Below are 576,716 nucleotides of genomic sequence, written 5' to 3' on the forward strand. Positions count from 1 at the left end.
CCGCCTCCTACGCTGCCTAGCATGGGCACCAGCTTAACCCACCTGCTGTGAGCTGTTAGTTGGTCAAGTGTACTCCACTAACATGAAATTTATATGCAGTTTCTGGGATGCTAAGGGGCCCTCACAACCCTGCCTGCCTAGGGTAGGCAGGATTTGTGGGAAGAAAGCCTTCTGAAGCTGCTGCAATGACAGGCTACGGTCTAGTCAAGCATTAACCCCCAGGACCACTCCCAAAAACAGCAGTAACAATCCAGCTAGGAATTTGAAAGCCAGTGAGGATCTTCCCACAAACAGGCCAGCCCTTTGGCAGATGGGGCAGGAGGGCCAGGGCAGCACACAAACACAAGCTCTCATAACGCCATAAAGAGCTTCTGTTTCCCGACACGCTGCAACAGAGGGAAGGCGGAGGCAGAGAGAAAAGCAGCAGTCTCGGGCCACGTGGCAGGTCAAACCACCGCCCAGTTTGTTGGCATCCTCTAAAGTTTAAATATTCTTTTGAGCCAGCAGTGAATCATCCCTGGCAGGTAAGAATGATGTTAATTTATGACATGCCAAGTGCAAGCAGATCTTTTGGTGTCAGTCAACGGTTTTAGTCTCATTAACACACGGCCAGGGCTCAGGTTGCAGCTGTGCACATTAAACTCTGGCAAGTGGCATTTTAAACAATGACAAACTTCAGAACAATCACTCCACGCATGGAGCCAGGCCAGGCAAAACTGAAGGGTGGCAGAATAAAGGTCAGGAGGGTAACCTGTTTGTCTGGGAGAGGAACAGGTGGCCCGCTTGGGTTGCTGCAGGGTCTTTAAACTGTCTGAAGGACACAGTCATGGATCATTTTAACCCATTAAGCTGCTTAAGCCTTCCCTTACACTGGTTTGAACTTCAAGAGAGTATTAAATCTTAAAGAGCTTAGTAATACATCTTCAGGAAAGCTCTCCCCTGTGCTTATGCATTCACGGTGCACATGCTGCACTATGGAAGTGCACATCCTTCCTTCGACAGCAAGACCCCTCTGGCAGCTGAACCAGATCCGTGCAGCTAAAAAGCAGTAAGCTTTAACAAAAACATTGCACCAGAGCAGCAAGTCACATTGGGAAACGGACAACAAGGGGGAACACCATGCTACTCCACAGGCCCAAGGACACTGTGCTTTTCAGAGCCAGAGGAGGAAGACAGGTCAGAGAGGAAAACATCTAGTCGGTTCCTCCCTTACCAGCCTCACAGGGGACGGAGAGCTAACAGCCATTACCGGGACCCTGCGGCAGCCTTGGGTTCTGTCTAGGGAACTCAAACCACATCCAGCAAGGAGGGCTGCGTAAGAGTCACTTCTGAGGGCAGCTTCTTACCTTGACACCTGGGCAGAGCAAAGTCAGTCGAAACCACTCCTGCCAGTTGTGTTTTCATCAGAAAATGTGATGGTGGAGACATAAAAGACATTTTCACAGCAGAAAACTTTAAATATCCCAAGCCATGTTTCAAAGCTGTATTTCTCAATTTGAAATACTAGATCAAAATACATTTTTTTGAAGTGTCAAAAGACAGATGTTTCAGAATAAAACAGTAGAATAAGATCTGACGTGTAACAATGTTTTCCAATGCAGTGCTTCCAAACCAGTTGTTTTCAGAATGTTTATATTCCCCCTCCCCCCCCATCTTATCCTTGCAAGTGGCATTTTTATTTTCCAACCAGGTACTTCCCAAAAGAAAAAAATTTAAACAATAAATCAGGTCTTGTTAAATGAATACAAGGATTTAGCTACACGAGATATGATCCAGAACAGAGCAGGGTGTAAATTCATAAAGAAATAGTTATCTCAGATTTAAATACCAGGTGTGTGGAAGTACTTATTCCCAAATGAAATTAAATTCTTTAATAACAAGGCACTTTTATTCTGGAATAGGAGCATCCACATATGAAATTAATCAAGAATAGCTAAAGCCACAGTAAGGTCTCAGGCTACTGACTGAAAATGAAAACAGTAAATTCATTCTCCCTCTTGCAGCTTCTTGCTACGTAACACACTAGATCCCCCTGGATAAATGTTCCTGTAAGTAAAAGACTAGTCCCAGCATGTCTGTGAACACCTCATGATAATACTTCCATGAGATGGACTGGAATCAATATTCTTCATCTTTGCAGCTTGGGGCCAGAGAGCAGCAAGCTGGGCAGGGATGTCAGCCTGCCACCCGACACGGCAGGGAGGGGAGCTGGCTCAGCACTGACCTGGAAAGACATTTTTAGCTAGTAGGTATCAGTTCCTGCACCATTTGAGCTTCCTTGAGGGAGGAGGGAAAAAGGAGATAATTAAATAGAGGTTTTCAATTCAAACCTTCTCCCAAGTATCCTTATAGGAATGAGACATAAGTTTGGCTACAGTTTAGATAGAGCTACTGGAGAAATTCGAGCCACCATGTCTCATAATGGAGGCTTTAGAGCCAGGATTAGATACTGCTCTAGATCTAAAAAATCTGATATGAAGTACTGATTTAATATAAATGAATCCATTAATTTAAGTTAGATATCCTCTATTCACCTGCAGCCAGAACAGAATGCATATTTGTGATCTAGATAATTTTACAGAAATGGAATTAGGAGCTTTTGCCTGACGAAGAACAAACCTGTGTCACTGTGCAGGTAACACACTGCTTTAATATTAGTGAAAATAGGACCACAGCAAGAGTTTGTGTACTGACTAGAGAATGGAGCATCATTTTCTAGTCAGGAGTGAGGACAGAGAAGAAAGAAGGGCTGTTATTTGCAACTATACAGGAAGACAAACAAAAGAGGTATTACACTGAGCGAGTAATGAGTGTATCAGCACAAGTATAAAATCAATCTTAATCCTACAAAGATGTAAGATACAAACTAACTCCCTATTGTGGCAGTTACTCAGTTTTTATAGAAACAAAGATATAGAACAGTAAGGTGTGAATATACAGAATAATTAATCCTTGTACTTTTAGACATGGGGGTCTCTACAGCCTGGACAACTCAGTTCTTTGTCCTACTTTAAAATAAGCCCTTACCTAGAATTCATATAGGAGACCTTGCCAGCCCTATTCCAAGCTAGGCTTCCTGACGAAAGTTAAAGCTGTTTTTCTTGGTAATTCTTCTCTTCATGTATCATCTACATTGATGTGGCTTTTTGCAAAATGAAATTAGAGAGCCAACAGAGACAAGACAAAAGCAAAGGCAGCCAAATTCAAGTCCATGTTCAGACTGTTTTGAAACTTCAGTGCCAGCAAAGCAATCAGTTATCACAAACTGACCCAAGAATATTCAGCTTGATTCTTCTAATTGCTTTAACAATAAAAATCAATGGTTAGAACTCTAAAGTATAAAGGAAACCTAGTAAGATTGATATAATAGCTACAAGTACAGAATTATAGGAGTCAGAAGGTAGATCAACAAAAGCAGAATGGGGCATATTTGATACCACCATTAGTTAATACTTGCCTCTAAAAGGAACACTGGTTATCTTTTTAAACTTATTTTTTCGTAAGATCTAGGCAATGTCATCAGCATCTTCAGAGCATATCTCCATTTTATCACGAATTATGTGCCCTAGCTGTTTCTCATTCTTAAACAAAATGTTAGCTTTCCAGCTTTCCTTCCACCTTACCTGCACCAAAATGGAATTTAACAATGCATTTTTTGCTTTCTTACTAGAATAGCTTGATTTACTGTTATAATAGTGCATTTAGAGAGCACTCATAGTACCAATCAATAAGCAAACTCAGTACTGCATTTTTCATTCCAAGAAAGCTTTCTCAATTGATCTGAAGAAAAAAATTTAAACCTTGTAACTTCATGAGGTTCACAGAAAATGACAGCAGAAAACCTTCAAGGCACTGGTCCTCATACCGCAGTTGTAGTCATATTTAGCAACAGAACAAGCATCCATGACTGACAGCTTTCTTTGACAGGAAGAGCCAGTCAATATTTACATTCCTCATGAACATACAAAAGAGCATCAGGGTACTTGAGAAATTAGCCCTTGATTGCCACTTGGAAGGCATCATCAGAAAGTCAAATCACTTCAGCACCTCCAACAACAGAACTGCTTTCATTCTTGAGACTCAAGATCTCTCACAGATGTGTCAAGGTCTTTTGCCTGGGAGCAGGAGATGTCTGAAGGGCACAATGGGTGCTGAAAAAGCATGCTATGAGGGTTTTATTATTTAAAATGTCAAAAGATAAAGAAAGCATTTGGTCAACTCTTGCTGTCTTTCTTGCTGAAGTAGCGGACAGAAATCTGATAGTTATAAATGGCCACTCCCAGGCTCCTGAGCCAGCTACAGGGAATACTGGCAGGATTCTTTAGTGCAGGATAGAGAGGGCTCTACTGTAATATTAAGTGATCACTGAAGCTGGGAGACGCAGAGGCAGTGGTTCAGTTCGGCTCTCAAGTTCCCAAAATGTCACCACACAGAATAGCCCTAAATCTTGGCTTAGAAGTCACAAAACATCCAGTGCCTTTCCAAGTGAGATCTCAGCTCCTCTCATTTCCTGCATACAATAGCATTATTCAGCCACTGAAGTTTCCACTTAGCTTGCGTTTATGCCAAGTACTTTTAATTGCAAAGGAAAAGGATGTTAAGCTCTCCCATTTGTTTCTTTCTAATTCATAAGGGACACAGCAGTGGTTGGTAAAAGTTATAGGTTAAGCATTGTTCCCCCCGCATCTCACTTAAGGGACTTGCATCCTCCTCCTGCTGCCTCACAAACAGAGGTTACCTACATTGCAAGGGTAGGAAAATTTACGTTGTCATTTGTAAAATACTAAAAAGGCAAGTCATTGTAAACTTACTGGCAAACAAGCATCAGGGAAGTCTGAATGGTATCTAAACCTTTCAAGGCATCCATTATAGCCGATGTTCGGAGTCACCTTGACCAACATAGGTCTCATTTAAGAATGGGTATGCTAGTATTCACCCAATACACATACAATAATTCAGACAGCATCCAACTCGAAGAACTCATCAGAACGGAGTAGCAGCTTTGACTGAAGCAAAATACTACACAGCAAGGAGTGAAATAACTGGAAAAACAGATGCTTAATTTCTACTTATTTTCGGCAACCTTGTTCCTATGATATGTTAGATGAGGGGAAAAAAGCTGCTGAATGCTGCTTAGTAAATAATACATGAACCACAGCTACATCTATGGACTATGAGGGTGGCACTCAATACAGCCCTATTGAAAGTTATTTTTCTTTTGATCAATCTGTAGAAGGGTCTGAAGTAATGTTTCCATATGGGTTTTGTTCCTATTATGCAAGATCTGGTGAACTACATTGTCTGAGACAAAGGGATTAAGTGAATTGAAGTGGTGTTTTGGGCTTAGTAGTGTTTTAAGAAGTGTCTTCACCCCACCTCTTCAGCCTTGGGACAAGAGACTTATTAGGTAATTACTATGCAAATGAACTGAAATGTAAATTAAAAGCTACATCCTAACATAGCTTAATAGCCCCAGGAGCAAGAATTTAGTTAGCTTTAATGGACTGTAATTCTATCCAAAAATATAGTTTATTAACAAGCACATACAATAAATTGCACCACTAACTTTAAATAAAACATCTAGCAAGCTCACCTTCACACTAAGTGACATTTGGTTAATACAGAGCAAAAAAGCAATACACATGAGCTTTCAACAGACACAAAAAGAACTCAGTTGCAATCCAAGTTCAAGTTGTAATCCAAAGAAGGGCACATAAAAGCAAAAGCAATGAAGACTTCACATGAACCTTGCCATTTCTTTCCATCAGACCTTTGGTCTCTTACAAAATAGGTCTGTAATACAAAAAGTAATAAAAACTCTGGATTCAATTTACTCAGCCTCTTCCATCACAAGTTAACTCTAACATTTTGCAACAACTTGAGTAGTATTAAGAGGGAGGTAAGAGGCAAAGATAGTTAAGTCTTGGAATTACGTTCAAGTTCAGCTACAGATAGAGAGGCTGTCTAGTAGCAGGCATGGACTTCAGTGTCATTGTCCCAGTTTTTGCAAGAAATACAAAGATGGTAAAACACATTCTTCTCTCTCATCAATTAAAACTTGATCCATCCTCCACTGACATCAAGGCAAAAGTTATTCTGTTATCAGTGGTACTCTGATGGGGCTGCAGTGGCCTTCAAAAAAAAAAGTCATCCTCTCTAGTGAAAGGTTTGTCACTCTCCAGTCTTCAACTTGGCTGTGATGTCAGTAAAACCTGACACGCTGTTACCACACGGGTGTTACAACAGTCTCGTCCTCCCTCCAGGCCAGAAAAAGGGATTCAGCAGAATTCGATATATAAGAATTGAAGCCAACTTGGCAATAAACAGCTCCGCTCTGCTCAGTGTAAGATCTTAACCTCACCGCAACGAAGTAAATAGAAGGTTTGTAATGAACTTCAGTAAGAGCCCAAGAGAAGCATCAGGCCAAACCAGAAAAATACGCACTTCTTGATATTAGACCTCGTTCTTCGCACAGGAAAGGACATTTGAATTTCTGATCCTCCGGGGGAGTAACAGGAAGGTTCCCAAGAACAGTGCTCCAAATGTAACAGTGTCCATGGTAAAACCGCTCAAGCGGTATTTTTAAACAAAGCCAGAGATTCCTCTGTTTCTTTTGTGGCAGAACAAAAAGTTATCTCTATAAGCAGTAGGGTCCCAATTTTATTAACATGGTGCCTGCTATCACAACATAAACAAAAATTATGCCTGTGCTCCCTAATCACATTAGGAGTTAATGTTCACTCAGAAAAATTTTATAGCAATATCAGTGGGTTAAAGACTTATTTCTCTCATTTATCTCCTGCACCTTTCTCTTTATAAAGCCTAGAAAAAAAAAAAACCAACCCAGAAACTTCTCATGCTCCCACACTAAGCAAAGAGTTAAGATCTATTTTTATGACAAAAAACCCTTTAAAGATGGTAATTTTTTTCAACTGCTGGAATCAGATTTTTTGCAGTACAAGGAAAAATTTATCTCAATGTGAACTAACCTGATGAACAAGAGCAAGCAATCAAAAGTTACCTAGAAATAAATGCATTAAAGAGAAGTCCAAGTATTGTGACACCTTGTATTGAAAAACAAGTGATGCATGGTTCAGCAACAAGCTCCCTCTCCCCTCTGCAACTTGCATAGCTGGCTCTCATGTTAGCTGGTTATGAAACATGCTTACAGTAGAACAACTTCAGAAAAATTTGGACAAGTGAGAATGGAGTTATTTTAATCTAGAACAATATCACCCAAAGATACAGATGAATACAAACACTGTTCGTATCAAAAAAAAAATCAGATAAACGTGAATTTAAGCTGCATTTTCAGTCTATATATTGGCTTTCCTCTTCCTTGTTTTATAAAAATAGGGTATGACATTTCAGCTTCAATTGCGTGTTTAAGTAATTTATTCATTGAACATTCTATTCTTGAAATATCATCTATTAAAGTTTTAGTTAAGATTCATCCTGCTTATAGAACTGACTAAATTTCTTCTGAACTGCACCTGTAGACAATAATAAAGAGACTGATATGAACTCAATAAAAATTAATTAGATTATGGGAAGAAGAAAGAAAATGCAAAATAAATAACTGAAAAAAAAAAATCAAGCGCCACTCTTACTATCTGACTCCTAATAAAACAAATGCCAATGCCTTTTAGCTGATCAAAAGTTTTAACTCCAAAATAATATTTACAGACTGAATTCAGAAACAAACTGTGTTTTAAAGTCTGTAAGTTGCTACAAAAAGAGGACAAATGAACTTCCAACAAAACATCTCCTTCAAAGACAGAGGAAGCCACAGTAAAAATAATACTGAAAATTCCTGATCAGAGTATTGTATCAAAAATTAATATTTGTAACACTACCATATTTCTCTTATAATCCGTTCAAAAAAATGGATTCCGAACTACACTTGCACATTTCTGATACAGGTATCATTGTACATGGGCAATGTACATCTCAGCTGGGTAGTACTGCAGAAAAAGAAAAAAGCTGAAGATTCATTTTGCTGCTTCAGTGGTAAACCCTGCTGGGTGGGAAGGCCTGTTGGGGATACCAACATTGAAACAAATTAGTGAAATGACAGAGTCAGAAATCCAATAGTACAAAGTCTGCTTGAATGTGGCTCTTTCCCCTACTGCAAAGCAGATTTAATAAATGGGATTTATTTTAGAAAGTTTCACAATTCTTAAACAGTAGATGATACTTGCATTCCTGAAGGATTAAGTTCTACATTTCTTAATGCTAATTCAACTCTCTAAAACCAACCCAATAAAACCAGCAAAGCTTTTACAAGTAACATGCACAACCTAAAAATTCCACCCTCAAAACCTGCCTTTTTGGTACTCTTTTAAGCTCTTAAGATACTCTATTTATTGAAGAGATGCCAGGAATCCTGCAGCGGGAACAAATGCTTCTTTGGCAAAAGGAAAACATTTTAATGCCTCCTCCCTTCAAAGTATGCACACCTCACCACAACATATGCTAATATACTACCAAATAAGTCTCTTTATCTTGCCATTTTTATAACAAACTGTTTCATTCATATCTATTTCAGCTTGTAACTACCTACTGCACAGAGTAGCACACTGTGCTAAATCAACAAGTAGTTTATACCTAAGAAATAGTAAAAAAAGAACACATTATATTAAAAAAAAATATATTCCAAAACAAGTCAAGAGGGTCTAATTTTGTATAAACTGTTTCAGTGTAAAATTAAAATTTTAAGTCACACAGGCATTTTGGGCCTTTTTTCTATCCTTTGTCCTTTATTTAAAATGAACAAGATCTAACAAAAAAGGATTCCCACAAATATGATAGCAAGTGGAAATTTGCGCTAAATCCGCCATTAATATATGAAAACAAATGTTACAGCCCTTCTGTGAAGGTATCTATGTATGCATATATACCTATGCATGGAGATACACAAACTTCCCCCTGGATTTCCAGCCTTCTCCGAGGCACACACTCCACTGACACACTTTCACAAATCAGCCAAATGCTGAATCTAGAAAAAGATTAAGACCAACTCTTTGCAGATCTACAGTCTGCAACTGTAAAAATATAATAAATATAGATAAATATTTACTATCGTATTACTAGTTTTTTTCCAAGTGAAACTGATATTTAAAGTTGTCTTCTTCCTGAAGAACTCAAGGAAGCAAAAGGGGAAGTGTTTTTAAAAATAAAAAACTCGAGCAATGAAAATAAAGAAAACACACCCTCAAACATGCTGGAGCAAGACCACTTAGTGTAGGCATCAGTACCAGCCTTCTTTACTGAAACAGAATCTTTAGTCTCCAGACATATCCTAGTTACTCTAATTAAATCAGTGTGGCTTCTAATGATACCAGAAAGAAAGATCTGCTTTTAATATGTGGATTTAAATACCACAGTTAACTGTCAAAGACTTGGTATACAACTGGGATAACTCTGTTGGGGAAAATATTAAGACGAGGAGAAAATAAAGCTAAGTTCTATGGGAAAGTCACTGGGATCCATCAAAGGTTTCTGTAGGCTTAGATCTATACACCTGAATCCAGCTGTAGGGGTGAAGAGGATGGGGGGGAGTAAGTGAAAACTCGTTTGTCATAACTGAGCTTCTCCCCCCGCCCCGCCCAGTTTGAGGAATGAAAACTGCCTCAAATGATGCAACGGATCAACCTGAAGACAGCCGCATTTGAAAAATACTGGAAATCCTGAAGTCAGAGCTTGTGAATTTGTTTGGTTTGTATGATGTCTGCGAGGAGACAGAAGTTAATACTTTTAAAAGCTTGGTATTTACACTTCCGAAAAGTTTCTGCAGTTCATCCAAATTTGATAGGGCAGGATTTAAGTGCCTCTTAGTGTTCCCGACTGGGCACTTCTGCTGCTTTGGCACACGCGCACACACACAGTATTCCAGTACCAATGGGATACGACGTCTAATGCAGCTTTAAACTGGCAGCACTCCTGAGTAGTTTTAAATGTTTATCAACTCAGTAGGTCAAAAGTCTGCAGACACTGGGTGGAGCAGCAGTATGCCACAAAACTAACAGTTGTCCTCCTAGAAAAAAAAAAGGGGGGGGGGGGAGAACAGTTGTCAGTAAAGATTAAAGCTCCAGGCCTCGTTCAACAGCAGACAATATGCTGATTTGTAAAATACAGGATTAGGCGATCCCAACACTTCAGAAAAGAAGGTTCATTTGCTCTATATGAGTGCCTGAAAAGGAAGGTTCATTTGCTATATATGAGTGCCTGATACAAAGTCAGGGAAACACTGCAAGGGTTCTCAAAAACCTTCCTAGTTTCTTATGTATTTAGTTTAAAGCAGCAGCATGTGGTTTTTCTTTCTGTGGAGGGTGTGGCTGGGTGTTATAGCCAGTAGGTTTAACAGCTAAAAGGAAAATAGCTGGGTAATTCTTTGCTTCAGCTTTGCTCGTGTGTTTAAGTTACTGCTTGTAGGCATGAAATAACTGAAGTCCAGTGTCCTCCTTTGGTTCAGCCGAGTGAACGAACTGGGCCCAGATCTTCAGAAAGGACGACTGACAGGTAGTGCTGTCACATTGTGCCAGGTACTACAGCAGGGGTGGCAACATGAAAGCGTGATGCTAGCCTCACTGTGACCCTCCTCCTGCCCCCATCCTGGCAGGGACCTAGATATCTGCTTTAAAAATGTTAAGATCTGTTTTTCACTAACCCAGAAATCACACTTTGCCCAGTACTCCTGTCATCTGTGCTTTTTCAGATACAGAAATCCAGTTCAACGCTTAACTATCCTCTCCTATAAGAGGATACAGAATGCGATACAGAAATCCAGACAGAAGTTACTGGCATGGATGTGGCATGTGCTAATCAGTGCTGTTCAAACGTTCAGGATCCCTACCCTGTGTGTTTTCATGGCCACTGTAAGCTCTTTAGAACAGAAACCCTGTCCTTCACATCTTTCTAAACCAGCTATCACACTTCTGCAATTCCACATAATCTTACCATGTCAAGTGCACGAGCTACAGAGATAAGGATGACAGGCTACCCTGTTTAGATCTCATTTTCTGTGGATTTGCATCAAATGTCAGCTACTTAAGACTGTATTCATTAAGGCATTTTGCAGAACACAGTACATTCTTGTCTAAGGGAAGGAATGATACCATTGTTTAAGCAAGTGAAAACCATGCAGAAATATGTATTTTCAATTAATATATTTTAGAATGTGAATGTAGTGTTCTTCCAAAATAGCTCTAAAGTATGTTTTTGTTGAGTTGTAACTTTAATAATTCCTAAAGGTGTCTACTGATATGTCTATCATCTCATAACTTTAAGTTCTACAATGAGCAACACTTAGCAATTAATTAGAAAGTAGAGCTCTCTAGTCCAAACTCTCTCATTGTTGGATTACTTCAGATAATATAAGGAATTAGTGACCAGCAAGTAGTTTTCCATCACTTTCTTATAAAATTATACAGTTCAATGCTCAAAAGAAATTCTTTATAGCATGATTATAACATCTTATGCCACTCAATATTAAGACTGCAATGTGGAAGCAGTTTATTTTACTCAACATGAAATCCACTGAATTTCAACATATGACTGAAGTGTAACAGAATGGCAAGCTGGAGTATGCAATCTCTACAATCAGATCTTTCTAAGAAAGATGACTTTTCCAAAATAGCATTTATGCAGACTTCTGGCTGCTGTCCAGATTTGGCATACCTAAGTTGTTTTGATTTCATAAAGCTGAATTGCTTACAAATCAGATACCTCTTATGCCACAAGTTCACAGCAAAATAACCTGTGATACAGCTGTGGAAAATAGGTACCATCAACCTGAATCAGCAGTTAGAATCTTCTTTTTTCTTAAAGATCTTCCTATTGAAAAGCAGTTTTATTTTTATGGAAGATAACTATCAAATCAATGGATTTGAGCAGGACAAGAACTAAGTGGCATTCTTGTGCATTATACATACCAACAAGTAATTTCAGAAACATTCCTTTTTAAAGCACCTTTCTCTTCTGCTCCTCAGCTTTAGGCATATGCTTTGTAACAAATGGCTTGACTTGAATTCTCTAAAAAGAACCTGAACATCACATCTGCTTGTTTAACTCCAAGTGACTTTTCTTTAAACCTTCTTTATTAGGTTTCAAACAGTCCTGTACTTTTGTCCAAGTAGACCAGTTGAAATTTCTCTGATGATGCTCTTCCATTGCAGAAAGTGGATTCATTGATATTATGGCTCATGGTAGGCTACAGTACCAACTCAGACTAACAGGGGTTAGGAAAAGAATCACTGCAAAGCAATCAGTGCTCACCTTAAAGATATTTTAAATCTTTATCTACATGAAGGCAATATTCCCTGAACCATATCTCAGTTTTGAGTCCTTTCTATGACTGTACTGTCCAGCAGGTCAGGAAGTCTGTATAGGCTTGTCTACTTGACTTGTGAGTCCCGCAGACAGATTCACAACTGCTACAACCATAAAAACTGAAATATTTTTAAAAAGATGTATTGCTACGAAATGTATGTTACAATGCAGAATGCTTCCACAACATATCTCAAGTTAATTAGCGTGGAAATAAAAACAAGAGTATTTTGCCACAGAACAGTTTAAGCAAGCTCTGGCTTTAGAGCTTTTTTCCATCTTTAATCCTACAGCACTTTTATTCGGTGGTGGTATTCTCCTGAAGTCAGGATTTAGACCATCAGGGGAGGTATTGGTGTTAGGTAGTATTTCCTTCCCAAGGCACAGAAGTGCCATGCATGTGCTGCACTACCACAAAAAAGTCAATCCCATCGTATCAAAACCCTTTGCTATCTTAACAGCAGTTCAAAACAGGCAAGTGTGGTAGCCTTTGTTAAACAGTCTAACAGCAGTATTCTGGTTGTCTTGCAAATAAAAGATTTGTCAACTTCTACATGCAATCATAGGACAGGGGCTTGAGAGCTGAAAGGCTGCTAAGTTAAAAAAAAAATCCATAAGAATATGCTTTGTTCCATAAGGTGTTTTTCCTTCCTGAATGAAACCCCAGTGTAATTTCCTGTATAATTACCCTTGATGCAATCCTGCCATTGGAGTTTCCCTCAAGGGAAAGAGCTTTGGGTAGACAATGGTAAACATAGGCTGGCTGCAGCGGTGGCAGTGTCCCAATGGACAGTGCAGCAATTCCAAGAGGCTTTTGGGTAGTGAGATTGGAGTCAGAAAGTTCAAATCTAGAGAGGAAAAGAAACAGAAAAGGCTTGTAACAAAACAATTGCATGATAAAGTCAAACCAACAAGCATGATCCATGAACAATTCAGAAAGTCAGCTGTCTCACATTCTTAAGACTTTGTCAAAAGAACAGCAAGGTAACACAAATTACCACAATTAGGGTGAAGCACATGGTGCTTTCCATGTATAAGTTCAAAAAGTTAAAAGTGTAAGTTTAGCATCTGTGGGCATAAGATTAACTGGGCCCAAATACCCAGGTGAAAATATTATAGCTCAAGCAAATAATAAAAACCAGTAATATATCATAAAGCATTTTTAGACACAAAGATCATCTAGACAGGTGTTTAGTAATTAATAACAACACAAAATTCTGAAAAGGACATCAGTAGTATTTTACCAAAACATTTCAGCAACTGATCCAGCAGGATAACTAAGCTCACTAAAAAGCCCAAACCCCACCATCAGCAAAAAGGTATCTGAAATACTTAGAATTACTTGAAATACAGTCCAGCCCAGTGTAATTCTCACAGGTCCAACCAAAGAGACCACTCTAAAAAGATCAATACATTCATAATCTCTTAAGTGTGCCCCCACAGTTTACAAGATGCCATCATTTTCACCAAAAGGGACTCCAGGGTCTTTTCATGGGAAAGAGCAATCATTTTCTCAGGCTTGGCCCAAGCCACATAGTGTTTTATAATTTAAAACCAACATGCTAATCTCCATCTAAAAACTGAGACACAGCCAAGACAGGTGAATGAGTTTAGGTGCTGAGTAATCAAGACAAGATGCAGTATCTGATAAATCAGTTTTGTGATATCACACTAGTTCCAGCTTTCAAACACTGTAAGGTTTAACCCCATACACAATGTACCACAACAGCCTCAATTGAGATGACAAGCATGACGAATAGTACATTTGCATCAGAAGGAAAAGGTCACATTCTGTAGCCAAGCAAAGACTGAGGAAAAGTAGTCCAGTCACTTTTGTCATGCTCACCTAGCAGCCACCAAGTATTTAACAGCACCCTTGAAACTGCAAATTTAGGCAGTGATAGATCAAATCTGCTACTTTAATCATATGTGCCACCTGCTTCCCCAGCACACTATTATCTTACACCTGTCTGAAGTATGCATTACTCCTGCCTCACTGAAATGTGGGTGTCACCAGTGGTAACGCACATAGTCTTTAATAAGGTCACTCAGAATAAGATATATATGTGTATGTATATATAAATATATAAAAAGACTACATAGTACAGTGTAGCAAACTAGAAGTAGGCAAGATAGTTTAAAAAGATGTTTCACTGTCTTTTTCAGGTTCTGCACCTTGGCTGCAACTAGATATAATCCTCACAGCCTTGTGTAAGCCATCTACAAACCATTTCTTAAATTGATTTTGCAACGCTGTCTTGCTATTCCCAAACCAAACTTCACCAGCATCTTCAGGAACCACATTCACACGGTCATATTCCAGAAATTATTGTGCAAGTCACAACTGGGTGAGACAAGTAGTTACTGTTGATTCAAAAGATCTTACACCTGATGTTTTCAAACTCCTTTACAAAGACTAGAATTTTGCAAATCAAAATGAAGCAGCATTCGTTATTGTGTAATTTTGGTGCAGCTGATATCAAACAACTAAAAACCTCCCTTCCATATGCAGAAATATAAAAAATACACAACTGAAAACTGATCAATTAATATATGTTCTCTATGTCAGTAAATACATTCTCCACAACGCAGTGCCGTATCCTGTGAACACAGGCTTGTATGGTTATCCCACCCCTCAACATGAAGCGTCTTCCCTACAGCGTATTTACTGCAGACCTCCTTGTATACTTTTCCTGGCAAAGCAATAGTTCAGCAGTTACGATTTACTCCAGTGGCCATGGTACAAGTGACCCCTTATCATAAACCCTCCAATCTTTCCATTGTAACTCTCTACCCTTCTGCTTTCTACTTTCACCTCTAAAGCTGATGAATTCCCAAGATGCCACGAAAAGGGGGATTCACAATACAGCTAAGTCTAACAAAATCTGAATCTGCAGGTTATCATCAGATATTGCTAACTCATGTGATTGCATGATGCATAACCAGATGAGCCAAGGGCCACTTCACAGCAAAGAGTCTGAATTGGGGCAGAACTAAAACAGCTCAGCTGTCACACTGTACTGAAATGGCCAAGGGCTGCTCGCATTTCTTTTGCCTTATGTATAACAAGTCTGCCAGTTTAGGAGTGTGCTGCCTGGCAAGAAGTTGCATTGTTGGCTGATGCATCTAATCTTGCCTCAGGAACTGTACTTCTCATCTCCTATTTCCATTAAAGAGTTTCTCCTGCAAAAAGCGTCCTTCTTTATGCAGCCCTCAAGAAAGAAACCATTTGTAAGCACCACTCAACCTTAGAAATAGTCTTTGGATCTCTGTTTTTTGATATTGGACATTTTTGTTCTAATACAGTATTTCAAACATAATTTGATTAAATAAATCTTTTAAAATATTAATCCTTGCACAGCTCTTTGAAATGTTCCTATCACTGCCAGAAAAGCACTTCCATTCTTTCTGTAATCTGAAGAATGCAGCAATTTCATACCTTTTAAAAATCTGTAGTAGGTGTTATAGAGGGTCCTCATGGCCAGTTCTTGCAAAGGGAGCACATGATCTGTTTCTGTCCCTATAGATTTCACCTCTGCTGGCAGGAACACAGTTAACTGGCCCGATGAAAAAGAGAGCAGTTTCACCTCTGAAACTTGAATTGGAGAACCACAACTAGAAGGACAGAAGACATTTAGAAAGTGGTTAGGAAAAAAAAAGTAACTTTATGGGGAAACCCAGATGACCAACCCAATATGCTTGATGCCCAGCAGCATTAGATGCCTAATACTGTTCCAGTATGCCCACCAGTATTAGATGCCTAATGCCCACCAGTATTAGATGCCTAATACTGGTGATGTATTAGACACCAGTATTAGGTGTATTAGACACCACTAATGTATTAGACACCAGTATTAGGTGTCTAATACATTAGATGCCCACCAGTATTAGATGCCCACCAGTATTAGATGCCTAATACTGTTCTTCAGTGCAGCACCCTTCAAGGATTCCTTGCAGAGTGCAATACATGTTGACACACACTTTCTATAGATTCCCACCTTCTGTGATGTGCTAGTCATGGGACATCTGGAGGTCTTTACTTATCAAATAACATTCAAAAGCTGGAGAAATGAGAACACAATCCCAGGGAGGTGAACCAAGTGCACTATGTGTCCCTTACTTTACCAACACGCTAATCTCTTTTAGCCTCTGAATGCCATTATTACTAAATATTTTACATAGGGGAGCAGTTTCATACCTAACAGTTGGCTTCCTGTATCTTGGATCAACGAGTTGAGAATGGTAATGGATTTCTCAACTATAATATGTGAGGCAAACTACAACTACCCAAAAATATCATTTAAGTGCCACTGGGTGATTCTGTACTATACCTTTCCCCATCCACAGAGCTCCCTTGTAGCGTGTGTGTGGGGTGAGTGAAGGAAAAATGAAAAGAATAGCCTAAGCTACAGTGGGAAGATACCTTAGTAAGTCTACTAGCCTTGTTCTTCCCAAATCATGTAAGGAAAAGGAAAGTTATTTGGATCCAAGGAGAGAAACTTAGTTTGTAGTAAAAATAACAACTCTTTACATGATCCCTGTTGCAAGCTATCATACCAAAGAGACACGCATAGGAAAATTCTACTAAGAGGTTGGGAAAGTCAAGAGGGGAATCGGAATTGTTTATGACAACTTAAATTTGAAGCCAAGAGCAACTTGTTAGGGCCAGTCCTAACAAACGGAACAGAAACAAATTTGTCAGCCTTCCCAGATATTGGACCTAAAACTGAGGTAACTACACTCAACCTTATCAGATGTGAAAGAAACCTCATAGTACTTCTCTGATAACAAAGAATCTCATCTCCTCTGATTAAAGGAAAAACAGCCCAGAGAAACAAGCAAAAAAGAGCAGCATCAAACAGCAAGTCAATAAACCTCTTGTTAAATATTTAATGCTTTCCCACAGACCATTAATGGGGTTAAAATATAATTGGGAATTCAGAGATCCAATATTCCAACAATCCATTCCCCAGCAATCCATACCCAATGACTTAGCTATCACAACAAATAAGTCTGTAATGTTGTATTTTCAAGCTGATTAACCCCTTACCAAGCTAGCTAGAAGACACACCCATAAACTCACTACAGTTTGCAGTTCAGAGCTGGGCCATTTGGTCTACTTTACATAAAGGGTGAGGCTATTAATGCCTGACCACAACACTGAATAACGAGGTAAACGAGCAAACCAGACAATCAGAGGAATAATCTAAGAGACATACACCCTTAAATCAGGATAGATTGGGGAATGAATCTCAACCTACAAGTAATACTGGGTGCAAGAACAAAGAATTAAAAAAAAACCCACACAAAATCCATGGAGGTTAAAAAGTGGAAGAGAGGATGGTCTAACTAGCTGGAAAAAATGGAGCTGCAGAAGAACCCTGGTGAATAAATAACTGGGGAAAAAAAAAAGCTGTGACCACCTATTGGATGCCTTCAACAAGACTGACAGATACCTAGCTGGAGACTATGAAATCCAATCTGCAAAAAATAAGATCAAAATTTATTTTGAGTGCTGAGATCATCACCTCTTACATAAAAGACTTTCTCAGTCAGTCTGACTGCAGGATTCCCAGACAGAGATTCATTACTTACACAATGCAATTTATATTCTATTTTCAGAAATCTAGCTTTATGTTAGTAACAGCAGCATGTCAGATTTTATTCTCTGGTGGATGACCAGACAGAGCACTAAAGCCTGGATCTTCAACTCTCGCCTGACCCATGAAAGCCTTGCACTGGTTACTAATGCGTTCTTGGAAAGAACACAGAAATTTTTCACATGACCGTTATTACACTATTTTAACATCACTCAGCAGATTATGAAATAAAACCTTTGGTTTCTTAATAGTATATATAAGTGCTCTTCCTATGTTGAAAGTGTTCCTTAAAAATAAACTATGATGTTTCAAGATGGTTTCACAACATAAAGACAAATACCTGTTTGGTACACAAATACAAATATTATTTTGCTTACTAAAAATATTGTTTTTAATTCTTTATTATTAAGGAAAAAATTATCATTTTTTTATTCCACAGAAGCATTACAAGAATTAATATCATTGCAACACTTGCAACTTTTTTGGTCTCTTCTATACTAGATTCATAATATTCTCTATCAGAGATACTAGCAGCTAGCCTGACCAGCAATGTACATGTAATGACAGCAGACAGAACTGGTAATAGCTTCACAAAAGGTCAGTGCAAAGATAAAATTATTTTGACTGAGTATAAATAAGGACTTAAAACGTTTAAAAAAAAAAAAGACATGTTTGTTTAAAATCACCTGAAATAGGCAGGACAGTTGGACCAAACTTGTTGGAACATTTCCTGCATTGTCACTAGTGGTTTTGGTCACAATCAATGGTCACAATCAATACAGTTCTATTACCTTTAGGGTCAATTTAATGTCTGTCTTACAATTTACAATCAGTTCTGAAAGAACAAAAGCTAGAAATTATTTTTCCTGAAAAACAAAATTAGTAGAAACTTGAGACTGCACACAGTTCAGCAGAATTATAATCCAACTGCAAGTATTTAAATATCACACAACCAGCTGACACGGGAATATTAGAAAAACCTTAAAATGCCAAGACTCAGCATCTCGCACATTGCAGTAGAGTGCAGGCTGTAGAGAGGGAATTTATATTTAATGCAAGATTTGCTGAGAGCGAGCATACCAGAAATTTATAATTAGATGGTAATGGGGACAATCCTCTTCTGATCAGTTTTACACCAGTAAGGCTCCATTCATCAGTGGTGCTGATCCTAATTTATGCTAGTGTCAGTGCAGAAAGAATTAAGCTAGTGTCCTAGACAGACCACTTTTTTCTCACATCCTAACCACAAACATGAGACAGCCTAGGATATTTTTAAAATGCACATGTAAAAATATACCTGTCAATCCATAATTCCTAAAAAAAGTTACTTATTTTACTTAGCAGGTACCAAGACCTACAAGAAACTGATAGTGGGATGTAAAATGAGTGAAGGAGCTGCATGTGACATTCCAATATATGGCCCATAACTTACAGAAATGTGAGAACTTAAGAACTAGATAGATGCTGCAACACATTAAAAAAAAAATTGTGTTCATTCTTTAGTTCTGGAAATTCTGTGAAGCCTACATTTTTGGCCAACCTTTAAATGCAGCTAGGATTCAGCTTTAGGCCTTACATTATCATTACAAATTCCTTCAGAATAACTGCACTGTCTGTTACGGCTTAATACTAAAATATTGAAAGTTGGCAATTAACACAGAAGATTACAAAAATAAAACAGAACTGGGAAATGCCGTAATCCCCTCAAAGTAACATCAGTTCTGAATCAATCACACACCAAAAAAAAAATCAGTTGTATCATACAGGAAGATATTTACAGGTATGCAAGACATCTGAATTAATTCATACCTACCCACTGCAACCAATGACTTTATTATACAGATAAGATGGGAGGCCTTTCAGATGAATATTGTTATCCACATAAACATATTGCAGCTCCCGAGAACGACCTAAATCTGGGTTTAGAAAACAAGAAGTCAGAAGGAGAAGGGATGACATAGTGACAATTATAAGCAAAGCAATTCTCTTTAATTATAAATAAACTAATCAGACTCAATGTAAGCAAACATACATTAGTACTTCTCAGTTGTAAAACTTCAGCCAATGATTTTATTATGGATGAGGTGAAAAGCTGTTTAGAAAATAGCATTTAAAATTACTAAAACAAAACAAAACCCCTTTTCAGTAGCCCTGAAAATCCCATTATAAATAATTAAAATTTAACATTGACAAACTCCAAAGTCAGTTTGAAGAAGCAAAGGGACAATTGATTTCAAATCTACAGTGCATACTTCAAGTTCATAAGGTCAAACCTGCTTTCATTAACTGGCCTCATGTCACTGAAATCACAGCTTCACTACCTTTGGTAAAGTGGTAAAGACAAACAAGAATGTGGTCTGTCCCACTCTTTCTTTTCTCCAAGAAGAGATACTTGTTTGATTACATTAGCCATAACCAAATACAACTAGTAATAATTTAGAAACGACTTTGTGTGTTGCAGTAAATTACAGAACACAAGAAGATATACAAGCATTAAACTACAGAATATTATACAACAAAAGCTGCGGCTACAAGTAAATGATCAATACATCTGAAGGTGTGCTTCTTACATTATTTCTGTTAAAATATTAATGGCTGGCAGTCAAAAGAAGCAAGTGCAGCATGTTTAAGGAATACCTTCACAGACTAGAAATATATTAATATACCTCCAGATAGGAGCAGATAGGTATCGTATAATTTTATTTTGTTTAGAAAATTGACGTGGGAAAATGGAGCAAAATTAAAAGGGAAAATCCAGGCTTCTAGAAAGAATTGTCAGAAACAAGAATTTTGCTCATCAGCAAGATCTAGTCAGTGGTAAAACTGTCTGCTATCAAAAGAAGTTAAAAACATGCTTATGTGAGACATTTAAAAAGACAAACCAAACAGTGAACTAAAAAGAATGGTCTAAAAGAGTTTTGAACTGGCAAGAAAGCTGACAGGTAAGATCATCTGGGCAGCCCATTTCATCTGCAGTTCCTATGCTGTTCGAGATACTGGGTTAGGAAAAGACATATGCATTTAATACAAAGCACAAACCAAGCGAACAATGTTTGAAAGCCTCTCTGCCTGGGAGGGGATAGCTGCAACCCAGACGAATTGCATTATGAAAAAATAATACAAAAAAGTCTGTATGCCTCTCAACTTCTTAAACTTTTATGAGTATGTTGTAGAAACTAAGCAAGATAAACAAGCATTTGGCTGAATCAGCCACATTGCAAGATGATACCGATATTGACTAATTCTGACTTCCCATCTTTATCAACTGTCAATTACCTTGGTCAGCATAAAGGATAACCAGAGAAATTAGCATAGCTTCTGTCCCTTTCGTAATCGTGGCCAAGAACAGAATAAAAATTAAAACAATTTCCATGATATTTCTATTCAGAAATTCTATTTGGAGTAATGATCTCCTATTCCCTACTATGACAATAGGTAATACAATCCCTTCTTTATTATTGAATAGTTCTATTGTACAAAAGACCTCTCGACACCAATTAGTACAGATAAAGCAAACAATATTTTGAGTGATCCCCCCCAAACATTTGGCCATCTTAAAATATACTGAATGTCTTCAGCTGTCACCCACTTGAATGGCAGCTGTAAGCACCAGAAACCTTAAAAGCTCATGCTGAGAAGGAGCTTCAGAGTGTCACGTTATCAAATCTTTGATATAAAGAACAAGTGATGATACCAACAGAAAACAAGTAGATTCCTTTTCTGAAATAAAGTGTTAACACAGAAAAACTGACTTTTGGTTTTTTTCTTTTAATACAGGCCCTTGCCCTGCAACAGTCTATGGAGGTTTCAGGGACCATAATCTGGGCTTTGTTCAAACCGGAGTCACTGGACATCAGGGGACATGTTCAACCATCACATGCTTCTTTGACCCTGTCCCAAAGACATTCTAGTTTGCAGAGCTATCTGCTGCATCCATCAACTGTCCTGCCCCAAGAAGCAAGTACAAATATCTCTGCTGACTGATGGGCACTGCTGTGAGATGCTGCTGTGCATCATTATGAGCTAACACCTCAAAAAGATGATTTATTTTGGCTCAGTATTGCAGGGCTGAAAATAGTTTAGTAAAGTTCTGGGATATTTTTAGATGAAACAAAAACATTGTTATCCTACAATGAATAAAAATATTGCAATACTGAGGCACTATAACACCATAAAATATTGTAAGGCTGAAAAAGAATCAGCCAATAAAATTTAAAGCAGATAGCATATGCATGGCACACCTAACGCTGAGAGAATATGGCCTCATGTTGCAGAAGCCAATTATACTGAGAAGAGCAGAAAACTATGGGTTGCTGGGGTAGCTTGAATGTGCTACTGTTTAACTTATTAATTTAGAGAATGGAAAAAAATTTTTAAAAGAGGCTCTTCTTGCTCATTTCTACACAGATGTATGCAAATAGGCTGAAAATCAGGCAAGTCAAAAAAAGCCCTAAAGCTGTTCTTTTCATATGCATCGAGGGGGGAGTTAGGCTGCATCTCATCTCTTCCCTCTGTCTTTATCTTATGCTATGTTTAGATTCTAAGTTCTGAGTTGACTGCATTTCCTAGGTAATTAAAGCAAATTTTTGGATGTTAGACAAAATATCTCAGTAGGAAAAATTCAATTCCCAAAGCCAAATAGCCTGTAACTATAAATGTTCCTTTGATATAGTTTCTTTGCATTAAATAACCAAGCATCTTCTAGTCCCCAAAAGATTTTTTTCCAGTTTCAAACACTACCCATAAAGTTTAAATTTAAATAAATCATCATTTTAAAAAGCTCTTTGTATCCCATCCACATTAATTTTTATGTCTTATATCAGTCAACAAATATTGTTAAAAGTTCTCTAAAAAACACGCTTCTGAAGAACTTTGTAAAATAAGGAAGCTGTCCATCTATGAAAAGGCTAAAGCTACAAAGAAGGTTTTCATGTGGCTTTTGCAAGCACTGTACTGCCTCTAAAACATTTCCACTTTCCTCCTTCCAGGCTCCCAGATCAAAGACCTTTCTCCCAGAAATGACCAAATGCCATGAGTCCTGAACAAACCCCAATTCTAATTTTTTTTTCTTCCCCTGCCCCCCCCCCCCTTTTTTTTTTTAACCTCAGGGCCCTGGCATATGCATTCCACATGGCTGAAGATGGAACAAAAGCTCTTGTGTGTCTGCACTGATGCTCTTTTAACCATACTGTGAGGGCAAGGACACAAAAGCAGCATATACTGAGGTAGAATAAGACCTTTGTTTACTGTGCACTGATAATTACTAGACCCATTTTCTAAACAAAAAGTGCACATAAACCCTCAATAAAGTGATATAACACTGAATATTTGCTGTCATAACATCCTCTGTACTGCCAGTACACTTGATAATTTATGGCCTATTTTAATTATATTTGTTCTTTATTACATAAATCATTTTTATTTTTGCAATATCATCAGATTCAAATTTCTGCTTGCAATGGAATTTGTTTTCAGGCATTGGAGCATTTGCTAACGGTAATTTCTATCAAAGGATAATTTATGTTGTAAGTACATTGATATAAAATGATCAGTAGTTCCATCTGCCACTCAAGAACAGAATTCCTAAGACCATTTATTAGGGCAGCATAAAAGCTACCCTGACAATAACAGGGCTGTCCAGGATGCAGTTTCCAGTTCAACTTACACACACAATTTGGTTTTTGTTTGTTTTTAAATAAATTTATTAGGAAGGCGCAAAGGCTCAGATCCACGCAGTCTTGTTTCTTTGAATATAAACTGGAATATTCAACAGCTGAAAAATAATAATTTTTTAAAAGTACTGCCATATCCAAGAATTAAGCGTATTCTGCAGAACAAATGACTAATTCATTATTGTTTACCCATCTGCTTGTTTATGTACCAGTTGTGAAAGAGAGTGGCATCAGGTATTTTTATTGTATTTTGTAAAACTGATTAATAGTGTTACACTTTTTTTTTTCCTTAAGACACATGTGCCCGCAAACTTAAAAGAATGTACAGGACAAAAAACTACATACAAAACTATCCAGCAGTGCTGTGAAAGTACTGTGCTACTGCTGGAATAAATCTTACACCTATCAATCTATGAACAGGAAAATGCAGATTTCCATTACACTTAACAAGAGGCTCTACTGGCAGCTACAAAGGACACACTTAGATGAGGAAGAATGGATTCCTTGGCATAGTAGATGTCAACCACCATATGAAATAAATAAAGTAAATCACACTTTAAAAAGCATTAAGCAATGTGTTCCAAACATATTTCTTCTAACATGGACATGTCTAATAAAAAAGAGAAAAAACCCCCATTCTGTCAGGAGATGAATAAAATGTCTGCTTCTCAACTCAACTCCCAAATTGAAAAAAAATTGTTTGACAATTCTTGCTTGAATATCACTTGTAGATATTTCTACAGTATCTTTCATTGTTATTTAACGTCCTTACTCAGTCATTAACTAGTAAAGTGAAGTTGGATGTAAGAACACACACAAAAAACCCCATTAACCAACACGTGCAGCTAGCAAAAATAATGCTACAATTATGCCTTAACTTCAGTATATTTCATCACATCTTGACCACTCTGAAGCCTTCTGATTCTTCAGAGGAAGGATTAAACATTTACATTTATACTGTGCTGCTTTTCCTCTGAACTCTAGGATTTATGATTCAGTTTCATATCCACAGACAGCAAATTATCTCCAAATGTTCACCAGTGAGTCACTATTAAGAACTACTGAACAAGGTCAATTGACAGTCTTTGATGTTACCCGTTATTTTAAAAGTTCCTTTTGAATGTTTTGAATTTGAGTCTAAAAATAAAGAAAAAAGAAGGTGTGTCATTATATTAGAGATTTATTTCCTCCTTTTGAACTTAAAACACTTCAGCAGATCTCTGGCTCATCCGGGTCACAGCTCACTCACAGATAAACTACTAGTGCAAATGTAGCAAAAACTTTTACCCGTTAATATTTCACATCTCATCTTACTGAACAGCATCTTATTTTTGCAAAATTAAAAAGATTCAACTTCCTGTCTCATGAAGTGGAGTTAGAAATATTTGCCAAAATAGGGGATGTTACTTTGCTTGTTTTAGTACTGTGGAATCTGGATGATGCATCCTGGAACTCCTTTTTCATTTATATAATGACGTGTGTTGGGACATAACTAAAACACTATGTCTGGATACATTATTTGCACTTACTTTCCTGTAATATAAACTAAGGTGCTAAGAAAATCAGAAAGATCATAAACTTCTTTAAAGACTAAATTGCTAGTACTGAAAAAATTAAGTTAAACCTATACAATGTAATTAATTTAGAAATTATCTTATTTTTAGCCACCTCAATTTTAAGCTTCTTTTCAATGTGATTATCATAACTTCATCTGCACCTAATTAACACCAAACTCTGATTGTATTCTAGAAAAACTATTAATGGCTATTCAAATGACATGACAGATCTGCATGTGTGTCTGTTTCAGCAGAGATTAGCCTGTGGCAGGGCTAAAAAGTAACAAACACAGGATAGAGGACTTGCTTTTCACAAACATAATATACAGTCCGCACTTACTGACAACACAACTACTTCCCACAACAAACGACCACACACCGACTGCACCTCCTACTCTTGAAGACCTGCTTCGACACTTCCAAACTTCAAAAGGGTTGAGAGAAAGGCAGATAAATTCTTTCCTGTGCTACTACCATGGAAGTTTTGATGGATGCCTGTACACTGCACAAACTAAGCCTTCGCTAGATTATGCAGTATTGACATTCCTAATGATGAAAAATAATTTCTGTGGAGTTACTGGGATTCCACAGCAAGTTTTAAAGCCTAGCTGAAGAATCTTAGTTAAATCATCAGATCCAGCACACAGAAACAGATCATTACCCAAAGTGGTGGAACTCAGATTACATAGTACTATATTTAAACACAACATCATTTAAACTTTTTTCTCCCTCAGTTAGCTAAAAATAAAGCAAATTTGATAGCTGTCCTATTGCTTTAAAACAGACATGAAACCTTAACTTGCATTTTTTTTGTTGTTGATTAACGTATTTTCCAACAATATGATCACTGTGATGACTCCATAAACAGAGTTTGTAGGGACCACCAAAGAAAATCACTTGTTGCCTTTTTTTTTTCTTTTTGGGACAGAAAGTTTGTTTGCCTGTCTCTTCTCTGACCCACCCCCCAACCCAATGATGGTGGTGACTCACCAAGTGGCAAAAATGCAAGGCGGTTTCCAGCCATGGAGAGCTCATTGAGGCTTGGTAGTTGGCACAGGTGGCGGGGAACATACCACAGGTGGTTTCGGTCTGCAGTCAAGTACTGCAGCGAAAGGCACATATGCAGCCTTTCAGGTAACGTTATCAAACAATTGGTTGAAATGTCCAGCGTTTGCAGCTCCCTCAGGTCTCCAACCTCTACAATCCAAACAGGAGGCATTGAGAATTATTACTGTAACTATTTTCACAAACAAGACAAACAAAACAAACAAAACAAACACACAAAACAAACAAAAGAACCCCTCACAAATAAAAAATAAAGGTCATCAGTTAGCTGTGCTGTTTTTCTCTTAAGATCTGTGTTCTCTTAAAATCTGTGTTCAGAACGGATAGTAATAATCTCCATCATCTTCATATTTCAAATATTTTTGATGAGGAACAGTTATTAGTTAGGCAGTATGTTTAAATATGAGATCTCTCAAGATAGAGCACTCCTGCATTGTGACAATTACTACTGTCAAAAATATCAAGCAGTTTCCTGGTCCTAAATCAGAACTAGAAAAAAAAAAATCCCAAAACCCAAACCAAAACACATTACCTAGCTTGCTGTTATTGACGGTGTTTTGCATGACCCCAAACTCATGCAAATTCAAATTCTTTTTTTTTTTTAAATTTGAGGATGCAATGCTTATATCCACCTTACTTAAGATTCTCTTGCAATGAGCCTTACAAATAGATGTATAGCACTCCTTGCTTAGTGACAGTCTTTCACCAAGCATGCTTAGGAACAACAGCTCTATCTTCATAATACAAAAGACCTAATTTAAATTAGAAAACAAATTTCTTAATAACCTGGAAGTTATATTGTTATGTTATATTGTAGGAAGACATTACAGTAAGTTCTAACCTGTAGTTGCAATAATTCCAGCTTCTAGAGATTTTTTTAACATTTTAAGAATTTTAAAAGTACATTGTGTTTTAAATAGTATTGTATAATTTTTTAATGTAGGTAGCAAATGAAGTTATTAAAAGTCTGCAAGATGTGATCACACAAGTAGCCTCACTTGTGCAACAGAGCGATTTTCCTTGTGTCTGGCCTGTGGGACCAGGATGCACTTCTCTAAGAACTGACAAATACATTAAGGCTCTACAGGTTCTCTCATTGTTAATTTAGTTATTCTTTTACAGTTACTCTAAAAATTGGATAATTCTATAAATTATTTTCCCCAAACATGGGGAAACTGTAAACAGTTTTGCTTTGGTTTTGAATACTTCACAGCAACGGATCCAACTCATGAAGTGCTTGGTGCCCCTAATTCTTACTGCAGTTCTCCACATCTTGCAGAACCAAATGTACTTTGCTCTCGGCTGAATGAAACCAGCTCTCACATCTGATAGCTGCTGAAACAAGATTCACTAGAATTTTCTACACTGAAAACACCAGACAATCTACACAATCCACAATCTGCACAATTCACAGCTCTATCACCCAGATTTTTTTGAAAAGATATAAATAGGGTAACACTGTTTAAGTTAAAGCTAAACAGAACCTGTTGTGCCCTTAAGCTCTCTCTGCAGCAGGAGCTAGAAAATTCGCTATTCTCTGAGCTCTGAGGTAGCACCTTGTATACTACACCCAAAGAAGAAAACAAAACACTAGGTTAATTTCAAGCTGTCTTCTACACAATGGGAAAAAGAAAAAGAAATAGCAAATCTGAAGCTGACCTTGGGAAAAAATGCTGTAAATGTTACTTTCAAGACTGAAAACACAAAAGGAAAAAAGGGAAGGTATAATTTAGTATTAGATATTTTCACAAAAGCACTAATTTAACAAAATGTGTGTGCACATTTAAAAGGAGTTTCTACCCACTACAAACAATCCCAGCTTTAACTACAATAAAGAATCAACAACATAGTATTTGCATCCTTTTATAAAATATTACTGACAGAAGCAGCTGCTATACACAGATGTCCACATTCTTCAGACCTCTTAGTTTTGAAGTCAACAGGAATCATAAGCTTTATTTAAAAAGGTTTTTTTTTACCACAAGATTGAAAATTAAGACAAAAGCAAAATAATCACTACTAAATAGCAAAAGACTACTGTGCAAAAGAACTGCAGTAGAACTCATTTTTAAAGAGTTTTATATTCATCACAAAGAAAGCCATATGCTTGAAAACAGTGACAGGAAAAGAGCCACCTACATTTGGCCAAACCACTGACCACATGCAGTCAATAATAGGCCTAGCTATTTTCATGCACTAACCTTTTTCTCTGCCACTAAAAACAGTTTTCTGATTCAGTTTAGGTCCAAAATCCCATAAATGTTACAGTTGGCAAAGCTGGCAGAGTTTCAAAGGCATTGCTAGAATGATATGTTTCAAATCTAAGAGGAAATAAAAGTATTCTCACTTTATCCTTCATCCAAAAAAACACATACTTGCCCAAAACTTCATCCTCTCTACCTTAATCTTCCAATGCATACCAGATGTAAACATCCACTTTCAACATTGTGCCATATGTTACAGAAACACCCACCGACCCATGATGAAGTTAAAAAGTAAACCAAACAACTTGAAGTGCCATCAGATTAAAGATATAACCCCCAGACTCCCCATCATAGTGTTGAAAGCTCATTTTAAAGAACATGCTCAGACATTTACTAATGACGCTAAATTGGTTTCAATCTCATTAAAGCAAAGGAAAACAATAAAGAGGAATAACACAAAATATAAACAGTCCATTAATAAGTTCTTCAAGCTTTTAGTTACTAAATACTATTATCCATGCTTTAGAAGTCTTGCAACATAAATACTGAAGGATGCCTTGGCTAACAAACACAGTGGAAGACTTACAAATCTCTCTTGCTATCACCTCATCAAGCACAAAGACACGTATGAAAGGTGGACTTTGGAAATTTCAGGCAGACTCAGAAAAGAAAATAAAAAGAACTGAAAAAGAAGGGACTTTTATTCAGAGATCCCTCCCCCGCCGCCCCACCCCCAAGGATAAGAGAGACAAGCAGCATACATCACCACTAAACCACATTGAGGAGTTCCAATTACATTTAAATGAAATTCATAAATGTATAATTTAAAATTTATATTAGCTTTAGGATTAACACTATCAAAATCAACATGGCAGAGCACTGAGCCCCATTTTACTATCAGAAGCCAGACAAAAAATCCTTAGTAGCTTTGCTAAACCTCTAACTCAGAAAGATCCAAGTCGGAACGTGAAGTTCCTGTGCTGGTTCTTGGACCCAAGTGTTTCAGCCATGTCCATCTGCACGGATTACTGCCTTCACATATAACTGGGCAATTCTGTGGCTTGGCCATATGTTACAAATGTGTTCATGGCATAGTACACACAAAGCGGCTGACAGACTATAAATCCACACACTACCTTACTTCACAGAAACTTAAACGCAGGCTTATACCCAGAGTCCTGCCTACAGCCTTCTGAAGGTAGTTTCAGTGACACAGACGTACACATAAATACTTCAGGCTGTATTCTAAAACTGCCAGTGATTGAGTAATGAATCCATCTTTTTCATCCTTGATAATATGAAGATTCAGAAGTGATTACTGTGGCTCCAAAAAGCAGCCTTTGCATTCATGGTAATAGCTTTCCCAACCACTTGGAGAAAGGGACAAGTGAACTGTCATCATATGTGTTTGGGTTTTCAAAAGAAAAACTGCCAAATAGGTTTGTCTCTCAACACAAAGAGAAAAGAAACATCAGCATACCTTTTTTTTTTTTTTTAAAGAAAAAGTGAAACGTTAAAAGAATTTCAGGAAATTTCCACAATTATTGACCTTCTAAAAAAAAAAAAGCTGATTGTATTTGTGTAAACATACCTAGCATTAGGGAAAAAGGAAAAAGATATATTTCTGATTCTGGTGGTTTATATGCAGTTTTTAAAATTATTTTCCATGGTTTTACATGAAGGAAAAAAACATCTGGAAGTAAGCAGCCTATACAACATATAATAATTGCCAAAGGCAATTCAAACTTCCTTAACCTTCTGGAGGTACAGGCCTCACCAGCTGCATAACTCAAAAATAACTAACAGTTTTCTTTACATTTCAAGAGCAATCCCACCTTTCCCGGTGGGGCCATAACCCAAAATTTCATCCAAAGATATATGAAACACATACACAATTGGATTTGAGTGTATGGAAGGCATGGATTTACTTTAAATCAAATACTATCTGAGTCTTTCCATCCAAGTAAAGGAAAAAAGGGGACAGGAAAGGGCTACAGACCTACCTGCATGAGAATGCACCTCAAAGCAGGATATTAAGAGAAAGCAGAGAACCTACAAGGAATGGAAAAAGGGACTGATCAGCAAAGAGAGCTGGCACTTGGAGGTCAGGCCGCAGAAGTTAAATGAAAACTGCCAGGAGGCCCGGAAAATGGGAACTCACAGACAAACAAAAGGTTTCTCAACAAGAAATAAAGAGCAAGAAATGAAGAACTGGTGTCAACAAGGGGTAGAAATTAGGAGGACAGACCAAATACTAAATTAGCTTTTTGCATCATTTTTTCCTGTAAGAATAATGCTGTGTATGAGGACAGAGACAGAATACCTCATGGGAACAAGGACAAAGCACTGAAAATTACCACATCCATTACTAAAATGAAATGAAGCTGCTTAAAAAATTTCCATCCCAGAATACTGAAAAAATGGGTTATATCTCAAAATTGCAAGCTCAGGCATGAGGATTCTCAATGAATAAGACATTTTCTGGGATAGCAGCCTAGGGTTGGAGAAGAAATGTAGAACCTGTGTTCAGAAAAGCCCTGTTAACGTGAACTCGGCACTCTTCAGTATCTTATAACAACTGTTCTAAGGGGAAAGAGCAACCAAGAGTAACCAATGACTGGAACATAAATAGAAAGCAGAACGAAAATGCAACCCAGATCTTTCCAAATGTAAATCATGTTATACTGGCTTATCTTTCTTTGATGAAATTTCTTGGTTAATGGTAACACATAAGTATCACATCTCATGGCAAGTTTTTGGGATGGAGAAAACATTACTAGCGGTGGTGTTCTTCAAGGGTCTGCTTTGTTTAAAATTTCCATTTTCTACCTTGGTAAAAAAATACTAGGTTTTGGGTTGCTGTCGACACAAGCATTTAAAGTACTGCTAATATGATAGAGAACGAAATTATCATACAGGAAGAAGAGCAAGAACTTTTAGACTTAAGTGATTGAAATGGAATTAAAAAAAAAACCCACAGAAAATAAGCATGATAAGAAGGTGCTGCGAGTCAGGCCTCTGCTTGAAACAATGAAGGAAGAGAAGGACTGACTATACTGGTTCACCACCTAAGGATAATGTGAAAATAACTAATGCAACTTCTATATATAGCCAGCACTGTATTAGGAGCAAGAAAGTATGTTAATATACCTTTGTATTGTAGGCAATAATGATGACCTTGCTATCATCATACAAACATTTACATCTACCCCCCTGCTACCAAAGGGTTCTAACATGGAGGCGATCCTCTCTCTTGCCTGCTATCCACCCTGCAATACCAACAGCATGTTGCTGTTCCGAGGCTGCAGCACTCTGTACTAAAAGTCTTTGCTATATACCATGGAGTAATGTTTTCCAGCTTGTGCTACCCAGAGGGACATATTTTTAAGAATCCTTACAGAATCAAGCGCTGTGGTGACTGGCTGGGATTGTGAAACACTGGACTTCATGCACCCAGTGATCCCTCTCTATCCTGGGGTCTAAAAAGAAAGTTGGTTGCTTCAGGAAAGGAATAGAAGGTGCTAAAAGTAGCTACCATACTTCACCCTTGAAATAATGTTTTAATCAACTTCCATGAACCTGAGTACAAGACGCATATTCCTGTTAGACCTGTAAAACCATGCAGTGGTGACTAAAAGGTCTTTTGAAGTCTTTCATACTTACAAAGCTTATTACCTGTCCCATTAGAAAAAAATGCAAGTCTCTATACATGCCTGTGAAGTTGAATTGTGATACTATTATCAGTTTAAAACTGTAATGGACAGGAAATATAAGTTTAAATCACTAAGAGCTTGATGGAAAAGATCTCCTTTAGATCTGCTCTGGGATATCTCAGGAGGACTTAAATAGATTTTAAGATGGTTAAAACAAATTAAATACCCTATTATATATTACATTACATTTACTGTCCTACTACGCAGCTTATATTTCATAGCCTATAAAAATTAAATTTTCTAGCACAAATTGGCACTTATGATAGACCTGTGCCATCTTCAAACAAGGAAGTTTGACCATAACTGAAAATCGGCATCATTAGATTTAAGGACACAGAAAGGGGGAGGCAAACTGAACCACATTTATATTTTGACACTGCTGTATGCAGATCTGTTACTGTATTGTTAGTGAGAGAGCTTGAAAAATGTTCTGTTTCTCAAGCCTAACAGACCTGAAGATGATTTTTTTTTTTCCTTGTATTTTTCCCATGTGGGCTAATATTTGCTCAATATTTTAAGAAAAAAAAAAAGAGGGACTAGAAGAGACATAGTGATACTGCAGCAGCTATTTTATGAATAACCTGTTTTTAAATAAGGTGCTGAGTATGAGTTCAAACCCATAAAAATTCTATGGAAAAAAGCCTCTATCCCAGCTGATCAAACTTGAATCTATTACTTTTAAAGCAATACTTATGGTTGCATTGCACACACACATCCTGGCTGGAAATAAAGGGAAAAATATCTTCTAGGGCAGGATTGTCTTTGTGAATGAGCATAGTCATGTAAGTAACACCTCAGAGATGTTCCCAGTTCTCAGTTTCACCTACTTCAGCCATAAGCTATATTAACTCTTCTCCAAAACATTTAAGCAGCAGACAAAACCCCAAACCAAGTGAAAAATACATACTTCTACTGAACATACCCAAATAGAATCTTTTTTTCTCAACCTTGCTAAATGTCACGCACAAATTTAGTACCAAACCTTATTTATTTTATACCATCATTCACAAAGGTGAGAAAAGTGGCTTTCTAAAGTCCAATCTTGCTAAACCGTAATTTTAGTTCAGCTAAAAGTAGCTGAAAACAGACATCAGGCATGAGGGTCTCATTAAGTCAAACTCTTCTAAAGGTCAGTGGTTCCCCATCTTTTACCATAATTAAGCTTCAATTAACAGAACTGGCAGCCTTCTGTATTTCACAGGTCCAGCACTCCGTGCTTTCCTCAGCATCAGCACTGAAGCACCAGACAGAGAGCACACATCCAGAGGGGTTATTAGGTTGTGCTCTGTATTTCCCCTCAGTGCAGGTTTGGAATTGCATTTTCTTCCATAATTTGATGGTCTCAATGAGAACAGTTAGAACAAATCAGATGATAAAAATACCAGAAATTAACATACACGAGAAAAGTGGAAAGGGCAAGAGGGATAGGGAGGGAAAAAATTGTTTATGCACAAAGGTAACTCAAGGCCATGAAACAATCAGGTTTGCTGTTGTTTTGGTTTGGTTTCACTTTGGGGTTTTTGCTTGTTTGGGTTTTTTTTTCGTTGGTGGTTTTTTTTTTTTTTAAGGAGACAACCTATCCTTTCATTTTGTTCTAGTGCACTCTGCCTAGTACTTTACTGCCCCACAGCAAGGTACTATTGCTACACAAATAAGTAATAGATGTGAAATTAATATATTAATATTATTCTACAGTTTTATTAAATGATATCCCAACTTTTGGGTAGAGGAGCCAAAATGAAGTGTGAAGAGACAGAATGGTACTTTCATATTGCATGAAAAATTCTGCTAGCACCTTATAGAAAAGTCTCTTACTTAGAAAGTGATGTATTTTTGCTGTTGTCTTTCCTTTGAGGAGCAGCTGTTTTCCTTTTTCTGGGTGTTCCTGGGTGGTATGAAAATAAACAAATGTGACATGAATAAAGCATGAGACCTGTTATGTTTCTCTTGTTTTGTTTATGTCTTACCATCCTCACTGCTTCACATCATCTACAATTCACTGTGCACTAATATCACTGCGTGGAAAAGGGGGGGGGGGGAAGCCTTCCAGAAAAACTTTGTGCATAAAACAAAGAGCTGATAATTTGAACTCAAGATGCCAGCCAACTAGAGATGGCTACTTAAGTACCCTGCTTTGATTAAGTACAACAAAACAGTAATTGTGTAAAATTAAGGCAAACAAAGTGAGCATCCTAAGGAGAGATTAGGAATAGCTCAGGAAGCCACAGAGACATGGACAGTCCTGGCTATAAGTTCTAGGACAGCTTTCTCTTTTCTTCTTCTTCAAAGGAAAAACTTCAGATCAACACAACAGACTGGTCTCTCCGACAAACATAGATTAGTAGCTCCTAGCCTGTTACCACACTAGTGTCTAAATAATCCAAGCAAAGACCTATCTGTTGTGACTGTGACTATCAACTGTTTCCAACCAACTGGAAACAGACACATCTTTCTTCCTTTTCTTGAGGTTAGTGGGGTTCTATATTTTTCTTCATCTCCAAGAAGTAACTAAATGCATAACAACAGCAATAGGTCCAGGTTAGATTTTCATCTTTCAGTGGGAAAGTATTATGCTGTATCAAGCCAAGTTATGCTCACTTAGATTACTACTAGGAGATACCAAAGAACCCCCTTCCCTGACGGTCAACGGTCTCCATAACAAAAAAAAAAGGCAACTACAAATTTGAGTGGGATGAGGGAAAGGAAAAGAATCAAAGGAAGATCTTTAGTTTGGCACCATGCTTATGGCAGTGGAGTCGCCATATTTGTTTTTCAAAGGAATGCTAATGGATGGGATTGTCTTAACTGAAGTCCTATGAAAATAAGAGCTCTTCTAGGCCACTGGAAGTTACTACAAATTGCAACAGTAATTACAGGGGAGGGGCTGGCTAAAAATTCACAGGAAATATTCCCACTATAGAGGTGCATCTTTCTCAAATGTAAACTATGGATTCAGATGCCCTTTTCTAGCAGCAGTAACAGCAGCTTCTCTTGCTCCTCCTCACTTGCCCAGCCAGTGTCTGTGTGGCCACCCAGCAGAATGGCTAATTCACTAGTTGAGGATAGGCAGGAGCTACTATAATGATGCAGTTACTACTGAGAAAATGGTATGGACCAACTACTAACAGTTTCTAACTAAGATTACCACCAAAAAAGAAGACATCTGACTTCAAACAACACTAGCAACGTCCTGATTTTCAAAACACTGAGAGCAACTGCAAGCCTTAGCTTAATCAGTGGAAGATACTGCTGTTTAGTGTTTCAAATCAGTACAAAGTAGACAAGTAAGGCTAGCAATTAGACTCCGAACCCTCCACTCAGTCATTCCGAATTGCATTCCTTTAGCTACACAAATAAGTAGTCTTAGTCCATAAAGCTCTCAAACATTAAATAATTACCAACTGGAGTATACTTGCAGTTGCTCGGTATCAAAGCCTTCCATAAAGAATGGCAGTTTAATGCAGATTTGGACAATGCTAAGGTAAACATTGGTCTTTATTTTAAATACCACTGCAATAAAATTAAGATAACTGAAATACAGGTATCAAACTCTGTGTGTGTGACATGAACCACAGGAAAGTTAATCTCACATAATACCTCCAGTTCTACACATTCTCTTTAAAGGCTTTTTCCATTTAGATTTAGTGTCAGTAAATGATGCATTTTATTTTGCCTGAATTTATTTAATAGACTAGGTGATTAAAAACAAGGATGTCAATAACAAGTAGTATTTTAACTCGCTCACAATGGTATGTATAAAAGAACATTATATTTGGCCAGCAAGGTCAAAATGGAAATCAATACATTCTAAAATTCTTCTGTTGCACAGCACCAACAATATGTGTTTGTTCACTTTCAAAGACTGAATGACTTTGTTCTCCAAGCTTCCCTGAGCACTCAAGTCCTACTAGTAAATTGCATTTGCTTAATGCACAAGTAAAATCAACTACCCGTTAATATAGCTAATCACTGTACGTAAGTTACAGAGAGCTTAGGGAAAAAAAAAACAAAAAACACCAAGGGAACCAAAGAGACAAAGTACATTCGTAGGCAACTTTATGTATAAATACTTAAGAGTTTAAGGGGAAAACAAGTTAACTTTTAATACCCAACCCTAAAAATTACAAAAACTAAGCTTCAAAAGCTAATTTTTTCTTGTCACAAATGTTGATTCCGTGCAACAAAAAAGAATCTCAAAAATTTCAAATTACTAAGAGGTTTTACATGAAAAATGAGTAGCAAATTATTTTAGTTTAGTTAACAAGTAATTTTCTTCTGAAAACTAAATAGCCAAACAGGCTCTGTGAACTAACTACTACTGAATTTCCTGAACAAGTTTGCAGCCATGTGCTGTCGTAGCAGATACACACTGTTTAACTTTTACCAACTTCGTTATGTTGGTGAAGGATACAATGAACTGCAGTTTTCAGCATTTGTTTATTTATTTTAAAACAATGTTGGTAAAGGCAGTAAGCATGGACATAATCCTCCTGAAAAGCTGATTTTGCTTGTATGGCTTACTTCATCTTTGCTTAGGACCCTCCTGAAATAAGTCAGTGCAGCAAGACAAAGTTAGAGCCCTTCGGCAGTACAGCATGCTGAAATCAGTAAGGCTTTTCTAATGTAAACCTGGAATTTGCAAAGCAGTTACTGCTACCATTTCCTTTTTCACACATTTACAAACCGATGAAAAATTTCAGAGAAAAAAGACCCACAGTTTAATATCTGTTCAAAGCTGAGGTTCTTTGAAACCTTGACTAAACACTATTGAACAGATTGTCTGTATTAAAGAAGTTTTCATACTACAGAAACACAAACACCATTTGTATATGAAACACATCTTTCTCAGCATACATCTAACTCTCCATCTCGGAGGTTTAGTCTTAGCCTTGTCAATACACATCTGTCTTCACCCACGTGAACAGCTATTGGCAAATGTTTATGAGAAAGGCCCTGAGCATCTTAAAACCCCCTTTAAGTTCAGTTTTGCTTTTGGGTAACATTTCTAAAAAGAAAGACTTTTATAAGTATTTTAAAGAACATCTGTTCTGAAGTTTCCGAAGTGAACTTCATACATATCACATGTGCCTTGACCCAGGCCATCAGTAAAGTCAGATCTCTACTGTATCTGTACTATAGATACATTATATATAGTAGAGATCAGATGATCTCTACTATCTGATGATTCAGATGATCTCTACTATCTGATGATTCAGATGATCTCTACTATCAGAATCATCAGCAGAAGAATTCAGTGCTGACAGATGAGTTACAAATCAACTTCTTCTGAAATTCCTTTACTTAGGAAGCTAGTCTGATATTAGGCACTATATTATCACTCCAGTTTAATTTCTTGGAATATGTTAAGTCTCAATAATAAGTGATGATTTTTAGAGGAACAGTCAGTCAAAGGGAAGAGACTTACTAGAAGTCCCGTATTCTTCCTCTCGTAAAGACAGGCTAATACATGCATTGCGCAAGAAGGAGAATCCGCCTTATGACAGCCCCAAGCTATGTTGCTCAGAACGTGACTGTTGCCAGCCATAACATGGAAAAACCCTTGTATTGAATTCCAAAGAAGAGGCTTTGTTGTGCTCTCAGTAGAGGATTCAGCATGTTGAGGGAAAAAGTTCCAAAAGGAGGGGAATGACATATTGAAAAAAGTTACAGTAACTTACATGAATTTTAATGTATTTTTTTCTTATGTAAGAATAAAGTTGAAAAATCCTAAAGGTTCTTTTTTTGGTTTAGATTTTTTTAAAAAGTACAAAAGCACCCCCCCCAACACTATCTTAACATAAATCCAAACATTCTATCATAATAAACACAAGAGTGTTTTCATTTTCAACAGTACTGAAGACAGTTGTACAGCAAATTAACCAGACAAGCAATGAAGCATCATACCTTCTCAGTTATGAAGATTATCAGAGATGCCATCAAGAATTAGGGGGGGTGGGAGGGAATTTGCCAGCACTATGAATGGAGTAATGATCTGTAGAGCTTTAGAACACGCAGGTAATACATAAAATTAAAGCAACTAGGAATGTTAGTTTTTATAGCCTTTATGGCTTTTCAGATACATTATATAATTAACACCTTCAAATACTCAGAGCAAGACTACAACACAGAATTACATACCTACAAAATTAAAATCCTGGTAGTCTGCTTTTCTACATCTTAGATTCAACTCCACAGGAAAAAAACTGACCAAAAGCAACCAAAGACCCTCCACTTCTCCTTCCTCTCCTCTGCTATGCAGTCAATAAACTCACATAAAACACACACCACAAATGGAATAATTACTGAATTCAAACACAACTGTGGCCACTTCCACAGTTAGTTTTTTTCCTGTGGTATATAACTGTGTCACAATGAGTCCTCTCCATAAATCGCAAACCCAAGTTTTCAAACAATCAAAACATAAAAAACAAATAATTCTATTTGACCTTCATTATTTAGGTCTGTGTGCCAGGTCTAATCAGTTCTTACAAGCACATTCCCCTTTTTAAAAACAGACTGTAGAAATACATTTTTCAAACTAAAAGGAACAGAATGCATTGTTTTGATGCTACAGCCTGAAGCCCTTTATCTGAGTTTTATCAAAGTATACTCTATCACTGATCAAAGCAACCATGACAACTTAATGTTCTTTAAAGTTATATATTGCTGCATAAACTTCCCACTTTTGTCTTGTGGCCTCCGGCTCAGCATGTCATTGGGAGTATATTCAAAGGTCAAGAGACTTTCTTTCAGAAGCCCTCTGTTCCCAAGTGGCAGCTCTAATGATTGCAGGAGTGGAGACTAGAGCGGGGTAGATTAATTCCATCAGGGCTCTGTTCTCATATACCCTAGAAAATTCAGGTTGTCATTTCTTCTTTCACATGTTTGAAAGCCTAATTTGTACATTACTGTATGAACTACTTGTATGTGGTAGTAGCATTTCCATGTTGCCCTATTACTGATTTCATTATCATCTAAAGACCTCTTCTCACTCTGGTATTGAACTCAGTATTTAATTTTAAATTTATTTCTTTCCATTTAATATTTTGCATATGCCATGTGGCTGGCTGACTTTAAGCGAAGTTTGGAAGTTACTTCCAAAGAGACAAAAAAAAATTAAAATCTGTATTTTAATAATTTACTGAGAATTCTCAAATTGAGTTTACTAGAAAAATATTGTGCAGTTTCATGTTTAATGAAATGTTTTGAAATTAGTTGTACTTAAGACTTCTTATTTAATAAAAAGGCGTAAGAACATGCAACATAACTATCATGGTTCTACAGTTATATTTAAGATCTCTGACATCTCCATAAAGTTTTAAGCTTCAGATGAATGCTTGTCACAATTACTTGATGCGCTCTCAACATCTTCAAAATTCCTGTCTACCCCCCACAGACAAGAGGAAAACCCCTGGAGAAACAAGGCTTACAGTGACTTGAGAAATCAAGGACTGCCGAACAGAAGCATGAGCCAGGATTCAAGAGGCAGCACAAAATCTCTTAACAATAGAGAATTCAGTTAAATCTGCTCCCATACTTTCAGGAATGCGCGAATCGTCCAAGTACCTCAACACTTGAAGCAGCACTCAAACTCCTTTATCTTGGCACAATTCCTTTATTTCCTACCCTTGAGGGGGACAGCTACCAGGGGGAAAGCCCATGGCCCAGAGCTTAGAAAACATACGTGTTTATGCAAAGATTTTGATTTTCACAAGTGGAGTACTGCAAAGCCAGAAGCACAACAGGCTTGAGAGCACCACTGGTAATAATTAGGTTGGCTCCTCTCTCCTTCGTCCTGATTTCACCTACACCTCACCAGGTTTCTTACTAACTCTTTTTCAGAGAAGGGGACTGATTGTACAGTAGGGGGGGGGGGGGGGAGGGGAAGTATGGGGCTGGTGGGGCCAGATTCTGCAAGTCTGATGCACAATGACTTTCACAAGGATCTCACATGGAATAGTAGGGAACAAATGGCAACATTGTCCCATTCTCAGAAGCTAGTTTCAAAGCACTAAAACCATAGATATGTGGGATTTTCATACTTCAGAGCAAATAAAAAATGAAAATAAAAAATAGGGCAACAGCAGGTCACAGGCAAGCCTTACACTGACATATTCTTACTCTCTAAAATAATGTTCGTTCTACCAGGAATACACTATAATAAAAAAGTGTTTTCGTGATTAGAACTCACATGATGTCATTCCGAGATGTCTCTTTCCAGACATGTGATGCCACCATAACTTTCACTAAGATTCTGTGGCCAACAAAAATTATCACATAAAAAGGGAACCTTTACAGGGCAATCTCTGCCCACATCATATGAAGAACTCAAATGAAATTAACATGGTTTGAAACACTGATATACAGCGCCTTACTCTCAGACACTCTTGGATCTAATTCATGAACTCAGTAATTACATGAGCACACCTGTTCATGTTTTAAATACAGTCAAACCTCAACCAGGCAGAGATTTTTCAAATTAAAGCATCAGCAAAACCAAAGTAGGGACCTAAAAAAAAGTGTGATTGATCCAAAATCATTATCATCTTGCTAAAATACTTAAGAAAAAAATTGAAAATCGGTAAAATTAAGTTACAATTTTGAGCAACTTTTAAGTATCACAAAACTAGTATTAGAAAACTCAAACAAGTTGGTCATTAGGCTTTTGCTTCAACAGGATTTTAGTCTTCAATTTATTGACATAACCTCAATGCCAGTTTCAGTTTGTCCCTGATCACTTTTCTAGATACATAATACCACAGAAGTTGTTTTAACATCTATGTTTTATAAAATCACAGGTAGTTGGAAATATGATGCACTGAGACATATCACAATTTATTTTTTTAACTAGAAACATGCTCAGTAAAATAGCTTAATTTCCAAATACTTTTTCTAGTGATTGCGCTAAATTAAAAGAGCCAATTTTCAGATGGAATTTTCTAGTCCAATAAGCCTAGTACACAAAGCAGTATTTGAATACGTAATTTAAATGTTACAATGAAAGACACTGATGGCTTCTTCCAACTGTTTCCTATTAGTTTTCAGATTAATGAATTACAACACATACATACTTAGCACATGCATTTTTGAGAACCTGCTGTGCAACACCATGAGGAATACCACAGGCCATTGTTGAAAGAGATAGTTTTGTTGGGTTTTTTGTTTCTTAACGTCATTTCTGCTACAGTTACGGGAAATATTTCAGTTCCAGTACACCCAATAGACGCCTATCTGGAAGAAGTGTTGGAACAAAAGCATACATTAGAACAACATTTTAAGCTTAAAATACAGCTTTAGATTTTTTTTACTATATGTTTATACTACTGCTTTTGCTACCAGCATCCAGTGACATTATAAACCTTCTGTGGTATGCTAAAAAATGTTGTATGATACTAACAAAGATGCTCTTAAAAGCCCCTCAACAGGGGAGGAAGTGGAAAAAAAAAGTGTAAGAAGGGGCAAGCAGACAAATAGAGAATATCAAGCAGCTCTGTATACACAGAAGACTCATTCTGACACAGTATGCAGGTGAGGGTATAAAGGAAAAACTTCAGTTAATGAAAATTTCCAGGAATTTAATGGAATTTTATTATCTGTCTTCACTTCCCTCCCCATACCTTTAAAGCACTCAGAAGTACTAGTAGTCCTCCTGAGAATTTAACCCAAACCAAATGTTTGAGCAAGGTAGACTCTTATAAAATCTCACAAAACCAACATCCTTTAATTAAATAGGTACCACTGTGTTTGGACATGCATGAAAGCTAATCTGTAAAGAATACCACTTCTACAATATACTACCCAGTGCTTTGGTCACCTCTATTTAGGTCACAAAATCCAATGACAGTCAGTAACCATCCACGTTGCCATTTTGTTCCTAACTCTTCAGAGATGACTCTCTGCTATAATTTCCTAGGGGAAATTTTTCTTATAAAACATTTCAGTCCTTACAGGTTGTCAGGTCAGGGCTGTACTGGAGTTTATACATGATCAAAACACGTAAAAATCTTTTCCTCCTAGAAATCCAAAGAATATCTTAAAGATACTATCAGGTATTTTATTGTGCTTCTACATTAATACAATATAATTACTGAAGCCTTACTAATCCTGATGTGAAAAAAACAATACAGTAACAGGCAAGTGTGGGTAAGTTTTGCATGGATTTAGGTAAAAAAAATATTTGCTGTTGTTGAATGTAAGAGCTCATGCAAACCTTAGTATGCTGACTCTTGGTTTTATACAGTAAACTGAATCTAGAAATGAATTATCATAGAATCGTTTAGGTTGGAAAAGACCCATAAGATCATTGAGTCCAACTGTTAACCTAGCACTGCCAAGTCCACCCCTAAACCATGTCCCTAAGCACCACATCTACTAGTCTTTTAAATACCTCCAGGGATGGGGACTCAACCACTTCCCTGGGCAGCCTGTTCCAATGCTGGACAACTCTTTCAGTGAAGAAATTTTTCCTAATATCCAATCTAAACCTCCCCCAGTGCAACTTGAGGCCATTTCCTCTTGTCCTATGGTTTGTTACTTGGGAGAAGAGACCAAAACCCACATCACTACAACCTCCTTTCAGGGAGCTGTAGAGAGGGATAAGGTCTCCCCTCAGCCTCCTTTTCTCCAGGCTAAACAACCTCAGCTCCCTCAGCCGCTCCTCATCAGCCTTGTGCTCCAGACCCTTCACCAGCTTCATTGCCCTTCTCTGGACACGCTCCAGCCCCTCAATGCCTCTCTTGTAGGGAGGGGCCCAAAACTGAACACAGTATTCAAGGTGCAGCCTCACCAGTGCTGAGTACAGGGGGACAATCACTTCCCTTGTCCCACTGGCCACATTATTCCTGATACAAGCCAGGATGCTGTTGGCCTTCTTGGCCACCTGGGCACACTGCTGGCTCATATTCAGCCAGCTGTCCCGAACATCCCCAGGTCCTTTTCTGCCAGGCAGCTTTCCAGCCACTCTTCCCCAAGCCTGTAGCATTGCATGGGGCTATTGTGGCCCAAGTGCAGGACCTTGCACTTAGCCTTGCTGAACCTCATACAGTTGGCCTTGGCCCATCGATCCAGCCTGTCCAGGTCCCTCTGTAGAGCCTTCCTCCCCTCAAGCAGATCAACACTCCCGCCCAACTTGGTGTCATCTGCAAACTTACTGAGGGTGCACTTGATCCCCTCATCCAGATCATTGATAAAGATATTAAACAGAACTGGCCCCAATACCGAGCCCGGGGGAACACCACTTGTGACCGGCTGCCAACTGGATTTAACTCCATTCACCACAACTCCTTGGGCCCAGCCATCCAGTCAGTTTTTTTTACCTAGCAAAGAGTACACCCGTCTAAGCCATGAGCAGCCAGTTTCTCCAGGAGAATGCTGTAGGAAATGGTGTCAAAGGCTTTACTAAAGTCTAGATAGACAACATCCACAGCCTTTCCCTCATCCACTAAATGGGTCACCTTGTCATAGAAGGAGATCAGGAGATCAAGCAGGACCTGCCTTTCATAAACCCATGCTGACTGGGCCTGATCACCTGGTTGTCCTGTATGTGCTGCGTAATGGCACTCAGAATGATCTGCTGCATAACCTTCCCTGGCACCGAGGTCAGACTGATAGGCCTGTAGTTCCCCAGATCCTCCATCTGGCCTTTCTTGTAGGTGGGCGTCACATTTGCTGATCCCCAGTCAACTGAGACCTTCCCGGTTAGCCAGAACTGCTGATAAAGGATTGAAAGTGGCTTGGTGAGAGCTTCTGCCAGCTCCCTCAGTACCCTTGGGTGGATCCCATCTGGCCTCATAGACTTGTATGTCTTCTCAAACAGAGCATATATTTTAGAGATCTATGCAAAGAAAAACTTATTTTTAATAATTAGGCATCAACCTACTTCAAGGAAAACAATGTATTAAGATAACAATTAAAAGAGATTTTTATTTAGGAGTCCATGCTCCTTTAAATAGTCACATACTTACAGAGTGCAAAGCTCATGTAACCTAATCTATGTTTTCCTCAAATCCCCACAAGTCCATTTACTTAAAAACACCATGCTCCTGGATGGGTGCCTGGCGTACCAAACCTGTCCTGTCGTGTGTATTTTTATACATGTTACTAAATTAGGAAAGCAGAGTGGACTAAGGTTATGCTAACTCTGAAAAAAGAACAGGGTCTGCATCAGTTTGAGCCTTTGCTTTTAAAGTCACGATCATTATAAAATAATTTTGAACTTTATTAAGTATCAAAGCGATCTACCCTAATCAGAGACAGCAATAAAAGCAGAAGGGAAAGGGGGGGGGGGGGGGGGGGGCGGCAAATTTATTCCCCCCCATTTTGAAGGCTCTAAAATAAAAATATGGAAAACAAGTTTAAAAAAATTATTTAGGACTATGTATTTTAATGCCAGGGTCTAGAATAAGAATAGAATTATTGCCATGCTGTACCCATGATCTGTGGAAATCTACTGTGACAAGGAGGTAAGGAAGAAGTTGTTTTTATATGCCTTTAATTAAGATTTACTGAAATAACTTATATTGAGCTCTATTCAGAATTACTAAGTTGGGTATTCAAGAAGTCTTTACCAGTGAAATACTAGTATGAATAGTAAATACAGATATTGTACTTTACAGCAACTTAAAAAAAATGAGAGAAATGAATATGCAGTTTTCATGTCAAAGTTTCTCTTGCCCCCAATTAGCAAAGCAAATTCCTAAGCAAAACAGACTTAGCAATAATCAATTAACATTCTGAGGGTTACTTTATAAATAGACAAAGCAGTAATCAACAATTATAGTTTGATTAAGAATTTTATTCACGATTGAACCCTTCTTGTCATTACCACTGAAGTTACCTATGCAAGAGAAAATGATCTAGTTTTATCTATAAGTTACATTTTTCAAAATTCATCTTTGTGAACTCTTCCAGCCTTCTGGAAGCGCAAGCTGTTTCAGTTACAAGAACTCAGTGATCTTACCGCTATTAATTTCCTATTAACTTAGAGGATTATTAATTATGGAGAGATAATTTCCTAATAACGGGTGGAAAGACTCAATCCTCCCCAATGTTAAATATGATCAACCTCAAAAAGGTGTGGTCTTAACAAATGGAATGGGAACACCCAAGTTCTATTTCTGGCTAACACTGACTCCTGCTGTGGCCTGGAGCAAATCACTTCTGTTAAAAACACTTTTTTCCATTCTGGAAAATGAGGATAACACTCCCTTATCAGCTTCACAGGATCTTTCTCAAATGCTTTGAAGATGAAGTTTTATAAGCCTACAAATGTATTTTAATGAGGCTTAAACTGACTATATTTCTAAAACAATTTGCCTTAAAAAGGAAAAGGATTTGAACAGAAATTAAATTAAGAGTATATATGCTATTAACCTCCCCTAAATATTATTGCAGTTTGCACTTTAAAAATACCAAAGGCAGATGAATAAGTTTTCCTTCAGATGCTACCTAAAGGAAGCAAAATGGCAACAAGTGGATGCAATATGCAGAAGTCTCCAGAGACAACACGGAAATGTCAATTCGAAATGGAAGCCACACATTTCCTTATATGGGGAAGAAAGGGCATTTGCTAAACCTGCCTTTGACTCTTGCAGAGATCTGTACCCCCCTTCAGCAACAGCTGGTGCTCCCCAGTCACCTGCAATTTCACTTTACAGATTAAAGAAACAGCATCGCACAGTTTACATGAAGTTTAGTATTATTTGACTGCAATTTTGTTTTGCCTGATCAATGCATTCAACTCTTGGTTTTTAAAGTTCCCCGACAAACAAACACAAAGGGAAACTTGGTCTAGCCAACTTGGTAAAGACAACTGCTGATACATATTTTTTTTCCCTTCTTGAAGGGAACTTTGCCAAAAGATGGGCTGGGATCATAAACCATACCCTGTTCTTTGTTTAATTACTTAGCTTTTGCTCTTGACTTGGCAAAACATTAAGCTTTTCATTTTAGTAAATCTATAATTAACTCCAACATGTGCTGAGTAAACATAACCTCATTTTTAATTAAATCTTAGAACAAGATGCTACAACTTGCCATTTCTAAGGAGTATTTCTTAAGTAATGGGCAATAAAAAAACCCTAATCCTTGTCAAACACGAAACTTAAGTCCAACTTTGAGTATAACCCACCCTCTTTTAAGACATCTGTTGCCCAAACGTGCATTCACTAACTACAAGACCAAAATGTAAACCTGAAAAGCCATCACTTCACACCAAAAGTTTCCAAGGCTGAAGTCAAATCAAGTCTAAATGGTAACACAGCAAAACTGAGAGATAACCATGGCTTTGGGACACCTGAAGAATAATTCTTCCAGTACATCTCATTGGATTTTTTTTTTTTTTTTGCAAATGATGCAATAATTCTTACACAAAGAGAAAATAAATACAATTTCTCAACAATGAAAGGAGTTGAAATAGCATATGCATTATAAACATCAGGAACAAATGGGAACTTTCTAATTAGACATTCATAAGTGAGAAGATTCAGAAAATTTACTTCTGACACCACATTCATATAGGACTAACTCTACAATTCTAACTTAAAATAAGACATCAATTCTCTGAGTAAAGAGAAATCTCTAAAAAAATAAAGTTAAGCTACTATGAAAATGTAATGTCAACTCTAAGTCAAGCTTATACATGAGCTAATGTAATAATATGAAATAACCATCTTTTGTTTATGCTACAGCTCTAAGATTTTTTCAAATAAGATCTCTGGCATTACATATTTGCAAATGGTCCTCAAGAATTTAGATTATTTAAGTGCTAGAGTTAAATATTAGAAAACTTCACAAAACTTTACTTCACATTCAAGAATTACATGTACCAGAGCCAAATAAAAGAACCAAGAAATTGTTAAAGACAGAAGCTACAAGATTTACAGTTTGCAGAACAAAAAAAATGCTGTGCATTTCAATGAAAAAAGTGTTCAAGAGAACTTTACAATATTAAAATCTCCTCTTACTTATCTACAACTCCTTTAATTAGCTCTCTTCTCAAAGACAGAGCCTCTCAGTTAGTGATTCTGATTACCACAGAATCTAGATACTGATGACTCTGCATTAGGCAGAAGCTGGTCCACTTATTAACCTTATCCAAAGTCTATTCAAAACATGACTTCAAGAGAATTTCACAAAGCATTTTCTTCCAGCCATTTTATATTATATTTCAATTTCAACATGTTTTTTCTGGACAAACTTTTCCCTTTGCTTCTCATCCAGTTATCTCAGTCATCTTTCAACAATTCTCACAATTTAATGATGCCTGATGGAAGTCCCATTGTTTCAGTGGTAGTGCACAATTAAACAAAGTGCCTTGAGGCCAAAGTACATGATCATATCCATGGGTGACACTGATTTGGTAGTGTTTGCTAAACACAAAGGTAGGATTATAATTTACACTACAAGACTGCCACAGCATAGAAAGTGCTTTCTAATCTCCAAGGAACACAATTTCCATGCTTCACCTAATGCCCTTTTTGCCCTCATCAGTCCTGTATTGCCTGATCTCTCAGGAAATTAAGGCTTATGTATTTATGCTGTCTGCATGTATTTTCATCCTTCTCCCCCACCTCTTCCCTTAAAGTAACTTTTAAAAACTAGTTGGACAATCATGACCAAACCCGAGAAAAGAAGAGAGGTCTTCATTATTAAATTCTCACAAGTTTTATGAAAACAGGTATTTAGAGACTAAAATCTTGCCCATCACATTGAAGATAAACCACAGCACAGGCTCAACCTTTATTAGAGTCTGAAGAAGGTCTACAATCAGACCAAAGACATAAAACTTTATAGGGCTTCATTATGCATACTATTAAAATTGTTTTAAAATTAGAGTTATGCTAGATTTCTATAAGGCAATCTCAAATACTAAAAATGAACATTAAGAGCACAATTGTGGAACAAAAACATTAAAAATTGATAATGAATCAACATATGCTATTAACTGCATTGTTTCTTTCAGTTCTTAATCACAAATTAAGGAAGACACAACAGAGAATCATTTTTAAAATATAAAATGCAATAGAAAAGTGTGGGTGTTCAGACACTTAATGGCAAACATTTACCATCCAACTGTTCTGCAGTTGTAATGAAAAGGTTTTTTAGCAATTGATTAAGGGTATTACTAAGAGTATCCTCCTAGATATCCATGTAGTTTCAACAAAAACTGAAAGTACTTATAACACCAGACACTGGGAAGGGAGAGACAAGAGGAATGACAGGGCAACAACTCTAAAGTAAGCTTTTTATGCGATGACATCATTATGCTGCAAGTTGGCCTATCTGGTTACACAAGGTGAATACTGATCAGCCTTTCTTAACTGGATCCTCTGCTGTGCTAAACAGTTCACTGCCATTTGTGTGATATGTGCAGGACTAAGTCTGGAAGAAAATGATGGTCACAAGTTTTGAAAAGTTACTTCCATAAATGACCATCACCTACACCGGAAAGCTATTTTTTCATGCAGATCTTCAAATTCTACACAAGCTGCACTAGTAGAAGCTAAATTGTATCTTCAATGGTTACTTATTATAAATTAAGAGCAATTAAGAGCTGTCTTTCCCTAACAATGCATTGCAATGCGGTATCTGTGTAAAAAAAAGCAGTTAACACACAATAAAATGTACTGCAGTGAAATCACATCTCATCCTAGTTCATTTTATTAACTTTGCTAGCTTTCCTGACAGAACACTATTTAACACTATTATGAAGATTCATGCGACCAGTATAATTAAGTATAAAACAATTCATCAAAACTTACTATTTGCTCTGTTTTTCAATAATGGAACATAAATGTTATCTTCAAACCCAAACATTGTGTTATAAACTTCTTTTAAATCTTTGCAATTTTACAAAGAAAAACTATGAAAATATGCTTGGAAGCCCTCTTCAGGAAGTGTTATGTTTAGGAAACACTCAATGCAGTAGATTAATTCTCCAAGGGGCAAACTCTCCAGTGTAAGTGAAAGATTAATCTTGCTCAGACTGATAACACTCAAGCTGTATGACATCCAGTCATTATGATAGTGACAGCATCCGAACAGACAGGATTAGTAATGATAGCAGTAATGGCATATGTACAAACTAATGGTACACCACCAGTAAAAACAGAAAGACCAGACACCACCGGATTCTCCAATTCAAAAGTAGGCAACAGTAGTATTATTCTAAGCATGCAAAATTTTCATGCACGCAAAACTAAATGCACTTAGGGACAATGCTCAGTACCAAATTTTGTAAACTTCAGGAGAAATTAAATGCAGCATGCCTATGCAGCTGATCCCAGTTCCTAATCAAATGTGGTAGACTCAAAATCAGCTCTTCAGTAATGTAAATTATCCTTTTGAAAGTCTTTTTTGGAACCTTTTTAAGTTAATGTGTGAAGTTTTGCAGAAAATGTGTCACTTTTTCTTTGAACAAGTCTTTCTTTCATGGTACAGCACCATAAGGTAAATTATCTTTGAGGAACATAAAGCACACTCAAGTCACTCCTTTCTTTTGAATGTAGGACATCTGAAAATTGATGGAAATTTTATTGGCCTTGGGTCATAATGTTTAACAGGTTTATCTAATTTCATTCCAGAGCATTTACATAGTCATATACATTTTTTTCTTTCTAATCATAATAATCCTTTGACTTATTCTTATTAAGCTTATTATGCCTAGAAAAGTACAAGGAAAGGACAGCTAGATTTCTGCACCCAAAACTTAAAGAAGCAATTGCAATATAATTTTTGAGAATAACCAATGTGAACTTACAAACACATGAAGGTCACATTGAGAAGTTAGTTAAAATTAGAGCCAAAAGCTAATCCTGTTAGATTAAGTTAGACAATTTTTTTTAAATGCTGGCCTTAAATTTTTATCATCTCTGCAGATGAGAAGATGCAAATATGCCATAGAAAGATTTTAAAAAATTTTAAAAATTTCCAAATCACCATCATCTTATCTGGAAAGATATAAGGGCAATGGAAGAAGAATAATCAGTTATGTCTGCTTATCAAAGTATTTAGAAGGCAAAGAAAAAAAATCATTCAAAATCTGCCTATGGCCAGCTTTTTCTGACTTTGTGTCACATTTACTTTGAATAAATTTTCCTTTTTTATTATAAACTAGCAAGACAAACATTTGTTATTTACTGTCATAGCGAGGTAAAACTGCCATAGGGAAACCTACTAGACATGTGTCTTTTTAGAAAATACAAGAATGGGGCTGTTGGGCGAAAAGAAAGAGAGGAAGGACTGGAACCCTTTATATTCTGGAAAATTGGAAGAAACATCATTTTATCATAATGACAGCTGGCATTTTGTGTCTTCTCAAGGAAGTTCAATTTTTTTCTTGATACAATGGCAAAGACTGTTAAATAGATACCACCTCCCCCCCCCCCCCCCACTTCAGAAGCATTTTTCAGGACTTTTCTTTACCTTAAGTACATACAGCATGGCTTTTTTCTAAATACAGGGTACATTTAGTACAATACATATAATGGCAATCTCTGCCTAGTCTTTAAATGAAAGTTGTACCATGCTTCAACTGTAAGATATGACTAAACCTAGAGCAGATCACTATGCAAATTAAGTTCAAATGGAATTTGTCATTGTTGTAATCCCTCACACATTTGTACTTACCTGCAGGTAAATATTTCAGCTGGTTGTTAGCCAAGCGAAGATGACGTAAAGATCTCAGGCGGCCAATCTCTGGACACACAATTTCGAGGGCATTATCACTTAGGTCCAGAAACTGCAGTTTAACGAGGGAGCCAATGGCTTGTGAGAGAACAGATTAAAACATGAATGTGACCCAACAGTAATGTTAAAATCTTAATAGGACTATGAGAGGATAAAAAGCCACAGTACCTAACACCTATGTCTGAGCAGATTTTGACATATTAAAGCCGGTCTCACAACTGAATGACATAGTTTGTGGAAATGCTTATCTAACAAACAGTACTGCTGGCAGTGAGACAGGGTGGAAAAAGAGTGTGATGTACAGAATACTCCCATTTCTAGATTCTCCTTAGACGATTCTGCTCTGAAGTCCCTTCTTCCATTCCTTTGCTTTGAGTCTATCCAATTTCTATATTCGGAAAGAGTTTAAAGCACTTTCCTGCAGTTGGGTGCATAACTCTACAATTGAGGCAAGGAAGAGAAACTAGTACAACTTCTTGATACTTTAGGTTTCAAATCTGTCATGATCTAAACCAGCAGAGTATTCTATGTGGTAACTGGCTGAAAGCGGAAGACACTCACGATTTTTCGTTCTGTAGGTGAGTGCCATTTAGCTTTTTCACTTTCTGCAATTAGAACTGAAGCAAACAGCATTTAGGTGCATTTGAGAATTCATTAAAATAATTTAACATAGCATAAACAAGGATATTATCAACTAAGAGCTACACTGGTATATTTTGTATGAAAAACTTTAATGTTTTATGGGAAAATAAAGGAAAAACAGGCCTCTTCAAAGAAGAAAAATGAATATTTTATGATTCCTGACACTTATTACGAGCTGGTAGATTACTTACCTTCAGGTACAACAACTATGTTATTTGAATGAAGGTACCTGGGGGGAGGAGAAAAAAAGCAGAGGACACCACCTGTTACCCTCAAGGACTTCTGCTACATAATCAGTTTGCAAAATATCCAATTTCAGACTGAAAGAGCACCCTCAAAGCCATTCCCCTCTATGACCACAAAAGCTGTGGAAACTGTATAAACTGGCAATGGATAGGTACTTAAGTTTCACTTAGACTATTAAATGATTAGCATAAAAATAAAAGAGAATGACATACAATTATTTAAAACAAAACATTCACAATTACAATAATAATGGGCTTTAGTTTTGAGAGTCATAAGAGGAAAGCAAAAAGGAAAAATAATAAAGCAGATAGAATAACCAAAATGAACCATATTTGATCACCAGGTTATTCTACACTTAATGCCGGTAATAAAAGAAAAAAGCCCAAACCCACACAAGTTATACAATTACAAACATTCTCCCTTGCACATAAAAAACTCTTACACCTTCACTGACTGAAGAAACAAGCACATGATCTACTCACTGCAAGTGGGTTTTTCAAACCTAGAGTACATTTTTCAAAAGAAAAACCCAATCTTGCACGTGGTTATTATTTAGGTAGGTAGTGAGGGTGGCCAGATCTCTCACAAAGAATATTCAGCACCCTCTGCTGGAGCACTTCAGTACTACGAGTAACAGAAAAAACTATTCTTAGATGAACAAAATTTTCAAATATTGATACCTAATTGTAAAGGTATACTGAGTACTCAATGTCCAATCGCTTAGGCACACATGGAAATTATTTGCACAACATATTTTCTTCCATTCTATTCAAAACAGCATTTCCAAAAGTAGGAGCCTGTCTTTTCGGGGAGATAGAGGCAGAACAAGGAAAAAGACACATGGACATTTCAACTGCGTGGAGCATCTGAGCCTTCTCTTTCTTTAAAAACTGCAGACATTTAAAGTTTATTAAAAATGTAACAAACAGGAGGACAGCAGATATGTTTGTAGAAATCCTTATATATACACACCTCAGGATGAGAATTCTCCTACTCATTTCAGCTGCAGCTCCTGAAAATATTTGTGAACTATTTCACTCAAGCTAAAAAAAAAAAAGTCTATACGAGGATCTACACCTAGTATCCCAGTATGAGGGATATGATATACAAAGAAACACAGACAGTAGTGAATTGTTAAAAAAAAATATAGTGAAATTGCTAAGGATGTAACTTTCAGGGAAATGAAAATCATTTAAGTTTGTCTTTCAAAATTTAAAGCTACTGTAACAAATTATTCTTTAAATAAATATTTTGTGGTCTGTGTCAACAAAACATCTCTTACTGTCTGATCAGAAATTCACTTGCACTATTAGAGCTACACAAACCACAGGCCCACTGCAGTTCTCTCTAGACCACCAGAATGTGTGGGATAATGGTGGTACAACTAAGCTTGCTGAACCCTAAATAGTTACATTTGACTCCTACAATTCAGTGTTTGTAAGAGATTATTGTAAGCTGTAATTTATACAGGTTTTCCTAAAGGCACCATCAGATAACATGGAGATTTCCTGATGCCCCATGGCAAATCATTAAATACTAAGTATATCAAATACAAAAATATTTATTTTACTGCTTCAGAGCATAAACATACTCTCAACACTCAGGCATGATGAGACAAGACTGTCTCTTAAGCAAGTTGGAGACTGCAGTGACCTACAAAACAGTTCAATTACACTGTGGCCGCATGTTACCAGAAAGGTGTGGTTTCAAGGGCCAAATTAAGATGACAAGATCAGACAGCTGAATGCATTAGACTACTCAGATACACACCTCCTCCTGTTTGGAGCTCTCCATTAAATAAACAGAATCAATGGCCCATCAGTTACTCAACTGAAAGTGAGCCAAATGAGTTATAAGGGGAAAAGAGGATGTCCCTTTTAACCTCCCCGCTGCCAATTCTACCATACAAGGAAATCATAACCTTACAAGAAGAAAAGGGGAGGGAAGAACATATTGACTCAGGGGCTTACAGCTTAAAATTAATTGCCAAAATAATACAGTTCATGTGACATCCAGTCTTTGGACAAGATTGGATAAACTACTCTGACTACAGCAATCGTCATTAAATAGTTACTACCCCTACTCGCTCATTCCAGCTCCTATTTGACAGTCTGTGACTTGGCTCCAAAAAAAAACTTAGTAGTACAATCAGCAGGACTGAGATCATAATAGCCCTGGTAGCTGGGGTGGAAACGAGCAACTAGGGATGGGCTGGAGGCAGTAACCTGTTACTCTGGCTCTGTCACAACCATCTGACCATCGCATTTGGAGGTTCCAGTGCTTTAGCAGGGTGACAACAGTCTACGCAGGAGTTGGGGACTAAGTATTTTTCCCTTAGCTGTGTAGACTTTTGTATAACAGTTCTTGTTATACAATAAACAAGAAATTATAGGAAATATTAACATGGGACTGAATACATCTGGATATACGTCCTTTAAAAAAAAAAACAAACCCCCCAAAAACCCCCCAACCCCTCCCCCTTCCCCAGTCCTACAAAAAATGACCCTTTCTTGCCCTCCAAGAAAACCATTCACACTTAAGAGGCAGGCTATGTGCAAGCAATACATTCTAGAATTATTTTAAGATAAGATGGATCAGCATAATAAAGATATATTAGAACTCCTACACAAACTCACAATTCCACGAGGTTTGGAAGCTTCTGTGCAAGGTTTTCTGGCTGAAAAAGAGTTAGAGATTTTTTAGGTTTCAAAACAAAAAACAGACACACACATATTGTGTACCCAACTCATTTTAATAACCATACTAAAACACGTCAGCAGCTAGTCACAGAAAAAATGGCAACAAGGAGCTTGTATACAATGCCCTATGTCCACATCCCCACATGTTCTCCATCAGTGCAACCTGGGATATATCAAGGGTGAGCAATTCACTAAAACAGAACTACAGCCTAGAAGTGACATTAACATGTCCTCAAGCAAATGGCAGGCAGATTTCTGAGGCTGAAAAGATGGATTACCAAAACCTTACCTTTGAAACTATATTCAAATAGAGTTAGTTGAAGCCAAGAGACTGCTAAGAAGCTGCAGCATTTATAGACTTAAAGCAGAACAAGAACTATACAAGATGTCTAACCATAATGTATTTTATTTTGTAATGCTGCTAAACTGGGAAATGACCTACAAACTTTGTGTAGCTTAATCAATTACCACCAAGCCAGAAGTGCTGAATCCATCAAACTAGATTTTCATATTTACATATTGACATGCATATCATTTTCTAACTGCTAACTGATCCCTAGATGCAATTCTGTTTCTTGATGGCATTTAGAACCATGAACATATATCACAAAATCAGCTTCACAAGTTTCAGATGTCATGTTGGTAACCATACTCAAAATTATTCAAGGTTAAGACAGTTTTATTGCTTAAGAAATCTACTTTAAACATAGATATGTTTTATTGAAAAAAGTTTTCACAATACACATATGCAGGAACAAATGAATTTTAAAAGCAGCTCGATCATATGGTCAATTTCCTGTTAAAAAAAACCTAGCAATTTTCACTGTCATGTAAGTTTAAGGTAAATTATCTAAAATACTTAACTTTGTGTTTATAAATTTATTATGGAAGGAATATACTAACCTGAAAAAGTAATACAATAATATTCTTTTGTAGCAAACATGCCACATCCTAGATCTGAGTACAAAAAATAGTTTGTTTCTAACTATGGAGCAGCAAATGATGGCTCAATAAATGAATCCGTTGACGTCAAGATGCAGGAAACAGGCTATAACTAATCAGTTGTTGCCACCTACCGGAAGGTTTGCCACAGTACACTTATCTTCTCGGCACAGAATTTTATTTGGTCAAAGAGAAAAGCTTAAACTGGGAAAATATGCAAAGGCTGCAACATGCTCGAGCACAAAAAATTCAAGTTTTAATTTAAAAAAAGTGAAGAGGGAATGTGAAAAAGCAGATTCACTGTCATCCTAAACCCTCTATTAGAATAAGCATACTAACCTGAATCACAAGTTATTTTCACATTATACACTAAGGTTATATTCTTATTCTTGCTTTAATTGCTGCATATTGTAAGACAGCTAAACTCAGGAGAGAGACAATTTTACAGTTTAGCAAGTCAATGATAGAAATTCTGCTTATCTTCGAGTACCACAAAAACAATGGGTCTGAGAAAGTTGCTCAATACAACATCCTACAATGAAATTAAGATTAAAAAAACCTATTCACGATCCATCAATTGAGAGGTAAAACTAACTCTGGTCTCTACTGGTGACATGACAACAAACAACAATGATAAACGAATCATCAACTCTGCCCCCAGTTTAGTGAAGCTTGCCTCACCCTCATGCTCACTGGACATTTTTCAAAAAGTGAACCTGCTGATCTGTGTGAACAGGACAGCATTGTGTGTTCTGAGTTAGTAAATTAAAAACAATTATTCTTTGATATGGCTAGATCATGCTTCTGACAGTGCCATGAAGGCAAACTCGTATTTCCTTTTAATAGATGGGGAAATAGGATTACTGGAAGGCTAATGTTATCAGTCAAACATTAAATGAGGAGAAGTTGGAAGACTTGATGCAGGGATACAGATGTGCTATATAGCTTCTTGATCCATTTGTTATGTCATAGCCCTCTATCATTTCCATCTTGCCAATGAGGACAAAAATGAAATTATTCTTAGGCAAGGTATGTGTAAATTCTGTCAGTGTAACTATTCCAGACATTTTCATAGGAGCCATCTGTCAAGGACTAGAGTCATTTTAGAAGAGCAAAGAAGAACAAAAGCTGACTTAGTCAACATTTTTCAGAACTCTGAAGGAGTGAACCAGTGGGATGAAAGTACCACCTTACTTTAAAGAAATATGGTGCAGATTTAGTTTCGATGATTGCTAATAATCCACATGCAATTTAAAGTATTTATTGATGAGCTAATGCTCATCATCTTGCATAGAATCAAAGAAGCACAAGGCTGAAAAAGACATTACAATTACTCTTCTCAGAGAGGATCAGCCCTCAAAGATATTGGTACATTTTCTCTTTCAGAAAGTCTCCGTGAAAGGAATACAGCTTCCTTCAATAACCTATTTGTTTTCAACTATTCTCTGATGAGATTCCTGCCCCTGCCCCCCCACATAACTAACTTGCTACTTCTTTACTGAGATTGGAAGTATTACTTGAACTACCAGCCAAAAAAAAAAAAATCATTATGAAAATACTGCTTTGTGAAAATACTGATGATTTTTGCTCTGCCCCATTCCTCCTCTTCTATTTTTTTTTCTTCTGTCTTCTCTTTTTGCAAGCAGAATTAACCTAAATCTCTCAACCTTCTCTCACAGGGCACATTCTCTAAAAATCCCTTGTTGCCGCTTTCTAGGTTCTTTCCAGTTTACCTAGGTTGTTCATAAGTATGAAACCCCAGACTCAATCTTTGCTCCAGCTTATGCTTTAACAGTATCCAATAATTATTTCCTTCTGCTTTTAATGGAGATTGTGAAACTTCCTATGTTCCAAAAAGACATCTGCCTTTTTTTGTAACATGCTGCTGACTTGATCTATTTTGGTCCACTACAACTTCCAACATCTATTCTGCCAAACAGATGCTCAGTGAATGAGACCAAATTTTGTTTGCCTAGTTCGTAGCTATAATGCTATGCACTTCAATGAGATTCCACCAAGTCATATCACGAGCAACTTATCCGATAGTTTGGAATCCTAATGCTCTACTTCATGATGTTTGCAAGTCATTTTGCCTAAGTATGATCTACATTTTAAGTATTATTTCAGTTCCTTTATCCCAGGCCTCAATTACAATACTGAACAGTTGAGGGAGAGCTGCCTCCCTCATTTGATACATCTTCCGTTGACAGTAACCATGGGTAATTACTCTTATGCCATCTTACACACCTGTAGGCTGGTAAGCAGATATTGAGAGGAAAATGGAACTAAACTGCTACTTGCAAGACTTTGTTTTGGCTTCTATTTTATAATTGCTTTGAGAAAAACAAAACCAGGCTCTAACACATACAAGCAGAAAAGTGATATGCAAAACTCTCCTTATTATTGTTTCATCTTTTGAGCAGTGCAAACTTCATGAACCTCACACCACTGAATTTCACAAAGTGTCAAAGCAGAACTGTTTACAGTCTTTGGTTAATTTTTAAAGAAGCTTTAATTTGTAACCATGACTCCTATCCTCCCATTACATTATTAAGCAAAGGACTTGCCCAGAAACAAAAAGTGCCAAAATAATTCTCTACAGTACATGCAAACTTAAGTGACTCATTCAAGATGAAGAAAAAGCATAAAATCTTGGCCCAAAAGCTGAAAGGGTTCTGAAGAAGTGAAACCTTTATCGAGGAATTCTAATGTATCATTGTCAAAGCTTTAAAGACTATTCCTTAAACTGGAGTACTGGACTTCTTGTGGAAGCACTGAAAAATATAATTTTGGTGAATTTTAAGTAGTCAGGCCCTCCAGCTCCTCTGCCTTGGCTATTATTTTACCTATCACACCATGGAAGACCCCAAGAAAAAAACAAACTGAATTACTTGGAGACTTGAGCCTATTAACAGTGGCAAGTTTTGACTCTCTATAGAGCATCTTTCCAGCTCAGAATATCTGACACAGTTATTTAACTACCCCACACTGAATTCTGAAGTCACAACATTCATTCAGGGTGAGAATTTGTTCAGTTCAGGGAAAAACAACAAAACAAAAACAACCCACAACAGAAAATCCCACAATCCTGAAATTAACTGTTTCTTCTCCTATCAACAGTAGCCCATATACACAGGTTTTCACTGACACCTTAACAGCAAGCTTTGAATTAGACCCTGGGATTGACAACGCCTTTAAAATAAGGCACACACCAAGGCAAAAGTTGTTTAGCCTAATGAAAGAACGTAGACTAGACTGCATAGTATGACCTAACAGTAGAAAGGCCTGACCACTGACGTGAGCAAAATTTATAGCAGTTAAAAAACCCCAAACAACAAACCTCACAAGAAAACCCTCAGCAGATCTTCACAGAGCTTCAAAATGGCACCCATAAAATGTCATAAACTTTCATTTATTATACTCTACATTACCTATGCAAGTTCAAACATAATACAACAAAATACTCATATTTCACAATGGATGACATCATTCAGGATCAGATTTGCTATAAGATAATTTTTTTTTTTAATTATCTTGTTTTTTCTGTTCCAAAAATCAGAATTCCTAAACATACAGACAGTAAACATTACAATAAAGAGGTTGTCGTACCAATGTGGTCAGGGAATTTCTTTTCATATAAAGTCTCTCCAAGTACTGCAGCCCCTCATCTTTCAGTAACTCCAAAGGAAAGTGATGGAGATTACGGTAATTTAAGAACAAGTTCTTGTGCCTTTCCAGCTTTGCCTCAGAGATTGTTTTACATAGTTCTGATGCCATGACTAATCCTGTTCCAAGCACCACATCTAGTGCATTGCATCTTCTGAAAGCAGACCCATTTCTAGGAGACAAAAAGAGAAAAAAAACCAAACCCATTATCAAGGTGTATGCCATGCATTGTTTTGCAGAAAGAGTTAGTTATTCCATATTATCTGATAATTTATCTAAACACACTTGTTCCAGTTAATACATAAATAAAGTACCCAGAACATCCACACCATAAGATATGTTAGAATCAAGTCTTTGACTATTTTCTGGATGAAGCTTTATAGCGTGTTTTCGGGCTGGCAATAACAAGATCTCAAGGTATATATAACACTTTTTTTCATCCATTTTTCACGGAACCTTTCAGATAATTTTGTCAAAGTTGCCACCACAAGGGGGGGGGGGGGGGGGGGGAAGAAACCTCTCTCTGCTAACCATTATTAATGTCCTACATCTATTCTGTGAAGTGTGCTGATAGAAGAATCCACAGATCGTAAGAAAAATGCACAATTTATTAGAGGACTTCTTATCGTCAGATGACTAAAATGCCTTCATGTAGCTTTTAATCCAGAATGACAAAAGGCAAAGAAAGTTTGTTAAGCTTTCCCATATAAAAGTATTGGAAGAATTTATCAGTTGGAAGAGATATTGGGGATGGACAGCCAGTTAGGACATTTTAAAATAATAAACTAATATATGAGAAATCTGAAACTTACAGCAAGAAAATTTATAAAGTGCTAAATGTGAGAACAGATTTTCAGCTCTCTTTCCTAAAAATAAAACCAGAAAGAACCAAGTGTCAAGCTTTAACCGACAATTTCAAACCCAGAAAACAAAAGCATGAAGACAAATTAAAAATTAACCCGTATCTGGAACCAGACTTTATTTAGCTGGTTTTTCAGGTATAACCAAAATTGTAGTCATTATTAGGTTGTCTAGATTTAGATGACAACAGCAATGCTACATCTTTTCAATTGTCTCAGAAGTCAGGAGAACATAATAAATCCAGACTAGTTATTAATTTAAAGTTACCAGTTTGCTACAGACTCGTGTGTATAAATTAATTTCCATTACTGAAAGGCAAGGAATCATAACTGCTTTCCACCAATAACATTTTCTATTTTAGCTCATTCTTTTACTGAAGGAGAGATTTCTAATCATAACAGATACTGGAAGTGAAGGTACCAAGTTACAAACAATAATCCTATCTGATTATACGGTAGTTGTTGTAGACAAAACTCTTTACCCAGCTGAAGACTGACAACTGGACCATACACGTAAATCAAACTACTTTATTAGTTTCAGTAATTCCCTTGATTTGCAGATAAGCAGCTTTTACCAGCAACTTACATCCTTTTGGAAGATTACAGTATTTATTTTCTTAGAGTCCCATAAACACTACTAATCACAACTTAGATGTAATATCCTGCACAACTTTTCTAGTCTTGAGTTATTCCCAATTCAAGCCATGCTAAGATCCGTTCTGTAAGCAAACGATGACCCTGCCGAGAATCCTATATAAGATTAGAAAGTATCAGTCCAACTTTGGTTCAACAGCATTCATCTGAGAACCACCATCGCTATAACAGTTGCCTTCATTAGCTCTCTTAATGAGACAGGCCCTGGGCACTAGCAACACTAAAGCTCCCTTAGTTCAACAGATAAAGGAAATTAAGCCACTACAATTCCAAACTCCACATCTGTGATCAGCATTAAAATAATTCAAGGAAAAGCATCAGAATTTTTAATGTGCATAGTCTGAGAGTATTTGAGCACTAACTGCTACAATACAAGAAATGTTAAAGGAAAGTTCATCTTTCCCTGAAATATTTTTTTTAAATGAAAAGCTGTGAAGTCACGAAACACATACATAAATATCCAGTAGCCTTCCAATTTGTCCAGAGATGCTTTTTAGGTGTTCTGCACTTGCAGACTTCTCTTCAGAGTTGTGACTACATATACTGACTGGACAACACTTAGCCATGGCACACATGAATACACAGACATGCAAGTCCACAAATGCAAAGTCCAGTCGTAACCTACTCTATTTTGGCTCTTACTTCAAAGGAAAACCCTCCCACTCCCTTCCACCACCAGCCAAACTTTTTGTCCCTAAATACTCTTTTTTTCCAGAGATAAGACACAGCACTGCCAAAGAGGAAGAGACACAATCACAGTCTCCAAGGAAAGGAAAAAGGGAGGATGAGGACAGATATACCCAGTGATGATGGCCCTATGAGGAGTCTTGTCATTCAGGGGAGAAAGCTGCCGTTTCACACAGGATGGAGAAGACAGAAATAAGCCCGCGCCGAGCACACGACAGGGAATGTTGGCGAAGGCGTGCAAAGGGGTGACACCGGGAGGCTCTGGAGACCCCCAGACCTGCGGGCCGCCTCCAGCCGAGCTGGGACTGCTCGGGGGCAAGAGCGCACACGGGCAGATGAAAACTTGGAGGAGCCGCAGGGCACAAGAGAACGAGGCTATGAGGTGGGGCTGCACGGAGCCGCCCTGCTCGCTGCTCCTTGGGCCCCGGGAACTGGGGGAGGCCGGTCTGTCACGGGTGGGTGCGAGGCAACCGGCCTGCCCCGGCTGCGCGGGAGGGGGGGGCCACCACAGGCGGAGGCCTGTGAGGGCTGAGGAGGCGGCGAGAGGCCGCCCCCACGGCTGAAGGGGGACCGGAGAGGAGCAAGGAGGAAAGGGCCTCGCCCGGGGGGCCGCGAAGGCTCACACCCCTTCACGGAGAAGGCGCCGTGCCCCCGCGGTCCAGTGGGCAGACAGCAGAGGTCAGAGCAGGGGAGGCACCCACACACACACAGATCCGCCCTGTCCTGCTCCCCGCCCGCCCTCCCGCCGGGAGGAGAGTCACTCACCAGTACCGGTACCACCGGAGCGGGGAGCGACGATCGGCTCTGCCCGGCTCTGCTCGACGACGCCGCCGCCGGCCCAAGCACCCGGGGGCGGGGCGGAGCGGGGGGGGCGGAGCGGAGCGAGCTGCAGCCGCGCGAGACCGCTGGCGCCACACGACTCTCGCGAGACGCCGCACCGCCCTGCCTCGCCTCCCGCCACAACACCGCCCCCTCACCACCCACACCCTCCTCTCACCCAATCACAAGGCACTCCACCGCCCACCATCCAATCACAAGTTCACCTCTCTCCCAACCTTATGTCCCCTCCCCTTTCAGCCAATGAGAGGGCGCCCCACCTCAGCGCCTCGTCCTCCTCCTGTTGTGGCCTCGGGACGGGCGTGAAGGTCTGGCTGGTGGTGGGGACAGGCAGCGTCGTTCCCTCCCAGTGCGTCTCCTTGGGGTAACGTGTAGGTTCAACTTGCCTTCCCAGGTGTTTACACAGTTCCCGGTGTTTACAACAACAGTTATGCCTGCTTAACAGCTTTTGAAGGGGAACGTCATTTGCAGGTAAAAGTTGTGGTGGCCAGAGACTATCTTCCCAGCCAAATTTTGGTGCAACTAACGCCATCTTTTATTTCTTTGTTAACAGCAGACTGGACACCCTTAGGCAATCCTGCCTACACCCCCAACCTGCCTATCACAACCATTTTTACCCATGATATTTGGCCTGTTGAAACAGGTAAGGGAATTATGGAAGCTCAACTTACCTACGTGCTGTTCACCTGATTTTGATTTTATGTGTATTCACACATATTGAGATGACCCAATACATAAATCCCATCCTAAGCAAGGTCTTGTTTGTGTTATGTCAGTACTCTAATGACAGCAAATTCCCTCATACTCAGAATATTTAACATTACTGGGTATTAAAAGTTATTCTTTGCTGAAGATTAGCCCTACTGAAGATTAGCTGCCTAAAAAAGGAATCCCAGCTGCAGAAATCCTCTTTCTAGTTCCCACAGTCTAATTAACATAAACTTGTCTTAACAAGATTCACATAGCAGGTCTGCAGGGGAACCAAGAAGCTGAATGTAGGAGATTAATACCTTGCAGAAGGCATTTCTTCTCTCCTGTATATTCACAGAACTTTCACTTGAAGCAAAGCAACATGCAGAAAAAGCTTAAGATTTTTTCTTGCAGACTCATTTCTCTCTTTTTCAGTTCTAAATAAAGAATAGCAATCCATAATTGCTCATTTGTCATTTTCCTACACTTGAAAGGCAATAATTGATTTTGACAAGTATATATGCTCAGTCTTACTTGCTACTTGCAGTCTTTTTGGAGTTGTTTTTTCAGATAAATAGATTGGATTTTGTTGAAATAATTTGAGATGAAATAATTTACCCTTCAAAATTCAACATCCTCCATATTTATCATATCATACTGCACACATAATCTCTTACTGTGGTTGATAGTACTTGTCTGTTTTTCTCAGCTGGATGTTAAATTCCAGGAAGTGGCCTGCTTGTATACCACCACGGTTTTAAAAATGGCAATTACATCACATTTCTTAATGTCACTTTGGTCCCGTATTATAAATATCTGACAAATTAGAAGTTAAGCATACTTCAGACCAAAGTAGAAGCTGAATATAAGCACAGTTAGCAACACATTCCTCAGAGGGAATTAAATGATGTGTCAAACCAAATGTTCTCCAGGATATTAAGGCATTGATCAGGACAGAAACTGTGTTCCTGCTGCCTTCCACTAAAGTAGACAGGAAAGATGATGCTTTTTTCTTGGGAGGCCTGCTCTTAAGAGAGTCAGGATACTTAATGTGTTTCTTTACACATATGTTGTAATGTTCTTGGTTTTTTGGTTGGGGATTTTTTTGAGACAGTAACAGGGAGGAGATAAGATTACTGCACTCTGATTTTTTTTGAGTGCAAACTTTTGTCTGTTTCTTCTTTTCTGCTCACACCAACGAAGGGACTACAGAGATCAGAGCAATGCTAAAATGTCTTTGGTTCTGCTCTGTCACAGAAACAAATTCTGCTCTCAGGGTGTGCCTTCAGTGGTTATAAAACATACTATACACATGGATTCAACGTAAACTGCAGTAGCAGTTTAGGATCACTGAAACTATTAAAGATGTTAACAATATGAAGTATATAAAGTACTGGGGCTGTCAATATTTCAGTGGGGAGTTTTAAAACTGAGGATTTGAAAGAGTATTTTTTAAATCTCTCCCTTGTTTTCTGAGTGAGAGGGTTCCTAGTAGCAGTATTTAAAATGTCTTCTCCCTACTGGTAATAGAGTAATGTATATTACTCCCTCCAGACTGCTTTTCAATTGGCAGAAGATTCTGTAGAATGAGATGAGCTGTTCTTTGCCAAGACAAACAAACATCCTCACCCACCTCAACTATATTACATTTTTCTTGCTTGTTTCAGAGCTGTATCAGGTTCATACCAGCTATATAGAGGTAAGTGCCGGTTACCTCATAGCTTTATGATATCCACAAGAATTTCTGACATGATTTGAGTGTTCACACATCACTTTATCTTGTGTCTTTCCTCCTGAAGCAGTCAGTCAGGCTTCTCTCTTGTCTTGCGTAGCCTGTAATCGTCACACTCATTCATTCTCAGTCTGATTTTTTTTTTTCTTGACCGATGCCGTCACGATCTCCCAGGCTCGTGTCATCAAATTCTGTGCAGTGCTTCTAAAAAGCGCTGCTCTCTCAGATCTGAAAGCTGATCCCTGAAGCTCTGATCCTGCACAGCACAGGTGTACAGTCTTGCCTGTGTAGTCACAAGGCTAAAAATGATGAGCAGAGCAGGGGGCATTGGAATCTGATCTTCCGTTAAGGAGAGTGCTTGCCTCATGATTGCCAAGTCATTCCCATCTAACAAGTGAGACTAGTGGGATACCCTTTGTTAAGTAGATTTTTACTGTTTCTTTACCCTCGATTAATTCTTAATTTTGTGCTTGTGAGAGCAAGGAACAGAGGGACTTGATATTTACACCTTGCTTAGAAGGATGACTGATCTAATCTGTGCCTACATAAAGAAACTAATAAAACTTATTTTGAAGAAGTAGATGTATTTAAGTAGTTTGCAGTTGCTGGTGTCTTGAAGATCCACCTTCATCAGTTGGTTTACTGGAACAAATCCAGTAACTGGAGCAAATGAGCACAGCTCCACCAGTGATCCCTTGTTTGTGCCAGACCTATACAGACCAGATGACTGTAGTGTGAATAAAAGGAGATGATGATACATTACCAGATTTACACAAGATAACTATTTGAGACTAACAACTTTGGGAAGAGGCAGTTGGAAATATCTTTGTATAATAAAGCTTTATGCAGCCATTTTGTCTTGCCAAATGAAACATGAAGAAATTATTTTTATTGAAGTTTTTGTGACAGGATTCCTAGCTTTCAATTTCACAGAACTAGGAGAGACAAAATATCTTACTGAGCTTCTGAATTTGAGTTCTGAACACTCTGGGGTTCAGCCTCCCTAATGATCCTTGGTGAGTCTTTTCCACCCAGTACTGTGGATACCACTTCTATTGAATCATGTGCATTAAATTAGACTTTGTAAGTTTGGATTATGATAAAAATATTCACTGAGCAATAAAAGGTCAGTTTTTAGCAGCAGGAAACTTTAGTGTGACTGATGCATGATGTGAAAAGAGTGTTTCTCCTTTAAGGTCAGATAATTAGCAAATATTTTTAACTTTCGCTCTTTATTTTGTTAACTAGCAGTACAAGATGGGCCTTCTTGGACATCACTGTATTCTGAGAATTATAGTGAAGCAAAAATCCATGACTAAACACTAAGCTCATGCAGTTACACCTGGTACAGAGAGGTCCCGTGGGTTGGAGGAATCTTCTAAGCACAAGGAATCAACAGATCAACCTAATGATCAACAGATTCAGTTTCAGCTTTCTTTAGGTTCTGCTTGCTGAAGGGTTGGTGTGTACTAGAGTGTTAGCATGTGACATGCACAAGCGTGGAAAGCAGTAGTAACCCAGTGGACTGTCTGGTACATTTGCCAGATCCAGTGAACCTCTTTTCCATGGTCAGACAGGAGAAGGAGCTGCTTAACACATGCTGGGGATGTTTAAAATGGTCTAGGAAAATGGCAGAGCTCTCCCTTACCTGGCAGGATTCCAGTATGGAGGCTCAAAAAGACAGTTTGTGCTGTCCTTTTGTCTTCTGGTTATCCCTAGAAAATGTACATTGCCTAGAATTTTGGAAGTTCTCATTGCAGTTGAGTACACAATTTCATTTTTCTGCTCTTGCAGACACTGAGGGTGGCTTTTTCCCTCATCTGTGAGGACTACTGACTTACATTTTTCTTTTAACAAGAGCTGAGGGCCTTGTGTCATCACCAGATTCTGCAAACTGAGACTTTAAGAAGCATACTTTCCTACTTTACTGGAGAGATAATATATGCTATGGTGTGATTGTCACTACTAAGATTTTTTTCAGTTTGCATTCTTTCTTGTAGAATTTCAAATCTATTAATTCTACTTACCCTTGTTTTCACTTTACAATGTCTTACATAATGCTTTTTCAGTATATAGAGCTTTCATATACGCAATGGTACAAGATCTCAGTATAAATTTCGAGAATTTAGGATCTATTCTTTCCATAGGAGGGTTTTTTGCATTTCACATACATTCATTGATTTGTGTCTCATATCAGGAAGAAATAAACTCACTAAAATGTGGTTTTTATTGATGGTGAAAGAATCCGTTCTCCAGAAAGTCCTGGCTCTTCTTATGAAGTCTTTCCTAACTTCCAGTTAGTAATTTTGGTGTAGTGAGAAAGCTGTCTTATTTGAGTGGAATAAAGTTACAGTGACTCATCACAGTACCGCTAACTTGGATTCTATAAACCTTTTACTTAAAACTCTGGCGTCTGCAGCAGTACCAAAAACTGAAAGGCAGATGGAGCTCCTGCATGCCAAGTGCCAAGGTACCAGTACTTAACGTTTAGACATCATCCACCTTTGGCTTAAGTCTTTTTATTTTCACGTTGTTACTGTATTTCTTAAACTTTAACCAACTCCTTTTTCAATGGCACAGTAATGCTAATGAAAAAGCTAACTTGAAAAGAAAATTACTTGGACTGCCTTGTATGGTTCAAATCAGCATTGCTCAGAAGCTTTTAAAAGAGTCGATCACTAATTTGGGCTGAACTCATTTTTGGGGGTGAATTTCCTGGTAATCATTGATTATGATGTGGAATAGATTTCCTAAGAAGTAATGGAAAGTACTAGTAATTTGGACAAACTGTAATTTGAATGGAACAACCCTAACACAGAATAAGCAAGCAGTGGATTTTGGCCCTGATCATGCAGTCTCTGCTCATTCTAAATTCCCACTGATCTAATTAATCTCAATTGGAAAAAGAACAATGCCTCACTGACTGCCCCAGAAACCAAATTCCTCTGTTAATGCACTAAGCAAATATAACAATAGGCCGAATCAACTTTCTGTCTCTGCTCCATTGGGAAATCTCAATATGGGATCACCACAAAGGTAACGACTCAGCCAGCTCTCCGTGGCTTATTCAGTTGTTAGTCCTTCTTTAATGACTGCTGAAGGTGCACGTAGCTGATATGGACATATCTTGTGTAACCTCTTGTTGACAAGATAATCAAGGCTTTCAAATTAATTTCAATTAACCAAATATTATTTTTCAACTTATCAACATTGCTGTATGTCACAAATGCATTAATGAATACAATTTTGTTTATCTTTTGGAATTCACTTTATGAAACTCCTTAAACTTGGCTGATTTGGTTCAATTAAAGCCACTTAGAATATTATCCACAGTTTTGCTTCACTTTAAACCAGAAAAGTAGTAAAACTTAAATAGCAAATTTAGGCAGCACATGGATGTTTATTAGTTTCAGGCAGCAAATGGCATGAAGTGTTCTTTGTTCTATTTTTATGTGACCTCAATAATATTATTTTTTACTACTGCCCTCTGCTGTCATTGAGGCTGTATGGTGGTCACTTCTCTGTCTTTCTGCCTGGGCGAAGAACTGCTTTCTTTTCATCTTCACTGCACTTCCCTGGAGTTCAACCCACAGATTTGCTGAGTTTGCAATAATTGTCAAAAGATTCCTGAGTGTTTCTAATGATTCACTGAATCTAATCAGAGCAAAAGTTGTTATTCATTCACCTGAAAACAGTGGTTTTAAGCTTATTCTGAAGCTGTTCCTACTTCCAGATACCAAGCTTACTCCAATTCTTTAATCTGATACGACTATTGCTGCCTAATGTAATTTTCTTTCTCCTCTCTTAGCCATTTATTTTTCTGAGGGAGAAGTCCAATGCTCTTCTGTGTGTCGGAGCAAAGTCATATTTTGGAGAGAGACTCCATATGGTCAGTAAAGCTCCATTGTTCCTATAAATTTACTTTAAAACTTTGATAAAAGATTAAATCCTTATACTTTTATCCACACAGTTCCATAATTTTAATCCATGTAAGCCTGAAATGGAAGTGTGCTGCATTTGTTTTTTAGTTACACATAGTACACATACTTGAAATAACGTATTTCCATATATTTATGAGATGTTTGTATTTATTTCTTGCGGAAAAGTTCCAAGTGAGGTGCCAAATGTCTTGGTTGTGTAAGAGTGACCATCTTTGTCATTTTATTCTGCCATTCATATCAGAAGGGTGTTAACTCTGTGGCCTGTTATATTGTGATAGAAATGAGGCAGGTGGTGAGCTATTTTTCATTCCAAGTGAATATAAATAGTGAAGGGGGGAAGTGTGGTGTATACACAGCTCTTTGATTTATGCAAGCATATTGTGGAACCTGTTAGAGTGAAGTCAGATATAGAAATCTGTTCCTGACACCAGTGGGAGATTTGGTTTTAGAGAGCTTGCAGGGTTTCTCCTTTTCACGTAAACTATCCCTCTGGTTACAGCTGGGGTCTGACCTTTCTTTTTATTGAACACACTAGGAAGAGTTTGAATGTATGGCTGGATGTTCCAAGTGTTGGGGAGACACTCAATAGACTGCTTCCTGTTAAATGCAGAATTTTTAGTTTTCGGGAGCAAACCAGAAGGGTCAAAGGTATTTGTTTTCTTGTTATGCACTGTGTATCCTCTCAGAAATTTTTCATGTGAATTCCTGAGCACTTTGTTACTGAGAAGTCTAACAGTCAAAATTTGAGCTAAAACCGGTAACAAAAGTCAAGTCATAATTGGGCTTGAGGAGGCTCTTAGGGAGTGATGAATTAACAGTCTTGCAGTTGTGACTCCTTAGCATATGTACTTCTTTCGAGTCCTTACCTCCTTCCTGGTTTTGTCATATTGGCAATACAACACTGATAAAGACCTTTCCAGATTATAAAGTCATGGCATAGTACTAGCTACCAACTCCCATTTTCCTTGGTGTAAGGAGTGTTTTGGACAATATGGCATTGTGTCTGGCACCAGCTCTGCTCCTAGTGAACTATTCCAGACCATATGTCTGTAACAGGTTAACATGTTCTGTCTGACAAAAGGAGCTAATTTAGCCTCCATTCAAAATCAGGAATGTAGACTCAGAGTAACTTCAACTGGCTGTAAGTAGACCCTCACACTGAAACTATTTTTCATTTTTTACCAATGGCATAGGAAAAAGAGTCATGTGCCTTTTACTCTCTTCCAGGGATTAATACCCCATAATTCTGGGACAGTGAAGTAATTAGGTCTATTAAACCCTTTTAGTGACCTAGTGCTTTTAGCATTGAAGTCATGCTCAATGAGTTCAAGTTTCTTAAATACACATTGATATGCTTAGAGCAGCTATCCTCTAGTGAGTGATTGCACCTTTATCAAGGTAGTCCATAGATTAGAGATAGCCCTACCAATACAGATTACCAAAGAAGCACAGCTGCAACTTTATTATAATCCTTAAATTAATATTTGTTTATTTTCTAAAATAGAAGCCAGCCAGACAACCACATACAAAACACGTACAAAATTTGGCTGCTGGAGAATACATCCCTGTCAGTGTACCAATGCTGCAGTCCTGTTGTGCAACAGAAAAGGAATATTCATAGATGGACTTTTGTTTCTGTCGCATTTTACTCTGTCTTGAATTGGTAGATCACTAAGCCAGTGTCTCCTCAGTGAATTACTGAGGATCTCTTAGTACAATAAGAAAGAAAACTAATTTAAAACATGCTTTGACCCACCTATTTGTTATTTTGCTGCAAGGGTATAATGTTTCTAATTTAATCAGGGCTACAATCTGTAATTTAAAATCAAAAGCAATTTTTCCTTTAATTTCATTGGAGAAAAAAAAACTAAAGAAGGATCTGACATTGCCAATGCATTTATGAATATAAATATTTTAGAGCATATACTGGTTCTGTGTATGTTTCTATTATCATTATCAAATGTGTGGTAAAAATCTCTAAAATACATTTAGACCTTGCATTAATCAAATAATGTTTTTTGTACTCAGTACCTTAAACACACAAGTATTCAATAATTTTGTTGTACGTGAGCAGGACTGTGCCCTACATTAAAGACTGATCATGTAAATGTTTCGAACAATTGAGATGTAAATAGAGACATAATTCAGACTGAATTCTAACTTGAGGAATTTGGTATCGGTAGACAAAGGAAAGACAGCTTTACGTGGCAGATATGCGGCACAGCAGGGACTCTTTCCACCCAAAACTTGGCACACATAAAAATGCTTCCGTAAATCTCTCCATAGAAAGTGCAATAAAAGACATCTGCATCTTGGAATCTGTTTATGTATTGGTCACTTTCTTATAGTTCCTTAGACTGATCAGATACCAGTGAACCTTGAAACTGCTACAGGTTCATTCATTACTTCAGCACTGTTGAAGATCTGTTCATTTCATGTTTCCCCCCCTAGTGTTCTTTTGGGATACAAAACTTCCAAGATGATGTCATTACTTTTTTTTTTTTCTTTTTAACTTTTTAAGCACTGTTACTGCTATATGACTTTAACATTCTACCCAACAAACAAAGGGACTATTCATTTACTTATTTACTCTTTTGGCAGGTTCCAATTACTTTATGGAAACAAGAATAGAAAATGACTTTTTTTTTTTTTAATTTGCCTGTGTAAAGAACAGCTGACCAAGATGTGCAGGCTAACATAATCTATGAAAAGAAAGCAAAAATCAGGAAAAGCAGAAGTATGTAGTTAAAGAAACATGGGCTTGCTCTAGATTTATCAGTTCTCTTACTGCTCTCTCATAGTTCCTGAACACTTTGATCAGGCTGCTAATAGCCATCTGACAGGAATTCTGTTTCTAAGCTATAGACACAGGACTTCACAGAGAAGTAGTTCATTAAAACAGACAATCTCCACACCTCTGCTTATATTTCAGAGAGAATTTATAAGTAAGGGGAATTAGGGTAGTGAGAAACCTGATCTAACACTGAAGTTAGTTCTGCTCTGAGCAGGGGGGATGGGCCAGCTGGCCTCCTGAGTTCCTTTGTGGGGATAGTGCTTTTGCTGCTATTATAACTAATGTGGTCATTAATGCTATAGCATTAATCAGTCCTTGTTATAGATGGGACAAAACAGCTTTGCACTGAGTAGATGTGGCATTTAAAAAAGCCTTTCAGGCTTTCCCTCTCTGGTCTTTCAGCCTGGGCGAGGTCCTTTCCTTGGTTGAAACATCAAATGGTACCCCTGGCAAAACATTTTCTTCCAGTCACTTCCAGTCACAATCCAGCTATAACTGGGATTAGAAATCAGATAGAGTGAAAGTAATGTTTTCCCCCATGTCATAACTTTGGCCTGAGTAACTAACTACTAGTGCCATTGTTCTTGTGAAAGATCTGTCTGTTGGGGTGTTACAGTGACTAAGGTAGTAATTGTCGCTATTCCACATGCTAAAGATAGCAACTTGGGTAGTATATTGGTGATACCTAGTTCAGTATCAGCTCAGGGAGACAGTGCTACCTGTTTCATGTAGGCAGTTTGCTTCATCTTTTCCTGGGTGGGCAGTTTAGTGTGAGTGAACGCAATTCTAGGTGACCTCCTGCCTCTCTCTCCAGAAGTGTGCTACCACTAGCAATTTAAAGTGACTGCCTTTGGCTGGTGGAGACTTCTTAGATAAAGCTCAGTACCTTTTTAAAACCAGATTGCTAATGCATTGCTTATGCTAACAGAAGTGCAAAGAATGCATGTAGCTTAGACGAAACCTGTTTTGTTTCGGATTTCGTTGTTGTTGTTTTATCCTCTATTCATTATATCCAAACAGCTATGATTTTTTTTTTTCATTTGAAATAATTTCCTTATTCTAGCTTGAGATAGTCAGCCTGATGAGGAATAAATCAGTCTGGATTTGGAAAACAGGTGGATAAATGCACCATGGTTTGGCCTCTACTTTATGTTTTAAAAAATCAGTTTAAATAGTCTTAATGTACCCTTCAATAAGTGGAGAAAGAGAGGAAACTGGTAACGTGTTGTGAGATTATGAAATGGAGAAGCACACTTTCATAGAAGATTTATGTGGTACAGTATGCCAGCATTTAACAGCATATGTCAAGTTTGTATGGGTTGATGACAGGGTAAGTTTTATTTTGCTGAAGAGGGGGCTCGGTCTCAATGACTTGATCATCCCTGATGCAGAGAAAACTGTGTCAGTTAAGGAAATAATTTTTTCTTACTTCCATTTGCAGGTGTTCCCTCCCTGACCTCTTCACCCCACTTACAAGATTTTCAAAGCAATACAGGGTGAATAGCAAATCCTTTGTCTTTGAAAAATATCCAGTCCTTTTCCTTCAGTTCCTTAGGGGAAGGACTGTACCAAAACAACATGAAACAACTACTAAAGATACTTTTCCTTGCTAAAAGACGAAGTAAAGGATCAATGCACAATAGTAATACTGAAAGATAAGTGCAAAAAGGGAAAGGAGCAAAGTTAAGTACATAAAAGCATCACAACATAAGTGCTTAGATGAGTCTCAGTGTTCTGACCTCTATTACTGTCATAAAGTGTTTCAGTTTGTTCACTACCTGAGTCCAAAAACCACAGAAGGTGTGTAAAGGGGAATTTCCTTGTTCAGTAAGGATGGAAGTTATGCCATGATAGACAGCGCTATTCAGACAGAAGCACCATCTTTCAGAGAACTAGCAATGAGCACTTGTGGTAAGGCTTTCTTTTAACTTTAGTATTGTGGCTCCATGTTAAGATACATAGGTACATTCCTTCCCCTTCTGTAAGGAGATAGTTTTATTTTTCAGTCTTTGTTGTAAATTCTTGAGCGCTGTTGAACTGTTTAGTTTCAATATTGGAAGAAGAGTATTTTTGCACAGTTTGTATACTAGTTTAAAACTACTTTTGAATCTGGCAGATGTAAAGGTGTTCTGGGCCTGGCTGAGATAGGGTTATTTTTCTTCACAGCAGCTCAAAATATGCTGTGTTTTAGAACTGTGACCAAGGCAATGCTGATTAACACACTAATGTAATAGCTATTGCTGAACAGTGTTTGCATAGCATCAAGGCCTCTCTTGTTTCTCACTCTGCCCCCCTAGTTGTTACTTCCACCACGGTAAGCAAATGACACTTGCCTTGGCAGGTTCAGGGCAGTGTAATACTGATATTGCAGCCACTGTCCTTCATACCAGCAAGGCTTTACTCACTTGGCTTGCTTGATTATGGTGCGTTTCACATTCATTAATAACCTGTGCGATGGCTTTCTCTCCTCTTCCACTTCTCCTTCATCTATTCAACAATTTTTATCTCGACCCCCAAGTTTTCTTGCTCTTACTCTTCCTTTCACCTTCCCCCTTCCCCCATCCCACTGGGGGTGAGGGCTCTGTGGTGCTTAGCTGCCTACCGGGGTTAAACCACAACAGAAGGTCTGTAATATGTTAAAAATTACCACTGCCATTTGTGTTGCTGATTTAAGTTTTTCAAAATACTGCGGAGTTTGGTTTCTTGTTGTAATAGATACACTTTCCCATGAACAACAGTAACTCAGGTATGTAAGTAAGAAGGAATTTGCTATTTTTCCCCTCTGATAAACATTTCAGTGACTGTTACAAAGGAGGTGAGCTCATTTAGGTCTCATAAATGACATGGCTATTTAGTTAATTCAGCAAGTTGATAAGAAGCTGCTCTGCAGACTAAGGCCCTTCGGAACGGAAGCTGATTCGTATGACTAACAAATTTATTTAGTAGCTAAATGTCTGATACAAAGTCAGCTGAAGGCAGTAAGATAAACAATGTTAGTATACACAGAGCATTGCACTTATAAAATTCGATCCCCTCAGAAAAGGTATTCTTACTACTGACTTATTTTTTTCTTATCCACAGAAGGCAATCATATTTGTGTCATTAAGTAAAATATTTGGAGTTTTTGAATTTATTTCATTTTGCATGGTACTTTTGATAGAATACTGGTTTTTGTCAGGGCTTCTTGGCAGTTTTCTGTGCTCTGTATTACTCTGTGCCCTCCCTCTGTCTAATCCATGGCTTTTATGAGCAGTATCTAAGTTACCAGATGGAGCTATAGAGAGACTTGAAGTAACATGAACAGCTACTTTGTAACAGATTATAAAATAATGATAAGGCTTTGCTTTGCATAACATCAAACTAACCACAAGTTTGAGTAAATTGCTGGACAACTTTGCTGCAACTGAAAAACACTGATGTCAGGAGCAGCGCCATCAATTTTTCCCATCTTAACTAATGTCTGTGTAGGATTCTTCGACAACTAGCATGTTGTCCTGTTTGAATTTTTAAATTTTCTTGGGATTTTTCAGTTTTATCTTTCCATCTTAAATTCTGCCTGTGGCACAGAACTCAGCAATATGCAAATATTGCAAGAAGAGTATTGCCACACTTCTCAAAAGCTAGTAGTATTTCTCTATGCTTTTATTTATACAAAGCTAGAATGGGGGAGGATCTTTTTGCAAAAAAGACATTACTCAGTAAAACTGAAATTCAGCTCAATGCAGAGAACTCTGCAATTTGCTTCATAATATTGCATTCCATATTATAGCTCTAAGTGCAATAATATGAAACGTCCAGGGGGTTGTACAGACTCTCATCTCTGGAAGTTCAGTGAGAGCAAATTCCAGTGAATGTTAGTGCAAGGAAGAAACTATGCTTATTTACTAGGGATTGGTATCAAGGAGGAACCAAGGTAAAATAGACATTTTGCAGAACTGAGTAAATTATTTTAAAATATTTCTAATATATTTGCTGCAGACAGGGTCACTCAAAGATAAAGATAGGCCCATATCATTTAACCTTCCTACATGCACTAGCTATCCAGTTCAAGCAGATCAGTTAAATGCAATGTGTGTGGAGAAGATAATATTTCCACAGAAAGATTTATGCTCAGTATTTCATTGGTTTATAAAAGTGCTGCTAGCAAAGTAGTTTCATGCATATTTTAAAAGGCTATTTCAAGTGACCAGAGACAGGAAGGCCATGAAAGATTTGTGGATGGCAAGTTTATAAAAGGAAAATAAATGGAAGGGAAATAAAACCCCTTTCCAGCAGTATTTGACTTTCCCAACCCATGTGATGGACATAAGGAAACTTCTAGCATTTTGTTCATGACACTTATAGCTGTGTTCCCCACGGTTTTCAGATCCCTTGAACTTTTCTTCTTTCCCATCCCTCAATGAAGAGATAAGTAATCTTCAAAAGGCTTAGATATTAAGTCCAGTGAAATTACAGAAGTAGAAATATGCGCTAATCAGAAAAGCAAACTTACTATCCTATCTAAGTTTACATTAATCTTACCAGTATTTTAGTCAATAAACCATTTTATTTCCCGTGGGTATTTGCCTTTTTATTTTCACTTAGCAGTTAGATTATTAGGAGTTTTGCTTTCTTGCTTCAAGAACTTAGGAAGAAACCATGGCAACATCTTCTAAGCAAAAAATTCTCAATTTTTGCTGAGCATTGCAGCAGAGAAAAGACCTTTCATTGTCAGGATACTATAGGCTTGATTCAACCCCAAGCTCATGGTGAATGGAACAGCAATATCTTTGTCCTCATTTTTCATACCTAATCTTCTATTGCAGACTAGAGCTTTCCTGTAGGGTTTTATTGTTTGGGGGTTTTTTTTGTTTTGATTTTTTTTTTTTTAAACTGGGGCTGTCCCCTCATCAGGTAGCACCATACCCCTTCCAATTCTGTTCCGTTCAAGCAAATTTGCAGTTCTGGGCAGATCTACCATTGGTTCTATCTGCATTATATTCAGAAGAGGGCTCTTGCTGATGGCTCTGTATAGCTCTAGCCATTGGCATCCACACAACTCTTAGGTATAAGGCTTAGGTACAAGTCCTCCTCCATGTCTAACCCTCCCTGGAGAGGCAGGAAGGAACGCATATGTAGCCAGTGTGGTGACCAAAGTTTGTGCTCCAGGCTAACATATCGATATAGATAAACCCTGGGTTAGAACTGTATCACTGCTGGGACTCTACAGCTGCAGTGACTCTCTAGTGAGGGGACAGTGATAAACACTTTAAAATGGCATACAATCCAAAGGCAAATTCACCAGTGCAACTGATAAGATTAGCAATATCCGATGACTGCAATACCATTTAAATTCTAGCTACAGATTACTAGTGAGCTCTTTTCCCAGCAAACTGCAACTCTACATTTAAATTGTCCACTTGATATTTTTAAGTTCTTTAATTTCCTGGAGCTATTTACAAATCTTAGAGACCACAGAGAGAACTTCCTTAAAAGGGGAAGAAAAGGCACTGCTCTTATTGCAGCCAGAGAAGTTTCTACAGTCAGATCGTCCTTCTATTGTTAGGTTGATTGAAGAAAGAGTGAAAAAATTAAAACTACTTTGGACTATGTCCTGAAGCACAGAAGTCCTGTGAACAATCAACTGAGAGGTGAGAACTTTCTGCAAAGACTTTTATTGTCAATTCCAAAAGTCAGTTGTAGATGACATTAAAATAAATTTCCTGACTTTCTTAATTAACATTGCTGATGAGAAGGGATCACACAAGCAAACCAGCTCTGAGAACATTCAGGGCTTCTGAAATTGTAACTGAATTGCACTGAAAGCAAATTGATAGTGCACATTTAGGTAGAATATGTTGTCAACTTCACCCATCCTAAATTTCAGTTAATTTCAAAAGAAGTTTTAATGTTTATATATGCTTGTAGTGGCTGTCTGGTCTGCATGCAAGAAGGGCACAGATGTCCATTCTGAGGTCACTTATCAAGGTTCTCATGTTATCACTATGACTATTTTTGTTAGACTTCCTAATACTCCCAAGACATACAGACCACAAATAATCGTCTTCCCTAAGCCTTTAGAATATAAGTACATTTTCTCCCAGTTCCAAGCTTTACAGGCTGTATTGGGTAACTGCTTATACTGGTTTAGATGACTGCAGAAACAGCTGTATCAGACAAATTTTGGTCTTTTTTTCATTACAACTCTTCTGGATGCACAATCGATTTGGAGAGGGGAACTCAACGGATTACAATTTTGTAGTTATTTTCTACTATGATGGCCTGCAAAATGATGATAACCTGAGGTAGCCTTACCAGGGTGGCCAGTGTCAGCTGGTGTCAGGCTTTTATAATAACACTTCTCCCCAGCACTGAAAGCATTCAAGACATTTGCCTTTTGTTTATAGCTCTTTCCATAAATGATATTAATCTGAAGTAGCTTGTGTGGCAAAGAGTACTTCAGTGTAAACCTTCAAAGGGTGATACCAGAAACAGAGCTGCACACAGGCAGCCTTGTTTGGAATTGTTTCCCTCTTTGCTTTTCAATGCTTGAGCCCCTTCCAGACTGTGTTCTTTAAAGAGCATTTGAATACAGAGTCTGCACAACACAGCAGGCACCAGGCAGAGACACATTTCTTTAACTCTGCTGGTCTTCCCCAGGTTGCAGTTTTCACAGTTCAGTACAAGGCTAATTGTACTGAACTTCAATAGCATATTTGGGCCATGTTCACAGTTATTTGGAATCAGCTCTATTTGCTGTAAACTTTCACAATTTTTCCCCAATATTTCATGCTTATTTATGTCATCCCTTATGCTATGCAAAACACATTAGTACTTTCCTTACAATTTATTATATAAATTATGGTTTTACAGTTTTATGGCACCTTTGATATGACAATCTAAAAACATTTCATAAACATTACTATGCCTCATTAAGCCTGTTGGGTTTTTTTTAAAACTCATTTGAGAGATGATTAAGCTGGGATTCAGAATACTCATGTCATTTTGCTAAAAATGCTCATAATAAGTAAGCGAGGATTTGGGAATAGAACCCAAATTCTTGTTCACGTTTCTGTCTGGAAATATCATTCTGAAGCAATGATCAGAGGTTTAACATGGATCATGTTCAATGCCATTGGTTTTCAACATTTAATCTCTACCATCAAAAGTCAAGCATGAAAAACATAAATTCTTTTTCATGAGAGAACCAGCTATAATGAATTACTTGCTTGTCACTCAATAAAATACAGATATATTTAAATCAACACGAGTATAGTTTTTTCATAGGAAGTGCTTATATGATCAGTCAAGAACAGCTCTGTGGTTTTGACACTACAGCAGCTTCACTTTCAGTGCATGTATCTTGTATGTTCACTTAATAAAATATTATCCCAGTCTTCAAGTCCTATATTTGCATTCACAATTCAATTACATGGCCATTTTGTTGAAAAAAAATAGATGTAGAAGTACATTTTTTGCATTACTGAAGAGCTAATAATGTAATTTTGGCACAGACCCACTGTCTATCACTAGGATTTTAGTTCAGAGATGTTCAATGTCCAAATCGGTCAAACTGAATTTAATTTAGACATCTAACTCCCTCAGGCCTGGTTGGAAAAATGTCAGCCTAAAATAGCATGTGCTTGAGTACAACGAACTAGAAAGGCACTTCTGATGTATGTATTTGTACGTACAACCAAATGTCACAGAGTATATCGGAATAGCAACTAACCCCTTCTTCACAGAGCTGAATTGCCATTCACAGAATTAAGATAACTATAAGGAGTTGCAGGAATAATACTTCCTTCCACTTGCATAGTGCCTGAATAAAATAAGAGAAAGAGCTCCTTAACCTCACCAGGTAGCGACTAGTGATCATAGGAAAGATTAAAATAGCTACCACTGAGGTACCAGTTACAGACTGGCCCAAATGCCAAGGGTTTAGAAGTGAGCTAATGCTCTAAACAAGACTATATGGATTGGGTAACTTATGAGTCAAGAACAGAATTTAATGCTACTCAGTAATAGGAACACAAAAAGCAGTAACAATCCAATTATTTGCTTTTGAACAGGACCAAGTTATATGTTTCTTAGCTTCATTTTCAGTTAGAAAAATAGGATGTCAGATGTACATGCACAAATAATTTAGTTTTGTTTGTAATTCAGCAAATGAAGTGCAGAAGTTACACATACCTCTTTCAAAGTGTACAAGATCAGTCATTACCTATCTGCTGCCTTAAACCTTCCCTGGAAGCAAGTGAAAAGCTTGTCTGAAGTGTGCTGAAAGGTAAATAAAGCATTTAACATACCAGAGAAAACATAACATAGCCACAATTTTGAGGGCACAGGGACAGCACAGCAGAAAAGAAAAATCCTGAAGCATGTTCTTTAATGGGGCAATTGTTGAGCAAAACCCCAAAGAATTTATATGGGAAATTTCTCTGATTCTTTCACTTAACAGCAAGAAATCAATAACTCTGTTTTTTCATCCTGAGCTCATTTTAAAGAAGCATGACAAAAAGATTCTAGTAGAAATAAAGAATTCTGCATTATCACCTCAAACTAATGAAATCATTCAATATTCAGGAATTCGTAAACAATTCTTAACTTGTTCCTCTTACTGTTTATTTATAGATTTATTATTAAAAGCTAACCTGTGGACTTTCTTTTTTTCCATTGAAATAGGTAATTTATACCATTTATACTGAAGAACGGCACATTGCTTTATTTTTCACTGTTATAAAGAGCTACAGTATGTTTCAGTCAGATTCCTAGTAAAGCTGGTTGTAAACAACACTTGAATGAGCAATTCAAGTATAAATTTACAATTAAATTAAAATTCAAACAATTCAAAATAAAATTAGAAACTAGATTATTGGAATTAGATATATTTTTTTTTTACAACTTTGTTGAAAAATGTATTTGGCAAAAACCTCTTTTAGCATTAAAGATGTATTCTGTGATATCTTAGATAATTACTAATGGATGCATTTTTATAGAATTCAAGAAACGGCATTTAGCTCTTGTTTATGCGTCTGGAAGATACTTTCAGAATTCTTTCAAGGAAGCTGAAAGTAATATGGAAAATAATGCTTTAAAACTGAGGATTGTTCCTGTCTGTTTCTTACAGCCTCAAAACAAAAACCGCAAAGATTGTTACAACAGCATGCCTGTCTTTGCTTGTTAGCATAGTTCACCAGTAGCAGTATCTATATAGTATTTTTTTTTGCTATAGTCTTTCCATAGAATACTGTAGCAATAAAGAAAGAAAAGACAAAGAGAAACATAGGTAATAATTTGGTCTTCTTCCTCCCACCAAATTAGTTAAACCGCGTAACTAGTACTGACATCAGGTTATGATTGTTAAGAATTTTATTTGCAGTGCCTCAATACTAGTTTGCTCATACATTGGTGCTATTAGCAATCTCCTGTGCTGATGAAAGTAGAAGGCAATGGGTTACTTCAGGCTTACTGTGCTATTGCCAGGAACAAGAGGAGGCTCTTGAATATATTGTGCAGATTTTCAGTGTGCTGGGAGAGCACTTCCACAGTGGAAAATTTTCACAATTACACATTTGCTTTGTTAGCCACAATCTGCTTCTTTTATTGTTACTAATAGAGACCTTAGTTGCATTTTTCCACATTCTGTATTTTGCAAATATTAGCACAGGGAATCAACAGGCTTTACAGACAAAAACTCTGACAAATACATTTGGATTACATTTAAGGATAATAATTACAGTACCAAACTAGAACTCATGGAAGACAATGGCAGCTCTCCACTCTATTCAGAAGGCTTTGGATGAGGCAGTTTGCAAAAACAAGATGGCAGAAACACAGGAAACTATTACCTATCTTAGTTAAATCCCAGAAAGTAAACTTTTGGTTGTTACTTTTTTTAATGGCTCCCCTATATTAAAATAAAGAAATTCAGGTGGCAACACTGATGTTATCTTGCACATACGGTTTAGGTACTCATGTCCTGTCTTAACTAAGAGCATTTTAAGATTAGGCCACATACAGAGAAGATTTGGGTTTTGTAATAAGTAGGATTTATTTTCATGTTCTTTCATAACAAAAATTGAAGTTAATTAGCTCATGTAAGAGTTGATATTTTTTTCCTCTCTTCTCTGACCACAAGTTCTTAAATGTTTTGGTCACTGTTTCTCTCACAAAAAGCATCTGTGCTGTTGAAAGAAGGGCCAGGAATTAGAATGGCTACATACAGGGATCTTAGCCCAGAAGTAAGCAAGACAGAGGGGCGCCTAGAAGTGACAGAATGGGCAAAAGGGCATACAAATACAGCACACATGAAACCTAAGCAGGTACAACCATTAGCTTAAGAGTTGGCAATGTTATAAAGATGTCTTTTAGATAGGCAATTTATACCCTGGCAGAGCTTATTCTGTCTGACTCTTTGTAATGAACCAGGGTTCTTCATCTCAGTAACAGGAACTTGGCTCATCCAAATCATCCACAGAACTAGGGAAGTACGAAAGCAAGCAGCGAAGATAAATCCCGTATTTGTAGTTGCTGCTGAGTGATTCTGCTGGAGAATCTGACGCTGGCATCTGCAGTCCATAACTCATGGAAAAAGTTACGCTTTTCAGCTCTGCCATCTAATGTTAACCTGTACCTAACTTATTTCTTATTTGTCAGCACTTCTGAAAACTTTCCAGTGGTAGGAAGCAGGTACTCTTCTCCATAAGGGACACTGGACTTTATCATGAACTCTGCTAACTTCCCTGCTTTCCCCTGCTGTGAATAATGGCATTGTGGCAACAAGCAGGCATCGGTTAGAACATCAGCATATAGGACTAAGAGACACCAGGTTCCTGCCGGAGCAGCATAGAAGGCTGTTCACGTGCTCGGATCCAAAACTCATAGCCAGCTATATGGTTTAAATAGAAATTTAACCATTACCTGTTTCAGTCTAAGCTGACACTCATGTCTGTGAACTGTAGATGCTGAAGAACTTGTACATATCCCCTTCTGTTGTCCTTGATACAGTGTTAGCTAATTGTTGGCAGATAACTGAGGGCAATAATCTCCTCAAGTGACAGAGCCCATCTGCCAGAGCCCTCCTACACTCCTGGGAATTTGGCTGGTGGTTCACAGGCACTGATAATGGGAGGTTCCTCCTCTCTGCTGTTGCTAGCAGGAAGTGTTTTATTTATGATATCACAAAATATTTGCACTGCTTCAAGACAAAAGAAGAGGGGTTGTCACTGCTCACTTTCCAAAAAATAATCTTTTCAATCTTATTCCTCTTGAAAACAAGTCCTAAAAGGGAGTCGCCAGGTTACATTGCTACGGGTTTGATCATCTCTTGCATGAAGTTAATGTCCAGCTTAGTATTTACTTTAATGATGTGGGATCAGGGCCCAACCATCAGCCATTCTTTGCAAATCGTACCATATTCAAATAATTGCTAAGAAATACGCTTTTTCTTCTACCCCCAGCTCCCCCAAGCTGAAAGGTATTTGTGCCAGGGTAAGAGAGGGATCAGTAAGCCATCAATACATTGAATGGCCTGCCAGCAACTGGTTTACATGAAACAATTTTACTTCAAATTAGCAACTCAGTGGAGCGATTTTAATAATGAGCATGTCCTTTGTAAGTTTCCAGAAAAGGGAAAATTAATACATTTATTACAGAACACTATGTTTACAGAACACTATGTTTTACCTTATGTTCTGACACAGAATTATATCCACTTAGGAATGCTAGCAAAACAAGTTTTACTTATCTTTTTGCTTTTCCCTAGTGTTAATGTACAGTTAAAGTGAATTTCCATGCTTAAAATGAGGTTGATCTATTTTCAGCTACAAGTAAGCAAAACTGTATTTGGCGTCACATAAAATAAACAGTACATCTCCAATTTAGCTTTTATAACACCAGTTTAACCCACTGCTATGTTATTTACTCTTAATTGAACCATGGTGCAAGATAAGATGTACAGTTAGTTATTAAAGAAAAATTATGCTGTCTTACATTTCCCTTTAAGGAATTAATATAATGATTTATAATTTTTTTTATTGTTGTTTAAAAGAAAGCAATAAATTAGCCTGCTAGTCCTCCCCTCTTTGGTAAGTTCAGTATTCAAAGTAACAGTCACTTGTTACAAACATTTCCTAGGAAAAAAGAAAGTAGCTTGTTTGATTTTATGAAATGCAATCTTTTACCTTATTTCAAAAGCATCATAGCAGTCTAAGAGATATTATAGCTCACTTCATTTTTTTTTTTTTTTAAAAGAATTCAGAACAATTTTTTTTCCCCCACACTACATTGCTCAGAAGCTGATCTTTTCCTTCTGCAGGAAAATTCTACTATTCTACACAGTAATGTGCTGTTACTGGTCTAATTGGAAGAAATTTAATAAACTTGACTAATTTTTAGAGAAAGATTTTTCAATTATAATTGTGCAAACTGTTCCTTTGTAATAACTAATCTGATGCCGAGTAGCAACATCTAACAAAAAGACAAAACTTGCAAAGCTGAATCCAAGCCACAAAAGTTGCCTGATTCAGGATTCAAAAAGCGAGGCCAGTAGTCTCTTAGCATAGGCTGTTTTTGTGGACTATTTTAACTGTCCATTCTGCATTATAACAGCAGCTGCAGGGGTAGTTTCCAGCATAGCTGTTTGGAAACCATTTCAATAGAAGTTTTTCCAGATGTAGGTTCGAGTGTGCCAAATGGTCTGGCTCTTCAGTATAAAAAGCAAACTGGAAGTTGAGACTATGGTGCTTTAGCAGTAAGCTTTAATCAATGCTCAGCTCAAAGAACCTGCCTGCTCTGAAAAATTGTAATGGTTCCACAGGGCTTAATTTGGAAAGTGATACAAAAATGTGTCAAAGACTTCTTTCCCCCTCCCAGTAATACAAATTGTCTAATAATCTATATAAAGTTAGAAGGATTTCTATTGAGGCTTCAGAAAATTGATTTTATACCCATAATACATAAAAAATACCCACTAATGCTGTATGTTATATATAATTATTCTCTCACACAAGGAGAGGACAGATTACCAGCTATCCAACCAATCAAATTATTTACCATGCAATGAGATGGGATCTCATGGAGTAAATAAATTCTGCAAAGGTACAACTTGCCTATCAGAAAAGCATCTTCATAATGTTGCTAGTTCTTAAGTTATAGGAATTCTAAACTTTAACTCTTCAAAATATATAAGCCTTCGGCCAAGCTCTCAGCAAAACCCCTTGCTGAACAGAACCTGGTCTGCACTATCAATGATAGCTAAGTAACAACCAGTATTCATATAAATGTTCACTACTGTATAGTCAAAGCCATCGACAATAAATACACTTTACTTCCCAGTAATGTGATAGCAAATACAAAGTTACTTAATCACACTCCCGCCTTAATGCACAGCTTCAGAGGCAATGTTTTTATGAAAGCTGAGAGGTTTAATGAAATTAACTGTATCCTTATTTAGTTTGACTGTCGCAGGGCTAGCTCTATTACTCAGAGTAACAGTATTTTTCAATACATCTGTATATACTAGTGGAAATAGATGTATTTGCGTTTTCTCTTTATCAGTTTACTCCAGTGAGAGTCTAAGAAATGTATATCATTGAATTATATGTTGTACTGCCTTCACTTACAAATCTCATTTGGCACCCACAATAAAAAAAGGATTGATAGCAATTCAAGAAACTGCTGACATATTCAGAGTGAGTTTTTAATTAGATCTCTTCTTGGCTGAGCATCTTTTTGCATCTGGTTAGAATCTATGTTCCTTTGCACTTCTCAGAGATACTTAGGCACAAGAGTCACACAAATGCCTGATGGAAAAGACAGATGAGTCAAACTGTTGGAAAAGTTCCCAGGGCAGCAGTTCAGATCGCTAACTCTTCAGACTTTTTCCTCCACTAAATGTCAGATGTGTCACCAATTTAACAGCCATTGCCTGAAGAGATTTGATTATGTGCCACCATCACCCCTCTTGATTAATCAAAGCAGCAAATGAAAAATAAGAAGAGAATATGTTCACCTTCAATTTTATTCCTAACTCATAGGAAGAAAATCAGTAATTCTCTTGGTTAACTCCTCTGCTTAAGTGATAATAGCAAATAGTGACAGAGGTGGTCATACAGCATCTCATTGTTTTCACAGGATGATGCAATGACATTAAGTGAAAGTAAAGCCAAAATTATGAGAAAAGTCAACAAACCAAAAACAGCAGTTTCCAATTATGAAGAGAATTTGCCTTTTTATAGAGTTGTATGAAATAGCCGGGTATCTTGCAGGCATATGCTCTCTGCAACACAAAATTAAAATGGCAAACAATGTTGACCTGATAATAAACTATAACCTGTATCTTCCTGCCTGTTTTTCAGGGCCACAAAAAAGCTGACAAAAAAAAGACCAAATAAGATAGACCAACACACTGAAACATCAACCCACCATGAGTCTCCTTCTGACTATTGTCCCAAAGCACAACATTACCATCAGGAAACAAGGCCAGTATGACAGGCTTCTCATTCTTAACAAAGATGATTCAATTTCTTCCATTTCTCCTATCCATCATGAAGACCCAGTGTTCCTTCTTTGCATGAAATAATGAAAAAAAAAAAATTCACTTGAAGATATTTTAGTTACATAGATGAGTACAGGAATAAAATTAATACAGGTGAGCATATTTCTTACACTCTTTGTCTTTTCAGACTATTAGTCACTGTCTTATTTCCTTTAGTAAAAAAAGAAAACTCACTGAAATTCAGTACAAAATAAGTAAAACAAAGATGAAATTCAGGCAGCCATATCTGCTTGTGGATTACAAATCAATTTACTAACTTCTTCTGTACATCTAGATTTTAATTTTCTAGTCTATTCAAGGTAATTTTTTTACTGTAGAATGAATCATGAAAGTAAAAGGAAAGTAGAAATTTTAGCTTCTCAGAGGCATTTTGATTCAAGTGTATTGCTTTTCCTATCAGGTCTATAAAACCTGAAGCAAATTCTACCTAGTATTAGGGTTCAGCATCTCTTATCTTTCTCAACTGAAAAAAGGCTCTGTAGTTGAACAAAGTAGGTTTGATTCCAGCTGTAAATTCCTGCCACACCAACTTCACACTGTGATTTGGAAATGAAAACCAAAACCAATACTAGTGGTTTGTGATAACCCAATAGCTGGAGATAACATCTTTCAAAAACCAGAGTTTTTCCTAGCTAAAGAAAAACTTTTCCTTGTTTATTAGGCACGTTGCTTGTTATTTTGCTCACATTTGGTTGCAGGGATATGTCAGGAAAAAAACAGTTTTACCTTTGAAACTATTTAAATTTGGAGTATGAATAAATACCCTTTTTTCCCATTGAACTTTAAGCACTCCGTTCTAGAATTTAACATTGGGAGACCTCCATATTTTAATTGCATCTTTAAAATGTTACCACAACTGACAAGCATGTCAAAACCAGGAAACTGAAAAGAAATCTTAAACAGTGTATTAAACACCAACCCACTGTGAGTCCCATTCCTTACTATTCAGAGACACGCTTCAAGTTTCAGAGAAATCAGATCTTCACCACTGACAGTTTAAACAGCAAAACTGCTTAACTTAGTAGATGAAGACTGAAAACATGTTTTTCTGACAGAGGCCAGCTTCAGTGGAAACTATTTTGCTGATCATTTAACCATCTTCAGAATATGTTGTGATTCAGTCAGTAGCTTCAGATACTGTTTTTCCCTGTTTTGCAAGAAATGGAGAACTATGTGTTTTTTCTCAGTGTATTAAAAATGGATGTTCTCTTTAGAAAGTTTCTCTTTCACACAAAAACCTCATTATGACCCATTTCTTTAATCAAGAGAAAATTGGGTTAAAGGCATATTTTCTTCATTACTAATAAAGTATGTGGTTAAAGAGAAGAATAAGCTTCACAGCACAGAGAGAGGTACCGTTTAAAAAAAAGTATATATCCTTTTCTGTTAAAGGTCTAAATGTGCATAAAAAGGTTTTCTTTGCTAGAAAAGGGTAAAAGTTAAGACTTACCTTGGTCAAATCCCAGGATCCAAGGAAGACTATGATGCTGGCAACTCCAGGAGTTCCACCTTCTGTGTTGTTTTATACTCTGCCTCTCCCACTACCTGCTGTTGAACTCAAGAACCACTGCTTGTCCACCCATGTTGTGTGTAGTTGCAGTAAAGAATATGCTATGTTTTGCCATCATTTCTATTACCAACGTGAAAGAGGTATGCCTTTGCTGGGATCAAAGTTATGTTCATTCTTTGAACCGAAATTAACTCATCAGTCTGAGGGGCCTTAAAGCAAGATATTTATAGATGTGAAGTTCTTTTTCTTTGACAATGCAGCCTTAAAAACATCAGACAGGAAGAAGGAGAAACATCTGCATTGATTTTGATTGTTTAATACTCAAGAGTGAAAAAGTGTAAAATCACAAAGCTTATACCACCACAAAAATGAAGTTTCATTGCAAATGACCAAAACACAAGCTGCCTGCAAGTTTCACACAGCTGACATCAACAAACCCAGTTTCAACATTCTTACGGTCTTTTTAAACACCTGCTATTCACAAACATCAGTCAATACAGAGTTCTAGGTCTCTCACACATCTTTCTTTAAATTCTATGCTATCTTTGCTTTCTAGACCAGTGGTTTACACATTTGAAAAAACAGTGCCCCACTTCTGATCTATATCAGCATATAAATACATAGTTTTTACCCCCCAAATTACTAATTATATTTTAAAAGCATTTTGTTTAATCCAAACTCAGCAGTAAAGTTCTTATTTGTATTTAATGAAAAGCAAAACTTATATGAGTAAGCTTCAGAAGTGCATGCTGCCTGAGGTTTTATCACCAATCCTTTCAGCCACAGGTTATACTACTTATGCAGAAAGTGATCATATAGGGTGAGTTAGTACATCAGACAGTAGGTTACATTTGCTCTTACTAGTAATGCATGTACCCATGGCCCTGATTCTGCAAATGCAACCGTTAGGCCTGCAGGATGCAATTGTCCACCTAACTACATTTTGTTGCCTGAAGATAGTATTATCCAAAACTTATCATTATGTCAAAATGTCTCAGGTTAATGAGAACTAAATGGAAAATGAGCTGCTTACACAAGCATTTTTAAAAACTTAAACCCTTTTTGCATGAGATATCTTTGTTTTCACAGCCTGAAAGTATTCATACAAAGGAACTGTGCATATCTTTAAATGTTATGCTAATGCACTTTTCCAGTTCCCTACAATAAACTAACTTTCCAACAGCTGATTAAAATCCTGATCTTAAATAGAACTAAAGAAAGTACAGAACAAATTTTTCCTTCCAGACAATCAAAATAGAAATACATGTTGGTATAACCTACTACATCTGATAGTGATGTGTGAAGGAATTTTTAGAGCTCTTGTTGCCGCAGTGGAAACAATACTTTTTTTTTTTTCCTCCTTCAGTGCTAAGGCTATCTGCATTTTATGGTTCACTTGCTTCTTACTGGTTTATTCCTTCATCTGACATTGTAATCCTAAGGAGCATGTCAGAGATTTCACAAAGTATCAATAAATGGGTTTGACCTTGTAAGTAGCTTTTTGTTGGTTACAAAATACATTTTCTGCAGATATTCTTATATCTGTTTTACAGAGAATGTTTGTTTCAGCTTAGAATAAAACTTCGAGAAAACCAACACTGATTTTTTTTTTTTTTTAACTGTTGCTTATTACAGACCTGACTTCTTCCTTTAAGCAGTTATTTAATACTTGAAGTACAGAATCTGATTGCTTGCAGTTAGGCATCTAGCTGGAAAATTCTGGCTTATACATGATTATTAAAATAAACACAGAGATGTTACCATCTTTAAAATCATAGGGCCAGCTAAGGAAACAAAAGCATAGGATGATATTAGAAGTATTACAATTAATAACATCCTATTTATAAATGGAAGCACAAGATTTTTTTGAGCACATATGAATAATTTTGAAAAAAATATTATCCATTACACAGTGAACAGTATAAATAAGCTTAGCATACATGCCTTTAGTGCTTCTACACAACTCAGTTTCCTATTCATTTTCCAGCTGTTGGTTACACTTCCAATTTCAACAGATGATTTCATAGTACATGATCGAAAAATATCCAATCCTGACTCACACTTACACAAAATGAGGAAAACGTACAGAAAATTTTGCAGTGCAGACAAACCTCATGAGTTAATCTTTGGAACATTAATAGCTTTGTACAGTTTCAAACTTAGTTACTAAGGCACACAACAATTAAACTGTCTCATATCTGAAACAGCATGATATGTCAGTCAGCATGGAGCTTCTCTTTAGCTTTGCATTTACATTCATATTATAAAGTAGCAGTCAGTTTTGGAAAATCTAGCTTCTGTTAATATTAAGGAATCTGAAAAGTGACTAGCCATGCCAGACTAAGATAGTTTAACTGGATCCTAATATGGATTAGCACACACAAAACTATGCTTACATAACCATGGGAAAAAAATTCTGAGTCAGCAACCACCGGACTGGCACAACATAGCCATCCGGATACAGGTGTGTTTCTACTCTGCAGAGAAGGTGTGAGAGAGTGAATGTGTGTGCATGTGTGTGTGTGTGCAGGTAAAAATAGCAGCTTCTCATTTGTGTATCTTATTTCTCATATGTGTCCAGTATGGTATCTTCTTACCCCAGTGACAAAAATATTTTGGCTGCTATTTTTGCTTCTGCTACCACTGCACAGTTTAGTACAGTTAGTGGTGCTGGCTTCTCATCTGGACTTTGAAGTCACTGAATTACAATTGTAAAGTTAAGTTATGTCCTTCATTTAACCAATGTGCAATCCAAGTGAAGTTAGCTTATTTTCAAATGATTCGAGTAGAAACAAACTTTGGCCTGAGGCAAATGTTACAACCCGAAAAAAAGAAAGAAAAAAGGAAAATTCCAATCTCAGGTTGGGTTTGCAGGGCTAGTAATTGAAAAGGGTATCTTCTCATTTGTAAACAAAGAAAGGATTATCTGGAAATTACTTGACCCACAATGATCATAAGTGTCATCAATGCCATTTTTACAAGTTTTCTTCAGAACAGCACACATAATTAGCTAATTTCACTGTTTTAAGAAATTAGGCATTATGTAATAATGTTTGACACTTCACACTTACCTTTAGCAATACCTAATATCAAGGTAACCCATATATTGCAAAATAAGTTGATGTTATTAATGTACATAGCCACTGAAGACAAAGAGTTCTCCTTACTTCAGTGGAAATACTATTCAGCCTATTTTTAAAATTTGTTTTCTTTTTAAAGATATTAAATGTATTACTGTCTAACCATAAAAATCACTATTTCTCATTAGGAGTACTGTGAGAAATTCTTGCTTCAGTGTAACTTCTTTCTTTTTTGCACTGCATTCTAGCTATACAAATAATACCATTTTTGTCAATTCTTGCTATGCTTAGTTTGATCCTACAGAATTGTATTTATTTTTTATAGCTGTAATAACTGTATCTTAAAATGTCTTCATTAGGTATTGCATATAAGTACACAGAAATGGAACTAAAAATCAGCTACCACTCTCATTAGTCTTATATCCTGTTATATTTGTGGTTAGTAGCTTGAGGTTTAAGTAGAATTGCTGAATATTTTAGTAACCAAGTACAATACAGTATTTAAAAAAATAATAATGGAAAAGTCCTATTCAAGCACACACTTATTAATTGACCTGCTATAAAACAAACAAAAAATATAATCCTTTGAATTCCCCAGTAGCAAATTCCTGTCTCTATGGGTGGAAAAATCTGAAGTTATTGACACAGGTCTCTGAGGAAAAACATATTAATAGCATGATTTCTCCCCAAAATAAAGTTTCCAATAAAGTAAAAAGTGTGCTGAATAGGTAGAGGCTTAGATTCAATATTTCTCAGTCCACTGTTAATAATCTAAATAGTTTGAGTGTTTCCCTATCCTTTCTTTTCCTTTTTTTTCCTAAAAAAAAAAAGGATAATCAAAAATATGTATAAACAAATTACTAAGTAGATTTCATTAAAGAGTCCTTTCAGAACCACTGTCCATCATTATCATCATCATCTTCCTCCTCATGGTCCAGATAGAGAAGAGCAACTTTCTTTTCATCAGAAATAACTGACCTTTGGTCTACCATTCTTTGCAACTGTACAGTTTTATCAAAAAGTGACTTTTCCACTACCTTTTCACCATGATCTTGAGAAAAACTGGAGAGAACATAGCCTCTTCTTTTATTTTCGTTTTCTACAGTCTGGTCACTTTCAACTACAATCTGTGACTGACTAACAGAAGGGTCTTGCTTGTTGGATAGGAGCATTGTTACTTGCTGTTCTCCACTTTTTACTGTAGATATTCCACCCATATTGGAAACATCCATTTGAAAAGTAAAAGATGCTTCCTTGGATCCTACTTTAATATGCTTTACAGAGCTACCGCTCTCAGACAATTCTTCTGTTTGTGAAAGATCTTCCCGTGTTTCAGAAATAGGTCTTGTAAAGATTATTTGCTCAGTATGAGTTTCTACAGGACTTATTTTAACGTGCCTGAAAGATCTATTGATATTTGAGCTTCCTTCATTCTCTGAAAAATGTCCTTCTTTGTTAATGAGCTCTGGAGTTTCAGAAAGGGAGCCCTGATATATGATTTGTTCAGTGGTTTTAACTCCCACTTGACCTAGTCTAACACGCTTTATTGAGCCTTCTGAAAGAGTCTGGTCTTCCAGTTCACTGATTTCTGTGTGCTCAGAGACGGGCCCCTGGTAGATTACTTTTTCAGCTGTCATAAACTCTTGGGGACCCAACTGAATGTGTCTGACTGAACTTTCTGTCTGTGAGAAGTCTCTAGTGTCATTGACCTCCACTTTACCAGAGATTGGTCCTTCAAAGATAACTTGCTCAGTATGAATCTCTTTTGGACCTAATCTAAAGTGCCTTATTGATCTGCTGACGTCCACAGACCCTTCTGTCTGAGAAAGGTTACCTGAGCTATTGAGTTCTATAGAGTCTGAAACAGGCCCTCCAAAAGAGACTTCTTCAGTTACTTGCCTTGATCCTACTGTGAAATGTCTTGTGGACCTGTTGAAGTCTGTTGAAAACTTCTGGGAAAGATTTCCGGACTCAATCTCTTCTACAGTTGTAGTAATAGGGCCTGTATAAATTACTTCTTCTGTGGTTTGGATTTCTTTAGGACCCAGTTTAAAATGCTTCACAGATCGGCTAAACTCTGACGATCCTTCTCTCTGAACAAGATCTTCTGTAGCACTGAGCTCCAGCGTTTCAGAACCAGGCCCTTCATATACGATCTGCTCAAATCTCTGAACTTCTGCTGGACCAACCTTAATATGCCTTATGGATGTAGTCTCATCAGTTGATTGTGGCGAGTGAGAGACTTCTCCAAAATGTGCAGTTTCCAAAACGGAACCATCATGAATAACTTTTTCAGTGGTATGATATCCTGTGCCACCACTCCTCCTCATTGTGGATGAGCTGTAGATTTCTTGATCAGCCAAAGGAGTGTATTTATCACTGCGGGAAGAAACATCTACTTCTATATTGCTTCTACCATCAACAACTCTCTCTGAGCTCTCTTTTTTCAGGGAGTGCAATGTTGCCTTCTCCTTCTCACTTACAATTATTTCACCAAGCTGAGCTACATCAAATTCATCAGTATTGAGGGTCTGTGACAGATTGACTTCAGCAACAATTGTCACCAAGCCACCCTCCTCTGTTTGATCAACTTTTTTGATATCAAATTCTAAGCTACTAGAGTCAGCTTGATTTTCTTTTGTTAATGCAGACAGCTCCTCTTTCACACTTTCTGGGAGACTGCCCTCCAACTGCTCCAAAGCTTCCTTCAATTGATGTTTAGGGTCCTTAGTTTCCTTTGATAAAAGCCCTTTTATTGAAGTCTGAAATTCATGGGGAATTTTAATTTCTTTTTCAATAACAATGGATTCAACATGGGATGTTTCAGCTTCGGGATGCTCTTTTAAAATATGGGCACTTGCTTCCTCCCCTACCACTCGATATGTTTCTTCTGGAGAGCTTACACCTTCATCTCTCTTACTTTGCGTGCCTTGCAAAAATTCATCTTGCCAAGAATATTTAATAGTTGATTCTTCTTCTATATGAATTTGCCCATATACTGAGTCATCATCTTTTTCATTAATAATAGGATGATCATCAGGAACAGATACAAAATATTTTTGTTCAATAGGTGAGTCATCTTCCTCAGTTACTTCTTCCACATGAGTGAAACTCTCATGGCGTTGTTTCTTCTTTTTAACATCTTCATACGTGAATGTTATGTTTTGTTCCTCCTCATCACCGTAACGCCTCTCTCTCTCAGGGAATGTATCTTCCACTTCCTCTACTTCAAAAGGTGTTGAAAAATCAGTCCTTTCATCAGTGGCATAATCTAGTGGCTCCTCTACAATCTCAACATTAACAGACATGTTCTTTCTGTCCTCGTTTCCTTTCAGGCCATGATGTACTATATCTTCTATCTCCTCTTTGGAAGGAGTTCCCTCAACACCCTCTCGAACCACTTTTCTAACATCCTGGTTTGATAGACCTCCTACATCAGCTTCATCAGAAATATCTATGTTTTCTTGAACTTGAGATTGCACCGTGATCTCAGTCTTTATTTTCCCATCATCTGGTTGTTCTTTCTTATTAAAGTAGGTCACTTTTGTGTCTGTTAATACTTGTGAACTAGAAGACTGCGTAAAACTTTTAAGAATGTCAGCAACAATATTCTCTGCTATATTTTCAGTTGACAGAGTTCCCATTTTATGACTTCTGTCACTAATTCGCTCTTCATCTTTCAGACTGGATTCTGCTTCTGAAAGACTCACTTTGTGAATTTCAGCAGGCTTAGTTACATGGTCATCTGTTTCTCTTCCTATGGAAGTTTTGAAACCTTGTAACCTTATTTCTTTATTACTCACAGATTCTTTGTCGGGAGCAGGCACTTCAAGACTGATAGGTATCTCAATGACTTCTTTGCTTCTTGATTCCAAGGGCACATTTGTATCTTTTTTGGTTGATTCACTTTTCAAGGTTCTTGCATTAGAAATATCACTCCCTGTTAACTTCTGGTTAATGACTTCCTCACAGATATACTTTTTCTGCTCAGTCTTCCTTCCAAAATCAACGCTTCTTTCTTCTGTAAAAGGTTTCTCATCTGTTTTCTTTTTCTCCTCCTTTGTTTGTTTCTCTAGCTTATCTTTTTCTTTCAGCAGAGATATTTTCTCTTCAGTTGGTTTGCTGCCTCCTCTTTTTTCTTTTAGTGTGGTCCAAGTTTCAGTTACGGTTTCTTCATATTTAGATGGTTTAAAATTGGTATTCAGCTCATAAGTTGGAAATCTAGTGAAGCTTGGTTTTGTTCTTATGTTTTCAGAAACCCCTGGCTTTGTGTCAGGCTTGTGGTCCTTGTCTGATCTTTCAGCATGTGCTGATTCTTTTGAAAAAGATACTGTGGATGAAGTTGTAACTTCTGTTTTCTTTCTTTCTGGAATTGTCTTTTGCTGCATTTCACTGCTTTTCCAGCTACTGTAGGCTGGAGTAAATGTTCTTAATTCTTTGTGGTCTGTTACAATCCTTTCATCCTTTGTAACAGTTGTTGAAGGGCGATATATTGAACCAAGTACATCTCTTCCAAAAGCTCTTCCACTAGCTGTTGTCTGTGATCCAGCCAGTGTTGATTGAGCTGAATAACGTGCAGAACTGCTAGTATTTGTCACTGGCATTCTATGTCTTGTATCAGTGATCCTGATAGCTGGTGAAGCTTTATTTCTATTTCTTTCTTGATAAGTAGAGTAAATATCAGTGTAGTTATATGAAGTGTTTATAATATCTGCAAAAAAGAGCGTAGGTAACAAAACATTAAAATACTGGCTTGTATCTAAAATAACATAAAATAGAGGGCATGAACTAAGAAATTTTATACTAAATTTTTGAAAGAAATAATGGCTTCATTTTCAGTGGAGCTTTGTAAAGGCATTCCTGTAGGGTTTGCATGATAATTAATTCTATGCATAAATTATATTAAAACTGAAAGCAAAGCTTTTTACTAAGTTGCAAGTTCTTGCTAATTTTACCTGTTGTGAGCTACTGGGTATTATGGCATTTACTTAAGAATTACACCTTTCATATTTATATTAATGTTCATTTACAACGTCTTATTAAATAATGTATGCTAATATCCTAGGCTTGGTTTTTTGCTTCATTAGTCAAAGTGGCCTGAAGTTTCGCAGTTCCTATTGACAATTAATGGCATACCTGCCACCACATGCTGGAAATTGAAAACACAAATACAACCCTTCATAGCCACAAGATACAACAAGGTACAACAAGGGAGAGAAATAAAGAACCTTTTAGGCTCTATCTACACAATTTAATAAAATGTACCAGGAATCATTGTCTGGTTCTAAGACTGATCAGCACTGCACAACTCAAATCTCCCACTCCTAAACAGCTAGCCACATTTCCTCTGACTTTTGGTAGTGTTTCCTGGTCTGTGGTAACCACTGAATATGCCTGAGCACTGTCTGCAAAAGTACTGGCTAGTCCAGATCAAAACTGTGCCAGGGACAGTGCTAACAATTTAACAGCACAGGCAATTCTATGTGAGTGTTTCAGCCTAGGCCCTAGTCTGTTTAATTTACTGCTACAGACACGGCCTTCAAATCTCTTCTGGGACTACTGTCTATGATAGTCTGATGATTTTAAGACCACACATTGTTAAACTCAGGAGTATTATCAAGACTAATTCTGTTATTAATAACAATGGCCATAGCAGTCAGATCGAAGGTCCATCTTATCTAGTATGCTGTTTACAGTGACCAACAGTAGATACATAGGGAAGAGTATAAGAACAGGGCAAGTAAACAGTAATACTTCCCTGGTATACTCTCACAGCCTCCAGAGATTTGCAGCTCCTAAGATAGAAATGGTATCTTTATGTTTAGTAAGTCTTTGATTTTTCTTTCATTACTCTGCTAAAATTTCTCTTTAAACCCACGTAAACTTTTTAACACTCACAATACCTCATGATGCTGAATTCCATGGTTTTAACTACATGTTTTGTTAAATACCTCTTGCTTTATACATCAAAACTCTCTTAAGACCTATGGGCATCCAAAAGTTCTTGCACTGTTAGAGCTATGAAACATCACTCCCTACTTACCTTCTCCACTTGAGTCATGATTTTATAAATTACCTCATTATAAAACAGCACTATGCTGATTTAAAATATTAACACTCAAAACCAATTCAATATTCACTTTGCAACACACTCGTAAAAAGTATTCTTCAGGAATACTATAACACAGTAATTTCCAGTTATATTTAATATCATTCAACATTAATTTTTTAATATTAATTTTTTACCTTGAGGCAATTTCCCTGCATGCTGATCTCTCCACGTAATAATCCACTGGTTGCTCTCCCCTTCTAACAAAGCTCTGCAAAACACATAAAAAGGGCATTCCATTAAAATATTGGGAAGAATAATCATAATATTTAACATTTATAAGTCTTAGAAAGTGAAACAATTATCCTGCAGTTGGGTCAGATCCTGAGTGTTTTTCACACCCCACATTTTTATTACTGGGAATGAGATATCCTTAGCTAAACTAAGAAATCTTCCAGATTCTTAGTTTGCAGAGTCCAGTTTGTGAGAACAACACAATATACTTACAGTAGGTAACAGCAGCAGACACAGTACAGTTTTAGATCAAATCTTCCACATTAGCCAATACACTGCTTCCTGGCATGGACAAGATCCACTGATTTCCACTATGGAATCATAAAAGCTAGCAAATTTTTCCAGAATTATGATCTTACAACAGAGTTAAGAGAAAACAAAGCCACACAAAACAGATATTCAGTAAAGCTTTCTCAGAGAAACATATGGAGATGTTTTATAAAGAAAAGGCAAAAATGAAAAAAATACTTGCAAGCAAATAGTCAGCAGCTTTCCTGCTGGTAATAGAGGACTAAAGGTGTTGTTGCAGTGTGATAATATGAGGGAACTGTTACAGCCAGGATTTTTAAGTTCTATCCTTTTCAAATGAAAACTGAAGGAAAGTATTACTTCTGCTGTCAAACACTGGCCAGCACTGGAGGAAACAACTTAGAGTATTAAAGTAACTATTCTTAGTTCCTATTCAATCGGAAATCAACACAACATATTTTACAACAAAGAACTAGAAAAATTCTTTGTGACAGAAACCGCTTGGTTTCTTTTAATGACATCTCTGTTTGTCCCCTCTGTTCCTTAGCCTTCCAGTCATTCTTTTTTGCAGTGACTCTCTAATAACTTCCGTAGTTCCAGGAAGCCAGCATTTCCACAGGACTATTGTGGTCAAGGCTTCTTCTTGTTGACCAACCGCGACATGGTGTTAGCTCAGCAGCAAGTGATCAGTAATGGATAGGACACCAATTTGCTTACCTTTACCTTATGGAAATTATATCACTACAAGCAAATAGCAGAAGCTGGCAACAACTGTTGATAATCTGCTTCATAATTTTGTCTAATACCTATTCTTGGTGTGCTGACACACAGAATGGAGACTCTCCGAGTTGCCTGTTCTATGCTGGTGACACACATTAGCTGTTCTTTGAGACATTATACCTAGCTGATTGCTTGAGAACACTGGCTATCCTTCCTTTATGCCAAACTTTGTTCCCTATAGAGCATGCACATACAAGGACCGCATTCCCTCAAGACCCATCTGACAGCAGCCACAGGCTTGTTCTGTTCCTGCATGAGGTTACTACCCTACATTTTCTCCTTTCCACAGTGGTGGAAAATATTCCAGAGGTACATTTCCCACAGAGATTAGCACAGCTGAGGGGCAAACATTTTCAGGAGTAATTGCTCTGCATTAAGAATATTCAAATAGGCACACAGCATACTTTTGTCCTTGGGAAGGGGGGGGGATGGATGACGACTAAGTGCATTCTCTAGAATTACTCAACTGCTCTAAAAAAATGAAACAAAATTGTCGGCTTCTTCCATACAGCAAATACAAAAAGTAGATATTAGGGTGATCTTATTCAGTCCTAGAAGTTTTAGAGATGGTTATCCAGTAAGACTGAGTCTCAGAATTCCTGATAAATTCTCTGGAAATCTTTGTGTGCTTTTCTTCCCTCCTGCTGTCTATATGCTTGTACTGTCTGACATAAAATATGTCCAGCTGTTTTTCAAAAAAAGAAAAAAAAGCAGTTTGTCCCTTTTCTACTTTTGCAGGGCCACAAGCTATGTTATCCCCCAAAAAAGCACTCAACTGCAGCATTCTGGTGCAACAGCCTAGAAATTCTATGGCAGGTTCTTTCAATATGCAATGGAATGCTATAAACAGTACAGTAACATTGGTGTTTTTATATTCACTTCTACTAGTGAGATACCCATTTCATCATTTCCAGTTTCGGAAGTGCCAGATGTTTTGCACTGATAACATACAACTGCAACATGAAAGTTGTCAAGAGTAAGGCTGGAGAATTATGATAGCCAAGGCTTCTGACTCCCTAGGGGCAGAGTTGAAAGCAATTTCGGATTGTGGTATTAACACATTTGCTCGTCATTTCTGTCAAAATTAACAAAGCAGGCATTTTAAATGTCACCTGTAGATTTCACACTTCACATGACTGACCCCTTTGGACATTTTATGCTTCTTTTGGTTTCTGACTGCCTCTAGATTCAGTAAGACAATTCTACATCAGAAAAATATCATTAGTAAGGTTTTCTTTGCCATCATGGATTTGCCTAGATTCAGAAGAAAAGCCAGGCTAGAATTACCCAACACATTCACAGATCACTTTCCCCCCTTAAAACAGGATCAGATGGACACCTTTACTTCTATATTGTTAGTCAAAAAAACAAAGTAAAAGCAATTTATCTTCCTCCACGCTAAGAGAGGCTTCATAGGAATTAGATGACTTCAACACATATAGAGAACGTTCCCAAGACCAAACATCTGATCTGATGAAGCTAGTGAGTGCCAAACAAATTGCTCTGATAGACACACGCTAGAGAAGCTGGTGGTGACGTTGCAGAAATATATCAGGGAGCTGGCAAAGAAAGCGTTAAGCATGACGAAGGAAACTAGGAATGTGGGTAGTTTGACTAAGGATTTCTGGCTGCTGTTAAAACAACAGTTGTTCAGTTGCTGCAGCAACGTATGAAGTCACTAAAAATAAGTTCCAAGAGGTAACTGTATATGGCAAAGGGCAACAGCACACAGAAAAGCTGGATCTGAAATACTACTACTGAAAATATGTTGTATTTGAAAATGAAAGGCAAAGCTTCATGAAACCTCTATAAAACTGGACAGTGAATCAGTGTTTTACTGTACACAGTTCATAATATGTATGTCCTCAAGCTTATCAGATAAACAAGAAAATGTCAAACTGACTTTGGCTTAATAAACTAGCATGAGAAACTGTAGTGTAATGTACTGAGCACTGGCTTGGAAGTCAGCAAACTCAGGTTATGTTCCTCAGCTTGACCATAGCTTCAGTTTATGCAAGTCATTTTGCTTCTCTGTTCCTCTGCAGCCTTTCCTAATACTAGTCATTTAAACTATAACTTCTTCGTGATGAGGACTGCTTTTAAACTTAAACTGCCTGAAGAATAGGGTGTTAATCTCAGCTGTATGAACTCTTTAAGTATTCACAGTAATAACAAAAAACATTCCTCCAAGCAGCACTCTTCTAAAAAATAACCATGTCAGCTACTTCCTGGAAGTCAGATCCCAAATGACATATACACACATTGCGTTAATACTTAGTTTAAGTGTTGCCAGAAAATACTCCAACTGCACCTTTAACTCATCTCATTATTAATGTCACTTATCTAAAGTTAGCAGTGACATGCTAGTCAGCCTGAAGCCGTGCAGTGTGCTGGATGACAACAGAAATAACTAGTCCATGAAAGCAGGTGGATGAGATAAATTGGTTGGGGTGGGGAAAGAGAAGTTACCAAAACCAAAAGGATGCAGTGAAAATGTTATCATGGTGATTCACAACAGCAATGACTTTGTTTCAACTCCAGAAACCCAAAATCTCAGATAGGGGCAGTTAGCCAGCAGGCCATAAAAATTCATCCTCCCTATCCTGGGTACTTGGGAAGGAGTTTTTAAAAAAAACCTCTCCAGGAAGTGGAATGGAGGAAGCATTTTCAGGGGTAAAGGCCACTCCACATCTTTTTTCCATCACAGGATGGGAGGAGAAGGACTGTGTGAAGAACAGCAGGTAACTGACTGCACATTAAATTCCCTGGATACAGAACAGTCAGAATGTTCTCAAAATAAAACAAGGAATAGGATACAGGAATAGGATATACTGGATGGTACAAGCTGTAAACAGGAAATAATGAAACTGATTGAAAAAGCTGTGGTGAGTAGCTGAGGAGGCCTTAATGCTGGTGATGATTTCTTGAGAGGAAGGTGTGGAAAGGGTCAGAAGAAGTGTTGATGGAGGAAACCAACCAAAGGAGGATTCAAAAGTATGCCTGACAAGTGTATTAAGAGATCCTGACAATGACCATGACAAAAAAAAGAAAAAAAGGAAAGGGGGAAGGGGGAAAAGAAAAAAAGGAAAGGGGGAAGGGGGAAAAGAAAAAAAGGAAAGGGGGAAGGGGGAAAAGAAAAAAAGCGCTTTGTAGCCTCCACTGCTTCAAAATGCAGGGTGGTAACCTAGAACATTTGCATGACACTAGCATTTCAAAGTAAAATCTTTTACCCTTCAATAACAACATATTTTAGAGAGGGCAGAAAAACTACATAACCTATGGCAGAGGTTCTGGGCAGCCTCTGCTATTTGAAGAGAAGAAGCTTCTGATAGCTGAGGAGAAAGATAGAAATCTGATAGAAAATCTGCCTAGGATCAGAATTACTATCTCCTTTTAAAATTAAGAGTCTTACAGTGAATAACTCTCCCCTTCTCTCTGCAAATAAAACTTAAGCATAGTCTACGTAGTTCCGGTTTTGCAGGGTTCCAAGAACACAGAACAAAACTGCAAAACACTTGATAAATTTTTACTTCAACACTGGTGAAAAAGGATTGGGAATGAAGATTCCCATGAGGTATAACTTCATAAAGCCACATAAGACATGCATTTCACTTCGTGAGTGAGCTTCAGCTCCCAGAGCAGGAAGGGTGAGCAGAATCAGAGAGGAAGTACACTTGGTCCTTGGGGAAGGGTGTTCCTTGCAAGTGATCCTTCTTGCCAGTCCCGGAGCAATGTTGACTAACGGAAAGAACCAGCTTTAAAACAGGACCTGTCGGAGTGGTAAAACAAAGAGAATATACAGGGTGGGACGTACAGAGAAAGCTCCAAGAAGTAGACCAGACAGCACACCCTTAACCTATAATGCCAGGAGGAGAGGAGGTGGCAAGGCCCTCATGGAAACCTCTCAGTGGAAAGTTCAGGATGTTGAACTAAGTGTGAATAGGTGCCTTTCCTTTCCAATATGCATAAGGAAGGGTATATGCCAGCATCCTTTGTGAAAACAAACTGAAGCTGGCTTCACATGCCCTGGTTATCACAGATAAAAAAAGACCTGGGAGAGGAGCAGGATTTGAAAAAGCACATAGATGAGCAGTCCAGAATTCTCTTACTGAACAGCTTACTAACTGGATCCATACTGATTCCCTCCCACAGCAGTGTTGATAAAGGCATACAGTAGAGAAGGCATCATTTTCTTAAGTGAAGGGAGAATAATAAGAAGAGAGGAATAAGTAAAACTGCATAAATGTAAAAACACAAATCAAAACAATCACTTTTCAGCAGCATTAGATAGCCCGTTTTCTGATCCATAGCGAGGCCTATTTCTCTGTTTTCATCTGTAGATCTTTTTCAGTAGGTAGATGCTCATTTGTTCACTGAAGTCTGCCTTGCCAAGGCAGTCAGTGATACAAGGTGCATTCACTACAATCAGATGAAGAAACCCTACAGGTTATGGAGGCTTCTTAACTGGACAACAAACACATGCTGCAGGTGATGCTGAACTGTCCTCCTTTCATTAACAATGGCAGGGAATCCTTAGACAAACCAGTAACGCTCCGATTATCAGCAATATGACCTCTGGAGGAGTTCCAGAATTTAATGGGCTTACAAGGTTTTGCAAGGCAGAAGCACTGATGGTTCACTTGTTAACTAAGAGCGTGTCCAAACAACTAAATATCTGGGCATTATCATTCCTACTTCTGGATGAATACTAATCATCAAAACAATTCTGATAATTCTGTTATTGTGAAAGTGCTAATCACATTTTGCAGATGAATAAACCGAGGGAGAAAGATTAAGTGACAACAGTAAAAGTCAACACCAGAGCTAGGATTAAATTTAGAAGAATCATGTGTTTTAGCAAAGTTAACAGAATTAACACACACAGCTGAGGATCACAACTGGCTACCATTTCCACAGTTTCTCTTCTACTAGTAATGCTCCAGACACTACTGGCTTTCCAAGGATCATGGGGATCGCACTCCACCAACAAACATCCAGGTACTCTTGCTCACCAACTGACTGCAAATTACTTGTCCCACCTACTGTTTGTGATTTCATCTCATCCAGAAGCCAGCCTTGGTCTGTACCTGATAGCACACGATACTTGAGGCGTCTTGAACAGACCGTTTTTGCTCTTTGATGGACTACAGACATCCTTTGCTCACTGGTCTGTTAACAAGCTACTCAGAAGTTACTCTTCCAAGTTTCCCATATTTTCAGTTATGCAACTACAATTACATTTCATATTTATCAGTGGACTGCTTTATTCTACACACTTCACCCATAATTCAGCTGGTGCCATCTTTATCCAGACTTAAGTGCTTATTGGTTCATAGCAATGTTACACACTTTAGGACACAAACATATATATAACTGGTAATACCACTGTCTGTTTACGCAGGCTGAATGTGAATAATGGACACAATATAGACAAGCTAATGACTGAGGCATACTCGTTAAAAAGAATACAAAAGTAGGCTGACATTAAATTTTTGCAAATTATTACTTTGCTCAATAAGAATTGCACTTCTCTGTATTTGAAGATCAATATCTCAATGAAATTGATTGAAAATATTGTGCTAGTTGTAGAAGAAAACATGATCTTTACAATGAGGTAGTATCTTCCTCCAGTTCATAGGTTTTGGGTTGGGTTTTGGTTGGTTTGGTTTTTTTTTTCTTTTTCTTTTTTTTCTTCCAAATCGCTTTTATGTGATGTGGCAACTGATACATCATGATTCTCCAGACAGAGAATTACTCTGGCCTTTCAACCCCACAGCTCCCAAGTGGCTAGAGAGATATACAGTACTGAAGATTTATTAGCAGAGAAGTTGTTTGCTGATACCTCACACTTGATCCAAACATGTTTCCATAACAAACCAAGGATGGAGAAAGCCACAATTTAATCAGACTTTTCTGTTATATTCCCACTATCCTACAACTGAAACAAGAATGGGGAACTCACTACTTATATTGATGCTGCAGGTGGACACCAATCAACATATTTAAACAATGAAATGTGCCATATAAGTTGACAGAGGGCAACTACACTACCTCATGTTTTATTGATTGCAATTTAGGGATACTGGCTCCTCAGCTTGTAATCAAATATTGCATCAACAATTCACATCAATTTGATATCAACTTGACCAGGACTAAGAAGGTTTCTTACTTATCACTATATTTGTACAAACTTAATAGGATTCCTATGGATTATATTGGCTTCTCTAACATGTTTTTCTGGGGACAGAGGAACAGAATGAATTACTACTGGAGATAGTTTTGCTTGAGTGATCAAATTCCAGTCACCTCTGCCCACTGGTAATTCTTGTCAGTGTTACTAATGAATAACGGTATTTTACTATTCTTACAGTTTTCCCTGAGATCTCGGACAACTTCACATGTATTAGCAGCCTTCTGAAGGGGTGTTATCTTCCTTTCACAGACAGCAGTCAAGCACAGAATGGCATGGTGACCCATGTCACAGAACAAGCCCACAGTGAGCTAAAAACTGATATTAGGGGTCCATTCACTCTACTCTAACCGAACTGCAATACACACAAGGAGTCTTGATCTGAGACTCCAAAAGCAGCTGTCTGTATTTTAAATGCTGGAAAGAGGATGAATGGGGCTCCCATATCTATAAAAAGGGATTTAAATTATCCTCCTATTAGACAACTGAGTGTGACCACAATTCTTACCTGTAGGTTTCAATTTCAAGGATGAGGCCAGCTTTCACCTGCAGTAGTTCTTGGTAGTCCTTCAGGTAATCCGTGATTGACATGGTCAGGAATTGCTTTTCTTCTTCTAGCGCGTCAATTATCCTCTAAACAGAAATAGTGATTTTTAGTTTTGAACTAACATAAAAATCTGTACACTTGAATGCTTAATAACTTAAAACTTTTAATTAAAAAAAATAACCTGAAAGAACAATAAATCAATATGTTCCATCACTTCAAAAACAAGAACAAGTCAGCTCTACGACCACCCCATATACAATCTGAAATACATTGTTACTGAAGCAGTTTTATGCTAAGATTTTACTTTATGCCTTAGTAAGCTAGTTAAATATTTCAGTAAAACCCATTCAGATGCCCTGTACAAAAGTTATCAAGTATACATAGCAAGGAAAATACACTCCTTTATAAATGTGACTTAAATGTGACTCATTTTGTCATTTTAAGAGCATAGATGTACATGCTGAAATCACACTTGAGATCAGGAATTTCAGTGATTGCTTTGCCATGAGAACCTGGCCTATTTCTCTTTATCAGTGTTTTCAGTTCCATAGACCTGTGGGTCCAAATAAGTTTTTTAATTCTAGCATTTGGAGATATTCATAGTGCCTAGAAGGTGAAGGACGAACCTCCAGCGGTTCCTTCGAGCCAAGTTTTCTACAGTATTTGGACACATGCTTCGTAGTCCACCCAGCTTTCTCCTACCTGCTACTCAGAAGATATACAAGGGATTGCTCATTTTCATCTTGATAACTAAACATAACTTTGTACCTTCATAGGGGGGTGTGTGTGTATAGGAGGAGTGTAGTTTATACGACACCCACGAGTGACTTGAGAGCAGCAGCGCTGATGAGATAGTAGGTAAGGCCTGCCCACCTTTCTTTAACAAGTTTTGGAAATGGAGAAAGGGACTGATGAGCAGAAAAATACTGAAGTCCAAAATGATCTAAATTTGAACATGCTCTGAAATACTAAATGGAAGATTAAATACCACATAACTGTACACAACAGAAAAAGCAACAAAGACTTACGCAACAGAACATTAAGATTTGATTTAGACCAAGACAACTGACTCTCATGCTCTTGAAAAGAGCATCACAGAAGACAAGTGCTTTAATCACTGGTGTTACCTCTCACAAGAAGGGCAAATTGCCATCTTCCGGAAAATAAACCCTCCCCTGATAATTGAGAGGAGCTTGTTCAGTACAGACTCAGAACTAAAAGTATCAGTATTAGCTGTTCAGTGCAGTTCTTAATGGTTTCCTTGCTGTGGATAGAATGTACTAACCCAGATCAATCCTCCTCAGCCAACAGATTGATGCTAACCAAAATGCTATAGATTACACTTTGTTCTGGGGGCTGGGAAGACAGAAATTAAATTGCAAAGGCCTGATTCTGCTTTGTTCAGATCAGTCTGCACTATGCAAGGACACTGAATTACCACTTACAGAGCAAAATCTCACACGTGTACAACACCAAACAGGAATTCATGACAGCATATTTTAGATTTCATCCTAACAAATGCTTTGCGATACAAACTGGAAAATCAAGACACTGATAGTCAAGTTTTAAAAAAATCAAAATACATAATCTATATGCAGCAAGTGTTCAAGTATCACAGTTTGAGCAATAGCATAAAAATGAAGATACAGCAGGGGACTCCCCAGATTGGTTAATGCCAGTATGATATGCTAAGCAGAAGTAAGGTTTAAGAACTAAGAATATAAAGTGCTGGCATTTCAAACATTAACGGTCTTTTTTTTTTTTTTTGCTTAAATGAAAGTAAAAAGAAACCTTTATGAAGGAAGCTGCCTGTATCTTCATATACATGTGGGTATATCTCTCTATATAACAAGTTAATCTGTTTCTTCATTTGCATTTGCAGCTGTTGTTAAATGATTACACTGATGTTTTCTTTGACATGACAAACCTTGCCTACAGTCTTCAGTGTATCTAAAACTCCCTTTTTATGGCAGAAGAAAAATCCTATCTCCATATCTGAAAAAGCACTATCAACCATCCAACAGCCTCATCCAGACTGCAGTGGAGGTAACATCCTGTATGGTCATGCACAGCAGCGAGCAGAACCGCTGACCTTTAGCGGCTCCGAGGCAACAATCGTGTTCAAGAACTGACACAATGGAAAATCCCAAGATGAGAAGGGAAGAAAAGTGCCAGGCCCTGCTTTTAAAAGGAAAAGGCTATCAAGCAAGAATGGACAGGGTGTTGACACAACCAGAGGAGTCAGCAAAAGGAACAAAAGACAAGAAAGACTAGATCTCCAAGGGGACCAACTCTGATACAAAACATGAAGTGATTCAGGTGTTTGTTGCCTCCCCGATTAAATATAGAGACTAACCTATACATGTGCACGCAAATGTTAAAAAGAGCTTCACAATGCACAGGTCTTGCTGCAGTCCCAGAAGAATCTATACAGGGAATCTGTACACTGGACTACAAAGTGTGTGGAGCTCTGAAAGCCTGGGGATATTCACATCTATCTAGAGACACAGGAACTTCAGTCCCTCACCCCCAAGTTCCGTAGTCTGGGTTTGAAAAGCCACCTAGATTCTACCCACTGGATTTGGAGAGCACTTGGGATCCAAAAGTTTGAGTTAATGATTACCATAAGGGGCTACATAACTCAGCCAGCTGTGTAATAGTTCCAAAGGAATTCATTCCAACAGGAGCAGACATTGTATAGACTGGATGGCAGATAGCCAGTCGTCTAGCCCTCCAGTCACTGATGCTTAAACATAATGCAGAGGACAATTGGTCTTAAGTCCTGTTTCCAAGCATGCCAAAAAGTACATAAACCACTTTGGCAAAGTTCAGAAGATGGCAAGCCGATGAACTTCATTTTGCAAAAGGTAACCTGTCTTGTTGCAGCTGTGTTTGCTTCACACAGGACCTTCTTGGAAAGATTGTGTCTCTCAACCACATCAAACCCATGCCCCCCCAAATCCTGCTGATGTCCTGCTAGAACTGAGTAACTGAACAGAAGTGATTTTCTCACCCTTCAGACGTTCCCTTCCAGGCAGCAGTGGGAAATTTTAGAAGGGCAGTAGGGGGAAAAGAATTTACTTGGGTTGTCCAAGCTTCACCTACTTGGGGAATAAAGAGAGGTTTCCAGGCTCCAGCCCTTTCCATCTGGTACTATTTACCAATCCCAGCTCATTCAGTGCCTCAGCAGGGGAGGAACTGACACGCTGTGCTTAGTTGGCTAGAAAGTGGTACGCAAAAAAATGCACATGACATTGATATTATATGTTCATTTAACAGGATGTTTTCTCCTTCTCTGGAGCTCACAGCACTGATGCAGGAACCGATCCTAAACTCACCGTATTAGTGAAAAATTTCTGCCTCTTTTCAAAGCAGCAGGATGAGCCATGGCCATTTTTACATCCAAAAAATACAGGACTTTCTCAAATCACTGAGAGTTTTTGCATAAGTATTGTCACAGCACACAGCTAAAATTATGGAAGCAAGAGACCTGCTGAGTTCATCCCTCTACCACCCAGGACCAGTGAAAATTTTCCAAACAATGGATGATTTACAGCTTGCCTGGTTCAGCTAAATTATAATTCCAAATACATATTTCTATTTAACATTGCTGAAAGCTTTAGTGAGGGTAAGGACAGTGCAGGAAGCAAAGATGGACATATAAGGCGACTGCATGATATATGGAAAATATGAGTAAATCTAATTGCCATTGCAGCTGCAATGAACAATAATCACTTGACTTAAATCTGCACATACGTATCATTTCTATGTGACACTTTAAAATAAATAAGCATGGAATAGATGCTCTTTAGAGAGTAGTTTAAAATCCATGCTGAACATACTTTCACCAATAAAAGAAACGAGGGAGGGGGAAAAAAAAAGCTTTGATCACAAGAACAAAACTTGAAACAGCTGCTTCTACAAATTCTATAATTTTCCTTCCTGGATGTGAGCAAAGATATTTTATTTATCCTGTACAGTAGACTGGCTACTGGAAAAGGCCTTTCTCATGAGAAACCAAACATTTTAAATACAAAACTATTCAGAAGTGATAAACTTTATGATATCATTTTCACCAGAATTTAAATATTATCTAGATATACATTCAAAGATAAGACAGCCCACATGTTTTCAGGTTGGCTATCTAAGTACTTTCTTCTTCTTCTTGTATTACTAAGATTTGAAGCTATTGTTCCTGGAAAATCCAAAGCACGCCAAATGCTCGTGAGAGTAAAACCGAAGTTTGTTATCTTGGTATCAAAATAACAATCCATGGTTGAGTACGGAATCAGGCCAATTCGAGGGCACGCATTGATTTTGATTATCTGACTTCTACATCGGGTTGCTCTGTCTCCCCTTGCTCTTCTGAATAAAATTCTTTAAAAATACAACCAGATAGAGAACACACTGGTATAAAAACACCTTGCCGAGTTGAAAGAAAGAGTTAGGTATCTGAACACACCTGTTCTAATGGGCTTTAGAAGAAACACTTGTAGCATGGACAGTGAGCTATACAAAATGCTCTTACTAAAATATCATCATACTTAAAGGTTTTCAATTTGAGCAATGACAATTGAAGATCAATGAAATTTTCATTATAAATCCCTAATAACAAATATAAGCAGCAAGGAGGACATATTTTGGAAATCAAAGTAACTTTAAATATTAGTAGGCTTATGTACATTTATATAAACTTATACACCTTAAAAAACAGGGAAAAAAGGGGGGGGGGGTTTCTTCTTTACATTTTCACCTGTCTTTGACTGATGGATAGACTTAATTAATGAGGGATTTACGTAGAACATCTTCTTCTAAAGCTTTGGAAATGTTGCATACATGACCGGAAGAATTAATTGTTGTGTCAAAAATGAAAATAAAATTTATTTGAAAGTTAAAAGCCTTTCTGATTACTTCTTACATACCTAATCTGCCTCAGTTCACAGCATCTGCAAACTATGCAACTTGCAAACAATCTAGCCACGTACAAAAACCAGACACACAGCAACAGGTCCCAGTCCTTTCCCAATTGCCAGCATCTCCATAATCTACCACGGTTGTTGGAGACAGCATGATCATTAGCACACGGGGTTCAGACAAACACTGAGCTCCAGCAGAATGTTAATAAAAGGTCTAACAACGAACAAAAGAAATGTTGCCCTCAGGAAATCGATGGATGGTCTGAATGATCTAATACGTGCTCTCCACTCTAAATTTGATGAACTGTATTTTGCTGTTTCAGCATTTGCTGATCTGTTCACACGCGCAGGGCGATTATACATCGTTATACCAAACATTATTCTGACAGCAAGCAAATTCTCAGCTACGGATGCTATAACCCTCTGTTTAACACCACCAAACATCCACCTCGAACAGATACCAGTCACCTACATCGTTAAAGTTTTATTTCAAAATATTCCCACTCTGCTCACGGCCTGTAGCACAGGAATGAGTCCTCCTGCCTTTAAATAACTAAAAGTTTCCTTAACTACGCTGGGGCCCACAAGCTTTTCTCTAGGCTCGGGCTGCACAGCAGCGTGTGTAATGCAAGAAGAAAATTCACATCATTTCTCTGATCACGACAGGTCAACCTCAAGCCTCAGGCTAGAAGGGAAGCTTTGTGTCCCACCGCACGGGGACTCGGTTCATCTGCTCCCAGGGACTCCTCCGTGTCCCATGTGCTCATGCCAAGCCAAGCAGGAGCCCTGGCAAGCCTGCGCGCCAGCTCCATGCTCTTGGGTACTTGCCGAGGGCCGGTTGGGAAGGGAGCACCTGTCACCAGGAAGATGTCCTCAGGGTCACAGTCTCCCTTTTGATCCCCACCCTTCGCACCCAGCTCTCCCCAAACAGAGCAGTGGGTCTCAAAGGGACTCCCTGCTCCCCCTAGAGAAGGGCTCAGCAGCAACAAGCTCTTGCTGGGCCACCTCCTCTTCCAGCCTGGGGAAATCCTACTGCAGAGAGGCAAAGCGGGGCGAGGAAGCCCCGGCTCACGCAGTCAGCGGGAGCTTTCAGAGGGGTTTAGGCCCTTCCCGCGGCAGAGGGAGCGGGAGGGATGGGAGTTAGTCGACGGGAGCGGAGTGCCGGGGTCACGGGAAACCGGGCTCGCATCTCACGACGGGCCGGAACTGAAGGGGAAAAGGGAGTGGGAGGGCGGAAGGAGGCTCAGAGGAACACCAAAACAAGCACCAGAGGGCGGGAAGGAAGCGGCACGGCTGGAGAGTCCCGGCGAAGCCTCCGGGACCCCCCGGGCTGGGAGCGGCCCGGGACCAGGGGGACAGCGGCCGGGGCCGACCCGACGCGGCGGCGGGGCACTGCCACGCACCTGGTACTCCTCCACCTCGGCGCCGTGGCGGTCCTGCAAGGCGAGCAGCTCCTGCTCCAGCCGCTCCCGGAGCCCGCACAGCTCCTGGCCCTGGCGGTGGAGGTCCTCCAGGTGCTGGCGGCACTGCCGGCTCTCCTCCCTCAGGAGCTGCAGGCTCTCCCGGCTCCGCTGCGCCTCCTGCTCCTGCAGCACCTGGATCTGCTCCTGGTAGCGCAGCAGGGTCTCCCGGCAGCTCTGGCTGAGCAGCATCTCGTAGGTCTCCTCCAGCTCCTCCAGGCTCAGCCCGGCCAAGGGGGGCGGCAAGGCGGCCAGGTCCATCCGCAGCTCCCGCATCTCCACCGCCTCCCGCCGCTGCCGCTCCGCGAGGTGCCCGTGCTCGGCCCGCAGCTGCAGCAGCAGCTCCTCCAGCGCGACGCACTCGCCCCGCAGCCGCTCCAGCAGCTCCCGCTGCCCGGCCAGCTCGGGCTCCAGGCGGCGCCGCATGGCCAGCACCTCGGCGCCCAGCAGCTGCAGCTGCTCCAGCTCCCGCCGCAGCCCGTCCCGCTCCAGCTCCGCTTCCAGCTTCGCCCGACTCAGCTCCTCCAGCTGCATCCGCAGCCAGGCCAGCTCCTGCTCGGGCACCCGGAGCCCGATCAGCTCCTGCTCCCGCAGCTCCGCCAGCTCCCGCGCCAGAAAGCGGTTCTCCTCCTCCAGCTCCCGCACGCGGGACACGAAGACCCGCAGCCGGGAGTTGAGCTCCTGCAGCTCCCTCTTCTCGTCCCATCCCGCTTCCCAGCGCCGCCACATCTTGCCCAGGACGCGGGGTCGGGGCCGCGGTGGTCCCCGGGCTGCCGGCGCTGCGCAGCTCCCGCTCGCCGCGGGGCTCTGGGCGCCGCTCCCGCCGCCGCCCGCGGGGCGCTGTTGCCGCCCGCCCCGCCCCGCCAGGCCCCGCCCCCGCGCCCGCGCCGCTGCCCTGCGGCGCCACCTGCCGGGCTCTTGGCGTCTCTCGCCAAGTTGCTCCGCGGGGGAAGCCGGAGCCCCGGTCAGGGCGCGGAGCCGCGGTCAGGACGCGAGGCCCCGGTTAGGGAGCAAGGCCCCGCTCAGGGAGCGAAGCCCCGGTCAGGGAGCAAGGCCCCGGTCAGGGAGCGAAGCCCCGGTTAGGGAGCAAAGTCCCGCTCAGGGAGCAAGGCCCCGCTCAGGGAGCGAAGTCCCGCTGAGGGAGCGAGGCCCCGGTTAGGAAGCGAGGCCCCGGTCAGGGACTGAAGCCCCGCTTAGGGAGCAAAGTCCTGCTCAGAGGGCAAGGCCCCGCTCAGGGAGCAAGGCCCCGGTTAGGAAGCAAGGCCCCGTTCAGGGAGCGAAGCCCCGTTCAGGGAGCGAGGCCCCGCTTAGGAAGCAAGGCCCCGCTTAGGGACCAAAGGCCCAGTTACAGAGCGAAGTCCCACTCAGGGAGCAAGGCCCTGGTCAGGGAGCGAAGTCCTGCTCAGGGAGTGAGGCCCCGGTCAGGGACTGAAGCCCCGCTTAGGGAGCGAAGTCCTGCTCAGAGAGCAAGGCCCCGCTCAGGGAGCGAAGCCCTGGTTAGGAAGCAAGGCCCCGCTCAGGGCGTGAAGCCCCAGTTAGGGAGCAAGGCTGGGCTCAGGGTGCAAAGCCCCAGTCAGGGAGCAAGGCCCTGGTCAGGGACCAAAGCCCCGGTTACGAAGCAAGGCCCCGCTTAGGGAGCGCCCAGCACCGCTCTCGCCAAACCCCTTCCACCACATCCTTGTCCTCCCCTCCCCTGGTGTGGGGCCGTACCGGCTAAGGCTCACCCTGCTTTTCCATCACTGCTGTGGGAACTCTCTTCCCCAGGAGGTATTTATTCGGTTTGTGATCCATCGGCTGCTGTTACTGTACCGTGGCTGGCCTTAAGTTAATATAAAATGTCAAATGCCATTTTAGAACGCCACGTTTAAGTTGAGGAAGCCACTGAAATGCCTCCACTTTTGAGCTTGTGTCACAAGTCATAAAATCTTTGCACAACAGAAAAGCATCCCACCTCCCGGGCTTAATGCACGGCAGAAGTGCCTGCAGCCAGCGCGTCCCTGTGCCCGATTCTCCTCTGCTTTATTTTGCACCATATATGGGCTGGATCCAGAGAAGCCCTTTCATTGACTGCACTGGAACTGGCTCTGCACGCGCTGCTCAGCAAGCAGGCAGTGAAGCATCACACCATGTATTAGCTACCAAATTAGACAAAAAGACGAGGAGTGACTCATTTCAACCTTTTTCATCTCCCCAGGCATTCTTTCTCCCCCTCTCTCTCTCAGACACTCACACACACACATTTAAATTTCACCCAGTGCTGCAGCCTTGGGAGTTTTGCAGAGATTTGCTGCTTCGCATAAGGCAGCCAGCTCTGCACAGCTCCCACCCCTGCATTTACTCCTCAGGACTGCTCCTAACAAAAGCTCACACAGGGAAAGGAATGGAATTTGGCACAAGCCCTGCAAAGCTGAGATCAGGGCACAGCTCTACCACACCAATCTGCTCTGGGCACTGCACCCCCTTCTCTGCTCTGTCCCACCCTTCCCAAAGCCTTTCACCTCAGCACTGCATCTCCCTGCTGTCAGAATGGCCAAATTTTGCCTGTTTCTTTGCTCTCCGCTGAGTAAGTTGCCTTCTAATCTCAATAAAGTCTCCAGGATTTGAGCCCAACCAACACAGATAAATCATTGGCTTTGGCCTAGAAGTCAGCCAATTTAGCCTTGGCAGATTTGCTCCATCAGAGGTCACTGAGAAGCTGAGATTTACTGAAGACACTTGCTTTTTCTTGGCTTTGTGGTCAAAATCAAGTCCCTTGGTGTCACGCTAACACCTGCTGTTCTTTTATGAGGGAAACCACTATGCTTCTGGGAAGAGGTAAGTTCCTGTGGTTTATGAGGCTTTTTCTACCTCTGATGTCACTGTTGTCCTAAAAAACCCCAAGAGCACACAGACAACCAGCGTACTGCACAGAGCAACGCTGCTGCAGTGGCAGGAGCAGGGTGGCTGCTTTAAACAAACTCTCTGGGGTTCACTGTGAACGTCCTGCCAAATGTCAAGCTAGCAGTTGCTTGTCTTTTCTTACTGACAATTTGACTAATTTTTTGCTGCAATTGTATTCATAAATTTTTATGATTTCATTGTTGAAAACACAGTAGATACCGAACCTCTGCTTTTATCTCGCTTGAAAAAACACCATAAACCTCTCTCTAGATGTCAAATAGCTTTCCAGGCTGGGGGATCTACTTCTCCATCAAAGTTGTATGTGCTGATGTCTGCTAAGCAGCCTGTAGTTTATTCCTGCAATTGGGCAAGGAATTTGTGGTCTAGGACAGGGAACGCCTGAAATGGGCAACGTTTGGGCAAGCGGTTTCTGAAACAGATCTTGAAGTTTTGTTAACTGGGTTCCAACACTCGGTAGCCCACTGAGAACCCCCTGACCAATGCAGGTATGTGGAGACGCAAATGAGTCATTGGAGTCCTTCTTCCTGAAGACTTTAGTGAATTAATTTGCATCTGCAGAAAAAGGGAAAGAAACCTGATGCACTCTACCAATGATGGGCAAATGAAAAACACCCAGAGGCTTCTGCTGCCACAGCTATTTCTCTTTCTTTGTGGGAAGAAGCGAGGTGGAACCGCAACTTTGTGCTGTCACTGACATTGAAGATGGCTGCAGGAGAGCCTGAAGAAGGAGAAAGTGAAGCAGCAGACCTTTGGCACAACCAAGACGAGCAATGGTGTGGAGCATTCTTCTTCCCAAGGTAAATCTCTGGTGCCACGGGCCACATCCTGCCCCTAGGAAGTCAGCTGTAATGCACAGGCAATAGTAGCAAAGATCCGGGGAGGCAGAGGGAATTTACAGTCTTCATTGCCACTTCAGTGATAGCAGAGGCAAATTGGGTCTCTGTGGTCTCTTCAGCTCCAGTGACGGTCTTGAGCTTTTGAGAGGCTCATTGTCAGCATCCTACAAACTACGAAGTGTCACCCTGGTAACTCTTAATCCTGCTTCAGCACAGATTGTTCTGCATGCTCTCTCATCTGTGGAGTTTAAAGGATGAAGCTGTCACTGGGGAAATGTCCTGATTCCGACATTCTTGAGATAGATTGACACAAAGAAAACATAGTTTATTAAAACAGTGCAAGATGTTGTGGTTCCTATTTATACGGGAGTTTCAAAACACATGTTTGTCTACAGACAGTTCCTGCAATTAGATCAATGCAGGAATATTCCCCCATGGTGGGTGGGGAAGGACTGTGAAGTGCAGTATTTACCATCTTCACCTTTTGGCTTTCACAGCTACCTTGCATTTATAATAGAGATATAATAAAGCAAACACCAGCCACTTACTGTTTCAATGAATATCAGATACTTCCCCAATACTGGGGAAAGCTGGACTTAGCTGTCTGCATCCCCTTTGCTGGGCTCTACAAAGCTTGGAAACCCTCAAAAACTGGCCAAAATGTCACCAGGGGAGGGAATGTTTCTCCAGGGGCTGAAACTGAGGATCCTCTCTCTGCTTCCAGACCAGGGGGATGCTTTGCTTCTCCCACAGTCCCTGCAGTGTCCCCACTGTCCTTGCTGACTTCAGCGGGAGTTTTACAGTTTATGGATTTCTTCTGCAAGAGGTACCTAGGAAGATCAATTTCCTATATGCCATCCTGTCATATTTGCACCCCTTTGGACAAATCTTTGCAGGTATATAACCTGAGAGCAAGAGTCTATTTGCAGAGGCGTTTGTGCTGTCCATACATGCCACAGCCCCTGAGAGTAAGCACCTTCCTTCTGTGACCTTTGTGTGTTAGAAACACGAGCAGTAACCTGATTTTCTTTTTTGAAAGGCCTTTGAAAACAGGAGCCTTATTTGACTTGGTACAGAAGTGCCTTTTTTAGAAATTCCCTCAGAAATATTTATTTCAAAGAATGCAAAGGGTCTGATTAAGGTATTTTTGTTGCCTCTATCGAGGTGAGTTTTCTTCTTTTCTGAGAGTGATTCTGCCTGCAGTTTTTTTGAAGAGCACTTGCAGAAGTGGTGTCCACCTCTAGATGGTGTGTTTTACTCAGAAGAACTTTATGCCTGGGCCTTTACATAATTTTTGCTCACTTGTCTGAGGTTGCAAACACTCTCCAACCAAACCACACAGATTTTAGTATTTCCTTGTTTTCTTAACATGAGAATCTGGTTGCAGCGTAATGCAAAAATGATAAAAATATATTACTTAGATGCTTCAAAAAGGTGTGTTATATTGCACATTTGGTTGGACACATGAGGTATCTACTATGTAACGTATCTGCTACGTAATTGACAACATTGCATGTCTTCTGGGTTCATTCCTGTGCTAACTAAATTAAAACAGAATCTAAGTTTTCCTAATACAATGCCTCTGCTCTTGTACTTGAATGTAAAGAAAGAGGGAAGGAGCAAAGATGGGTAATTCCACAAGGCTAAAATGGTGGTGGTGTTGCAATAACTAACTCTGTCCACAGTATTTATACTTCTTTGCTCTTGATAGCATAGGATGGAGCTATGAAGCTTTGGAGGAAAAAAAAGTATTTTAGCAAGTGTGTAGCATTCCCACAAACTTTTGAAGCTCTTTGAGAGCTGTAGGCTGCTTGGGCAGATGACTCCTGACTGTTGTAAGATGGTTTCTGTGGGGCATGCTGCCCAAAATGCTGAAGAACTCTGCCCAGATATTAATTAATCAAGATTTAAAACTTTTCTGTGGGGCAGATGAGTGATCCTGATATGGTCTTCATGTCCCAGGCCCCTTTCAGGACATTACAGCTGCTCTTAATATGTAGCACAACAGTTCAGGGCAGACAATAAAGACGATGACTATCAGATCTATGTCACGGAGGACGATCATAACTCCCTGCAGCCTGAATTCAAATCTTAGCAGGCACTACTCTTACAGAGCTAGTGAGAGAATGGCAGGTAGAGATGTGCTTCGTGGTGCAATAACCAGGGAGTTCACATTACACTTGCGTAGGGCTGTGCTGGGGTGTACTATACACCTTGTAGAATTGCTCTGTGGAAATGTCTTGGAAGATTCAAAATCTGATCTATCATTGGACCTGTGATTCTATTTTGTACCTGTTTTTTCATAGTCTGGAGGAACACGTGTACAGAAGTATGTCCAGGAACAAGCGCCACAGCTTATGTTATTCTGTTTTAATTCTGTAATATTTAATTCCCTAATACCCTTCAATACCCCAGTGTAATACCCAAGTGTAAATAAGTGCTATACCCTGTTTAACCAAATATCCAAGATACAGTTTGTGACTTACTTGAAATAGAGAGTGGTTTCCTTCTGAATGTCAACATTTCCCTGCTTGAAGGAACAACACAAGATAATTTAACATCCCCAATTTTGGTCGCTTAGAAAAGAAACAAGGACATAGAGAATCAATATCACTAGTGTGGGGCTAGGATTAAGGGCCATTTGGTCTTGCTGCACTTTTTTTGTTTTGTTTTGGGGGGTTTTTTGGTTGTTGTTTTAGAAATTGAATGAATGTGTAGTTGTCTTGACTGTTCTTGGGCACAGGAATGGTATGGTTAAATTAACTCGGAGCAGAAAAGACACCGATCTGCTTGCACTGTCCAACTGAAACGTACAGAAAGTAATCAACTATAATAAATGATGGAGAATAAATTAGATCAAAAAATCTGCTGGGCTTTCATAAGCTAAAATGTTCTTCATAACACAGGTGAGGAAATTGGTCGTGCTGACTTCGATGGGTCCAAGATTTTCTCCCTGATTTCTAACCTGAAATTGCTGCTTTTAGAAGTTTAAAAAAAGCCCTCGTATGGAATCAACTTTTCTAGTGCATTATGAGTAATATCTACTGCTTTTATTTTACATCTCAGCTTAGCAATAGAACTTTCTTGTAAATAAGGGTTATTTCCACTAAAAGGCTATTATGAAGTTATCTTTGATGCTGAGGCTACAGTCTCAGTTCCCAAGCGTAAAAGAACACTTTAGGATATAAACAGCTTTGTTACATCTGCTTAAATACCCTGTTTTCTCCAGGAGCAGCCTAGGGAGGAGGGAGGGCGCAACCTGGGCTGCTTCTCTGCAGCGTGCGACATTTCACGCTCCACTGTTGGGTCCCTGACAAAAGGCCACCACACAGGAATTAGGCTTTCATGTGGTTATTGCAGGGGGTTGCTAGAGGGTTTCATTTAGCTTTTTACTGGGAGATTTTTCTTCCCGATTGCTGAGAGGCCCATAAATGCCATCAGAGGTACCTCTCCCACCGAGCCCCTCTCTGTTTTTGCTTGCTGTGACTGGGGCTGAGCTGCCACGTGGTTATTGCTGGGTCCTGATTTAATACGATGTTCTCTTTCATTGGTTTCAGATGCTGGAGGTGGGCGTTGAGATTCATTCTGACATGATCTGGGTTTTTTCTTTTTTCCAATTTATATCGCCCAGTTTTAGCACGGATGACAGACATTCCTTGCCGCAACACAGGAGACATCGGGAAAATACAGCACTCCGAGCCTTCTCGGAGGACACCTCTGCCCACTCCCATGCCTTCCTGGCCTCCCACTCTTCTTCAACCTCCCACCCTCTACTGGTCTCCCACTCATTTTGGCCTCCCACCTGCTCCCATCCTGCCCCGCTTTTTGCGCCTCCCGTTCACCCTCTTTGGGACCCCAACCCCTCCTGGCCTCCAAATCTTTTGCAGCCCCCCACTGCCTCCAGGTCTCAGACTACTTCTTTGCCCCTCACCCTTTTCAGCCTCCTGGCCTCCCGCCCTCCTTTTCTGGCCTCCCACTCCACTATTTGGCCTCCCACCCACCACCACTTCCAACCCCTTTTTTGCCTCCCAACCCCTCCTAAACTCCTACACCCGCTTTTTGGCCTCCCCCACCTCCTTTTTGGCCTGCCACCCCCATTTTTGGCTGGCCACCCCTCTTCCAGCCTCCCACCCCTTTTGGGCCTCCCACCCCTTTTTGAACCCCGTATCCTTTTTGGCCTCCCTCCCCTTCTTGGCCCACAATCCTGTTTTCAGTCTGCCACCTTTTTTTTTCTGCCTGCAACCCTGTTTTCGGCCTGCCACCCCTATTTCAGCCCTTTTTCATCCTCTCGCCCCTTTTCAGCCTCTCACCCCTTTTCAGCCGTCTACACTTTTTTGGCCTCTAACCTCCTCCTGTCCTCCCACCCGTGTTTTGGCTGCCCTGTTTAGGATTTTGTGAAGGGCAGCACCGCAGCTGGGCTATTTTAGGTTCTGGAAAACACACCTGAGAGGCTGTTGATCACATTTTTTAACAGCAGGTTGTTTGCAAGGAAACTGCTGAGAGCGTTTGCACTCAGAATTTAATCAGGCCCAAAATATTCAGAGAAGCCTCAGCAACAGCATTCTTCTCCTCGTCTGTCAGCCAGGCGTCTGTGCAGGCGAACGTGGGGAGAAGTGGTAGATATGCTCACACAGATACATCACCTCTGACATTAGCCTTATCATCTTGCTTTCCTGTGTCCCCACAGTCTTTTGGCCATGGCTTAGAATCGACTGTAATTGTTATTTAAGATTAAAAGCCCTCGTGCTCTTGGGAGAGGGTGGTACCTCCCGCATTGGTGGTCCTGCCTCACCTGGAGTGGTGGCACAGGGCAAGGAGAGCCCAGTAAGGGCAGCTTGCAGGGGCCAGGCTGGTCTCTCGTCTCCTCTTAGCCTTAGTAGCTTGGGTTAAACCTTCAGAATGGATATTTTCAGCCCACGTGTTGATGCAACATCTTCTCCCCCAAAGTCGCCGCACCCCATTCAGCCCTTTGTATCGTTCTGGCTGGGAACGCATTGGCTGTTTTTACACAGAAGACATGTTTTAAGTTTCTTCATGCACAAAGAAATGCATTTTCCAAGCCACGCAATTATTGTCAGCTTTCTAAAAAGCAGTGGTGGGATGGACTGTCTTGGATCTACCCCAGTTTTATCTTAGACTTGCATAAAGTTCAAGCAATTAGATGTACAGGAGAAATCTTAATGTTCCTCCTCCCGTGCCCTTACCTATTTCGACAGTCAGCTAAGGGAGGCGAGTCTAATTTGCCATTCCAGCAATACTGACTGTTAACCTTGGATCCTCATTTAGGACAATATTTAATCACAAGCTTAAAAAGCCTTGAAAGGAGTAATTTTTGTAAATGGTAATCTGAGCCATTTGTCCCGCTCAAGGCCTTGAGAGTTAACAACAGGAACATCTGCAAGACAGTTATTGTGGCAATCAATTCCAGAATACAAATAACTCAATAATTTATAATAGACCCCCACTATTAAATTGTACTGTGCTATTTTTATTGATCTCAGTGTTTATTATGTGTGTTACACTAATTTCTAATAATCTATCTGGCCTTTTCATTTACTTATTGGTGCTCATCAGATTTAGCTCTGGTTTGGTACTGGAAAGCCTATGAAGCAGGCTGGATCTACCATTTTAATTATTATTCCAATTTGCTGGAGGAAACAAATCTGAATTAGGAACTAACATTTAGACATATCAGAGTGATGAATTCTTGTCGTTCAGAGGAATTAATACTGAGGAGCAATTATTTTGTCTTTTCAGGTTTCATAGTCCCAGTCCAAATTTTAGTTTTTGCCCTGGAACCATTTTCTCCCATATTAAGTCTGTTACAGAGAGAAAAGTCACCTGATCCTTACCTCACCTTTGTCAGCGCCTCTGAAGCAACACTGGAGCACAGTTACGTTAAGAACCAAAATTATGACTGCCTGATTTCTGCTCTGGGATCTTTTATAACACCAGGGCTCTCAACATACCTCTTCCCCGGAGACGAGCCTCAGCTTTGCAGGTAAAGGCTGCAGTGTTGCGGTCGAAGGGTGCAGAACTGGAAACCCAGAAACTCAGCCCTGTTTGCAGTGGACGTGAGGGCAAGCAGAGCATTTGGCTCTGGACAGACCGCTGGAAAGAGAAGAGGCAGAAAGATATTGTGATTTTTGGGTGTAGATGCAGTTGCTCCTACAGCCTGAGGGCATCTGCATCCTTAGTCATGCAGTAAAGGTGGCTTGTGCAGGGAATTTGGTTCCTGTATTTCCCTCTGTTAGGGTTCCTGTCAGGTTTTCCTCGCTAGATAATGTCAAAACGAGACAGGCGTGGGGTGAAAGTCCTTGAAGAAGCGTGTGAGGTGGTGCCAGAGGTTTCGCAGGTGACACTTGTTATTTCTGAGTGAGAGCGGAGGTGGTGTGGGGAAGGGTGTTGTGTTGTGCTGTCTCGGATGAGTTGAGAAAACAAGGTCATTAGGGATGCTGGGTGGCTTGGTGCTAGGGCAGAGCTGTGTGTTACACAGCACAAGGAAGGTTTTAAAGCTAAGGTGCGTTCCCAGCTCCTCAGCCATGCCTGGACTTTCTTGTTCTTACAAATTAAGAAGCTTCATGCAAACCGTCATTTCTCAGAGGAGTCAGATCAGGTGCTTCCTCAGGAGGATTCAGCGATTTGCTTTTTAGACATCTTTGACCAGAAGGAGAGAGTTATACAAATACATTCCTCAGCAGAAAGGTCTTTTCCCAGCCAGACTTCCTCACACTCTCCCCGGTTTCCATCTCCCACCAGGCAAGTGCTGTGCTCCCGCTCCCTTGGCATTTCGGAGGGGTGGGCTGATCCCCGCTGCTGTTAGCGGAGAGGGCTGCGCTTCAGTCCCCATGGAAACAATTTGGAGAGTTTTTGAGCTTGTGTAGCATTGCTGTGCTGTGTTTCGCCTTCCTTTTCATTTCCATCAGGAGGGCTGCAAAGCTTTAATTCATTAATGTTTGAAAAGCACTTTGAGGTCCTTGAAGAAGGTGCTACAGAGGAGCAAAGTGTTATTACCTCAGATTAACTGTTTTTGTTTTGCCCTGGAGTCACAGCTATGAGTGTTCACTGTGCTTGGTGGAAGCCAGAATAAGGGAGTGAGGTCTTCTTGTAACGATGGCCTCCCGGAGAGCTCTTCTGCCAGCATGTCCGTGCTGCAGAAAGTCACCTCGACACTGACAGCAAGTCTGAGCGAAACTTCTGCGACTGCAGTCAGACGGGGAATACATTCTGGAAAGCTCAATAGCCTGATTTACAGGGGCAAAATGGAGGGAATTCATAAGAAGAAATGGCACTGCACGGTTCATGTGCTCTGGTGCGTATCTAGACAGCAGCCAGCAGGACAGAGCGGGTGAGAGCTCACAGCACTCTGCACAGCAGGGGGAACTGGGGATCCACTGCTGCCTTGGCTGTGAGGGTCACCCCCCAAAAGCTGTCAGAAGACACTATGTACTGCTATTAAAACATCCAGCCACTTCAGGGGTGTATATCCGCTTAATCCACTTGCAATTAGGAGGCCAGTTTCTGCTCCTGACTTCAGTGTTGTGAATGCAGATCTCTCTGGTATGGCTTGGAGCAGATTGCACCCCGATGCTGTGGTGGAGTAATACCTCATACTTGTCTGTAATTCAGGAATGTAACATGCTACGGCCTAAGGGATTTTACGTTTCGATTCCCTACCAAGTGTCTCAGCACCTTTCAGATATCTGCTGCTCTCCAGCCCCACCTAAACTCCTGCTAAACCCATCTGCACTTGGGAATCACTGCACAGCTCTGGGTACTGCTGCATCTATAGATTGGGCTCCAGTTTCCCCGTCCCTCACTCCTCTGTCTGCTCCCCTGTGTGGGAGACCCCATAGGGTGGGTCCCCTGCAAAATCCTCCCCAGCTTCTAGATGCATTGGTGTCCCCAACTCTGGAAGAGGAGTCTGCAGCTGCTGACGAGGTTTCCTGAGGAGCCTGGCAATGGGTATTTTGTCTGGGCTGGCTTTTTCCTTCCCTTCTTCAATTCTGTGTTGGTTTTTTTTTGGGGGGGAGGGCTGGCGGTGGTGGTGGTGGTGGTTTTTTTTAAATTATGTTTTTCTTTTCTTTTTAATTAATCGTGTTTTTTCAGGAAGTTACAAATAATAAACACAAGCTAAATCTGCACTGCCAGCCCTGTTATGTGTACAGTGAGCTGGGACCACATTGCTCCATCTCTGCTCTTAGTTCCAGCAATAATTACAAAAGCCAGTTTTAAACTGTTTGTTTTAACATTTAAACGAAATTTTTTTTCCATACACGCTTTTTCCAGTTCGGTATGATTAGCTGAAAACTAACCATACTAAAAAATGAAGGGATTGATTTCCATCTCGGTCAGGTCCTCACCTGCAAGGCTGCCCAAACCCCGGGCAAGGGAGAGGCAATGGGAGACAAGCAGGGTGAGTGCAGCCAGGAGGGGCCCTTTCTGTCATAGCAGTCTTCGGTCAGCTTGAGCCACCCAGGAGTACACCCTCACTTCATCCTCCTCGTCCCTGGAGATGCCCCGTCCCCTTCCAGCCTCTCCCCTTGCTGCCCTTGGCCCTCTCCTCTGGAGCGCACGCCGGGCTGCACCCTCTGCCCGTCCTGTTCCAGGTTCCCCTTCCCCCTTCTGTACATCCTCTCGCTGCTGTTGCTGTGATTCATTAATGTTTCAGAGATACCAGCGAATGGAAAAAACCTAACCAAACATCAGGTTGTGCTGCTCTGTACATTTTCTATAGTGACTCACAAGTCTGACCAGATAACTCCCCTTCCCTCTCACTTAGTCACTCTCCCTCCCAGATAGGCTTGTCTGACTCCTCACTTCACTCCCGGCTTATTATTACACTCTTTTCTTTGCCGTTCCCTTTCCAGCCCGTGCTCTTCGGCAGAGCTTCGGGATGCGAAGTTCTCCCTCGCTGACCCATCACATGCAATGAAGAGCAAAGGAAAACACTGACTGCAGCAACTTTGCCTATGGAGAAACCATAAAGCAGAACTGCACTCTTGCCCCCCCCTCCCCCTGCCTTTCTCCGCTTGGGCTACACACAAATTACTTTGTCATTGTGGTGAAACAAATAAGGCTTCATTATCATTACCATCCTGATGGGAGTAAACAAGTTTATTTACACTTGAGCACTGCTGAAGAATAAAGTCATAGAGAAAAGTTCAGGGTAGGTGGCCTGTCTTTGTCATTAGGGACAGCTTTTACAAAATCACTGCCCGCTCGGCCAGACAAGCTGCTATTCAGGCAGGCCTGGGTTAATGAAAGTACGGTGTGTGCTTGTTAAAAGGAGGACTACAACACTTGTAATCATGGGTGGTCACATTTTTATTTAATGATACATATCTTTCCTTTCTCCAGAGTTTGCTCTTAACCCTTTGCCTCCCACTCACCAGTCCTTATGCAATGACTAATTACGACTCACCACCTAAAATCTGCTACCAGGTCCACAACGAGCTAAACCCACTTCACAAGTGATTTTTATTTTTAAGTAACCTTTTCATTAACAGCCTTGAGATTCTGACAAAGCAAAAAGACCTCAAAGCACAAAGGGCCCCACATGTGTAATCACTGGAGCTAAAATAATAATAAAAGGACAACTGCAAACAAACTTGTGGGAAGAAAGGGCTGCAAAACAGAACTGCTTCCTTTCTTTCAAGGCCTTCGTGTGGCCCCAGTGATAAATCTGTTGGGACAAGGATACTTCAAAGCCAGAGGTCGAACTGCTCTCGCTCGTGCGAGTCTCACAACTCGTGTCAAGGGAGTTACACCCGGGCAGGAGGCTCAGACCTGCTGTTCTGCTCTCACAAGTACAATGAAAGCCAAAGCCAGCCATGACGGGGAAAAATATCTACTTATCTATGACATGACCTTGCTGAAGTCCTGGGTACAATCATACTACACTAAAAAAACTCCCAACATCGCCCAACTTTCCTGCTATTTCTTATGACTAACCGTTCTGAAGTGCTCATGCCTGGATCGCGGGGAAGTTCAAGCTCAGATATATTTTTGCATCTATTTGGTATATTAAAAAGCCGCACGGAAGGATGTGTACACACAAAGGCAGAATTCACCATCGCTCACCCAATAGTTTCACCTGCCTGTTGCAGTCTGTTACTGCTTTCTGTGGTCATGCACAGAAAGTCTGTCTGTCTGTCTACCAGCACCCGTCTCCCCCCACAGTCATTTTTGAACTTCCTAGTCACTTTTGACAGGGCAGCAGAGATGTGAAGACGCTAAATTTCTCCAAGTTTTAGAAAACCCACAGCTGTGTGAAAAGCTGAGGCTCCAGTACTTCATGTGAGTTATCACCTGTCACTTAGGTATCTTATTCACAGTCATTTTCCAATGGTACTTAAGAATGTAAAAACCCAATTTACAAGCAGTTTTGGAAATGGGGAAGATTCCCTCCACAGTTAGACTTTGCATCTGCTGGTCACCCCCACCTGTTTAGGACAGGGAGAGCAAAATGCTTAAGGCAAAGCTTTGTGCAATGACATTACTTAGCTGCAACCCATCTCTTTGGTTTCCTTACCAGGTCAGGGAAGACCTTCTCACCGTGGCTCCTGCCCTGCTGTCGCCTCGTGCTCCCCTCACCCAGAAGGGGCCCAAAATGTCCTTCCCCACGTCCCCATCCAAGGCCTGGGGCAGCACTCGAGCAGGAAGAGCTGCCGCTGATACACAGAGAGGAGAAGGAGCAACACGAACATGTCACTGCCTGCCCTGGTGCTCCCAGCACTCTCTGGCCCTCTTTTAACCTCTGTTTCAAGGTATATTTATTATTCCAGAGGAAACAGCCCGTTGGCTCCATGAGTTATGATAAGAGGGTGAATGATGGACTTTCAAACTCAGGGCAGGCCGAGCCTCCGCATACTTCAGGCTCAGCAAGGAAAACTCAGGTAGTTAAAGGTATAATTCAGTACCGTTGTCACAAGTCTGTGGGAATTAACTTCAGAAAAGCTCCCATAGCTCCTGGGAGAAGGCTGCGCAGGTGCCAAGCTGAGAGACTGCCGGAGACTGTCAGGGAGCTTGGCAATAGCCACAGGGCGAGCTGCCCTCCTAGAGCAGTGACCAACAATCTCCTTCCCTTATGCTGCACAAAGCAACAGATGGAAATGGCTTTTATATTTTTCTTCAAAGCTAAATACACTCTAAACAGCACAGGAACATTGGTGGCGATTAGCATCACCGAGGGGTTTGGTGGGGCGGCGAGATGGTGCCTTTGGCCCCAGAGCTCCCGGCTGAGCGCAGGGTGCCAAGGAGGTGCGGGAAACCTGCCCAGGGTGCTTGCACTGCACGCAGCTGCTCCCCACACACCTCATCCCCAATTTGCATGTACAAACCTGGGGTGTGAAGGCATGCATGTTAGTCAGGGGGAAAGTCTGCATAAATAAGGAGAGCAGGTGAAAGCACCGCGGCAGGAAGGTGAACGAAAGCATTGCTGAGGCTGCAGGTGACAAACAGGGCAGAGTGTTGCGTCTGAAGTAGAGGATACAGATATATTTATTAAAGAAATCTGCTGAGATAATAGGGAATGCTGAAACAATGTGCATAACATACTCGTTGCTTGAAAATCATTAACCTCTCCAAGCGCTTTACACATATTAGCAAGCAACCCGCAGAGCCCTGCTGCTCTCCCCTGCGGGAGGCAAACCGAGATGCAGAGAGTGAAGGATCCCCTTTCCAGATGATGTCCCTGAATTTGGGAGCCCGATATGAGCCCTCCTAAACTGAAGGGAATGCTTTGAAAAAAGGAGATGAGAATGGGGGGGGGGGTTAATGCAGAGTGATAGGAACTGTGTCTCTGTATAAACAGCAGGGATTAATTCAGGTGAAGAAAATTCAAAGTGAATATGTGAACCTCTCACCTTATTTACTGCGCTATGCTCAGAGGCAGAAACAAACCGAAGCAGGCAACCAGGAACAGCCAAGGCCTCCCCTGAGCTCTGCAGTTACTAAAAACATCTCTGGATGTTTTCCTTCACCTTTTCCTCTTTCTTTTCTGTCCTTTTTCCCGTCATTTACAGAAGGCGAAGTAGAGTCACTGGTCGTGCAAGGGTTAATGAGTGAAAGCTTGCACCTTGCTACAGCGAGGCAAAAACTTATGAGTCTTCATGTTGTCACGAAGGTGTTGCTGAGCTTACGCTGCATGAAATATCCCAGAACTCCTGCAAACTGTGGGATTTAAATTCACAGGCTATAATTACAGAGTCTCCGGCACCCTCCCACACTTTGCAATGCCTCCACAAGCGAGAGCAGCAAAAACACCTGTCCCGGGCTCCTGTGGGCTTGTAGGCCCTTGCCCGCAGTCAGGCAGGGCTCGTTCCCTGGCAGGGAGCCGGGGCCCGTGCGGGCTGACCGCTCCCAGCAAAGCCTCCTGCCTGACAGGGACTATGGGGTGGGAGTCTGAATTCTCCCGGGTGCATTTTGGAAACAACCCCGAAGCAGAGTCAGAGCGGTCACATTTACAAACAGGTGCTCACAGCCAGGTTAATTTGATGCCATTTTATAGTCAACCTGATGACCGGTTTAAGTGCAAAGCTGGGAGGGCCTGGAGAAGCAAGAGCGTGAAAACAGCTTTCCTGGCATTGCTTCTGCCTGAGTGAGCCCAGGGAACATCACAGCCGTGAACCCCCAGCAATGCTCCTGAGGCTCTTTGGGGCTCCCCTACATCACCATCAGCACAACAGACTTGGGGCTATCCTGCTTGCCAGGGTGGGGGCCAGGCCTGGCCTTGGTTGCCGCTGCGTAAATCAGGTGCGAGTCAGAGGGGCTGTTTCACTGGGGGGGTGCGGGAGTGGTTAAACCAATATAAAACGCCCAATTATCAAAAGTGCAGTCCCAGGATGCTTTGAGCCTATATTAGGCTGGTACTGCTTAAGATGAAGCCCACCTCTATGCACGCAGGAGCATCCCCTGTGCTCCTGGCAGGGATTTGGGTGGCAGGCAAAGTCCTAGAGGCTCTGGGGACAGAGCAGAGAGTCCCTCCAGCTTCACCAGGGCCAGGCTGTCTCCGGTTTGCAGCGTGCCTCCTCCGCGGCCGGGAGCGGGTTCCCTCCGCGGCGCACGGCAGGGTCTCCTCTGGCGTGTTGTTGTGAAGCCGGTTGCGAGCTGATGTCATGGGAGGCTCTGCCCGGACTGGCACAGACAGGTTTCTGCACACAGGTGGTTCTCTCTGCCTCCGAGGCACTTTTTGGAGAGCCCTTCCACAGCATCCTCCCCTCCCTGCCCCCACAGCTGAGCAGCAAGGCGAGGAGAGCTTCCTTCCTCCTCCTGCTCTTCAAGTTATGGCAGTGCTAATGCCAGAGCCAGCAGAGCCGGCTGGCAGGAGAGAAGCTCCCCAGGACCTCACTGGGCAGCATCTGGATCACCTGGGGGAAGGGAGAGCCCACGGCCCACAGCCAGGGCCACCTTGGGAACGCAGCTACAGCACTTGCCCAACAAATCCTGCGTGCCAAATGGGGTAAATGTCGAGGCTGGAGCTGTCAAGGATATCCACAGCCCTCAGCCAAAATGCAGCAGCACCGGGAGATGGTGGTGCCTTGGGTTGTGTGGGGACAGTAACACCTACGTCGCGTGGGGTAAGTGCTGAGAAAGCCCCCCCAGTTCCTTCTCTCTCTATCCTTATGCACTTAATCTTTTCTTTAGCCTGTGCTGTTTATCTCGCCCCATGGTGATATGGGAGGGTATTTCTCATCATAATGAGTTTGAAAGTTAATATTGGGTCCTCTGGTTTGTGGCAGAAGGCGCGTTTAGTGCAGCCTCACAGCTATGCCTGTCCCTGCGTTTGCTTTCCCCCACGCCCCTTCTCCCCTGCTGCAGCCCATCCCGCCAGGCCCCCCACACCTGGATCCAGCCTGTTTGCTCCTCAACCTCCAGCCCGTCTCCCCGCTTCTGCCTGCAGCCATCTGCTCTCCTACCCGTTGGCTGCTTTAGCAATGAGTCCTGGAGCTGCAGGAGGGACCCTGCACAACCCCTCCAGCATCAGTCTGCACAAACACCCTCTGCATCCCAGAGGAGAAGAGGTAACTTGGAGCCTCCTCGGAGGGCGGAAGGGCCCTCTGTAGCCTCTGCTCCAGGCTCTCCCGGTGGGACATGTGCTGGTTCATCAGTGTGGCCGACTGCAACCCCCGAGCAGCTCCTGCTCGGTCTGTGCTGGTGTGACCCTGCCTGAGCTTTCCACAGCTTGTTTGTCTGACTCTGCTCTGCCCAGATTTGGGCTGACATCGAACACCCCAAACACGACTCTCATTTACTGCTACCCATTATCATTGTAACTGTTAATTTATTAGCCCTTAACGGTTGGTCCTCTGCTGTTTCACTCCGCGGTGACTAATACTGAATCTGATAAAGTGCACCTGATATTACTGTGAATAGCTGATGTAAACTTAGCAGACAGTCGTATGACACGTCATGTGGGCAAATTAATAGACGCCCCCCGATAAATTCAGCGTGTGTCCTATAATCCCACTTCAAGGGCATCTGTTATGTCAACATCACTAAGTTAGCTACTGTGCTCCCTGGGGAACACGGCACCAGAATTTTTCAGGTCGGAGGGATTCCCCTCTCGCCGCTGTGACCGTGGGGCAGCAGCTCCAACCACTGCGAAACACTTGTGCTGAGCTGGAGAAAAGATGTGTGTTTAGCTCTTAGGGGGAACTTTCCACTCACCAACTACTAGAATAGCACAAATTTGTTCCTTAGCCATTTCTCATGCTTTAGCTCACTTGTTTCTTTCTTTGTGCCATCCAAATTGAAACTGAGTTTCAGGACTTAGAGCAAAGTGGATTCCCTGTGGGGAGTGTGGAAAACAGCCTCCCCTGAGAGGAGGCAGCTTCTGCCTTGTAGCTGCTGTTGGACTGTCCATGGCACTGCAGGAGTCAGGTTTGCATTGGAAGACTTGGCAGCTCAGAGGCAGGCCGGTTCGCAGCCCCGGGCTCTGATTCTTGCAGGGTAAGCGTGCTGCATTGCTGGGCTGGGACCCCAGCAGCATGTGGGACACCCAGGGTGCCCCACCTGCCAGCGGGGTGCTCAGGGGGAATGGCACCATCAGGACGAGCGTTTCCCACCGGTTGCTCATCCCCACTGCTGAGAGGCTTCAGTCTGCAGAGCTCCTGCGCTGCCACCGGCGTGGCGTGGGACCCCCAGTGACTACAAGTGCTCTGGGAGGCTTCCCAGCAGGAGCCCTGCGTGGCCTGTGCTCTGCACGGCAGGGCTGTAGGGCTGCTGCGAGAGGGTGGCCCCCGAGCCCCGCTGTACTGCTCAGGGTCTTGTCTGAGCACCCTATGTCTCAGCTGTGCTTTTCCGTGGAAATACCATCCGCTCCAGTGTGTGCTGGAGCGATGGGCAGCATCCCTCGCACACCGGAGGTCAGGCACTCCCCCTTCAAAAAGGGCTCATTCTGCCCCCAGATTCTCATTGGGATCAACATATTGTGGCTCCTCAAATGAACTATTTCAATGATTATTTTGACCTTGCCCAAACAAAAAAGGAAAGAGAGAGATATGAAAAAGGCAGAAATAGAGAGTGTTTCAGTTTTCAGAAACCCCAAATCATCTGACTAAGGAACCAAAGCATTTAAAGCAGGATTCAAACCTGTTCATTTTGCCTTGTATTTCTCATGGGACTGAGACAGCATTTCTCAAACCGCTCCAAATCACCGTCACATCAGCCAACGGCTTTCCCGGAGAGCGGCACGACGCAGCGTTGGGGGCAGCCCGAGCCCCGCACGAGCCGAGGGCCACCCACAGAGCCTCCGCCTGCGTCACGCTCGCTCTGGAGGGCTGAGTCCAGCCGTGGGTGTCCCAGCTGAGGTCCTTCAGGGGCAACGCTGAGGTCCACAGAACAAGGCTCTTTCTTTGCAAAGCACTGCTGGGGTCCCCTGCTCAGCCCTTGCATCCTCCCCTGCGTTCTGCAAGATCACCCTCCGTTTCTGTTTGCTGTCTGGGACCTCCTTCTGTAATCACACAAAACCCTCGTAATCCTTCAGTGCACACTCCGTTTGCTCTTCGGCATTGTTCCCCCAGCGGATATTTATTTGAAGGGTTTCATTAAATTATCGCACCAACATCAGTTGGTACACAACTACAAATTAATTTAGTCAGTTTGCATTTTGGCTGACCTAATATTCATTATATTCCAGTCAAGTGGATGTGTTTTCCATTTGGCAGTTTGTTTCATGATAAGATACGTGGTCCAAAGTACTATACTTAGAAATAGAGGTAATATTTACAGACACTCCATGCAAATACTGCAATTACCTGATTAATTATAGCCCTTACATTTGGTTCTGCAGATTACACTCTTATCCCTCCTTTCTCCCCCCCTTTCCCTATTGCCATATTTGTGTATAGTAGATGGGAATAGTCTTTAGATCTATGTAAACAAAGCAAACCTGGCTGGTTTTAAAGCCTAAACACTACGTGGTCACTCAGAGCCCACCCCTCTCCCCAGTGCTGTGCTTGCCTGCAGTGGTTTGTTATGGCTGGGATGCATGGAGCATTACCAGTGCTGCATTTTAATAACAATTTCAGTCCAGGAGATTGGAAATCGGAGTCTAAACATAGCCCCGAAGAAGGATGAAAAGGGAAGTCAAGAGGGACTTTGAAATAGTGTTAAACATGCAGGAGTGCTGTAACTGCGGTTCCCCTTAACCGCAGAAAATAAGCAAGCTGCAGACCGTGCTCTGGGGATTGACAGACAGACAGCTGTACGAGGGAATGTTACGTTTATACAGCACTTTTCATCCTGGGATCAAAAAGCACTTTAAAAACTCTGTGCAACTGAGCAAAATACAGCCACTGAAGTCAACTGCCCCTGAGGCGAGACGCAGCCGCTGGTTGCACCAGCCCAGCATACCTTATCAGCCGGTTCCTCTGCCCTTTTCAATTTTTTTTTTAATTGAAGTTTAATTAGAGGGAAGGATTCAGGCACGAACGTTTGGCTTCGTTCTCACCTGACATGGTATTTGGCCCTTCTAACGTCAGTGAAGTCGTTCCTGATTTACACCAGTTTAGGAGGGCCTGTAGGTGGTTTTTGTGGCAACCCAAGAAAGGGCTGAGATGTGCCCTCTGGCTCAGGGTGGAGGATGGCATTACCCCACCGTAGTTCTTCACGGGAGAGTGGGACAGCCTGGGACAGAGGTGACCCTCGTGGCAGCGTGAGTTTGACCCCAGTGGAGGAAACCAAAGCAGAGCGGAAGGATGGAGGTCTGCTCTGAGCAGATGGCCATCGGTGTGGCGTTTGGCACATACCGTCACCACTGCAGCAAAACCACGTGTAGCTCAAAAGCCGTAACTGCTCCGATTCGGCAGCGCTCGCCACCCACTTCTCCTTGGTGAAAGTACGACAGCAGGGCAGGGCAGAGGAGAACCGTGCCCCCAGTTTGGCCACATTTCGAAAACTGCACATGGTAGAGCCATGGCACCTCCGTCCGCTTCATGAAAAGGATGCGGGCGATGGAAAGCAAAGCTGGAGGACTGGAAACTGCTCCCAGCTTGATGGCAATGGTGCGTGAGTGGGATTTGCTTAGGAGACCTCAACATGAAAAAGGAAGCAACAGAAAGGAGTATGAACTGTCCCCATCACCCAGCTCATCCATTTTGTCTTACTTGTGTAGGATTGCTTCATCCTCCCTCTGCCGTTTCACCCTCCCCTTGCCCAGCTGGGGACTGTGCATCACCAGCCTCTGCTGTTTCTCACCTGCTTGCAGGTACAACTCTTTCCTGCTACGTCTTCCCATAATCCCTGCCAAGTGCCACGCTTCCTGCCCCCTGCCAGGAGGTTTCCTAGGGGCTTCCTTTTGTGCTTAAGCACCTTGCAGTCAGGAACCCTACAGCAATGCAGGTGCATTATCTGCATGCCAAATCCATCAATGAGCAGATCTCCAAGGTGAAATAAACACATGCATTACAAATGAAATGCTCTATTGCTCTCCTTTGCCTCCTGCCATCGCCTGAGATCTTTGTGGTTAGTGTGCAAGACAGCTCTTCCCTACTAATTAACATTTAAAAGTGTTCCTCTCTCACCCTGCCACCATGACACAGGGGCTGAGCCCAGGTTGTTCCTTGAAATAATTCATCACTTGAGAAACAGAGGGCTCATTGTAATCCCACAGACCCATCCCAAAACTAAATCTGTCCTCCTGCATCCAATGCAGTAGTCTCTGCAAAGACTGGCTCAGGACTTTAACCAGATTTAATTCTTAGAAAACACTTTTCCAAACACTGTGTGTCTGATTTTTACAAGCAGGATTTTGTTTTTCACATCAGTAAATAGTCTGAGCAAAGAAAACACTCTGGTGTGTGTGTCACCTGTGAAAACTCACTGAATATACCCGTGTTTCCAGTTTCTTGTTGAAATCTCACCCTTTCTTTGTACAGATCATAAGTAGCTGGAGAAAGATATTGTCCTTTACTTTCCATATTTGCAGTGCTTAGTACAAGGGCCTAATTCCTCATACGGTTTCTCTTGTCCTGCAAAACTCATAAAATATACTCCACCTACATCCGCAGCCTCCCATACAGGAGCAGAGTAACTTGGGGGACAAAGTGACTTCCAGAGTTCCCGTTTGCACGGGCTTGTGCTGCAGCTGTCATCTCGCGGCGTGTGTTGCAAAAGTGGCCTCATGTCCCCCTGTGCATCAGGGGTACGTTCGCCCTCTCCCCATCCTGGCATCAAACCTGCCAAATCAGGGAAATCCCATTTGCTCCAACTCACCTTCCGTATCCTCAGGGTTTCAAACCGTGATGAGAGATGCTCCTGTTCTCTCTGCCTGTGGACCCCTGTGGCAGCAACGAACTCTGGAGATATTAACAGTTTTGGTCCTGCCTCTTTCTTTTCCTTCAAGTGATATTTCCCTGCCAGATGGAAAAGAGATTGTTATTCAGTGTAACCCAACCATTACCCACCAAACGCTCCTGCCACAGAGCCTGGTTGTGCTCAGGCTTTCTGCAAATGCCTCTTAGGCTTTTGTTAGCAGTCACCAGTGGATTTTGTACTCAGACCTGTGGTTCATATAGTCAGGCGAAAAAGCAAAATAGTCCACCTACTCAGCAAAGGCTCAACCTTGGGAGGTGCAGGAAAAGTATTAAATCAATGCCTGTTAACCTCTCTGGTCTGAAACAGCAGTTCCTAAACTAATTTTGCCCAGGGACTATTGACATGACAGCGGGAGCGCTCTGGGGCTCGCTACAGCCATGCATCTCAGCTGATTTGCCACAGGACGTGGTGTGTGGCTTTGCAGGCAGGACCACGTACCACTCTGAAGGAGTCTCTGTGCCACAGCATGTGCCAAAGGTAGGGAACCGTCACCTCAGAAACAGGGCTGGAAAGCAAGCTGTTCTTACACTTGTTTCTTATATTTTTCAGTCTGGTTATTGGTCTTGCAGTGCTGACTTACAGCAAGATCCCCCTTGAAGACTGTTGGAAAAAGTCTCGTAAATAGAGCGTGACCCTCTGGGAAAGTCCATCGGGCTCTGCTCAGGCACAGCAAATCCCACGGCCACTTTCACGGGATGCGTTGCTTGGACCAACAGCGCTCCCTGAGAAGCAGGATGAATTACCCATGGCAAAGCATCACACAAGCCTGCTTATAGCGAGTCCTAATATCTCAGCGCAACCCTAAACTGTGCCTTGGAGATGGTCAGGCTTTTTTGTTATTCCACATACACCTAACAGCAGCAGTTGCCACCCTGCAAGCTGGACACCTACCAAATCCATGGGAAATCCCGCTGGGATTATCGACCCTCTTTCATCCCGCTCCCTTTGCTCTCTCCCTCCGTCTTTCACACACCGGTTTGAGTTTGCAAATTGTGGGCGCCAGCTCTGGGGAGTGCCGCCCTGTTGCAGTTGTTCAGTACCCCTATCTACGGGTACCGAACAACTGCAGGTAGTGGGGATGAAGCTGCCGAGGCCCGGGGACGCAGAGCGGCACTGTGCTTGTTCTGCAAAGCGGATCTCCCCCGGTAAGGACCAGGAAGCCAACGGGTGAGTCACTGCTGGGGCTGTTGTAAAAACTCTTCTCCACTTCCATGTTGCTGGGTGTATGTTTGGCAACAGAGGAGTGGGAAGCGGGGTGCCCTGCTTTTTTGCTAACGAGTAAAGATCTGGCTCCAACATCCTCACAAGCAGCAAACAGCAGGTTGCTCTGCAGCATAAAGTACCAGGAGACACCAGGGGTGAGCACCAGCACTATCTGCTCTATTAGACTGAGGAGCAGGAGCTGTGTGACCCAAGAGCTCCCTTAGTAGGAGGATGTGTTTGCTGGAGTATAATTTCAAAACTGCTATATGAGATTTTTTTCAATATAGCCCATGTTCTCAAGCATTAAAATAATGTGGTTTTGGTTCAGGGGAGTACAGAGGTATTTGGAAATGGTTCTTGCCCCTCCAGGGAGTGTTTCTCAACGTGTAACACCAGTAAGCTTTTCTCCCCAGTTTCACCAGTTGTCGTTGGCATTTGTTAGTGAGCAGTCATTGCTTGTCTCTAGACCCTGAACACTAAAAGAGCAAAAAGTTTGGTTTTATTTTAAAAAGTAACACTTACCTCTTCTTTAATGTTTTGCTAATTCAAGCAGCTCTGCAAATTCTCTGCCAGCCCAATATTTGGATGTGTAATGTAGCATTTTCTATCTCTGCATGCTATGTCTTTTTTTATTGAGGTACGTCTTTCACCAAAATACCTTTCTGATTTTACCTGCTGTACAAAGCCCTCAGTGGACACCCACTGATAAGAAAGAAGCTAGGTTACTGTCTAAGCCACAATGTCCCTCTGTCTAGCTTGCCTGTCTATTCATTTCTTGAGCGCCCATCACTTTCACATCTACATGTGCTGTACAAGAGCAAAAATCTGGACTCTCCCACCAGGAGATTCCCCACCTTAGCGCACCAGGGAGTTGGGTTTAACCCAAACTAGCTGCATCTGTAAAGATCCTGTTCATGATCTAAGATGCAAAGAGCCAAGTCTTGATCATTACTCGTATCTCTGGGAATGTAAGCCTTGGAGAAAGAATCACAGTTTTGGGAGCGGACGATGACAGAACGGTAAATTACATAATCTCCCATAAATGGAGCCCGTTCGTAGCCCAATTACCCGTCCCAGCAGCCCCATGCAGTTGATTGCAGGATTATATAAAGGGCTTTTCATTAGTCAGAGAGCCACAAAGGGAGCTCTTTCCAAGTCCTCCTTAGGATTACTTAACCGTCACTCCGGACAAGACCAGCAGAGCATTATTTGGATGTGTCAGAACAATATCCACCACCCTCTCCTCAAGCACGTCTGCTCCACTCAAGCATCCTCCCACCAAGGGGTACAGGGAGGCGGGTAGTATGTTTCCTGCACAAGACAGGGTTGCCCCCACGCCGTGCCCCGGGCTGGAGGGAGGTCTGCTGTGCCTCTGCCGGGGCGAGACATCTCCGGGTTGGAGCACCTGGCTACCACTCCCTGAAACACTGACGTGGGATGAGCAACGTCGGTGGAAACCCACCCTACACCCCAAAAAAGTCCCACAAACATTAGTGAGCTGGTGGAGCGCCTGTACTGTCACAGCTAAACAACTGGAGCTGCAACACACAGCAGATATCCTCTTTCTCCTGCAAACTAGCGATGGACAGGTTTTTCCAATTTCCCCTGACCTGGTATATATAATAAAGACGCAGAGCACTTGTGACAGCGGCACTGGAATTGCGATGTTGCCGCCACACCAGAGAATGTGGCCAAGGAAGCAGGTCCTAATCGCGTCCTTATCACTGCCTGGTGATGTAACCTTAGAGAAGTTGCCTAATATAGCTTGTTCGCGTTTCCCTTTCTCCATGGCAGAGATAGTAACAGTTCATGGGTGTCGCAGAACTTCATTCATTCACATTTGTTTCTGGTATCTCAGATTATCAAAGAGCAGTCAGGAGGAAGACCGGCAAAGAACAAGCTCCTATTTGCTTGCCGGTTAGAAACAGTAACCTATTTTAGATTAAAAAAGAAAAAAATATAACCCTGAGAGTGGTTGCTCCTTGGTTTTTACTGCTGCTCATTTTAAAATCTCCCCCAGCCTCCACCCCGCGATCGCCTGGATGAAATGTTGACCATTTCACAGTGCACCAAATTGGTGTCTTCCCTCCCCTGGCAGGAATGACAATGCAAACAAAAATAGATAATGCATTTAAAAAATCTACAGTGGATCGTCATGGCGATAAATAATTGTAGCATGTTGCCATAGTAACTCTAGCTGTAATAAAGAGAGGCCTATCTGCAGCTTAGCTAAATTTAGTTGTTCCAAACTATTAAAAATATTTTCAAATACTCTGGTAACTCTTTTTTAACATTTTCTAGGGTTGGAAAAAAGAGTTAATCTTCATTCATGCTTTTGTGTTGTCTCCGTATTCCAAGTACACTTCATCACTAAAGTAATCAATGCCATCCAATTTAAAAGTCGTTAAGCTGAGGAAATTGCCGAGGAATTTTCCGTTCCCCACCTCATGGAGCCTTTTCACCTGGAAGTGTAAAATCTGCCCGTGGGAGATTTCCATTCTGCCAGGCCTGGTGGGAACCCACCCCAGAGCCCAGGATCTGGCCCCCAGCACGCACGGATGGGTGCCGGGGAGGTGAGATGGGCTGGTTGTGGGAAAGGGCTTGTGTACGGGGGTCTTTTTGGAGGGGAGGGATTTTGGGGGGCTGAGCTAGCCCTCAGCGAGCACAGTTAGCATAAGGGTACTGTGCAAAACATACGGGGTATCTCCAGTCCCAAACTGGGCTGTGTGTCACTTTCCCAGTTACCTGTCTGCTTTAAAACGAAGCCACATCTAATGAGAATTAAACACTGCTTAGATGTCCAAAATCCCTCCCTGCCTCCCTCAGCTCACTGCCTGTCTGAATGGGCAGCTACATCCTGCCTGGAAACCTTCACTCTGCCAAACGGGCTTTATCTTTCTGGAAGGAAGCCTTAACTCCCATGATTCCTGATTTTTTTCAGATTTTGACATAAGATGGTCTCTTTTAGCTACATCTCACTGGAAGAAGGAATGAAAACACACTGCAGGGGATATTAATTTTATTAATTTTCTTGGTAGTGCTACCTACAGGCTGAAAAATCCCGAGTTACCCCTCAGCTCACACACCACATGCCCTTGGCTAAGCACAAGCCTTTTGCTTCCAATCCCCCTCAGTGGAAAGGAGCTTCATCGTTTTGTCATCGAGACAGGGCTTCCAGATTGCGAACTCTCAAAAAGCACTTACTGGCTGTCTGATTTTGAAACCTTGGCTTCATGTTTCTGAGCTTATCTGGCTCTACGACAACACAACTTCTAGAATTGGAGATTTTCATGTGAACACTCGATAACCAGCTCTGCCGTTTTCCGAAAAGCAATCGGCAAAAACACACGTGCCCGAGAGCGACGGCTTGAGGGATGGTGCCTCCTCCCCACCTTCCCCTCCGAGACCCTTCGCTGGAGTATTTTGCAGGGGTTTTGCAGCAATAACCCTTTGCTGGAGTTAATTGAGATTTCTTCACTCTCGCAATGGAAAGGTGGTTTCAATCTGCACTAATGTAGGTTTTTCCTGTAGAGCATGAATTTAAGCCTCGTGCCTGAGCCGTCTGCAGAGCAGCAAAGGAGTCTGTGCCATGGCCTGGGCTCTGTCCCGCAGGAGGGTTGGCAGCAGCAGGTCTCCCTCGTCGTGCTGGGACCTGCTGGGTTGCCCAGGACATCTTTCTGTCCACCCCAGGAAGAGTAGGATCAGCCCCTGTTGCCTTGCCTAAATTTTCTAAGGCAGACAGGCTAAAGGACACACTTTTAATAAACTCAAGTTGCAAAATAATTTACTGAGCATTTTCTCATAGCTATTTATTTTGCTATCAGCCTGTGACACCATCTTAATGGCACAATGAATTATAGTTGTTGGAGGACGGGGTAACATGTTAATAGCCCTCTTCCACAAGCAAAGCTATGTTTCTAAAAGGCACTTTTTAGTTAGTATAATGTTCTGTGTCTGAAAAGAAACAAAAGCAAGTTGTTTTATTGTTTTCTCATTGAAAAGAGACTGCAGCCTATGGCTCACAAACAACGTGGCATAAAAACAGAACGTACAGCTCCGTAGGCAGAAATACCTAAACTCCGAATAACCACATGATTTAGGGAAAAATAAACTATCCCTTCTTGCTCTGATGCAAAACCAGAGAAAAGCATTTGGAGGGCTCTTTAACACATCAGTGCCTGTAATTATGGAAGTTTTACTCTCTGTGTGCCCTAAAAATCTACTGAAGTCAAGGAGAGGGCAGGAAACGCAGCCACAAGCTCGATGTAGGGAGAAGAGCCGGGTGATTACCGTGCTGAACACAGCCTCAGAGGTCTGCTCAACCTTTATCTTGGACTTTTAGTAGGGCCTTGGGGAAAATCACCTGCAAATGTTCTGCTGCTGCTGTTTCCAAACTGCAAAACAAGACTAATGCATTTACCTCTCACCCTTTCATCTGACTGGGAAGCTCTTCGCAGCAAGGGATCGTGTTTTGCTGGTGTATTTGCTCATCACCCAGCACATGGCAGCTCAAACTTCAGCTGAGCCTTGAACACACTGATAAGGTACAATTAATGATAACTGTCTAGTCCTGCTTTCCTTTAGCTAGACAGCAGCATTGCTCTCCCTATTAGGTTCCTGCTTACCTACAGCTCCAAATAGCCACGTGTTTTGGTGTAATCAACGGGGATATGTTCTAAGTGCTTATTTGAAGGTTCCCACTGACAAATAGCAAAATTTACTGTTGTACTACACAATCCTGGGTTTTGAGTCTTCACTCAGCAGATGTTCTCTGTTCCCACGTGTCCGCAGCCCCGAGTGAGCTCCCTGGCAGCGGAGGCTGCATCCCTCCCAACGTGAGCTTTGCGTTATCGCTTCCCCCTGTTTTTCTTTCCGTGCCGCCCGATTGTGCTCGTGGGCAACGGTGACGTCCAGCTGGCAACATCCCACCCTCCCCGTTGCGCTGGCAGGAGCTCCCCGGGGCTGGACCACGAAACCCCTAAGCGGCTGCGAGGGAGGGGAGAGGGATGCGGTGCCTTTTCCTTGGGACGATTGCAAGTTTTAGGAAGAAACCCGAATGTGGCACAAGGATGTAAAGGCTCTGCCCTGGACAGTGCAGGAAAATCAGTTATTGTGAGAATCGCTGGGGATGATACAATGAAAACCACCTGCAATGTGGGCAGGACAAAGGCTTGCGGCTCCCTCCTGCTCAGCCTCTGCACGGCAGGATTCCCAGCGCCCTCATTTACATTTAAAACTATGAAGAAGAGAGCATAATTCTGTCTCATTCATGGTCTGTTGTGAACTGATATTTTGGATACCGGGTCTAAATTAGGTTTTAAAAATAGACCAGTGGTCTTTTTTTTTTTTTTTTCTTGTTATAAACAGAAATTATTATCTCATGGAAACATTTAACCTCAAATGGAACCTCATCTAATTTTTGCTGTGTTTATTATAGCCTGTGAAATATGAATGAGCATCACTGATATAACTCTATATGATTATTGAGCTGTGATGGGCCAGCTGGAAAAGACTCAGCTGTTTGGATAAAGAACTGAAAGTTCTGATAGCGTGTTGATCTTTATTTGAATGATCCCAACCTCTGAGGCAGATAATATTGGCTGAGAAAGCCCTGGGAATTGACCTTTCTCATTGAGTTTTATTGTTTCTGACCCTGGTCATGGCTGCAATCAGGAAACACGGGAGTCAATGGGAAAAATGCATATCAGATTGAAAAGTTACTAATTCACTTGCAAAAAAAAAGTGAATTAAAAAACATTAGTTTTACACTTGTATTTGGTTTTTTTATATGATTAAAAGTGCCTGTAATGCAGAATGTTAGTATTCATTTTTCCCAGCTTGATGCAAGCCTAAATAATATATGCAACTATATAATAGATAAATAATATAATATAATAAAGATAATATATAATAAATATATGTAATATATATAACAAAACTGTGATGGGAAAATTTTGACTGATTCTACAGAAAGGTATGATTTTGTTTTAATTTGCCATCAACAAATTTAAAATCAATATAATACTTCAAGGAAATCTTACCAATCCTGCAAACAGTTCCTGAAAACCACTGTGATTTATTTAGGTTGGGGAATTCAAGGATTATCGTTTTGGCTCTGAGTCTGTACAGCTTCTGGGACACTGGCGTCACATTGCATAGCTGGGTTTTCCAGACATTATTCTAATAATCCTAATGGTGGCTGTTAATGCCATGTAAGGGCTGCGCACAGGTATCAGAAGCGAAGTTTTTAAGAGTCCTCACTTACATGTACAACTCAGTTTATGCAATTAAAAAAAGTATGCTAATAAATCTGTACAAACTAAGTCTACCAAATCTTCCTTTATTTTTTGAAGTGGCACAGGCATATGCTTTGTCATGGGATCCACTTCTCTGGGGGTAGGGCAGACCCCCGCCGCCACGAGAGCCACGACTGCGCTTTAACAATGGGTATTTTGGTTACTCCTTGTAACACATGTTCATAATAACTCAGATTTTTTTATCATGGCCCTGGTTACTGGTTACCCATGTGATGGATACAGAGGGCCAGCATTCGTTCTTCTTAAAAAACTGCTCTCTGTCACTGAATTGACTGGCACTGGATACCTTTAAAAGCAAGTAACTGGGACATCTTTTCTTGTAAATTAAAACCAGGGTGCAGAATGTGAACCAGAAATCCAACACCAGGAAAGTAGTTTACACATACTGAAATCTGAACAAGTTCCCAAAACGGAGGTTTAAACTGTGTTTAGCCCACAGCCTCCACCCTCCCACCCCCAACAGCCCACGCAACATCAAGGTAAACGAAAGCAACGTCCCCACCACCACTGCGGAGGGTGAAAACGCATCAGGAGTGGGTGCTGGTTGGAAATTTGGAGGCTGGACATAGAGGGAAGCGCTGGGCTTTAAAAAAAAAAGGGGGTACAAGTTCAAGGGAATTAAAGATTGTCAGAGAAACTCAGTTTTACAAGTTGGATTCCTGTTAAGAAATTGCTGTGTGTCTAAAGCCCTCACCCTCGAGCTTTCCTCCCAGAGATTTCACACAAATACAACCGCAGTGGGTGCAGCAGAGTTACACTTGATTTACTCTTGTAGTACTGTAGATCTATCTCAAAGCAAAGCCATTTTCAGATAAATTCCTGTTACACTCAATGGAAAATGTACTTTGTGAACAGTTTAGGTATGGGACCGTTTCTTACAAATCCTCTGCAGAAGTCTATTGGAAAATTTAATATGTTTAATTCCACTTACTGGCTATTCTCTTAAAAATCCTAAATTGGAAAATCTATTCTTTTTCTAGAGGAAACAAAGAAAACACCAAAATATTCTGTTAGTCTGAAAGAAAAGAATTATCTGTACTGTTCTCTGGTCAATTGAGTGGTGTATCATTTGTAAAGCGGTTTAACTATAGCAATTGATGGTGGTCTAGATAAATTTTACATTAAATCTGTGCTTAAAAATAATTCAATTTTAAAAAGAAAAGGTTAAAATAGTTGCTGAGGAACTAGTTACAATTAATGGCTCTTCATGAAATGGACGGGCAAATATTTCTATTGAAAATGGCAAAACTATTCTGAAGAATAAATCAAATATTGCAAATAGAAGACCAGTTCTACCATTCTCTTTCCGTTAGAGTTTTCACATGTTTACCTATGATACTTTTGGGGTAGAAATGAGTGTTACCTAATTTCAGCAATAAAAAAAGTTTAATTTCGTATGTGGGCAAGGTTTTTTAATATGGAAATAACTAAATAAAATTCTGGGTTTTTTTTTCAAACAAGAGAATAAAATAAATGAATAATCAAAAGTGCTTCTGAGAGCTACATATGATGAAAACAGAGATAATTCTGTGGGACATTCTTATTATTAGTTATATTATTTAATAATTTTATTACTTTTTAGGAGTCCAGCATTTAATTTTTGAGTGATATATTCTTTGCTTAGCTAAACAGAGATTAATTTATATTCTGCAATAAAATGTTATCTAATATCTTGGGGTTTTTTTATTGTCTATTCAAAACCACCCAGAAATGAGAAATTGTTCAGTGCCTTGTGTTCATTTATTTAACAAAGCATATAATTTAAAATATATGCAAAGGCTGAATTCTCTTTCTGGGTTCCCAAATATCCAATCCTCATAATTACTTTGAAGTAATTAAAAAAAAAAAAATTGCCATTAAGCCATTTAGATGCCAGCATCTCCCTATGAGTGAAATAATTTAAGTGCCCGTGGGGTGTCGTGGGGAGCGGAGCAGTCTGTTGAGGTGACACCCACCCACGTTTCTTGGGGTAGTCTCCAATGTCTTTCTCCTCCTAGCATCTTGAATCTTCACTGTAATAATCCCATATTGCCATGCGGGAGGTGCAAGTTTTGCCCTCTCTCTAGAAAGGCCATCATTGTGGTATTGGGGCATTAAAAAAAGCCTGTTAAGGAATAGGGCTGATAAGCCATGACTGGGGCAGATGGTATGTTGCTGATCCATGGTCTGTAAGGGCAAAATAACCATGCTTACAAGGAGAGAGAGAAAATAAGTGCAAATTAAGAGGTCAGAGAGAGTCACGAAGACCAGCTGGAAAGGACAAGCTGCTCCCAGTGGTGTCCGGCTCCGCTTTTTGAAAAGCTGGGACACGGGATCCCCGCGGGGAAGGACGATGCCAGGCAAAGCCGTGTCCCACATGCTCTGGGCGCTCACGAGGGAGCAACTGTTCTGTGTTGGGAGTTTCCGTCCTGGGTCCCCTGGACCATCGCCCACGGTGCCGCGCAGGTTCAGCAGGATCAAGAAGTCACTGTTGCCTCTCCAGTGAGTGGGGAAGAGCATCACAGTTTTCACCTATAGATAAAATAGATATTTCACCTATAGATATTACTGTCCTCAGAGCTACCAAAAAAAAAAGGTAAAAAAAAGGGGCTTTAAGAGCAATTTAATACTGCTCAGAGACACCAGGCCCTTCTGGCTTAACCAGGGAGAGGGTGAGCACATTTTGAGAAGGGAATAAAGATGGCAAAAACTCAATTTAAAGCACCCAAATGCTGTGCAACTGGTCTGCTTTGGGTTAATATCATACCTTTAATTTTCTGAGCATCCCAGACTGTAGAGGTGAGTGATGTTTTGAGAGGCAGAGTTGAGAGAGCATGTTAGAGGGCATAGAGTTGGTGCTCAGGAAAAATTCTTTCCAACCCAACTAACTTCCATTCACCCCAGAAGACAGCCAGAGCTGCTTTTAACATGCACTGCACTTCCCGGGCTCCTGGGAAGTTGCCAGCATTTGTCTTGATGTCAAAAAGTGTGAGTGCTTCGTCATAAAAATAATGTAGGAAGTGATCCAGCCAAAGTAAAATACAAAAAGAGAGAATGGTTTTTAATTTTCCAATTTTTTTTCATCAGCCTAACGCAGAAAACTTTAAGAAACAACCAAACTTTGCATCATCCCAAGAAGTGGCTTCAGATGAAAGAAAAGATCTGCGCTGTAACAAAGTGTAAGTTCTGGCTGATGGTATCTATATGAAAGAAGTGAGAAGGAGTTAGAGGGAGTGAGCTGCTACTCTGCAGCAAGTGAAAAATAGTTTATTGCTGATGCACAAATTTAATTTGGGAGGATCCTTTGCAAACTCAGTGTAAGTCTCAGATGCAGAGGGAACCTGCTTTCCAGTAGTGTCAGTACAATTATTCATAACACGACGCTGATTGCCCAGTATTTAAACATTTCATTGATGGTCTTTTAATTAACCAGGAGAAGGTGGCCGGGGCCCAGCGTGGAGGTTGGGCTGCCCCAGGCTTTGAGTCCTGGGCTCTTCCCTTGATTTGCCAAGCACTTAAGCATTTGCTGACTCCGGGTTAAGAAAGGTGGAGGCACCGAAAGAGCCTTATTGACTCATGATATTTTCCAGCCTGGCTTGTTTGTTTTCATTGTGCACACAAGTCCTGTTTACCTTGATCAAAGATGGCAAAATCAACACCACCACTATGCAGACAGGGACTTGCAAAATTCCTACCGAAGGCATGACTGTGCCCAGACCTGTAGCTCCTGCTCTTCCCCCCATCCTCTTTCTTTCTGCCATTGCACATCGTTTCTGCCTTACCCAACCCGTACTGCGCCCTGTCTGCCAGGAAGCACCCCCAGCCTCCAGTTGCTTTTCTCGACTGGCAAAATGAAATCCGAGTTTCCCTAGCAGGACCGGCAGCAGGAGATGGGAGGAAGGAGGCGCACGGGCACCGCAAGCTCCTCTTGCCCTGCGTGTGGTGTGGCTGCTGTACCCGCTCTTGTGCATCCCTCTGGACACGGCAGACACCATCTGATTTTCAGCCTTGCACTAATACCTCCTTGTCATGATTTCTGGAAAGATGTGGCCACTTGAGCGTATTCCCCGTTAACGGGCTTCCTTGGCAGAGAAGACAGATGTGCAGCCTGCATTCAACGCCATTAGAGTCTGCTCATCTTTTGAGGGTTAGGGAGAGGCAGAAACACAATTAGGACAGTCCTGGAATTCTCCAAGCTTACAGCAGGCCCCGAGTGAGTTTCTGCACAGCCCCAGAGCACAACCCCTTCTGTTCCAGCAGGAAAAGCACCACCGAGATTAAGATCTTCTGTCTGCTCCAGCCTCTGGAAAGCTTCTGAGCACGCACTCCTCGGAGGAGTCATTGCAGACATCCAGAGCGTGCCGTAAGAACAGAATTAAAACTGGAGAGTTATGCAAAATCCATCTGCAGTTTACTGGCATGATGCAATGGTCCAGCCTCAAGCAGCTCTTGCACAGGTTTTTGTAGCAGTTGCAATACCAAGGACCCAACCTTAAGCAACATAAGGGGGCCTCAAGCAGCCCTGTCAGCCCTCAGAAGTGAGACAAAAGGCATTAGAAATGCTGTTTTCTTGTAGAATTTCTTTGCTCCCTAAGTCCGATTTTAATTGTTTAAATTTAAAAGGCCAACTAATTCTTTAGTTTAGGTTTCTTCTGTCCAGCTGAAGCCTGCGCCAGCTTCTCTGTCTGACCACAAAGGGAATTTTGTACGGGAAAGGCACTGAACAAAATTCTGCTCACGCTAAGGAAGACTTTGTCAAGAGGATGCCCACCTGTGGTCTTGTTTCAAGACTTTACAACGCCAAAAAATGTGAAGAAGCCACTCTTTCTGAGTGATCCCCCTTAACACCCTACACCTTTCATTTCCTCCTCCCTCAGCATCCCAGCTTGGAAGATTTTATCAGACAATAATTCCACATATCAAAGCAAAACAAAGGAACCAAACGGAACCCGCTGGCATCAGCACAGGTAGCCAATGCTGAGATAGCCTGCACCCGGAGAAATCTGCTTCGCGATTCGGTGGTACAGTGCAGTAAATCGGTGTAAAATAAACAGCGTCTATTTATAGCGGAGCAGAGCCTGCCTGCAGGCATTGCAGCTGGGGTTTTTTTTCCCTCTCTTTGCTCTGGATGAATGAGGGTTTTTCAATGAGGATCCAGGTTTCCCGAAGCAAAGTCCACCCCACCTCTTGGCGTGAACCCCCAGACAGTCCATATGTCATGAGCAAAATATGCGGAGCCCTAAAAACCGGAGTGGAGTCTCGCCCGGGTGGGATCGGGACCTGGAGGGAGACCCATGGGTGCTGGGCACCAAGGGCAGCCCTAGGGCAAGGAGCCGGGGAAAGCCACCCAGGTGGTTCCCACCACCAACCTCCTGGCACCCCGCGGGAGCTGGGCAGCAGCGGGGGCCTCTCGGCAGCCCCCCGAGCCATCCCCAACTGGCCAAGGACCAGCCACGGGTCGGTGGCTTGGCCTTAGTTTTTAGTGCCCCAAAATTGAGCCCGGCTCTCGTAGCTCTGAGGTTACACGCTCAGACACACACACACACGCAAGCAAAATGATTTCCATGCCTCTACGGCTCCCGTTGGATGTGGGTGGTCCCGGCGAGAGGAATGCGAGCGATCGGATTCACGTATCATCTCGCTGCCGCTCAGCGCAGCGCGGGAGACCTCTGGGGATTTTCCTGTAGGCGATTGACCCAGGGAGTATCCGAGCTCCGGCGCGTTTTCCACGCACCTCTGATCGCAACCACAAAGAAGAAATTGATTTCTCCCAATGTAAACGTTCCATAAATGACAAAAGGGTTTTTTTGCCTCCCCCACAACAGCAAAAAAGGCAGAAAGAATAAAGTGTCGCTAAACCCCCCGGTGCCTCACCACGACACAGATTTACATCTCTGAGTCAGATCTTTGCAGCTCCCTGCATATGGTCCGCATGATATGCAGTTCCTGGCTAGTGACTCACTCAACACCAATATAAAGGAATCGTTTCAGACCGAGCAAGCAAACAACCCGAATTTTGCCATCTCAGGCTCCAGGGGACGAGGGACGCAGCCAGCCTGACCTGGCCAAGCCTGACTCGGCTCTCGCTGGGATGAACCAGGAGCGGCTCCACCAGAATCCTGTCACATTTTTTTAAAAGCTTCTTAAAATTGCCTTTCTGTCTGATTTTTGCTGTGGTCGAAGATTACGAAAATTGAAAGATAAGAAGAATGGTTTTATCTCTTTCTTTGCAGGTTGCTTACTTGGTTCATTTGATATCACTTTGCGGACAGGGTATTTGGTTTCAGTGTTTCCACTGTGCGGTCACTTAGGTAGTTTCCCTTTGTTCTTCATGTGGTTTTTTTTTCATAATGATGTAAAAAGAGCAAGAGGAAAAACCTTTTAAAATATGATGGTTAAAGCCACAAAAACTGGCAGGTGGACTCACACATGTGAATTCACAGAAACCAAATCCAGTCAGCTACTCATTAATAAAAGAAGAATTTATTGTGGAATTGATTAAATTTCCAATGGACATTATGCTAGATGAGCTCACAGTCAGATCTGTGGTGTCAAGTTTGCATGACATTTAGTGTGCATTTTGATTTTTTTGGGTAGTTCTTAAATTTTTAAATCAATTTAAATACATTGAGCAACAATTCAGCTGGCATTATAGAGGAAAAAAAATTGTGGTAGGGAAAGTTGCTGAAATTACATCATCTAGAATTTTTCACAAAGATTGTTATCAGAAGCCCCATAGAAACATTGCTCTCGGTTTTGTGGGCTGAGCTGGTTCCCAGCACTTTTCCCTCTGTACATTCAGAATTCAGAATTCAGAACCTGGAAATACTTCTCCTCTGTAACTGAGCAAACAGACTTAAAAAAAATCTCAGGAATCCCACAATTTATTCATCTTTAACCTCTCTTCTTTTTTGATTAAAATAGTAATATGAAATCCAAAGCCATTTAATTCATTGGAAATTGTTACACTTAAGTGTGTACAAAAGAATGATCAAAAGGGATGCTAAAGCCATTAAATAATCAAACAGCAATACCATTAAGTAAGTAATTAGTATGTGCAATAAATGGCTAGACTGTGTTAATGAGATCTCTCATATATCCTAAGTTGGGTCTGATCCTTTGCACAGGAAAGATCACCTAGTGTTGTTGATTCTCTGTTTAGGGATGAGAACACTTCCTTTCCTTTTCCAGGATATCTCCTACATGCACAACGTCTTCTATCCAGCCTCAAGCACAGGCATTTTTGTTCTCAGCAGTCTGTCGCCTAGGAAAGACTTCCAGAAAGTTCCTGGGAATTCTGACTGCGGAGAAAATCAAGATCCTTTTTCCCTTAGAGTATTCAGGGATGAAACACTACCCTATTCCCTGATAGCATAGCTGGTGAGCACATGATTTTTGTGTTCAAGTACCAAGCCATTGACTAGTACTGAAGAAGGATGCAGCTCAGAACATACTTGCCTGATGGCTCTTCCATAGCCATATGTAGGAGAATCTGGGGGAATAACTGGTGCTGACATAAGCAAGGTGATAGATTAGGTGAATAAAAGAGTAGAAAAAAGAGCTGAAAAACACGAGCTTATTTTGATCATAGAAAACGCCTATGGAAGAATTTATGGCAGTGTTGAGAGAAGGATTCTTCAAATGGTACCCAGATGATATGGTCCTGAAATCTCCTCAGACGTGTTGCCATGTGCTTGTATTACCCTGAGCTGCAGCAGCACCTCGGTGTTCCTTGGCTCCTGTACAGATAAGTACACCTGTAGAGCCTCAGGACCAGGAAAATTAAATTTAGAGAGTATGAACAAGGGCAGAAGAAGTGTCTTAGCCAAGGTTGCCAAACAGGTCAAAAGTAAGCTTAGAAGTAAAACCCACGACTTTGAAATCCTCCTGCAGAGATGGTTCCTTGGACCACGCTGCTTTCCATTTAAGCAACCCCACAGACAGAGGAGAAATGACAATTCTTCCTATTAAGAACCTGGACCTCTCAATTATGCAGGCACAGCTGCCGTAGTATCAGGCTAAACAACTACTTTTCTGCTCACCAGTAAAAAAGCCCCCAGGAAAAGAGATTCAAAAGCAACCCAACTCCTTTTACAAATGATTTCCTGATCTTGACTGCTTACAGTCTACCACCCTGGCTCTGGAAAAGTTAATCCAGGCTATGCACATTCCTGGGAGTGGATCCCACCAGACAATGTAACACTCTAATTAGGTAGTACCAAGGCAACTGTTTACAAGTCTCTTCCAAATGCCTCCCTTGCATTTGCACCCTCCTACTACAACGGCAATATTTAGTAGAAACGTCTTAGGTATAATTCTCCTGGGGCTTATTCAAATGTCAGTCAGCTCAACAGAAGTACACTGTGAAAACGGATGAAAACAAAAGAGGATGAGTTTCCGTCTTTCTTGGGAAGCAGCATGTTTGTCAGGAGAAGGTTTTGGATGCATTAGTGAATGTTCTCCAGTAGGGGTTGCCAGAAATAAAACATGAGCCCACTGTGCCTGTAGTTCCTTGCCCAGGCCATATTCACAGCGAAAATTTATCTGATAGCCTGTGGCTCTGGTGGGACAGAAGTCCCCGCATCCCTGTGCCACCAGTCCCTTCCGAAATCAACAGCAGCTCCGCCATGGGGTACCTTGGCTGCTTGGTTGTAACAGCGCATAAGAGAGGATGGGAAAACACAGCTACCCTCATTAATGCTTCCCCTGCAGCCATAATGTAGAGGCATTTCTTGCTCTGGGAGAAGAAATGGGTTCTGCTGAGCTGGGGTGGAAATGAAGCAGAAGATCTGATGGCTGAGCTGCTTGGGGGACACTGCGAGTGCTCCTGCCGCTGGACATCCCAGCAAGGAGGAGCCGGCTAGCGATGGAGAGACATAAAAATTGTGCTACGGGAGGTTCAGAGTATGATAGATGATGTACTGCTGTGGCTGTCTGCAATATTGTCCTTTTTATCCACCTCACGCCATATGCTCTTGGCAAAATAGCTATAATATAAAGGAATCACTTCACTTCCATTGAAATGCAGCTGCGTTAGACTACTCAGCTGTAATCAATGAAAGAAAAATACTCAGTGCCTTTTAAGCTGTAAGGGGAATTTACAGAGGCATAATGAAATTATTCAGTGTGAATTCAGCTGGGCTGCAAGAATGGGCAAAACCTTCTCCTTCAAAATTGTGAAGCAGAACTTTATCCAGAAGTTACTTTGGTTTTCTCTGATCACCAGAAGAAAAATGACACAAAAAGGTCATGGATATTTCTCAGCTGATACAATTAGGTCTGACTCAGTCCAGTGGAAACTACAGGATATTGTCTCGGAGGGCTCTTGTGAGTTAATAAAAAGTTTCCTGGAATGATTTACAAATCTGAATTGCACAAAGGAATACAATGAAGGGAAATGGGGAAACTCAGGTTACACAAAGCATTGCAGAGCATTTGTGAAAGTCATTTTCTAACGGTCATGAGTAAAGAGTTGAGGTCTGTGAGTTTCTGGGATTTTGTACACTGCTAAGTACTTATTTGCCTTAATATCCAACATTTCGGTTACTAAAATAAGTAGTTTCACCTTTCCATTTTTTTTTTTTTTAAAAAAAAGCTTTCTTAAGTGTGTTTTCTACTGAACCAGTTTGCACTTCATAGGCTGGTGCATCCTTTTATAGGAGAAGAGGGGTGGATTAAAACTGCATGCTCGCCTTGAAAATAAGTTGACCCTTCAAACACTTGTTTGGGGAAGCCATGGAAGAGCTAAGGAGATAGTGGAAGGCTGGAAGAAAAGAATAGTTGGTACAATCTTCAAGGAACAACAGAATAATGATCCTAACATCTGGCTTGTAACTCCAATGCAAATAGCATAACAATAAAACATGCTATTAAGTTTTTACAATAGAATATCCAGGAAGATCATCAGACAGGTGACTTCAATGGATCTCTGATAGTTTATGCCAGCTGGGGAGCTCCTCTTATTTGCAACAGGGGTAGGGGGTTATGAAGATAATATGCAGGTGTGGATGATGTGGGGAAAACCCAGCTAGAGGGACGAGCAGGGGGGAATAAGAGTACACCAGTGTGTGCACAGTAAATGAAGGAAGCGGTTGGTATTTCTCTCTAGGACCATAATCTGAGAAGTATGGAGGACCTCTAAGGTGACAATTCTTGGTTCATAGTGAATGTGAACGGCACAGCTGGGGAGCCAGAGAAGACACAGGTTGACAAGGATGGGCTAGGATGTGACTGGTGGGACAGGGCTGGTACATAACGTAAAGCTGCACCTTTCCCCCTGACACATGTCTGCAATTACTTTGTCTTCCTTCCCATGTGAGGCCCTGTAGCTAAGGGGGGGTCGGTCCTGTAGCTAAGGTGGGGGTCTGGCCCCTGGAAAACTGCTGTTACCAGTGAGGTTTCATTATGGGTGAACTGGGCTCATGGAGTTTCCCATGGCTGAAAAGGCCTCAAAAGCTGCTACAGACCCCTGTTTTTGGAAAGTGTATGCCAGCCAATCACCACATCTCTAGAGAAGACTTATATGTATTTTCTTCTCCTTTTCTAATCACTGAAATTCAAATAATATTCAGATTATAGCTGTAAAATATTAACCTGTTATACAACATGTTCTGTGGAATTAAGTCCTCGTAGGAAAGCAATTTCTTCAGTTTTATATACTGGTGAGAAATGATAGAGTTACAATTAAAAGAAAAAAAAGACTGAAAGAATGGAGTGATACAGCTGGATATTCCCCTTTTTATTTAGAAGCAGGCAGCTACTGTTGGACTATTCAGGATTCTGGCATTACTATAGAAAAGCCCTAATCAATATGCATGAAAGTTTTTTTCATGGGTTTGTGGTGACAAATTTATATAAGTTTATCTGGAAGATTTCTAAAACTAATAGCATTTGTCGTATGAATATTATACAATTAATGTCTAGCTGAAATACCAGCAGTCTACTATTAATTTTAACATAAGAATGGTTACATTAACATTATCTGAATTCCAATTACTGTGGGAAGGAGCAAAATACCACTAATGGGGAAAAAAGCTGTTCTTTACTATTCCATTCTGTCCTGTGTTCATTGCCCAGGTGCTGGGATGTGTTTGCTGCAGGAGAGTTGTTTTAAGGCATTGGAACACAAAGTGAAAGAGATTTTCTGAGAAAGATGCTCTCAGTTTGAAAACGTGATGACATTTGGTGTATCACAGACTTAATTTGTGTTAGCCTTGCATATGTGACATTTTATTACCAGAAACCAAATTTTCTGAAGTGGCAATGCATTGTACAAACACTACTACTGTCGTTTTCCACTGCTGTTCACATACCTCTTACTGATGGCAAGTAAGGGATGCATTGCAGTCACAATGCTGCTTCTTGCTCAGCCATCCTTCCAGAAAGAGTCATTTCAAACCCACTTTTCATAAATACAGTAGTGCCCTATAAAACTGCATAAGTAACTCAAGCTGAGCTTGGTCCTGCCCTCCAATAGTGATCTTGGAAACCTTCTCCAGCAGGTTTTTTGGGGTTGTTTGGGTTTGGGTGTTTCTTGGGGTTTTGGGGTTTTTTTTTTGATTGGTTTTTGTTTGGGTTTTTTTTTTTGTGAGCCCTTCTACAGGCATCTTCATGTGGCATCTCAGAAAAGATTTCAGGGCAGAAAATTCACAAACTCGTGATCAGATGATAAGGCTTGTGTAGTGCCAGGAGGCTGCTCGAGGCATGATGCTCCTGTGACTCCTACAGAAAGGCAGAGGAAAGTAAAGCCCAAAGGCAAGGCAGTTTTTAACCTTAATTTCCAGCTATTCTCAGAGACCAGATGGGAAGATGGAGACATGTTCTGTTCTCTGGACCGTCACAAAAATCCAGAGGGTGCAGAAATGCTGAATGCCACAGCCAAGAGGAGCATCATCCACATCTACATTCAGTGGGGAAAGGGCTGTTGGCTACACTGGAATACAGCTCCAATCTTTTTTTGATTATCCCCTGCATGAACATGGAGAAGCTGACTTCCAGGAGTGCTCTCTTTGGGGCAGAAGGGGAAAGAAGTTGTCAAAAATGTTGATTCTATCTGGGGGATTGGGTACAACGCCTAAAGCCTCGCTCACACTGCAGGGATGTGTCAGGTCACACTGTGCATCACTGGAGATGCTTCATGTCCTGACTTGGGCTTAAAGTGGGGAGGAGAGCCAGTTCTTAGATAAAAAATCCTGGAGGGGTCCCATGAGCAAACAAAATTTATTCTGCAGTTGAAAACTTCTCTTCTGCTGCAATTTAGGTAATCCCTAGGCAGCAAAAAGCCAAATTCCCATCTTTGGTTACACCAGCGTCAGTGTGGAAAACTCCTTCAATCACAGTGACACCGCTGCAGCCTCAAGCAGCGTTGCCCAGCATAAGCCAAGCACATACACAGTAGAGAGGATAACATTTCTACTAGGGACTAGAAGTGCTGGAAATCACCCTCTGGTGTGCCAGAATTCAAAAGTAGCAGCACTGTTCATTATACAATATTAATAGCGTGATTTGGAGAGGCCGCTGCTGCATTTGGGCTCTGAAGTTATATAGCGCCATAAGCTACTAAACACATAAAAACATATTACCCTTTAAGATCTTGATTGTCTTCAGTTTACTATGCCTACTCAAGAGTGTTACGCTTTACAAGGGACAATATTACAGTACATGTGATAAAACTACTGTATCACCACTACAGCCAGAGTGGCTCATGCTGTGCTCCATGGGAACGTGTGGAAGCCAGGAGGCTTCAATGTTTAAATGCCAGGATTAATGCATGGGATCCAAGAAAAACAGTGACCATACAGGTCCGCTCTTCTTGTTCTTCAAGAGCAATGACACCCTCCAGAATGCTGATACTTTTCAAAGCCTTTTCTTGAGGTACTTCAGACCTGCTAAAATCAGAAGATGATTTATAACATACTTTTCTCCCCATGCCAGGCTCTGCACAAATATTTCTAGTGAGGAAAAGCTTTGGCTTGAGCTGATGCAGAATGGTATTTAGGACCACCAGCATAAAAAAATTGAAGAGAAAAAGGCTCCTTCATGGACCACGAACTTCTAGCATTGCCTGCTCCATCTTTTGACTCAGAAAACTTACAACATTTTTTCCTAGGCATTGTGTTCATGGCTCTTCTGGCTTTGCCTAAGAAGTTGATAGCTCTTTGACATATTTTATTAGGTAAATGGTATCTTTAAGGTGCACAATGCACTGAGTGGCACTGCTGAATGACACAGTCCTGCCGTCTGGCTCCTCGTAGGAAGGAACTTTGTAGAAATCCTCTCTCCTGCTCAAAGCAATCAGTCCTCTGCCATGGTTTCCCCCAACACACCGGACAGGGGTGCATATTCTATGCAGTTGTTCTTGATCCTTGAGACTAAAGTTAATATGTTACAACAGACATCTGCTCTGAGGAGTCCACCTACAAAAGACAATAATTTAGATTAAGAGCAATTTAAAAGATCCCACAATTATGGCATGGTTTTGTTTGATTTGTGAGTAATAGCTGCTACTATGAGTATCTGGAGTGGAGCAAAGGAAAAACCACCACCTAGAAAGAAAGAAAGGAAGAAAATAGCTCGAATCTCCCCGGCACCCCTGTCAGGCAGCTTGCTTTCTCACCAGGATGTGTCTCTTGGATGGAACCGCCCCTGCTGCTTCCTCACGAAAATTCCTGCAATTTTGTGTGTTGGAAAGTGAAAATAACATTTCATAAACAGACACGGGCAGATTTATGCCAACTAGAAGCCTACGAGAGGATTTTTCAAAGGCACATTTGACAGTGAATATGGTGCGACTAAATGATTGGAGGAACTTTTTGACAACTTGACTTGAGCAGGTAACAACGTGGCCTTGTCTCAGTTATTTCCCTCTGGATCGAGAAGGTGGAGAAAGTAGCCAGATATCCTCCTATCTCACTCAGCAGTTTATCTTGAATTTATGTAAACTAATCTATGCCAAACTCTTCTGAGAATGGCTTTCTCTGATAAGATCCTGCCCCTATGATGATGGACACCCCCCTGAAAAATCTCTCACCAGATTTCACTGACAAATGGGAATCTCATGCCTTAACCCACACTTAATTTTGCCTGGAGATTACAATACTATTTTAATTTATCTACACTTACTGTAGCAAATACTACAAAATGCAAATCCTCTGGTATGAAGATACAGTTATGTAAGACCTTATTCAAAAGTGCCTTATTTAAGAATGCACTTAAGCGTCTGTTCAGTTTCAATGACACATCCTAAAGAGTGAGGGTCTTAAAAATGCACCTGAGAGTTTTCCCTCCCCTCTGGGGGATTTAAGTAAAATATTATCTAATGCAACTGTGTATTTTTCTATGTAAGATGATTTAGCAGAAAGAGCATTTCCTCAGACAAAATCACGTTCCTTTTCAGGAGAGATTCTTTCTTAAATTATTTGCATTAGAAGGTTTTTTCAATGATGTTTAAAAATCATTGCATAACAAATATTGTGCCATGGAAAAAAGGAAACTAAATGACTTCTTCCTTTTAAGCCTCAAAAAAAAGGTGATCTTGGACAGACAATCTTTAAACAAGGGGAAGTGTGAGTTCATGAGAACATTTCAGATATTCACACTGGGGTACAACAGCAAAAGCAGCTTTGCAAGACTAGCAGGTATTTTTTTCCCTACAATCTCTTGAAAAGACAGACTGATTCCTTTCCTAGGGACAGCAGAGAAGTGTATTAAGCTTTGGTTCATTCCCTGCATTCAATGAATAGAGTTTTTGGGAAAGATGCCCAGATACTATGGACCAAGTTCAGCTCCCGCGTAAGCAGACAGAATTCCCACTGAAATCAATGGGAGTTGCACCTGCTGACTTTGGAGTTGAATATGGCCCAATATGTGCATACTATAAAGGTTCTGTTTCCAAAGTTTCTTCTGGCTTGTTTTATGGGAATGCAGACCTGGCGCCAGGAACGTCAGAAGACCAATAAATTCACTATGGGAACTTCCAGGCAAATGACAACTCTCTCGCACAAAACAAATCCAGAAGCTCACACGACGCTGAAGGACAAATTCTCAGTGTTCCCCCAGTTCATTTGCATGAATACCAGTTTCAGAAATGCTCTGAGAGAAGAAAATGGGGGGTGTGTGGCTAGGAGAGATACTAGGGGAAATGCTTTGGTCGGTTTGCCCAAATTATTTGGATAAATATCATAATTATCCCAGATACTTGTTAACTTGCTGGAATAGGAGTCCAAAGTCACTAAGAAAGGTATGCGTATAAGCATATATCGCATAGGCATGTCATTGCTTATATGCATATAAGCGATTTGCTCAAGAGCTACTATGCTACATCTTCCCAATTTGGACTGAATTTTAGCTGTGACTGTCTCCAGTGGCAGAATAAAAGTACAGACAGGGCTAGAGGAGTCCATCCAGAAAAAAGCAGTAGCTTGAATGTATCCACGTGGTGTTGAATACAGAGGAGTTAACAAAAGCATTATGTAAAGGAGACAGTTTGTCTCTGTTGGGGTTATAATTAGCTGCTAACTGCGATTTAAACAACTGAGATTCAAAGTCCATTTTTGAGTAATTTCTCTATTATGGAACCAGTCTAGTCACATAGCACATGTATTCTTGGCAAGTTGTTTGTAGGTAGTGGAAGTACAGAAAGAGAAAACTAAGACCGCAATAAAAGAAATAATCTTGGAGCCCCCACATTAAAAAAAAGAAAGAAAAGATAGTTTTACTTCTTTTAAAGTTCTAAACAAAACCACCATTAGATCCATATCCCCTATTCTGATTCAACCTAAAGTTTGAAAATATTTGAAGTTGGTATTTCTGGTTCAAGCCCATTTCACTAATAGACAGAGCAAGAGCCTTCTAAACCTTCGACACGTTTTTTTAAATGCAGTGGTTTTCTAAACAACATATCGAGAAGGACCTACTCACTTCATAGCATGAGCATCGTGCCCACTCTGAACACTCATATGTGGTATAAAGAATAAGGGTAGAGGAACGGGATAAAGGCAGTGAGTACCCAGGTGCCGATGGAAAGCCATCTTTCAAAGGAATACTGTAATTTCTTGTATTTGGCATGTCCTGGAAAAGACTGTTTAGAAATTTATTTTCCAAGCTGCTTATGATTAACAACCTTCTTTCCACGTCCTCCATCTCTAGACCAATATTCCTTCTGCTGCCACTGAACCTATATGAGTCATCCATTTTAAAATATGCGGTGGTCATACAGTACACTAACGTGCGCGCGCGCACACACAGACACACAGAGTAAATTAGGGGAAAATTGATGTCAAGACCTATCGAGTATGAAGGGCCTTTTAAAACCAACCTTCAGAATGTGCTAATATTTACACATTCCCAAACCACCTGGAAATATGTTCCAACTGCTTTAAAACATTTTCAGTATCATTTAAATGTATATGAAGCCATTCACAGTTGTACATTAATTTACCCTAAAATCTAATGATAATTTGATCTCTTTGAAAAAACGCCTGGCCCAATCCTGGCCTTTATAGGAAGTCAAAAATCCTATTTCAACCAAGGAGTCTTTTTTTTTTTTTTTTCTTCAACAGTTTTTGGAAACTTTTTTTTTCTTTTTATGCTGGAGATCCAATTTATTAGACTTAAGGCTGTGCTTTTCCATAATCTTTTTGAATAAACATTTTTCTTTCTTCTTGCAAAGGTAAGACAGTTTGGATTTCATTAGGTTTGAAGGAGTTTTGATGCTAGCATGTCATAGCAATTATGGAAACCTGAATAAATGAAAATGTAAAAATACATATTCTTGTACGTATCAGGCACATGTAAAGTTTAAGTCTTTTTATTCTGTATAGAACTCTATCAAAGATTTGGTAGAAATGAATAGTTACAGTCCATAATTCAACCCACTATTGACTTTATTTTGAATTCCATTTATATTCTGCTGAACTAGAACAAATAATTTCCACATATCCAGCTCCACCTGGAGTCAACTGCAAATACCGAGAGAAACAAGAAGTGTATTTTGAAATCTATTTTAAATAAATGATTGTATACCTGAGGTTTAAAAAAAACAAAACCAAAAAACCTAGAAGCATTCATGGTCTTTTTAATTCTCCTGCAGGTAAAAGGGGTGAGCTTAAAGTCACTAGAGCCAACCTGCACCTGCGTTTCTTTCTTCCCAGTAGCAATAATTATCCTCCTTACGAATGGACTGTGACATTTAATTGCCTATAAACACATTTTAAGATCTGGGGATGGATGTTACTATTCAATTGGAAAATGCAGCAAGTTTCTTCCAGCTATTGAGATTATTACAGCACGCCCCTCTCGCTGCTGTGGGTTGGCATCACGTCACCCCAGAGGGCAGCCGGGTGGGCCCGGTTTACGTTCAATAGGATTCACGTACGTCCAAAGTTTAAGAGGTGCAAACCCAAAGCGCTCAATGAAAAAAATCATATAATATAGTAGGGACAGATCCTTTCTGCCCATTACATGCGGTGAAAGTCTGATCCCTCTCCCAGTTAGGTTGATGGAATTCTTGCTGGTAATATTACATATTAAAGTTAAAATATCTGTTGCTTTGAAAGAGTTAATAATACAAGATTAATAGCTGTTATAAGCACGTTGCAGACATCAGGAGTTTGTGTTATAAAATGTAATAAGTGCATCAACAGATGGTCTGGTAGATGCTTATAAGCCACGGTTACAAGCACGCGATTGACCTGTTGGACTCTGTAACAATCTCCACAACTGACTAGCCATGTATTCAAACACCTCTCAGTCATTCATTAACTCTTTGTAAACTATTTACGCGCACACCATTAATATACAGCGTGATCACATTGCCACCGTCTGCAACAGGAGCAGGATAGAGCCCTAATTACTTGCAACAGTTTATTAATTCAATACATTAACGGTAGGCACGTTTTGACAGCCGCGGTGCCGGAGCGGGGAAGCCGACAGACGCTGGAAGCAAGCGGCAGCTGTTCCCCTGCACCTATCGCTCACTCGCGCCGCCACGCTCACCTTCGAGGTGTCTTTCTTGACTAATTTGTCACATTCAGAAACACGAAAGCAGAGACAAACATGAGAACGTAGAGGTTTGGTAGGGAATTGAAATTGCCGTTGCTGTGCCGTGCCGCGAAGGCTCAGCGTGATTGCAGAGTGCATCGGCAGCCTTTTAAAACACCGTCAAAAAGGCACAAACATCAGCATAATTTATCGGTGGCTATTTTAGGCAGGTGCACGGGAACTCTAAATATACGGCATTCACCACTTGCTGCAGTTGCTATGGATATGATATCTCAGGCCTGTAACTAGGGTTATAAATGCTGTTGTGTGCTTATTATTGTTGTTGTTATTAAAACATGAATTTTATAGTTATCCCTGCTCAGCTGCTGCCCCTAAATCGTCCATGTAACTGTATACTTCTTTGTTTGAAGGAGGGACGTGTGTGGGAAAGAAGTAATAAACAATACCCTTCCTTCCCTTCTGCTTTTTATTTGCTCCAGAAGGGACCAATTTTGAGCCACTGTTTGCAGTAGTATTAGGGCCAGGAGAATTAGAAATCACTCAGAGCCAAGGAAGTGTACTTCATTTGGGTCTATCTGATTAGTACTCTGGTATTTAAGTCTTGCACACATCAAACGTCCAATCTTTTTTTTTTTCCTCCATTTGTCTTAAGAGGTTGGTCTCCTGCAGCTGCAGGGATTCTGCTCAGCCCTCTTGCGTTTAGGGCGAGATGGTTACTTCTACCCAAATCCTGCCCAGCGCTGCAGATCTGGGAAAGAAAAGATGGCCGGTGGATGGAGAGGCTCTACAGACACCTGGACCACTGCAGAGGAGTTAACGGCAACGTGCCCACCTAGCATCCATCTGAGCGTGTGCTGTGCTCCTGTCCCCTTGCCAAGAGCAGACTGAGCATTTTCCTGCAGTTGGGAGCCCGTGGAGATCATTGGTACGTGATGCAATTCACAGCAGAGCACAAAGTGGCAAAAAGTGGAAAACGTGGTGAAAATGGGCAACCCACATTTTGCCTAACATTGAAGGGCTTGTTATGAGCCTATAAAATGCAGTTTATAGGTGGAGATTTTGGGGGAAGAGAAGTGATGTCCAAGGATTTTTATGTGTCCTTCAGGTGTACAAATCACACGCACCCAAGTTGTGTAAAAGATGTATCACTCGCCCAGACATAATTCCTACCCAGCGCACTTACCTACCCACACCTACCTACAACAAAAACGTTCAGCCTGAAATGGAGCCTGAACAAGGTGAGCTGGCAACATTAGGAGAAGAGGAGGTGGCTGCAGTGGGTGCTCTCTGCTGCTGGGAGCGTGGCAAAGGCCATGCAAGGAGCTTGAAAGACCTTGGAAGAAGCAGCACCTCAAGCAGACACAGGCACACGCGCAATGCTCCGTGACGGCTGACCTTCGTCCTGGGGAGCTGACACGGTTGGAGAAGGCAGGAGAATAAATTTCAACTGCTCCCTTACGCCAGTAATACAAAATGTTCAGATGCTTAAAGGTTATGACAAGCTAGCGTCTGGTAAAGAGGTCAGTCTGCCCTGAAAGTGTTGCAGAAGCCAAAATAAAGTCTAGTCAAGCCTATGTGGAGTACGAGCACTGAGGCAGGGAAAATAGTGAGGCCTCTTTCTCCCCAGTGGTGGCCCCAGAAAGCAGCGGTAAGGCTGCTGTTAAAATTAAAATATGGCTGAGTATTAGGATATTTGCCTTGGGCAGATATATGTTTTGAGAGACCGGGGTCAGTGGCTGTTTTAACCGCGTTGTTTCATCCCTACTGCCACACTTCCTGAATTTTCCACTTAAGCGGCATTTTAAACAGGATGCAGGTATGCTGGTGGCATTCGGCATCACACTCTAGAGGGTAAAACGTGTGTATGTGTATTCATGTGTTTCTTTCTGTCCATCTGTCTATCTCAAGGACCATAAACCAGCAGTGGCAAAAGGGGAGGCATGAAGCCCAGTGCAAACAGGGAGGAAGAACGATTGTAGAACCAACGGGACAGAGAAGAAAGTAATTTTCTACCATCAGGGAAGATCGAGTCATGACAAAATGATTTCTTACACTAATGAAAATTATAGTTTAGACTTTATGTGCAAAAAGAAAAGAGGGAAGAAGTTTGCCCAAATCTAGACACACAATATACATTGAACAGTGCATACCTTATTTTTAAAATGTTTTATTTATTATTGGGGCCTCACGTAGGAGACATTGCCAGGGATCGGGACTCCAGTGAATTACTAGGCAATAACAAAAGAACAGTGACTGCTACAGTTTATAGCTGAGCTGTTGGGCAAGAGGCAGCAGGCAGAAAAGGTGGAAATGAGGTCTAAGTTGGTGAGAGAATGACCCGAGAAAATAAACAGGTTAGGAAAAAATGGAGGGATGGTTTCATCAAATCTCAGCAAAGATTGCAAATGGCCACAACTTGGGAAGCCTTCTCCTAACACATCCTTGATGTATTCAGATGGACTTGGGGAGACTACGATCTACAGGAATTTTGCATTTTGACCACCTCATTTAATCCATTGGCTGAAACATTTCCCTTTTGGGCTGGGTATTTTTCTATCCGGTCAGTTTTGCTTTCTTGTGATGAAGTTCCAACAAACATTTTAAATCACTTCCCGATCCAAAGAAAGGCTTAAGCTATCCAAGTTGCTTTTAGGATCTGAGTATTGTTCAGACTAGAATAGGATGCCAGGTCTGGATTCCCAGTAAATAAAAACTTCTCACCATTCATATCAACCTCCTCTGCACAGGTCTATAGATAAAAGCAGAGCCATACAGTGTTGACAAGGAAATAGATTTCATCGTGAAGCACCTTTGCACATTACCATGAAAATTATCTTTAATTTGTCCAAATTATAACTCTTTAATTTTGCACATGGCACATGTAGTACAGTTTGCTTGAGGTTTTCATAGTCAAAGATATGACCATGCTGTGGTTGTACATGCTGAAAAATCCTGACTTAAATATTTCCACTGAAAATAACAGGACTACTCTTGGACAAAGATGCCAACATACAGGAGCTGAATCTGATTAAAAGTGTGCACTGAAGCTGAGCATGTGTATGTGCATGGCTGGCACTGAATGCTGCTCAACATGTGAAAGGGTAAGGAAAGCTGAACACTAGGCACAGCTCTCCTCTTAACCCCTTAAGGGTACAGAGCTATGGGCATCTCAGCATTCATAGGAAAAGGGCTTCTTCCCATGTACCTTCACAGTACAAAAGGTAAAGATGTCCTGGAGGAGTCCAGCCAAATAATTCCAAATTATGAATTTCACATTGGCTGCCCAGGAGGATGGAGAGCACCGCGAACGCCTCCAGTTCAACACTGTGCTGTTATCATAATCTCTTTTTTCTTCCTTTTAAAAGAATCTGACAGATTCCAGAAACAAACTATGTTACGACACCTATAGGACTGTGTTTATATGAGACTGTAAGCTCTTTGGGGGCACAGCACATCTTTTTGTTCTCTGCTTGTACAGCATCCAGTACAACGTGCTTGTCCATGACTTGCCCTGTTTGTCAAAGTAACGAAAGAAAGGCTATTTTATAATAAAAAAGTTCTTTATGACAGCAGAATGATAAATGATACACACCCAGTTCCCACTTCAGCTCTGTCTTTACACAACAATACCTCAATTTGTAAATGACACATTACAATTTATGCTGCATCAATGCCATAATACGCACAGAAAGGACACTTGTTCTGCTCAGTATCCAGCACTAGTATTAGGCACAGCTATACAGAGCAACAGGACAAATTTACTGGACACGAAGGTCTTTCTGGTCCAATTTAACTGAAGCCTTGAAAGCCTGTGCGCAGTTGACAAAGTCTATGGTAACGCACAGGCATGGCAGTCCAGGACAGTTTCATACATAAATGCCTTATTCTCCTGCACTGAGTCTTGAGAGAGTTGTGTTACCACCCAAATGGGCATGGACCCATGCTTTCACTTACTATTGAATTATTGACACAGTCCTGGATATGTGCGCACGTGTGGCAATTCTGCCCCTGTTGTACTCGGTGATGAATTTCCCCCTAACTTCTGTGACGCAGAATAAAGCCTTTTCATCTTTCCTAAGGGGTATGAGAGCTAACGTGTAACTAAGACAACAACACGGGACCATTCTGACAAGACAAATGGCATAAAAATGGACGGAGAAACTACAAGAATAAAAATGTGTAAGGTTGTGGAAAATGATGTAGTAACGTAACTGAAGGCTACTGTAATACAAGATGTTCAAGAAGAATTTAGGTTTAAATGTAAAAACTTAATTTTGACATTTGCATTAATAATGTGACATTTGCGTATTTTTTAATGTAGCTTTTTTTTTTTTTTAACTAGACTATAGCTAATGCTCACAGATGTCTGCTTTCTTATACTTCAGCATCATTTTGATATCTCCCCATGCCAAAGTATTGCAACAAATCTGTGATTACTCAGGACACCCATATGCCGTGCAGCATGGCTACTACAAGCTTCGGCGAAACAGTGGGAACACGGCCCACGTTTTCCGATTCCAAAAAGCCCAAAGCTCTTCTGCTTCAACTAATCCCGTCTCTCCCCATTTGGGGCCTGGGCGTACAATGTCAGTGTAGGAGACTAGCGAGCAGTGGAGAAAGGCGCATGGAGCAGACAATATTGGGAGTATTCGCTGAAGATCGTGAATACGGAAGGGGATACGTTCCGCTGTTGTTCGTTCCCTCAGGTGAGCCAAGCCCTGGCATTCCCTTCCCTCGCTCCTGCCGAAACTGCATCCCTAAGAGCAGCGCACTTCAGGCTCAGCCTCTCGGCTGCGCTTTCCAGTGCTCAACCCAGAGGAGCAACAGCAATTAAATGCAGTAAATAAATACACAGACCATGTGAAAATCGAAGCTACGAGTTTCTCATTCCTCCTAACTCGGTCCCTTCCCTCTGAGATATTTTTTTCATTTCTGATGAACGCAGGGGTGTTTGCATTAGCAGGGGGTCGCTCGCTGGCTCTCCCGCCGTGCTCTCCCCCCGCGCCCCGCAGGATGCTCGGTGCAGCCGTCAGGGCTCCGTCGCCGCCTCCTCTTCCCCCTCCCCCGTTAGCTCGGACGCCGGAGCTGAGGCAGAAGCAGGCGCGGCGGGCCCAGCCGGCGCGGCGCGGCGCGGCGCGGCGCGGCCCGGCCCGGCCCGGCCCGGCGGCAGCCCCGCGCCCGCAGCAGCCCGGGGTGCAGCCGCCCCGCTCCGCTCCGCGTGCCACCGCTCCGGCTTTTGCCTCGCGCCCGCTCGCGCCCCGCCGCCGCCGCCTCCGCGCGCGCCGCTGCTGCCGCCGCCGCCGCCGCCGCCGCCGCCGCCGCCTGGGCGAGGGGAGCCCGCGGGGGGGGATGTGAGCGCGCGCCTCTGTGCGAGAGAGGGCGCGTGCGCGCGCGCGGGGGGGAGAGGGAGAGCGAGAGAGAGAGAGAGGGTGGGAGAGAGAGAGGGCGGGCGCGAGCCCCGTCCCCGTGCGGCCGCAGAGAGGAGAAGCAGCGGCGGCGGCAGGCGCGGCGGCGGCGGAGCGACGCCGAGGCTCTTGTTTACCAGCGTTCACTCTCCATCGTGCAAAGGGAGCCAGCGCGGAGGAGGAGGAGGAGGATAAGGGGGGGAGACGCGGCAGCAGAGCGCTGCAAACCCTGCTGCAAGCGAGCGGCGAATTAATTGGGAGGAGCGGCAGACCCTTCCCCCCCTTCCCTCCCCGGAGGAATTACAGACCCTTCGCAACAAGCTCCTGGGCTTTGACCTTCAGCAAACCGGATCGCCTTCCTCGTCCCCCCGCCGCCCCCCCGGCTTACACACACACACACACACACACACACCTCTTCCCGGCTCCCCCTCCCCCTTCCTTGGGCTGGGCAGCGCGCGCACACCCAGAGGAGGAGGAAAAAAAAAAGAAGGATTTACAAATTCGCTGGGTGGTTTTTGTTGTTGTTGTTGTTGTTGTTGTCGTCGTCCTCCCCCCCGCCCCCGGCGCGATGGCAAGGCGGCTTGGAGGGATGCGAGGAGGAGAGCTGCGGGGGGAGGAGGCGGGGTGCTGAGCTGCTCCGCTCGCACTGCTGCTGCTTTGTGTGTGTGTCCTGGATTTTTCTTTTCTTTTTTTTTTTTTTTTTTGGAGAAGGAGCCTGTGGCAGCGGCGCCGGGGAGAGGAAGAGGAGGAGTAGGGGGGAAGCCTTTTTAATTCATTTTCGTTCCAAATTCCGCATTTCGAGTCTCTGCAGCCAGCCGGACTTGTGTTGTTGTTGTGGGTGGTGGTTGTGCGTGGGGTGTTTTTTTTCTCCCCCCCTCCTCGCTGAGCGGGGAGAGGAGCCGGGGGGATCCCGCCAGGGCAGCCCCGTCCCCGCGCGGAGGGACGGAGAAGCTGTTGTTGTTTTGTAATAAGATTGTCTGGGTCGCAGCCCCCCCTCTTCCCCCCGCAGCCCTCCCAGTTTTTGTGTCTCTGTGTGTGTGCGCGCTGCCTCTGTGTGCGGTGTTTGAAAATGGAGGTTGAAGATGCAGACTGCCAGCCCCGATGTGCCTCATGTTTGCGACTCCTGTGCACGATGTACCACTGCAGCCAGCGCTGAGGGGAGACGGCGGCGCCCCCCGCCCCGGAGCCCGCCCCGCCGCCCCGGAGACAGCGTCGCCCCGGGGCTTTCATGCCTTGTTGTTGTTGCCGTTAATACATCTTGAATATCTGTGTATTTTTGGTGCGGTTGCTCCGGAAGATCAACACCCAGGGACCTCAAAAACCCTCCGGTTTGCCACTCCGAAGGGTCTTGGTTTTTTCGTTTCTTGAGGCAACGTGGATTTATTTATCCAGCCCCGCTTCTCGTCCGCCTTTTGCCTCCTTCGTTATTTTTAGAGAACGGGGAGAGAAAAGAAAGGGAACAATTTTGGACTCTTTTTTTCTTTTTTTTTTTTCTTTTTTCGGAAAGGGGGATTTTGTCCAATTAAAAAAAGAGGAATGAAGTCTGGCGCTGGAGGAGGGTCCCTCGCCGTCGTCTGGGGGTTTCTGCTCGTCTTCGCTGCACTTTGTCTGTGGCCAACAAATGGGGAAAGTGAGTACGGTGCGTGTCGCCCCGGGGGGCGGGGGGGGTGTCGGCGAGGGGCCCCCGGGGCGTGTGAGGGAGCCGCGGAGGGGTTCCCGGTGTGGGCGTGAGGGGCTGCCTGTGAGGGGGTGTGAGGGCGTCGGCTGCCTGTGTGTGTTTGGGGGTGTATGTGAGGGGGTCGGTGAGGGGGCTGCCTGTGTGAATGTGTGTGAGGGGGTCGGGAGGGGCTCCCGCGGTGTGTGTGAGGGGCTCCCGCGGTGTGTGTGGCGGTGTGTGTGAGGGGCTCCCGGGGCGCGCGCAGTTTCCCGCCGCGGTGAGCGGGTTTCGCCCCTGCCCGCGGGGATGTGCGTGTTTTCCTCCTGTTACGCGTCTGCTCTTCGAGCACGTTTAACAACCCGGGGCTGCACGTCTCCCTCCCTCCATCCCTCCCATCCCTTCCTTCCTCGGGGGTGGCTGGCTGGTTTTACACACGGGCTCGGCAGAGCCGCAGCCCCCAACCCGGAGGAGGGGGTCGCCATGCCCATCCGTCCCCTCCTTTGTGTTTCCCCCACCTGATCCGCGTACTACTCCTAACCCCCCTCCAGAGCCCGGTGCAGTGTTTAGACCTATGCAGCCAGGGCTACGAGCTGCGTAGTAAACACTTGCAGGCTGGGAAGAACCGTGCTTTCTTTCCCCGCATGGAAAGAGCTTGATCTTTGTCAATATTTAGAGGCTGTATGCAATAACCTGCCATAGTGAGTGAAGAATTCCTGGAAATAAGCGTCTTGCCTTTTATTGCCGCTTTACTGCCGAGGAAGGGTTTCACCCGCTCCGCTCGGGGTGCAGAATTACGGTGGCATCCCGCAATCTAAAGGTCATAGTCTGCTGTGTTTTTTTTTTTTTTTAGATTAATTTCTAGGTTGATACTTTACGTTTGTGCATAAACAGAAACGTTGGGTAGCCGGATGGGCTATACTCTTAAAGGTGATTTTTGTTTTTTAAGCAGCTGTGTTGCATCTAGCGTTATGGCTTGTGCAGTTGACTTAGCAACGTGCGAGCTGCTTCCTCCGTGTGTGCGAGTGCTGCACCGAGAAAAACGTGGTTCATTGTGCGCGACCGCGCTGCGAGCAGCCGGGTCCCCAGAGCACGGAGGTGTCTGGATCCCTCCTGCCGTTTATCGTCTGCGGATCGCGGTGTCTGTCTGTCTGTCTTGCTTGGGAGTTGCAAAAGCCCCGACTTTGTTTTTGTGCGTTTCAAACCTGTGATTATATTGCGGTGCCCGCCCCCTTCGGGCACAGGGGGAAATAAAGGGGGCAGGGATGGCTGGCTGGCGCTGCAATTGATTAGGCTGCAATCATCACCATATTAATCCCGGTGCTGATCGGTTTTCTTCTGGTATGTCGGGCTCAGGCTGGATTGAGGATCTCCTGCATGAAATGAGCCTTCCCTTTTTTTTCTGGAGTATCTCTGTAGACAGGGAAATGGTAAATGTACCTTGGAGCCCAACCATTTTAAGAACTGCTCCCTCTCCTTCGGCGTCTGCAGAAAGAAGGATCTTTCTTTACTGCATCTTGATGTTTTAATTTCTTCCGCTGTGTGTTTTTCAACATACTCCTTGAGCTGTTGTGTGCCTCTCGCTTTCAAAAAGATACGCGTTGTTGGAGGGAAGGAACGGAGAGATCAATTTTCTCCATTTTAAATGTAAAGGGAAGGAATTTAGGAACTAGAAAGGCTTTTTTAAAAGTAGTAGTTTCATGTTGCAAAGAAAGGGGAGTTCTTTGGATGCACTGACAGTGAGGCTAACTAAAAAAAAAAAGTGAGCAAGAAGTGCATAGATGGAGTCTGTAATGTATGTTGAGTAATATTGTGTTTCATTAGGCAGTGAATGCCAATTAACTCCTTGCAAATTAAGGCCCAACTTCGGCTTTTGCGTTGTAATGGCAGGGCCAGCTAGGGCTGGAGAGCCGCAGTCTTACTTCCACGAGTTGAACTTTTTGTCTAGGGCTGTTTTCAAGAGGGAAGATTAATCTCTAAGTTTAAAAACAAAATCCCAGTGCCCTTCTTCAGGGAAGGGCTTATGAAGGATCGAGTAGCGTGGAGAAACAGAACAGGAGAGGAGGAGTAGATCTGGTGTATCCTTAAACTGCTAGGATACACGCTTACAATTTTTTTTCTTGTCTTACCTGGTACAGAACACCTTCAAATAAAAATGCTCGCCCGGCTCTGGCAATAAAATAATGCAGGAACAGTATGTCAGGATTTTAGGTTCCAGTCCTCTGAAGTGTTTGCGGTTGCCACTTAGCTAAAATGACCCAATTAAGAACCTCCCAAATGAAATATTTTCTTCTGAAGAAGATCTAGGCATTTAAATATGGGAAGATATGCTGAAAAACTTGTCTTAGCTGAATACTGCCTCTAATCGATTGTCTTTGTAGTTTACAGTTTAATAGCCTTTGTTTTCACGAGTTATTGCTGAAAGAATTTTGCTGTTAGGGGGAAAAATGATCTCCAGAGCAGATGTTTTGCATCTCTTCATATTCTTGTCTCTCCCCACAATAGTGGAAGGAAGATTAATCTTAATTTTTATTTGTTTTTCATATATACTGTGTCATAGCTAAAAGGCACTTCCATTTTCGGTCAAACAAGCAAGGCATTCCTAAATAGGAATACAAAGGAGTTACAACTGGAGGGGAGAGACCCATCCCTTTAATGCTAAATTATGTAAAATCTGTTCGTGGTTATATGACAGAAACCTCTTTAAAATGCAGGTAGCTTCACTGGAAAGCTTCTGATTCAAAAACAGTCATTAAAAAATTCTGAGAATTTCCTGAGATTTTGTTAGAACGGCACAAAAATAGAAACATAAAGACCCTTCATTAAGATATGTGCTGGTGTAACAGTGCATTTGATGTGTAAAGCTACAACTGTTGAAGACTGTTTCATCCTAGGGGTGGGTTTAAGATGAAGTGTAAACACAATGTTTTCTTCCTTTTCTACTTTGAGCGCGATGGGGTTTTGATTTTCACCCTTGTGTATGTTTACAAAGGGAATGGGTTAAACATTTAGAATAAAAATAATGGTTTTGGGTCTGATAAGAATTCAGACTGATAGATATCTTGATGGATCTGTTCATGTTAGCTCTGAGCTTTTGTTTGTCTATCCAGGCTATATTTTATGTTTCTGATGTTAATAAACAGTAGCTCATGCTGTATGTTTAATCTGTCTTCCAGGTTGCTTAGTAAAAACCCCCATGACCTCCTGAGTGTCAGTGTTACACACACCTAGCTGTCACATCAGCGTTTCCATGTACGCCCAGTGGTTAGTGAATGTTGTTAAACGGGAGTTGGATAATTCCTTCTCTAATTGAGGTTGTGAACAGAAAATGCCAGAGTGTTTAAGGAATTGGTGTCAGTCGGGTTCACCAGAAAGAGGAGAGGAGGAAAGTGTTCAGGGAGCGATGGTGATTGGAGTCCATGGGAAGGAGCAGTGAGCCAGTCAGTACTTTGACTTTTTTGATTGTGTTAGATTGTACTTTCAAAGTGTTTCCATACCAGAACTGGAGCAAAGGCTTGCATGACTCAGAAACTGAAAGGGTTAGGAAATGGTAGTGACTTAGCTAATATCAGGCAAAATGTGTTGAGAATGTGAGAAAGCAGAGGAATGGGTGTGGAAAGAAGATGTGTGTTAGAAGTTTTGGTGCTGAACCAACATTGAGAGAGAGAAATATTCTTCTTTGTGTAAAGTGAAGGAAATTTAACTTAGTTCTTAAGTATGTTGTGAGAAGTGAGAAAAGGAAGGGGCTGCTAAGAGTGAGAAGGCAGATCAATTAATTTAACTTCAGTACAACATAAGGCATGATTTATTGGGTTTAATAGGGAAATTGCTCAGATTTGATTAACTATTGTGTTAATTTTTGTCAGCTTTTCCCTGAGCAGTTGTTCCTTCAAACTAATTCTAGGGTATAGTTAAAGCACAACTCCAGTGACACTGAAATTGTTTTCATCTTGAAATATACACGCAAAATCTAGTGTTGAGGAATTTCCATGTGATGATTTTTGAATCTGCCTTCATTGGTAAATAATTAATTTCTATCACTGTATGTTACCTTGGGAAAAGTTGTTTCAAATCCTATTTAATTTTCTGCTAAACGGGCATTTATTAAGAAAATCTTGGAGGAGAGCGTCTTCCGTGAGGAGAATTTTTTTTTTTTAAGCATCTAACATTTAGAATTAAAATGCATTTCAGGGCTGAAACCATTAGCTTTAAAGGACAATTTCAGTTCATGTTTAACTGAAGCTTTTTTCTCTTCCCCATTTTTCTTTTTTCTTTTTTACTCTGAGGTAGATTTTAGCAGCGATCACTAGAACTGTTAACTCAGTGAGACCAGAAGAGGCAGTTTTGTTAAATGATTAATTATATTCTGTGTATATTCCATCTGTGTGAATTGTGAGCTACCGCAAACTTCATTGTAGAGAAGTTTGTTTATGGTCCTGAACTTTCAGAGAGAGAGAGAAAATAATATATGCAGGAATCCTGTTTTTCTCACACTGGATGTTAACTTTATGATCCCACACAACTTATCTAGCTCATCATCTGTAATGGCCCTAAAGTTCATAACTTACAAAATGTACTGAATTAAATTATTAAAAAGTTTAGAGTATTTCTCTAGATTATCTGTAGTTAAATTAATAAACTTCATGAGCATTATTTTACTTTCTTGAAAAGGTAGTGATTGAGAAGCAATGGCAACTTTCTGAAAAAGTTCTTTAAACTTTGGTTTATGAAATTGAATACATTCTTATTTGGATTTTAGTGTAAAGCTTTCACATTTGGAAACACTTTGTGATGTTATCAAGTAGCAGCTGTTTTTTATTTATATGTGTGAGTGCGCACATAGGAATGGGTAAACTGCAGTTTGTTATTGAAAACTGTTGTGTATGCTAAATTTTAAAAAAGCTGCAGTTCGAGTAATTGTCTTGAGTCTCATAATTAAAGTTGTTGCAGATTTGTAACTTCAGTTTATTTCAGATCTTTCTGACAAAGTTGAGCTTTTAAAGTTTCTGGCTTAGGTGGTAATGGAACATGCTGCTTTTAAGAGTTCTGTGTTCAGAAAGACTTCAGGAATGCAATGATGTGTTTGAAAGGTAGAAATACTGTTTTACTATTTTGATATATTTGACATGTATAATTTTTCTATCACTGTAAATTGTATAGACAGCTTCTTTGTGTAGGTTAGTTGGATTAGTTTTTATGATTTATGAAAGCCACTTGAAAAAGAATAGTTTCAAATTTTTTTTTTTATTATACAAACGCAGAACTCAACAAACAGCAGTTGATGAAGACACATTTGCGGTTGTTAGCCAGCCTGTCTTGTGTGTGGTTTTTTTGGGTTGTTTTTTTTCCCCTCTTAGCCAAGTCATGACAGGTACAATCTGGACTGATTTCTGTAGTACTATATTTGTCTTTTTTGTGTCCAGAACTGTCTGAAACAAACTTTGAGGACCGGCAAATGATTAGCAGCATGCAGTGTTCATAGATATCTGTGCTCTGCAAACACAGCTGTACCAAGTCCTCAAGCTCAGGAATAGGCTCTAGTTCCTTTAGGCCGGATTTGTTGTTTTTACTGAATAAGTTTGATAAAAGTTTGGCTTATTCATTAATTAAGGAGATGCATTCTGGCCAAACCACTGTTAGTGTGGTGGTGTATTGTGAAGGTTTAACTTGCATTTATCACTGAAAGTTTTTTTTTTTTTTTAACCTTTGCAAATGCTAAATATGAGCAGTTCCCTTAGGATATCTTTCAAGACACCAATTAACTTCTTCAATGTTGATATCCTCAAGAAGTTGCTGTTGTGGCACAAGATTATTTAAAATGTGCTGAAAAGCAAAATTGTTACTTCTTTATTTACAGATTGATTTGCATATGACTTGTAAGCTTACATGTCATATAATTTTGTGTATTAATTTTGGAATATCCAGATGTGTAAATTTCATATTACTTTGTTCCTTTCTTGGTAAACTTGATGGTATGAGCAGAAATAAGCATCTATATGTTTCAGTGACTCCCCAGATAGTTTTTCAAGGATGCTGTTGTCTTTGACCTACCCAGTGAGAAGGGACCTCACAGCCCAGTAAAGTGCTAAGATTATTCCTCTGGAGGAACAAATCCACTTAGTAAATATTTTGGTAGAACAGCTTTTGTAGCAACACAAAGTAATTTTAATAATGACTTGGAGCAATAATTCACGTTAAGATTGTCATTGAAGAGAAGTGCTAATGAGGTTGTGCTTTAAGAACTTTGTGCTATGCTGTTGACTTAAAAAAAGTGTACATTATACAAATAAGAAACTTTTAAAGCAGGAAATAGGTGAACTGCACACGTGTGTGCTTTACTGTAATAGTTTGTGAAATAGGTGTGCGTCCTGCTTTTGTGAATACTTAGTTTGTGAAGATGTGTGTTTTGGGCAAGTCCACTGACCTAATGAGTTCATTGGCTACGTGTTGCCAGCGAGGCACTTATTACTGAAATAGCTCTGTGACCAGTCAGGGCGAACGTTATCTGCAAAGCTCTTATTGGTGCCATTACACGCTGTAAAGATAGCTCTGTTTACTTGGAAGTGTGAGCATCAACTCTGATCACAACACTTTCTCTTAACAGGTGGGCTTTGTTTGGAGTTCTTTGCTGAACATCCCTTCTCCCTGTGGAGGGGAGCAGCGTCAGAATGTGACATCATCAGGCAAATGCAGAGAATATTAGAGTTCTTAACGATGGAAGCGAACTTTACATGTGTGTGTTTTCCCCTGCTGTTGAATGGGTGGTGGGCCATTTTTACTGATTGTTTCCAGAAGCTTTATAGTTTTTTCCTTCAATATGAACAGTTCACAAATTAGTACACTACTCATTTAAGTCAGCTACTTATACAATACTGTTCAAATAGCGGAGGGTTTGATGGGAGGCAGGAAAGAAGAATTTTTTGAAGTTCAGAATGCATGAAATGAATACATGCTGAAGTAGTCAGAGATCCCTTGTACTTTATCAGAGAGCAGTCTGCTTGAATGAAAGGTACTGTACCTGCTGTTAAGTTTATAAACTTGGTTTATACAGATTACTTTTTAAATTATTCATGATGCTACATTACAAGTATATCTGACAGGTTTAAAATAAATGGCTTGATGGTAAGAGGGAGCATGCATAAATTAGAGCTGGGATAATGTGCTCTTTGAAGTATCTCTTCCATTTGTTACTACTGGAATACAGTAGGTAGCTGCAGCTGAATGTGTGATTCTCAAGTATGGAGTACATCATTATCTTAAAACTGTGTTATAGTGGCAGTACTTATAAGACAGATGAGATGAAGTGGCGGGGGGACTAAGGTGCTCACTTTGTATTTAGTTATATACACATTTCTGCTGAAACATGGAAAGTATTTATGGGATGAAACTTCTGTAAGCACAGCAGTTGAAAGGGTCTGCTAGTAGCTGTGCGTTGGTAGGGTTGGTAGCATCACATTTTATTTACTCTTTTTCGTTAGCGTTGCTGTGGGTTTGGAAGAGGTGTTTTAGCAAGGTGGTAGGAGGTTTTCCCTTATACGTAGTGGAACGCTATATCTCGTTTGCTTATGGATCATGGTACTCAGCTTGAGAAGTCTTCCTGATCTGTATGCACAGGAAGACTTTGCAAGAGCTGAACTGTTGTGTTTGGAAAAGGTTATTGGTGGGGAAGGAGAATTCCAGATCTCTTGGATGCAAAACCAGCTTCCCAAAACATAAATTGACACAGAGCTGGTTTTCCTGATTTTGTGGACAGGCAGCTCATTATATTTGAGAAGCAAGCTCCCAAAGTAGTTTATGGTGTAGAAAAAAACCTAAAATGATGTGTGATAGAGCAGCTGTCAAAAATAATCAGTTTTTCTGAAAAGTGGAAGGTGGTCTTATAGAGATGGATAGTTCAAATCTTAAGTCTTACTCAGGTGGGTACAGCCTTTTGGAACAAGCTCTGGTGGCAGCTGCTCCTGGACACAGTCTATAACCAAACTTTCAAAAGAGAATTGGCCTGGACTGTGGAAGGGCTTTATCCCTGGATCTCACTGGGGTGGTTTCCTCATTATGTGCATTGACTTCAGTTTAGAGTTGTCTCCACGTTTTGTCCTTCTACAAATAGTACATTTTGCTTCCTTGCTGCTCTTGTCACCTCCCCTTGGGCCCTCTGTGTGAGAGTAGTATGTACCTTGAAAGGCTTAAAAAGCATGTTGCAGACACCTCGCGGGAGGAGTGAAGGTACTGGCACTGCACTGTGGGAACAAACATGTGTTTGCACTGCTCAGCTGATCTTAGAGCAACATTGGCTGTAGTGTTAGGGTTGAAATCGCAATGGAGATACCTTGTTTGTCCTATCCCTTGTGCTTTTTGCCAGTGCAGAAATTACTTTTATTGCGGTGTTTTTCTTGCTTTCTCCTGGGGGTTTTGATGTGTAGTTAAATTGTAACTGTTGTCTTCTCTAGTCAAATTTCATGTATCCCAGTGGGGATTTGGTTTGTTCTCCAAAATACCAATGGAGTTAAATAGTGTGGATTGTTCTTGTTAAGCTTTCAGGTGGCTCTGCCTTTCTTTTAGCTGAGAACCAGTGTGGAAGGACACTTAATGTGATGATGGCACAAACTGTGTTAAGAGTTCACAGACCCACGGGGATGGAGCGGGGAGCCCACTGGAATTGCGATGGCGTCTGGCTGCCATGATGGGAGTTTTAGCTGCTGCTTCTCACCAGTTGTTCTGTATCCCCAGCAGGTGGAAGCAGCTTGTGGTTCTGTATTGCTTGCAGTTAACATCTTTCAGTTTATTGTGACTGAAGTTTTGTGTTTGGTGTTTTTTTTATTTTTATTTTTTTTCTTGAGGTGGATGTACATTTTATTGGTCCCTTGCAAACGCCATGTCTCCCGGGAAGTATGGAGGGAATGAACATTCAGCTGTGTTAAGAGATGCATATAAGTTGCTGTTACTGTGTGTGCTTTGCTCCTCTTCCTTGGACCTGAGAGTTACCGAGACTGGGGGAATGAAAGTTGCAAACCAGTAGGATGTATGACCATTTGTGTGTGGTGGAGGATGCCAAAAGTCAAAGGGTCTGTTAGTCCTGTTGCTCATGCACCTTGGAGATGGAGATTTTGTTTTAGTAAGTTATGTTGGTATTCCCTTGCAGCTTTTCCAGTGGCTATACCCATGATGGAGGTTGAGTCTGTGCAGTTGTTACTTTACAAAAGAGTGAAAATGGAGTTTAAGAAAAGCACATTTGTTGTTCCAAACTTGAGACTTGGCTTGGTTTGAGACTGTGACTTGAGCCTGCCTAGGTCCTGTCTGGGAGTGACTGAAGGTTTTGATTGTTTGTTTGTTTGTTTCCTTTTTTGTGTGTGTGCTAATAAAATGTTTGTATTTTTGTTACATTGAGTAGGCTGACTACGCGGACAAATATTTTCATTGATACTGTGTCTCATCAAGAGGCATGTAATATATATTTAATGCTTAAATTAGGTTATGAGACTCCCTTTTAGAATTCAAGCTTGTATACCCTTCGATGGGTTGTGGTTCTAAAATGTGGCCAGCGTTACCAGTGAATGAACAAAGGTCCTTTCAAGTTGGTTCAGTTGTTATCCTACAGAAATAAGGCACGGACAGAGAAATGCATTTGAGTGTATGTGGCAGTGGTTCTGGACTTCAGCAGAAACACATGTGAAATGGACATCTGTTTTTACATGGTTTGTGTTTTGTGTATCTCTCTTGGTAGTTCATTGTTTAAATAAACATGTTGCATTAGCTGTAAGGCTTTAGTGCCAAATGCCCACTGGTGAGATGTATTAGGGTTTCCTTGTTCCCAAGCCATACGGAGAAACAACAGCTTTACAATTCAATACATTTGAGGAAGATTACAGAAAGAATTTGGGGTGGATCGCAATCAGCACTTCAAAAGCAATTAGCTTTGGAGTAACGCTGCTATAACACAGCACAGCCCATGGAAAAACACTGTCATCTTAACAGATGCAGTGTTATTTTGGAGATTCCACTGTATAAATACATGGACTGTGGTTAAATTGTGATGGCAACAGATGCAATCTTGGTTCTCGATTCTTTAATCTCTTTAATATTTAAAAATACCCCACAAAGTAAAAGAAAAAACAACATCAGGGCTGAAAATATGCCTTCTGTAAATTGTTGGGGCTGTACCTTTTGGGCCTTGTTTCATTTCAGATATGTCACTGCAGATTAGGCTTGGGCAGAGTAAATGCTCATCTCTGTGAGGGAGTTTCTGCAAGTGGTGCTACTCGTGGCTTATTGTACAATTTGCATATGAATGGAATTATTCAGCTATACTTAAGAAATGTCAGCAAGATTGAAGTCAGAGTTGGTTAACCTGGCAAAAAGATATTTCCAGTATTTTTCATGAAAGAAAGTGATAGTATGAAGACAAGAATTACACATTCCACTGGCTAAGCCAACATTGTCTGAGGATTTTCTTGGTGTTTTTGTAGTTGATATCAGTGACTTTATTTTTAAATTTGTCCGCAATACATTGCAGTGTTTGAGAGCGAGAGAATTGGAATGTGGGAATCAGATGTTGTATCGTAATGCTGCACAGTTGTGTTCACATTTGTTTTTCTTTCCAGATTTGGTTTTGTTTAAATACTGATTTGACAAGTATAAATTGAGAGCAATTTTTTTTTTTTTTAAATGAACAGCAAATAAAGCATAGCAAGATGTTGTTATCAGTGCATTCACCTCTATCCATCCACTAGTTGGGTAGAAAAGCCTGAAGTTAAATACTATAACTGGATTTTAAAAAGGGACCAGATCATTTTTGTGAGCAACAACATTGGTAGTCATGCATGCTAAAATAGGGAGTGATCAAATCTCGTGCTTCAGAAGCTGACAGTATGCAAGGGTTGAGAAGAAATTGTATTCCTCCTCCGGGTATTTGTATTTTCCTCCCCATTTGTAAAAAACAGAGAAATGCTATCCTTGAGGGATGGTTAAAGGACTTGTTTTTAGAACACTGACATGACTTCAGATGCTCGTGCGACTCTGTCATCCAGGTGAAGGCACTTTCACCGGGAAGCTGTGCATTGTCAGACCTTCAAAGACTCTGCTCTTAGCAGAAGTATGAGGGTGGGGGTGTTGGAATCAGCTGGCTGATAAGGAGATAGTATGTTACACTAAAAATAAACCCCAGATCTTCACAGGCGACTGTTAAGATTACCTGATGTCACGTGCAGTTAGAATGAAACAAAAGTTGAGGTGGCTTTAAGTGTGGTTTGGCCTCCCTATGAGGATGGGCTGTGGTGCTGTCCGTTTGTTCCGTAGGACTTCTCTTCATCTTCAGGAGTGACTGTGCTCATGGAAGTGTGGAGCTATTCTGTGTTTCTTGCTTGTTGCATGTGTGGCCACAGGCCTTGTTTACTGTGGTATCAAAATACTGTTCTGACCTCAGGATGGCTGTCACTACTCATGGTGTCTCATGCCTCAAGTTCGTCTTTAACACCCTCACAGCTTCCCTCAGACCTGGTGAGATGAGAAGATGTGAGTCCCGTTTAATAGAGGGAAGTGGGTGGGGGAGAAGTGAAGACCAGAGAGGCAGAGGATATAATTGTCATGTCCACCGATTTTTGCAGGGGGAGGGAGGAATGCTCCATTTAAGACATCTACATGCCCTGGTTGGGTATGTCCGCCGCTGTTCTCCCTCTCCATCAGTACTCAACCTTTCGATAGTGTCACATGCTCACTACGTGTTTTCTTGATGTCTTGGTTGAAGAAGAGCATGACTGCAAGGCTGGCTTTGGTGGTGTCGAGCCTGGTGCCCAGAAAGTGATGAACATAGTTTTAGGCTGTGGGTCTGTGGGATGCTGTGCACAATCATAAATGCTGAGATGTTCTGAGGGTGGAAGGGTTCATTTTTGTCTCAGCTGATTTAACTAGTGAGTTACACTGGCTCATGGAAGGGTGCGATGAGAGCCTGAGGGGTGAGGGAGAAGCAAAACAAATGGTTGCTTTAGCACAGTTCTCCAGTGAGCAGTACTCTGTGCTTTTCGTGTCTGTACTATGAAAGGTGGGTTTCGGTGACTTAGCTGTGCATTACACAGGACTCTGGGACTGGAAGGGGAAATACTTCCTTCAGCTTAGGGAGCGTTCAGTATGTGGATGAAAGTCTCTCCGCATCGGCTCTGAGGTGCAGCGTCGTAGCCCACCCCTTGCTGGCAAGGGGCAGCTGCTGGCAAAGGCAGGGGCTTCTTACAGAAATGGCTGTGAATCTGAACATGAGGACTACTAGTGTGTATGGCCATCTTCTCAAAGTAGCTGAATTATTTTTATTGAAATATGGGGAGTTTGTTTAGCAAAGACAGGCTTCAGTGAAAGCTGTAGACCGAGTGCTTGATGAATGTAATAGTTTTACAGAATTAAAAACAATTCTGATGCTTCCACTGGGCCCTACAACTCTGTGCAGCTTCGTAACCTTCTGGTGGAAACATCATGAATTTTGTCCAGTTTGTCCTTCAAAGTTTTATTTCTTCCTTAGTATGAAGGCCTCAGAGCACTACTAGCATATTACAGTTTATTTTCTTGTATTAAGATGGAGTGTGAGTGATTTTCATAGTGACTTAAAACAGCACGCAGGAAGAGCTTGCTTTAAATACACAGTTTTAATCTCATTTTGCTTATTTTTAGCTGGATTTTTTTACTGGCTGACAGCTGTTAGAACACCTTGATTTGCAAATACAACTTTTTTTGGAAAATACAGGCTTTTTTGCCAATGAATAGCATTGGCTGTTTCTACACATTCATGTAAATCGTTAGATGCCTTGGATACATTTACTCAGATCCTTAATTTTCCCATTTTTAAGTGACAAAATGGCAAAGGGTGTGTTTTCTGGTAGATTACTTCTCATTTGTGTTATTTTTTGATTTGGATGGAAAATGGAATCTTAATTGAAATGCAGATGATCTGAATTTTGAGAACTAACATTTTAAGTGTGATGGACAGGCATGATTTAAAAAAAAATTGACAGAAAAAATAGTTTTGGCATTATTTCTCAAAAGTTTAGAGCTAATAGATCTTGCCCACTGACTGTTTCACAGGTTTCTATGCAGGAGTCCTTTTTAATTTGGAATTAATTGCTCGTTGAACTGAACTGTTTGAGTAAACTGAGGTGAGGCACTTGCAGAAGTAGCTGTTGAATGTAAAAGCTATCAGCATTTCAAAAAAAGGTGGCTCCAAGAGAGCACTGAGCAGTAAATTCACCAGTCCAAACTTTTTTTTGTGTAAATTATACGCTTACTATTTTTATTTTATTTAAATTACAGTAGGCATTTGCCCTAATATATGCTGTTATAATTTCATGTTAGATTGTAATTAAGTTTATTTTTAGAAGAATGCATTTAAGTGGTTTATATAAAATGATTTTCTATTTTTGTAAATGAAATAATTGTTTTTTATTGACTTTTAATTTCATGCAAATGGGGTTTTTTTGGCTTGGAGGTTATGTAAGCAGAAAGAAATCTAATGATTTGAGAGTACTCATGATATAAAGAAGATTCGTTGTCACTAGCTAGGGGCACTGGTAGGCAGAGTTAACTCTTATTTAGGCACGTTCAAATTGAGTGACGGATATTCTAGAATGCGGTACGATGGGTTTATGTAATAAATTTTATTTATTGATTGTTCTCCCTGGTTAAGATAAGAAAGCCAAATTGTAACTGCATTTGGAATCTGACAGGGAGATAAAGATGGTCATAATGTGGTGATTTCTCAAGATGCCTGAATATGTTGCAAGCCATGGCAAATCTGATGGACAAGTGAATGTTAATTGTGTGCAAGCCAGAGTGGCTCTTTTTAATTTGGCCTCACTATCATGTCTCTTCACAGATGAATTTGAAGGCTAAGGGGAGTTGAGTGATGAGTCATTATTGAGTTAGTAAAATCACAATTGGTCTCCATTTCCTGTTGATTCCAAAATTACTGAAGTGTGAAAGCCGAGAGTGATTGATGACTCCTTGGAGGGGAGTTTGAGGGTGGAATGTGGAAGTGACTCGTATCTAAAGTAATTCAATGCTGCCCTGGGTACAAAAATGTCTGTAGTGAGAACAGGTGTGTGTCTGAGATGGGAGGCTTTGGAGGAAGTGAGATGGTCTGGCGAGTTGAGTTACCTATAAGTAATGATAATCTGGGCACTAAAATATGCTCTTCAGCAAGGTGGGGGGGGAAGAGGTTTCTTAAGTGGCTACTGATAGAAGCTTAAGATTAAACTTCTCATTAGTCTCCTCAGTACTGGAGATGTCTTCTGATTGACCTGTGTTTCCGTCACTTAGCTCAGAAGATTTTATCTTGAAATCCCTTTGGTCCCAGGTACTACTTACTGTGAAAGTCTCCTGCTCTTCTGCAGCGTGACTGCAGAATGGATGTCAGACTGCACAAGGACAGAGAATGGGATGTAGGGACAGCAGTGTTACATGATGGAGAAAATCTTGCATATCTTGGTTATCGTTTGTGATTATCTTTTGATGAATCCTTCATCTTTTCATTCTGCAGCTTTGTTATTTTCTTGTGATGAAGTGGGATTAATGCTCTTTTGACAGATTCTAATTAGAAACGTTGTGGTAACATGCAGGTAAGATTTAAAATTTCCTTTTTTCCCTCCTAGAATTTGCTGTTAGCAAAACTTTGTTAGGAACAATTAAGTTACATTACTAGACTTTGCCCACATTGCATATGTGAGAGTAAATTCTGCTGAAAGGGGATTTGTTGGAAGAAGTTGAAGGGAGGATATGTACTATTCTGAGTTATATTTGGAAGCAAGCTATAAAGAAGCCTTGAAGAATCACTTCAGGAAGAGAAAACTTAGTTTAGTTCCCTGGAGGAATAAGAGGAGTTGTGAGGTAAGGCTGTCCCTTCTCCTCTGTTTATTGCATCCCTCACAAAATTCTGACTTTAAAGAATTTTTCTGAAGTGGTAATTCGGAAGGCAGAATAACAATCTGTATTCTGTCTTACAACTATTCAGATGGTCTTTGAACCGTTGAAACTTGTTATGGATGATATGCTGCGTTAAAACAGAAATAAAGAACTAGGAGAAGGAGAAATATATTTTTTCCTTGGAAAGTGTGTACAAGCTTTTCCCAATGTTGCCCTGTTTAGGATTGTAGAAAACTGAGAAGGGGGGAAAAAGAGGTGGTTGATCTTTCTGTCTGAGAACAGCTTGGTTTTCAAATTTATAAACAAAACAGGAAAAAAAATCTTCCAGGCTTCTTGACAGGCTAGGTGTGTGGTTTTCACATTCAGAAAAGCTGATTCAGTTGGTCTGGCTTCTGCAAGGGAACAACTAGAGAAATAAATTGCTCTGAGAGGGTGTAAAGAACTTTCCTTTCCTCTAGAAAAAGTTGAGCAAACATGGAGCACTGAGTTACATGGTTGAAATTTGGTGAAGCGTGGAAAGGACACTAGTTTTCGGAGAAGTAATGATGTTTCTTCAGAGTGTTGTGAATTCAGAAGTAAGAGTTGCCACACTTAAAAGATGTGTCTCAGTCTTACTGAGGGTTATAGGAGTTGCAAGAGAGCTTTATTAGGAGTGATCATGGCAGTTCTCAAAGCTGTCACTTGCAGAGAGTCTTGAAATACTTAAAGCCACACCTTGATATCTTATACCTTGTCTTGTAGGAGCTGTGTTGATAGGTCCCAGTACAAAAGCACTTTGTTAAACCAATTAAATGCATAATATTTTTATAATACTTGTGTTTTGGAAAAATCAATATGACCAGTTTCCCTTTGAAATGACAAGAAGCCTGTTGTGCTGACAAAGTAGAATGCATTAGGAAGTGGTGCTTTGTATCCTCTCAAGAGTAATGTGCTCTTGTTTTTTCTTAATCAGCAAGATGTTCTCCTGTATGTCAGATGTCTTAGTTGTTTGTGTGATCTGTATTGGAGAAGAGCGAGGGGAAGAAATGGCAGAGAAACAGAACAGGTTTAAATGCTTTATAGCAGCAGAAAGCCTGCAGCCCTGTATTTCTCTGTTTTAGTAAAACTGGTAATCGCCACGTTAGCATTGGACACTTTGTGTTTGTTTCCATTTTAAACAATAAATAAAAGAACAACTTGCCCTTCAGAAGAACATAATGCGTAGCCTGCTGAAATACTCTGGAGCATAAGGGATATAATTAACCCTTTTCCCTTTAGCTTGGTTATGTTTCAGAAGGTAACGCAAGATGTCTAAAACATCTGAAATAGCTGATTTGCCAGTTCACTGAAGTAAGGATTTTTCAAGTTGATTGCCTGAAAATCAAACCTTCTCTTCCTCTCTCCATTGCCTTCCCCTCCTTCCCTGTTTACTGATCTGCAGTTTCCAAATTTGTAATAGGTCTAGTACTGATTGCTCCCCTCCTCCCTTTTTTTAAAACTTAAAAGAAGCCTTTGAGGAGAAAAGTTTATTTCCTGTCATTCTTGCTCAAGGCTATAGAAGATAGATCTTGGAAGTTTAGGCACTTGTTCAGGCCTTTCAGAGGAATTTTTAAAAGATGCTTTGCTTTTGATACAACGAAGGAAGGGCAACGACTTGAGAGGACTGACAGCTCAGCCAGGGTTTGACTTACTGCATGAACGAAACCTCTTGCTGTGATCCTGAAGTATTTTGCTTTAGTGACCAGGTGCTCAAGTAGCACAAATCAGTTCTGAACCGTTCTCTTAAAGATAGTTTGGGTACCATTCAGTGGAAATGGGCTGAAGGGAGACAGAACCTGAAATGCTTCCAACTTTTTTTTTCCCATCTTGACTCTCCTTGAATAATGTGAATTAGTGTGAGAAAGTGTCTGTAACTCCCACTGGGTCAAATAGAGGTTGAGATAAAAATACATATCTCTGTGCATATTGTAATATTGATCGTCATATGGTAAATAATTCCTTGGCAACAGGATTACCAAGTCTGATGTTTTACACTTCATTTGTAAATTTTGGTGCAGTCTTGCTGCTGGCTGTGTGCTCAGACCTGCTTTTTGTTCTTTGATGGATATCTTTATTACTTCCTTTTGACTAGCCTTTCCTTTCAGATAAAATGTCATCCTTTGGATTGGCTAATATGACTGGCGCTCACTTGATCTGTTAGTTCACTAGCTACTCTCTCTTTGTTACGACATTTTAATAGGTTAACGGTCTCCACAAAGACCCATTCCTGTCTCTCGCTCACTTCCTCCAGCACAGGTGTATACATATTCACACCAAAACAAAGATTACTTCTGAGTCTCTCTTTCTTTTAAATTACTTGTTTCTATCTGTTCCATTGTAAACTTCTTTAAATAGAGTCTATTCCATGCGTTGCATTTTAAGAAGGAATGCTGACCTGTGTGTTAATTTAGATTACCTCTTTTTCTTTTTTTTGCTTTCCTGCACAAGTTGTCTTAGTTGGGATTTTTGGATTAATTTGGTGAGGAATATCAAAATATGACTTGGGTTGGAAATGAGATCGTTCAGACTTCGGCAGTATAACTGGAGCTCCACTTCAGCACTTGGAAGTTCTGTTCCAGTTCATCTGTGCTGTCTTATTTTCCTCTTTGGGTATCTGAATTGGGCTTAAAGCATGACTCTTCAGTGTTGTTTACAGGATACTGTCTTCCCATGACCTGTGTACCAAATGTAGCTTGGAAATACGTCTGTATGTCAGCTTTGTAATTTGCAGCTTTGCCTCAACTGGGGTGGCTAATAAGGTACGGGCTTTTGCAAAGATGCTGGGCAAAACCAGAGCAGCTGGGACACTAACGTGTGACTTAATCAGCTCTAATGCAGGGGTGCACAAAAGCATTTTACACTGTGGCAGCTGTTGGCTGTGTCAAGGTGAGTCAGAGTCTTGGGCAGGTAAAGAGGAAAAAGAGAGTGAGGAGGGAGGGCAGGTAGATCTCTTGTGGCAGTCCGGGAAGGGATGATGATGATGGGGACAAGTCTGCTTTTGTTGTCCACAGAGGACACCAGAGATGACTGTGGCTGTGGCCCAACACAGTCATTCCTGTCACTGGGGACTCCCTTTTTTGGGTGGTTGCCTTTTCCAAAGTGGACTAGAAAATTTTCTGTTAAAGACAGTGTGTGACCTTTCACAGGTCTGGGGTTCAGTTTGTGAGTTCAGGACTTTATCTGTGTCCTAAATCGCTGGTTAACTGTGGAGGAAATAAGGAGACTAAGTCCTGGTTTCTGAATCTGAAGTTGAATGAAGCTGGCACGTGGAAAAGCAAAGCACAGTCCACTCAGATATGTTTTCTTAACATGGAACCAACTAGCCTTGCACAAATACCGTGGTTTTCTTTCACAACAGCAATGAGAGGCCAGTAGAGCTGTCAGACAAGTGAGGTGAGGCCAAGGACTGTCCATCAGCTGTGCTCTCCAGATGATCTTGCCTTCAAGCTAGCAGATGGAAAGGAGGGTTTTTTGTGTATTCCTATTCATATCTTTTTTACCTATGCTCTTTTTTTTTCTGCTCTGTTAATTTATGTTTTTCTTTCTGAGATCAGACTTAGTTTAAAGCTTTGCAGCGTAGCTCTGTTTAAACGTGTATGTGGCACTGTTACCCAACAGTTATGCCATCGAACACCCGCCCCGTAGGTGCAGTTTATGTTGGCAGGAGCTGTTTGGCTGGTGTGACTTAATGCTGTTTGGGCAGGCAAATCATAACTACAGGCAGAAGAATTCTCTTTTTTGGAGTTGCTGTAGTGGTATATCCTTTGCAGTGGAGATGAGATTCTTCCTGTACCTTACAGGATTGGCAGCTGCTTTTACTATACATTTGCGGGGCGGGGAGGATGTGGGATGCTATAATTACTTATGGGATTTCAGAGCTTGGTGAAAACTTTCTTGTGTCTGAAGGAAGCGGTCTTGCCAAAGCTTTGTTGAATGTAAAGTAGTCTGGATCCAGAGAGAGATTTTCTTTGATGCAATCCTGTAGCCTGATTCTGAAGTCTTGTGAGCAGATTCTGCCTGTATGACAGTTTCCTTCTTGTGAAGAGATGTCCAGAATTATTTCTGCTGATGGTTCCTCTGTTTGAGAGATGGTAGCTATTGAACATCAGGTGATATTTTGTTGTCTATCTTGCACAATACAAAGTGGCTGTACTGTTACTGATGATGAAAGAGTTTAAGAATGCAATGAAACTAAAGAATATGTAATTCAGATTTATATATTTAAGAGTGTATTACAGGGTTCATGTGGTTTCTCTTGCTTCCTTTTTTCTGTCTAGCTCCTCCGCTTTGTTGCAGTGGATCAAGTTCATTGTTTAAAGTAATTTTTAATTTAAGTTCTCTAAGGAAACATTTCTTATCATAGGTTAATTATAAAAATACTTACTATAATAATTTAAATATAAAATAGTACACACTTGTTAACAAAGACAGAGCACTCTGCTGAAGAAACACACTTGCTCAACAGGCTGTGGTTCCAGGTGTTCTAGTGCTAAACCAGCTTTTGACAGCAGTAACCCACTCCACAAGTATCCGGGGAGGATAGTTTTATTTTAATTCAGTCTGCCAGGTCATGGTGGTTGATAAGTTCTACTGCAGTTATGAAAATTTGAGTCTGAAAAGATGTTGTGTTTCCCTTACCCCTCAGATGAAAAACTGACTTCTGAGATTTCATCTTTAAGATACACCTTTAAGATATCGTCTTTTAAGATAATGATCTCTCCAATAATTGTACTTTTCAAGAATCAGTTCAGGTTAAATCTAGTAAAGCATGTTTAGATCCACTTTTCCTAGTGAATGAGTTGTTTTTCCAATTTAAAATCTTGTTTTGTATATTTCCCTTTGTAGATATCCACTATAAAACCAAACTGAAACCTTTTTTAAAAAAATGTGTCCCACATAACATTCCCTTATTTCGGTCAAATTTCTAATTTTGTATTGTTCTAAATATATACAGAGCTGTAGAATTGGACAAAGATGTTAGTACTAAGTAAATATATTACTCATCTTTTGGTTTAGCAAAAGTACCAAGTGAAGAGAGAAACCATTTTTAGTGAAAAATCAGCATCATTTAGTAGTTACTAAATCCCAATAAACGTAAAAAACAACCAACCTCCCCCCCACTCCCGAAATATAAGTGCAAAATTAAATAGTTAACTTTAATTTTGTGTCAGAATATTATGTTTATGTATTTAAGTGACAACTGAAAATTAGCGATTGAATCGCATTGGTTAGAGCTAGTCCATTGTTCTGTTCTTTCACTTGGTTGTTTTTCTCTCCTTGGTGTTATCCATCTCTTCTTTCTGGCTCAAATTTCTTCTAATTTCTTATCTCATCATCTTCATGACAAGAACAAATAGTGAAATAATACCAGGGAGTTAGCAAAACTCCGCTTAAGTATGTGTTCTCCAGCTATATCTTTAGCTAGGAGTGGGTTGTGTGTACAAGGTAGAGGGTAAAAATAATGATGAAGACAGAGATCTCCATCTCAGCCTTGCTTTGATTTACCTTCTGAAATAACTGTGTGCAGCTGTAGATCCCAGTGAAGGGGAGTGCCTAAGTTGGGAGTGTCTCAAGCATCCAGGTTTGATTTTGCTGTTTGGTTTGGCTCTAAGTCCCATCTCCCATAACTTCTTGCATCCCTTTCTTCCAACACTCTTCCCCCAAGTTTTGGTTCAGAAGGAGAGCAGAACAGATAATCCCTGATGATGAGTTGCTGTATGAACTATGCTGTGGCTGTATTTCTCTAACCCACTTGGACCTAGTGTTTTCTCATGGGTGGATTTGTTAGAAATGCATTAGGGCAACGTGTTTCATCCCAGGCTCTCCAGAAGTACCTGCCAGAGGATGAATAATAATTCTGCTGCTTGCTCCACTATTCCAATCCTCTCCTAATAAAAGTGGGTATTGTGACAATAATTGCAGTTGCCAAGCAATAGAACTCAGTAGAGCTAGGCTGATTAAATACCTAAACTGTTTTGTTAACCAGAATTACAACATTGTGCATCACCCACAGTGCTTATAGGCAATATCTAAAAACTGTATACAGGGTTGGAAATCCAATGTCTTGGGCAGTATATACATGTAAAATGGAGAGTATGGGCTGAAATGTCACCTTGAACTTAAAAGCCAAGTGTGGACAAGCGGCTGGGAGTATACCACTGTGGGCGCTGTTTTTAACAAGGTGTATATGTAATTTTCATATCTTTTTCATTTTCACTATTTTACAGTAAAGGTCAATTAATTGCTGAACAGAAGTTCTGCATAGATATGTTGAAAATCCTATACTTAGGATTTGAAGCTTTTCTTTATCTTCAGAGAAATGAAAACCTTGGAATTGTGGTAGTTGACTGCCTAAAAGGGCTCTGGTTTTCCATGCTTAACCCTGTTTATGTGATTTCTTCTCACCTGTGTGCATTAAGGGTGCTTTGTTTGTGGCAAGACTTACATTGGTATCATAGAGGTGTTTGGTTTTTTTCTTTTTTTGTCCTGGTTATTGTGCTGTGGTGCCTCTGAGACAATAAATACCCTGTGTGAATGCTGCTGTTCTAGTAGAGAGGACACTTTCCTTGGTTGGGCTGTGTTTGTGATACTAAAAGCAAATCAAAAGCATCCAATTGGCCAGAAAAATGAGTTCACATAAGAACTCCTACTGGTATAGCTACTTTGGTTTATATTTGCCTTAAATTGTGTTCTGGTACAACTGTTTTTGGTTGATAAGACCTGAATTACTAGTCACCTTGTCTCTGGTGCCAACCCACGTGTTTTACCTTGTATTTGGAGAGGAAGATGCTTCTTTCAATCTGGTTAGCTCATGACTGGAAAGCCCCACAGCACCTGCATATATGTAATTTAATACCTTTAAAGCCTTTCTTGGGGATTGCAAGTTGGTCATATTTTAACTACCTTGAGAAAGCAGGTTACAGCATGACCTATGTGATTTTAAGCTGCGTAGCTGCCATGTGAAGGGAGGGCTCCCTGTTCTGTTAAATGAAGTTTCACAGCACTGTCTTTTTCTTCTGTACAATTAGATGATTATTTTTTTTAAACTATCTTAAATCTCTGTTCAGGTGGAAATATTGGATTAATGGAAGTCTTAGTTCAGTTTGCTAAAACAGAAGCTTTACTGTGGAAGGCCAGAGAATGTAGGATTTCTGTGTTTCATCGTGTAAGAGATGGTTAGCACAGGATAGTAGAGCCATGTGTTGCATATTGTTGAGAGTAATTGCATCAGACTTCTAATTTTTCTGTGGATCTAAGTATAACTTCCTGATGACTGTTAAATCCTTTCACTGACCATTATGGATGCAATTATATGTTATGATACTGTTTTGTCAATTTGCTTCTAATGAAGCCTAAATGATCTGGTCTGGCTGGCCAGACATTTTTTAAAAATTTTAAAAAAAAAAAAAAAAAACCAACCCAAAAAAACACGAAAAAAATTTCCCCAAAACTTGAAAGAGAGATGGGTTTCCTAGATTACTGCAGGATGGCAACTCAGCAGGCAGCTAAAAGCATAGTAAAGTCTCCCTAAATGTGAGCTGCTGAGCCCAGCCACATGATGAATTTTCATTCTGGAAGAATTGGCTGCTTATCCCGGCTACCTAAGTGTATATCCCATAGGTTTCTGTCAGCCAGTTGCTGAGTCACTTGGATGTGTAGACAACTGTTTTAAAAATAAATAAATAAAATCATGCACACAACTATTTTTTTTGAAGGTGGAGAAGAACAGTCCCCAGGAGAGACAATTTCTGTTAAGCTCTATTGTCATCACAGATTGTGAAACATAAATTCAGTGTTATAAACAGCTTGTAATTTCAGTCTTCCATTTTTGCTTTAGCAGGCATTACACTGAAGCTACTGGGATAGGGTTTAAACATTATTATCACAGTTAAAAAAATGATTTACTCTCATAGTTATTGATCATAACACGCCACCTACTCACTTCTGTGTTACGTATTTTGTATAGAATGGCATGCTCTTATTTTGTGGTGCTGTCAGAAAAGTGATAATGCAGGGTAAGAAAGAATGCAGAGGTTTGAAGTCTGTCTTTCTTCCTGTGAGGATGGCGCTCATCTTTAATGATTTAGGCATTACCTGCTTGCTTCTGCAGGTTTTTTTTGTTCGACTCGACCATTTTCTCACAAGTTGGCGAACTTGACCATACTGTGACTCTGAAGTGTTGCAATGTAGTTTGTGGAATTAGTCTGGAGTTGCATTCAGCTGGTGCTTCAAACAGCTTTCCCTTCCTTGTAAGTACACAGAAGCATCTCGCCAGAGGTTCGAGTGTTCAACTCCAACCATAACGCTCAAATAATGGCTTTCAGTGTTTCACTGGGCATTAATGGGTGAGGAATTTACTGTAGGTTTGATCTTTCTGTTAGCTTTTTATCTTTTTTTCTTCTTCTTTGGTTGTGTGGCAGAGAATCTTGCAGGCATTGTCCATAACCTGGGCACTACAGATCAGAGTTAAAAGTTTGGTTCTACTTTTACTTGGTTTGATAGCCAGCTGTTCTGGGGCTCAGCCACTTGAATGTTATTAGCTCTACAATATCTTCCTCCATTTTTGCCCTTTGTACCCATGAGGACGAACAGAAATCCACAGCAACTGAGCTACTCACTCATGTTACGCTATTTCAGTAGTAGGAGGTAACAGATGTGGCTTCAGAGGAACCCCTGGGGGATGTGCTGGGTCAGTGCAGTCTTGGTCAAAGAGGATTAATTTGGGGATGGCTTTGTCATGAGGATGCTTTCACGTGAGCTAGGCTAAATCGAGACTCACTTACTATGGTGAGCTGTGTGGAGAAGGCATCAATAAATATTATTAAAGGGATTCAGTTCGTTTTGTTGGCTCCATTTTTTCTAAGCTGCTCTTCCTGTTGACATTCAAAGTAAAATGTTGGCAGAGAGAAATCAAGTGAGATGAGGGACAGAAATGCGATTTATTCTGAAAATTTTTTGTGTAAGCTTGTGAGGAAGTTGGAGGAAGTTCGTGGAAAGCAGCAATGCCAGAGATATCTTTAGCCAATGACAGCTGAAATTGCAAGAGCAAAAAGAAAGAGCCAGTTTGAGTTTGTGATGTGGGTTGTAGTCCTTCTGTGTGTTATTTTTGTGAATGTTTTGTTCTGGTCAGCTTGGTAACACAGTGGCCCTTGGATTGGGAATATATAGTTAGTAGAGTGGTAAAAGAGAAAATTAAAGTAGGATGTGTGTATTTTTCAAAGAGCTATGGGAGACAACGAGAACATGTGTGGAGAACAGGAATGCAGTCACTTTTAAAGGTATTTGGGCCAAATTTGATTGTCCTCTTGTGACACCGCTTTTTCCTTCCAAATCTGGGAGAGAAGAATTCTGTAAAAGGTTGCTAGGAGTGATGAGTGACACAAGGTAAATTAATGATAACGGACTATATTTCTCAGAATGACAAGCTACATTGCAATATAATCTCCAGTCCCTTGAGTGTTTAGAAGATCATAGTGGTCTAGCTTTGTCCTCCAAAGCTTAACTTTTAATTAAATGAAGAAAAACCCCAAGCCCTCTTCCTGGGCCTTAGATGTGTAAACAAGAGTGTTCTCAAGACCTACATTCAAATGGAAACAGTTGGGTTTTTTTGGGTTTGAGTATTCCTTTTCATGTTTTGGAAACCAAAGATGGCAGCGTTGTGCTAGTGCTAGAAATACAGAAATTGAAGTTCCATTATGGACTTGATTAGCAAATGCTAAAATGGTTGACGTTTTCTGGATTTGGGGGTGCCTTTCATGTATTCTCCCTGCCCCCATGCAGAGAGATGTAACTTCATAAAATCTTGATAGATATAAAGTGGTTTATGTAGCATTTCGATGAAGAGGAATAGTTAGGTGGTTAGGGAGACAGCTTGAATCATGCGGTCTAGATTTAGTTCCCTCTGTGTTACCAGTTCTGACATCCCAAGAGGTAATACAGAAGCTGGCTTCCCTGGGAAGAGATCTAGTGATTGATGTGACACATGCAGGATAGGTGAGCTTAGAGAGTACAGAAATTTTGTGGGAGGTTGTGTAAGTACATTAAAGACACTAAAATATATATTTCATTCATAGTGTCACTACGAAGGCAAAACCAAGAGCTCAGTGGGTGGTGGAATCCTGTGTTAATGTAAAGTGTCATAAGCAATCTCTCCAACCACTGATTTCTGTGAACTCCACATTTAATTTCTTCTTTGCATAGTATGCAATTAAAGAATCTGTAGACTTCTGTAGTAATTTTTTTTTTCCCTGCGTCTGCAGGTGGTGTAACTATGCTGAAACTTTTTTTGGACTCGAAGTGAAATTGTAGTTGCTAATAGGTTCCTTCTCAGTCTTTCTACCTCTCATGGTTTAACCCCAGCTGGCAACTAAGCACCACCCAGCTGCTTGCTCACTCCCCCCTGGTGGGATGGGGGAGAGAATCAGAAGAGTAAAAGTGAGAAAACTCGTGGGTTGAGATAAAGACAGTTTAGCAGGTAAAGCAAAAGCCGTGCACACGAGCAAAGCAAAACAAGGAATTCATTCACTGCTTCCCATGGGCAGGCAGGTGTTCAGCCATCTCCAGGAAAGCAGGGCTCCATCACGTGTAATGGTTACTTGGGAAGACAAATGCCATCACTCCGAAGACCCCCTCTTCCTTCTTCTTCCCCCAGCTTTATATGCTGAGCATGATGCCATGTGGTATGGAAGAGCCCTTTGGTCAGCTGGGGTCAGCTGTCCCAGCCATGTCCCCTCCCAGCTTCTTGTGCCCCCCCAGCCTCCTCGCTGGTGGGGTGGGGTGAGGAGCAGAAAAGAAAGGCCTTGACTCTGTGTAAGTACTGCTCAGCAGGAACGAAAACATGCCTGTGTTATCAACATGGTTTTCAGCACAAATCCCAAGCATAGCCCCATACCAGCTACTGTGAAGAAAATTAACTCTATCCCAGACAAAACCAGCACATTGTCCACCCCCCTTATTCCATACCATTTATGTCATTTTCAGGTCTCACACTATCCAATACATCTGCATTAACCAGCACCTTCCTTCCCATACTTTGATACAATACACAGATATTATTCCCTTAGTCTGTGGGCCACCCTTGTGAAATGTCTGTAAAATGTCCAGAAATGTCCACAAAAGTCTGAGTTCATTTAGTCCATGACTTTGGGCTCCATCTCTTATAGAGGTCACTCAGGACAGGAGAGGTGGTGTGTGGTGTGGAGTTAGTGGGCACCAAAGCCAGCTCAGGTCGGGTCACTGCTGCACTTGCGCTGCTTCTTGTAAGGCCTGTCCTTCATTGGTTCAGGTGGTTCCTGCTATAGTAATTCTCGTAACATGCAACTCAAATCGTGGGTTACAACAATTTAAAGGTATTTCTATTACAGTGTCCACCCCTGGTCCCTTTGGACCAAACCAGAGGGTTTAACATTGCAATGAACTCCTTCCCTTGCCCTTGCTCCGGCTTGGACTTATTCACAGGCTGCAGTTCCTTAGGGGTGTACCTGCTCCAAGTGGAGCCTTATCTATGAGCCACAGCCTCTCCAGGGGAATGCCTGCTGCCGCATAGACTTATCCACAGCCACACTCGCTTTGAGGTGCACCTGCTTCAGCCTGGCCTTACGCACAGCGACAGTCCCTTCAGAAATGAACCTGCTCCAACATGGCCTTACCTGTGGCTGCAGTCCCTGCAGGGGTTTACCTGCTCTGTCGTGGGCTTATCCATGGCCCCACGCTTTGAGGTGCTCCAGCATGACCTCATGCACAGCCACTGATGCTTCAAGGTATACCTGCTGTAGCATGGGTTTATCCACAGCCACAGATGCTTCGAGGTGTGCCTTCTCCAGCATGGACTTATTCTTGGGCCATAATCCCTTCAGAGGTATACCTGCTGCAGCACAGACATAATCACAGCCACAGATGCTTTGAGATGTACCTGCTCTGGTGTGGACTCATCCACAGCCACAGATGCTTCGGGGTGTCCTGCTCCCGTGTGGACTCATCCACAGGTCACAATCCCTTCGACTCAAGTTCACACTGGAGTTCCAGCCTGTCCAGTACAGCAGCACAGAGACAGCAGCGATGCCCTGGCCGTCTGCCAGCCCAGGCGCATGGCCATTGCAGTTATCAACATGTTCCCAGGCACAGCAGGGTAAGATGATAAGCAGTACAGCAAGCAGCAAAAGCAAAAAGCAGCCACTAACGAGCACTAGACTCTAATATACAGTAAGGCAAGCAAGCCCCATGGCAAGCACAGGAGCCTGTCCGTTAATAGCTAAACAGCAGTAACAGCTATAAATTTGATCTTGCACATTCCAGTCAAATCTGTCGTTATGTTAAACCCTTTGAACCCCACGTTGGGTGCCAAAAAGGACTGCCGTGGTTTAACCCCAGCCGGCAACTAAGCCCCACACAGCCGCTCACTCACTCCCCCACAGTGGGATGGGGGAGAGAATCAGGAGAGTAGAAGTGAGAAAACTCGTGGGTTGAGATAAAGACAGTTTAACAGGTAAAGCAAAAGCCGTGCACACGAGCAAAGCAAAACAAGGAATTCATTCACTCCTTCCCATGGGCAGGCAGGTGTTCAGCCATCTCCAGGAAAGCAGGGCTCCATCACATGTAATGGTTACTTGGGAAGACAAACGCCATCACTCTGAAGACCCCCTCTTCCTTCTTCTTCCCCAGCTTTATATGCTGAGCATGATGCCATGTGGTATGGAAGAGCCCTTTGGTCAGCTGGGGTCAGCTGTCCCAGCCATGTCCCCTCCCAGCTTCTTGTGCCCCCCCCGCCTCCTCGCTGGTGGGGTGGGGTGAGGAGCAGAAAAGAAAGGCCTTGACTCTGTGTAAGCACTGCTCAGCAGGAACGAAAACATGCCTGTGTTATCAACACTGTTTCCAGCACAAATCCCAAGCATAGCCCCATACCAGCTACTGTGAAGAAAATTAACTCTATCCCAGCCAAAACCAGCACACCACCTTTGCCTTCCAAGTCTTGGAGTGAAACTACAGGAACAAACTAGGCTTAAGACCAGGCCATGGACTGCAGTACCTCTCTGTTCAGCCATGACTGAATAAGAACACAAAGATTTTTCTTCTTCAGGGCTATATGCCAGTCCTGATGGTTTTCTTAAAACAAGCATAATACTTAGCAGTAAGAATGAAGAGAGAGGTTAAGGTCAAGTTTTACTTTTCCCTGTTTATAATCTGTATGGGCGTAACATTTTCAGACTATTTCCTCTCTCTTACCACTGATGTGTCGTCCTGCTTCTCTTCTGAGCAATTGCAGTCATGTAGAAAAGAGGCTCCTTTTAAATCTGCTGATGGACTTTATCGTATGTTTAGTTCCTTTTTCCTAACGTGATTCAAACCAATTTTTCAGATAACATGGAGATTAGGATGCTGTCATCAGCCAAAGTTATTCTTTAACCTTCGAGTGTCTGCAGGAAGTTTTTTGAGCCGTTGGGTTTTTTTCCAATGTCCCAGACAACCCCTCTATTGAGTTCATCCAATATATAGTAAACATGTCAATATGCAGGCCGTTATACATTATGCAGATCTAAATCCACCCAATGCAATAACCGTGTTCTTTGTTGTTAGGAGAGAGGGATGGGAACTCTGGAGATGCTTGCCTTAAAAAGGATGTTGCATGCTGTGGATCTGGGATGAGGGCTGCTGGACTGCAGCTGTATTCAGTAGCTGCTTTGGACCCCCCCCCCCTTTTTTTTTTTAATAAGGACCTGCCATAGATTAAAACTAAAAAACACATGATGAAAAGGAAGTGGCTCTGTTGGGAATAAATATCAACACTGTTGAGAAGATGTGCTGATCTCCCAGAAAGACCCACAGCTCTCAGCTGACATTACTGAAGGATGGCGTGGTAAAGTCTCTTTCATTAGAAGAGTTTGGGAGAGAGCAATGTTACTGTGTTGAGTAACATCAGCTCTTAGCTGACCAGAGAGTAGCAGTAGCTGTCTGGGAAAGCATACCTCTCATTGAAGTGGAGTGTGCTCAGAAAAAGCTATTATTGGCAAAGTGAGATTTTTCTTGTAGTGGTGGTATGAGCAAGCTACTCTCTAAAAGTAGAATTGGCCACAATTGTTTTTTGTATTAAGCTTTGTAGTTCCTTCTTTGTGTAGGAAATCATACAGTGCTGATGGTAACGTACTGTACTTGTTACCACTGTACAGAATTTCAGGGTAGATGAGAAGTTGAGCAACCTCATGTCCTCCCTTAAAAGAACCCTTTTGAACCTTGTGGATCACAGACTTTGTAATCAGAATGGGTGTTTTAACCCCTGGGCAGGAAGACGATATGGAATTAGAACAATTTCTGCACCTTCAGCGCTTGCTTTCAGCAACCAGTGTAAGGGGATACCTTAAGCTTTTCCATTTAAAAAAAAAAAAAAAAAGTACCCAGGCTCCTTATTTAAGATAAAGCTTTACATCTCTGCTCTGAAGTAAAGGAAACCATTTTCACAGGAGGGAAGTCAGAAGGGGGGGAAACAAAAGGAAATCATAACTTGCTTTGGTAAGATGCCATGAGTATACAAAACAGGAGAAAGGTGAATGAGAGTTGATTTCAGGATTGCTAGTTAGATGTTAGTGCCAAGCAGTCTATCCTGATTCTCGTTTCAGAAATGTAAATGACTGCACGGGCTGAACAAGGCTCTGTTGCTAGGGAAAGCCTGACCCAGCTGGAGCAGACTTAGGTTGAAAACGCTTTAGACTTGCGAAAGAGTTGTGCTGGATTGACTCGATGACTCAGAGCTGCCTTGGTGCTGCTTTGTCTAAGACTTTTTGGTGTTGAGAGAGCCAGATAGCGATGGTTGCTCCATCTTTAACTTCTCCTAGTTGAGAGGATACTGAGATCATTCAGTGTAGACCTTTTAACATTACTCAAAAAAGTAAAGAGCCAAAGGCAAGGCTTAAAATGTCAGGGTGTGTATTTTTTTTCAAGAAAAACCTAAATAGTTGTGTTTCTTTAGAACTTTTAAATGGGATAACTGGGAGGAATACAGAATTTGGAAGCAAGAACTACATCATGATGGAATGGTTTCTTGTAGGAAATTAATTCTTATTAAAAACAGTGAATGTGTGAACTGTCAATCCTGCCCTCTAACACCTTAATATTGATAACGAATTAACTGCTATGAATATATGTACAGCTGTGACATGCAGTAGCAAGCAGAAGTTGTATTATAGGCTGAATGTTGAACAACAGGCTTTCTGCTGATTTGTCTTTCATAGCATGCCATTTTGCAAAAATAATGGTTCTTTCAAAACAGTGAAGGGCAACAGGCAAGTCCTTTTACAAGTAGCTAGTGACCTGAAATAACTGGTGGATATATAAAAAGAATAAAAGACCTGCATGGCGTAAATGATTATTTGATGATAGATGATGATTAAATGGCAGGTGTTTCTCAAGGTGGCAAGGTTCTTCTCCATGTCAAAATGGTTTTTATGATCAAAATGAGCATTAGCAAATCATAGTTAAGGTTGAGAAGAAACTACTGGATCACTGTACTCTCAGCTCATTGTGTCACACACAGCTTCGCTTTAGTCTGCCCAGTCTGTGTGTACTCAGTAGTGTCTACTCCCTACCCGTGTGCTGTGCAATGTGCGTGTTTCTTCACAGCCTCTGTTCTGCTCCTTGGTGCCCCAGCCTGGAGCAGCACTTAGAAAGGAGACTTGCCAGGAGATCTGCCAGATCAAGGAATGGGCTGCAGGTCGCATTAATTACTCTCATCGTATGAACCTGTTATGTGCAGTCATTTTTCCTGGTAGTTCATTGACCCCATCTCAGTTACATGATGAGGCTTGGATCTGTCCTCTGACTAGGAATGGGCTCCAGGTCCTCAGAAAGACTGTAGTGTGGAGTGGGTTTTTCTATTACCTTTGGAAATTCACATGGCCTGCAGCTTGCCCCTGGGATGCTCCCAGAAAAAAAGAGCATAAGTGGGCTTCTTGTTGGATGGTAGGTGAAGCTCAGTACTTTTGGACTGAAGCGCTACTTCCAAGGAGGCATTTGTGTTCGTCTAGGTAAAGAATGCATTGCTTCTCTTTGGTATTTTACTGTATTGGGGAGTTATCTTTTAAGCAAATACATGTATATTTCTTTAAAGAACTCATTTCTCACTCAGAATTAGGTGCTTAGTTTATAATAAGTCTGAGAAATGATAGTTTAAGGAAAGGCTTGGAAATCTGTAAGCAGCTGAATGAAAACAGCATGAATCTGACTATTGAAAATTATCCTGGGTGTTTATAATCTACCCAAAACTATTAGGGCAGGGTAATAAACAGATGTTGCATTTTTATTTTCTGTTAGTGAGCAAAATAAATACGTAATAGTTAATTTCCAATTCTGAATTGAACATGAAACAAAGGTAAGTTATACTAGTCATATTAAAAAAGCTCTATAAGCTGGAATATCAAAAACTGTTAAATGGAATATAAATGCTCTAAAGAGCATTTTATATGCACTTTATTCTGTCTGACAGACCAGTTTATATTGTAAGTCCATATACGCTTTCTCTAAAATGGGATCCAAAGAAAACACAGGACAGCCAAATGGAAACTGTAGTTGACTTTGAGCTCTGATTAATTTGTTTTTCATATAATCCTTTTCAGGGCAGCGAGAAAAATGTAAGAAAAAGATGATGCATTGTGGTATAATTAACTTTTGTGAACAATGTGAACTTCAAAGAAATTTCTTAAACCCCCCCCCCAACAAAACAAAACATCTGCTTTAATTGGAACTGTTTTTTCCAAATGTCAGTATGGACCAAGATGCTTGTCCTATTTCATGTTTGGGTCTCTGCAGTTCTCATTATATGCATGAAGTTCTGCAAAACATAACTCACTAGATGAACTAATAAGTTCTTAAATCAAAAATGTCAACAGCATGCTCATCTGTAATCAATTTCTAACATTAGAGCCCACTGGACTTTATCCTTTTCTGTATTAAGGGGATGATGTTTCATAATTGAGGCAAGTGAGTGCATACTTTTGCCGTAAAGTTCTAGAAATCTCATTGATTTATAAAAGCATTAAATAGCTAAAATTAAGTAACTTTCAAGCTGAAACAAACATAAAGCTAAAAGCAATATGACTTTTAAAGCCCAGCCTCAGAAAAGATGCATGAACAGATATATAATGCTTTAGTTAACGGTTGCTGCCATTTCTCTTACAAATTGTTCTTTAGGGTATTGTAACTCAGCTGTTTTTAAACCCATCACTCTGGAACCTTGCCTACAAAGTGTCAGCGCAAGTGCAAATTTTATTTCTTTAACAAAATAAAGGGCTTGGAGCAGTTAGGCTTTCTAAAATTTTATGGCAGTAAAATAAATTTTGCTACTTTTGCTTTGCCATAACAGGAACCATACCGTTCACCTTGTCCTGCCAGCAGGTAGAGACAGAAACCAAAACAGTTTAATTGGAAAAACATTGTGTGTTCTAACTTGCCTTTCTTAAAAAAAAAAAAAAAAGAGAAGCCCAATGTCAAAGTGTAAATATACTCATGTTATTGTCAGGCTGTGCTTTGGGCAGAGGGCACTGTCCCTTGAGGGTGGGTGGAGGGATGGTTGCTTTAGAAGACAATTTCAGAAGTTGAAAGGAAGACCTGGGTAACAGCTTATTAAAGGAATTTAATTTAGGTAGAAGTTGTCTTGCCTACAGATTCAGGAGAGAAGCCCACACTTCTGCCACATGTGACCAGTACATCTCTTATCCCATCTACTGTCTTGGAGTTCTTTAACATTCCCGTTCTCCCATCTGGCTTCTACATGGGTAGTGCCGAACCCATTCACTTTTTTTTTATGTTTTCCTGAAGTTAAAGCCTTGACACACATTCCCAGCAGTACTATGCAATTGTTCTGTAGTCAGTATATACTAAAATGGGGATTTCCTGTGTCACTAGTCATGATGGCCAAGTGTTACTGTTGAGTTTTGGTGGTGTTTGGTTGGTTTTTTTGTGTTGTTTGTTGTTTGTTTGTTTGTTTGTTTGTTTGTTTTTAAAGGTTTAGGGAATGAACTTGCTTGCACATAGCTGCTTCTAGTGCAGCAAGGCACATTTTAATAGCCTCTGCTTTCAGCTTGGATCTTTACAGAAGGAAGATTAGGTAATAGTTTGTGTAGAAAACATCTGTTTCTTAACAAAGATCTCGCCCTGTTGTTTTTTTACATTGTCCCTCTAACAAGAAAGTCCTTTAGTCTTTTAAAGACTTAAAAGTCTTTAAGTCCTTGTTGGATATTAGAGTTGCTGTGGTTTTAGCATGCTCATGTTCTGGATCCTTTGTTAGCTTAAGTTATTAGCCTTAGGTAAGTGTTGTGGCATGGAAGGACTGCTTTCTATTGTCAGCGCAATTTCTGAATCTCTGGACAATTTGTCTGGGTTAGAATTTGAGTTTTTTGGCTCCAGTGTTTGTTTAGACCTTTTCCTTGTCGGAGGAAAAGATGTTAAAATAATTAAGCCTAGCATGCATAAAAAGAGAACCTTTCCACAAAATTGAATTGCTTGGGGTTTACTTAAGTTTTGGGTTGCTGAAATAAATTGGCATTTTACTTTGTTTGCTTACAAGCAACTTACTATCTCTTCCAGGGAATCTTTTTTCCATGTTTTCCACAGAAGACCAACTCTGAGGGTTTCCAAGAACAACAGCTCTCTACACCCCATAGTTCTTTGTTTTACATCAAAGTGCATTTTAGATGTCTAATTACATTATTAGTACACTTTTCTTCCAGCCCCTTTAAAATTTTTATTGTGGTACATGTCTAATATGGAAAAACCTAATATATAGATTTATTAGAGAATAATCCTTTTGGTCATTGTTTTCTTGAGAGTGCATTGAGTCCAGTCTGCTGTTTTCAAGGGAAATTCCTCACTGTGATGCTGTGTGTTCTTGTAAATAAATTTATCCTGTGTTTCTTCGAACTCAAGAAACTTTTTTGTATCTTGGTGCCAAAATCAGTGAAACTTGGTTCACTGGAAAATGCAAACAGGAATTCAGTGTATTAGCTACAAGTCCAAGCGCTTTATTTTCTTTGCAGTCACAGTGGCAGGAAGTGCTGAGCAGCTTTCCGTGGATTTTGTGTCGTTGCTGATCTATTGCAAGACTAGCATTCAAGAATTAGGGCTAGTTTGGCTTGTGACCCTGGGAAGAAAGAGTGATTTGAGAAATAAGTTGTATTTTTCTGGAAAGTGTTCCCCTTTATGTGCATGTATCTTAAGGGGAGTGGGGGGTAAATTAGTAACGTAATGACCAGTGGATCACTCTCTATATTACCTAACTTGTTTGGAGTCATGGCTGAACCCCTGGTCTGGTCACATATGTCATTATGTAATTTGAAGCAGGGTGTGCAAATGCATTTGGTTTATCTTTACGTTCCTCAATCTAATGCAGCTCCTTTCAACAGCAATAATAAAACAACATTTCTCTTTCTGCTGAAGAATATAGATCGCTTGCATCTCTGCGCTGGTCCTGGTAGTGATTATAGTGATAGGTTAAATTAAATTGAGATTAATACTCAATGTAGGTGTAAATCAAGTACTCATTTCCTATTTTAACATTGCAACCTACTTAAGAAGTTAAAAATTTTATGGCCATCAGAATATCCTGCATTCCAATTTCAAAAGGCTTAAAAATGCCTTATTTACTAACTTTCCTTTCTCCTTTTTCAGTTTGCGGGCCAAATGTTGACATTCGCAATGATATCCATGAGCTGAAACGCCTGGAGAACTGTACGGTAATTGAGGGTTTCCTTCAGATTCTGCTCATCTCTAAAGCAGAGGATTACCGCAACTTCCGCTTCCCAAAGCTCACTGTCATAACTGACTATTTGCTGCTGTTCCGTGTGGCAGGCTTGGAAAGCCTCAGTGATCTCTTCCCCAACCTCACAGTCATTCGTGGGAGGAACCTATTCTACAACTATGCCTTGGTTATCTTTGAAATGACAAATCTTAAAGAGATTGGGCTTCACAACTTGAGGAACATAACCCGTGGGGCCATACGGATTGAGAAGAACTCTGACCTGTGTTACCTCTCCACTGTGGACTGGTCTCTCATCCTAGATGCAGTGTCCAATAACTACATCGTTGGGAATAAACCTCCAAAGGAATGTGGGGACTTGTGTCCAGGAACAATGGAAGAGAAGCCATTGTGTGAGAAGACATCTATTAACAATGAGTACAACTACCGCTGCTGGACCACCAACCACTGCCAGAAAAGTAAGATTTGAGTAGATTGTGTGTGTTACCTCTTTCTGAAGTGAAGGTTGAATTTTGTGCTTTTATTTTAAGCTTTTTAGCAACTTAAACTTTTATTCTAGTCATTTGTAGTCCACGTAACAAGTTGTCCAGTTACCACACAAATAGATTGCTCCCCAACAAGTAAAGGATCATCTCACTTGATTAAAAAACAAAACCAACAACAACAAAACCTCACAAACTTTCTGCGTTACTTCCCCATGGGAAAGATCCAAAGTAAGTGTAGAATTAAAGCCATTATAGCAAAGCTGGAACCAGTTTTACCTCCCTTGAGGACTTTGGCAGGAGGTGACTGTCAAATGCCATCTCCTCCTCCTTGCCGAAGTGATGTTATGTGTGTGCCGGAGTCATTGCTGTACTGAAGCTGTTAACTGGACTTACTTTGACTTTGTTCTTTGCCTCCCTTGGCATGCACCTTCAGAAATTCCGGTAATGGTAAATTCTGTACAGAAGAACTCTTTTACTGAAATCAGTTTTTACAGTACAGTCTGTAGTGTCAAAGAGTTAATGGATATCTTGACTCTTGGTGAAATTATCCTTGCCTGTTTTGTTCTTATCTGGCATGACCAGGGTTTATGTCTTTCTGTGATAGCAAGTATTAGCAAAAACAAAACCTGATCTCTTCTCACTTTTTAAAAATAGAGTAAACAAATACATAGTTTACTCAAATAACATGATTACGTGGCAGGCTTTTTGAGTTCATCCTGTAACTTTACGAAAGCTGAGCCCTGCAGTATCAGTAGGGCTTAATTACAAGCAGACGTCACTGGGAGGAACAGTTCCCAAATTCCACTTGCAGTCTTGACCAAAGCTGCTATAATGATAGGAAACACCACAGTGTGAGAGAAAACGGGAACAGGGCTATGTTCAGGTTACCTTCATTTGGGGACTCTGTTTTTTCTGAAGTGCTTCATCAGTTGCTTGTGAAGTCCTCATGTTCAGTTAGAACTGAAATTAAAGTACCTTGCAGGGCAGTTTCAGTCAACACATGCCAAAATTATCTCTGAAAAAAGGCATTTGTAGGGCTATGCTTTTATCAATAATTTTTATGGGAAATAAAGTTTGTTTTAAAAGAAAGAAAAGAAAACCCCTCAGTCTGTTGCTGGGAGACTTTGTGATTTGTCCAAGCTGAGGGAAGTGAGCTGCATTGCTTTCTTACCATGTGTTGCTATGAGTCGTTAGGCTTCTGCAGGCCAAATTTATGTCTTCATTAAAAGAGTGTAACTCCGTTGTCTACAGAGGGTGACCTAAGTGATTCCTGTGCAACCTCATTGCCTTTAGTGGTTTGAATGGATGTAACTAGGGTGTATTTAATGAGATATAACAACTTACTTGCTTTCTGTTGTGTGCTCTGGCTCTTCGGAGTAGGCAGTAGTAATGTGCAATAAAAGCTTGTTGACTTCTAAGGGAATGTTAAAATAATTTGGATCTCAAATGCACATGAGAAGAGATCTCTTTAAATAAGATGAGGTCATAGTTACACTGTGATGGCAGCACTTTTAAGGCAAGGGTGTAGGTAATGTTTTTCTTTTCCTATATGCTTTCATCTTCCTTTCGTGGGATATTGTGAAGAAGGCAAGCAAGTATTGGAAAAAAGCCTTGAAAGGCTTGTTAAGAGCATTACACTGTGGAAAAACAATGTAGGTTTAGAGTATCTTAGGATGCGGGGCGTATAAAGAAATGATCAAGTTCTAATCAATAAAAAGAGTGAGAAAGTTGGACCTATTTAATCTGTTTGTTATGATAAGCCACTGGCTTCGAGGAGGAAGACTTTAAATTTGCCAGCCATTCATCCAATAAAAAAAACCCAATGCAAAAGTATTCCTATTCTGAAGAAAAACAAGGGAGGTATAAATGTCCAGTTGTTCGAAAGGAAGCTTTTTGTCTCTTCTGCTAGATTGCTTGGACGCTTTGGCAGTGAACTCCTGATCTGGAGAGGACTCTTGCAGTACCAAATTACACAAGACATGAAAAAGAATAGAAGCAAGGACTTTTAAGTTACTGAGTGTTTCAATCTGCATTTTCCTATGGGTAGAGATATGAGACCTATGTGATTTTCCAGGGAATAGTTTTCTAGTGTAGTATCTAACTCAACCCTGACATTCTCCTTGTGCGTCACAGTAATGTTAAACTGAAAATGCTGTCTATCACTCAGGGTTCCTTTATGCCCTTTTTATTTTTCTTCACTCTGGATCTGTGGAAGAGTGTATATTAAATCTCTTTTGTTCTTGTTTAGTTTTTATGCTGAAAGATCTGAAGTTGGTGGGTAAATGTTGTGTGGGAACACTTAGTACTTTAAGTAGCCTGGCTTGTTTAGTTTTGCCATTGAGTGGAAGTTGTTTTTTTCCTTCATTTTCTTGCTCACAAATAAAGGAAGAACCCTGTGCTTCCTTCAATATAACTTGTTCAGGAACAATGTGAGGGTGGAGGGGAGGAGAGAGGGAAGGATATGCTGTGTTTGACTTAGAATAATCCATTGACATTTCTGTAATAGAACAAGCTACAAAGAAGCTGTAACTTTAAATTTTTTTTTATTATTATTTTTTAAGGTTCAGTGTAAAGTGTCAGTGGCTCCTCTGCCAGTTTTGTTGCCCTGGTTTCTGTGTAATATACATTCCTTTACCTTCAAGTGCCCCAAGGCAGCAGCCTTACTGGTTTGCTCACTTTGGAGCTGCAGCATGCTGTGTTGGGTTTGGCATGCTATCATCTCTCTGACTTGCACCTACTTTTCTTTTGGTGTATCACATGCCAGCTGTACTTCACTTGGGTTGCAGGTCCACATAGAAGAATCCCTCAAGATAAAAGGAGAGTACTGAAGTTGTTTGCATCAGTGGTTGTGCTTTGGGGCATAGGTAGAGATGGAAAAGATAAAAACTGAGCGTCCAGACATACAAATAAGATTGTGGCCTTTTTTTTTCCCCTTTTTTTTTTTTCTCCCTCCTGGCAGTTGTAACTGCTGGAAACATTTATGGAAGCTGCCTGCATCTTGCTCAGCGACTGATGTGAGAACCAGAAAAACTGTTCCTGCTGTACCCCTTGAAAGTCTAGTCTCTGACGCGCTTGCTTTGCTGGTCCATTGGTCTACTGTAAAGAAAACTTTCGTTGTTTTCTAGATTCCTTTTGCTGATGACTAAGTTTTGAGGTCTGCTACCTTAGTCGCTAGGCCTTTGTAAGTCTGCAGAAACCAAATGTAAATTACAACCTTGAAAGTCTGCCTGGAAGTTTAGGATCCCTTGTCTACCATAACCTTTGTGGCGTTTTTCGAACAAGTCCAGCTAACGCTTCCTAAGACACTTTTGTGTTTGCTGGGGCCATAAGAAGTGAACTAGGCAAACTGTTTATGTGGGAAAGTAATAGCAAAACTAGCAGTGATCCATATATAAGATCTATGGTGTATGGGTGTTTGTTTTCTTTCTTTTTAACTTCATCTTAATTATTCATGTGCTCTCCATCCACCCCCCAGTTAAGTTGGAGATGCTCTCTGTCAAGTATTAGCTGAAACCTTTCCTTTCCTACTCAGATAAAAGAAAGACTAGGGGGTCTGGTTATGGGGAGAACAGACTGTTAATACCTGCTGTGAAGGGGTAATGGCTTCAACTGCAGCTTCTGTGTGAGAGGACAAGAGCGCAGTCTGGAAGTCTGGGTCCTCCCTTTGTGAGAGAGCAAATTGTAGTGCTGCACAAAGGGGATGAAATGGCCATGCTTCCCATAAAAACAATGAAGGTGAGTATCTGAAGTGCACAAGGGACCTTTAAGATGAGATTTGCCATTGGCATAAAAAAAAGTAGGTTGAAATTGGCATTGTAGAGAGAACATGGATTAGGGCGTAAGCATTAAGCACTTGTTTCAAAAGAGGCAGATTTGACATGAAAAACAATAGCTCACGTAGACTGCGCTTCACAATACAACAGAAGAAAACTTTCAGCTTCTGAATGTGTGAAGCTGAAGACCACGGAAAAGGCATGTGAGGATTTGGAGGCTGATAAAGAAGCAGATGGCAGCTAAGCACAAAATGTTTTTAATGAAAATGTATCATTATTCCTTTTTGAATTGGTTTGACAGTGGCCTGAAAAGATATGGTGTATGTGGGGAATGAGGAGCAGGAGGGAGAAAATGACAGTGAGTGGGAAGAGTGGTCCATATGTACCTTCTACTAAAATGTTTAAACATATGGAGACAGTAACATGATGTATTCTCACAAATATTCGGAATCTGCTCCTGTTTGTTTACATGGAGCTCAAAAGATAATGCAGTTGAGTGGTATCGTTTGACATAGCTTCATTGACTTGTGCAGTACTTACCAGTGTACGCCATCTGGGAATCTGCTCCCTGTTGATTCAGCAGAGTAGTGGTGAAAAGCATGTGCTTGGATTTTTTTTTTCCCCTTCTCTCCTTCTTGTTTTCCCCTCTCTGCGGAGTATTCACTATATTCCCCTGTCCTTTAGAAACACTGAACATGCGTGAACTATGTAGACATGAAGAGAGAGAGGAAGAAGTTGGGAGCCGGAGGTGCCGAATCAAATTGCACTTATTTTGCTTTAAATTACATCTGCTTGCTTTTTTCTGTTTGCTGCTTCATGTAAGGTTTTTTGTGTTTTTTCTTAAACCCTGGAATACAGTAGGAATTGTGTATATCAGCAGAGGACAACATGCTTTAAAAGTTTTACTCTTTTAGCAAGCAAATTTGATGTGGTATAATGTTAAGTGAAACTAGTCTGTGTAATGCCAATCCTACCTTTGTTGGATTAAAAAAAAAAGTATCGTATAAACCTGAACAAATTTTGAAATGAGTTTGGTTGGTATGCAAACTCTCCAGCAAATAAACATCTTCTGAAAGGAATAAACAGAAGGGTAGACAAAAAAAAAATTGTAAAAGGTGCAGTTGATGTCATGGAGTTAGAAAAATCTGGAGAACGTCAAAAAAATTTTGTTGGTGTTTTTGTTCTGAATGAAGTTTTTTTCCTGACTTTTGCTCCTCTCCTGAGAAGCCTGCTCTTCAGCCAGAGGTTTCCCAGAATTTTTATTATGGCTGTGAGAGCATATTTAATTAGTAAGCTGAAATGGCCGCAGAGCAGTTTAGGCCAATCTGCAGTTAATTACTGTAACAGTGGTTTATATTCTGAGAAAAGGGCTAAAATTAAACAAATGTATACTTGCCATTTTTCTTTGTTCTGTTGCAAAATGCCATAACCTGGGAAGAATATCTTGAATCTTGCAGCCTGCACTAGTCACCAAAACCAAAGTGCTAATGTGAATGCTCATCTTGGCTTCCTAGTTTCTTTTGGCACAAAGATATGTAGTGCTTTTGAGAGGACTTCAAATTTTGGAGTTTTGTTTTCTAGTATTAAAAGACTTGATGCAATTAACTAGGTCCATCAGTGACACTTTGCCATGGGTTAAAAAAACCCCAACTTTTAAAAATCCTTTAAAAAATTTAGACCTTTCCCTCACTTTTCGGAATAAGGAATAAAAAAAGGTTAGAAGTGTTCTTAGGGTTTTTGAAAATAATGTGTGTCTTTTCTACTGACATGTACACACACACACACACACACAGACTTTTCTCCTTACAAAACATTGTATTTTACACTTGCTTCAGCTTGCTTTATCCTTGTCAGTCCAGAGGTGTGTTTGTGTTCACCAAGTGATGTGTAGCCGTATTCTGGTGACCATCCATGGTATTGGAGAAATTTATTTCTTTTGGTGGTGTTTCTGATAATGGGGAGGGGTAACCCATGTGATGTGGAGTGATACAGTAAATGTTGCCATGATTTCAGTGGAAATACAGTATCTTGTAAGTGATAGTCAGGGTGGTTAAATGTAAGTGCCCATTTATGCTGAGTAATACAAACTCTATTTTGTATAGAGACCATTGTGATTTAAGAAAAATGAGGATTAGTAGTTCTAAAGTTAACCCCACAACAAACTTACTCAAGCTAGGACGTAGAGGCAGAGTTTTTTGTGTTTTATGTAAATGCATCTTATACTTACAATTAAACAAGAGCTTGCTGTCATTGAAACCTGGTTGGATGGAGAGCCCTTCTGGGTCCACACTGTGCCTGTCTATCATGGCTTCAGAGTTCTGCCTCATGAAACTTTGAAATCCTCAGGAATCTTTATTGCTACTACAATATGGATTTACTTGAATTGTCTCATGCCAAGCAACTGCTTCACTGTCAGAAAAACAACTATAAAAATATAATTGAAGATCACTTATAGGGAATAATCATTCCCTGGGTTCATGGGTTGCACGTATGTTAATTCCTCAGTTCAGTTTCTCTGATGCTCTGTGGTAAAGGGTGGGGAAGAAAAACAATGCCAGTCCTTCTTACAAGGTACAAAAGCATCACTAGATTGTCATGCATACAGTGTGCAATCTTTTAATGTGTAGTGCTTGATGTCCTGGTCTAACCTCTCATTATGTGGAGGCTCATGGGAGAAGGGAATGGACTTTGTAGCCCAAGGGACCTGAGGCTGTGGAGCAGAGGGGGATAGGAAGGTGATGTCTACGATCACATTCAGTGAGGGTTTCTAAGATGTTGCTTATTTATTTCAAACTTTAAAAAAAAAAAAGTACTTCAAAACCTCAATAACATCCTAAAGGTACTTTCAAAGATACTATATGTTAGAGAAGTTTCAGAAATTTGATAATCTGGTGCTAGCTAGGATTGGAAACAGAATGCTTTTGGTTTTACTTGCAACACTTGTGCTGCCCTTGCTTTCATCCTAGAGGAGACTGAGGATGAGGCGTTGTTTAGGGAATTATTTTTTGGTTTACCTTCCTGTGCGGCGGTACCACGTTAAGTCTATGAAATTAAATATGCATCTAAACTTGAACCAAATCTTTGATTAACCTGCTTAACATGGACTTCCAGGCCCTATTGACAAATGTTTGTTAATACAGACAGTTGTATTGGATAGGTAATTACATATAATGTGACATTTTAATTTTATGATGAATTTGCAAAACAACTGGGAGCTGGGAATAGCTAGTAGCGTTATAGGGGAAAATGTCAGGGAAATGTCAAGTGTAAAGCCAGAAGAAAGCTGTGTTTTTGCTGTGTTCTTTCAAATGTCGCAGCGACAAGGCAAACTCAGCCTGGCTTAGCATTTTCCGCTGTTCTCTGTCTGTGGCTCTTATCCACGCAAGGAGTCCGGCTTGTAGTGGGTTGCTAGCTTTCCTGGGGATTTCTGTTTTGACAGTGACAGGATGTCTAACGAGGGGTCTAACTTGAGCCACAGTCTTTTTATCTTGGTGGTCTAACGAGGGCTCTAACTTGAGCCACAGTCTTTTTATCTTGGTGGGGGCCCTAAAAAGATCTGTCCTCCACCCGGCTGTCCATTTTCATGGAATGTATAGAAATACATCTTTTGTGATGACTGATCTTCAATGGAATTTGGCTGAAATGGGCTGAAGGAGGTGGGCATGTGAGCAAACTCACTGACCTTGCAAGCCTACTTTTCATAAGAAGTAAAGGTAAAACTTAGGTTCAACCCTGGATAGGAATCATGCCCTCTAAAAATTTTGAGGAGTAGGCACAATTTTCCTTTTTTTTCCTTCCCCAAACACACATAAATGTAGGAATGAATTGTCCTTAAGCATTTTCATAAATTGTTTTCATGTGGCAAACAAGTTTTTCAGTGTTAAACAGTGATGAAACAGCCTTTGTTTAGCCTTCCTTCCCACTAATAGTGTGATTTCCTTCTCAAGTCTGTTTATGGCTCTGAGAATTAGCTTGTAATAAAAAGATGCTTGGATAATAGTATGTTAATACAGATTGTTGAATTGCCTTTTGCTTCTGAGGTGAACTCAGCCTGGTTCAGTTGTCGACTGTCTCTTCCTCCCCCTCCCCGGCAAAGTTTTCAGTGTTTGGAATGGAATGTGCATGTGCTATCAGCCGAGAGCTAAAAATGATTTAGCAAGTAGTTTGCCCACCATAAAATGGTAAGGGTCTAAGGTGCCCATAACCTGGGTTTTTAAAGCTAGAAACCATATGCCGTTCTCTCAAATTTTTTTTGTTTACTGTTTCTTGCTGGGCAAAGTGAACTTGTAGTTACCTGCCCAAAGCGTAGTTCTGTATGCCCTGGCTAATTATTAAATGCATTTGTATAGCCCTTGACAATGTAGGGGAGAATGAATTCAGCACATGACTTGAGGATCTCTCTTGGAAAGGCTGGTGTTTTTTGGAATTTGGTTGCTGATTTGCATGCTCAGAGGAATTCAAGAGGCAACTCAAAGTTCTCGTTGTTGCTAGTTAAAGTTCAGCTTATGCTCTTAGGTGGATCAGACTTCTAGTTTGTACACCAGTGTGACCTTTCTGATGTGTTTTTTCCTTGTTGCAACATATTGGGTTTGTAGGCGCTTAACTGTTCCCTTCTTCATAAGCAGTGCTCTATAGCTGTTGAGACTCTTCTCTTCCCAGCATACTCATCGTCCCTCCGTTAATGGCTTCTCTAACTTTTTACTGGTGTAACTCAATTGAGGGGTCTGTTTCTCCTATTTTGTTTTTTTTCTGGTTGATGTGTGAGGGATATATATGGATGATTAAAGGTTATAGTTTTGGGAAATGATGCCATTTAGGAAGCATGTTTGAAGTGCTGAGCGCGCAGAGAAAGTCTTTTATATCAATGCAGGCCTTGGGAGGAGGAGATGTTTTTCTATGTATAGAAACTTCCCGTATAGGATGGCAAGAGAAGGTTGCAGGGGGATTGCCTGTCTCTTTAAGTGGGTTTATAATTGGCTGGGAATTTTTGTCAGCTTAGTCACTGCAGCATTCAGCGGATGAGGGAAAAAAACCACAGGCCCCAACCGTTACGGGCCATGGATAGGCTCTGTCATCCCAAAGGAATGCATGTGAACAAAACACTTTGTGCGGTGCAACCGTTGGCCTAAACAGTATTGCATTCTTAAAGCAGGCTCTGAGTCACATGGAGCAGATGGATTGTTTCACTAAAATGGAAGTTATGTATCACTGAGCACTCCGATCGAGCTTTTAAGTGTGGTTCGAATAGGTCATGATATGTGAGTGTGATGAAGGGGTGTAAAGGTAAAAAAAAAAAAAACAAACAAAAAAACCCAACTCCTTGTTCTGTGGTTGAAATAGTTTCTGTGGCCTTAAAAAGGTAGGAAAGTCTTTCGCTTTGTTAATTACTGGGCTGGCACATGGGTCTAAAGATTTCTCTCTCGATTTCAGACAAGCGTGGTCTTAATTGTGATGCACTTTGTGTTCATCCGGGAAGCTTCATGCTACCCAAACTAATCCAAAGAAACCCCGGGGGGGGGGGAGGGGGAGAAAAACCCCAAACCAAACCCCAAACCTATTGGCTCCTCTCACAATGAAACCAGCTGCTCAGCTCTTCTTCCCCCACCCTGCCCAGCCTTTCGCCCCAAAATCTATCTTCAAGCCGTTCTCTCTAGTGTGCGCAGTATATTGATTAGTGAGAGAGTAGCTCGGTCTCTGCGGGTGGCATTACCCTTTATTTGGCTTTATCTCTTCCCTTTAAGAGATTTGAAAGGATCTGATAGGAGCATTGCCAGTCCCCAGCCTTCAAAGCGTGCAGAGGAGGAGCTGTGACTTCTGGCTAAACGAATTCAGAGCTGTCAAGTGATTTCCCCCCCCCCCCCTCCTGTTTTGTGGGGAATCCTCTTTAAAGAGTGGTCTAGGATTTAACGGAAAACCCGGCCTCCAGTTGGTTGATATTGACAACTGCTGTCATTTGGCAGGCTGTTGCTGTTCGGAGTGGAGCAAGTTTGGAGGTCTTAATCCGGTTATCAGTAAGGCAGGTGTTTCAGAATTAGTGCCTCCCCATGTAGTATTAATTGAATCTTAAATCATTACAACACAAAGGGGAAGCATTGACTAAATTCCCTTCCATCTCAGGAGCTTTCCTCATGAAGGCAGCACATGAATAGGAACTCTCTCTTAGAGAAGATACTTTGCTTTTTAAGTGCTTGATGAAGGTTGTTTGGCAGAATCAGAATTGGCCGGTCCACGTGAAACACTACATACAGAACTGAAATTGCAGTGAGTCACTGTCTGCTCTGTCTTTTGTGATCTGAGAGTCTGGGATAAAATACTGCAGTGGGTGTTACAGATAAAACCCAGTATGCAAATCCTTAATTCAGAGATGAAGTGCTCTTCCTCTTCTACTCACTGCAGTTGTTTTTCTGTGTGCATCCATTTCTCTTCTGTAGAAGAGAAATCAAAATAATTGGTAATACCTTGCTCCAGAAAATGGAGAGTGGTGGCAGGGAAAACAAATACCCCTTCCAGCAAACCAGCTGTGGAGTTTGTTAAATTCAAGGACTGCTTTAGGATCAAGTTGTTTACAGGAGAATATAAGTAATTGGAATATAGCGTACAGATGGAAGAATTAATATGCTTCCTAGGCAAAGATTTTATTTTTTTCTACCCTTAGGAGGCTCCTTGGTAGTTGGTTAGAATTGTCTGCACGTGGCAGATGATCTTTTCAGGAGAAAAGTGAAATATAGGTGAGAGAGTGAGAGGGCATTTTGGAGTGGGGAATGCAGTGGAAATCTTTCAGTATGGCAGTGGCCTGGTGAAAGTGGTATGCCACTGCAATCTGTGGTGATTGCAGGTCCCAGCCTCTAGCTTTTTGTGACTTGAGAACTGGGCTGCCTGGTCTGAAAGGAACACTTTGCTCTGTAAACTGGCATTGCTGTAGCGTGGCACGGTTTTAATCATACCTGGATCTGTGTGCTGCACCTATGGTGTGCTGTTAGGGCTCTGGATACAGTGTCCATATGCTTCCTGGTTAGATGAATTCAACATCATGCATGTAGTACCTGAAAACTTTAAGCCGTGAAGCTTTCTTGTTTTTCTTGTCTACTTATTAAATATTTATTAAAATGGTAGGCAGCCTGGGATGAGGGAGGAGGAGGAAATACTATTGAACAACACTGGTCTTACCAGTCACCGTAAATGGTGCAAAGCTCTGTGCAGGTCCTCCAAGAGATGTACTTTGTTTATATTAAGCATGCTTAGTAAACAGTATCTGTAATAGGGTTACTTCAATGAAATTGAATAGCAAGAAGTAAAAACGTTTGCTTTTCTGTATCTGCTGAGTGGGCTGCATGATCTGACCTGTATGCGAGGGTGCTGTCTGGACAAAGAATGTCACGAAGCAAGTGGACAGCTATTTTGCAATGTTATCCTACTCATTCTTCTAGTATCCAAGAGACATTGGAATTGGTGTGAATAACTCTGTGCCATGCCTGGTTAAACACAATGCCTTAAAGCAAGAGTTTAAAAAAACCCTAAACTGACATCCCCACCCCCAAATCTTACTAGTAAAGGCTGAAGGAAAAAGAGAGTTTCCTCCTTGCTTGCATTCCCAGCAACAGCAGCAAGTGTGGCAGTAGCTTGCCTGGGTTCTCGCAAGCCATGCTCCTCTCTTCCTTTTAAGACCTCTGCCTTTTCTGTCCTCCCCTTTGCCTGCTTGGTCCTTTCACTGTTCTCTGCAGCAGCACAGAAATGATGTGCCTGTCTATTGCATTCTGCTGCTGCTTGGTAAACTAATGAGCAGAGGCACTGCAGCTGCCAGGAGGAATTCCTTTCCAGCAGTTTTGCGAGAAAAGTCAGCAGGATTAGGGCCTGGTTAAAACTTGATGTTTCAGCAAATCTGCTATGCAAACCATTTGGGTGAGGGAGAGAGCAACCAGAGTGGCAACCAACTTTGCTTGAGGCAGAAATGAACTGTGGGAACAAGGAGACTGTCTTGTGCTGTGTAAACCATAGTGCTGCTTAGAGCATTTTGGTGTGCTTGAGTGTGTGTGTGTGTGTGTATATGTATATATACATATATGTACTTTTTATTTTCTGCAACAACACCCCAAGTTACTGTCTGTCCTGACTTAGAGGAAACAATTGTTTCAAAAACCTTTCTTAATAGCCTTTTGAGCTGCTCTGATGTTTTGCTGTTTGGATGTGCCTGCTCCTGCCAGATCGTGCACTGGATCTCACTGTTCTGGAGCACCTACTTAGTTATCTATCTAGGCAGGGAGCATTGGGGCACCTCCCAAGTATTTAAAAATAGAAATAAACATCTCATGCTCGCTCTTCCTTCCTTGATTAAATTTATAGGGTTTGTGTTGGGCTTGTTTTGGTTTGTGTGGGTGAGTGGGTGTGTCTTGTGGATGAAAAAGTAATTGCAGGAGAGCTAGAGTCAAAGGAGTATGTTTCTACAGTAGTTTAGAAGCCATGAGGTCTTTGGTCATGTTACTTTCTGGGGTCACTTTATGTGAAAGTTCTGCTTTCTATGCTTTTAAGAGTTGCTTTTGGGGTTTTTTTTGTGGTTTTTTTTTTGTTTTGTTTTGTTTTTGTCTTTTTTTTTTGTTTTTGTTTTTTTTTTCTTTCCCCCTTTGGTTCCCAGTGACTGTCTAGCAAAACGCAGCTGCTGTGGGGGGTTGCAGTCACAGCAGTGAGAGGTAATCTCTGGGGTAGCTTGGGCCATTGCCATGAAGCATTTGAAGTATCTGGAGAGAGACCTTGAACTGTATTACCTAGAGGAGCAGCTACAGAAGGTAGAGCTCGTCGTTGTACTGTTGGAAAGACAGTCTGCAATGATAATTGAAGAAGTGTAGTGATTGCAGTAACCAGTAGAGGAAGAGTCTACAGAAGTGATTATAGTAATGTGTTCTTGAGTAAAATTAGGTGAAGCAGTTATTGAACTCTTTTTTTGATGTTCTTGTTAAGTGCTTTGTTGTGCTAGTAATTTTTTTCCGTTCTTGTGAAGCAGGTGTGGTTTAACCTACCTATATGCTTCAGTAATGAACACTTAGACTGTTGTATGTAATATGTGGAAAACAAGATTAGCAGAAATAATAAAAACACAGTGTTTGTCCTGCTGCAGATGTGAGAGCTAATGGGACACCCAGAGGCAAGTGATGAACCAGTTAAACAGGGACCAGGCACTCTGGTTCAGCAAGCCATTCTATTCTGAACACAAGCGATGGATACAAGTTAGACAGTGATTGCAAACTTGTTTGTTTGACTTTGCCTCAGTGCTTCCTGAGCCAAGCTGCCTTAATTATATGAGGGAATTGCTTCTCAAAATGAATTCCAGATAAAACATTATCTGAACTCGAATGACTCTTACATCTGTAGCAGTCCTGTCTCCAGGTGAGGAAAATATTCCTGAGGGTCTGTTCTATATGCATTTCCTTTTGGAGACCTCTATTGACATGTTTTAGTCTGTTTCCTCACTACCTATTGTATAGGACCAGGCAAGAAAATAATAATTGTAAAGAAAAATATTCTGGGCCAGATGGTCTGCTTTGTAGCATGCATTATAGAGGGCTGTTTGATTTGTGTTCAGCACTGTGTTTTGTGAATTAGAGCTGTAGAAAGTCTCCAGAGTAGGGTAATGGTTCAAAACCTTTGAATTCTATAGTGTCAGGTAACTTTTAAATGATACATCACTCTGACAAACTTGTTGCTTCCTGTCAAAAGAAAGGAAATGCTGATCTCGAGGTAGCTGATGTGAAAGGCCTTTGCAGATATCGATAAAACACGAAGAGTGCAAGCAATCTTCAGAAAGATTGCTTCTGTGGTTGTCATTTCCTAACTGAAATGACAAAGTAGTAGTCTTTTGTATTAGTATGCACAAGCCTTTTCTTATATCCCTTACTGCTGCTATTTTGTGCTGTGCCTTGGGTGGACGAACTATTTGGTAGCTTGAGTCACAGTGGTGCACGTATCAGCAGCTTCAGGTAAAGTGTAGACTTGAGATGAGTTTGTAGAGGTCTGTCCTCATCGAGTGAACTTTCATTATGGAAGCATCTCTTGCTCCTGTCATGTTCTTGCTCTCTGGACATTCTGCCAAAACCAGTTTGCAAACCAGGGCTTCTAAATTAATGCTAAGTATTTATCTGTGAATGCATCATATTGCGTCTTGCTCCATCCTAGGAAAGTATTGATAAAATAAAAGACATCCTCTAGTCTATGGGAAAGATTTTTGTATATATCAACTTTCTGTCATTGACAGAACTGTGCTACAGCCTTGCCACTGATTTCTTGTCTTGTTTCCTACTCCTTGTGTCGTCAGTGTGGGTTCTTTTTGTATGAAGTGGTGGGGTCATACCGTAACGTAATATTTAGATTCTCATTTTAACGATTTATGTGTGTTATGAACATTTCCTGGGAGAGAGGCTCAGCTCTTTCTGGATATGGTAATTAAAAAAAAAAAAATTGGTGAAATTTGAGTTTTTCAGTGAGATACCCTGATTGATTGATTGATTTTATTTATCTTAAGAAGCATTATGGTCCCCAGCTCTCTGATGGGCGGTGTGACAGCTCAAATGTAAGGTGCCTGAAACCAGTAGTCCTATTTGAAAATCTAGGCCAGAGGATTTTGCCAAGTGTAAACATTGTCTCATGGTGTGAAAAACAACCAAACCATTTTAGTTCATTAATATAATTTACTTGAAGACAGACAAAGCACTTGACATGGCTGTTTATACCCAGGCTTTTATGGCATTCGTATATCTGATTGATTTTTAAATTGGTTGGTTTAGAGCAGGCCAACGAAAAGTGGCTTATTTAATCTATAGTAGTAATTCCTAGATTGTCCAATTACACTGGATTTATTTATTTAAGTAGGCACCTTAAAACTAATCTTCCAGTTGCCTTCAACAGGAGTTTCATTGGGCCTTTCTATTGCTTTTTTCCTTTTTCTTTTTTTAAGCCTGTAAGGCATAGAGCCTTTGATTATTGCAGCTATTTTTGCAGATAACTGGAAAAAAACCCCAGCTTAACTGTGGAATCGAGTCCCGTTCAACTCCCATTGGAGCCAGCCAGTGGGTATACACTGTGATTTCATCTGGGTCTTGATGATCTGCCCTGGAAGCAGAGAGAGATGGCATAGATGCTGCACTTGCGTCCCAGTGTGGAGCAATCTCGTCAGAAGTGCTGCTGCTCTGTTTAGAAGCATACCTTTCCAGAGTTGCTCCCCCTATAGCAGCCAGAACAATTCCGTTTTGGGGGAAGGCAATCATTGGCAATGTAGTTAGTACGCCCTCTTGTAACAGCTGATGCCTCTTGTCAGTGTAAGCGACTGGAGAGCTTTCCTCTCTCCCCTTGCCTTTTCTTCCACCTCCCACGTCTACCTAGTTAGAGTCAGGACAGCACCTGAGCTGAGTCTGTCTTGTGCTGCCTTTTGCAAATATGCGATGAAAATGGAGAGTTGTTGCAGGCTCTCTTCCTCTGTGTAAACTCCTCTCTAATTTTGTGGGCTTGAGAGCAATTTCACCTTGTGCGTGGGTCACGTGGCTGTAATTGGGTTTATGGAATCTCCCCAGTCCTGTGGGTTCCCCAGGGTTTGTTGTTGTCAGACCTCATTTTACCCCCCACGCCCTTCATCCTCTTTTGTTAATCCATGAGTTTTGGGAATGTCTGAATAGTGTTTATTGCTTTTATTGTTTGGGTGGGAAAATGGCCATGGAGCTTTGATTGTTTTGTGGCAGGAGAAAGGCCTTGTGGAACCCCAGGCACTTTTTTTTTTTAACCCCAACAAGGAGTGCAGAAAAGTAACCAGTAATTTAATTCTAAGTGAAGAATCTCTTGCTGGTTATAGCCGTGTTATAGGACATGTTTTACTTGAGTCCAAAAATCAACCAGAAAATAAATTTAATTACTTTCTAATATGTGTTGTTAAAGCATGGATCAGTCCGTATTGCGAATGAGTTTTGGAGGTACTAGTGAGAGAGAATGTAGACTTCAGTTTTGATGGTAGATTAAATGTTGGATGTCAGCGCTTTCTCTGATAACAATGTTGTTGAGAACCGCACTGGCACAACAGATTCCCCTGCATGCCTGTAGCTTGCTGTGTAAGTTAACTCGGGACTTCAGCTTGTTTTGTCATGCCTCATTTGGAAAGTTTTGCTTTGGGAAGGGAGAAAATAATGCTGCCTACTTTTAAGCATCTAAAACAAAAGTGCAGAAGGCTGGAGTGGCTAATTTTGAAGCTTGTAAAAGAAGCCATATATATTTTTCTTCAAGGAATAACTTAGTTTTATCTTGTTATATCTTTCAAAAGCTCAATCATTAGATCATTGGTATCATTAAAATGTCAACAGACGTAAATGATGACTGTCTAGTCTTGCCTTGCCATATTTTTTATTTGGTTGTTTTGTTTTTGTTGTTGTTATTTTTGGAAAGATACCTTTCTGCAAGATGAAGCCCTTTATCCCAGCACATTTGATGTGTATTTAATATATTAGTTTTAGAAAGATGTTGAGCAGTGCTCCTTATGCTCTATATTCTTGCATTTTTCCTGTGGGTAAAGAGAAAAAATATTTAATAATTTACTGTGTTCCCAACAGTTTAAAAATAAATGTTTGTAGACACTTAGTGTCTGTGTTAATTTATATGCTAAACACTGTTGATAATGATTTGAAACATGTCAGCTTGTTTGATATTTAATGTTTTCTGTATACAGAAATTTACATAGTTATGGGTTTAAAATTGTAGTGACTATCCCTGGTAAGAGAAGTAAGGTAATTTATTACTTTTGTTCTCTACATAAAATACTTCGAATAATCCCCAGACTGCTTTTTTTGTTCCCTTTTTCAGTATTTTTAAATGTTTAATTGTATCATAGTATTGAGATTAAGCTGAACTTGTTCTCGCATGTCTGAATTTTGAAGGTCTTTCCCTATATTCTAGTTGATGCATTGTATTTGTGTCTGCTCTGTGTTACGTTTCTGGGCAGCTATTTAAAATGTTCTTGCACTTTAAGATGTTAGACCAGGCTCAGTTTGTTTCTCCGTCCTATGCTTGCTTTATGGGAAAGTCACTTAAGTTGCAGTGTCCCATCTGTCCAATAAGGAGGATAATCTCATTTAACGTGAGTATTGTGGTGCACCAATTAATGTTTGTGAGTGGTTGCAGGCGCCTTTTAAATACCACATAAAGAATTGATGAGCCTCTTGCTTGGAAATGTTGTTGTTAAATGCATTTTTGTTACTATATAACCGTATTTTCTTATATTGCACTGGACCAGTGATGTGAAGGACTATATTACAGTCATGCAGCGTGCTGCTTCTGGAAAATAAAATATGTTTGGGTGGGTGTGCTAGAGTTTTTTTGGAAGCACATGTAAAGCACATTAAGCAAAAGAGACTTACATTCATCACTTGAGTATAAAGATCCAACAGGACAGCTTACAGATTTTTCTTCCAGCATGCTTCTTAAAGAGTTGAGGTATTGTAGAGGAAGGAAGTATACACAAGAAGGACTATGTGCTTTTCTGTTGTTTTTTTTAACTCTGTGTTTTCTTTCATGTATCTACTCATATACCTAAGGCAAGAACAGAATACATTAAGTTTTGGAGTAAGAGAACAAAAGTAGGTCTTTTAAAATAATATTCTGATTACTTTAATCTTTATCATATCAATTCATATTGCTCTGTCACTACTGGTGGGGAAGTAGCTAATGTGAACTAACTATATTTGCTCTGGAAAGCCGGATTTTTTTTTATTTTTTATTTTTTTTTAAATGCATCTCAGCAAGAGAGGCTAATGTTACCTGTTAGCAGCTTGAATGAAACGCTGTATGAATCAAACTCTAGCTCTTCTAAAAGGAAATAAATGAAGCATCTTATTTTATAATTCATTCATGATGCAGCTCTATTGGGAAATGATGTGTTTTACTTAATGCTATCTGCATTAAAAATGAGACAAATTTCAGACCTTTTTCTCTCATCTCCAAGCCCAATCCAGTTAGGCATAAAAAGTATGTAAGCAATGTTAATCTAGATTTGCAAGGTCAAGGTGAATGGGAAGGTGAAATCAATTATCTACTAAGATGTTGGTGCAGGTATGTCTTTGGGAACATGAACTGCTGTTCTCATCCTGGCTAAGAAGCCTGCAATGTGTATGCATCCTGACACCGCTTTTTCCTCATTGTCTGGGAGAATAGACGTTTAAAAAATAACACCTAACATGACCACCCAAAAAACCCCACAAATGAACCCTCTTCTTTCATGAATTTGTAGTTGAAATGTCTCCGTTTTTTTGAGTTTTAATAACAGTGGTGTAAAACCTGTTTGTCTCCTTTTAGTATCTTTATCCAATGAAGTTCAGTTATGAAGGAATAATGTGTATTTGGCCTAGGAAAATAGGTCAGTTCTGTATTTAAAGTGTTTCTTTAAGTAGTAGTTAGTAGGTAGCCTGCAGAAGGGAAGAGTGACTTACTTTTGTTGTTTCATAAACATGTCAGCCATACCACAGTCCTGCAGTGTCTGACTTGCTGTCTGATCTGCTGTCAGTCGTCAGGAGAGGCCACTCCAGACAGTGCAGAAAAAGCATCATTTGACATGAAATGACAGATTTGATCGGATTCATTTGGTCCAGGTATCACTCAGGAGTATATTATGAATAAGGTTTTGGTGCATATTTATTTTTATTTTAAAGAAGCAAAACAATACTGATATATAGGTTTTTTAATAGTCAGCTCTAGTAACTTGGTATCTAGGAGCATCCTTTTGTAGTCTTCTAGGAGCATGGCTATGCTTTGGGGTGTAGAAGAATTGGGAAAGGTTTTCCTGTAATAAAATAAGCCTTTAGCAAGCAAAATTTTATTGAGAGGGGATTTTGTTTCTTTTAAATGGAACAATTTCCCTCAGGAATAACTGGTTTGTGGGTAGCAAATATAGAAATTTGAATATTGTGGTGGGAGAATGTTGGAAAGACAGAGGTCTCTGTACATTTCTGAGAGTGAACGTTACCAAAGTTCTTCCTGTAGGATCCTTTCTCACAAAATATGGTATGGCTTGAAAAGGTAAAGTCAACTAGAATGAGTGAGGCTTAGATCTACACATCAGGGAAAACATCCTGATTCTGAGAAGCGTTTGGCTGTGGGATAATGCCATTGGAGGGACAGGAGGAAATTTATGCTCGTGTAGGGGGAAAATGAGATACAGAATACTTAAGTGACTTGATCAGCTTCACATGCCCAAGACAGTAATAGCGGAAGGAGAATCACATGCCGCTTGTCTGGTAATCCAGCTAGAAGGTTGTGCTTTGCCAGCTTAGTAGCAATGACAAGGACATGGCTCTCTGTGAGAGTTCTGTCCATGAATTTGCTATACCTGTGGATTTTTAAACTAAAAAAAACCTTTGCTGTGCATCTGTTTTATGTGTAACGAGAGTCTACAGACTAACATGAGAATGCGGCATGGGTTTGTTTTTCTTGTTCCTTTATTCACCTGCTAGAATTGGGGTTTTACTGACATGTGAGTGGATAGTGAGCATTTCATTTGTTGAAACTAGAAGAAAGATGCAGTAAACTTAAATTCTAAAGAAGCTTAAGTCTTTCAAATAAATCCTCCAGGGAGTCATCTCTGTGTACTGCATTGACTGAGAAAGATTGACTTGGTCAGGTTACATTTGTAGAAACAAACATGTTTTCCAAGACCCTAGTTATAATTCATAATGCTTTGTTTATAAAGGCTCTTTTCCCTGCGAGTTGGCTGGAGCACTATAAGTGGTCTCTTTGCTCTGTTTGGATTCCCTGTAGCTGGGTTTGTGCGGCTGGAAAGCACATCGCTTTTGTGTGGCTCATAATCCACTGTCTGAACATCATCCTTTAGTTTACTCACAAAAAAAGCCTACGTTAGCTGTGCAGCGGATGAGTTCAGCCGGCAAAATTTATATCAATGCAATGAAAGTGAATCCAAACCAGTTGAGAAACAATGTGCCTTTTTTTTTTTTCCTTTTCTTTTTTTTCCCCAGCTCATAGGTGGCAAACAGTTCTCTGTTTTGCTGTGGCTTGCAGGTGAGGCATCAGGGTTGCTGTTCTTGTGTTGCAGCTTGGTATTTTCTTCTTGTCTGACACACATGGACTAACCTCTTTGGTCTAGGATGGCTGCTCTGCCCAAGTCTAGGGCTGGGCTGTATTGAACTGTGACCTGCAGAAGTTTACTTGGTAATCTTCCTTGTCCCTATTTTACATGGAAGACTCTCCTGGAAATGCCTAAGGGAAAAAAGAGGGGTTGGAGGTGGCTAGTTGTTGAAAGCAGTTGAGTTTTACTAAAACTGGGCCAATTTGAGAATTACTGGCACAGTTCTTGTGAATTTATTCATTTCATTTGGCTTGTTTCACTTTTTGGATGCAGCTTATATGAAAGGAAAACTCTGGATAGTGAGGAAGAAACTATTTTACTATTTTAGTTGCTCCTCCTTCCTCTAAATTGAGTAGGATAGCGTTACCATTTCCATGCACCAGCAGCGTGAAGGTTGCAGACTTCTTTAGGCAACACTTGTAGAACTGTATGCAAGACTACTAAATTCCCCTCATCTTCCTGCCAAAAATAGTAAACCTTTAAAAATACACGAAACATTCCAAAGCTTGAGAGTACCAGTGTGCTGAGCTACAAAGTTTTTGCATTTTAAGAGTACCATTTTAGATGCGCTGTGGGTATATTCGTGTTCTGGTACTGCAGGCATGCTACCTTGGGCTGCTACCTTGTCAGATCTTGTAAGTGAAGGAGGGTCAGGCCTAGTCAGTACTGGAAGGGAGAATTTCAAAGAAAGCTTAAATGTTGGAAGAACTCAACTGGTTGAAATTGGTATTCTGTTTTTCATTGCTGATGCTGCAGTACTGGAGACGTTGTATTCTGAATGGTATCTTTTTGACTGAGTGTTCAGTGGAGATCTTCACTGCTTGAATCAGCACTTATCCAAGGTACTTTTTCTCTAGAATTATACAAGGTACGTATAAGTAGTTCAGAGTATGCAAGTTTTTGATGTTTTCCTTGGTTTTTCAGTTTAATACTGTCATCATGGCTTTGTAGACTTAACTGTCATGTACTATTAATCACTTTCGGAGCAGCTGCTATGTTGCTCCCAAGAAGTGAGTGAAAACAGTGGTACTGTTTGCAAAGCATGTTGGGATGTTTTGAAATGAAAAGCACTTCATAAACATTATTTAGATCAGACAATCATCTTATTAAGTATTTGAGCCCTGTGCTACAGGATGATGTTCTGAGACAAGAATTTAGGATTAGAATGATAGTTTTGCAGGGGAAAAAAAAGTAGTATCCACATCACATAAAACCCAACAATTTAATGTTGGAGGATGCTTTTACGTGAGGATCATGTTAAAATTCTGCAAGAGATTACCTTTGCATATTGCCTAATCTGAAACCCTGAAATGCTTGCAGTTGTATCTGTGAAGTTTTTTTTATTTTAAAAAGTCATTGCAAATCAAGCAAGTAAAAAGAAAAAAAAAATAGCCATGCTTATATGCATTTAAGTAGAAGATGTGTGAAGTGTTTGGATTTCAGATTTGCATGAAAACAATACATTCTTTCAAACAATTAAATATTTTACAAATTAGTTGTACGTTAAGTACGACTGGTAGTTTTTTGAAGTAACCATACAAGCATTTATTGAGCTAAAAGTGTCTTTTGTTGCTTCAACTCTAATCCACATTAGTTCTTCTGATTCATCTACCCATAGTTGCCTTTAAAATTTCCTGAACTTTGAAATGCACAAATAAGTTTCATCCTTGTAGTTGGGAGCAATTTTATTTATTTATTTTTTTTTAAAGCATTATTTTTGCAACTTTGCCACACCCACCACAAGATAAATTCCTTAATTTTGTGCTGGGTTGCAGTGTAATCACAGGGAAGTGTGCTCCAGCAGCTGCATGCATTCCGTTGCTGTTTGTGACCACACCTACATAAATCAGTGTTAAATGTGAATTTTTGGGATTGTGTTGGAAGTAAAAAAACTTCATCTGGGCATTATCTTTATTTATAACAAATGCTGAAATAGCAAAAGCTTCAAACCTCTCTTGCTACATGCAAATCTACTTTTTAAGCACCAGTGCAATGAGGTACAAGATTAGAAATATTAAAAAAGTAAGGCAAAGCACTTTGAGTTTGTAAGAGTAAAGACGTGTAGTGTTATATCTCTATTTGAAGAATCATAATCTAGTCTTATTTATAAGTAAAAAATGAAGATGGAAAATATGTTTTCCTTGTGTGCCACATCAGCACCTGCAAAAAGATGACACTTACTTCCTTTAAAACAAAACTATCTCTACCAAAAAGGCTGGTGGCACTCAGTGTTGGTTTAGGGTCTTACTGACATATTTCTCTACTGGTATAAGTTTGAAACAATAGCGAAAATACTTTAGACCTGTGACTACTTAAATTTGATATCAAAATGAAGGCCATACTTGCCTCATTACCTCTTCATTGAAGCTGATGTTCCTCCCCATAGCTGGGTAGGAGGACATGAGCTGATGGTTCCCAGTGTGGGGCTGGGATGGGTTTCTCATCTCTTGTGCAGTCAGGCTGACATACCGAAAATCCTTTAGCTGTTACCACTGTGAAGAAAACTTTCAAAAGAAAAGAGGCAGTGGGGAAACTAAAACCTGAGGAGTGGGAAATAAGTCTTGATGTGTAGGTGTGGCTTTTTGTTTTGTGTTTGGGTTTTGGGGTTTTTTTTGTTGTTGGTTTTTTTTTTTTCCCCCTGTGGGTCCCAATTTGAATTCTAGGGATCTTGTTGTAAATGCAGCCACAGTTGTTAATGATCACAGCAGAAGAGTGAATGTTCAGAGGGGTGTAGGGTTGGTAGAACGTCTGATGACTCTAGTAGGATCTGGGAATATAAGAATTGTATGAGGGTTACTGCAGTGGCAATGAAATGGATTTTTCATAGGCATTAAAGGAAGATACCTTGAAGATGCCAATCATCAATCCCAAGCACAGCTGTACAGAAACAGCTATCCTTTTTTTCATTTTTTTCATTTTCCCTCTCTGAGTAGCATGGCTGGCTTAAATGCTTCCTTGCCCTGTACCAACCTCTGTGCTGGTACAATTGTTTATGGGCTTGAGCAGTGACTGGGAGCAGAGAACTCCATCTGGGTTAAAAATAACTTGGTCCCAAAAAATAAACTGTATTTTTAACCTGGATCAAGTTTCCTGATCCAGAACACTGTGCAGCCCTGCAAACACTTGTAGTGACACAAGTGTGAAGGTGCTGCAGCGGTCCTTGGGTGCAACTGAGGCAGTTTAAGCCAGGTTTTATGTTATATCCCACATGTAATGGGCTTGGCAAGCAGATATGGAAACCAATTTCTGCTGTTTCCCAGGCTTGCAGCGGAGGGATGCGCTTTGTGGGTGTTTGGGGCCTTTTTGAGTGCTAAGTATTCTGTTAACGAAATAGCATGTTTTATATTGTCATTTAAACAATAAGGCATATTTTTCAGCAATAATAATTGTAAAAAATTCCATCTCTTTTAATACTGAAGTATTTTAGTGGAATGGCTTGGGGACCATCTGGCATGCGACAGGAGAGAGAAATGGTAAAATCTGGAGGCTCACAAAATGTAGTTCTACACATTGCGTTCTCCTCTGCTACTTGGTGGGTCTCTGCTGAAAAGGTAGGATGGTTTTCAAGGCCTGTCAAGTGGGGACAGAATACCATACCTTTTAGAGATGTCGAAGGACTGCCAGTGATCTGTGTGTCACTCAGTGGAGACCTTTGGTGTAAGTGTGTGTCATCCACTTCATTGGATGTGCCAGTTCGTGAGTTGTCTGTCTATTGTCTCCTGTCACCCACCCTAGGTGGCCTCTCCTTCACATGTCTTCCCCTCCCTAGAAAAAAATGTATTGACCCATCTTCTAGCCCCAGCAGTGTTATAGAAACAACCCAGGTCTGTTGGACTTGCTTTTAGCAGGTAAAAATTGGAATCCCTCTGAAGCAAAAATGTCTCATTTTCAATTCTATCAAAAAGAAAAGTCCTACTTACCTTACACTTGAAAAAAACCGAACATGTAGTTGCTAAGGAGTGAGCGGCATGCTGCCTTTCTCGTGTGAATTCTGCAGAGAGTCAGATACACATTCTGAATGTGTATCTTAATTTCACGCTTCTCTGTGGTACAGCTTCAATCAGTATCCTGTTTCAGGGTGTGGGGAGGAGGGTGGAGGTGCACACCATGGGTCTGTAGGATTTTGCTCTCGTGCTCTTGAAAATGCATCTGGTTGAGACAACTGAGTCTGCCTTGGGTCAGTCTTCTGCCCTCTTAAAACTTCGCTTCTGCCTGAATGTTGGGATGGAGGACTGAATGTTGAGAAGCGAGGATCATCTCACAACTTAGCCATCAGCATTTTAGAAACAACGGGTCCATTTATGATGTAGGGTTGGGGGTTGGGGGGGGAGAGAGTTAGTGTATGTGGGGGTGGGGTGGTTTTTTGTTACTTTGTTTTTGTTTTGGTGGGGTTTTTTTTTAGAAATGTGATTTAAAAGTGTTAGAAACAGAAAGTGGAGTGAAACAGTTTTCCCCTTTTTTTTTTTCCTTCCTTTCACTTCACAAAACTCTTCTAGCATGGTAAATCTACTTTCAGTTCAATTAGGGATGTAGCAATGGGATGCCTGGGTTTCTAATATGGCAGATACTGCATCTGCTTCCTGTATGTTATCAGACGCGTTTTTAGGTCTGGGTTGTAATCTGCAAAGCTCTTGTGGAACCGGCCCTGGTTATTTTAGAGGCCGTTTCAGTCTGTGGTCTGGAATAACACAGTAATCAGGGACTCCAAGTGGACAGGGCTTAAAGCGATGCTATCTGGGGGTGATGAGGAGCTTTCTTGGCAGCACTTAGCCTGGAGCTCTGTTTTGCATGATATGAGCCCGAGCCTGGATTTTACTGTTTTTAGGGTGAAACATGAGAAGGTTGGTTTTCCAGAAGGTTTATCTGCAGTGCTAACTAGTAGAGTGCTCCAAGTGAGGGGACTTTCCAAAGAGAGTTTCTCTATGCCAATACCTGAATATAATCCGATTCTTCAGGGCTTTAATTTTTTTTGCATAATTACCATGTTTTTCTATGTCTTTTTTTTTTTTTTCATCTTAAGAAATACCTCTGTCCTATTTTGCTATAGTCAGAAAGTATCTGTTTTCTTGGCTGTGTCATGAGCATAAGTTTAAGTAATCACTTGTAGAAGTGCTCACTATCTTCTAGCTTGGTAGACGTGCATGATGTTCAGAGGTATCCCAATTTCACACTCCCTTCTACTTTTTAAGTAAGAATAAATTAATTCCAGTTCCTGAAAATTCTCATGTATAAAAATCCAAACTATTTGTGGATGTCTGCTACTGAAAGAAAATGTGTGTTGAATATTGGACACTAAAATGTTTGACAAAAAACTTCAGAGTGGCAACAGTGGAGGAGGTGGGGAGAATAATGTTTGTTTGAAGATCAGCGCACCCTGGAGAATAAATTTATTATGATAGCATCAGAGTAAATAAAGTCCTTCTTTAGTGTCATTTTGTTTGTGTCTTTCTAATTAGCCTGGTTCCTTGGAGGCTAGTTTCTGCTGGAGATTGACCTGTATGGGTTTATAATAAAGGCGCACAAGATTTTTTTTTTTTGTATTTTATTCTATTCTAAGCAGGTATTTTTGCTTTCTTTACAACTGATATATGTAGCACTTTGGTTACCAGTACAGTGCTTCTGTAGTGTCTAGGTCTGTGGGCTGGATTAGGGTAACAGGCTACTATTTATAGGACTGTCTTTGACTTGATTGTCATAAAGACACTAAATTTTTCAGGCTTTTTTGGGTTAATTTTCATATTAAAAAGAGAAAAGGCAATAAATACAAACTGCAGTTATGAGTTCCATTTTCTTCTTTGTTCTGCATCTCTGAGATCAGCGTCAGCTTGCCCCGTCAATGAAATGGGACTGGTCAAAGACTTTCTCAATTGTGGCACAGTTACTTTAAGTTAGGAGAAGCTCAGGAATTTAGGAGCTCAGGAGCATAATTGGCATTGCAAGTGAAAGGCACAGCACGCTGATAAATGCTTGTTTTTACTTATGAGATGAATAAAGCCAGAATCTGTGGAAAAAAAACTTTTGGGACGTTTTAAGCATATAGCTTGTTCAGAAATACGCATCTCTTTGTTTTGTGCAGCAGAGTTTCTTCCACTTGATTAGCTGCAACTGCTGATCATCACCTTCCCTTGTTGTACATGAACCTTGTAATCTCCCCTGGAGTCACCCAGGACTGAGAAGCTCCTCTGAATGTTGCCAAGGCAGACAAGTACTGCCCAAGGCTGTGAGCTGATCTTTTGCACCCTTACTCCCCCTTCCAGGCACAGGGCACATTGAACATTGCTCCTGTGAGTAGACCCGAGCTCCCTGCATCGCAAGCAGGGAAGGTGGGAGGCCATTGACAAGGCTTCGTCTGCTATACTACAGTGCTCAGTGCTGCCTGCCACCATGCAAGCCAGAAAGTAAGCCTTGCTGCCTGTCCTGCCTGCTGAAGTGCTGCCTTTCCTTCCCCAGCCTAGATTTATAGGGTTAGACTGTGCATCAATTAAATTAATCTACTGGTGTGTTTTTATGAAGAATTGAACCAAATTGCTTTCCCACTCATGTATTTACAGATAGAGGAGTAGTTTTTCACATAATTCCATGAATTATTGATTACTCTGGGCTTCCTTTCCATCTCAGATCCTGCTGCTTTCATTGAATATAAATTAGAGACATCCCTGCTCTGCAGCATGACTGAGATCTGTGTGACTGGGAGGGGGGAGACTCCATCACGTTCAGTGTTACGGTGAACTAACAGTGTAGGTAGCAGAAGCCCTGTTGGACAGAGTGATAGTTTAGCACTGATAATCACCATTTTTTAAAAATGCTTATGTGGTTAGCAGCAGATATGCAGTAACTCCAGGTCACTGTGGCATTTTACCTTGAAGAAAGCAGAGTGGTTGGAGAGCTATGTAACATGTATGTGTGTATTCTCATGCCCCATCCCTCTGGTGTCAGGCTAGAAGAGACTTAGATTGCAATAGGATAGGTTTTCTAAAGCTTCCAGTATTTCTCTTGTATTTTTATTGATAATGAAGGGATAGGGAAAAAAAATCATATAGTATTGTCATTATGTACTTTGCTTTGCTTAGAAGCTAGCATGTTGCAGTCTACCTAGACAGCAGGATTTAGAGCAGAGACGTGGAATTTTCTGTCTTGGGGTAGATGATGAGCTTGTTCTGTGTGCTGCCCTCAGCCTGAAACATAACCATTTTATCTGTGACCTGAGTGTGTGTATTTTTTTCTCATTTATAAGAACTGAACACTGCTTTCTTGCACGACTCCCATGCCTGTAGCTGATATTGCAGTGGTTCTTTTCGTGGTAATGTTGTCTCTTGTACAAAAATCCACTCCTGCTGCATAGCATGTGGTATGCTCCTGTGGTGGCTGCATTTCAGTTACTATGCAAATGCCCGAGTGCCTCGCTTGACGGAGAGGCTGTAGAAATACCCATAATGTTGCTGCTGCTGCTCTAATCCTGCCCTTGAAAGAGAGAGTGTTTATGGAATCTTGGTCTTATTCTTTAGGTCTTGCATTCCTCAGTAAATAACAGTATTTGACTGTAAAATACCATTTGGGGTTTGAGTAAGGAAATGCATGAGAGGCCCAAATGCATGAATCGGGATGCTTTCGTTCTGTAGCCTGTATAGCAATTGGGTCTGCCTTCTGTGCAGGGAGAACAGGCAGTGAAGTCAGTTTGTGAGGTTGTACTTGAGCTCTTTGTTGTGTATCACGTGCTTGAAATTTACATTGTCTTCCCTCTTCTCCCTTTCGAAAAGAAACACCCCTCTGTCCTTACTCTTTTCATGTAGAATGAAATGAAGTAAATCGGATTTTTATGAACTGGGGTAGACGCTCGGTGTTCTGTGGCATAATGCTCTCTGTAACAAAATACGCTGAAGTTGATCCTTTCTCCTCTCTGACAGTAATGAGGAGGGTTGACTTGAGGCAGGAAACATCTTCCCATCCTTCTCTGATAACCTAGTCAGTTTGGAAAAGCTTAATCACTGTGGCCTGGTTAGAAGTGTTTACTGTGTGCGGGCAGGGAAGAACTGCAGCACTTATCACCCCTCCTGTTTTTCCTGTCTTTAGAAGCTTAAAACCGTCACTCCTCAGGAATTCCCCACGCTGCAAATCCCCGTTTCTCTTGTGTGCTTGAGTTTCCTAAATGACCCTTATCTGTAGTGACAGGGCTTCAGTGACCAGTTGATCTGGATCTGGGTGGCCACTCTCTCTTATCTTGCCCCATTGACTTTATTTTGAGAGCAAATTCTGTTGGTCATAAATGGAAATTACTGCAGTTCTTGCTGACTCTTTGGCTGTTTGAATCCTGCTTTAGAAGCTGGATAACAGTTTTTAGATAAGAACCCTTAAAAAAAAAAGAAAAAAAGGAGTTGGGCCTTTCAGACTATATGCCTTTCTGGTGGTGAAATGTGGGAGCAGTAAACACCTCTGCCGTTAACCGGTAACGTAAATTCAAGCAGATCCAGTGTCCTGTGGTGGTTGTGCTGGCATAAATTGTATTAGTCAGTGTAGAGGACACAGTTAACTGATGCTGGTTTGATTCAGACAGTTGCCTCGAATAGCTTTGTTCACCACCTCCCTTTAATCAAATAAAATTCCAAAGGTGGCACATTGATAAATTTTGTTTTAGAAGCTACACTTTTTTAAATTGATTAATAGAACAGGTAGAACTTGTGTGGAGAATGACCAGCCTGTAAGGTCAGGCACTGAGGCCTCAGCATCTTGCAGCTGGGTTTGGTGACTGTCCCTGTTGCTTACTTAGTGAGGAATGAAAAAGACTTGGTGTTAAGTGGTTTTGAAAATCCACCAGCAAAGATCTCAATCTGCTCTCTGACGTACACCAGAGCCTTCTGGGGAGGGAGAGGGAAAACGGAGAACACACCAGTGCTTTTTTTTTTTTGTTGGAAAACGTCGCTGCATTTGAAGGCTTCAGTTGTACAAACTCAAAAGGGAGAGTGCGGCTTTGCCGGCAACTTTTTGTCCCTGTGGATCTTAAGAGTTTTGAACAATTAGTACCACGTCAGTGTCAAACATGTTTGAAATCTTTCCAAGGCTTATAGCTTACGTCGAAGTCCACGTCAGTAGTTTTCCATGTTAGAAGGGATCCTTCTGATTCAAACTAGATGCATGTGTCAGGACAGTTTAGTTTACAATAGTTGCCTGTGCCTGCCAGGCTGTTAGGTCAAATAGATAGCAGGAAGCTGTGGCTTTCCATGCCCATCAGTCTAATTTTTAACCCATTGGTGCCAGAACTGTTGTCTTCTGTTCCAGTGCAGTACGGATGTACAGCATGTGTTCAGAGCATTGAGGCTTCCCTCGCTTCTTGGATGACCTTAAAAGACATTTGTTAAGGATTTTTGGTATTAAAATATATATGGTTATAGGTTGGGGCCTTTTATATGAGCAGTACACCACCCAAGCTTAAAACTATGTACCATGGTGTTCAGGAGAGTCCAGTATGTGCAGCTATTCCATAAATGCCTTTGCAGGCCATACGTGGTAGCTCAGGACCCTCTTTAGCATGCATTGCTGTGTTGTCTTACCAGAATAAAATCTTCTTGAGCAGTCCAGTAGATGCAGTAAGTAGTTGCAAATAGGAAACTTACATATGATGGAGGAGAATGTTACTGGCTTTTGCAGGGACCTCAGTGATATAATTTTTCTCTATCTTAATGAAGCATTAAAGTTAGTTTACATAGTGATAAATATAATAATTATTGTAGCGATGGCTGTGTGCCCAAGATGCCTAGAAAGCTGAACGTGAAATCTTTTTAATGGCATCATAATGGTCGTTGTGTTACAGATTTCCTAGTGTTATGTATAATAAATAATGCACATTATTTTACAGTGGACTTGTACAACTCTACAGTCTGTACACACAGAAAAGACTTTATCTTTTATGCCTTGAGAAACTAAATTTTTTCTGTGGCAACTTTCTCTGGTTAGACAGTGTTTGGCAGTGGAAATGCGCTACAAGATGAGGAAACTCACTACACTAGGCTTGCTGGGGGGTGAATGTGTGTTTGTGGAAGTGGGGAGACATGAGATGAAAAACACATATTAGGCTTTGGAGAGTAAGTTGGGTACCTTCCTCTCTTTGCTAATACATTTTTGTGCATTAATTTCTGTTTTATAAATAATACATTTCACAAGAATACACAGACTTACCACAGTATGGCTTCCTTCCCTTCTCCCTCTTAAATCTCTCAAAGGAAACAATCTGTAGCCAGTGTGAGATGCTTGTTTGTGGATTCTGCTTCACTTGGCAAACTACAACTCTTTTCACTTTGGGTCCCATTCCTGGCAAGGGTCAAACATTTAACTACAGAAATCAGCAGGAAGCTGTTGGACCAAGATGCGTCAGGCAAGAGGAAAGCTGTTTGCTTGTTTTTTTTTTTTTCTTTGCTTCTTCCGGCAGATTTGAATTAAAAGTATGTGGAAAAGTGTTATGCCTTTGAATTTTTAATGTTAATGTGTACTCCTTCCTCATGTTTAAAATTCTATGCCAAGAGTGTCTGCACCACAATAATTTGTTGAAGATGAAACCATGAATTTTCAGAGTTAGTGCTGATTCCTGTATGGTCCCATCTTCCCTTACGCTTCAGGATAAGGGTCTCCAGCAGCTCCACATTTTTAGGATGCATGGGTCAAGTAAGAATTAACAGTCAAACTATTAGCATCTGAATAGAACAAAATACTGCATCCATAGCAACTACAAATGACACAATACTAAAATCAGTGATTTTAAAAAATTCTTTCTTATGCTGTATTTGTAGTGTTCTGTGAAAAGTAAAAGGGGAACAAGTAAAAAAGGGGAAGAAGTCATAAGATGAGAAAATATCTCTGGTGACTTTCAGAGCCATGATTTCTTTATTACTTTGACCAATCTCAATAATTTGGATTATTACTTGTAAAGAGCACAGTATCTCAAAAGCGTCTGGCATGGTGGTGTTGTGCAGATGACTATTTCATGAAACTCAGTATTAGGGACTTATTTTTCCTGTGATTTTGATGCTTTGGCAGGGGAGGGAATGAAAAAGAGATGAGAGAAAATGGTGGCTAGTGAATAAAATATATAGCCTTTTCCTTTAGGAATACAACATACGTGGTCTGTCTCTCGAGGAAGATTTTCCAAGTCTTCATTCCTGTGAGTTCAAGCAGAAATAAGAATAGTCTTTAAAAAATTTGGTTTCATTATGGATCTTGTCCAGCAGAACCTTTCCAGTGTATCCAAGTGCTTCATTGGCCAGCGTGGCTGTATTATTACAAGTACTCCCTTTGAACAGGGGCTTCAGGGTATCTCTCCAATTACACCTGTAGCTGAGGAACAGTACTCACCTGACAGCCTTTCAGGGAAGAACAGAAGCATTGTCAGGCAAGAAGCAGAAGCTGATATCTGTTTTAATGCACAGCATTTTTTTTTTTGGTAGGCCCAATGCAACCTTCTAAATAGAAAGAATTTTGACATACCTTGTGGAGCTCACCACAGACTGTTATATTCATGTTCTTGGATATACCATACTCTGTGTAGGGGAGGTTTGTGTAATATATGCAGGCACCTTCATTTTGTATATTTGAAAAGAAATATACACATAACATGCACACAAATTTAAATGTTTTTTTATATAATGTGAAAGGTGATTAATCTAGTGAATCTTCTGTATTTTAATTATCTTCTGTCACCCCAAAGACTACCAATTTACAGGGCTGAGTAATTCCAGGCTAGTAGTCATTGATCACGTCTGATGTTACTCTGTTTTAATTGTTGCTTATACTTCTAGTCTTAACTAGAGACTTCTCAGGTCAACCCACAATGCCCAGATGCTATTTAGTTGCAGCAGTCAATATGTTGAAATACTGTGGTGAATGTGGAGATCTCTTGTCTTTTCCAAGGTGACTGGAAATGCTGGTTATGTATGCAATCACGTTATGCCAAGTGCTGCTCTGGACTGTGAGCTCTTTCCTCCTCCTTGCATACTAGAAATAAATGGTTTTGCTTTGCCCTTCTGGACTTTTGCTGCAACGTGATGTGCTGTAAGATGTTGCCAATACCTCTTTTTCCTAATGGTTTGAAAAAAACCCGTAAAATCTGTTTGCTTGGTGGAAACTCCAGTTAGTTCCTTCAAACCGTGTTAAATGGGCTCACTGATGTTTCCTCGTTTCTCTCCTTTGGCTACTGGGCGGCTGCTGGTGGAACAGGGAGGCTGGCGGTGAGGGGCTGGTGCCTTAGGCTGGTGCATGGTGAAAAAATCTGCTTTGAGAAGGAGAAACGAAGTCTCACTGGCTGTGGAAAGCCAGTTAGTGTGGGGCTGCACAGTGTTAGTGCTGATAACCTTAGCTCTGCAGTGCATGTCGAGGGGGACTATGCAGCTGTGTGGCTCTTCCTCAGAGCGTGCACTGGCCCAAGTTATAGGAACAGAGGCAGCCACAGCCCCTAAATCTGCTGTGCTGAAATGCAGAGGCAAGTATGCATCATTATTGGTAGTGCTGAGAAAGGAAACAGGAAAGGAGGTGTCTGGTTGCTACAGCAGCTTGCAGAAAGCCAGAGTGGTCTGTTGGTTCAAGCTCAGGGCTGGAGGTTAGCATGTCCAAAGCTCAAATTCGGGATAGACAATATACTTCCTGTGACCTCAAGTCAATCGCTTAATCTGAGTAATCTTACTTTGTGGTTTGCTTTCCTGTTTAGGGTAGGAGTGATAGTGTTAGCTGCTGCTGTCTCTCTCAGGTGTGTTAGGATTAGTGGGTTAAATTTAGTTAAGACATGTCAGGCAGAAGTAGGAGATAAGTGTAGTAAAAATGCTGCTGTTACTGAAATACCATCTAGCAGTAATCTTGTTGATAACGCTTCCCAAGCACAAGTCTGCTTTCGAGAGGGAAGTTCAAAGTTTGAACTGTTTAAGGTAGAACAAGTACTCTAATATTGGAAGCTTCTAAATCGTACTGAGGTATGATTATTATTGTCATGTTGTCTCTTATAATCAGTAAACAGGCTTGTTCGCAAACAGTTCAGTTACATGTATCAAATGAAGCTGTCACTTTAAGGCTTTCTCAACATTTTAAAATAATGATTATGTTGTGGGGGGTCAAGTAGGTGTATGGGTAAAAAGGATGACAGGTTGCAGCTGAGCTGGAGGAAATTCAAGTTGTCTCAGCTTCTGCACAGAGTTCTCACTAAGATAGGTTGTACACCTAGCTTGGATTATGTCTTTGCAACGCCTGCTGTCTGGCACAGATATCGTTTCCCTCCACACGCCGTGGAAGTGAGGGTTAACTATCACTGGAAATTTCGACTGCCTAAATTAGCTACTTCTGACTTTGCTAAGCAAGATAATGAGTTACCTCTCCCTGATGTAATAGCTTATGGGTTTTTTAAGGCTTTAAGTCCTTGTTAGGAAGTAGTATGGTGGGAATTGCCAACTCTTTTTTTTTTTTCTTCTTTTTTTTTTTTTTTAATTTTCTTTTTTTTTCCTTGGAGAAACCCTAAACCTGCCTTGAGTCTGTAAGAGGGGATTTTTGGGGGTTGGGTGGCAGGAGGTGCAGAAGGGGAGAGTGTTTGATGTTTTGCTTCTCCCTTGCCTGGAATGCTTGAGATTGAGTAACCAGGGTATCGTCTGGCATATCTGAGGCCAGTGCTGAAGCTTACAAAAGAGATTAAGTCATTTCAGTAAATGAATTTAGCTGTTGTCCATCTACATCCTGTGTTTGTTGAGACTTTGCTGATTCCCAGCTGTTTTCTATTGCTCCTGTGCCAGCAGTTGCTCCACCTCCTCTCAAGAGCTGGTGGAATAATTTGAGTGCTAACTTCCTCCAGGCAGTCAGTCAGGTTTGCCTAAACCTTGTAGTGAGTGGAAGAGCGGGCTGGTTCAGGCTTCTGCAGTGGGTTGGGAGTGCTCCTGCAGTTCCTCCGTCATCTTTGCAGTTGGGGTGGTAACCTTCAGCAGGGGAAAGATGGCAGTGGCTTCTGTGATTGCCGTTAACTGCATTTGGAGAAGTGATTTTTATATCCTTAGGAGCCTTTATGCACTTAAATGCAACTGTTCTAGTGCTGTAGCAGCTTGCTGTAGTAGAGGAGGAGGAGGGAAACAGCAGGAATGCTTTCTACAGATTGCTCCGATTTCCTGCAGGCAGTAAGGGACAAGAATGTCATGGTAATGTTTAAATCTATGTGAAATAGGGCCTTTGCATGTCGTCATAGGAAGACTGTCCTTAGTAAAAGAGTAGGAGATTAAACAGCTGTTTGTCCCAGGGGGTGCGAATATCCAGAAAAGAGGAAAAGTTAGTTGAGGTTTCTGTTCTTGTTTTCAATATGCTGGCTGTACTGTCCAGGTTAAGGTTCTCTGCCCCATCATATCTGTAGAGGAGGAGGATTTGAGCTTTGTAGAGGTCAGTCTATAATCTCAGTGATGACTTCTGTATTCAAATTAATCCTATAGGATTGGTGTACTACAGAATGTATTCAGATTTCTTTTTCAAAGAACAAGGAAAAAGATGATCTACATTTCCCACAAATTATTTGCCATGGAGTGAAAAGCCAATTTTTCTTTTTCAGTTATTTTTGTCCTTCTGATTCAGTAAACGTCTTATAATGGAGTCTTTTTGAAGACAGAATGTTTTTATTCATTTGGAGGTAGTCAAAGTACAGGGACAAAATCCCTAGAAAGTTCTTTTAGTGCTCTGTTTTTTAACAAACACAGCCTGGGAAACTCAAAGTATTTAGGGGATTATGTTATGATTTGCTTTGAAACACAGGGAGTTGAGAGGCAGGGCTGAAACAGGTCTGTGGCTCTGAATGTTTGGAGGTCTTAAGCTGTTTGTATCTGACCTTTTTGCCTGGAGCGGAGGGAAGCCTCTAAGTCTGCATTCAGTTAGTGTTGGCTGGGTGATGGGGAACAGGGAACAGACTTGTTCTAATTGTAACCTGGGAGCCTGGAAATGATTTTAAATGGAGAAAGTGATCCAAATTTGTACTCTTGTTGCTGAAATGCAGCCATCCTTAGAGCATCTCTCCATCCATCGGTCTGTATTAGTCATGGAATACTACAGGTTCTGCTGGGATGAGACTAGGCATAAAGGTAGAAGTATTAGTCAGAAATCTCTCAGAATACTGGAGGTTTTCTTGAGTCCTGGAGGAAAACTAGAGAAGAATTTAAATTTTTAATACTCTTTCCCCTTCCAAAGAAATCTTCCTCCCCAGTCAGCTATAATTTTGGTATCACAGGTTAAGGCTGGTGCATTGATTTCAGTGTAGCTTCTGCCACGCTGTGGACAGAGGAGCTTGTTGTGTGTGGTCTGTCTTCACGTTTTCTTCTCTCCCCTCCTTCTCTCCTTCTCCCCCTGCTTGTGCTGTAATACTGAGATTCTGCAGCTTTTCAGTTGTAGTAGCTGCTCAGTGGGAGTGTGAGAACTTGTGATGTAAAGCTCAGTTCTCACTTTCAAATTTCTTAGTAATTGATACGGGAAAATAGACCATTGCTGAACTGCACAAAGACTAGCATTCACTGGCTAGTCAATAAAATGTAGTTACAGAACTCTCTTCAAAATAAGAAAAAAACCCTATAAGCAGCATCACTTTCTTCATTCTGGCAATCTTGTTCTTGGGGCACCTCTCAGCTCTGTAAATGCTCTTATGAAATTAAAAAAAAAACCACCAAAACTCTTTATTAAGCTTTGACTAAGTAGTAACAAAACTTAGCCAGGACTTACTGCGAAAAACACTTGCAAAGTGAAGTGGCTGAAATAATTTTTATAGATTAATAGGCTTGGTTAGTTTAATATTAACTGAACATCTAAAATTAGAGGCTGCTTTTTGCATTGGTTTATGTTCTTGCATATATTTCCTTCTCAGTTACGAAGGTTATGTTTTCTGAGCAGGGTTTAGGAACGTGGAACAAGTTATGGATACTTAACTTGGCAAATAAATCTGTCCACACCTTATTTTCCTTTTGGGAGATTTGCTGGGAGTGAGGAGGTATGAGAGCAAGAAAGGAAGATGTGGAACTTGTGGGGAAGTCACAGACTTTGTAAGATGACACCACCAAAAGAACTTCCTGTGATTCAGCTGCTATTGACACTTGTTACCAGCAGTACTATATCAATAATCACATCTAAAAGGGTATGAACAGGCTGATGAGGGTGGGAGGGTGCTTTGTTGGTCTCAGGTGAACAGGCGGAGTTGTTTTTACGTACATTACGAAGGCTAGATTTTAAAATTTGTGTCGTTGGCTGAGATATATGTATGTAAAGCTGTCTGAGTGGTGGGGCTTAGTGATTCTAGTTTTCCAGATGCAAATAAGAGGCATTGCTTTTGGAGGCATGCCCTTTCTAACTGATAGCAAGAGCGAAAGTAGAGACCATGACAAACCTGTAGGGTTAATGTTCTAGTGCAGGGAATAATCTAGTGGGTTTTTATCCAAGGACTCAGTTTCATCAAAGTTTCTCAGTCAGAGATGCTTTTTCTCAAAGCTGTTGGTGTCAGTTTGGGGATAATGAAGGGGGAAGAGGATTTGGGATTAAAATTACTTGCTGCCAGGTATGTGCTATAGATAGCTGTGCAGCAGCGCAGTTTGTTTGGGGACAGCTTTGCTACCTGGAAATAGAAGATAATGCCGGAGTGAAGCTGTGTCCTGCCGTGCAAATTTCGTAAATAAAGGAACCTTGTGTGGAATGACAGGTGAATCTGTGCAAGTACAGGACGACCTTTTCCTTCTATATGTTGTCAGAGGCTTGTAATCACAGCCTTGTGTTTAAGACTAGTGTTTTCTGCACTTTTCTGGTTAAAAAGAAATTTAAAATGTGGATCGATTGGGGGGTAAAATAAAATTGCATGTTTGATAAATGATCTTTATACTTGTTTCTAATAATTTGACAGCTCCAATCTACATAGTGTAAAGGGGCTGAAACAAATCCCTCTAAGATTGAAGTACCTCTCTGCTGGCGTGCTGAGAGCAGAACAGCAGTGACGTTCTGTGGTTGACTGGGATGCTGAATAATATTTTTCCTTCATTGAAACCTACTGTTTGCTTTTGAACTTATGGATGTTCTTTTTCTGGAAAAAGTATGTTTGCTTTGCCTCGTGTTCCTGATAAAGATGTGGAGTTCAAACCAGAATAGTTAATTTAAATTTATTTTTGTAATGAAATATTATTTTATTTCTCCAATGGTTGTTTGGCCAGAATCTAAACTTTGAACTGGCACTGGACTGTAAAGCACTTGGAAGTACTGTTGTTATAACAGGGTCACTGTCAATTTAGTTTTAGCTCTAAATTTAAGTCCTGTTTACTTAAAAAGTAAGAAGAGAAACAAGGAAGTGGAATTGCCAGATAAGAATAAAAATGTTTTCTATTTTAATCAAAAACTGTTGGTTTATATCCTCATCTGTGGAGGGATCCGGCCCAGCCCAGCAGCACTCATCTGGAATGCTTTTGCAACTGAAGAGTGAAACTGAGAAGTGTGACTTTTTGGGGTGGGGGTGGGGAACGTTTAACTTTACTGAAAAGCAGGAGAAAAAAGTAGTGATGAAGAAGAGACACAAAATGCATTTTGAGTCGATTTCAGTTGTGAAGATTGATTAAAAATAGGTGAATAATTACAAACAACAGTTCTTAACACTAGCATTTGAGAATTCGGCATTTTATAGTAATGAGCCTTGCACATTTTCATTCTCCTAGGATCAATTTGAGCTAAGAAAAAAAAATAAGTTACAGTATGATTAATCCAGTACTTGAAAACACTCCTTTTTTCAGAATAACCCCTTGCTTTTGAAGGGAGAATCTAAAACTTTTAAGCATCACAACTCCTCCTTGCACATTGAAGTCTGTACCTTAACGTCTGGTGAAGTGACTTGTTCAAGGTCACAGTCCTTGGCATTGCTTGAAATAGAAGCGAATAGATGCCAGACTTGCTGTCCTCTGACATAACCACCAGACATGCTTTCCCCCAGTGCATTCTAGAGCCGTGATGACTACTCCAAACTTGAGAACATGAGAAAGCTGCATGGAGAAGTAATGATGGAGGTTTCACCAGCCACGGTTTTAAGTTTCTGCATACACAGAGTATGTTTTGAGTATGAAAAGGTAGTATACAGTCAGGTGAAGGTGTATAGGAATTACAGAACGTCTATGGGCAACCTGGTCCACATTAAAAGAGTTAGGGTGAGGAATTGCAGTTTTCTTGAAGTGAGTCAGTTGCTTAATGTGGTACAGCAGTTTAAAACAAAAAAAAGGCTGAAAACAAAGTGAATGGAAATAGTTAAATGTTTCTGTTATCATTTTACTTGACTTTTGATCTATCAAGCAGGTGTTCCTCAGATTCTTTCTGCTCTTGATGAATTACTTGAACAAACGTAGACTTTATCAGGGATTTATTTTGGTATCAGGTTGTCTGCAGTCTTCCTGCTGGTTGTTCGCATTGAGGTGTTGCAAACCTTTTTCCCTTTTTGCTTGGCTAAAAACTAAAATCTTCAACTACAGAAATAATTTGCAGAGTTTGAATAGAAGAAATGAAAAAATATTGATTTGCAACGCATAGATATGTTTTCCACTGACTCTTAAAGTTAGTGTAGTCTTTAAAATGCTGCTACCAGAATTTTAATGTGTTGCTGGGAGTTAAGGTTAAAGGGTACATTTTCGTTGCTGTATGGACAGCTTGTAACAGGGCTCATGAAAAGCTAATGCATGAAATGAATATAAACCTTTTTTTTTCTTTTTTTTTTCCCCTTCCTCCTTGGGTGTACAGAAGATTTGCAGCTTGTTCTGCGGAAAGGATGCAGTGACAGGAAAGGAGTAGGAGAGATTGAGCTACAATTTTAGAGGTTCATAGAAATGCTTGTGCTTTGGGCAGTTTGGTAACCCAGTGGAGTGATGTAAAGTGCCACGCGTTCAGAGGCTGGGTTGTGTGGATGGCCTAGCTTTCTGCATAGCTTTTCCATCTGGAGTTTTCCCCAAGAATTGTAGTTTGCATTGTGGCTGTATTGGAAGCAGAGCCTGTGCCACATTTTTCAACTATCTAATACTCTCAGTACTTGTTTTCCAGGCTTGTGTATTGCTGATCTATACTAATTTTGATATGCTGTCCTTTAAATTTAAATTTCTTCAAATCCCGACACAACAAGTAGCATTGTGATACTACATTATTGCCAGGGTAGACAAAAAATGGGTCATTCTTTAAAATGTTTTGTCAATCATTCACAAATTTATCTCAGAAATCTTGCTTGGTGTGTGTATGGTTGGGGTTTTACCTGGCTGTTATCTGGTGTCGGCATTTCGTTTTATTATGACTAATCAACTGTCTCCTAAGCGTGCTCTTGACCTGGATGGCTTTTATTCCTATGATGATTTCACTTTAAGCTCTTGAAGGAAGCAGTGAAAGGAGAGTGTTTTTCCGAATAACTCATAGTTGCGAGGAGTATGTCCTGAGCTGTACAAACATCCATACTCCCTTTTCTTCAGTTTCTGGACTTCCAGAATGGCTTTATGTTTTGAAGAGCCTCTTGGAACACCCCAACAGGATGTGAATCAAAAAGTCTTCACATCTCTCCAAGTCACTTGTGTTAGGTAAACGTAATCTGTGGAAGTGAATCCCTCCGGTGTCCAAGAGCCCCTCTGTAAGATGTCCTTGGAGAGAGGGCACAGCATCTGTTTTGCCTGAAGCAGATTTGCCAGTCAAAGGATGCTGCTGTGTGTCTAGGATTTTTGCTTTGTACAAAACTGTGAAGAGTAGGCGACTTGCTTTTAATATGTACCTATGCATTCTGGTCTTTCTAAATTTATTAATAAATCAATGATGTGTATATACACATCAATAGCAAGTAATTTTAAAAATGGGCTTGAAAGTTTTAAAAATACAGGTGTTGTTGCAATTACTTAGTGTTTTTCGGGTTTAAAGAGCTGTGTTGCGAGTTATTCCTTTTTGTTTACAAAAAGCTGCTGAGACAGTCCACTTGCCTTTTGTGTCTTGTTCACTGATGTCCTGATTCCACTTGAAACATGGGTGTATGAAATCCAGTGCTCTGCATTTAGAGTAGCAAGGTTGGTTTGTTTTATTTCCAGAGCCTGTTAAATGTCTCTAAATGTATCAGATGCCATTTCAGCACTTTGCCAGAGCAGCAGTTGGAGCAACAGTTGGTAATGCTTGGAAGCATACCTGATGGCTTTAGTCATCTGAATGTTGCATTTTTTGTCAGTGGTGCTGGAGAGGCGAGCAGAGGATTTGGATGGCTCACAAGCCATGCAGTACCTGAAGAGTGGTTTTGAATTTCCCTTAAGGCAATAGCAGACTTCTGAAACCCATACAACAGAAAAAATGTTTCGTGCACTCTGTTGAAAGCTCGTTTGCTATTGGAATAAGCAGTGTCTCATGTTACTATAAGAGATGGAAATAGACTGTAAATGTGTTATTTTCTTTTTTTCCCAAGTTTAATTCCTTTGTATGTTGGCTAAAATTCTTGTCTGTAATCAGTGGCAGTTTTTTGCACTTGGCCAAATCAGCAGGTTGAGAGGGGCCAGAGTACATCTGACATGGTAAAGCCTCTTTATTGCTCCCTGGAGGGAAGGAGGCTTCAGATCTACCACCTGGACCCCTGCCGCTCCCTTCTTAGACCTCGCTTGGCTGCTGGATCTCTCCTGGCAGCCACCGCTGGCTTGGGAAGCCTTTCATTGCTTCCTGGAGTACTTCCTGAAAAGTCTTTAGGGGCTCAGTGAGATAAACCTGCTTGTTTCCTCTACGGTTTCCTGATGACTGGTCTACAGTACAACTTTTCCTGTTTCGGTGCAGGGGGTGGGGTGTTTCTTTTCCACCTACTTGACTGGCCAGTCACAGTTATGGGGTGTGGGTTTGTCCATCCTTTTGCTGTAGCTCTGTTTTACCTTTTTCGTGTTAGTTTTATTGTTTTCTCCTCATCCAGACAGTTTAAAATGAAGTGTTTAAATTTTGCCAAACCTCTGATGGCCGTAGGACTATTTGCACATGTTTCAAAGTGAGGTGAAACACAGAATTGGTAAGTCCTTTCCTTCCATTGCAAAGCAATGCTGCAAGTGATAACTTTTTGCTGACCTTGAATCTACCTAATAAGCTATTTCGTAGAAGCCATTTCAACTTCTGCTGTCTGGGGAAAGATTCCCTTCCTGTCCCCTGCAGACTTCTCTCTTTGGGATCCCTCTCACTGCTGTACTGAGCAGTTGACGTTTGCATTCTTCAGCCTTTAACCCCAGTACTTTTCTAATTGTTGAGACCTTTGAATTCTCTGTTGCATATGGTAGATTGACGGATAATTTGTGATCAGAGCTTTCCCCTCAGTAGAGTGAGAATAACCTCATATTTGGCAGTTTCATTGCTGCTGTTTGTGTATTGCTGACCAGTTCAAAATACAAGGTACTCAAATGCATTAATTTAATTTACATATTGAATATATTGTGCTCATGTATGAGTATATAGTGTATTCTATGTATGTGTGCAATGTTACATATAAATGAATAATGGATTTGTTCTCTGTAAGTAGTTTGTTTCTGGATCCTTACTTCAGAAAATAAAAAAGTTGATAGATGTTCTTCCTGCTGTGCCTAGTTGCAGTCTGTATCATCTGCTTATTGTCTAGTTGTCATACAGTCAAGTGGTATTTTAACTGCAACTCCCAATTGATTTATGGTAGTTATTTTTAACAATAAAAATAATTTATGCTACTTTAAAATAGGCAAATGTCATTAGTCAATTAAGAATACAAATGTGAACTTTGTTTTGGGTGGCGGAAGAGCCAAAACTGAGTAGAAGTTAACTTGCAGTGGTGGCTCAGGTTGTAATTAGATCTAGAAACTGGAAGTACTATTAACTGCAGTGTATTTCAGGCTTCTGAATTTCCAGAGCTTTGAAGTGAAGGATAATAAAGTGGAGCATGTGGAAAAAATTTTCAGGACAGTCAATCTGTTACTTGTGAATAAATCTTGTTTAACAAAAAAACCAACCAACCAACAACAACAACAACAAACCCCAAAACAAAACTGTATTGTCACAGCTGACAGCAGTCTAGATGGTCATTCAAGAATTACCTAACTCCCTAGCTCCCACACCTCATACTTTAGGAAATGCAGACAGTTAACTGCATCTTTAGCCTAATTGGCTGCAGGAAATAATCTTAAAATTTTAACTTTTTCCTTTGAATAAGAGTTAAAAGTTCCCAAGGAAGCTATTTAACTATTTAGCAGTCACTTATTGAAAAGTCTTGATAGTTTTTGTATTCAAAGTGATAGTTTTTTGGAGGGTTTTGTTTTCATTGTGCAATTAAAAGTAACAAAATACATTGTAAAGATTTCCATTTTTTAAATTTAAGTTCTTATCACCACTCCAAACACCTGAACTTCCTGACTTAAACAGTCTGTCCTTAGTTTTGGTAGCAACAGGTCACTGTGGCGTGTTGAATGGTACCATTCTTACAGAAAGGGTATGTAATGTATGGTGTGTATCTGCTGCTTAACTGTTCACCTGCATAGAAGTGAGAGTTTGGGGTTGGAAAACTGATGAAATGGGGACTTGTGGGTTTTGGTTGTGTCTCATTTCTCCCTGCTGTAAAGGAAGTGCAGACCTAAGTGTTCAATTTTTATGTATCTGTAAGAACCCGTATGATTTTTGTGGAGATGTACTGACTTCAGTTTGGCCTCATCTATGCATTTAAATCTGGGGAAGTAATTTGAGGGAAATTTGAGAACTTGATTTGCAGTGCAGGACTTGAAGGCTTTGATTGCTAAGCTTCTTTGTTTTCAGTTACTGAGGACAGTTTCATTTCACATGCCCACCCTTGCATGAGCCTGCGTTAGGAATGCCATCTTTCCGGAGCAGCGGTCAGCGGTCTAATTTATCCTTTTAATTCAACTTAGGGATTGTTGATGGTACCGAAGCAACTTGTATTTTACTACATATAAAACCACACACAGGTGATGTCTGTGTGATCAGATAGCAGTGCTGGTATTTTGGGTATAGGATCAATGTGCTTTTCCTATCTGTTACGCAAGTTACTGATTCCCGTCTCTTGTTGTACGCAGAAGCGCCTTTGAAAGGCTGAGACCTGAGCCCTGTACGTCTTTGGTGGCTTTTGAAAAGCTTGAGCTTGAACACGTGGCTGTGCATCTTGGAGCCAGCCAGTTGTTCAAAACTTGTATTGCTCTGTATTAGTTCCCTTTTCCATGAACAAGTTCTTTCTGTAGTTGAAATTAGCAGGTAGTCTGATATTTTGTATTATCTGGTGATGACACCATTTCCTCTAGCTTTCAGTAGTCCATACAAGTCCTTACTGGTAAGAACTTGTGGCAGGAGAGGAGGGGAAGAGGAGGGCAGTAGATGGCAGCTTGTCAGTTAAATTAATATTTATTTTTTTTTTCCTAATAGTATTGTATTCATTGGGGAGGTGGGGGGGCAGGAGTGGAACTGAAACTGCTTTTCATAATCTCAGCATCACTGAGTAACAGCAAGCCTAACAGCTGCAAGCGTCTGCTCTGTGGGGACCTGCTGCTGCCAGAAATTGAGCTGATAATGATGAGCAGCTCAGTAGTGTAATTAAGGTCATATTAACTCCAACAGCTCCTCCCACCTTAAACGTAAAAATCCAGGAAACCCATCGTGCAGGAGAGCAGTTCAGGGGTGGGTCCTTTCAGGTAGAGAGCTCGGAATCCTTGTGTTGAAAAACAAAGGGAAGTTCAGAGAAATCTAAGTTGATCATAGATGAACGTTTGATATAAGCACCCTACGGTTTCAGGACATCTTTCATGTCACATTGCTGGAGATACTTCTTAGCAACCCGTCCACGGCATGCGCAACTCTCTGTGGTACTGGAGGATTCCTAAGAGCAGCTAGAAAGGTTTCATTGCTTCTGAAACTGGAGGAAGGTGGTGTATAAGCTATCATCTAATCCATGCTGTGGTGGGGAGAGTGGGTGAGCAAGGCTTAGAGATCCAGGAGATTCCTTCCAGCCTTGGGGTGTTTTCCTGAATTTCTGAGGTGTGATTTATGAAACATATCTAAAAAATAGTGTCAGTAAATGCTGACAACGTTGACTGTGTCATTCAAAGGAAAGTAATGCTCTGTTCAAAGTCAGGGAAGTGTTCGAGGAATGCAGAAATAAGTGCTTGAAGTAAAACTGCATATGATATAGGTGTACTGTAAGGATGCTCATTTGTTTCATTTTCAATTCAAAAGATTTGTTCTAGCTGGTGTGACATCTTTGGAGGAGCTATTGTCTTTTAATCTACTTCTGCAAATGTCAGATGTGATTACTCTTCTGCATTGAGTTTATGACCTGTAAAATGATAACATCATCATAATTTTAAGCTGTTCCAAAAGCTTCTCTTGTATTTGATGTAACTTATATGATCTTTAAAGATCTTTAAACCAAAGATTATTGGTTGAAAATGCTTCTGGGCTAAGACTTCACAGAGTAGCTTACAGCCCAAAGGAAGTCCTTTGAAGCTAAGCAATAAACTTCTTGAAATAGGGTTCATAATGCAAATTCTTAACTGTAGCAGCATTAGTGGTGGTTGTTAAACTGAAATATAGTCTTGGAAAACATATTTGTTGGTAATAGGCAAATTGATTAAGCTGGACTTCTCCCCCCCCATCAGCTGGTTTCCCTGATATTGTGCTTTGGCTGAAAGAACTTAACCACATTTAAGAATTTGGAAGAAAATCCTTAAGATAGTGCATTGGTGGTAATGCACTACCTTGTGCTGCTGAAATAAGTTATTTATTGTGGCTTGGGAGCTAAGTATCTGACCAAATGGATGCTTTATCACAGCCTGACAGTGTCTCATTGTCTTGCAAGGGCAAAATGACAGGTTCCTCTATGCAAATCCTCCTTGTGTAGCCCCTGAGCAGAGGGCTGTGCTGCTTACCCTTCTCTATACAGGGATCTGAGTGTCACTGTACGTAGTAGCAGTACATTTTTCAGTGGTTATTAAAATCCAAGAATCCTTTAGAAGAGCGGCCAAGTGAGGGTGAAATGGATTTGCACCCCATACAGGAATAGTGTGCTTCTGTTGTATTTGCTGTGTGGATTTTAAAGCGCTGCAAGTCAAAATGCTAGGAAAAGTAAGTTTCTAGCGACTTTTGAGAAGTATAAAAGTATCGACTGCATGTGAATAAGTTTTTATCACTCTGTTTTGTAAATTGGTCCTGTCATGAGGTCATCAGTTCAAAAACTACTGTGTCCAGTATGCAGTGTTGCAGCGCATGATCAGCTGCACTGAGGAACAAGTCTCGTGTGATGGGGGCATCAAAGCTTTGTAAGGTGCTTTTCCTGAGTCCAATCGATAATTAAAGCAACACCTGGAAATCTTGTTCTTGCACTTTGGCCTGGTTTAATGCATGGCGTTAGAGTGAGGGAGTGACGAGACAAAGTCTGCAGGAACTGTTCCGCACTCCTGCTTGTTTTGATGGCTTGATATTACGCAGTACCATGTCATATCTGTGTTTCCACTTTCCCCTTTCTGAAATGAAAAGTGGCCACCTCGGGGGCGTTTTGAAATTTCGTACACAGAAAACACTTTCATATCCTCAGAAAAAGCTGTGTTCTGTGCTTCATTTGCAGTCTTGATTCCTTAGCAAGGAAAGTAGTTACGTTGTTGACAGTATTATGTATGTTTGTTTAATGCTTCGGAGAACAGGTTTCTGTGATTGTATTTGTTGTATGATTTTTTTTCTTTCTTGCACTTTTTTTGAGACATCAGAGTTTCTTTTGCATAAAGATAGACGAGTGTTGCCTCTAAAAGGCTTGTGTTGTCTCTGCAGAGTTGCCGCTTTCACGCATACCTGGGGAGGATTCTTGCCCAAATTACTGGGAAGCTGGAAGTGCGATTTCTGCTCCAGGTGGCCCACTGAGAATTTGGGTTGTCCGTGCTGCAGCTCGCTGAGTAGAGGTGGTGGTTTCCCGTACCAGAGGATGTTTATGTGCCAAGGATGTGTTTTTCAAGGAAATGCATGCATGCAAATCAGTCTGTGTTTATGAATTTTTATTTCAGGGTGTGGTTATAGCAGGCTGGCTCTTTCTGTACTCAAAGTCATGAAAACAAACAGCAACAACGAAAGGGGTGAAGCAAGCGAAGTGCTGAGGAGACAGGGACTGTGTGCTTTTAAAAGTGGTGATTAGGGAGGGTAACTCGGTGCCTCTTTCTCCCGCCTTTGCGAGGCCCTGTGTCTGTTTTAAGCTGCTCCAGGCACTGCAACCTAGTCTCAGCAAGCGTGTCAGCGTGAGGCACCTCGAAAGGGGGAAAGGAGAGGGTGGCCTGTTTCTGCCCTTTGTGTGTGTGGGGGAAGAGAAATGACATGGAGTTTGGCTTTCTACACAGCTTTTTAAACCCGTAGCCTCCCCAAGCTTGAACTGAGGATGCTTGTTTGCCATTAGACCAGAGGTTTTGTTGTTGCTTGTATCCCAGAAAGAGGTTTCTCCTGGCTCTATTTATGAGCTAGTGCTGTTTGAGCTGGCTGTGATTGGGAGGAAGGAGGGAGGCAATGAATGTTGTGCCCTCTTGTTTTTCTCTTGTACAGGAAGAAAAAAGCTGAGGAGCCTGTCCTCCTCCTCTTGAGTCAGCTGTGATTACAGTTCGCTGAGTAGGTGTGTGTGTTTTGAAGGGAAAAGCAGCTTCAAATTAAGTCAGCTAAATACTGTGCCCAAATAAGTTTTGGGGAGGTTCCCCCACCTTGGACGCAGTCTTGCTGGAGCTGACGGTTTGGGGTAAAACTGGTTTATGGTAATTACTAAAACTATTGTATGCATTGGGTAATTCTTGAGCTAAATAGGAAAACAGGTTCTGTGCCCTGGTGAGTTTTCCATTTTGATAGCTGTTGTTACCGCAGCAAGTTGAAGTACTGAGCCGCAGTGAGAAAGTGGGATTAAGTGTTACACCAGTAGCATGATCTCCTTCCTGTAGGTACATCCAGATCTTGCTAGTACAGCAAGGGTGAGCTATCTGCATGTGCACTGTGCATGTTATGTTGGGTGACTTGTGGTCAACATGAAAAAAGAGAGTCTGGAAGAGAACTTTGTAAAATTAGAAGATAACTGGGGAGGCAGAAGTGAGCATCTTCCATGTGGTGGAACAGAAGAAAGAAGAATGCCCAAAGAGTTCCTGTAGGAATCTGACAGCACAAAAAAATTCATTTGAAAGTTGATAGGTAAATGTAATCATATTATGAAGCAGCTCTCTAACAGTATTAGAAAATGACATACAGAGAGAAACCCAATTGCCCCACTGTTGTGTTTGGCCTGTCATTGTCATACACAGCAAAATCATTTAGTTGAGAACTTCAATTAAAAAACAAAGAAACTGATATGTGAATGTTTGTCTTCACCAAATGCTTTACGAATGTACTACACTTCAAATTTGTGAATAGTCCTGTTGCTATTGGTCGAGTACTCCAGGAAAGTGAGAACTAACTTCAGTTGGCAACAGTTCTTTCCATATGAAAACGGATGTGTGCTCTGTAAGGTGTTCTGCTTCTCTTTTCCAGTATCAACTGTAGAAAGTACTGGAACACTTCAGTGAATTTTTAACTGATCCACACACAGATGCTTTTAGATCAAGTGGTGACACCTGCAGTCTCAATTACCAGTACAGTGTTGAAATGTTAGCTATAGGTGATGAGGAGTGGACTGACAGGTGAGTGAAACGATGGGAAGTACAAGAATATCACAGTGTCCACACAGCAATAAAATGGGTGACCTGTTGCTGAGATAAATTGGAGGTAAGTGAAGTTCCTGTTCCAGCTGTGACTCGTGGACTCTGCTCAGGGGTTCAGTGTTAGGACACAGGAAGCAGCTGATACTGGCTTGACTTTTGCATGTGATCTCTGCAGTATTTTGCAGAGAAGCCTGACTCCAACCCGTACACCTTCTGATGCTACTGGTTGTTGCCAGTATGACAGGAAATGTTAATTCCTTACTTTTGTCTTTAGTTGCTATATCTTTGCTGACAGAAATAGTCTGTTTTTATTTTGTGACAGAGATGGAAACTAATTTGCTCTGCTTTTTTTGTGTATCTTATCTTTTTTCCTGCCGAAAGGAACATGGTATGATTTGTAGTGGTTATTTTTTGGACAAACTTATCTGAAATGAAATGTAAATGATACTGTGTATTTTGCCAGTACAACTGGAGTTCTAAGTGTACATCCTGTTTGTCATCTAGTTTTTCTGTTTTGTGAGGACTTTGATCATGGTGAAGTTGCAAGAAAGTACATAATGATGTTTAAGTGGAAGAGGAATGTATAAAAGCTGTTCTACTAGTCATAAGCCAGTGCTCAGCCTATATAAGAGACTTTGAGTTGACACCACCAGGAAAAAAATAGAAAAATATGTGGGCTTTCTGGCTGGATGCAAAATTAATATTTTTGATTAATACTAAATACTAAGCTGTCTCCTCTAGAGTTTCTGGTTCAAGGAAACCAGAAACTGTCTGTGCAGGAGGCACAGACGATGTACACAAGAGTTCAGTATTACAGTTGTGTGCTAAGAATTTTCTGGCCTTGCTAGTGCTGTTTTAATTAAAACAGTTCCCCAAATGTAAATGAAAACCATGCCTGTAGAAAATTGGTGCTGGAGTATTTATCAAGAAATGTTCTCCTGCAGAGCTTGTGGGTTCAACTGTTTCTTCTGGAGTGTAAAATCTTTGGTGATCACACCTGTGGGGAACAAGAGTTGCAAAGGGTTTTCATCAAATGCCAGTGGGAGTTTCTCCCCAGAAGTATGCTTTAGACTTATATAGGCAACTCTTAAAATATTTTACAAATAGTTCTTTTGGGGCGAGATGTCAGCTGTGGTTTATGTCTTTGGATCTGATAACAATATGCCTGCTCTTCAGAGGGCATGACTATGGGTGAAAAATTGTCTTTAAGGTTTCACGGATGTGTGACGAGAGGGAATGGAACCTGAGAGGGGATGTGGAGCGGGAGTGGGGGGGCATCTGCATTTCTGAGTGCCTTTTTTGTGAATCTGACCTGATTGATACAGTTGTGGAGTAAACAGTCATCTCTCAGGATTTTTACTGCCTCTTTTTGGTAACTGAATACATCCAGGTAGGTTAGATGTGGTAATAGTTATCCGGTTGGGAGTTTGGAAATGCTGTTTTCTTTTGAAATGCCTGTGAGATGATGAATCACTGCTGAGGATCTTGCACCATCTCACAGTATTCTCTGGGCATTTTTATGTAATGTTGTCACTGAAATACCTGCACCTTTAATCTGTTTGATTAAAGTTTGAACTTGTGTTAATTCAAGGCCTTTTTTTTTGTTTTCCTCTTTTTTCTGGTCTAGAGAGAAAATGTTTCTGTGATAAAGATGTAGCTGGGATCTTGGGTTAGTTCTGCAATACCTATGGGTAATTTTTCCACTAGTGTAAATGTGACCCTTCCTTTCTTCCTACCCTGTGTAAAATGAACAAATCAGCAGGGCAGGCCTTCTTTTCCTGCTTGTGAGTTGGTCAAATGCCTGCTCTCACTTGCATGCTGCTTGGGCTGGGGGCCCCTCTGGAGGTTTAGCGAAACGGAAGGGAGATGTTATTTGTCATCTTTTACATTGTCAAATTATTCTAATTTTGGAATAAGGAACTGCTTTCTTAAGGGAATTACTTATCTTCTTCGAAAGTTGGCTGTAAAAGTAAGTGTTATTAAATGGCTTTGTAAGAAGTGGATTAAAACTTCCTGATTTATTGTTTAGCAGGAGAATTGTTCATTGTTCAGCAGGAATTCAGGTTTGTTTAGCAGGAGAATCAGAAATGAGTAACTCATACTGATGGTGACAGTTTCAATAAGTTAATTTATTTTCTGATAATGAAATAAGGTCCTTGGTCAGGCCTTGGCCCCCTTTACCATCTATCATTAGTTACTCAGTTTTTGGGCAATGCTTATAACTGTTTTGCTTAGAATTCCTACATCTGTGCAAGTCTTGAGCATAACAAGTGGGTTCTTTACTCTCCTTCATGCATCTTCCTCATCTTCCTCACTCCTGTGCACATTTTCTATTTCATTTTTCTTCCTTTTTTTTTAAAACATTTTGGAAATTCCCCTTTGTAACTACAAACAGTATACTGTATTGCCCATGATTTATTAGTACTGATACTGTTATGGCACGTTTGAGTCTTGTTCTACCTGATTAAAATGTTCTGCAGGAATTCTGAGCTGCAAATAACATGAAGACAAACATAAGGAGTAATAGAGTTACCTATACATGCATGTAAGCTGGGGATGCATAGGAAAGCTTTTTCAGTGCTTTTAAGCTGGCAAAATTTGCGGTGATTAATTTGTTCTTGAAATCTTGTCTTACTTGTTTGTGCCTCTATATATATACATCTGTATATTCTTTTCTTAGCAACCCCCTACGCGGAGTGAGGACAAAGGCAAGCTTTGAGAAGTCAGGCTGGCAGGAGAGGTGCTGCGTGAAACCCAGGCTGAGCCTGCTGGAATTCCTCTTGTCCGATGCGCAGGCACCTCCATCGCCACACGGCAGCCGTAAAGCCACTCGTGGTAAACAAGCTAGCAAAGTCTTCCCACCATCCCAAATGTCAGGTTGAGGAAGAGGTTTGAGAGAGGAGAGGAGAGGAGAGGAAGAGCGGACGACTGCGGAAAAGTAATTAAAGACTTCTTAAAGCGAGTGTCGTCCCTCTGGCTGCGTGTCAGCGAGGGGCACGCGCTGCCGTGTGCGCGCACGCTGGCACTCGGCTCCGCAGCTGGAGCTCCCCAGCAGCCATTTATGAATGAGGCACCAGAAGGGGGAGGAGGAGATCTCAGCTACAGGAACAGTCTGCTACTAGGTTTCATTCACTCCTTGCAATCTCAGTGTAATTGGCGCTGTATTTTAATAATATGATGTCCTATTTTTTTAAAACAAAATACATTCCTCCTTTTTCTAATTGAATCTGTTGCGTGATTTACTTTCCTTCCATGCCTTCCTGCATCTCTTCCCCTTTCCCCTCTGAAGCCCACCCACATGCTAAAGGTCATGGCTCCTGGTTTTGCTTTTTCTTCAGAACAAACCAACAAACTGCACAGAGACTCCGTTTCACTTCTGCTGCAGTTAGGAAGGATGGGCAGAGCTGTGCACCTCATCGCTCAGCTCCTCTCCCATGCCCCTCACGGTTCTGCGTGCAGGCGTGGTGGCAGCGCTCTGCGTCTGTCCTGCGTCACCAGCCCCTGACATGGCTCTTGTCAGAGGAAGCATCAGCCTGCTTTGAGGCACAGGGAGGGCTGGATGAAGGGGGACTGTGGCTAGTGCAGAGCTCCCCCTCCTTCCTCATTCTAGCTACTTTAGGTAGCCCATTATTTTCGGCACTTCAGACCCCTTTGTTGTGACTGAATTGAAGCCGGGTGACAATGGCACCCTTGCTTCCTATTCACAGCAAAATGAAGAGACAGGCCATTGTCCTGAGCATAATTGAGCCTCTATCAAAACAAAAACACAAAGAGATGGGCAACTCAGTTAAAGCTGCTTGTTTGAGCTGTAACAGTGGAGGCTGTTTAGGACTAGAAACCTAATTACCAACAGTAAGCTTTTTAAAGCCAGTGCAGCATCCCTTTTTAGTTTAAAGTGTGCAAGTTAACTTTTTATTTTTGAGATTTTGAGTGTTATTCACAAGTAGCGATATCGCTGATGACACCTCACAAACCACTTCCCAAAATTTAATTTTTTTTTTTAACCTAAGCCAGGTCCGCAAGACATCACCAGTTCCAGCTGTCTAAGCTGAGGAGATATTCTTGATGCTAAACCAGCAGTTTCATAAAATATTTAAGCAGCATGTGCTTGGTTGAGTTTAAATTGTCTTGTTTCAGTACTGCAGTTTTCATCTGCCCCAGTAAAGCTATGGTGTTAGCTGTTGTTCTTCTTGTCTTTCGAAGTCTCAAAATGTAATTAGTAATTTTCCACTTTTACTACATAAAGCACAGCATTTTTCTGTAACGAGTCTCATAAGAACTGCCATAAAGTGGCCAGAAATACTCCATATGTAAGTTCATTTTCCTAGCCTAGATGGGAAGCTTTACAAGTCCCTTCCACTGCAGTGCTCATTTGTCAGCCATAGGAGAGTGAAAATGTTTTTGCCAGTTAGTGGTAAGTTGATGCTGCTGCCTGTCATCCTCCTGACTAAGCAGCCCAGTCTCTTTTGTGATCAGCCTCAAGTGAAGGGTAGTGCACACTGGGTTAAAACAATAAAAAACCCTATATTGTCATTTCTAAATGAGTTGGTATTTTGATCATCTGAGGATGTGCTAGGATTTAATCCACTTAACCTTGTACTAAGTAAGTGGTAATTGCCTAGAAGGTAATGAAAAGTGTGCATATTCTGGTGTGCCTAATATATGTAGAGGGGCAGATTTTCAAATAAGGAAAATCTCAGTAAAGAGTAGGGATCTCCAAGCTGGCCTGTGACTTCAGAAGGACTCTTTAAAAGGCTTGTTTGGCCACATATGGGAAACTGATGAAAAGGTTGGGAAGTATGGTGAGGGAAACTAATTTCCTGGGTTTTTTTTATGTGATCCTTTGAGAATTGTATCTAGTGGGAATGAATTGTCCTGGGGGTGGGGGGAAGGTTAATCTTGCTTTTTTCCTGTTAATATCATGATTCTGAAGTAATTTTTAAACTGGGTAGGCATTTTACGTTTTGGAGACAAATGCTGAACTGTTGGTTGAATGTGTTGTTGCTGATGGCTGTCGTTGTGAAGGAAGGGGAAGGCAGAAACACCAGCATTTGTTTGGGCAGATAGGGTTGAGCAGAGCTCCCCTCCTCAGAGCAAAATCTGGCCAGACCTCTTTTCATTCTGGTGATACCAAAATAAGCAGTGATAAACTTCTAATGACATAAAACTAAAGTAATCTGGTTCCCTAAGATCCGTATGCTTTTTAGTGTTGGAGTTAAGGGCCTCTTTGTGACTCATATCCACTAACGTAGACACAAGTCTCTGTCTGAAGAAAAGCCTTAAGGGATGAGTAAGCTGAGATGACATGAGAGGCTTGTGGGCTATGAAAGGCTGGCTAACAGTGACTGGAATGAGACTTCAAGTTCCTACAAAAGATGTCTGCAGATTATGTTAGTTTTTCAATGATGAGCAATACACAAATAATGGAATATAGTGCAGAAATCAGTTTTCATGTACAGAATTAAGTACTTGGGACATAGTATGGGCATAGGAGTTGATAAGCTTACACCTTCAAGACTCAGCAGACAGAAAGCTTTTGAGCAGTAGAAACAGGCAGAGACTTGGCTGTTCTTTCACCCCAGCCTGCATATAGTCTTATTTGCATTTTTTTTCCCTGAGAGTCAACCAGATCAACACTTTGTTTCCGTGTGAGTGTAGGCTGCAGACGTGTTTAATATGACCCCACCAAAGTGGTGCACAGGCATCTGCAAAATCCTGCTCTAAATGTTTCAGGGAGGTTTTTGGGGCCAGTTTTTATTTAAGTTTTCTATAAACAAGGAAGATACTGGAATGTTTTGGGTTTCTTTTCTGGAAGGACCTTCTCAGTGTGTGTCTCCCTGCAGTTATGTATCATTTATGTTGGTAGGATGCTCAACCAAACACATGCTACTTAAGTATTTTGTGAGATTGTTGGCTTCTCAGGCTTATTTCAGGAGATATCCTTGATGCTGGAACTTGTGATCTCTTGCGGACCTGGCTCAGAAAAAAACGCAGTTTGGGAGGTAGATGGTTTGTGAGTTGTCGTCAGCAATATCACTACTTGTAAATTCTTGCCTAGCTATTTTTAATATTTGGAAATGTGCAAAGCCTGTCAGTATGCCAGTTTTATAAAACTCTTGAAGAAAGTGTAGGAAAGAGCTCATCTTGCACCACATAAGTGAGTGCTTCCTGTCGAGGTTAAATAAGCGGACTCTGAACTCCACCGACCAAAGGCAGGCACACTTAGCCGATGAGTAACTTTAGAGGTTTAGCTCCAGGCAATGTTCCGTGGTTGCCCTCCAATTCTGAGCCCTCTGCTAATAAAACTCCTTTCTCCTTCTCTGAGATTTACCTAGTTGCACATTAGGGACTAGGATTTGGGAAGGGAAGTGGGGAGGGATGTGTTTGTGGCTTAGCAGTTTCAAACATGTTCTTTGGGGGTTTTATAAGCTATTTAGTGAAACTGAGCTGAAACAAAGAAGGAAAATACCTCTTAGTTTCCTCATATTAATACATTATTAAACAAACAAACCCACAACAATTGTCAGTTATTTTTGTTATGTGGAAAAAATATATTATTTTATTTTGTGGTTATCTTTTCTTGAAATTAAATTCATTTGTTGCCAATGGTAGACTAAATGAAGACTGAAAGAAGATAGGGGAAATCCCGGATTTTCTAATCTTTATATCTAGTATGAGCTAAGCCTCTATTCTGTGCTTGCTAGGTGATTTCCATTTGAGCAGCTTAAACATGACAAAATTAAAGATTCAAAACGAGCCCGTGGGGTAAACCGGTGGACTATTCCCATTCTTCAGAAAGAAACCACGTGGAGAGGGCCAAGGCTGGCTGCATGCAGAGTTCTGTGTAGGTATGTGGAGCTGTGACCTTGCTGCAGGTTAAAATTGTGCATGAACTACTGGCTTGGATACAGTTTTCAGTTTACACATTTCAGAAGAAACTCCATCCTCAAGCATCTTGGCTGCATCTGGTTTTAAAATATGCCTGTGATCTCCACGTGAATTCTTTTCCCTGTTCATACGCACTTACTGTGATGCTTCCAGACCAGTTTGGTGTTGCGAACATAAAGAACATGTTATCTGCATTTCTGCTTGTCTCACCGATTTCTTTCATTGCAGAGCTTTTTTTGCATGACGTAAATTTGCCCTTGCTTATTTACGTCTGGCGCAGAAATTTTTTATCTGTGGCTCAGCAGCAGTGGACTTATCTGATAAATAAGGTGATACCGTGTGATATTATTATGGATTGTTCTGGCTTTTAGTTGATTCTAAGCTACTGCAGGAATTTTTTAATTGCCACTGACTTGAGTGCTTTTTTAAACAAATTAAAAAAACCCAAGAAACCAAAACACACCACCAAAGCAAAACATGGCCCTTCTGTGTTTTTGTATGCTGGAATCTTTGTCTTGGAGGTAATTAAAAATGTAACTGTTCTCCTTAATGGGATTTCTACACAGCTGTGTTTTTACCAAGCCCTGCATGTCTGGGTGCAGCTGGCTGAACAGAAACATAATACATATAAGAAATAGCTGGCATTGTAGTCAGAGGTTCTTAAATATATGCATATATGTATTTATTTAAGAGCAGATCCTGTACAGCAGCTTGAGTTATACCAAGTAGCCTAGAGAGCTTTTTGAAGTGACCTTGGAAAGGACAAGTGCAGTTAGGGAGGTGCTGGCTTGGCTTGTCATGGTTAGTGCATCTGTGTTCTCTGGTCATATGGACATATAGGCCATGTTGTAGTTCCTGGGCGTGGTGGGGGTTGGTGTTACTTGCTTGTGCAAGTTTTGTTTGGGGGGGTGGGGGGGGCTGGTGTGTGGGATTTTTTTTTTTTTCCCTAGACTACTGTAACCTGCCCCTGTGTTTTCCACAAATGAAAAAACGAGCTTGGACGTGGGTCAGAACCGTAATCACTTACCATTGGGGGTGACGTGCTTTGGTTAAAACTGGCCCCATCTACGATAACCTTGCAGTTTGTCCTCCTCAAATCATCATAACTGTGTACTGGGGACTTGACATCTCACGGTCAGGGATGAGAGTCTTTTGTCATAATTTGAGTACCCTGACTTCACTGAAAGACTAAACTCTATGAAGCAGACTCATGGGAAGGGCAGTACAAAATGCCTTGACGGCCTTGGATTGTACAGTTTACATAGTTTTTCGGTACTGTTTAGATATTTGCTCCTGTAACATGGTCTTGAAGGAGCCCTGTTTAGAAATAAATGAATTTTGTTTTCAGCAAAAGTTTATGGCAGTTTTGTCTCCCTTGTATGTCTCCTTCCTCCACAATCCAAACACACGCAGTTTGCAGCTAGCAGCTTTGCCTCTGTGCGTGTGTTGGTATCCCTGCCATGCGAATGCAAAGTGTCTTCACGTTTCAGCTCTCGGGGTACAGGTTCAGACCTATTCCATTTTTCTTCTGTAGGCCTGTAATACCGATGCCTGGATCAAGATGCGCTCTTTTTTTTTGCCTTTGCTCACCGCCATTTTTCAGGGTAACTACTAATGTGCCTCCAGCTCTGGAACTGAAAGCCATGGGGGCCCAGGAATAGAGGTTGTGGGTGCCTGCTGTGACTGTCTGACCTCTTCCTTTGAGCAGACTGGGACAAACGGGTTAGGCAGAAGTAGCTGTGTTTTTCCGTAGTGCCTCTGCCAGGGCAGCTAGGCTGGTAATGTAAAGAAAAATGCAGGATTGCCAACCTTTACCTTAATGGCAGTGCATTGCCTATGAAAGCCTTGACTTGTAGCTTGGGAAGTTTAAGCAAAACAAAAAAGTGGTGATTGTGGTGATAGCAGAGAAGGTTGTTGACCAGCAATATTTTGGTTGCTTGGCAGGACTGGGAGACTTGTCTGCTGCTTCTCAGAAAACACAAAGCTCTGAAGTGCAGTCCTGGAAAAAAACAAAAACAAAACAACAGAAACACAGCCTCTCACACCCCCAACAAAAAAAAACAAAACACAAACCCCAACAAAACCAGACCAAATAAACCCCCCCAAACAAACAACCCCACCACAGAAACAAAACCTGTTCAACGCTAGACATTTGCAAGCACTATGTTACTACTGCAGGTGTGTCTCGCTGAAGGCATAGCTTTTGTTTGCATGGATTCTGTGTGGGATGAGTAGCCCAGGCTGGTGGCGTGGTGATGTTGAGGCAGAGCTGCTCAAAGTCTCTCCTTACAGGGCCTGGCCTGTCAGGAAGGTCCTGTTCAGCAGATGATTGCCTGAGATGACTGCCTTACGAACTGTTACCCCGCTACCTCCAAGTGGTTGAACATTTTGGGAAATAATAAAGTGTCTCGATAGATTCTGGAAGCTTTGTCTGAAGTAAATAAAAGTTTAGTAGGCGTTGGCCTTGAGTGCATCATCTGGCAGCTGAGAGAGGGGAATCAGAGTTGAAGCTCAGACTCTAAACACACAACCTGTGAAATCTTAAAACAACATGGTATACAGCATTTCCTTCATGCTTGTTATTTGTCTCCACCTCTGTCACTTAAAGTAGTAAGTTCACTCTTCCAGTAGGGCTTGGGATGCTGCCTCTTTATAAAAATTATCAAGGTCTGGATGACAGGATCTGAATATTATGCTTCTTGGTGCTAGAACAGGGGCCAGTAGATACAAAACTAAATATTATGTGATGAGCCCTTGATGATGCTACTGTTCATAAATAGGGAACCAAGCAACATGCACGTGGAAGTTGTCTCTGGATTTCTCCTAATGTACTAGAGTACTGAATGTACCGTATCAAGTTATGACATGCTGTTTTCCTTCCACTGCCATCTGTTATCTCTCTTCTGGTCCTTATCTTGTCCTTATCTTTAACTCTGCAAATCCTCTTAGAAAATTCTTGAAAATACTGAAGGGGAAGCTGGCTCTTAGGTAATGCTTTTATTCATGGAACATTTGTTTTTATTTGCACCACCATCTTTATTTCATCATGGTATCTTTCTGTGTATTTTGAGTGCAAAGACTAGTGTGATCTAACTTGCTGACTCCAGTAATACGTAATTTAAGAACGAAGTACTGGAAATTGTAAGTTCCATAAGCTCGTCTCTTCCTCAACGTAAAAAATAAACAGTATTAGATGCGCCAGCTTTTTCCATCCAAGTGATGTCCTTTGTATAAGCAACGTGTTTTCATGCTCACAGAAACTTTCTTTCCCAATCTCAAATTTTAGAAACCCTGCGAGTAAGTGCCTGCTACACGTAATACTCGAGAACATCCAGGTAGTGGTCACCATGTTAACCTGTTTAATGTGCCAGTCGGTGAGATAATACCATATGTTTATTGTTATTGTAGGGATTTAGTTTGAACTTGGAAGGGCAGTGTGAGTTTCCAGGATGCTCTCCATGTATGATACTGATGCTCGTCAGTTTGTGTTTTAATATTCTCACAGTAAAGTCTTCTGATCTAACGAATAAGGGGGGATGTGAGCAGTACAGGCAATTAGATGCTAACAAAGTTTATGACATTTGGGGTGAGAAAGCAAGGAGAATTCATGTTAAGAGCATTCAGTTACGTGCTTTGATTTGTTTTTAGGATAAGAAACTACTGTCTCGAAATGCTGCAAGTCCTTATGGCTGCAGAGCTGCTTTCGAGTATTGAGAAGTTTCAAAATGGGGTAACAGAAGGATTGTTCTTTTTGTGAGGGTGGGGAAGGACATTCCCCCCTTCTTTTGGTAATTCAAAATCCTTTGGTTTACTTGCTCTCAAAATGAAGGCAGTCATAAGTGATAGCTGAGTATGATACTGTTTGTTCCGTTTATATAAATTTTGCTTTGAGTTGAGTTCTGGCAGCTTTGCTGAGTGGGAAGCTGATATGTTTGGCCTCTGTAATGGCTGTGTGGGCTGTCATTAGGAGGTGTTTTGCAGAAGTTGCTGTATCTTACCTTCTCACTTCGTTATAAAGCTTAAACATGCGATCTGCCCTCTCCCAGCTGGCACTGTATTTGTGGGTCTGAAGTGGTTTTAAAAACCTTGGGTTGCCAGGCTGGCACAGCATGTAGCTTGTATTGCAGATTGGCTAGGAGCTGCTGCGCTGTCTTTCCGGTTTTGTACCCCAAGTATTTTTATTAGCAAGGTACCTGCCTCTGAAGGAGAGCACCTCACTAATTATGAACTACTATCTTGCATTGCAAAACAGGGTTTTCACATTCAGATAAGCCAAAACACATGATCCTAAACTAGGCTAAATACTATATCTTGCTATGGGAAATTGGAACTAGTGTTAATAAAGCAAAGTGCAGTGAGCTGGAAGAATATCAGGACCAGGAGGGAAAGATAAAGTTATCAGGTCAAACAATGCCACGTAAGGGGCTGTGCTTGATTGAGAATGGTGAGAAGCTCCTTGCTGTGGTAAGTAAGTAGCTCATCCTACAAGATCACAAAAATAAAGCATGCCAACAAATTATCTCTTAAATAGTTGAACTAAAAATGAAGTTACAAAGGAAAATTACCTCTTTTTCTGGCAATTTGTGCAAGCGAGTTAAAGGCAAACTTCATGGAGACCACAACGTTGGTCATACAGATATGTAGGAGGTGCTCATCAGTGTTGTCAAACGGCTGCACCACATGTGAAGAAGGGAAGTGTAGTTTCTACGTTCTCCACAAAAACACTGGTGATTTCCCTCTAAATTATCTGTATGTGTGGAGGAATTTTAACTTGCATAACCGTGAAATCCTCTTTAGGTTTTAGGCAAACATTCGTTGTGGAGGCCTACAAAACATCAAGGCAGAAATTAACAGAAGAGCAGCTAGCAGATAAGCATTGCAAATGCTCAGATAGTTATCTGAATCTTCTTGGTTTAGAAATTGGGTTTGGGAATCTTGAGAGAGCCTGTTCTCACGATAAGGTACCTTGTAAAGCCCAGACTCCCACTAGTCAAGAACAGCACACGTTTAGCCTTTCATTTAAAGGCTTGAATCCCTGTACTGAACAGAGGTGGTGTTAGATGGGCTTCACATCTAAAAATTACAGTGAGGGCCTCTGGCTAAAAGTTTTTAGGAGACATGAAATCTGGTATTAGAAATTAAATGTTTTGTTAACTAAATGTTTTTTCTTAATGTGCTCACAATTTTCCTGAATGCATTTTAAAGTGTAATACGTACAAAGGAATTAGGAATAGGTATAAACGCAGAGATCTGCTTAGTTATTAGAATTAATTTTTGGAGGTTTTCTTTGCCAACTATTTGAAGTGCAGTCAGTCTTTTTCCAAGGCACTTTTATAAAATATATCAGAAATACATAAAAATACTTATTTTTCATGCACACCTATATATTTTTATTCAATTAATAGTTGGGGCCCCTGAGGTATAAAGCATTTATACTCTGTGTTTTCCCCAGAGTGTTGCACTAAAACCTTTAACTTGTAGTGACATTTTGAGATGTGTGGTTGGTAAATGAGGACACTGCTTGTAAGGTAACCCTGTGTAATCGGTGGTAATGTTTTTAAAAAAAAAAAAAAAAAAAAAAGACCCCTAGTAGATGCTGAACTCCCATGTTGAGATCAAGATAATGGCTTTTTTTTTCTTCTCCTTAGAAAATCATAATATTTTGCACTGAAAATATATGGAAGTAATAGTCTGTAGGTTTTAGGAATCATCAGCAACTGTTGGCAGGGGTTAATTCTAACTCGTATTTTGTTTTGATTCTACTTGTAACTTGCCTACCTGTGAGCACGAGAATTTGTGTTCTCAAGTTTCATGTCAGAAATAGGAATTTTGTAATGCACTTCTTGGTTTCTGACATAAGATGTCAATTTTTGGGGGGCTATAGTGAAAAGCCTCTAATGATCATTCTTCCTACTAAACGTGGTGTTAATTGGAAAAGTGAGTGCGTCTCCCAGGTTCGTTAGAAGTTTTATGCCCAAATTTGTAGAAACCAAGATCTCAGTCCAAGATGCTGTTTTGGTGAAGGCCGGTTTCAGAGATGGCAGTGGAGAGTGCTTCTGCCTCCTTCACGCTGTGTCGACAGGAGGTGTGACTGAGCTGTGTGAGCGTTACCTCTGCTACCTGCCGTACCCTGACTCCCAGGAAGCGTGAGCAGGCACAGCCAGAAAGATGGGCTGTTGTGATTTTTAACTCTGCTCAGGGTTTTCTGATGTCCAGATAACCTCCAGAACTTGGGCAACGCAGGAATGGAAAGTCCCGTGTGAAGGTGCTCTTTGTTCTCGCGCTTCTGTGTTGCAGCATTGGCATACTTTCTGATGAGTTAATGCATTGTAATCCAGGCCGTCGCATATTGTCAAGTGACTTCTATTTATGATATATAAAAGGAAGGCAGCCTTGCTAAATTCATGGGGGCTTTTACATTTTACAAATTGGCTCATTACTGAGCCTGCAGACAGGGGCAGGGGAAGCTTTCTTACATCTCCAGGTGGCTAAGAAATTTTGCCCTTTTCTACCACTTGGCTCTAGTGATCCACACAAGGCCCTGATGATCTAAGCCCTCGGTAAACCAGGATGTGGCTGTACCAGTGATCGTGTGATCACTGTCCTCCCAAAACCAGCCATGCTCCTCTGGGCTGAGGGATTTACTGAGCCCAGGTTGGAGCTTGTCACGACAGAGGTGATTTGAAGTAGTTTGTGGAATGAACTTCTAAAGCAGTTTTGGACTAAATTTGTTACCTGCAGAGTCAATTGAGAAACACTGTTTTTATCCAACTTTTTCGCTCTGAGTAATGTATACATGATGTTATTGTATCTGTCAAATATATAAATGATCCAACTTTAGCCAGAACCTTCTGTTACCTGAAAAAAGGGAAACACGTAGAATCACTGTAACCTCAAACTTAAGCTCTTACAAATATGTTAGCACGCAGTTGATGGGTGGTGGTTTAAATCTCTCTGCAAATTATCAATAATGAGTCTCAAACTAAAAATAGACATATATGTGTAGAGAGCTGGGGGAAATACTTCTGGCAAAAAAAAGGCACTTTCATAGAGAACTTAGTTAATTAATTAATTTCTTTTTTTAAAATGCCTTAGTGAAGTTTGGTTGAGTCTCTGTTAGTTTACTTGGTATGGGCGTCCAAACTTTCAACATATCGTAAGTGTGAACGTCATGAAGTGGACAGGTAGGGGAGTTGAAGAATGTCCAGAGCGATGAGGGGTGCAGAGGAGCCAGTGCTGCCATGCTGGGGCTGGCAGAGGCGAAACCAGACAGCTCTGATGCAGGGCAGGGAGGGACGCTTCAGCCTTTGGATGCTCGGGTGTGCTCGGTGGCTATTGAGTGACTTAAAGAAATTCTCCTTGTGTAGAAAAGGAGAACATTTTTCAAATACACTGTCATGTCTCAAAGCATGTTTTTAAAAGCGTGATCAGGTAAAGTCAATAATGAGGTGGGTTTGTTCCATTAGCTGTTTCCCATTTTCTGCCTCTTTATGCCTTAGCCTATAGAAAAACAGACAGTGTCTCCATTTGTAGATGTGTCTTGGAAAGTTTTTTCACCATATATTTTTATTTTGTTTTTTTCTGCAAGTTTTGAAGCAGGCATTTTTCATAAATTTGTCATAAATTTGGTTTAATTGCTGTGGCTAGCACCTGTCTGTTGTTTTCTTTATGCCTAGTGTGGTGGATATTTTGAAGTGTAGTTCAGATCAATTTACCTGCACTGATGCAGTCTTTTTGATGCACTTCAAAAACCAAACAAACTAACCTGATATATTGCAAACTTGGCATAACTATCTGTGCTCTTGCAACTGGCCACGTGTACTCTGCTTTCTTCTGTTGTAAAGAACAGTGTAACTATTTGGTCTCATAGCTGACTTAATGCTATTATATTCAGTTTACACAGACGCATATACTAGGCTATATATAAATAGTATACTGTGGTAAACATTTGGCTTTGGGGAGATTACAGTGCTGAGATGGTACTAGTACGGGCTGCTAGTACTACGTAGAATTAATGCATATTTCAGGCAGGCAGGGTTGGGCACTCCTGTTACTCTGGCTTGGTCTTTTCCCAACCTGAGTACTTCCTGATGCAGCTGACATATATATAATTTTTGAATGTGCTTATCTGTGAGGTGGGGTAACCAGCTGAATAATCTGTTTGGAAGAAGTGTTTTTGCCCAGAGCTCCGGGACAGCTAGACCTGTAGCTGGGGTTTGTGTTCATCGCTAGCTGCGTGCTGGCGGCACTGTCTGGGACATGAAAGGCAGGCAGGCAGGAGTGCCTATGATGGCTGGCTGGGTACTGGGGAGCGCTGGTGCTCCTTTGATGTTGCTGGGGTGGGTTGTTTTCTAATCCCTGATGTGAAGGAGGAAGGTGAATCAGTACAGGAATTACAGCTCTCGGGTTTCCCAACTCAAATGGGTGACTCTTTCAAAACACCTTATAGGCAGAAAAGGTCTTTTCATTGTTTTCTTTTAATATCCACAGGACAGCCCTGCCTGGCCTGTAGTGGCTGCCCTTAGACAGCTTTTATCTTAAAAACAGCGAGAGGCCACGCTTGTCCAGAGCCCACTTGTTCAGCCGGGAGAGCAGCATGGTGGGGCAGACATGCAAAAGTGGGTGTGTGCCGATGGCTGTTACGGGTCATCAGCACCCCAAATCAGTCCCACAACGCTCACATAGGGTGCCCTTCTGGGGAAATAAGAAATGCTGCTCTGTGGGAGGTCTGTGGCAGGGCCTGAGGGGCTTTATAACGAGCTTTTATTTGTTTGTTTTTGCTGCCCCCCCCTTTTTTTTTCCCTTTTTTTTTGTAGTGGGAGCCTCCGATGGCTGCCGCTTCAAAGTCCCAGCGGAGGGATGGCATGGGAAGGCGAAGGAGTAGGCAGGGAGCAATGCCGGTGGAGCAGGAGCGAGAGGCCCCAAGCCCTGAAAGCTGGCCTTTGTGTCCCCCTCCCCCCGGGCCCTGCCTAGGGCAAAACATTACACAATCTAGCTATTGTTTGCTTGGAAAAAGCTACAGCATCCTATTGCAATTATTTATGAAAGAAAATATTTGATGTTTTTGTGGAAGGTGGGTGGGGGAAGCTGAATTTACCTCTCTCCTTGTTTGGAAGTAATATTTCTTCCTTTTGTTCTTCCTGTCCAGTTGTTCCAAAATTTTTCTAAACAGCAGAGAGTGCCCATGACTGTAGTCTCTGCTGCAGTGAAAATCTTGCTATTAAAACAAACACACACACACCAATTCTACAGAACTTCATTTGGTGTCATAAATAAAGATACCCAGAAGCTCCTTCTAGGGATTTGGTTCACGTCCTTCTTGCTCTTGTCTAGTATGTTTTACAGTCGTAGCATTTGGAAATGTTAGATCTTCCTCAATTTTCCCTGGAAGTGTAGGCGTAGTGAGAGAAGGAAGGAGCTAGAGAGGATCCAGAAGAAGATGATCCTGATGGAGGCTCAAAATAAATGACAGAACTTGAAGCAGTTTTTCTCAGCTCGGGGCCCTCTCTGCAGGTGATGTAGAAGGCATCAGGAGTGCAGATTAAAAGTAATACTAATAATTAAAAGTCTTTACACACTTGCAACAGAGAACTAAACTAGAAAATACTAAAAGTAATGAGTAAATACCCAACACTTACAATACCCTTTCACTTTGTGGCAGTACTGTGCAAAATAAATCTCAGAACCATTTTCCTAAAGGCCAAGTGGTCCTTCTAGGTTTGTTTGAATTCAACTTGAGAAACTCTGTTATAGATAACTGATGGGCTGCTGTAACATGGTTTCCAAAAGAGATCTGCCTGAGACTGATGCTCATCAGTATTATTTCATCACATTAATTGTGGGAGCTTGCTTCATGTGTACTTTGGGGAGGTGTTTTGGTTTAGCTGGTAGATTTGGGAACTTCCGTGCTTGTTGCCTTTGATCTGTCTATAGGACCTGCCTTGTGATGCCTTGTCTTGTGTGTTCTTGCCTCTGGCATGTGATGGAAGCATCCTCCTGCAGCAGTGACTCCTCCAGTTCTCCTCTCCGAATCATTTTTAGGCTGATAATTCTAATTGGTTGGTTGAGGGAATGTTATGAAGGCTCATCATGAACTGTGGTGGTTAGTAGGAAAGGTTTGCAAACTCCTACAATCTCATAGCCAAAATCAGGGTGAGGGCAACTCAACTTCATAATTCTTTGGCAAATTTATATCAGATCAGGGAGTAAACATTTTCCCTTTGCCAAAGGAGCTAAAGAAGTGCCATCTCACTGGAAACTGCAGGAGGATTCCTCAAGGCCGTTCCTGCTGCAAGGTACGCTCAGGTGCAGTGTTGGATGTTGCTGGGGTTGTTCTTGGTGAGACATTTGGGGGAAGAATGTATGTTCTTGTGAGTGGTGAAAATGCATTGCTTTGTGCAAAATGGATTGCTCGGACTTTTAGAGCATTCTGGAAAGTGTGTGATAAATGAAGAGATTGTTATGTTCCAGGTCCCGCTTAACGATTGCAGCCTGTTTTGTTGAAGTCAGGAAAAGCTTGCTGAGCCAGAAGGCTCACTGTGGTGCTCTAAGCATGACCTATTCCCTTGTGATAGTAGCAAAGAGCATATCTATCTTCTAGCAGCTGTCTCGTGTCTGCTGCAGAAGATCAGACAGACTAAGCTGTACTTGTGTTGTCCCTGATGCATGTGGGGTTTACCCTCTTAACCCCAATCGACATGGGTTGATGAGAACAGATTCTGCATTTTCAAGTGATTTCTCATGTGGCAGCAAGGAAACTTTGATCGCTGAGATCATGGTTGGTGGAGAAATACCCCTATGAAATACCATATTCCAAACCACACAAGGTAAACAAAAGAACATCTCACTTATGTATTTGCTTAATTTCACCAGCGTTTTTCCCCCTACCTTGTTACTGTCTAGAAGTTGAAGCTAGAGCAGTTTTATAGCATTTTTATTTCATTTGCACATGAAAGCATTCAGTTTCCTCGTGTCTAAGGAGGGCTGAATTACTATCTTAGTAAAATGTGCTGAGGTAGGAAGCAGTATATATTAAAACTTAAACTATTAAGACACAGTTTTAAAAGTAGTTCTGGGGCTTTGGGGATACTTTTAAAAATAAAACTAAATGCATTGATTTAGTGTCTTGAAATACTTATGCTCCCAATATAGAAGAAATAGTGGCATTGTAACATGTAAAAATGATTAGGCTACTGACGCTGTACGTGCATTTAGGTAGAACTAAAGTTACATTGGCCTGAATTTATATAGTGGCTTATGGTACTACCTTTCACGCATAAAAGCTTTTCTTCGTAGGATGTGTTAGGATAGCAGTGCAGCCTGTCTGAAAGTTACACTCCCGCCTGGCATGATGCTGGCCTGTCTTTAAGCATAGGAATGGGTCAGAAGCTCAGGATTTGTAGAACGGCTGTCCTTTAGGATTGTGCCCTTTCCATAGGATACATGGAGGTGTGGTTTATGGGACATATGCTTCAAATGCATGGTTCTGGAAGTGTGCAGAAAATGCATTTTGTAAATACAGGAACTAGTTTCGTGAGCACGATTGTATTTGCTTAATTGATTTTGTGGAAATTGTTCATAAAACATTTTTAAATTGTAGGCACTGGAGATATGTTTTGATGCATTAATAGGCGAGTACAGTACGCTGTGTCTGAGATGAGTTGCTCTCCATGCCATGTTATGAACTCAAGCTCAGCATTAACTAACATATTTTTGTACTTATTTGAAACTGATCTTCTGCCTGATTGATCTGTGTTCATGTGCATGTGAATAATTCATACACATACGCGTTTATATATATGCGTGCACACACATCCTAGTGTGTATGCGTGTGCTAAATAGAAAATGTACGGTTTAGTAGGTACACAGAGGCAGAGCAGCCCATTTTTCAGTTTATTTTTCCAAAGCATTGTTGTAGACCAGATATATTTTCCTACGGTTGTATGTGCTATGAAATAATATTTTTCAAGGGGCAAATATCAAGTTACTTTTATTCTGTGCTTTTATAAAATCACTTGAGAAATTAACATTCTTTTGTATCAGATTACAGGCATCTGAGTTCAGAAGGGGCAAGCGTGTAAGGGGAAGCAGGATGTTAAGTTGGAACAAAGGCAGCCTCGAAGTCGCAGAGGGGTAAACAGGAGATGATACCACTTTGTGTTGGATCCCTTATGGATGTTAACAAAAGAATGGATACTCGGGTGCTCTTGAGCAGTCTTTGGAGGAATTTGTCTTGCTTGCACACTCTTTTCGTACATGTTGTGTATCCACGTATAATTATGTGTGTGCATGGATGTTATTAACTGTGTCTGTTGTTACATTGCATATGGTTTCTATTTTCCAGTCTTCAGGTCTTTTCTGCAACAAATTTCATAGAGTTTTGCTTAAACTCTTGCTGCCTTGCTATAAGCCTGTGACCCCAGGTTAGCCTCCTAGCACTATCACCTTTCCCCAGCTCGGAAAACCAACTTCAATAGAGAAGCACCAGGCCTCTCCATTTTGCTTCTGCTTTTGTGCAGGGAAGCCCCAAGGTGGGGAAGGCAGGTCCGGGCTCTGATGTGCTGCTCGGGGCGTGCTGCCTCGCTCCTCTCAACTTGGCGGAGCTGTGTGAGGTCTGGAGGTCCCTGAAAGGGGGAAGCTGAAATGCAAACATGAAGCTGAATAATAAAATGATGTCACTGGCAGCCAATCAGGAGGGGTGATGTCACGTGCCTGGCAGCCCCTGTGCCCACAGTACAAGAGTAGCAGCCCCTTCTCACCAGTTGTCCCTTTCTCACCACCAGGAACTGCTGGGGTTCAAACCTTTTGAAGTTTATTATTTCAGAGGCAAGTGCACATAAAACACGATTCATCACTCCTGCAGTTCATGAGATTCAGAAGTTTCCCAAGACTGTAGAGCTGTGTGGGAGCTCTTACAGCTCTTTCATGAAACACATGAAGAGCAGGGAAACGGATTTTCTTATTTTCTTTACAGCACTTGCTGTTCTACCCTATGTGTGCTGGGTAGGATATGTGTTGGTATGTGTTTTCTACTTTTGGTGTGTATGGTACATCATTCTTATTTCCTTATTTATTTTGTGGTATACATTTGAGTCTTATTTTTCATTAGCACATCCCATAGATAAGCTCTACATTACTCACATTATTTCTGTTTCCTCCTATCCAGTTAGCAGAGGCCAAATTGAGCATCTTGGTGGCTCAAGCTGTTGGAGGCTGTAAGAGCTGTTTATTATTTCTAAGTGACATTTAATAGGTTTTCAAACCAGAGAGCTGAGACACCCTTTCTGATACTCAAAACACTGACTGTATGTACAGTTTGAGGTAGATGTAAAAAAAAAAAAAAAAAAAAAAATTACGCTGTGTGAGAACATCATTGACGCCAGCCAGAGAAGAAAGATGTGAGCAAACAGATCTTGAACAAAAAAATAGTCTTAGAGGATAGACGGGGTCCTGTATTATTATATCTAGTAGTACTTTATGGTTTTTTGGGGGGAGGGTGGGAGACAGGGGACCAAAACCCACAAAAGCGGTAAGGAGGAGGGAAGGAGGAAGGAAGGCTGTAGGTTTTGTCGTATAGGTTTTGTCTGCATTTGGGACAAGGAGAAGTCATGTCAGGGGACATTGATGGTTTTAGGTTTTCAGGGGTAGGTAATCTTCTCCAGTCCAGGTATTGGAATTTTTTTCCTATTTTAGTCTACATTGCTTTTCACGTGACACATACAAGAGATGTTTGATCACCTTTAAGGATAGTCATGTGACCAAATTTGGGATGCCTAAAACTATTGTTGGAATGAGAGTTAAGCATGAGGCTCGGGAAACAGCACAAGGGGGGTGTTCAGATTGTGCTTTGGATCACTTTCGTGAGGGGTGAGAAGGTAGAAAGAGGTGTGTTGTCTTTATAAATTGAGAAATTACAAGGTGAAAGACTGAACAGTTGATTCCTCCTGACCCATGCAAGTAGCTGGTAAGTCAGACTTGCTGCAGGCAGGAAGCTAAGAAGGGAAGCAGCCTGCATGTCCTTTGGTGGTTGTGGAAGCTGTTCCTATCGTGACCCAAATTAAATGGGTTTTTTTGCAATATAAAGGTGATTTAATGTTTTGTAATTGTTTTCTTGGAGGAAAAAAAAGAAGATATTTATGGGAGCTTCAGTTAAAGATGCAGCTACTGTAATTTATCTCTGAAGGAGTCAGAATATTTTTTTAAATGTATGCAGGAGCTTAAGATAGCTGTATTATTAAGAAACCGCACTGGAGCTATAAATCAAAAGGCATCTTTGCATTTATTTTTTTCTTCACTGCCAGGTGTATGGAGAACTGTATCATTAGGTCAACAGGAGAGAAGATTTAAGATTTCAGTCCTTTTCATAGTTTTCTTCTTTTCTTGTAACGAATCTTGCTGTAATGACAGGTATTGACATCAGAATAAAATGCTTTAGGAAAATAATTAAAATAACATTATGCATTTAAGTTCATCTTGGGTGGTTTAGCAGCATCGATGCTGATCGTTGGAAGACATTTACCGTATTTTACAACTATCAATATGCTCCAAAACAGCTTAAAACACCTAAAGAGACCATAAAATATTCCAGCTGATGGATGGCTGTTGCTATGGATGGTTGTATGTAAGTGTGCATGTGTATAGAGATACAGAGCATGGATTTCCCATTCGTATGAAAACGAAATGAGCCAAAGGCACATGAAGCGTTTCACATGAGATAAACGGGAAGATGCTCTGAGAGGAACCGTTTCCACTGCGCTGTTTACTGTGTTGCATGTGTTCATAGCAAACTTAGATCGGTGCTTTAGGGCTTCTGTAACAAGATGAAGCCCAAAGAGATCTGAGCTCCCTTTAAACAGAGAAGTTGCAGCTTTCTGTGCTGGACAGCCACTCTTTATAGGGCGTTGCTGAAAAGTAGCAACTAATTTTTTTAAAAATTTTAATTTATAGGGCATTTCTCACACATGGTTTCCTAGAGGAACACTTGTTAGTTGAAAGCAAAAACAGTACAGCTTAAGTGTTGCCATTTTTAGCCTGTCTAATTCTGGGAAAGTCTTACATAGCTGAGTTGAAAACTGAAGACTAGACATAATCATCTTTTTGCTACCCGCAACTGTGACTCAGAGTCATTCCTGATGCATTAAAATGGTAAATTTTGTATTGTAACACAAATTGGAGATGTTTGTGCGGCTGAGTTTGCCAACACAAAGACCATAGATACGGTTATTTGAAAAAGTGTGATACAAAAATGCAGCAGCCAGTGTGGCCCAACCGCAGTAAGTAAATGCATGTGTATCCTTGCTCCTTCATTGTGTTTTGCAATTGTAAACAGTCAACAGTTTTTCTGATTGTTCGTGGTAATAGAAATAATAATCTGACATAGGAAATGGCTTATCTGTAAAGTAAAACTGTTGAAATGTTAATATGCTGAACTTGTACAAAACAGTTGAGGTCCTTTAATACAGTTTTATGTTCCTATGTTGGGTTTGTGACTAGCATGAATTGGAAAGCATGTCAGCAGTGCTCTAAGTCCACATTCGGATGCTAGATCTGCTTCTTGGGTCATGCGTCGGGAATTTCTGAACTATTACTGATGTGTTTTACTTGTGCCGACTTGCTTGGTGGCCTACTTTTCTTTTAATAGTTAAATGTGGTGATTTGTGGAGTGAAGATCTCCTGCTGTAGCATCAAGATTAGGGGATGCAGTGATTACCCAACTGGTAAGCAGAGATGACTCCATTTTTGCCAGATGGCTTGGACATCCTTCCCACTTTAGCTTGTGCACTACACCTTGAGCAGTCCCTTCTTTGCCAGCAAGGATGCTTTGGTGGAAGAATGGGGTGGTGGTGAGATTTTTCTCCTTTTAAAACATGGACTGGCGTTTTTCTCCTTTTAAAACACGGACCAGCTAAAGGAGCTGGGGATCTAACTGTAGGCAGTTGGTTAGAAAACATTGGCTGATGCTAGTGTAGGAGTTGAAATCATACAGCTTCTCTCTCCATCAGAGTCTTCTAGCATATTGCATGAGCTTTAATTTTATGTCAGTAATTTGACCAAAGCTATATTCTGAGGTTGGACTTCACTTTTGAGTAAGCTGATACTAGGTTTAAATTGATAGACAGAGTTACCAGAAGGGCTTGGATATATTTGTGCTTTTTGTTCTCTCCTTCCTCTTTCCCACTTCTCTGTTGTTGGCAGCTGAAGTGACAGCTCTGCAGACATCTCCACAAGTGGCACCGCTGACCGTTCCGCAAGTGCTTGGTGTCTTAGCTGAGTGCTACAAGATAGCTCGGCTGCTCTCTCACTAAACTTTGCCTTTCCCTAGGGTATAAATGCTCTAGGGAGCCCTGTGGTCTCAGGTTAAGTTCTGATTGCTTCAAAACAGACGGAAAGAGCAGTGAGCAAGATAGGACACAGGACATGCAGCTTACATGGTCCAGGGTTCAGATCTGTAGTTGGTGCTTGTTTGAAAGCACCCTGAGCGTGCTTCCTGTTGCTGCCTGACACCACTGTGTGATGGGAGGGTTTTTTGCCCTCTTTTCTGTGAGATGCTTGATTGTTGGTTCCCTCTCTCCCTTTCCTCCCCGCCAAAGTACTGGGGCCCCCCCCTTCTTTCAGTGCTGTGCAAATAGATAATTAAAATGTATCCTTCAAGGTAGATGACAAAAAGGCAGTTTCTTTTGAAAGTGTCTACTTTTTAGCCTGCATTTCATTCTGGTGTTGCACTTTGAGATGCTTGCCTGTAGAGGGATGATGACTGCTTTAATTCAGTTTGTTTGTCTGGTAAGTAGACTCTGAAGAATATTGGAGTTTTTTGTCCCAAGAGAGCATCATCCTAGTGACTCCAGGCTATTTTGGAACATTTTGTGGCTTTTAAATCTTGTAACGTGTACCAAGGAAGAGTGGCTGGAAAGCTGCCCGGCGGAAAAGGACCTGGGAGTGTTGGTCGACAGCCGGCTGAATATGAGCCAGCAGTGTGCCCAGGTGGCCAAGAAAGCCAACAGCATCCTGGCTTGTATCAGAAATAGTGTGGCCAGCAGGACTAGGGAAGTGATTGTCCCCCTGTTCTTGGCACTGGTGAGGCTGCACCTCGAATACTCTGTCCAGTTTTGGGCCCCTCGCCACAAGAGAGACATTGAGGGGCTGGAGCGTGTCCAGAGAAGGGCAACGCAGCTGGTGAAGGGTCTGGAGCACAAGGCTGATGAGGAGCAGCTGAGGGAGCTGAGGTTGTTTAGCCTGGAGAAAAGGAGGCTGAGGGGGAGACCTTATTGCTCTCTACAGCTCCCTGAAAGGAGGTTGTAGTGATGTGGGTTTTGGTCTCTTCTCCCAAGTAAGAAACCATAGGACAAGAGGAAATGGCCTCAAGTTGCACCAGGGAGGTTTAGATTGGATATTAGGAAAAATTTCTTCACGGAAGGGGTTGTCAAGCATTGGAACAGGCTGCCCAAGGAAGTGATTGAGTGACCATCCCTGGAATTATTTAAAAGTTGTGTAGATGTGGTGCTTAGGGACATGGTATAGTGGTGGACTTGGTGGTTCTAGGTTAACAGTTGGATCTGGTGGTCTTAAAGGTCTTTTCCAACCACCTAAACGATTCTATGATTCTGTAGTTATGACCCTAAAAGAGGGTGGCTGTATTGGCATTGGTCTATTGGAAATTTCTTTCTGGATATGATAATGCCGGAGACCGAAACCATTTCAAATGGACAAGAAATTACATCAGGCCACTTATGATCTTAGTATGGCTCAATGAAGCTCAGTGTTGATACTCTGTTTTCACCTTTTTTTTGGTGGAAAAATTGGTGTTTCTTTTTTAATATAAGCTTTTGGTAATTTTACAGTGTTGAGACTTTTAGCCGTCTCATTTCTGGCTTTACCTTCAGGAGAAAACAGTCACAGCTGATTCCCTTCCTCTACATCCAAATGAATCTTCGAAGTACTGAGACTAATAAAACTACTGTAGAAAACTTATTGAACTAGAATCAAAAAATAATGAAAACGGCTTTTTAATGAACTAAAAAAAGAAACTGACTGACCTATGCTCAGGATTTCCTACTGCATTTATACATGTGACTTCATCAGGAGTGTGATCTGCCCTGAACGATGGGTCATGATTTCTGAATATTTTTTTTTTTTTTTCCTGGCACTAGAGGCTGTTGAGTGTGGAGTGAAGTCTGCTTTTATAAACTCAAATGTGAGTGTAGACTCTTGTGGCCAGTTTTGGATTGGTGAGATTTTTGTTTCACAGAACTGTCTTGTACAGTGTTTAGTAGCAATACACTGGATGCAATGAGGCATCAGGAAGGTTTCTTTGAATTAAAGGGATAAATTGTAAAGGGTAGCCTCCACTTAGAGGTACTTACAGTGTACAAGTCCACCTTATTTATGCAAATGTACCATGAAAATTTGAAATCCATGAATGGTCACGTGGGGCAGGAGTGTCTTCTGTTTTTATTTAGAAATAATAACTTTAGATTTCTCTGAAATTTCACGTTACATCTTAGCTTAGACAGAATCTTTTAGATCAAGTTATGAACTGTTGAGGAAAGTGAGTTATTAATGGGAACACAAAAAGCTAACACCAGCGTAGTGAGAAGTGGAGGTGAAATGTGTCTCTGAAAGAGAAAATGCAGGGTCTAAAGGTAGAAAAACAATTTTTTTTTAAAGAAGGCACTATTTCAAAGGCTGAGGTTTTTTGAAAACAATTTGGTGCCAAAAGCTTAACCTGTTTTTCATAAACATGGTTGCTAGTTGAAGCCAAAACAAACAATTAAGGTCCTTAAATGAACCAGAGTGAGGAATCATAGCTACCCTAGCAGACTGCTAAAAATCGTAAGTGCAGCTAAGTGTGAGTCAGAAAGGAAGTTCGGGAGTGGGGACTCGGGTGGTGTGCAGGGTTTCCTGGTCATTTCTTCCTCAGTGTTACTTTTCTTGGAGGGGTATAAGAAATATGCTTTAGCCGTGAGAATTAGAGATGATCTGTGCTCTAGCCTAGAAACCAAGGTGGCTGTAACGTGACAGAAGTGGAAGGAAGGCCAATATCGACTGTGTTGCATGTGAGACAAACATATTACTGTGATGGATATTTTTAATCGCTACCTTTACTATCTCTCCTTTTTTGCCTTCTGCATCACGCCCTGCCAAAGACTTCATTTATGTATGTGCAGTACACGTGTCTCAGGTCAGCGTCCTGACCTCTGTCTGGCTAGATCGAGACCCACTAAGCTTTATTGGAAAATGTCCCTGGTGTTAGTGACCTTTGGAGTCAAACAACTTTTCGTTGAGGGGTGCCTCTAAGATGCTGAGGACTACCTGGAAACTTGTGCATGTAAAGGATTATCAAAAGGCACAGAGGAGCTGGCTGTGTCTTTACTCTGAGCACTTAATGGCTGCAAGATATAATCAGAATATATTTTTTTCAGCAGTTTTAAAAGCAACCCTCCCATACCACCTTCCAGAATATTAATGATACTGTACAGAAGAGGATATGGCTTGTTGCCATCTTTTCTCCCTCTTGTGAGAGCCAGGCTGAGGCTTCTCAAGGTTTGTCATAAATCGTATTCCTCTGCTCTACCTTGCTTTGTTTTTTTCTGTTTCCACGTGCTCCGTGAGCTTAGGGTGGCTACATTAGATGGTAGAAGATTGAGTGAAGCTTCAGAGAATAGTTAAAGATATCCTGTCTGCTGAAGGCATGGCCCACATGTGGTTTACAGTCAGTTTTTTGGGACTTCCGCAGGTGACCCAAGACGGCTTTCATGTAGAGATTTTGTGGAATGGATATAGGGCTTTGGGAAGTCTCCGGGGTCTGTGGGCATCTTGGGCAAGTCCCTCTATGTTCGTGCCTCAATTTCCTTTTCTAAACCACCTTTATAAAGATCTACAGGAAAAGTCTGTGTGTTTTGCTTGACTATAGAATTGCAGATACTAGTTGCACTGGATAGTCTTAAAATGGCCTCAGCTATCTAAAAGACTTGAACAACTTCTTGAGAGATACCAGAGCTAACCATCGTAGCAATTGAATTTAATGTGCTTTTTGTACACTTCTGTTTGGGAAATAGTTCCAATCTATTCCAGAAAGTAGAGGGCTGAATTACAGGCAAAATCCCTTTGTCATGGACAAATATTCTAAATTTGAGACACACTGTGTAGTCATAGCATTTCACTTACTTGCGTGCTCCTTTCTTGGCAGGTTAGAGAAGCTGGCAATGAAGGTTAAGCTCTAGAAAGCTGTACGAATACTGTTTTCTTACGTGGTCCTTTATAGTCACAAGTATGGAAAGGACAGATAGAGGTGGGGATTATTCACAGCCATAAAATGAAATGGAGTTTGAAGTTATTTTTAAATTTACCTACATAAACAAACCATGGGTGGTAGGTTTTTTTCTTCTTTTTACTGTGTCTGTGAGAGAAGTGTCAAACTGCCTATTATTTACGAGGTGTTGCAGATACTGGACTTCTGCATGACATCTTCACCTCATAAATGCCTTGTTGGAGAAATAAGAATAGCTGGCACGTTTCATATTCCAATCCTCCAACTCCCACAGATATATCCTGGTTATCTGACTTGACTGTGTGGCAGCCTTTGGCAGTCCGGTGATTTCTGCCTAGTGAACTTTCAGGAAACTCTTGAGGCAGATCAGCTGGATGTGTGTTCAGTTAACTATAAACAAAATATTTGTCTTTAAACATAAACCAAAAAGGAAATGAAGCAAGGAAATGTTAGTAATCCTCCTTAAGGAGTGTTAGTAACAATGTCAGTGTTGATTCTTTCCAAAAAAAAAAAGACCCATCTCTGCCTGTTAAAATGTTTTCCTGGTGGATGCAGAGTTTTCATGAACACCACAGAATTCCTATACAGTGAGTATACCTGCTGGTTGTTGGTACAGCACGGCTTTAGCATTTTTGAAATGGGCCCTTTCCTCAAAATTTAGGACCTAATCACAGCTTCAGGATCTACGTATCGCTGGAGAAATTGCTTGAAGAGACCAGGTGAAGCTTGCTTGGAAAGTGATACAAGGACAGCCTTCTGACACTGTGAGGCTTGGGTAGTTTTGTGAAACTTTATGGACAATAATTGTACCCTCTGCCTCCCTGCTCCCTCCTTTAATTGCCAAAACCTCCTGACTTGGGCTGTTACTGGAGGTGACAGGCAGTTGGGAAGCCGTGCCCTTTGTCATTCAACTCGGTGTGCAGGAGCTGCTCCGTCCTGGGGTGCGTTAGCACCTACCTGGTGATGGGGAAGTCTTCCCCCTTGTGTGCTCATGGCACTAGGAGAAAGCAGAGCTGAAGTCTGTAGTATGGAGGACAGAATGAGGAACCGCACTGAAAAATTATTTTATCAGCATCAAATGCACTAACCTCTGAATACAGGACAGTGCTAGAGCCCCAGACTTTCTCATCCTGTAGATCCTTGTGTCAAATGTACAGTGAATTTTTGTGCCTTTAGCATCACTCTATGCTCTAATGTTTTTGCTGTGTTCCTACACATGTGCAAGGGTAATAGCCTCACAGCTTTTCCAGGCAGGGAAGGATCTTGCCTTCTGTTGAAACAATTGACGTATGTACTGGGTTTGATCTCCTTATGTAAAAGAGCAAATACAGCTTCTGTATTAAACTGTGTTGTAGTCCTGTTACTATTTTCTGTGCAAAATGGGGACTACCTTGTCATTATCGATGGTTGGTTCAGTAACGGGGCCTGTCAAGGTGGGATATCCAAAGCAAGAACCTCTCCTTTCCCCCATCTATCTGCCCAGATTCCCTTCTCTGACTGGATTGGTGTTCAAAGCAGTAAAAGAGACTGTATCAACAAGTGGTAGGTTTTCTCTTCAGTTATTTTACATCTTACAAGCACATTATCTATAATTCTATAAATAAGAAGTTGTGTTTTCCCTTAGAATATAATTACCTACGATCTGGTTGAGTTTCTGGCATCAGGCACCATTTACCTGAGAGTCCGTGAAGGATCTCAGATGCTGTGCAGGATACTAAACAGGATTTGTGCAATGCTGTCTGAGCGCTGCATGCTGCCGGTGCCTGGCTCCTGCTCAGCTGCAGGTGTGTCCTGAGCAAGGCTAAAAGATCCTGGCCGGATCACCAGGTGGCTCCTAGAGGTTCCCTTAGGTGGAGGTGGGCATGTTCCTGGTGAGCTGCAAGTTTCTGTTAAAACTCAAACTTTGAATTTAGTTGTTAGAAAGAACGTGCTACCTCGGACTGGGATGGGGACTTCAACTAACACGGGAGCCCTGCTGGTGAGGCAGCCTCTGTGCACATTTGTAGTATGGGGTTTTTCTATGTGTATTTTCTTACTGAAAATCAAGATTTTCTTACTGAAATCAATAAGAAATCAAACCTGCTTTTGTAAATGTTCCCAGTTGCAACTGGCAAATGACATAACCTTTTTAAATAGTTTTAGTGAGGAGAAATCAGATGTCAGAACTACTGAGAGCAGTGATTTAGTAAGAACTTAAACTGAAAGGAGAATAAACTTTGGTTAGTGGAGACAAATCTCGAACACTTAAAGGCACTTGGAAAGAGCTTTTAACTAGCTGTTGCATGAGTAAATACTATGCAGGCAGAAGCTGAAATTAATATCAATGTGAATTTAACGTTGGGCAGCTTCTGCAGTTACTGCAAAATCACAAAATATCCTGTTTCCTTCTCTTGTCGCCCCGCAACCAACAGATGTTGCCCTGGTTGTAGTGGTAGAGCCCTGTGAGGAACAGACTGATATTTGGCAGAGCACAAGAAAATTCTTGAAATACTTGTGAACTTCTTTGGAAAGCAGCTCTGACTGTTTGTTATCGCTTTGTTTCCGAAATAAATGTTGGGCTCCTTAGCAGACAGAAACAAATCATGAGCCTAACGCTGGACTTCTTGCAGCCATGGCTATATAATAGATGGGGATTTTTTTCCTCTCTCAAAAGGAGGGGCTTCTCTCTTCATTTTTGGCTTCTGGCACATGTTACCAAAATATTTGCAGTGCAGTAATGTGTATTCATTCATCTTGAAAGTGGGAAATAAAACATATTTATTCCTATATGTAAATACCCTTTTCCCACAAAAAAAAGCATTTGCTTTGTAAATCCAGTCTGGTTTTCTCCTCGTAGTGTGAATTCCTGTGAGCTCCGTTTTGAAGGGCAGGCACGTGCACTTTCAGGTTATCGTGATGCCGAAATAAAGGGGTCTCGCAGCTCTCCCCCTGATGTTTGTAAGAATAGGTGAGACTTCTTAAAGAAAGACCCCAGTGTAGTGGTTAAAATGACCTTCTTAGGAAATGCCATTCATGCCGGACCGCATAACCTTCCTCCCCATCTCTTCCCCTGCACAGGAGGGGCTGTGGGATACAAAGGAGCCTGGGAAAGGGAAGGCACATTCTTCTGTACAAAGGAAGCTCAGAATCCCATGGTATATACGTGGGTCTCTGTCTTCCCCCTTAAAAATGTTTTTCTTTGCCCTGTAATCAGAGAATTTTTTCCTTATTAATTTTACTTTGGGTGGAGAGAAAAGGGAAAGATCTATTGTTTGGATGGAAGTCGCTGCCGGGGGTGACAATTGGGCTATTGTTGGGCTGTAATTCTAGTCTGGGGCTCCAACGGGAGGTGAAAAGGAGGAAGAGGAATATGAACAAGAGCAAGTATTAACTCTGTAATAATCTGCTGTTGTTTACCTGAACAAGGATGGCCAGAGGTTTAGTCTTCCCCCCCGAAGGCTAATGAAACACAGTGTTATTACAAATGGTGATGCTGCTCTCCTGTGAGCATCTGGGAGAGGGGGAAGAAGGGAACTTTTTTTCCTCCAGCTGAGGACATGCAGTTATTTTTCTAAAGCCAAAATCAAAACTGTTAGTTGAAGGCAGAAACAGGCCTCAGGAAATGCTGTTTCTTCTGGCAGCAAGAGACAAAGATCCTTGTTCTTTAGACCAGCCTTTGTATAATTCAGAACAATAATATTTTTTTTAAAATGTCTGATAAAGAATAAGTACTCATTATCATAATGTGTTAACAGAACTATAATTAAGATTGTTCTTGTCACTTTTTTTAATGTACCATCTTCCTTTGGGAGATCTCAGTTGTTGAAAAAAAATTACTGTGTATTTACATTTGGCAAAAAGAGGCTTGGGGACTGAATGTTTTAAAGCAGCACCATTTGCTTTTCTGGACTCTTCCATGAATATGAGAGAGAGAAATTGAGAAAGGAGTGAAAAGATCCTGGGGATTAACTCAGGTGTTGCTCAAGCTCCATCCAGAAGAGGAAGCAACCACTTTACTACTAGCTTCTTAAAAACTTTCTGCCTACCTGATGTTTCTGGATTGCCCCAAATATCCTAGGATTGCTTTGGAATCACCCCCCCACTGCACCCCTCCCAAAGGCATGCTGACAAGGCATTTAGACCACCAAACTGGTATATGTGTTTCCGCTTTGAAAGAGGGAGCCTCTTTTTGAGGTTAAATAACCTCTTTTATTATTTTAATTACAATTAGAAACGTTCATTTTTCTTGTGTATTTGTTTTTTATTACACAGTATTGATCTTGAATGCTGATGCTTCTAAATGTTCATGCTCCTCTGGTCCTTTGAGTCTCTTGATGGACAAGTCACGTGTACTCCAATGAAGACTTTAATATTCAGTTTTTGTTTAAGCTGTGACTTCATCCTCAGTGAGACATCAGATTTTAATGCTGTTTTCATATGCAGCCCTGTCAGGTGACAGTGCTGGTAGGGAGGGAGCTGGAGGTACCTGAGACTTGTTCACCTTCAACTTGACGACTGGTTGCCTGCCAGGGCAGGTTGTCATTGATGCTTTTAATTTTTATGAGCATTTGAGATGTAAAATGTTTACTCCTTGTTTTCGGCTGTAGAGTCTTTGTATTTAAAATAAATAATCTTCTTTTAAATTAGCGTTTCCCGGAGGAAACTATTTGGCTATTGTAAAGTGCTCTGTCAACAGTGCTGCGTCCTTGTACCAGCAGAAGAAGAAGGATCTAGTGTTGTTACCCAGAGCTAGGGAGAGCTGACATGGAAGAAATTCCCATGAACAATGCTTTCTGCTCCCTACTTTTTTTGCACAGATAGGTCTCTCTGGTTTTGATTAAACATTAATCAGAAATCAATTTATGACCCCATGTAAGTGGTATTAGATAATTCTCCTTTTATCCCTGGTAAATAAAAAACATTGTTCAGACATGAACAAACAACAGTCTTGGCTTGATTGGAGTTTAAAAGTAGATTGGGAGAGAAAAATGTAATTAAAATTGCAGATTTCATAATTTAATGTGTTCTTATTTCATGAGAATATTTAGTTTAGCTGTAGCAGGATAAAAAACAGAACTGAACACCTAAATGTTTTGCAAAACAGCACGGAAATTTGAGAGATCTTTCCGTAGAAAAAATTATCTTATTTTATGAGTAAGGAGGAGATTCTTGAGTAGGTGAAGTGTAAGCTTGAGGATGATGGAAAATTTGGACAGCCCACAGGATTTTGGGGTCTGAATACTCTGATTCACTTAAAGGGTGAACTGAACATCTACCCTGACAGCTCTAACAAACAAATAGAAATTAATTTCAAGTACGGCTGCTGGCTTAGAGGTAGCTGAGGAGGCCATTTTCCTGTTAGACTGAATTACCAGACTGGTTTTGCCAATGGATGCTTATTATGGAAGTACTGAGTCTGGAATCGGTACACCACCAAACACAATCTCCTGCTGTTTGAGGTTAAAGTACAGAGCAGTGAGATACAGAACTGTAAGCTTGGAAGAAGAGCAAGTATGGAGCAATTGTTGCAAGGTTGGGCAGAGAGAGTAGCTATAGCTCGGGTTCATTCAGATTCTCAGAGCAGAGAGAGGAGTGTAAGTGGTGTGACGACTGCATCTTCCAACGTGTTTGTGTCTCCCCCCCCCCCCATTTAGGCCCCAACTCCAGATGGTATCAAGAAATGGGAGACAAAATGCTGCTGTTCAGTATTGTGCAGGATTATTGAAAGCTAGTCAGTGTAATGACATACCTGCCAGGGATTGCTTCTGACTTGGATTCTTTTTTCATGTTCTAGTTTGTTTTTGTAGGGGGAAAGGGATTGAGATACCCAAGTTGCCATTTGGATCTAGATGTCCATTAGACTCTAAGGGTAATGCTGATAAATTTTACAGTAGGAAAGCTGATGTGCTGTTAGTTATGTGTATAGTTAAAAACTAACTGCTGTGAAAAGCAGTGAGTTCTGACGTCCCAATTTCAGTGTACCTGCTGGTTGTGTGATAATGCTGAAGTGAAATGCTGCTCCCTAAATCAAACACAGTGTTTACATGGTAGTAAAGACAGCTGGCTTATAAGAATATTGATTAATATAAATATATTACTTTTATTTGAAATGAGCCATGCAACAGTTTTAGGGCCTTCCATGCTATGAATGTTGCCTTACAGCTTTCTTGTAAACTCTTGGGAGCTGTAGTTGACTCTGGTATAGTGATGTGAATTTACATCACTTGAAGATGAGACTTGTCAGGAGACCTGTTGTCCTCTCAGACTTATTTTTACTCACAGCTGGCATAGGGAAAAAAAAACCCCACCACAAAACTAGTTTGGAGTCTGGTATGATTTTTTTTCCCTTGGTCTAGAACATAATAAGTTTTGGAAAGGCTTATAAAAAGCAGAATTAATTTCTGTGCACTAATAGTATCTCTGGGTGGTAGAAGGAATGTGGAGCTACAGTCCAGTTATTCGTAAGAATTAAATGTGGGTTTAAGCATTTTACTTGCAATTAGTCTGACAGTAACTGATTTTTAATTATCTGTTTTTTTTCTTCAGGCTGAAGTACTGAAGAAAAGTCTTTGTTTTCATGCACATGTGAATAGTTCTGGGTCTTTGTTGTGCTTCTCTGTACCTTTTCTAGTTTTATTCCATCCTTTCTGAGCTGAAGGGATCAGAGTTGCAGACTGTATTTGAGATGTGAGCAACCTGCACATTTACAGTCTTATAATGGAATTTATTTTATTTTCTCACTGTTTCAACAAGTTTTTAGTCATGTGCAGTATCTGCACTGCAGAGTGCTCACTGGTGTGGATTTTGGTGAGGTCACCCCTCTGGGTCCCAAAAGGAGGATGCAGCTATGGTAAGAATAAGGAGAGGTATTCTGGTGGGCTTGGGCACTGTGGCTTTCTGTTACGTGATTAAAAATGCTGGACCATTTGTTGTGCCAAAATGATGTAGTAGTAGTTGGAAAAACTTTTTGGCCAGCTTTGACTTGTTCTGTTTGTTAGTTTTGTTTGCACCCAGAGTGCAGGGAAGAGGATGGAATTAAGCTTTAACATCCTCTCAGTTATTGGGCCAAACGCTGCTACTTTTGCTGCCAAGAAAGCCTACAGAAGATGTGTAGGCATGAGGAGTGTGGGAGTTTCAGAATACACAGCATCTTCTAATTGACACAGGATTTGTAAAGTGCAGCTTGTATAACTGGTGATACCTAATCTCTCTTGTCCCTTCCAAGAGGCACATTGATGATCCATATGCTTGATGGAGGTGTTTCTTTGTTTAAGGGAGATAAGAATTGCATAGTTTATCAGAGATGTCTTGCCTCTAATTTGCCTGCAGGCTTCCAAATTTAAGCCATAAATTCAGAATATTCTCTTGCTAGATGGAGGTTTGATCTTTTAATTAAAAAAAAAAAGTTTTCCTCTTGCAAAAGGAGACTTATCTTCCTTCATCCCCCCCATTCCCCCTCCTTTTAAGGAGAGAAAGAAGTGTGGGCGTGAGGGAGGGGACCGCAGCGTTTGGTGTGAGATGCATAATGGAAGGTTACACCATAAAGTCAGGTGCCCTATGTTGCTACTCTCCTCGCAACTAGGTGGATACATAAAATACTGCTTTGCAGGTGTTTTCTTACTTGATACAGTGTCATTCCTCCCGAGTGACTTGGCATGTCTAACCCTGCCTGATCCCCAGAAATTATCCTGCTGCTTTCCCAAGCTTCCTTGTGGAAGAACCTGTTAGGACACTGGTTACGATAGCTTTGGCGTTTGTGGATGGAAGGCAATAGCTCACACAGGCAGTGCTGTGTGTGGACTCAGGAGAGTGTCTCTAGGAAGCAGGTGATATCTGAATCATAGAATCATTTAGGTTGGAAAAGACCTTTAAGATCATCGAGTCCCACTGTAAACCTAACGCTGCCAAGTCCACCAAAAGTCAGGTTTAAGTAGCTGAAAGAGTACGTTTTGAGAGACTATGTATGTCCAGGAGAGCAAAGGAAGTTGGGAGAGGGAGGAAAGGGGAATGATTTATAAATGTTTTATTACTAGGTATAGAAATAAGGTATGCTGACATCTGCTTTTCTTTCCCAGTGCAGTTATTGCTGTGTACTGCATGTGGAATAGCTTCAGCCTTCTTTGTGGCACTGTCCTCCTTAAAAAACAAAACACACACACACAAAACCCCCACAAAACAATGGAAGTGCAAACTCCGCTAAGCCTACAGACAATAAGCTTGCTTTTGTTAACCGTTAAATTCTTAAGACTTTATTTTTCCCCGGAGCAGTGTGCATCCCAGGTTGAGATTCCCTCCTCTGGGGGTTTGAGGCATCAGCCGGTGGTGAGCGCAGCAGCCTGGTGTCTTGGGCTCCTGTTTGGCAAGATCCTGAAGTTAACTTCCTAATTTTAAGCAGAAGTAATGCCGTGAGATTTAATGTAGGTTCTTCATAGCCTAAAAGTCAATCAGGGGTTTTCTTGCCTTCACTATATCAGGAATTTAATGGGCAAGACTTTAAAGTAAGTACTGGGTTGATTTCAGTTCCTACTTACTTTGCAGATGCTTTACAGCAGGGTTTTTGGTCCTCCTTGTAAGCTCTGCTGTTTTGAATCTCAGCACCCTGACAACCCCTGTGTCTCCCTATCTTCTACTGTGTTTTTCAACAAAAGAATCGGTAGTGAGGAGCTGGGGACAAATCTGAGAGCACCTTTTTCTCCTTCCCTGCACCCCCCCCCAAAAAAAAAAAAAAAAAAAAACCAAAAACAAAAAAACCCAAAAACAAACACAGATTTGGAGTGTTACAGAAGGGTTCAGTCTGGTTATTCCCTGTTTTGAGAAGATGGAAACAAAATGTCAATGATGTTTCATTTAAATTTGTATTTAATTTAGTGTTTCTTGACGTGTGATATGTAGGCAGTGGTGGTAGTGATGTCTGCATACAGCTGTGTAAAAATTAGGAAATGCTGTGTTCTTTTAGAGCACTTGAGGAATAAATGGAGGCCAAATTTGTGCTGCTTTCTGATACTGTTTGTGTTTCCGTTGACTTCAGAACAGCTAGGCTTTTTTTCTTTGTGTAGTTGTGCAGCGATATAAAGGAAGACAACTTTTTTCCTGGTGATCCGATTTTTAGTTTTGTGTTGTTGTTGTTTTCTAACGCTGCAGGCTGCTGCTGTTGGACTTTTTCTTTTTTTCTCTTTTAACATTTCCTACAATGCAGATTGCTTTTAAAACACGATACGGAGACCATCATGTCTGAAATGCTCTGAATGTTTTCAAAGCCAGCTAGTTACAGCACCAACACACACAACTCTTGTGCCTCCCCAAAATAGTCACCTGAAGTGAAACACAGAGGATGAAATTGAGCCGCCGGGTTTCGGTCTGCCCTGCCGGGCTGTCTCCCCACAGGGGCTGCGCTTGCATTCCTCCGGCCCAGGGCCCGGGCCTCTTTTGAAAGCAACCTTTCAGGCTCATGAAGCTGCATTGTGTAAACATCTTCAGCAATAATTTATTCTCTTGAAAGAGGCCAAACTAATCCTCCCATCCTGGTTAGAGCTGCCTTAGATGTTAGTCTGAGCAGCACATTTTCTGTCTTGCAACAAGCGTGACAACACATGAATATAGCAACATAATGTGGTCAAATACCATTTTAAACAAATTTTAAAATCCTCCCCCGTGGGGCGGCTGTATTGGGAATGCTCTTCCTTCATCTGTATGTTATCCAGCTAAATACCAAGTCTTGGTTTTGCTAGAATGTTTCTATATGTGTAGAAAAAAACCCCACTGCTGATTTCGGTGCATTGATAATTTCTTTCCCCCCTTTGGTGGTTGTTTTTTTGTTTGTTTGTTTGTTTGTTTTGTTTTTTGTTTTTTTTTAAAAAGCAAATGCTGTTTGTAAAAGGGGGAAGAAGGAGGAGAAAGATCTTTATAAAAATCTACCTGCATAAAAAAATAAGTGAAATTATTTTCTGAAATTCAGAGCGTTCGTGAACATAGTTTGTTGTAAACAAATTCATAAAGTCCTTCTGGAGGAACATATGACTTTTGATTTTTATTTGTTTTTTTTTCTCTTATAGGAGCAGCATTCTTAACTTTTGCCTTACAATTTTTTAGGGCAGCCTCAGTAGCTCCATGTTGGTTTTGCCCTGTAATAACACTCGCCTGAGCAGGGACATGGCATCTTTGGGGTTTACCTCTGTCTCCAGCCCCTGGGAGGTTGTTTACTACTTTCTGCCTGGAATAACAGGCCAGTCCCAGGATCCTCCCTGGGGAACAGGATTATTGGCTTCTGCCAAAATAGCACCTCGGTGCCAGGCCTGGCTGCAGGGCTGGCGGTGGCAGGATGCTGCCCCCGGGGATGTTGTCGATGGAGGTGGTGAGGCGCTGGCCATGGGTATGGTGCCCATGGGGATGCTGCCGGTGGGGCGGTGGGATGCGGGATGCTGCTGAGCAGCAGGGCAAGCAGAGCCCCCAGCAGTGCGAGTTCAGCCCACACCTCCTCTCACGGGGACGAAAACAGTGAGACCCTTTTCAGGAGTGAGGTGTGTTTAAGCCTATATTTGGATGCTGCACCTCTTCTAAATTTGGTTTCTCCTCATTAATACGGGAGCTGTTTTAATTGCCCTGTAGGGAAAAACATGGGGTTGCTGTAGGGTGGGTTATTCTGGGGTTTTTTTCCACCTTTTATAAAAGGCCAAGGTCTGTTTTGAAGGACTGGAGGTGAGGGAAGGTGGAGGGAGGGTCTGCTCTTCTGAGCTCCTTTGTGTGGCGCAGAGCCCCGTGTTTCCCTCTTCACCTCCCATCTGGCTGAAGACGGGGGCACTCGAATAGGGGGGCAGCTCCTTTGCTTACTAATAAAGGCGTTGGGGCAGACATGGCTGCGGAGACGTGCAGGATGGCTGTGTTGTGGGAGGGGGATCTGTATGTTGTTGTCTCCATCTCCCCTTCCCCGGGCAAAGGTGGCCTTTGGGTTTTCTGCAGGGAGGCAGTTGTCCCTGGATCAGGAGAGCGTGGAGAAGAAAGCGTGGCAGCATCGTGTTAAAATAAGTGTTTTTCTGTCTTTTGCCGTGACCTGAATCAGGTTTCCCCCTTTGCAGCAGCACGATGTGCTTGCAGTGGGTGTGATGGAGGAGTAGTGGACGGGAATTATTTGCTTCGGGGCTGCTGGGAACGTGTGGAGTGGAGCTGTGCGTGGGAACGGACGCCTCTCGCCTCCCAGGCTCCTTGCCGAGCCACCGTGCTCTGTTGCACCGTGCTGGTACGCAGGCTTTTGCCAGGCTCATTGCGTGCTTAGATATCTTTCCTTGAGTGCCAGAGGTATTTATAAACTAGCTCCCTTTTGTGACAGGGTTATGGTCGGGATGTGGACAGCAGCGGATCAGATGTGAACCTTGCTGTAGCCGTCAGGGAGGGTGAAGGGCCTGGTGGTTTCGTCTGCTGGCGGTGCCCTAGTGACCTGTTCTGCTGCAGGCATCCAACTTTGATGTAATGAGCGGCAGAGACGTTTGCATCTGTGCCATTGATGATTTGCAGTAATTACTTCCAGTTGCAGCAGCATGCGGAGCGTGGCTGGATCCTTTAGGTACCTCTGTGGAGGTCCTGATGGACATAAAGTTTCAGAGAAGATGCTGATAAATCTCTTTCGTAATTCTTTGTATTTAGGCCAAAAAAAAAAAAAAAAGTAGTGTAAAAATATAAGTCCATTGAGGTATTGCAGTAAAAGCATAAAGGACTTTGGATACTAAGCTTAAAAATCCAGACACCCTAAGGAAATACAGCAGAATTGAATTAGTTGCAGGAATTAATTCATTTTTGCTAACTCCTGCTATTAATCATTTAAATTATCTGACATGGAAATTACAATTATAATAGTTACTTTTTGCTGTATTTCAGGGTACTCTCCCCTCCGGTAAACTAGGTCAAATTACTGGTGTTTTAATTCCACTGTCTCATTTTGAACACTTTCTTCTGGTAACCAGCTTTGTCAAGTCTTCTAAATATTTTACTGTCTGCTGCATTCCAGGGTCAAATGCTTGTCCAGGGACAAGCATTATCTTCTGGCTAAAGAAAAACTGTGTTGAGAAGCAGTACTAGTGAAGTCCCTTAATAGAACAGATGCATCTGACCTGAAAAATTACTTGTATGCTCCAAAAATTACTCCCCCTTCTCCCACAGCATCTGATAAAAAGATTTTTCTACTGTAAAAATCCCTTGCTTATATCCTTAGACCATTCAAGTTACTAAACCCTATGGCTAGCCACCTTTCTGTCCATATGTGCTGAAATAAGGGTGTTTTTTTTTCTGTTTTACACTTCTAGTAGTCTTCTGTAGTGAAGATTAACTTCATGACTAGGATTTGCTTTTCAAAAAACTATTTGCCGTTTGAGAAACTTCTATGGAGTTTCTGCTGGGATTATTTGTTTGATATGAATTTCATTGTGTTGCATAAATGATGCACGTGCTCCAGGGGAAGCAGCAGATTTTGGAGGCGATATGTGTATGGAGAAATCTTGCTCTGTTGTGATAGCACTCGTTTCTAGGGCAGATGTACTTAACTAATTTTTTGAATTAAATGCAAATCATGGGTAGTGCAGGGTGGTAGTTTACCAGTGGCTTTTGAAATATGTTTTTCTGTGCAAAGTGAAACGTGCTGCTTTGAGTGGCAGTCAGAGTATGAAGAGTTACTTCACATATTTATCAATGACCAAACCTGACAGGTCTTTAGATAGAAGCTGAAGAATTATGTTAGTGTTTATCCCTTTGACTTGTGCTCTAATATATTTTGTAGCAGTTCTCTTCAAATGTGCAGAGTATTATAGATCCGATAAAATCACTTGTAAGGAATTAGGCTCAACTTCTAGAAAGTTAAGATCTGTATGGCTAGGGTAGCAATTAATATTTCTACTCAGTGAATTTTGCAAGCAGTATTCAATCACTGAGGTTAGTCTAGTGACTTTGTTTTTCAAAACACTCTTCTGAGTGAAAATTACAGGTATGTAATTTCATCTTTTACAAGAAAAAAATTGTTTTCGTGTACTGCATGGTGCCTGTATGTAAAGTGTCACATCTTTGCACTGATTGTGAAGAGACACAAATAAGTGTTTGTCTATGATTGTATTTCTGGCTTTCAAAATAATCAGTAAAAATTCTTTAGAAAATAATTGCTACTTCATTCCCATTCCCCCATGCTGTGCAAGGACAGACAGAGCATTTCTACCCCAGGTGATTATCCTAATCATCATGGATTCAAAAACAAACTTTTACTTTTGAGAAGTCATTAATTAAGTACTGCTTTAAAAAAAAAAAAAAAGTTTTTTAAAAAAGCTTAAAAAAAATCTTTTCTGCCTTGTGTTACTGAATTTCTGTCAGTTTAATAAGATACTTACTTTTCATTTGGACTTGTCCAGGTTACATGAAATTTAGATAAATGAAACACCTAGCTACATACTTTTTGTTACGGTTAATCAATCTCCTACTTTGTGGGCCAGCACAGTTTCCATGGTGTTTCAAAAATGCAATACGCAGATTCCTTAAAAGATTTTACATGTCAGTGTATGCTATTAACTGGTCTCCTTTCCGTAATAATTTCCCCCTCTAATTGTACCACTCAAGGCTACATGATGTAAAATAGAGCGAAACGCTGGTATGAAGCTCTCTGTGCCACCTGTGCTCCCTGCCCCTCGGTACCTGTACCACCTCTTTGGACGTTTCCTACACTTGACTGTGTGACTGCACCCAGCACCACTTCCCTGCTTGTTTTGGTGTACTCCAGGCTGTCTCGGCAGCGTTGGCTGATGGGCTTCCCGTTATGTTCAGTGTTCAGCAAACTTGGGTTTTTGTGAGCAGGAGTTACTAAGCTTTCATTTGGAAATAAGTCCCTTCTCCTGTGAAGGCTTCAGGCTGTGACCTGTATCTTCAAGGCTGTCACTTCCTCACTGCGTCAGAACTGGATAAAGTCATATCGTTCTTCCAGCTAATGTTTACATTTCTAGTTGATGAGACAACCCAAGTAAAACAAATGTAGACTTTGAAAGTACTGGAGTAGCTTCCATCTGGGTCTCAGAAGTTTTCTAGCCCAGAGCAGGAGGCCATGGTGCCTGATGCTCCTGCATCGATTGCCTGGCTTACACAGGGACCCGGGCTGCTCAAATGATTTAAAAAAAAAAACAAAAAAACAAAACCAAACCCCTACAGTCCATCACCACAACCTCAGCCCTGAATTGCATTGGTGTAATTTATTATTCCGTGCATTTAAAATAAGAGTGCATGTAAAGCCCGCTGGATTTGCTACCTGGATCTCCAGATTCATTGGATGTCTTTTCAGTGAACGAGAAATAACGGCCGAGAGTTGATGGATGGTGGATGGCCTTTGCAGCAAATGAAGACAGGGTGGGAAATGAGGGGTGGATAGCATATGACTGATAAGTAGCACTTACTGTAAGGAGCTTAAAAAAAGAGAATAATCTGAGAGTGGCTGTAACTTGCAGCAGTTGAGGATATCTCACTTGTGGTTGTACTGAAATGTCTATTGCAGCTCTTCCTTTTATATCCTTTTGTCCTTTGAAATGCCTTGCTGTTAGGGTTGGGCTCTTATTTATTTATTTCTTCCTCTCGGCAGCTGCAGTGCTCAGACTAGTAGGCTGAGATGCTAACAATGCACTGCCTGCTGCCAAGAAAGGAGGTATTTGCATTCATTTTCACTTTCTTATTCTGAATACAAAAAACAAATAACCCCCCTATGGTCCCACCGAGTCCTTCCTCCCCTGAAATGTAAACACATGTGCTGATACATGATTTAGAGTACTTACTGGTGGTGTGTTAAATACATCAGCTTACCAGGCAGGTAATAGAAGTGTCCATATTCTGTAAAACAAAGCAGTCTTACAGTAATCTGGAATAGCCATATTTTTTTTTTTTTTTTAAAAACAGTAATAGGTTTCATAGCAATTATTTAACAGATTATAAATCTGATGCTTTACTCATATTTTTTCTGAATTTTTTTCCTCAAAATTGCAAATCGTTCATACCGATCGCATCAGGAGCAGTCTGTGTACAAAAGAGGCAAATTGTTCACATTTTTCACTCTTCCAAGTAATTTTGACAACGATGCAAGAAAGAGGAATTGGAGACTTGTTTGAAGTTCCTACAACTGCAGCCTTTGAGGTGCGGAGCTGGGTGGCGGGGTGACTCCTGTGTGGATTCAGAGAGTTCGGGGTGTGTGTGGCCGTGCTGTGCCATGCCGCTCGCTCCCTCTCGCTGGCAATCTTGTGAACAGGAAGCAAATGGGATTGTAACCTTTCTGAATGTGGAGCTTGGGATGTGTTGACTGAATCATGAAGGTAGCCATTTAACTAAAGGGACATAATTGGCAGGGGTGGGGGGCATCAGAGAATCCCAGAGATTTTCTCCAGGGTTTTTATATTGTAACATATTGACTAAAACAGATATCAAAAATAACCCTGTTGCAGTGACACTTGCTTTTGTGCATCTACTCAGTTTTTAATAAGCTTCTCGTTATGATTCAGAGCACTACGTAGAAATCCACTATGCCATCTTTTTTTAATGCATTAAATGATCTACAGTGTGTTTCTTTTGTGGTGAAACCCTGTTGCCTCAGTATGAAGAGTGCACAGTCTACATGTGTCTTTGTTTAATTCAACATGTTTTCCTCTTTCGGTACTGGAAATAGGACATTTTAGTTTTTCAGTCACTGCTGCAGCAAAGCGGTGTGTTTCCGAGAGCACGCGGGGCATTACAAAGGGCAGAAAAGGCACACCGTGCATCGCTCACAGGTACACGCTTTGGATCTCCCAGACACACAGAGCACATGTGCTTTTTATGAACAGCTTGTGCAGCTAGGTGTGTCGTGAAGAAGTCACACCCAAGGAAGCAGATTTCTGCAGTTTTGGACTGGCCCCCTGTTCTGTGCAGTTTGTGGTTGTTTTTCCCTTTCCTCCTGAAACATCAGTGTAAAGAATCAGAGAGCTAAAGGGAAAAAAAAATCTGGTACTTGTTTAGAAATATCAAATAATCTCCAGTGTGGGATTTTTATCTTGCTGTCTTTGTGGTAAGAGAGGTAGAGAAAAGACACTTGAAAGCCTACGACAGCATAGCCTGTAGGAGCTTTACAAATTGATTCAGATGTTCCATTCAGAGCAGAGATTTGATACAGGGTAATGAAATCAAATGGCTTAAAATAATCTTTTATTGATTTTTATGGAGAGAAATCTATACCTGCAGAATCAAACTGAGGTTATGGTAAGAGCTGCCTTTAAATTTTGCTTCGTTTTGTGCATGTGTGCTTTTAAAAGCACATTTTTTCTGTGCCTTGAATTGCTGCTTTTGCTTCCCTTGAATTTTAAGTCTGAAGTCAAGAAATGCGTGCCGAAATCTTAACAGCATAAAAATGTTCCGTTCTGTTTAATATACTTGGTACATGTGCAGAGTTCTGAAAAGATATTTTTTCATGAAGATCATCTGTGCTGCCTTGGTTTGATTTGGTGTGGGGGCGGTGGCTGTCCCCTGCCCGTGGAGCGGGTCCCCGTGGGGTGCAGCGGGGGACGCGCCTCATGTGATGCTGCTCCAGACTCATAAACAAACGTCACGTGGCTGCACAGCCCTGCAGAGCAGTGTGCGGGCAGGGATAGACAGCGAGAGCATTATCCTTATTGGATTTCCCCTCCGAGCTGGTGCTGATTTGAATGTTTTGGAATGAGTGGTGAATGAAACAACACAAGGCGCTTTTTTTTTTTCTTCCTCTTTTCCCTTTTTTTTTTTTCCCCCTCTTCTTTTTTTTTCTTTTTTTTTCCTTTTCAGTGGCGGGGTTTAGGATGCACAAAGAGTCACTGAACCTGTAAGAAGCTTCTCTAAATGCAGGTGCTTGCAATGCAGCCTGCTTTTTTTTCTTGACAAAGGTATGTTGGCATAAGCAAGCACTGTACACTTACTATCATGTGAGTGAACGTAAAGCTGCAGGTAAAACAATGAATATACTTAAGATTTTAAATAATTTTGCTCTATACATCTTTTTTCCTGTTTAACCAATAGAGGTTTTATTAAAAATGGATTTCTGTGTTTGCTAGTGTGTAGTTCCTTAGGCCCACCACATACCCAGTGGAAGCCACAGCGTGCTGGATGTGAGACGATTTGGACCAGTCTGCTAACCCTTGATTGTGAATGATTAGACTTCAAAAGCATTTAGCTCTAAATGTAATTATAGCTCAGTTTCTCTCTGTTGAGTCTTTTGATTTACAGTGTGCACATTATAAATGAGTAGGATACTGTCCATAAAACAATATATGCTGTAATACTTCGCTAAGAACATAACTTAGATCATGAGATCAGACTTACAGCTGAATAGTTCTTAGTTGTAATCTTCATCTTTAAATACTGGAGCTCAGCAGTCCTTTAGTTTTTTGGATGCGTGTCAGCATTGCTGATTTATCAAGCTAATCCTGATCTAAACCAGCAGCAACTAGATGCAATGCGCACTTGCATGAACTTTGTAGCTTCTGGTTATTGATAGGGTTGCCAGTAGACTGTATTGGTGTTTGGGAATTACCGAGTTCATGATGATACTTTGTAAGTGCTTTGTTAGGGAATAAGTGATGAGATTGCATTTTTAGGAGTCTGGGGTATGGAGGAGGCTTGAGGGGTGATTTAAGAACTTGATGAAGAGACTGCAGAGTGTACAAGCTCCTGGAGGATAATTTAGGCCAACAGGAGAGCAGGGGAAAAGCTGATGTACAGCAGGAGATGGTAGAGTGAACAGGATGCTGCCCTCATCTATCCAGAGATAAGACAGATGTGAGCAAAGCTATACACTGCTGGGCCAGTGAGATGAAATCTGAGGGAATGAGAAGCCGGCCAAGGGGCTTGTGGAGTTTCTTTTAAGTTTAGTTTGGCAGATTTCAAACTACATTTAAAAAGATTTTGGTTTTCAGAGACATTGCTATTAAGTTACTTGTGCTGAGCCTATTCTTTTTTTGTTATCCATTGCACCAAGAACCACAAAATGCTTTTAAAATTGTCTTTTCTCAGAGGTACTTAATGCTCAGGAACACATTGACCTGGTAATGTCATTCTCTAAATGATTATTTTTAAGCCAGATATATTTGTTAATCTTAAGAAAGGCGGTTTGGAGAAATCTCCCTAGTTAGGATGCAGACGGTTTGGACTGTGTGCCAAGCTGTGCAGCTGTGGGCAGGTCACGTAGACTCCAGGTTCCTTATTTGTGCCATGGGTGAAATCCTGTCGCTTCCCCACTAGTGTGTCGAGTAAGGCAGATAAATCCGCCAGTGACCGCAGGGTACTTGAACGCTGTGGCTATTGGTGGCTGAGAAAATCCAGTTGTGATTGACACTGGTTGTGTAGTAGAGGTTATATCAGACATTGAACAGCAGAGTTAAGTGGGGACCAGAGGTTAAAAGATGGGACTGAGATGATGGGAGTCGTGTGTGTCTGAAAGTGGCTAAACTGTGCGTGTGTGTGTCTGTCCCGCAATGGAAGAGGCCACCATCTCTCTCCAGTGAGCACAAAAAGCAGAATTAAATTAACCTTTCTTTTCTTTGCCCAAATTTGTCAGTGTTATCTCTTAAAAACAATTATTGGCATGAAGTTAATTCAAAGATACTCAATGGTGTAAGCATGTAAACTTGCCCAGGTGGCACCATCTGCATCTGTGATTAAAAAAAACCCAGGAGGACAAAACAAAGAAAACAATGTAGTTTAAAAAATGAAATTAATTTGTAAAGCTATTTGGCTTACTATGTAAAAAAACCTCCAAAACCCAAAAAGCCCTTGAGTCAAAATATCAAAGATAGAAACTTTTGGAAAAGATACCTTGTGTACATTTTCTTACAAGAATCCCAAGACTCTGTTTTACATCCTTTTCACTAATGTGGTTTATAATACTCCTTCCACCTAAATCTTACAGTTAAGTGACATGGTGCTGACTTGTATGGATCCATCATCCATCACCGTAAAGCCGTTGGCTCAGTACTGTTTTGTCAGACAAGCCTTACTTCTTCCCATGCTGAAGATGGTGACGTATGTTATCATCCTTTAAAGTCTGTAGGATCTTCACCAGAATATCTTTGTGTGTGTTTGTCACAAAGGACCCAAATCTGGTATTACAAAGGTATTTTACATTTCACACGGTATTTTACATTTCAGACTAGGCTGTGGTCCGCTGTTAGAGTTGAAGTATCTATTTCTTTGTGGTTACTGACACACCCCCGGTAGAATTTTTTTGCAAATATCCCCAAAACAAGCTGATTTCTAAAATAATTTTTAAAAGGTAATCTGGTTTCTGCTTTGTCTTTTCTCTCTTATGTACTAATAGCCTGGCAAGAAAATATTTGAACCCCAGGCCCTCTGAATAGCGTTCTGTAATAGTGTACTGAAGTCTGTAATTCAGGGCTTGTTACATTTTAAAAGAAAATTATTATGGTCATATAGTGTCAGGGGCTTTTGCATATCAAGACAAACAGCTGCTTCTGTTCCTAAATCTTTTGCTGTAACCCTGAGTAACTCATCATTTTTTACTGCATCTGTTCCCCCCCAGCTTTCAAATGGGCATCAAAAACAACCGCTCGATTAGATTTCATGCTTTGTAAAGCATTTTGAAAACTGCTGATTAAAAAATGCTGTATAAATGTGAAGTATATATTTTTCTGTTACTAAGCATTCATGAAGTTTAATTTGTAGGAACCAAGGCCAAGAAGCTGATATTAGTAGGAACAAGCTCTTTAAAACCTGGGAAAGGGAAGCAGAAGGTTTGTCACGTGAACTATTGGTTGAAAAGCACTTCCCGGGAAAGGTATAAATGGATTAGAGGTTTCCCTTGTGGGGAAGGACATGATGTGGGGAGGAGGGAGTAATTAGTCAGTTTGGAGATCCTTCTGTAGCAGTTAATCCTCCAGCGCCAGCGTGGCCACCAGCGGATACTACATCCTTAGGGATGATCTCTGAGAAGCTGCTTTACTTTCTGTCATCACTTTAACAAGCCGCGGTGCCTAGATAAAGTGCATCAAATGAATCTGAGAAATATGTAAGCTGAAATATGTATTGAGGATAGTCGCTAGCCCAACCCCCTTACTTTTTCCCCGTGTCATTCCTAATTCATAAAAACAAACCATAAAAAACCCTTGAACTTTGTGCAAAAATCTGTTGCTCTATAATTTGCAATTTAAATGATACTTCTCTGTATTTGACTGCAGGCGAAATCAGCTATTCTATTCCCATCCAATTTAATGCTTTTAGTTTTGGGTGTGTGTATGGGACATCCTGGAATACTAATTATTTTTTCTCCTCCCTGTTTCTTGTTTCATAACCATCAACAAGCAGGATCTGCTATTACTTGGTCGTTCCCTTTTGTTGTTTTTCAGTGAAGGTTCTGTCTGCAAATTTGGATTTGCGTGATTTTTTTTTTTTAATCAGTGTGATTTTTAAACAGTGTGTTTAGGCTAGTGTTTGCATAACTACAGAAAACTTTATTTAATGCATATGGAAGATTAGGTTCATATAACTGCAGAGAAGGCAGGGCCTTCCTTGCTTGAAATAGAGACAGATCCATTTGTTGTTTCATTTTGCAGTCGTAAACATTGGAAGAGAAATGTCATTTCTAATGGTGGAATTGGAAAGCATTTCTCAAATTGAGTGCAGTCTGATGGCAATACTGCACTGTCCCCCTGTGGCTGGCCAAAACCAGCCACTGGGCTCCTTTTACAGTCACGAGTATCTGGACCAGAGGTGATAGATAATATTTGTCACAACATTTCTCAACGTCAGCATTAAGTGTTTCTGGGGATGATACAATATTGATAACTCTAGCGTTAGCCAGAAATATTTTGTTCTTGGTCTGTTTTGTGTGTTGTAAATATATACCTAGAGAACTTACTGAATGGCATGGCTGGCATGTTCAGAATAGATCAGTAGAAGGAGAAGGAAGCACTTTTGAATAGTAAAAGGACAGTGTAGCATCATGAGGAGTTTGAAAATGGGAAGCGTGACAATGCTTTCACCTATTTGACCTCTATAACCAAAGATACCTGCAGTTATTGGCTGAAGGAGACCCATAACTGGAAGAAGAGGTAACTGCAATCTTGCTTGCTGCAGTATTATTGAGAAATAAAGCTTAGAACTCATTAAATTTTCTGTTTGTAGGTGTCTTATAAATCTAATAATTTCTAGGGTAAACGAGGTTGTGAGCAGTCTTCACTGTCTGAAGTCTGCACACTCTGCATGAAGAAGTTATAAATACTTTCATTACTGAATTGTATAGTGCTTGTTTGTTTTGGGAACCTGCATCTTCTCCTATACCTAATACTAACCCTCTCCAGAATAAATTAAATGCTTAGTGGGATTTTAGCATTAAAAGAGAATTTTAAAAAACTAGAAAAGGGTCAGTCAAATTAGAATGCTTTTGTGGAAGAACATCTGTGCTTTAATTAATGCAATATAGACCTTTTTAAAATGGTGTCAATATGTGGAACCTGTTTTTTTAAAATTTCAAAAGGTAATACTAAGCTTTGCTGTCATTTAGTTCTTCAAAGATCTTTTTATAGTTTTTCTCCCTAATTTTGATGGAATAAAAAATATTCCATATTTAAATCCTTCCCTCCAAGTCAAGTGAACTTTAGCTTCTTGGGATAAATTTAGATTATTTTTCTTCTTCCTAAGTAGGAGGAGTTTTTAATAGCTTTTAAAAGTTTGTCTTGTGTTATGGGTTTGCGAAGTGATAGAAAACAATTGTAGCATTACTGTTTAGATGGTGAGAAGTACAGATTATTTTTTTTCTTTGATCATCTGACTCACCAGAGTTGTCTGCTAATCTTGACAGCTTTATTGCAAAGCAGAGAAAGCAGTTGAATAAACTGGAAAAAAAATGGCAGCGCTACTGTCTACCTGCGGCAAAGACTGTGACCCTGGGATAAAGAGAAGGAGAGGCCTTGGAGTGTTTCCCTCCTGCGCCTCTGATGAGAAGAACTGAATTTGCAAATGGTGCTGCTTAGCGAGGCTGGGGCCTTTGCTGAGATGACTTCAGCCCCGGCGCATTGTTTCGGGTTGTTGTAATTGTTTGCAAAACACGTTCAGGGGCTCTCCCCGTGCTAGTACTTGTTCTGAGCATACGTAATGTGCAAACAAACCAGACGCTGAGTGCCATGAGGGTTTAAGGTAACGTTTCTTCATCGCAAGTACCTGTGTCTTCAGGTGCGGTGTGTTACTCTGCTCAGCTTTCAAAGCAGCAATTATTTTGGCTGAACCAAAGTATATCTTTGTTGACCTATGCCCTTTTTTCCTTTTGAAATCTTGTTTTGCTTTATAGGGTGATTTAGGTAATTTCTCTCTCTCTCAGCTAGAATATTCTAAGGACAAATTTATTTTGCTAGAGCAAAACTTTCTCAGTTCAGTAAAATGAATTTGGCCATGTTGGCAACTTGCTTTCCTGGTTATGTTTTTTGGTTAGTAGGTATGGAGGCTTAATCTTTTTAGGCACAGTCCAGATCTTGCCACTTTTTGTATATGAAGAATGTAGATCCCCAGATAAATTCCCCTAAACTTTAATATGGTCTTGACTCCTCAACGCTGGGGGGGTTGTGGAAGTTACCTGAGTTACATGGAGGCTAGAGTACAAGGCAATTATATGGAAAGAGAAAAATGTTTCCCATGCTTCCTTTTCCCTTCAGTGCTGGACAGTACTCTTTCTGCTTTCTCTTAATTCCTGGTGTGACACCACCATTCCGTGCTCTTCTGTCTCCAGAATCTGCAAAGCCTCATAGGAAGAGTTGTGAGTTTCTTGATTTTTGTGGGGTTTTATAGCTCAAGTACCATAATGAATCTAACTCCATGAGAGTTAGATTCCCAATTCCAGCCACCACAACATATTTTGAATTTGAAAAATCTGCCTGTGTCTTTTTGTCCCTCTGCTTTTTGTATAAATATTTATTTATATTGAACATATATATAGCATCTGCAAATTAGAAACAGTTTCTGTGCCCCACAGGTGCCTGGCACGTGTTAAAAATCCATCAGTTACGAGGAACCTCTGTCATGACAAAGACTCCTCTCTGGGATTTCTGAACTAGTGAAGTGTTTTTGTTTAGAAGGTGAGATGTGGTTGTGTGATTGTTGGGCAGACTGTAGGACATTCACATGGATTATGAGTGTCACTCAGCTCTCATTTGTATGAAATCCGTCGTCTTCCTCATTTTGCTGCATTTAGATACCTGATGCAGTCTCTTTCTCTGCCACCCCTTTGAGGTCTGTGGTGTCCCAGCGTCACTGAACGCAGTGTGGTCTCAGGGGGATTTTGGATAAAGTTCGAGGGTTTTGTCTCCTTTTGATTTTGAGAGGCCAATGAATTGTTGGACTTCATTCTAATGGCTTGGATTTGCCTGGTACTTCTGGTGTGCATGTAACGTAGGTGACTGACGGAGCTGCTTGGCTGAGCATCGAAGTGCTTCGGCTTGCACGCACTGCTAAAATAAATAGGGTAAGGTGAAGTGCATAGCAACAGCTGTAGGGTTTGGGCTGTAGACAATGTATCAGTAGCATCGATACACAATCCAGTGCCAGTTAGGCATGTAATTGCACAGAAATGGCCTCTAATACCAGTTTCAAGAGCTGCCAAAACCACAGCGCTCAAGGCCTCTCCCTCCGAGTTCGGCCAATGCTCGAACGAAACAGCCCCCAGCTTGTTCCTCCGGGACACAGGCCTGCCTTGTTAGGAAATCGGTGAAGTTTGGGAACCCACAATACTTCACATAGCTCTGTGTACAGTAACGGAGGGTGGAAATAGGGCCATAGGCATGAGCAACCAGACGAGTTATAAATATAGAATCCTCTCTCAATTCCAGTTTCGTTAGTCATGGGAGGACAGTGAGAGTTTTATAAACTTATAAGGAATATACAAACAGTTCTGAATTTAAAATAACTCTGTATAATTTTTTTAGTGTGTGAAAAGAATATTCTTTTTTGAGACCATCCATGTAAGTATCTGCTATACACAGTGTGTAAGGATCCATGTATTTATATGTTCATGCGAATGTGACTTGAGATGACAAAAAAAAGGTACTGGAGGGAAAAGCGTAGCTCGAACGTGCCAAACTCTAGCAGAAACAGAGTGGGAAGCAGTGTGCTTCCCCCTTTGTGCCAGTATCAAACACATGAATCCCCCCTTTTTCTTTAATAAGTGCCATCTGATGCCATCTCTGGCTTCAGAGCAGCCGGGCAGCATCGCTGAGCTGGCTTTGCTGCAGCCTGGAGCCCCTGTCAGCTCCAGTGATACAGCTCACCTTGACTGTCCTTCCTATAAATAAATAAATAAAACCGTCTGGTACTCCCTAATCTGATCACAAATCCTTACTACAGAAAAGGATTTAGAAAGTCCAAGGCTATGTCATTATTATTTTTTTCCAGTCATACTAATAGGAATTCCTCAAAAGCATGTGCATGCGTATAAGCAGAGACAGCTCGCCCATCCAAGTATTAACTGTGTATTTGACTACATGGCCAAATGCCGTTTGTCCCACAAGTGTATTACGTGTGTTTGCAGTTTCTGGGGGATGGCATAGTAAAGCGTGGTTTTCCTTGTTCGGTTTATTTTATCAACATGTTGGAAGAACTGTAGTAGTTCTGTCTCATAACGGAGGATGTTTTTAAAGATCATGGACTAAGTGCAGGCTGGACGACATAATGCCATCCTCCACTTAGGTTAGAAGAAAACACTGAGCAAACCCATGTGCTGTTCCCATCAGTGCCCCTCATTGACCCAAGTCACTTTTTTCCAGTGTCTTCCAATTTCAGGTGTTTCAATCCTTTGCTTGGCTTGAGCGAGCTAGGGATTCGGAGCTGCTGAACTTGCAGCTGTTCCCTTGGGGCTTCCTTTAGGGTCGCGGCAATGTCCAGTGTCTCTGTGCATCGGGAGCATCCCTGCGCTTCTCAAAGGAGGCTCTGCAACCTGCCTCAGCCTTTTCTAGCCACAAACAGAGCTGTTCAATAACCTGCAAGCAGGCAGGTAACTGTTGTAGCAGTTCTGTTCTTTGGAGATCAAACCATGTAGAATGGAGTTAAAAGTTCACGTCCAGACAGTTCAGGATGGTTTACAGACTATGAAAGCAATCTGCGTCAAGTCTGAAAAGATACTCAACGTTTTCCCTTTTCCCTCTGAAATGTTTCCATCCACAGTTGTGGTGTATGAGAAGAAACTAATTCTAATACAGATTTCAAGTCAGTTGTATCCTTTCCACTGTCCATGTTGCCTGTAAATTTGTTAAACTGCATTAAGAGGTGGATTAATGCATGATCTTCCAGTCTGCTTTTGGGTCTTGCAAACTCTGGCATCTTCTGTATTCCCTCTGTGTTTATAATAGAAGAAAGATTTCGAACGAAAAAATTATTCCATGATTATTAAAACCAAGGAAAGAGCTCACCTTTTGTTTGTTGTGGACCTCAATAACACAACCTTCAGTTGCTGTTAGATTTGCTTACACTCACTTGTATTTCTGGAAGTCGTGAAGGAAATACTTTGTTTAATTGTTTTGAACATAATTGCCTTAATACTGTTTGAACTGATGTTGATCTTAACAGGGTGCCTTCACTTGCAATGTGCAAATATCGTAAGTGATGACGTACTCCCAGACTTACTGGTCCATAATTTAAAACAAATGCACCCAGGTGTCTCTGATAACTTTCCAAACCATCAGTATTCTTCCACCTGGTTTTGCCCTTCCATTGTAATTCTTCTTTTTTCTCAGATTCCTAAATATCTAGATCTTAATCCTGTTTTCAGTGGGCTATCTCACTAGTAGGTGAACAGCTTGAAAAAATTTGCTCTGCAGTAAAGCAATTTGAATGTTCTTGCTCTTTCTGGCTGTTTCCTTGAGTTTTAATCTTTCTGATGATTAAAGCTCAACAGATTTTATTATTTGTTGTTAATGCAGGTATCCTAGTTGATGATGAGCAAAAACTTTCTAAATATTGCGCCCCACTGTGTGTATTGTAAGCATTAGTTTTACTGAAGCTTTGTGGGTCCTTTTTTTTTATTTTCTTCCTTTTTTTTTTTTTCTTTTTTCATTTTTAGGGTAGTTAGCCTTCAACTGGAGCAGTGTTGATGTCTGCCTCTAAGACGAGCATTATGTTTCAGTGCTTATGCTGAAATGGTTTAAGCCTGTTAATGGGCTTGATGCATCGATGCGAAGGGCATTCCTGAAACGAAGCAGGGGTTGAATCCCTCCAAACCAGTGACTTTTTTTTACCCAAGATTAAACTGCCATTATCCTTCAGCATTAAGAGAACCACATAATTTAGGCCAGTGTGATAATGTTACCAAACTGTCTTCCTCCTTTAGAATAAATCTGAAATGTGAATAGTATTCTTCCTCCAGCTGGGGTTTTGCCGGGAGATGACTGACCAGCACTCCCTGCTTTTGCAGTATATTAATTAAATCCTGTAAAGCTTATTGCCTTACACTTGCAGCATTTGGAAGACAGGCAGATTAAAAACCCCCAATATATAGCTCGTAATCTGGAGTGAAAAGAAAAATAATTTGCTTCGGAGCTGTTCTGCAGCAGCCCTTTTCTTTCCTTATGTGTTACTGAAGAGTTCAGGAACTTCAGTTGCCCCTTTAGAAATGTGAACAAATTTGTGTCCGTGAGTGGGGGGTGATTGCAGCAGACAGGGAGCAGCTTTCACAGCTGCGGGGTGACCCTGGCTTTCCTGCTTTCATCCTCACCGGCATCGGTGTTACTGTTCTGATTTGCATCTTCCAGTGGGAAATTTCCATTTTTGTAGAGAAAATGTTTCTAGAACAGTGCAGCACTGATGGTAAAACATTCCCAAGCAACTTGTTTACCTAGTGTTGAAGATAGAGTAAAAGTGGCCTGAACGCCTGATAGATGCTTGTGTATATGCCTCAGTTGGGTTTGTTTATGTACTGAATTCATACTGGTGTGGAAGGGACAAAATGGACTTGTTTTTTTCCTCTTTCTTTTGAGTGCCAGCTGCAACGATGCCAGTCTGGGTTGTGCTGGGCAACATAAACTGTTTTGAAAGAGAATGCAATTCGTGCTGCCTGGGTTTGTCAATAAGTCGTGTTTATTTGCACCTTCCTGGTTGTTAGTATTACGCACTTAGCAGCAAATGGAGTAACTGTACTATCTATCGGTTCCTGTTGACTGTGGTCTAAGGTAGTTGTTTTCTTCACTTGGGTTTCCATTTGCTCCAATTTCAGTGTGATGTGAGTAGCTGTAATGCTGCTGGAGCTTTTAGCAGCGTTGATTGCTTCACTTGCAGAAAACCTGAAGGGATGGGAGGTTTTACAGTGCCAAATAGTGTCCCCAAGTCCTCTAGTCACTCTAAATAAAATGGGTTTAGCACACGTGTTATGTATCACAGCTGGGAAGCCTGGAAGCTGTTTTGAGGTAACTTCTAGGGTAAAGAATGAATGATAGGTGGCCAAAAGAGGTGGTGTTGGTGAGGTCATCGAACTCCAGTGTATCCAACTGAAATATGCTTTGGGTTGTTTTCATCGTCGTTTTTAATAGGCTGCTCTGTTCTTTTCAGCTGGGAAGGAGAGCTACAGGTACGTTGTGCTGAGGCATTTGTGTGTTTGAGGGATTACAAACCATGCTGCGGGCCTCTGGCTCCTCAGAGCTGTGCTGATGTGTGTGCTAGTCTGAAATGCTCTGGGTACTAAAACTATTCTGAGGGAAAGGGAAAATACTAACGTTGAATAAAAAAATTTGTAAAACTAGAAGGCATCGACTATCTCACCACAGCAATATGTTCTAGCAAAGTGTTCATTTCATTGAATGATGAATGTTTCCTCTCTGTTTCATAGACCCTACCACATCTGGTGGTATCTGAGAGTCTCCAGGTGGTGAGTGGTGGTGGGCTTTCTTCTCCTAACCTGTCTCTTCTCCTTTCTACCACTTCCTTTGCTCTGGAATCATCTACAGGTGCTTCCAGCTGAGCAGTTGGATCCAACTGCTGTGCAACTGGCTATACAGGCATTTAGCCTGGTATTGTTTTTCAGCCATAAAATCCTGAGGAAGAGGATGCAAGAGTAGATTCCTTTATCAGTCTTTCATATGATTAAAGATTGAGCAGTTCGTGGGCTGATGTTAGGTTGGGCAAAACATTTGAGGTTATTTTGAGGTTCTGGATGCTTCATCACACCTGCTCCTTCACTTAGGGGATATGGGATACAGCATCTGTGGCAAACTGAAATACCAAGAAGCAAGAGACCAAAAAGCTTTGTGTGGAAGACGACCAGATGTAGTTAAACTTCAGCTGGATTTGTATAGTGGGAAGAAAATAATTCACAGAACAACTTCGGAATAATTTCAAGATCCTTGGAAAGGTCTGCCAGATAAAAATGGGCTGGTAATGACTAGGATATAAAAATGGGCTGGTAATGACTAGGATGTAAACATGGAAACACATGACTGGTGAAATGATCTTGAGTCAGACATAGCTTGGAGGCTGTGGACTTAATGCCCTCTCCTTGCTTCTTGGTATAAATTTGTATAGACCTAGCGAAATATTTTACGGGTGGGCATGATTGTGTACGTACTAGAGGTTTAAAGAGGAAGGAGATGATCACTCTCAAGTCCCAGTATCAGGGCTGGGTTGAACTGAACCTTTAAACAAGATCTGGCAGTTAATTTCAAAATCTGCCAAACTTTATGCCTTAACTACTAGAAAGAAAGCTGTTCGACATGGTAGCAGTTTTTCTCTTCAGGATTTTCACTGAGCATGAGATACCAGGTTTTTGAGTGCAGGGGAAAGATAGAAAAGACAAAAAATATACCATTGTTAATATGTTGCTAATACCTGTTTTTTTACCACTATAAAGATTTTCTACAACTGCTCTAAGTGGCCTCTTCAGTTCTTTGGAGATGACTTGTACCCATATTTCTGTGATCGGAACACGTTACTGCATGTATTTAATATGTGTATTTCCTTATGGCAGCCTTTATTCTGTAGTTACTTGATTCCAGCCCTGGCCATGAATCACTGGAACTGGATTTTCTGAGTAACGTCTCTCCTGTTTCTCTATTCTCACAGTATACTGGGCAAAAGAAATCAGGTCTTGTATAGGCTGCTTGAGCATTTGAAGTCAGGTGCTTGAAAGACCGTACCAAAGTTTAGACCGTTAAAATGCAATATTTTAAAAACTCTATCATGTAGAGGGATTAACATTCAAAAAAATGACCATTTTTTTCTGTCTTTGTGGATAAATTTAGACAGCTAATTTTTTCAGTAGTTGGCTAGGAGAAAATGCTCCCTTCCTCCTCTGGTTTCTGCTCAAAACTAGGCTTTTTTCCCCTTTTCTTTCTGAAACATTATTTATGTGAAGGATGCTCTAAAAAAGCAGGAACAGTATAAAAAAGGAAGGATCAAATATCATTTTACAAGGAGAGAAAGAATCTTTAAAAAAAATATTTATCCCACACTTGGCAACCTTTTGCTCACCCGCATGTGACTGGCACAGTGCCATCCTTGGCAGAGGCCAGTGCCTCAGCTTGCCAGAAGTCTTCCTCTTCTGGCTGCGTTTTCACTCCCTGTGACTGATTGTTTATTCACCTGATTTTTCTGTTTCAGCATTGCTGAAGTCATGGCGTCTTGGAGATGATAAGAACACTTTGTCTCTCCAAACTGTACAGTAGCCATGATGTCAATGCAGAGTGTTTGCAGTGAGCTTCAGCTTTGTGCACACTTCAAATAGCAGGAGGTATTAGATGTCAGACAAACTTACTACCACCTCCTTAGCATGAGGCTGTCCAGAAAGGAACTGCTGTAAATACAGAGAGATGATTTGTTTCTTGCTTTTTTTGGAGAGTTGTGTTTGAGGATTTCCCAACCTTGCTTTGTGTTTGCAATTTTGGTTTAGCATCTGGGAGATTTTAATTGAGAATAATGAGTCTCTGAGTCACATTGTCTTGGAGCTCCTCTTGTTTGTAAGATCTTTGCATTTAGTTTTAAAGTATCTCCTTTCTGTATGTCAGGTCTGAATCTGATTTTCTCAGTAAGTGGGCATCTTGAAATGAAATAGTTTGCCTTTTTGGCGAGTGGTCATAGTATCTTAATAGTATTTGGAAAATCTCCTGAATTTTGTTGACAAGGAAGACTTATCATTTGAAGAAATAAGAGAGAAGGTGAAGCATGGATGGTCAAAGAAACTACTGTTGTTGGGTTTGCTCCAGTAAATTTGATTTGTGGCTGCTGGTACTCTTGTAATGTCCTTCTCTGAAGATCTGATGATTATTCAGTACTTTCACTCCCTAAATGTAAATAGACACTGGTCTAGTCAAGCCTTCATCATCTCTGTAATAAAGTCATGAAGCTGCTTAAGGGTCTGCCCTTCTCCAGGTCTTGCTTTGACTTCCCTCTTCAATGGCTGCCCTCCAAGGTCTCTGAAATTTTCCATTATCTTGGTAGCTCCACGTGATGACAATTAAGCATTTTTTTCCCTTACGCTTGTCAGCAAGGATTTGTTCAGGGCTTTGGGGTTTTTTGTATACATTCATCAGCCTTCATGATCCAAGGCACTGTTGTACCTGGCTGATAAATTCTGTCCCCAAATGTCAGCCCACTATTTGCTTGTATTTGTGTCTCTAATGTTCCTATGGACTAAAGTCAACAAATTACTGAGCATATTTCAGGGTTTTGTTTGGCAAAAGTATTTTGGACCCTGCATTTTAAATGTTCTTGTACAAATCTAGCAACCCAAGTTAGCACAGTTTGGGAGGGCGGGGGGGGGGATAGATGGGGCTGGATTGTATGGCCAACCGGTATTGTTCAGTAAGATTTTTATAACAGGGATATCTGAGAGAACTGGCATGTAAGGCAGATAAGACTTTTTGTTATTCATAATATATCCTACACACACACGAAAGTCCTTGTTCTGCTTCTTCAAAGAAACAGGATACCCGTATTGTCTCCAGGCTGAAAACTATGCCAACGTTAGCAAGAACAAGCAAAAAATAGGACTGAGAGAAAAGCAAGGTTGCTGAGCTTTTAAAAAATTATCTTTAAAAAGTTTTCAAGACTTCTTGTTAAAATGGTTGTGATTAAAATATTACTACAGTTTTGAAAACCTGTTTCACTGATTGCCTTTTTCATGTGAACTTGTATATCTTTCTGTGCTTCAATTTATATTTCTGTAGACGAGAGTCAGCAGATTTACCAGGAGATGCAGGGAATCCTATTTATACAGCAGACTGTTCATGAATGGCAGAAGCATTAAGGAAATATAGAAGTCTTTCCCAAGAATGACATAAACTCTGTCTTTTTCTACTATATTTATCTGAATACTTAATGTAGCAGCGTTTGTTTTTTAGCAAATTGTCTAGATGAAAACAAAAAAATCATGTAGTTCATCAATACATCTAGTAATGAACTTTGTGGAGGCATGAGGGGTGTGTGTGGTTTTCTCTTAGTAGGGCTTTGAACTGGAAATGTAGCTACCGCACGAAATCTGATTTCTGGCACCCACTCAGAACAGCAGTCCATCTGCTAGCAAGACACATTTGATTTTTTATTTTTTTAATCCCTTAGTAGTTGCGAATGCAAGTAGTACTGTATACCTTAAGATGAGAGGCAATTTGTGATGCCTTACTAAAGGTGGCATCTGGGCAGACTTTATCCTTTTACACTGGTGCAGGTTACCATCAGAGAAAGAATATACACTTACATACTTAGTATTTTTGTGCAAGGGTTTGGTGTGTATGGGTTTTTTCCTTTTCAAGAAAAAAAAACCCTCTAGCATCTTTATGCAATGCATTATCTAGCAGTGATTTCCTCTACATTCCTGCTCTCAGTAGTCTTACAAGTAACTGGCTCTGCAAACATTTTCTTAATTTGTCCTGGATGCGATGTTTGTGCTACCTGTGCAGGCGTCGGCCATCCCCATGCTCCTACCTCCTTGATCTCATAGTCTTCCCCCTCCACCCCCCCTTCTACTTTTCTGCTTGGTTTCACTCTGAAAAAATGAGTGTATACGTATGGAGCAGTGCTGTTGGGTTATAATAGCAGTATGTGCAAGGAAGGGGTTGCAGGGTTAAGTAATGTTTCTTTTCTAATTGGAAAAGACAAACGAGCTCTTGGGCAACTTCAGTAGTACCTTCTCACGCAGTAGACCTGCTGCATTCAATTCAGTGCATCCAAGCTATCTTTAATGCGAGCTTGTTGGTATGTGGCTACATATATGCAAGTAATAGGCAAGTCAGATATTGTAAGCAGGTCTGCTGATGATACTTCATAGCTACCTGCTAATATAGGGGAGATACTGTTAAGGCTGTCAGATTAGTTGGGGAGTACCTGCAGGTTGAATTTCCTCCACAAAATCTTTCTTAGCCTTACTTTTATAAGGAGAACCTATTGGTACCCGGATGCTTAAACTTGCAAAGTTGGCAGGGCTTAAAATAAGAAGTGAATAAAATTTAGCAAGATGAATATAGAACCATTTTGATAAGAAATGCAAAATTCTCTGATGGCAGTTTTACAAGTACTTTTCAAGGTGAACACTCCCTTAAAGCTGGCAGAAAATGGCTTCTTGTAGTCAAAACTTGACGTAGGATGTCTAGATCCTGATGCACAGCTGTGAAGTTTCTCTTTTCCCCCTTTTCCCCCTTTTCCCCCCTTTTCCCCCCTTTTCCCCCCTTTTCCCCCCTTTTCCCCCCTTTTCCCCCCTTTTCCCCCCTTTTCCCCCCTTTTCCCCCCTTTTCCCCCCTTTTCCCCCCCCTTTCCCCCTTTCCCTTTCCCTTTCCCTTTCCCTTTCCTTTCCCCCCCTTTCCCCCTTTCCCTTTCCCCCTTTCCCCCCTTTCCTTTCCCCCCTTTCCCCCCCCTTTCCCCCCTTTCCCCCTTTCCCCCCTTTCCCCCCTTTCCCCCCCTTTCCCCCTTTCCCCCCCTTTCCCCCTTTCCCCCCCCCTTTCCCCCCCTTTCCCCCCCCCTTTCCCCCCTTTCCCCCCCTTTCCCCCCCCCTTTCCCCCCTTTCCCCCCCTTTCCCCCCTTTTCCCCCTTTTCCCCCCTTTTTCCCCTCTTTCCTTTTTTCCCTTTCCTCCCCCCCCCACCCCCCTTTATTTCTTATTATTGTCCTGTGTCATAATTGTGGTGCTCTGCTCAATTGCATTGTAAAAACATACTGGAAAGGCTAGATCTCATTATGGGAAGAGGAGGGGGTCAGGACTTTAGGGTGTTTAGTCCTGCGTTAAAACAGCACTGTAGTTGCAAAGAAAGAGAAATTGCAATGCAGAACTTTTGTGGAACTGTTACGGTTTCTTAAAATATTGTCTTTCTCTACAGGCTGGGCTCTGCTGCTTCTGTCTTCATTTTGGAATATTAACTTCTTTGCTGGTTATATGCTTTTTGCTCACATCGTTCAGTTTAAATGTCTTGTGGTGCTTTGCTTGGATCTTGCTGTAGTTGTACTACTGAAATTTTGTTTTATGCTGTTGTTATTGGTACTGTGTTTTAGCAAAGTTAGAAAGTGGAAAACAGTTACTTAATACAAACCAGATTTCCTATCTGTGTTTGTTTACAGAGCCTCTGGCACACAGCTCGCATGGCTAAAAGGCCATACAACACTGTAATCAAAATGTTGTTGTTACATAAATATAATGCTGCCACTTCTTTTGATGTAACAGTGGTGAGCTTGTCTGCTGACAATTCTGCTCTTTGTTTGTGTCTTCCAAGCTGAAATACTTTCACGTAAAATGAATGTCTCCATAAATTTGCACCCCATTTTTTTTTCTCCCTTTCATATTTTGTTCTCTGAACCCAGAATTTGGGGATAAGGCAGAATTCTGTTACCCACTTCAGGGGAAAATAGTAGCTCCATGATTCCACAGTATTTGATGTGTACCATCTGTACTTTATTAAACCTCATTTTGCATACATAAGCAACATTGGGATGCTACACTGGGGTCAACCTAACCATGTGTGCTACAGCATAGCAGTGCTTTATTGTACAAGTGTAATTAAGTTGTTTAAAGGAAGCTTTTTTTCTTGCCAATAAAAGACCAATATGAAGTACAAATAGGAAAGACAAGAAATGCTTAGAAAGACAGTAAGTCAGCACTTTAAAAAAAAAAAAAAATAACCATAATACTAGGGCTATGGAATAGGTTCCAGTACTTGGCTGTTTCCATTATCCTTATGTTGATCTTGCTTTCTGCAGTTTTCTTTATTATTTTAATTGGCTCATGTTATAAATTTGATCTGAGAAAAAGATATTTTCAGGCAACTAAAACTGAGAAAAACAGAATTTAATTTGTCAGTTTTACAGGAGTTGGTTCTTTTGCAGAGATACTCTAGAGCCCAGGGAGTGAAAGCATAGAGTTGTATGGATCACGGTTCTTCCTTAATGCCATTCACTTTATTTAATAGCTCTTGTTCATGCTACCTTGATTTCTTGTCTTGCAGTGTGCCCCAGCTCATGTGGCAAGCGAGCCTGTACAGACCAAAATGAGTGTTGTCATCCTGAATGCTTGGGAAGCTGTACAGCGCCTGACAACAACACCGCTTGCGTGGCCTGCCGCAATTACTACTACGAAGGAGTCTGTATGCCTACCTGCCCTCCCAACACCTACAAGTTTGAGGGCTGGCGCTGCGTGACTAAAGAGTTTTGCTCCAAAGTCCCTGCCACTGAAACAAGTGAATATGAGAGGTTTGTGATTCACAACGATGAGTGCATGGCAGAATGCCCCTCTGGATTCATACGGAACGGGAGCCAAAGGTAATGCAGCTTCTGGAAAATCCATCAGAGTTGTCATGTGCGGGTTTTTCCACCTCCTATTCTGTGGCAGCTTGTGATGCAAATTACATTAGGTAGAAACGAGAACCTACGATGGGGAATTGCATGACTGCCTGGTAAAGGCTTGCTTAGATGAATTCACCATTGAAAGGTCTGATTGTGTGTGGTCCTGTGCATTGTCAGTTGCTGTAAGTCTTCTAAAGGACTTGAGGAGGTCAGTACAATGCAGAACCAGGTCTTCAGGTAGACAGTAACAAAATGAAAGTGAAAGCCCAGGAACACAAGGTTGGAGGCTGACCGATGACCATTATCACACAGAACAAACCGTAGGAGTTATCTTGCTTCACATATTATTTGCTTTATGTGTGGTTGCATTTTAGACATATGTATTCTTTAGTGTATTTAATTTTATTTCCCTTTTTTCACTGTTTCCAGAAGATAAAAATGGTGTTTTAGAAGGGAGCAATCATGTAGATGGTGACAAAAATAATGCAGCAGCTGACAATATTATACAGAATAATTTCTTGCAAGAATGTCACTCACCTGCTCTTATTTAATTCTAACATTTGGAGTGATGCGTGCTTATGATTTTCTTGTTTTGCCAGTGGTTTAAGCAAACAGCCTCAGTTGCCTACTGACCCTTGGAAGTCATAGACTTTGAGTAAAGGAAAGTCAGTGTGCTAAAATTCGTAGTGCTTCTGTACTATGCTAAAAAGATGTCTTCATAGGCTGTTCTACGATGTGGGGTTTTTTGGAAAGGTGGTTGTGATGATACCTGCACCAGTTGTGTGTCTGTGCATGTGTGTTGTCCATCCGTTCAATCAAATAGTAAGGCAGTCTCCAGTTGACATTTGGATGTAAGCAACTTAACGCTGCCTTTGCTGGAATCCAGATATTCACCTGAGAAATGTTTCTTTTGTTATGTCCTTGAGCTTGTACTTGAGCTGTTTGAATCGCTTACACTGAAGTGCATGGCCATCCTATCTTATCTCAGTGTTGTGCTCTGCTGCAAAGACTGAAAGGAGCTCTAACTCAAGGCTAGTGAATGTTTTGTTCCTCAGAGGTGGTGTTAACAAATAGTTACAAATGGAAAGCATTTCCAGCATTCTTTGTACATTTAGTTGAATGCCTCTTGCTTGTGTCTGCAGCTTTTAGTGGTTTGTGGCATGTTATAGTGCAGGATTTTGAAATAGGAGCTTACTACTAAAAGGAAGCTTCTTTCTTTTATTGTTTATGCATGAAAAACTGTTGTTATCAATTTACATGTTTCTTTAAACCTCAGAAGAAAGTGGATTCAGTTTCTTTTAAAAAGAATAAATAGTAAGTCCATCAGTGTTGTCATCAGAAGCCTTTGTCTTTGGAGCTGGGTTTGGTTTTTTTCTTTTTCATTTTTTCCCTCTAAAATGATAAGGTGGAGTAAGCAATAATGAACTATGAAGGAAAATGCTAGGATAAATAGAAAAATAAAAATTACCTTGAATTGCAAAATCCATTTACCAGGAGGAGTGATCAGAAGGCATGTTCTGCGCACACATGAAGTGTTCAATTTTGAGATGAGTATGCAGGCAGTATAACATGGAGCCTTTAAAGACCTGCTGTAACCAAAGGCTAGGCTGGCCTGAGTTCTTGTTTCTTGAGTTTGGTCACTAAAAAATGCTTACGAATGCCTGTGAGTATAAGAAGCAGGAGAAGTGAGCCTGCGCTTCAGTGTTTCCTCCCAGCTTCTGGCAATCCGATTTCTCTGAGTTCAGGGCTGCGTCTGTCTTGGTGTTTTATAGTCACTGGTGGACCCATTCTCTTTCCATCTGTGTAATCCATTTTGAACCTGCTTAGACTTCTGGCCTGTCTCTCCCAATTCTGTTGCAAATTAGTTTTGCCTTACATCAAGATGCATTCTTCTGTTCGTTTAAACTTTCTGCTTTAATACCTTTTAAGCTATAAGAAATAGTGACCAATTCACTGCTCGCTTTCCCCACGTCACTTATGACTGTATGCTCCCACAGTTGTCTTTCCTGAGTTAAAATGGCCAGGAGCATGGAATTCCCTAGTGCTGAGCTTCAAATGCTGGTTTAAGGGCATGGAGACAGACAGCTTTATAAGGACTTGAACAGTATTTTCCCATCTCCACTTCCTGGCTGGCCTATTTTTGGAGGTTGGGCCTGGATTAGCATGAAACTTCACAGCACTCTGAGGCTGTCTGCATAAATGAGAAGGGTGGTCTTTCTGAGTATAATTAAGTTAGAGTAAATGTCTAAATGCAAGGGCACTAGGTTTTACCTGAAGTGCCTTTGACTTTGGAAGGACCACAAAGCCTTTCAGAAGCTGGCAGACAGAGGGTATGGGTCCATTCATTCACTCCTGTGTTGCTGTAAACAGAAGGTACACACTGCAGCCTCTCTGGAGTCCAGCAGGCAAGTGTGCCGAGTTATCTGCAGCCCTCTGCAGAAGTATGATAACTTTCATTCTAGCTTGAAGGATTTGTCTAAGCTTTAGAGGGAAGCGTCTTTCAAAATTTAACTCAAAGTAGTCCGTAGACTCCGAGTTGCGTATCATTGCTTATTTTCAGTCTCCCTTTCTTTCCTGACAGCATGTTCTGCAGTCCTTGTGAGGGGCCTTGCCCCAAAATTTGTGAGGATGGGAAAACGAAGACCATTGACTCTGTCACATCAGCACAAATGTTGCAGGGATGCACAATTCTCAAGGGAAATCTGCTGATTAACATCCGTCGTGGAAGTAAGTGATTGCCCTCTCTTTATGAACCTCTGATAAGGCTGCTTTTAATATTTTTCCTTTTGTCTGTCAGCATAATGATAAGAACATTAAAAACTCAGCAAACTGTTTGCTTTCCAGTCCCATAGCGGTGCTCCTGTTTGATTTGGCCCGCTGTAGCACCATTCTCCAACATGTGGATGGAATAGGTATTCAGCTACCAAGTTATAAAGCAGTGAAAGCTGGTATTTTTGTTAGCTTTTTTGGCCGAACAGGGAACCAGGATTAGGCAGTGAGATGAGCAGTAGTCCCAAAGGAATAATAAAGGCCTGAGAAGGTGGAAAAGTTGAAAATCCTTGCATCTGGGTAGGTAAATAACTTGCCTGCAAGTAAGGCATGGCACTGTAAGACTGCATATCCTCACATTTTAAGGCAAGATGTGGTGCCTTGCTAAAACATGGAATCCAGAGTGCTGAGAGCTCATATAAAGCCTAGCATTGTGCCTCTGGATGGTCATCATTAGTGAGCTGGCCACCTGTGTCGCATGTCTTGAACAAGCTCTGGATTAAATTTGTCAGAGCAGTGATTCATCAGCCAGGGAAGTGTTGACAGTTGATGAGCTCTTAAAAGCAGAGTAAAAATCGCTGTTAGTTTTTATTGGAAATGTATCTCCCTATGGAAGGTCCCTTTTGGTTTCATGAATAAGGTTGAAAGATTGAGATATATTTGATTCCTTTTCTCCTGCTGAATGAAAACTTCAGGGTTTAGAAACAGCAGCATGTGGATTATTTCACTTGTCGTCCCACTGCTACAGGTACAATCTTCCCTTATGGGAGATGTTCCAGTTACCTGGGGCAAGTGTGGGGTTTTTTATTTTTTAAGTATTATCTTAGACTGCTGAAGAGCATCTTCTTCTTCCCAGCTTATTTGGTATGGGAACCAACCATTGGTATTTGGTAACTGGGCTTCCCAGCCATCTGTTAGGACTTCGGTTTGTTCATGGCAGCAAACACACCCCGTAGCAGCTTCTCCCATCCTGAGTGCTTAAAAATTTCCCCTCGCAACTGCAATGTAACTTCGCACGATAATGATGCCAGGCAATGGGCATGGGCCAGGGATTGCTGGAGGTAAGGACTGCAGAGCTTGAGCCTTGTGAAGGATGGAGTGTTGCAGACCTACACGGGGACAGTACAGTTCCTAGGGAGGGAGCAGTACTGAAGAGTAGAGCTTGCTCTGCGGTCATTTTAATAATTCATTGTAGAAAAATCACCTTTAGCGAACTGTAGGGAACATGCTCCATGGCATGAGGACATCGTTACGGTTTTATCTTTGCTGTTTCATCAAGAGTTCTCAGTTTTGTAGCCAAAGCTTTTTAGGTCACTGAAAGCAATGCTTTATGCCTCAGAGAAGGGCAATAGCATACCTCCACCTCTTCATCTTCAGTCTCATTCTCTGTTTTCCAACGGAGCTTTCTGCCTGAGCTTTGCTCTGTAGCTGAAGAGCAATTCCAGTCTCATGGATGTGTACATTTACACAAGGGTCTTTTCATCCCTGCCAGAATGCTGGCTCAACATTTGGTGCTGGCTTCAGAGTCCAATGTCCATGGAAAAAGCAGGTATACCAGTATGGAAAAGCAAGACTGGTTTTCCACTGTTGCTCTGTGACTTTATTTTGCCCTTCAACCATGTGTCCGCACAGGCAACTGTTACTGGGGGAGGAATATCAGTGTGTCTCATTTTCAAAGGCAACAAATACAAACATTGTCTTTTACTGAGCTAATACTGCATTAAGCAGAATAACAGTTAAAGCTATGAATTCTGCAATAATAAAATTACATTTTTCTTACTGTAGATAACATCGCCTCAGAACTGGAGAATTTTATGGGTCTGATTGAGACAGTAACAGGGTATGTGAAGATTCGTCATTCCCATGCATTAGTCTCCCTGTCTTTCTTGAAGAACCTGCGGTATATTCTGGGAGAGGAACAGGTGGATGGGTAAGTGTTCAGATATTTGTAGATGCAATTTCACTTTAATAGAAAGCCACAGAGAATAAGTCTCCTAATAAACATTCATGCGCCATTTATAGAATCTTCTCTTCCACTAATAGGCAGTGTTTTTCTCCTAATGAACACCATTGCACAGTCATTGCTCATTTGGATTACTATCCAAATCAGCATATTAAATTGAGTATATTAAAAGTATTTTTATGGTAACTTTGCTGTTGCTTTTCACTTTAGGTTTTTCTAGGGAGATGATAAAGTGTCTTCATTTATTCTTTTTGCTCTATTTGAGAAAAGAGCATCTTCAGAAACAATTGGATTTCCTTGCAGTTCTTTACTGTTGGCTCTTAGCAGAGTTTTATGGAGAATATCAGCTGAAAAGAAACCTGAACTTTACTAACCAAGGAGTGCAGCTGGAAGTGACCTAACTAGTACAAAATAGACTGCAAGTTGCAATTGTTCGTAGCTCCTTGAAATGCTAATATTAAATGAATTCTCTGTCGAGCAGGAAAACGACTGGTCAGGAAAAGTAAAATTGATTCCTTGAAATGTTTGCTGTGGGTTATTTTGCTTCTGTAATTACACAATGCATGATACTTTTTGCTGTATGTAACTCCTATGATGGCAAGAGATAGTAAACTGAGACAGAAGTTTTTACCTTTGCAGAACTTGCAGTGCTGAGGTGTGGTGATGGTTCTTCAGCAAACTGTCTTGCTCTTTCTTTTCCTGAATCAAGTAGCCATCCCAAGTTTAAACCAGTGTTCTCTGGGAGAAATAAGTCTCCCTCAGTAATGACAGAACTTTTAAATGACGATTTTGGGGAAATCATATAAGAAAAGGTGGTGGGAGGGTCATGGGAAAGGTTGCTTGTGTCTGATTTATCTGCCCCGACAGGATAAAGTTACAGCATGAGGGATTCTTCACAACCTCCCTTTTTCTCTCAGGCTAGTCTTTGGTCAGCCTTGAATTCTTAAAATTCCACCATCTGACAGAGCAAGTTAAAGGGCAGCTCTTCATCCTGCACTTGAAAAGCATGCTGTCTTTTTCTGTAAGAACACTGGCTCTACGGAAAAGCTTGTTTCTAATTGCAAATCCTAGAGGCTTGTCACTTTGCTGAGCACAAGGCTCATTCAGCCCACTTACGATGTGGCGTGCTCTCACAGATACTCCGATTATCGATTTGTCTTTTCTTCTCTCTCCCTTGCTTTCTTTAAATTTGAGTTTAGCTTTGTGTTTCAAGCAGTAATTATGTTTATGGTACCTTGTATGTCAGCAAGCAGAGTTGATATGAAGGGAAATGGCAGGTTTTTAAATCAGATTCCCAAACAGAGAAGTAAATAGGTGCAGCTTTGAAGAGGAAAACAGGGCTGAGTGGGGAAGATAAAACAGATCTATAGTAAAGAGCTACTTGTGCTAAAATTTACCCATGCTAGGAAATTACTGCAGTTACATACTTTGGGTTAGGGGCAGTCTCTTTGCTTGGAAAACGCCTAGCATAATTTAGGCATTACCACAGTCTAAATAACGCTTCCAAAAATACTTAGATGGAAGTAGGCACCTGGCAAGGAAGGACAGAGCTTGAACAATTACTTTGGCAGAGTTATGAACAACAGGGAGTGGGGTCTTAACCTGGGAAGTACTGGGCTGCTGGAACAATAGCTGTTTATGCCAGCATTGCCTTGGGGGGTGAGAGAGAGGTTAACTTAAGATCCATTATGATAGTTGTTCATTACACAACTGACCCCACCACCACCGTCCCTCTTTTTTTATTGAACTGGACTAACAAAACAGTACTTCAGTATTTCTTTCTTCCTTATTCAGTTGCTGGTGCTTGCCCTGGTTATCACAGAAAATGGAAAGTTTAGAGGGAATTTACTTTGTTTGCTTTCAGAGTATTCATTGCCTCTCTTGAACACCATGTCTGTAGTGAACGTGCTCCCATGGCAAGAAAAAAATCTCTCCTTGCAAATAGGGAAACTGAAATGGAGATGTGCTGGAGGGGTCTCAGTGTCTGTTGCAGGATTTTGATTCATAGTCTGGTGTTCACTCTGCCAGGCCCCTCTGTCCTGTGCTGGGGTGCTGTGTCTTCGTTGCTGTCATTGACTGCAGCTGCCGTGTTGATGGATGGCATGTGGGCAGCACTTCTCAAAGCATCTCCAGGTTGGGTACCTGGAAAATGAGCAATTTGTGGCCTTCAGGAGCAAGCAAGAAGATGGTGACTGAGGAAGAGTTCCTGTTGTGGCACTGATCAGCTGCTGACGTTGTATTTCAACTGCTGCAGCAAAATGGGGACAGTCTCTACAAAAGCAAAACACACACCCACCCACCCCCCGTTTTCTGCATTATTTCGAAGCAGAAGCATCAGTAGCTGTCAGGCTTGTTGGAAGGTGTGAACAGGATCTCTAGCTGCTGGATGGCTCCTCACTGAAGACTTTATGGTTTGTTTTCCTGGGATCATTATTGTCAGATTATGGTGAATTCAGACAGTTGGCATGATAGCAGCAAGGCTTGTTCTAGCCACAGCATTTCAACAAGGCAGTCACCCTGTGTGTGAGAGTGTTTTAGGAATGAATAACGCCCTCTGGGCTGCTGGTAAACATGGGTGGTGAGCATGTCTGCAGTGGCGGGCTCCTATGGGGGAATGCTCCACAGCTTTGTTTTTGTCTAAGGACAATCTGTAAAGATAGTGTTTCTCAGCCGCCCATGTGTAAGTGAAGTTTCAAAAAGTGAGTTGGGGAGTTTGTACACTGAGGTGTGAGGCTGGGTTTGTGGGGGGGGTTTAAGAAACTCATCAGTCTACCTTTGCGAGCCGGACAAGAAAATACTGAATTTCAGTATTAGTAAGGCATGTTACTTCCAAATCGAGGAGTTAGTATAAAAGCCCCTGGTTTCCTACCCATGTATTGGCCAGTGGAGATGCAATTCTTGGCCAAAATCAGCTGTTTCTAAGTTGCTTACAATTTGCATTAGCAAGGTGTATAAGTATCTGTTAGATACTCTGTTAATAACCTCAGTGGTTCTGTTCGAAGTGCTGGTGGGCAAACACAAGCAGAAGAATATATCAGCATTATTACAACATTAGCAATGTTTTGGAATTTCATAAAGTTCAGGCTCGTAGAGAAATACTGAAGAACGAACCTCTTTAAAGAGAGACTATCACATGGAGCATTTTGTTCAAGTATTGTCCTCCGTATTGTTCTCTGTTGTGGTGTTGTGCTATATATGTTTGACTCTGTTGTCAGGTCCTCATCAGGGGTCAGGGTCACACTGTGATACAGGTGTAGAATATACACCATGTTAATAGACAGTTTCTAGCCACCATGTGGCATGTTTTGTGTATGTAAAGCAATAAGAGTTTTCCTTTTCTCCTGTCTCTTACTGGTTGATGTCCCAGCTATCTGGTCTAGTGGGATTTTCGGTCTTTCTCATCATGGTAGCACTGAGAGATGAACGTCTTCTATTCTGTATGTCCTGTAGGGTTGCTTGTCTTGTCCCAGGGTAGTCAGTCTGCCATAAACCTCTGCCGCCTGGTTGTCTTCTGTAGCCAGCTCATCCACCATGCTCATTCACAGTCCTGTGCCAGTTCTGCTTCCCCTTTTGGTGCAAGCCACTTGCCTTTACGGATCATGCATTGCTCTTAGTAACAGTGTACTTATCTGGTCATTATTCTTTTCAGGAGCTTTTTGTGTCCTTTACGCTATGGAGGGGAGTAAAGGGTGATTGAAAGCTTGTTGAAATGTTTTCATGACCCGCATCTTCTTTTGGTTTGGATCTCATGTTCTGCCTCATAGCTTTACGATGGGTGACTGTGCACAGATGTAGCATTGCGTGCAGATACAGTGTGAAGCAGGTTTTTAATGTATGCAGTCAATAGTTAAGTGGCTGTGGGTGCTTTGCAGTTGGGGATACACATCATGTTGTGGGAATTCTCCCTTGTGGGTGTGCATGGGTTATGCAGGTTGCCTTGAGGCTTTTTATGGCAAGCCTGGGACCAGATGTGCCTCCTACTCCTGTTCAGAGGTTTAGCCTGCCCTTCAGGCCATAATCTCCAGTCATTCCCTTAGTTACTGTCTCCAGGGTTTGATTGGCAGTGCTTTGTTTTCCTACAGTGAATCTTTTATTCTTTCCATGCTATCTTCCTTGGCATCCTGATTTTTTCCACAGCTGTTAGAGCCAAAGTCTGATATAATCTTTATTTATAACCTAAGCCCTAAGTGCACTCTGGTTGCCCTCTGCTCCACCTTTCAAGCCATACAGCGCTGCACCTCTCCTGTGACTGAGACTGTATATAGCCCTCCAAATGTGGTTTCCCTGGTGCTTTGAATGGTGCTAGAAAAACTTCCACTAATTTATACTTTCAGTGTATATATGAACCCTTCAGACCTGTTTGCCTTGCCTCAGACGGCTGCTCAAACTTGTGCAGATGGCTTTAACATATGAGCCATGGTAACTCCTAATTCTGGCCCAGTCACTGTGCAGTTGTGTAAAGCATGAGTGTGTGTGCTTGATTTGCCTCGTCTATTCACACTCTTGAAAGCTTAGCCACATTGCTTTAATACAAGAATTATCTCTAGTGTCTAAAGCATAATTGCCACAGTTGGGAGCAGGAGGCAGGCTCGGCTGTTATTAAATATTTAAGATGGTTTCTGTAGTTGTGGAGCCACACCTCTGTTTATTGTGTTCAATCTGAGTCCAGCTTTTTGGGTCTTTCCTGAAAAGCTTAGTTGCCATCACTTAATCACGCGGCTAATTATGGTGAAGTGTCATCTTTTCAGCAGTGCACAGGGAGCTGCAGGGATTTTAGTCATCTGTAACAGAGTAATAGGTGTCTCAAACACAGTTTTTGGTGATGTCTGTCAAATCCCACATGCAGTTTAGCATCCTTGTTCTCTCCTGACAAGATGCATTTAAAGCACAAACATGTATGTGCTCCCTTGTCAACTGAGCACATTCTTCTCAGCATCCATCTGAAGTGGAACCAGGTATATCAACTTCATTAGCAGTCAAGTCCTGGATAATTACGGGATAGTTGGAAATAGGAGAAACCACTTCTCTTTCACATTGTTCTGAAAATACACTTGGTGTTTTGGTATCTTACAAGGAACTGCAACCGTGGTCTGTGCAGATTGCAACCAGAATGCACCATTTTCACTTCAGGTTGGGTGAGGGAGGAATTAATGCTAAATTTTAAATGAAGTAGTTGAAGGAAAACTATAAATGAGTAGTATGTCAGCTTCTTATGAGCCACATGCTTTGTCTGCCATGTTACCTGGCAGAAACTCTGACTGTAGTTAAAAGGATTTGTAGAAAGCCTAGTTTAACTACATTGACTGGGGCTTACCAGTGCAAAATGGCTTGCAGAAGTTGCAAGGTTTCATTGTGTTAATAATGGATTTTATGTTGATGTAGTTAACGTTGGTGGGACTTTCCACAGAATAGTATAATAAATGCTGCCATGATGGGTCGGTTTGATTTAGGTTAATCAGCTACACAGACCTTTAACTAATTTCCCAATTGTGCATTCCTGTCCCTACTGTCCCAAAATGTAAGTGTCTTTGCAGGTGTTGTCTTGCTGCTGACGTAGAGCCTATAACCTTGCTTTTGTTGCACCTGTTTTTTGTTGGGGGTTTTTTTGTTTGCTTTGTTTTGGGGTTTTTTTTGCAATTCAGCACAATCGAGTGGTACCAGGAATTTATTCTTAATATATAAGAGGATTTACACAAACAATTTTGCATTTAGTATCTGTGGAAATAAAGGATGTTCATGTTACTCCACTGCTGTGCTTAGGGAGTGGGCTCAGCACATGCTGCTGCCTGTGTTGTTCTGTACTTTGAAGTGTGGATCCTGTGCTCTGCAGTCAGTGCAGCTGTTTACTGTCAGGTTTTGATGTATAGGCACAACTGTACTTGGCACAATGTAGGAAACCTTTACTGGGCCAAGAGGTAAACTAAGACAGAGAGGCAAGGAAACGTCACTATGCGGACTCTTACAGTTACTTTTGTAAACATAAGCAAGACAGCTGTGTTGATGATTGTATTTTATTGTCATACCTGCACCATGCTTTTCTTCCCATAAAGTACATAAGGTTATTGCTTCCCATTTGCCACAAAAGGGAAAATCCAGCGTAGAGACCTGCTGCTCAGAGGACGTGAATTTATATTCCTCATAGGAGCTTCTATACAATTATTAAAACACATGTTGGAGTGGGCTTTATATGGTGTGGTGTCAGCCGTGGGGTCCTGTGTTACAGTCATTTCCCTGCCCTCTGACCAAAGTGAGCATTCAGGGAAAACTTGCTCCATGGGAGAGAAGAAAATCCTTTACTCTGCTGAACACCAATTTAAAGTAATAAGAGGAAACACAGTGTTTTAAAGTTTGCTTATAGTAAGGTATTCTTGGTTGGAATTGGCTATGAATTAAAACTAATATTTTTCCTTCAAAAATTTCCTTCTAGGAATTATTCCTTCTATGTGCTTGACAACCACAATCTTCAGCAGCTGTGGGACTGGAACCATCATAACTTGACTATCAAGGAGGGGAAAATGTACTTTGCATTTAACCCTAAACTGTGTGTTTCTGAGATTTACCGTATGGAGGAAGTTTCAGGAACCAAGGGACGACAAAGCAAAGGAGATATAAATCCAAGGAACAATGGGGAGAGAGCCTCTTGTAAGTAAACAAACAAACAAAGAAAAATCTTGAGGCAAACTGCGTAGGAGGGTGTCACAAAAAAACCCAAACCAACACACTACCACGTTACAATATTACATGGTACAATATTTAGAGTTCAGAAATTACAGTAGGCTTTCAGTCGTTCTACTTACTCAATTTTTAAAATGTAGCTGTGAAAGTATGTTTGCATGCATGGAAAATTATGTGGTTACATAGTTACTAACTCATCTGTAAAAACCATTTGATGAAGACGACTGCTTTCCAAATACCCTTTTTTGTGACAGCAGCATTGTATACCAATAGGAACACACCTGGGAAAGGAGACATAAAATCTAGTGTTTTGGTATATCCAATGAGGAGCAGTTTCTCTGTTTCTTTCGCAAACGCACATCATTATAGGTATTTTCCTCTCTCAGATATCTACTCTTTCTTGATACTAAGGAGGCTGCTGAATAGACATCAAAACAAGCTGTTTCTGTTATGTTCAAGCTTCTTTTCACTTCCTGTCAAATATTGTACCTTGTTGCTAGAAATGCTTGTTGTAAACTCAGTTTTCTGTGCTTTGTTTTCAAATTATTTGCTTTTAAACCGAGAACACTTTTTAGTGTTCTACAGTATTCCTAAACTTCAGTGTCTCTGCATTTAATTTTGGATTCTGCAATGGTCAAAGTTATTGGAAAGTCCTCTTTTGGCTTCGGTGGTCTTCACATCAGGTCTCCAGGTGTAACCAACACATTTAAAAGCAATCTCTCATCTAGGAATTAAGACGACAGAATGCTTACAAATTTGACCTCATACTCAAACAGTTAGAACTGACAATACATTTTTCTGTGGTCTATTTGTGGTGTTGTTGGAGCTGAGTAAATGAAAATAGATCTTGTGTATAAGTCAAGTCCCCTTGTTCTGGATGGTGTTTACAAAACTAGGACACGTACTCTGCTGAATGTCTCTTTAGGCGTGATGCATAAATGCAGATGGCATAGATCGTTGTTGTAAGCACACTCCATTCTTTGCACATTCAATAGAGCAAAGGCTTGCAGTCCTGGAGGAGTTACAGACACACAGCCAGTCCTTACTACCACTGAGGCTAGTGCCAGCCGCTGCCTGCTTTTTTAAAAAACCATTACAGAAAGCTTTCTGACTCTGAGAAGGGGAAAAGAATCAACAAAAGCTAAACTGCCTTTGAAAAGACAGCACCAATAGTGCCAGTGTACATGAGGGTGAAACCCCCTTTATTTTCAGAGACTTCTATGGAACATTAGAAACTAACTCACAGTTGACACTTAGAACACAATTTCTTCATCCAAGAATTAAGTTTTTAAAATGCTATTTTGTTTTGGATTGGAAAGCTCAGTGAGTTGGTAGTGGGAAGCCATTCATTTCAAAGCTGCCGGCTTCCATCCAGCTCTGTTCAGAAGAGTAGCTGGAAGCTGCTGCCATCAAATGGTTGTGCTGTTTATGAACTGAGTTTTGGAGTTCTTGGTCCAGCCTCTCATGAATAGGAATGTAAGCTCCTTTGTCCTTTCCATGTTGTCAATTCCCCAGAAAAGCAAATTGTAGTTGTCAAAAGTTGTGCTGGAAAGTGAGAACACAGAGGCCAGTTACTCCTCTCCACGTGCATTAGAGTTGGATGATGAATTTAGTGCTTCTAAACCAGTCCTGTGAATAAACAGGACTTCCATTCCTTGCTCAGGGAGAGTCTGAAGTAGTTTTCAAGAGCTTTCTGATAATGCCTTAAAAGAAAATCGGCTTCAGAAAAAATAACAACAGGTAGCTCCAACATAGTCTGAAATGATTGCCAAGGTCACTGCTTACCCTTAAGCACTCACATGTAGTAGGATGAAATACAAAGCTCTGCAGAGACAAAGTCTGTTGGTATACTGTGGTATCATAGGCACTACTGTAAAGGCTAATTAGCTAAAACTGGTACCTAAGAAACAATGAAAACTAATCGGTGATGTGATGCTAACTCTGTCATGTCTTGTCCTTTTGTATTGCAGGTGAAAGCCACATTCTGCATTTTGTTTCCAACACTACACTCAAGAATCGGATTAAACTAACATGGGAACGGTATCGCCCTCCAGATTATAGAGATCTCATTAGCTTCACTGTTTACTACAAAGAAGCGTAAGTAGATGTCGTCAGAGACTAATTGGAACGTTCCAAGGGATAGTAGACAATTCTATTCTGACTGTTTGGTTTACTAGTGAGAAAAGTTAGTCAGCAAAGTCCCTTCAGGTAGTTCCTATGTCATGCAGTTTGCATGTCTCATCCAGTTTACGTATTTCATCCTCAAGTTCTGCTTTTGTTCAAATTCTTTCCTTGGTGGAACACAAGCCCCCTTTAAAGAGAGGATTGTTTTGATTGAAGCCTACAAATGGATTCCAAATCCATCAGGAAGTTTCAAATTTGAAAAAAAAGAGATGGATGGCTTGGCTGTTCTCAGAGGTATAATGTGGAGCTCTCCATAAGTCACGTCATTACGTTTACTGAGATCTTTTCCTTCTCTAGTCATAGTACTGACTAGAGCGCATCATAGATGAGGAGTTTGCCCTATCACCTTGATGACTTGTCTGCTCAGGGTTTGGAGTTATTTAGGTTATCTAGCTTTGGTAGTTTTCTGCATTAGTATCTCTAGATAATGGAGTGGGGCAGTTGCTGGAGAGATCCTAATTTCCTGGGAGGTGTCTCTGCCTTTGCACATCCTTGTAGTGTCTCAGATTTAAAATAGACAAAAATATAAATGAGCATACTAATAACTCTCCAAGCAGTTTGGAGGTGTGAAAGGGAGGTTCAGAATGCTGGTGATGACATAAGGAGCAAGACTGCGAGACATAGAAGCACAAATTGTTAACGCCTGGCATTGCTTGAAAAAGAATATGATTGTGATGGTATACTGGGGTGCAATAGACTTAGTGCTGATGAGTCTATAGTAATTACTAACAAGAATAGTACTTTATATGCTCTTGCACCAGTGTTGCAATTTATGGAAAGTAGAACGATATGACTACGTAAGTTTGTTTGTATTGTGTAGAAATAAAAGGGAAAAAAAAGCCTGTTGGGCTGGTTAAGGCCAGTCATGGAAGTTTGGGTTCTTTATGGTAAAAAGCTCAGCCACTATCAATAACCTTTTTGAGTTGCTTCTCTTTCATATATGCTTAGCTAAAGTCTAAATATGTCTGAAGCATTTCACTGTCTGTTTTGGATTAAAAAAAAAAAAAAAAGATAAATTTAGTGTTTTCTTGGAGAACCTTCCCTTAGTGCTGGTGACTGAAGGTAAGACCTACAGCTAAAGCTGAACTCTGAATTTTGTAGTGCTTGGAAATAAATACAAATTTTATTCTGTTTTATTCTGCTGTGGAAAACAAGTAAGCTTCATTTGTTTCATTGAGCAACATTGAAGTGAGGCACTCTCATAAACACATGAAAATTTTTAGGAGAAAATAAATATTTTAGTACTATTTTTTTATTTTAATATTTCAGACCATTCAAAAATGTGACCGAGTACGATGGACAAGATGCATGTGGCTCCAATAGCTGGAACATGGTCGATGTTGACCTGCCACCAAACAAAGAGAACAATCCTGGAATTCTACTGCAGGGATTGAAACCTTGGACTCAATACGCCATTTATGTCAAGGCTGTTACCCTCACAATGATGGAAAACCATCATATTCATGGAGCAAAAAGTGAAATTGTATATATACGAACCAATGCTGCAGGTGAGAGATCCTGGGCTCTTGGGTAAGAGGTTGATAATGCTGCAGGTATGCTTATTATATTATTATGCAAGTTCTGTTGTTAATACAGAAATTGAATTTACGTGCAGGTGATGTACGTAATGCTAGAAGGTTTCAGTAATTATGAAAGCAGTGTTAAGATTTGAACTATAGGAGTTTTTTGGAGTTAGGATTTCAGACTTTGTTCCATTGGTGAAGGTAAATTTAAGTACAGCTTCGGATTGGGACTGTACATGCTTGCAGTTGAATCCTTAATGACCATTGTTAGTGAGACATAAGTAGGAAATCTTTTCTTTGAAATAGGATGGTTTTTTTCTTGCAGTATAGAAACTGATTGGGATTCAATTTGAAAGCTTGCCTCGACATACATTGTAGAATGCTCTAGATTTAAATACCTTCCTTTCTTTTTTTCTTTTTTCCCCTCTAGTGCCATCCATTCCCTTGGATGTTATTTCAGCATCCAACTCCTCATCCCAGCTGATTGTGAAATGGAATCCTCCCTCTCTGCCCAATGGCAACCTCTCATACTACATCGTACGATGGCAGCAGCAACCTCAGGACAGTTACCTTTACAGACACAATTACTGCTCCAAAGGTAGGAAAATGAAATGCAGTTGTGTTGAAATGCCTGTGACTCTTACCTGCCAGCGCACTTTATTTACAAGAGGTAGAGCCTGTGCCCTGCTTCACAAGTCTTTTGTGAATAACAGCAAGTAGAAGGGAGTGGGTAAATATGGGTTGTTGCTCACTCATAATATGGAGAGAAAAGAAACAAGCCGCCTCTGTTCTTTCCTTTTAAGATAAAGTCCCAATTCGAAGATATGCTGATGGGACCATTGATACCGAAGAAGCTACTGAACCCACCAAGCCAGAGGGCTGTGGAGGAGAAAAAGGACCTTGTTGTGCTTGTCCCAAGACAGAGGCAGAAAAGCAAGCTGAGAAGGAGGAAGCAGAGTATCGGAAAGTGTTTGAGAACTTCCTTCACAACTCCATCTTTGTCCCCAGGTAATGGATTTTGGACACTTTCTCTTTGCAAGTGGGGCTAATAATTTCATTTTTTAACATTTCCTAGAGCTCAGGCTTCCTGGACATGGAAGCATCTGTAGATAACACGTGAAACACATGAACATTGCCTTTCCTTTTATGTGAGACAATCCACAGCCTTACTTTGAAGTTTCTCTTACTCACTAATTTTTGTGTGTCTCTCTCCATTTTAGCTAATAGTAAGGGTTCTTACCTATATTGTTCAAGGACTTTAGTGATGGTTTCTTTTCAGAGTCAAGAGTCACTTGAGGAGCTCTTTGTCTATAAGGGTTTCAGAGATGAGCAACATGTGGCAGACAAAGGGTTTCAGATGTGATCTTTCTCTAAATAGCCATTTAAGTGCTTGAGTTCCTAATCTGAAGATTTATTTGCCTTTGAGATTGAGGGCATAGTTACCTTGCAGAATTGAAACTGGTCTTCCTTTCTCACTGCACTAATTGCAAAGGGCATATTCGTTTCCTGGGTCTGTGCTGCAGAGAAGTATTAAATATGACCACTATTCCATGATAAACACTACTGCTTACACATTAAGTGGAATAGTAATGATTTTATGTTGCAACACAGAGTAGATACTACTGAATTATATGGTGATTTTGATCCTTGAGTTTCCAATATATCCTCCATGTAAGCTGTTCTTACTTTAGATAATTGGATCCTGGGGCCTAGCACACAGCGTATAGCTGTTATGTTACAGTCTATAAGCAATCAGATTTCAATTGTGCATGTTACTCATTGTCTATTGGCAGGTGAAGTTTATGGTGAAGTCCTGTGCTTGAGAACTCTAAAGTATGGCTTTGCTGCTCATGAAAACTGGTTTATTTCACTCTCCATTGTGATTTTTGGACCTTTATTCAAGGATATGTTGGATTGACTTGTTTGGGGTTGGGACTGTGATGTGTGCAGCGCTTCTTAGCTTTGTGCAAAAAATGAGGAACTAAATACTGCCTCTCTTTGGAAGTGCTAAGTGTTGTACCTGAGCTGTGTTTGAGTGAAATTTAGCATTTGTGGTTGAATTCGTGCAATGAGAACCAATGAGAACCAGCAGCAAAGATGCAGTACAGAGAAGTAACAGCCACCATGACTGGCCAGGATGTAATTCCTGGGCAATATGAAATCTTGTAAATGTGATCTGATTTTGGACTTGATGAAATAGCATAGCAAGGAGTTTTGAAAGGCGTGTGTCAGGTCTAAACTATTTGAACGTCTATTACAAATGAACTTTTTTATTTCACCAGAGCTTTGTCACTTAAAATGTGTTGTTTATCATCTCCCAAATTTTCTTGCAATCCCCCCCTCCCAAAGGAAACTCGTAGAACCTTGGACTCAGACAGTAACAAATAAACTGACCAGTTCACAAAGAATTTCCTGAAAGCTTGACTGTTTCCCTTTTTTCTTAACTTACTGTCATAAGGGTGGGTTTTGTGACAGCAAGGGCAGATAAGGTACGACTCAGAAATAGCTGCATAGCTAAGCAACTTTAAAGAGACTGTATGTCAGGGAAATTAAAGATTATGAGCTAGTGAGGTGTCTCCATAGGACAAATCTAAGCAGCTTGTTACTTGCAGATGTCATCTTTATTTTTTTTTTTTCTTTTCTTCTCCCTCTTTCCCAAGGGAGAAGTTAATTAATGTGTTAATGCAAGCCTCAATAGTAGTATATGTTTCCAGTGTTCTGCCTTTCTCCAGGATATCATGAAAGAGATGCAGCATGTAATACAGCGTGAAAATATTTGACTGGGTGGTTTTAAGGTTGTTTAAAAAGCCTGTTGATCTAATCTTGTGTGCAACTTCTGGATGGCCCCATGTGTATTACTGCAGTGGTGAGGTAGATTTGAAACATTAGGATTATGGTTAGTGTTGAAGAGACACTCACAAACACAGGAGGATGAGTTATTCTTCAAGGTTTCTGGTTCTCTAATGAGCAGGATGAGATGGGCTCTGTGTGTAGTAGAAGCTATCTGAGAAGTAACATTAAAATTGCCATAAAGTATGAGACAGTTAGCTTTTATGTTAAATGACCCACATTTTTTTCTTCTTTTTAATTTCAGTTTGATTTAATTTTTTATAGTGTTATTTTCTAATTTTTCTCTTGCATTTCTCTTCCTTCCTCTCCTTAACAGAATAGATGAATTTTCATGTTTTTATCTCTAGCCTTTTCCTTATTTCCTTGGATGCTTGTTTTTTGTCTTTATCTTGTGCCATTCATGAAAGCAGGAAGCTGCTTGACAGAAAAGCAATGGTGTCAAATGTCTTGATGTTTTAATCATGTGTGCCTTGTGGTTATCCTGCAGGTCTTTTTCTCTTCCTGATACGACTGTAGTTTTCACCAACAAGTTTTGTGTTGCTTTCTCTTTACCTTTTTCCCCAAAAGGCGAGGTAGGACTGTACTTCCCCCCCACACCCCCCGATACCACCAAAGAGTTGAAACTTCACGCATCCCATAAAAGCAGTGATAGACAGAGTCATGCCTTTTGGGTTCTTGTGTTAGCACGTGCTTTTGTGGTTGATTGAAAATGAACTTTTTATTTTCACTGCTTTTATCACAAAATCTGTGCAAATGTTCATCATTTCAGTGCTGGGCATCCTGTGTACTTTTAGCAGTTCAAAAGTTTGTTCGTTTGTTCCATTGAATTAAAGCAGTAAATGAATACTCACCCTGAGCAAGGTGAATAGCTTTAGTAACTTCTGTAAATACCAGTGTAGAGGAGGCGCAAGTGCTTACATCTCCTATGAAATTCCCCCATACCCCACTGACAAGTTACGACATTCGCTTGTGTGTAGCTTAAAACAATTTCTTGGTAACTTTGGAGGTTTTTTCCTTGTCTTAGTTTATTTCTGTGCTGTGGTTTACATGGGATCTGACAGTGTAAAAAAGACTACTCAAGACATAGTAAAAGGATTTTGGAAAATTTTGTAGAGAACTTCTAAAAAAAAATTTCATCCAACCTCTGCCAGAAGATTTCAAAACCAAGTCAGCCTGTTTTTGGCTCTCTCTGCAGCATGCTGTTTTGTGGCTGGACGTACTAAGACGGTATATTTGACAGCGAATTAACTTCTCCTGTTGAGTCATCTTTCTTCCTGTTGTGTGTTTGAGGGAGGCGTTATTTGCCTGATTTGTAACTCGCTCTCTGATAGAAACGTGTTAGACTTCAGCTTTGTCCTTCATAACCCTTGCACTGACCGGGTGCTAAATGGGCACTGGCTAGGTGATTTCAGGTGGGATAGGATTCAAGCCAAAACTGTTTTTGTAGTGTGACTTTTCTTACATTCTTCTTTACCTCCCCTGGTGCATTGCTTTCCAGGTGTGAGCAGTCCTGCAAACTTAGGAGGCTAGGAGAGCAGGAGCTGGAAAAGCCAGCTTGCCCTATGTAATTAGTGCTTCTGTGCAAAACAGCCTTGGATCTGACACAAGACCAAGTGACAAGTCTAACATGTAGCAATTGTGTGTTAGCTAGCTAATACCATCCAAATCTTTGTAAGAGTATTTTCGTATTGACGCTTGTACTGCTACTCAGGCCTGTCCACTACAACAGTTTCTTAGACTAGAGAAAGTAGTAGTGTTGCTGTAAATTCTCGAGTTTTTAACTCTGCATAAATTTAATACAGATGCCTGTAAGGCAAAGAAAAGTTGCTCAGTGAACTCTTTGCTATACACAATATTAGTACTGTGTTTTCTCATATGGGAAGATTGTTCCTTTGCAGAGTTTTTGTTTGGGTGAGAGAAGTAGAGATACATCAATTACCACACATTAGTGGTGGTTAACATTCATGGTCTTCAGTTACCTTCCAAGGTTTCTTTTCTTGGTGCAGCACATTCAAAGTTCTGTAATTTCATTGCAACTGAAAAGAAAGTTTGTTGCCTACTGAGAGTTAGCTTTGCTAATCCAGCAAACTTCAAAACAAGTTTTTTCCCTAACCGTTTCAACCTTTAACATCTGATTTTTATTTTAAATGTCAACATTACTGTCATTAAACACAAATCTAGGATGTTTATTGAATAACAGTGAAGCCATTTTTGCTATTCAGTTTATTGTGTGAGGTCAGAAGTTTGCACGTTTATCTTGGGGCGCAGTGTGAGCTTCAGAGTTTTGATTGGTTTCTGACCAAAAGAGAGAGTAATAGGATGTGCTGACACGTGGCAGGTTCAGATTAAGAGAAAGCTTTTGTCTTGTTTTGGAGTTTCCTTTATTTAGCTTTTTTAATTGCAGAGTTACCTATTTTACTGGGGTTTTTTTGCACAGAGCTGGAGGAAAAGTGGTGTTTCTCTGAAGAGATCTTTTCTATACCTGTGTGTTTGCTCCACAGACCCGATCGGAAGCGGAGGGACGTGTTCCGAATCGCAAATGCCACTTTGGCCTCTCGAAACAGGAATGCGACTGGGACAGATCACTTCACCAACGTTTCTGACTCAGAGGAGAGTGAGGTGGAATACCCGTTCTTTGAGACCAAGGTGGATGGCAAGGAGAGAACTGTGATCTCCCATCTCCAGCCTTTTACTCTTTACCGCATTGATATTCACAGCTGCAACCATGAAGCTGACACACTTGGATGTAGTGCTTCCAACTTTGTCTTTGCAAGAACCATGCCTTCAGGTATGCTGTCACAAGTATAAAGCTTTGTTTTATTTTCTGGGGAGAAATCAATCTCAGGGAGAACAAGCCCTCCAAAAACAGTTAGAAAAACATTGGGGTATAATAAAAAAATTATATGCAAGAAAATAAATTGGAACTATATAAAACTTTGTTACAGTAGTTTAATGTCGTTGACTGGTCTCTTGTGTGTACTTAGTGATATGTACTGAGTCTGTCCTGTGATCTGGAGAAAGGTAGAAGTGCGTGCATTGACTACTGAGATAATGATGAGAGAATCCATTTCCCAGCGATATAGGTATAACCACAACATGGTGGGTTGAAAGGTTTTATTCTTCAGTTCCCTGTATGCTGAATAGAGACAGAGGAACGTTTCTCAGCTAATGTTTAGTTTTGCTGTGTTCCCTCTGAACTGTTTGCAGATGTTAGAGTTTTGCTGGTGGGAATGTTTGCCAAATGTTTCTTCTGTCACAGAATGACCATGCATTTGTCCAGCCTGGAAACAGGAGGAGTACTGTGTTGCTTTGTGCCCAGTTGCCGGCATCTAGAGTACTTCAAATAGGAAGCATTGAATGCTGTACTCATGTTTGGGACTTTTACAGATTGTACTTCTTCTGAGAAGAAGAGAGATGATTTTAGTGTAAGCTCATATGCATCCAGCAAAGAGCTTGTGACTCTAGCAGATGTCTGGGAATATTTGATGCAGAATGGCAGCAATTTTGTTTTGTTTCTGGAAGGAAAGACTATCATAATCCAGATCCAGCTGTGTCAGTAAAAAGGCAAAAAGTATTGCTTATTTCAAGGAAATAAGGAAATCTGTGAGATCAGGGAAAAGGAAATAAGTGTTCCCAGATTTTTAGCACATGGCTCTGAAAATTAAAGGCTAAACAATTCTGTTTTCTTCTAAACCTAACAACTGTATTTTTGAAAAAGTGGTCTTTTTTCTTTGACTGAACTGGTCTTCATATTCCTGTTAAGTTTTGAATAAAACACATAAAATTATCAAGAATTAAATAGGGATAAAGCGGTTCCTGAATTGCTGATGAGACTCCGTTTTAAACTGCAACAGATTTCCAAAGACTAGATGTTTTCGGAAGGGGATGTCAGTGGGGCAGATCTTATGTGTTTACAGCCATTTGCAGACAGGTTGCTGTTTGCAGCCATTTGGTGGAAATAGCTGTGTCTGCACTGTTTTGGTGTAGTGGAAAGTTTGAAAGGAAGAACCTGATGCTGATAAACAGGTTTTTTGACACACAGAGCCCATACCTGGTGAAGCTGTATACACCACACTGTTTTTCTGGCAATCAGCAGTTCGGACTCCGCTAATCTCTCCAACAGGCCCCTGGCCCATGCATTTTGTTCTCTGGATCTTTGAATAGCACTTAACTGCAGTGCTTTGATACCCAAAGAATAGTATGAACCTTTTTATTTTCCTCAATTGTGGTGTAAGTTCCTGTTTCAGTAATAGGTGTTCTTCTGACATCACTTGTAAATATTTTACAGAGGGAGCAGATAACATTCCAGGAACAGTAGCATGGGAAGCAAAAGAAGAAAATACCGTCTACCTGAAGTGGTTAGAGCCTGCAAATCCAAATGGACTGATACTAATGTATGAAATCAAATATGGGCAGCATGGAGAGGTGAGGATTTGACATTTCTCTGTTAAGAGTTACTGCTTGTAACTCTTAATTTATACACAAAACGGGATCTTTCTTAACATGCTTCTGTGCAGTGCTGCAGACCAAAGATAGAAACTGTGATTTCAAACACCCAGCATCAACCAGCATGCCATTCCTTTGTCTCATTTATTTTGACCGTTTTTGAATTCCACAGATCTCCTTAAGGTGTTCAAAGAAAAACTGATCAGATGGGGCTTTTAGTGACAAAAATTAGCTTATCCTGCAGCCATATTGTTTTCTCAAGAATGAAGGAATGTGAAGATATTAACATGAATTGTAAATTGCTTTTTTCTTTTAGGAGAAGCGGGAATGTATTTCCAGACAGGAATACAAGAAGCTTGGAGGAGCTAAGCTAACTCATCTGAACCCTGGAAACTATTCTGCTAGAGTTCAGGCCACTTCGTTAGCTGGAAATGGGTCATGGACTGAGCCAGTCTCTTTCTATGTGCAACCCAAGAGTAAGATGAATGTTTGTTGGCTGTGTCAAACTGGGGGACTATTGTCTTTTTAATAATTCCTGATGTTTAACATACGTAAACATCACGAATTATCATACGTAATTGGGCATATGAGCCTCTTGCCTGTATTCTGAATACTCCTCTTATTTGCTGATGCTTCTTTGGGAACTCTTCTCTGTTCCATTTTTTGGCAAGTGTTGACAACCAGAAGGTGTATCTGAGGTGTGGTCCTTTTCTTGCATGCATTATATATATATGTGAGAGGTGCAACCAGGTGGTGGGTGTGTAGAACACACTGCTGTGGCTTCCTATGATGTAAAACTCTGTTGGGAATGTAATGTTGGCCATAACAACATGGAGTTGGATTGTACAAAAACTGTGGCAATAAGGCAAACCTGCTTTAAATTGAAAACTAATATGAGAAACAAATAATTTGTTTAGATTTTTGGCTGGCAGGTTTTTTAAAATATCAAGATGTTATTTCATATTACCTGTTCCGAGTGACATTTGATAAAGATAACATCCTGATGAAAGAGTGATGCTGGTCCTGACAATTTATATTTTGGAAGAACACCACCGTAGTGTTCACAGAGACCCTCTCAAGAACTTCTGTATTTAGTTGTAGAGCAGATGTATCTACAGAAAACTGGAACTCCATGTTTTATTCCTTTTTGGTTTTCTAATTGCTGGACTTTGAAGAACTTGAAGTAAAGAGCAGTGTGTGCATATTCTGAATATAAGTATAAGCAGTTGCAAGGTGAACAAAAAGTGGAAAAAAGGTGAATATGCAAGTGAACAATTACATATTGTTCACTGAGGAATGTAAGTCCTTAAGCATAACTTGTGAAAACAAACCCCAGACAGACACTGTTCTGTACAAAATTAATACTTTTCACTGTCTCTTTTCTTGTTCCACTAATCTGCAGTTAGGGAGTGTTTCTGAGTACATTTTTCCACATCAGACAAGAAAATGAGTACTTTGATTTCGTCCCCGTATGGAAATATACTGAGTGGTTTTGAATGTTTCTTTGTTAATGGAGATTTTATAGAAACCCTGATACAATTGTTTTCTTGTTCGTTGCAGCAGCAAACTATGGAAACTTCCTGCACTTGATAATTGTGCTCCCTATTGCTTTCCTGCTCATCATTGGGGGATTGCTGATAATGCTGTATGTCTTTAACAAAAAGAGGTGAGTTGTATATGTTTGTGGTTAAATCTGCAGGAGGGGAATGTTTATTTTCAAATCTGTGCCCATGGAGCAAGTTAGAAATAAAAAGGTTAATGGCATTCAGAGGACTCGAGAAGCTAAAGTAGATTCTGTCATGTTGGTGTGTAAAAGGAGGTGGTTTAGAGTTACCAGCAAGCATCTGGCTGCTGCTTGAGATATGAAGAGGCTTTTTATTACAGTATCATGTTTGAGAGGGAAGAGGAAGGGTTGTCAGGAACATATCCACTGGGACAATGATGGCAGATACTGAACTTATATAATCAGAAGCTTTGACTGAAATATGGGTCAATATAAATCATGAAAACTTAATTCAATTTAGGTTAATTTGATTTCTTGCAAACTCTAGAGGTATTTTGAAGTCTACATTCACTTAAAAAATTACATCCTGGACAGAGCAATCTAGGCGACTGTTCTATTTACTTGTTTTCCTCAATTTTGTTTTTTGTAACTAGTGGTTGATTTTTTTTATTTAATTAAAATACATAATGAGAACTTAATAGAAGTCAGTGCAAATGTTCAGCCTTGCAACTTTCTAGATATGGAGGTTATTACACTCATATAAACTATGCTCATTGAATATCTTGTTATTTCCAGCTCTAATTCATTTGTGTGCAGACAGTAGTACCAATTTTCCTCAAGCACTCCAGAAAGGGCTTTGTGTCTAGTGAAGTACAATACCTGCTTGGCCTTCCCTTGGGCTCTCCTAGGTGAAATGCCTGATAACTCATCCTTCTTTAAACTGTTGTTCTAGCCCACAAGAATGTTTTGTCTTTGATTTTCTGAGGTCTGATTGATAATTTTATTTCTACAGCCTGCCTCCTGCAAGAGCTCTCACAGCGCTGAATAAATATGTCTTACTCTGAAAATCACCCCAGTAAAATGGGGGGGGGGGGGGAATGTGTCTTTGTTTTTAAAATAAAATAATAGAAACACTTATAAAATAGTTGAATGGAATTCCCCATTAAAAACAATCTTGTCTTTTGCCAGATCACTTCACTCCCACAGTAGAGCAGGTGATGTTAAAGTATGTTCTCAGCCACAGGTCTCCTGGGTGTATTACCATACAGCTGCCTGCCTTAAAGGATGTTTACCCAGCAGCTAAAAGAACCTTGTGTTTACAGTTTTCTGGTGCTGATTTAGTATAGAGAAGACTGCAGGTTTCCTGGGAAAGCTGTTCAGGGCTATTTTCCCATTGATTATGTCAGGTAGAATAAGAACTTGGTTTGTCCCCTTTGTCCGAAAAGCTCTCCACGTACAGTAAACAATATTCTATGGTTGAGCAAACGGTGGAAAAGCTGTAGAAGAGGTGGTCTGAAATTTACTTAGGTTTAAAGATTAAAAAAGAAAAAAAAATATTTCAACAGGAACAGTGACAGACTGGGCAATGGGGTACTTTACGCTTCTGTGAACCCCGAGTACTTCAGTGCTTCAGACGGTAAGTGTGGCCTTACGCTTCTGATTCTTTTACTTTAATATATTCTGTTTGTGTCTGACTGAAAACTCTAAAAGGGATGTGGTAAAACCATTTTCTCCATTTTATTAGCACAGCCATAGTATCCATCATTGATAATAAGTAAATGTCACCTGTCTATTGAAACTGGGGAGTTTTTGAAATTTTTCCTGTAGTTTATTCAGCTGAGGCAAATTTGGATGCATTAGTTTCACTTTCAGACTATCATCTATTCATCCAGTGATGTTTTCACTGGAATGAAAGAAGAATTCATGAATTCATTGTCTTCCACGTTTGCCCTTTCAAGCCCTATTCTGACCTATCGGAACAAACCCATTGCTTGTTTCTATGTACTTTTCATGCGAAAAATAGTAACGTTTAATAAAAAGCAATACTGTCTCCTCACTTCCCATCCCTGTAAAACGCTCCAACACCTTTTCACAGTTAGAGAAAGAGGAAAGCAATATTGTGAGCTTCCAGACATATCAGATGGAGAAATTTTGTGTTAAAATGAGCACGGATATTTCATGTAATCCATATTTGTTTCTCTTAATATCTGGAGTGTAGATAAGCCCATTTTTTCTCTAGCTGGCAAAACAGTTTTTTAAAGCTAGTTTCAAATTGACCTAATTTATTTGTGACTGATGTGTATATTTGGTGATGACAATATTTAGAGGTATTAGACTGTGGCAGTGTTTAGATCCTAGCTGTATACTTGTGTTGAGTGCTCTGCTAACAGAGTGAAATAATTGTAGTTCTAAAGTCAGGTGTAGAGTTTTGGGGGGCATCCTTAATTTCTTACAATTTTCTGCGGGAGATACGGTGTGGATAATGCTCAAGTCTTTAAAACCATCCAGGAAATAAAAAATATTTAAAACAAAATTGCTGTTCTGGAACAGCGTGCTTTTTTTGGTTTTGCTATCTGTGTGTCTGTATTATTTTCCTGTACTTCACTATTGCAGGAGGTTGTGCCTGCTAATGGTGTAGATGAACTTCTTGCCAGTTCTTGTGTTGGCTGTCCCTGAGCAGTAGCAGGAGCTGAATGAGCCTGGCAGTCCAGGGATCCTCAGCTCTGCATCTCCAGAAAGCCCATGTGGTGGATTGCTATGGAATGGAGAACCCTGGAAATTCAGCTTTCTGGCTAAATGAATTGCTTTAAAAAATAATAAAATACAAAAGCAACTAGGTTCCCACTGGAGCTCTACTTTGTAGATAATTAATATATTTCCCACACACACACATACAGAGGTGTGGTTGTCTGTAACGAGCATGTGCCCATACTGTATGGGTTATGTACGTGTGGAGCTCTTCAAGTGCAGGAAGAAATCAGAACATCAGATGAATTTCCCTGAGGCATCAGTTCTTCTGTTTATGGTTTAGTTTGATCCTACTGCTGTAGACTTCCTGCCGGAATAGTGTTTCCAAAAGCCCCCAGGAGGCTACTGGGTTTAGCCAGAGCGGCAGAAGACTCTCTTATTTTTTTTATAGCAGCACCATTAGGGTTAAAGGTCTGTCAGTGTTCATGCTATAATCCTCTATTTTTGCACCCTGTCATTTCACCCATCCAGAGCATGTGACACAACTGTCCCCTCCATTGGTGACTGATAGGCAGCAGCATCAGTGACTACTCAGATGTCTTCTTGCCTGAGGCAGTCCTCCCTCCTGGCAGTCACCTTCTGAGATCTCTCTCCTGCCTCAGATCAAAGACGCGCAGCAGCAGCAAGTTCTGCCTTTACTGGTGCAACAGTGTGTGTGCAAGTGATCAGAATAGTTTCATGCAAAGAGCCTACTAGATCAGAGAGTCTGTTTCCCTCTAGTCATAGAATCAATCTATTAATAGAGAATACGGCAGACACTAAACTGATACAGATGATCAAGTACGTTTGATGCTGTGCGGAAGAATTAGGAAACCAAGGATCCCAAGAAAAGCTCAAGCCTAAAGTATTGATTCAAGCCTCTTCCCATCCTGGTTTTGCGCTTTGAGGTTTCTTATTTCTATCCCATTATGTCAGTACCATAGTGAGACCCCTTCAAGTCCATCTACACATTTCTTTAAGATTTATTTGTATGCCCAGCATCTACCTATCTCTGTATGGGAAAGACCATGGACTATTTGCATACGTCGTGCAAGGTCTCAGCATTGTGTCTAGTGTTGTTTACAGTAAAACTGTTTGGGCGGTAGGTATCATAAAGTGATGCGTGATCGCACCACTTGCAGAAGTGGAACATCATAGCCTGTTCTTTCTCTCCTTAGTGTATGTTCCAGACGAATGGGAGGTGCCTCGTGAGAAGATCACCATGTGTCGGGAGCTCGGGCAAGGCTCTTTTGGAATGGTGTATGAGGGAATAGCCAAGGGAGTGGTGAAGGATGAGCCGGAGACCCGGGTGGCCATCAAGACTGTCAATGAGTCTGCAAGCATGCGTGAGAGGATAGAGTTCTTAAATGAGGCCTCAGTGATGAAGGAGTTCAATTGTCACCATGTTGTAAGTCATGAAAATGTAACAAGGCTGTGATTCATACAGCTGTGGTGCTTACTGGTATGAGGGCTTTCAGGGCACGTCTTCACTGACTGAAGCAGGAACTTGGGATTTTTAGCTTCAACTCTGCTCAGCTTTATAATATTGTTGTTAAACGGGAGTCAGAGAGTGGAACCAAATCTACTTTCAGACCTTTCCCACAGGTTCCCTGGTTTTTGGGGCTGCATATTGACGTGAATAAATGATTACTACAGTTCAGTTAGCTGTATTTGTAACTGAACGTTTGTTTTTCCTCTTCCAGGTTCGGCTGCTTGGTGTTGTTTCTCAGGGCCAGCCTACGCTGGTTATCATGGAGCTGATGACACGTGGGGACCTCAAAAGTTACCTGAGATCATTGAGGCCAGACACAGAGGTGAGTCATGAGTTGCTGGGTTTTTTTATTTTTTCAGTTAGAATCATCTTGAACAAAACAGCATCATGTTGGAAGCAGCAGGCAATTAGCCTTTCTTGCCCTTCTCCTTAAGCTCTAAGAACAAAACATGAGCTGCTCTGTGATCTGCAACACCTTTTTTCATGAGGCTATTTGCAAATAGCCAAGTGTACTGTATGGAATAGGTCCCTTCTTGTGTTACTGAGTCCTGTTTTCCAGATTTGAGTTAAATCTCTTGTCTAATATAATTTCTCATCAAGATGTTAAACAAAAAATTGGCTAGTCGAACCATTCATGTTAGGGTAATTGTTTCATGTTGTCTAACCTGCCTGTTGCCTCTGCTGGAAAGTAAATATCTAGTATCTTACTTAATATGCATACTCTAATATGTAGGCCATCAGTCTAACAGCTAAAATTGCCACATATGATACAGGGTCTGAAGTATAAAGATGACACGTAGGTCACTTGCCACTGAAATCATAGTACACTATGTAGAAAATGAGCTCAGCAGGTTTTGCCCTTGATCTAGAAATTCTGATGTGAATAACTTAAAGGAACAGAACATGAGCACAATATGTGCACAAGAGAATGAATATGGTATAAATGGAGGGCATTGCATGTAGCAAGAGGAGAGTGCTTAAGTGATTGGATACAGAAAATAATCATACTGAATACAGGATTCAGAAAATACCAGTAGGACTATGGACTAAGGGCTTGACTAGCATTTATGATTAATAATGTTTCAGGTTATATTAAATAGTTTTGGTTGAATTCAACAAACTTTATAAAAAGGGAGAGTGACATTATATAGAATTTACCAAAACGATGAGCTCTGTACTTAGCTTTTCTGTCTTGTACGCTGGTGCTCTCCAAAACAGTCTGTGATAGGCCTCCGCCTAAATTCCCTGTCTGTCTTAATGTGCAATGTAAATTGAGCAAAGTCTTCAGAGGACCTGTATGAGGAGGAAGGCAGAATGCTTCAATAAGGTGTGGATGGAGGGCTTGCCTGATCACTGGCTTTACTGATAATTTAACCATGCAGCTCCCATACATATCTCTTCCTCCTGGGGATTCAACTGACATTGGTCCTTCTGGGCTTTCTTGCTTATACCTTCTTGGCTCTCAAAGTGTATGTTGCATTCAGCTCTTAGGAGCCTGAAAGTAGTGGGTATGGCTCATTATCTCAGCACAAAGTAGCACAGTTTGAAAGTGATGATGGGGACTGGACATGAACACTTTCCATGGAAGGTGGGTAAGGGACCGTTTAAACTCTGGATGGGGATGTAATAAAGTTCAGTGACTTGATCTGTGTGCTTTAGGATCTTTGTCATTAGTAGAATTCAGTATATGAGGCTCTGGTTTTGGTTACTCTGCCGGTGACGATTATCCAAGGGGTGTAAAGCTTAGGCAAATTCATACTGGTAAGGGATAGTGGGACTTAACTGACTGTGTATAAATACCTGAACTCCTTCATCCATGAGACTGAGAATGGCCAAAGCCATATATCCATGGATGCTAAGGAGTGAATTTGCTTCAGAAGAAATTGTCCCATAAGCATGTCTCCTGTTTACAAATAGAAGTAATTCAAGAGACGTCTGGTTATGGAGAACTAGGGAACAGGAAATGAAACCATTTAACATCTTCTGGTGGTTTGTGAAGATCGTAAAACAGTACAAATCTCTAAAATAAACCCTCTGCTTTGTATCTCAGAACTTGTGTGGCAGAAGGATGGACATTTAAACTCCATAGATGTAAGATAACATCCTTACACCAAAAAGTCTTTCTGGCTTGTATTCCCTAAAATAGAATGGCCTAAAAGAGCTATGTGGGAGTTCTGTTTGTAACCCAGATTGATACGGCCAATTTTCCCACTAAGCGGATGCTATGGGATATCTGTTTAGCCTGGATAATGTCAGGCTGAATTGTGATAATGTGATTTATTTTTTTTTCCCATTAAAAAAATAGTATGTTACAGTTTGATGTAGAAACGGTTACTTCCCCCTCCCCCCTCTTACCTGTTTTATCTTCTTAATCTTGCTTAGAATAATCCTGGCCAGGCACCTCCAACTCTGAAGAAGATGATTCAGATGGCAGGAGAGATTGCTGATGGGATGGCATACCTCAACGCCAACAAATTTGTTCACAGAGATCTTGCTGCGAGAAACTGCATGGTGGCAGAAGACTTCACAGTGAAAATTGGAGGTGCGCTTTCTTGACTTTTATGCAAATGAAAAACATCATCCTGAAAAATCAGCATCTTAGAAGGCATTTTAATTTTTTGAAAGCTGTTTGAAAAACCTTTTAAAACTTAGCTCTAGTTTAAATTTCTGCAGAACGAAATATGTTCCTTATGAAGGTTTACTGTGATTTAAGACCTGTGAGCAGTCACCATTGAGTTGAAACTCTTGGAATACCTCTAGTTACTGTTGTTCCAGTGAGGAAATAGTATCGCGTATGGGTTTAGAAAGAGCTAGTGAAGCAGTGATTTGAGGTGCAGATGCTGGAGACAGCTGGGTGGATGGCGTAGTTACCACTGGTGTGTCATTGGCTTTTCTGTTAATGCGCAGAAATAATTCCACCTCCTGTTTATTGATTCAAGAATCAGAATTTTAGGATTATTTTAAAGCATATCTGATTTGGAAGTGGAATGTAAGGCTTGACTTCAACTGGATGCTTTCCAGTCTGAACTGGAGTTCTGCTTTCCAGACAACAGAGTAGCTTTTCCTCAGCTCTGCTGTTAGAATACCACTTTTTTTTCCCTTCAGCATCCCTCCAAAATAGTGTCAGAGGAGTTTTTTCAGACTTCTCTCCAGAGAGGGTGATTTTAAGCTTTTGGCTGTTTTTGAGTTGTGCGCATTAAAATAACATGTATAGCAACAGCCTTCTGCTGTAGGAAACTAATTCTTTTTCTCTGAGCTTAACTCAGCTATTTTGATAATTTGTGTAAGTAATCCTGTCATTTGGGAGAAAGAAAAAATTATTTCATTTTGAGTCAGTTAATTAGGAAATAAGATCTTTGGGGGATTTTGTGCATTTTCTGCAGGTTCAGGGGAAGTCAGCCTGAATCCTTCCCATTTCAGTTTTCTCACTCCTCCTCCCCCCACCAGCATGTTTTACAGTTCTTTGAACTGAAGATGGTGCGTTTCTCCCCTTTAATGTGGTACATGGTTACCCCGAAAGCATTTCGTGAAATATGCTGCACTGCTCTCATTTACGTACCAGTATTGAAAATCCCTTCATGTAGAAACAGTTTAGGAGCATCTTGACTGGAACACGCCAACTCAGACTGTTTAGATCTCAGAGAAAGAGCTTTATGCTACGCTGTCCTATGCTCATTGCATATCTGTTTCTTATTTGCATCACATTTTTAAAGAATTTTCCATTCAGCCAGGATAAAGTCACCCTGGTGTGTGGGAGTGATGGAATAGTTGCACAGATGGGCTTTTTAGTCATAATCACTGAGGGTACCAGTGTCCCTAGCAGACAAGGAACGAGAAGGATCAGTGGTTGGTCACTCATCCAAGCCTGGTAATAATGGCATCCATAGACTGGTAGTAACAATTGTGAGAACTGGAGGAATTGTCCTCTTTTCACTCCACTTTTCCCAGAAAAAAGGGGCAACTACAGGTCTGTATTGATAAAATGGATTTTGCCCTAGGTCTGTTGTGTTAGCAGACAGCATTTAATATTAGTAAGAGATTTGATGCCACCTGATTTATTAACTTTTTGGTTAGTGTCTGAAAAACATAGTTACTGGTTTAAATAGGCTAGTCCAAGACCCAGCAGTTTTTTGTGCATCAAGCTGAATGTACACAAAAAATATTCTGGGATAAGTCCGAGTTACAGTCAGGAGATGATCATTGTTAGATCCAAGTCTTCCAAACGTTTACATATTTACAGCTAGGGACATACGTATAACCCAAAGTATGTCTTTAATATTGGTCTGTGTTAGTCATAAATATGTAGCCTAATCCTCTGTAGCATTTGAGATGGAATATTATACAGGAACTGGAAATTACCTTTGGAAAGAGGAAAAAAAATGAGAGAGAAGCATTTCCCTCAACATGTGAGAATCTTTAATTAAAGACAATAGTATTAAGTACTAAAGGAGCTCTTTACACTCTTTAAAAAGAGAAGAAAATAATTGAATTTAGAGAACAGATAAGTGAATTGTAAGACCTTCAGAAGACTTAGGTTACTGCAAGGCTTGAGTGTAAATCCTGGAACTTTTCATATTAATGTATTTAAATCATTCAGACTTCTCACCCACTGAAGACAATGGTCAAAATGTCTGTTGGTTTTGTTGGGAGGGAAGCTAACCAGTCCTAAGGCAGCAGGTAAAGTGCCTGCAAAGTAAAGTGTGGTGGTAACAGATTGCAGATTCTTTGCACCAAACTGTGATTCTCTGCTGGCTACAATGGCTTGTAGTAAGGGGAAACGTTCATCATTTTATCATGCAAACTCAAAACATTTATACCTTCTAGATTTTGGCATGACAAGAGATATCTACGAGACAGATTATTATCGTAAAGGAGGGAAAGGTTTGCTGCCTGTCCGCTGGATGTCCCCAGAATCACTGAAAGATGGAGTCTTCACAACACACTCCGATGTCTGGTAACAAAAAAGGGGCTCTGAAAAACCATTTTAGCCCCTCTTCTTTCTAGCCTCTTTTCTTGTTTTAGTAGACTTAACTAAGTATACTGCTTCTCCTGTCTCTTCAAAGGTAACTCTCTTTTTTCCACTGTGAAGCATTCTGCTTTATATTTCATATTTCCATTGCAAAATCAAGAACTCGTGAGGTTAAATTCTGCTCTCAGAGAGAGCAGAATTAAATGGATTTCCAAAGCTGGAGGTGGCGGCATGTTTCCTGCTGTGGGTTGTAAAATCAGTTGTGCAGTGAAAAACATTACCTTCACCTGGAAGAGCAAGTTGTCATTTTTCAAACTGCCCTCCTTCAAGAAAAGCATTAAAAGTTGCCAAGAATATAGAAAGGTTCATAGTGCTGACCTGCTTTTCTATCAAAACCTTCTGTGTAAATAACTCTACTTTCCCGCAGACGGTTTGTGTACACTAGCAGGTTTTTTCTTGGGAGTTCTCCCTTGTGTATATCCTTCTCCATTTGGAGCTTTGTTTGCTTGTTTTATATACCACAAGATGCAGAAATAGGTTTTTCTTTAAAAGCACATTGCCTAGTTGCTGTATCTGTGAAGTTATTAATAGAGGCATTCAGGAAATTTCAAAATATACTTCTTAGAAGAAATAATGCTCTGGAACAATTCTCCCCACACACACCCCCCAAACTTTTGCAGATAGGTAGGGAGGACTTGGCAGAAGAGGAACGTGTACTGGCAAAACCTCTATTCTGTCTTTTATGGTTTCTCTGCCTTCCTAACAAGATGTTTTTACTGCTGATCTGTTACAGAATTGGCAGCTGATTGCCTCCAAATGGCTAGAAGTCACTAGGAATGGTATTTTAGTAGTAAACTGCATTTTCTTTAAACAGCTTGAGGATTTTGGAGTCAGTGGACTGTAGTCCACAGCATCAGCTTTGAGTGAAAGGCTCATAAGAGGAATTACGTAGCAAGTGAAAAAGCAAAGCACCAGAATGTTGCTTAAAATTTTTTACATATAGATAGTAACTTATTTATGAATCCAGTAGCCCTCAAACTTGGAAACAGATGAAAATGACCACTTTGACTTGAAGAGGAAGCCCTGTATCAGCCATTTATCTAATGGAACAGCGCAGGCATGCTTTTGGCAGTCCCCCTACAGTAAAAGAATTTTGAGACTTGTAATGGCTTCACAAAGCAGACAGAAATTTGAAATATATCACTAGAAAATCCCCACATGTAGAACTGAATGAGCCTGGAGTGAAGAGCTGGCAGACCTGCCCGTTCTTACCACACAACAATAACTTTTAAGTTCAGCCGTCAACTCCAGCCATTGTATCAAAAGCGGGCTACAGCAGATCAGGTGTTCAGCTTCGGTGACGTACTGCCCTTGTTCCATACACGCTTTCCTTTTAACCTGTAACTGCTAAGTGACATTATTGTTAAAACGTAACTCAAATTCTAAACAAAAAAACCCCACAGATGTGACCCCAAATCAAGCGTCAGAAGTAAATTAGTATTTTAGTTGTTGCAGGAAGTACATGAGTTCTCCCTTCAGTGTTAACAAGATTTGGCATTCATCGGTCATTCAGTCCAAAGCAGGGGTGAGCAAACTATTGCGGTTTATAGCAGGACAGTCTGAGTGAAATAGCCTAGCCAGAAGTCACATCAGGGAAAGTACCTTACTGATTATAAGGTTGGAAAACTAAAGAGGAGGAGGAGGAGTAAAATCTGACGGATTTTTACTTGAAAGCATAGAGAGGAAGAAATTGCTTTATGGAGTGGAGGTCCATGGCTCTCATCAGTATTTCAGACAGTTCCTTCTTGGAATTGTTTGTCGTCTTTGTTAGAAGTGACTTAGTCTGAAATTTGGTTCACATAGGTATACTATCTTGAGGTACAAAAAACCTGGTTCAGCATGAGGAATACACTGTTTGTTTAGAACATGTATACATCTGCATTTGCCACATGTATCCACAGCTATAGATTCAGAAATTTAAATCTGAATTCCAAATGTAGTGGAGCATGACTTATCACTGTCATGAAATAGTGTCTGTTTACTTGATCTGCTTATGGCTAAAAGGATCATTCCGGTTTACATCTCAATAGCTTTTAGACCAAACATTATACATTGAAGGTCTCTTCATGCCAGGAAAAATTACCTGACTCCTTGTATTGGTTCAGATTTTGAAGTTGCTTCATGTAAACCGTGTAGCTTGGCTGTTTTGGGGGCCATTTGTTTTCATCAAACAGTAAAAAATGTTGAGATTGTTTTTCCTGCCTTTTTGGTAGGATATGGTGACATCTGGTTCCCTGTTCTTCAAGATAAGTTTTAGAAGCCAAAATGTCAAAAAGACAAAACTGTGGGAGTGGTCAGAGTCCAAGATTTACAAGCTGTAAGGTGAAATGGCAAACTGCAAAAAGAGTGTCTGGAGGCTTTGAAGGGTGGAGCTTGATTTTAGCAATTCATTCTTTTATTGCTTTTCAGACTGAAGAATGAGGTAATTAGACAAGACTGTTTTTGTTGTAGTTAGAGAAGGAGAACATATTAAAATTAATGTAATACTGTTCAGGGTGAGGGTGTATTTCTATAAATAAGTCTTCAGCATCTTGCATTCTTTCAGAGCTGGTGGTTGCCTTGAAGGAGCAACGTAAGTTTATTTGTTATGATAATATGACTACTAGGTGCACAAGACTTGTTCTCATTATTCCTGCAGTGATCAAAGTAGCTTCAAAGGCACCAAAATGTTGAGTTGACCCTCTGTCCCTGCCTCCCCTGAAAGGCAAACAATTGCAAGTCTGTTTGTGGCTTCTGGCTCCAGATGCAAACCATTTTAGATACAGTGGATAACTGAAAGATAAAACCACTCTACCATAACCAGCTAATAATACTGGACTCCTGTTTTGACAACAATACCCTATTGAAACTACGCTTTTTTTTTTTCTTAGCTTGACTCAGCATTTTAGCCACAGAAGACAAGACAGCATCGAGATTTTCTTTCTTTGCACAGCAGCTCTAAAAGTAGATGACTCTTCAGTGCAGGGCAGACAATTTGAGCCATGTCTGCTCAATAAACTAATTTTAAATGGAGATATTTTTAGAAAGTGTCAATACTTATGTCCGAACTACCCAATTACATAACTATGCTTATCTTTCTTCACCAGTAATCAATTCCTATTATTAGGCAGACTTCTTTTCTCACTTCTGCTGTCCTTGGTGGTTAGTTAGAAGGAGCTAGAAGCTCTGTTTCAACAACAGAGTTACATATACATGTTGCAAAAGGGGTAACTGAGTTTCTCTTGGGGGCTTAAATGTTTTGCTGCTGAAGCAGCAAATCAGGGTGCTGGTACAAGAAGCTGGAGAACATTCACATTTCTGCCATGTCTTTTTCAAAAATTGGTTTTGTTGCTTGCTGCTGTATGTCGAATGCCTTGATCCTTACTTTGCACCTTTGACTTAGAATGTGGAAGAAACCAAAGCAGAGGGATAAATGGAAAGTATTACCCAAGAAGTGTTTTTGTGCCTGGGGAACAAAGGCTGGTTTGTTTGCTTTTAGTGGTAAGGCAGATGAGATGCACAGGTACGGTGGTGTTCATTTGCTGTCTAGCTCTCGGCTTGCTAGAGCGGTAAGGGAAAAATGCAGCTTTTAAATCGGATTTGTGTGACTCAAGTATTTCTGATGAAAAGCAGCTTGCACTGGAATGAGAGCTTACAATTCTGTGTTATTGCCTTCTCAACTGCTATCAGGAGTACCTGAGATATGTTACATGAAGATTTTGAGTTTAGTTTTTTAAAGGTGCAGGTTTTTTTCTTGCTATCTCTGTGGCTTGGGGGGGTGGGGCGGCTTGTCAAGTTCTCTTTAAATAATCAGTCTCTGCAACTTCTCCGCCTGCTTAGAAGGTTTGATTCCTTGCACCCAGCCACACACGGATCTTTTTGAAGACTTTAATGGTCAGGTGTCTATCCAGCCTGAGGTCCTCTGTATAGGAAGCGCAGAGATAGGAACAGAATTTTAAAAATTTTTTTCTTCCTTACCTGCATCTTTCCTTTTCCCCTCTCCACTGTTCATTCCACCTCGCAGTGCACCTAAAATCTGAGCTCAAAGCCATGGGAAAGGGAGATGAGATGCGAGCTGATTCTCCAGGCAAGCTCACAGCTTAAATCTCTGAGTTAGGAGGAGGCTTCTGGTCAACGCAGTGAGCTTGTGGTGGCTTTTTTACTGGTTGACCTGTACAGAACCGGTGTAACCAAGTAATGATGGACCACTGAATGATCATAATAATGACCAGCTCTGAGCTGTAGATTATGGTGTGAAAAATGGAGATGTAATATTCCAGTCTTTTCTTACAGAGGCCATTCTGAAGAGTCATTCAGAACTGGGAGCCTGTTTCTCACTATTGACTAGAGATGTTTGAAGTCAACAGTCTCTTATGCTGGGTGATGTGACTGTCACCATAGCTGCATACTTTTTTGAGCAATTGGAATTTTTTGGTAAAATAAAATACCCATGGATACCTACTTGCTCAGCATCATCTAAGAAAAATATCCTTGTAAAGATTGCTCGGCTTTCTAAAGTTCTGATTTGTTTTCCAGGTCTTTCGGTGTTGTACTTTGGGAGATTGCAACGTTAGCGGAGCAGCCATACCAAGGCATGACCAATGAACAAGTGCTCCGCTTTGTGATGGAAGGAGGTCTGCTGGAAAAACCAGACAATTGTCCTGATATGCTGTAAGTGTCAACAGTTACCACTGTTCTCAGTGCACAGTTTATTCTTCTTGATCCTTTCAATGTCCGCTTCTGCCCTGTCTACCACAGGAGGGGTTATTAAAGAGTGATAGTAATGGGAGGTGCTGCTTGAACAGTCTGTCAATCTAGTATTTTATAGTAGCTAGACATACCAGAAAACAACTTTGCTTGTGGCCGGAATCTCACTTTGGGCTATCTCCTCTAATAAGGAAACAAAACCCAATCTTTGTGTTCCTTAATAAAATTAGACTTAATAAAAGCTTGTAAGTGACATTTGCTGCAGCAGAAGACTTTGTGCCTAAATCTTGTCTCTTCTGCTTAAAGTAATTCTCTTGAGTATAAAGAGGAAAAAGAGCATAGGATGAGCTGAAAGGTATTGTGCATACTCTCTGGAATTCAACTTTTTAGTTCAGCATACAGGTAAATGAGTGTATCGTTCCTTTGTCTGAAGCAGTGTTTCAAACAGTGGATCTGCTATTTCAGTCACAGTGCTCATCACACTGAGATAAACAGATCTCCCCTGCTAACAGTTTCCTTTCCTGTAAGCACAGAAAGAAGTATGCAGAAAAACCTTGGTCTACCCCTAGAATCAATACAAAGCCTTGCAGCAGAGGAGGGTGTGCAATGCAGCAGGCTTCAGTTTTTAGCTTTACATTGTTGAAATAGTTCTGCTGGCTTTTGTGTACAGCAGTTTCAGTTGTTCAGAGTTTATTACTTTGATATACTTCCCAAACCAGCTTTTGGGAAGGAAATACTGTGTCTTGCAGTTATTGAAATTTGTTGGAGGCCCACAGAAGGGATACAATCACTTAAGGGCCTCAGCTGCTTGGGATTCTTAGGAAAAGAGCTTTTTTGGCTGGAGCGCTGGCTTTGGTTTCAGATGACAGGCAGTGTTGTTTTGTTGTTTGAGGGGGGTGGGTGGTATATGCAGGGGGAGGTGTAGCTGCCATGTGATTCCTCAATTTCACATTCTTTCCCTTCCACGATGCTGTGGAGAATTTCTGGCAGTCAGATTGACTGGAGATTGTTTAACATGGTCAGGGCTGTGTAATGGAGGGGGGGAGTAGGCAGAAATGGGGGAAGAACAGGGTGTGTGAAGGGGTCAGCTCCCCGAGTCCATAGGAAAAAAAACACCTCTACAGTGAGAACGTACTCAGCAAGAAATTCAGCATTAGAAATTCCCACTTAACCTGGGGCATGTGTGGTATGAACAGGGGGACGAGAGGGGAGTCACAGCAAGTTCTCTTTACTGCAGCCCACCCGGCCCATTCTTCTTCCTCCTCCTTCTCAGAGATAATCCTCTGCTTGCTGGGTGTTGCTACTGGATGAATCCACTTTCAGGGTAACTGGCCTGTGAGCTGGGAGAATTGGGTTAATGTCTGGCAGAGCAAATCTTTGCACCAGTGTATAACAGCAAAGGCCTTTTTTGTGCTGATTTTAATGAAGAAGCTGTTCACACGTTAGTTATGGCCACCAAGACATTAGTCTGACATTGCAGAGGTGCAGAATAAAAAAAAAAAATCTTCCTTTGAATTTAGCCACTTCTCTCCATCAGAAGAAGGAATAGGGCTGAACTCAGAACTAAGGCACATCCGGTTTAGTGGTGTCTTTTTTTTTTTTTTTGCTGATACAGTTGTATGTAAAACATCCTGACTGTCCAAAATGCAAAAAAAACCCCAAAACCTGAATGTATTGACCTTAGAAGATTATTGTGACTTGCTTTAGCTCCTTTTCAGCTTGTTTTGTCTTTGTATTGGGACAGACACCCAAGTCTGCTGAAATTCAAATAGGCTGTTGTAGGAGTAACAGTAGGAAGCTCCAGGAATAATCTTCACCTTTGTTCCAGGCACATGCATTTGGCATTCAAATAACCTATTTTGCATTACCGTGGTGCTTTTCTTTTTTTGTATGTATGTTTTCGCCTCTTTCCTTGTCTTCCATCCCATCAGCCCAAGATGCTGTAAAGATGCTGTGCAATACTCAATAACCTGACGACTGCTGCCAGTCTTGAACCTTGGGCATGTTGCTGCTGGCAGGCACAGAGACCTGCTCTGTAGGCAGAGTTCCTCTCCCCTCTCCAGCTGTCTGATAGCCTGCTTCTCAGCAAGGGACATAACAAGAAAAATGACTGACTGGACAGAAAGGTGCTTGTAACAGAGTTGCAAAGAGCCCAGAAATTGCATGCGGATCTTGCCATGCAACCCCAGCATGTTTCAGGCAACTGCTGTCGCAAGCGCTTTATGAAACCCTTTGTAAAATAGGGGGTCCTCTTCTTTGTGGAGGTTGCTAAAAGATTCTGTTTAAAGACAGGTTTCTTGCTATGTCTGTGCCAGTGGAAGGTGGTTTTTAGACAGCACAGATTCTTGCTGGTGGAGACTGACTGGTCTGTGATACTTAATATTAACTCACAATATTAACTTGAGATGTCCAGAAAGCAAAGTCCACCTGCTGCAGGGAAGTCAGTGTACTTCTTGTGCTTGGTACTGCGTGAAAGCAAGCGAGGAGGGGAGCCAGGAACTGCACTTCTCTATATCTCACGTGGTAGGCTACAAATGCAGAGATACTGTTTTCTTGAAATTAGTTTGACTTGAAAACAACTAAAATTATGGACAGAACACAAATTTACCTTTCTGTAGAGAGAGGGGAGTATACTGACATACAAAAACCTCCAGAACAGGTGGAGGAGGTAGACTGCTGTGGAGAAGCGTAGATGAGAATAGAGAGAAGAATCTTGCTGCAACTGTCACCGAATTTACTATTTTTAACCTTGCAGATTATGTGAGTGTTGACACAGCCATGCACGCTCCAGCCACAGTGCAGTAGTTTTCGTAGGGGCCTCTTGTTGCCCCCCCTGCACGAATGCTACGTGGTGCAAGCAATCTTGGATGTTCCATCTTTCCTAAGACTGCAATGCTAGTAATGCTTGTTAGTGGCTGTGCTTTGCTAACCCCAGTAGCAACAAGTCAGTAGCTTTTAGATGGATGAGAGACCAAGGACACTGGAAGAACTGGAGAGGTTCTGTTCTACAGCTTGGTTGTATTGGATGCTTGCGCAAAGGGGGATTTTACGACGTGGTTGTCTTGTTGTTGAGAGAGGTGGTAAATCCCTGTGAAAGGGCTAAGCACAAAGGGGGACGGTATTTCTAGAGGCTTTTTACTCTTACACAGGGTGAAATAAGACTCAGTTCTGTTTATGCTACACCCTCTTGGCATAGTTTGCATGGTTTTACAGACAGAACCATGCAATAAGACAGATGGTTCAATAAGACGGTGCCAGGAGGAGCTTTGCTGTTTTTCTCCTCTTCCTGTGTAATAAGTTATGTTTTTATGTACTACCATTGTTACGGCAGTGTTCGTCAGGTGATGGCTGCGTGGCAAGAAGGTTTGTTATAGCTGAAGCTCTCAGACAGTGTGTTCCCATGGGGCTTTTAAAAGTTGTGGAGGCTGGAATTCCACTGTTTTTGAAGCAAAATTGCTTCCCCCACATGTATTGTAGATGACTAGACTATTTACGCGTTGCTGATTTTCCCTTTGGTATGAAACCAGGGTCTGCTATGCAGAGGTAATGTCAGCATGTAGCAACAGCAGAATAGGAGAGGTCTTTTCACTTCTCCCCACCAGATCAAGCCTGATGCAAAGCACAAATGCACACTCGAATGGAATGCAGCTTCTGTAGTAACTTTCCATTTTCTGTTTTTTACTGTCTCAGTGCAAAAAGTAACTCAGTGTCTGCTCAGTTGTTTGAGCAAAAGTTGCATAGGAAAGATACTGCCTATTCCTCTATCTCATGACGATGCCTGCAACTTCCTTGAGCTCACTTGCCACCAGTCAGAAACATAGTTTATAAAACTGCTCAGGTTGTATTAACAGCCTGTAAATTCTTCCATTGTCTACTGGAAAGGGTTTTTTTGTTTAAGATAATGTAAGCAAGGTCTTTGAACCCCCAGAGTTAAAAAGAAAAAAAAAAAATCCTTTTATGGGAACTCTGTAGGGTTTTTAAATCTGGAATGGCTTAAAAGAAACATCACATGTCCTTGTTTGTGCTGATGTCACATGCATTACTCCACTGCTTGTGGTATCTCCTTAGCATTGCCCTTAGGCCTCAGGGCGAAGCGCCAGCGAATATCCAGTGTTCTTGGCTCCAGCTAACGCTTCTATTCAGGGACGCAGCAGTCAGCTGGAAAGGAAACAGCAATGAAGTAACAGAAATGGATTTTATATATTTATGTCTCAAGCTTTCCTCCTCGTTTGTGGGTGAGGGTATAGTGCAGTTTTATAGTTTGGCTTCACTTTCGCTATGAAAGACTTTTTTAAAGACTCAAAAACAAGCAATAGTTTAACAGTGTTTATATGTCTACGTGCCTGTTACAATACAGCATTGAGTACACAGGGAGTTCTCCCAGCACAGACTGGTTTTGCCAGCTTCTTTTTGGGTGTCACGAGGCCGTGCTCAGGTGGCTGACTTTTGTTCATGCAGAGTTGTGCCAGCTGAGCTCTTAACGGGAATATTTGTGACTTTAAATGCACTTCAATTCAGATTGCTTTTGTTTTGGTTGAAGTGCTGTCAGCACTGTTTGCATCCCAAACACAGCAGCTTTCCGTCTCTTTGCTGGTTCACGTCAGCTGAGAACATAGTGCACCCTATGAGGAAATGCAACAGTATTTCCCAAGGAGTGAGTTTCTAGGGGAGGGGATTGCTTTGCTTTGGTTTTGTTTCAGACCAGGGTTCCCAGGTTCTCTGGACCCCACTGTGTGCAGTGATGCACAGCAACAGGCATCAGAGTCCAGGGTTTCCCAGCTTGGTGACAGTCCTGTTGAAAGGTTTGTTCTAGAGCAGGGACTCTGGAGAGGTTACATTACTCTGTGATGGACTTAGGTGCTGTTCAAAAAAGGAGTGAATTTTTGTTCATTTGGTTTTGTCTTTTTTTTTTTTTTTCCCCCCAACTAAAAAATAAAATCATTCCACACACTGATGTAGAGATGTAGTAAACTGCTGCCACGGCATAAGGCAGTGTGAGCTAATTAAAGCATAAAATAGAATTGCTTGCTTACTTTCTGAAAATCTGTGGAAGTTAGGAAAATGGTGGTGTGGTTTTATAGAATAAAACTAAAAGTTTAGGTGACCTGGCTAACCTTACACGGGAAGGCTGGCAGAGGTGGGGAAATGAACCCGGACTTGGCCACTGGACCAGGCTGCAGGCCAGGCAAGGAAAGGGAAGGGGGTCTTACTGGGACTGCAGGTCACAGTGCTGGAAGGTAAGTCAGAGATGTGAAGGATTCTCCAGTACGTTATCTTAACTGAAAGATTTTTCTTTTATTTTTTCTTTTTAGATCCATTCTTATTCTAGCACAGAAAGTAGTAATTTTGGCCACTGGTGACTTCCTACACACAGCATGTTTCTCTGAGTACTGTGTACGCTCAAAGAATTAACATTAATCTTCCTTTTCTTATTTAAATTTGTCCTATTACTTGTACTGTGTTAACAGAAGACATCCCCCTTCCACCTTCACAGACAGTGAAATCCTTCCTTGTGTTGTGTTTAAAGCTCAGGGCGATCTCTCAGGAATATCCGATTTTGCTGTGTCATGAAAATGCTGTTTCCATTATGTATGTATTACTGTTTCATTTTGTGGTTTTGTTTTGCCAGCATGGGACATTGTACAGATCTAATCATGGATGTGTTTAAACAGATGATCTCACACTCCGTAAAATATTAATGCATCCCTGGCCGTAAATGAAAACAACATAATTTTAAAATAAAAGATTAGAGAATGTCTTTGAGATTGGCAAATGTCTTTTGGGGATTACAGTTAATTTTAATGTAATTTTCTTCTTTCAGGGGAAAAAAGCGGTGCTTTAGTTCTTGTGTATTTCCTATTTTAATTTTTTCCCAGGCAATAGTGATAGGGTAGGGATTCGTTGTTTGAAAAAGATAACTCGGAGAGGCACTATCATGTAGCTGTATGATTGAGTAAGCACAGGACGTTTCACAAGACTGTTTTATGGGCAAGTGTGTGGAAGGGAGTGGAGAAGGTTGAGATAGGAGCTATAGAAGTAAATCAGTGATTAGAAAGAAGGTCGAAATGTGACACAGGGATCTCAGCCTGTAAAAATTCTGTCCCTTTGTCTTCCATCAGAACTGAATGATTTTCTAAAACGCATGGTTCGATTCAGTCACGGTTGGTTGGGCACCAGCCGGGACTCGTAAAACACCTCAGTAAATGGTTTTGCTGTGTGTTTCCTGTCCAGGTTTGAATTGATGCGCATGTGCTGGCAGTACAATCCGAAAATGAGGCCCTCCTTCCTGGAAATAATCGGTAGCATTAAAGACGAGCTGGATCCAGCATTCAAAGAGGTCTCCTTCTTCTACAGTGAAGAGAATAAGCCTCCGGATACAGAGGAGCTTGATCTGGAGACTGAAAACATGGAGAGCATTCCTTTAGATCCCTCCTCCACCCTCCAACCCACTGACAAGCACTCAGGACACAAAGCTGAGAACGGCCCAGGCGTGGTGGTCCTTCGGGCCAGCTTCGAGGAGAGACAGCCGTACGCACACATGAACGGGGGACGCAAGAATGAGAGGGCCTTACCGTTGCCCCAGTCTTCGGCCTGCTGATCCTTAGAACCAGAATCTCACAGAAATGAAACAGAAAAACACATGCATTGGGGGAAGAAAGAAAGAAAATTACAATATATTCAAAAGCCTACTGTACCTCAGTGGATCTTCAGAACTGCCATAGCTGCACTTGGGAGAACCCTTTTTTCAGTAAACAAGTTATCGTATTTTTCTTTTTTCAATATGCAAGCAGATGTTTGTTTCAGTAAAGGACTCCATTCATGGGGCACACAGTTGGCCTTTTAAAACTCTAATGTTAACACTTAATAGCAACAGAAAACTTGAGATCTGATGTCTCTCTCTCTCTCCTCTCTCCTCTCTCTTCTTTCTCTTTCTTTCTGTCTCTCTCTTTGCTTCATAATGGGAAACATATCTGCGTGCAAGTTCAACCGTACAGCACTTTTATCAGATCAAAGATATCGCAGGCCAGGTGGCTCCCCGATACCCTTGCAAGCACCTGCCTAACACTGTAGGTCTTTATAAAAAAAACAAACAAACAAACAAACAAAAAACAAACAAAAAAAACACAAAAAAAAATTTAAAAAGACTGGATTTTTAATGTTGCTCTCTAATCTTTTTAGGAACACATAAAAGAATAAAAAAGGGCCATCATTCGTCCAAGGTTGTTACCATTTTCAACGCTGCCAAATTTTGCCAAAAAACCTGAACTCTTTGTTTTTTGTTTTTGTTTTTTTTTTGTAGGCATGGAAGGAGCACAGTAATCAACTGCTCTGTTTAAAAGAGATCCTGACCAATACATTCTATTCAATCATACACTGGTATTTAAAAAAAAAAAAAATTAAAAAAAAAAATCAAATTGTCTAGATCTTTTTTCAAAACTGGACAAAATGTGATCATTTTTTTTTTCTTGTGATGGAGAAGATAAAAGGGATGGGGTAAAGAAACAACCCTCCCTCCACCCCTGTCCCCATCCCAATGAATTCTGGACAAAACTGGCAGTGGTGAGCTAAATAAACATATGCATTTCGTACAAAAAAAGTCAACCGCACGCCAAAAATGAAACATGAAAAACATGAAAATAACCGGCAGAGATCTCCATCGTTGCAGCCTGCCTTCCTTCACAGGCTTGCAAGGAAAAAAACACCTAGAAACATAAATTGGAGAAGACAAAAAAAAGCAGTAACCGGATTCAAGTATATGATGCTTTGTTGACCTTTTCTCTTTATTATTAAGACTTCTCGAAGGGTCTTGCAGTTCTATGTTAGACCATGGATCATTTGCATACACATTGTCTTTTGTGTCACTTTTATAACTTTTTTACGGTTCAGATACTCATCTATATGTCTGTACAGAAAAAAGCTGCTATTTTTTTTGTTCTTTATCTTTGTGGATTTAATCTATGAAAACCTTCAGGTCTGCCCTCCTTCCCTTCCCTTCCCTCCCACTTCAACAAATTTTCTTATGCTTTGTACTATAGTGTGTAACTTTTACTTCTTCCTTCCCAGTAACTGATACCTTTCATATGATTTGCCATGAACTGTTTAATGCCTTTTTATAAATACATTTCCTCTTTTTTTTTTTTTTTTTTTTTCTCTCCTTTCCTCTCCTCTCCATTAGTTGTTTTACAACATCTTGGCTGTGTGGGCTACAGGGCTTTTGAAGGGGATGTGGAGAAAGAAGGGACACCCTGCACGGACACACTCTAGCAGTGCTGTGGTGTGGTGTTTTTAAACCCCGGTTTTCCTTCCTTCCCACTAACCTCTGCCCAGACAGCATGCGAGTCTCTTACAGTGCAAGGCATGATACAAACTCAGGTCAGAAAAAAAGGTTAAATGTTTAGTACATTCTTGTTCAGTGTTTATATTCATTGTTGTACAAGGGTCCCACCCCTCCTTCCCTCCCCGCTTGTTTTGGTTGTGGCACACATCCACCCACCCATCCCCACACACACTCCCCACACAGACACAGACACATATATATATATTTTTTTTTTGTTTGTTGGGTACAACAGCAGACACCAGGCTTTTGGGTCACTGATTTTTAAAAAGACTATTTTAACCCTTCCACCCCGTGAACAAGAGTTATACCAGTTGCAGCTGGTGATGCCAGGCATTCTTAGGGTGACCATTGTACACCTGGCTCCAGCAAACCCCAGCTCTTCGCCTTCCTAATGAGGAAGCCCTTGTGGAGGGCGCCCTGGGCTGCACTTTGCACCCCTGGTTAAAAAAAACCAACCAAACCCACCATGCCATTTCCATGGGGCTGGGTGGAAAGCATGTAGCTGGGGCCAGTGGCTCGGCTAGCAAACAGTTAAGTGTTGGCAGCTATGGAAACCTCTACAAGTACAAGCTTGTTGCTTAAATCATAGACCAAACCTCAGAACAAAAGAAAATGAGTAAGCTTGTTTGTTCAGTTGCAGAAGCCTTGGTGAAAGGGGGAGGAGGGGGCCATCAGAAAGTCTCCAACCAAGGAGTCATACCAGTTGCTCATCTTACATTAGTTACAGCATCTAAGCCTTTGTTTAGCACTGATCCAACCAAATGATGGCAGTGAAGAGGTGGTTCTGGGATGGAAATGTTTAAATCTTTTGAGTAAGAACAAAGAATTAAAATATACTGATTGCTAGTTTTGACTGGAGATTTTAAAAAGTTTGTAGTGCTTTTTGCTTGTGTAGTTTAGGTCCCATTATCTTCTCTTGCCTCTGTCCCATAGTTATTTTTCCCTTTTAAAAATGAAAAAGACAAAAAAGTTAATTAAGAAGGTATTCTATGTAGGATTTTTTATTTATTTTTGTGATATCAGTTTAAATCACTGTAGAGATGCCCCATAATAAATTTAAATACTGAGAATAAGGGTTTTGGAGTATGACAGGGGGACAGTTTTTGATTTTTTTCAAACTTTTATCTACCTCACTCTTATTTTTTTATATGTGTGTATATACAAAAAATACATCTCACATTTCTCAGCAGCCAATAAATGCCGTTGATACTGGTAACCTCTCACTCCATATACCACATGCTCTAGGTTCTGGAGGGGAACAGTCACTGCCTGTCACAAAGGGTCACTTCAGAATATTTGCCTCAATTCCAAGGAGTTTCTCCAATTTTTTGGTTCAGATTCATTTTTGTGAGGAGAAATCCGAGAGTTGTCTGACTTAGGGTGACCATTCGTTAAGGAAACATGCAGGCTTTTTAATGTGCTGTCACGGCAGTCCTCAGGTCAGCAACAAAATGCTGCGTGTTTAGATGAGCGGAGACATAGCTGACCTGATGCGAGGACTTCAAATTATGAGTATTTGATGAAATCTGTTACAGAAATCAATTGTTTACAATGTTTGAAGGTCCAGGGGAATTGCTAGAGTAAAGGAGATGGTCTTTCTGTTTGTCCTGTAGAATGGGCTAAGTCGTTCCTGCCAGTTTTCCCTCAGATGCCACAAGCACCAAAAAGACGTTTGGCTGAATCGGCACCTAAAAATAAATTGGCTCGTACAGCAATAGCATTGCTTTCTTGACCAAAAAATCAGTGAAAAAACCTGTCACAGGCTGCCTGATGATACTACTACATCGAGTTTACAGCTTTGGATCTTTGCTGCTTCTGTTTGGTGAGAGCACTGATGTTTTTCTCAAAACTAACATTGAATTGATTTCTTTTAACGTGCCAGTAAAAATCCAGTTCCCTTTTATTCCCCCATTTACATGCTTCATAACTGTGGATTCTGATGGACCAGCCATCAAATTTTAACTGCCCTCTGACAGCGTGTAACTGGTTTACAAGCACACAGGACTAACACGAGCTTGCCGTCAACTTGATGGATAATGTTTCTCTTTTTCCAGCTCTGGCAGCTGTTCATGCAGGTGTTGGTTGTGGTATCTGAATAATGTGGTGCTTGGCTACTTTGAGTTGTACACGGCCTCTTGAATACACAGCGCTGTGGTTAAGTACTACAGAGTTTGTCTTTGGAGGGAGCGTTTCGCTCTAGCCCTGAGAAACCAGCAAAATTTGAAGTTTTTACTAGGTTGGTTTGGTTTTCCATTTTTTCATAGGTTCCAGTGACCTTTTGGTGCAGTGGCTGTTCCCCTCTCTTGCACATATTGATTACCACAACTGGAGATCCTCAGATCTTTCAGCTGGCTAGGAGGGTTTTGTTAAAACTGTCCAAGTTACTGGTTTTTATAATTGTACGTAGGTGGTTTTAAAATGCATTAGGAAGAAACACTAATGACGTAGCACCCATCACGATAAACATTTCAAAAAGCTCTTCAGTAGAAGACAGTTATGTGACGTCACGTACGCGTGCGTGATGACAGTCAGCTCTCCTGGACCAAACCACCTTCATGATACCATTGCGTTCTGTGTTTGCAATTCAAGCTTAATTCCTTTTTTGTTCTGTTTGTTTCCATAGCTTTTTTTTTGTTGTTGCGTTTTGTGCATTTTGAATAGCTTTATTCACATGGGTTTTTCATGCGGACTTCCCTTGGACAGTAAATCAAGTTGTTTGTGCATGTGAACAACTGAGAATTAATGTTGGCTTGATAGAGTCATAATATGGTTTGTAATGTTGTTCTTCCCTGAGACCACTGGCTTGTCTGGTATGGCAGATTTATTTAGAACTTCAGCTATGTTTGAATAAAGTTAAAGTAATCCAGTTTGTTTATAAATTAAAACCAAAAGCCCACTCAGACCTGACAACCGGCATTTTGACAAATGGTACCAAGATGTTTTAATGCAGTAGGGTAGCAAATTGGCATCGCTGCGGGGAGCAGGCGGCTTTGTTTTTAGTGCTCGGCCATTGTTCTCACCTGACTCGTGTTTAAAAGCTGCTCGGTGGCACAGAAGGTGGTTTGGTTGCACAGGAACGTGGCTCCTACATAAACACAGAAGTGTGTGGTACTGAATAAGGTGCTCTTTTGGGGGAGCGATGAACTAGACGCAGAAGCCGAGCGTGATGGAAAGTGTGAGGCCAGCCTGCGTGCACCAAGTCTTTCTCAGCGTGATGCCTCTGCTCTTTAAAGCTGGTTCTAAGTGATGTATGATTCTAGGCATGTTCGCACCGATGCTCCTCTTGGTCTTTAAAAACAAAGGAAAGAAAGCCCAGTTTGCCCAGGACGACTGGTCACCAGATGGAACTGCTGTCAGATCCTCTGGGAACTGCTGAGGGGTGTTTGGTACAATCTGAGTCTAAGTGAACAACACTCGTATTGTTGGTGTAACTCCATACATATATATCTATATATACATATATATATCTGCATATGTATATCTATAATATAGATATATATATTTAAACCCTTTTCATTCCATTAGTACAAATAACACTTGTTTCCTGTTATTTTGTTTGTCAACCGTGTATTTAATCACTGGGCTGAAGAACAGTGGAGGAAGGTGCAAGGGATCCACTCCTTACTAACCAGTGATAAAAGCCAGATATTGCAACTTAACCCGTGAGTAGTTGTGCAGACAAGAATTTAAGAATGATGCGTAGAAACAACACTAGTGGCCAGGGGTGCTGAAGATACAGAACTACAGACAGGCAGGAGGGCTTCAAAGGGTGCCTCAGTTCAGAAACTGGTTGCTCAGAGACAATGAACGGCCTCTGAAATTGAGCGCAGCCAGGTAAATGAGAATCGAGAAATGTTTGCGTGGAGACACATGAAAACAAAGGGTATGGAAATGGGTGTTTACAAAGACACGGGGCTTGAGCAGAAGTTTGAGGTAGTTTCCTGAGCTTGGTATGTGGGGCAGCATTGGAGCTCAGGTGTCACAATTCTGATCGTTGGTACTTGTAAATAAAGCTCTGGACTTCCCAGCTGGAGTGGTGAATTTATTGCCAGGAGCTCAACCGTTGTTATCGTTGGTCTGTATGAATCAGTCTCAACTTACAGTTGGTCTGTTTTGCAAGTACCTTAAGACTATCACTAGTTTGTGTGTGTGCATATGCGTGTGCGTTCATCTTTTTTTTTTTTTTTTGTATGCGTTTCGTTGATTAGTAATCCATTAGCATTTTCAATAGGGCTTTAAGTCCAGTAGATTACGGGTAGTCAGTTGACGAAGATCTGGTTTACAAGAACTAATTAAATGTTTCATTGCATTTTGTAAGTACATAGAATAATTTTATAAAATGTTTGTAGTTTATAAATGCCTAAAATATAAGTTAAGGGCACTTTTCTGTGTCTGTGTATGGGTGTGTCTGTATGTGATCAGGTTTTTTTGATGGTACCAGTTTACTAGCTAGCTTTACAATATGCCAAAAAGGATCGCTAACGTGTCCAATTCATGGCGTGTCCCTCTCCCCCTACCCGCCCAAGCTTTGTGTCCCAGTATACAGCGAACGAGTAAAGAAGTTGGGGAAATGTTCTGTATCTTCAGTATCCTGGTCTTCCAGAGCCCTCTGGTTGGGGTGGGATCATCTTAACTGGTCATTTCACTTTACTGTCTAGGGCAGTTAACTTAGTGGATTACACGAACCTCACTGGTCGGGGAAACAGAACGGGTTTTGCTGCTACCCAGTCTCACTTGTGCTGTTCAGTACCTGCTTTACGGTGGCCATGTGGTTTGAAGGATGTGCCTGCGTAAGAGAAAGAGGGAAGACGGTTTTCATAATTACTATTGAAGAACTATTTGCAGATTTCTTATCACTTTAAAAGTTTGTATGCAGCCTCTAAAGACATTGAGCACCATTTGAAGCTTTGTTGAAATGAGCAAGGCAGGGTCCCTATTTATTTTTATTTAAGAATCTTGAAGATCCCTTCCCCCTCGCTCCCCCCAAATTTGACTCACCACAGTGCTGAAGGGTTCTGATGATTTAGATACTGTTTAAAAATCAGCTCTTCTGTTTTCTGAACCAGTGAGGTTTGAGATGAAAGGATTGGCCAGAGTTTGTCTACCTCTGGGACAAAAACAAAACTAGAAAGTGCTAAGGAATGGATGCAGTTGCAAATACAACATTTTCCAATTTTTCTTGTTTAAATTTTTTTAAGAGAAAATTAAACAATAACATGGCCAATTTATTACATAGAAAGACTTGCTGTGTATAAATTATTCCTAAAGAAATTCCTGTGTTTATATTAAAATGAATCAGTAGATTAAAAAAAATTTCAAAATGTTTTTGTATATTCTGTTGTAAGAATTTATTCCTGTTATTGCGATATACTCGGGATTCTTTACATTATGAAAAGAAGAAACTTTGTCTATTTTGAATGGCTGAAGCTAAGGCTCCTTTAGTTTCTCTTACTCTGCTTTTTTCTAGTAGTTTCAGTACTACATGATTTAAGTTAAATAAAAGAATTCTGTATGCATTTGCTTGTTTCTCAATTTGTTGCTCCTTATGCGAAGCAAGTACAGGTTAGAAAGCTCAGAGTAAATCTCTGTTTTTCTTCTGCCCTTTTTGGCTGCATATCGTTGAGCTACTCTGGATAAATCTTAGTGGAGGTCAGTGCTGCCGGTATGTTGCGTTGAAATCAGAAGTATTTTCATCTGCTGACACCAAGCTTGTGGACCGTTTTTCAGTGGGTCTTTGAGTCCTGTTTTGCAGTAGGTAGTTCCTTTGTACAAGGTAAGCGTTTTTATTTATTTATTTGAAGAAAACCTGCTTATTTACCCTTGCAGCAATCCATAGATGAGGCATTCAGCTATCCAGCACATGGTTATTGGTTTTCTGTAACAGTCATCGGAAAAGACAATGGCAAGAAGACTTGAATTGTCTTGGCGTTTCCAGTTCCTCTGACTCTTGCCATCAAAGTGTTGACTGAAATAAGGCACGATGGTGGCCCAAAGCTTCATCGGCTGTCTGTGCGGTTGGGTTTGTCTGTTGTCCTTTTTACTGACATTATGCTTGAGGAACGGGCTTTTGTTTCCCTTGGAGAAATCCCAGGTGTCCACATTAAGCTGCTGCTGTCCTTTTCTAGTGACTCTTTTTGAAAAATACGTGCTAATTTTATCTCATCCTTGTCTGTTGTGGTACTAGCAAGATTATCAAGGAAAGCGTGTGTTGACATTCCCTGTGTGCTGAAGGGCAAGTGCTGTAAACCTCTGTCATACCCAGCTTTCTAGGCGCAGTCCTTCTGTATATAGCTGTGTTTGAGATGTGGAGGAGCCTGGCTTGGCAGGGGGGAAGCACAGAAGTGATGTGTCACTGTCCGATGCCAAGTTTTACAATTTGGGATCTCATTTTGTTCCTGTTTTGTAAGTAACAGAATGTGCCGCAGCACAGTGCTTCAACGATTGCCTTTCTTAGGGCAAGTTAGCGTTTTGATTTTGATGCCTAAGTCCCTGAATAGGCGTGACCTGTTCTACTGAAAGTTGAACAGGTCTTTGTGCTGTGCTCTGTGGAAGGACTACAGTGTTTTCCTTTGGGACAGGCACTGAGCATTTGGGTAAGGGACGTTTTTGGGCAGTTGAAACCCAAATTACTACTAGCACTACAGTTCCTGCTGGATTCCAGGCTTTTGTTTACTTTCTTTTAAGTCACCCTAGGTTCGTTGCCCATTTCTGATGTGGAAACCAGCATGCAGATCAGGTCACTAAGAGATAATTATAAAACTTCACATAACAGGATTCCTACGTGTGTTTTGTTTTCCCCCATATTTACATTTTTTATGTGGGCACTTTGCATGGCTGAACTCTCTCTCGACTTGGACAGGGGCTGCGGGGGACCTCTGTTACATCCATCCAGTGCTGAATCTCCTTACGGCTGTAAGCAACCATCTTGGTTCAGCAACCATTGGAACTAGGATTAAGCATTTAAAATGTTTTAAGTCCAGTTTCACGCTTTCTTAAATCTGAAGCAACCTTATCGTTGTTAGCAATACAGACTGCCAATCTTTTGTTTTTCCTGTCAAGCTTTTTACACCAAAGAGAGATCGAAACAGTTGTTGGGGTTTTGTAAGGAAATTTCACTGAAACTAACATGGAGTATAAAATCCTTTGTGTAAGGTTTTTAACTATCTTTAGATTTGCTTCATTTAAGAGAGTAAGGAATTGCACTCTAAGAAATCCTCATTTTTTACTTGTATGATGCATCTTTCTCTCTCTCTTCCCCACACTGTTTTAACATTTCTAAGATAATTGTCTGTAATGCTTTTCCTAGAAAGTCTGCTGTTACCGATGTGGATAATGGAGGCACATGGATGAAAGCTGCTCTTCCGTTGCCATAATACAGAGAAGTGTAGTAGGTGTAATCACAGATATACCTGCAATATTAAGAACAAAACAAAGCCAGAAACCTGAATTAAGGAACACTAAACTTTGATTAAATTTAAATGTTCTTTAAGTAGCCAAACCAGATTTGGTTTATGAAATTATTAAAGACATTTGCTTAGTGAATAAAGGAAATGCTGAAATAAAACAAGTTTGAGAAACAAATGTTCCTTATCTGATGGTTTGGTTTCTCAGACACCCACCCAGAAGGAACTTTAAATAAAAAAATCACAAGACATGCACTGTTTTCTAGGCTTCTGAAAGCTATGTGAGATGGGAAAGGTAACACAGCCACTGGAACTACAGCCATGTAATACAGGTTTTGTGTAAGTCATTCAGTCTCACTTTCTGGAGAGTTTTTTTCTTATCACCTTACCTTTTAACTTGCAGGTGCAAATCCTGAAATTAAAGGCCAAAATTAGCTGATTTTTATTTTTAAAAAATGAGATAATTTTCTGTTTTCTGTGTTTTCCTTTTAAATGAAGACTAGCATAATAGAAAATTGCTTCAGTACTACTGAAACACATAATGAGATCACAGACATCATTCTAAAGGTACCTGTAATTGCTCTGTTCTTCAGTGTATGTATTTACATTTTGTATCCCTCCCAGTTGGGAAAAATAGATTAAAATCTGCTACTAGTCAGTATTGCTTTCAGACTCTCTTAATAGCTCAGGTTTACTGGGATTGTTAATCACAGGGTTGCTATGTTGAAACTTGTTTCTTTTGGAATTTAGAAATCCATGGAAAAATGGCTGTAGTTTTTCATGAAGGCTGCTTTACATACAATTTAAAGTTATCCCAATGTCATACTTGTGCCCCTCTGAAGACTTTGCTTCTAAGTGATTTTGGTTGGAGGAAAAGTCATTGCAAAGATTCTTCAAGGTTAAATGAGCTGATTGAGTTACTTCTGCTTTTAATGTGAGACCCCAATATGCAATGCTTACCTTCCCGCATCTCTGGAAAAGATTATATCAATCCCTTCCACTGAAATGTTTTTCCAGAGAGTCGTCATATTAATTGTAGATTCAATCTTTTCCGGGCCATCTAGCATGCAACAGCCACCTTCTGGGTGAAAACCACAAGCATCCATCTCTTGGTAGCCTTTGTTCTTCCCACACTGCTCAAGGATGATGATTGCTTTGGCGGATGAAGCCAGCCCAACATGAACAGTAAGCTGTTTTTTCCCACCAGAGTGAATAACAGGAAATTAAAAATGAGACCTGTTTTTAAAAAACCTGTAATACAATAGTGCCAAGCATTATGTGAAATACTAGCTTCAAGGTAGGGAGTCTTGCTGTAGCTCATACCTAAAGAAAACTTCGATAAGAGATTGTAAGTGAGAACAAAATTGTGCTTTAGTTTGGTTTTGTTGTGTCTAGTCAGCTCAGGACTTCAGAGCTGCAGTACCTTTTTTGCAATTTATGGTGTATTTTTTTTTTTCCTTTGTTCAGTGTGCAGTTAGGCTGTTTAAATAGCACGGGGTTAAAGCAGCATGTTAATGATCATGTGCTCCAAATTTCAGCTTGAAACCTTTATCACAGTTGTAATGGTCACTTTCCAGAGTAGTCTGATGCACATATTGTGCAATACTCTTTTGGAGATCTTTTTAAAGATCCACTCAGAATAATAATATTCATAAATGAAGGGGGAAAATTGTGTAACTTTCTGATTACTCACCAGTGGCTGAAGAGTTGTCCATATCTTGAAGACTTGCTCCTTTGCTTTTTGGTAAACCACCGGCAGCTGCATGACGCGCAGATCTATGTTTTTACCAAGGCCTCTCTTGGACAGCTCCTACATATGCAAAAAGCCACCGTGGACTTGTAAGAGCATTGGACTTCTCAGACTGTGATAAAGAAATCAGGCTGATCCAACTTAGAAAACATGGAAGAGCAATGCTGTCTAAGCCCATGGTTCCTAAACATGGGTCTGCAGTGAGGTTCAGTTGTCTTGTGGTAGCTCTCCCATTTTGAACTGAAAGAGACTAAAATGTGCTAACTGATTTCCTAATGTCACGTCTGTGTGAAGCCATTGTTGTGTTTTCCAAAGGGATGCTCAGTCTCCAATGGGTGGGAGCAGTTATTCCTTAGGGACTGGTCCATGGGGAACCATGAAACACAGGATCTCTCAGAAAGGGTCCGCACTTGAAAGCATCTAAATAGGCTCTGATACAGGTAAGAGCTGTTCCTCTGAAAGATCTAGTAGATAAACCTGCACTATCAAGAGACACAAATGAGGGAGAATTCACATTAGCTGCCCACTCAAGTGACATGCAATCTGCTGGCTTGAACTGGCTCGGGTCAGCTCGGCTGGAGGTGACTGTCAACATGAGGAAGGTCACATTTAGAATGGGATTCATTTCTCTCTTGGTCTAGAATGTGGGCCCTTAGTGAAAGGAAATGTCACTTACTGGGATGTTATTTCTCTGTCATTTACGTAGAGTTGAAGTTCCACATGGGACCTTTTCCCAAATGAAACAAAAATTATGCCTAGGATTGAGGTGAAAGAAACAAAGGCGCCCTTCAAAGCAGCAGATTGGCCAGATGGTTGGAAAATGGTCTGGAGAATAAATGTCATGTGGAAATGACTTGAAATTATTTTGTTGGTGGAACAGGGCTAACAAACAAACATAAGCCTCTAAGTAGAAGGTAGGTGGCTGCAATGGCAGGATGCAGAAGGGACACATCTGAGATGGAAAGCTCTGTCCCAGAAAAGTAAAATGGTGGTTGAAAATGCCTGTTGCATTTGAGTAGACCACTACCAAAGGAGGGTCCAGGTGAAGTTTCTCAGGGGGGGCACAGGCAAAAAGTCAGCAGCAGAGGTATGTGATTAGCCCAAGAAACCTGCAACTTCTTATTAAATGTCATTATTTTCTCAAGCTTTCCTTTCTCACTAAGGATTCTCGTGCGGAGGAGGCCCACAGTTCTAAGCCATGCTAACTGGGAAATTTGCCCTTCAACACTGGCTTCCTATATAAACTGTTCCAATTTTCTTGTCAGCGGAAACATTGATTAGCTGTGCTCAATAAACTATTTGACACAAGCAAGGAAACAATGCCTGCAGGGAAGTAAACACATTTAGAGAACAGTGCCAGCCTTTTTTCCTCTGGGTGCTGATAGTCTTTGAGAGACCATTGCATCATCTTGCTTAAGAATGCTGCACTGTGTCTTAGCTTCCAAAAAAGAAAACCCCAGCTGGTTCACAATTAGCATTTGCGTTTCTAAAGCATCTTTATAATTTTAACATTTAATGAGATTCTTCATTTTTAACTGTAAGGCTTAGAGGAGTCAACTGCCTGTAACTTTGGTACAGAATGTGGACACCCGAAGTAAGCTGTTCGGCTGTTCTCTCATGCTCTCTGGATTGACGTTCTGTTGTCACCATTTGTCATGAGAGAAACACGCAGAAATACTTTTGTGCAGGACAAAAGCGGAAGCTGGTCAATAGCAAAGGGCTGGGAATTTGTGTCAAAGGAAGATAGTTTGCTGTGTCCTAAGCAATTTCAGCATGTTGTCAATAATGTGTATTACTTTGTTGTCTAAGAATGCTAACCATGGGCTTATACCCCATTAGACCAGATGTTGTGCAAACATGGAAGGAAAAAAATGGTGGTTCCTTGTCTGAGCCAAGTCTCAGCCTTAACCAAAACCATTTTTGCGTTTAAGGTGAGAGACTGAAGATGGTTAGAGGAGGATGACTGCATCTGGAAACTACAGCTCACACTGGTGAGTTAATTCAGTAAACAAGTGCCCGTCTTTTGTAGTTGAAACAGCAAAGGCAACTTCAAAGGAGGGCAAAAGTTTTGGAGGACTTTTTTTGTGGGAGAAGTGGTTGAAAAGAAAGCATGACGATTCTTTGTTGGTAAGTTTTTCTAAAAGGGCAGTGAAATCCAGCATTATCGGCTGATGACCTTGAGTTGTTGGTGAGTTGTGGTCATAGTCCCGGTCCACTGGAGTTCTGGCCCGTGTTGCTACACAGCCCTCCCCAAAGAGAAGTGATTTGCACAGAACAGTTGTGCTCAGATGTGGTGGTTGCGTGTCACACAGGGTGTTAGAAGCATCTTGAACTTCTAGAAAACTCCAGAAGATTTCACTGAGTTTGCCTGAATTTTCTCTGATTTGGGTTGCCAGGAAGGGGGGAGGTGGGCAGGGGGCTGCACGTGTTAATTTTGTGAACCGCATTCAGAACGGCTCGTGTTGGTGCAGGAAGAAAACCAGAAGTTACCAGTTGCCCCAGTCAGTCTACAAGTATGTTGCCAACAAAGTGGTTTTTTTTTTTTTTGGTTGTTCAGGTTGGTTTGTTTGTTTTTTTAATCCTGCAGATACCTTGATAAAGCTTTAAGGGTGTAAGAAAGTTCCAGAACAGAAATTAAGGAACTAAATAGCAATGTCATCTTAGTTTCACAGATGATGAAACTAAAGCAGAGAGGGAGAGAGACAGAGAGATTAAATGACAAATTTCCAAAGACCACGTGGTCAGTGTCAGGATGAAAAACTGCACTCAGAGATCTGATCCTCATCTCCCGATAGCAAACATAGTTCCCAGAAGCAGTTGGAAATGTGACCTGTTCTTTGCACTAACAGTTTAATTACTATGAATGTTGTCACTCAACTTACATTTGCGCCCTATTAACTGGGGACTTTGACCTTGATGGTAGACTGCCCTGGTAGGTTATTTAGCTGCCAAGTGTCAGACAGGAGTTTCTGGAAGAGACACAGAAACAGGGTCAGATCAAGGGTTATGAGGTGGGACCGTCAATCTGTAATATGGAATAAATAATTCAGGGGATCTGGCATTCTGAGGGTCCCATATGGTGCTGAAGAACTAACACATCATGGTAATTCAGTGTGATCTGTCAGCAAATGTGGAGTAAGTACTTGGTGGTGGTTTCCTTTAGAGAGCATGTCCTGCACTTCAAGAGCTAAAAGTGCTGCTGGTGGAGCTTTCGTGCGTATTTTAGGAGGGTATTTCAGGTGAATGGAGTTACGAGAACCATGAAAAACTTAGTGAGACAGGTTTCTAAAAGAGAAGCTGTCTTTCTAGTGCTAGACAACCGTGTGGGGCCATGTGACAGCACCTATGAAAGCTCTGAAGCTTTTCTTGATGACCCTGAATTGACAGGTTCACCTGTACTTTCAGATGCATTTGACTATCCTTTTCCCTGAACACTTGAAGGGTACTTGCTGAGGAATGAGAACTCTGTGGATGCAGTGCTGATGAATGCCTTGTGTGTGAGTCATCTTGTGCCGTGATGAGAACTTGGGTTCATGCAAAAGAAATTCTTGGAAAACTATATTTTCATATTATAAAACAGGCAATGCAGGACAATGCACTGCTAGATAGTATCAATAAGAAATCCAAGAATTCAGAACAAATACTCTAAACCAGCAGAAACAGAGATTTGGAGAGTTTTATTAACATTTATAATCCGATTCCTAGGAATTTCAGAAAACAGAAATTCGCTCATTCACCAAAAAGGTAACAGTAAATAGTTAATCTGTAAGAGAACATCACACAACCATTTTTCTGAGTGCCCGATGAGGGTATAGAAGGGATGCAACTATTGGAATGGGCTGTGTGCTCACTGGATCAACCTCTGATCCTTCTTACAGCAAGAAAAGAGGTTCATGAAAAGGGCAGATCCCATCAGCGAGGCAGAGTGCAACAGCATCTCACGGAGAAGCTGGTAACAGGGATCTTAAGGAAGCAGTTGTGCGTAAGAGCAAGTATTGCTCACAAAAGTGAAGCCATTGCTCTTTGGCAAAGACTGCGTTCCAAAAAGCATGGAGGGCGAGGCTATGCTTTGAGAATTAGGATGCTGGAACTCCTGTTACATGTAATTTTACAGGATTTTGGATGCTTTTAGTGCGAGGACCCTTCTGGGATGTGAACTCTTAAGATTACATATATCAGCGTTGCACCATCACTGAGGGTGCCATAGTATCCAGGCTTTTGATAAGAACTCAGTTCATCTTGAGGTAGTAATTAGGATAGCTCTGGATAAGGCTACAAAGGCATTAAGCCTGAGCCATCATGTTTAGTAGCTCTGGTCTGGCTGCTCAGTACTTTCTTGAGGATGAGTTTGAGTGTACTCTTGCTTGGTTCTCAGAAAAGAGACTTAGCAGGAGGGCATTATGTCACTTTAGTGATCCATGCCGGAACCCCAAAGCCAAGACAGGATTACTTCCAGATGTAAATACTAAATTTTGCTATCTTTAATATATGCACACAAGCTTCCTGAAGACCATAGGGCTACTCATGTGAACAAGGCCAATGGAACAATACCATGAGATTGCTATTTAGCATGGAGAAGCCTATCAGCATTCAAAGTACTTCCAGATTTGCAGCAAATTTCCCTGAATTGTCTGTATTAACCACCTTTGCCAGGGAATAGGAAACCAAAGCAGCATCCCCAGTATGAATACAAATTAATTCCACACAGAGGGTGTCACATCAGAGGGAAATGGATTTGTTCTCCTCCATACACAAGGACTGACATCTGTTTTCATGATGGAATGCTGTAGCTCTTGTTATAGAACAGCTTCCTGGCGTAGCCAGTGCATGGCGTTGTTACAGAAAACTCATCTCACCGGTGCGTTTTTGCTTTAGGCTGTTTGGCTTGCAGATAAAGAACATGTTTTATTTTCAGCCAGAAGAGGATGATCTTGCACCCAAAATTAGAACCAGTAGGAATCAGGAAATAACGAGCAAGAACATTGTCAACTGACAAATATTTGTGGTTTAGGGCACATGTCAAGTTGGAGTTAAGATAATTTATGGGTCTCCTGTGATGACTGGGGTGTGGAAAGGTATCACAGAAGTATTTTTGTTTCTCGTTAGCCTACAGGGATAACATCCCTCATGAATTTGAGTGGGTCATAGATTTATTCTTCCAGACACCAAATGGCACTTGGCATTCTTCACCCAACAAAGCTAGAATAGAAAATATGTATAGGTTGGTGGAATTGCTACAGCTTTGGTCCTTGGAAAAATGTAGCTCCTTGTTTTTCAATTGTTTTGGCTTGACTGCGCTTCATTTTCAAGACAGATCTTCAGTAGCTGTCACCAAACCTTGTAATATGGTTATAGTCCTGTAGGGTCACCATCTTTCTGTCACTACTAATTCTTTCTTACAGCTCCCTTTTTTATTTCAGTGTCCAGAAGAATTAAATATTTATGGGCTTATTCCAGTCCCCCTAATAGAACATAGTCCCCTCAGTTTGTTTTACATATCTTGCTTTCCATTTTTACCAGTATTATCTGTTGTTTCTTGCAGATATTGGACCAATCTTCCAGTTCAGTTTTACTACCTTGACTGTTCCCCAGCTAGTTTCACATTTCATTGTTAACCTTCTGTCTACCTTGGAATTGCTAAGAACGTGTGTGAAAGACCCTCTCAGAATAACTCTGTTCATAAATACCTTAGGAGAGTAACTGAACTCAAGGGAAGGCCATTGTCTGCGCTAGGGAGAAAGAATGAACCCTGCGTGTGACTTTTACACATGCTCAGCAAATCTCTGCAGCTGTTCCTACTGTTTGAACATATATACTATGACCTTTTCACACTTTAGATTGAGGTAGAGTACTAAAGTACCAAACTAGTAAATTATTTCATTGTAGCAGACGTACTCTTACATAAAATGGTTGGGTATTTATTTTGTAAGACATATTTAAAGAGAGAAGTTACGGTATTGTTAAAACTTAGATAATATTTTAAAAACAAGTGATCCTGTTCCTGAAAAATAATCTATTTGTGGAAATTTTTGGTGTGTCCAAGAAGTGTGGGTTCACACAAACAATAATTTGAAAATAAACAATCGTAACATAAAAGTTTATGCTGAAAGCCAGGTATCCAAACCACGTCTTTGTATCGCCCAGCTAAACTTGTTCTGATACACATACTTAGGAAATAAGCAGGAATTTTCAAGACTCCATCTTAGACATGTTACAGCTAGTCAAGGTTTATGGAGGGGAAAGAAATCTGAATGACCTTGTTTTCAATTTTAACTGTAGACTTCACTGTCATTTGAAAGTGAAAGCCAAAGCTGAGATGGGAACACGTACTTAGAATTAGCATGCTTTTGGTTTTGTGTTCCTAAAGTAGGCAGTAAGAACTCAATAGGCTACACTTGTATGAGAAGGAAATTGCCTCACACAGACAGAATAAGATGAGTTGTGGTATGAGATGATCTGGTTACTGAAGACAGAGATAACCTGTGGCATATGCATCAGTTGCAGAGAAGGCACCGTGGGTAAAAAATATCCTTTTTAAAAATCAAGAATAATATTTTGTTAAGTGCTTAAATAGCACAAAAAATATTATTGCAAATAAAATAATGTTTCACTGCTTAATTATCATCTTTCTTCCATGTTGAGAGTCTGCTCCATGAGGCACAATTCTGTTTGAGTCAGGAGAAATAACTTTCTTGAACACAATGGAAGGCCTGAAAACAGGTTGTGTTGGGATCTCCACAAAACACAACACCTCCCTCCATTTTTTTTTATGCTTACCTTCACTGCTTCCCAGCTAGAATTAACCAGGTATTGTCTAAAGGGACCAAAACCTGAAAAGAAAGAAAGGTGCTTTTAAGCTGTGCTTGCTCTGCAATTTAGGTACCGGCATGTATGCACACACATATTTGTTCTTTATCTTCATACTTTTTGTTATGGAGGTAGAGTTTTTTAGATAGGATTTAGCCTTTATAACACTTAAGGGAATAGTATTTTCATTTTTTATAGGCACTGATATAAGAACTAATCCTGTAATCTTCATTCATGTTAAGGGTTACATATGAGATAACCTGAACTGAAGCTGTAAGTATACTGGAGCCAATAGGACAGATCATGTAAATGATTATTTTGGGCAAGGATCATCAACCATAGAAATACCACTACTAAAAGATCTGGTATTAAATACTCCCAGGTCACAGTCAATGTACCATTCTTACTGTTAAAGCTCATGAAGATGAAGGTATGCATGTTTAATGAAAATGTTTGAAAGAGTAAAATTTTATTTCATTTGTAATTTTTTTTTTTAATCCCAAGTAACGAAAACTTAAGTTTTCTGTTAGGGCAAATGTGCTTTTTGTGGTGCTGGGCAACATCTCTACCTTCATTTTTTCCCCAGAGGAAAAGAGAGGAGGAAAGGGAAAAGGACTCTTTGAATCCAAAGTAGTACATTTAATTTCATGCATCGTCTTTTGTGAAAGACTTTTTTTAAATTAAAAAAAAAAAAAAAATTTGAGCTAGATGGGCATTTTGTCATGAAAAAGTTTGATGGAAAACTCCCACTATCTTTATTAATCTTAATTACTGTTCTCAATCCAGAGTGTTGCCAAGTCTTAGATACTGGGTGGCAGGAAAATGAGTTTGTGAAATGGTTTTAATGCTATAACTCTTAAATATTTAAAAATCCTTAAATGGACAAATAAATACTTGACAGCATATGACTGCTATTTTGCACAGTGAAAGGTACTTGTATGTGGGGACAATGAAGCCTAAAGGCAGGCTTATGATAGCTTAATTAATGCTAGACTTTAAGCATTTCTTAATTTGTTAATACTTATTTCATAACTGCTCAATCTTTTATCTTTATGAAAAGCTTGATGGTGCTAATATTTTTGACAATGTTTTCCCCAGGTTTAAGTTTGTACTATGGGGAGGGAACAGGGGAAGTAGTACTCATTTCACATTAATGGGGAACATAAAACCTCACCAGCCCCATTCTGCTTTCAGAGCAAAATTAGAGTGACACCTGCTCCATTTTGAAGCTGTAGTTGTTGTGCATGTTTCTGTACATGTGTGTGCAGAACTGTAGAATTATAGTAAAGTTATTAAATAGCTCACAATGAAATACAGGCATCTCAGTGGTGGCTATAAGAAACTCCTGCTTAGGATAAAATTGTTCTATGAAAAGAAATTACTAAATGTAAGAGAGCTTTACAGTACTGAAATACCCGCAACAACTTGGAGAGCTAACTGGCTAAATATTTCTAGGCACTATATAATAAACTGGGCTCACTGCCAGCAGGTTTATATTATGAGCAGGTGAAAATGTGACAGAAGCATGCTGTGATAATCTCTGTAGTAGCTTAAAGATGCACCTGTGTCTTTAATGGGAGACACTAGTCTAAAACTATTTGAACAAGTAGATTTCTGCACCTAAATGGCTATCTAAGGGGAGGAGAAAACTAATAAGGTGCTAAGAAGTGTGCCCATCAAGGGTATGTGCCATAAATATCATAGGAGAGAACCAGATTGTTAGCCTTTTAAGAGGTTAGCAAATATCTCTTGCTCTATTCTGCACTCCCATTCAGTTCAACTGCAGTTATGTCTAGAGCAAGCCAAACTAGTTCTGCCCATCTTGCAGCTATTAAAAAAAGTGTTTAATTGAAAACAGCAAGATGCAGATCTCTTTGATGTAGCTTCAGCCTCATTCCTATGTCCTCAGATGACCTGCAGTGGAAAATTATCCAGCAATTCGCATGTCAAGATGTGTGTAATGATTGCCTTTAGATGAGCCAGTGGCAACGAGGAATAGCGTGTAGCAGCATTCCTTAAGAGCTTTAACCTTTTAAAGCTCAGAAGTCTCTAGCTGGTGGTTCTGCCGCTGTGATTCAGCAGTAGTTATAACCAGCAAGAGAAACGCCAAATTTGGTCCCTTGTTCTGCATGTTCAGGCATGCTCCTTTGATATATTTAAATTTAATGGTCTAGTTTAGCAGTGATGAGGCAGCATCTCCGGTTTAAATCTCCCTTACCTTGCCATGAAACTGAGACCCTGAAACTTGCCATGTGTTGCTCTAATTCTGGACACTGACTATGTGACATTGTGATGCAACCTGGTTTTCTTGCTTCAGAGCTCCTTTTGGGTAAGCTTTATCTAATACTAGCCTGCACTGCCTTGAGCTATGTGGTTTGGATCAGAGAGAATGTCAACAAAGATTAAAACATGGAGAGAATGAACAACAAACCAAACTGGATGGCAGTAAAGAGGGCAGACTGCAGTCTGTTTCCTCTGACATGCATCTGATTTTCTTAGGAAGGCACAGCAGCAAGTTATTTTCTGTTTGGAATTGTTAGTATGACCATTTGCTACTGTTTTTCCCTCTAGGGAACTGTTTACGACAAAGATCAAGCATGTGTGCATACCGTCTCTAGCTAAAAGAAGAATAAAATAAAAATCTTACCAGTTACAACCACAGTGTTGGAATTTGAATCCATGAAATCTATGCTCCAGAAGGTGAAATCTTGTTGTCTTTCAGTTCCAAACAGTATTATAATTCATGTATCTGTGGCAAACTTCTTCATTTGGGGCACCTGTTTTTCTTCAAACTGTGATGTGTCTGGATTCACATGACAGGGATGATTTGTGATTCATGTAACATTCAAAGCAAAAATTGTTATGTCTCTGTATTAAAGATAGAAGTCTGACTGACCGGCTGACTGACTGGGACTGCCCCAGAATTCTTTTCCTTTCTTCAGGCATGCAGTAGTATTTAGGAAGAACAGGAACGGCTTAAAGAAACTTCTTGCAAAATATCCAGCAATATTTTTCATCAGAAACTTGTTTATGTACAAGTAAACAGAAAATTAACTGAATCAATTTTATTATATCTCTGTGGGTATTCTATTTTTAGCACAGTTGTAATTCACTTTAATAGTGAGGAATGACTTAACTACAAAAACATATCTGTCCATTTCCACTGTTCTTAGACTTTTTCTTACTGACTTAAAAAACTTGGGTAACTTTGCTGTTCCTCTTCATAGCAGTTATCTATGGATCAGAGATAACTTACTAATCTTGATCTTTATCTCATGCTCTTTATAAAAGAGTCCAAGCACCTTACACTTTTAAAACCAAACACCAATAGGAAAATGTATGTATTTGCTAAACCAAAACATTTACTCAGTAATATCCTTGAATAGGCAACATGTTAAAAAAATCTCACTCAACTTGCAAGGTCAGAGGAACTCTAGAAGCTGGGTTATAGCTTGCCGAAACTGGAGAATTTAATAGCTGGTCTGTCTTCATTAAACTGAAGCATGAGAACCAATAGGGGGCCTGAAATCAAAACATATGCACATTGTCACTGCCCAAAACAAAAGCATATGAAAGTTCTCTTGGGAATTATAACTATGTGGGCAGAGGGTTTCGCTGGGTCTTGTTTTGAGTAGGAAGTGTATGTGTGTGCATGTGAGAGAGAGAGAGAGGGAGGGGAGAAACATGCTAAGAATAGAAAGCCACTATATAATCTCAGGAGAGCTGGTAATTGTGAGACCTTAAGGAAAAAAAAAAATCTCTGAAGAAATCTCTTGGATTGGGTGGTGGCTGAATGAGGTTTGGAGCTATGAGCTGTGTCTGTCATTTAAATCCTCCTCTGCTGAGACACAAAGAAATTTGTGGATTCTTTTAAATAAAAAGACCCTGATTCCACCATCCATTTCTTCCCCTGACTAATACAGCTTGCAAAACTAACTTTTGCTAACTGCTGAGGCTGAAGAAGCAGCTAATACAGTAAACACAGAACTCTCTGCAGCTTTAAATAAGGCAAAATCTGCCACTGACATCAGTGAATTACATCTAAAGTTCTAAAGTTTTTCATTCTCCTACATCAATTAAGATTTTTATCAATTAATTTTTCTGTGTGACCAGTTAGTAAAACTCTTCCCATGATACTGAACAGGACAATGACATACCAGCCTTCTCATAGTTATTTCCGATTTGTGCCTTTTTTATTAAAAAAAAAAAAGCTTGATAATTAAAAAAATCTAAGTACAGGGTGATCTAATGAACAAAGCATATGCAAGGAATAAAGCAAGATTTAAGGTCTATAGTGGCTTAATTAATTTCCCTCATGAGAAATTATGTAAGTGTTTTGTTTGGGACATTATAGGTGCTTTATAGATATATATACGAAGGGTATTGCTTGAATGCTGTAAAATACTAGGTATTTTATTAGATATTGCATAGCGTAGCTGTAAGTCTGTTAGATCCATACACTCTGAAACAGCTGATATTGTCTGTTTGGACTGTAGTACTAGTTTTCAAAGTTTTCACAACTGGCAAAAGAGAGAAGAAAAAATATAGACCAAGGAAGATTATTTCACTAATCCTTTATGAAGAAGGTGATAGAAATTTGTGGGGGAAAAAACCCTAAGACACTTTTTAATGACTCATCAGTTAAGTATTGTTTTCAACAGTTAAGTTAGTCCCTTTCCATAAGAGAGGTTTGCTGATTTGGTAGTAAAGATTCCGAGACCTTTCCAGTGTTACATGCTTGTGCAAATGTGGGAGGAATGCTGATGGTTTGAATAAACCAGGAATCTGAAGTTCACTGAAATTCATTTTTGCACTGATTTAATTGATTGCTTCTGTTCCCAAGCTTTATGTGCATGGTAGTATACTTGGAGGAATAATGCATGTATTGCAGCTGCATTACATTTCTGTAACAAGCAGAAAATGAAGGATATAGTAACTTCAAAAAAGAATAATAAAATCTTCTGGTTAGGCCTAAGTTCTACTCAGAATTTTATTCAGAAATGAAACCTTTTCTTTCCTCTAACATTTCTTCAGCTGAAGTCAAAGCTACTCTTGAAATTTTTGTGAAAGTCTGATTGTAGCTTTAATATTAGCACTCGTGTATATGTGCCCAGAACAATAGATACCCAAGTCACTGGATATTTGAGGCCTGTGCAAATTAATCTCCCATCCATAATTAAGAAACCAAGCCCTGGATATTTGAAGGCAAGTCACAGACACAGCTGACTCAGCTGAACACCGGTTGTTTTTCTTCTTGCTATACACAAATGTGATTGGCATGGCACTCATCTTGAGGTAAAGAAAAAATGGAAGCAACTCAACTATGAAAGCCCTGGTTATCACCTTGAATATTTTTCTGTACAGTTGTCCGATACATTTTAAAATGTATCTGCTGAGTAAGAGAAAAATAAATTTTCTGCAAATGCATTCTGGCCACATTGCAGAACTGCCAGAACACTGCTCGAATAGCTTTTTAGTACTGATGGCAATAAGAACTGAATATGGCCCTTCATTTAGAAACAGCTCTTTAATTTTTATCTCTTTTATTATTACTTACATATAGATTTTTTTATTTCTTGTTATTGGCAGGCACTGACCAATGTTTTAAACTGCTAAGTGGAAGTGTTTAATATATTCCAATTTTTATCTCAGCTGTTCAACATTTAATGAGAGGAGGGAGAAATCAAGCTGTTATGCTATTTAACATTAAACTATAATGGGTCTTTAAATAGAAATTTCAGGATCTAACACTCTATATTTCTTTTCTATTCTAATAAAAATAAATGATCCTCAGGAAAGACCGAAGCTGGTCTTTAGGTAGATGGAATGCAATGTCACAGAAAGAGAGGAGACAAACATTTCAGTGTAAAGCTCACTGTGCCCTGTGGACCAACCTCTTCTACAACAAACTCCACAGAAATAGTAAATGGAAAAATGTAACAGCAATTTCACTTACCTTTTTTTGGATAGAAAGTGTTATACATTTATGTTGTTGACTTATTTATATTAGTTCTTCTGCAGTTGGTGTGTATACCCAGTGCTTAGCAATAATGGAAAAAATGGAAATTGTATATAATTTAAATGTAGCCGAGTGGTTGGGTGGCTGTTATAATTTCATTTCTGGTGGTCTTGCAGTATTAGCAAAGACTAACTTCTGTGTATGGACAGATTTTTTTAATTGTTTGTAATACTTTAATGTAGGGAGAAAGTACTTTAGCAGGAGAGCATGCAACTCACGATCAATGGGTTGCTTTTGTTCAGATGTCATTTACCATGCACAAAGAGACTCTGCAAGCAGGATACACACAATTTAAGTAATTATTTATCAGCTAATATGCAAAATAGATAGCTAGGCCTAACAGATTACTAGGGTAAACAGTAATATGCTTACCGCTCCTGATAAGAAAACTGATGAGTCTTAGCTGGCCAGGATCTCTTCACTACACTGGGGAAAGTTGGTCTCTCCCATTTGTTGGTATGGGCTGATCCTCATAATTACTGAGTTATCTTTCATGGCTTTCTTGTCTTTCATGGCTTTAGCTCACGTACTTTCTCATAGCTTAACAATTTTCTCAGTAAAACTCTGGCAAGGTCACACAGCAATGCTGCATCAAACTAGGCCTTGGACCATGACACAGCCAGACCTCTGGGCTGAGCGTGACACGGGGAGTGGTGGACGGTACAAAGCTTCAAGTGATCACAAGAATGTGCTGAAATCCACTGATGTGCTGTAAAGCGTGGTTGTGTGACAGCTGCTTTTTGAGAGCATCAGTGTATGGGCTGAGCTCGCTTTGTCCTGTTGAGGAAAGAAAATAGAAATCTACTTTAGTATGTGTTTTAAACCATTTGAAAGGAGGAACAACCTTAAGGAGTTGTTGGTCACTGTGCTGACAGGCAATAGAGCTGACAGGCAATGTGAAGCACTCAAGACACTGTTTTGAAACCTTGTCCCCAGGTCACAGTGGTGTTCCCGGATGGTGTAAGTGCAAAGGTAAGTTTGTTCCTGTGCAAACATATTCCATGTACTTTTCATGGCTTTTATGTTGATACTTGTGTCTGCTATTTTAGAAATAATTAAGCGATCGTACACCTGCAGTAGGAAGGCTCCCAGGAGTCAACACCTGGATTCAACTTTCTAATTTTGACAACTGTTTGTTCGTTTTAATCTGTTATCTCTCAATTTTACGGTTTGTAATAACAAACAGCAGGCTGCTCGCCTAGGTTTTCCAAAAGCCTCTTTCACATTGACGATGATCACTGCAGTACATGGCTGAAGAATGCTAGAAAAATGTCACTTTCATACTTATTTTCCCTCCTAACCCTTCTTCCTTTGCCACCCGAGTTTAAAGAAACTGGCGTTAGCTCTATGGTTTGTCATTCTGGGCCTTTTAAAGGAAGACTTTGGAAGTTGTGTTCGGAGTTTTGTCAGTTAAGAAGCGCTCCTGAGCTGGCAACTTGCCAGAGGCCGGGCCTTGCCGGCGGAGGACGAGGGCTGCCCTCTCAGCCTGCGGCTAGCCGGCCGGGAACTTGCAGCCAGCCTCCCCTCGCCTCTCCAGCCTTCGCTCCTACGGAAACTTCGCCAGATTGTTTACCGTCACCTCCCCCGTCCTCTTGTTTCCCCAGCCGCCCCACGACCACCATCCCCGTCTTCCGACGGCCGCTTTTCCTGTCAGCCAAACCCTGGCCCGCCCCTCCAGGCCCGCCCTCCACGGCTGCGGGACCGGGCCGCACCGCCACTCCGTCCGGGGCGGGGGCGGGCCGCGGCGGTGGGAGCCCGCCTCAGAGGAAGTGATGGAGGCCGAGGGAGGAGGAAGAGCCGCCGCTGGTAAGAGGGGAAGGAGAGCGCTCGGGAGCTCCCCCGCGGCCCGGCCTCCTCCCCCCGCCGGTCCCTGCCCCGTCTCTCCCCTCACGCCGCCTCCTCACGGCGGCCGCCCCGCTCGCTTCGCCTCCCTCCTGCTCTGCCCTCATGCCGGGCCGGCTGCCCACCCGCAGAGGCTGGATGGCGGTGCCTGGCTGACGCACCGCCCGCCCGGGCTGTCCGGGGGCGCCGCCGGCGCCAGCCCGCGCCTTCTGTGAGGAGCCCGTGGCGTGTCCCCCCGCCGCGCCGAAATGGCGGGCTCCCCGCGGCACCGCGGCTAGGCTTTGCAGAAGCGGCCAAAACGCCGCAAAACACTCGGGCCTTTCCAGGAAAACTTTGCTCAGTCGCCTGCGGTCATGACCGGGCGAGCCTCGGCTCTTCATTGCCGTGCTCCCAGCGCCCTGCTTTCACAGGATGGCTTGACGGGGAGATGGTCCGGTCCGACCCCCCTGCACAAAGCAGGGTCAACCAGAGCAGACTGCTCCAGAGTTTTTTGCCCTTTTCCCAGGTGTCCAGGTAACTCTTCCAGGTTTTAGGCTAGTCCAAACCTGTCCTGAAGCAGAGATGATTGGCCTGATGATTTCTGTCAGCTTTGGTTTGGCAGGTGATGCTGGTGAAAGGCTCATCTCCAAACGCCTGTTTCCCGTGTGTGTTTAGAGGTCTCGCAGCACAGGTGCACGAGTTTGGGACTTCAGTGGCAAAGTACTTGAGAACTACTAAAGAGCAGAGGGAATACTGTGTAAAAATACTACATTTTTAAGGCCAAGTCTCAGACAGCGTCAGCAAGTGTTTATCTAAACTGAGCAAAAACATGGTTTAACGAAAGAAGCAGGGTTTAACAAGGACAAAAGGAGCAATAAACATGTTGCTTCTTGATGACAGGAGAATAATTAGTTGGATTATTTTGGTGCAGAGATGAGATATAAAAGGCTTTCTATACTGCAGCGTACGTACCCTTTCTTTAAAAAGTATTCAGTAAAAACTTTCCTTGCTGATCACGAGCTGGCTGTAGAACAAGAAATACTTGGTCTCTAATGATGAATTTTTTTGGGAAAAAAGCCACTCACCTCTTATCTCCTTTCAGCAGAAGTTAATTTACTGGTGTTTCTGACAGTAGGCAAAGGGCTGCTCTGCCCGGCAGAGGCCAATAGAGAGAACTCAGCTGTTCAGTATGTGGTGGACTTACACTGCTTTGAAATGAGCAGACATTATGTTAGTTCCCAAATGGCAGTGCTCCTACTGCTTGATAAGGGAGCTAATTTTCGCACAGGTGGATCTTCTGCACATGCTCCACCGTGGATTTCCAAGGGAGTCTGGCGCGTGTGGTGTTCCTGGTTTATATTTGACTAGGAGCACTTCCAAGAATCTCTGTTCACGCACTTGTTTGGATAAAGGCCCATTGCATCACCTCAGTTAGCTTTTGCACTGCTTTCCCTCCTGCTCTGTTTTTATACTCTTCTTTCTTAATTTGTCATGCTAGCAGGTAAATGGAGAGAAAGTGAATTTATCTTCTGAAATGCATTTTAAGTTGCTGCCATTTATCTAAAGCACCTACTTCATCCCCTTCAGTAAAATAATTATGTTGTTCATTAGTTCCTCTAGCTGCTCATGGCTAAATGCACCGTAGTCAGATCACTCTTATTTTTTCCCTCCTATCAGCCACTTATGAAAGTTAAACATTTGTAATAATGCTATTGGGTTTTTTTTGAAGATTCTCAATTCTGCTGATGTTTTTAAATAAAATATCTCTAGATTAATAGGACTTGGTTTTTCATGTCCAAGCAAATGTTGTACTGTTGGGCACTTCAGTTAATGTCTACATTTTTCCCCTGACTTTTTCATTACTCTCAAATTGAATGTTTAGAATAGTTCTTCCATCCCCTTCTTCTTTTGGAACAGATGCCATTTTAGGTATTGTCTGGGTTTTGGCTTAGTTACTTAATTGGATATACTTATGTTTAAAATAATTCTGGAACAATTGGCAATAGGTTGAGTATACAGCACGCTTTGAGAGCATACTGGAGTCAGCCATTAGCTGCTCTTGTGCAAATGGTGCTTTTCAATTTATGTTGTGCTGTAATTGAGATGCTACAATTAGGTCTTGAGGTCTGTTCCTGTAACTGTTTTTCATAGAGCAAGATTGCTTACACTTCCAGGTTTCTAAGCCTCTTTATAGGTCCTAGGCAAACCTTACCATTGAGAAGCAAGCAGGCCAGCTGTTGACCTAGAACTTGAGGTTCTTGTTTTAAATTCAGCCTTGTCGTAAGTTCTTTTTGATTTTAGAACACTTTGCAAGTCAGATTTGTATGTGTTAACTACCTAACAGCAAGGCTAGGAAGGACATTCAGTGAGTAACAATGTATATATGACTCCGAAGCCTGAGAAATAGTTACTGGATGAGAAACCTGTACCTCTAGTTTAACAATTGCACTCATGAAGCCTTAAATTTCCATCTGTCTCTCTAGAAAGATGGAAATCTCCCTGCCCTCCATGAAATCCATGTTAATCAGTTTACAGGCAGGAGGTCAGCAGCCTGGAAGGTGGAACCACAAAATTCGGGTAGCGCTATGTATCATGAACGTGGCCCCCACATCTAGAAAAGCTACTCAAAGCTCTAAGATGAGATGGATCTACAACCATACTCCTTCAGTATAACTAAAAATCTCATGTATGGAATAGGTAGAATTTTACTCAGACTGAGGAGTGTGTGTATCTAAGAGGTAAGGGCTGTCAACCTCCCTTCTTTCCATGTCACAGGTAAGGCAAGTTACTGAAACCTTGCTTTCTTTAACATAAATATGTAGTTATGGTCTAGAAGGAGAGAAAACGGGAAACAAAATCCTAACTACTTCCCTCAAATTAAAAATACAGTCCAAAACCCAGTAAACAAACCTGAGTCCCTTTCCATAATAGCATTGCAGTGAATACACCCCTTCCCTTGGGGGAAAGTATGAGAAAACAAACAACACAAGAGAAAGTCTAGCCGGTTTAAATTTGTAAGTGGGAGGTGTGCAGACATTATGGTTGTGAGTATGTTATAAGAACCTACGTAGAACAGGCTGGTATGTATTTTCCACATTGTATAATGGTTGCGCACTGAGAGACTCCGAAACACTTCGCCTGGCAATTCTCAGTTCTGTGTGTTGTCTTTGCAAAATGATTGACAGACCCTCAGGTCGCACATATCCGAAGTAAACTGTGTCCTGCTCAGTTACTGAGAGGTCTGTGGATGCTTAAAAATGTGTTTGTAACCTTTGAAACTGCTATCTGGTGGCTGGTCTTTATAGTATTACTGACAACAGATGGCAAATGGTTCCGCTGATGTAATTCTTGCTAGCGTTTCATTCCTGTGAAGTTGCACAGTGTCAAAATCTCAGAAAGTGCCTCCATATTTTTTCTGCGTAATGATTTCAAGCCAAACTAAATAAAAACATTTTATATTATTCAAATTCCCATGGTGTCATGTGACATTTCTGTAATGATTGCCTTGCAGCAGTTTCAGATAAGTGCACGTTTGGTAGCAATTTAAGGCCTGTGTCCTTTAAGTAATGCTTATTAGTACGTAACAGATGCTGTTTAGAAACATTATGCCTTTTAATAGGCTCTGCTTTTAGACTACATGTTCTCATTCCAGGCAGACTGTGGATCAGGCAAGCTTGGAGGTATGCTGTCGTTTATCCAAAGCCTAAGTCAATTTTCTGCTCTGAAGTCAAGCCATGTGTTTTTCCTTGTTTCTTCCATTCTGGTCATAGCTGCCTTGCTGTGTTTTTCCCCCTAGTCATATCTTTGGCTGATTGTCAAGCCATTACAATGAAAACCTTTTGCATTTTTAACCACCAGCAGTGGTTTCTTTTGTCCTTACAGAAGAGCCTGTGTAAACTGAATTTAAACAATCTCAGCCTTACTGTCAAGAGCACAGCAAGCACAGAGTTAGCCCTCTGTTGCCAGCCTGTCCTTCCTTCTCTGCTTCTTCCTCCTCCCAAAAGGAGAAAAAGGGAAAAGCAGAGCCATGCTGATTTTGGAGCACCTTCAAAGACGTGTAGAATAGCTGACACAATGGCACACAGAAACAAGAGATGTTTACATATTTCCTCCACTACTTGCAGCTGTTTATTAAAGCAAGTTCTGAGACAGGCTAAGAGGCTTGTGATTGCTAGTGCAGGTGAGATTAATTTGCAGCCGCATAATAAATTTAGCAAAGTGAAAATTACTGGGGGAGGGGATTTTTTTTGTTTCTTTCCTTTTTTCTCAAATTAATTGCTTTATTTTGAGATTAGTCTGGCTGTACAAATTGCTCCTTGCAAGTAATTTGGAGAAAGGCTGCTAGGCTTTCTTAGGCAGACTTATGCACTCTACTGGTGGGAGCAGTAGGTTTGTCAGATGCGTAAAGCATTTGCAACTCAAATTATGTGGTCTCTGAAACTGCTATCCCTGAAAATCTACACATTTGTCTCATATTTTCATTGCTACATTGTTTGTTTGGGGAACATTGTCCTTTCTGATAGCAAACCAGGGCTTTCAGGTACTTTTGGTATGCCACACATACTGCTATAGTTTGTATGAAATGAAGATAGGGGCCATGTGTAGTGCAGCCTTAGGTTTCCCACACTTGCTTTGACTGATGGTGGTAACAGGGAAATGTATTTAATGCGGTACTTAAGTACTAGCCCTGGTGCCAGGTTGTGACAGTGGGTGTTTCAGTAATAATTTTAAACGCTCCTTGGTCTTAAAATACGGCTATTTTCTGAAACTGTCCTAACTGGCAGTCTGTCTGGCTTCTCCCCATGGGATGAAATAATGTTCATGCTAGACCATTTGCCAAAGTCAGTTGTCATTTCCTGCCATTTCACTATTTCTTGTTTACCAGTACGGGAGACATTGTCTTCCTCTTTTCTCTTAAGTTATAGGATGACTTTTGACCAATGCATCCTCCTTTCTATCTTCCATCTTTGTAAAGGATTGAATTACCACTATCTACATTTGAACTTGTGATTCATGAAAGCTCTACTGCTGTTCACGGAATCTTTTCTGTCATTTTCCTTTCAAATCAGCCTCTTTGAATAATGAAAATACTTCAGTGATATATTTCAGTGTCATCCAGGGCCTCCTGTTTCTTCTTTGCTTAGATTTTAAGAGTCAGACTGTAATTTGAGGTCAGGCCTGGACTATGAACTTCTGCTGGCATAGCTATTTTGGCTATGGTTATGATGAAGTGAGATGTAGCACTGACATAGCTGTGCTGGAAAAAGCCCCTAATATGACACAGTAATTCTGGAAAACTGGTATATTTTTCTTGTATATTTTATTTTGTTTAGGGAGTAGACAAATAATTAAGTTGACAAATTTAGATTTTTTTCTTACATATGCAAGAAAATCCAAACCACTGCCTTCAGTAGTTGAAGTTAGACTTTTCCAGGAACATTTCTGCCCATTTCTTGGTTGCATGAAAAACAGTCCATATTAAGAACTCAATTCTGATGTTCACAGGTTCAGAGGTATTAGCAGCAATCCCACTGAATCAATGGAATTTCCTTGAGGAAAACCTGATATGAACATGAACCTTAAAGCCTCAATTAATTACAATCCTGAATGTCCCTTTTCTTCAGGACTACATCTTCTCTGACGTATTCTGTAAGCTACCTCCTTCTTTTTTACATCTAAGCTCTGTGAAAAAGAGAGTTAACTGTGCAGAAGTATGAATTCCTGATATGTCATAGTTACAGCTGGTAGCACTTCCATGGTTTAACAGTACGCTACAGTTTTTATTTATAAAGTCTGTTTCTGGGCCATAATACCTCAGCTTTTTTCAATTATATTAGATTAGAGCTTTGTGCAAAACATGCCAGTCCAGATGTGTGTTCTGTGTATAATAGGATGGGGGTAGCCTGTTTACACAGATGTATTTTAATTTATCTGTACTATGAGTTGGGAGTGGCTTTATTTTTGTAAGTGTAACACTGCTAAAGATCCATCTGAGGGAAAACAGATATAGTTGGAACCTGTTTGCTGGAGCTTTCAGTACAGGAGTACTGCAGGTTAGAGTTGATTAATGCCATTATGTGATCCCTTCAATATGCACTTGCTTTTCTAGATTTGAAAACATCTTAAATAATGTGGTTTCATCTAGGTATTTTTCCAAAAAGAGCTAAATAATTAAATCAGTTATTTAATTCCTTTGTCTATTTTTTTTTTCCATTTCATAAGTTGCAGATTACTTTAAGTTTTGGAAAATAAATAACACATCTGGCTTATAGACCCTGGTCATACAAGGTTCTGAGGGCCTTCAGAGCTCATTGAAGTGAGTAGAAATTGGAGGTGTTTGGCATTTTTCAGAGGTAGGCTTGTCTAGTCTCTGCCTTTGCTCATCTACATTCTACTAAATAGATGTGTATACTTAGAGCTTTTTTCTTCTCTTTTCTGAAATCAGTAGTAAAAATATGTTAGCGGGAATGGGATGGCTAATGTGATAGCATCCTGCATTTGGGATGCCTAACGTTTGGTCTGCCCTCCATTTGAGTGACAAAATTTGCAGTAATGACATATATGGCTACAGCTGAACTAATCTATTTAATGTTTGGTTTCTTAATTGGGAATGGGATTAGGATTATTCATTTCCCGTCTGCCTTCATTTATTGATTCCACAGCAGAAAATTGTTTACAGATGGAAACTTATATTTAGTTTGACTTCTGAAGCCCTTCTCACCATTTGAATTGTGATAGAATAGTAAGTAATGTACAAATGGCATTTTTGGATCAAAACATAGAAACCTGTTAACGCCAGTGCATTGTTTTTTTTATTCCTTTACGTTCCAAGAGTGATTGCTCTATTAGTAACGGTGAAAAGCAATGCAGTGGGGAAAAACATTGTTTTCATTAATGATGTACAGCATGTGGTTAAGAGCTGCCTTGCCATGTTGGACAGATATCACACCATGGCGTTTGCCCACTAGCTCCATTGCCATCACACATTGTTATGATACTGTAGTTTCACTTACACTAGAACTTGGCTTTTTGACACGTACTTGCTCAATTAAATTCAGGATGTGAGAGTCAGGTTCTGCATGTATTCCCGGGAACGTGCCAAAGACGTCTTCCTTCTTTTGAAAGGTTAAACAAATATGGTTGTCTAATGATAACCACATGCATAGAGCTGTTCGAGCTCATTGGAAGGAACAGAGAAGAGTTGATGTTGAGCACTGCTGTTTAACACAGAGCTCCCACTCCTGTGAGAGGGTAATGGATAGCACTTTTGTTATATGTGCACAATTTAGAAGGGCAAAAAAAGTTATCTTTAGATCCTAGACGCTGTCATGGTTGTGCTGCCATAGTGCGGCAGTGACAGTCCACAGGAGAACAGAGAACAATTTATGTTATATGACTTCTTTGCCTTTTTATGTTGTGACTTCAGAGGCACTGATAAGGAAAACGTCACACCCTTTTGAAGTGGTAGATAAGACATACACTTAACTGATAAGAAACCAGACAGAAGATGAAGTGATTTGTTGGGGCCCACAAAAACACACCTGTGTTAAGAATAAATCTAAGGCGTTCTGGTCTCAGTTGCCTGGTTTAATTACAAGAACATTCCCTCCTAAATATTGACAGGATACACAGTCTTTTTGTGTTGCTGCATGTATGTTTGTCTCGTATTGCAAAGTGTTTTCTGATTTAAAAAAAAAAAGGGAAAATACTTCTTGGACAAAAAAACTCACAGTACTGTCAGAAACACTTAGAATCTGCTGAAGTTTTTTTTAATTGTGAAATATATTGGCACGAAAATAAAGCCAATAGTAAAGCCAATAAATAAAACCAGTACTGCTATTGCAACCATTAGAAATGGCAAAACTTAATAAAAATAATGATATTTGAAAGTTAGAAATGTTAGGTTCTTTTTATCTATCTTGTTTCTGCACCACTAGAAATCACATTTAAGTATTTTTCATACTTTTACGTGTAAAAGTATGCACAAATTAACACAAATGTACAGAGATGCACAGTCCAGATACAAATCCTGTGGTGACCGATGGCTATTCTGTAAACATACAGTTCTTAATGGATGCAGGTAGTATCCGGGTTTGTAGAACATGAAAAAGTAGTTGTAGGATAAATGATTAATTCACTTCACACGTAACATTTTTCATGCTTCATCTACAGTGAGGTTGATGTATTTTGCTTTACAATCTGGCTGCATCCTAAATGCCCTGACAAATTTCTGAAATGGGCTTTTCAAGAAGTAAGTCTTTCCTGGGAGTTCCAGCAATACCTTAATGCATCTTAACCCAATGGTGTGTCTAGTCTGAAATAACTGCATCACCAACTTGTTGGCTTAAGGAAATGGGATTAATAAAGTACATATGAATGCAGGAATAGAAAATTCTTAACAATGAAAACAAATAACTCGTGTTTAATAAATTGTGTATGGGATTCATGATCAAAAAGGGCTTAAGTATATTGGCAATCCACACTAATTTTAAACTTAAATGAATATTTGAAACATCTGTACAAAGAGAGTGAGTTGATTGCCCCAAGTTGTAACTGATTTGTTAGATAATGGCAAAATAGTAAAACCAATACATAGGTACTAAAATGACTAGTCTAGTGAAAGAGAGCTTGAGGGATGTAATGGTGATTTGAATTGCTGTAGCATTATATTAATGAGGTAAGTCTGTGGTTATCTATGTTCTAGTTAAATTATTTCTATTATGGCACAGGATTTAGTTGCAGAGGATATAGAAGGATCATCAAAAAGAACCTTCAGAATATCTGATTAGATTGAAGCATGTCATTTACCTTCGGGCATTACAGCAGCCTGTAGTTTCACTTGTGGAATTTCACATGCAAGTGTGTGCACCATGTGTTTTCTGTTGTATTGAGAATAAATTCTTTTGCCCATGGAAAAATATTTCCTGCTTACTTTAACTGATAGAATGAAATTCTTGCTGCATCTGTAATGATGGGTGTCTGTCTCTAGTCTACAAAAATTAGTTTCTAGTTTAAGGTAGAATATTGTCTTCTATTTTGTGATTGCATTTGTTATTTATCTACCTGATGCAGAACATAAGCATGTTAATCAGATCTATCTGGATTCCCACATATTGATCTTTTTGGATAATAAGTGAAGTGAACTTTGTCTGACTTTTACCTCTCAAGGAGGATATTTGCCTACTTCATGGAACCACCATAAAATTCAGCTCTCTATTCTGGAGAAGATCAGAGGTGGAATAGAAGTGGGTTTAGAAAAAGCTGAGTTTAGGGATCAGGACTGAAACAGGGGACCTTGGTTTATGCCTTATTGGAAGAGCTGCGTGATCTTTTAGGCTGAGGTACCTATGGGTGCTGGAGGGTAGTATCTCATAAAGATGACTTGTATGGGCAGTGCCTGCTTGTTTGTATAGCTAGTTCTAGCTGTAGCTTTTCACTTTAAAAATCAGTTTCTTAGTGCAAGTTGATGACAGAGTGCGAGGAGATGCACTTACACATCCTTGCTTCAGAATGTGGCCCAGACTGCTCCATGGAAACAAAAGAGAGGAAAAACAGAAGCAGTGTTAGTTTTTGCTTCAAAATCTATTCTGTATGCTTGAATTGGAAATGTGACCATTCAGATTTCTCATTTATTTATCTCAAGATAAGTTTTTTTCAGTGGAATTCCATACACTTCCTCCTTCCTCGCCCTGAATGCCCTGCAAAAGACAAAGTCTGGTACCTGTCTGTAAACCCTTCATTGTCACTGCTGCCGTAGAATCCGCCTAGACGATGTCTTGACCTTGTTTACCAGCTTTGGCTATTTAAGATGGCAGCCACTTCAGCGCGAATGTCAGGAATCCCTCCAATGCAGTAGGCCTCCCGTTCTAAGTTTACTCTCCTTATGGTTTATGGTCCCTCCTCTGTGGCTGCAGCAAGAGGCCCCCTTTTTATGACTCACCCCTCCTGCCCCCCTTCGCTCCCCCCCTTCCTCGCTCCCTCCCTCCCTCCCTCCTGCAGATGGTAACCCTTTGTGCACATCGCCTGGCTCGCTGGTGCCAGATTGGCTGCCACAATGTGCTCTTTTGTTGCTGCTAGGTAAGATCAAATTCGAATGAAACCCTGTAATTCAAATTAGCTTAAAAGGCTGTCCTTGGAACTTTGCAATTTTGGTATCCCAGGATGCTGATAGGGGCCTCAGACTGAAGCACTCAGAGGAGAATAGTGCTGCTTTTCTTTTAAAGCGAAGTTAACAAATTATTTTGCATTTGATTTTGGAACCTTTATAACATCCTGTTAGCAAGCAATAAGTATTGTTGTAGTCAAATGCCTAATAATAATAGTTATGCTTAGACTTTGTCAAGGGTTTTTTTTGTTTCTGTATACAAAAAAAGCATAAAAGGGATGTAATACAGGGGGGCAAATATAATTTCTACACTTTGTACTGGGGAAAACTGGGAGACACATTAGTTAACGTAAAAAAAACTTCAAACCAGTGATTTTTCTACTGCCTATGGCAGCTGAACAGTATTAGTGGTGTGTGCATGTGTGTGCAGGTTTTGGGGGGATGTTCACAAAAGCCAGCATTAGCACAACTGACTTCTTGAGGACATTCCAGGGTACCTCAAGTTAAGACTTCTGCTCTGTATTGTCCCTAAAGGAACCTCACTCTCACTCTCTCTCCGTGCCCTCTCCTTATATACAGAAACTGAGACAGATTAATCGTCTTCATGAAAAATTTTTGGATTTCCCCTTTATTGGAGTATGTTCTCCTAGCTCACTTGGGCGTTTTCAGAGTATTACACAGGAAAGACAAGTTAACTGGAAGTCTAAAAGCGTTTTCTAGAAAAAAAAATTACTTCTGTGGAAAGCTGTATTAATGGAAAGTTGATCAGAAGTTTTCTCTAATGTCTCATTATTTAATCTTCTTATTTCATTCTTCAAATGGTCAGTATTACCTTAGAATGCAAGCATTTTATGTACCAGAAAGTTAGTCTAATTTTGAAGGTACTAGTTGTTTTGTTCAGTGAGGAGAAAACATGATTGTGCTTATTAAGTTGTTTTGGCTTAACAATGGCAGGATGTAGCCTTGTAAGCAGCATCTCATGAATAGTATTTATTAGCATGGCCAATATTTTTCTTTTTGCTAAACTTAAATCTTACAAGCTGCTCTTTTGCAAAGAATTAATTTACTAGTAAATTTACTTCAGTAAATTACTAAAGTTTTTAATAATAGTCTTTAATTTCTTTCCCTTATATGGCTTCTTTGCTTGATGGTGTTACACAGCACACTGGGGAAGGCCGTGGCAGAAGAAAACTGCCACTGCTAAGTGCTGGCTGGGATTTTATAATGTGACTCAACTTGCCAGTGTTGCAATGCTGTTTTCTCTCCCATTTTGTCATATACAAACATACTATGAAAACCATTTACAGAGTAGCTTCTCTTCAGCATTCTGACTACATAGCTTTGCTGTCGAGCCTCAGGATGTAAGCTGATTACCTGCAAAGGGCAGAAAAATAGTGTTTAAAGCATTTTAAGCAGTGCTGGGTGGTGGTGAATTATCAGTTGTAGTTTCTTACCCTTTTGCTGAGGAATCAGATATTGATCACTGCCAGAGGGAGGATGGCAGGACCGTGGGTGAATAGTCTGACCTGGTACTGCAAATCCCGTGCTCCTACTTTTACATGGAAAGGTATAATTTTCAATATGGTACTTTTATGATTCATAGTTTCTGAATCTTAATGTAGACAGTTCTTGCAATGGCCCTCGTAAGACTGTTCATTGTCTCAGCCGCTTACTTTGCACTTACTATCAGTGCAGTTATTTCACGTTAAACTTGGGTCACACGAGCTGCCATGTGGGAGCAAACCGTGATTAAAAATGGAGGATTCAGAACTAAGATTCCAACTATAGCAGTGTGATAGAAGATTTTGTCCTCAGTTTGGGGCTTACAAGAGTTGCAGGTGTAGCTTGTTGATTGAAGGCCCCTTAAATTGAAACTATATCCTTCCTATGATAGAAGACTGGCAGAATACTATTTGGACTGCTAACCCATTTCTTCTGATGTTCTCTATCTTGAGCTGGTGATGAGCCACCAATCCATCTGGTTTGTTATATCAGAAAGAGGTTGCTTGGTTCCTCACGAGCACTGAGTTGGACTTTGCATTTAGGTAACAGGCATCAGATGTATGTCATTTTTGTTTGCATGCAGTTAACAAATACCTTGCATGAATACCCTTCAGCATTGAGTCACATGGATTAAAAGTTATGTTGCATAAAAGATGATGGTTACTACTTTGGGAACTCTTATGTAGGTAGATATTTTGATATTTTTTGACATTATTTCATTGTTTTGAAAGTGCCCAATTGAAGTTACTCAAAAAAGAGAAAGAGAAAACTAATAATAAAACTGCCCCATAAAGGGGCAGTCTTCCAAGAAAGAGTGGAAGCTTTGGAATTCTTTTCCTGTTATATTTTTGGACAGTACTAAAACTCAGGCTGTGTTTTGAAGACTTTTTTTGCTCTTCCAGCTTCAAAGCAATTTACTTATACCTAGAGAAATTTGAGACTTTGCTTGTTGAATTCAAAGGAGACAAATGTGATTTGATGCTGTCATGGTTCTTCTTTGTAAAATTGCATGTCAAGAGATAAATAACATATAGATAGGTTTTTACCAGCTTTACTATTTTAGACTAGGATTATACAAAAGGCTCTAATGGGAACAATAAGGGGCCAGCTACACCAAGCAGCTGCTGGGGAAACTGAGGTTTTAAAACTCATGTTTCTTAATTAATTTAAAAAGTAAAAGTATCTTGTGTTTTATTTTAATTACAGGTTGCCTTTACTTGGTAGATACGTTAGCAGGAGATCCAGAGGTTCTGCAAGTAGATGCTGAAACATACTATGAAAAACTCTTGAAGAAATCATCGTCTGCTCCTGATGTGTATTCGATTCCTGGAGGAAAAGAGGTAGTAGGCTGATTTTTTTCATACTGCAAGTTAGATACTTGCAAACTAGTTTGTTGGTTGTGCTCGTAGTCTGTCTGTGAATAGGGGTAAACTGCTGTGGCTGAATTGCAAATCTCTTAAAATCAGCAAATTCTGCATTATTTCAAATAGTTTGCATGCTGCAAATGAGAGATAAGCTTAAACTACAAGTCTGAACCCCTCTGAGTGTGGATGAGGGTTTGAAGTACTTAGCTGAACTTTGCATTAGACCTGCCTCCTTATAGGACTGAATCAAAAGTGAATTTGTTTATACCATGTTTATACCGTGGCGCAGCTCTGTATTCTGCCTCTGCTGTGCAGTTTACACAGGTATTGTGGCATAGTCTATCTTTTGTTTCCATTCTTTCCAATACTTATAATTTTGAATATGGGTTCTCCCAAAGGAATTCTGATCAGATGTGATTGATAGATGGTATAAATACTGTAGGTGCCAATGCTTTAGGGTCCATTCCTGAGCCACCTGGGGGGAGTGCACTGGAGATAACTGAGCAGACCTATTAAAAATTCTGACTTCAGTCCACCTATGAAACCTTTCGTTCTGGGCATTTTCTAGATCGTAAAAGGTGTGCTGGGCTAACTGTTATTGTACTATCAAACCAGTAAGTGGATTAGTTGAAATAAATGTTTGGAATACGGTGGCATTTCTACAATTTAGGAAAATAGTATGCAGTAGTTTCTAGAAAAATGCTGTTTCAGGTGGGTAGCTTCATCTTTGAGCCGTGAATGTAACTAGCTTTAAATATTCTTTTAATGCCCTCTAGTGGACCATGTAGGGTTAAATACAAACAAACCTGAAAATGCAAAAATCCCCCAGGTTAGGGCTTCTGTGTCCTTACCTCAGCCTTTCATGCCTGGTCGTACTTTTAGAGACTCATTTGCTGTTCATTAGAAGGGAGCGTAAGTTAAAATCCCAAGCAGTGCTGTGTGTATTCCTGCAATAGCTAGACACAGTGAGATCAGTTAAAGATGGACTTCTGGCTTTTGATTCAGAACTGTCTTGATTTTGTGGCTTGTCATCAGACCTTAAATATATCACATGACTGATTTGAGTCTCATAGCAACACATTTCTCTTTGCATTCATTTAATTCAGATCTAATCTAATCTGCAGTCAGACAGCTATTTGAGGGCATAAGTAATGGTAATGTTCTTGCTGTATTGGTTTTTTCCTTATACTCTATAATAAATAGTTCAAAGAATGTTGATATTTTGTAATTAAAAATAAATTAAATGTAATAAGGTAAAGCTCCCATCCCCAGTGAACATCTCAGCTAACAATCTCCATTATGTACCTACAACCTGAAGGATGAGGATTTTGGTGTTTGAATAATGGCTGCAGTTACCAGGCTTTTTTTTCCTCTGTGTATCTGAATTAGAGCAGGTTTCAAGTGGCAGGACCGGCAACCATGAATAATTATTTAGCAAGTGTTAAGTGGCTGTCAGCCCACTTGCTCGGGTCACAGAACTTCTTTTTGGTATGGCACGGTCTTTGGTCAAGCATTCAGTACACAAATAGCAAGGATTATTGCAAGTCAGGATGGAAGCGCATTGGCAGTGTTCATACACAGAAAGCTATGCTTGGCTCATGCTGATCTTGTTAGCGCCTGTGAAAGTGCACATTACCTTATAAAACAAAATAACAGTCGTAGCAGTATTGGAAATAGTACTGGCCTTTTCATTATAGTAATGCTCCTGGGTGCCATAATGACATTGATGCTGTTGTATTTGAAGCATGCAAAGAACGACTGAATCCCCAGAACATACTGAGATTTTGGGAAGCTCATGAATACAGATTTCAGGCAGTTTTCAGTTTTTTTCCTGGAGTCCAGTGTTTGCATAGATGATCCCAGGATTCTGGCACTCCTAAACTAGTGAACACTGGTTTAAACTTAAAGTTATCTTGAATAATCCATATTCATACTACTCCTTCCATGCACCAAGAAATATTAAATGTATCACATGACTGATTTGAGTTTCGTAGCAAACTGACAAATGGGTGCAATTAGAGAGAGAGGCACACCCACACATACACAATGGACCAGATTTTTGAAAGTACAGTACATACTGTGCTAAATTATGCACGCTCTTTGCCTGTACCTAAACTTAAATGAGAGCATTTGCAATATTCATATGGAAATCGTCATCTCTATGCATATAGAGCTGTTTGAGCACAGTAATTTTGTGTTTATGTGTCACATTATTTAGAAGTTTAGTCGAAGACTGAGAGTTTGAGCTGCATTTTGATTTTAGCTTTGCCTTCAACATAACCACCTTGTGCCAATTATCTACCCTCCCTGCGCCTCACAGATAAACTGCCCAGGCACTGCCCTAATGCTTTGATACTCCCTGTACCCTGAGGCTTAATTCATTGTTTGCAAAACACCACAAGTAGTCAGCTGGACGATGCTGTAAGAAGTGCAAGTTGTATTTGTTTTTATTTGCTGTGTCTGGTCTTTCATAACACCATTTGTCTGCATGTAACAGTGTTTAAAGCCAGGTTATGTACTAATCATAGTAAGTCGGCATTAAAGTCTTCACTAACTTCGGTAGCTTAATTTCTTTTAAATTAACATTACTTACTGATAATATTACGATATTATGTATGTTTCAGTGCCTTGAAGTTCAGGATTGAGAGGGTGTTGTGCTAAGCTTATACCATGCATGTTAGTAAAACATATCATAAGTGCATCTAATACATGAAATACTTCTCGCGAGCTTTGCAGTACAAACGGCTACAGGGCTTGTTTGTTTTTTAGGTTAAACTTGAAGATTCCTGTGTGTGTTTTGTCCCTCTCTACCGAAATAATCCTACTTGCAAAATGTTGCTGTTAACTGATCCAAAGGATAAAGAGACAGGTTAGAATTGGTCAAAATATTTTGAAATTTGAGTAGTTGTACTTTCTTTACTTTTAAGATGGTCTGCTTGTTTATATATTTAAATATTTTGGGAATTGTTTTGAATATGAAGTGGATTCAGTTTACCTGGCAGGGATTTGTGTCGGTGGGCTACTGATTAGAAGGGAGGATTGACAATCAGGGCTTTTAAATTCTATGCATAGCTCTGCTGGTAGCTGCAAAATCACCTTGGGTAAATCTGTTATTCTTTCTGAGTTTGTTCAGTGGGGTAATATTTTTCTAATTCAGGATGACGTGAAATTTAGTGCATTATAGTTTGGATAGAATTCTGAAATCCTTAAACAAGATCAAATATATATATGTAAATTGTATTAGGTCTTACTAATTCTTATTCATATTATTTTTACTTTATGATATCTTCTTCAGTCCTAGGTTTAATTGCCTCCTATTTCCAGTACTGGTGTGTGAGGTGTAAATTTGGAGTGAGACCATGGTCAGGAATTGAGTTAAATCAGTTTTATTTGGCAAGATATACCCTTTCAAGATATTATTTAAACTCTACCAGCTTTGCCTTGCTTACTGCTAGTAATGCTGGTGTTTTCCTATTACACCCATGTGTCAGCCTGACAGGGATACACTACAATTGTGTTACAGGCAGTAGAAGTCAGCATGTGCTTACTGGTGTTTCTGTTTCATGAGTCACTGGTTAGAGTATCAACAGGTTGTTAAGATTTGATCAATAATTGCATCTAAATCTTATCTTCCTGCTATCAGGATCACAGTATCTTCAGACACAGCCTGATTTCTTCCTACTTACTCTCTTAGGCAAGTGTCTCTGACTATGGAATGTGAAAAAATACAAATGTAAAATAAGTAACAACTCTTGATACCACTGTCATTAACAGGAAACTTGACTCCAAGTTGCATAGTACCAAAAGCCCAGGTTGCGACCCACCTAGATTAAATGAGGAGTGTTGGAGCTGTTGTGAAGCAATGGGCTATAGAATTTTTGGAACATCTACAACAAAGACATGAACCTATGCATTGACCCATTGTGTCACTTAGGGAATACAGAACACATGAAACCTCTTAAAGTTTCAGCTTCCAAATGTGGCAGCAAACTAATGACATCTGTCATTTAAAAACATACCTTTTTTTTTTTTTTGGAAGGGATAAGCTGTAACTTACACCTGAAAGGCTTTAATAGCTAGTGTTCTTAATAATACAATAAAGGCAAGTCAAAGAAGTTTAGCACTCTATGTTCAGTTCTGAAGTGTGTCAGGTAACGATCTTACACTCCTAGAACAGGTACTATTAGTGCAACTAAGTGTTCATTGTTCAGTCCAAGCCCTGTAACCAGGAAATTTCTTCATAAGAACAAAAACCAGATTAAAATCATCTGTGGTTAGAGGTGAACTTGGCAAAGTTTTCCAGCTCCTTTTACATACAATTTCAATTGGACATTTGCTAATGGGTTGTGATTCACATAGTTGAACATAGGAGATGTTTCCAAGCTACAAGTGTAGTCAAAAGGCTTTCTGGTCCCTCTAAAACTATTGATACAGAATTACTTTCCTGACATTAATTTATATATTCCATTAACATTTTTCTGAAGAGAGATAGGCACTGGTGTGATAAAGCAGAGAAGCGTCTACACCGAAGGCCAAACTTGCTCAATGAGTGCAGTTGTGCATACCTACTGACTCATGTTCAACGGAAAGTAGTTGAAAATAGCATTAAGTTAGTTTAGGCTGCACAAGAGGAATGGGGATCTGTAACAACTGCAATGCAAAAACAAAGAATTATTAAATAAATGGAGGTGAAAGCAGTGCGTTTAGCACAAATCTTCAGTTAAATGATCTAATAGTATTAGGAACAAGTATTAGTGAGATACATGTACACAAGGAAAAAATGGTTTCCCACAGGAACAAGTCAAACAAGTCCACCTTGGAGCCTAAATTATACGATAGCTATCTACATTAAAAGCTTAAACCTAGCAGAATAAACACCTTATTATATTATAAACAACAGACTGACTGACTACTGTGACCCCCTTGCAAAACTTTAGCTTGAGTCACCAGCCCATAGGCACAGAAAGAGTCTCACAGAGATCAGTAAGTCTAGTTATTTAAGTAAGGCCTACGTCATCTGGCTTTTAATATTTCCTTTTAAAAGTATGATTTAAAGGATTTTACTGGAAGTTTTTGTTGCTGGATTTTATATGCTATAAACATGTGGCCAGCCCTCCTACACACATCAAATTTGACTGATGTGATTCTTTTCTTTAGATGAGTTTTAATAAATTTTCATTAGTTCTCTAAAGTCTGCTGGGATGTGTGTATATGTGTGTGCATACCTATATATATGGGTATATACATTTGAAGTATTTTGTCCAAATATTTTTCCCACAGTTCAACAGATTTGGAATTGACTCTTAAGGCAGCAGACTGTGTTAACGTGGCAAGTCCATCTGGATTTGCTTACCTATATGACCTTTTGTTCTGACCAGTGAACAGATCAAATTGTTTCAAAACCAATTCCTTCAGAGAAAAGCAATATTTATTAACTCAGTCATCATTACTTACGGACATGGGCAGAAAGTTAAAACACTAAACAGGTTGCATGTTTTTTTTTTCCTCCCTTGAGCTTTACACTTTTCTTGTGAACTCAAGTTTCATCCAGATGGGAGAGGCAAACAATCTTGCTGTAGTTGACCTTTTCTCTTTCTCATGTGCTGTCTGGTGCATCTGCATTTTGTTTTACTTCACACCAGGAGTGCTCTTAGAAGCAAATTTCCTGGTTGTCCCCACGTGCTGTGCTTTAGTTCATATCAAGGAGCAGAGTGTGTGAACTGGGTTACTTTTGGCTGAAATGAAATCAGAGGATGCACTCTAGAAGCACACTGATGTGCCCCAGCCTCTAATGGGCTTTTAGTTTTCAGCACCAGGCTAGAATTTGTGAACCTCAGGTTCTCTGCACCAAATGTTTTGCTCTGTGAATTCAGTTTTGTTAGCGTTAGTCTTGCTAATGCAATCATGGCCCACTGATTTTTCCTCTTGCAATTCATTTGGACATTTCTGAAGTCCAGTGGGGGAAGGCAGACAAGGGTGTCCCAGATTACGCTGGGGTAGAGGTGTTTACTGAGAAGCAATTGGAAACAGAGCAGAAGATGCGGCTAATAAGTGTGTAGGGCATGTTTACTTGTGTACTTCTCAGGTCCTGGTGTGGATAGTGAAGCAGCAAGAAGCGTTAGAATCCTCATTGCTTAGTTCTGCCACAGCTCACATAATGCTCTGAGACCATATCATATTGCTCCCGAGAGCCACAACCTTCTTCTGCTCTGGTGGTTCTACGGACTGGTGACTGCCAAAACCCTGGCTAGAGCCTTTTCAATTTAGTTCTCTTCTCCAGCTCTATCCCTGACACCATCAGTTCCCTCAGCTTCGTTCCAACATCTCCACCTTTGTTCCTGGTGGCTCCCCAACATCCCTCACCTCCTAAAATGAACTCTGAACAAAGCCTTGACAACTGCTGGGGTTAACCACACACCTGGGCAGTACTTTAATCTCAGTGAAAAAACTGTATACCTTTTATGTCTTATGTTCATATGTGATGGGATTTCCTCTTTCAGCTTTATTTGCATTTACATCTATAACGGTTAAGTATTGCGTAGATAAAATGATGTATATAATACTTGTGAAATAATATCCACTGTAATATACTTATTTTCCCACAGTTCCCAAAGAAAATATTGTCAATCTAATAATTTATATTTGAAATTCTAGTAATTTAGACTCTGGAAAAATAGTGAATTTAGCAGCCTAGCTACAAGTTTGCCTGTGAAGAGCTTTAAAGTTTGATGGCATTTAATTCTTGAACATAGGTTAAAGGGGGCTTGATTCCAACACTGAAATTTATACCTGATCATCTTGATCAGATGGGTTGTCCAGAAGTGATGCATAGCTTGTGGTCTGAAATGACCTGCATATTCTAAAAAGAAAATGGATATGCTAGCTTTTCCACAGGACTTGGTCTTGGTTGGGAACATTTTTAATTTATTTTTGATGGGCTGAGTGTTCTGTTCCGTTAGTGTATCTGTACAGATATTTTTATGAGAATGTAAATTGTGTTGTAAGGGCTTACAGAGCATAACGTGGGTGATTAACAACTTTATAACACTAAATAAACATACACTATTGTGGCATTTTCTATATGGTGTATATAATAATTTACAATAACTGTTAGATGCCATGGAACATTTATCACAAGACATTTGCAACAAATCACTGAGTAAAACTCGAATTGTAGCAGAAAATGTAATTGGTTGCAGGAAAGATATCTATCTTGGATACTTGAATGGCTGCCATTACTGCAGCATCTGCATGCCTCCCAAGCTTTAATGTTTTTATTTCGATAAGACTCTTCGGAGAGAGAGAGAAATGCTCTTATTCCATTTTAAAGATAGGGAACTGCAGGACACAGCTATTCAGGGTATGTCAACGTTGCAGAACGCAGTTTAACGTAGGATCTCTGAGCTTACCCCATTATCAGAGCTGACCTGGGCTCAGTTGCATGGAAATACTTGTTGGCGTAATTTGCCATTCTCCTTCCCAGGTGGAAATCTGGCAAAAGCAGCCTCTGTAGGTGTGCCGTCAATCTGAAATACTGCCAAAATTAAGGTAAAGATGACTTTATCTAAGGTAAAGAACTGGTACATTCTATATTTATTAAACAAGCTTAAATTACATCTCTCATATATAGCATTGCCTTTAATTTAGTTTGTGACTGAGGGATGTGTTTCAGCAATTCAGATAAAGGCTGGGGAAAAAGTAGTACCAAGCTGGATGTTGCTTTAATTTTTCTGCTTCACTCTGTGTGTAGAGTCCTGATGTGCACATTTCATTCAAATAGTTGCACACCAGTGTGGGAACATTTGGCCAGCATAGCCTAGAAAGTAAAAATATAATCCAGACCTGGGTTGGGAAGGGATCCATGTTTGCCTAGCAAAAGGAGACATTTCATAATCACAATTGCTTTATTCTTAGTGCCTAATTCAACTCAGTGTTTTTCAGTACTGTATTCCAAATACCTGTAGTGGTATGGAATCGTGTGCTTCACAGGCTCTCAGCTTCTTGCAACACTCTGAATATGTTTGTCTGACTGCAAGTGATCAAAGTACTGAGGTTTAGCAAGCTAGTGCTTACAGGGCAAGCCACCCAGCTGAGCATGTATATACTCCATTAAGTGTGAACTGAAATGTATAGGACTTAATCCATTTCACCTAGTCTTGCGATTGCAAGATCAAGCACATCAAGTCTTGCAGTTGCAAGGTCATTGTAATGATGTACATCATAATCCACAGCATTCAGGTGATGTGTGTAACTTACTATTGGCAATAACGTGATCTCTTATGATCAGGTGAACATAACTAAATGTCTTGGAAAGAACAAGGCTGGGAAAGGAGAGTGAAGGAACATGTGGTCTCACAAAACATGTTTGCATTTGAAATAGTGTTCCTCAAAGTTGATTATAAAATGAAAATGAGAGTATGGGGAAGCATGGTTGCATTTAACTGCGGACCAGATGTTGACTTGAAAAATTATAACAAAAAGCAAAGTACATATGTTTGTGTGAAATCTGGAGAAATGTTTTTCTTTCAAGGAAGGCATCCATATAGATAAGGTTGCTCAAGTAATGTGATGTGACAGTTGCTATGTCAACTAGTGTTCCCTTCCACACATTTAAATTACTGAATAACACAGTAAACGTTCTATAAAACTAGCTCCTTAGAACATGGTTATGCATCTTCCTGTTTTCCTCCAAGATTTTAAAAACTTTTCTGGCCTTTACTATGTGTGTTGTATGTGTCTGAACTATGTGCCAAACCTCTGTGCAGCTCCCATTAAAGTCAGCATTTGGCCCATTATGTCCCCTTTGTCTGACTCAGCTCCCTTTGTAGCTGCATGTTTCATGGATGTGTAATGGAGCAGTGGCTGCCTGCATTTGAAAGCAGAGTGAAGGGATTGAGGGAACAGATTGAATCCATCACAGAAAGAGTATGAAACTCCCATGCAAGTAAGTGCATAATATTTAATGAATTGAATCTGCTGCTATAAACAGGCATCTGCCCTTGCGTGCAATACTTTCTTCATTGTTAACCCAGTACACAAAGTGTAATGCTTTTTGGCACATGCTTTAATAATGTATTTGAAATATAAGTTAGCTAAGTGGAATCTCCAGCCTTAAAGCCAGCGGGAGCTGGTAGAGGCTGAAGCAAAAAGGGAAACTAACCTGTGCCCATCAGCGACATTTGTATAACCTGAGGCTAAAACAGGTAAATGATGAATCCTGTTAAAGCCATTTCACTTCTTTGTGTGTGAATTTGTCTCTAACTCGTAGATGGTTTTTAACTTTCTTATGTTTGTCCCTAGTTGGGTAGCTTAGAAAACCAGTAGACGGTGCACTCTCTTAGGACTCAGGAGGTGTGAACTCCGTGCTGTTCTTTGCAACATACTTCCTGTATTATATTTTATCTTTTTGTCTAAAAATGGGGATGCTAGCTGCCCTATTTGAAGATAGTAAAGATACTGGTGTTCTTGAGCACTCCTGAAATTGTGGCCATGTACTTTCTTTAGGTGGATATCACCACTGTACAGATAATAAAAGTTCTTTTTGCTGAAATATTTGCTGCTTGATGTGTTGGTGGTCATAAATTATCAAATTTCTGTGTTTATTCTAAAACCTAATCTAAACCCTTAAAATCTATTCATATCCTTTGAAATGACCCTGTGTTAAAACTTTTCTTTCTGAACAGGGCTTGGGAGCAATTTCAGTGTCACTGTTTCTGCTTCAGTCTTTCTCTTGTAAAACGGCAGGCAATGAATTCTGTAGATGAACATGTAGGAGTAGGGTTTAAATACTTGTTTCTGGATATGTGAAAAATTCAGGAAGGATGTGAAGAAGTGGGGTGCAAGTTTTGCATAGCACCTACACAAGGACCTGACTTAAGTGTAGGTTGGTCATACATTTTTGCTTCAGGGCAAAGTGTATCTTACTTATGTGTGCATGTGTCTGTCCTTTGTTGATAGAAACCTCTCTGTATGCATTTGAACTTCCGTGAATATCTGTCCATGCAGAGATGTAGGAGCCTGTACTCTAAAGGTACAGATATATAGAAATTCAATCACATAGGCAGCTGAAAAGCTCTTTGATAAAGCGGACATGGAAACTTTTGTGTTTGACTTGCGTGTGTACAAATACGGGCATGTATACATGTGGGCAGGGGAAAGTCTGAAAGAAACTTAAAAAATGTAATCTTTAGCTAGGTAGCACTCTGTCCCAAATGCCACTCAAGCTTACTATGCTACTGAACAGATATTATGCAGGAAGTGCTTTATTCATATGGCGCACAGATTGTCACACCAAAGTCACATCAATTCCTGAGAAAAATTACTTTCACTTGATGCCTCGTGTGGTACTGAAAATTGGATATCAAGGGACATGGAGGTGAAATTGAAATACAATCGTTCTGCTGTCTCACAGCAGATCAAACTGGAGTCACCTGGAGGGAAAAGTAGATCTGAGGCTGCTTGTGGAAAGGTTCAGAACCAACTTTGTATTTATTTGCAGATAATGTGTTCCCCTGTCTTTTTCTTTTTGTAGTTTTGGCAGTTTATTTGAACCAGTGTTGGTGGCCTGTTGAAGATGTAGTAAAGACAGCTGATCCTTCTAGAGATGGGCTAATTTCGGTAAGGATGCTATTTTAAAGTTGCCTTTACCCTGGAACTTTCCAGCTAGAACAATCACATGTAATTGTCTCTGGTCTCCTATAGCTCATGCTTTATAACCTGTGGGATCTGGGCTATGTGGCTCACCAAGTACTTCACATGTCTCCCATTGCACAGTGACATGCACATTAACCCTCTCTAAACAATTTTGTGCATGCAGTTTATGATTCATCTGTGGGATTTATTAGTTTTTGTTTTTAGTTTACCCTCACTGCCTACTAAAGAAATCAGATAAACCAAATTACTACATTAGCAGTAACAGTGTTGCTTGACTGACTGACTGGTGGGAGGTGTTACTAACCTTTGGAACAATGTCTTATCTAGCTAGTTATGATTTATTTGCCTTGAATAATGTTTATATTGTGTTCATTTTATGAAACAGTTGTTATTTAATAGTTTCTATATTTGTAATTTTTTTTCCAAATAAATTATCTTAGTAGGATACAAGTACTTTTTCGTAATTTGAGAGATTTGGGTAGCCTGTAGTCTGTTTTCAACTAAGAAGTTAGATGCCTACTGCATGTGAGCTTTGTGTTGCCATGAGACTATTAAGTTAGTTCTGTTTCCTACCCATCACTCTGTGTCCAGCTTTGGTCCTTAATGATTCCATTCCTTTATCATCTTTCCCTAATATCTGCCATACATAGAGTTTAATTATTCACTGAATTAAGTAGGCTTTTTGTGGGTAATGGAACTGGAGGGATTTCGAGATACAAATCCTTGCAAGATAGAACTTGGAGCAGAAACACAGGCTTTCAGGCTTTCAAGCATCTGCTATACCAACAGAGAATGAAAAACTATCTGAAAATAGAAAACTTGCCCCTTCTAGCTCATTGCTAAGAGGTAAGTTTTCATTATTTGTGGAAACTCTCATTTTCTTTTTCAGCATTCATATAAAGCTTGTTGGCACCACTTTTTACGTTGATGACCAATATGATCTTGTTCCTTTGTATGCCTCTATCTCCCTGTCCTGTTGGTTGTCTAGTAGGAAGCACGGCATAAAAACTTGTTGTTCATGTTACACCTAGATTATAAGCAGTTTGGGAAATGCTGTATTTATTCTCTGTTTTGTATAATGTCTGCCTCAGGTTCTGGTGCACTAAAGTTCTTTGATGCTGTGGCAAGACAGGTAATAGGGGAGAGGTGACCGGGATAACACAGTGAATCCTGTCTTTATTTCACTTTTGGGTAGGACTAGATTGCCTTGATCCTGTTTCCAAATCTGTGACTAGTTCGCTGTGACTACAATCAAGATACTTCTTTTCCTGCTGCTTTAGAATTCCTCTCTGTGACAAAAAGAGATATGTCAAGCTTTATAAATTGTTACTAAATTATTCTATGCCCTCTGGATAGAGGGTGGAACACAGGGAAAAACTGTTTTTGTTATTCTGTCTGAACCAATTCATGAGGTATTTTCCCCAAATCAGGTGTACATGTTTCTTGACCTCCTCCTTCCCAGCCCCTTTTAATTTTGATGCCTTTTATGAAACACAAAATACTATTCTCTGCTTCATTTTTCTTTGGTCTGTTTTTGTTTGTTCTCTAAGGTCCAGACATTTGGAGAAAGGATTGTCCTCTTTGTTCTGAACTACATTATTTTTGGAATGCTGGAAGGGAGTTCAGCTAATGATGCATTCTTTCTACCTCACTCTGCCACTGAGTGTGCCAAGATACTCTGGAGAAATGGCGAGGCTGTTGCCTTTTACTCGGTCAAGATGAAAGGTAAGGTCATTTTAGAGACACGTTTCCATTGGTTCCTAATAGCTAGAAAAGTAATCCTTTTGTTTATCTTTCAGTATAAATAATCCTGGCTCTCATTTACATTTTTATATCAAATCTCTCTCAGAATGAATCTGGGGAACAAACCTTCCCAGAATTTGGAAGCCATCCATATTACTTTCATTTAAACACGATGGCTCCAAACTCTATTCTCAGTTACACTGAGTGATCTGAGGTACTGGCTTATTCCAATAAAATATGCTTTAATGCAGCCAAGTAGAAGGTCGTACATCTAGGAAAAAAGAATGCAGGGCCTACCCACAGAACAGAGGACTGCATCCTGGAAAGAATGATATCTGAAAAAAGGAGTACAGTTCACAGTGGAAAACCAGTGTATCAGGAATGGCTGGTGGCGAGAAGTGGCAATATCCTTGGATGCATAAGGAGCAGTGGCTGGGTTGTGTAAAGGAAGGTGTATGCACTAGATCAGTCCTGAAATGCTTAGTCCAGTTGTGGTACTCCCAGTTTAAAGGATGATAATTGATTGATTTAATCATTAATTGATTACCTAGCATAGAAAAGAAACAATGCATTTGATTCTTTAGGGATACTTGCACCAGTGTAAGCTTTAGTGAAGGTCTTTAATTAAATAGAGAGTTTGTGTTAATGCAGGTACATTGCTATTAACCAGTCTAGAGTGGTAATGGCTTCATTAAAGTAACTCCAGGTATGCAGTTGAGTATGTACCCCCATGTAGGAGCTGGTTAGCAGTCTGTGTTTAAGATTCACGGGTGTCATCTTGATACCAGCAGCTTAAACATAGAGAAGTTGGTATCTTTGGAGGTAAATGTAGTTCAAGTCAGCAAACAGTAGCCATCTGTCCAGAAGGGGAGAATAAGAAACAGCTTGAGAGCTGTACAGATATGGATTGCTTTGGATTCCAGAGGACAGTCTGAAGGTGCCTTCTCTGATAGAGTCTCAAAGGTCAGCAACAATAAGAGATGTTCTGCTCTTCTGCTGACTTGAGATATGCAAAATCCTTATTCACACTGAGGTGTAGCTTGTACACCACTGTGCTGGTACAGTGCTACTGGACTATTAATGATGAATCAAGTCTCATCCTATGATTAGGAATCTTGTATATATCTGTGAATATACTGATGAACTGGTTTGTAACTGGCAAACACTTCAATTGCCATAGTACATTTTCCTTTAAGTCCATAAATATTTCTGAGCAAAGCTTTTGGAAAGAAACACTTCTATGGGCTGTAATGATTCATGGTTCAGTAAAATAAATTTGCACAGTAGTCTGTTATGGGTGGAGTATTAGCCAAGTTGAAACTGTTTCTGAGTAAGTTGAGAGTCACAGTTTGGTTTTAAACCAGGTCCACATAAAATACAAATTCTTCAAGTCCAGCTTTGTCAGCATCTGTCTTTTGTTGCCAGTGGTTTTTTTTTCTCTGGGCAGCTATATTTGTTAGTTTTTGGCCTGTGTCACAAATTACTGCAGTCTTTTGCCAAAGACTTTTCGGGAAGCTTGAAACTGATTGTTTTTGCCACTTTTTGCTATTGATGTATGCATTTAGAAAATAATTCCTCTTTCTGAAGTTCTGTGATTTCAATTTCATACCAACCATGCTCTGGGTGATCCTATTTTTTCTGCTTTCTAGAAGAGCCATGGAATTATTAGGCCCCAAACAGGCTAAGATAAATATCTTCTCTTAGAAGTTGTATTTCACATGGTTGTTTTAGATTTTTTTTTTAACTTTTCTTTTTTTTATCATAATGTAAGTTCTTTTTCCTTTTACTGTCCTGGTCAGAACGTTTAATAGGGGCAGCTTTAAGTACAGGATTTTATATTGTGCTGGACCTCTGTTACAGCTTCTGGTCCTAGGAAGAAATTATTTTCCTCTGTGCCCACCATGTGACTCCGATTCCCTTTATTTCCATGCTCTGCAATTACCTGGCCTTTCTTTATAGTTTTATTTTCTTCACTAGGTAATTGAGACTCTCATGCTGATGTTGTATTCAACTGTATTTCTCATTTGTGAATTTTCCATTATCTACAGTATGACCAAAAACATGCTTCAGTGGAGGCAAATAAGCCAGAACAGATCTGTGGAGCATGGCTATTTCAAACATAAGACATCTGAGTGAATCATAGAAATGATGACCAAGGAGGAGAAAGTCTGTTCTGTCTTTGCTACAGATTTAGTGTGCCGTTATGCAAACTAAATTTTCAATGGACTTCAGTGATTCCAATTAACTATCTTGGCAATATTGTAAAGTCATTTCCATTTGCCAGTTCCTAGGTGGCACGTACAAAGTGAACTTGGTAATTTTGGTCCGCTTCCACACATCCATCCATCTTATGAACAACCTTAACTGGATGTCTTTTGATAGTCTAGCTAAAGAGGGACAGATGGTCTTGAGCACCCGCCTTGCTCAGAGACACGGTAACTGCAAGTCAAGGTTTTGAGACAATTTGGCAACTACTGACACTGGCCATCCTGCACCTGTTGTGTAGATAAACAGAAGACTCATTCTTCAAGGCTATCACTTTTAATGAGCATTAGACACCTTTATTAAAACAAAATTTAGTCATGACTACACAGATCATCGCCCTAGCCTCTCTGGTATGTGCCTATTCCTGTCCAATGACAGGCATGCAGCATTTACCGCTGGGTATACTAAAGACTGATGAGACGTACTAAGCCACTAATGAGGCTGATAAGACAATTTGTCACGTGCCAAGATGAATGTCTCCAATTTTATCTATGTCAGCGGCTTCCATATTAGACAGCTGAGGAGTTAGACCTCACTGAATGTAGCTGCTTAAAGGTACAACAGGAAATGACAGTTCCCTGTCCATTTCTTTGCAGACAGCAACGTGAAAATGAAATATTTTGCAGAAAGCCTTCATACAGATCCTTTGGTTTTGAGATCTGTTTTATATTCTTTTAAGTATTTATTTCAGATTTGTTTCTTGGCATGCTCTAAATCTGTGTGAAAACCTCAAAAAGAATGTGTTTTGTGCAGTGATGTAGGATTGATGACCATAGTTACTGACACTATTTTTTGTGCAATGAGACCATGTAATTTGCTGAAAGTTTTTCTTTTTTATTTACCAAGGACTAGTAATTACTGAAAATGGACTTTTACCACCTTCACATAAATGTCAGGAGAATGTAGAAGATTCATAATGCAAATAAATCAGTACGGAAGTTGGAGAATGCTGTGAGCCAGGAGTGCCTTAGTCCCTTTAAGAATAAAACAGAACAACCCCCCTTTTTTATGTACAGCTTTTTTCCTCTACTGTTATGTATTACTGTTTCTATAACACATAGGGGCTGTCCAGTTGTGGACCAAGCTGTCTGCGGTACAAAAAGCAGAGTCAGATTGTCAAAGCTTGTCGCTTCCCAAGCTTGCTGGATGCCTTTTGTCAAACCTTAGTAGTAAAAGTGTGGAGAAAGATGGTGCTCTCTGTGATGTGAGTCAAACCAGCCTTAACAAAATTGGGTCCTCTGAGAAGGCTGTAAAACATGCAGTTGAACCAGGAGTAAATGCATTGTTGGCTTCTCATTCATTCTTTAGAGATGCTCCACAAATCACAGTTTGGGAACACCTGACTGCAAAAACTCTAAGCTGATATAAAGTGGGCAGCAAAGCAACCCTGGCCCAGTCTCTGCTTTGTGCTACCCCAGAGCCTTAGCAATGGTCTTTGGAAGTGGCTACCCAAGCTAAAATCCATTTCACACCTTTCTTCATACAAGCCTTCACAAATTTCTTTTAATATTTTGGTGGCCCAGGTGGTATTCTCTAGAAATAGATCCCTAAAAAGACAATAGGATTTTATTTTTCACTGATTACATACATTTCTTTTAGAAAATAAAATAAATCAGAATTGAAGTTAACCTGACAGACAATTAGCTGCAATCTTGTTGGATAATTGCTTTTCTCTCCCTCTGTTTTCTAGCAATAGTATTTTTAATGTGCATTTCTGAGGCAGACTGAAGGTTCTGGCTGTAATAAAAATTAAATGACTACATACCAGTCAAGACATGAATTAATTTAATTTTATTGAAGCCAGAACCTTTGTTCCCCTTCTCACATACAAACTCACACAATGGGTTGACCTTGGGTTCTATTCAGCAGAAACATTCTCCACCCTTTACACAAGCACTCAGCCTGCTTAAGGCCTGTCCAAACATGTGTGTGCCAAGCCAAGTTGTTCAGCAGGGAAATAGTCAGTATGCACAACCTTGTTTTGTTTGGGTCTGTTGGATGTGGGGACTGGATTGTTTTTTTTTCTGGTTTGTGGCTCTTTGGGAATGCTAATGGCTGTCTGCTTTCCTGCCCTTGTAATATCTGTTTACCATTTTGCTGGCTCATAAGTTGGTCATTTGGCACTCGTGACCTAACCAAACAGATCAAAGGCTTTCAAAGGGCAGACTGTATGAATACTTCCATCTCTGTTGCCAATGCCCTTATTTTCCCTGTCTCCTCCCTCACCTCAAAACTTAGTCTGTTTGTGTGTTTCAACAATGAAACAAACCTCTGAACCAAATGTGTGAGAGCCTAGTGGTCACCTCTGGGCCACTGTTAGCTTATGGTAGCCTCTTTGCTATTGAATGGGAACTAGAGACAAAATGGCCTTTGTTCCAAAGGTTGGTTTGTTTATTTTATTTCAAATGTCTGTGGGCTATGACTCGTCTAATATGTTTCCTAGGGACAAGGTGAAGAATGGCTTCATGGTTTCTTTATTTACGTGCCTTTAGACATTACAAGTTTTTATCGTCTTCTCAACACAAAATTAGGAGCACAGACATAAATCACTCAGCTCCTAGGATTGCTCCACAGCAGTCTCATCAGGATTTATAGGAGACAGACTATATGAGATAATAATAAACGTATAAGGACACTTGCAACATGCAGGAATTCTTAAAGCTATTGACTTCATGAGGAAAAGTTTGTCCCTTTCTTAGAATGTATGGTACAACACTGCTGGAATCCAACATCTCTGTTGGGCTGGCAGCTAACAATGGGACTGGGGATATACTCAATTTTTTGGTTCATGAATAAAGCATAACTACCCATCATGTGTTACAAATATTGAAAGGTTATAAACACCACCACAAACCATCCTTTTCCAACAATGCGCTTGAACATGTGTTTGAAGTTAAGCATGCACTTTGATTAAGCAGGGGTGGACCAAGCCTGGATGTGAATGGATTGGTTGTGTAGCTACATACTCTTGTTGTATGGCTAAGTATGTGTGATGTGGATTCTTGCTAAATGGAGAGCTACAGCCTTGACAACCCAGGATCTGGAATTAAATAGTCATGTATGCTTTGCTGAATTGGCATCCTAGAAAAGAAAGTAATCAAAGTCAGGCCTGGCGACTGTCAGCAAAAGGTACTAGACACCAACTCAAGCAACAGAAGTAGACCTCAGTTTAAGATAGCTATGGGGATGTGATAGGGAAAAAATGGATCTATTAAGTAAAAGTCTTATACTGGAATTTAGGAACAGCCATTCAATAGGAGATCTGTGAAACTGTGAAATAGGTGTTAGTGAAGTGATGAAAGTTGCATGTCTCAAGACACTGAAAACTAGACTGAGCGGTACACTAGAAAGAAAACTGAGAAGGTCTTGATGGCATTTAAGCAACAAGTAAGAAAATGTAATCTTTTCCTGTTATAAAGGCCTGGGTATCAATTTCTATTTAAACTGCCATGTACCCAGATAGAAGCAGCATAAAATCTTTATAAATATTTTGTAAAAAGGAAAATAAATCAGTGAAATGTTTCTGTGGTGACCTTATCCTATGAGTAGGTAGTTGGTGAACTGATGTTGGTCATTCATTTCAGGGTTGTATGCTTATGCTGTCGAGTAGTTTGAGATTCTGTTTTTATGATACTCTGCACTGAATGGAAGTTGTACAGTGAACTGCTAATGTACCTCCTGCAATAGGACCCTAAGTTGTTTAGGGTGAACATTAAAATTTTGGACCGTGAATGTCTGTTCTTAATCAACTTTCTCTTAATTCCAGTTTGAGTTCACGATACATGATTGCAAAATAAATCCCTTGGTTCTAATTTTTTTTGACGGTTTTCACTGAGAACTGAGTTTTAATAGTTTGGAGGCTTATACTTGAGTCTGTATTTTGTCCACATGTAGAGCATTATGTCATGTCCCCATGATTTCAAGTGGCTGACTTAATGTGTTTATTAGCAAGGACTGTCCTTGAGTGAAAACCCTAGTTTAACACTGATGGTAGTAGTTCAAGCAATGGACTAGAAGCACGTACGTGTGTGATAAATCACCACTCAGTAGAAACTGAGTGACTTACAAAGGACCACTTACAGTACTTTCCTAAAATGCACCACTTGGTTGTTTATGGCTTTATACCCAAATGCCTTAATTAATGTCTATACTCATCTTCCTACAGAGGTGTGACTTTTGTGTCCTACAGCGTAAGGTTGAATGTAAGCTGCTGCCGTGAGTTTAGCTATCGCTTGGATTCTGCTCGGTGCTTTCACAGACATGGTTCTTCCTCTTTGGGAAGTGATCTGCCTCCCTGTTATGTGCTGGGCTGTTGGGGCTGCTCAGCTTCTGCTCTGTTTTCTGAAGGAGGCGAGTGATGGACTTCCCTTCCTCTGGCCTGGAGTCATTGCGAGCGTGAACAGTTAGGGGGCTGTTTCCAGTTTCAGGTGGAGCAACCCCAACACTTACTTTTTGTGTGGTTCTCTTACCAACAAAGGGTTGAAGATGACTCCTTGGTATGTGTTGACAGATAACAGCAACTGAAAAAGAGAAGTTTTCTTTTGTACAGTTGGCTATGGAATTTATTGAACTAGGAGATCAAAGACTGAATATGCGGTAAAAGGGTTGTATAACTTTCTGACCAGTAAAAGTCAGAAAGGAGCTGTAAATTATGGGGCCAGTCAAGTTTCATACTTCAGAGTATTATCATACCATTTGGGGAGGCACACCACCAATGTATGCAGGGGCCAAGAGAGCCTCTCTTCTCTCCCTGCAGTCGTATGAAATTGTTAGCTTAAACAGTGTTGGGAGTTTTCTCTGGAATCCTTCTCCACTGTCCAGCTTCATCAGGCAGTATAGACCTTCTGAGCATTTAGATCATACTGCATTGTGTGGTTCAGTGTATTTTACAAAAAGAGTTTGTGGGATGGTTTACCAGAATAGCCAAAAGCTAAAGGAATATACCAAGATTATGTTCAGAATATTTATGCCTCTTTGGCTATAGCCCGGTTATATCTTTTCAGAGAACTTGCCTGTGTACCTAGATGGTCTGATTATGAAGAATCAGAGTCTGGAAAATCTTATGGTGAGACCTGTCAACCACATGTTAAGCAGGTCCTCTCAGTTTGATGGCACAAATCTTCCCCCTGGGAAGTGTTTTACTGTCTATGCAAATGCACTTCAGTTGGGGTCATCCTCGTAGCCTGTGGAAAGGTATCAGGGTAGAATTTGTGGCTAGAATCACACAGCGGTTAGTTAGTGCAGCAATACCAATTTTGTTTTCAAACTCATGTATTTTTTACTGTCTGCTTTCAGGGAGCCTATGTGATAGTACAACCAGTCAATGTTACTTGCTGCCAGTTTTGGATACTATATTCGTCCGGAGAAAGTACAGAAGAGGTGGCCTAGGGATGAAAATGCTGCATGATTTCTGTCTGTCTTTCATGGCTGAGGATGCCTTGGGGATCAGCTGCCCTATTTCTGCTGCGATGTATCAAGGTAAATTGTTTGATGTGGAAGCGTTAGGTAAGGGTCATGTATAATGTATAAATTTCAATATGGTCTTGGTAGGATCTTCTTAACTGTATAAGAGTTCAGTGCACTTGTCTGAACTGAACTGTTGTTAGCATGCAACTGGTTACTTTTCTTGAAACATCTGGAATTTCCTGTAGAAAGGTAGGCCAATATTTATGTAAGACAATGAGAAGCACAAAACTCATACTGCCTGTTTGACATTTTGCATTCTTATCTCGCTCTCTCTTAGAAATAGAACTGTGTCATTGCCCTAGACAGTGACTTACCCATTTTATTTGACACCAGAGGGAAAAGAATCATAAGATGTTGTCAAGCCTACACTATGTACATAATGCTCTTGTAGGTACTGCATTTGTAAGAAATTAGATTTAATAAGCCATATACCTGGGCTCTGCTCATTCATCCAGTCACATCAGTACTTGTTTCATATTGAGTGTCTTTGAACATTTGGCACTTTTAAAAGATCATTAAGTAGTTATATATCTTCTCTGTGTTCAGGTTGAAGTTCTGGTTTTGCTAGTAAAATTTACAGAAAATATCTGTGCTAGCATTATTTGTAAAACTGTTTTCTTTAGAATAGCATTTTTTCTTAAAGTTTCTCTCTGTATGGTATACAGTCTTTACTGTCATTTTTTGGGGGGGATGTTTCTATTGACTTATGACTTTACAGCCATTTCTTAATAAGTGTCAACAAAATTTTGACTGTATCTGCTCTTTCTCTTGGTCAGTATGTGTCATTGAATGTATACAAATGTACCCCAATGTATAGAAATGTACCCCAGGAGTTTCTAAGGTACTGCTACTTCTAAATTCAGGAAGAAATAATATTGACAACATTCTTTCTCTTCTCCCAGTAATATCCATTTTTCCTATGGCTTAGACATAAACATCAATGGTTTAGACACTATGGATCAGAAAGCTGCATTGTTTTGTGTTAGTGCTAGTGATATATTGCAAGACTATGCTTTCATCTCAATTAAGATTAGAGCTCATAATGAATAAATTTGACTTGTATCATGTTCTAATTAGGTTTTCTAGGTGCTACTTTTATAAAAATACTAATACTGTAAGTTAAATTTTGAGTATATTGAAGCCACTGCCTTTTTTAGGTTTCATTGGAACCACAATCTGGTACTTTGACAAAAGAATGCAACCTTTTACTGTAAATTTCTGTACTAAATGTGCACTGTTTTCACTAGCATGGTATTTAATGTGCTATAGAGGCCTAAAAGGAAGTAAAAAGCCATTTATCATATATCTCTATTTTGGTATGTATGTTACTTTTAGTAGCTTTTATTGAAATAATTAATTTACTTTGGATATCCTTGGGTAAAATGAATGACAGCGATTTGCTCATTACTGTGAGGCAAATGTTTACATACCAGAATTAGGGTTTTTGTTTCAACATACTGATGTTAAACTCAACCAAATGTTGAAGATAAATGACCCATCTAGATTCATTCTGTAGTATGATGAACCAGAATGCCCAGAGGAGAGCATGAAAATACTTTTGTTGTTTACAGGTTGCTGTCTTAGTACAGTTGATGGAACTTACAGAATGGTGGTTAAGAAAGTTTAAAAATCCTCATTAAATTTTTCTAACTGTTTGTCCTACAACATATGCCTCCTCTCGGCTCTGCAGACATCCTAAGGAAACCTCTAAATAAGACAGATTTCAGTTTGGTAACATAAGCAAACCTAAATTTGATTGTTTATCCAAATTATATTAATGTTCAGTGTGTACTGACAGTGATAGGAGTCTGTGGGAATATGGTTTCTCAAGGCGATCGTACATCTGACACAGGTACTCCTGTTATTCCTCTGTTAGTTCTTCCTATTTCCTGTTTTCCACACCCAAAGAAGTAAATGAACCCTAGCAATGGAGTATAGGATAGCAGTAGTAAAATGGAGGATGGTATTGGCCGAAGAACAAACCGATACAAAGCTGTTGTTTATAAATAGAAGTTTGAGTAGTATTCTTAATGGTTAAAGCTGGAAGATACTGAAGCACCTTTCTTTTCAGAGTAGTGAGGGTGAAAAAACCTGCACTGCTGTTAAGTCTAAAACCTACTGAGTGCCTGGAGATAGTTCTGTGATGCAGTGCCAGAAGAAGGTGGCTCAGTAAGTCATTTCAAGTCCTGTATTTCTGCACTCACAAGGAAGTAATCTAGACTGAAGCAGATGGATAGGATTCACTTGTGCGTGTTTAGGTCATTCCACATAGACTTTTCCTGAAAGCCCCAGCTAAAAGAAAAAAAAGGAAGATGAGAAGAGAGAAGAAAAGATTTCCAAAGGAACTAGTGAAAGTAGGTCTGAGAGAATTTCCGGGATAGAATACAATCCCTCTTCCACTGTACTTTTCACTCATTCATGCTTTTACCCCTTGGTTTCTTCTATTCAGTTTGCCAGAAATTCTTGCAGACTTATCCTGAGGAGCAGAAGCGACTGTGGGAGGTGGAAGCACCAGGAGACTGGAGCCAGCGAGTGAATATCTGGTTAAAAATTCAGATGGAGTCATCCCCTGCAGGAAGTGAGTTAAAATAAACAGTGTGAACTTGGCCATGCTAGTTATATAAAGATAAGAAATAAAATCAAGGGTTAGGTAGTGATAATAGGTAGGTGGTTTCTCTGTTGTTTGCACATGGAGAAACTACTGAGTGTACAGTCCAGTTCACTGGTCTTTTCCCAGTAAACAGGACAATTCTTAGAAATTATGAGGTAATGAAATTGAACTACAGAGCATCTGAGAGATACTGAACAAAGCACAGTCTTGGCATAAAGTGGCTGTAACTCCCATTGCAGTGCACTTACAGAAGGGTAGAAGTTAGCCCAAAAAATTCCTGTTGCACAACACAATGTCTGGGTTATAGAGAGGGGTTTGTTTCTCTGAAATTATTACAAAGAAGAAATTTGTATGGTCAATGAGAAATGTGCTTAATTACCTTCAATTTGCTGCCAGTACCATTCTTGGATGGAAACACAAACATTTTCATTATGGCTTTTGGAAGATTCAAAGTACTCTCCTACAGGGTAAATCCTTCTTGCTTGGGAGCATTTTCTGCCTACTTCACAAAAGATAGCGACAGAGTAGGAAAACCTTTTGACAGTTCATATGGGGATCTTGTTGATGTAATCTGTTCAGCTGGCTTGGGGATCCAGACAGGCCCCTCTGCTGCATGCACACAAGCTGTGATAAGCATTAGGTTCCAAAAGAAGGGCACACATTGTCTCTTTCTGGAAGTGCAGCGAGGAGTGCTGCAGAGCGAATTGCTGCCATGCCTTTCCACATCTGTCCTGCTTTGTACTGGCTTGGGGACCTTCAGTTGGCACATTGCATTTCATCTTGTCTGCAGCACCCCACAGGAGAGTTAAGTCAGAATTTAGCCCTAGGCTGGGTTCCTCTGAAGCCATTATATTTATGTTCCTCGTGCCTTAAACCAACAAAAACTGGTATTGCTCTTTCCTTTAATCTGTCTTGCTCAGTTCAGTTTATTAATGGCAATTGAAGAGGACTATGATCAGATCAGCAAACAGAAAGCAGATCCTGGAGGAGAGTATACTTTCTTCTTTCTTCTTTTTGCCATCTTCTACAAAAACAAACAAACAAAGAGAAACGACCCAAAACATGGGTAAATATAATTCCACTAGAGTGACTGTCAGTAAAAAATACATGTGAGGCCTGGGAACTGCCTTGGCCAGTTCTGCACGTAAATGAGATTTCTCATATCTACAAAAAGAAGAAGGAGGGCAGGTATAAACCAGAAATGGGGGGAGGGTTTATATATATTCATATGGATTGTGAATTGCAATGTGATCTTTATAGTGGAAGGGAGCAGAAGCAAGTGAATTTGGCACTAAAATATGAACAAAAATCTGCTTTTAAAATTATATTCTCCACTCTGGTGCACAGCTCACTGGGCATCACTTTCCTTTACACTGAATGCACTGAACAGGCTTTATTTCATCCATCTTCAGTGGAAAATCAACCCACTATAAAAACAGTATTTAAAACAGTGTGTAATACATTTATTATATCTGCTTTACATATGGCATCTATTTGTGTGCTTCTTGTGCTTGTATTATCCCAGTACTATGCATATTATGCACACAGGGAAATACCAAGGGTAGAGTACAGGGCAGATAATGCCTGCTAAAACTAGGGGAGAGTTTCCCTGGTTTTGCTGTGTCCTAAAGGTGGTGTTACTTCTACATAGCCCTGTTTGATAGCTGGTGAGGAAATAACAAGAGAATTTTTCAGGGCTTCGTACTATCTGTTAGTAGTAGATAAAGCAGAAACATTTTCTGAGTGCAGGAATCCTTTATCATCTGACCTAGCGTGCTGCTTGCCGTAAGTGTAAAGAGAAACTTGTGTTTCCAGAGTTGTGGTATAGGGACACAGAGAAGAAAATGATGTGGCATAGAATGGAAACCACGGGTACGCTTACCCGTTCCATACGTGCACAGTCATTTAGATCTTTAGGGGGTCACTTGGGAACAAAGTGCTTCATTCCTACTTTCTCTGTTATGTAGAAAGCAAAACACAGTATAATTCAATATTGTCAGCTCCAATCTGGATCTATGGCAACAACCACAAAAATAGACAAGTCTTATTCTGCTCTGATTTCTTAGGTCCCTGCTGACATTTGCAATGCTGTGTTTTGGAACAAAATTATTGAGAAGAAAAATTAAAAATTCTGCTCATACTACTTTTTTTTTTCCCAGTACTCAGGATTGAATACTATTAATGTTGTTGTAAGAATTCTGCAATCATAAATATTCCAAAAAAGGTTTCTATAAGCCTGAAGTCGGGATTTTAAATTTGGCAAGGTTATGTGGCTGCATCTAGTGGCAGTACAGATAAACTGCAGCATTCAGTTTACTGCAACTGGTACTTCAATTTGGATGTGCACAGATACATAGGCATATATATACACATATATTTCTGTCTGCCTGTATACATGTATCTATAAAAATAAAGCTCTTCAGCATGTTGTCACACATAGCTGCAATCGTTCATTCTGAATTAATTCTTATTGTTTGAAAAATGGGGAGATTTGTTTACAGCAAATAGTCTCAGTAACAGGAACATAGTGACATTTCTCTTCTGAGGCTGATCGGAGGAACAGAAGTCATTTAACGTGATTTGCTCCTAGTTGCTAAATCTACCAGGCAGTGAATTGAGCTGTTTTGAAGTAGTTCAGTAATATACATAAAGAATGTAAATGTAAAGCTAATGCAAAAATAAGCAGACTGAGCAAGAATTAAAATAAATTTCAAATGATTGCTTATAATCCTTTATCTGAATTGATGAAAGTATCTGCATTTCCTGAAAGGGAGGAAGGGATATGGGTTTTCTTGGTGTAAGAAGTGAATGGATTGTCTATTTAGCAGAACTTTCAAGCTAAGAAAGACCCAGAGACATTTTCTTTCTAGTACAGTTGTTCACCTTAGTCTTCTGTGGTAGTGTCATCGGGCACCCTGGTTTGGGTAATTAACAAAAGCAATGCAAAAGGGGTTGTAAGTAGCATTCAGGTGGCTTTTTCTGGTGTGTTTTTAAAATGAAAATTGCCATGGAAGCCTGCTAACATTTTTTCCTTTTCAATCTCTTTCTGGGGCAAAACTGTTTGCCCCATTTCTCCAGAGGCTGAAGCGGGCTTTCAAACCAGTAAACCCAGGCAATCAGATGTGGACCAGATGAGTAAGGTACAGTGACTCATTTGCTATTTTATGACTTTCTTTTTCATTGGTGGGCTTTTCCCTTTTTAGTGAAGTAGTGAGGTTTGAATATGAGACATCATCACAGACAGCTATAGGTGTTTTTTACTCCTGACCCATGGGTTTATGTAGGTAATCATAGCTATATAATATATATACATACACATATAATTGATTCATATAGCTAATTTATATAGCTATAGTAGTTTGAGAGGCTAAAGAGTACAGAATAGTTCTCGCTAAATGTTTTTGTTTGATCCTTACTGAGATAAGGGAACTGTAACCAAGCTGGCATACAGCGAAATCCAAGGTTTGCGTATGCAATGACTTTCTGAACTGAACTGTGATTTTTCCTGTGCCTATAAAGGGGCTTGAGCGTGATACCTTTAGAATGAGTAAGCCAAGCTCTTTACAGTCCTAATTATTTTATCCCACTACTAAGCTGCGGATCTGACTGTGCTTAGCTTTTTCCAGAACGGAGGCCTAAAAAAGGCTGAGAGGTTTCAATGAAGCCTAAACCTAGTTAGGGGTACACGTATCTGAGAAAACAAATCACAGTAATGAAGCTTTTTCAAGTAATAAAGAAAAAGGAGAGACGAGTGGAAGCAAAACAAAGAGCTGTAGGGGTTGTTTCCCCAGTACATTTTGGTTGCCGCACAATTAAATCAGTTTGTTTTCTTCAGACACGGGTCTCCTGGGGGAGCTATGACAGCACTGGCCCCTGTGGTGCACGCTCTTGCGTTATGTGCTGTGGTCATGGCTTCAGAGCCCACCCAGCCAGATCAAGGCTCCATGTACTCCCAGTTTTCTTTATGCTGACACTTCTGGGAACTCAGGCAGAGCAGCAGGAGTGAAGCTGTTCTACACAAACAATGCAGCTAAGTTTCTTGCCTTGCATATTTATGGTGGCCTTGGTTGACAGAGACATTTTATATTAGGATCAAGTCACTGTTTATGTTGTTTGTGTATAATTTGGTGTTCCCTCTGTCTTGGTTCTAATTTCAGGGTGTTAAATACATTCCTGGTGTTGGTAAAGTGGCAGGAGATGCCACAGAAAAAAAGATGACACAGCAGCACAGGGTCCTGGACAAGAGGACTTAGAACAAGGTGCAGGCAATACTCAGCAATGCAAAGGATTCAGAAAAAGAGCAGGCCCTGGGGGCTTAGTTGGAGACAAGGCCACCAAACAATTCAGAATTATACCATAACTGCACTTTCAAAAATCAGCAAAATCTCAGTATGGTCTTAAAAATTGTAATTGAATGTTCATAATTTGTAATGCTGGAGAGATTTCTTCAGGTAAGATACAATTTTTTTGCAAGACACATGTTCTCCATCTTGTGTTTTGTTTTAAATAAAGCTTTTGATTGCTAATTGTCTTTTTCTTTTTCTTCTCACCAAGTAATTGAGTAGTAGTTGAGCCTAGTTATTTCTCTGCTCTGAAAATATTTTATTGGATTGCATGTGATGTCCAAAAGGAAATAATTGGACGGCTTGTAGATACTGATGTAAGAAGATATTTCTATGGAAACCACATCCTGCATTTTGGAAGAGAGATACCGCAACACACATTGGTATCAGAATGACAGCTGTAACCTTCCCTTCAAAGAGAACAATTGATCTTGAATTGCTTTCATTTGAGCTTTTCTAGCAGAAAAATCTGTCTTAAACCCTGTAGTGGACAGGATGGCATACAAACTCCATCAATGCAGAAAAAGTTTGGTACAGAGAAGAGTGAGCAAGCTACAGGCCTTAAACTGCCTTTAAATTCAGGCACTGTGATCATGCTATGTGTAAGTTCAGGGTGTAGAACTTTGTGTAGGTTACATATTGCATGTTTTATTTCCTGTAGGCTCTTTCCTAATGTTTTGCATTTAACTAACTTGGAAGTATAACATTTTTCACTAGATTACTCATGTTATGGCTTGGTAAAGAAATTTTGTTCTTTCACCACAAGCCAGTTCTGTATTAGAATTTTTTTTTAGTGAGGAATTTCTAAAGCTTGAATGTTGTATTAATGATTACAGGTGAAACTCTTTAAGGATCAGATCTTTAGTCTTGTGGGAAAACAGTAGCAGAGAAGGCTTTGGAAAGAGGTAGGCTCAGTAGTGAACAGCAGTAGGGTCTTGACAAACCTGAATAGATCCAGCAGCCTGTAATTCTTAAGTGGGTGCCTTGGAACAAGGAGAGGTAGCTATTTCTTTCCAGAAACTAACCTAGCATTTCCAGGGAGACAGTTCTGTAGGCAGTTATTGTAGGTACACCGTAGGGATGTATATTTTTTCCCCCTGTAGGGCATAATTGCTCACACATAGCCCTGTCACCCTGTTTTTGTTTAAGGTCGTGATTTAACATAGCGTTTATTCATGTATCCAAGTAACTCCTCCTGTGTTGAGCTGCTCAGTAAACCATATGCCTGAGACACATTGAAATCAGACCTTTCTAGGCATCTCTTTAAAAAAAAATTTAAAAAAATGCTATAATTGGAACTTACAAGTTTTTGCCAAGAGAATTAAAACACTGAATTGTGTGCCAGACTTAATCATGTTGCTATGGTTCTCTTGTCTCAAAGAGAATGCATTTAGGACTAACTTTATAATCAGTTGAACTTCAGGTTGTTGATTCATCAAGTCGCAAAGGGCGTGGTATAAAGACTGCTAGAACCTGTGTCCTCCTGTGCAGCAGCCTACATTCTTACTTAATGTATGGTTAAATACATACCTTTTTTTTTTTTAATACAGTATTTGTGAAGAGTTGCAATACCAGTTGCTCCTAAGCATGATAGAAAATGATTATATCTCTTCTCATGAAAGCTGATTCTAGAGTCGCAGTAGCCTAGCAAACTAGCCTCATGTCTAGTTTGCATATAACAGCCTGTATTATAATTGTCAAGGTAAGGTAAACTGGAGCTGTTCCAGCAAGTGGGGACTATTAAGAAATTTAATCTGATTTAAGTCTTTCAAGAAAACTTTATCTAAGAAGGCCCCAGGAAACTCTATATACATTTGTATTAGAATAAAGAAGATGGATATGGTACTGTGTGTGGAATGGGCAGGCACGTAATTTGATTAAATTCATTCTATATCTAGGGACGCTTTGAGTCAGAGTTAAAAACGGCAATTTTTCAATATCCCCAAGCTGAATTTCTGTTTCACCTCTCTGATCCACTGGCTGCATTAACAGCCACTTTACTGCCTGTTCTAACAGAAAAGTTGCTTCTTTCCTCGGTGTAAGAATTGTCTTCCTTGATGATGTTTAGCTTTTTGTTTTCTAAGCAATGCTTTTTCATCAAAAATGCTCATCATGGCAACTGGGCATATTACAGAAGTAAGCAAAGGTGCATTTGATGAGATGGTGTTGGCAGATGGCGTGGTACTTTCTAATCAAAGAAAGTGATCACATCATCCTTCTAATAAAAACTTGTGATAATTAAGGATGTTCTACATTCAGTTCATCTGCCCTGCCTGGCAAATGAAACTCACTGAGCAGAAACAGTAGAACAAGAGGATACGGACATTTTCCCATTATCTATATCCAGTAAAGAACCAGAGCCAGGAGTTCTGAGGTCCTACTTAACAGTACTAAACTCCTGGGCTACAGGTTGCAGGAAGACACGGGCTTGCTCCATATTATTTCAGAAATGCTGACTTGCAGAACAATTAGTCTGAATATTGATTTTCTTTCTTCTTTTTTTTTTTTTGTTATATTAGTGCTTTAAGGTATCTGATTAATTTAGAAGCTTGGACCTGCAGCTCGTTCTTGGCAGTCTGAAGCACTTCTTAGTGAGATCACAAGAATCCTAAGAGGGTCTGAAGCAGAAACAGATCCAATATCTTCACTGTCTTAATAGAACTTAATGAAAAAAACCCCACCAACAGCACAAACATCTTTTTCTCACAGTGGAAGTTCTTTTATTTAAAAGAAATCTGCATTTACTCAAGGGTAGGATGGTTTCAGAGTGCTGGAAAAGTTGGCAAAGGCTTGAAAGAGCATTCCAATTTTTGGAGTTAAGTTTTCAAAACCTTGGATTTAATCTCTCTCTGAATCTACACTCTGGTGGTTGTGGCTTGACACGATGGTATTTCTGCTTAGGAGACAAGGAGGTAAGTGTATGTGCATGAGAGAGTTGGCAGACCTGCTGAAACTAAATTTGTGCCTATTGTTCTTATAAGCAAAGACACTTAAGTCTGGCCTACAAGTATGATGTTAGACATCAACATTAGTGTTAGCAGTGATCTGTGTGGGTGTGTGCCAACTAAATAAAGTATTTGAATTGCTCTCAAGAAAAGTAAATGTATGGATTTTAAGGCTAGAAATTTCATTACATTAATCTGTCATGATGTTTCATATAATGTAAGCCAGACAATTTCATGCATGGTTGCTATATCAAAAATCATTGGTTTTGTTTGAAACAACTCATTTTTTTAGAAAGATTGTTTTGATTTGACAGTTTTGATTTTCAGATGTTGGGCAGTGGGAAATCTGCCACATTCGTTGGCAAGTTGTTCTAAAGTTTCGTGTTTACCAGTGCATCCAATTTTTTTAGTCTGATTTAATTTTGTTTTAGTATCCTATGATGGATTTTGCTTTTCTATTTAATGCTGAGCTACGGCTCTGGTACTATCAAAATTCTTTCAGTGTGGGGATGGATACCTTGTGGTCCGTCATGACATCAGTGAACAGCACTGTTTTTTGGATCTCTGTGAGGCAGATTTTCCTGACCTTGATTCATTCTTCTTGTCCTTTCAGAGAGATTTTCAATTTTTCAAATTCCTCTTAGAAGTCTGAACGTCATCAGAGACCCAGTTCCAGTTACAATCACGCTGACCGTTACAGGTTAGCATTTCCTGGCTGCTATGACCTGTGGTTGTAAATCATCATGGGATTCTTTTGTGCTTGTGGGTGTCTTAATGGTGAACACGCACTGTAAAACTTAAACGACACGGAGGAATTAAGAGGTATCTGTTTTAATGTGTTGTCTTTAATGGCCACAGTGGCTGCAGCATACTACTGAAAATGTGGTCGATCCAGCGTCATCTTTATTATTACCACGAGATGGCACCATTACATAGCTTAACGTTGTCGTCATCTCTTGGGTGCTTGAGACGGTGCCCGAGATTTAAATACATCCCTGGTTGGCTTGACTTCTTCAGAGAAAGGTTACCCGGTCAGGGAAAGGAGGGTGAGGGTGTGGTAAAGCTTGTCTTGTGTTTGGCATTCAGTGTCATTGTATCTGTGGAGTTTATCTCAAGTGAGCCTGGGATTGAGGTTTTCAAATATTTGTGAAGCCAAGATGAAGTCATAGAGTAGCATGAAATGCAGACTGCACCCAGATTGTGTCCCTTCGTACTCTTGTCTCATCAGGAAGCCTGGGTGGGACTTTTCCCTGTTGTATTTCATGGTTTCCCAGCGCTAGATGGTTCTCTGCTCAAATAACTTGAACATCTAATTTTCTGTTTCTGACCCTTCTCTTGTCTACTACATACTTTGCTTCAGAGTACTACTGAGCACTTTTCTTTTTTTCATGTAATAGCAGCTGCTGTATAATATGCTATTAATATTCTCAGCATTAGAAAAGCAAGGATGGTCTATATTTGCCCTGAAGGCTAAGTTTCTTCCTTTGCTACTATGTTTTATATGTGACCATTCCAAAGGAGAGAAGACCAGATTAAGTAAGCAGACAGTTTAATTTAATTTTTATTTTTTAAATTTTTTGAAATGTTTAATGTTTAGTTTAATTGATACAGTAAAACTTCAGTGCAAACATAAAGTTGTATGTTAAAGCCAGTTCTCCATCCTAATCAAAGATTGTAATGCAAACATTTTGAAGCATTCTCTGTTCTTTTACTTGCTCTTTGTAAGCCCAATGCTAATGCTATTTTTGGGGTGATTTCCCAGTCCTCCTGGCCTGCAATATCACACTCCATGATTAGTGTGGCGTGATACATCTGTCTGCTAAATGGTAGGAGCTCTGTGCAACTCTTAATTTATCACATCAGTAACTTGGGCTAATATCCTTCCCTCCTATCTCTGTGATGACATTAATGTGTTATGGGATCTGTTCGGACACTCATGGACTGTTCTTTAAGGATCTGCTAGAAGTCACCTTACAGAAACTTCTGATGCCTTCTTTCTGCTATGGTTTTTGTGTAAAATTTTTAGAGGTTTAGAAATACAGATTAAACACTTCTAAATAATCACTTTTCACTTCTATTACTTGATTATGAGAAGTGAGCCATCCAAAAGACTGCCTTATAAGTAGGTGCCAAAGTAGGAAAAAACAGCTAACTTGTCTGAACTCATTAGTCTGAAAAACAGACTAACTTGACACCTTTGCATTGACCGTGTCCAAACAAAGGCCCAGGGACATCCTTACTGCTGAGCACCTAGCTGACGTAATTGGGATTAATTCTGTCTAACTGACCCATGTTCGTAAAGAAAGTCTTGGCAGATCAGTAAAACACAGCGGTTGATTTGGAGTCATTTAGGGGTGGTTCAAATCACATTTTAGTGTCCTTTCCTATGGATGAAGAAGGGAGGGAACAGTTTAAACTTCATTACCTAACTGGATCCTTCTTAATATTTGCATATCAAGGATGTTGCAGAAACAGACAAAATTAAGATGTCCAAATAGAATTTCTGCCTTGTCAAATCTATTGCTCAACTGCATAAACAAAGAATGCATCCAGCTATAGATAGTTGCTTGGTATTGACGTAGGCCTTCCTTTATATATTTCTTGTTACAGATGAACATGCAATAAAATTTAAGTACACAGGAAACAAAATTAGGAGTTTGTAATTAGTCTGCTTTTCAATTTGTTTCCTCTTGCAATCCAACTTGATGGTAAAGTCTCAGTTTAATCTCCCTATTTGCCTTAGACTTTATCCTTGCTTTATTGAATTTTCCTGTCTTGAAGGTTGTTGGGGTTTTTTTTGGTGGTGTTTTTTTTAAGAAATCTTTTTGGTTTTAATTTAAACTTAAGGCTCCATTTTTGGAAGATCAATAAACTCCATCTGGAAGAATTCCTTTCTCCCAGCCACCTGACACTTAGATGAAGTTGAACTTTTTTTTTTTTTTTAAATTCTCAGGGACAAGATCAGAGGTTGCATTCACCATGATGAGTACATTGGGGATGTCGGTATTCATTCACTGACATCTGATTTGTAAATTAATAGCTCAGCCCCTCTGGACTGTGGTATGCTAAAGGTCAGTGACCATCAGAGGAGAAACTTTGGAGCTATGTGCGCCCTCTGGTCAACAGGAGTGGCCTCGGCTTAATGGCATTAATTTCATGCTGCTTTTAGAAGATACAGATGTGCAGCATACCTTCAGTCCTCCTACCTGGAACCAGTAATCCCCTCCCAGCTATCTGCAAGGAGTGGGGAGGGAGAGGAGAAGAACCCTGCCTAAAAGGTTTAGTTCAACTGGCTCATTTTCTAAGTTTCTCCTTGCTTGGCATGTCCCCTCTCTTCCAAGCCTTTGATAAGTATCTTTACTAAGATGCGTTTTAGGTAAATGCTGTCTTTAAGCCACATGATATAAAAGAGCCTTCTGATTCCCCCACCCTATCCAGATCTTGGGGCTGGCTCAGTCTTTTTTAAAGCTATTTCTCTTGTGCTGCATGCAGAGCCCATCTGCTGTAATACAGACTGAAATGCTGCTTTTATCCTTGTTTGCGTAGAAGGTTGGTGGGTAAATCAATTGGAGTGAAAGACGTATTGTCCCTCTTTGCTCTATGTCACAAGCACAAATATCTTCCTTTTAAAGTGCCTCTTGGTAGAAGCCAAAGCCTTTGGCACAAGCCACCTCTGCTAGTTTGACCTCTTTTGTGCATCTGGAACGGAGGAGCAGCTTTGAGAAGCACAGAACAAAACCCCAAAATAGCAAGAGAAAAGGTCAAGAAGGGGTCTTGCTCCCTGTAGACATCAGAAGTTTCTGCAAGATGATATTTAGCATGTCCTGCCTGAACAGTTAAGGCATCAAAGACACTAGCACTTCGATAGGTAATATCCTTGTGAGTTGTCAAATAGATCGCAAAGCACATTGCTCTGCCATGCTGGGGATGGGAGGGAGGGACCTTATGTCTTTCTACTCATTGAGGTAACTGAGACTGAGAGCTTCAGAGAGCCTTTGGCTTCCAACAGATGGATGTACCATGCTGTGCTCTGTCCTTGCCTGGCTTTTGACTTACAGGCCTAAGCTTACAGAGTGGTGCTGCGGTCCTACAGATGAATGGGAAAGGCAGGTTTCTACCAAAGAGAGAGCTGACATCAGTTACAAGCAATAGAAGTGCTTGATTTTTGCATCTGTATCTTTGCCTGGCCACAGCCTTGCAGTGACTTACTTTCGGACCAGTCAGTCTCTTTGATGCAGCGTAATTACAATGACAGAGATGATTCCCTGTCCCCTCCCGTTCCAGCAATGGGATCTGAAGGGGAGGGAAGACATACTCTGGTAATTCACCTCTCAACTTAGCAGGGTCAGGACAAACAATAACTCCTGTCCTAGCTAACGGAAAAAGCCACTGGTATTAGAAATCCATGAGGCAGCCAGTATTCTGCTGCTCAGGACCCAGAAATGCTGGGAAATACAATCCTGGCAGCTTTGATGCTAGATTATTCTCTATATTTGTAGCAGCAGATTGGTGTAACTCTGATCAGAAAGAATCATCGTTGCCAAATCCCGTGGTTGAATCCCTGCCCAGGACAATAAGCTCATATGGTCATGACATGGGCTGAGTTGTGTTCTTCATTATTGTTATAGATTTTTCACAGTCCCCTGGTTTCATCTGCAATTTTTCATGCACAGGCGCAGTTCTGCTTCTCTCCTCTTGTATCCTGCCCACGAGTAGTGTGGAGCCTCAGAGTCTGCTTTCCCTCACAAAACCCTGCCAGTATCTGCAATCGATTCAAAATGACTTACCCTGGATTCACTTGTCCTTACTTAAAAATAAACATGGATTACCCGGTTTTATATATAATACCTGAAAACAGAAAAAAAGAGAAAGAAAACAACCAAGCACAGAACAGAACTCGGTTCATACAGAGGCACATGGTATAATGCCAGTTTGGCTAAAATCTTTCCTGAGTGCTGGAACTCATCCAGGGTGAAACTCGCTGTGTTGCTGCTTTCTGATGCCGACCTCACTCGTACAACCACCACAGCGGTGTGCATGAGTCCTGCCTTTCTGGCCACAGCCTCCGGGGAGTTTGAGCCCCACTGTGTCCTGATGGTGGATATTCATGGGAGCCAGCATCCCACGCTGTGCACTGCTGCTAAGGGAGCAGTTTGAACCCAGGGGTGCTCAGGCTAAAGTTAGTAGCCAACTAATAGCACCACTTGTTGAGAAATGCCATTTGAATCTGTGGCTTCTGGTGCTGAGGAGTGAACTCACTGTGAGCAAAAATTAGCCAGGATATATTTTGGGCTTTATGAAATTCCTTCAAAGCTTTCCAAGTCATTTGCAAAGGCGTGGATGAGAGCTTTAGCGAGATGGTAGGTTAAGGAAGAGAATGAGACTGTTGGCTTGGAGAAAGGGGGGTGATGAATTAAAGCGCCTTTGTGGAAGTAAGTCTCTTTCTGCATCAAACTGTAGTTTCGACCTTCCTAATTAATGTTGTTGTTTTTCTTCTTACTGTAGTGCAAGCTGTCCTAGCCTGACCTATTGGTTCAGAAGATAAAAGGGGTTAGCTAATCAGAATGGAGATCCCCTCTACTGGCTTATCCAAATCTTTACTAAAAGTGTGATATCCGTGAACACAAATAAGAACAACACATCTAAGAATTATGTATCTGGGAGTTTAAAGGGGGGGGTGGTAAAAAAAGAAAAAAGGTCCATGTTGCTTTGAGGTTATTTTAAAAACTGAAACTGAATAGGTCAATACCCCTTAAGCTTTTTGGTCTTTAATTCTCTTAATGGTATGGCAGAAATCGTTAATTGTATTATTAAAAAAGCTTTGAAGACTGTATTAATGTAATGTGACCTCGGATCAGTCAAGATCACATTTTCATTATGATTAAAAGATTCCTTGTCCTGAAACATTGATCTCATCTTCAGCTGAATGTGTCAGATGGAGAGGGGGGTGATTTCACGTCTGGGCAGTAGATGGCAATATTGCATTTCATTCTGCACTGTGCTCTGCTAGAAATGCTCGCCTCGGAAAAGGGCCATGAACTTTTTCCCTCAGTTTCCAAGAGCGGGTTTGCACTTACATAGTGTATTAAATATTCCAGAAGCAAAATAATTCGAAATTCCATTTTGAATCCAAATTTCTTCAGTGACGGGTGTCATGTGCCTGAGTAACAAACTGCAGCACCCAAACAGTCCTGATCTTGCATGTCAGCTCTGAGAATGGGCATTTGCATGTTAGGGACCATCAGTATTGTCTGTCTTGTAGCAGGGATTCAATGAGGCAGTATATGACCCCTGGAACTAACATCTCCCACTTGGTTACTGTGATTTTTCTAGCTTTTTGGTGGGTTTTCCACATTTGCATCAAGAGAGTGAAAGCTGTATCAACTAGTTTAGTTTATATCATGATTGGGGAAGTTCAGAAAGGTACCTAGCTAACATGTTTTCTTCCTTTGTACTGTAAGATTTGGACAGACCTTATAGCAGGTCCTGGAGAAGATGAGAAGAGACACTTTGTAAAGAGCTAGGAATCAGGAAGGTGTGTGTTACAGGGTCTTACACACATCGACTGTGCTGTGCCCTAATGTGCTATGCTGCTGAGTAGGCGGACAACGATTTCGGAATGAAAGTGACATCTGGGGTCAGCAATTTATGAAAATGAAATATGCTGTGGCAGCTCGAAGATACGGTGTATATAAAGTGCTACTCCTTTGGTGTCCTGTGGGCATATGCCATGTGTCTCCACAGTTTTGTGAGGTACCAAGGTAATTGCCTTAAAACTCCTTGCTACGCAGGGTGTTGCAGGATGCTAGCACACACACCAAGTGATGGGAAGCAGAGGGGTGTGCTGGCTGGTGTTAAAGCTTCAGTGCTGCTGACTTTTCTATAAATAACTGCTGTCTGCTGTAATTGGTCACATCACAGTCCATGGTGATCTTTTATATTATTGCTGGCTGCTGGAAAACTCCCAGAGGCGTAAAATAGATACCAGGAAGATCCTGCACCCAGCAGTGTGTTTCCCCATGCGGCACAACAGGGTAAAACAGAAATAGTGTTTACCAGGAGCTGATTAAGAATTTTCTGCAGCAGGAAGGATGAAAAAAAAGGGATTTCACCTCTGAAATGATAGCAGCAGGCCATCTCTCATGCAGGATATTGCTGGGTCTTGTGGAAAGAGAAAATCTTCAGAGTGTTTCTAGTGGTGCGCTGAATGGGTATTATTATTTGCCTCTGACTTACTTATGGGTATTTTTCAGCTCTCCATAAAATAACAGTGTCTTGCAAGAAATTGAAAACTGGAGGAAAAAAAAAAGTAGGTAGTTGGCTTGTGTGAGACGTGTGGGGATAAAATGTGTAGTGTTCTTTATCCTGAAGGATTCAGAGCACTTCACAGACCAAGAATGCCGAATGCTACGTGCCACCCTCTCTTGAATGCAGTCAGCTCGGGGTGGAGCACAACACTGAGGTGAAGCTGCCCAGCATCAGGAATCGATGTTTTTATTAAGGGAGGGCAGAAAAGTACTGGAGTTAAATGTTCAGGAAAGGATTTGAGTGGAAAGGGTTGAATTGCCAAGCTTTCCTCGGTAGTGAGCATTTGACGTAGTTACTATGCTGAGAACTGAGAGCTGTAGTGAACTGCTGTAGAACTGTAGTGGCTTTAAGGCCACCAGGTGAGTGTGGGGGTTGTATATGTGTGTGTCCCCACTTTGTTTCTACCTCTGTCTTAAGCTGCATTTGTCCCTCTACAACACACAGTGCGGTACACTACATGCATTACAGAATGCATGCTTCACTGGCCTAGTAAAAACTTTGCTCGTGTCGACAAAGAATTTATTAGAACTGAAATCTTTCCAGCATTACACAGAAGCTGGCACAGAGAACAGGACTGCGGAGGGACTTGTCAACAGCCTCTCAATTGACTTTTGCTGACTGATATTTCAAGATTAGGTGCTATTGTAGGGCATTTAATGTAAGAAAGGATTGCTGTGAGACCTTAGCTTCTGTCCTGGTTATTTGCTATTGGTGGGAACTCTTTGGTTCCAGCAGTTTGGTTCTTTGTGATTTGGAAGAAGCATTGAAAGTCCACATAGCTTTGGGTCAGAAACGTATTCTCCTTCAAAATATGCCAGGAAAGTGTCAATGTGACAGAAACGGGGTAAAAAGTCTACAGGGAAGAGAACAGCAGGATGCCTTCTGTGGGCTCAGACAACCCCACCAAGTGATTCCTGGGGCCTGGCTTGAAAGCAAGCTATATTGCTTGCTGTAAAAAGGCAGATACTGTATGAAAGCCGTTGCTCACTTACGAAAAAGTCTAGGCGATTCTGGCATGGATTTGCTCATCCAGGAAAGAATTAACTTGCCATGATTAGGCAGGGTGCCTAGTTGCATCAGGGCATTATCTGCTGTACATACTGAAGTCTCCAAAGCAAGGAAGAATCTGGCCCTTCTGCAGCACAGCACTCCCATAACATGAGACTAGACTAAGACTTATGCCTGCTGATCTTCAGCCTTGGTGTCAGCCCTGCTATATGACGGTATCAGTTTATGTGGGTGAAGATGCATACCCAGAGCTGTATTCAGACCACCTGATCGTGTTTAACTTTCCTTAGTTTCCTGCCTTCATCCAGCCAGGATCCACTAACTATAGCGAGTGCTCTCAATGGTTCATTGTGCTCATGAAGTTACATGTCTGCATTTATCTTAGGTGCCATCATAAGGAGCCTGCATATGGCCTATGTGTATGGGCTGGTCTTAAAATATTGCAACAACAATGTAATGACTAATTTATAGTGATTGCCCCTCAGACAGTAAGAAAACAAACAAACTAGAAAAATTTTGGAGGTAATTTGCAATAGACTGGAGAAATGGGAGGAGGAACTTTAGTAATATCTGAAAATCTAGATGGAGAATTTCAGATCTTTGCCTTCATTTGGAGACTGCATAGGTAGGAATTCAGCACTGAGACTCCTCAAACTAAAAGCGAACAATGTTGAGAGAAGACAATACCCATTCAGAAACAGTAAAGACAGTGACCTGTGAGAAGGAGGAAAGCTCTGGGAGTGTAAAATCCCAGCTAAAAACAATGCTGCAGTCAAGGAAATGAGCACATCTGGCATAGCTCCTTGAGACCCAGCAGTCGTCCTGAGTGACCAGTTTGTATTGGGAGAAGACAAGAATGAAACAATTATGTTTGGAGAAGATAGTGGTCTGCAAACTGCAGTACAAAAGCTTTTCTCACCATCTACCTTTGAGGACTGTGCACCAGAAAAGAGACCCTCCAATCTTCTGAAGTCAAACTGGTGCTTTCCATGCTAGTCTGTGCTACTCTGGCACCTTGCAGAAAGATAAAGGTAAGCTGGTGAGACACCTTTTGCCTCTTTCTCTTATTCAAGCTCTTTCTCTTATTCAAGCTCTTTCTCTTATTCAAGTTCTTTCTCCTTCAAATGACCAGTTCTCATTGTGAGTAACTAAATTCGGGAGGGGAGTTCCAGCTCCTAGATTGCTGATGTAGAGTTAGATTTTTGTTTCACTAACAGTTATTTTTTTTGCTGTAGTCTTCAGGTACCGGGAGAAGAAATGAGCAAACCCCTCTGACACCAGTTTTCACCATGACAGTAATTTGAGTAGAAACAGCTTTGCCTGCAAATAAATAAATAAATATTATATGAAAAGCTTCAGATGGAGCTGCCATGTTCATTCTTGTTTCTAAAGCCCCCACAGGCCATGTCACATATGTGGGTCATGAGGTCTATCGATTATGTGTCAGACCCTTAGGTGTCAGTAATCAATAACACTAACCTGCAGAAAATGCGTCAGAGATTTGCTAAACCAACTCTTCACATTGTTCTTTTTCTTGTATTTAAGTTTTCTATGCCTTACTAAAAATAACAGAATGCATACCAGCAAAGGCAGGGGAGACAAAAACATCATTTGTCTGCCAACTCATTTACTGTCCATTTTCATCTGATTCTGCGTGGTTCTTGGTGAGAAGGCAGGATGAGGAGGGGCAAGACAGGAAAAGGGTATTTCCAATTGAATGGCTTCTGAGAAGTAGAAATGCAAGTGATTGAGTTGGGAGGACCTAAACATTTTGACCCCGACAGCTTATTAATATTTAACAAGGTGCCAGATTTTTCTTTGACACTGGAAATTCTTGCGACTGTCTGTCTCCAGCAGACTGAATCTGCTTTCTCAGTCCACCATATCTAATGTACCTGCTTCCAGTCTTGAATAGTTCTTATTCACAAATGCTTTCCTTTATTTGCTATTTCTGAGAATAAAGAAGGTAGTTTGACAGATTAAGTTGTGAATTTTTTCATTCAAACTTCGTATCTCTTTATGTTCTCAATGGGTCACTCAGCAGACTGTGGTTTTCTTGTGTTGATTGTGGTTTTTAGAATCATTCCTCAAATAACTTTTAACAAAACATTTATTTGCCTTTTTAGTTTGCAGATTGCTTGTGAGCTGTTCACTGTGACAGTTACGTCTTTTAAATGTAAGCAGCTCTGATGAGATAAATATAACAATTTGGAATTTGTATTCCTATTTTTATTTATATTAATGCAATACTTCAAGATGGTATATGAAATTGGGATTCTGTTGGGGGTGGGAGAAAAGTCTACGCCATAAAGATAATGCAGCATCGAACGAGCAGTACTCAATAGAGGAGATGAAGAGTAGGAGAAAATAATATCTTTATGTATTATTTAGGTGGTCTGCATCCCCACTCTTTTGGTGCCTGTCTCTGTCTGCATTATCTAGGTGGATTAGCTTCCTAATGTAAATGCGTAGACCTAAATGACTTTTCCAAGGTCACACAGAAAGTTTGTGGCAGAGCTGGATATTGAATTGCTTTACCAAATCTCAGTCCAATGTCCTGAGTATGTTTTTTTAAAAAAAGACTTTCAAACATCCATAGGCATTTATCTTTCTGTACGCCCAATTAAATCAGTGAAAAATTTAAAAATTCCCTTTGCTAAAGAGTTAGTTTTGTGTTAAATTGACAGAGAGGATCCCAGATTAGAGAGCTGTTGGGTTTGGCTTTAGGAATTTCCAGTCAAGACCGTGAATTCTCAATGCTATTTTTGTGAATGCTCCACAACATGGGTGTAAACTTTGAGGTCTCAAAGTTTAAGTATTTAGGGTTTTCTCTTGGAGATACTTGTCCATCTACTTTGGTAATTTTTTCATTGCACCCCAAGACTGATATCAAGGAACTTCTGTCTTTTTGGCTTGTTTGAAGAGTAGTCCAGAATATCTTTTAAAATTTTATATTATTTTTTACTGCTCCAGCTGCTCTGTAAAGTCTGATTCTGATCATTCATCTGTTCTCCTTAATAGAACTAGGCAAACATTGGGTGATTTGAGTTTACAATGTGTATTTGTGCCTTGCCATTGGGGAATCAGCTTCTGTTTTTGCATTTAGAAAGTTTTAAAATGAAACCTGAAAATATTTTCCCTCTCTTTACAATGTTTAAATTGCAAAGCACCCTGTTGCTGCCTTGAGCTTTCTGCATTGTGTAAAATCACTCATTTCAATGATAATCCACTTACAACTGTGCTCAATTACCCACTTGTGCTCTGAGTTGCCAAGTATTTGCCTAGTTGCAGAGGATAAAACCTCTTTGGAAAAATTGGGTAAAAAGTGAATGCCAGGAGAGGTAAACCTGGAGGGAAAGGCTACCAGGGGAGGAGGAATGCTTGAAGCTGAGAACAGAGGCACTGGAAGAGAGATGGACATAAAGGAGAAACGTGGTAAATGCTGAAAAGGCAGACAATCATGAAAGAAAAAAGATCAAGAAGAGAAAATATGAAAGCAGTGTGGCTTGGTGGATGAGGTCTGGTCCAGCAGAGAGAAGAAAAGATTTATGCCCAGCTTTGCACGTGAACTTCTGGGTGACCATGGACCATTTGTATCACCTCCTTGTCCTCAGTTTCACCTTCTGTAAAATAGGTCCTGTGGTACTTACCCTCCTCTGAGATGCATGGATGGGAAAGGCTAGACAAGAGCTACAGTAACACTGGTTATTCTGATTTATTGTTTTTCCTTTGCTAAGCCAGCATTTAGCCAATGGCAGTCTGCCCTTTCACTTGTAGGAGAACTAAAAACCCAAAGAAAGAAAAATACTCTGCTCCTCAGCTCTCTTTCGGGAAAGGAGGGAGGCTTTTAATTATTTAAGCATCTCCTTTTCATGTTGCTTCTGGTTTTTGAATCGTTATCGTTATAGTTGTTAAGGCTATAGGCTCTACATAAATCATTTAAATAAATAATAAATAAGTAATATCATTAAGTAATACACTGGTATTATTTATGGCTGTAGGGAGAGGGTAAGAATACTGTGGATAAGATTGTGTTTAAAATGAAAAGAAGCCTTTGTTAGGCTCATCATTTTAAACACTGCCTTCTGGAGTGAAGGCATTAGCTTTTGGAAACTGTCCTGGGAGGTGGATTTGCTCTGAAAGAATTAGCCACCAAGCTGACTGTCTGTGATTCTGCTGTCTATTGGGCACATCACGTGTCCCATGGCGTGGCCCCTGCTGAACGCAGTCCTGTCTCGCAGACCTCTTCTTCCTCTTGTTCTTGATTTTTCTCTCAAGAAGGACTAAAGGTTTTGCATCAGGCAGCACTCAGCATTGTGGTGTTTTGAATGGCAATGCTGTCCTGGGCAGACACTACAGCGTTGTCAGGCTTTACAACTGCTCAGGTCCTACAGCCGGACATGTAGAGCATTGCCTCCAAGTTATTCCTTTGCTCAAGAGGATGAAGGCCTGATGCTGGGCTGCTCTGAAAGTCTTGTCTCACAGCTTTATCTCTGAAATCCTCTCTCCCTCAGTAAAAGAAGAATCAGTCATTTCAAGTTGGAATACATATATATATATTTATAATACGTATTTGTAAACAAAGTTAGGAAGGTATCACTTCAAAATCTTATTTCTGAAGTGAAAAATCAAATTAATTTAATTTTTAATATATCGTAGTTAGAGAGTGCTCTACTTAATTTTAATTTTTGCTCTGAATTTTCGTTTGTCTGATTATTTTTCCTTGGCTGAATTTTCCACACAACTTGAGTATTTGAAAGAAAAAATTTGTCCCAGCTAGTCTTGCTTGTGGCTCATCATTGCCAAGTGGCTGGGGACACATCAGTTCTGTAATTTGGTGAAAATAAGCAAGACAATTATAGAAGAATTATCAGTTGGTGATGAGAAGTATAATTTTATCAGTAATTATGTTTCTGTGCAGGGTGATAAGTGTCTTTACCGAACTGGTACCTATAAACGCTTAACTTTTTCAGGAGGACTTCTTAAATCCAGATGAGTCACGCAGTCCTTGGGGCCTGCCCTGAACACGGCCACGCTGCCGTGCGTGGGAAGACCAGTGCATGGCAATAGTGCCATTCCACACCACACCGAAGGGCAAAGTCTGCAGTGAAACCTTGCAACGCCTTGTGTGCATTGGGACAAGACACAGAGCCAGTCAGCATCCCTGCGAGGTTGCTCAGTGGCATAGGTAAAACTTTGGGTGCCTTTTAGTCTTGAGTGACAAGACCAGGGGAAGGAGCTGGGCCAGGTGCTGGTTGCTCTGGAGGGTTTGAGATGGAAGTAGAGCAGAACCAGGAGGGACAGCAGGAGGAGGCTTTTGCCACTGTGAAGTGAGGTGGGAAACTTTCCTGCTTCTCTAAGATGTTACAGCCTTACATTTTGACCTTCGCCTCAACCCCAAAAGTCACAATTGCAGGTGGTTCCAATGCTGCTGCCTACTTTGTCTGCACCTTAGGCCAGCTTTGGTGGGAACCATACCAGTTCTTCTCTGGAAGCAATGTGTTTTCTCTTCCTAGGAATATGCTAACTTTCAGAGACTGGATTTTCACGGTATACAGAGACTCAGAGACACAGACAGTGAAAATATATGAGGCTGACTTGCATGTTGCCTCCACCCTTGAGAGAAACACATGGTGTTTAAACCCACAGCAAACTCCCACCATTACATGCTGTGTTTTAATATCACATGATGAAACCCAGCTCATCAAGACCATGTAACGCTGCTGTAAGGGGTGTCCTGGATGAGCAGGAAGTGAGGAGCAGTGGTACTTGTTACCAAGCAGGTAGTTAGCTCTATGATCTACGAGGCCTTTATCCCTAAGCAGGTCCTTTATCTCTAAGCACAGATTTAGTTTTGCTTTCTGAGATGCTATGTTCCACAGGTGGTTATTCGCCTGTGTCCTGAACGCCTTGCAGAGTTGGGGATAGAATGGATGATGCATTGTGGTCGTATCTTCACTGAACTCATTGGTGTTGATCTTGTTTACTCCTCATTTATTGTTGTGCATGCCATTTGCACAGGAATATTAAAAAAAAAAATTGCATTTCAGATTCAACTTCCAAGCACCTGCTTGAAGTTCTAGAGTAACTATGTTGTAGGACTTACCTTCTCCTATATAACTGAGGAGTATAGTTTTCCACTGGCAAGTCCTGTCTTAAGGATGTATAAACACAATTTCCTGGCCTTTGCTTTTGAATCAGCTAGGTGGACCTGGCTCCAGTGAGGTGGAAAAACTCTGAAGTTTCTTTTCCCCTGGTGCGGGATCCATCCAACTCATTGCCAGTGAGAAATACCACCAAGTCAGCATGACTAACATTTGGAAACTTACTGCAGTCCTTACTCTTAGTGCAAGTCCCCAGCTGGGACTTCAGCTCACTGCACTTAAAGGCAGAGGTTCAGTGCACTGAAGCAGTTAGTGCATTTAGCCAGCACACTTTCTGATCCCCTCACCCAGTCCCACCAATCACTGATGTAGTTTCCTCCTGCTTATTCTAAATTGGCTTTAATTTTCTTTTAAATAATTCTTAAGTGTGACTTTTTCAGTACAAGACTGGGAACTATGACTAATTATAAAATCATTACATGATTAAACTCAATTAACTTCAAATAACCCTTGAAATTTGCTTAATGTCAGCCCTTGGCCCTGCTTGAACCAATAAATATTGCTCACCTTTTGTAATGGGTATGAAAAGAGGTGGTTGCAGAGCATGATTGTTCAGAGTCAGCTGAGCCAGAGAATGGACTTACAGAACGGGGTTAAACTGGTCCCAAAGAGTTGAATACTGCCACATCAAGAAGGGGAACAGAGTCTTCTGCTCCTAACTGGGATATTTTTTCCCCCAATGTTTTTCTCTCAAGTAATAAAGCTTTGAAAATTCTTTTCAGCCTTACATTCAATGGTCCCCATCTGCTTTGCAAATGTTAATAAGGGTTAAACCTCACAAAACCACTAAGGCATGGGAAAGTACTGTCATCCCCATTTAGACAAGGGATACCAAGGCATAGATGAGTGAAGTGAATTGCACAAGGAGCAGTGGCAGGAGCAAAATCCTGAGTTCTGATGTCCTACTTTATATTTTAGCTAAAGCTCTTTCTCCCATAATGCTGCAAGTTTCATATAGCTGTATGAGAGAAAGGGTCTCTTTTCTCAATTATTGGGCACATCTGGTCATTGCGGTTTTTTTGTGGTTTGGTTTTTTTTTTTTTCACTTTATGAAGCCATCTCTGGATCCAGTCTTACAGCTAGATCCTGGCAAGAGAGCTGGCAAAAGTGTGCAGAAGGATCCCAGCAGCTATATTTCTGTGTTCGGTTCCTGTGAGGACAGAAGGGGATGTCATTATTGCTGCTGTTCCTGGCAATCTGCTCTGCCTGGGAAACTGGAGCGGACAGTAGCATTGTTCTCACTGAAGGTAGATGGTAGATGATGGATAGAATTTTTCCAACGGGTAATTAGATGGGCATGGTAACTAGACAGTCATAAAGATGCCTGATCATCTACTCACAAACATCCCTCCTATGGTGTGCTGGCCATGAAATGTTCTCAGAATTTTATTGACTTCCAGTCCTTCTCCATGAAAAATCTCAGCATTCTTTCTGGGTCCTGCCTGAAAATGGATTTAGAGGCCCCTTGGGGAAAAGATTTCACTTCCCCCCCCAGCCCCCTTCTTTTTTTCTTCTTTTTTTTTCTTCTTTTTTCTTTTTCCTGGAGACAGCACATAGCTCTCCAGTTGCTGTTGAAATAATAGTATTTGGGAACTGGCTCTTAAGGAAGCAGGAATACAGTTGATTAATGCACCTATGTGCAATAAAGCAGTGTATTTGGTCTTCAGATTTTTGGACACTTAATTTTTTTTGTCCGTTTATGATGAATGTGAGTGGATCATTGGTGTGGACTATTAACAGAGTCTCCTTTTTCTTTTGATTGCTGGAACTCGTGTAGCTCTTTATAGACTCTTGAAGGACATCACATGAGGTCTCAACCCATTTATTAAACAATAAAAGTAGTGAGAGAGAGAGACACACATGATGTAAACACTCAGCCCTAAACATGAGTGTTTATATCCCCAGCTTGCTGTTTGAGTCTGGTTTCATGGCTGGGAGTGCCCTCGGGTCATCATTGAGCAGCTTGTTCGACTGTGACTTCTGAATGATGAATGTCTCCGCTTAAATTACAGATCACTACCCCATAACAAAAATCACCACTATTATCGCCCTGCGCAGGGGCACCAAAGGGTGACTGGACAGTAGTGGAGGGCTTCACCTGCTACAACCCCGCTCTCTCCCTGACGATAAATGGAAATTTGTCAACAGTCTCTCCTGTAGGACGTGTGGTGGGGAAGTTTGGCTCAGCACTTGCCGTTCTGTCTTTTTACTATAGACAGAGTTTTCCTGTCTGTGGTACTGCCCACAGTTAGGGTAAAAAAGCTAGGGTTAGGGTCAAAAATTAGTTAGGGTCAAAAGCTGAATACTTGGATTTTTGACCTTTGAATGAACCTCACAAAAATAAAGACAAGGAAATCAGTTCTACAGTGCTCTATTCTGTACTTGAGGATGGATTTGAACATCAAAGGATGGGTAGTTCAGAAAGACAGAGACACAGTTGTGTTCTTGAATTCAGAAGAGTGTATAAATTCCCCTCATCTCTGGGGGGGAAAAATCCTCCCCCATGTGTCTAGCTTATACTTGCTGTTTGTTTTGTGTTGCTTCTTTTGCCATGACAAGTCCTGATAAAAAGAATTAAAAAGAAACAAGTTGGGGTCCAAGACGGCTGGGAAGTGAAGGGACCATTATGTTTAATTACTTGTATTAAAACGGTTTGCAGACTGGAATTAGTTTGGGAATGTCTGTCTCCCTGTTTAGATAGACAAGAAGCTATTTATCATAGCAGACTGCCTGTTTGTCAGCTACCTACTGGGGGCAAAGCGAAGTCCTAAGAAATCCTGTTTTCCCCTCAGAAATGAGCAAGTGTAGCAGAAGCAGCAACAGTGGGCATGCAGTAAAAGTTTGGGCCATTCTGGAGGGTGCTGCAGCCAGTGCAGAGTTGAGTCAAATGTTTGTCAGCAATTTCCTCCCAGCAGCCTGCGGACCTCCTCTTGCGCTGGTCAGTCAAGAGCCAGTGGTAATACCTCCGTGCTGCCCCCTGACAGATTGATTTTGACCCTTAATGTCCCCTTCCACCTGCTAATTACTTGATCATGCTCTGTCCCAATGCCCTTTCCACCTGGCAGTGGCCTGGTTTTGTCATTCTCCTGTTCTGCTGCTGCCCTCTCCACCTTTTGGCTGTTTGTTCTTAAAACCCTCTCCTCTTCCTCCTGCTGGCCATCCCAAAGACAGTCATTAATATCCAAAATATTTGGATATCCAAAATTTTTTTTATTTTTCTGACTCCCAGCGATCTGGTCTCTTATGCCTACTGGTTGGTGGGAGCAGAGGAGGGGGAGTGAAAATCAGGTTTTTCCCTTTTAATTTGTGCTTTGTTGCTGCTGGTTTGACCTTTAATCAGGTGCCTGGCTGTTGTTTGCTTGCTGATGGTTTTTACAGAATGGTCCCTTGTAAATATATACAGAAAGGGCAGGAGAGTAACTGGAGATTGTAGACCACTCTTTTATTTCCTGGGAGCCTATTAAAGGCAGTTTCCAGTTTATCCATCCATCTCTTTGTCAACTTGCCTCCTGTGTCCATCCACTTGTGCATTTATTTAGTGGTAATATTAGCTACTGTATCATCCTCTAGGATTGTAACAGTGTGTTTCAGAATAAAGCCAGAGATGCAAAGTGCGCTGAACCCATTATAAAAAAATAAAAGGGCTTTCCTTGATGGCATTTAGCTCAATAAACACAGTTTGTCAGAGATGTCTTTATCTTCTTACATTTAAGCGATTAAATGTTGGTAAAAATAGCTTCAGAAATAAAACATGAAGAGAGCTTCTGGCAAAGCCCTGTCCAGTTTAATTCATACATTAAATATTTGCTAGTAGGGTCAAAAGCTGAATGCTTAGATATTTTGCCCTTTGAATGAACCTAGCTAAAATAAAGACAAGGAAATCAGTTCTGCAGAAGCTGTCTCCAGAATACTAGGATCAATTTAAACATCAAAGGATGGAGAGATCATACAGACAGACAGCCATATTATTCTGCACAATTAATACTCAGAGAGGTGTTTCCTGAATTCTGAATCTTGTGTAGGGAAGATAATATTAAAATTTCAGAGTTTTAATTATGTAAAAGACAGTCCTTGATCCTTAGCTCCTGAAAAACAGAACAGTTTATTTTGCATTAATGAATGTAGAAAACACCCCCTAGTCTGATTCCCTGCATTGATGCAATCTTTTTATAGTCAAATTAGCATTTATATTTCTAAAGGTAATTTTTAGACAACACAATAAATAAATGATATGCTGGTAACCTCCAGATGGATAAAGTGGTGTTCAGACGGGATTTACAATGCAAATTGGCAGAAGATTACATAATGGCGGTCTCTGTTGATCTTGGGCAGCGGCGAGCAGGGAGGGGTGAGCAGCGTTCTGGGTCTAGCGCCAGGCTTCACACCCCTGCAAACTCCTCGTGTCTTGGCAGGGGATGGCTCGCTCGGTCAAGGGTTGGCTACAAGAGCACGGCAAGTTTGCACGGAGGGCAGGATCTCTCGTGACTTTAGGTTTGCTAGCAGGATCTGTATCTCAGACCGCTAGGTTCAAAATGCACTATCGGTATCTGGTGTAGAGTTAAATTCTGGAAAGTTTTCTCCAAATTGGATCTTGTTTATCTTATGAGCTTTTTGATACTGAGGTCCTGAGAAGAAGGGAGAGAGAAACAGCCAATTGCTCTGAGCCACTGGAGCTGAAATTTGCCTGAAGTCTGCTGTAAGTCTCTACATCTCCACATAGGCTGCGAGTCACACTTGTGCTTCGGGTTTCAACAGTAGTTTTAATCTGGTTTAATAATTTCTGTATATGCCTTATTTTAATAAGATATTGACCAGGATTTCAGGATTGAGGTGAATGATTTTTGTAGTTCAGAAGTATCGTTTTAGTGTTCGGATTTTTTGATGGCTACTAAAACTTCACTTCTAACTTGAACTTTCTTTAGGCACCTAAATAAGTGTCCTCATTCTTATTATGTTATTTCAAGAGCTTCTGTGCTTTTAAAGACCATGCCATGACTTATTAAGTTACCTAACTTGAGTATCAGTCTTTTGAAAATCTTAGCCATGGTTATTTTCTCACTGTGTGTCTCCAAAATCTGTTTGTTTTTTAAGTAGAGGACTGTACTGCATGATGTGGATTTTACCATACCATTTAGTTTTGGACGGTAAAGGGTATTGAGGATGGGTTAAAATAAATAAAATAAGGCCCAAGGTCCTGATCTTTGTCCACTGAAATAAAGGAGAATTTTGTCATTTACTTCCATTGGATCTATCAGAGAAAAATTCTGCATGGTGATGAAGTACAGGGTATTTGCTTAGTTTGGCTCATGTGGTAGTCAATGGAGTGACTTGACTTCAGAAGCAGAGCGTTGCCTTGCTGTATGTAATTAACATTACAGTGCTGTAGGTTCTGCATATGAAAATCCAGGCTATTGTAAATTGTGGTTTCCTTGCCAACCATATCTCAGCTCTCGCACTTCTGTAGTTGTCTCTATGATGCTTTGTGCAGTATTATTACCCCTCACCTAATGCTGGAGCTGGGCGGATCTGCAAAATCTAGCTATTATTCTTTCCATTTGAAATACATTAATATGAAAATAAAAATAAAATTTAAGATGTTTCACTTCCCAAATAATTCTATTCTGGAAACATTAAAATAAGCAGACTTGACATTGGGAATGTTTCAAAAAGATATTTTTTTGGCAAATGCTCGTAGCTAATGAATTTGCATTCATAAATGTAAGCATTTATGTCAGAATCGTGATTAAAGCATTAAAATTGACTCTTCTGCCAAACTGTAGGTCATATAGCTTGAATTTCGTGTTTTGAAAATTTCATACTTGGAGTGAACTGCTTGCCAGCGAATTACAGACCAAGACTTATTCCCAGGAATTACTTTCTGGTGAAGTTCAAATAACGAATATATGTTTGTGTCTGTGGAGAGGGAGGAAGCTAATTTCACTGGTAGTGTTGTTCACTGAACATTATTTGGGCAAGTGGCCACAGAGAAAGGTTTCTTGAGTTTCTTCTTTTTTCTCTTTGATTTGTCCCCAGAAGATATTGATCTGGCTGGATCTGCATCTGTGGGCAGGGTTCACTGTTTCTCAATAATTTTTTGCATGTTCCTGGCAGCATTTTCTGAATTGGAGATATCTATTCAAAATGCCAATAATAGCTGCAAGTAATGTCAGAGTGAACATACTTATACTCTGTGCTTAAGGTATTAGCAAGACCTCGGTCCTGCTCTTACCTTGTCGAGACAATTGTTTGCATTGCTTCATTCTATGTTACTTTGATCTAATATATATATCAGGAGATAAATCTTGTTTTTTCTTGATCAAGGTTACTTTGCAGATGGAAGACCTCTCTGATCCAACTTGTGCCATTCGTGCATGATCCCCTAGGATGCAAATGTGAAGGCATGCCTAGGAATGAGTGGAATATGGCAGTCTTCCTCCCTCATGGTAACATAGTGCTACATCTATACTACAGGAGTATAGTGCAATTGCACCTTAAATCTCGAGGAAAGAGAGCAGGATCTGGCACCACCCATCCCATGGTGGAAGCCACTGTATTTTATTTTTGTAAGTCTCTGTAGTTCTCTAAACAAAAGGTAATCAGGCCAGAACCACAACAGCTGTAATTTGGTGGCTTTGTTATCTTCAGTGGAACAGTCCTGTGGGATCCTTCTCAGTGACCTCCACCTGGCGATGTGTCCTCTCTGTACCTGCCCTTGTGATGTCCATACTTCATGTTTACAGTCAGGCTAACTGCAGCATTTAAGATGTGATTTGATGCATTGCCCTTAGTTGCAAAACTGGGATGTTATTCTGCTTTCTTCCTCAAATCAGAGATCCTCTCTGTTCTTCTGATTCCTTCACAATCCAGACTTGATAAAACAGAGTTTTTGGCTTGGCAAGCTTTTGAAGCCAGATTAGTTCCTGGATTGCAGTGCAGCACTTAGTCGGGTGGGTGCAAAGGAGAGGATAGTGTGTTATCCTGTGAGGACAGGGGCAAGGAGGGACAGGTTGGAATACCTTAGGCTGGTCCTGCTGCCAAAGGCAATGTCTTGTCAAACTATGGCCTAATTTTCTTACGAGGGTGTGTTTAAAGAGGGATTGGCATCAGGAACAGGCCATTAAGCAATTGAAACTCTAATAGAAAAACATAACCTTATCACAGATTTTTTTAAAAAAACCCTCGGAAAATAGCTCAAATATAAGGTTAATTGGAGCCAGAAATGTCAAACTAATGTAGCAATTTACCCTGGGAGACTGCCCTGGCCTTTGAGTATAGCAATAGTACAGACTACTGAGTAGGATAGTGAAGAAATATAATAGGATTTTATGTAGTCCCCTGTCATATTAAACGTTCTTTGCAATTAATTTCTTGTTGCAATGTTATTTTCACTGACCTATTTTTTTTTGACCTCCTACAATCTTTAAGCTACCAAAGTAGGGCATACGGGAATTCACATTTCTTAAAAAAAAAATAATTTAAAAATCTTAACTTAAAACACTATCAATATACACATTGCGGTGTAGACTGATATTAACTCAGAGCAGTAAAAACATGCCATTGGCTCATTCTAGAATAGCCTTTAGTCTATAAGCGGTACTGATCCATTCAGGAAAATGCTGCTTTTGAACAGCTTGTTCAGAAACAAGTGGGAGTTATCTTGGACTGAGTTTGAGGATGTCTGCCCTGTGAATGAAACACAATAGGTGGTCCTCTTTTCCTCCTTCTGATTGCTGTATCTGTTTCTTCTACTGTTAACTTGATGTCAGACTAACATAGCTTGGTATTGTGATCTGGTCTGATTAATACAAAACTGCTGGACTCAAAATTAACAATGATAAAATCCCAAAGTTGTGGAATAGCCAGGGAATCCTGGTGGGTTCCAGCTGTTCCAACTCTAACTGAATCCCCTCCCACCTGAGCTGGATACATAATCCATTTTCATTTTTTAATCAAACATTACTGAAGTGCTGTGCTCTATATAGTTTTATACAACTTCCAGAGTTTACTACAGAAATGGCTGTATTTCTCTGGAGGCCTAATGTTTCCTGAAAGCACCTCTTTGTCTGAAGGTGTGAGTGGGTAGGGTAGTCAAATTCCAAAATAGATCACTCTGGGGGAGTATGAAACTTCCATCACAGAGACAGACAGATGTCTGCTAGAAACAGTTAGGTGGTTTGGGAAGGAGGGGGAGCTCCATGATCTCTGGAAGTCCCTTTCACTCCTGGTTTTCTATCACTCTAAAAGATGAAAAGTGCTAGCCCAGGAGAGTATACCTGGTGTCCAGGTTTGCAGTCAAGGTGACCAGCTCAAAGGAGAGAGAACAATACAGGCAACAAAACTTTCTGATCTTGAATAAGAACTCTTAACATAAGCCCAAGTGTTTTCCAAGCAGGCATCCTTAATGTTTTTCCCTGTGGTAGTAAGGATTTATTTTTTTTAAAGTGGAGCTGGAACCAAATATCATTGAATCAAAGAAGCCAGCATTAATCAAAGCACATCAAAGGGGTTCTTCATCAGTTGCCTGGAGCAACAGAATCCACAGCGTATCATCTTTCTTATGCTAAGCTGGAGGAATTCAGAGAAGAGAATTTTGTCTGTTTGCTCTCAAATGAACACAGAAATAGTATTTTCAAGGTTTCTTTAATAGTTCAGTGAATTGGTCTGTTTAGCCATCATAATTTCTGAGTCCCAGGCTTAGATTTCCCAGTCAAACTAACCTTTAAATACATGGTGGATTTGCCTCTCTTAACAAAGTTACAGAAGTGCTTCCCACTCTTATGTTGTCTCTTTACGTTCCCTTTCTCTCTAGGACATTAAAATGGTACCCCTATGAGCCCTCGTTGCCTTGCTACAGATGCATTTCATTCTTAGCTAATAGTACTTAGAAGGAGCAAGCAACTCAGCTGGATAAACAAACATGGTTCCCCGTTCAAGTAAAAAACTCTCCCCTCAGGTCAATATTTTCTCGTGTTCCCCAATACAGAAATTGGGGGTGCTTGTATTTACTATCTATTTCCAGAAGATCCATTTGTTACTCATGGACACTCAGTACAGCCAAGCGATTACTCAGGAGTAGAAAGGCCTGAATTTTAGATCTCAGCCAGATTGATTCTTACACTTGCTTGACCAGCTGATAAAATGCTCATCAGCAAAACCTCTTTGTCCAGCCTGGGGAGTTTCAGGGCAGCATTGATAGATACCAAGGCCTTTCATGCTGATTGCATTTACCAGAAAAAAAATCTAGCAACATGTGAGCATTGTGATCAACCTGCAGTTTCGCTGAGGTTGGAGCTATGTTTTTATGGTTTTCTAGGTCACACGTTGTGCACCTCCTTACTAACGAGTCCCAGAGCATGTTGCAGAATGTGTACCCATGGGCTGAGTCCTGTACCCGAGCTCGGGGCTGGAACGTGTTGGCCATTCAGCGCGAGCAACACTTCGCTCCAGTTGTTAAAAGAGGAAGCGAAGAACAGAAGTTCCCCAACTGAAACTGCAGGGGGAATTTTAGTGCGGTAGAATGTAATTATCCAAACTGGAATATGGCCAGGATCCTGGAGTTAATAACACCCTCTGCTCTTGCAAAAAGTGCCATAGGATCTTTAATGACCACTAGTGGTCAGCGGGCTTCACATCACATCTCAAAGATAGATATTAAACAGATCAGAAGTGTAGATATTTCAGTCTTTCATATAACACAAATATTTCTGGATGGCCTCTGGCTGCAGCCTTCAGGTTCAGCGGGGAATTGAGTTAAACAGCCAGGGAGGAGACATTAGTCTTAATGAAAATGATCCCATTAAAGGCAAGTGACGTGTAATTGGTGAAGAACAGCTGAGGTGTACACTGAAGTGCCCGTAAGTAGTATTTGGCTGCACCAAATCACCAGTCATCTTCGGTGACCATCAGCGACATGTAGTTTGGAGGAATGGAACAGTAAAGGTTAACAGCAGCCTTTGTATAATAGGGTCAGCTCCTGTGGAAATCTGTATTATGAATTTACCCTGATTTCTGTAATAGTGGGAGCTATGTGCAAATGAGTTGGGAAATGGGTGTAAGTGGCAAGATTACATTGCGTTAATTAGCCTGGCATTGACGAACTGTACAAAGCCTGGGAACTTCCACGGCTGGAAAGAGAGCACATCACAGAGAATCCCTTTCGTCACAACTGACTTGTGCCATGGGACTTCAATTAAAAACCAGACCAGGCCACTTTTAATCGCTCTAATGCGAAATTAGTTTAAAAGAAAAATCTTTTTTAAACTGTCTGTCTACTTTTCTACAGTGCAGCCCATCATGATGGTAGATGAGGTGCTAATTATCTGTCTTGGCTGCTTTCTCTGAGCATGAGGTTTGTTATTCTATACTATACCTGGCACCATAGACTCTGATGTTTGGGATCAGTGGGCATGACTATACTACCAGCTGTAAGAAAGAGTAGAAGGCCAATGATCCTGTAGGTGTGTTGTTAAAATGAAGAAAGACTTGCACAGTTCTCCCCCTTGGTACATCCCCGTACATTGGTACTTACACCATAACAGTATTATCTCAGGGAATATAAGTCTGCTACAGGATATTGCCACTTTAACCACCTGAACTGCCTTTTAGTTCCAGTTTCAACTCAGTGTCAAAAATATTACCCCTATTTAAGATTAATTTGTGACAAAATGTCATATTAATACAGCTATATTTCCCAGGGGATAAATATGGCCTTTTGAAGAGCAGCCATAGCAGAGTGCTATATAGGACTATAGAGAATTATCAACAGGCTTTTGCTTTAGCAAATGTCATGCTACCAGAAGAATGGTGCAGTTTGCGGGTAAGTATAGTGTACGGACTGTTTTATTGTAAGAGTGAGGTTATGATATTTTCTTCCTATTAATCCATATCTCATCCCTAATTATATTAGCACTGCTCAGTGACACCTGATTAAGAATCTGAGGAGGAAACTGTCAGTTACCTATAAATCCATCAGCATTGTATCATGTTTATTTTTGGCATCTTAGCTATTTTGGGAGGCTGATGTTTACCTTGAGGTTTGTGCATCATTGGTAGGATTACTTCTGATTTACACCAATGGGTGTGCAATCACAGTTGACACCTATGTGATGCTGAGGAGCTTACTTGTAAGGGGCTAAATCCAGCACCAGTTGTAAGCAACTGTAATTCCAGTGAAACCAATAACAACTGCACCTGCATGTGCTAAGGCTGACTTTGGAACAGTTTATCAGGTATTCTCTTTGTACTGAAGTAGAATAAACTTTGTATTTCATTGTACCTTCGGTACCTGTAGTACGCCTTGGATATGTCTGAGCTATTGAAACCAAATTTCTTAACAGCCCTCAGATGTAAAGAAAGGGAAGATGAAAAAAAGTCCTAAAACTAATCTCTTGCCTCACAGCATTCCACCAAGATGACTTAGAAAATGACAAGGGAACCAAACTGCAAATTAGGCTCTAGTGTTTGTTGAAGACATTTGCCACTGGTAAAAATGAGTTATTGAAACAGTAAAGCTGAGGACTTCAGAGAAACTTTGATTGACAACAATAATTACAGCTATTCTTGTTCCTGTAAGAAATACAGTGCAGGCTAGGCGTAATAAATGTATGAAAATGATATTCTAAATCTGAGCAGAAGTAGATGTAGGTCCAAACAGTTTAAGTGTCTTCTGTACAAATTTCTGTGCATTTTTATGTGTTAAAAGCAGCAGCAGTTACCAGGCAGGTGTGTAAATTTGCTTTACATTACTAGTCAGCTAATCATTGAATGTTTTCTAAATAAGCCTCTGTGAATAAAGGTTATCTTGCATCAGCAGCATTCAGTCTGGTGGAACAGTTTGGGTTCGGTACCCAAGCCAGGCTGGGTGGCAGCGAGGTCAGGCTGGGGGTTCTGCAGAGCAGATGCAGTTCATGGGACGCTTCCACCAGACCTCTGTGTCTGTCTCTGGAGGAGACGCCTTATGATTGTTTGAGCCACATCTAGACGCTGCCAGAGCGGTCAAATGATTTCTTTTGCACCTGAGGACAACCCTGTTCTCAGCCTGAGCTTCCACAATATTCCTTAAAGGCAAAGGGGAGATAGAGTTGAAGTGCAGTCTTCTGTATCCACATGCAGCTTGGTGCCTCAGGTGGGGAACCGCTGCAAAGACCTCAAACGGAGAGCTCTTCTTTTTGGCTAACCAGGCTTACTCACATCTGACGTGTATGTGTCACCAAACATCAGGCTTTTCTAGACGGTGCCTTAGAACAGGGATGGGCTCAAAAGGTTCAAGAGTACTTGAGTCTTAGATGCTCTTTCTTATGTGTCTGTATCGTTTAATGCTATGGTGGACTAACATATTACAATATAAAACAACGAATGTTTTGTAGCCAGTAACATTTTTTTTGTCTCCTTAACTCGATGTCTGCCTTCTGTTTCCTTCTCCTATTGCTGCACTTACGCGTGTTACCAAAAGACCCTGTATCCCTCCCAACCCCCTCACATGGTGAAGGCAGGCTTATAGCTGTGCTCTGCTACCAAGTGGTTCCAATTGTTGTTCCACACCAGATGTTTCTGCTGTGAGAAGATCACTTTCCCTCTTCCCTGTCCTGGTCTGAGATCTGGATTCATTTTATGACACCAGGCAAAGTATGGAAGAAGGCAGCACTGAAGCTAACCCTTCTTACAAGGCCACAGCAGTGCCAAGGAAGTGACTGTAGACCAGCCGTTTGTTTTATTGAACCTGTTAGATCATGTTGCTGGGAGTTGTTCAGTAAGGTTAACATTCACAGGGAAAGGGAAAATAAGAAGTTAGTCAATCCACAAGTGCTGAGAAAGAGTTAAATTAATGGGGGAAAAGAAAAAAAATATTCTTAATGCTGGAGAAAGATTATGCTGCCTTACTTATCAGGTTCATGCTGAGCCCAGTCATAATTGGAATGTACCCTTTGTAAAGTTTATTGGGTCCTGGGGCAGCTTGTTACTGAACCGGTCAATTAATCTATTTTTTTTTTTAATGAGTTAGGGGATTTCCTTTTGTGGAAAATCACCAGGAAACCTGACCAAATGCCCACAGCTTGGGGAAAGTGTGGCCTTAACATATAGAAAACCCTTCCTCCACAATTAGGAGAGGAAATAGACACCTCCCCTTATGGGCAGCATATTTGACCAATCCGGGGACAAAATAGATGGGATTTCACCATTGACTTGCAGGTTGTCGAGGGAGGATCACCATGAAACAAGATTACTTGAATGCAGCTTGGTGTTGAAGGAAATAAAACTGTTGAGTCTCCCTGCTGAGAGACAAATGATTTCCATTTAAAAACCTGTTTGTTCCATGCTGTAACTCCCAATGTAGCAATAATTAATGATATCAGAAGGTTACGAAAGACATTCTGTTGTGCTTGCTCTGTTCTAGGCATGAAATTGGATTAACATGAAGATAAACTTAGACTTTAAATCTGTTGAGGAAATCAGTAATTATGTCAAAATTCACAAATATTAATCTGTTTAAGTGTGTCAGGATACTGTTCATCTATCAGCAAAACATCCTGCCTTGTCAGAATTCTGTCAAAAGGTTAATTCCTTAAAATACTTGGATTTCCAATAACAGAATATTGTGAAGATGCAGCTTATTGAATAAAGACAAACGATCTCACCTGCGGAAACATGGTTATTTCTGTTTCACTGGCATCCAGCCAGTACCCTCTCATGAGGAAGAAGCAACTTGCAAGGTATTGAATAAACCCTTGGGCTCTGCTGTGGAGAGGTGACCACCCGTGAAAACATGAAAGACATGAAAAGACTGCAAGGTATCACAGTGCATACTTATTAAAAGTCTACCTTTGCTGCAAATGAGCACATGGAAACACTATTGGCTTTTGGGGCAAGCAACGGGGGGAGTTACAAAGGCTCTGAAATTAAGTTAGGTAGAAATTCACTGGGTGACTGGAAGAGGAAGGGACTCTATATCTTATCTTCTCAAATATTTCATGAGTCCAATGCTGGCCCTGATTCTGCTGTAGCCAGTTTTAATCTAGCTGCTGTAAAAAACAGAGGTGGCACAGTTGTGTGAATATGTGTGCGGTGATACAGTCTGCAGTGAAGCCTGCTCAGGTGTAGTTTTGTTGCTACTGATACTCATGAGGTGGAAGCTCAGCTTGGTATGCCTACATAAGTTGCAGTCATACCTTCCCATTGCAATTTAGATTTACCCTGAGGGAACACGTTAGCTTTGAGTGCCCATTTAATTAAGTAGCCTGGTAGTGCAATTGTATTAGGAATAGAAAAAAATAACCTTCAGTGCTACATTCCCTTCTCAGTGGAAATGGAGGTAGTGGGCACCTGTATAAATCTATTAGGAATGGTCCTCAATACCGTCTACCACGAAACGTGCATCTAAAACCACTTGAGAGTTAGAAATCTGTCTAGTGCAAGAAAATTACAGTAGTTTCATTTAAAAATGCAGGCTGAACGTACCTTAGAGGAAAAAGGAGGTTTCAAATCAGGAAGATGGTTAGGAGGCTGAGAAAGCCGTTTCTATAGCCATGTGTTGTTGGGGCATCACAGAGATGGTATCATGCAAAAGGCTGGCAAGTCTCTTAGCAAAATGTTAGTTTACTTTTGTGCACAGCGCTGGCAAAAAGAGGTAGCATCAAGTGTGTAGCAAGTGAGAAAGGTGAGTTTTGCAGCTGCTGAATGTCAGGAAAACCTAAGCTGAAGGCTAACAGGTAACTTCAGTATTTTGCTGAGCAGGTCTTAAAGCAGATGAGATACCACTATTCCAGAAAATTTGAATTTTGTGCCCTTAGGTAGAAAAAAATTATAATAAGGAAATATTTTTTACAAATAATAACCATTTTTTAATGTGTTCTCATAAGTTAAAACCAAAAAAGCTTTTTATATATATGCTGGCCATGTCTAGCCTCTTCATAAAAGTCTGTGGTGAAAAAGATTATACAACCTCCATAGGTATTTCTTGTAGCCATGAAGTGGTTTCTCAACACTTCAAAATTTCTTATTCTGCTTAACTGCACATAAAGCTAACTCCTTTTTCTAGTGGGGAACATCTGGTTGTTCTACTCTAAAAAAACCTTTCACTTTTTGGAAAATGGTTATAAAATCTCCTGCTTCTCTTTGGTTTTCTAGGTGAGCTGTCATCTTAGTGAACATGAAGAAACAGGGTATGAAGGCAGAGAGTGGCTGTGGATGTATTTTCAACTCTGATGTAGGGACAGGCAGCTCCCGTTCAGCAGGTCTGGTCTTTGCATCTGGCTGATCCATGGACAGAACGTGTTTTTTCCGTTTCCCGACTCAAGGTGTTACACCGATACAACTCTGTGCTGTGCCATGTGGTCTTACTGGTAAGTTGGGTATTTCTGCACAGTGCTCGATGTAGACATGTTTTAAGCATCTTGGCTGAGATCATACAGGTACAGTGTGACTGGAAGGACAAGGAAGCCCGGGCATAACCTCTGGTGACAATTACAAGACATTCCTTGCTGTTGTTGACTTTAGTGAGAGCTACAAAGTGTTTGTGTGGGGGAGTTTTTTAAGTCTCTAACATTTATAAAATATCCAAACCGGTTTATATGAAATTCTATGATGACCAAGTCAAATATAAAGAGATTGTCTCATTATTTTTCCTTTTATTATGTACTACTTCTCTTTACCAATTTCTTTTTAATTTTTCCTATGCCCTTCACTCTTTTCTTTATCATAGGCTGCTTGCATGGGCTCAGCCATAAAATCATCTCTCTGTGAAAGAAACATCCTTCTATTTATTGTGTCTATCTTTTATGATGACTTTTACTTTGAATTTATTTAACAATACTCTACTTCTTTCCTTTCACTACATTGTAACTGCTCCTTCCTGTGTCATTTGGAACTGGCCAAAGTTGGCAGATCTCAAATTTCTTTTTCCTCTTTGAAATGTGCAGATTTTTTCTCCTTCAGTGATAATGGGCATTGTGTTTCCTTAGAAATATTTTTGGGGGCCTATTATTTCTCAGCCACTTCAGTTGGCAAACTGAAGGCTTGGAAACAAATTAGCTTGGATGGCAGCCCAAGCTGCCAAAATGAGCCTTCCATTCATTACTGAATCATCCACCTCCTGCATTTAGATCTTCAGCCCCACTTTTCCAGTAAGCGTCTCAGTTGAGTTCTTGGAATTTTTTTTTCCTGTCACTTTTGAACTCACTACTCCAGTCTACTTCACTTACGACCACACAGCAAAGCTACTTCCCCATTATATGGAAGTAATGAACTAATAATGCCAGTATAGAGGGCACAGCTGGTCATCATTTTTGGTAGAAGACATTAAAATTATATTTTTCCCACATATTATTTCTCTATGAGTTTCCTGAGGCTGAGGCCTTGATCACTTTGTCAGGCAAGAAATTCCAGGTAGGAAAACTGATTCCTACATGGGTATCATTAAAATCATATTATTAGTCTTGCTCTGAAATATTCTGGGGATGAGGTAGGAAGGTCTTGTATCCTTTACATATTTATGTCCCTTAAGTATTCTCCCCCACTTCTTTCTGGGTTTTGGGGTTTTTTGTGTGTTTTTTCTGCTTTTTCTCCCATGTCTTTATCAACAAACATTTTCTCAGAGGAATAAATCTCTCAGAAATATCAAGTAGCATCTTTTTCTCTCTTCTCACTTGGTGTCAGTGTGGACTTTGATTGTTAAGGGAATTTTCAGAATGAAATGTTTTGGTTTCAGACGTGAAATTCCCCCCCCCCTTTAGTCAACTTTTTTCTATTTCTATTTCCAACAGTATTTTTTAAATGCATCTAATTATTTTCTAATTAAAAAAAAAAATCTGATTGTTAGTGAAAGGTAGTTAAAGCAAGTCAACAAGTTTGAAGGTTCCAGTACTACCTGGAAATAAGCTGAACCGTGTTGGGGAATTTGTAGGGGAGAGTAGTATACAGGCAGAGTCATATCCTTGACACACTTTCTGTGGGGTAGACAAGGAGAGCTGGTGTAGAGCTTGCTACATCTTATCCCATCAGGCTGAGATGGCAACTTTGAGTTACTATTTAGGGTATCTCTAGAGTGTCTTTCTGAGGAGAAGTTCTGCAGGAAAGAGAAGAAGCCTTCAGATTTCTACTGAAAATTTTGTACAAAACCTATGAAATTATCCTTGATTCTACAGTGGAATTCTAACCTACAGAAATCTCGGAGAAGGAAGGGAAAAGAAGCAAATTTCTTGGCCAAACCCCATGTTCTCAACCTGTACAGCTTTAATACTAGAGACTATGGAGAAATTTCCACTGGCAATGCAGCTGTTGGAATGAGGTGTACAGGAAGGAGTAAGTGTCAAACTTTGTAAAGTTTTAGAAGAAAAGTTAGAAAAAAATGCATATATATGACAGAAAGTGAGCTTTAGTCCTTCATTACTGTGTTTGAGGCTGGTCCAGAAAAGGTCTTAGATTTCTTCATGGGAAAGGTCACAGCTTTCCTTCTTTATCTCTAGAAACATGCATGCCCCTCCAGTCTGAATATAGAACAGCATGAATCAGGACTTGGACAACAAAAGCCTTGGCCAAACATCACAAGGACTTCACATACCTGCAGACGGGTGGAGAGAGCTGGGGAGGATTATTAGGCTGTGTAACAGTCTAAAGAAGGTACCTGTTCCCTTGGCTACTACTGTATTGTTTTGCTCTCAGGCACCTTTTGCTGCTTTGGAGCTGTACTCTTTATTCAGGCACTTGCTGCTGTTCCTAAGCCCAGGCTGGGCCAATAACCCTAGCAATTCTGCTTTTGCTGTGGCTGTCAACAGGGAAGTGAAGGATAAGCTGGAAAACTGCTTTTAAGTTTTAGATTCACAGTTGTAAATAACTGCTGCTGTACACAAAAGATCAGCATAATAATGGCATGGAATGAACTGAATAATGCGCAAAGTGTAATAAACCTTGATTTTTCAAATAACAGAACTCTTGATATATAGTAAACGCAGATCATGAAGAAACAGCTTTTTCAATTATATCTAGCATGTGCATCTTCACCAACAGTATAGGAAGTAATTCTATCGTGTATAGGGACAGCACCAAGAGCTGAAACCACGAGGCTGTTCAAGGACATCCACAGGCCTCTTACTGTCCATAGCAGTAGAGTTATTCATAGATGTGGCCTGAAACAGGTACAGCATCAAGGCAGCAAGAGCTTGAGGTTTCTCTGATTCCACAAACAGGTGAAAACAAGTGTATTAACCATCAAATTGATAGGGAGAAGAAAAGCACAGCAGGGCACACATGGGTTTTCTGTTATGTATTGTGTAAATTGGGGTCATTTTCTAAGACATTTTCTACTATGCCCACATAAAGATGGACATTCACGCAGCCATGAGTTAGCAAGGAAAATTTGCTTGCTGTTGCACTTACTGTGATGAAACTTTATCTTTTTTTTCCTTAACCAACTTCTCTGGAATTCTGACACAATTATAATCCTATTACAAAATAAAAATTTAACTGGAAAATTTTATAGGTTTGTTCTTCTAAGCAAGGTAAGTCTATTTCCCTTTTTGGTATGCAAGAATGTTGCCTCCCAAATTAAATACTCATTTAGCATAAATACACTGTGGTGATTATTGCAATTCAGGGACTAACGATTTCCTTTTTCTCTGGCTTTCCTGCTATGCAGTTGGTTGTGTTTCCACACTTATGATGGTGAATTAACTCCCTGTGGATAATATAGCTTCACTTGCGGCAGATGTCAAGACTCTTAGTCAGAATTTAAGTAGCCTCAATTACATTTACCTTAATTCACTTTGGAAGTGGAGTAAGTGAAATTGAATTAGGGCTACTTTAATTCTGAATAAGTATGTCCACACAGATATTCAATGCATTTTAGCTAATCTGTTCTAAAACTTAATTCAGATTCTCTTTGCAAGTGCCCTCCAAAGTACAGCTACAGAGTCTGTGGATGCTGGAGATAAGGAGTAGGAGGGGATAGACAATCCTGGGTATGAAGGCAGTAGCTGAGAACGTTTGGGTGTAAAGGGTTGAGTTTTGGCCCACAAAGATTCTCGACTTGAACATAGGACACTGTGCTTGGGGTGTGCTGGTCAGGAAGTGGAAGAGAAGTACAGCTCTGATGAGTGGAATTCCATCGCAAACAAGAAATGTATTTGGCCACAATGCACAAAAGTCTGAATCTTTTTGCCTCCTTAGAATGAAATGTATTCAGATAGGAACTGCCTTGTGTCTGGGTTTGCAAAGCAGTTGGCTCTATGGGATGCAACTGCAATTAAGGTGGTTGAACATATAAGCATAAAGACAGACATGCTAAATGAAACAAAAAATTTATCTATTCCTTTATCTGTTAGCACCAGTGGCCACCAGCAGAGCTTCTGAGGAGGATAAAACTATGGCACTAATTCTCTGGTGCATTCCCCTGGCATAAGTTAGCAGGGGCTCAGGATTTCCTGAGCCAGAAATGGAGTTTTGGAGTGATTATTAATTGCTCATAATGGATTTTTCCAATGCATTGCTGAGCACTTTACTAAAACAGAAGTGTTTACTATTGCCTCTATGGTCTGTGTCATTTGTACTACCTACCTATCGTTTGTATGTAGAATGCAGTTTTGGGATTAACCCCACAGGTATGTGGCCTGCGTGACCATTTCCTGTAAGTCACCATCAGCAAGCAGTAGGGTTAGCTAACTTAGGTTTGTCTGGCAACCTGCATAAAAATTGGTTACCAGTGTCAACCATCAGAAAGTCTGTTTTGTAGCCTCCTATTGTGCAGTAGGCCCTGTACAAACTCATGATCAGAAAACAGCTTTACCCTGAAGAGTTTACAGCATAAACAGACAAGAGAGAAGTGACCTGCCTGCAGCTAGAGAACAAAGGGGAAAATACAGTGTTAGGCATAATTAAGTGAGAAGTAGACAACAAAGCAGAAAGTGGCCTTATGCAACTTGCAGATTTATGATCCACCCATGTCTTGACCAAGCGTACAGTCCTGATCATCCTTTCCTAAAAAGGATATGATAGAAAAAGAGAAGGTACAGAGGAGGGCAACAAGGATGAGCAGAGTTATAAAATTGCTTTCCTAGAAGAGATGAAATTAAATAGGGCAGTTCAGCTTGGAAGAGAGACAAGTAATACAGGGGTGTGTAAAGTCACAAATGGCATGGGAAAAGTGAATTGGAAATTACTATCCCCTGTTATAACACAAGACTAAAGGGGCAATGAAGGGAATTTTCAGGCAGCTACTTTAGACCAGAACAAATAGAAGTGCTTTTTCACACAGTGCATAATTCAGTCGTGGAACTTATTGTTGACAGATATAGATTCAAGAAGCAATTAGACAAATTCATGGAAAATAGGTCCAGCAGGGGCTATTAAACACGCTGATGCAGATGCAACCTCTGGCTCTGGAAATCCCTAAATGGCAGATTGCCAGAAGCTGGAAGGTGGAAGAAGCATCACTCCAGGCCTGACGTGCTTTTCTGTTCTTTGTCTGAGTAACCACTTTGGGTTGCTACATAGCGGGGGTTTCAGGCCTCGATGGAAGATTGTGCCTCTTAGGCTTTTATTTATCCTTTCTTGGGCATTGCTCATATTCCATGTATTATGTCATTTAAGTCCCTTTCCTTACAGAGCTGTGCTATATTTTGGGGATTTGATGTTTGACAATAGTTGAATTATACAGTATGAAGCATAAAGTATCAGCCTGCTCTCATGACAGTACAGTAATGCATAAGCCACCATAATTAACCCTGTAGCAGAACACGCAGGTTCCCCATCCCTATCCCTGCCCAAATGGATGAATGGGAAAGATTAGCATTTCAGCACTTCTAGAAAATTATGCAATCGAGGGTCTGGCAGAAAAAAGGGAGGGAATGAATTCCCAAGTACATACCAGTAGACCATCATCCTTTTAAACCACTTTCAGATTAGCAGTCACTGGTGAGACTACATCCAGCCTGTCTAGCACCATTATAAAGAAAGGTGCTGCATTTCTAGACTGGACTTTGGCTCTCATAATTTCCAGTTGTAGAAACCTGTGTATTGCTTTAATTCATCTGTAGAGGCTGAATTAAGCCAGAGAGATTGGTTTGCTGCAATAATGTCCCTGAGCAATGGAGAACACCAGGGCAGTGGCCTCTGCCATAGCTGTGTGATAGGAATGAGCAGCACCAGGTACAGTCACAGAGATACAGAGGTACCTGCTGTCTCAACACTAACTTCTTATGCAATATTGAGCAAATCCTCTGCCCTTCCAACAAACTTGTTCCCAAGGGTGAATATACAGAGAGCTGCAGAAAGGCCACAGCTTCATCCCTTTGTCTGCCTTTTTCTTTCTCTTGGATTAGGGCTTCGCAGAACTCCACAAACCCACCAACTGTAGACCAATGTACCTCATACTCCTATTAATGCTGTATTCAGATTCTGATTCTGTGTTGAATGATACCCCGACTGGTTCTGGGGGGAAATCTTTGTCTTTTTCCTTCTGTGACTAACAAATGGCTCATGTTGCATTGAGCTCATAGATCCTCTTTGACTATAAGTGTGACCTTGCAGCGTGAGGCTGCTGGTGCAAATGAAATCAAAAAGCCTTTGTGGAAGTGTCTTAACAAGCCAGTGGCGTGATTGTGTAAACTCTCACCTGGCTCCCAGTCAGCCTGAGCTTGACCAGGTTCTTATATATTCCAAAAGACCACTAAAAGGTGATTTCAGGCACATTGTGCTTTCTGATTATTTGCCACAAAATAATTAAAACATTGTTTTTGCAATCCCGGAATGTTTTTCCCTAGCACTGCCTAAATGAATCACATACTGGTTTTCTTTTCTTCATCCAAATGGGATAGGTTTGGAGTCACACTGTGATAATCCCTGGGTACAATAAATAGAAAGAATTTTTAGAGGTGTGTCGTTGTAGCGAGTACCTCATAACTGAGAGGCTGTGGGCAAACAGACCTCAGGGTATGTAGAAGACTGCAACAAATACCTCGAGTCTCACCATTCACAGTGCCACTCAGCATGCGTGCCAGCCTGCTTGTGCCGCTACTGACTCATCCTGAGGCTCACCTGGATTCCTGCCCAAGGGGACCCTCTTTCTGTTCAAGGCAGCGTGTATTGCTCTCCAAGGTGGTCTAGCACGGTCTGTATGAAGCTATTTTTCCAAGGACTCAGGTGGTACTGCAGCCAGTCAAGGGGCTAACACACTGTCCTTGAACTATTCTCCTGGGCAAAGCTGTGCCTGTACTTCGGCCTGTCTTTTTGGAGCTTCATGAGCATTAATGGGTCAAATGCTAAGTCTGTCGAACTAGCAAAGTGTGGGTTTTTTTCTCCCTCTCTCAAGCCAATCAACAAAACTGATTTGGATCGAGAAAAGAAATATCTTCAAATATTGCAGAACTAAAGAAGCAAAGTGAGGATGAAGCTGTCCTGGAGAATGAATAGAATAAATAAATAAATACAATTTCAGGGTGTTGCTTTTTTTTTTTAAAAAAAGCTGTCTTTTAAAAAGCTCTTTAAAGCTTTGTTTCTTTTGCTTATTGTTTATTCTTTTTTTTTTTTTAAAAGCAAGCCCTTTTCTCATCACAGCCTCCTGAACGGAAAAAATACAAGTGCTCAGTTGACTTTGCAAAATTAAAACAGTTGATGCCCAGGCTCTGCTCTACAAGTGGGAGAATAAGAAAAACTATATCCAGGATAAATAAAAGTGAGATACCTGCCACATATGTGAATCTGTTCCCCAGGGAGGCAGTACCCACCACTCTACACCTGTGCCCGTAAGCATTGGCCTGCCTTCACCTCTGAATGCTGTCAACATTTGCGTCTTTGTCACCTAAAAGCTGTTGCTCTTTCCTCTGAGTTCTGTGGCTATGTCTACATAGCACTAAGGAAGAATGAAAGCTTTTCTGTAACTATATAAGTGCCTAAATCAATCAATAAATATTGGTTTAAATGAGTGTTAGGTGCCACACGAGCAGCTGTGATGCGAACTGGGGAGAAAAAGAGAAGGCTTGAGAGATGCAGGTCTGTTCCCCCAGGAGGTGGCCAAGTGTACTTATTTTCCTGTCCTTTTAGCTTCTGTAGTGGAAATAAGTACCTAAATTCCTTTAAAGAGCTGAGCTTCTATTAATTTAATAGGAAGAGATGCTAGGACCTGTATGAGGCTGCTGCTAGAACCTCATTAATAACTTGCCATTTTTCAGCTAATCTTCCTGTTTTTCAGGTTTTAAAATAGTGATAGTGAGGGTCAGGGACTTTCCAGAGATCCCACAGTGGGTTAGTAGCAGGACTGTAGAAAGAGCCCGGACCCATTGGTTCTGAGGTCCGAGTACTACATGCTGTTTCTTTTCAGGCTGGCTGTTGATTTGAAATAGAATATTTACCCATAACCAGGCAATTTTAATGTGACATCTTACAGGACAGTGAGCTATGTAAAAGCAATCTGTAATGCGTTCGGCCCAGTTCAAATGAATTCACCTGCTGTATTGTTTACAGAAGTGTGTATTTTCTATCCTCACATGAACCCTGTCAGATTCCAAAGGGAGATATTGAGAAAAGAGAAGAAGGATCGAGCTGTCAGATACAGGCTCTTTTGCAGTGTAGGGGGAAAAAGTAGCAGATACCTGTGGTGCATGTACAGCAATGAAGGTGCCTGTTAGATTAATTATTAAGGCCAAAAATACATTGTCTTTCCTGCCTTGGAAGAAAGTGCTTGGGGAAGGAGACGTAGGAAAAAGCTTGGTTCTCGTGGGCACTGTGGCAGGCTGAAGAGAGGAGGCATGGACCCCACGGTGAGACAGGCGTGACTCAGAGAAGGCTACCAGTAAAAGAGTTACCAGTTCTGAGGCTCTGTTCTCAACAGTTCAGCTGGTTTGCACACTGCAATAATAATTATTGTTTATTAGGAGCCTATCCATCAACTGATGCCTCAAGGGCTTCTTGCGATTAGAATATAAACCAAATTGTGCTGCTGCACTTAGTAAAAAGATTTTTAATCTGTTTCTTTCAGACCAACTATGTGACACTAAAGTCATTCTAAGGTTAAGTGGGAGGGAGTGCCTGGGAACTGAGATTGTAGGAGAAGCATACGTACAAACAGTGTCTTTCTCTAAATACAACCAGCTTGAGGGTTATACCTGTGATTATTAAGGCAGAATAGTATGAAAAGAGTTTGAAGATTGGAAACATACCTTAGCGCCTGCCCATTAAATGCCTGAGACGTGAGAACCAACTTTTTAAACTCTACTTTTATGATCGTCAAGTCTGTGACAGGTCAGTGTTTAGTCTATTATCTTATCAGCTAGTGGCTACATATTCATTGGAGAGAGATGAGCTGTCCATTATATATATTTTGTACTTTTATGATGAAAGATAATTTGTGTAAAAGCATCCAGAGCGTAGGCATTTTGGGATGCTTTTAACATATCAAAAGAATCTGATCTGTATCTGTCTTTTTCCTCTAGCCAAATTATTCACCAGGAATACTGATTCTTTTATTGCCTTTCCATTCCCTTTCCACACTGTCTGTGTTAAACACTTCCTTTTTTATTTTTTTATATAAGGGGAGCAGAACAGAGAGTGGAGAGTAAGACACAAAACAAAGAAGTAGAAATAAGGGTCTCTTGGATTATCTTTTTAAAATTTTATTCTAATTATTTCTTGCATCAGAATAAAATATTTTTCTTCCCTCTATAAATTTTCCCCTAATGTTCTCTCATATTTGCCAGATTGGGAAAATTTAAAGGAGCAAAACAATCTGGAAGAGACCGTGACTTCTTTATAAACCTCTACTTTATTAGGCTTATTTTGAATGAATTAACCTTCCTATGTGTCTCCAGTTATCCAACAGAGAGGATGCTTCTCTAGCTGCCAGATGGGAAGCTTGGAAGCAGTGTTAAGTAGTCAAGTGGGCTAGGTCTTGGGGTTGCAAATCTCATTTTTCTGGAGATGTTTTTGGTGAAGCCAGAGCAGTTTGGAATGATGTTCAGTCTTCTGAATCATGTGGGATGTTGGAGATACGCCGCAATAAATTTGTTGACCAGAAGAAGATATTATTTGACTGGGAAACTGTTTTCCACTCTTCCTTCTTTTCTGTGTGTGCAGTGGTCGTACACTGTATGCTGTTGCCATGGAGTTGTAGCAGGCTGGTCTACTCACTTTTGCAAGCCTCTCAAACTTTCAACCCTTTTCAATCTGCCAAGCTTCTCCTCCCCCTTTTTCTTCTCGGGCAGGAACTCTTGAATTTAAGCCTTTTGACAGCTCTCTTGCTTTTTTTCTTCTTTAAGTTAAATTTCATAGACCTATTTGAAAGGGAGCCATGGACACCCAGGTCTCTGAAGACCAGAGATTAAAACCACCACATAGAAAGGTACAGAGCATATTAGTCTGGTAATTATTATTTTAATGGTTATTGCATTTACTTTCAGATGTTTTACAGAGCATATACAATATGTATAATATGTTGTCTCGAAAAAAACAAGTGACTTGCTCCCATCAGCCATAGGAATGGCTGATAATATGGCTTTACGTAGCAAGGGAATTCATAGCTGTGAGCTTCAAGTGTTTCTGTTCAGGGTCTTTTCTTTGTGTTTTAAGAAAATGCTTCATGCTCCTATGGCACCTTTCGCTTCCAAGGGCTTACTCCTGATCTATCAAGGTGAGGAGTAACTACTTGATTTAAGTCAGAGATTTATGGCAGTATAAATCCATGGCGAGATCAGTCGCCAGCTCAAATAGCTGAGTTTCCCCAACAAACTTTAACTGCAGTCTGCAGCAGCTGGTCAGGCACAAGAAGTAGTTTCAGTGGAAAAAGGAGAATAATGAACCTCCTCTGCTCCGGGTCCTTCCCCCTCTCCTTTCCCTCTAATTTGGGTTGATAGTCACAGTGTTCTTCCTCAGTCTCATGTCAAGCCACTACGTCGCTTCTCTTGATTTCTGATTTCCCCCGCTCCTGTTTCTGCAATTCTTGACATTTGCCTTTGCAACTTGGTTTGCCTGGTCCCTTTTCTCCCTTCACAAGTTTATCTCCATTCCAAAGACACAGATATGTGCTGCTTAGACTGCTACCTAGACACTGTTCACCCTTGCTCTCCCCCTGTGTGCATGCAGCCTAGGGTCCATTATGTGGTTCTTCCTAAGCTCCTTTTAACTCTCTGTAGCTCCTTTCTTGTTGAATTCAATCTCTTAGTCATTGGCCTTATGGGTTTGTGTGAGGTTTTGGACTAGCTTCTCCAATTATTACCTTCTTTCAGAGAGCCATCCATCAGCACAATTAAACGAACCCTTCTTCCCGTTCCAATCAGGAAAGGTGGTCCTATCATTCAATAAGCACTTGCTTTACATGCAAAAGTGCATGTCTGCATTTTGCCTTCAGTAAATAGTGCTGCATTTTTAATGAGCTTGTCCCTAAGTAACAGATTGTGCCGCCAAATGCTTTAAATTTCTGTCTTTTCAGATTCTAAAATAAGTTTTTGCTGACTTTTTGTTGGTAATGGCTGAAGGGGATGGTTTTCAAAATATGCATGGCTGGCACCAGCTGAAGATTACTTTTTATTTAACTCATGCTGAGTGTGCTGGCTCTTTTTTCTCATTTATCCCAGGGAAGCTTGTTTAAATGTCCCTTGCATACTGTAATTGAATCCACTGTAGGAACTCAAGCTTGTAGCATCTTTCTCTGGGCCTCTGGAAATTCCTGGGGGTGATAATCTGCATTTAATGATGAACTTTGCAGTCTGAAGCCTTGTGTGAGAGACTATCCAAGGAGTAAGACAGGAAATATGTTGATATGCTCCATTTTAATTCAAGAGGTAAATGAGGGCACCATGGGTCATGGCGATAGGTGTCAGCTTCGGGCTGAAATGCTCAGCTCATTGGCTCAGCAGTTTAAACAACAGCATATGCGGAACCTTCGCCTATTGCTTATTCTGAACTGTATGGTATGAACTGAACGGTATGAAGAGAAACATGATTCTTACTCTTTAGTTTCTGAAATAGATTTGGCAATGTAAAATCCCAAGGGTGCAATGGTGCTTTTTGAATTACACTCAGAATCAGTGACTTGATTCTATTTGAATTTTAGGTTGCAGGGCCAACTTTCCAGCTGATGCTACTCAACACACTTTAATAAAGCCGATTATATTTCATGGATGTCAACAAAGCCATACGGGCTTATGCTTTTTAAGAATCCAGCCCCACATCCCTTACAAATATTTCATTGTAAGTGCTGTAATATGGAAAGATATTTTAAGATTTGGTTTTGAAACAGGGAGCTAGAATGGTTTTGGGTGACATATGAGAGGAAGGAGTTGTCAGGAAGACCGTGCACAGCCGTTATTACATAGTATCACATATAGCCCTAATCTTATGCCCGAAAGATGTGAGGCCTGAGAAGAACAGCTTGTCATCTGAAGCCAGTGTGAGCACATGAGGTTGGGATGTAACTGAAGGGAGCAGAAAAGTGTAGCATTAATTTTACTTTTCCTGGTGGTAATGGTTATTTTAATGTTTCAAAGTGAGGGAGAACTAAACTTACATAGACATATGATATATGGATCTGACCTGGTAGAGTACTGCAGCCTGATCAGGTTTCTGGCATATACAAGAAACTCTGGTATGAAATTGGAAGAAAATAATGAACAAATTGCCTCCTGGGAGAGCTGAGGGAGGGCCAGGATGAAAGTGAAAAGAAGGGGAAGTGGAGAGAAAAAAAAAAAACCACAAAGTTGTGCAAGGTGCTGAATGTGAAAACAATAAGCTTTGATGTGATGAGCATTGGCTGGGAAGCAGAAGGATCTGAGGATGGCAGAGAAGATAGGTGACTCGGGATAAATGGACTGGAGGGGATGAGGGCAGAAGCCTGGAGGGGAGAAAGCTTCACTAAGATGAGGCGTGAGATGACTAAGCCTTGGCTGAAAGGCTTCAGCATTATAAATTGGGCAGGCAGATTTAATGGCAGCTTTGACGTCTGGGAGAAGAGGGAGGAAGAACTAAAAATGCCCCTAAGAGTATGAATCTGTGAGAAGGACATCGCCACTGGCAATGTGGAAAGGAAGGAGAAAACGCATTAACCCCCCCAAAGGCTAACAGTTCAGAGGCTGAAATTCTGAGCGCACACAAGTAGGTGGGGGGAGCAAGCACCGACTGCCCCATTAAGCCCCGCTGGCTCTCGTGTGGCGCGTGGGTGGTGCATAGCTTTTCCTTCGGCCGAAGGAAGGGGTCACGCTTCTGTCAGTGCAGTGTGCCAGCGGTAGAGCTTGCTAGAGAGGTGGGAAGTAGGTATTTTAAGGCTGAAGTGAATTACTTCTCCCAGAGCAAAAGGGGATGTCAGGGAAATAATGTGGCTCTCCGTGATACCAATTTACTGTGCGGTACACCTGAAGTATTGTATCTCATCCGTTGCCCTTATCTCATCCAACGCTCTGCCCGGGAGCTCTCGCTAGCCTGGCTAACTAACGCCTGGTCCGTGCAGGAGCCGGCTGCTGCCTTTCAGGGCTGGATGTGGCTGCAGCGTTCATGGGGAAGCCGTGCCAAGGCAAAGCCTTTCCTCTATTGTGTGTGATACTGCAGCCCCTTGAGTCCCTCCTTTCCTTTGTCTTTGCCCCTCTCGGTTAGATCTGGTCCTAGTTTTAAAGCTCTAAATCTGCTCTGTGATTTGGTACTTTGAGAGAGATCCCCATCCCTGCACTGCATCACATTGTGCGGTGTGGGCCCCAGGAGTGTGCACGTGGGAAGGACGTTCTCCAGAGAGGCCCTGGAAGCTCTCTGCTCCCCTTCCGGCACCACCCAGAGTTTCTGTCTTCTGGGTACACCACAAACCCCATTTTTCCTTTTCTTTTTCTTTTTCTTTTTTTTTTTCTTCTTTTTATTTTTTCTTTTTTTCTTTTTTTCTTTTTCTTTTTTCTTTTTCTTTTTTCTTTTTCTTTTTCTTTTTCTTTTTCTTTTTCTTTTTCTTTTTCTTTTTCTTTTTCTTTTTCTTTTTCTTTTTCTTTTTTCTTTTTTCTTTTTTCTTTTTATCTTTTTCTTTTTATTTTTCTTTTTTCTTTTTTCTTTTTCTCTCTTTCTCTTTCTCCTTCTCTCTTTCTTTCTCTCTCTCTCTTTCTCTCTTTTTCTTTATCTTTCTCTCTTCCTCTTCCTCTTTCTCTTTTTCCTTTCTCTTTTTCTTTGGGTTTTGTGGCTCTTTTTAGGCCACATGCAATGCATAGTAGAGGATGGCAGCTGTGAGGAGGAGGCTAAGGTTGACCTAAGAACCTTAAACTTTGTGTGCCTTTTTTGGTATGGATTTCCCAGGCTGTGACTGTAACAAAGCTGCGGATCCCTTTTCCCTGCTCCTCCAGATCTGGTGTGTTTGCTCCGGTTCACATGGGCCAGAGGCTGCTCCTCTCCTTCTTCCAAAATGCATCACAGCATCTACATCTGGTCCTGCCCAACCCGGTACACCTCTGCGGGGCACTAAATTTCAGTGTGGGCATTGTTGGCCTGGGTCTTTTAAGCTCAAAAGTTTGATGCCCACAATTTGTCAATGCTTTCGAAAATCTTGGCCAGATGGCTTTATACACGCAAGGAAATAAAATGATAAATGTCAATATGGTGAAAATCTGACTGTTCAGGGATATTAAAAGGATGGCATTTCACAGGGAGTCTCTCACACTCCTTTTTTCTTTTCTAAGAATGCCCAATTTTTTCAACAAGCCCCTTTCAAATATGCAGACATTGAAAGATCCTGGGTTAAATTTATCCTTTCCGCAACTCCACGGACTTCAATAGAATTGCACCAACACTTGTCCCATCTTTTGTAGCTGATTAATTTATGTTCATTTTACTTCTCCGGTGCCAATGAAGGAATTTAATAGACCCTTATTGTTCCCTGCAGATAGCCCCCCTCTGTGCGGAGAGGCATCCAGCTCTTCTGTGGGTTGGCATTGTTGTTCTTTCTCTTTTTGATTTCCTTCATGTAACAGAAAGAGATTACACTGGGGGAGCTAACTGTGTACTTGGCTCTCCAGGGAATTCAATACATGCCTGCAATTAACCTGCATTTAACTGGCCATTGGATGTTGCTATTCCTCTACAATAAACACAGATGGTAGGCAGTTTTGACTGAGTATTTGTATACTGCAGGTTGGCACAGCTCAAGTCAAAATAAATACAATTTCCAGACGGCACAGATCCTTGCCTCTCCTTTTTGCTTTTTTGACAGAGGAGGGGAAAATCTGAAGAGTATCCAAAAAAGCTTCTTGTTTGGCCCCCAAAATAAATATTTCGTCTAAAAGCTGAAATTGATTTCAGATCTCAGCCCCATCAGTCTGTCAGGGAGACAGTAAAAGGGGAGAAAAATTTTAATCAGGATTTAGCAGGGAACATAATTCAGTGGGAGGGAAAGTACATTTTGAATTGCACTTAATATCACAAGCTCTCATCTTGCTAGTGCTTGGAACATTGCATAGCTTTACTCCTCTCATAGGTGGCTTGAGTTCTGTGGATTAAAATAAGATTTTGGAGGTTTGTGGGCAAAAATACATCTTTATGTGTTTCTCAGTCTAGAAAGCAAAGAGAATATGTTCCAACTGGAATAGCTTTTTCTCTACTTTTTTGGGGAGGGAAGGCTGCGGGTTGGAATGAGCACCTCATTAGCTATTAATTATTTTCCTCCTTCACAAAAACAAGAGGTTTCCTCCGTTGACAAAAATGGGTTGTCTGTGGGAAAACCTGAGCCCTGGGAAGATTTTTAAAAATAAAATAAATAAATAAAAAAGCACGGTTGTTAAGTTTAAAGAAATTGAGCTAAGCATATAAAAAATCTGCCACCAGGGTCAAACTTGATGCCATGTGTATTTTTTTTTTCATTAAAGGAGTGCAGATTTTGAGCCGAGCTATTATTTCCGGTGACTTGAGGCCCTCCGGGGGCAGCAGTGAAATGGAAAAGAGCACGGCAGCCTGCTCTTGGAACTGATGCTCACTGAATCTGAAAGGTCATGTCATGTTTTCTGGCAATTGACTCAATGGGTTTGGATTCTACAACATAAGGTCTGGCCGTTTTCACTCAGCACATGTTTACTGGGGAATGTGCCTTCCAGTTGTTTTCACATTGACCTTATTACCCTGCCACACTGATGAGCCTGGCACAAAACCTACTTTTTGTATTGCTGTGTGCACCACACTCCCTCTCCCTCTCCCGCCCCCCCCAACGTTGTTACTTTGGGCTGCAGATGGAGGATTTGGTGTACGCAATTCCCCCGCTCCTAGCCCCCTGCTTTCCGTGCCTCTGTTACAACACAGATGTGCAGAAGCCCATTGACTGCACACTTTGGAAGGACAAGAGGGTGCGATGGGACCGTCTGATGTTTGGTTCCCAGGTTTTGCGATAGGAAAGCTGAGGAGGAGAGGAGGCACAGGCTCTGGACTGTAAACTCGAGCAGGAGGGTGTAATATGTAATAGCGTCTGATGTAATATGTAATAGCCCTTCTCAGTGCTCCTGCAGTAGATGTGGCCATGAGCTGGATAGAGACTGGGAGGGCAGGGCTCACAGCCTGGGGCTGGGACGTGCTCCCCGCTGGGCAATGTTAAAAAGGATGGAGGCAGCAGTTCCCTATCCTCATGGTAAATCTGCTCCTTCAGTGCAAAATATACTGGCCGAGCTCTACAGGGATAAATAAAATACTGCTGCTATTTCTGCAAGCGCATTGGCAGCTCTCCTTGCAGCCACAGAAGTTCTTGTGCTGAGAACACAATATGTGTCTCTGCCACCTTTTCAGGCTTAAAAAAGTGTTTTGGGCTTCTGTCAATTTTAGGAGTTATAAATTAAAGACGAGGAGTTTATTATTACTTGGAACGCTCCCATGTTTTAAGCAGTTTGAGACAAAAAGGAGCTAAGACATTTGCAAAAAGTCATTGATAGAGACAAGGAAATAAACCCATGAGTGCTTTCTTCTATGAATGCATTGCTTAACCTTGCTTAATGTCCTGCCACCCATTTGTCAACCCTGGCTGCCCTAATAAGAAAAAAATGTTGCACTGCTTCGTCATTGTTTGAATATTGCTCTTTCAATAAGGTCAGAGCAGACTTGCAGCAAATCCACTAGTCAGAGAGCAAGGCAGACTGTGATGTTACACGGGAGTGTCACGACCTCGGGAGATGAGAGTTTTCATTCTGGCTTGGACTTTGCTGTGTGAGCATGGCACTGGCAGGTTATTTTTGGAGACAACTTCACAGTCTGCTGAACAGAAACACTGTGTAAGACCTAGGGATCAGTTATTACCTTAGTACCAACAAGTTCTGAAGTGGCTCAGGTGCAGGAGCTGCAGACAGGACTTTGGGCATGTTTCTGTCAATAAAATGAGAGCCTGCCTCGGAGGCTTCAAGGAGTGCCTGTTACATTCACCAGGATGAGGGCAGTGTCAGTGGTCTTTGCCACTGACCAGTTTGATTTAAAAAAAAACAGTGTCATAGTCAGTCATTATTTGCCATCAGGATAGCTTTTGTCTGTGAGTTGCACTTTGAGAGGAAACTTGCTGGATAACTGTGAAGGAGGCATTCTCGATGCTATGGGGAACATGCCACGACTGGATTCCTAATGCAGCTATTTCCTGTATCACATTTGATGCTGGTGGCCTGAATATCTTCTCAGGATATAAAGCACCATGCAGAAATACCCAGCGTAGCTCTGGAACAGGAACATACAGCCATATCAGCCTATTGCTGTGTCCAAGACTCATACACCTGCTAAAGGGGTGATAATTGCCGAGGAGAAGGAGGGTTAACACATTAACATAGCTCAGGAGATGCTGATCATGCTATGTAGACACACCAGCCTGTTTGGCACTGGCTTCATTACCACATAACCAGTGGGCAGTGTAGAAAAGCCTGTCATGGCAGATTGTTCCCAAAGTCTCACCCAGAACATGGCTGCTCATGCAATTAGAACCTTAATTTTTGCAAGACATGCAAGCTCATTGGATTTTGCAAGTCCGCCTTGGGTAAACCACTGCCTGACTTAAACCCTCAAGTGAAGCTTTCTGGAACAAAATCCTGGCTTTTGTATTCACAAAGTGAACACTGTGTACTGAAAAGCATGGACTGTGCAAGCATAGCAGCTCTAGAAAATACTTCTAAAATTGTATTTGTTAAAGTCTGGAAATTAGTATTATTCTCACCTAGAGGACCAAGGCAAGGCTTGAGAAACACACGTCCCATTTAACCTGAAATAGAGAGTCAGCGATACGTTGGTTCTGTGTGAAATTCCCTTGTTTTACAATCATATCAATTAGATTATTTGCTTTGATTCTTATAGTTTGAATCTGTTTTCCCAACAATTTTGTAGTGCTGCATATGTATTCACTTTGACTGGAAGCCATTGTAATGGATCAGGCTGCTGATTTCACAAGAGCCTGAAGGGTAAAACTCCTTGGAAGAGTATTCAAAACTCAAGTAGTTTGTCTTGGAAGGAAAAATCCAGTTTAAACTGTGCGATACCCTTTCTTAACTAAGATTGCAAATGCCCTGTGGCTGGCTGTTCTGTTCTCACTTTAGGTGACAGCTATGGATTAAGAGCCCGAGGCTTTGGCTAACATCTATAGGCAAGGCAATGCATCCCCAGGGTCTAATTCAAGGAAAGTTGTGCAGGTGTCATAATTAGCAGTTTCCTGTTAAAGCTCCACAAATAAGCTGTAATCCTCAAGGCACTAGTCTCCAAAACCCCTTGCAGATTTGTTTTCAGACCAAATAATATTCATCTGTAACCTTGTTTTTTTTTTTTTTAATTGCCCAAGCTGCACGTTTAACTACCCTGGACCTGCTGGCTTAGATTTTGCCGAAAATCAGATGTGAACAGGGATTAATGATTCCAGTTGCTCACACTACCTAGCCACCACACCAAGTGCAACTTGCCCTTAAATGAGGCTGGGGTGCACAATAGGTGAGTCAGAGCTGAATGGAGGACTTCAGTTTCCTATGTTATCCCTCCTTGGCCTGCAAGGCCAATAAACATGTCATAAAGGGAGGAAAAAATGTGAGAAGTTAGGAAGCAAAACACAGCCCTTAATGGTCTCTACATGTGCTGCAGCCACCTTCAAGTGAAAGTTGAGGTACCAGATTTTTTAGCACTCGGACAAAGAATGCCTCCCCCTCCCAAACGCAACGGCACATGGACTCCCAAACGCAAGTGTTCTTGGACTAAATAACGTTGGCAGCATGCGCGCGCGCGCGTGTGTGTATATCTACAGCGAGGGAAAAGGAAAGCGAGGGAGGGGTGTGTTAATTGCAGTGTGAGTACATGTCAGGCAGATACAGGAAAGTTTCTCAGATCCCATGATCAGCAGGGCATCTGAGGACTTTAATGTTTTTCACAGTACAATAAAACTACCAGTGCCAGCTGGAGTCTTCAGCCAAACTGTATGCCTTAGAGCTACATAATACTTTCAGCTGGCATTGCATTCCATTTGATATGTCTGGGGATGGAGATAGTTAGTTAAATAATCACATCGGCTGACGTGTTAGCTCAAACAATGGTTCCTTCCTCCTCTCTCCAAACACATTTTGGGAGTATTAGTTTGGGAAGAGGGGCACAAAAGCTTTTCATCTCTGTTTTCTTGATCTGTTTCTTTCTTTGTTTAGCCTCTAAGTGTTGACAGGTTGTGATGATGTTACTTCTCTTGGCGTGAATTTTTGTGAGACGAAAAGAAGGATCTGGTCAGGTTTTTCAAACAGATCAGAGATAAGTCAGAGAGAAATGAAAGCTTCAAGGCTTGTTTATTCTGAAGGGGAGAATTTAGCCTCGGTACTGGATAGGGTAGGTTGGGAGGCGTTGAACAGGAAACCATTTAAAATAAACTCAGTATGTGCTCTCTCTTCAAGTTGCAAGTAAAAAAACCCAGAAGTTATATACATGCAAAGCACATGGAAACAGAATCGTAATTTTGCTATTTAAATGTAAATAAAATATACTTTGGCCAGCCAGGAAAAATCCTTGGTCTTCAAAAGTCCCTTTAAACCATGAAAGCTGAGGTGGAAATTACGGAAATACCTACCTGGTGTTGCGACTCTGTGCCAGGTTTGACAATGATCATGCCATGGTCTAGTTGATCATAAGCTAAGCAAAACTGGAGAGAGGGCTGCTGCAGGGAAGTATGGCTAATCATCACAAAGAGTTCTGTAACATTTTCTTTAGTAGATCCTTTGTTGAAGTTTAAGATGTGTTTTTCAGTGATTCAAATATGCAAAATTGAAATTTTGGAGCCGGTTAGATATTTGGGTCTGTAGCTTTCAGTGTATGGATCTAGAGGTTATGGATATCATGGGAAAGGGAGAAATAACATAGATCAACTTTTTTGTCAGTTCATTTTGAAAGGGAAGTCTGTATTATCAATCAGATTTGAACAATATATCTGGATTAGGGTTTGTTTGGGAGGCTGATATTGCATAGCAAAGATTTCTAGGTCTGACAGAGGCTCTGAAGGGACTTCTGAATCAGCTTTGCTAGCACATGGAGCATCAATGATGCAGCTGATAGAGAAGTCTGAGGCTCAAAGGGGGTCATAGAAGCAAGGTTCAAGATCTGGATACCACAAAAAGGTCCAGCCGAATGCATCTGTGTGCCTTCATGAAAGACAGTGAGGCACCTGACATTCCAAAGCAGGGGTTTTCACTAAAAGCAAAGAACAGCCATCACACAAATGGATTTCTTAACAGGGAAAGAAAAGTCATGGGTGTTTTAAGGAACGTACCCTACCAGAACCTTAAAAGCAAGAGCAAATTGGAGCTTCTTTAGTGAGGTCTAGGAAGAGAGGAGAGGAATACTGTTGGGATGTAATGAATCCCACTCTGAGTTTCCAGATGCAAAACTGTTTTGCTTCCCAGTTCTTGTAGGGTTTACTGTACTTGTCTGCATAGGTTCCTAAAGGCCTGATACCCTTCAGTCCAGGTGATCTCAACCAGCATTCTCTACCATAAAAAAAGTAGACGGCCCTTAATCTTGTAACCCTATGTGTCACATACAGCAAAAAACGTGGGCAGATGGACAGGAACAGATTCCAGCTCAGCTGGGCACTTGCAGGGCAAATGTACACCTCGTGTTCGTTTCCTCTTTACACACTTTGGGAAGTAGCAGTCTGAATGCTTGCGTGGTGGGGAAGGTTTTCATATGGATGTAAAAGAATGAGGATGAAGGACAAGTTAGGATTTAAGTACCTAGTTTCATTCTTGTAATGCGTGTTACAAATGAGTAGGCAAACGATTGGGTTCCCTTTTGTTGCTGGAATGCTAAAATTGTGGAGTTTTGTCTGGTTTAACTCCAGGACCAGAAACCACAAGGAGGGCAGACTATTAGGGTGTGCTCTGTATGTGGTAATGCAGGAAGGATAAGATGTGTGAAATTGAATGGTCCCTCCACTCTCCTGCTTACCTGGAGATGGAAAGGGATTTCGCATCGTGGATTTCATCCTCCTACATGGATCCTTTGCTTTCAGAAGTACTGAACTACTTTATCTTCTGCATTAGTAGGATTGTCTAGCTGTGTCTTTTCTTTCTTCTAAAGGTTTCACATGAGGAACTTCCTAGGAACCTCGACAACCTATACAGATGATGTAAAAGAAGCTAACTTGGTGCGTTCTTGAACTTGCTATTTATTTATTTCATGTCTCCAGCCTTAAGTGTTACTAAAACATAAGTTGTAAGTGTGCACTTTTCCCTGACACTGAGAATTTTCCTGCAAACTTTTGGCAAGGTGATAAAACCTGTTTTCCTTTGTCCCCACTTTGTCATACAGTGGTGTGTGAGTGCATGTAACGGATGATAATCCATTGCAATCTCTAGACGTATGTTATGCAAACAGTTCTACACCTTCCTGTCTCTTTTCTGTGCAGGAAATCACTCTTGCAAACAAACACAAATTGCTACTATAATACTGTGAAACGTTGAGACTATTTACCCTGCCTGTAAATGATGAGGTTAGAAAGCTGGTTCCTCTTTGCTTCCTACATGATCAATGGACAAAGCAGAACTCCCTCTTAATATTAGGTTTTGAGTCACTCCTTGGAGAAGCCTGTCTCTTTCCACTGCTTATGTAATGAATGCGGTCTCCCAAGAGAGACACCTACATTCATGCTAAATTTAAGCGCTGTGCTTGCTCCCATTGCTTTCAGTTGGAGCTATCCCCTCCACATCTGTCTGAAGAGACTGAAATATTCATCTAATTATGAAGAGGATCCTGTGAAGAGAATTAGGGGTTTCAATGAAGAAAGAGCACCGGGCTTTGTTTGAAGTTGTTAAGCTCTCACAGTGGCACAGCACAGCAGTATGCTTCTCACTGTCTGCATTGCCGAGTACATTGTGTCGAACAATGAAGCCACCTTTGCACATGCAATCACAAGCTCTGTTGAGTTGTAATGTATGACATGATATTTAAGAAAAGCATTAAGATTTATGCATGAAAGACAGGATCCTTCTTATTTCCTGGAGGCCCTTCAAATCTTGACCTCATTCCAGGAAGAAACCAACCTGTGAAAACATCAGCTCCTGTCAGCAATTGCAACTCGGACAGGGCAGCACGTGCTCCATATGCTGGAGGAGTTGTGAAAATCCACAGAGCATCACATGCTTGTGCTTAAAAAGCAGCTGTCCTTATACATCCACTCTGATAGCGATGTAACTGTTTACTTAATATTCTCCAGCTCCTTGATGCGGGCACTGTGAATGCCACAGGTGAAAGCTGGGTGTAAACTTTGGAGTGTTGTAACTTCCTCACCACAGGTTTTCAGCAGGAGTGCATACCATCAAAGAACTTCTCATTCAAGGTAAATATTAAAGAGATCAATTCCCTCATTCATCTTACACCTGAAAGTTACTGATACCGAAGGACAGAAATGGGAGATGAGTTGACAGAGTGGTGCTGTATCACAGAGGACCTGAGATTGTCTCAGTTCACCCTTGATACCTGTCTGGAATTGGGAATATCTTCTTCAGACTTCAGCAGCACGTCACGTTAGGCTATATTATGTCAAGTTATATCACTCTGGAACCCTATCAGATGCCCTTTATATTTTTGCACTGACTGATTTAAAGGGGGTCAATCAATGAAATCAATGGCAACGAACATGGGGCAGAAAAAAAGAAATGCTTTCTCACGCAGCACAGGAACTTGCTTTCATAGGAGGTTACAGAAGCAAATGCTGTGGAAGAATATCAAGACCTGAACCGTTTAATGAGATTGCTGATCTTTGGAAAAAGTGATGCATGCAGGAGGAGTATGTCTATCTCTTTTGTTCTGCCATTGCTTCTTGGTCCTGCCTCCTTTCTTAACACATTTTCTGTATTGTATAGCACAACATATGTTAGGAGTAATTAATTTTGTTCTGAAACCTGAGGCATGGGTTGCTCTAGGAGGCATGGGTTGCTCTACATGGCCCCCAGAGCATGAAGCAGGGAAAATGTGGTGTGCTGGTCCAAAACCTACCAGTGTTTCTTTACTGCAAGAACATTTTTTTATCCCCTCCATGATCTATACTAAATATCTGTCTGTCCCTGCATTACTGAGAAATTCTGTGCAGCAAAAGGTACCTTTTGATAATCAGTGCACAATGTTCCTATTGCAGCTACTAGAAGTAAGTGAACAATAAGCCATTTTCCCTGAGCCCCATAATGAAAATGGCCTCCTGAGTTCCTAAATACTTGAAAATATATGCTGTGTGGAGGAACTGTTGACAACTTTGAGTTATTCAGTACCTCTCTGCATCTAGTTCAGCTTTTCCAAAGTTCATGAAGCTATTGTGATATAGACTGGAAATTATCCTGCCATGACCTAGACGCTGTTTTGCTCCAGGCTCAGTATGCTCCCTGTTATTAATCTTATCATAGAAAGCCTTGGATAACCTGACTTGAGTCTCTCAGTGATGAACAGTACTGGGTTATGCACCATTTTGATCATGAACTCTTGTACATGAAAATACCCTGGGAGTGTCTGCTTTGAGTGTGCTTATGTGCAGAATTACAAGACCCATAGTTTTTGCCTTCTGGACCTACAGGGATAAATCTTAAGTTTAGCAGAGAATTCTACTGATTTGCTATATTAACTGAATTATCTTCTAGCTAGTAAGCAAGGGCTTTTATTAGAAACAGGCAATAATTTATGAGACTTTAGAATTCCTTCTCCCTAATATGTGTGTGTTGCTACATAAACATGCTACCCCTATGCGCTTCTCCTGTCTTGTGGCATTTCTGTAGGACTTGTTTCTAGCTGCCCTTCAATGAGCTCTTTGTTTCAAAGAAGAATTAAATCATCTCCCTGGTCATTTTTTTTTTTGCTTAAGCCTCCTTCTCATGCTTGAACACTAGTAATCTACTGAAAGTTACTGAAAACCATTTTGAAGTCCTTAATTATTATATCAGTATTCAACTACTTCATTCATTGCAAGCATTGGGGCTGCCATAAGAGTCAAAAGTGAGAAGAAGAGGGATCTTTATCTGATCCCTCTCCTTGATAACCACCGGCTCTGGCATTTTGGGCAGTCAGGAGACAGAGGTACCACTTAAAAGTGAGAATAAAGAAAGCTATTTGGAATCGGATCATATGCTACATACTGGGAAAAATGCACTGGCAGGCCGTAGATCTGAAGAGTCACAGAAAGAGGTGGATAAATTCAGAATCTCTGGACTTGGCTCTCTCTTCCAATCCTGGCCCAGCCTCCCTTTAAAGTCATGTAAATTCTTTGCATTCATAATGCCTTTGGTGGAGTTCCACACGTCTGTTTTCTGTAACATGAAGAACAACCTCCTTTTGCTTATTTGAACGTAGCTTTCACAGGCTTTATCTAATGGCCTCTCATTCTTATATTGGAAGAGATGGTGAACAGTCCACTCCTGTCCAACCCCTCCAGATCACTCATGATTTTATAGACCCCTAAAATATTTTCTACATCATCTCTTTTTGAAGTTGAAGTCCTAAAGAGTCTGTATGAGCCTTCCTCATACAAAAGTTTTCCATACTGTCTCCTTGAATCTTTTCCAATTCTAATAGACCACTTTCTGACATGAATTGTCCTCACTGGGGAAAAGTGGGATTAGAATCTGGATCTTCTTGTTGTGGGTTTTAATTCTAAGGACGTATGATAGTCCCCTAATATCTGCATTTCATCATTTGTCTTCTCAAGAGTGTACTACGTTGGTGATGTGAGGGTGAGCTGCCCCTTTCCCTCATTAGGTTATTCTTCATCAGTGTTTTAAGAAACAGAGGAAACCCAAAGGAAGATGAAGGCAAAAGCTCCAATTACATCATGATCACAAATCCTTGAAAATGAGCTGGGGCTGATGATGTTTTTTTAGAGTGGGATATACTAATGATCTTAGCAGGTTTCATCTCCAAGCCAGTTTTACAAGCAATCCTTTCTGAATTGTTTCAGCAGGACCTGCTAACCGAGCAAACATCTGCAGTGTAGATATGCGATGCACTAGGTAAACTCAGTTTGTTTTCCGAAGTCTAGTTTCAACCATCTGCAACCATTTATCTTGGTTCCATCACTTTGTGTGCAAAACATTGTAAAAATGCAAAAGCCTACAACTGGCACAATGTTATTTTTTTGCTGCCAGTACATCCCCCGAATGTGGACTCAATGCCCTGGGGTTTTTTTTTTTTTTCCTATGGGAGACTTCATTCCATAGCAACCAAAAGACAACTGGATCCCAAGCAACATCCTAAATATTAAAAGACTCTGGCTTGTCTGCTACTAATGGAACCCCCAGCTCCTATGCTACTTGTTAAAACCCTTAGGCTAATAAGGCACTCATCCAAACTCTGACCTTGGGCTCACAAATACAAAAAATCATCCAAACCCAATCAAACTCAGTTTAAAAATTGAGTTTTGGAACAATTAAAAAATTGAAAATAAAGACATAGCCTAGGTAGTGTTCACTATTTAAAACTGATTTGAAACGCTCAAAGTTTTTATGGCAAAGGCAGTTTTTAAGCTTTACTACTAGCACTGGAAGTTAGCCTCACTGTTAACTTGACTGAATAAGAAGACTTGCATGCTGGCATCTCTTGAATAATTTTAAGAAGCAACCCTGGCATTAAGGACCAATAAAACATGGGGTTGTTTCCATTAATAACCTTCACTGATTAAATGAGAGAGATAAGGAATAAAGGGATTCAGAAATGGAGGTCATTGTAAATGGACCATTCAGACTATCTTTTCTCTACTTCTGAATCTTCTTTGGGAGTATGAAATGTTATTACAGTTTTCAGATTTACAGACAAAACATGAACAATGACTGAAAACACTGCCTGCAATTCTAATCAGCCACATGCCACTGGGCTTACAAAAGGAATCTCTGACTTTTCTCACAGCTGACTTTTTTTCCAGTCTCAGTTGTGTTTGGGAACAATCCACAAATTGGTGATTTAGGCTGCTCTGTGAGCCACCTAATCTTGACTCTTCTTCTGAATTCTTTTCAGTGCTAGCTGGATAATACTTGCATTGAGTTATAGCAGCCACTTGTAACCCCTTTTCCACTTCACTGGGCATGGAGGTGTTTCGGTTTCCTCAGACATTCTTCAATCTCAGCGTAAGAGTGGAAAATGCATCGGCTCTTTCATTTGTTCTAAATGCTCTAAACATTGTGCTAAAATGATTGCCTATTATTAGAAGCTCTGTGAGGCGTAAGTCCCCAAAACACTGTATTCAACTGTCCTTTTCAGTCTGTGCCTGCTCACAAGAGTGTCTGCTTCTTCAGAGCCCACCACTCTCAATTATCTCACCAGACTAGCTCTAAGTTGCTTAGTTGTTCCCTCCGTGTTGGCTTGTATTTGCCTGTATCTTTTGAAGTACCCTCACCTTGCATCATAGCCTTGTGTTTCCACTGCATCACTTCACTGACTTGCCCAGCAATCCTTGCTGGGACATCTGTACCATATATTCATTTCTGACCCAAAAAGGCTGGGGAAGATTGGGCTGCTCCATGACAATACTAGTGCAAACCTATTTCTGTAGAAGTAATAACAGTAATAAAGTAACGTGTACTCTGCAGAGGCTTTGCCAAAAGTAATGTTGTGACTGGCTATTTATCAGAGATAGAGACTATTTATTTGTCATGTTATCCACACCATATTTTTTCCAGAAAAAGGAAACTTCTATCAAAGCTTTTTTATTAAAACCCAAATCTCCACAGAGCTCTTCCACTTCCAGACAACATAGAAAACTTTTAGCCGGTCCTACTTTCTCTTTATCTGTTTCTGTAGACTTCATTTACCTGCTAATATTTGTTGCTATGGGTGACGTTTTAGTCTTACTTAGTTCAAATTATAGTTAAGGCACTTGGGAGACTTGGACTCAACTCCCGCCTTTGCCAGAAATTTTGAGTACTCTCAGTTCTTGACCTTGAAACTGGGGGACAGAAACACTTCCTATGTCATCTTGTGTGATCAGAGCATAATTTCTCAAGGCTTTACAACTCCCATATCTTATATGTGTGTGTGGTGCCAAATTCAACAGGGTCTGTGGTGTTGGTACTTCAATGTGCTACTGTAACCTGAGCAATGCTTAAATAAGGTAGGACATGGTGCGTCTTCAGTAGAGGGTGAAAGTGAAGATGGCTCTTACCTGTCCTTGAGACTGTTCCACTGATTATGTTGATGAGCTTTCCACAGTTAGGATTCTTACAATCTTCTTTCAGAGGTGGCATAAATTAGGTACAAAAGAGGGCAATGCATTGCACAGCCCTCTGGTAGGATGCTGGCAAGAGGTTTGGCATCCCAGTGTGGTTTACAATATTTATTTCACTGCAAAGTAGTTTCATGGCAAGTAGTTTCTTACTGTCAAAGGCACTTTTCGTTCACTTCATAAATTACTACGAGCTTTGACAAGTCCTTCAAATTTGGTTTCCCCTTTCTTCGCCCCAATGTGTTACAAAAATGGCTTGATGGATATTTTGAAAGTTGACAGGCCAGTAGATCTTTCTGAACTAAAGTACATTCTAGGTTTAGTGGCATCACAGAAGCCAAAAGGGAGAAAAGAGAGTAACATGAAATGGTATTCAGGGATGTTTTTTCTACAGCAACAAACCACGAGCTTTTGCACATTATCAGAAGCTTTGAAGAGAGGGGAAATCTGGGTTTAAAAACACAGTTCTTCCAATAACATCAGTGAAGCTTTGGTGAAAATGTAACTTGTTATGGCCTTTTTGTACATTTTTGTTATATATGTGACATATATATATATGACACTGTTGCATTTTATTCATATTTTGTACATTTAAAGCAGAGACATTCTTATTCATTGTTTTTTAACTGTTATTTCACTGTTGCCTTGGAATCTTTTCCAGTAGTGTGTGATCACTAACCCCGCCTATTCAAAAAGAGTCAGACTAGACTGTGTTTTTAATTTTCTAATCTCTGTCCTCCTTTTGGTTGTTTTTTTTTTTGTTTTGTTTTCTTTTTCAAATGTATAATTTATTTGGTTCATTGTTGTACATCAGGAACATGCCTGAGCTCTTGATTTTTTTCTTTTTTTCATCAAACCAGAGCACATGATCTTCTTACAAATCTGTGCTTGATGTCATTAAAATTGCATTTTCCCCTTAGAAAAAGATTTTTTTAAAAGTTACCATTTACTTTTGACAAGAATTTAATATGTTAGACATCACTTTTATTAATGTAGCTGGATGCAACGTATAATAAAATGTAGTGAAGTCAATGCCTAGCAAAGAGTTTTATGAGAGAAGGCATTTAAAATGTGATTTTTAAAAGTATCTATTACTGTATCAGAGTTTCTAATAACAGTTTGGCCCAACTGACAAGCTTGAGCGGACTCCTCATTTAAACCTTAGTCCTAATATCTTGTGGTCTTCTTTCAGCTTCAGCTACCTTCCTGCTGAAGGTAGTGCTTGAACGTGTTCTGATTGTGATAGCCTCCAGAAATGAGGCTTTTAGTAAGATAATGAATCAGATAAGGGCAAAGGGAAATCCTCAACATTTACTGGGCATTTCACCTGAACAGAATCTGAGTAGAAACATCAGGATGTGCTCCATGATCCAGATTAATAATGTTAATAATAGTTAGAGGAAATCAGCATCTATTTTATGGCTATTCACAGTCGAGGACATGAAGCCCTGCTGTTTTGCATAAGGAATATTGGTCAAGACAACAGCACTGTCCCCCATGCTTTGTGAAGAGTGTCATGCGATCTTTAGTATCCATCTGGATGATCAGGAGAAATCCAGATTGGACGAGTGTTTAATTTCTCATTCAATGGGTATGATTTTGAGTATCAGCCTCACTTATCATAATGCTGCACTGGATCTGGGTATCTGTGTACATCTTACTGTGAGGTGGGACATACGTTACCTCTTGACCAAGGTAAGATATTAAATAGAAGCAATGTGAGCAATGCTAAATTATTTTGACTATAATTTTTAGTCCTACATATACAGCCTTCTGGAGCTGAGTTTAAAGGGGAGGAAGGAGTTACCAGTCAGCAATATCAAAACTTTTTTTCCAGATTTTCTTTCTTATGTACTTTTAAAAAATTTATAATATGTGGAAATATGAATATGAAACATTACTAAGATAAGAGGAGAAACTTTTCCTAAAATTAGTGGACTAGAGCATCAGCAGATGGAGAACAGAACCCAGTCACTGATATGCCTGCTGAGAATCCAACCCGTTTTGTCCTTTGCTACTCTTTTGCTCTATAAATCTAAATTGAGGCTTTTCTTGTTTTTTCTTTCTTGATTTCATTTGTTACCTTGGCACTGCAGATTATATGACTGTACCTCTTTCGTAAAGTGCCTTGAGATGTCTCAGCATGATAAGGTGCTAATTAAATGGAAGTTGTTGTCAAAGTGGGAGAGGGAGTAAGAGTTCAGGGCTACCTAGTTTATACACTAGTTTAGTTGATGACTTCAGTGAAACTAAATAGGAAAGCTTCAGACACTTATGAAATCACAAAACTTATGCTAACTCATATTAGATAGCTCTCAAAACTTTACTGATTCAGTTTGCATGCATACTCAAATGCCAGGGACGGATTTTAGGTAAAATCTCTTTAGTCTCTAAGAGTGTGTAAAAAAAAAAAATCAGTTCCAAGGTCTTGGGGATATAGCTAGTTCTTCCTGCCTTCAGCACAGTGACAAATCTTACCAAAACTGTCCTCATCTTAGCTCTTCTCTTTTGTAGCTGCATTGCATGTTTTATACTGCTGTAGGACTCTTCATAATAAAAAGGGTTTTGTGACTGGCTGCTATTGAGATCCAGCTGAAATTCTAAGGTCCAAGGAAAGTATTCATTAAACAAACTTATTTATTCATATCTCTAATCTCCTAACAGTTCCTGGAATCATATTTCACATTTGGCCTGTACATCTTATTTTACATAACAGTTAAGGTCACTTAGAATGCATCACTAAACGTCATGCTCCTCAAATTGTAATTGCAATCAAAAAAGTGTTATTTGTTCTGAAAGCTGTAAGGAGGAGACACAGCCACTTATATTTACTTAGTGCTTTGTAAACAAAGCTTTACCCTTGGGATAGCCAACATAATGTCTTTAGATCAAGATGAAGATCACAAGTTACTAGGTAGTAAGAGGATCAGGTAAATACCCTAAACTCTGAAGGCTTTATGTGAAGGCCTTATGTGATTTTTTCAGATTAGCTGGTTTGTTAAAATTGGGTGAATAGCTTAATGCAAAAGTAGGTGGAGTAAGAAGACTAACTTTGTAAATTGCTTGAGGGACATGACTTTATCTTTCACTGAGGTGAAAAAAGAAAGAAATAAAGTGGTAAACAGATAACTTCAGATCTTTTTTTTGAATTTGCTTTGAACTCTGGAGGGATTTTGTCAGTTGCTGAATTAGTTTTTGTAATCCTATATAAAAATAAATCCAATAGTTTAGTATTTGGTTTTATATCTCAGTAGTTTTGGGAGCGTTGATTCTGTAACAACCCCAAATTTGGCTGAACTAGCTCTGCTACATAAAGAAGGCTGGAAAAGGTGAGGCAGCCCATTTCTGTACTTACATCTGAAGCTGGAACTAGGAGACATGGAGAGACAGTGAGAAGTCAGAGACACGAACCAGAACAGAAATGAAGGGTCAGGACAGGGGCCTGAACAATCACAGATCTCTCAGCCTCTCCTGGAATGAAAGATGCTTCAGAAAGACTGCTTTCTCCAGTCCATCTTGCTTCTCTGCCTTGGTTATGTGTCACAGAGGCTGTAATAGCTGTGGCCTCAATGGCTGGACAAAGGTGACTTCACTTGCTGCGGCCTCTTAGCTGGAGAGAGTGGTTTGACCATTTGTAAATGTATCTTCAGGGATGTTGGCTGAGAAGAGCCTCTTCCCTTTATATGTATCATCTAAGAACTACAGAGTTTTATTCTGGCATGTTAGAAAGATCAGTGTAAGTGATAGGTTGAAATGACACAGTCACAGCATGTCATGTCGAAATCCAAGAACAAAAATCAAATGGAAATTTGGTAGTTCACTTTGAATCTGCAACTGTTATCGGAGTTGGGGTCTTGCTTTAGTGTTTTCCCCGCTCCGTACAGGACCTGCACATTTCCATCATCTTGTCTTCTTAGTGATGGATATTGAGTTTGCAAAAAGAAAAAAAAAACACATTGTAGTGAGAGAAGGAGGCTCAGTATAGTTTTTTCCTCAGTACTGTTTTCAGGACCTGAAATCTCCTAGATACAGGGGCCCAGAGCTGTTACATGAGGACAGGATCGATTCAGTCAATCAGAGGGAAAACCTACTGTCAGACTCTCAGACCTTTAACCTGCTCCTCAGAATTATTAGAACTCCCAAATCTCTTTGCAGGCCTTTTCTATTAGACAGATATTCCCATGTTTTGATTTTTTTGCTCCAGAAGTAATTTTTTTTATAATTACCTTCATTGAACTGCACTTACCATCTGTGAAGTGAGAGGCACTTAAATGATTTATTAGCCTGGGTTCCTAAAATGTGCTGAACAGCATGGGATTGATCTGGCTAGTGACAAATACAGGATACATGACAATGGATAGGTGGCCAGTGTTTGATGGAGCATCGTGCTGCTCTGGTGGGGGCTTGCTCTGCAGGAGTATGTTGGCTCTCTTCCAGTTGTACAGTAGATCAATAAAAGGCAGGTGTGCCTTGGCTCAGAAATACAAAGAAATATCTTGAAGCACAGTTCTCCCCTTGAAAAAATCATGGGGCACTGTACCTCTTGTTTCTGAAATAATTCTCCAAAAAGGCTCTAAAAAGCATTCTGGCAGCAAAGAAAATCTTTCTAGAGTCCAGAAGTTGATTCCGATTCTTTCTTGTCTGTGCGCTGATTGAAATCCTGAAGGCTGATTTTGGTCCTCACTTTGTTTCTTCTCTTGCAGGTAGTATTCATGGTGTGTAAGATGCTTTCCACAGTCTTTCCTCAGCCCTGTACAGTGTGGTTAATGTTCAGTGGGGTTCAGGAGAGGTAGCACAGAATGGAGCAGAAAGCTGAGCTGTGTGGATCTAGCTATGAACATAATTAGAAGGCAGTGAAAAGCTGTAGGTATAAGCACTACTTAAAGAGGAGTATGGTTCCTAGCTAAGCAGGAGATGGGAAGGAGGAATATCTGCCTTTCATGCAAGCAAAATCCTGTCTCTGGTATTAGGCAGGGACTCCTGACTTACATCTCCAGCTGCATTCTCATCTGAGCAGAGGCTGTGAGGCCCTGCTTCTCGCAGAGCAGCATTTTGCTTCCCCATGTAGCAGACACTCACAACTTCTGCTGACCTCAGAACTCAGCAGGAGCTGAGATGAAGCAGCTCCAGCCCTTCACAGCGATGAGATGCCACCAAGCAGCTGATCTTGCAGATGCAAGTGGCTGCAGGTGAGCCAGAGCCTGCTCTGTGCAGATTGCCTGGAGGATCTTCACAGGAACATTGGCAAGGAAGAGGAGGTTGCAAAGCTAACTTCAGTGATGTGCTCCTGCTGGGGGTTAAGCATCTGCCTTCCCCCTTCTCTCAGCACAAACTGAGAGAGTAAAATTCCAGTACAGACACTGTGTTAATCTTTCTCTTCACCCCCCAGTTTAATGTATGCAGAGAAGCACAGGACTGAGCTTAGAAAGAATAACAAAAGGGATGTGCATGTGTTGGTTTAGTCCCAGCCATGGAATAGCTTGGACCAACGCTGTAATTTAACAAGCTGGGTTCCAGATCTGGCTGTATGTTGCAACAGTGAACAGAAACTGGGCTGTGTCTGGCAGCTGGCAGCGAAGATGACGTGCAGGGCTCCCTGAGGATGGTTTGCAGCAGCAGATAACTCGGTGGCTGAAACGATGCAAGTTGACAGCAATCAGCTACAAACCCACCCCACGGCTTTTCTGTGCCCCCAGCACTCCCCTGCAGCCTGGGGCAATATGGACCAGATGTGCGGTGTCCTGCCTGGCAGGGGAGGCGCTGGCACAGGGTGGGCACAGAGCAAAATCAGGCAGCAAATGAGCCAAGCAGGAACTGAGAGGGAAAGGAGGTGTGAGGAGATGTATGGAGAGGATGGGGTTGGTAGGGAGTTCTCCCCGTGGCTTGGGCTCAGCCTTACCTTTGCAAGATAGTTAATGGCCTGGAGGCGAGTAGGAGGAAAGCCCCTCCAAGGGGAAGTTATGCAGCATGTAGCATCTGATCTGAGCTCTTGAAATCTCTGGGATTCAACTGCCATTCAAAGCTGCAGAAACTAGCATAGCTGTTACTGTGTTTGCACTCCATGCTTAGATGACCCTGAGCTAAATTTTGGAATCTGAACATTCATGTCTACCTAGGTACAGGGTGTTCCTCTGTCTTCCAGTTGTGATTGTTCTTAGCAGCCCAGTCACACCACTTTTACTTGAATCAATATCCACTTCACCTGCTGTATATATCCCAGACCACAGATGTCGATGAATTTCTTCCTTCACTTTTTCCATGGTTATCTCTCCTAAAATAAAGGTTCTCTTGTCTCACACTACCTGCACTGTAGCGATTCCTTCTCTATCTGTTCTTTTTCTATCCCATGCCCAGTTTTCAAGGTACCCTCAAAGAGGCATCAGTAAAATAGAATCAGACCTACAATCTGAACTACCCTGATCTTGGATTTAGTTCAAACTCGGGGCCATGTTGGGGGCAGGGGGGAAGGTCAGACTTGGTTGCCTTCAGGAAACACAAAAGAGTTCTGGGAAAAGAAAACCGCAGGTAATGTTCCTCTTTACTGGCTGATGCATCCATATGCCCTAAAGAGCAGCATGTGGCCAAATGGAGTTGGTGAGAAGCAGAGACAGATGGCAACCTGTGATCTGGAAGGAACACAGGGTTTTACACCCAGTCACAGATGCAAAACCAGAACCCTGAATACTCATTATTCTTTTGGTGTAGTTGACATCGTCTGATTCATTATCCAAATATCAAGATTTAGGCTGGCCTCTATTCCAAGGATTAATTTTGGTTTCCTCTTTATTTTGAGCCTGGCTGTCTTCCATAAAATGCTATTCCTTCTGACCTCCAAATGAGTGAGTAGGTCCACTCATGGTGGACAAACAGCCCAGAGGAGCCGAGTGGTGAAGAGGACCGATCTTTGCAGGTGGCAGCCCAGGGCAGAGGACAGCCACATTAAGCTGCATTGAAAACTTTAAAGTGTCTTTCAGCCAAAACTCAGATCTTGTCCTTTTCATGTCACAGATCCTCCCCTGGCTCCTTCTGGGCCTACAGCCTGGGCTGCAGAAGCCGACGTACCAGCATAGATATGTTTGCTGGAATAATTGTTATTGAGCAATAATTTCCTGAGTGACACAATACATCCCCATTCCTGGAAGAGTGATGGGCACACTGCTTGCTGCAGCCGGGCTCTTCCTTCCCCTGAGCTGTGGCGGCATCGAACTCAGACGAGAGGTGCAGGAAGCTTAACAAACCCTTCCGCTGCGGGTGCCCGAGCTCGGCGGGGCTGACCTGGCAGGCTGGAGCCGGGGCTCCGCGCTGGCGGAAGGGTGCGGGGTGAGGCAGGATAGCTGCCAGCGTTGTTCAGCGTTCACTCGTGGTCCTTGCTGTCCTCGGATTCAGAGGGCTTGGGAGTTCAAGGGAGGGGGGAAAAAAAAGTAAACAAAGGAGTGAGAAAGGGCTAGAGAAAGAGAGCAAAATATTTTTAAAGCTTTGCAACGTCAACCCATGAGCGATGAATCTGCAGGGCACAATCTAGTTTAAACTGGCTTTGGGAAACTGAGGATAGCTCACTTATGCTTAATAATTAAAGGAATGATATGCTTTCCTACTCACTGCACTAAAGATGAGTGAGGTTTTATCTCTGCACTGCTAACAGTGCCAGTGACATGTTCATAATGCTGTAACACATTTCTCTGCACATACAGCAGAGAAGAGGGCTTGTGGCAATGGGCCAGAATCACTTAGATCATTTTACCAGGGGCACACCAGAGACCAGGGGACCCCATCAAGGAGCCACTTTTTCCAGTCCGTAGCACCCCACGTTGTGACATTCCTTGCACCGATGTCCCCCTGCATTACTTCTGACGACACAAAAAATGATCATTGTCTTTACATATAAGAATCAGTTTAACTCAAACCAGGGTCAAACTGCTGTCGGTATATTCAGATATATGTTTCAGCTTAGCTTTGTCACCCTGTGAGTTGGAAAATTGCAGCTCAGGGTGAGGTCAGATCAGGGTTATAAACTTTCTTTGTGAGCAATTGAGTATGAAACAAAATCTGATTTGCTCAGATACAGGTAATGCTGGTGTCTTGGGTTTTTTTTCCTCCTCTTTAAAGTGCAATCCTGCTTCTCCATGTTGGTTTTAAATAATTCAGTTTTGCGAAGCAGGAGGGCTTGAGAAATTTCAGAAATAATGCATGCAAAAGGCTGGCTTTTATACTCCTGATGTCTACGGGATTCTGCAGCATCCTGGCGTGATGTGTGGGTGTATGTGTACATGTGCTTTTTTTGTACTTGCATGCATACTCACACACCCGCTCTCTCTGTATGAATAGATTATGTTACCCAAATACCTCCTAGGGATCTCTCTCTCTTTCTGTGGCTCTGGTACAATTTGTTCTTGAAATTACTCTAGGAATTGTACAATCCTGTGTTAAACACCCCCACACTGATACAGATACAGATTGAAAGCTGATAGGCATTAAAATGAAGTGGTGTTTAAGTAATTGCTTTTCTGCTCTCAGAGTATTTTCTCCTGATAATTGCTTTCTCAGGAGTGAGGTAGGTTCTGTCTTGGGCCAGAAGGCAGAACTACATGACCACATGAGGTCCCTTAAAGCCTACGAATCTGTAATTTTAAAGACAGAAAAAAATGAGGTGTCCAAACAGAGGCCAGGTTATCACTCCTCAGTCCCACGCCTCTGAGACACAGGCTAGTCTCAGCTCATGGCACAGGTGCCACGGCTGGTTATCACAGCAGTTAAGGCAGAGGTTGCAACATCTCATCCCAGAGGAACCAAACAGGGACAACATGGCCCCAAATGATGGGACTGCTGGACAGAAGGGGTGCAGAAACCAAGGAAACAAAGTGGAGAAGCTCCCCAATAGATAACAGTTTTTCTTGTCAACATGAGAAGAGGTGTAAAGGCAAGCCTGTGCAGAGGTGGGAACTTGTAGACTCTCAGTTCCCTATGTCAGTCACCATTTCAAGTATTGCTTCCTCATCTCCTGGGGCGGGATGCCTGCTGACTGATTGAACCCTACAATAATATATTGCCCACCTTGGTATGTTAACTTGTTACCTAATGTTTTACGGAATTAATGTCTTTCCAAAACTGTCAGTCTCTTCTCCAGCTCAAAACACTATTGCATTTAGACTTTGTTCTCCTGATAGCATAGAAAATGTGTTGTATTCAGCAGTGCTAAACCATGCATGCTGAACATAACCCAAATGGTAGTTAAAGGTGGCAGATCTCCCAAGGGAGGTACTGAGTGCACCCAGGCACAAACTCTGTTTTTGTGCCTTAACACTTCTGCCAGAACGCTGCTGATGCATCTAGCATGGAGTAGATATTAGGCATTGGGCACTTATCCCAGAAAGTCTCCTCTTGTACATAGTGGAAATCACCCCATATTTATCTGATTTGTGCATAAATGGAGTGGGGGGTATGTGGGGAGAATCTCACAGGTTGTCTTCTGTCCTTCAAGTTTCTGAAATATGCATTTAGTTGATGTCCTCACCTAATGAAGACATTCCAGTTTTCTCACTTATTAGATTTCTGGCATTTTGTATCATTGTTTTGATTCTCATAGTACTTTATTCAAATGGCACCTACTCTATTTTCTGTCCTTCTGTATGACTTGTTCTATCCTCTGCTTTGTCCTCTACGTGAGGATACATTATTTCCATGGCTTTGTCCTTAAAGAAGCATTGGCCAAAGCTGTTTGTGCCTCTGCACTTGTCTGCTTTCCTCTGCTCTCCAGTTTAAAAGCCTGCTCACAACCTTCCTGATTTTAAGTGCCCATAAGACTGTTGTGCGATGAGTCAGAGACATCTGTCCCTCTGGCATGGGCCCCCTCCCTTCCAGAAGTGTCCCCAGTTCCTGATGAATCTGCTCTTTCAACCATTTTCTCAGCCAGGTATTAAACCTTGGCTTTTCTGCCTCTCTTTCCAAGTCCTGCATGGGGTTACTGGGAGTGTTTTCAGAGAATATTCATTGTCTGCAGTTTCCTTCCCCAGAGCCGAAATTTTGCTTCCAGAACCTCTTTCCTGCCCTTCTGTACATAATTTGTGCCAAAATGGACTAGGCTTTTCCCCAGTACCTCTGGAAAGCCAGTTCAGACTCCTGTGAGGTCTGCCACCTTAGTCTTGGCAGTCAAGTCACCATGTAATCCTGTCTGGGGTCATAGCCCCACCTGCCTGTTTGTTGATGGTAGGAATCAGCTTCAAGCCTGAATTATGGTTTTACAGAGGTGCCTTACTATTGGCAGCAGATCGATGTCTGGGTATGCAAAGAGGCCAGGTTTCAGATGTGTGCTTTTGCTTGGCATCCCCTATTGTGCTGGCTCTTGTGTCTCCCCATCAAGTCCTTGCCAATAGTGCACAGGCATGGGCCCTTGCTCAATATTCGGCATTTTAGTCTCAAGCCTGGATAGCCCAATGCCTAAGTCCCTTTCTTGAGTGCTGGCCTGACTGATTTGGAACCAGAATCAAGATTTGGAAAAACTTCCTTATTGCTTTTGGCAGTTATTATTTGGCAGTTATTATTTTGGCAGTTATTATCTTATTCCTTATTGCTTTTCGGGTTTAACAGGCCATCCACTGTATATTCTGACTTCTAGATGTCTGACAGCACTCTTGGAACAGTAGCTCTTACTAGGTTGCTCTACAAGTAGAAACTTCCAGCAGATGGGCACTAGGATCTCATGGACAGACTCCATCTTGCATGCTCTTGGGAGGTGTCACAACTTCACATCATCAGCTCTGCGTGGTTGATGCCTGACATCTCCTGTGTACCATGATTTGCAGCTCAGCTGTGAACTGAGCATGTGGATGTATCCAAGGCAGCTCATGCATTCTGGTTGTCATTGGGTTGCTCCATAATTCAGTTGTCTAGCATGTGTGCTGTAGGTTGGGTGTAGTACATGGGCTCTATCTGGTTTAGAATTTCTGACAATATCCCATTGGGATGTATGGACTGTTAGTTTTTATAATGAGCTGATCTGTAGTCAGACATATCTAAATCAGATCCTCTTAATCTAGACTCCAATGTGGAATTTATGGTCTTCTCTAGTTTGCAGTCACTTCAAGGCCTGCAAGATCTTCTGTTTTCTGTGACAAATCTACGTCAGTGTGCAATTGCAGATTTTTACATTTTTAATTCCTTCTTTATCTGTATTTCTGTTCCCTTCCTCCAAGCAGCAGACTACGTATGAAGTACCTAGTACAGTCCTACCAGCTATGAAGACTCATTTGAATTCAGCACACCCCACTGTCCTGCTGAGTGTTCTATCAACGTGCCAACTTTGCTGTATTAACCCAGGAGCCAGGGAAACTGCAAGTCACTCAATCCTTGGGCTACAACAGGTTTATTTCATTTAATGAAGTTTGAGTAATTTTATGGCAGAACTGGGCTGCAATTCCAGCTGAGCCCTTTTGAGCCTGCCTATTCCTCTCTACTGCACACCTCTGGGGTGTGCAGCCAAAAATGTAAATTAATGAAGACAAAGAGGAGAGATGTTCCTGACACAGTTATTCTTCTCTCTTGTTAGGGCACTGATGCCCAGGCAGTACTGGGAGATGCTGCAATATTATCACTTCACTCATCACAATAACATTAGTCTTTTTCTTGGGGAGATCTGTCACAAGTAGCTGTTGACCACCTTAAAGCTTTCTAGAATTTCTGTCTCTCAACAAAATCACTCTTTCCTGCAGTACTTTGGTAAGCAATATTGTAAATTATCTCATGAGATTTTTTTTTTTCTTCTAGACATATCTAAAACTTCAAAGGTATTTTGCTGGAAAAATATGTCAAGAAACAGTGGGTCAAAATTGGAGAGGTGCACAACTGGCATATGCCTGTGACAACTATGGCCCAAGCACATTTCTTTTTTAACTTTGCCATCCTTCTCTCTCTCATGTAATCATAAATAAGTTAAGTGCTCTGCAATCTGTGGAATGTGTTTTTTCACATGACCACCATCTGGGCTGCTATTTCTCTGGCCTTTTGTACCTCTCTTTGTTGTTTGGGTTACTGATAGTTGTCTGTCTGGTGGTGTTTGATTTTAGCTTTCTCCCTTGACTCCTCAACAAGTTACACCTAGAAACTTTCCCTAATTTTATCTTAGAGGTTTACACTTCTCTTAGCCCTAACAAACGTATCTGAATTCTACAGTTTATTCCTGTCAATACACTGTGTTTCGCTTTTAACAAGTGAGTGTTTGTCTACAGGAGGAGATATCAGTCAGGAATAACTCTGCATATCACTCTGTGGAAGCTCACATTTAGGGTCCATTGCCCTTTGGAAATGGATGCAGATTATTTGCACTGCTATTCCAGGATCCATGTCTTGTCAGGGAGTCTTCTGGCATCCTTTAATTTTTCTCCCTCCTATTTGAACTCAGTGTCCTGTGTAGAACAAGTCTTAATTTCAGCTTTCATCAAACCTGCTTTCTCTTTCAGCTGAGATTTCTTCCTGGTGCAATGGTACCAAGGTATGCTGGGGATAGGTCTGTCAGACTGGTTGTGTGTTAAATGCTTGCTGAAGTTGATGGAAACCACTCCAATGACCCCAAGGACTATTGGGCCAGTCCCTGAGAACACTGAACCAAACAATAACCTGATGTATTCCAGGCTGCCACTTCCTTAACCCTTCTTTTATTGTATTCCCCATCCCTGTATGTTATCAGAATATCTTTTTTTCTGAGCAGTGGGTTTCTTTCCTAGCTTTTATGATTCTGAGATGAGAACAGGTAATTTGAACAGAGTCACTCTCTCATGCCTAATCTACAACATTTCTTCCCCCCAGCTGAGGACAGTGAGTTCTGAAGCTTCCTGCAGGCCTTGGTTCAGTGTGTGTCAGTGTGATGTGCTGCTCCACTTGGCTTGCTCTGCTCATGGGTAATTTGGTAAGTGATAATCATGGCCTGCAAGGAATGCCAACCCTGTCATTCACGCCGTTCCAGTTCATGTCTTCATTTCGTCTGGAAAAGCCACTGTGTCAGCTACTAGTGGACTTTCTAGCCTCCCCTGATTAAAATAGGCACTTGTCTCTTCAACTCTTTTGTGTAGGTGAAAGACATCATACAAAAGTCCTTAAATTAAATGTTTTGTTTTATTTTATTTATTAAATCTTAGGCAGTGTTCTCTTCATTCCCTGATCTGGGGGAAGAGATGTGTACCACAGGCTGTTGTCGGTCTGTGGAGGGTGGAAGCCTGCCCATGAGTTAAAGTAGACTGTCAGAACTCAGAGTGCTCTCAGTTGTGCTTATAGATGAGGACAAAAGGGAGAGAGAAAAGGAAGTAGCTAAAAGCTTCTTTGGCATTTCTGATTCTTTGGAATCAGAAATGCCAAAGAAGCATCTGTAAACACTGACTTCAATCCAGCAGTGAAAATCTGCTTATCTCAGTCTCCCATCCATGTCAAAATACTCGCATTAATTTTCGTTACAAGGAAAGAAGTTGTAAGATTACATGATCACAGTAATAGCCAGTTTGGCAACATCCTGACCACTGCTCTCCAGCTCTTTCCTCTTCTCCTGTGAGCTTTTTGTACCTCTGTACTCCCACCCTTATACTAATTCTTCCCATTGCCATTTGCCTTTCATCTACCGTGTGTTCCCCCTCTCATCTCTAGTAACTTTTCTTGTCCTTTAATGTTAATTCTCACAAAGGAGAGGGACCCACCAGCGCTGAAGTGTGCCAGGCAGGCTAGCAGCAGTTTAGCTAATGCAGCTCTGCCATGGCACCTCACAACTTGCTCAAGTTCTGCTAGTCCAGGCTGTTGCTTTTAGGGAAGGCACGTGAACATCGTGAGACTGGAGAGGTGAGGTCTTACTGCACGTCACTAAAAGGTAGTACACGGAGGTCTTGTGCTAGGCTTGCACCCCTGGAGTATGCTGGGCTTCTAGCTCTTCAGGTAGACCTGAACTGACAGTGGACAGAAGTGGACTTTAAAAACCCTTTTCTGGTCAACTCAGTAAGACCTGATTGAACTTTGCTTATGTTATGTTATGCTGTGTTATACTTCTGACCCTACTGAGAAGATCTGGATGGTTTGCCTCCAGTGCAGTTTTGACCCTTCTCCGTGGATGTCCAGTATGCACAGTTACTGGGGGCAGTGATGCATAAGCAGGAAGTCTCAAAACTACTTCTTTTTCTTATAATCCTAACTGGAGCAGCCAGCCCAAAGAAAGCTGTGGGAAAAAAAAAAATCTCTCGCTGCAGAAATTATTGTCAGAAGGTGCCTAACAAATGATGTTCACTTCCAGCATTTGTCACTGTGCAGTGATGCAATGACCTTCACATCTTGGGTGGGGCTGCTTTGATTTGAGCATGCAGAAGACACAAGAAGGAGCAAGGTGAAATCATCAGAGTTTTGGGTACTTCTCTCTTCCTATGGTGCAAAGTGCAGCACAGCTAGAAAAGCCTCCAGGGTCTATGTCATCATCTGGCTTAAATAAACAGCGCTCCAGTAAAATCAATGGGAAGATGATGCCAATTTAGCCCAGCTGGGAAGCTGGTCACAGCCGTTGGACTCCTACGTCATCTCAGAGCCTCTCTGCACAGCACGAGAGGTTTTTCTTTTCAAACTATTTGCAGGAACACAAAATGCAAATGTGCTCAGAGACATGTTGTGCTGGAGCAGGAGAGAGGCTGGCTCACCGCTTCCAGAGGTTTGATCGTGTTCCCCAGGTGCTTGTCAAAGACATAAGTAAAAAAGGACAAAATCCCGGCTGCGGTGAGGGCTGGTGCCCGCGGTGAGGGTTGGTGCCCGCGGTGACGGCCGGTGCCCGCAGTGGGGGCTGGTGGCCACAGTGATGACCAGTGCCCGTGGCGGGGGCTGGTGTCCACAGTGGGGGTCAGTGGCCACAATGGGGGTCGGTGGCCATGGTGATGGCCGGTGCCCGTGGTGGGGGCTGGTGGCCACAGCGATGGCCGGTGCCCGCGGCAGGGGTTGGTGTCCACGGTGAGGGTCGGTGGCCATGGTGATGGCCGGTGCCCGCGGCGGGGGTTGGTGCCCACGGTGGGGGTGTCGGTGGCCACGGTGATGGCCGGTGCCCGCGGCGGGGGCCGGTGGCCACGGTGATGGCCGGTGCCCAGGGCGGGGGCCGGTGCCCCCGGTGGGTGCCGGTGGCCACGGTGATGGCCGGTGCCCGCGGCGGGGGCCGGTGCCCCCGGTGGGTGCCGGTGGCCACGGTGATGGCCGGTGCCCGCGGCGGGGCCTGGCGCCGGCAGCGGGCGGGCGGGCGGTGAGCGCCGCCGTGGGTAACACTAGAGGTCACTCTGTGACCAGGGATGGAGAGCGGCGTGTGGGGGCCTCGGGAAGGTCAGCGGCTGCTAATCCGTATAAATTGCTGAACTACAAGCAAAATTTGTACCTAATTACGAACCGCTTTGATGCGGCATTGCTTCTGCCCTAACTTCAGAGTGCCGGTTTCCTACGGGGGAAAAAAAAACCCGCACCCTTGAGCGGCGTGGTCGTGAGAGCACCCAGAGCAAGGCTGGTGTTTTAGGGACAGAGTGGGGACATCTTGGCAAGTGCTGGTGTGGGCAGCGTTCCCCACGGCGCCTTTCTGAGCTGGATCTACCTGCCTCCCTCCTCTCCTCCGCACAACTGTCAGCTGTCTTATCAGCACGGTCAGGAATTCATTTAGCTGATGCTGCCTGGCAAGCCTAGGGGTAAAGATGGATTTAACAGTCACTAGACATCTGCGTGCTAAACTCACCGGCTGTGGAACCTATATCGAAAGGATTTAATTTTATTCCCTAATAATCCCTTTTCTCTCAAACAGGTCAGACCAGAGGGGCTGCTGCTACTGCTGCAGCTTTCAGCCTCACTGGCGTTGTTGTTATTGGTTTCAGGGCTGGTCAGTCATGCAAGACATCTGTCTCATCTTGGGGAAAAGTTTTCCTTTTAATATTATTTTATTGAACTCGTTTACTCTGGCCACTCAAAAAAGAAGGTATCTCTGCTTTTCAGTTCCCTGAAATACCGCTGTAGAAGTTATTCTGAGTGAAAGGTTCCAATGATTTCTTCTGCTGCCCCTGAAGACACAGATAACTTTGGGTCAGCTGAATCTACTTGGAAGTTGGTTACATAGTTAGCAATTAATTCTGGCTGAAAAACAAAGAATAAGAAAAACAGTTTAAAAAAAATAATTTTAACATTTTTCCATTGCAAAATGTGCCTCATTTTGACCAATAAATAAAGCCTGTTCTCACCCTTCCCCCAGTCTCCCAAAGGATCAAAGGTGAAACGCCTGATATGAGGCTGAACAAAACATTTTAGTTGACCTGCAGCATTTTTGCTAAGTTTATTTTTTTTCACTTTGGCCATAAAAGGCAAAGCCGGCTATTTGCACAACATTATTTGTAAGCCTTCTCTTAGCTCCTGTGGAGGCCAGGTGTCTGCTGGCGAGGGAGGGAATACGCCTCACATCCCTTTTTCTCCATGGAGCATGCCGTTAATGACCCAGTTTTGGTGGAGGTTTCTCATGCTCTCACAGGGGTTAGTGGCGTGAGGAGGCTTTGCACTTCCCCCATTAGGGCAGGTACCTGGTTGTGGCTGGATTCCAGGGTAGTGCAAACATCTCACAAATCTAGTCAGAAATAATTGGGATAACAGAGACTCCTTAGTCTTCATTCACTCGAGGGTCACAGGACGTCAGATTTGACTTTGCTATTGAAGTCAGCTAATGTACTGGAAATGCCTTCATTTTCTCCCTCTGGAGGCATGGGTTCAAATCTGCCATAAATTACAAGTGACACAGGTTCAGTAGTCTTAATTAAATCCCACGAGGTTATTTTTGTGTGTCAACACTCCCCTTCTCCTTCCTTCTGCACCGTTTGGAGCAGCCGAAGGGCAAGGAGGACTCCAGCACCGCAGGTGGAATTTCTCAGTGCAGCGTTCAACTGCGCAAGTGAGCTCAGGGCTGGGGGTACGCCCAGACTCTTATCTGGTCTGGTATCCATCTTCCATTGAACTTGTAATGTAGTGTATATTCTTCGTACATTTAAAGCATTCAATTCTGTGCAAGATCGTTATTCCTTGTAGGGAGATAACTGGCTATAGAGGATTTCTGTTATCTACAGCATCTCTCCAGCCTGGAATTCATTGATTTCCGATCTACTCTCTAAAGGTGCAGTATAAGGGTGATCAATGCTACAGTGCTGATGTGAATAAAGCGTGCCCCCTAATCTGCATTATCAACGGCCCGCTTCCTGATATCCTGAACTGACCTGGTCATGACTGTCTCTTACACAGATAAATACGCTGGCTGTTGCTAACATGGCTTGAAAGCCTTTAAAATAGGAACGAATCAGATTCAGTGTAGCTTTTCCAGGGAGTGGCTAGGCCGATTCAAACCTCTTTTAAGCTAATGCTTTTGTAAAGGCACTATATGTTGCTAGCATTTCTCTTAGCTTGGATTTAAATTAAAAGCTTTAATTGGCCTGCTGATTTTCCTAGCAGCATGTTTAAAAAAGAAAAAAAAAAAAAAAAGGCAAGCTGGGGGGAAAAAAAGAGCCCCAAAACATGCCACTTAGAGAAGAACTGTTTAGAGAACAGGTTTTTATTTAATAAACAGTGATCAATTGAATTGATTAACCATGAACACATTACAGCAGTTTGTTGTTGCTGCTGCTGATAATTGCAGTTCATGTGCATGAGAATATTAAATGGCTGTTTGCAGGATCATTTTCATGCTCTTTTCATTTAACAGAATGGAGAAAACAACAACTGTTGACAGCGATTTTGGTTAGGACTCAAGTGCTGCAGACTGTGCCCTCAGGATGCCTGTGCAATAACTCTATCAATTGTGACCATTTACTCTGCACTTCCAGACATTTCTGCAAACCTTGCAGCTGTTTTTTTACTAATTCGCTTGGTAATTAGATCTTATCATGCTGGCTCCATGGCTTTACATAAACTGTAAGCATTTGGAGCTGCCATGTAAGATATTTTAGAGTTGTCTGTGTTCATTTGCGCTGCTCTGCTAAGACCAAGGTGCTCTCAAAAAGCAGTAGAAATAGGGAAGCGGTTGTAACAAATGAGTTCCTGCTGGTTTAAGAAGGTTTCCATAGAGGAAAGGGGTTCCTTCACATAAATTAACCATTTGGTTATTTGGAAAGAACTTGGAAGCCAACCAGCATTGGTGGGTTTCACCCTGCTGGATGCTGAGCACAAACTGGGAGCTCTGCTTCTACCCTCTCCTTCACCCTGCAATACACATCTTTGTCTTCAATAGGAGTTGAGGGCTTCAGTAAAAGTATTTTATTGTTTTAAATATCTCATTGATGTTAAGGAGAGGAATACCACGATCCTGTGAGCTCAGGGTCAAGAGTCGGTCAATCATGGCCAAACAATATGGATGGAAAGACAGTGAGTCCTTTTGTGGCAGCAAGTCACCTTGGAATGGCTTTATGCAGTCGTATGTGCAGTATCACTGTATGTGCAGCAGATACAGATTTGGGAACTGTGGGTCTGTGTGCCACTACTGGTGGAATGGCCTTACACAGACATTGATCTCAAAGGAGAAAGTGCTTTGCCAGTGACTGCACAGCTGGGCCCTGTTCAAACATCATAGCATCTGATGATCTTCCCGTACCAAAAGGAAAAGATAAGTCATTCCTGTGCAAGCTAACAATTTGCAGTGAAACAGTGAGATTGAGTGTGGTGGGATTGTAGAACAAGTTTCTCGATGACACATCTACACTGGCTGGTGGGTCCAGCCACACCGAACCTCTGGGCAATGAAGATGGGGAAGAAATACTTCAGCAACTAGGTGCAAGCCATCTCAGAGCCTGATGCAGTGTCCACCATGTAAAGAAATGCTGCTTGCCAGTCCTGGGCTAACATGGCTAAACAATGGTAAATCTCACGGTCATGGTTTGGGCCGTGTGGGCTTACTGATATAGCCATCTCCTAGCAGTGGTCCCGCAGTATCCAGCTCCTGGTGCGGTGTAGAACGGTTGCAGGTCAGAAGAGTGTCACACGTGCCCCTGATGACTGACGGCTAGCTATGAACTCTATTTTCAGATCACATCTTTGGTTCTGCCAGATCTGTGCTGTGCCAGGGAGAGGCAGAATATGGCTTAGTTTCAGGATTATTGTTTGCTGTCTGTAGATCACTTCAGTCACAATATGGTTTTCTGTTTTGTACTCTGCGTGCTTTGCACTTCCCGCGGGAGTACAAGCTAGGCTGCGTGTGCTGCAGAAAAGTGTCTTTGCTCTTATGAATTGAGAGATGTACCCTGTAACATCAGGGAAGGTCCCATAAATGGCAACATTGCAGGGTTTGCAGCTCTAGAGTTCCACCTAGTTACGGATGAGACTCAATTAACAGCACCCTGAAGAGAGTTTGAATGTAACAGATGTCAGAGTAACATATAACTCTTAAGCTTTTTTGTGTTTAAACAAATCATTACAAAATTTTGCAAGAAAATCTTATGAAGGATGCAAAACTATTATAGGAAGAGACAGCTTTTCCAGATGGGCTTTGGTGGTTGTATCTGTCAGGTGATACTGGCAGATGTCATCGTAAAGATATTTTCACCACTTGTAAAGGTAGTAGTAGTAATACAATAGTCGCGAGGGTCTGAAGAGGTATGTGAGGCAACATCTATAGGGAGAAGGGATAACTTTTATTAGATAACTGATACAGCTGAGAAAAAACAGATAAACTTTTGAGGACAGGAGCCCTACTTTTGGGAAGTTTTCTGGAGTTCTGGAAAGTCACAGCTCCAGGGATATACAGGTCTTTTAGAATTCACCTTTGATAGCACAGTGAGACTTTCAAAAGGATGCTGTGGTTTTGGCTTTTTTTTGAAGCAGAACTCCTATATCCTGTGGTGCTTAAATTGGTACTCCGGTTGAGCTGATCTCTGAAGACTGACTAAGATCTGTCTGGGGCACGGTGAGAGAATGCCTTTGGGACCCCTAGGGCTGATCCCTTCAGAGGAACTTTTGCCCTGACTCCCTGCTCGCCATGAAGGATACTAGTAAAAATGGCAGAGGTGGTTCCATTAGAAGCATTAGAAAAGTATGCACGGGTGATCTTTTCTCCTCCAGTACTTCAAAAAAGTTGCTATAACGTGTTTTATGCAGTATCATCATCTCAGTGAAATCATGGCTATATTTTAGTTTGTACTTGTGCCAAAAATATTATGGGCCCTTGGGTGAATTCACTGAATTTGTGCTGTAAAGTGTAATCATTTCAGAAACAAATTTGGACCAAGTGAATATGCTCTGCATACATTTGTGTTACAGACCTTGGCATTTTCCAGCCGATCCAATAACACATGTCTTAGAAACTCCAGCGTGCCTAGTAGATATGTATTTTGTATCACATGGAGACCTTCAGGCCCACTGCAGTAGAAACCTAAATGCTTTTGCCAAGCTAGATAAATGCAATAACTGGAAAACCGAGCATAGATAGATCGATCGATCAATCTAGGTATATCAGGTATTTGAAATTTCTTTCAGTAATAAACCCTTGGGAGAAGTTTAGCTTCAGTGTCAAGCCTTGATCCAAATATATCCCAACTTTAGAAAAGTTTAGTTTGAAATCTTTAAATTAGCGCTACCATACCTCACAGATAAATCTTCCAACCCACTAATGGCTGATGTGCTCATACATTTCAGTGGCGGTGGTGAAATAGGCACTGCAGGTAGATGGATCTCAGGACAACTGAACGGTGACAGCAGCATATGCCATTGGGATTTTAATAATAGCAGCAATAATAACAACAATAATCTCTCTTTTTTTTTTAAATTTAAATAAGTGGGTTCAAACATCTGTATATCTGTTCTGCAGAATACAGAGATAGCTATCCCGGCTCTGGACAAATGAGATTGAAAGCTGGATGCAGTACGGTCAGACCTGCACGACAAATTAATTACCCCAGGAAGAAAGTGCTTTAATTTGGAGGTAATGCTGTGCTAATACAGGACAAGGGCTGCTCTCTGTGCCGTGTAGATATCTTGGGTCATTTGAAGTGACCTGGGACATACGTATGTTGCAGGACACGTTCCTGTGGCTATGGTTCTGGGGTCCAAGCCTGGCACTTTAATCAGCCGGGCACACATCTCCCCTTGGCTGCACAGTACAGGCTGCGGTGGGGAGGGTGCTCTTTTTCCCATTATATGGGAGCGTGTAGAGAGAGAATTTACTCCTCAAGTTCTGAAAGCTCTGTATGAACTTCAATATGGTGGTGCCAATTTTAATCAAAGAAATGTACTGTGGATGTCACCTGCATTTTTATCCAGTTCTCTTTGACAGAAATAGAATTTAGAGTTCTGCTAGAGATAGAAAGGGCAGAAAAACCCTCTTCTAGACTCATTTTGCTTGCTGTTATTCTGCTACCATAATTACCTCTAAACATAATTATGGGCAAGACAAATGACATTTTTAGCTTTGGTCTTTAAAGACAAGAGTTAATTTCAGGCTTTGACCAGAACTATGTTAATTAGCCTCTACTCACTCTCTTTGTATGGAAGTACATCACCCAGGACTTAGCATAGGTTGCCTTTCCTGTATCTTTGAGTAATGAAAGGACACGGCATGGCAACCAAATCAAGGGCTGCTGCATTAACAAGGCCACTTTTCTGCCCATTTATCATCTATTAAAGGTGCACTAGTTTGTAAAGTAACACCACCTTCAGCAGGGCCGCCAAGAACGGCTCCTCATTTATTTTCTGCATGGTTTAAGTTGGAGTTAGACCCACCTTGTAGCTCAGAGGTGACAGCCAGTAAGAAAAAGTACACTAATTGAGACATCTCAAGGGAGAAATAGAAGAAAACTGAAAAGGTAATTAGAATGAGAGGGTTTCAAGCTGGGTAAGTAAAATCGAATGGAGGTGCATATTAGGGGCTGTTACAGATGGGAAAGAAAGTACTTGGAGAATAAAAAAAGAAAAATGAATATTAGAGAACAGAGCACCCTTTTCACACTTGAAGAATAGAGGAGAGAGATAAAAAATAATGTAACAGAGGAGATACAGGCTGGGAAAAAAAACCTCCAGAAATATGAAGGACATATTTAAATGTAAGAGAGAAAGAATGGGGAAAAATAATAGAGCAGATCAATTACTAGAGCTGTAGCCAAGGAAGGAGAAACTGTCAAATTAATATTTCTGGAGCCGTGGAAAGGTCTCTTTCCTTTGTGGGGGATGCAGAGTGTGTTTGGTCTGTGTAGGAGGGGTTTCTTTTGGGGGCTAACTCAATATTTGAATTTGCTGCAGTGTCAGTAGCCCAAATGGGGCGCTGGGGTGAATGCCTACCTGGGCAGAATTGAATTAATTAGATGTTATTTGGCAGAGCTTATAGCTGATAACAGACCTTTTTCTAGTGGTTGAAGTTTTAGCCCCTCAACAATGTTGCCTGTGTGTCTCTTTTGCTTTAATGTCAATAGTTAGGGACATGTTAAGGTCCAATCCCAATTTTTCCCATTTTAAATCTTCCCTTACCTGCTGGAAAAGAATCACCTGGGTTACCCCCGGCTCATTTCCACCTCACACACAGGGAAGCTGAAGTCACACCACATTCCCTCAGGCAGATGTAAACCCAAACCAAAGCAGACACATGAAGAGAAACACTCTTCTGGTTAAGAGTGGAAGGTGGCCATTGCTTTTCATTGTGGTCACAGCTGATGAGGCAGGATTTCCCCTTTCGGCCCATCTGGAGGCAGGAGGCTGGAAGTGAAGATCATCTTCAGTGGTAAGCAGAGGAGATGGAGCATGGCTTTCTCTGGCTGCGAGGCAGGAAGGTGGGACCCCAGAACCAGGGCCATCGCAGGTGAGTTATTAACCCTAAAACACCCATGATTTCAATAGCCGGTGGGCTGGAAGGACCGAAGTATATCTCTGTATCGCAGAGAAGTGCTGCACAGAGGTATCTGAGCTAACTCTAACCAAGAAAATCATGCTTGCACCCTCAAATAAATGATTCAAGGGAAATCCATAGGAGTTATGTGTCTGGCTGTCTTCGTGGGACTGGACCGGCAGTGTTTGTTCAGGTTAGAACTTGTTTGTACAATGTAATGTACAGCAGCTGATACATTTAATGCTGTTTTTAGTTACTAAGTTGTATCTGTGAAATTAATATTGACTTACTGTGGAAATGGAATTTTCTGATCCAAGTACAGTATTTGTGGTTTTAATTGTTAGTCTCGCTAGAGCATTTTTCCTATGCATTGTCTGTTAGATTTTTCTCTTATAAGCTTCACTGATAAAATAGTCAGAAAAGGATTTGTTGTTTCATGAAAATCGTACTGGTTTCTGCTGAAAATTTTGAAAGCTTTGAAGCTGTTAATAACACACTGGCATTTTTTAGGTGCTGAAAATTTTTGAGCACTTGATCAAAACCTATTTTCATGTTTCCATTTTAATTTTTTAGTATTTAAGAAAATTAGCCTAGCAACTGGAAACTGTAAAAATTTTAATTACGCTTCAGAGCCTGAGTCTCTTCTTCCTAAGAAATAACTAAAAACAATTGAAATTTTGCTAAAATTGAGAGAAGAAAAAACACCCCAAAACTTAAAAAGGTAAAAATCCCCAGACACTTCAAAGGGAAAATGTATCATCAAATTAAAACAAAACAGAAAACCAGTCCATGAAGGCAGACATTTCCCATTATTATAGAAGCCATTTGTACAGCAGGAGCGTTCATGAACCGTCAGGATTGCAGCATTTGGTACTAGATGCTGTCCAAAGAAAGAAAGAAGATGTACATCTTCACCCCAAGTTAATTACCTTAGTTATGGAAATGCTCTAGCCATATACTTCTAGGATAACAAATGAATCTGTACTTTTCTTTTGCAAGACACAGTAAGCCTTCTGCGTAAGAAAACAGTGGCAAGTTCAGTGGAAAATGACAGTGCTCTTAGTACCAGAGTTTCAAAGATCACAAACTCACTCTAAGGACTTGAAAAACAAAGAAAACCCTGTGACAGAGAATATTCTTCTTCATTCATCATTTGAAACCCTGCCTCTAAAAGTGCTAAGAACAAATTATTTTGAATATGACTTAGCCCCAGGGGATTTGATAAAAAGGGCTTTTCTTTTTCAGCTGGCTAATGAAACGTGGTCTGCAGAAGACCTTAGTGACTTGGATGGCAGTTCTGAGACTCCCCCAGACTCAGCAAACTTTTCTGATCCAAGGAAACAAAAAACAAAGATGTGTCACAGGCCTGAAGGAAATATGGGAGCTGGGTAGACAGTGCTCATTCATCAGCTCTGTAAGCCTGGAAATCTCCCGGGGAAAGGTGGAAAACAAATTAATATCCCACCTCCAAGCTCCTGTAGGTTCTCCAGTGTTCAACTGTTCCAAGTAAGGAAAGCAACTTCCATAGTTGGGAGAGATCTGTCTCGCTTCCACTCCAGATAGAGTTACACAGATGGTTTTCTTGAAAAGAGAGGTAGTGAGGAGCTACAGTCTGTCTTTCTTATGCAGAGTCTATTTTACCAGTGCTAAATGAGCATTTACCAGAGCCGCCTGCTCATGTTGGTGTTGAAGATTTGGGATTTACAAAGTTGGCTTTCCTTCCTTGGGAGGAAGCGCAGAGCTCTTTTGTCACCCTCCTTAAAAAATGCCCTATTCTATTCCTTGTGGGCGTTTCCTCCTGGTGCGATGCCAGCTGGTGATCCGCTCGCAAGCAAGAAGACTGATGGCTCTGAGGAAAGGCAGCAACCGGCAGGCCCACGAGTGACTGGTTTTCAAATGAAGGAGTCCTGCATGTAGAAATTGCTTTCTCTCATGTTAACAATTTTGTTATTTGTTTGCTTATGCTGCTCTAGGGTGGCCCCTTAGACTATGTGGCCAGTAAGCACATGGGATTCATTTGAGTATACTTTCATTTCCTTCAGTATTGGTCCATGCAATTAAATCACTAATACCACTGTAGATGGCCATAGGTATAGATAGATACATTCAAATTAGCTGTGTTATTGATAATGATCAATTCATGTCATTCCATCTTCAATAATCATTGCTTGGTTACACTCACAAAAAATCTGAATTGGAGCAACATGTGTCAGAATAGACCCAAAATATTTCAAGGTTCACTTATGGTCCCATTTATATTTAATAATCAGCGAGTTGCTAAATGAACTTCACTGTTCTTAGAGTAGACATCTGCCTGCCAGGGATTGCAACCCTGTCACCAGACTGTCCCTGTTAACATTCATTTTGCGTGGAAGCTGTGAGCCACATTCCTCGAAAGTACCTCATTTTTCCAGCTGCTTCTTGTTATCTGTGTTTCTGGTAAGAAACTTCATCAATTATTTCCTGATAGTTGAATTCTGCTTTCTATTTGCGTTTAATTTCTTATGTACAATTGTGTATGGTATATGTATAAAATGTGTATATATGTATGTACTTATTTTCTCCATGCCGTGATATTGTTGTCTCTGACGGTGTTCGGATCTAGGCAGACAAATGAGACGAACAAATGGAAACCAGTATCATTAAATATCCCCAAAATCTTCACCTAAATGTTCTAAACAGGTGGAGAGAACAGATAACACATGTCCTCCCTGACTTCACTGCTGGGGGGGCAATACACGCAATAGGAGTTTGATGCCCTTCAGCAGATAATCTTGCCATTTCTCATCACCTGTCTGTTTTTTGAAATTCTGCTTGCCCTTTTGAAAAGTTTAGCTTAAACTTTAATGATGTTTCATTAACTGGGCTTTACCATCCAATAATAATTACTAATACCGAGTACCACTGCCTGTCAGCCTGTTTATTCCTAAATACCTGGCTGCCTTGGCTTTTCTGTCTCTTTTTTTTTTTTTTAAGCAGTGGGAAAAACACCTGAATAATTCAGCAAGAACCTTTTACATTATGAAAAATATAATCAGCTGGCAAGGGTGAGGTATCTTATTTCTACAGGACACTAACTCAAGTATTACAAGTGACTGCAAGATTAATGCCAAAACGCAGTAGGTGTGGATACACATTTCCCTCATTGTTCAAGGCAGTCTCACCCTGCACGGCGGGCTAAGCGAAGACCGTGTATTCCTCACTGTGCCTACCTAATGCCATTTAATAATTTAAATCCATTAATCGGTTAAGATGAAGACTTAGTGTTGCTTGACTCACCACCACCCAGTGGAGTGTTTTTCTGGGCTAAATAAAAGATCTTAAAATATTGTCTTCTTGCAAGGGAACGGAGAGTACCACAGCTTTCTTCGTAAGAGGCTTCAGGTTTTATTGGGGGGGGGGGGTGTTACTATGCCAAAAGTGCTTAAGTAAACAATAATATCTGTACATCATAAGTAGATGTCTGAGAATATTAGCTGTTTATTTCACTGACATACTCTGAAGAGTCTGTGGGGGGCTCTTTCAAGAGTCAGGACCTCAATGTAATATACAAGCTTTGAATCTGATATTTCCCTTGATAACTGTGCTCTACCATATTGGGGTCGGAAGTCAGCAAAGGTTCATTGGCTGTTGTAATGCTCACTGTCACCAGTAATAAGTACAAAGGACTTGCTTTAAAAGCTGGCTTATAAAACTTTAAGGAAACTTGGATTGCTTAAGTGAACTTCCAAGGCTCTTCAGGGGCCAAGTGCACTTTGGTTGTCTACTTATATTAATTTCACAGAGTTTAAAGGGTCAAGCAATGCAGTTGGTGATGCTTATTAATTTATGAAACACAGAATCTTGCACTATCTTGCTTTGACCACTTTCGCTCTCCTTTTAGAAAATTTAATATACATTAAAGCTTGCTAGACAAGGGCGCCCTAAAGGATTAAGCCCAAAGTTCACAGCTGGACTAAAAGGTTCAAAGACGTTGTATCTGCAACACTGATTTGATTCCAAGTGACGTTCAAACAACGGAACAAAATTGTAGATGTTTGAATGTGTAAGGAAACAGCAATTAGAGGAATACCACAGAATGGCAAAGGATTAGGATTTATTTTCCTTGAAATGGTAAAACTGATTACAGTCTTATTCTTTCTTTCATGGGGGGATGTGTTTGATCACATCAGCCTTTGGGGTCAGTGGTTGTCAGGAACATACTGTGGTGTTACAGTACAGCTTGCCAAGCTCTAAATGTTCATGCAGTCCTAGTAACTTTACAGAATATATTTGGTTGTTGTGGTGATGCTGAACTGAGTTCTGGGTAGGAAAATGTTAGCCAGAAGGGAAGAAGGAAAAGATAAGTGGATAGCTACTGAAGTAACAGGATTAGGATTTAGAAACCTGACATAATCCTATTCAGGGGTGTTTCTGCATTCTGTTTACTTGCTTTTGAATTGCTTTGGTGTCTTGTCCAAGGGAGATAATTCCAGAAGTCGTTCACACCCAGGCTGCAAATTCGATACTGCGTTCAGGTGACAAATGGAGTGTGATTGCAAAGCTACCCAGAAAATTGGAAATCAAATTGGCTGTGATGGTTGGACTATGTGGTCTCCTTTTGGAATCAACAAGAGGGAGAACAGAATGAAGGACAGGAAAATGAAGTGTGTCCTACTGTACAGAAGATGAGTTTATTTAGCCAGAGCTGGTAAAGGGGGAAGCAAATTTCACATTATGTCAGCTCTGATTCCTGAGGCCTTAGGAAACAGACACCTTGAGGAAGTGGTTGTACTTCACTGGAAATTTGTTGTTGCAAAGAGAGACTCTAAACCCTGTAAGGGAGTCCCAATGGTGAAGACTGTTTACGTTGCAGCTGGGCCCAAACAGCCTCAGATAAGATTGTGGGGCCCTGTGGTGCATCACATGCTGGGAGAAAGTCTGTGGCCGGAGAGAATTCATAGCTGTCATGAGTGAAAAGGGAGAAAAATGTGGGGAGGCAAAACAGCTGGGAAGAATTTTGTGTGATCCGTGGCACTTAGTTTCCCGCCAGAGAACAGAACTCACATGTCCAGGGCTTCAGCAGCCTTACTCTTGCATTTTAAACCCTTCAAACAGAGAGAACAATACAGAAAATCCCATAGGACACATGAGAAAAGGGTTTGTGCTGAATCCCTGTTATAATTTCTTTGCATTTACTTGCTAACAAAAAATATTTTTCTTATAGAATGACCTCTGAGATTTTATACTATGGGGTATTTGGTTAAAAATGTACTGTAACCTCCTTTTTTTAATTGATCAGATCAGCCATGAACACTCAAAGAAAAATCTGCCTGCTCTGAATATTGCCTGAGGATTTAGAAAGGTCGTTCTTGGAAACAGAAGAATGAGATGAAACAATCATCTGTAAAGCATGGTAAGAGAGAAAAAGAATAAAGGAATGAGTTATGTTTGACTTGGCTTCTTCCAAGGGATGATTCTCTTTTTGTTTTTTAGAGCAGACTTTAGATGTGGGAGATGTTGTGGGAGCTGCTCTGTACAGTTTTAAGACGCAGATTTATCATGGCACCTCTGCAGGCCCTGTAGCCTCCGCAGACCCATCTATAGTCACGTGCACCTTGTGCCACGTATGGGAGAGAGTCTCAGAGGATCTCGTCTTTCTCCTCACTGTCCTCCATTGGTCTTTGTCACAGAAAAAAAGAGAGAGAAAGAAGATCTAAGAGATGAACAGGAGCTGAGCTGACCATAGACTTTGTCCAAGGAGTATGTTTGGAGGTATAATTGTCTTCCTGGTGTTTCACTAATGCTGATTGCTTTGGTATGTGAAGGAGCCCTGAAATACTACATTTGCCATTCGCTCTGTTAGGAACTGAAACGCTGGTTGTCTGAGACCAGAAATGAATGACTGCCAGAGGTTCTCATGCTGCTCGATGCATTTCCAGTGTCTTGCTAGAACACATTTCAAAACACGGGCAATTTTTCTCCTGCTCTGGTAACTTGTAAACAAAAAAAAATTTGTTTGGCAACTTAATTTGCAGTAAGACTGCATTATTTACCACTCGAGTTGTAGGACAGACTGTCCTAATGACAGGTGTCAATCAAGTAAATGTTTGCTATCTCCCACCTGAGCAGAAGCAACAGTAAAATTTCAACTGTGTCATTAATAAACAAGGAGCCAATGGATGTGAGAGCAATGGAAACCCTATGATCACTTACTATGAAAGGGATGATTGTCAGTCACACCTCGATGGCATCTGCTTGCAGATATAATGAAGAAAGATTATCATTTCTGTAAGTGACTGCAGTGACTCTGGTCAGCAAATAATAAAGACATTGTCGCAGTGATTGGACCTGCCTCCCAGGTGCTAACAATGTTAAGTGATATCTCAGCGGTATTTTGGGTCCTCATTTATGTGACTGCAATAGAAAACCAGAAGGAAAAGACCCTTCTTTTTTGTGACATAATTAATTTTATGCTATTCTCTGCACTTCTAAACTGAAAACTCCGTTAGTCATGACCAAAGTCAGCTTATTTGTACACCGATGACTCAGAGAAGAAGCAGTGACCTTGGTTTAGTATTGATACACCTACATAAAATGTCGGCTATGTATGAGTTTCCTCCAGTGCCTCTTTTGGATCCTGATGGGGAGCGGAGGGAGAGTGATACTAGCCGTGAGTGTGACCCATTGGCTGTGTCCTGTGGAAATGTAAAAATAAAATATTTTTCTAGTATTCCAGCTCTTCCTGGGGTGCTAGTGGCTGTTGGGAATTGTGCAGAGTACACAGAATCCTTCTGCGTCTGTCCTTACTCACCTTAATTTGTAGCTTCAATTAAAGGTGTTTGAAAGGAGCTTAGATATATGGCCCCATCTTCATAGAAAGGGACAAATGTGAATAATAAAATGGACCAGCCCAGTTCTGCTGGAGCGTAGCTAAAGTGAGAAGCAAGGAGACTTCAAGACATGCTTCTCTTCCAGATCCAATCAAGCATCGCAAAGGCTGCCTTGTTTAGTTGGCAGCTGCCCCTGGTTGTCCTGAGTAGGCTGGCTTGGGTAGCAGACTGGAAAATATAGAAGGTGCAAGAGAAGTCTCTGCCTTTTAAATCCTTTTACCGTCCCCAAATTTCTGTTGCGGTCACAGATGATACAATGCAGAATTGATAAATTCACCTGTTTTTATATCAGCCAGGTGCAAAAGCTCTGGGTTTTGCTTTGGATTTCTTGCCTTACTTGGTGAACATATTCCAGCTCAGCCCAGAACAAAGAGCTAAATCCTGCTGAAACAATCAGTCCCCAGAGGGTGGAGGCTATTGTCTCTAATGTACATATAAAAGTCAGCCATACCAGCTGCAGAATAAATCACAGATGAAATCTTACTAATTAATTGCATGAACTTTGTTTCTGCCTAGTTTGAGATCCTCTCAGCCTTGCATAAATACCTGGGCACCCATACTGTACACCTCAACGGGGCTGTTGATTTTCCAAGGAAGACTAACAATTTTTGTGCCTAAAATAGCCATGCAATTACTTCTGCCCACATGGTCTCGCAGTAACAAAATGGTTTCTGAAAACTGTTTTTGTTCACACGTGACTGAAAAGTTGCCCTACATTGTTCTGCCAAGTTAGGCACTGATTCAGGTTTACGACCATATCATTAATATTTTAGTACCGCATCAGTAACTGGTTGCTATTAATACGTAGTGAAACAGTGATATAAAAAGGGAGATGTTCCCAATCATTTGGCAGAATTTGCATTACAGCTGGATGAAATTTATAACACATCTTTTGCAACCTACTGGTCTGAACTCCTGTTATTAATTTCTGCTGTGTTTATTTCTCCTTTATGTTCACTTTGGGCAATATCCTATTGAGTTTCCTGGCACACACAACAGTGGATATAGCTAATTTCAGCTGACTGCAGGAGAAGGACTTTGTAGAAAGTGAATTTTGAATTAGCACTAGTATTTGCAGCAGAAATCTCCCCCTGAGAAGTCTATTCCCCTCAGCCTGGCGTCAGCAGCACTTAAGTGCATGTGAATAGCCCTATTGACTTCAGGTGGGCAGCTGTTTAATTACCTTCCTGAATCAAGGCCAGGACCAGGAAACAAGCCCCCAGCATACGGCCTGGGTGCCCGCTCAAATGGCTCGTCTCCTGACTGCCGAACTTCTGTGAGTGACCCACAGATTGTTTGAATAGGTAATTTGGCAAATACTTTCCAGTTGAGAAGAAATTTGAGGAAATCATCATCTGACGCACAAAGAGAGGTAAAATTTGTGCAGTGTATTTTTCATGATGAGGCAGCTATTGCCCAGATTTATTCAGCCTCCTTGCCTCTTCCTGTTTCAATACTCCCAGCAATCACATTTTTTTGCCACATTTTATTTAGGAACTCTGAAGTGACAGGTCTCTTGCTTTTCTACCAGGAGAGTGGTGTGCTGTACACAGCATGCTGCACGCAGGAGGAGGAGGATAAAGAATGACATGCTACTCTGTAAGTTACAACTATTTTTTTTCAGACCCGCATCTGCTCTTGTCCCTCTTCTGTTCTCAGATCACTCTTTGGCTTCCCTTAGGAATCCAGCTGTGTCATCACATTGTGTGGCATCCTAATATTTCATACTAAGCTGTAAGCCAATTAGGAATGACTACTTACCATGCTGAATCATAGGAAGAGGAAAGGATAATGTGTCCTTCATATAACGAACCGCCTCTTTTTTGGCAAGACAGATCACCTACACATTATATTTATAAGCCCTATGGCTTTTCACTCTACCCAATTAGGATGCAGCTTCCTTTCACACTGCTGCAATATTTTAAGGGACTTGTTTACAGATGGATGCTTATTGAAAGTGCTGACCTGCTACCATTATACCTCCTACCACCTTTCATCTTCAGATACTGAAACACTGGGCAAAACTTGATGTTGTAATCACCTTTAAGAGGATAAAAACACAAGTGCAGCAAAATATAAATACCTTGTTCTGAGTTCCTAAGTGAACTGGTGACCCCAGATGAGGGTATAAATGTTATCGCATGCCACCCAGAGTTGGGAGAGATGTTGATTAAAGTCAAACTATAAAATAAAGGCTGTTCTATCTAAAAGGAAGAAGGATGAACCATTGATGTGTATTTGGGAATGCGTGAAGTGTTTAGTAATAAGCATCAAAGAGAAAGACATTAAAATTTATTTCCCATGCTGAAGTAATTAATGGGCTATTATGCCAGGTGTCTAAGCTGCCTGGAGGTCTGGGATAAACAGCGTTCCAGCAGAGGATGCGAAATATGATTTAAGATTAACTGGAATGATGTTAGGTCTAGCGGAGCACTTCGGATGCCCCCTTCCTCCAATTGCTGTTCCTTTTTCCCAAGCTGCTAAGTAGCTATCGATAGTATTTATTGTCTGGGAAGAGAGGTACTCCTCTAAATTTGTCTTTGGATCCTAGCAGTGTTGCAAACTGAAGACTCCAGTGACCTGTGTCTGGTAGCTGCCATCTTTCAAACCTTATCTAATCTTGTTAGTCTTCACTGCAAAGCAAGCAGGGCAGCACCCTCACCCCAGAGAAGGCAGGTAACTACCACCCTCAGGCGATAGATTTTGTGTACAAAGTCACGTTAGGGATTGCATTCAGATAAGAGCCCTGGCTGCAGATACATCCAGGGAGAAAGGATGGCCTCAGATTCGGCTTCCCAAATGGCATTTCCCAAACCAAGTCCAGCCATTTTTGTTGCCTGTGCTGCTAACAGCTGCTAATAGAGGTTGTAGCTAAACAAAGCGTGGGAGCCTCTGGTTTAAGGCTTCCTCGGCAAGGTCCAGCCATACCCTGCTAGGGTTCAGTTTGCTGCTTCACTGATCACATCCCCTTGCTTTCCCTCACAAATACCTGTGGAACAAACGTGTTGTCCCACAACCTGCCAGGAGAGAGCACAGCACTGACATCTGTGGCTGAGAGCATAGATGCAGGCAGCTGCAGGGGTTCAGGGAGATCCTGCTTTGCTTTCCAGGGCAACTAATCCCACCTGTGCTGAGCAAGTTTGAGGGCTCAGATCTACGTAGTGAACTCTGATGGTAAGGTAGGGCTAAGGATATTACAGCATAAGAGCTCCTGCAAGTAGAGGACAAAGGCTTACGGCATTTTTCTTGCTAAGAGAAACCTTCAGTAAGTTGAAGTTAGTTCTGCTGTAAAGGTTTTGTGCTTTATCTGAAATAATGCTTGTTTTAGAAATGTAGGGGTTCAGAAACCTCTTGGCCTTCAAGAGAAAACTGCCTGTTTAGGAGCTGTACCTTTTTGTATTGTTATTGAAAAATGTCTCAGTTAATCATTGCTCAAGGCCTTGCCAGCCTGTGTTGCAAATTCCTTTTTAAAAAAATGCAGCATGTATATAATTCATGTGGCTCCTCTCCACATAGATAAGGACTCGTCTCAAATGTCAGCGTGGGGGAGGAAAGGATACCTGACCCAGAGGGCAAGAATATTGAATGCACTGGTGTTGGACTTGACATTCCCCTAGTATTCACTGCGATAACATCAATCTCAAGGAACCCTCCTGGTATAAATACAGAGCTGCTGTGTTTAATATATATTTCCAAAGGAATTTCATAGTAATTGAACATTAAATGATGTCCACTTATTGTAAAGTGTTACTGTTTTTATTAAAAATTATAAATGGGCTTCAGCAGAACAGAATATACCAGCTTCATACCACCACCTCTATTAGTCTTTACATTATAATTGTCATTGACCGCCTTTACTGTATTATTTCGAGGCAGTTCATAATTTTCACAGCTGAACGAATGAAGATTTGTGAGCAAAGAAAGGCACTGACTGGATTATGCAGTGCCATAGATTTTTATTCTCCTTGTTTCACAGAATACGCTTAAAAATCTTGCTGTCTCTGTGATGGGCCTTATTAGCACTCGGAGGAGCTGGTGTGAGTTGGATGGCAGTAACGCATGCTGTTCTGCTGCGCTAGAAATCTCAGCTCGTGGAGAAGGACATGTCAAAGCTGGCCTTGGGATAAATCTGCCGGGTGTCCAGGTATGACCCAGGCAGTCAGGATTTGAGGGGTCTTTGCCCAGTGTGTGGGTTGTGGTGAGCCATTACAAATCTATATCTACAAAAGAAACAGTGACCTGGGGACTGCCCAAAGGGAACTAGGCTGCCCGTTTTGCAGGCAAGGCAGTGCCTGTGTGGGAAACTGTGTCTCCTTCAATAACATTTAATCCTGAGAAAGATGATGGCAAATACTGGCATTTCCCTTCTATAAAGACGATGGCTTTTGCACAGGTTATCAAAGCACCTACCCACATAGCCTCTCTTCACTGCGGCTTTCAAAGCTTTTCAAGTTTGAAGAACAAAAACCTAAGTGAATGATGAGGGGTTGGTTCAGTTTGTGGGGAATGTTGGTTATTGCGCCTTGCTATTTTGTGTCATTTGGGGATGCTTACGCATTAAAAATTCCTGGAAGATAGGTTAACTGTAAAATGGTTTTTAAGATTGAAAAAGGGTAAGATTTGAAAACTGATATTTATTTGCAAAAATAGACCCAAATCTATTAATTATTTTAGTCCTCCTGAGACTGTAGAAGAGGTAATTAGGTGTTCACAGCAGAAATTATCTTACAGAACATTGCTATTCTATTTTATTGTCATTAAACAACAAATAATGAGCCACCAAGAAATAGGAGGGGAACTGCGAATGGAAGTTATCGCAAGAGTCATTATTTCTGTGTATATTCTTGAGGCTTGAATGAAATAATGTGTGTGGGCTAGAAATACAGGTCTTCACATCCTTGGCTGCTTCCATCAAGTCTGTTACGGTACTATTTACCTTTCAGATGCCTGTATCTTTTATTGGATCTTGATGCATCATCTAGTTCAGATTAGTAATTTGGGTTTTTAATTAGCAGGGCTTCACTGAGGCCTGTTTGTCTCTCCTGCTGATCTCTGTATTATCTATGGAAACACAGCCCCATGGGAAGATGACCAGGAATGCCTGAAACCTTGTACAAAGCACTAAATGCTGTTTCTGTACCAGGAAAAAGTGAACAAACCCTCTTATACCGATCTATAAGTTTCTGGGAACTTTCTGATTTCCACGGGGGGGCGAAAAAATCCACTACAACTAAAAAGGGGAAATACCTGTCTGGTTAAAATGAAAGAAGAACATATTTGAAAATTGTTTTCCACAAACACACCCTCACAAATAGCCCTTCTCTTCATATTCAACCTTTGTTTGAATAAAGCTGCTGTTAAGGATTCCCGTGCAGCAGAATTCCCCAGTGTCTCCATTCAATATACAAGCATTTCTGACCATGCGAGTCAGGAAAGGTACAAATGCAGCCCTATCTTTGCCCTTTTTGTTTATTAATGCAGCAAGTGCTCACACAACCCCTGCTCCTTCTGAAAGCCGTTACTGGCCTGTGTGTTCTGGTTTGTATATGAAGTGACAGGAATTACACAGTCTCACTCCACAGACCAAACTTTTCACACAGCTCTGATGGAAATGAGCCCCTGGGGACTTGCTGGATGCTGCCTTTGCTCTGAGAGGCTCTGTGATGGCAAAGCCAGCTATCAGTTGTTAATCCCAACGTGTCATACAAGACACTTTCTATCTCCTCCTGTAATGTTAATGCAGCTGGAATTCCATAAATCAAATCTCAGCAGTAAAAAGGTTAATAAGTTTACACTATATAATTGAAAGCCATATTGGTGATTAAAAGGATTTTATATATCAGTTTTCTGGGTCACCAACTAATTATTTTTGGTGGCCTGTAATAAAACATAGCACCATAGGCAGATAGAGGCTGTAATCACATAATATATGGAAAAATGCATTTACATTTATTTGAGATGAGGTTGCGTATAACAGCTTGTTGAATAGCCTTTGAGGTATATCTTTCCTAGTTCGGAGACAATGGAAGAACTGTACGCTCCATGTACTTGGCTGGGTTCATATGAAGTTATTGGATTGAGTTTTGAGGTCTGGCGCGCTCTCTCCAGAGCTAAGCCCAAGGGAACCAGCTGTCACCTGTGATGGAAAGGTTCTGCCGAGGCACTGGGGATCGGATTGCTATTATAATTCATTTTAATGCATTCTGCACGTACTAATCATTTATTGGAACAGGATCTTCTGTAATAGGGACATGACTGGGAAGAGACAGAGGCGATTGATCATCCTTGCGTAGAAAGGATAGTTAAAAAAAACAAACAAAAAGAAACCTTCCGTACAAGGGGCAGGTGTGCACACATGCACAAGGGATCGGGTATTCAGTGTGGAGACAGAGGGAAAATTGAACTCAAAGCTTGAATTGAAATCTCTACAGGAAAAAAGAAACCTTCTGTGCAAGGGGCAGGTATGTGCATGAAGGATCGGGTATTCAGTGTTGAGATAGGGAAAAACTGAACTCAAAAATTGAATTGAAATTTCTACAGTTCTATCAGGCTGAAATACCCTTTGGAGCCAAACACCCAGACACAGAGACATTTCAAACTCGGACCTCTGTTTTGCAGGTTGTATGTTTTAGTGTATTTCTCTGATGGCATCAAGAAGCAGCTAAGGGCAATGGCAGATGCTGGTTGTGCGTGCGGATTCGCAGGGAGGTGCTGTGCGGCGTGTGTATGCACAAATAGCTCGCAGGTTACTTCTATAGTCTCCGGAGCCTCCTGTGGTCCTGTGCGAGGTAACACAACCACAGCCTGTGTTATGGTAAAGCAGCCCACTGCTGCTCTCAGTTGTTCTGCCTGTTAAGCAAAGGGCAAATCACAGCTGGCAAACAGCACGATACGGTGAGCGTTGGGCACGTCATTCCCACCGTCAGGGCAGGATCTGAGATGTGATCAGAAACAAGTGATCTGACGTTCAAACCACTCCCGGACCACGCTTGCAGAACCACTTTGGAGAGTGGGACCTTCTGTGACAAGTACGTTTCTGTAATAGTTCTTAGATCTTTTGGCTACATCTTTTTAATTGGTAAATCATTAACCCTTAAATGCCCATTGCATAGAAGCAGTGCCATGACATATTACACTGTAATGAGTAAAGGTTCAAGTCCTTTGCCACTACAATTATTCGCTTGTCATGTACTATATCTAAATAGGAGCTTTTCTGCACCGAAAAGAACAACTTTTTACTTGAATTAAGTTCTTAAAGTGTTTCCTAGCAGCATAGCTAAGGGGATACTTGGTTTTAAACACAGGCTGGGGAGGTTAAAAGTGGAATGGCAGTTGTGTGAGTAATGGCCTATGAGTCAGCTGCTGTACTTGGCTTGACAACCTCCATGTCGCCACCAAGTCAGAAGGCATTCGTGTGACAGTTTGAGGGTACAGAAATAAAAAATAAACTGGTAGTTTCCACTGGTAGAAGGCCATATCGGGGCTTTCTGAACAAAGACTGAGAAGGGGAAAAGTTAAGCAGTAACAGTGCAAATGAGGAAAGAGTGTGGATATGTATCTGAATTACCTACACGGATGTAATGCATCAGGTGTGCCCCTCTGAAGTTCGAAGGAAAAGCAATCTAGTTTAAGAGTCTGACTGCGAGGGGCTGTCCTGGCTGACGCTGAGTAAGCCTCTCTCCCCGCGTCTTTGCAGCTATAACTTGGTTAGATTTGAGTTGAGCAATTTGGGGCTAAGAAAGAGCCAGATAACACTTTTGCAATCTGCCGTTGTTACAGGCTGGAACAGCAGAATTGCTCGCCTTTCTGTCACTTTGTTTGGTCCCTCTCTTTGGGGAGATTTTTTGTCACCGGATTGGTAATAGCAGGAAGTTGTTATTTTTTCACACATAATCAGCAGCAGAAAGAGTCCAGTCCTGTTTCAGCGTCTAGGTGCTTAAAGGCATTTTTGTTAAAATTGGCAAGGAGGATGAGAAGCAAATCAAAAGGGATCGTGAGGTGACTTAGACAAGGCCTAGTGGTAAGGTAGTGCATGGGAAGAGAGGGATCTCAGGGCTTTCCTGGGAAAGGACTTCTGCCTCTGACACAGCTAATTGAGTTCTTCTGAATAATAAAGTCAGAACAATATCTAAGCAGAGGGAAATAAGGTGTTCTGCATAAGCATTCCTGTTCTATAGCATTATTAGAGATAACAAAAAGAAATTTGAGTGTCTGCTGTGTATAGTTCACTTCCTGGGACACGTATGTAATGGTGGTCTCCGGATGGAGCTTCTGTCTGATATATTTTAGGTAGCATAGCCAAGGAAGGGGAGGATCCCAACAACTATTCTGTATCTGCCCTAGAACATGAGGTCAGGACCATAACATGGCCTCTAGTACTCCTTGTCACTGAAATCCTTTCACTTCACGCCTTATTGCATAAGTTCAATATACTTTTCGGCTAAAGCTCTCCCGAACACTTAGCTCTTTAAACTCCCTACTCAGCAGGTGGCTTATTTAAATGTGGCTGTCAGGTTGGCCAGTGGCCAAAAGCGAACGGCTCAACGCGTGAACCACAGTGTTTGGGTTTAATTCTGCTCTTGTTTCTGCCAGCAAAATCCTGTGGCTCCGGTGGGGCTGCGTGGGGTACAAGTGAGTGCAATATAGGGCTGTCTGCTCAACTGTTTGTCAAAGAAATCTATGGCCAGTCATTTGCATTATGTCAGCTAAACATTTGCCTGGCACTTTCGCATGTGCGAGCCAAGGAGGAATTCTGGATTGTTTGAAATGAAAACCATCATTGTCAACTCTCACTTAACCAAGAAGCATTTCTTCCGTAGTGTGTAAGTAACTTATTTTGCAACCCACGGCCTTGAAGAGGAAATGTAAAGTTTCTCTAAACATTCAGTACAAATGGGGATATTAGCTGCTTAATTGATTCTTCGAAATTCAGGTCTTATGGCTGAACAAGCGAGATGGAGGGAGGGGGGAAGCACATGGTTTAAATTAAATATATGGAAAATAACTGCTGAATGATAAAAATATATTTTAAAAGTAAGCAAACCTGTTTTCCCTCTGCCTCTCCATTAAATGTGTCAGGAAAGGGCCTGTACAACTAGGTGGTAATTAGAGAGGAAAAAGCAGTGCTGGCAGAGCAGTCAATCTATCACGTCCTCTAAAGCCTAAATGTTACCAGCAATTAAACAAGTTAGTAAGGGAAAAACTTGACAAGCAAGTTTTATCACAGAATCATCTTGGTGGCAAAGTATGTGGGGCAGTCTTATTAGATTCTCTTGTGCAACCCCAAAGATTTAAAAGCCAAACCCAGGAATGCACATTCAAACCAAAGTGACTATTTTCTTTCCCAGACTATCCAGGCGCAGGGAAGATTAGAATGCTGAAAATAAAACAACCTTTCCCACCTCCCCCTTCCTCACCCCTCCAAAGTCAAATCTGTCCAGGTTGACTGCTCCATTAAATTCAAGAACAAAAAGTTATAAATTGAACATACGGAGAGCAGTGCCTTTTCTTAAAGTGATGTTTCCTCACCTTAATGGATTTAGCTATGGCAGGGAGTCAGAGAGAAGCTGTCTTAACTAAATCTTTGACTGATTATGCATTTTTTTTTCTATTCATACAAGATAGATTCATCATTCCAATTTGTCAAGCTGGCAAAGTTCCAATTAATTACACCAGGAAAAGCTCAAGCTGCATTAGGCCTCTGTCAGGCCTAATCTAGTGCCTCATTTACTGGAGCCCCAAATGAAGAGATATCAGAGGTGTTGTTCCTCTTGGTACTTAATTTGATGAATGCCCTAGCAGCACGATTGGTGGCAGAGGTGTATATGTGTGTGTCTCTTCATCAGCCACCACTGCTGAAGTCGTCACGCTTTCTCTACTAATTTGAGGGCTCATCTGTATACTGGATGTTTTTTTGGAAGGCCTATTCTTCATAGATATGCCAGAAGGTTTCTTCTGTGTGTGCATGTGTCTGGGTGTGTTTCCAGATATGCTGGACCTGATTCTGATCTCAGAGATGTAATGAGACAGGATTCAAGGCCTTATATGTAAATGTAAAGCAATACAAGTTAAATTGGATGCTATAAAGGGGCTGTAAATTTTGACATCCTTGTTGCTGTGTGTTTGCAGAGGAAGAGGAGCTTTGCACATTGCTTCAGGTAGTGCTCACAAGAAAGTGTGGGTTACCATCCACGTCCACTGTAAAGAAGTGTTCAAAATGCTTGAATAACCTGAACAATTTGTTTGCTATATGGATTTGAGTCTTTGCTATAAATACATACACGCTGTATCAGTACATATAGGCAGGTACAGATAGACTTTCTGACACCACACCAGTGGGCTACTATTGAATGTATGCATCCAAGGCTAATTCTTAAATATTTTACAGTAAAGACACTATGGACAAGAACATATGTTTCTTTTCTGCAGCACTTTACGTACGAATTATTCAGCATAAGGTGCCAGAATGCCAATATGTTTAGCTTACTTTTGGCTTTTAACCACTGCTGTGATTAAAGATGTAACTGCAGCAATGCTGTCACTTTGCACATAGGTTTAGGTGTCTCAGAAAGGATGCAGCATTAGCCAAGAGTAAAGTAGCTGTGTACTTTGGCTGAGTATAGTACTAAAAGTCTTCATTTGCCAGCAGTTACCATGCTGGGATGCTGAGTTTATTTTCCACTGACTGTATTTGAGGGACTGGTGTGTGCAATGATGATTTTTAATGGCAGCTATCAGACATGCATATGGTGCTCAGTAGGAGACCGTATTCAGAACAACCAAGGAGAGAATTGATGCACTGATGACTGTAGTATGACAACTCCTCTGTAGACAGTTTGGACCTCAACTGGTGCTCACTTTTGGAAGGGAGGCCTTTGTCCCGAGAGTTTCTATCTGCTAACATATCAAATTTGCATCTACCATTAGTGTGTCAAAATGAGGTAAGCCCAGTTGTGCTGGAACAGGGATAGCACCCTAAATCTTTTAGATGAGATTTTGTAAGTGTTCCTGTTTTGTTTCAGGGCAAAATCAAATAAGGAAATTTAAATCGCCATGGGAAATGGTGAAGATAGGGGTAGACTGCAGTTGTAATGATCTCTTTTCACTCTGCATAAGAAGGTTTTTGCTGGACCTATACATTTGAGGTTGGTTCTTAAATGTTCTGCTTAAGAAGTCACTGTGGACCAAAAACATATGTTTCTTTTCTGCAATACCTTATGTATGAATTATTCAGCATAAGGTGCCAGAATGCCAATATGTTTAGCTTACTTCTGGTTTTTAGCCTTATGTTTTATGTTAAGCAGGTTGTTTAAACTCACCTGTTGAACTTGAAATAATGAAAAGCCTTCATATAGCCCGGGCCAGGCAAACCTTAGCGGATTATGTGAGCTCTTGTAGCTTCTAAGCCTCTAGACTAGGCCTTTGGTTATTGTATTTGTACCCACATGCTATAGGCTGACTTGGTTTTGCACCCAGCAGTTCCTTTATGTTTGCTGGTATTTGTCTTTGGTTTACGAGCCTGCTGGGGTATTTTGTGAGTGTTTTCAATGTATATTAATGCCAGTAGGCACCTGAGGCTATCCTAAGCTGTCAAGGGCAATGTACCCGCCCTAGGTGGAGATTGTCTTGGCTGGTTCTTTTTCATATGCACCACCGACATGGTGTTGGAGAGAGCTCTATCCCTTGGAGAAATGAGAAATGTATGTTTGTCCTTCTATTGAGGAGATACAAGGTTGGAGGCTCAATGGATGTGTCCATGGGCTGTCGTCTTCTCTAGTTGTGTACTGATTTACCTAGGGGCTTAGCAGAAATGTGTCCCCAGAACTATATTGGACTTGTACCATTACAAATGAAAACTAACTGGCCACAAAAGGGAATGTACATAACATACTGCCAAAGGACAGTATTCACCCTTGTTCTGGGCACCAGAATGAAGTATGTTCACTGCTTAAGTCCCACTCAGTCTTTCAAAATAGAGCCTACACAGTGCAATGATCACACTCAGTGGCTTAAAGACTCCAATGGCTCCTGAGTCTTTTAGACAAGACAGAAATGATCTCTTACGGACACAAGCAGTCCTGAAAAGACCATAATCCAACAGAAATTTCTTTCTGCAAGGATGTGACCCAGAAAGCTAGATCAGCTCTTCCTTGTGTTCTCAGTGAATTTTCATCTGCATCCCACGCTAAATTCAAACTCTACAGTAGCTTGGGTCATCACACTAGCATCTATCTCTGAGGAATGATTACAGATGATGAGTTATTACCTTTAAATAAGGGGTAATTAATGCTTCCCACTTTGACTTTAATGAAAGGATTTCCTTATTGGTGGGACAAGGAATATATTGTATCAGTAATGCCCCTTTGGGAGTTATTGGCAGGAAGTCTGTGGTTAATAATTTGGAGTAACAAATAAATGTGGGCAACTTTTGATATATGTATGGAAAAAGAGGTGTCAAATTATTCATTATGAATTATTCTGCCAGTTCTAATAATAACCCAGCTGTTGAGGAGGAAAAGAAAGCTAGATCTGTCAGTGCAGACAGACCCTTTTGCAGTAATTCTATCCCTTTCAAACGGAAAAATATAAACTTCCTCTGAGAACAGAAAATTAGATAAGACAAGAAGAATGGGTTCCCTGCTCCAAATCCATTTTTTTTAGCTTAATCTACACTAATGGATAATAAAAGATGGTTGATTAACGAATGACTGGTACACCAACCAGCTGAAAAAACACATTTTGGCAGTCAGCACTTGCAAAATCCATAGGTTAAAGACAAATTCAACCTCTGTCACTGCTCTCATTATGGTCAGGTGCCCTTATCCAGGTAGAATTATTTTTATGAGGAAAGGCCAGACTGTGTGTGTGTGTGTATTTGTTGTATCTATATCTATGTACGTTTGTACATATTGACAGATTGCCGACTACATCTTTAGGCAGATTTTGGGAGGCTGTGTTTACATGTGATACCTGAAGAAACTTGATTGAATGGCAAGCCAGTGTCTGGCAACAGGGGTGCAGGTCTGGAACTTGAGAGAGGTTGGTCCTATTCTTGGCGTACCCACAAGTTGCGTCTGACTGCAGACAGGTTCTTGCTCTCCCCTTGGCCTTTTTCTTTTCCCTTCCCCAAAGGTGGTGGTGAAACATTGTCCATTAATAGGTACAAGCTGCTTTCTTACCTTTTTGATAATGACAAGTGTAGCTGGTGCTTTTTCTGAGAGGATAGTGTAATTAATACCTATGTATCAACCTCAGCGTCATTTGTGAGGAATGCTCTCCTGAGCCACCAAAGCTGAAAATGAGCAGAGTCTCTTAACCCTTCTGGATTTGGTAACTTGGTCCCAAACTCTCTCAAGGCACCGAAGCAGATTTTGCTGAGCTTTGCTAACTTTGAAGACACAGTTAGCACAGCCTGAGCCAAAGCAGTTAATCTGAAACCATGTGAGTTGAAAGAAAATAATTTGAAGATTTCTGTAGGGCTTTGTCATGTTTGAATATATTGCCTTTAAATATGTGGGGGGAAAAAAATCTCTCTGCCATGTGATGCTTGGTCAGGTTTAACATTCTCATGTCAAAGGGTCTGAAAACACTAATACTCTTTACTGATGAAGCCTTTTCTAAAATATTAATAAATTCACCTGGCAGCCTCTATGTCATCCCTGCTTTGCGTCTTGCACACTGTGTTCACGTCTGATTAAAATGTGAGCTGTCCAGGGCAGGATCCGTGCATTCAGTGCTGGCTTGCTTACTGGTGCTATTATAAATAATTAAGATAATTATCCAATATGTTTATGACAACTGACTGCTTTGGGTCGGCTTCTCTGAGGAGTCCTGTCATCAATGAAAATTCTGCAAATGGAGGGGTTTGCAGACTCCGGCGCCAAAGATGGATTACCTAGAAGCTTTCAGAGCTATAAACAATGCACTTTCCATTTGCCTCTCCATACTGTATGGACTTAATCAGAAACTGTAATTTTATAGTGTGAGTAAATGGGTGAGAGACATCAACAGCATGAGTGAGACAGAGGCATTGTCTTTTGCGATGCCAAATCCCAGAATATTAAGAGTTTGCCAAAGGCGTTTCAGAGATAGATTTCCTATCTTCATCAATAATTTAAAACATTCCCAAGTCTCCTCTGAGTAGCTCAGAATAAGAGCTGAAGGCATGGATGTCAGAAGGCAGAGTGACTCCCAATTAGTCAGGTAGAGTGCTTTCTTGTTGACTCAGCCAGGGCAAGGGTGGCTATAAAACCCAGGTTTAAGTCCTTATAGATTCCTTAATAGTTTTTCTTCTTTAGATCTGTGGTAATTTGTAAGAGATGAGTGGGCAGTCCAGTCCCTAATCCACCGGGGTACTCATTAGTGCCACTGAAAAAACACACGGGCGATTGTGTAGGTTGGTGGCTATAGTTGCTAACAGAAAATAGGTTGGAGGATCAGCACCATATTGTATGTGAGCGAGACCCAGAAAGAGGTAGCAGCTTTTAAAAGCTGCTGGGAACTGTGGCATGACCTGGGGGCATTATCAGCCAAGGAGAGTTTGCAGTGATGCCTTCTAAATTGGTGCTTCTTTTTTGAAAGCATTGCCATTAGGATTGCCATATATACGTGGAGTTACGAGGAAGTGACGGTATTTTGTTCCTCGCACGTGTGGCTCTTATTAGAACATTTTGGTGTCATGCAGAATATTGCTTGTGGGCCCCTAAAACTGGGTCACATGAATGAGTTATCCTGAATCAGCCAATTTGCAGCAACTTTCTGGCTGCGTCTATCTGGATGTGTCATAAAACTCTTGAGCGTGCTATCTATTTTTGAGCATGCTAAACGTGTTTGTTTACCACACAGCTTATTGTGCACTAAACTCATCCACATGGCAGGCAATTTTCTAGTGCTTAGGTCACTATTTGACCCAGCTGCCATGGAGAAGGCTATATTAAGTCCAGCTGATCAGGGCTGTCTCCATGGTAGAACAGGAAATTAGTCTCTATAGCTATATGACTCTGTCAGCTTTTCTACACATTTCACACAACTAATTTCCTATGATATGCAGCTTTTCCTACCATTCTTTTTTTTGTGTGTGTGGGTCAGATTATTTTTATATCACATTCCCTGATGTGGTATTCAAATCTTAAGCCTGACGCTAATTACGTTTTTGGTTTTGTGGGTTGGTTTTTTTGTTTTGTTTTGTTTTTACTTTCTCCTGACACTGCTTACTGCACCTGTTTATGCCTAACTGCATGTGATTCCATCCAAAACATGCTGGGTCCTTGCACTTGGGTTGGAATCGTGTTTTGCTGCACACTTCTACATTTTAATCAGAGCTTTGCAGTGCTTGTCTGGCCCAGTGGCAGCGCTCCACTGTGAAGCTTTCCTCCTTTGAAAAAACACTGATTTTTCAAAGCTGTCCCTTGTAACGTTGAGATCAGATTTAAATAGCTTTTACTAAGAAAAAGTTGCAAGTGCCTTGAAGATAGAAGTTTTAGAGATTAGAGGAGCTCTGGAAAACTGCAGGTTAAGAGAGGATGGGATTGCAGTGAAGTGGGGATCTATTTCCCCCTCCCATAGGTTTGTGTTCCAGCACTGACTTCAGTCACCATGCAGAGTTGCAGATGTTGTCGTCCAAGCCTCAAGTCCTGGCTCCTTATTACCTCTATATAACATCGAGAATCTCATTCCAAGAGGAACAGATCTTCAGCTCTGCAACTCAGATTTTCAAGGGGCAGGGCATTTTTATCGGTGATGCAAGCTGTGAGACAGTGTCTAACGCATGGCTTGAGTTGTCTGTGTAGGCAAAGCCCCTCCATGCGTGCTCATGGCTCATGGCAAATAAAAGGTAATTCATGGATCTCAGATTAAAACTCCAGATTCTTGATGCTCCAGGTCTTGTCACTGTTTTGTTAATATGACAGAATTTAGTCAACTGCAAAATATGGTTTGACGTTCAATCCCTTTGTCCTGCGTCCTTAAACTCCTGTGAAAGCATGTGATCGTTGGCGGGACCAAATTCTCATCTAAATTGCTCTGCTTTGAGTCTGAGGCAACTCCTCTGCACTGCACGGATTTTGTCCCTGCTCTTCCCTGCTGTAGAGTGCCAACTTGCCTATGCTTATGCCTTGGCTTTTACTGATCGGGTGGCTAGAGAGCTGGTAATATGCCACTGGGCCAGTGGCTTAATGCAGGAATTACTGGAAGCAGCAATCTTGGAGTGCTTTTTATGAGGATAACAAGGCTTTTGCAGACATAAAAAGCAGGAGAAATGCTTATTAGTTATGGGGAAGGTGAAAGGCTTAGAAAACTGATTAGTGTAGCAGTGTGGTCAGATTGAAATGAAAGCGCAGTGGCATAATCGTTAATTGGGTGCTTACTTACCTACTAATTTGAGCTTGGATGTCAGCAGTACTGCACTTCATCTCAAACCAGAGGTCAGGCTTTAATGCTACATCATAAATTACGTAAAGGCACAACACTAACAATTAGATAATTATGGAGACCCATGCTGTTGCAATTTAACTGGGCAAGTTCAGGGCAATCATGACAGGAATAGTGCTTAACCCTGAATCTGCTGCCTTTCTTTCAACCTGACAGCCAAATATATGTGGCCAAGGAGGTACCCAGCCGTCTGGCAGCCCGCAGGTTAAAAGCATCTTCTCCTATTAGTCAGATTCATCAGATGGCCTGGGCGAACTCTGAGGCAATATTGCAAAAACGTTAATTATGGTTCAGAAAGAAGAGCTTGTATTTCAATCTACAGGAGATTCTGGGCAGGGCAAAACAGTCAGAACATTTTTTGTGTGCAAGGCACCATTGTGGGTTTTTTATTTGTTTCTAAGCCAAGTTTATGTATATGTTTGGTTTATTTACCTTGCTAAAATAAACCACCAAGCCAAGAATATGGTTATCTGCAGGGATCTCTTTGCATGCGTCCATGCTGCACAGGACAGACCCACAAAACCTCACATTTTATGTACTGGAGTCATTCAGTTGCCCACAGCCTTGTGCTTGTATCTGCCCAGCTGGCAGTGCTGCTTTCTGGGTGAGAAGTAGCACTGTAGAGCAGAGATGAGGCCACTGCAGAGAGTGGCTTGTCCCCAGCTGTGTCCCTGCTATGACCATGCTAGAAGGCACATTGCCCAGCTGCAGCCCCTGGTGATTCTTGTCCGTCAGTCCCGAGAGCATTCAGTGTGGTTCCTCTTGATGCCCATGATGGCTTTAATGGAGAAAGAGTTCAATCAATGCTGAACGCTTGAAAATTCAATCCACAGAAGAGATATTGAAGATCAGGGTGGAAAACATCAGTCGGGTGGATTGGAAAGTGATTGACAGCGGGATGAAATTAATAACGTGTGGATCTTGGATTGTTTGGCCGCATGGTTTCAGACATAAGCAATGTATCCTCATCTGGAAATATGTGATGAACAGTGATTTCCATGGGGTGTTAGAAGCCTACAAGTTTTATTGGATTTAGGCCTAGGACTTTTTTTAGTGCTGTCCTTTTACTTTTGTTCCTGGACCTTTTGGCAATCAGGTAAATCGCTCACACCATAATATTTGATTACCTCTGTAAACATTGAGGTTTTGTTTGTGCTCTGGGTTGGGCTGAGTAAACTCTGTGCACAAAAAAATAAGAACTGCCCACTGGCACTTTGGCACTGTTTTCCTTATTCGGAACATTTTCTATAATTCAAGAAGAAAAATGGTCTTTTGAGGAAGTATATCCTATTAATAGTAATGATGTCTTGTAGGGTACTGTGCAATGATGTCATATGCCAACATTTTCATTCCTGGGTTGAGGGACGGAGTGTGCGCATTAAATTTAGCAATCTCTTCCTTTAGCCTTGGTAGCTAAAATTCCTTCACGTGCTAAGTTTGTTATAAAAGTGCTAGGAAACCCTTAGCTGTGGCACACTGCTTTGAAAAATAATCTTATAACCTTTATATGTATGCTGCAATATAGCATGGTCAAGTAATGACACATCTGGTTACGTATTATTAAGGGTTGAGTTATGGTATACTTTTTGTTTTAATTAGTCTGTGATAAACAAAAACTCAGAGGCTGTTCTGCTATGGTAGCTCTCATTTTTCCTGCAGCCTTCCCTGCCCTTACAGGTTTATTAGTGTAGAAAAAGTGGCATGTTGTACTTGCAACGTCTGGACCGCTGTGGTAGACCAAGCAGGAGGCTGTAGACTTGGTCGGAACCAAATGTCCGTAATACAATGCTGGGGTGCTCTGGGTAGGTCTATGCTGCATCTAATTTGGTAGGTAGAGGCTATCCCCATGCCCAAATTCACTAACAGCCCTGCACGACAGGCTGCAAACAGGGCCTGAGCCAGATTGCCCCCTTTTGGGGTGCTCTGCAAAGCGTGGGGAGAGGAGATGGACTTCTTTGCTCAGGCTGCTGGAGAACTGGATTTGGTTTTTTTTTTTTTTTCCTATTGGTACTTTTTAAAGGGGAAAACAAAGCTGAACTCTGCCATGGGCTGGGCTACACCTCGATGTGTGGGTCTGGAGAGCCCTGTGCAAAAGTTACTGGGCTCACTCCAGCAGTGACCAGGAGGAATTTTCTGGCCTTTATAAAGAGATGGCTTTATAAAGAGTAGGGGTACCAGCGCTCCCTTCAAGCAGTAAAATCAATCCCATTCTTTGGCCGCTGTCCTCCCAGCGCTGCCTGAGGGAGGGCTAGGGCAACGGGTGTTGGGAATGGCTTAGTGCTACACGGGGTTATGCTGGGTCTGAATCAGGGTCTTAAAAAGCCTTTAATGGGTTGGAAATGATCTTCAGTGCAGGGGACATGCAGGAGTAGCCTAGCAGGCATGTTGACAGTTTTGCCCTCCTAATAAATTTGACACTGCTCTCCTGCAGCATTTGTGGGTATTTATTGCCATACACCATGGCATGAGTCCTTTTCCAAAGGGGCTGGTGCCTTGGGTCTGTGACAATCTGATCAGCGCTTTAGACCATGACATAAAAAGACCAGCAATTCCTCCTGGCAGGCCTTACTAGCAAAAAGCATTTTATAAATAAACCCTCTTATGGGAGTTGCAAAAGAAAACTCTGTCCTTAAGACGGTGCAGGCCCAAATGCCTTCAACTGCAGGCCAAAAGGAACTGCTGTATTTACACGTGTAGCTCCTGTGCAGATCCCCATGTAGGCAGTTGTTCACAGCCAACTTGAGGACGTGGCTTGCCTGGACAGCCTCAGGCCAGAGACAAACCACTGCCAACCCTGGAAATTTCACTGCGATATTTGGTCTTCCTCTTAAAGCTCTAGCTGCTGGAAGGAAGAGAAGGAACTAGAGTTGTAGTTTTCATTTTAAAAAGCACAGGTTTCTAGAGCTGAGAAAGAAAGCTGAGCGACATAAAGCAAGTGTGCCCTCAAGGTTCAGGAAGCAGAAGGTGAATGAAAGGCACCTGCAGTGATTTCTTTTAGAAGGATCACTTGATGTTTGACCTATTCATGTGGCTTCCTGACACGGGTGTCAGGACTTCTGCATCCTTGGGACTGATGCCAGCATTCACAGAGCGAAGAGCAGAGGCTGGCACTGTGGTTTGCTCATCTGGGCATGATCCCAGGCAAATGTGACAGTGAAATGCTGTGCCTGAAGCATATCGAATGTTTGCACAATATGTTAAAGACACAGCGCTGATGAAGCACTTAATGCTCACAGAGTTTGGTGCACCGTAGCACTGGTGCCCATTCATGGGGTTGATTCTGTAGCAGCCATTAGAAATCCTGGCCATGCTTTAATTATATCCCTTCCCTCTCCCTACCCCCCAAAACAGAAAATAAAAAGTTAACTTTCATCAGTCTGTCTTCAAAAGCTTGGGCTTGTCCCACTGTAATGTCTTGGATACTGATTACCACGGGTTTTATTGCTAGTGGATTGGGGGTTGGGTTGAACTGAAGAACACCTGAACTGTACAGCTGGCCAAGTAAATCGTGTAATCTCTGCACATTGGGAACAAAGATACAGGTCCAATTTACTCAATATCTGCAAAGACCTGAAAGCTGTGGCTTGTTCCTTGCTCATCCCCTATGTCTCTGGGTTACACTTCAGCATCGATACTGTAGGAGATCGCCAGCTCTCCAGGAGTTCCGCAACCCCTGCGCACAAAGAAAGGCGAGAAATATTGACGGTTTTGCTGTGAACATTTTTGCTTGCATCAGTGGTTTGTTATTCACATGTACAGCAAGGCTCTGATATAAAGTAAAGACCGTTTGGGATCCTCTCTCTGGATAGAAGTTATATCTCCACAGGTCTCTGGAGCCTCAAAATAAGGGCACTGGGTGAACAGTGGTATTGCCAGATGGTTGGACTCCTCTGTCACTGAGGAGGATTTATGTGAGGTGGGAATATCCTGGTGAGACCTGCAGGTGACCTGGCTAAACCCTGAGGCATGAGACCAATTTCTCCTCTCCTCTTGCACAGACAAGATGGTTCCAGCTAGCCAGTGTAAGCTATTTCACTCACCTCCCATGCCAGGGAATTTTGCCAGGGAGTCATGCCCTTCCCTAAATATTGGAGAGAGAGAGGCCAAAACCTAAACCTCGTCCCCTATCACTTGGAAGGGCGAAGGTCTGATTTCCACCCAGACTGGCTTTGCCCCACCACACTCTGTTTTACAGGTTATGCCAAGACTTACTTTTCTTTGCTCCCAGTGGCAGCACAGCATTTCATGCCCTGTGCTGTGACTCCTCTGCCCCGTGCCAGATCCCACCTGTGCGCAGTCCTGGAGCTGCGGACTGGACCCCAGAGGAGTTCTGCATGCAAAAGAGCCCTGATAGAAAGTGCAGTAACCCTTGCTATAGCCCTGCGTTACAACCCCTCCTACATTATAGGATCAGTTCCTGGGACTCTGCAAAGCCTCATGCAGTGTCTCAGAAGCGTGTTTAAGGTCGGTGTGCCACTCCAACTTATTTGTACAAAGTCTAGATACTTTGGAACAATTATATGCTTGATATAAAGCTCTGTTTGATCTGGACATTTTCTCTCTCTTCTTTGGACATTTGTTTACAATCAAATCTGAAACTTTAACTGCTTTTGCTTTGAAAAGCTGAAAATAATGTTTTTTGCAGACCCAAATTATCTGACTGGTGTATAAAGCAGAGATGTACCACTGTACACCAGTATATGACTTAAATGTGCATTGATTTTTCCAAGTGAGTTTCCAGTAAGCAAATCCCATCACACCACGACTTATCCCCCCAAAAAAACTTACAGGTGCGATGCTGCATGTGCTGAAATCAAAGTTATCTTTAGGAAACTTGGCATTATGTGGTCTTGTCCATAGTTGCAATCAGTTACAGCAGTGCTGTTGCTGCCACTATTACTGCTCCATCTGCAAGAGAGGGGGTGGTGAATTTAAACAGGACTTTGGTGGCAGCCAGCAGTGCCCGACTGCAGTAACTGCATGGCCTGAAAGAACAAATTCTGTGTATTGGTGCTGCAGCCGCCTTTGAATCAAAAGCTCCTGACTAGCCTACCCAGGCTGGGACTGGCAGTCAAGCAGCAGCAGCAGCATCTGGGGCTTGATTTCACTTCTTGGTGAAAAAACAACCTTAAGAGTTCCTATTGCATTAACGTTTATTTTTGATACAAATGGCAAAACAATTCAGCAAATGGAATCTTTACAGCTGAGAGACTGAGTAACAAGGGAAAGAAAATGTCAATGCAAGTTAAAGCAAATTTAATAAAGCAAATAAAAACAATATACTGACACTGAAATATAATCTTAACGCTCTGACTGCAACTAACTGAAGCCAGGAAATTCTCAGCTAAGTGTTCCCTCAGCCCTCTTAAATCAACCCATTTTGCTTAGGCATTGTTGCACATAAGCGCCTTTATGATATGGCCCCAGAACACTGGATGATAATATGAACACTAAGAAGATATTTATTTCATCAGCTGTGTGTTTGGATATATCTGTGATGGATGTATCAGCAGTGATTCTGCCCGTCATTGAAAAATCAGCTAAACTTTTAAGTATATGCTTACACAGATTGCAGAATCAAGGTCACTGCTCCAGGAAAAGTGCAATCCATAAGGTGGTACTGAAGACACAGTAGTATTACCAAGGTCCCTTTGTAGATACTCTGATGCTTCTTTTCACAGAAACTAAAGAATTGATCTTCACAAAATCTATACATTAAGGAACCTTCATTTGCCAGAGGAGAGGCTGAGGTACTGAGAGATCAAGCTGTTTACCAGCAGTCTCAGAAGGTGTGTGTGGCAGTGCCAAGACTTGAACGTACACTCTCGCTGCCTCCATTCAGCATTTCATCCCTGAGATGTCCCATTCATGGACTGAAAAAAATTAAAATGTTCAAAATGTGGGGAATCTGCACTGCCCTGCAGGTGTATTGTAATTTGGTGGAAGGTGTAATTCAAGTGTAATTTGGTGAGAAGGAGGCTCACCATGCCCTGCTGTGGGTTAGGATTTGCTTTTGGGAACTGAGGGCCTCCAGAGCTCGAATTGCCTGGAGTCCTGCTCGAATCAGAGACATAGGACGAGAGCTGGGTTAGGATGGAGCTGCTGCACATAACTGCTTGGGAGCTAGGAGAGGACTTTGAGGTGGGTGATGAGCACTCTAAGAAGCATGGTTTACTCAATAGCAATTTTTTTTCCCTAAAAAAAAATTCTCAGGGAAGATGCTGGCCTTGAAAAAGGAGATAGAGTGCCACTTGCATCTTTTCTCCATCTTTCACTGCCATTTGGGCCCTTAAAATATATTTGGAGTTCTGATTCTTCATTCTTATGCAAAAAAAGAGTCTTTCTCACATGAATAATCTTGTGAAAGCCTTCAGAGTCTGCTTGAATTGTTAGGTCTACAGGTCTTTTGGGTGAGATAATATAAGCAACAGTTTGTGCCAAGAGCTTGTGTGTTTGTGCCCCCACCTCTGAGGAGTTAGACCAACCAAATTTGAACCTCCTGATACTGTTTGCAGTTGAATAAGAAAACACTGATATCAGCCAAATATATGCCTCGGTTGTTCTTCTCGCTTGTGTTCGGAAAATGCACCTAATACTTCTTTTCCAGAAGCACAGCAGAAACAAACAAATTCCTTGCCCAGATTTGCTGCGCTGCTGGATTCCACGCCCAAGAAGCTCTGACCTGCTTCTGCCTCTCGAGTGCTCATTGCTAGTCCTGACCGTCTCTTTATTGAAGAGCCTTCACAGCCCATATCCATCCTGCTTATCACTCTTACTCAGTATTGACAAATCTATGCCCACTTCTGACAGGCCACAGCTAATTGATTCTCTACCAGCGAAGTTTTCCAGCAAACGCTTTTGCAGTATCTGGCCATACGAGTTCCCCATGGACTCAGGGAAAGGTAGTGAATATCTTCAAAAGTATCTATTTTTGTAATATTTAAACTATGCTTCCTCTCTTGCTTTCCCACTAAAAGCCTGTCGAAGACAGCGGAGCAGTGACATGGTACCGATCAAGAATTCTTCATTGCTTTTACTTTTTTCCCCATTTTTTTCATGCACCGCCATGTGGTGCAGGTTGCCTCCACATGGTGTTTCTATTTATCACGCTCAGGCTGTGAGATCTGTGGGACTGGGGCTGTCATTTTGTGCAGTCCCCAGAATACTGGGATCTTAATCTGTGCTTAGGACTCCCAGAATTTGTGGCGGTCCAAGCATTAAACAATCTCCTCTGCTTGTGTGCAGGAAAATCCAGTAAACCCATCTGGATATAGCTCAGCCCTGCTTTTAGTTCCTTGGTGGTGGCCCACGCTGTCCGTGGTTGACTGCTTTGGAAAGGCTCCGAGTGCTCCTTCTGCTGATCTTTAGCACACCCAGTGATTTAATGAGGCTATGGCTACCATGCTGAAAGGGTTAGCCACAAAGATAAATATCAGCACCTTTCCAGGTTACAAGACGATTTTGGTTTGTTCCTGTCGTCTGAGGGTAGGAAGCTGTTTTCTTTCCTAAAATCCCATTTATTCACTGTAGGAATTCAGGGCCTGACTTTTCTTAGCTTTTACTTTTCTGTGACTACAGGACTACAGGGCTGGGCCAAATCACAGTGTAGCCTGAGCTGTCAGTCATTTTAATAATTATTATTAACCCCCTGCTGATGCTTTTCCACATGAAAGCAAGAGTCCTTTTGGCACTTTTCTTACTTTTCTTTAAAAGATGGAAGGTGGAATAACAAAGTTCTTAATTAGCTGAGCTGGTGTTGGAAAGCTCAGTGTCAGATTTCCAGGTCAGTGTTTGATGGAGGAATGATAGGGGGAAGTGATGCATCGACATTGATTAAAGAGCAGTGATGAAGCAAGTTAAAATTGACATTTAATTCTTCCCAGCTAAAGTAATGTGACTGACAATACTTAAAGGTGAACAGTCTTATTTCTTGAATCAACAATGCAACCTGTAAAAACATCCGTCACAGCAGTCTTTTCTTAATTACTAACATCTAATTAGCCCCAAATCACTGTAGTGCACTGATTAAAATAAAAGGTGCCTGCCACTCGTTCTATTTTGGGTATATCTGAGAAGGGCAAAGGATATGAAATTAACTGGCACTTCCAACTGTTTCATCCGGAGACCTTGCAAAGAGTCCTCAGCTCTTCTCTCTATTCTCCATTCCTTAGTCAAACAGAATAGTAATCCCAGATGAGGGTTTTTTTCCTGGATGCTGACCAGGGACAGCTCGCTGGAAGCACTGAGAACCCCCTAGAGGGGTGTGGGAACACTGCAAAAAGCCAAGCTACTGCCTTTCCTGCTGTTAATAATGGGGAACGATTAATATTTTGTAGGAGTAAACTTGTTATTGTTTTGTTTTTAAATGTGGTGCTTTTTTAAGCTTCTTTAAACTAGCAATTTAATGTTGCCTCACTTTAGTAAAAGATCAACCCAGCCTCCTTCCTTCAAGTTGACAAAAGGCTTTTCATGATTATTTCCCATCCCTTAGCTTTTTTTCCCTTGAAAGAAACAAAGGAAGTAACAAATATAAATCCCCCAATACCTTATTTTCTATAGGGGGTCTGAAGTGCAGCTGATTACTCTGTGAATATGTTAGTATTGCAGAAAAGAGCGTTCAGGTGATAACGCTTGAAGAGGCAGTTAATGCTCATTTTCAAGCTCTGATTGAGTTGAAATATTGCTTGTTGCACCAAGGTGACTAAGACAGGAGATAAGATCCCAGAGAAGTAGCATCCTTTTATCAGTAGATGGTAGTATAACAACATGGAAGGAGTGTAGCTGCTCTAAGGTTGTCCCAAGATCCAAGCTGTTATACTGTAATCTTAAGTGAAAAACAAGACAAAGAGAGGCAGAGAATAAGTTTAGATTCCTGTTATGTTTTACTTTTCACCAAATAGTAGTTTACAGCGGAGGGAATTAATGTATGTTTTTATTCATGATTTATGCATGGTTTATCTAGAACAGCGTGAATAATTGATTATTTTTATTCTCTGGCAGTGCAAAAAAATTAAAATAAATATGGTATTTTTGAAGCAAAATAAAAAAAAGTTAGGAAATCAAACAGTGAAAGGGAAGGAGCAGACTCTTTTGTGTCAAAATAAATGTTTTATTTCTCTCCAAAACAGCTGTTTTGTTCCATAAATGCTTTGCTTTTAAGGATGGTTTGAATCGTTTAACATAAAATTAAAGGAAATTGCCAAACAAAACAGTTGTAGTTCAGTTCTGGCTTGTACATATCAAAATAACGGGTTTTACACATTGTTTCCTTTCCTGTCTCAAAGGCAAAGAGTTTGGTGAAACTGGGACAAGCTTCCCAGGAGATGGGTGCTGCCAAAACTGAAATTATAATGAGAATGTTTCAACCAAGGCAACGCCATCTTGGCTCTTGGTTTGGCCACGCTGCACGTGAATTTCCAGCTATGAAAATACAAATAAAACAGAATAAACCTGCAGAGGGGCCTCATCCCTCTGTAAGCCCACATTTGCAAAGCCTTTTATTTTTTTTTTTAATTAAAAGCAGACTTTTCCTGAATGTGAGCTCAAGGATCCCAGGGGCTGGATTCACAATGTACATGCACTTAGGCTAAAGAGATCTGTATTGATTTGTACCAGTGAAGGATCTGGCCCAGTAGGAACAAACTCTGCTTTTCGATGTAGTATTGAATTTGTATGTGTTGAATTTTGTGCTTTGGAATTAAAATCAAGGATTTGATAGCAAAAAAGGGAAAAGGAGGGATTTGCAGAGAGACTAGCATCCACTGTTTTCACTTTTCATGTCGTCTTATTAGCAAAAGCACCGTTGTAGGGGTGATGGTGATGAAGATAAAGGGCTTTTTGGTTACAGCTGCGTTCTAATCCAAACCCTACTCTATGTATTTGGTAATGGTTGACAAATGACAGCTTTTCGTTATGAAATTCTGAGGGGGAAAGGAATGTATGAAAATTTCAGATTTCAAGCATTTTCTGACTGGGTCTGTAGCTCATTGAAGAGCGATGCTATTTTTCTTCACCAACATTTTTTCTCCCTCTCTCTCAAATTCTTTACTGCTAAGAACATATTAGAAATATTATCTAATTTTAAGTCTACTCTAATAAATGTACCCATGAATTAAAATCAATGGTACAATACAAATGTATGAATGAATAATAGACGAAAACCACTAATAGCGTATCCGCAAGAAGGAAGGGTTTGTCATCAGAAGTCTGAGGTGTGAGTTCCCATTTGTTTTATTGCACGCTTATGTGCTTTTGCAATTTAAAGCGAGGTTAGGATCTTTGTGGCTGAAGTATCATCTGGGATCAGAGGTCACAGAAAAACAAGAGCGAGAAGAGGCTGTTCCTCAGCACATTGTGGGTCTGGGCAGCTACCTCAGGCCCAGGATCCATGTTGGGTGCCCTTGGCTGCTGGCAGGGGGAGCGTGACCTTCTGTAGAGGGCTGAGAACTTCTCGTTGTATTAAAACTGCAATTTTTAAAGTTTTTATGTGGTGGGGCCTGTAATTTCAGAGCAGGTGGAGCCCCTTCCCATAGTGCCCAGGGTTAGGGATGCTGTGGCCAAAAGGAGACCAAGGGAGGTCCCAGTGGTTCTCCAGTGAGGGGTTGGCTCTTTGTGGCGAACCTGGACTTCCAGCCGCAGGGAGGAAGCTGGGGGCCCTTCGGAGCTGGGGCCACTATCACAGACTGGTTTACAGTGGGATTTTTCTTTGTCTTGTATTGGTGAACATATCTCCGCAACACAGCTAATTCTGCTGTTGGAGGCCGCGATAGGTAGGGATGTAAGAAGAAATGGTTCTTCATCCTCAGTTACTCAGGGGTCACTGTGTGTGTATGTGGGTGTGTATATATATATGTACGTGTGTGTGTGTATATATCCCCTATTTACATGTTTAGTGTCCCCGAAAGAAACTGTGAGGAAAGCTGTACAAGCTCATATTGCATTTATTTTGCTAAATCCTCCCTTGTACTCGCATCTCGCTCACTCTGCCTTTCCGGGGGCTGTGCCGAGGGTTTGCTGCCAGACATGTGATGTGATTGCAGGAGCCGTGGAGAGCTGGAGGGGGAGGCAGGGGAGGTCTTTCACCAGCAGCATCTTTCTCCATGCCCGAGAGGACCTATTTTACGTTTCGCGTAGCGTTGCTGGCCTTGGGTACAAATCCTGCTAAGCCATTTGGCAGTGCGGTGACGCAGTGCCGGTGGGCCTTGCCTGCATATCTGTTATCGATACAGAAGTAGTGCTCAGGAAGGGGTCTGGTAAACTGCAACTGAGCGAGCTTAGCACTTTAGGCTGCACATGACAAAATCTATTAAAGTGCAGATATATTCGGAGCATGTGGAAAGGGAGAAGGACACATGAAGGCATTTCAGAATACCGGAGTGCATACAAAAGTCATTGCCTGGTACATGCAGTACTTTTATGGGGACACTCAGGCTGCGTAAGTAATACAGTAACGGCACAACTCATGCTGCAAATGCATTCTGGCTGTGCCACAAGAAAAGCTGTTACAGGAAACTTTCTCTTTATGCATTTCCCTCTAAAGGCACAACACACAGGTCAAGGGCTTTGCTGTCATGCCTGAACAAGTGCTCTGGCACCTATTAGGTTAATATTTTCTGAATGAATTGTCTTTATGTCTTAAATAAAAAAAAAATAGAAAGATCTGTTAAAAACTATCCCGATAAAACAAAAGCACAACAAACCAGCTCGCCATAGACAAACTGACCCAGTGTATTCTGAATGGATGTAAATTTGTGTTATTGTGTGTACTGAGAGGGGAGATGATACCCCAACCGCAGCCTCATCTGGGTGGAGACGTGTGTTGTACTTAAAGGACAACCTCAAGAAATGGATGAGGTTTATGTCTGTGTGGAAACCTTCCTGGATGGAGAGATGAACCCTTAGCAGAAAGAATGGTGCAACTGAAGAAAAAGACTCACAGTAATTTTGGGTGGCTCTAATTAAGGTGAGACTGGTGCTACCATGCCTGAGTACCCATTGCTTATATCCTAGTGCTAGAAGGCCAGCTACATGAACATGGAGCATCTTGTGCTAATGGATTAAATCCAGCTTGGCAGGAACCTCACCGTTCCTTTCCAAAGAGTAAACACACACGTGTGTGTGCACATCTGGGACTGACACTAAGACAACTTGGTGAACCTGTGCTATGAAACCGCAGTGTGGTAGAAAGCATGATGGCTACTTGCAGGAGCTCAGATGAAGGACATGCAATAAATCTTGCTTCTCGTTCAGGTAGGGGAACCTTCAGATGACAGGATGGCTAAAACAATTCAATTCTGTTGTCTCAATCCTGTTCAAGTAAAGCCAGCTGTTGAGTCCCATGAAAGATGAGCTCTTCCCTGAGGAACTGGATGACAGGTGTGTGTGCCTTTGGGTATGCCTGACAGGAGAAGGCCCAAGCTTTGTGGCTGAGGCTGGAGAAGATGTTTTGCAATAGCACATGAGGGCTTGCTCGTCTCCAGGGAAGCAGGGCTTTGGGCACGAGGTGCCAGAGCATGGGCAGGGCAGCAACACTGTGCTGTAAATATATAAAAAGCCAGTTCCCAGCAGGGGATGGATGGTTACGAAGGGCATTCTGAGGCTTAATGCCTCTGTAGGCTTGTCTGCCCAGAGCAGGTTGAGAACAGTGGGATCTCCTCAGCAGGTGGACTCTGTGCTTAGATATTTAAGTCTTAAAGCCAGCTTGCTGGTTAATTTAACAGAAGTTACTGTTTGAGTGCTTTGGAGGCAGGTGAGCAGAAGTGCAGGCTTTTACAGCAGAGAGGTCAGGAACAAGAAAACCAATTTAAAAAGGACATTTTTTAGAGGAGGGAGAGTAGAGGAGAGAAATATGGGCCCTCCGTAGCCCGTGCAAAGGAGGAGGAGATTGCCTTGTTTATAAGCAGTCTCACCTCTGGTCAAATATTACTCAACAGGTCTGGGAAAAATGACAGAAGAAAACACACCAGGAAGAAATAAGTCTGGGATGACTGATAGTTTTGTTGAGCTGGATACTTTTTGTCCTTGCTAGAGTAAAGAGGAGACATCCGTGTCAGGAGGCCCTGGGAAGAGGCAGTTCCCAGGACTGATGAGGTGGGACCCAGCTCTGGCAGCGCGTTTGCCGAGGGAGCGAGAGAGGGCTCCTGGTTTTTATTTGTGCAGCTGTAGACCAGAGCTCTTCCAGCAATACGGCTCTTTTTGCAAAGAGAGAGGATGCTGAAACTCAATAGGAGTTTCTATTTCCTTTGCTTCTGAGCTAGTGCCACTAAGGGGTTTGCACAGCTCCTCTGTTGCACTCACTGGCTATGGTAATAAATAAAAAGACATCGCCCAGGTGTATCCAAAGCCAAACTTTCATCTGCAAACTGCATCTTTGATACTGGGATCATTATTCACTTATACAGAGCTTAGACAAAGATGAGGAGCGGTTCAAATCCAGGGCACAATTCCTGTCATGCAGGTGGATGCTGAAAAACAGGACTGACTTGTGTGTATGCTGTGTTCAATAACAGAAAGGCTGGGATGAAAGCATTTCACAGGCTTCTTTGCCTCACTGAAGGCTTGATTGAGAACATAAAACTCTATGTGTAGACAGAAATTGTTTAACATCACTTTTAAGTACAGTCAAGTTAGTAATTTTCCTCGTAATTTTTCCAGCTGGTTATGTGCAAGTCACCTCTGGAGAGTATTTTCTGTACTCTTAAAATTGAGAGTTAAGTTATATTGCTGAACCAGCTATATTTAACTAAATATTTGCTTTTGCATCGTAAAGGCTACCCATTTTTTGTCTGATAGTCACTATAACAGAAAAATATGGCATCCTTATGTAACATCTGATATTGGGTTTAATTAGCTACCATTCTTGAATCTTTGATGGTTTGGGTGGTATTCTAGATAGACTTTGCTCAGAAACCTAAGCAACTATTATCTGAGTGCTGTTCATCAATAACTGTAGCTGTCTGCGTTAATAACAAGATCAAGTATCACAAGACTTACCTTAATTCTCCTTCTCCCTGCAGTCATTTGTCCTCCCTTACCGTGGCAGTCCTTAACTCCAGGGACAGGATCCTTTCTGTTTGCGGTGGGATTCCTCTTCTGGTGGACTCCTACAGCTTGAACAAGTCATGAGGACTCCTATTCTAGTCTTCTGAGAGAAAAAGGCACTTCTATGGTGTGATTAATCTCATCCGAAAATAGAGGTTTAAAGGAATGAGATGAATAGCATTCTAGGAGTGCTTATTTTGGTCTTGCCGACTACCTTAGATGTAGCATTCACAACGTCTAAATATAGATGTGATGAATTTGATCCTTGGTGTCATTCTGTTAGATCTGATGTAAAGACTGTTACAGTCGATGGAAATACTCTCATGTAGGTGTAGTTATATACTGCATTGATCTTATTCCTGATCCCTTACTGTGCATTTTAATTTGAGCCAATACTCTCTCCTCTTTCAAGAGGTGGAGAGAAAACACAGTCAATTACACCATGAAAGCCACGAAGCTCTTTCAGTCATCCAAACTGACTGGGAAGTTACATTTGAAACCATTCACCCATTCCATTAAAAAAATACTAGGGAGCGTGCATCCCTATAAAATAATGATGGGCAGAATAAACTGTCTGAAAGTATCTCGCCTACTCCATACCATTTAATCAAGAGGCAGTGAGTGGAACTGGCCTAACATTTACAAAGGGAGAACTGACACAATGCATATTTGAGCACCATGAGAAATAGCATCACCGGGGACAGAGAGTGAGTTTAGTTAATAATGAATGGCACATCCTATAAAATACCATTACACAGTGTTCAAGGCCCAAGAATGATGACATAATTATTAGGAGACTGGGAGATTAAGATATAATTTAAAAAAACATGACAGGGGAGGGTGTAATTGGGGAGACAAAATACACAGGAAGTTTGTAATTTACATGTCAAAATACCTTTTTCATGTTTTGATTGGATTGGACGCCGCCTTTCCACTTCATTTATCTTGGCTTCAATTAGAGGCAGGAGAAATGACATCTCATGTTCATATTCTTGACACACACTGCTCATAGACACTTTCTAATTCTAACAGACAGTGAGGGGAAAAGGGAAACTCGATTCTGCCTCCGTCATGGACTTCTTAGTTAACCCCTAATTTGTTTCTAAATGAGGCTGTCACTGTGGTTCAAATGAATATGCGCTTAGGAATCAGGGTGTGCATTTGGGTATTAGCTTGTAGGCAGGGCTTTGCATGTTGCATGGCTGGTTGTACCCAAAAGCTGCTTAGCTGGGGGGAAAAGAAAGAAAGAAAGGAAAAAAAAGCTAAGAACATTTTACCCCCCAAAGAAGAACTTTCCTATATGAATGGTGCAGACTTGTTTTATCAGAACAGCCATATTCACAGCGTGCCTGTAATCATACAGAGCCATCTCCAAAGCAGAGGATGTGAGTTGTGATTTTCCCCTTTGGCAGAATTTTTGCTCTTTTTATTTTCTGTCTGTTTCTTTTATCTGGTGTCACCATGTGTTTCCCATCGAGCTCTGAAGTCTGCTTCAATTTTTTACAGGAACTGTGCTCTGTTTTACACCCATCCCCACCCAAACACATACACTAGAAATGTCAAAGGTGTGTTTGAGATAAAGCCATGTGTTTCATCAGGACTGAAGTATCTGCTCACCTGAAGGCATGTATTGAAGTCTTTCCTCTCTTGGCAACTATAATTACCCTTTTAATTCTTCTTGTGCTTTATCTCAAAATCTGAGTTTTAGATTTTTCCAAAGGCTGTTGATTTTGGTTTCCTCTCTTTGCAGAGAAGAGTGCACAATTTGAGGTGCCGGAAAGAGGGCAAAAGTTTGCCCCTCTATAGGACTTTCTGACCTCTAAAACTGGCGGCCCTTTAAAGCATCTCAGACTGGCCAGCTGCAAACAGAGGTACTCAAAATCATCAGTCACTCTTGAAAACATGGGAGGCAAGTTTCAGGCTTATCAGTAACTCTATTCATTGAATTTCCTTATAAAGCAAAATTGCTCCTGGAAATGCTAATCAGGAAATATCAGAGAAATAGCAGTCCTTGAGAGATCTCCTCTGAGAGGGCCTTTGACTCACCAGACGGAGAGAGAAATCACAGCAGCTGTATGAGGTCTCTGCATATTCTGTATGTGTCCTGAACTCTATCAGAAACCCCAGAAGTGACATGAAACTGGATGAAGTGGGCAGTGCTTCTGTTGCTAATGCTATTGAATTTTTGATATTTAAGCCACCTGCAGCCATGCTGGGATCATTCACCATAAGGCTCCCTCTAATACTGGCAGGAGCACACTACTCTTATTAAGTACAGTCAGATCTGAGTGTCTTGAAAATGGCTTCAACTGCAAGGTAAAAAAAGAAGAAAAAATAGAAAAAGGCTATGAGATAAATAACTGACTTAAGAAATATAGTTTGGGTCAGACCAATCATTCATCCAGCCTGGATGTCTTAGACTGCCCCCAAAAGATGTTGTGCCCGAGAAATATGTGACTCTAGCCACCTTCTGCAGCCCTTTTGCTTCAAACTCCTCCAGTATCCGTAATCATTGGATTAAAGATGTTAGAGGGTACATTCCTGCCTACCCCTTCGATGGACCTGTTGTCCATGAATTTCTCTAATCCCTTTAAACCCTGCAGATACTGCCTGCCTCCACAGCCTCCTGTGGCAGCAACTTCCAGAAGTTCACTAACTATCACTTCACACAGTTTTCACAAACTGCTTTTCAGTAAAGCAGCCTAACATACATTGTAAAGTTTACTAACACCTAGAGAGGCTGCATTGAATGTCTTTGGAGTAAAATATTATGAAGCTTTTAAATATATAGTAGCTTCAGTCAGAGAAATATCCCACTGCTCTGCAATCTCCAGGATATGGTCTGATTCTCCCAACATGTATTTGTGTGTAATATAAACCAGGCAGATAGTCTGTAGGAAGTCAGTAGGACCGTGTGTAAAGTTACTAAGGTACGTATTTGCTAGTTGAGGAGCTGTCTAACTTTGTCTGAAAGAATTGTGCCCCCAACATTGATTGTGCTGTCCCAGCTCCCTACCAAACAAAGTAAGTAAATAAGAAATAACAATAATAAAACTACCCTGAAATAACTTTGGCTGTGAGGCAGAACTTTGACATGGTAAAGGGAGATGTCTCAGGTGTTCCACACTCTAATAGACACCTTGGTAGATTATGGATTTTACATGAACAGAATTCAGATCATTCATGAATGCGTGAGTGGGTAAAAACCAGGAGAAGGAATACAGCTGAAGAAATGACTCATGGATTAGCCAAGGCACCAAATCCATTCTTAGCTCATGTTAGCTAAGTTGGTTGAACTCTGAAAATGTCACTCACCCTTCATTTTGTATTTATTTGAATAAGAACAATTCACATTCACATGCATCCCTCCCATTTCTGCTTAACACTCGCATGTACAACAAACCCTTTTAATGTGAGTACTTCCTATGGCTGATTTTGTTTTTTCCTGTATCTCGTTTGATGATACTTGAGAGATCAGTACAACCTTACGTTGACTGTTCTAATAAGAATTACACAAAAGAGGAGTATACGCTGGCAATAGACTATCCCCAAGGACCAATAGTTTACTATGAAGAGGCTTGTGGTACAAAAATTATGTTTGCCACTGTGTTGCATGACCCACTTTGAGCAGGGATAGATTGATCATCTGGAAAAAACCCTGGACTGGCTAAAAGAAAAGAACGTGCAATAGAAATCTGTATGTCTTTATTTCAGTATTCATCATGAACAAGGACAAAATGGAAAATACAGGCCAAGGGCCTTAACTGAAGGCTGTGGTACCCCAAAGACTCAGGCTAGCGCACACTGCATACATCATTAAGCCACTGGCAACAACACATGGAAGCCCTGCCCAAATTTCAATTCTTACACTTCAAATAGTCTCAGCTCTCACCAGACAAATTAATATTTAATGCACAAGTGCACGCTGTAATATTCCCAACTGTGCAATCTAATATTAACAGCTATTTCATAAACCAACAAGGCCCATTCAGTTGGTGACCATTTAAACTATAACACGCCATTAAACTGTAAAAGCAGCCATGAAAACACGATTAAGATACATATTTGTCGGTCCATCGCTAGAAAAGGGAATGTAGCAATGTTGGTACAAAAAGTTGGCTTATAGTTCCAGCAAGGCTGTTCAGAACAATAAAGGGAGTCGTGAAGCAAATTCCTTCTTGGACTTGCAGTTTGGGTCTTAGAGCAAAGTAGATCCCACCCACAAGAATCTATAGTTTTTAATAACCTTAAATGAATCCATGAGAATATGTGGCACCATCTAGCTTTCGTTTGCTTGTGCTTCTCTATGGATGTGTCTACAGAGTCCCCCGTTTCTGTGCTAATTCTGCCAGGGCTACGTGGTTCATGGATATTTAATCAGGGAGGCAGTGAAGAGAGTGGGAAGGTAACTTCACCCCTGTCTTTTGGAAGCCAATGGTACGGCACTTTACCTGATTCTTCTAATGCTCACATTCTGAAAAATATACTGGGAAATTGGAGAGGATGCAGAAAAGAGATGCCTGGAGTGATACAAGGGCTGGGGAAAATGCTTTGCTATGAGATACTCTCAATCTTTTTAGCTTATCAAAAAGAAGAATGAGAGATGACTTGTCTTCAGTGTTAAGTGCCTCCACAGCAGGAAAACACTAGTTTGTAAGAGGTTCTTTAATCTATCGGTGAAGTTGTAACAAGAACCAGTGTTTGAATGCTGAAGTGAAATGACTCACATATGTTTATCTCAACAAGGGTAAATAAGCAGTGGCAAGTTAAGGGTAATGGTGAATTTTTTTTTCTTGTCTCTGTATCAGGACAAGAAGCTTTTCTGAAAAACATACTTATTCCTTGGTGTTTTCTTGTTAGGTATGGAAGAGAGGGGCCCTGTGCATTATACAGGCCTAAGTAGTCATTCTCCTTTCTCTTCTTTCATAGTCCAGGCTTTCAAGTGAGTTAGATCTGAGTCCACAAAAGAATGTGGAATTTGATGTTGAAGGTGTTGAAACACATCTGAAGACTTTGGCTTAAGCAATTAAACCCTTTTTTTAATATCATTAAGCTAACAGTGTCATATAAAATGCCTTCAGATGACAGTTAGTTTTCATTTTAGAAATAAAAAGGAAATGGTCTGAAATTAGGTAGAATAGCAGGGTGAGACACTGAGCCAAGACAAAATGTGATGTTAAAGGTGACGTGTGATGTTAAAGATGCAGAAGGGGAGAGATCTGATGGTCGTAGCCAGTCCTAGAAATGGGCCCTGGACCAGCCAGTCATGAAAGCAAGGCAGGTCTGTTCCAGCATCATCACATTAACTTTTTGGGGGCCCTATGAACATGGTAATGAATGAATGCTGGCCAAACAGGACATTGCAGGCATCCTACTTCTTCTGTATTGTCAAAGTTTTCTGAGTTTAGCAGCTTCTAAACAGGAATAACTCTCAAATTATTTAATTGTATAAAGCCACTTTTGCATTCTTCTCAAATTTGTGGCCGTTGGTTGTGCACAGTGCAGGCATTTCATTACGTGGGTAGTCATTACATCTTTGCAAATATTCACCTTTGGTGCTCTGGTGTTCTTGATTCTCTTATTTTGCCCTTACTGAATGAGCTGAAGGCAAAACGTTGGAGGCCTGTCTGTGCAAGCACTTTTAATGGAGGGCCATATATCATGCATCTGATAAGCAAGGGGAAAAAGGTTGTCTGAACTGCACTTCAGCATTACATTACCATGTGTTGTTATGCCTGACACTGAATTTTAGCATCCTTTTTAATATAGTTTCCTTTTGTTTATATTAGGTTTTTTTCCAAATCCCCACCCCCACCCCACAAATAAAACAAGTTTCTTGTGAAGTAGTAGACTAATAAAAAGGGTCCTGAAAAGTTTCCTTAAATATCGTCCTTCATCTAAATAAGTATCTTAAAATATACAGGGGCTCAGTCTGTGGTTTACTACATACATTTTTGAACTCGGTGGTTTTGGAGGTAGGAACAACTTGTTGATAGATGACTTGCAAGTGACAGGTTGTAGTCAAATGTAACCCAGGGCAGAAGTGACCAAAAGCCGGTGAAGTTTGATGTCTAATCTGAAATGACCTGTTTGTCTGATTGGAAGTCTGAGAAGTTATTCAAATCAGAAAAACCAGCACTGCAGATGGTACCAACTGTCACTCCTTGTTGGCAATCACATTAGAGAGGGCAAGAACCTGAGCAAAGCTTTTCAGATAGAGGATTGCAGCTATCTGTCTGCTTGCCTGCTTGTCTGTTGGAGCTGGTATAAAAGGTAAATCTGTTTTGTGAAAAAAAATGTTCAGAAATGTTCAAAACATACTGATTTCTTACTTAGAAAAATACATTTTGAATATTAAAGATACATCTTTCTGGCCTGGTTTTCAGTTCTTGTTTTTCCTCCCTGTACACTGGCCCATTTTTTTTTTCTGTCACTATTTTGATTGTGAACTAAGGATGGAGAGAGTAAAAGGAGGAAAAGAAATTCCAGCTCAAATTGAATGAAACCAGACATCATCTCACAGACTTTGTATCTGGATTTAAATATATCTTTTTTTGTGTTTTATTCTACAGAATAATTATAAATTATCTAAAAAGTCTGTTTGTGGATCGAAGTTTTGTCCTTAGCTGTCTCATTGTCTATCTCTGACCCTTCTGTGGAAACCACCCAGGCAGGGGAACGACCCTGGTGAGGTTCATAGTCTTGTGCTGATTTCTGTAGAACAAGGCTCTGGCTATTGTAACTACGTACTGCAGCTACAATGGGAAAGGAGGATAGAGTAGAGAGTCTTGTAGTGTTTCTTGATGCTCTGAATTAATTTGTTCTCTTCTGGAAAATCCTCCTCTGAGGAATCCCATTGCCAGCTTTTTCACCCTTCATGGAGTGCATGCAATTGCCTTGGTGTATGTTGATACAAGCCACCGGGATAACTGGGGGTCAGCTCATGGAAATCAAGTCATTTAACCTGCAATCTGAAACAGTCTAGGAGCCACTAGATGGACTGGGATGTTGAAAATACAGTGATCATACTCCTCTTCATTCAGCCTCAGACACAGCAAGTTAGAGCAAGGCAAAAAAATGTGTAGCTCTCTATGGACCAGTCCTTGCTGGGATGAAGGAACACTATTTCTTTACATGATGGAGCTGTAAGGGTGATAATGATATCACTGACTGGAAGCAGCCTAAATTTTCATATCACTATGACAAGTAGGAAGAGAGATGCCTCAGGTAAAGCAAACAGTGAGTCAGATGTCTCTTCAAATCAGACAAGGCAGCTTAAGGGATATATCGTTGGCCAGTGAGCTGCATTGAGAAGCAGCTGAGAGGCATCATCCAGACTGCAGAGCCCTGGGAGCACCTCTGAGCTGCCAGACTTAGGTGTGCTTCCAGGCTGCATACGGGGGCAAAACTGGGCTGTGCATCGCTCCCCAGGTCTTCTGTCCCTGCCTGCACTTTGCTTTCTACTGAACAAAAGAAATGTGGGTGAATGAATATTAAAAGCTGTAACATATCCTGGTCAGGTGCCCTAACTGGATGCGTAGGGACCAGAGCCCTACAGCGTGCTGCAGCCTTGCTCACTGCTTGCTTTAGAGACGACCTGAAGACTTTGATCTGTCCCTGTTTTGCAGGTGGATGATCACTGGCAGTTCACTTCATCTCTCCTTGCTTTGATTTCCACACCTGTAAAGAGCAGGAAAGATTTTTTTCCTTCTTTTAAAAAATACTTGAAAATCTCTCTCCAAAAAGTGCAAAGTAATAAGTAGGAGTTATTACTCGAAAGTATTTTCTGTTTCTGATTGTCATTGCCTGGGTTAATTCTGAGCTGTCAGTCCATTCCTCGGGAGATGATCTTTTGCAGACTTTATAATATTGCTGCGGGAAAAGTGCTGTATTTTTGTACAGTATTATTATTGGCTTGGAAATAACCAACATGAAATGATTTCTTTAGGTTTTCTAGCAGGAATCCCAGTTATTCTCTTCTGCTGCATTACACAAATATGCAACATGTGATGCTACCCAGTGATGGGAGACAACAGCTTTATAAATAAATGCAAATCATAAACACAGGCCATGTTCTGTAGCACTAAAAGCTATGCCTATAAAAGCATTGGTATTAGTAGGAGTGGATGGCTTTATTTTCACCTGTGTATGAGAGTGATATTGGAATTTTTAAAATATCTAAGAGAAAAGGTGAATTATTTGTAGGGAGTTTGTTAGCTTTAGAAGTCATATGTGAAAACTTGGCTTTGCGTTTTAAAGCCCGCAGTTTTGGGGGACAGTTTTTTACGGACTAAGGAAAATATTTCCTTTTCTTGGCAGTTGAAGCTTTTCGCTGTTCTTTGGTTACGTTGCCGTGCTGAGCTACAGACTCCAGTGTGCAGTCAATTATACACTCATGCTGCTTTCAGATTCACTTACCCAGCGATGATGACTGTCTGTGAGCAAAATCCATCAGAGTGTTATTATCTCCAAAGCAAAAGCCTCAAATGTTCAGGCATCTAATCTGCCCCTGAAAATCAGTACCTGTTCTCGAAAACACAAGACCTCAAATGACTTATTATTTTGGATGCTTGAAGGCTGGAAACACTTGAAATCTTGTCTGTAGCTTAACAATTCAGGGTTGTCTTGGGTCCATTGGCCAGTATTGGACAGTGTAAGAAGTGCAATGTATTACCTGTGGTACAAAAGATCATCTCGATCATGTTATAATTACATGAACCTCTTCATTGTGCACCGTGATACCCACAGTAATGCTAGATAATGGTTTAGGTAGCATGCTAATTGGCTGTATAAAATGAGTGTTTTAAGCAGTGAAGCTCTAGCTATCCCGGTATTTATGACACGCACACGATTAGCAAGTGTGCTTCTTCGTTCTTCTAGACCAGTGATTCTAGCCACAATTTTAAGTCTGGTGTTGGATTTCCTTTTTCACTTTCAGGACTTGGGGTATCCAGGCTTAGGTTAGTTCTCTCTGGCTCTTTTCCCTCCTTGCCTCCAGCATTTACTTGTTCATGTCATAGTTTAAAAGCAACGAAACCTAGTCATGGTGGTCCATATTGCAGGACTAAATAGACAGTATGGCTGTTCTTTTAGCATCATGGTGAAACTTTTGGTATTCCAAGGGTAACTTCTGTCTCAGATTAGAGTCTGAGAAAGAGTAATAAATGCAAAGCTCCTGATGGACTAATCCGTTATGTAACTGTGGTCCTAGTGCAGTATTTTTTAATCATAGTTGATCAGCTTAAAGACGTTTACTTGCCACAGTTCCCAAGTCTTACAAGGGTCTTGGAAGTTGCTGGGTCATTGAGTTCAGCAGCCATACAAGAAACATGTCTGAAAGTTGGCACCAAGTTTGAGCTATTCATCCAGGCTTCACCTATTGCCAACTGAGAGAGAGAGAGAGGGCTATCTGGAGGTATGTTTAGTTATTTAGGATGAATCGCCATAGACAAGAGGCCGTTAAACTGAGCTAAAGTTGTGAGATGAATCCCATCTATTATGGAGAAAGGTCAACAGAACATCTTCACTTGCCTCCACACTCTACAGGCCAGAATGTATTTCCCAGTACCTTTCAACAAACTTAATACCAAGCAGCAAGGAGTTTCTCTCCTATGTGGCAGGAAGATCACTGGAGGGATTGAGCTTTATGTGTCCTGTATTCCTGCAAAGCCAGGGAATTTTGCAAAGTACATTTTCGGGTGACTCAAGAAGTGGATTGTGCTCATTTTTCATAAGAAGCCAAAAAATGCTCAGCAGTACTTGCCAGCTTAACCTGAAAGAACCGCCTCTCTTGACCACTCCCCAAATAATCCAATTTCTCTTGACACAATTGCCAAGGACAAGACTCACAAGCTTGACTACTACTCTTCAGATGGCCACCTTCCAGAACAACTGCTGCTTTGTTACTGTTTATGAAATGACTGGAAAAAGTTTGTCCAGAATTATTGTTTCACTTCTGTGTCTGATCCTGTTGTGGTGTAACCTTTTAAGGCCAGAACATATTAACCTAAGAATATTAGAGAAGTTCCTACAAATCAGTAAGATTTACTGCACAGATAAGTTTTTTCAAGTGACAGATAAATTAATATCGTAATGAAATGAAGGCTCAATCGTTTATCTTCATCCTTAAAGATGGATTGGCCCTTTAGGACACCTTCCTGTAGTCGTTGTAGTGAAGGAGTATTTCATACCTACTGCATCATCTTTACACCAGTGCAAATGACTATGCAAGTCCAGCGTTATGGAAATAGCATTGCAGGAAAGCCAAAATGAGTCAAGCTAAATCTGTCCCACTTTCCATCAGCTCAGGATCTCTTGCTGCTGGGCTGCCCATGCTGACATGCCTGTCCCCTTCCCACTAATGCCCTTTGGAGCACTCTTTGAAATGTCACAGTCGGTACAGCGAGAAGGGCTCTGACAGTCCTTCCATGCAGGACTCCAAAACACCTACTGGGACTCTATGACAATCCTTTTAGAAATCAGGATGGGGTGGCACAAAACAGGGACATCTGGCAGGTTCAACAGAACGGATCAACTGCAGATTCCCCTGTTGGTGAACTTGGCCAGCAAGCTATTTCAGCAGATGTTTGTCCTTAGGCATTGAATGCTTTCTGGATGCATCTTTCCTCTGCCTCTCAGGAGCAAATGCCAGCACAATGGAAATTCACATAAGCTCACTGACCAACATTAGGAAGTGTTGACCTGACGATGGGCTCCAGCATGTAAACTGGGTTCCTTGAAAGAACAGAAGCTAATGCCTCCTCCAGGGAGTTATAATGAAGAAATTCAGAATATAAGGAGCATTCCTGTAGTGTTTGTCAGTGGTTGTTAGGTACAGCCTCTTTTATTTTTGGAACAATTTCATCTTTCCCAATGTCTTTGATTTGAATGCTATATTGACTCCGCTCTGTATACTTTCAAGCAGGTATATTAAAAATGCAAGAGGAACTGCATTTTGAAGGGGGGTGGGAGAAAAGAAAGAAAATAATTATTGTTACACATTGAAGCATATTAATGAATACATTAATAATTGATCTACTGTTATGTTTTCCCCTAATAGTCATCAAAATCTGTATAAACCTGCACTACAATACATAACATCTCATTACAACGTTTGCTCAAAAAATCAATGCATATCTAAGTTATTTGTGTCAAAACTCATTTATTTCCACAATAACATGGACTGTCAAACCTTGACATCCTGTTAATAACATCCAGTGCATTTGCATATTATTCAAATATTTCCTTTTATGAAATGAGGGACTTTTACTTACACCGTCCTACTTGCAGTGCTTCATATATTTGCACATTAGCTCAATTCACACAGTTATAGAAGGGTTACCTGTGGCAACTAATTATACTGCACTTTATGCATATTAATGAGCCTTGTGAGCAGCCGTCCTCTATTCTATGGTGAGATGAGGGGGGAAAAAATAACAGTGTAAGTGGGAGACCTATTACAGGCAAAATGCAGGCGAGTGGAAGACAGATATTTTATAATGTTTTCTCTTTGATGCCCACAGCCTTTTAGAACAGACTAACCTGACTGGGAAAAATACCTCACAGCAGTCCCAGCAGCTTTGAGGTCAGATGTGAAAAATATTACCTTTTTTTTTTTTTTCTTTCTTTCTTTCCTGTTTTTTTCTTTTCTTCTTCTCTTTCCCCTCTGCTGCTGCCTTTAGTTTCTGGATCCTGTCTTTGCAAGGTGCTGAGTGCTGCCCTCAACCCCAGTTGAGATCATCACCTCACAAGATCAGGCTTTTAATGCGTAGCCTAAAGCCACCACCTGCCCTCTGATGAAGTAATCTTGAAAAAGGCCTTTTCACCTGCATAGATGAGAGCGACATATTTTGTTTTGAAGGAGCGTTTCGGCAGCACATGTTAGCAGGAACGGAGACCCAGCTGTAGGCTGTTCAAGCGATACTTGCGACCAGGTGTCACAAGGACAATGAGAAGAGTTGAGCCATGAGAATGGGAAGAGTTGGCAGCCCCACTGCAATACAGAGAAGGGCCACGTCCTGTGCATGCAAATGCACGCACAGCGATAAAGCTTTCTTCCCCACTGTAAAAGCCGGCAATCTGTCAGCCTAGAGGTCTTGCAAAGGGCAAAAACCATCGGAGGGGTGCGTCAGAGTGTTCTTGGAGGGCACACAGTGCTAAAGGCTGAGCCGCGCTTTCTTGCTGGAGTGTTTCTCGAGATTGTCTCCACCTACTTCAAAAAAAGAGAAAAGCTCCCGCGTTGACACAATGGAAGACAGAAAAGGAAGATTTGATTTTATGCAACAGCAGATGTCTCCTAAGCAGTAATCACAGTGTCAGATAGAAAAACTAATCATATTTCAGTAGCTTGTTCAGATCTCTGATTAAAATTCAGTGATACCATTCCTGGATCCTAAAATGCAACAGTCATCAGAAACAAAAGAGAATGTATCGTAATTAATGCAATTAAAAGAGCCCTTTCCTTTCTCTCTTTTTTTCTGGGTAAGCTATGCTGACTTTACCAGAGATTAAAACCACTCTCCTCAGGACTAAAACCCGACTCAATGTGGGAATAAGAAATCCCAACTCCTTATAGCCATCTCCAGGATGTGAGTACATGGGGTCTTGTGCACATGGGAAAATAAACAGGCTTGGTTGCTTACTCCGTTCAGAAGAGGGGAGAAGGCAGATGGAGCTGTGCATCCAGCCTCCCTTACTTCTGCTGCATGCAGGTCTGTCGGTGATACGGTTATTCAGTCAGGACTGGCAGTTAGCACCCCAATCTACCCTTTCTAGGACAAGCTAAATCTCCAGATTCTGAATTTTTTCACAGTCAGTCCCTGGGCCACCTGCCCTGCAAATCAGCCAGAACTTGCTGAGCAAATCCTGCCTAGAACCAGAGCGGGGTCCGTAGTTTCAGTGTGAAAGGAGCGCTCAGTCAACGCAGTGCTGGAGGGATTCAGACGTGGATGGTGCTGGGTAGCCCTGGGGCAATTCCCTTGCCATCAGCTGGCCTAGGCGGAGATCTGAATCAAGACACGCAGGCTGAAGAGTGAAATCAGGCAGTGCCATTTCATGCTGATTGCGATTTCAGGTCTCATAATCAGTGAGTTTTCACAGGGAACGCTTTCAGTGAGGATTTATTTGGCCTTGGATATGAACTATTTTTGATCAAAACCAGAATGAAAATTAATTCAATGATACACATTCAAAATAAATGTAAAATAGACAAATAGTTTATGCTAGATGAATGTGGAAGAATATTTTTGTAGCAAAACAGCTACATCAATTTTGTGATGGAGGACTGGGGGAGAGGGTCCAGCAACAAAGGGGATGTTTGACCCTCCTTTCCCTATTTATACCAGCTGGAATGACAATGCCCACTCCATTGAATACAAGACTATGTAAATTCCTTTTTAGTTTACAATGGCACTTGAAGACACTTGTGGACTGTATTAATTCAGCATCTTGGATAGGTGGAAAGCTCCATTTGCTTGTTGTTATGAGATCTTTGCTCTAGTGGAGGTCTTCAGAGTAATTATTTTGTGCTGTACCCCATACCAACTCTGAGAAAAGAATAGGAATATCAGTGAAAGGCTAGTTAAGAGACACAAGCATTTATTTTATTCCAGAGCTCTGAACTCTGAGTTGCTACTATTAGGTGTTAAAAAAATACTCTGATACTTCACTAGAAAAGCTGACAACCTGCTGTCTTATTAACATAACTCCAACATGTCTGAGAGATCGAACACAGCAGATTGATTATGTTCATGTCTCAGCCACAGTACTGATGATACGCTAGTAAATATATCAATGCATCACAAGCTTCGAGCGCAGGAGTCTTTCTGTGACATTTTCTCAATGAGATATGAAACTGGGAATGGTTTGTGCGTCTACTCTACTCAAGTAGCTAAGTTGAGAAGGCCGCGCTGTTAGGCAGAAGAGCACCTGGCAGCGATGATTAACTGTGTGGTCTTGGTAGTCTCTGTGTTGTAGAGATGTCACTCAGACAAGCAGTGCAATAGCTTGATCTGCAGATTCCCAGAGTAAGAGAAAGTCAATTTACAAAGATTGTTTTCTTCCTGAAGGAACAATAAGTGAATTGTGCCTAAGCTGAGAGATTTGCCTTACTGGTTCTGTTCTGTTTCTGGTGGAGGGGAGCATGATAGGCCAGGAAAGGAAGTGGATAATTATTGCCTTGAGGCAGGTTAATTAGCACAGGTAAGGAGCATGGCTACAATCAAAAATATCTGTCTTCACTTCCTTTCTTTTATAGATTTTCTATGTGACTAGACAAGTCACCTAGGTTTTTTTGCACCTCGATGTAAAATGGGAATAATAGTGCTTTCTTTCTTCTGTCCTTTATCTGGCTACCCATATCGTGTCTAGCACAAGGGAGCTCTGAGTTCAGTTGATCTCTCCATGTGCTAAAACAATAAACTGAAAAGGTACAGGAATAATAGCAGTTTGGGACATCATGCACAGGTTACTGCAAAAAGATAACCCAGGAATGAACATCTCAGTTGGCCAAGACTTGACTCTGAATTGTCAGGTTTGAAGTCCCAAGGGACTTTGTAACCAGACACTGGGCTTCCGACAAGGAGGAAAGTGGCAGGCAGTACGGAGTCAGGGATCCCATTTCATTTTTCACTTGTGACAATTGAATTATTCCACTAATGCCATCTATTCTTTGGACACCCACGCTCAGTGAATTAATCATGGGTATTCAGACAGTTAACTTAAGGCACCTAAATAAATACCAAATTTATAAGGCCAGTTTCTCTAGCATCATGATATAACCAAAGTAGAAAGCTCCCCCGTGGCACATGAAGGTTTTTCTGGTTTGTCTTCAGGAACAGCTTTTCCCTCCAGCAGCTACCAGAGCACTGTGGGAGACCACGCTTTTACCTTTGCGTCAGTGCTAGCAGATGTGAACTCTCCCAGAGCTTTTGGGATGACGGGCAGCTGCGTTTGACCCCGTAGCAAATTCTTTGGGCAGGTTCACCCAAAGAGGTAGTCAATGCAATAACCAGGTATCCTCGCCACTGTAGGCGGGCAGAGGACATTTAAGACCGAAACATCATTTTAGCTTTGAATTTCTTTTGGTACAGAAGCTAATATCTCTCTATGTCAATGACAGTGGGAGAGGAAATAAACTCCCTGTTCTTGCTGAGAAACGTGGTAACCAAGACAGGAAATCAAAGACAGACTAGATTCTGGGATCATTTGAGGAGTCCATGTGTGGTCTGATCTGGCAACAACTCACACGTGTCCTTGCAGGAGTTCCTCTCTGTTTAGGCCTGTGCTGCCAAGGACGTGGTGGTGCTGCAGACGTTATTGCAGCCTCGGCTTTTAGGGGAACTTCTGCAACCAGCACCACTGCAACGCTGACACTTACGGGATTTTATTGCCCTTGGCAGCAATTCTTTCCTAATGTAAAACTGAGCTACTGTATCTTACAGGAAAGGACCTAAACAATGATGTATTCAGGCTGATGGGACTGGATTAACCCATTAATAAATAGGAGGTGAAGAGAGCAATCTTGTTGAACATAATGTATGCTAATGATGTGACCTGGCTAATGGAGCCCTTTTCTATATTCTGTCATTGCGCACATCAATTATGCAGCCTCAATTATCATCCTGTTTTTGTATCGTGTGGCTGAGAAATGAGAGACTTAATAGAGATGTTTCACCCAGTAAAATGCCTGATTAGGTTATGAAAGCAGAAACTCAAGGAAGAGAAGAAAAAAAAAAAACTTTGTTACATTATATCCTGATTTAATTAGCCAAAAGGTATTATTCTCGGTAAGGGCCTTTGAAGTTGTAGAAATATTGCTGTAGGCTCAGCAGCAGAGATGACTAACTGTCTTAATACCTACAGCAAATACACTGACATAGCACTTACATACAGACAGATCTTAGCTAAGCATTGCAAATGAGGCCAAGATCATTGTTTACTCCGTGTGGTTAAGGTTCCTGATTAAGGGGAAAAGGAGGAGAGGGACTTTTGAGAACCAGAGCTGCAGTTACATCTAGGAGGAAAACAACAGCAAGCCCATGCTACTAGTGACACCTTGGTGCATGTGGTAGATTGCAGGGTGTGTGGTGGCTTTCGATAGCAGTTCTCAGATAAATATGTTTCCCCCTCTTTGCTGGCTGGTCCTCTCCCTCCCTCTTCCCTTTTTTCTTTTGTTTTTACATGTGGGTTACACCAAGTTACCTTAACTTTTACTGGCCTTGGGATTCTGTGTCCCCGTCGCAACCCTGGTGACAGGGACACATCAGGATCATTGAAATCTGTCAGGTTCGCTCCTTGTTGCCTCAGGAGAGTTGCAGGTATTTCTTGTGTTTCTGACATGGATGCAAATGATAGTCAGCCCTGCAGGACAGGGGAGGACCTTGGAGACAACCCAATGTGTGATGAGAAGTTACCAGAGGGAAAAAATGGAAAAAAGGCCACTTTTTTGCAATAGCTGAAACATTCACATAAGAGGGGCTGTGACCATCGGCTTGTTCTTGCTAGACAAAATCTGTAGCTTTTGACAAGATGAGAAAAAATGTAGTGGAGAAGGAACTAAGCAGTGGGATGAAGGTGGACAGAGGTAAGTCATCTCTCCAGTCCTTAGGGCAGATCCAGACTCCATTGCCTTCAGCAGCACGGTGACTTTGCACCAGGGACAGATCTATCCCTTTCAGACCTGCTCTGAAGACAACTTTCTGAGTTTTATTCCATGGTGGCAGGACATAACTATGAACTCCATATTTTATTTTGTTTTAGAAATAACCAGCCAGCTAGATCCCTGATAAAAGACACAGGTCTGATTCACACAGTTTTTGACTGAATTGCAGCGGCACAGAAAGCTGGTGTAAAGCAAGGGTGAATCAGGTCCTTGGCACGTGTCAAAGTTGTTAGTTTTTTCCTTCCCCCAGGGTCTCGCCTGTCATGATAAGGAATGATGTCATGCTCATTGAGAACATGATCGGAATGGCAAAACACCTAAAGTGCTCTATTTACTCATCCGTTCTTGGCCAGTCCATCTTCTGCTCTCAGTAAATACAATTGGGAGAGTCAGGGAGAAATAAGCACCTGGGCCAACTATTCCACCTGTAGCTCTTGGGTTTGAGTGCCTCCACTTTTGGCTGTCTGTCCGGAGAAGCACATTTATGGCCTGACTCCGAAGAGCTGAGTTTGCAGCTGAAGCTCCTCTTAACTGCGGATGTCTGTCGCTTCTAAAAATGGTTGATATTGACCTAAGCTTTTAAACACCTCCCTCTGCAGCAGCCAAATAAAATAGCAATAAAACTGTGATTTGCTAACTCCGAGCAGCATGTTGTCACAAGCTGTACTTTATCACTGGTGCTAGCAGGCTACGTAACTCAGCATTAAGTTTCCTTATTATCATACACTTTTTGGACAGTTAAGCCATCTTCAGATGCCCTGTTCATACCAGCCCAGTAGAATGCATCTGTGATCTAATGTGCACAAGAGATAGCACCGAAGAGCAGGAGCCATGTATATTAGGTGGTCAGGTCACTTGCTCTCTGCCTAAGGAATGGTATTGAAAGACTAGGGGCTATGGCAAAATGAATTTCATTGATTTTTTTAATGTACCTTGAACTGCCCCCAGCCCCAGTGAGCTAATTTTGTGCAGAAAAGAGCTGTCTGAAACTTTTAGGATGCTATAAGAATTTTAAATTTGCAAAATAAAAAAATCAAAGGTTTTTGCATTAAGAAAGCTGCTCTTAGAAGCAGTGAGGTGGATTGATTCTTTTCTTCTACAGATTTTCAAATGATGACATTTAAATAGTGGAAAATGGTGTGTTTTAATTTCTACATCCCCCCTTCTTGCACACATACACTCCTCACAAGCTTTACTGCGAATTCAGTTTTAATTTGTGTGCCATTGTGGACAGGAGTGGGGTCATGCTTTTGAAGTATATGCTTCATTATTGCTTTGTGTACTTTCCTATTAACTTCAACACAGTATCCAGCTTATCATTGCTTGATCCTTCATGCATCTCAAATGCAACACTAACTGCTAGGCTGCATGTGTTTCCTGACCTTCTTTTCATTTCTATACAATGTCCATATGATCTATCGTAGCTTTGAAAATTCAACTGCAGGGTAGAGATTTCTTTGCCAGAATTGATCCTTCTCTTTTCCTCAGAAACCATCAGATAAAGGAACACTTGTGACAAATAACCATGAGAAAGATCACCACGTTAGAAATCTTTTGCTTTGTGCTGTGCTAGCTCTGTGTAATTTGGACGGGTCCTCAGTTACTTGTCTTTCACCTTTGGGGTAATTATTTGCTTGCGAGTGACAGAGATTCTTGATCCCATTTTGACCTGCAGAACTTCTGATAAGGAAAGATTTGCCTTCAGGCTTTGGTCCACAAAAGCCTGATATTCCTTTTTTTCACCATCACATTATATTAGTTGGAGAAGCTGTACAAGATGAGAAGCTCATTATAGCTTTAGGGTCATCACTGAATGACTTTATCCAATGGCCTTCAAGCACTTCCACAAGCGCTTTCATATCAACCCTATTATAATAATCTTGTATACATTGTTTTAATTTCTATATCCTTTTCATCTAGCTACTGGGGGAAGAGTGTTTTACAATTATTGATGTATTTAGCTTCAAAGCTTGTGAGTTAGAGAAAACTTCATTATGCCCAGGGCAGGGGTGGGTGAATTGAGGAGCAGAGAAAGGAAAGCGTTTGCTAATGGTCCTGGAGCCTAACTCGCACCTCACTCGCTCCGTGTGTGACTCAGTGATGAATAAAATCAGGGCTAATATGGCTTCAAGCAGTTCTTTCGTATGGTGTTTTGCTGTGTGATAATATCATTACTGTTTGTTTAACTAAGACAGAGTTGTTCTGTGCCTCTCGGCTGGAAGAGGTTGGGTTTTACTAAATTTGGACAACTGGGAGTTTTCTCAGTTTTCTGAAAAATTAAAATATACACAATATATACAAGGAAAACCAAAATGTTGGGGTACTTAAATGATTAAGACTGAAATTCAGAGAGCTGTAATTCAGGTGCTGTTTTCTCCCATTCTCCTCCCTGCAAGGACCTGCTTTCCTGCGGCTCACTGCAGTCACACTGTGGGTACCTGGTTTTGACGGATCGTGGAAGATGGAACTGGGATCAGAAAACCTGGCAGGTGGAAAAGGGAGAGAGCACGAGACCTGCTCAGTGCATCTCTGCTGAGGCATCTTCTTTCACAGAAAGCAGGCCCTTATCGTGAGAAATGTTGTTCAGTTAAAACTGCATTTCAGTTGAAACTTTTCAGCAGCGCTACACTTGCTTTCATTTGCAGGTTCTTCTAATGTTTTGCCCACTGGGTCTCTGTGCAATGAAAAATGCCTCCTAATTCAGAGGTGACCGCTAAAAATGTGTGTTAACCAGGCAGCATCGTTTACAGGCAGAGCTGCAGCATCCAAACAAAACTGCCTTAAGTGTAACCATTAATGGTTTGCAACAGCACTGACTGTGTCAGAGTAGGACATTTAAAATTCAGCCCATGCGCTTTCCGTTCCAGAGAGTTTTGTGGTTTGCACAAGAAGGGTTATTGATAGTTTATCCAAATGTTTTTTGACAGACCCTTTCACACGTTCCTCCTAGGTGGTACAGCACACAGGGCTGCGCACAGCACACAGGGTGGTACAGCACACAGGGCTGTTGGTTGGATGTTACCCAAGGCGGCTGTTCTGCCCTTGTTCCTCACAAAACGATCCATAAAGCAAATTGGGATATCTAAATGCACCAGGCTGTTCACAGATCCCACAGCAATTATTTTGGAGTGTTGGATGTAAAAATGTTTGCCAGAGGTGGAAAGCAAGTTGCAAATTGTATGAAATCCGCTCTCTGCAAGTAGTGGCTGGTCACAGTCCGCTCTCACTTGCTCAAGGAGAAGGATGGTCTTGGCAAGCCATCCCAGCACTAAGTAGAAGGCATATTGGGAGCTGAAATATTAAGTGCAGTCCATCATGGATGGTCCAGGTTGGAAGTTGGACTAAAGGACAAAAGGACAGCCTCCTAATTTCTTTCAGCCTCACTGTTTATGCATTCTTCAGCCCTTGTCATGAAGGCTGCTGGGCTGAACCCCCTTTGGCTGCTGGTTATCATCTGGTGGTGGGGATACGCTGAACCCACTGTCACTGACTAATGTTGAGCTGACATCTTCTTTTTTCTTCTTACATTATCCCAATGACCAGCCAGCTCTCCGCAGGCCATGGCCAAGAAATTCTTGTACCGCATGGGACGTATAGATTGCAGTCTGAGAAGAGGGGATTAGGACTCTGAATGCCACAGCCGATGGATATATGTGCTTAGAGCATGCGGTCAGGTGTATATTTATCACATGTGTGTCTGTGTGGATGTATGTTTTTGTGCATGTGTTGCATGTAGAGATGGTTATTTGATAACTGTCACGCATGAGCAATATGGGTGATGTATCTTCTCTGTTTCTGTGCCTGACGCACATGTACACGTGTGTACAGTGAATGCTCTCTCTTTGTGTCTGTATATAAAGGCTGGGAGAGCTGTGTGAAATTTGGACCTTTGCTTTCATGTGAAACATTATCAGGTCATTCCTTAGCTGAACTGGTTGATCTGATTAGAGGTGGCTTAAAAAAAAAAAAAAAAGTGAAGTGAACAGGTGGCAGACATAAATACACAGCTGTGCATTATTGCTGATTTTATTGCTATTTTATAATGTTGTCCGTGGTTATTTTACAACAATTTTCTCTATTCGTGACATTGCTGTAAATCTCATTGTAAAATGGCCCTAATGTGCAATGAATACCATTAAGCAAAATGGAGAAACTTGGAGAATCACTCTTTTGTTATGAAAGGAGAGACAGGGAGAGAGATGCAGCTAGGGGAATAGCAGAAAGCCATGGGGAAAGAAGTAGGGGACCGAAAGGCTTCTTACGTAACGAGGGTAACTCTCCGCATGCAATGCCATAAAAGCATCGTGGGATAAAGCAATAGCTCGTTTGACCCACTAGATGGAGATGGAAAGAAGCATTTTTTACATGATGATATTCCTGGTAGCTGCCTGCTACATACTCTGCTTGGTTATTGAATGGCTTTTACTTACAGTATCTTAAGCCTATCCTTAAAGCAATTACAAGATTTCTCCAGAGTAACATTTGGCATGTGCGGGCTATATCTAGGCTTTTAGCACCAGCTAATTTGCCTGGCCTAATTTTGTATATGTTCCCATTTATATTCATGGTCAGTATCTATTGTAGTTACAGGCTTTTTCATATAAAAGACACCTCATTCTTTTCTTAATTTTATTGAGAATTAATACAGCTTCTTGTATGTCAGCAGGATGAGGCTAGAGAATTGGAAATATTTTTCCTTCTGAAAATCAATATCTCAGTGGCTCTATCCATCATTAACTTCGCTCACTTCTTTAGTACCTACAAAGTCTTTTGGGGTCGAGTCCTCTGGCTATGACTGACTGAAACACAGAATTCCCTCTCCTTTGAGAGTCCAGCACCAGTGCTCATTCCAAAGTCCAAGGCAAATCTTGCAAATGTCCTGTCGTGAAAAATGTCGATTTATCTGAAAAGTTTTTGTTGGTGATGCATTCACCCCCTTTTTCTGAAAGTTGATTTTATCACAAAATGAAGCCAAAAGTTTACAAATGCCGCAAACCCAGAAATGTTGGGGTTGAGGAAAAAAACCACAGAACTCCTGGCGCATGATGTTTCTAAGAGAAAAGGTAGTGGGGATGCCCAGGCTGCGGCAGCCTGCACGCCACGCAGCTCCGCAGCTGCGCTCCCTTGCTACAGTCGCATCTGGAGCGCGCTCAGCTCCTGCGTGCTCCTGCGTGCTCCTGTGTGCTCCTGCGTGCTCCTGCGTGCCGCTGCGGCACCAGCACTGCCTGCTTTTCCAGACGCTCACCTTCCTGACACAGAGCCTGGAAGCCCAGCTTTGCTAGCAAAGCCTGAAGAAAACAGGTTTCCCACCCAATAGCCCTCTTGGAATCCGTGCCCACAGACCCATTGCGATGTGCTGGAAGTTTACAGGGCATTTCTGACAAAATGTTTTGGATTCAGCAAAAGAGCATCTTCCACTGAAATCGTGTGTTGCCTGAAAATTTCTGACCAGTTCTGCACTGATTGCTTTGGGATGTGGGGAACAATTCAACGAATACCAGAAAGTCATGGAGCATATTCTGTGTTGGGAGCTGACTGACCTCGTAGTGCTCGGGAACTGGAACAGCCTTTGCTGTATTTTCTGAGAGTCTCTTTTACTGAGGTTTAGCTAGCAGAGTTCACTGTGTGACCAGGGCAGGCTAAGAGCCCGCAGCTGAGTAGTTGTGGCAGCTCTGCTGACGGATGGTGAAGCACAGAGCTGCTGCAATTCATTTGCCCTTGACTGCATGACCATCTCTTGAGCTCTAGGCTGGCTTACAGTCCCCTTCCGCTGTGCAGTAAGCTTTATTCTTGCAATGTACCTGCTCTATTGCTTGTAAAGACTCTGATGGTTGAGCAGAGAACGCGCGTTTGAACATGGCCATGAGTATTCTATAGACCATGTAATACTACCCCACAGGGCCATGCTCCAGCCGTTAAGGTGGTGTATCTCCATGCACTGTTTGCACCCGAAACATTTGCTCCAGTCTCTTGCAACCCCCAAAGGACCAGCAGCTCCAGAGCAGCACTTTTGCATTCTTTGCTGTTCTTTCTTCTCTAGATTGTCACTCACTGCATGGGGCAGAGACGTGCGTACAGATTTCTGCATCCCTCAGACAGCAGCCATCCATTTGGAAATGCGGGTGCCAGGGCTCAACATGCTCCACACCTGCAGGTCTTGGGCTTTGCAGGGCAGAACCTAAGACATTTTTAAGCTGTTTATCCAGTGTTACTGTCACTTTTAATTCTTCAAAGGAGTGAGATCAGAAACCACTTCAGCAGAGCCTTCTCTCTCAACAACCAACTCCATGAATCACTTCCAACCCTACCAAATGTGAGCAATTTGAACGGCAGTTATACACTTAGGGCTGCTCTTGCAGAGGAGCTTTCCCACATGCAAGCTTTGGCCTCCCTACAAGATTATGGGTGATTTTTAGGAGGTGGTGATATACAGGATGTCAATGCTGTAATGCTCTGCTGCAGGTTTGAACTGCATAAAGTCCACAAAGGAGAGAAGTAGTGCAAGTGCCATTCCTCTAGCAGGGGCCACAGCTTACCAAGGGTGGGGGTTTTGTCTTGCCCATGATTGGGAAACTTTCATTAGAAGAAAACAAGGAATGGATCTTGATTAGGTGGAGTTGCCTGTAGGCTTGAAATGATGCTGAGCTGCGGTTCAAGGCAGGTACCACTCCTGAGTGACTAGCGCTTAATGTGGCTTAGCCATGCTGTCTCATAGACCACGGCTCTGGGCAATTGCCCTGGTCGCTTGTCCCTAAAACTGCCTCGGGAGGCTTTCTGCAGTTAGCAATCTGTTTTAATCCCTAGAGAGATTATTTACTCTCATACTTCAGCTCTTACAGCTGAGCCTGTGCCTGGCCTTCATTTCAGAGCTGCCCAAGTGCTCGCTGTAACAGCTGCCTTGGTGGAGGTGAATTTTCAGCTGTGCCAGAAGAGACTTGCAAGGAAGTTTGTGTTATACTTAGTCATGCTGCTTGGTTCCAGCAATGTTATTTGTCCCACAAGACCACGAATGCAAAAATCACTTACAAATGTATGAAAGCTCCCAAACCACTGAGCACCAGGCAGAAACACTCTTTTACAAGCCACTGATTGCTCCAAGTGTCTCTCTGGCATTGAAAGCCTGCCATTTGTTGGCCTTTTGTAACCAAATACACAAACTATGTCTCTCAGGTGGCAGGGGGAGTTTGTTTCCAAATCTAAGTGCTGTCGCCAAGAGTGTGTTAGAGCAGTAGGAAATAAGTATTTGTTTAAAGAGGGATTACACTTTCCAACTCAGAAATGTGTAAGGTTTTTCAAACTGATTGCAACTCTCTCTCTTTCTCTGGAGAGGACAAGTGTGTCGTCTGTAAGCTGAAGTAGAAGGAAATTGGAGTAGGGGGTTTTTGACGCTGTTTGAACAATGTCTTTAGAAAGCCCTCAGACAGGCAGAAATATGTCACTGCAAGGGATGGGCAGGGCTCACTGGCTCTGCAAAATCCCGCTTCCCCACTGGGAACCCAGAGCCGCTGCCCGGCGTGCGGGACGTGCCACGCCAGGGGCTCCACACACCAGCTGCTTTTTCTGTGGTAGGTGTGGGGGCTTTTAACAACAGAAATTAAGTCTGTATAACAGGTGCAGGGTTACAAAAGGCGGATTGCTCAGCTCATGTTGTGTATGGCAAGGCCCGTATACTGAGTATGAATCTAATCCTTCTGTTGTTACTTGGTGCTCCAAATTCCTGTTAACTAATATGTTACACTTTTTCTTTCTCTAGTACAAATGACTGGGCACTGTGAGTATTCTTGTCCCCATGGTGAAGCTGTGCTCCCAGTTCCCAGCACAGCAAAGCAGTGAGGGGGGAGCAGGGAATGTATGATCATACAGGACTAGGATGAGGAGTCACTACGTGTTGAGAGCAGACCAGAAAATTTCTCCTGTGGTTAAATGAATGGAAGTGCTCAAATAGCAAGAGTTTGGGATGGCTGCTATCGTGTGCAGGAAGAAGTGTGAGGGTGGAAAACGTCTTGTGTGAGAGCATGGAGGGGAGGGGAATAATCTCTCCTGTGGGATGAAGTGAGAGGGGAGTCGTGTTCGGTGGCACGGGCACCCCTGTGTGCGGGGCCGGCATGAGGGAGGTCTTATACACTGAAGCTCGCTTGTGCCTCTGCTAAAGTAAAGGCATTTGAAAGGGAAACGCGCAGGTCAGTCTGTTTGACCTCCAGAGCTGGCACGAAGAAATAGTAGTTTGGTCCCCTTCATGTGTGATAGAGCTTTCTGTGCTGGGGGGCCACGACCCTGGACATCTTTAACATCCCTGGGTGTGATAGAGACACGGATAACATGTTTATCGAAGGATCTGTCTTTTGCATGTTGTACACCCGTGTATCTATTTCAGGGTAGAGCAGCTTCATTTAAACTGCCTGGAAAGATTAAATTATATTATTCTCTTAACATGACAAGAGGGTGACAGACTCCGGTTTCACCGCACAATGGTACACAGCGAAGCGGAACTTGGAACATGTACCTGCTCCCTCCGGGGGAGGAGCGTATCGATTGAAGAGCCGTGTAGTGCATTAGAAGGACGAGAAAGCGTGGATTAATTTCGACAATTTGATGTAAAACACGAACATCCCCTTCTTGAGCTAAGCTGCAAAGGGGGGTTCTGGGCCTGTCAGGTGTCACAGTGCAGGCAGAGCAGGGGAATCCACGGCACCGAGGGGGACGGAAGACCAGCGGAGGGACAGCTTTAGGTTTTTACATCTTTCTTCTGTTGTCAGCTTCTGACCTCGTGACAAATAAACGCAGCTTCGCATAGATGGAACAAAATGATCCATCCTATTTTCCAGATGGGAGCAAGAATGGTCCCTTGCTTGGGGACTAGCTGAGGGAATTAACAGAATTTTGCTTTCCAGATCTTCTCCCTGCCCTTTGGCAGATCTGCATAGGTAAACTTTGATTTTGATGGAAGTCTGGCATGGAAGATCTCTGGGCCTCCTTTTCTTGTTTGCAAAACATCATTTCCCTGCCTTACAGGAGTGTCATGACAATTCATGCGTTAAAGATTGTGAGATGCTCAGATTTTTCGGAGGGGGGTAATTCATACAGGTGACTTGACAAAGATAGTCTGCTTTGCAGTGCATTGGACAAGATGAGCCAGGCACGTTTGATTAAAAGAGAGTTAGATGGACATTCAGTGGTTGGTAATGTAAACATCAAAGCTCTGGTAGGAATACGTATTTGGCTTGCAAATCTGTCTGTTCTCCTCAGTTTTGGCAGGACTTTGAAACCCTTCAAGCTTTTCTCTAATAACATGGTAAAGTGTCTCCAGTGCAAGTTTTCACATGTGCTGCAGAAATATTTATTGGCCTAGGAAGAAACCGTGGAGCTGTGCTGATGGCTTAAGCTCCTGAAGGCATCCATGCAGTGGGAAAATCAGGCACTGAGTTAGCTCTGACAGTAAATCCTGCAGGTTCTCACAGCTAATATCAGAGGTCCTGTAGACCTTCTTATATCCCCTGTTGCTTGCTGCTTGCAGTTCCTTATGGTACAGGAACACCAATGGCTGGCTCATACACCGTGACTTTGATGCTAGAATAGGCTCTTGCTCAGCACTGAAGGGAGCCAGTTGCTCCGGGATGCTCTCTGAATTACGTTTGATTTGCTCTCAGGAGGAGGGGGGGATTTGTCAGGAGGCAAGATGGCATTGCTTCTTCTTTCACACCCAGCTTTAAATAGCTTCTTGGGAACACCAGACCTGTGTACGCTTTCTCCCAGGTGAACACGTCAGGGTCTGACTGTTCTGCACAATAATCTTAAACCTCCAGAGCTTGGAGCATGAAGCATTTAGGAATAATGAGACCTCTTTTTGTATTTCCTTACATGGGGTCACATCATGACATCAGGGGAATTCTGCTTAAAAACTGACATCACAAGACTGCTTAGCGACTATTGGCTTGACTAAGTAGCTACCATCGGTACATGTGAAAGCCAGTTTGTTTCGGAAGGTTGAATTCCTAAAGACTCAAATCATACACACAACTGCTTACACAAAGCATTAGTTATGCTTAGTTCACTAACAAGATTTATGTGTGTGCTGTGCTAAAGGCAGCGAGACCATACTGTGCAACAAATGCTGTTCCCTGACAATGGCGACTCGCGCTCTAGGTTAGATACTGGTAATTTATCACAAAGGCTTGACAAGTTTAACAATACATCAGGTAGATTTACTCTCACTTGGAGCTTAATGTTCCTCGTTCTCTTATGTTCTAGAAATGATCCTTCAGTGAGGTCCAGAGGCTGGGAAGCTCGCTTAGAGGTGTAATGGGACTCGCTCGTGGCTACCGTCAAATCTAAAATTGTTCCTTTGAATATTGTCTGCAGCCTTTAAGATGCAGACTGCAAGACTTTAATGCCGCCAAAGGGTTTTTCTTGGTAGAGAAAAATCTTCCTCTTGATATTCAGCAGTTTCTTTATGGGGTTGTTTGGTCTGTAGACATGAGAAAATCCTGGCAATTTTGATCATTTGAAGAGAATGAGTAATGCGTAGTGCTTAGTACGATGTGTCACTCTGCAAATCACTGATTATGCTTTATTTTCTATTACATTGAATGGAGTGATTCTATTATGGACCATCATTTTCTCTTTTTACTGCGGTTTATTTCAAGGATTCCTGCTGGAGCCCTATCTACAGAACATTTCTAGATTACAATTGACTATCTAAGACTGTTTCAGGAATACTTAATGGGCCAACTCAAATTAGCCAATCTGAAGAAGTGAATTTTGGCCTTGAGAGCTCTCTGAACACATGCCATTCTGCAAGCAAAGGGAAAAGGCTGTCTGCTGTCAGAATTTCAGTAGGTGTCAGTGTGGATTTTAAGCTGGATGCTCAGCCTCAGTATTTAGGTTCTTTTCTTTGTAAATTTATCACAGTCCTGTTCTCAGTTATCAGCCTTTGGTTCAGTTTAACCTCCTCTTTCCACACTCTGATCAAAGATTGCTGGTGATAGATGGTCACTAACTTAGATAACAGAGCCTGGACTAAGAGGGGTCTTTTGCTCCTGCGGTCATAAGTCTCCGCAAAACCATGACCCGAATATCCTGCCTGTGTAGCTGGGGACTGTAACAGAGCCACACATCTGGCTGAGGCACAGGGTGAGATACTTCACATCCATCCTGGTGCAACCTTCAGCATCCTTATCTGGCAGGAATTGCTAAGCCTGCATGGGAAGATCAAAGAGCTTATCTCATTCAGCCCATCAACATTTGGACCTAACTCTGATTGCTGTCAAGAGTACATCAAAGGTAAACACAAGAACAAATAGGCAAATAATGGCCAAGAAGAAAGGTGGGCTGCCAGCGAGAGGCCGTCTAATCTTCAGGGAATGATATTCAGTAACAGCCTTCAGAGGGAACGGTGTGATGGGTGAGAGCAAACACTGAGCAAGGTAGAAGGCAGGAAGCGGTCAATTTATGGCAGTTTATTCCAGAGTTTGGGCAATGTTTCAGCACATTTCTCATTTGATTGGCTTATCTGACTCTAATTGCTACATTTTCAAAACTTATGTGATATATACTGTCAGGAAATACACTCCTTATTGATGGGACTGAACTCCCGAGCATACTCTTCAAGCTACAGCATTATCTACTTTATTATATTCTTCCTCTTCAGCTTGAGGAAATTATGAAAAGGAAAAGAGCAAAATTATAGGCTGGAGGCATATCTTTTCCCCCAAAACTCTTCTCTCTTTAGTTATTAAATCTTGCAAAGGTTTTAATTTCATAAACTGAGATGGATACAGAGGCACTGATGCAATAAGTTGTCTTTCAGGGATATCATTATTAAAATATCAAAGAATAATTTAATTTTCCCTCTGCATGGTTTTATTTTTCCTTCTGACTGTTTGAGACATAATCGTTCGTGTGTATGTAAGTCACAGCTGAAGAGTGCACTGAGCATTCAGGGACTGGGGGAGAAAAATGTCAAAGTGAACCCAAGCTTTTCTCAGCTATTTTCTAGGTGATCTTCATTTGAGTGGCATTTACCAAGTACAGAGAGCACCAGGAAGACTGATATCCATTACAGAGCAATGCAAAGGTCCTCAAGAAATAAGACAGCAACAACAGGGAGCAAGGTGCATCCTGGCCAGGGCTCTTTATATTAAGTTTCCTACCCCTGCAGAAGAGTGTAGGTTAGGCTAGGGGACCAACAAGGTCTGCCTAAACCTCTGAAGGTCCACCTTACAGCTGTCTACCATGAGAGTGTATCTAACCAGGAGCCTTGGGATGTGCTTCCCTCTCCTCACTGCTGGCCAGAGCTGGTGCGCGTTTGTTAACTGATGCCTTTTGCTCCAGAGCTGGTGGATTCCAGGATTGGTTTTTGGCACCATATCCTCTTTCCAGGGAAGTGCATAACTAGCTGTTTCAGTATGCGTAATGCTTACAGGATGTGAAGCATGAGCTTTTTTGTTTGTTTGCTTGCTTGTTTAAATGAAGATGGAGTTAAGTGCATGCTTAAGTGATTTCCTGGTGGAGGATCCAAGTTAGAACTTTGTGATGATAATTAAGGGGCCATTAACAACAACAAAAAAAAGGTTAGCCCATATTTGATAGCAGCCCAGAGAAGAATGTGAGTGCCCCTCTTACTATTAAAATATTCCAGTGCATTCCCCTGGTCATGCTTTCATTGGGAAATAGCACTTCACAGAGAGGCCTCAATACGTGTACCTGTAAAATCTCTTGTGTGTTTGATGTTGGCACTTCTCTGAAGATGTATTTTTCCAACACAAGCCCGAGTCAGTAACAGACAGCTCAGAGGAAAGGCTGGGCTCCAGGAACAAATACAGCTTTCGTCTCCTCTCTTTGAGGGCTTTGGATCGCAAAAAGAAACGTAACCTGGCTGTTCGGTGTGTTTCTGTTCTGCGTTCAAAAGTCTGATGTGGAGGAGACCAAGAGCTGGTAATCGGTATTGAGTTAATTCCTGCCTTCATCGTTGCTGCCTTGCAAACTTCAAAGCAGAAAAGCTACTCTCTTTACACCTACAAGCATAATTTCCAGAGCTGAAGCAGGGTAATTTTCACATGCAAATTCAAGAGGCGAGCCTGCCTTATCTGAACGGGTGGACATGCTGTTTAATGGGACAACAGCACCTCTCCTTTTCTTCCCAGAAGGGGAACAAGGCAGCAGAAATAAAAGGTTTTCTTTTGCTGTTGTTTTAGAGGAAAAGATGGGTACCTTTACAAAAGGGGAAAATGCCACCTTGTGCTTTGTTTCTATGCTTTGAATTGTGTTGAATGCTGGAAAAAACAGAATTCAGTTTACCATCTAGAGCTTTATCTTATGTTTTTCATAAGCTGTTGGAAGCATAATGCAGAAATCAAAGGCTGGGCAAAGGAACAGGTCAGCTTTGCAATCCCCCTTGTTCTCAGGCATTTGAAATACACAGGTTTGTGGACATGAATCCTAATATTATTAATGTAGTGGGAAAACAGGGAGCAAATTTATAGTATTTACAGTTCTCACTGTTGGTTTTTTTCATATTCTCTTTGGGACAGTAATTTCTCTCATTTGTTATTTCTAAAGCCGCCTTCTTGGTCTTGAATATTGGTGGTTTTTTTCATTGACTGTAACAGTGGAATTATTGGGAAGGAAAGTTATTCAAAGCAGAGAAGAGTGAGTGCCAGGGGACCAGGCAGGATAATAACTGCCGGTATCATTTAGGCCAGTCACTTTGCAAGCTTAGGTATCCCTGCTAAGTCATCTCAGAAATGACTTGAGGGTTTGAGTTGCTCAGCTTCTGAAAACAGCTGTAGCTTGGTTTTTCTTTTTTTGGCAGTTCCGCAAAGCAGGCTGTGGTTTTTTGGTGCAGAAATGTGGCTCTCATGCTTTCTTTGCCTGATGACTGTATTTGATTCTGCCTCTAGCTGGGCTGCCTGTCGGTGGCACATCGGTGAAGTGGGCACATCTAACAGGTTTGCAAGCGTGGCCTCAGGCGTCCATTGGCCCTCAAGCATAAGCCTGCATGCAGGATGCTATGTATAAACATATAAACAGCTAAAGCTCATAAATACTTGGAAAGTTGCATTTCACGTGTTGTGGTTTAACCCCAGCTGGCAACTAAGCCCCACCCAGCTGCTTGCTCACTCCCCCACAGTGGGATGGGGGAGAGAATCAGGAGAGTAGAAGTGAGAAAACTCGTGGGTTGAGATAAAGACAGTTTAATAAGTGTAAAGCAAAAGCTGCGCCCGCAAGCAAAGCAAAACAAGGAATTCATTCACTCCTTCCCATGGGCAGGCAGGTGTTCAGCCATCTCCAGGAAAGCAGGGCTCCAGCACGTGTAACGGTTACTTGGGAAGACAAATGCCATCACTCCGAACGTTCCCCCCTTCCTTCTTCTTCCCCAGCTTTATAAGCTGAGCATGATGCCATGTGGTATGGAAGAGCCCTTTGGTCAGCTGGGGTCAGCTGTCCCAGCCATGTCCCCTCCCAGCTTCTTGTGCCCCCCCAGCCTCCTCGCTGGTGGGGTGGGGTGAGGAGCAGAAAAGAAAGGCCTTGACTCTGTGTAAGCACTGCTCAGCAGGAACGAAAACATGCCTGTGTTATCAACACTGTTTCCAGCACAAATCCCAAGCATAGCCCCATACCAGCTACTGTGAAGAAAATTAACTCTATCCCAGCCAAAACCAGCACAATACTTGGAAAGCTGCGTTTTCACAGCAGAGCCTCTCTGCATTAGTTTCCTGTGAGGGTTGTCAGGTGCGTATGCAGATTTTTAACATGCTCAGGAAAAAGCCTCATCCCGATGCAGAGTGTTTTCGGGTGAGGGCAGTAGTTTTCACTGGATTGACTATTACTGAGGCTTGCTCTCCTCGAACAGCACGCAGGGAGCGTGTTGCTGTTCCCTGATGCAGGCACACAGGCCAGCGTGGGTTGGCTGTCATCTCTCTGCACCCCACCACGTCTCTCCCAGCTGTCTGGGAGAAAAACAACTGATGACCCCTGCAGAAACTGAGGACTTCATTGTTAATTGCTATGGACTCTAAGTCTGATTAAAATCAGCCTTTATTAAATTAAATAAGCTCCATCTGTTAACAGTGTGTGTGCCCTTCCACTGGAGACAGAGAAAGCAAGTCAAAGGGAGCATCTTTCAGATTATATTCCTGTTTCAGTTAAGGTGCAGAATAGAGAAGTGGCTCAGTCCTTGAAGTCTAAGCCAGATCACCCCAAGTGTCCTGTCTCTAATGAATCAAACCCAAACCCTCGCTCCAGCGGCTGTGTGGAGTGGGAATGGGAATAAAAATCCAGATTCAATGGAACAAATCTCAATGGTTTGGGCCCCACTCTTCAGTGTTGACAATAAATGTGAGCCAGGAACTGGCCTGAAATCATACTATGGGTGAAATAGACTTATGGTTCCATTCTCATTCTTCTTTTAAAGAACCAAATGTGTTGGGATCACATTTCTCCTGGGGTTTTCAGGTACCTCTGTGTGAAGGAATCTTAGTGTGAAGGAATCTTAGTGTGAAGACAGATGTAATTTGGCTGGACACTTTACTCCCCTGGTTTTGTTCTGCTTTTTCATGCCCCTCAGATCCCAAAGTCAACGAAGTACAGAGGACTTGCCATTTGTGTTTGCATGTACGTATCTGCCTTCTCGCTTGATGAAGCTTTTAACTCACCCTTTGATATGCAAGCAAAACTATGCAGAACTGAGGTCTAAGTATGGAGGAACCTTTAGTAAAAGAAACCCTGAGGAGGGGAGCTTGGAAGAATTACAGTAGAGCTGATAAGATAATGATGCCTGTGCTCCAAATCTCCCTTCCTAAAACAGCCTCTTGGGGTATTTGGATTCGTGGTCTGAAAGGGTCGCTTGACACTATTTACAAATCAGCCCAGATGCCTTGCTGATATGAATGATCCCTGGGCAGCTTTCTGATAGACCAGATATGCTAAACAACCTTTGGGTGGATAAAAGAGACCTCTGGAGAGGAAGAGGTACCTCTGGGTCAGTGATGCTGTCACATACGTTCTGTCACCTTGCTTTTTGTGGCAGTGGGCAAGCAACATGGAAACTGTGTGATGCCTGGATGAGGAAGGCAATGCAATATCCATAAAAGCACCGTATGGTACCTGGGGCAGTCAATGGTCATGAGGGACACTGTGGCCTTCGGTGGACCTGTGTGGAGGAAGAAGCCTGAGGAACCAGAAGGCATCTGACTCCCACATGAAAAACAGTGAGCAGGTGCCATGTGCTTAGGTACAACGTGAGGGGGAATTGCATCTTACCTGACGTCAGAACAGGATGTTCCCTGCAATCATGCACCAACCCCTATCCTACCACAGTTTTCAGGAATCTGGTTTTTTCTCTTTAAATTGCAGATTGTGTTCATGCTTTTATTTTTCATGGGGATCAACTCAACTCTGTCCATGTGCTCCTAATCCAGCTCACCTCTAGAGGCTGGAGAATCACAGAAAGTCCATTTAATGAAATGCCCATTTGAAAAATCCTGCTTCCATTGAAATCAGTGATAAAACTCCCACTGATTTCATGTAGGCTGAGTTTTTTTCCAAAGTCACCAAACAATTTTGAGTCTCTTTGATTTGTTGATTGAAAGTTGAGGCTCTGTAAAGGCAGTGGTCCTTCCCGTATTTAGCTATGTTGAAAATATCACAAGGACATCCTTTTATGTTATACTGTGTTCCTTGACCTTGGTCATGTGAGCAAAAGTGAATTTTAATGTATAAGTAGCAGAGGTAAACATTAAATAATATTTTGAGAAGATTTACTTTAGGATTGAGAAGAAAATGCAAAAGGTTTATTGTATATTCTGTCTCAGCAAGGGGAGAGCAACTTTTCTTACAGTGACCTAAAGAGCGTATAACAAAGGTAAAAGGACATAATTAAGAGAAAGCTGAACTTAGGCTGAACTTTTCACCAGCTACTGGAATATTGTCCCAAAGGATGTGGTGGATGCCTCACTGTCTGAGTCACTTATAATAAAGCTAGACTGAACTTCTGTTCACTAAAAAATGTACAGCGGTGAATAGCAATATTGCCCTTCCTCCAAGGGACGGATTCTGTAACCTCATTGGGCTTTTTCCTGCTCATTTCTGTGATAGTGTCTCGCCTGTTTTGACAATTCCCTTTTCAGAGAACAGCCCTGTCCTGCCTGTCAGGTCTTCCAAATCAGTAAGACTTGGAGAGATATGACTGTACTATTAACTTGTGCCTGGTTTTATATCAAACCTTTCTACTGTCTACATGGAAAGAATTCTCTGGCTAAAGTCAGACTTCTACAGCCAAGCAAACTTCTTTGGCAGTGAATTTAGGATGAAAACTCATTGTTTTTAGCAGAGATTAGCAATTCTGAAGAAGACCTGTGGTCTTGGAAGATGCGCACCTAATAATAAGACTAATAATAATGTTTAAAAGCTTGGACAGAGCGCTCACTGGCTGATCAGAGAAGAAACCACAAGTGTAGTATGCAGTAACCAAAAAAGCTGAGCGTCAGAGGTAAGCAATATGTTCACACAGTATAGAAACTGCAAACTATGGGAAAACAAGGGAGGAATCTTTCCCCCTCACAATTTAGAAACAGCCAAAATATGGGCATCCTTATACTAGATACCTGCTGCTGTGTGTCCACAGAGTAAAGAGGACCTTCTTCAGCTAAATGGGCCGTGGGCTTGACCAGGTTTAACATAGGAAATCTGTGTAAAAATTAGGCAAGAAAGGAAATCTCCTCGAAATCAAAGGAGAGGACTGTGGGATGTTCATTGTCAGATCAAGTCAGCCTAAAATCTGTCTGATGAGCAGCAGAAATCACGTCAAGTTATTTTGAACAGACTTGTGCCCAACCCACCATTATCCTGACAATCCTAAACAATCCTACTGACTCTTGTTGTGATTATTGTGTACATGGCTTCTAATAATCATCTGTTGTACTGGGTAGCAATGTAACTTCATGACTGTCACAGGGCCTTCGAACTTAAGGGATTTTTAACTGAGTGATTAGTGAGTATGATCTAACTCCACTGGGTGCTCCAAAAATCTCAACCAATGCACAAATACTTCTTTCGATTGCTGTCTTGGTTGGCATGCCTATATTCTAGCTTAGTGGATTCAGAGCTTCAATCATGTGTGTAAACTGTCATGCCTGAGGTGTCCCCCTCTATTTTACTTTTTCCTCAACCTCACCGAGGTTTTGCTGAAAGAGATAATTCATCAGTTTCCCGTGCCTGTGAGGGAAGACTTGGGTATTGGCAGACCAATGCTGGGGAAGAAACCAGAAGCAGTGAGGTCTGGGGACAAAAAGGGGAACCAGTCCTAGTTTTCTTTGAGAAAGGAGCCAGGCTTGACCAGCAGTTGGCCTTGGATAGATGGGCAAACTCTATTTCTGAGGAGTCTGAGAAAGGTAATTTATCCCAGGGGGGCTTTTGGATATTTGCTTGCAATTACATTTGTTTTAGCGAAGTGAACAGAATTTGCTCTCTGGATTTTCATTTCCATGCCCAGAGTTTAGAGTTGCAGGTACCACCTGTTAACACTATGCAAACAAAATATAATTGACTCCCGCAGGAATCCCTCTGAAAGGCAGCACCTTGGGATTAAAGTTGCAGAGCCATCTATCTAAAATGATGTGGCAGATTTAATTAACGTGTCTAAAAATACACAGGCTGCAATCAAGCCTTTGCTTCTGCCCATGTCTGTTCCCTGAAGGGGATTGCACATAATTTTCAAAATCTTGGGTTCTGTCAGCCACCTGTGAGTTGAATTTATTGATGCATGAGATTATCATAAAATTAATTTGGACACTGCTGAATTATGAGGTTGAAAACAGGTTGAGAAGTAGTTTCTCGCCCAGTTTAAGCAATATGCTGTCAATAATGTTCTTTCAAGCCCATATGTAGAGCATTACTAGACAGCTACAGTTACAAACTGTAAGTGCATGGAGATTGGATGCGTATAGCCCCTTGTGGCAGAGAAAGATCTCCGGAGTGTGGTACCGGGAATTATTTGGAATGACTTGAATCTGAGCGGCAGATAACTACAGACATCAAATACATTTCACTACTTGCCACTCAGGAGACAGATCTTTGCTACAGAGTCAGAAAATGGCATAGCACTGAGACAGCCGAGGAGCCTTCAGTCAATATGTCTATCTGTCTATCACCGCTTGGGGTTTCAGGCTTTATATCCACTTTTTAATTAAAAGAACTTGTTTTTGTTAAAGCAGTAGTGGGCAGCAATGAAATGCAGTTTGCTCAGACTGCAGTAAAGATGTTAAGGGAAAAGAACAAATAACATTTCTTATAGCGCTAACATGGTCTGCATAGAAGTTGCTCCCACGGAGCCTTCTTGTGCTGGTAGGTTTTTGCATTGCTTTTTG

At 41.0% G+C, this 576,716-nt stretch overlaps 5 protein-coding genes and 3 long non-coding RNA genes across 25 annotated transcripts; 4 read left to right on the forward strand and 4 right to left on the reverse strand.

Moving 5' to 3' along the window:
* Positions 1-5,055: 5,055 nt before the first annotated feature.
* On the reverse strand, positions 5,056-62,127 carry LRRC28 (leucine rich repeat containing 28). Of its 5 annotated transcripts, XM_072870804.1 has the most exons (11): positions 61,986-62,090; positions 59,832-59,885; positions 58,963-59,191; positions 54,349-54,389; positions 51,658-51,695; positions 50,765-50,902; positions 26,146-26,352; positions 19,741-19,843; positions 15,767-15,942; positions 13,016-13,175; positions 5,060-10,036 (listed from the first exon to the last, which is right to left on the reverse strand). In XM_072870804.1, the coding sequence occupies exons 3-11, from the start codon at positions 59,128-59,130 to the stop codon at positions 9,964-9,966; spliced, it is 1,104 nt and encodes a 367-aa protein (XP_072726905.1). In that variant the 5' UTR covers positions 59,131-59,191; positions 59,832-59,885; positions 61,986-62,090; the 3' UTR covers positions 5,060-9,963. The 5 variants fall into 5 exon arrangements, with proteins under 5 accessions (XP_072726908.1, XP_072726907.1, XP_072726906.1 ...); XM_072870803.1 differs by lacking the exon at positions 59,832-59,885 and having other exon boundaries at positions 5,061-10,036; positions 61,986-62,127; XM_072870806.1 differs by lacking the exons at positions 51,658-51,695; positions 59,832-59,885; positions 61,986-62,090 and having other exon boundaries at positions 5,057-10,036; positions 58,963-59,055.
* A 221-nt stretch (positions 62,128-62,348) lies between these two features.
* On the forward strand, positions 62,349-109,574 carry LOC140655833 (uncharacterized). 3 transcript variants are annotated; one of them, XR_012043882.1, is made up of 5 exons: positions 62,349-62,528; positions 62,611-62,700; positions 64,415-64,446; positions 68,288-68,368; positions 106,335-109,574. It is a non-coding gene; the product is annotated as an uncharacterized lncRNA (long non-coding RNA). The 3 variants fall into 3 exon arrangements; XR_012043881.1 differs by lacking the exon at positions 64,415-64,446; XR_012043883.1 differs by lacking the exons at positions 64,415-64,446; positions 68,288-68,368.
* Positions 76,943-111,663, reverse strand: SYNM (synemin). Of its 5 annotated transcripts, none has more exons than XR_012043878.1 (5): positions 110,772-111,663; positions 104,414-104,538; positions 96,590-96,663; positions 85,388-95,054; positions 76,943-79,473 (listed from the first exon to the last, which is right to left on the reverse strand). XR_012043878.1 is itself a non-coding variant. In XM_072870801.1 (4 exons), exons 1-4 carry the CDS (start codon positions 111,555-111,557, stop codon positions 91,231-91,233), a joined length of 4,809 nt encoding a protein of 1,602 aa, XP_072726902.1. In that variant the 5' UTR covers positions 111,558-111,663; the 3' UTR covers positions 80,204-91,230. The 5 variants fall into 5 exon arrangements, 2 of the variants coding, with proteins under 2 accessions (XP_072726902.1, XP_072726903.1); XR_012043879.1 differs by lacking the exon at positions 76,943-79,473 and having other exon boundaries at positions 80,206-85,762; positions 86,696-95,054; XR_012043880.1 differs by lacking the exon at positions 76,943-79,473 and having other exon boundaries at positions 80,207-85,762; positions 87,204-95,054.
* Positions 111,664-113,950: 2,287 nt separating this feature from the next.
* Positions 113,951-164,920, reverse strand: LOC140655651 (uncharacterized). 3 transcript variants are annotated; one of them, XR_012043819.1, is made up of 6 exons: positions 164,786-164,920; positions 143,278-143,415; positions 133,283-133,422; positions 120,535-120,676; positions 117,052-117,095; positions 113,951-114,858 (listed from the first exon to the last, which is right to left on the reverse strand). It is a non-coding gene; the product is annotated as an uncharacterized lncRNA (long non-coding RNA). The 3 variants fall into 3 exon arrangements; XR_012043818.1 differs by having other exon boundaries at positions 164,701-164,871; XR_012043820.1 differs by lacking the exon at positions 164,786-164,920 and adding an exon at positions 143,651-144,839.
* A 361-nt stretch (positions 164,921-165,281) lies between these two features.
* On the forward strand, positions 165,282-362,180 carry IGF1R (insulin like growth factor 1 receptor). Of its 4 annotated transcripts, none has more exons than XM_072870393.1 (21): positions 165,282-165,927; positions 200,506-201,051; positions 310,144-310,456; positions 313,062-313,207; positions 315,035-315,179; positions 321,640-321,854; positions 323,858-323,984; positions 325,341-325,579; positions 326,025-326,192; positions 326,398-326,602; positions 330,946-331,232; positions 332,733-332,869; positions 333,207-333,366; positions 334,451-334,556; positions 335,960-336,030; positions 338,300-338,529; positions 338,825-338,935; positions 340,996-341,155; positions 343,438-343,567; positions 348,158-348,292; positions 354,560-362,180. In XM_072870393.1, the coding sequence occupies exons 1-21, from the start codon at positions 165,825-165,827 to the stop codon at positions 354,924-354,926; spliced, it is 4,101 nt and encodes a 1,366-aa protein (XP_072726494.1). In that variant the 5' UTR covers positions 165,282-165,824; the 3' UTR covers positions 354,927-362,180. The 4 variants fall into 4 exon arrangements, with proteins under 4 accessions (XP_072726494.1, XP_072726496.1, XP_072726497.1 ...); XM_072870395.1 differs by having other exon boundaries at positions 165,402-165,927; positions 334,454-334,556; XM_072870396.1 differs by having other exon boundaries at positions 165,402-165,918.
* On the reverse strand, positions 361,898-380,409 carry PGPEP1L (pyroglutamyl-peptidase I like). Its single transcript, XM_072870401.1, has 8 exons — positions 380,219-380,409; positions 379,018-379,422; positions 376,041-376,148; positions 375,274-375,429; positions 372,597-372,649; positions 365,763-365,879; positions 365,030-365,259; positions 361,898-364,075 (listed from the first exon to the last, which is right to left on the reverse strand). Exons 4-8 carry the CDS (start codon positions 375,305-375,307, stop codon positions 363,889-363,891), a joined length of 621 nt encoding a protein of 206 aa, XP_072726502.1. The 5' UTR covers positions 375,308-375,429; positions 376,041-376,148; positions 379,018-379,422; positions 380,219-380,409; the 3' UTR covers positions 361,898-363,888.
* Positions 379,735-420,569, forward strand: LOC140655649 (protein FAM169B-like). Of its 3 annotated transcripts, none has more exons than XM_072870400.1 (9): positions 379,735-380,451; positions 393,281-393,414; positions 396,208-396,307; positions 403,970-404,055; positions 405,642-405,816; positions 413,395-413,577; positions 416,015-416,143; positions 419,255-419,316; positions 420,334-420,569. In XM_072870400.1, the coding sequence occupies exons 1-9, from the start codon at positions 380,418-380,420 to the stop codon at positions 420,427-420,429; spliced, it is 999 nt and encodes a 332-aa protein (XP_072726501.1). In that variant the 5' UTR covers positions 379,735-380,417; the 3' UTR covers positions 420,430-420,569. The 3 variants fall into 3 exon arrangements, 2 of the variants coding, with proteins under 2 accessions (XP_072726501.1, XP_072726499.1); XR_012043817.1 differs by lacking the exon at positions 379,735-380,451 and adding an exon at positions 380,465-381,000 and having other exon boundaries at positions 419,227-419,316; positions 420,334-420,396; XM_072870398.1 differs by lacking the exon at positions 379,735-380,451 and adding an exon at positions 380,468-381,000.
* Positions 420,570-508,636: 88,067 nt separating this feature from the next.
* Positions 508,637-511,818, forward strand: LOC140656042 (uncharacterized). The gene is made up of 3 exons (XR_012043943.1): positions 508,637-508,747; positions 508,828-509,106; positions 511,756-511,818. It is a non-coding gene; the product is annotated as an uncharacterized lncRNA (long non-coding RNA).
* Positions 511,819-576,716: the final 64,898 nt, after the last annotated feature.

The sequence above is a fragment of the Ciconia boyciana genome, chromosome 8 (assembly GCF_034638445.1).
Source record: "Ciconia boyciana chromosome 8, ASM3463844v1, whole genome shotgun sequence".
Lineage (NCBI taxonomy): Eukaryota > Metazoa > Chordata > Aves > Ciconiiformes > Ciconiidae > Ciconia > Ciconia boyciana.

Bases quoted from the DNA above. Each gene is read 5' to 3' on its own strand.
- IGF1R (XM_072870393.1), top strand. From the start codon at position 165,825: ATGAAGTCTGGCGCTGGAGGAGGGTCCCTCGCCGTCGTCTGGGGGTTT. The intron at 331,233-332,732 runs GTATGCTGTCAC...AATATTTTACAG, and splicing joins TGCAAGAACCATGCCTTCAG to AGGGAGCAGATAACATTCCA. The intron at 343,568-348,157 runs GTAACAAAAAAG...TTTGTTTTCCAG, and splicing joins ACAACACACTCCGATGTCTG to GTCTTTCGGTGTTGTACTTT.
- SYNM (XM_072870801.1), bottom strand. From the start codon at position 111,557: ATGTGGCGGCGCTGGGAAGCGGGATGGGACGAGAAGAGGGAGCTGCAG. The intron at 96,664-104,413 runs GTAAGAATTGTG...TGTGTTTTGCAG, and splicing joins CTTGAAATTGAAACCTACAG to AGCTTTGTTAGAAGGGGAGA. The intron at 95,055-96,589 runs GTAAAAAATTAA...TCTTTTTTGCAG, and splicing joins TGCAGGGAAATTGCCTCAAG to ATATTATAAACACTTCATAT.
- PGPEP1L (XM_072870401.1), bottom strand. From the start codon at position 375,307: ATGGATTCAAATTCCAACACTGTGGTTGTAACTG. The intron at 365,880-372,596 runs GTAAGCATAAAA...TTGCATATGTAG, and splicing joins CTAGCTGGGAAGCAGTGAAG to GAGCTGTCCAAGAGAGGCCT. The intron at 365,260-365,762 runs GTGAGTAATCAG...GGGAAAAAACAG, and splicing joins GGACAACTCTTCAGCCACTG to CTTACTGTTCATGTTGGGCT.
- LRRC28 (XM_072870804.1), bottom strand. From the start codon at position 59,130: ATGGCATCAGAACTATGTAAAACAATCTCTGAGGCAAAGCTGGAAAGG. The intron at 50,903-51,657 runs GTAAGTAATCTA...TTCTCTCACAAG, and splicing joins CATAGTTGTTGTACCTGAAG to CCATTGGCTCCCTCGTTAAA. The intron at 10,037-13,015 runs GTAATTATACAG...TTTTTTTTCTAG, and splicing joins ATGGCAGGATTGCATCAAGG to GAGGACAACTGTTAGTTTTG.
- LOC140655649 (XM_072870398.1), top strand. From the start codon at position 380,841: ATGACCGGGCGAGCCTCGGCTCTTCATTGCCGTGCTCCCAGCGCCCTG. The intron at 413,578-416,014 runs GTAAATTGTTTG...TCTTCTATTCAG, and splicing joins TTCTGCTGCGATGTATCAAG to TTTGCCAGAAATTCTTGCAG. The intron at 419,317-420,333 runs GTACAGTGACTC...TTCTAATTTCAG, and splicing joins ATGTGGACCAGATGAGTAAG to GGTGTTAAATACATTCCTGG.